Source organism: Dromaius novaehollandiae, chromosome Z, assembly GCF_036370855.1.
Source record: "Dromaius novaehollandiae isolate bDroNov1 chromosome Z, bDroNov1.hap1, whole genome shotgun sequence".
Classification (NCBI taxonomy): Eukaryota; Metazoa; Chordata; class Aves; order Casuariiformes; family Dromaiidae; genus Dromaius; species Dromaius novaehollandiae.
The window spans coordinates 54,361,819-54,925,117 of NC_088132.1; the positions used below are offsets into that span (position 1 = coordinate 54,361,819).

Consider the following 563,299-nt stretch of genomic DNA (forward strand, 5'->3'; position numbering starts at 1 on the left):
AATCAGTATTTTTATTTTGTGGAACGTTACAGATCAGATTTTAGATTGCTCTGAGTTCCTCTACTTTGTCAGTGATTTTACTTTTCATATGTTATCTCCAGCCATCACTAAATTTATTTATGATCTTTGCAAGTGAAGAAGAGAATTTATTTTGACTAAGATGGCACGCATGTGCACCTCCCCCCTCAACACACCCACTCATTCGAGGTACATATGAAAAAAACCAAAACTTGAACAAAACCCAGCAAACAAAGCAAACTAACAAAAGAGCCAACAAAATAGGTGGTTCTTTCCAGAGGTATGCCCTTAATACTCTTTTTCATGTGATCAGAGGCATTTGATATTTAGTCTCATACTCTGTATATATCTAAGCCTGCTTTATGAAACCAGAGTTAGTATGCCTCTTCAGTCCGTGTGCACAGCCATAAGTAGTCAGGACATCTGCTCTGGTCTAAATTGAGAGAGTAAAGATGGCCATACAGTGATACTGAAACGTATGGTAATTTAACCTAGAAAGGCCTGCCTTTTCCCTCTCCACACATCCTCTTCATATTTTCCTCTAAAATTAATTGGCTTTGTTCTGAAGGAAGCATTTCTGCAGAATCTAAATACTCTCTTCTATTTAGTTTGTGCTTATTTTATGGAAAGCTACATGTTTTCAGGTCAGTGGTCAATGGAATTCTTTTTACAGCTGCCTCCTCCTGTTTATCTTTTTCTGTCAGTAAAGTAAACTCTCCTCTAGTTGTTTAGAAATGAACGTATTCTGTACTATCGTCCCTAGGCACTATCCTGTTCTTGGCAGAGCATGAGTTATCATTCAGTTATATGCAGTGCTTAGAATAAAGTACTCAGCATATACAGGCAAAACTCCTGTTGTCTTCAACAGGAGCAATATGGTACCAAGCCCAGGGGTCCTGGGTAAGGGACAATGGGCAGAACTCACTTTGCTTCTTTGAATTCAAAGACAATCTAAAGAAGTTAAATGAGCTGTTTTTTAGCTTAGATTACAGCTAAAACTTATATCTGGGTTAATTTAACTTACCCCTTTTTTCAGTCTCTTTGTGGTTGGCTTTCTTGCTACTCTCCTGTATTCTGACCCATCAGTATTTAGGAGCCTCCCTCAGGAACCGTCTTCAGCACCTTCTACTCCCAGGGCAAGGCACACTCATCGGATTTCATCCGAACGCCGAGCTGTTCCTTATACTCTGTGTGCTCAGAGACTTTGTGTTACAAGACAGAGATTGCACTTCACACACATCTCCCCCTAAAACTTCACCCATACAGCTGAAATACAATTTTTCATTGAAATTGCCATTAAAACATACTTGAAGCATGTCTTGAAGCAATATCCTTATATTCTGGAAGCAGAATATGCAGCTTAATTGCAGCTAGCAACACATCTATGCTCCAGTCAGCATTTGCCTTTGCCTTTGCCTTTCCCTGAGAACAGCATCTCTGAAAGGCTGGATTCCTTCTTTTATTTGGCCATATGCTCTCACTGTAACTATGTTCTTTTTATAACAACCCTACACTAACCATACATTATTAACCCCTGGAGACAGAAACTTCAATTTAACATTTTCCTGTAAGCACTGAGCAAAACTAGGATATAACACTAATGTCTTTTTTTCCTCTTTTTTCTTTTACCCTGCCTGTGCTTTAAATTTAAGGAAAAGGGAAGTCAGCTTTAAAAAAGAAACAAAAACTGATCCAATGTGGAGCATCCAAATCTGAATTATTTTTTGGTAGAAAAGAGCGTGCAGGTGGTAAAACATCTGTTCTCTCTCTGGGCGTTAGGTATCCAGTTTTGGCTTGTACTTAGCAACTCTCTCCTCTTGCATATGTGTTTCTTACAGAAGGTTTAACACTTACTTGTTGGAATCTCTGCAGCATTTTAAAATTCAAAATAAAAAAATATTTAAGCAGTAAATTATAACATTATTTTCCAGAGTTTCTGTAATGAAGAATACTCTCTAAAGTACAGTAGTTTGTATTTTGTTTCGTGCAAGTTTCAGTTACTTGCCGACGATAGAAATCAATGCCCTCTTTAGGTGCAGCTAGCTATAAGATATGGCTGCTAGTAGCACTATCGTCATCAGTACTGTATTTACACTGAATGTGTCTACAACATATAAGCAGCAAGGCTCAAGAGAACTATGAGAGAAACATGGGATATTAAAATGAAAGTGAATTACGCATATTCTATAGGGAGGGAAGAAGTCCCCTACACTTCAATTAGAGATGGTTTTTGCCTTTTTGTCTTCCTTTACTGACTGAGCAGAAAAGTGTGTATGAAGATATGATCTTTGGTTGTAGAGTTTTACCAGAGCTACCATCAAAAAGATGAATAACGAATGGAAGTTCCCTGATGAGTGTTAGCCTCCAGCATCAGAAAGGCAGTAACGGGTGCTGGTTCTTCTGAAAATTCCTTAAATTAAGATCACTCTGGGGGAACAATTCTTTCACATGAATCAGAGAAGAGATTTCCTTGACAAAAGATATTTAATTTCAAGTCAACTCTCTAAGGAATTATTCTTTGGAGAATTTTGGCATCTGACCTGACAGGCATCAGCCTCAGGAGATACAGCTACGGTGTGCGGCTACGAATGCAAGTACGTGACTAACAGGGTTTCGGAAGACAAACCCTGTATGCCAAATAAATGGATAATAAGTGCAACTTGCATCTTGACTGACTAGCTGAATGCAGTGCTGTCTTTATGAACACAAAGTTTTCAAGTTCTGGCCCTTACTGCAGCACTTTAGGGAAACAAAGTTTGTATCAGGAAATCTCAGAAAATACTGTGATGTCTTAAAAGTTTCAAGCTGAGGCCTGTCAGGATACAATTAACAGATGTAGACAGCCACTATCTCAGCATGACTAAGCTAGTTTTACACCGGATAAGCCCAAATTATATTTATTTTCATTTCACAACATGTTCATAATTTTAATGAGCTAGCGTGAGACACAAACAGGAAAACTAGGCTCCGTGACCAATTCTCCTCCCTAAACTGCTGGGTTTGGTATGTTAATGGACAAAACTAACAAAGTAATTGTATTGAAACACTCTTCCTAATAGGTTGAGCAACATAGCTGGCAGAGAGACATGGGGAGGGAGCAAACAGCTACTGAGACTGATTCTCTGGGCCCAGGTCTATTATTATCCATTTATGATCAAATCAAATATTAAGAATAACAATATCTTAGGAACACTGCACTTCAATCCAAAAGCTTTTGACAATGGGAACAAGATATTGTAAGAAGTCTGAAAAAAATCTCTCTCTTGGGCTGAAATACAAAAACTGTTTTTAACACAGAGCCACACTAAACATATTTACCCCAGGAAATTGAGAGGGAGACATTTTCAAAGGAAGCTGTAGAAAACATGCAGGTAGACAATAGGCCATAGTACAAGTTAGAACCTGGTCTAGCTGCCAGTTACAATTCCCTGCTCTCAAAACAAGAACTGCATGTCATCTGCTACCAAGTTGTAAGAGGAAGCCATAAGGATGCTCTGCATTTGTACCTGTATCTAACACAATGCCCTGACACATTTACACCTGTCAATGCCAAGAGCTGGTCAGATATTTACCTGCACAGTCAAGGCTTTTCATTTGCAGCAGTTGCGCATCTAAACATACGCACCTTATTTAAAAAGCAATTGTATGCTGTCCTCTTACCATGACATTTAAACATCTGAATACGAAATAGCCTGACACTGGCTGAAACACAACTCACTTCCTCGCACCAAATACCATGGCAGCATGTACCTTTAACAGAGACTGATGAGGAGGTGTTTTAGTGCAGGGCCAGACCCAGCTCAGCCCTCAGATGGAGGGACAGAGGTGCTGCCATATAGCAAGCAGCAGGACTGCACATGTACCAGGAGACATGGGAGTGAGGAGCACTGAGGAGATACTAACTTGGCTCCCTCATAAACCTCTTGCACGGATGTAAGCAAACATTTCACAGGTTCACTTACAACACCAATTTGTGCAGAGATCTCCCATCTGCTCTTGCAACTGCTTCACTTATTAGATAAGGCATAACCACAACTGTAGTTTAGAAAATAAACAACTTACTATGCTCATAAGAACAGTCATTACTATCTTAGACCATAGGCCTACTTAGTTCAGCATCTGTGCACGACGGTGGCTAGAAGCAGATGCCTAGGGAAGAGTAAGAACGGGGTGGTACATATGATACTTCCCCCTTCCTCCCCCAAGTACTCTTTCAGCCTCCAGACGCTTTCAGTTCAGGGGACTTCCTAGGTCAGCATTTAGTAACTCTCTTTCAGACACTCTTCCAGTTTCCTCTTGAAACTGTGTTAACTTTTAGCACCCTCAATATCTTTTGGCAACAAATTCTAAAGATCTAAACTCCTTTGCATGAAGAACAACTTTCTTTTGTTTGTTTTAGTTCAGTTTGTTAGTACTCATTCAGCTACTTTGGTGCTCCGTTATTCATTCCTTCTAACACTCCACATTGCACTGTGCTACTTCCTACCCTTTTCAGTTCCTATTTATAGTCTTCTCGTATATCCTCTATGCATGTGACTATAATGACATCAGTGGATATTGAAATGTGACCCAATATTCCCACTCCGGATTTTGAAAGATCATAAAAGGTTCCATCACAGATCTCACAGCAAAGGTAGTTGTTGGTTGAGCAGGCTTTTGGGTCTTTAATTAATCCTATATTCAGAGCAGCTATACTTAGTTAACTACAGTTATGTGAATTTATTCACATAATTTATTTCAAAAGTTATCTGAAGCCCCTCATCTGGTACTTGCACCCTAGTACACTGTTTAGCAAGAGCAAGGCAACTCAGAGCACTACTCGGCATGGGGAGCAGGAAGACAGGAAGAATCTCTGAGGCTACCAATAGTACCACAATCCATAGCCTAGACTCTTCTCTCTTGTACATAAACAAATCTTCTATTTGTCAGAAACCAAGCCAAGGACTACCCCATTCCTTCAAAGCACAGCTAAGAAAGATCCCTTTTTATATATTATTTTAATCATCAAAGCTCTTCCTCCTCTAAGCTGCCTCTACGCACCATGTGTCTCGCTTGTAGTCTGTCATCTCAGCTGTGGAGTACCACTGAAATGTGGCCATTTTTAAGAACTTTTAAAAACACATAGGTCACATCCTTACTTTATTGCAGTCCACATAGGGTTTGGAATTGACTCCAGCAAGGTGAAGACTTCACTCATGGATCCTCTCAGCAAAACTCTGTCAAATAATTACATGCTACAATGGAAAATAATTAATTATAAAAGGGCTAAAATAAAAAAAAAAAGCCAGACAAATAAAGAAAAATCACTGCTAGCATTAGTATTTATTGAGACATTTCCGAGGCCCTCACAGGGATTCTACTTCATGACAGTTTTCTATTCAAACTGTAATCACAGGGCTGGGTGTGGAGTAACTTCTATTTGGCAACACACTCACGGTGAGAGGCAGGGTAAGTGCGTTACAGTCACGAGCAATAAGAGAACAAAAAGCTCAAACCAGCCTGACTGAGATGTTAACATCAATTTGAACTTTTTTCCCTGAGCTAGGGAAAGTTCAGTAGATCTTAGTATTAAAGAGCAAAGGTTTTCCAAAATGTGCCTGTCTCCACTTTAGCCCAATTTCTTCTTTCCCTCAAAATTACTGATGTGCTAGGGAGAAGGATCCAAAGCCATTATTGCATAACCTACATACATCTTTTGTGAAATCAGAGACCGTATCTTTCATTTTTTGACTTGTTTATCTTTTTGTGCTTCTTAGTTTCATTTCTCATTTTACAGCCTTGAACCGGGGTGATGAAACCAAACAAGGTCACCCTCTCACATCCCATTGTTTTGAGAACTGCCAGTGGCTTTTGGGCATAAAACTTTGGTCTTGGCTGTCTAAGTTTGGGCCTTTAACTTCAGAGATGTCCCCTCTGCATGAGTCTTGCTTTGAGCAAGTCAGCACATTTCATGACATGGACTCCTGCCCTTTAGGAAGAACCTCACATAACATGACTCCCCCTGCGATTCTTACTGACAGATCATATATGCAACTGTGTCACAAAAGCAAGTTTTTCAATGAAAAGTAAGGCAGGCCTATTAACTTTGGGACAGGAAACAGCTCTAAGCACTGGAGAATGATACCTGAATCCCCATGTCAAATCTGAACGAACCACTCCCTTAAAAGAGAAAAAAAAATTCCTCTAGTCCTACTTAAGTCTTTTTATTTTGGACTCATCTTACATCCTCTGGCAGCCTGAATCCCAGTCATATGCCCATACTGCATGTCTGTGATTAAGTTTAATCAAGCAAAAACATCTTTTAAAAAAGATGAAGGGAAAAGCTGTCTCAGGGAAAGATAATGCATCCATTTAAATCTCTGATAGCAACAGGGAAGGTCTCACATCAATTTCAATTGGAGAAAGCAGGCTGCAAAACTAGAAAATATCCTAGTTTGTTCCTTTGCACACGAAACTGAAAGCAAAATCACAATTAAAAGAATACAAAACAACAGCTTATTCTGGGCTTACTGCAGCTTATTACTGAACAGCTACAATAAATCATTATCCAATTTGGCTGCTCAGCTCAACTCTCCTCTAGCTGCACTAAGCTGAAGGGGAAGACACAACATTCCTGGGATTTGTCATAAGGACAAATCTTCCCAAAGCTTGCATAAAGAGGAATGAGACAGGCTCCAGAAGGCCAAAGTGTTAGGCAGAAATTATTTCACTTCCTCCACGCTTTTGCAGCATAAAAGGCTTCTTGCCATAAATCACTTCTGATTAGTTTATTATGGGTGTTTAGGTTAAACGTCTCAATTGTTCTTTTGTTCTTGAGAATCCAATCTTATTTTTATACATATTTATTTGTACAACTTCTAGACAGCTGATTTCATTTCCCATCTTTTTATTTTTTGCTATGTTGTGGGAAACACTGTGTCACAAAACTAAAATACCCACAGACACAAGCAGCAGGACGCAGGCATTTTTCCCTGTCAGACACATTGACACCAAGCTGCAGGGTTAACAATGCTTCATGGAGAGAACGTGAAGCAACTCAAAAACTGATTCTCAGCTATGCTTTTTCCACACAGCAGCCACAGCCTTTAGAAGAAATGTGGTTAGAAAGGCAAACCTTGAACATGCCCACTGAATGAAAGGTGCCCTAAGACAGGCTGTGTTGTTGAAAAAATAGTGTGCAAGAACATCTTTAATTTACAAGTAGGAAAGATTCACAGCATTGTGGGTTTTTCCTTTTACTTATCTCTGATTTAAAATCACTATACTATAATATCATAAGTAAATGAGATGGGTATGGTCTTCTAATCTGAGCAAAAGACTGATGCTCCAGATTGCTGGGCTTTCTTCCCTTTTGTGTGAATAACTTCATGGACAATTGTAGGTAAATAACTTACTCATCTTCAACCGCTCCTATTACAAGACAGTTGCTTATCTGCCTCTTGCATCAGTTGTGGAGAATAATTAACTAGCATTTGTAGAGAGATTATCGCAGCAAAAGTATAAATGTGGCAGACAGTATTTGCTTCAATTTTGAAACTTGGTTGTTTAATATCAGGGTCCTACTACCTGTGTTAGGCATCTGAGTGCTCAGCTTTACGTATCCATTCTTGAGGATCGGTCATACTATTACACTTGCTATATCCACACCTAATTTAACATTTGTACTTGGCTTCCACAGCAGCTGTTGAAAAGAGGGTGGAGTGAATTTTACTTCAACATGTCTGGTAAAAGTTCCCTGCAGACAATGTCTAATGAGGTTTTGATTTTCCAAAGTAAACTTAGAGCAACTAATACAAATACAGAATGCTTTCTGTTCAGATCGCTCCCCTCGCAGAAGGAATTCTTGCTACCTGCGTGCCAAGCCCACTCGCCTTGCGCGTGCCAGGACTTCCACTGGTTATTGTCACACGATACGTGTGAATGCAGTCAAGGAAACTGGACTGCATTACAGTTGATAGGATTCTGTCTTGCTGAACCCCAAATATTAGAGTGGTTGTGTTTGGCACTAATAAGACTCACTCCTGGAAACACTTCTATTTGAAAATACTCACAAATGCCCTTGGGGCACAGAGGAGACTGTAGGGTTTTCTAGATGTGGCAGTGAGGCTGACACTCGGAAGGACGGAGCAAATGGGATTTAGATCAGAGTGTGTTCCAGCACTGCCAGAGGACTCTCCAGCAGGTTACAGGAAGGAATAGGGATTAACTTCTCTCCATATGAAGGAAAATTAACTACGTGCTCCCTATGTGGAAATGGTACAAGAGCATATTGCTAGAACTTCCTGTCTGAATACAGCAAGAAGTTAAAAGTAGAAAAAAAATCACTAGGATGATGCAGGAAACTCAGAAGATAGGCTTCTTAAATTACTCTGAATTCCCCAGAATATCAAGAACCCCAAAACAAATTCATCTGTACCCTCGTAGATAGGCTTGTGCTTGACCGTACTATTTCATATTTTGATGAGTCTCTAAAACTTTTAAAAACATATTTATTTGTTTTTCTGTTTATGTATTTGTTCATGGTGACAAAATAATATCTTCTGTGTAGGAACATTTCAGTAGATTCAGACTGAGATGAATGTAATTAAGCAAGTATATCTGTTGCTAAGGACAATCCAGAAAATGACCTGCAGAAAGATGTTTATTTTCATTCACTGAGCACCAATTCTTGCACACAAATTAATAATTAATTTTGTGTTAGCTTTCCTTCTGACATGCTCAAGGTCAAGCCAAGGAATTCAAAGGTAATCTGTGATTTTGAGTGTCTTGAGCATCTTACTTGAGGCCTATTGAAAAGGTCCCAATCTTCTAAGTCTATCACTCACCCAAAGCTTCCAAATCATGCCCTTTCAGGATATTTTGCATAAGGAATGCTACAAATGAAACTGTAAGTTACTTTTGAACTTGTTTGTTTTACAGGAGTGCTCTAATCATTGTGAATACCTGTAGAAATGATGTTCACCATACTGGTGCTGACACTGTGGTGTCTTATTCACATTGTCCCATATTGTCTGTTTTGCAAAAAGTCTTTCAGTTTTACACTGGATCAAACAGCAGCGGGCTTTCACAGTACTTGAAGATCGAGACTTACACAGATGATCAAAGATAGCTCATTACAAGTGCCTGCTATCTGGGAATGTGAGTTCAGCTGCACATAAACATAATTTTATAATATTACATACTACATATTGTTATTATATTATATGTTTATAATATTTTATAAACATAACATTCTACTGCACATAAACACATTTAAATGCTTTTTGCCAGAGACCAAGAGGGCAAAATGATCCCCCCACATAGGGCTTTCTTTCTAATAAGCTTTCATTTAAAAAAACAAGTCAAAATACATTTTAATCCAAAAAGCTGAAACCCATTCTTCTGCCATTGTTCTCTTAAAGTGTCCATCCCAATTAACTGTATTCTATTTACCTGTCTGTGCAACAAAATCAATGTATTTTTATCCGCTGTACAGAATTATACACATATGGTCTGCTTAATTTTGACAGTCTCAATTGTTTGTGGAGTAAAAGCTTCAAGTATCTTTGTAAATAAAGATCTGAAAGTCAGCTTCCTCTTTGAGATGACTTTGCTTGATATTTGCACTGTCTGTGAAGAACAAACAGCAGGGAACTCAGCAGGAGGCTGTTCTGTTCCCAGAGTGCTGTGTGGGCAGGCCTTCATGATCTAGATATCAGCTGTGCTCAGGTGAAACACGAGAGGCCATATCCGTGCCTATAGATGTGTCACGTGTGGACTGTCACTGCTTTTTTCCATTGACTTGAAATGGTCTGGTAACCTCGGACATCGGGTACTCTGAATCACTTCATTTAGAAGCCTCAGTAATTGTGGAATTCATCTACTTAACTTCAACCAGCTACAAGTTGCAATGTCTAGCCATCTATATTCTCTCAGCAGCCATGGAGAAAGAGACAGGTATTGCCTAGGAGCAAGTCATCTTATCCTCAGAGCAATAAGCTGAAGACACTCATGTCTTTTCATTACTACTGACTATCTTAGGTTGAACATCTCAATCCATACATTTTCATTCAGCTCAGAGAGTCTCCCTCTCACTTAACATCCTTTATGTGCAGCAACTGGCCATCATTACAGAATCACAGAATAGCTGAGGTTGGAAGGGACCTCAGGAGATCACCTGGTTCAAGTCCGCCCGCTCAAGCAGGGTCAGCTATAAAAAGTTGCCCAGGACCATGTCCAGCTGGGTTTTGGAGTATCTCCAACGATGGAGACTCCACAACCTCTCTGGGGAACCTATATTCATTCTGGCACACTATGCTGCTCAGTTGCACTCAAAATTACTAGCTTCACTGCAGGGGGAAAAGCCAACTGGGCCAGGAGCATTCTCATATGGGGATGAGAAAGCAGCTCCAGGACTCTGGGAGGCACCGTTCTCTCTGATAACTTGCTGCCTTCCTGAGCTCCACCCACGCCTCACTTCTCAGCCCAGTGCCTCTATGGCACAATCTGGCTATTTTTCCCATAACAGTTTGGCAAATGTGGGTGGAGGTGACTTAATAGTGTAGGGCTTTTCCATCATTAATTTGCATCATTTATGACACAGGTTTTCCTTTCTTCCTTAAAAGTATTAACAATAGCCAAACACTGAGAAAGTGTTAGCAAAGCTAAAGTGTCTTTGTTGGTTTTCTTTCTCTTCTGACAATGAGAATAGCATTAAATTTAAGTGGTTCTAGACAGAGATTTCAATCACCCTCTAGAATCAGTTGTCCACATTGGGCTTGTGAGCAGTTCTGCAAATGTTTTTTACTACCATTTTTTGTCTCATATGGCCTGGGTAGTCTGGAAGTTAGTTCTCAGTGACTGTGACTGACAGAATGAACATGTTTCTCTGGAAAACTGGCCACTCTATTTAATGAATAATCTTCCCACAGTCCAGAAACACTCTAGCAACCCACACAAACAAGATGGTGTGCACCTATCTTCAACCTTTTCTGCTTAGAACTCTGGTTGTTGGTTAAAATTAAAATTGATTTTTAAAATTATCTTTCAGCTACCTTGTAAATGAAAGACAATCTTGCAACAACTCAGAAGGAAAAGTAGAAGCTAACAGGTTACACAAGAAAATGAGGGTAGATGCTTTGACCAAATCCAAGGCTCATGCTGAACTAGTGTAAATTAGAACCATGTACTAGAAATGAGAGGCAGGATTTTCAAGTGATATTTAATTAAACAGAATAAAAAGGACAATGAAATACTATTTACCTTACTCAGGGGAACAGAGGTATTGAACACTGTAGTAATGACTACTACATGATGAAAACTATAACAATGATATTTGCATAAAATAAATAATTAAATATGTACTTTCATGCTCTTCAAAAACTATTACGGTGGATCTCTACCTCTGGACCTAAATCTTCCTGTCAGTTATTCCTCTATCAGTGTCTCTCAAATAAATAACTGCTGCGTATGGGAAAGGAGCACCGGACCTTTGTAAACAGAGGAGGATAACAATAGCAATTTTCAGCTTAAATATTAAAATAATTCTATATATTTGTTTCCTAATTGTCCCATGAAGACTATTCTAACTAGGATCAACTAGTGATGAAGTTATTCTCTGTTTATTAAGTAATAACGGACTGGACATGGCCTGGGCAACCAGCTCTATCTGAGCTTGCTTTGAGCAGAAGGGTTGGACTAGACGAGGTCCAGAGCTCCCTTCCCATCTCAGCCATTCTGTGAGTCTGTGATGCTGTAAGTATGATGGTAAATTTTGTTTCAATTTTGTATTTCTGCGCAAGACAAATAGAGCCATAAAAAAACAAGAGACCTATACTTTCCTCCCAAGAAATAACTTGAAAATGAATATGCATATCCTTTTTCTCCAGGGCATTAATAAACAACTCACCTCAGATGATACTCAGGTTGCTACAGCCGTTTGACAAGATCTGAGAATTCTGGTAAGCAGCAGTTTCTGGTTATTGTACTCCTTCTGACCAACCTCTGGGATTAGCAGACAATTCAAGATCAGATAGCATCAGGTATCTGATGCAATCCCGTTTCCCCAAAAGAATGAATTAAACAGGGTCAAGTATCTTTACCCAGTCCTCATCCCCTTTTTCAGTCAGTACTTAGCCCAAAAGTGCTCCGACTTTTTTTCTCTCTTTCTCTCTAGCTCTCTTTCTTACTGTCTCTCCCATGCTCTCCCTCTCTCTTTCTTAGGCTGCACTCCCAGACTTATTCCAACCATGCCCTTGTTTTTTTGCTTCTTTACTGTTTTTTTTTCCTGTGCTTTTTGGCCTCTCTGTACAGACATGCAAATCTCCACAACACAACACCAGTCAGAAACTACTAGTCTCACATGCCTTACTCATGCAGTGTTTAAAGGTGGTGGCCACTATTACTTCAGAAAAGAAGCAACTGTTTTCTCATAAGGCTTCCCAGCTACGTCATCAACAAATTTCACTGGAGCTCCTGCTTTTTTTGCCAAAGCCATTAATGCAAATATTGAATGAGAGTGGTCCCAAGACTCGTCCTAAGGATTTCCACAAGTTCTCTCTCTTCAGCTCAATGTTTTCCCTGTTAGTACTACTGGTTTTAAAAATATCTAGATATTCATTTTTCTAACACTAGCAGATTAATATTGATAGGCTTTATGAATGAAGTTGATTTTGGAATGTAATTACAATAGAAGGGCAATCACTTAATGGCCACAGAGAGGGATGAAAGTTCACATGCTGTCAAAGATTGTATGGAAAAGAAACAAAGCAGAGGATGACAGAAGATTGCCACAGGTAAATTTAGAAAAAAGACTTGATGAGAACTCAGATATTGCAAAGGGAACTAGAATAAAACAAGAGCAGAAATGTAGTTAGAGGATAAGTTGTCCTAACCTCTGATGAGAGGATTGATGCAATACTGTAGACAAGTGGGAACAGAAGAAGGTTTCCAGAAGATAAGAAGCATCTCCTAGCTGCTCCTCTTTTAGTGGGATAATAAGCTCCTGGCATTTTTTTTTAACTTAGTTTTGCTCAGATGTTCAAACACATTACCTTAGGCCTCAGAGCAGTCTGGACATGCTTTTATTGACTTGCTTTCCTACCATTCTTTCTTCACTGTTTCCACATTTTATTCTTCTCACAAAGCAGATGGCAAGCCATAAAAAAGCTGGTGTACCTTAAACATGTAGCAGCATCTGAATTCCCATGTGTAAAGGCTTTTTTTTTTCTTCAAGTACCTCCGGGCTGCTAGAGCAAAATGCAGAAGCTGTCAAAGCAAGCTAGATTATACTAAACATTTCCAGGGAATCACATTAATACACACAATAATTTATATGTTACAGGTACAAAGCAAGAAAGAATAACATATGTCTCATACACACATAGATACATATGAGTCCACTTTTGAAAATAATAACTAAAGAAAGCAGTAAAAATAGTGATATAGATGGCTAAAACATTGTCTCAAAATCAAAGTAATATTTCCATCCCAAGGGCAATATTTTACACAGCACTTCCTCAAGAAAACCCAGTTTATTACTCTTTTCCTCCCTTTTTGAAAAAAATTCTGTAAATCTTTTTGAACTTAAAGATTTGCTGGATAAACCCAGACATCAAATGACAAACTCTGCTTAAGTAGTTACTTTAAAAGTATAAAACTCTAGAGAAGTCTAAACCTTTAATGAAAGATGGCGTGTTTTTCCTACTGTAAAACAACTACAGATTTTATCTTCCCCTGAAGTACAGTTTAAAGTGAAAAAAATTTTTTTACCTGGGAAGTCATTTGCAGAGTAATATCAAAGAGAAGTGTTAATTAAGAATGGCCTTTGAAATCTGATCTGCATTTCTTAACTTTGGTTAATTTCCAGCCCTGAAAAACTAGTTGTGGGTATGTTTCTCTATTTTGTCTTCCATTATTACTAAAATATTTTGGACAGGGAAAAAGCAGCTGACTGATATCGCATGTCAGGCTATTTCATGTGAGTTTTATAGGCATGCCTGGAAAACACGGTCTTCTGAAAGGTGAGTTAGAAAACCATGCTCACAAAGTAACTCTGCTATCAAAATGCAAGGATGAATAGAGTCAGGCTTAAGTCCAGAACTATTCGATATTTGCAATAATCGTCTGGATGTTAGCATGGAACTTGCTTACTATGTTTGCCCACAATGCCAAACTGAGGCAGAATTAACATTCGAAATTATCTTGACAAACTGGAGAAATCAGCTACAAAAGTGGAGGGCTAGTCTGTAAGGTCAAATACCAGTCACTAAAACTCATAAGGGAACAGTCAGCTACACAAATGTGGAAGGAAAAAACAAGTGAGTATCTACTAATTCTGCACATAAGAATCTGAGGATTAGAGGATTATGGTGGATCACAAAATGAATGCAAACTAGCAGACGTTATACTATTGTGAAAAAGACTTTATACTATTGTGATAAAGCTCATTATATGAGCTTTATGAATAGGAGCACTATCTATAGACTCGCCAAGAAACCCTTCTACTCTGCAAGCTTTGGACAGCCCCAGCAGCAGGAATTCCAGGAGCAACGACAGGTAGCAAAGTTCCCAGTGTTTCTCTGAGACTTTACCTAGCAGTATATATGATGAGGCATTATTACCAAGTTCCCTTCCCAATTATCACACGTCAGCCTGAAACAGATATTGCTAAGCATGGCCAAAGATGGCCTTTAGGTACATTTCGATGCAATGGGACAGATGAATTTGAGGACAAAGTGGATGTCCCTACAGTTGTGGACAAATATGCACCATAATGAAGTACTGCTGATTTTCTGTGGCCTTGGCAATCTCACTCCTGCTCTCACATATAATTTGTGCTCATTTTGTCATTATAATTGGTGGGCCTTTCCTGTTCGAAGTCGACTGGAAAATGGAACCTTATTGGCAGAACAGCAGTAAATTCTCACATAAACTCATCAGAAAGGAGCATTTCACCAACATTCACACAGTTGTGGAGACTGACATGTTACAAGTGGACTTCAAGGAGAGAGGAGGTGTTTCTGTATACATAAACAGTCTCAGCTGACTGAAAACTGGCTAAGTACCATGGCTACCCTTACTAGATGACACACCTGTGCTCACACAGTCCAAGGTATGTCCACCATCACATCATTTTCTGCTCAGTTCTTGGCTTGATTCTATAAACCTCAAAAAAGAGAGAAAAGAATAAACATTCTTTCAGGATTTACTACATATGCCAATTGAGTATAACAAATGCTATTTATATAATAACATTTTATTATTAGAAACCAATGGCTTCCTGAAAGCAGAGTTTTCCAGGATGTTCAGCTCCATTTACCTTCATTTTCTGCTGTGGGCACAATTAAACCAAGCTCTTTTATTTTGGGTTAAGTCATGGAATATTTTCACATTAAAATTGAAACTATATACAAGCTTTTGCTGAAAGCATTGTCAGATCAGCACTGGAAGATTTTAAATCAGGCAGTGTCTATGAATGGTTGTATGAATAGGTCTTTTGTGGTCCTGTCATTTCTCAGGCACAAAGCCTTTGTAGCAAGCAAAATATTTTGGCCATTTACGCTTTTACTGTGTGATTTATAACATTGTCCCAAAGCCCTTTGTGAATTTAAAATGCTGTGACCATGTTTTCAGAAAGGAATGTTTAAATTTAATATTCCCAGATCCTTATTTAGGTTCTTAAAGGAGGCCCCAATCCTGCAAGTACTGACACAGGTGCTTTTAGTTAAGTATAGGTTTAAATGCTGGCAGAATCAGGGCCTAAATAAGCTGACATTTCAAAAATACCAAGTAATTTCCAGAGACTGTTGCAAGCCATAGAGCACAGAAGCAATACTATGTTGCATAGTCCCGCTAACTTCAATGGGATTACTCGCATGTTTAAAACCCTTGTTGGATCACAACCTTTCTGGCATGGAAGAATTGGTTCCTATTGCCTTAAATGAGAATTGACTCAGGCTCTTAAAATTGCATAGCAGAAACTTGACATACGTGCTCAGTTCTACACACTTGATTTTGACCACTGAAGGTAAATATACTTTGGTAACTTTTTCTCTGACAAGGCCTTAAATCCGCAATATAAAGAAACGCGCCAGTTTTAGGCAGGAAGGGGTCAGGCATTAACACACTTTGCTAACTAGTCCCTTTACACATAAAGCACCTAAGCAAATAAAATAAAAACAAAATTGATGACTTAGAATGCATTTTATTATTTTATAAATCACCTTAAGAAAAATCAAAGTAGTAATGAAAAACAACCATTTTAAGGGCTATGGGTTTCTACAGAATGTTAAAATAGATTCAGTATTGACTTTATAAGCATTTTACTCCCAGAAGCAAGAATACACCTTATAATGCATAATGCCTCATAGAATCTTCAAGTAACAAGCAAAATGACATTTCTTTGGATGCTTCATTTCGGATGATACCATTTTAAACTCAGTTTTTGAAGACATCTCAATCGAAGCTGAAGATGATTTAGCTAGACTGCATCTAAGCTGAGCTTCTCAAGAAAGGGGTACTATACAAGGAAAGTACAGTGGTAGCTTTAGGTCTTCTTCAAGTCTTAAGTCTGACTTATTCTTTGGTGACATCTGGAAACCAGTTGATCCTGAATATGATCAGCAGCCAAAGATTGTTAGGACGTAAAAATGCTGTGATGATGCTCTCTTTCTCAATATACATGTGATAAAAGATCTACACAGAGGCCAACCAGCTGAACTGATTTCAAGGCTGTCACAAATCAAGCCTCAGCAGGTCAAGGGTCTGCAACTGTGCAGCGAAGAACGCACACACATCAAATACAGCCTTACAGTAAAGATTTCAGCTCAGTGTCTACAACTAAGCCTTCTAAGTTTTATAGCTTGTGTCTACTAGGAGCTCTATTCTCTCAGCTTCTCATCCAGCACATAGTTAGATGTCATCAAAGAGGTCCTCTGGCTCACAAGTGTTTTCCAGGGTTTCGAGAGACATCACATCCGGGGAATGCTTGCCTGATGTCTTCTGTGAGGCAAGATCAGGTCTGGAAATATAAAGCAAAGACACCAATCTGAAACAAATTTAGATACAGATATAAACAAATCGAACATAAACACAGACAAGGTAACCATTTCATAGTGTATTTTGAGCTTTTTGTTAAGGTTACATACAAGAGAAAAGTGCTCTTTGAAAGACCTAATTACTTGATGAGCTGGCAACAGCAAAACAAACAGATGAAATTCAGTTTATAAATGTCAAGGCTCCAGCTATTTTGTTTCAGAACACCGAGAATGACCATTTCACCCACAGTTTCCACAGGGACAGCTAAGGAAAGGAGGACAAACACAGAAAACATACAAAGGACCCGGTCTTTTGCTGCTACACAGGATGATGCTCTGTTAACTGCTCTTTCTCTTTGTCCTGGTGCTAAATGTACATCTGGTGTCCATCAGTTTGGCGTGTAGGCATATGAAGAGTCATACTAAGTTGTTCCAGAGGCCCATGCCCCAAAGGTACAAGCTTCTCTCCAAACAACACAGCAAAAGAAACAAGGGCAAATACAGAAAATCCTTCCATAACACATGATTGCAACTTCTAGACTTACAAATCCCTGGCCTCTACTTGTACATGCTATGTTTACATTTGCTATAACTGTATGCAAATAGAAGCACTTGTCATGCACTGATATACATGCGTCAAGATGCAGGTTCGTCTCAGATAACTGGACACTACAGAGTCCTATCTGAAAACTTCAGGCCAGAATCAGACATCCACTATACTGAATAACATGCTACTCTGCATCATTTAGTCCTATATAGCACTTCTTCGACTGTCCTCATCACCACAGATTGTTTGAACATCTCTCTGCTATATGAGCTCCTGGCATCTGCGAAGTGCTCATGTTTGCTGTTTCTCTTCTCTCTGATGTAGGATTCTGATGAACATGACTGTTTCTCCTTTGGAAGGCAAGGCAAGGAAATGCATCTTGCAATTCAGAAGATCATGACTTTTGCAATAGCTTCCAGCCACTATGGGAATTAATTTTATATTTATAGACTGGATTCCAAAAAAGTCTTTAAATCCTGCACAGACATTTATTTTTGTGAGCTTTAGGAGGAAGCATTATTGATCACAGATATTGGAGTTCTTGAAGACATGATATTCTGGGCCTAGATGACTAGCTGCTTTGAAAATAAGAACCAATCTCTTGATCTTGACTTGGTATTCTGTGGGAAATCAGTATAGGAAGTAGAAAACAGACCTGATGTGCTTGTAGTTGCCTGTATTGTAGGATTTTGGACTGCATGGAATTTCCTAAGGGTTGACGGCTTCATGCCCAAGCTCCACTGCTGTAGTCCAGAAAGAAGGTGAAAAATTCATACATTGTCAAGGCCAAGACAACATCCACCAGGAACAGAAGAACTAGACAGAAGTGATTGAAAGTGTTACTCTCAAATGCTGCCGTATGAGGGTTTAGCGTAATGAGACATTCCAAAAGAATCAATCCTAATTTCCAGACTAACTCAAGCATTTGGTTTCATCTGCTCCATAACTGCGACCACAGTTAGTCAAATCCAAGATTTCTGATCACTGTTTTGAAATTCAGTTTGATACAGATTGACAACCAACTTTTCCAAAATTCCTTTCTAACTTTAAAGCTCTGGGGAAGAGAAGTTGCTTTAAAGACACTGCAATCTCCAAAATGTAGTAAGTTTTCTAAGACCCCAGCCACTATCTGATTCATAGCTTCTTAGACTTCAAGTTTTCTGGCAGAAGCGATGAAATCTTTGGAGGTTCAGCACTTTCACTATAATGCTTTCTGCTGTGGACCTGGGGAATGATTTTCATTTAGAGGTGGCATCCCCCATGCTCCTGGGGAATCAGCAAAAGCCCAGTAAGCTCTGGATCTCAGATGCTGTGACTTCCTAACAGCTCTCCATTATTCAGAAGGGCTTCCTCACCACTCTATCTATCATTCCAGTTCTGTAAACTGCTTTGAATACAATATGCTTGTATTTTCAGATTACGATCACCTCTTCCTCTGGAAATCTAACTAGCTACCACTGGAAATTCTTCAAAATGCTTTCCTTCGTGCCTGAATAAATCATGTCCAAGGACTTTGTCTTTTTGTTTGACATGCAGTGACATTTAGATAGACATCTGCCTCATCAAAAGTCACTTGGGCTAACTGTAAAGCAAACCTGTCAAAATCTGACCTTTAGCCAATAACCTCTGGTCAGCAGAATCAGATCACTCAAAGCTATTCTGATTGATAACAATCAACTTATTCATACACTAGTTTTTTAAAGTACAGTTACCCCAATGCAGTGTGATGTTCAACTTCACTTATTGAAGATACATTATCCTTATACCCTTCTGGGTCAGTCTAAAGCATTACATCTCCACGGAGAACATATCTGAATGATATAGTCTAGAGTAGCACACAGACCATTTTACTTAATTCTAAATGGTCTTGCCAGCCTGTAAATTAGGTTGTGAAGACATCTGTATCACCACAGGCTATTTCAGGTACTGAAAGTCTTTTTTAGAGTAGCTTAGAAATCTTTCACTATCCTGTACCATGCACATTGGCATAATACTAAGACACTTATGTGACCTCAGATTTGTTGACTGAGGCTTCACCTATTTCAGCATTTTCTAATTTTGAAAAGCAAGCCTGACAGTGCTGGCAAAGAGTAATGTCAACAAAAATTTTATCCTCACTGGGTAAACTGTTTTCAACACTATACAGTAGATCAGATCTATAAAATACTTCAGTATGAAGAGCCAAATCACTGGTGAGTTTTAACTTTACACAGCTAGAACTGTTAAGCTTCTGTGTTCTTGTAATGACAGAGTCCTCATTTAATCTCCAAAAGTTGTAATACTGTGTCTCTGAACCACACTTGCAAAGTGGAAGCATTAGACTCTTTACGTGGAGTTTATAAGCAACTTAATTTTGGCTTTAAGTCTGGGTGATTCATATTTGCATAGCAATTATTCACTGCATGCTAACAGCTTGCTTTGTGCTGTGAAATTATTTTAAATCTTGGATTCTCACTGAAGCTGTATTACCATATCCTGCTGTATAACCAAGTTAATTTCTTTAAATTGCAGTGAGTTGTATTGTCCTCTGTTGCCAAAAAGCCTGTAAGTAAGGCATTCTTCTTGAAAGTTTATTCTTCTGTTGGATCACTTTTTGAAGTCTTGCCTTTTGGTAAACTTAAACTCCATTAACACATCTGGAGAACTGCTGACTATAAGAGATCATTTCATATTTCCTGACATTTAGTTCAATCCCTTCATAAATTGAGATGGAAGACTAGATTCACAGCTGGTGCAAATCACTGGAGTACTAATAATGTCAGTGGAGCTCTACTGACTTACACCAGCTGAGATTCTGGCCCAAGATTTGGAAGTGGTTACATTACTTGATATTTCTTTCCACAGCTGAGTACGAGCCATAAGAAACAGAAGATATGCTACACAGGACTTAACTAAACAGTAAAGTAATTCCAAGCCTTGCAGGATAATGGCTTTGCATAGATTGGGAGAAAAAGCAACACCTTTTTGCAGCAGGACAGATGGACCAGTCCCATGTCTTTCAAGTGACGTAACTATTCTGTTCACACAGACCACAGAGAAGATCTGTACAACACAATTCCTGCTGGAGTACATGGCCAATTCCATTCTGCAATGTCTTTGAAGGAGTATGAAGTAGAAAAGAATTCTTATGTACATGACTGCTACAAATGATACAATTAAAAAGAGCTTTTCAGTGGCAAAAGAATCGAACAGTTGTAGTTGTTCTGAAACAAAATCAGGTCAGAGGCTGCACCATTAGCAGAATTGCTCATCTTGAGATATTCCTTGCTGGAAAGATGAAAGGTTCTTGTACTTAGTTATGCTTGTATATGCAGCCCAGCAAGTTGTGGTTACACTTTTACTGAAGTTTTTGTGCTCAAGCAACTGTCACGGGATTTGAAAAGAGAAATAGTCTCATAAATAAATACAGATATAAGAGTTTCCTAACAAGCTTGATTAATTTAGGAGGCAAACTTGTGTCCTTGGACCATTACATTATTTTCCTCATTTTTCTTGGGTAATTAAAAGAATCACTTCAGATCAAAAGCTGACATTTTCCTAAAAGAGGAGATTTCAGCTTTCCCAGAAGATATTTAGCAGTCTTTAGAGAAAAGCTGAAATTTTCAGTGTGAATTTCTTTCCTTAGTCTGGTCTAACATTTCATTTTTGTCATTAATCTGAAAAATAAAGGCTTAATAACATGAGTTGATAGTAACAGAGGATATAATCTGGCATATACTTTCTTCAATATCATAAAAATAGGTGGCAGCAGCAGCTCATAAACAGAAAATGGATAGTCTTTATAGTATTAACATTGAAACAAAGGTATGAGGAAACTCAAAGAGTAACAAACAGTCACTTTATGACTGACAGAACAAAAGCTCAGAGCAACTTCTGTGTTCCAGAGATGATCTATTCAGTCTATCCCAAGGAAAATACTTGGATTCTTTGATTTATCAACAATCTGATGTCATGGCTGTATAAACACTGTCTTCACAGAAAGACCTCAAAAGAAAGGTGCTTATCAGCAGTCATTATTAAGGGAGGATTACAAGAGGAGCTTTGAGTAAAGGCCTAGGTGAAAACTTAATAGACTTTGCGACTATACCTAAAAACCTTGGCCTAGAATAACTGATTCCCCATGGCGTAAGTTCTTGGGAGGCATCATATTGACTGCCTAAGGCTACTGGCCAAAAAGAGAAAAGTTCAAACATGAAAAGAAAAAGAACTGGTTTAAGGGAGGAGGGGAGAAAACCTTTCACATGAATAGATGCATCAAGAATACCATCTGCAGACATTTCTTTTTAAAGATAAATTTTAAAAATATAAATAAAGTTGAAACCATACATGATTTAAAATATGATCAGAGATTCTCCTTTACAGCAAGGCTGATGGCTGTAATACAAGGTGATTCATAAAAGTATTTTCCTTTTATATTTAATTTAAAATAAAAAAACAAAGCTCAAGAGCTGGGTTTAGTTTGGGCAGTATTATGAGCATTCACTTACCAGATATGGTCTATTCTGGCATTTATTCCTGGAAATAACTTGAAAGCTAAGCCATATATTTCAAGTTGATCTTACAAAATGTAAACCCCAGACCAAGAATCATGAAGAACCTGCTTGCTACAATCACCATCATGATCCAAAATTACAGTTGGTAAACTCTTCCCTAAGTTATGTTAGTGAGGAGACTGAATATTTTTCTGTGGATTTCAATGGTCTGAATGGAAACGGTGGCCTCAGGGATCACCAGAGTCTGGGTTGTACTTGTACCTATGCAGATGCACAGGGGCCAGAGAAAAGCACTCAAGAAATGGCTGCAGAAATCATTTCCAGCTTAAGCAAGACTGTCTCTATCCCTCTTAGAGAACCTTCCCTGTGTGGCCTTTTCATACACTCAGTGTATTAAGCAAATAGTCCCAGTAAAGGTCAGCAGACTGATAGTAGTAAGCTTGTTCAACTACGCTGTTAATGAAAAATTTTTTCAATGAAGTAACCACAAATCTAATGTTCAGCCAGGGAATCAGTGATCCTTAATAAGCTTCTACCTCTGGCCAAAAGCCAAACTGCACCTGCATGCTTCACAACCACTGTGGAGCAAGATAAGTCTGGAATTTTCTCAATAAATAAAACCTAAAGCTTAACTTCAAAAAACAGGACAATTGCTAAACACTATCTTAAGCCCTTGCAAGTGCCACTTTTTGTTCTCTAGAGTAATAAACTTTCAAGATAGAGGTTATTTTTGATTTATGCTTATAGAAGGTTCTTTAAGTATCATCCTGGAATCCTTCAGAGGGAGAAAAGTGATCTAAGAATCACTTACACATGACAGAAATAGACACATTCATTGCAGCAAGAACAAACTCGCAAACAAATCTACTAAACTAGGAAGATACCTATATATCTCTTAATGATATATCTTCTAATGACTGGTGCAGATCAGCTCATAACATTATTAATCACCCACTCTAGTTAGTTATATAAAGCATATGATCAAAAAAAACCTCAGAAAACCATGCATAACATCTAAAACAGCTGCGTAGACATGTAAATGAACAATGCTCACAGCAATTTTTTAAGGATTTGAATCCGTGCAGTTGCAAATTTCCCATTAAATTCGGTTGGCATAGGTGCGGGTTCTCACTCATTTAAAAAGAACATCCCAGTTTAGTGATGTAAATATAATTCTGGATCTTTTTCTATCTGATCAAACACACTTGCAGATGTTTACTAACAAGGATCTACTTAAAAATGTAGTAATAGATATCACTTAAACGGAAAAGTCTACACCATGTTTGTTTTAGACAAGTGGCACACATTTCTGTGGCTCATTTCCACTTAAACGCCTTCTTACTTAAATAAACGAGACCACATTCACTTTGAGAAGCACACTAACACCACTGCCTTCAGAGGGAAAAAATACAAATCAATCTCTTAATCTTAACTACAAGAATATACAGTAAAGGAAAATGTCGTTTTTTTAGGAATTTTGTCAAGACCTTTCAAGAATTCAGTGAATTGCAAATTCATCAACGAATGTTAAATGTCATTTCTCATAACTAGTCATTGAGCACTTATGAATCACATATTCATTTATATAACTCCAGCACTGGCTAAACTGTGTTGCAGCCTTTCTCCAGGTTGTAAAACCCGTGGAGCTGTTTCTTTCCCTAACCCTTCCTTCTCCTCACATGACGGTCATAATCAATATCCAAAGACCTAAGGGGCCAAATACAGATCCTTGAACCAACTTCTTGTGTAGGAAATGCAGGTCCATGTGCTCCTCAGGTTGTTGTCCCCAGATCACAGGATGGATAGAGACTGTGACTGCCAGCAGTCGATGCAAAGTTGCGGAAGGTGCATGGAAGGGGAAGGGTTATTTAGCACCCAGCCTTGCCACAGAGCCTGCCTTTTGTGCACACTACTCCATCTCATTTCAGTAAAGACCTGGAAGTCTGTCCTACCAGTCAAAGCACAGGTTGTCTTTTTGTTCTATTTTTAATAATACGATATTCCTGTTTTCCACTGGCATGACAACCCAAACCTGCAGATGGCAGCTACAATTGCAAAACCACATTGAATCCAATCACAAAAATAAAGCATTTACGTGCAGGAAATCCAGTGATTCTGAAACCTAAATTGCACTGCAGATCTTCCACGTCTTTTCCACTCTCTTTTTTCCACTCTTTAGGCTCTAAAGTGTCTGTTTAAATCCTATTGACTTCAATAGGAGCTAAACACACACTTAAATTTAAGCACGTGCTTGCAAACTCTCCCGAACTAAGGCCTCAGCTTGCGACTCTCTGGGGTGATTCTCTACACTGACTGCCACAGAATGAAAACCACAACTTCATAAATTAATAAAATTAAATAAGGTCATTTTCAAAGAAAAATGGATTAGCCCAGTGTTCATACGATGAAAAGTCCCCCCTCAATACTGCAGTAAGGTACTCTGATAATCTTTACAAAATAACCAGGTATATCTAAAAAGATCCTGCTGTCAGAAGGATGTAGGAAATCCATGGGCAGTAATCCTAAAAATGATCTTTAAAAAAACCCCATAACCAAATTAAACAAAGCTTTTCTCCCTGCTGAACAGTTTGTACACATTTACCTGGGCATGGACAGAAACCTGTCATAGCCAGGTTCCACAGATTTGCTCAGGAGGTTTGAATTATTCACTTTAATCAGCTTATTGCAGAAAGCCACTTTGGATCAGTACAATATATGAATATGATTTAAGTACATATTTTCTAACAACAAAATGCATGTAGAAAGACACATCAGCAGGGAGCTCTTAGTTAATCTGGAAGCAGTGAATTGAATAAATTGGGAGCAGGTACAACTTCAGGCAGAGCAGACAACACATAACAGGCTTCCCCCATCCCCCAAATGTTTGTATTGAATCTAAAATTATTTTAATAGTCTTAATTGTGTTTCACCTTTTGCTGTCTCTTAGCTCCCACTCAATCTCTCCTGTGTTCCTCCTGTCCTCTCTCCAGTTCCAGATCTGAACTCATTCATACTTATCTGAAATAAGATCAAACCTTTGATATTTAAGATCAAATCACTACCTACGACACCTGTGAGAGCTGAAACATGTATGAATGGCAGAACCAAAAAAAAGGGGGGGGGGGGCCCAACAGCACATCCAGCCTTTTGGAAATATGAGGAAACAAGTAAAAATAGATACAGTTGGCTGAGACAAAACAGAGCTGGACATTGCAACAGCCACTGTTATTTTCTGACTAAAACAGCAGATTGTTTCCTCACCTGTTTCATCACATCCTAGTCATCCTCAAGATGTCTCCTAACCCAGGGCAAAGTCGTCAGCTTTGTTCACTTAGCACCAAGCTTATTCCTTACTTTGGAGGTGCATAAAGCAAACAAAAGTGGGCCAAAGAATCTGGCCTTTACTATTGAACTTGTTAACTCTCCAGTAATGCTTCTTTTTAACTTGGACACGTGGTTAAGATGCTTTAACAACCTTCCCTGTAGAAAACACATGTATCACAGAATGTCTGCCTGGTGGAATTAAGAAGCCACTTTTAAAATACATCCTCTATTTATTACAGAAAGCAGAAATGATCTGCAGCTCAGGATGCAATTGCAGTAAGACAGAGAGAATAAACATGCTCTCTTGTCACTTCAAAATGATTCATTTTTTCTCCTCCGAAGCCCCAGCTCTAGACCCATTCTTGCTCCTTGCATCTGCCTAGGCAGCAGTATCTGCACTAAGTACTTTACCAGGAACATTTAACAATAGACTAAATAGCCAAGTCATTACTCGTTGCTGCAAGAGAGTTTAGACTATAAGATTTTTAAAAAAGGTTGTACCACCTCCAAAAACAACAAAACCCCAACTAACCAAGACAACTGGACTGGCCCTGTGTGCTTCTTTCAAAAAAATCTTATGTAAACCAGGGTTTCTTTTTCCTAACAAGCCTCTCTACTTCTTTTTCATAAATGGTCAAATTCACAGAAAAATTCTTTAGCCCTTATATTTCAGAGATTTCCTTTTCTGGTGTAACAGTTTTCATGCACATTGTGCCAGAATCTAGGAACAGTCTCAGCTCACGTAGTCCCGGCATTCATGCAGGGACTTTCCCCAGGGTTACAGTAATGAAGGTTAAAGGTTTAACTAGTATTAAATCAAGACAACCACACTGACTGTGACCGAGCTGGGCTAGCTGAAAATCTGCCCCAAAGGCCAAATGGAGAGGAGTGCAGAATGGGCACCATTCAAAATCTGTCTCCACAGTAGCAGGCCACCCATCAAAGTTTTGCAAAAGGAACTAAGATGACCAATGGACATGAGTTACAAGATGTGAATTTACAAGCATGGCAAGCTAAAAGACAGCAACCAACCCTGCATGGAATTGGAAATTTCCAATTACTGCTATTGCATGAATATAGGCCCAATTTTAGAGAGCCTATATTCCACAAGTCCCTCTGCCAAATGTTTCTGCTCAGACTCTGGGCCTTCAGAGACAGGAAGCTAAGAACAGGGACTCAGAGTGATTTTAGGCCACAGACCTAATGGACTAACACAACCCTGAGACCGCATATTGTGGGTGTCAGACAGTCAAGCTCCCGCCCTGCCGCTGTTCCCGCCACCCTTACTTGGAGAGATCACCTTACGCTTCATAGTCCAGGCCTGCTCAGCACTGTCTTACTTGACACTATACATGGACACTGGCAAAGCTTTTTTTTTTATTTTTATTTTTGCTCGAAGCATAACAAAACATTCTGCAGTTTTGGTCACTGTGACCTGCATTGGACTGAAATCAGTGGTGTTCTGAAAAGAAGAAACAGGCACATATTGCACTGTATAAGAATTGCAACAGCCAATCTAAAACAGGTAACGAGAAAGATAATTTATCAGAGAAGTAGAACATAATAACAGCTGTCCTGGGTCAATCCAAATTAGCCCCAAATCCTGTCTCCAACAGTGGCCAAAAGCAGATGCTCTTTGAAGAGTACAAGAAAGAGCAAGCTCATATAATACTTTTTTTAAGTGCCTTTTCTGTCTCCAACCATTTGCAGCTCAAAAGCTTCCTAAACCAGAGTTAATTTCTATGTGTTCAGTGACATTCAGTAGATTTATCTTTCACAAACTGGTCCCGTCTCCCCTTGAGCCCCTATAAGTTTCTAATATTCCCAACATCTTGAAGGAGTTCCACAGGTAATATATAGGAAAAGGAATAACATAGACTAGAATACAGAATAGAATAAATAGGAGGAAAAGCAACATGACAAAATTGATCTGATACCAACACACAATAATTTTCTTTGCAAAACCCTTTCAGTTATACAGCTTGAGCCAGAGTTTATTTTCAGTTATGATACATTACTGTAAATCTGAAGTAGCTCCACCAAAGTTTCCTTGTACTAGTCTGGTGTTCAAACAAACATTCAAACTACTAACTTAAAAAACCCTAATCTTTAGAGAGCCTTGAAAACTGTGCTGGTGCTGTTACTGACAAACTTAGACTGACTTTCCATCTTGTGAATTTCAGCATGGTGCTCTAAAGGATATTTTATCTTACAAATGCATTAAGAAAAAAGGCAGCACCATACAGGTGGGCAACTGGGACTTTATTAGGAGAATGCAGATGTCAATCAGATAAAATAATCACGGGGCACATGTGAAACAGATGCTGTCTATGTAAAATAACCCAGGGTGCTATATAGATGAATCACTGAAAATGTAATTACACTTGAGTCTTAGGTTATTAGTAACAGGAGCACTTATTTGAAACCCATGTGGTTTTATCCACCCTGCAGTAGTGGAAAACAGAAAAAGGGAAGCTGACATTTTTCAAGTACACCCCCTCATCTGATGCCTCCATTTTCCTTTCCAGAGAATAAATAAGAATCAACAGTACTTTTACAGTACAAAATCCCAGGGAAGTTACTGTCTTCTATTAGTTAAGACTGTGACAGTTCCTACACTTTGAATCTTGTTTCTGTCTGAAATATGTATCTTTACAAAAAAAAGAGGAAGAGTGAGGAGTTCCCACTAAAACATAGCACATACTGCCTCAGCCCTTGCATAAATTCTCATAATTGAGATCAGTTCAGACAGTACAAACAGATGCAAATAATTTAAAAGCCCGACTGCTTTAAAAACCATTTTTTTTAAAAAAAGCATTATTATAAACAAAAATGGCTGTTTGAAAAGGTTCCCAATAAATTTGGAAGATAGAAAGCATTTTTAGCAGCACTAGAAAAAAAAAGAAATTTTTGGAATTGTCCAAGCTTAACTTAGCTCTTCTTCTAATAAAATCAGCTTCTTTCAGAGCAGAGTTAGACTAAAGAATTGACATGTTTTAAAAGATCGCACATAGTATTACGGAAACCCTGTAGGTCTGTGGGCTCATTTTACGAGGGGCGATGAGTTCCCTCTTTTACTCCCTGCAGCAACAGCAGAGGGTATGCTGCAGTTCCTGGCACAGGGCAGCTCCAATCCCCCAGTGACTCTTCAGAAGAGGTTTGTTACTAAGAGTATGTAATATAACAATTGACTATTTTGTACACACACACACGTGTGTGCATATACGTATACACACACACACACATATATACATGTATATATATACACACACACACACTCTTGACTGTTAACAGAATATAGATATGTTCATAAAAAATCTACACATTAGGGACTATTCAAAGGTCTCTAAAACTCACGGGACTTTCGACACTAGCTTCATTTAGCTCCATACAGGTTTTTTGTAAAAAACAAACCTACATGAGCCTCCCAAAACTTAGCAGGAGGACTATATGTTTAATCTGTATCTAGAATATACAGTTTGTTTTTTTCCCAGACATCTCTGGACCCACTAGTGAGAGTATTCCAAAATCTATGGCCATTTATTAAGACTGATTTTTATCCTTTAAAACTAGTGGTAAAATAAAAATAAACAAACAAGACTCCTCGTTTTGCATGCTGTTAGGTTTTGACACAAACCGGAAGCAAGAAAACGCAAAGCATGGCTCAGGACACAATATTTAACATCCTACTCCATATTTAGGTTTCAGCAGTGCTATGTGTCTTCACTTTGCATGTAATCGTTCCTGCTTTGCTCTGTCAGGTACGTAGCACTCTTTCTAAGTACCTCTCTGAATGTAAATCATGTAAGACGAACAATACAGAAATTAGACATTGACTTACTGATTCTATTCATGTTTTTAAACTACGGGAACATTTATAACACGAACGAAATAAACAATCGATATCCATCCTTGCAAAAATTCTGATACAAGAGAGATATTTGGTACAAAGCACCAAACTGGGAAACCTTGAGGCTGTTTAATAACCAACATGAGCTCTTAAACTAATTTCCAGTCCAGCTTTCCACCATAAGCTATAAGAAAAGGAATCCATTCTACCTTTTCATACTCGGTATTGCTAATTGTAATAAGATATTCAGGCAACAGTAATAAAACCTCATTCTAAATCTGGAGGGAACTGATGAAAGCAATTACAGTGAGGGCTTGGTACTGTCAAACTGTCAAGTTTCAAGCTTAATGTAATTCTTTAGAGTTTAAATTTTTTCTACTCTAGAAGGAAAGGATTGCAAGCCGTTTTCTGTTGAGAATGCAAAAAGACCAAAGAAACAGACCAATTAACTGCATGATGCTGAAACACGACATAATGCACCAGTAAAATTATACGTCACGTCACAGCAATTCTTCAGGAAGGGAACCCATCTTGCACTCTCGGATATTACTTTGAGAAAAAATCTGACAAGGGCCTTGTGGCTTTTAGCAGGGAGAGCTAGAAATTTCAGAAGTCTGGGAAGCAGTTCATTTAAATTTTATCAATTGTTTCTGTTTCTCTTAGCCAGAGAAATGTTCCGTTGCGGAGGAAACAATGAAATAATAAAATATAATAGTGAGTCATTAGGTTTAGTCTGAATGCTGCCGTTTATCAGCAGAATATACTCTGCCTAAAGATTTTTCCTACAGCTGCTTTGCAGCATTTGCACTGAGTATTATTATAAAACATACAACAATGTTCAATAACTTCTCAAGATCTTTTAGAGTGTGGAACGGATGACTGAATAGCACTCCAGCAATTACCAAAGCCAGGAATGACAAATTACCTATCAATACAACAAGAGCAAAGAAGTAAAGATATTTATAATTTTCCATATAGCTGCAACAACAAAGTGTAAAAAGAAAGCAATTTTTTCTCATGTTCTCTACACACAAACACACTAAAGTTGAACAAGGTTTGTGATTATGAAAAATGTCAAGCTGCCAAAATGAGGTGCAATCTAAACCCTATTTATATCAAGTATGACGTAGACGGTAGCACTGACAAGACGGCACCTAATACATGCTTCAGCTCATGCCCACTAGAGTTAGCCCCACAGTGACAACAGATCGTCCATTAACGAGAAAGTGCCACTGAGTCTATACACCAACTCAGTCTTTAGCTTCTCAACTGAAGCTCCATATGATGGTGAAAATCAGTACTAATGATGACTGGATGCACCATGAAGCAGATCTCTCACAGAGGGTAGATTATTTCATTACCTGTTATTTGAAATGCTCTGTGAAACAACGATCAGTCACTAGTGAACCTGAACTGGAGCTGAACAGGTGGCAGAGGAGTCAGTGAGTAGAAAGCAACAAATAACGACCCACAAAGTCAACTTTAGCGGAAAAAAATATTCCACTTTGACTTTTCTTGTGTTTTAATTCTACATTGAGGGAAATAAGATTGTTTTCTCTTTTAGAAGTACAGTGGTGTAAGGCACATTAAGCTTAGTGAGGCAGACAGTACAGCGTGGGCCCAAACAAGGTACCTAGATAAAGCTATGCTGGGCTGGTGGAGATACAGAGCCTTGGTAGGAACGATGCCCGGAGAAAACTCGAGTTCAACATCTCGGAGTGTGAAAGTGCCTTCTATACTATTTATGTTGCATCTGCTTGCCTCAGGCAAAGAGAAGATCTGGCCAAATTATAAATAAATCAGCATGGTACATGAAGAACAATTAAGACTCTGATAAAACTTGCGTTAATGACTTTGGCTAGTGAAGCCTGCTGTATTAAACTTTCCTCTGTTAGCCAAAATGGTGACAAAAAGTAACGTACTAATTTGCAGCTATGCGACTTTTTAGGGAATGAGTTAAAGCAAAATTGCCAGCAGACTACAAAGGTAGAATGCAGTCAATATAAAGGCAGCTGATAGGCATAGTATCATTTGCTGCTCAAAGATAAGATGCCTAAACCTACAGAAGAGGAGGCTGTTTTGGATGACTTAAAGTACTTTTTTTTTCTTACAGGTGCACACAGTTTGATTAACCAGTACACATAGTTTAACTAATAGATGTATTTAACTATTTCCCTGTTCATAACAGCAAGTGGACTAAAAGCAGATGAAAGAGTTGATACACAAGAAACAAAGAATAAAACTCTGATCGCTAAAGCTGTTGCAAAACCATGGCAGAAAGAAACACTCATTTTCCCAGACAGAATGTGTGTGTTATGATGTTATTTTGCATCTTGTAACCATCCCAGAGCAGTCTCTGGTATTATAAAAATGAACAGATTCAGAAGGCTTGGAATTTGGACTTAAGGCTTATCAAAACTACACAGATCTTGTTAGGGCCCCAAATGGAGCTAAAAATCCTGAAAGAATAGACCTCTTGCACGATTTCGGTATATCTGCTTTCAAAAAAAGGGAGAAAGAAAGGCACCCCCACCCCCCTTAAAGGGGACTTTTACAGAATGGGCTGAAAAATGGTGTTACGTGAACCTTCAAGACAACTCTTTTGAAGCTTGGCTCAAAACACAAAAGAAGGCTTGGGTGCAGGGGGAGGAGAAGGAAAGTTACTATTTTATCATAGTGAGTCATTCATCCCCAGCACTTCTGTGTGTTTATTAAGTGTCAGCAATCACAGATTAGACAACAGAAGTGTGATAAAACCGGGCCTGATGCAAGTGACTGTTCCTAGAAATCACTCCTTACAGAACATGCTTAATTCAAAGATGTGATTTTTTTTTCTTTTAATCACTGGCTGAAAATACAAAAACTCTAGTGAAACTGTCTGTGGTGAGCAGCCCAGATCAATACAAGGCTAAGAGCTAGAATTAAATCGATAAAGAGAATACTGAGGCCAAAGATAATTCTCTTTAAAGCAAAAAACACAGGTGATTCAAATTCCCTCAGAGATACTGCCCTGCTCCACTGGAGTTTATTGATCTCCTGAAGGCTTGAACTTGATGAACCAATCTGCCACTAAAATGTCTAAAAAGAAAAATGGAAAATAATCTTGTCCAGTAGTATTACATTGTTGAGGGAGCTGCCTTCCGGGCTCCCCATTCTCTCCCTAACTCCCCCCATCCCATAATTTGAAGGAGGTAAAAGCAGCCCCAGAGGAGGACGAGCCACAGGGCCGCTGCCACCCGTTACAAGGTCCAGGGGATTCGCTCCATCCTGGCACACCAGCAGGCGCTACCTGGGACACTGCTCTGCATCACCACAAAACTGCATTTTGCTGCTCCATGGATTCTTGTAATTTCTGCCTACACCAGCAATATTATGGCAGTCCCTACTCCAAGACTATATGTACTATGAGTAGAAACTGAAGTATTACAAACCCAGGTGAGGGAAAGAAATGTATGGGTCTCCTGAGGACCACTCAAAGCAAGGCAAGTTTGGACAAAAATCACATTTACAGAGAGGCTGTCACTGGCAGTCTGAAGATGGCTGCCGGAGAGAGGTGAACAGACGTCATGCTATGTAGTAAAAGGGAGTTGTTATTGGCACAAGTTTAGAATAGTCACATTGCATATGTATGTGTAAGCCACAGTGGCTTATGCAGTTTGTCCCAAATGAATGCCAAAATTGCCTACTTTCCCACCATGCCTCTCCATGCATTTCATTTATTGCTTCCTCCCCTGTCTTCCAGCAGTCCAAATGGCCAAATCCACGCACTGGCTCTGACGTGAACAGGAACACAGTAGCTGGCTGGCATAAACCCAGTCTGAGTCCAAATTGGGAGAAGCTGGATTTAGGCCAGCTACAAAATAGGCAGCTTTTGGTGGCAGAAACAGGCTTTAAAGGTTATGTACACCACACTCTAGCAGAACCTCCAACGCATGATGCATTGCTACCCTTTCCAGATGTGAACTCCCTTAATGGAGAAGCTAGTTCCAGAATCACTAAAGGCTTTGTTGAGTTAATATGTTAATAGTGCTTCTTTGTGTCATAGAAAATTAAGAAAATCTTCCGAAACCCCCTGGAAATCAACGTGCCCAGCAAACATGACAACCCTAACAAAGATTCTTCAAGATCTTGAAAAGAGCACTGGGTAAAATAATACAGACAAGAGTATTGGTAAGAAAGTTATTATTACAAAAGAACACAATGATAAGTAATGCATGCTGCAGTGACAAATGTTTTACAAGACCAGATTCCAACTCTACCATTCAAAGGAAAAAGAAACCTCAAATAGGAGATTTGGAAACAGAATCTTCCAACACATCTTGAAGCCAAGTCACTAAGAGGTGCTCAGCCACCTTGTAGCCTCTAGGCTCTAGCAGTCATTGAATCCTGCAATATCTTACCTCCACAAGAAGTCTAAGGAAATTGTTATGATCCATAGACCCCCTGAAATTGTCCCCTGTGTCACAGCTATTCAAAGAGCCCTCTACACAAAGCAGGGATTTTAAAGCCTAGAAAGCTCATGGTATCTGAAGTTGGCAGTTACTGAGCAAATGTCTTTGTTCTTGCCAAACCTCCTCGGAATAATGTAGATGTATGAAGCTATTTAGACGTGTAGCCAGTTGGGAGTTTTCTGGCTATGTTTTTAATATATTTTTCAGCCAAATCAGAGACACACATAAAATATCCATCCGTAGTAATTACAAGAAAAGTTGGGAAAATAGGGCTTTGGGTTCATAGACCAATGACCTAATTACACTCGCCCACATACAGCGTTTTTCTTATTTGTGGCAGATATAAAATGGCTAGCATTCTTCATTGCCTGTCTTGAAATCTGTTGTGCAATGTTCCTGTCATCAGTGGTGCTCTGCTCTTTCTTAGACATGACTGTGTTTTAGTGACTAAACCGTATATACTGTCAGAAAGCTGTTATATTTCCCTCAAACTTAGATCTGTAATGTTTGGGAAGGGAGGTTAAAAAGGCTTACAAAATAGAACGGTATGTGACACTGTTAGGCATTAGTCTTGCATTTAATATTTATGAATATTACAACATACTGCACCTGGGCCAGACTTGGTCATGATCTGCAGGAACAGACAGCAAAATCATGCAAGACTTCTTTTGATCACGTGGGTGCATCTTGCTCAGTGTAGCACTGAAGTGGCTACCATTACCCAACATCAGCCTCTGAACCTTGTGTCTTGTGCCATCCAGGTGCTGTATTTCAGTGTATCCGAAGTCTATCCGGAAAAATGTATGAGGAACTAACCATTTCTAGTAAAATGTATGTTTCCAGCAGTTAATTTGGCAATTCCAAAAACTCTGAATGCAGATGATACTCTCCTTTGCATCTGAGCTTTTAAAAGTGTCCTCCTCTTTGTAAAACAAAGTCCTTGATTTTCCCATTAAAACATACCAGATACACCACTGTATAATGGGAAGTGTCTAACATATGAAGGACACACATATATTTTATATGTTTACCAGACACAGAAAACACAGATAGTAAGCACTGACTTTAATTTGTTTTTGAAGAGTCTTGTCAGAGAAAGGCGCAGAAGAGTTGTTCTATTTGTTGCTGTGTGGACAGCCTTTACTCTCTACTTTCTCAATTTCTGTTATACAGTTGAACTTGTATTTCTGGGCAAATACACTAGATAGAGTCTAAAGGTAAATATTAAACCAATAACTGACAGATGAATAACGAGCCTTTTCTGAGACAATCTTTTATTTAATGCTAATAGCTTTGGTACATTAATCACTTAATGTTTGGGCTTGAACTTCTGCCCTAATGGAAACTTATTAAGAGAAACTAGTCAAATCAAATGATCAAACATACCTTTCTCTATATATTTATATGTTAAAGTAGTATTTATGAAATATTTAACTGGAGCAAGTCTTCCAATTGTCCAATTCAGCCATGGCTTAAAAGTTAATGAAAATTTCCAACAGAACTGCAAAAGACATGTAAAAATAACTTTGCCTATGTTTATCATACCAATTCATCCTTACATGCTATTTTCCAGCTCAAAGAGTTAATTTTTTAACAGAGAGGAGTGTATCTTGGTTTCTGTCAAGATAAACACTAGTGACATACAGTGCACAGAAAATAATCCAAAATGACAAAACTGATTTTAGAAAATGACATTCACTAACATAGCTAATAGTGAGTAATTCCGGGTTGGGATTTACCAGATTTGATCTGAACCATAAACTATTCGTTGATTTACAGGTCTATGCAATAATACTTTAATGTGACTGTGGCAGATTTCCCACACAAAAAGCTCATTCTAAAGACAACTATTTCCTTAGACTACTAAACAGTGTCTCATTGTGCTGATGATATTGTCGGAAATGCAGGCTTTTGATTAAGGGGATTAACATTGAAATGAAGACAGATCACATTTTTAACTCAGTTGGACGAGATGGTGTTAATTTTGCATAAAGATATTAGGTTGGATATAACTCCCATGGTTTGATTATTTATAGATGCATTTCACAGAATAATTAAAAATTCTGATTCACAGAAAATTCTCTGTTTCTGTTGTCCCTTCCTTATATACATTCTCCATATAGTGCTTGGATGATTACTAATATCTCAGACAGCAATAGGCAGGAAAGGCCTTCAAAAATGCATGCTGTATTATTACAGTTCCAAGGACTAAGCAGCTTCACCTTCTTTCCATCCAGGCTCTCCATATGCAGTTGCAATTCAATGCTGTCAGCCTGCACTGGCATTAATTTTTCAGCACCGAGTATGCAACAATTGATTGACTGATTCTATAAAGATTCCTATGAGTGAACAAACCTCCTTCCTCCTTCTGGTTTTGGTCCACATACCTCGTTTTCTACCGTCTTGCCCTCTGATACTGTTTTCGATGCTATAGTCACTTACTGTTGATGCACAAACAGCTGAGCCAGCACAGCAAACTCCCCTGACTTCGGGCCCTGCCAAGACTGTAAGAGCTCAGCATGAAGAAGCAGTTCAGTGATCCAAAGTTCCTGTTGCCTAATCAGTCCTTTCACCCTAGGCAGGAGGCAGTCATGCTTCTGCTGTGGTTTTGCAAAAAAACATGAATTATATGGAAGTACAACGAACTATCAATTACTGACCCAATTTGCAATGCTGGGAATCAAATCCCAAAGAATCCACATGATCAAAGAAGAATTGAAGGTTGCAAGTTTTACTGCTGTATTTTTACTGGAACACAGTTTACTCCTCCTAAAATCATTCACATTAACACAATACTTGCATGGTCTGGAGCTGTTTAAACAATACCTCATTCTGCAATTGAACATTTCAAGAAAATTAGCCAAGTAATAAGACAAAGCATTTTCTTAAAATATTAGAAAAAGTTTTGTAAATTTAACTTTTGACCTTGGAGCCTTAAACTAGAACAATTTGGAAATCAGTCATACAGCATATCTCTTTTAAATATCAAAAAGCATTTGTAATGGATTTTAGAATTAAGTGAATGAAAACCGCTATAGAATCTGTTAGGAATTATCAAACTAATGTAAAGAATTTACTCTTATGCAAAACCCACCATTTAATTTCTTGTGCATTTAGCCACAGGCATTAGAGAAGAAATAACATCTTAAGCTGAAAGAAGTCAGAGGATAAGGACTTAATTTAACTTGGAGAGTAAAATGTGAAGGTAATAAATCAGCGCAGGGCTTGCATATAGCACAATGCATATGCGGTAGTGCATTTGTTTTTTCCACTCTAGATCCTGCTGATGGGAAATCTGAATGCGCATTGTTAAAATCACTGAGAGCAAAGTACAAGCTTACAATCGTGTTGGCACGACTGAGATTTAAATGGATGAATTTACTGAATCTTTTGCTGTCATTGTCCACAGCTTTCATAGAAAAGGTTTCAGAAAGGAAAGAATCTTTGGTTGCAATCCAGAAAAGTTAAGTCTCCAGGAGAAATTCAGACAACATCAAACTGTAATTTCAAAGCAATACCCCCTGCAAATTGTCACAGGGCTCTACCTTCAGGCATGTCACCGAGGCACATCTTTAACCCATAACGAGGGGGAGGATGTGAAAAAAGATCCATTCTGAAGGAGACAAGAACAGAGTATGTCTCAGCAGCAAGGGTTTTTTTTTACTTAAGTGGACAGACAAAAACTTCTGCACTCTTTTCTTCTTCTCTAACAGCATATTCTTGAGTGTTATTAGTGGGGTCCCTCAAAGAAATAAGTCTCAAAACTGATGGCATTCTCCTTCTTGGAGCACTTGTTCCAAGCTATCTGAGGCCTCAGTGGTTTGAAGTTTTTCTCTGTAATTCTGCGCACTGGAATCTTACACATGAAGAATAAAGAAGGGACTTTGGATGTAAGCCCATTCCACCAGGCTGCGTCTTAATTTGGCTCTCTCAGTCGTGCTGAAAACAATATTCTTCATAGCAAGAAACTGCAGTAAGATTAAAAGAGGTGAAACTCCCCCAAACATGCAGTGAATGTCTCAGTCTGTACAGAATGAATGTCTCAGACAGTACTCAGTCACAGAGTACACAGGATTTAACTGATGATTTGAGAATATAAAAAACAATCAGAAAAAGAAAATCTGATATTGAATGAGCAGATGCACATATCAAAGTACAGTAGTTCTGTAGGATCCCATGGGGGCAATGAGGAGGCTATTCCACTGCATCTAACCAGTGACCTAACATCCTTACCCAGGGACCTGGGCAGAAGGGCGAAAATATGGCTCCCCTCTTCGGCCAGCCTTGCACAAAACTGTGGTCTGGAGCCTGCAATTCTCTGCCCCTTGAGCCTTGGTGCATTTGCAGCTCCTGCATCCCTAAAAGTAACACCCTGGCTGACTCGCCTTAGTGTGCTGTGCAACAAAGTGATGGATAGAAACTCTGGAAAGGCACTGAACATTACACAGGGCTGCAAATACAGTCCACAAGAGCCTGAAGATGACTCCTGTGAGGATGTGTGGCTAAAAACCCAAAGAATAAATTGTGCAAAATGCTCACATTGAAAAGATATAAACAGGCTCTTTGTAGTATATGGTCAGCTGTACTGAACTTACAAAAGATGCATACATGATATGAAATGATATGTCTGAAACTCTGAAAAGATCCCCTAGCACTACTCTTTTGGCTGCTGCTGCCAAGAGACAGCCGGGATTGCTCTCTTTATTACATTGTAACTAGCTGAAGAGCTCTCCTCACCCCTGCCCTGGATGGAAGGAGAAGCAGCACAGGAAGTCGAATATGCTCTTCTTTCCTACTGTATGCCTTAACTATATTCACAAACCAGTTTGTGTGTTATGCTTACAGGAGCACTCAAACATCTATCTATACCTTCAGACTCACTGAAAGCTAATGGGACTTTGGTTCCTAAGTGTCTAAACCATGAGATTTAGGTTCTTTAGTGTTTTCAGTGCTTCAGAAAACTGTACCCTTTGCTTACACCCAATCTGATAGGTCAACATTACTGGAGAACTGCAGAATCAGACAATACGGGAAGCACCTATTCATGCTCTCAGAATACAAAAAATATGTCCTGACATCACCAATAAAAAAACCTAGTAACGCTACTGAAGAAGAAAAAAGTAATTAATTTCAATGCCATTGAAAATAATGCTTATTATCTGCTAAAAGACAAAACTGACATGGAATTATTGCCAAGACTTTGAAGATGTTGCAACATGAGATACAAAAACCCAAGGTGAATAAAGGACCAGATTGTAGGCTTTTAGATCTGTGCATGCTTCCTGATCAGAAGCCACTACATACTGAAAATACTGCAAGGTTCTTTCTACACAGACCAAACAGGAGCTTTTCAGTCATATTAATTCACTTCAGCAGAAACTACTCCTTAAGACAGACAGGGACACCACTCAGCAAAATTAGGATCACTTGAACTGGTCATCTTGCTACCCTTGATGAAACTTCAACATATCAACATGTTCAGCTCAGTTCAGCTCAGCATAATAAACTACGATTCCATGAAGCACAAGCAGGGAAACTGAAGTAACACCAATGGAGAACATACCTTATCTACATAAACCACTTCTAAGGAAACAAAGTGTATGACAGGGAGGCAGGAAGTCCTGCAAGTAAAATTGCCAGAATTTTGCCAGAGACTTCCGCATCTGCACCTATCACTGTATACAAATCTAGCTTTTGTACCGGCTCTCTTGCTGGCAAATGTTAATTCATTTCTCTGTCTACATTGGTTTCCCAGAATACAGCATTAGACAAGTGGTATTAATTTACCTGTAATTCCTCACAAAGGATTGTGAAGATGAACAAGCTCTGTGGATTTAGCATTTTAGGTAAGATAATCTATTTCCTGCTGCACAAGCACTATTCCTCATTACTGGTATTTTTGCAGAACTGTTTTAAATGAACCAAGAGATGCAGCTCCACTCTTCTCTGGAAATGTTATCCTGCAAATCAACAGATAAAACTGACAATTTTCTGAACACATTGTTCAAAAGCTCTTTTTCTTTTCAACTCATCTTTTTTAATCCTATTTCTCACATTAAATTCTCTGTTTTGTGTTGATACCCTTCAAATATTGTCAAATGTTTCCTTTGTTGTCCCTTAACCAATCTATACATATTTAACTTAAAACCACTCCTTATAAATCTGTGGCTCCAAATACCTCTACTGTGTGTGCTGTTCTCTCCATCCCTCCAGCAGTCAGTATCTTTCTGCTAACGAGGCCTCTGGATCTCAAGTGACAGGAGACCTCTGCTTATGCTTCCTGCTTATGCAGGAAAAAATTGAATTGGTCTTTATTGCTGTCAAATTAGTATTCTAAATTCATGCTTAATTTGCTGTCAGCTACTACTTCTAAGTCTGTTTTGGCATTACTGCTTTCCAAGGTTTCTCTCACTCATAGGAATCTGTGTCTCAGATTATTTTTCCCTTGATAGGTTTGCACTAATTAATGTTTCTAAAACGCTTTTTAAATGGAAAGCACTATATAAATATTAAGTATTCTTATCTGTAATGGAAAACATGCTCCATTACCATTGTCACATAAACTTCACATCAACACACTTTATGTAGATTCCTTGGTCACGGACACTTGATTTCCTAAAAAGCATTATGAACTGAATACATTAATAGGAAATATATCTGTGTAGACTATTCCACACAAAAGCTGGAGTATGCACTGTATGTGTTACATAAGCAAAATATAATCCAAACAACTGTATCTATTATTTATGTTTAATATAAACAGAAATTTAGCCCAGTCTGCAATTTTGCACATGCATTTTACACTGATTTTCACTGTCTAAACACTGTCTTATTGAATTACTGACTGCCTAACAATGCTTGGCACAGGGAATTATTAAATGTTGAATGAAATGACATTTGATAAGTTTAGGCAGAGATATTAATTATCAAAAAAAAAAAAAAAAGGCAAAGCCAAAACAAAAAAAAGAATCTCTACTTCTGCTACCAAGTATTTCATGAATTTGGATTTAACGCGTAACATTTTAAATGGTCTATTCCACAAAGAAATGCAAAATATACCAGTACACTTCAGTATCTTTAATCCAAAAGTGATAAAGACGACTGCAGACTGTCTTTATTGCAGATGACAGGGTGCTGCATCCATTCTCACCAGGGGAGCTGATGACATACGGTGCCCTCAGAGACTGGCTGTTCATAGCTGTTGGTGTCACAGTACAAAACTTATGCCCAAGGGGTCTAGAAGCGCTGGGGAGACAAAGGAAGGACACTCACCCAGATAATTCATTAAAGCAGGCAGCAAATGGACTGACAAGGCTTGTTCTTACAAAATGCTGCATGCTTGGTGCTGATCCAGTAACTCGCTCACCATGGAAGTCAATGGAATTGTTCACAGATTTGAAGGTTAAATTTGCGTTTACATATTTTATTCGGTTGGGATCTGCATAGTCAGCGCGCTTCTGGATGGGCCCACCATTCGGCTAAGTTTTCTCAAGTCTACCAGCTTTTGATCTTATTTTTAACTTAGAAAGCACTGCGGCAAATTTTCTGCAAGCTCACTTCAAAAGGAGGTGGATTGCATATCTTCACTTTATCTAGTTTTTCCAACAAAAACCTATTTTATATGTATCTTGCTATGAGACATTTTATCATATTGCGTTTTCTTCTAGACTAGAGTCCCTCTCCAAAATTCAGAGCAGAGAATAAAAAACAACACTTAATCTTCTTAAACACTGTAAGAAAGCCAGTCTATCCAACCAATGCTTGTGTATGAAAGCTTCTACTTGTTGAATTATACTTGTGATGCTGAGTTACTGAACGATACATGTGTCACCATGTGGAACAGCCACTACTCCATTCCACAGACAGTGCGTGATATGTTTGTGTCATATTTTATAAACTATAGTTTCAGATAAACTGCTGGCAGATTGCTTATTTTGGAGATTGTGAAGGCAGAACAGCATACTGCCAATGCACCTCTTACGCTACCACAAGAACAAAAAAGGTGTTTTCGCCTACCTTATAAAACACAGAAGGGGGCCCTAATCTCATATAAAATGTCTAGACTCTGGATAAACAGTCACCAAAGCCAGTGCTGTTGCCAGTCACTGAATTACCACGAAGATGAAGTTGTATATTAATAACATATCACTGACGTTCATGGGCAAGAAGCAAATTCAAGAGAATCTTTGCCCCCTAAATATCAGCCTCACGTACAGTCGCAAACATGTAAGCACAACAACGGCCCCAGGGCTCCAGCCAAAGCCCAGCCAGCTCAGGCAGTTTAAACAGCAGGTGTTTGTCAACCTGGTTCACTTCTTGACCAAAGCACCTTTCCTGTCCTAAAACCAAGTCGGAGTACAAGATGACATGCATTTGCAATATCTCTATCAGTATTTCTATTATTATTTATAATGTTGAATACCAGTCTCCCAGCAGCACAATAAAATGCAGCTCAAAATTGCAAAGGCCTTCCCTTGCTCACATAATTACAGTGTGCACATGCAATTCACTTAACATCATTATAAATCCAGGTTAACCTGTACAGACATACAGGAAACTTAAGGGGAATCAACAAAATGTGAAAGCAATGTGCATGCTTTACTACATGGGAACGCTTTCTTTCAGGAGTACAGTATGCTTCATTTGTTGTAGCTTCGCTTAATCAGACTTTTATTTTTACTATTATCCATAGTTAAATATAATTACAAAGACAATAAGGGTCACCACAGTTAGTTTTCACAGGATTTCATAAAACAGGCATTTGAGATGATTACTGCATCCACAGCAAACATGCTGAGAAACTCAGCCATTGTAGCAAAGTGGTCACGTACACAAAACAGATGTAGGTATCAGTAGGGATCTTGTTTTATGAAACCAGGAAATAATCTAAACGAGAAATTAATTCTTTCTTTCCCTTCAAATCACAAGCAAAGAATACAAAAATGACAAACCCCACCAAGCATTTATAATTACCGTACCTTTTCAATACAGAATTAGCTTAGCTTGCTGCACATGTAAAAGAGCATTATAACAATAGTAACAACTAACTGCTTCAACAGACGTCAGCCATGGTGCGATCTCTGGAAGGATTACAAGAATAGACTTTTTTCACTGCAAACGAAGAGAGAATAAACAGATTGTGAAGACAACCATCTCGCTTGACGTGCCCTATCCAGATCACGCTAGAAAGGGAACGTTTTGCTGAGCTTCAGCTTCCGTGAGAAAAGGAGCTTGAAATGGAGACAGAAACCTGGTAATCTGCAGAGTAAATTTGAGAGCAAATGTTTTGTTCCTGAAAAGGATCTACCTGCAAATAGCTCTCAGTTAGCTTAAGCGGAGACTGCAGGAGTGGCCATGAGCAGGTTAGCTGCATGACCAGGTTACCTTCCCACATAACATTTAGCTCCTGCTTTCTGCACTGCAGGAAAAAGTTACAACCAAACCAAACCAACCCTCACAGGAAGAAAAGCACCTGTTGCTATTTCCATAAGCAGCAGCTTGAAAAGACCTCAAAATGTGGACAGATTTAAAAGAATTTACAAGATTCCCCTTAGAAATGTCTGTTCTCTGGCTGCAAACCCAGCTAAGCTCCTTCCTTGAAAATGGCTGTACAATATTTAATCAAATTGTCTGGTGGGGTTTTGCAACAGACAGAAATGTTCTGAAGAATTAGGAAAAGAAAATCAGATCCATTTACATCAGTGACCTAAGCAGCAGCTTGAATCTAAAGATATAAGAAGTGAACAAACCCACTTTTTCATTCTGCTCATATTCCAAGTTACAGAAGCATAAACAGAAATATATGGCAGTAAAATCAGTTTGTTTTTATTGCACGGTAAGCTCTTATAAATGATCAACTTCTCCCCACCACATTTTTTAAAGAATAATTTGCTCCTAGTCAAAAAGCCTGTATGCCAAGTTTCAGCACAGAATAAAATTTTTACAGTGAAGTTATAAATTTTTGAAAAGTGGGTTCTATGTACTAACATACACTTAACTATTACAAGGGCAGCAGGTGTCACTATAACAAATGATGTAAAGTTCAATTTAAACATCAGAGAACATATTGAAATACTTTGGAAATTGCCACAGGCCACTAACATTTTATATGAAAGAAAAAAGAAAAGAAAAACCAAATCCCCCTCCCTAACGTTTAATTTTCCCCCCACAAGGCAAAGTAAAGAAAACACAGACACAAATTCTTTGTAATTAACAGGACTGTGGTTTTACAGTTAAACAAGGACCAAGAAGTGAAAAGTTAACAAATCATTAGACAACATATATTGCCCTGTATGAGAACTATAACAATCTGCAAAATAGCTTAGGATACATGACCATGAGGTCAACTGTTTTCAGTAGATAATCACACTTATAAGCATCTTTACCTCATGGATAAGGCATGCAACATAACACAGGAATATTCTGACAGTTTCAAAACAATTATATTTGCCTTCCCTGTTATTTTAACAAATAAAGAAAGTAAAGTTGCTAATCACTGTTATGAGCTAAAAGAAAGCATAAGGAAAAAAAACTGTGTCTATTTTTTCTTCTCCACCCCCTTCCCTCCCATTTTTCTGCTCCCCAGCATGGTTTCCATAGCAGCTTCCCTGTTTACAACACAGTGGCCTTCCCCCCTCCCTGATGTTACAAAGCACTTTAACACCTACTTAACTTTAAAACCAGAGGACTCCTCTGGGAGTCCCAGTACCCTGCGCGGATGCGTTGCTGAAGCCAGGGCCAGACAGGGAGGACATCGTGTAACGTGAAGGGCAAGGAGGCATGCAACTCTGTTCGCTTAAGGACAGTGCTCCTTGCCAAGAGGAGCTTGCTAGTGAAGTGCCCAATTTTCAACACTGCATTTAGGTTTTGCACTAGATTTCCCCCTTCCTCCTGAGTCCGTGTTAGGATCGTGTTTGTCCAAGACCATACCTGGTTCAAGCTGCCAGTATTGCGCACCGATCAACGTTGCACTCTGCATACCACTGCAGGCAGGAGCCCCACTGGGTATTTTGCAGTGGAAACATGCCTGGCCGCCGGCCCCAGGCACCCTCGGGCGCTTGTGGGGCGCCGAGAGCCCCGGCCAGGGAGTTGCCCTGGGCGGGGAAGCACCCAGTGGCTGCCCGGGGGGCCCACACAATGCTGCAGGCCAACCCACGCTGCTTTCCCAGACTCCTTGAGCTCTGCTGCAAGAGCAATACAGCCTACGCTAAAAATCTATCAGGAGGAGGATTGTTTTTTAAAAAAACTTTTTAACGATAGCAGCATTATCATGTAAGTGGGACTTCTTAAACCCCCAGCACAGTGAGCACAGCATCTTCGGCCCCTGAACATCCCAAAGACTTGCATTTTGTGAGCAGGCATATCCTTAACTGCTGGCTTCCTCTGTCATATATCATAGGGTGACTTTAACATACACACAGAAGGCCAATACCTGGCAATTTGCCCCAAAGCCAACACAGCTGCATGTAACAGAATAGCCTGTGAGATGAGGGCAGCGAGAGAGAAATCAGGTTGTCACTGTGCCGACAGCCAGGCACCGTGACCCCGATGCGGCTGGCAATGCTCGCCCTTCTACCGGTGTCGCTGTGTATGGGCTACGGATAGCCACAAGCAATTCACCGGACTTTTATTCAACTGGATATATTAGGGTGCATCACACAGTGGAAGTGTATTTGCTAGCACACTTGAATTTCAGATAACCTCGACCATCACATAACGTGCATTCTGGTTGTCCAATAACCCATCTTTCCTGCATCTAAAAGCACCTCATGCGGCCTGTGTTGCTTCCTGAGTGCAAACAGCTTCTCTCATCGAAAGATCTGGCCATTTTCACCAACCGATTTTCTCAAACCATCTAAGGAAGTTTGGCACGAGAGCAGCAATTTTAACCCATGCAACTCACAGCAGCAAATGCAGTAATGAAACAGCACTGAGTCCTCATGTCAAAGCTTACAAGCAGGTCAGGCAAAACTTAGTATCTGAGCACAGAAGTCTGGGAGAGGGGATTAATGGAAGTTTTAGAGCTTTTAATTTTCTCTTAAAAAAAGAGAGAAGTATAGACTCTGGGGAGATTACGGAGATCCCTCTGTGAGATGGGAAGTGGGCACTGGTGGTGGGTACAGCCTCTTGCTTTTTCAGCCCCTTCCTCAGGTTACCCAGGGCTGCCACGTACCCTCCATGCAGGGCCCTCACAACCCAAACACCCCTCTGCCTCGAGCAGCTCCATCCTCCGCCGCAGCGGCTGCTGCTCCTTCCAGCCCAACCTCCCGCCTCGGCAGGATCTGCAGGGAACCGACTGGTCAAGCTGCAAACGCTGCTGCAATAATCCATCTCATCTCCTCTGCCTCAAGAAAAAAAGCAAGCGATCTTCAGCCTTCACTAGCCTATGCCCTACACAGCTGCCCATTTCACCTGTGCCTGAAGCTAACTGATATTCGAGCTCTTCCATTTCTTGAAATGAACATTTTAACCCAAGAAATATGAATATTATCTGTTAAACATTTTTTGTGGGTTTTTGCTTCATCATAACAACTTTGGCCCTGACTCAACAATGCACTTAAGCATGCGCTTAGTTTTACGTAGATGAATAGGTCTGTTGAAAAAATGCTCTAGTTAGGCATAGAATTGATAACGTGTTTCAGTGTTTTGGATTAGGCTTTAATTGCAGGAAAAGTTTTAAACCATATAATATAACATTTAAACATCTATTCATGAGCAAGTTTATGCATTCACTTTAAAAAAAATAGTTATAGGAGTGTTCCCTAAGAGAAACAAAGTATGGTGTTAAAGATCTGTAGGATGAAACCAATATTAGCTAGCAATCTGATAATGAAACCATACCGTAAAAAAAACCATTCGTGACTCTTCTGCTAATCTCTGCTCTCACAGACAAAACAGGATTCTTTCATCAATTTCTGTAAATTAGATTATATTGTTTTGAAATATCAGTACAGTTAGTATCTTTTTTGGGTTTTTTTTTGCTAATTCGTTCATTTTTCAAATCCAAAATGCAATAATTCATGTAATCACAACTCCAGACCACATTAATGTCAGCACCTCTTACCTGCTTTACAGCATACTTAATCTTTTTAAAGTGGGAAATTATAATTCCTTGTGTCACTATCTTCCCTAGCCTATTTATAATAAGAAAACAGCGATTCAATTTTATTGTAAAATATCCCAAATAAATATTTTAAATAGCACATAATGGCACAAACATGAACACAGAATATGTATTTTACATAAAACTGGTCTGAGATTAAAGAAGCTTCATCAGTAGAAATTTAGCAAGAAAGATTAGTCCCGGTATAAGAAGAATCATCCCATTTAATTTCAGCAGCAAAATAGCCCTCAGCTTTTTATACTGTGAGTATACAAATGTTGCATTCTTTTGTTTTCACAGAGACCATTACATTTAATTTTCAGCAAAAAGTTATCTAGCATCAATTGTTTCTGAAATTAAAAAAAAGCATTTTTCAAGTTATCTATGTCTTATATTTCAAAGGCCCACTATCATTTACATAGTGCAATACTTACAGTATGGAATTTTGCAGCATTTTTAAAAGCTGGAAAAACAGTAAGTCTATTATAAAACTGAAATAAAAAAAATACAGATGACCATTGAAATCAACTTCCTCTGTAAATGTGCTGCATTTACAGATTATCTGGAAATCATTTGGTGTGCTACCACTTAGAATCTTATTTACTGAGCAACGGCAGTGTTCCTGATACCACCTTGGCAGACAAAAGTTCCAAAGAAGAGCATAATTCAGCCAGATCTCGAAATTGGAAGCACTTTAGCATATCAGCAATATATCAAATAATGAGGCAAGCTCAGAGGCATGCAGTTTTTTGCTGAAGACTTTTTTGAGAGGAAGACTCTTTAGGTATGAAGGCCATGTAATGTAGGTCACAGATAAAAACAAACTATTAAAGCTAGAGGATGAACTTTGGCACTAGCGTGAAAGAGTATGATCTGGACATGAAACATGAAGCGTATGATGGAAATGAGAGAAGTAGGAGGACTGTGAGGTTCTGAAATGAAGGAAAATGTTTGGTGGTATTCAGAACTAGACTTCAGCTCTTTTAAAGTCACTGCTCCTTTCTCAGCTCACTGACTACAATTACATGTCTCATTTCTGATGAAGTCCTGAGCAAGGCATGGGACGACTTGTCATCTGTGCCAGTTATGAATTTCCTTGTGGAAGGAAGTAGTAGTCGATAGGAAGAGCACACAGCAAGAGGAAAGGATAAAGAAGAACAGAAGAGATTTCTCTCCACAGCTGTCAGTAGGAGGCTGCACACTAGAAATACGCTCCAAGAAGTTTGTGCAGTGCTGTATTCTCAAGAGACATGGATACAATGATACCAATTCAGTAGCCTGAGTCTCAGAAAAACAGACAGAATCATACTTCTCTATTTCTGTGTACAGTTCTCTGTTCATATGCATTGTCAAATACCAAATGAGATTGAGACAGAATAGATATTTATATAAATATATACATAGGGACTCTTGACATGTTAAAACTGAAAAATTTTTATTCATAACATCTTCATTTATTCTTATCATCTTCATCCATAGCATAGCAGTAAGACCACTCTAAAGATAAAGAAAAATATTTTATCAGCCTGAATCAATACTGGACTTTCTCATCAAAACAAACACTGCAGCATTTTATTCCTACAGGGTTGCCTGAGAGCTATGGTTTGAAACCAGTGTCATCGCATAAATCATTTTTTTTTAATTATTAATAAGAAAAATTTTCCTTGCAGTTGTAGTGGGAACACTGCTCACATATTGATCTCTTCCCAAGTAGTTCCCATTTAACAATTCAAATATTTTATGTTGTCATCTTTGCAAGTGAAGTCCCTACATGTTATAAGAAAGCATTTCTACTGATGGGCTGTGCTTCTAACCTATCTCATTTCTCTCTCCATTATATCACTTCAGTGATACTGAAGTACCACTTCAATGTGGGAGATGTGCAAGTATGCTAGTTTTCTTTCATACGCACTAGCTCATTAGATGCTTTCAAATCAAGTACAGCAGTACAAACAGCGTCCAGGGTAAATGAAAAGCTACCAATCAAGATTCGATATCCACTGCTAAGGAATTGTTTGTTTTCAAGTTCATGTCAAATAACAAATACTGATGACAAGACTGCAAGACAACCTTATCCACTGATTATCTGAAAAGTCCAGCTGGTATAAAGTTCTTTCCTCAAGAATTCTTGGCCATACAATCAGATTACACGGAGCAAAGATATTACTATGAAGGTATCTCTAGGAACAAAAAAGAAAAAAACAAAAAACACCAATGAAATTTTTCAAAACATTTTTACTTAACAAAATGGGGTGTGTTTTTTCTTTTTTTAACTGCAAGTGTTTTTTACTAGATGTGATTTCATCAATATGTTCTTTAAATTATGTCAAAATGAGAGGCTATTGCAGTCAGAAGGCAGAAGAGATCCCATTATTTTGCCTGTTAATGAAGCAACAGGAAATAGCAGAGGTTTTGATGTAGGCACATGATTGACTCAGGCTTGAACTACAATCAAATACAAAAGTAATGTCTCTGACACTGTGTTAGGTGCCACAGAAAAACAGACATTGCAGAATAAGACCATTACAACCGGCTCTTTTGCTTGACAGAGTATAAAATCAGAGAGTGGGGACAAGTAAGTTAGAGTGATGCTATTAGTCACAGTTTTTTATTTCATTAATGTTATGACTTGCATGCTGGAGTCAAATTTTCATGTGAATAGGAAGAACTAACATCCTGATTTCATCCTGAATCAAGTCGTTATCAATTTAACTTATATTTGCATTCTTCCACCATTTTCTTCAATAAACTGTACATATGGGGGAGTGTGCAAGGGGAGAAAACAAGTTTAATAATGATTGGCTACATGGTACAGCACATTATTTTCTCTGTTCTACACTGATCATAAAGGTACATACAATAGTAGCAGGGAATATAACTCTTTAAAGCTCTGATTAGATATAATAACATTTATGCATACTAACCCTGCAAACAACAACAAAGTAACATGAACATAACTTTTGCAGATATAACTGCAAAAAGCACTGAGGTATTCATATGTAGTAACCTGCATGCAACCAGACCTATTCTACTGTGCAACTTTTACATCATTATCCAAAAGAGACTTCAAATTTCTACTCATCACTCTACAGCCAGTTGGCAATAACAGATATTACAGATTAATCATGTCTGGCAACTGATGAGAATTTTGAAACTGTTATTTTAATGTTCTCATTTGATGAAAAATATGTTTCTATCTTTGCTAAAACTAGATTGTATTAGTGAAGTAAATTCTTGTGCATAAATAATTTACTTGCCTTTGGACTTGACAGTAATTTCAAATTTTGAAAACAATATGGCTTTAAGTGCATGAAACAACCTATAAACTTCTCTTCAACAATTTTTTCTAGTTAAGCTACAATAACTACAAAAAATATCAACAATATGCTACGCAACCATCCTAAGCAAACAGACTGAAAATAGTCTGGTTCACCTTTTCCCTTGGCAATACGTGAAACAAAATGAAGTGCTATGAATCTGAAAGATGAGTGGTTTGAATTTATAGCCTTTTTATGAAGCTACAGTTTATTAGAATACAATAATGAGTTGAGTTTTTCATACTTATGTACAGTTACATTAAGATGTCTGATTGTAAAAGGAAATTTCACTGAATACAGAAAGGCTGATGAGCACCTACTTTGAGGTGGATTCTTCATTTGTTACACACACGCCGTTTGCCTCAGGCCTGTAATTGCACTAGTTCAGCTGTGCATCCCACACTGATGAAACTCTCTGCAGCACTGCCATCAGTTTTTTGTTGATTTACAAACTGAGAATGGATTTACATGAAGTCCGATTTAAAAAAAACAGAAAGTTAAGACTTTTTCCAAAGAGGCAGTAAAATCTTTTTATATTAGTACAGTGGTACAATATTCTTCTTTTACTTGGCAGCAACATTGTGCTCTCACCATTTTTGTCCTTGGACATTAAGTTCTTCACTACCGGCATCAAGATTTACCTAGCACTTCTCCATCTCACAATGAAGTCTGGAGTCCAAGTTCTTTGAACTGTACACACAAGCGCTTGTGAGATTAATTCATCTGTCTGTCTCCTGCAGACTTCACTGAAACTTTATTTTTTCTTTCCCCTTTCGATCTGCCTAAATTTGTTCTCATTTGTTTAGTTCTGGTGTGAATACGGATTTAGTTGCAAAATTTTTCTGGTCAGCACAGAAAGATTTCACCAAAGAGGAAGATGTATACTTGGTGGCTACACAAGTTCCTATTCTGCCCGCCACACTGTCTTCCCTCACAAATTTATTGCAAAAATATTGCACAACTTCATCTGCTGTTGCATTACAAGTATACAAAAGTATAAGTTTCTTTCTAGCATTGAGGAAATATACATTTTCTTACATTTTGTTATCTGAAGAGTAGGAAGATCAGTAAGAAGATATTTCCCAATTTGTTTACAGTTATTGTGAACGTAATATCAAAGTAACAGGTGCCAGACTTCCTATTCCAAGAACGTGAACAGTTGTGAAATGCACGTTCAGCGAAGATGGTATCTTTCTGAGGTGTGACTCAGAGTAGGATGGGCTGTAAAACACCGGATTAAAATTTCAAAAAAAGCATGGTTTTCTTCATTACATTAATTAAAGAACCTCCAAACTCCAAAACATCCTTTTCTATACATAAAGGAAAATCATACCTTATATTACTATTTTATGTTTATAAATGCAAACTGAGCTAAATTGATAAAATGCACTTTGAGAAGGACATTATACTCCTCCTCATCCTTCTTTTTCCTGTATTGTAATCTAGTCCTGTCTGTTCTCATCTTAGTTCAAGACCCAGTCTGGCAAATGTTTACTCCCAGGTGTAACGCTTACCACACTGAGTAGTCCCATTGAAGTCTCAAAGTTAAAAAGAAAAGCGTATCCCAGGAGACCAGTTTAGACTAAAGAATGTAGACAGGGTATTTACAGGGTACTGTACAGTGAATACTAAACCATTCTGACATGAGAGCTAATTCACAATTTTAAGTTAATTTTGTAGAGTCTTTCTTTGCAATATGGATACATTTTATAAATTAAATTGAGAACTAGTTCAAAACTGCTTCAGAAATCTCAGATGTAAATGTTCGAGTGCAAAATACAAATGCCTGTTATCGTTTTCCCACTAAGTCTACTCTTCAAACACTTTTTAGTGCAGATCTGTAATTTATTAAACTCTTATTACACTCTTCTTTCAAATCAACACTACACGTTTGAAGGCACCATGTTTACTGAAAGAGAACAACGGAGGATTCTCACAGAATTACACGACTGAGACCTCAGGAAGAACCAGCTTTGAGATCCCTTGCAGAATAGATTTCAGATGACTAGATGACAAAATGTTTTGTTTTGTTTTTTAAAATGCTTAGCACACACTACAAAACAAGTTAAAAAACAATAACATGAGAACAATAAAAATCCTCGCAACTCTCACTGAGAGCCTTAGGTGCAGGAACCAGATTTTCAGAAGATCTCAGCTGTCAATTCTGTCATAAAAATCACTTCTCACGATGTTTCAGTGGAAGACAAACTTTATAAGCCATGGCCTTTGGTTACACATGCTAAGGTTTTAAAAAAGCTGGCCATGATTTTTCACTGGAGAGATTTTTATTAGCAATGCATCTTCTATTACATTCACTGTTCCCTGCATCATTTGAGAAATTAATGGCAGAATAGAAATAAAGATTTTAAAAGAAGACAAAGAACTAGCCCAGTGGTTTGCCAGAACTGATGAAGGAGGAAAACGACTGGATTGGTAGTCGTCATATAACAGTGGGTATTGTGGGTGATAAAACACAGCTGAGAGCTTCCCATACAAACTCTTTCTTCCATTTGATAAACCAACATTGTACTGCTGAGATTGCAAGAACTACCTACGCAACTTCCAAACATGTGTTACACCCACACCAAACAAGTGAGTAAAATAAGTACTCACATTGTATCAAATACATGTTTAACCAAATGACTCACTGTATCCTACAGAGGATAAGTAGGTGAACAAAGTTTCTCTTTACTTAATGGCTTGTAGGAAAAACAAGCAAATAAAACACAAAAGGAAAAAGAAACTGCATCAGTTAGATAAGGAGACAATCACCCACTTCAAACAGTGAGAAAAGCATCTTCCATGAACGCAGTTATATTTCTGGAAGTACACTATAGTTTATATGCCTTTTATCCTATCAGTTATTTTAAGAACTAAAGATGATTCTGAAACAAAATATATGAGTATTTTATACAGCATATCAGAAAAGTTTAAAAACTTACAATCTCAGCATTCTACAAATAGTCTTCAAACTAAACAATTCAAGTCCTTTCATATAAATCATATATAAAGATCTCCAATGCCTCCGAACTTCATGAGCTGTCACTCATTTTAGTCCCAAAGGCACCCTTATTAAATACAAACTTAATGATTGTAGAAAATACGGTTGGAAATTTCTACCACAAAAAATGTAAACTCAAAACACTCAAAAATAAACTCAAAAAAGAGGAAAAAGATCTAACTATTCAGTAGGAAATAATATTTTTGTGCCCTTGGGTGTGAGTCTTTGTATGTAGAGAAAAATATTTTTTGGTCTTGGCAGGATGAAAATCATGCTTCAAAGGCACCTGGCAGACAGTAAGTGACATCACCTCAAGCCAGTGAAGCTTTTGGAGAACCCAAATTATTTTATTTCCACTTAAATTCCTTATAATTTCTCCTACCTCACTGTATTCAAGCTCTTATGAAAAAACAGAAAATTTTGTTAGCAATCAAGCTTTACATACTGCCTTATATTCAGTGTGCACACGGGAGTGGCTTCACTGAGAGTAAGATAGACCACTAAGAAGCAAGCTAAATCACAAATATTGACTCAAATCCTTTTTTCTAGGGATTCACAGAGAGAAGACATGTAGGCTTTGTAGGGCAGTGATCAAAGAAATAAAATAGTCCAGCAGAAAAAGGGAGAGAACGATACGCTATATCTACTGTGTCAATGAGCCTAACAGCAGAAAATTATCTGGGTTCCAAATACATAATATTATGAAGAACTTATGTTTCCGCTTGTTTATACATGGCTGTGAGTGGCAGTGGAACTGTAAAAGGTGCCATCAATTCTGCTTGCTTCTTTGTTCACTTAGTAGCTCTTTTTCAAGGACATTTGGAAGCTTTCAGGGTCAGAGCATTCAGCTGATACAAATTAACGTACTTCTCAACTTCACTGTACATCAGTGATTTATACAAGCTAAAGTATCAGATCAAATTAGAAAGCAGATAAAAAACAAAGAGATTTTTCTATTTCTATTTCTTCATTGAAATGTCCTGCATTATCAATGTGGCAATGCTAAAAGTCAAATGATCCATGCAGCCTGACCCGAGTATTGCAACACTTTCATTTCTCCTTATAAAACACACCATTCTACTTTTCATCTGAAGTATAAATAAATAAATAAATATATAAAAACTAGCATAAATAGTCACTGTTCTACTACTAGTCAATACACTACATAAAAAGACATTCTTAGAATGATACCAGGCTATTTAAAACTATTGTGCATGGAAAAGATGTCATTTATTATTATAAAAGTGAAAAGTAAACTACATTTGCAGAAGTTTCAACTAATAAAACCTATGACAAAAAGTCTGTATCAGCTATGACAAAAGCCAGCCAAGACTGCAGCCAATATGGTTCCTAATATTGGTGAAAATACAGTCCCTAGTGTTGATGCACATAATATCATACCTGGCAAGCGGAAGAGCCAGAACTATAAAAAGTCACTTCTTAGCCTGAACAGAATGGGAAGCCTTTAATATAAAGTCTTTAATACAAAGACTTCTTACCTTCTGAAACACGTAAGAAAAAGTATTAATCAAGGACTACGCTTTCACAAAGATGATCAGGTTTGCACTTGCAATCTCAAATTCTTCCCAGCTGGATGAGAGCAGAAGACGTTATTTGGAGACTGCTTGTTGTCTTTGTGAAACAGCTGGTTGCTCCAGCACCAGACCAAGGGGGTAGAGACACCTATAAGCACGCACATTCCCATCGCCGCCGCTGCCTGACACACGCCTCCGCAACCTCAGCAGAGGGCAAGCTGGGGGCAGACCACGTTGGCCCACGATAGCTGCGTTTCCGCTTGTGTCATTTCTGCTCGACAGAAACTGCGACCTCCACCTTCAGGTGTGCTGTCTCCAGTGCCCATCCATTTTCTGGGATGACGGCTGCCTTAAAATTGCAGGATAAGTTACTTCTGACTTTCAACAGAGATCAGCAAGAGCCTCTGGGATGAGATACACATTGTCATTCTATATTTTGGGTAATCATTCATACAGCAGCCAAATGAACACAAGGAGATTTGATGAAATCTTACCCTTGCTTTATGGTATAAAAAAGTGCTATTAGGCTGTCAAAGTTTTAGAAATGGCCATAAGCAACACAAAAATTGTTGGAAGGATTTTAATCCTAGTAGTTTGAACCCATACTTTCCATCCTTTCTTCTTGAAGTTCATTTTATTTTTGTCAAAGCAGTTGAAAAAAGCTAAATATTTAGAGTTCAACTATGTTAATTATATATGCAAGTACATGCTGCAGTTTGGATGCATACTGTAATCAAATTTTATAGACAGCCTTATTAAATATTAATTATACAATGAATGTACAGCAAGCCTATCTGCTAACAAGTCTACTAGATTATTAGAAGTGTTATTGCTTTTTTGTATTCTTAGATTTGTATCACTAAGTCCTACTGATTTTCCAATATGTGAATTTTATCCATTTTCATTAGACTGTTCTTATCCCATTCCCTCTACATAAGCTTGGTAATAGAGCTCTGCATATCTGGGGATATATATGAAACAGGGGATAAAAAATAATAAGGGTCAGAAAAAATTGATTTCTTTTCTCTCTCATCTGATATACAGATCTTGTGTGTTGCTCTCTCAGCCTCACTCTGTAATTTCAGACAATACGAATCCAATGTGTACAGGCTTTAGCCACAAAGATTTCACTTGCTCTGACTTTGCAGTCATCTTATCCCGACACAAAAAGAAAGCAAAAAACAATCCAGGAAATATTTTACCCTTTTTATGGAATAGGAAGGCATGTTCTTCTTAAGTTTTGAATATGGGACGTGGCTCTGAGCAATGACCCACCTAGGATTTAAGGGAAAAATACTTATAACCTCAAGGGGAATTTTATGGAGCCTTTACTGATAACACCGTAAAGAATAAGAATACCTGAGGGTAAACATATGGCCTGTCAGTGCATGTCTGCTAAGATATGTTGTTTCTCAGGGTACTATGCTTGTATCATAAAATTCTCAGCCAGATGAACTAACACAAAAATAGTCCTTATCTTTACAACGCTTGTCTTTCTGAACAGTATCAAACACAATACCACAGTCAAAGCTTGTCTAAATTCGGAAAAAAGATTTAAGTGGTACCTCTAGGTCTTTATTAACACACACAATCAATTCCTTATCAAAACTCTCCAGTTTACTTGTTAATGCTTTGATTTTAAAAACATCTAATTAATTAATTTTTTGACACTAACCTTTGCAAACTAAAGCTGAAAACCAGGCAGCCGCGGGGGAGCTGGCTGGACAGGGTACAGTGCTTCACCTAGGGAGATTCTGAAAATCTATTTAACATTTCTGCTGAAAACAGAAATGAAAGTGTGCTCACTCTCAGCTCTACCAAGAGTTCAAGGGTTTAGATGCACTCGCGTTAGACAATTCTACCTCCCCTTCCATGTAACTCCATTGCAGGTAATCTATTTCATAAACACCAACTTTTTTTTTTTTTTTTTTTTTTTTTTTTTTTAAGTAACACAATTATTTTCTTCACCAAAATGAAAATCTAATCACTGTTTGCATAATACCCTGGGATAGTGAAACAAATGTTATTTGTAACATCTAAGTAACCTAATATCATCAAGTATTCAAATATGTGCCTTCAGCAACAACATTTCCCTTTCAATCCTTACGGATTCAAGCATTCAGTCCTTCTAAAGACCCAGTTTTTGTGGCAGTGGTTAAAAAAAATGTTCCTTCCAATTGAGTAAGAGAACCATTTCATTCCCTAAGGTACCAGATGTTACCTGTCAGGAATGGAGACAAGAATTGCGCCTTGTTCCACAGAAGAAATATTAAAAACACCAACCAAACAAAATCAATGTCACTGCAATATGCTGACAAAATACAGCATTTGGGAGACAGAACTTTGGTTAAAAGCTGCTGGCTAAGACTTAATCCAGGAAACAGCAAAACCAACACACACACACACACACAAAATCAGCAAGCTCCTCAGAAAGGCTTTGAAAAGCTGATAATGGCTATCAGCAAAGGCTTGTGTTCTCTCATAGTTAAAGCAGTAGGCAGACTGGGAGTCACCGCATCTAACTTCTCCCAACAGAAAGATTCAGTGCTGCTTTTAAGTGCTGACATAAGGTAAAGGTGACAGCAGAAGGGCCTTCTGCAGAGACTGAGGGGAGAAACAAGTCTGTTTAGAATTATCACTTTTACAGTACTACTAATTTTATGTCTGATAATTAATTAAGAGCAACGAATGAAATGAACGAGGAATTCCGTATCTCCTGCGCTGTAGGTCCGGGGCTTCTGAGAGGCGGAGAGATGAGTCAGCCTGTGACTCAAAGCGCGGTCATGCCAGCACAGGGGGAGCCGAGAGCCACCCTCCTCCTCACCCTCAAGGTGGGTGATCTGGTCCCAGCAGTGCTGTAATATTAGTCATCTAATGGTAATAAATTTGTGGAACATTAAAAACCATTTGCGATAAACACACAAAACCAGAGATACAGAACAAGGACAAGAAAAGCAAAGAAGGAGCAACCATGTGGTTTCTCACTCATAACAGAGAGCTTTTCGAAAGATTAGTTGGCTACACATACCCAAGAAAAGTGGACAGGAAGCACATCCAAACCTATTCATAGCCTTTGATCCCAAAGGTGGATCAGATTTCAGTCTGTCTGGATAAGCCAGACCCATAACCCCCATAACTTAATGGGCATTTTATTTTTAACCAGGAATCATCAGCTGGAGCCTTAGAGTGATTTCAGTGGAACATGTCAGGTAAAGGGCACAAAGCCTTGTTATTCCAGCTTAGATCTTTATTAATTTTAAAAATAAAATTGCTTCTGTGACTTAATATTTCCAAGTATGGTAAACGTCCCAGAAAGGGGGGGGGTAGACTGTTTTCCACCCGTGGAGCATAACCCAAATGAAAGAAGCTCAAAGGCATTTAAGAAAATGGTCGGAAATTCACACATTTAATAACACTTTTTATTTTTTTTAAGTTAATCTTATGCTTTTAAATCCCCTAAGTGGTCCCTGCTGTTAGCAGCTGACGCTATCAAGAATAAGACAAAGAAATGGAGCACCATTACAGAATGCCCTGTTCCAGCCTGAGGGATTCTCTGCTCTCAATAATTCCCGCAAGAATATTTGCTAGAAAAACTTTGTTTCCTTACAGTTCCTTCATGCCGATCAACAAGCTGTATTGAGCTATCATTTCCAACGTTATTAAAACACATACCCAAACTGAAAAGTATTTAGTCTGCTCCACGGTTTTGGAGCCTGCTCCACCCCGTGCTCCAGGGCACATACAAAACAAAGAATTTATAGATTATAGATAATAACATATCCAATATCAAATTACAGATATAGAAATATCTTTCTAAAAAAAATGTCAGGAAAACAACGAAGTAAATTGTAAGGTTTGAATACTACACAATCACCATGAAAGGAAATTAGTCCTTACCCTAGGATTAAATCAGGAAAGTAAACCTAAATTGCAAGGATGTATGAAATTAAAATTTTTTGCTCAGCACAAAGACGTCAACTTGCCAGTGTTACAGCTATTTGAAACACTGAAGAAAGCTTCCCACAAACAGTTTCAGGGACAAAAAAGCCTGGAAAGTGTATCTGAATGTGACAGTAAGAGAAGACTGTAAACAAATATATAGCCGTAGGTGAAACTTATAAATTTAATTATGTATCACTGCTAATTATCACTTTTATTGCTAAAGTAATATCAACATCTGTAATGAAATAAGTGAAATAACACTATATCTAATTTTATGGCACCTGTTACAATTACATTCTTTTTGGTGTATGGCATAGAGAACATGTTTTTAAGAAAAAAATGGATCCATTAGGAAATAAACAAAATAATATATTTTCCAGAATGTTTTGTGCTTTCAGAAATACATGCAGCTATAACTCCCCACTCCAGCACACATTTTTTTTTTTTTTTAATCCAGTAAGGTACTCAGAAACCTTCTAACACTCAAATTTTAAGTGAACCAAAAAAAAAAAAAAAAAAGTAATAGAACAAAACAAAATGGCTTAATTTTCCATCCAGAAGGCACAAAATGTTTTAATCCAACCACATTAGTTATAGTGGAAAGAAAAAAGGATTGTGAGAGAAGCTTATCTATTTATCCATTTATTTAAAGGTAGCCTCTGTCTCCATAACAAACAAAAATCTAATTACCTGGAAAGAAAAAAAAAAATTCTGCCCACAATATTAGACAAAGCTCTACTGAGAGTGCTTAACCAGCAAAAGGAAAGGAAGGACAAGCCGGAAAAAAAGGAATTAGGGTGTTATCAAAGGAACTATTAATTGGTCCCAAAGTAAGAGCAAGTCATGATCTTCTTCCTTTATTTACTTTGACTTTCAGCTGTCTAATCAAAGAAATGTTGTGTTGGTTGTGCTAAAAGAAAACTGTACCTTTTGTTTCGGTTATGGCCCACTAGACCTTAAGGGCTTTCATTTGATTGGTTTTATAGCTCGCTACTGCACTTTAGAGAAAAAAAGAATAGCAGACAGTTCCCAAAGTCAGCTTATATGGTTAGTAAACAGGAAGAGAATTACAGAGCACCACACAGCTCACGGAAGTTTTCTGGCTGTTATTACTTAGTAGGTCCTTCCTCCAAAGCTGGAGTTTGTTGCTTTAGTACATCTACTGTATTTGGAAATCTGACATACAGTTAACTCTAATATTCAAGCCAATTGATCAAAAGTTCAGCTAGAAAAAACAACCCAAGCTTTCTCATCCCACATAGAAAGCATAGATTACTGACATGAAGGGGGTTTGGGTACTTGCATTTCCTACTAGGAGGGCAGAACAGTTTGGCATGAACTAAATTTCTAGTGGCCCTCTTACAGCTAGTACCTGACTAAGAAAGTTAAAAATGGTTTTCCTCCTGCCTTAAATATATTTAGACCTTAAGATATTAGATCTCTGTCTTCAACTCTAAGAGCTGGCAGAAGAAAAGATGGAAATGCATGTTCTTCTTTTATCCTTTGCTCCTTCCCTTCTTAGAAAATCCCCTGCCTAAAGTGTGCCCTCCAAAAGCCTGAAGGTATCAAAGTATCAAGTCCTCTTTCTATTCAGAGCAATAGAGTTCCTAATTTTCCTGAAGGCAGAACAGGACCAAACAGCTTTTCAAGGTTTTTATGGCATAAAAGAATTCTTAAAAGTGCAAAATGCTTTTAGAAGAAAAAATTTAGCTCTCCAGCTGGGGAGAACAAACATGTTCCAGAAGAACAGAACTGCAAGCAGTATATAATGTATGCTGATTTTTTCCTCTAAATTTGCTCTATTTTGCCTTTTTAAGGCTTTGTCTACCTTGAAAACATCCAATTTCTAACAACAGATACCATTAAAGAATGCAGGTGTACTGGCTGAAAACAACAGCCAGCATATTTCTCAGAGCACATATGACTTTATAGTTTTTTCTGTCCAAGATATGGTCTACAGGAATGAAGAAAGCCTACAGTCATATTCTGTACCATTTTTTTTTTTTTTCCAAAATGTGTACTGTTCTGCAGATTTTGTGTGTTTATTTCCCTTTTAGGTGCTGACTGAGCACCTAAATCATTCCATTGGGAGTTTGAGTGCCAAGACATATACAAGAATTCCAGGAAATTTCTATTTGCAACCATAGGAATCCAAATACCATTAAAAAGAGCATCTTAAGTGGCTAAGTTCATGCTTTACTGGACCTGACCAGAATTCAGGCACCTCAGTGAATCAAGTCCTATACAGAGAAAGACAGGCAACTTATGAGAAAGGTTGCAGCAGAACAGCAACATCTTCGATTCAAGCTCTTATTTTATGGCTCTCCCCCCGACCCTCCACTTTTATCCCAACTGAAGAGATGAAAGAAGAGTAATCAAGTGCACTAAAAGGATTCAACTAGCAGAGACAGAGTGAGGAACATTTGTGGTAGCTACAACAGGAAGCAACAACACTGCAAGGTCCCTGAGCCTCAAACCTGCCCTGACAAAGGCAGCTCTGTCAGTCTATTTACTTTTCTTTTAGTTTGTCTTGCTTTGTGCCTTTGATAAACTGCAGGAATTAGTTTCTCCAAGGGCTGTTTTCCCCAGAAAACAGTCTCTGCAAACCTCACATATGGTACAGTTTCTTGTGCTTAATAAGCCTGCAGTTCTCATAAGACCTCTTCATGTTTTCCATAATAATTTTTAATACTTTTTGCATTATTTCTCCAGCTGTGCTGTATACAGACTGAGCAGTAATACAAAGCCTGTCCTATAACATCACTTAATCTTGGCTAGTGCTGCAATCTTGTAGGTTAAGCCACAGAAATATTAAAAAATACGTATCACTTGATTGAATGCCAAATATGCTATCAACATACGTACAGAACAGATCACTGTACCAACGTTATCTAGACACTGAAATGAAGCAAATTTTAAATCAGCTTACTTGAGCTCCTTTACACAAGCATAAGTCAAGCAGAATTCTCAGATTTCTCAGCTTCAGAGATATTTTTAAAAGCTGACCAAGCTGAACTATCTCACACAAAGTAAAATTATCAACGCACTAGTACAGCGGGACATCTATTTGATAAAATAATAATTTCAAAGGTCTTGAAACAATCAAAGCTTTTCTACTTTGGAAACACCCTGGAAGAGCAATTGCAGAACAATTCCTCATTTGGATATTCTTGTGCTATAAGACTGCTGCCTTGGAGTCTGACTTTGTCTCCTCTGGAACTGGATAAAGCTAAAGTACAAAAAAGAATAGTTGTGGAGTAAGAGCATCATGTAGAGACTTGTGCAATAGTACTGCTCTCTAAATTCATTTATTAAATTAACTGCTTATTTTGCAGTAATTTATCTACATAATCAAGGTAATAGTAAGGCCTAACTACTAAGACCAGGGTGACTAAGTAGTCCACTTGCAAAAGTGAAAGAGATAGTGGAATATAACGTGTGTCTGAAAGCAGGAAATGTTCCACGCTGAGAGTACGGAGTGGCCATTTGTTGAAGAAGAACGATGAGTGTTCAGCAGATCCCACTGACCTCACTGAGTTCGCTCTTTTGAAATTCAAACTTCTTACTCAGGTATTTTCCTCGGAAAGTGAAGGAGGTGGTTTTTAATTTCACAAGTCATGGATGCTTACACATCTTCCCTCCTGATAATTGACAGGATGCTTAAACGCAACTTGTGCTCTCCAAAACCTTATTCCTAGGAATCTAGCTCCTGGCAACCAGTTTTTAAATCATGACCACTTTGAATAATTTCACCTCCCCTCTGAGTTTCACTCACCACCCCTATGAATTTCAACAGCAACAGTTCAAAATAAGACATCAGCTCTGGCAAGCCTGAAACACATTAGCGATAAATTCCTTCTCCTTCTATTAGGCAAATTTTCAGCACATTACTCTGGTCAATTCAGTAGGTGACCATTCTGACTGTGAATGCACAGGGATCTGAGGGAATGAAGATGAAAGCTTTTTTCCCCCAGAGATAAACATGATACCTTTATAATTCATTAAGGTCCTCATCTGACTCCTTTGAAAAAACAACAGGAATGCTTACAATGCTATTTCAATGGGAACTATAATGGATTATCAACAAGTACAAATTCAAAAATTACAAAATGACCCATGTTTCAGAATTCAATACTTCTCCACAGCTGCATAAAGGTATTGTCTGCTTGTCATCAGCATTTCTGAGCATTTCTTTTTATATTATTATACTGTCATAAACTAAAGTAGCAATGCAAATATTCGTGTTGAGTGTGGTTCAAACTGATGATTTCAGCAGTACAAGCATGCCAACTTCTTCAAACCACATACCGTCTTGAAACGCCACGTTCCAATATCCTGCTCAAGATGTCACTGAAACTGGTTCAAGTTACAGCAACCAAGAGCGTGGCCTACTTTTTAATATTCTGCCATAAGGACTTTTCATTTAGCAAGGAGCTGCATTCTCTTCCAAAACAGCAACGGCTTCCTAGAGAACGAGGGGAACAGCAATCTCCTGAGACTCCCCCAATTTCTGCTAAGCAAATATATACAAGCTCTAATGTTCTCATTTCATACTGGGACTAGATTCTTGCAGCCTTTCAGTGAGCCACAGTATGCTATAGCTTTCAGCTGTCCCTTATTACCATTTATATAAATGGCTTTCACAGGCTAATTTCCAAATCAGGGTGAAATTAGATTGTTGCCACTGATTTGGGGGTTGACTTAAAAATTTGGTAGACTGCTTCTTTATGAAGTATCTTTTCATGAAAGTTTTAATGGTTCATGTGACCCCTTGGAGAGACATTAGTAACTACATTTTCCATTATTATTCTTTCACTTTGGAGAACAAAACACGTTTTCATTTCCTAACCAAAAAACTTCATACCGTATAAAAGTAATTCAGATGAAATTTTGCCTAAATCCATAGAATAATAATCCACTTCTTTATCAAAGCCCTGAAGGCTCTCTAAGAACCGTTAGTTCACAATTCCGGTCCCTATCTTTCCCAGATAGCAAAATTACCTATGAAACAATTCCTAGGAAATGCATGATAAGAAATTGAAATTTCAATCCACACAGATCAAAATCTAATAGTTGACACCAGCTCCATGTAGTTATGGAATTGTCCAACATTAGATTTGCATTCTGAAATAACAGAGAATTTGGTGCTCCTGAATTAATATTTTTATATTCCTCTTTTTTCTGATTAAAAATTCAAAATGACACAAATATAATGACACAGTGGGATTTAAAAAAAAAAAAAGAGATAAGAAACCAGAGGCCCTATGAGGGCATTCTAGGACCTGAGCTCATGGCGGTAGCTCAGTGGGTACTTGACTGATGCACGTACAAGCATGCCACTGAAAGGCCAAAACCAGACTCATCTCTGAGTGATTTTCACAATCAATATGACTAAGCTGGCAGACTGGGTCCACATATAAAAGGAAAATATATATATGACTTGATAAGCATTTATGTTTGTCCATTTAATCACACTGTATTGATCACACCTTAATCATACCTGTTTGCAACAAAATTGATTTTTTCCATAATCCAAGTGATCCCCTTTCTAGAGGCTCATTCTCTTCAGCTCAGTACTGTATTTTTTCCAAGTTATTAGTTGTATGTAATTTTTTCATTACTAGAAAATGAAATGGATGCATAATAAATCTTCAGATAGTTTGTAGTTAGGGCTATAAAGGCACCATATCTATACAATAGTTTTGCAGTCTAACTAAATCATCATTTTAAATCCTGAATGGTTGTATCGCATACTACAACACATGGTACAATAAAATTAGCCTAAAATATCTCTCACGCATTCAAAGAGAAAATACAGTTCGTTTTCAGTATTTTCTGAATGTAATGAAAGAATTGTAAGTTGCAAACAGTTAACCTTCTGCGTTGATTAATAACCCTAGAGACCACATGTCATACATGCAATATTTATACTTTGCTCTTTATAGTTCAGTGGCAAGTATATAAAATACCTAAAACACTAGAGCAATTGTCAGACTGGGCTTTGGAGATCACGTAAAAGACATCTCTACTGATAGAAAAGGGAACATAAATAAAAAACATGTGATAGATTTCATTGAGTTATACATTCATAGTGGTTTAGATCAAAGTGTTTGAGAACATCTAGATGCCTTGTTTCAACAGCAATCCATGTCTGTCAGTAATTTGAATTTTAAATTCTTGCATTAGCTTCAGAGAATAGCAGTGGCTGCACTTAGCAGGCTAGAGGTATGAGGAAGAAGAGATAAGGAACATTAATACAAAAAAGCACGAAAAAGCATCTGTTTCAAAGTACATACTGTGAATTAATAGGTTATGAGCCAAAAAGAAAATGCCCAAGTATTCCAATGATGTGGTTTACAGTTTTAAAATACATTTAAGTCAGAATTCAAAACAAAGCAGTTCTAACAAACATTTTTCAATTACCTGCTTTTTCAGTTGACTAAATATTTTTCTGTGAATTTTGAATTCAGCCAAAATATGCTTCATATAAGACTGAGACTTTTGTTAGTAAAAACCATACTAATTTGATTAATAATCAGCTTCCGACCAATGTCAACCACTAACAGATTATGCCTGAAACACAATTAACATACTTGGTTTGTTCCAAATTTCACATGAAGCTACTCAAATAGGTGCAGATGACTGCACCATGGTGAGGTAAACGCACAGCTGCGCAGATTAGATGAGTGAGCCCAGCAGGCACGGTCTTGTGATGCGGTTAATACAGTGCTGCACTGTCCTGGGGGAGCACCTGGACACATTGTGCTCCATGGACTCACAAAGGCCCCTGGATCACCTGTTCACAGTTTAAGTAGTATTCCTCTGTTTTATTAGATCTGTACGGTGAGGAGTAACGGTAACTTCTGTCCCACTATAACCAATTTTGCAGAATGACTAATGCATGGGAAGAATACAAGGAATTAAATATCTCTAGCTTTGGAGTCCGGGTATGAGAGTAAAGGAATGCAATGAGAATTGTACACCCCAGGCCAGCTTCTCTAGCCCAGGACAATCAGGCATTCTCCATCCTCGTTATCTGTAACGCACAAGAAATGCTTCCCCAGTTGGACAGATGGAGGATTTGACTGAAATAAGTAAAAGACACAGATAAGCAGGACTACATCCTTTGGGTTGCCACTGTCTGCTCACATCATCCAGCCATGAGCTGATCTGGTAAGCAGGAAGGTAGATAGGCCATAACTCCTTGGCACCTCAACTATTTGGCTCCTTCTACCAGAGAAAGCACAGCAACCTACTCTCAGTATGGGGATCCTAGAATATTCTACAGGACAGGCTGTTTCTAGGATAGCCAACCACCTGCAGTATAAGGGTATGCTGTAGGACAGGCAGTCTCTAGGATAGCCAACCACCTGCAATTAGAGGGGGCAAGAAAGAATTTTTCAGGGAGTACTTGGCTGGACAGGTCTAATCAGGTTTTCTACTCTCTTAATAGCATCAGAAAAACAGAAGTTGCACAAGATTGGTGCTACTTGATTTTTGTCATAACCTGCGACTTTGGAAAAGTCCTAGTAGGCAAAGTCTAGTGTTGTTCAAAATATTGACAGCTCTCTCTCTAACACATTAGATACGAAAGAAGCTGGTGGATTTGGTGAAATGGTTATGTCCAGCCAGCACAAGACACAAGCTGTTAAATTTGAGCTTTGGGAAAGGAGGAGGAAACCTTCAGGTCCTACACCTCTAGTCTCCTAGTATTTTGCTTAATGCAGTCTCTAGCCAGACCAAGAGTGTGTGTGTCCCCTAACCATGCAAGGTGGAAGTCTACATGCATGAGTTAGGCTCATGCCTAATTATGTTTTTTTTCCGTAAGTGCCTACTAATATAATTGAAGCCTGCTGTTTAAGCCCTTGTCACACATCTGTGCCATCTTTGTGATGTCAGTTGAGTCATAATTAATCACTAGAGAGCTTTATGATGTCAGTCATATGGAGGTTGTTCTAGTCTCCCAATTAAAAACATGTATGCTTTCAAATAATTTATGTATTATCTTCTTTCTTGTATACTTGTCCGGTAGTGAAATTCTCTACCATTTCAATTAATATGTGTATACTAAAATTTGGAAAAAAATTCTTCTAGAATCAGATACTATTATAACAAGTACAGTAGTTTCAGAACTAGTCCAATCTGTGCATTCTCATGTAAGCTTTATATGAAGACTGAATATGGAATGCTACAGTATACTTTAATTTTAATGTGGATTGCTCCTTGAATTCCCTTTTGAGTTAATTTTTATTATAATTTATCTGACAGCCTGGTTACTTGCAGGAGAACTCATTTTGAAGAAAGATAATAAGAATGACAAAATAAAAGTAGTAGTACCATATTGAAAATAATATAAGGGATGAAATGCCTTATGGCATTTGTGATGCATTGGTATATGTTTAAAGTTTCCTGTTTCTGAGAATATGATGAAAGTCTAGGGAGATGTCTTGCTCAAGAGCTTTTATAAAACAACTTGAATTTGTTGATTATATCCCAGTCATTTCCTGTCTTGCAGCACAGATTTCTTCCCTAACTAAAAATTAATTTCTGTAGTGTACAAGGGGCCGATTTTGCAAAACACTCCTCCTTCTCTTCTCTAAAACTCAAATTCTCCTCTGCCAGTAGATCCGTAGTACTACTATTAAAGAATCAATATGTTAGTATCATCTGTAGGAACTTCTTATACCCTGCCACTCTGCTGATTTTGTCTAAATTCTTCTATACCACAGCAGTGTAAGTATGAAGAGAATCAGGCTTCCAAGACTACAGATCTTGTCATCAAAGCTTATTAATTATCTTTAACATTTGTGACTTCTAAAAGTTTTTAGTTCAAATGTGATTTCACATGATCAGCATGATCCAACACATTTGAATCAGTTACCTAGAAATTAAATTTATAAAAATCTTTTTAAATCGGGAGATGAGATCAGTCCATCAAGAGCCCACTTAACTGAAATTGTTATTTGGTCTACATACTTAGGAATATCCAACTCCACAAGCATCTGGAATCATTAAGCGTCTTCCTAGACAGCCTACATGTTCCTTGGGCATGCCTGTCCTGAACCGCCCTTGCACAGAACTTTGTCATAATCCAGAATTAGCAGGGTAGCTCCACGATCCCATCAACAAAATTCTCTAGAGAAGCTCAGAAAGTTAGATGAAATCAAATGAAATTAATTACAAACTTGACATCACATCACAGCACCTTCCCTCCCCTTTTCATAAAAGTTTATATGAGAACACTTGCCTAATGGATGTTCTGGATGCTAGACTGCATAGCCTGAGACACTAACTACAATTCCTATTTTCCAGGAGACTGTCCAAAGCCAGAAATCTTCAATATTCAGACAGGGGAGTCTAACTTTTCCTATTGGTTCCCTAGAGTCAATGGGAACTACATGGCATCTAATGGAGAGAGTGCAAAATCTAAGCTAGATGAATCAGATTTGTCTTCACCAGTCTTATAAGGTACCTACCACCCTCTGTCCATTAACACCATATGAAATTTAGACAGCTATGTTTGGCAGACAGGACCTAACTTATCTAGGGCCAGACCTGAAGCTGAGGTGAGGTAATTGCCCAAATTAGACACCATAAATGGGGTGGAATGGATTCCAAAAGCTATTGCCAGATGTTACTGACAAGGTTATGAGCTGCCTCAAGAAAAAAAACACAACTATGGATCTTATATTTGTGTTTTCTTCTTCTACAACTAAATGCCTAGTTAAAACTGCACAGAGAAGTAATATCAAAGAGCGAGCTAATATCTGACAACTTCTTTTCTTCATGTACATTAAGGCAGTCACATTTTGCTCTAGCAGACAATAGAAACTGTGTTATGGGAGACAACATACTTTTGTAAGAATATACAATGGAAGAATAACATTTGGAGATGTCAGGCGATGGCAAATTAACCTACACACAGGTGCACCTTTATGCAGTGTTAGACTTCATTTACGTTCATTTTCTAAATTCCATATCATATTGACTAAGTCTAACAAGTGGAAAATTTCTAGATGAAAAGCACTTGTCAGCATGACTCAGCTAAGGAATATAGTTAAAAATAGAGAAGTCAATTACATTTGGAATGTCTCTTCCCTGCTAAGGACAGCAATTTTAGGTGTGACAAATTTTCATGCTGCTGATTTGGAAGTCCTAACCGAGACTCAACTCTTTAATTCTAAGGTAACAGTATTTAAATAAACACCAGCAGAATGTTTGAAAAGTAAGCACTATCCTTAAATTTTGTACAAGAAAAACTGTCATCTAAGAAAAGCAGTTAAGATGTGAAACAAAGATGCAAGGAGCTAGGTTAGATTCAGGAAGAACCAAGTCATGTGAAAGGTCTGCACAGAATCTTCAGCCAGCAAAATTTAGAGCTGTTTGCCATCTATAGAAAAAATGATACTGAACTTCATTGATACAAAGGTTCCTCAAATCAGCATCTTCTTTCACTTGTACATTTTTCTATTGAAGAGCAAGATGTCTTTAGTTGATATGTCGTGAAACCTAAATGTTTTTTGGAAAATTCTTCTCGAGTACTCAGTTGTGGCTCAGCTTTGTTTTTAAAGATTAGCCACTGATTTTAATGGAAGTTAAGCTAGGCCAACTTTCGAGGCATTTGAAAAGTCCACTTTCAATGCTATAAAAGAGCAATGTCATGCTGAAGTCTACTTTATCCTGTAAACTGTGTAAGTTCTGTCCCAGTCAAATACTAACACAAGAAGATTTAACCATCTATACAACATATATCTTCACATTCAGTATGGCTTATCTATATCTGACCTGGTTTTGCAAAGGGATCTTAGCAATAGAAAGGTCAGAGCTAATGAGGAAGTAACTTCTATCTTCTTAGTTTAACAAAAGGAGAACAGGTAAGGACAGAGGAATCCTGGGAACGGTTCTGCAAGAAATCATGAAAAAGAGGAGCAGTTGGCTAATTCTTTCTTACAGTACCATTAAAGACCTTGCCTTTTTTGTAAACCTAGTCTAAGAAAGCATTCTAATGGCACCAGGAACATCTCAACCTGCCAAAAGATTTCATTAGAGACTTTGTGAACTCAGGATTGTCGTCTTTGGCAACATTCTGCACTGAGTCACACTGAATAAATAGTCTAATAAGCACCCATACTTCTGCCCTAAGAGATAGCAATTGATTCGGTATTATCTAGAGCAGAAATAGGGTAGATGTAAATCAGGCAAACAGAAGATACAACATGGATACGCATATCTCAAAATGTTATGCTGGATAGAAGAAAGCAAGACAACAAATGGAAGACTGAGAGGTCTTAAGTACTACAACATTCAGTTTGGCAATACTGAGTGTTCCTCCCCATCACAATTCCTCCAGCTCTTACAATTCAGTCCCCACTTTTGACAATATTTTGAGATCTACCTCCTTTTTCTAACTCTCCTGCAATACACTTAAACGCTCCTAACTTCCTCACCCTTCTACCGAAAAACAACCATTACTTCCCCACTACAAGTATTCCATGTTTGCTGTCAGCTACCACCCGCCCAAGTGTGTTAAGCCCAAGACTTGGACAAAATGATGTGGGGTGAATGTAGGTGTATAATTGGAGCTGTGCACATGCCGCTTGCTTGGCTAGTGGCAGTACCTAGGAACCTGCTAGACAGCCAGCTGAACAGGTATTACGTGTGTTCAGACTTGTCAGTCACCTCATGTTTGCAAAAGAACAAGCAGAACATTGCTCCTCTGTGGCTTGCTGGCCCAACAAACTGTTGTAGGTCTCAGTTTTGGGAAGTACAAAGATATTTTGCTCCCCCACTGCTCCTCTTCTTTCTCTTGCTTCTCTCCTAGGCCATTATCACTGGTTACAGTTATGTTGCTTTGGAAGCTTTGCTTCTGGGTCTGCTCTGAATAGCATTGGTAATAAATTTGTGCTTTTGGCTGTCTTTTTAAAATGTTGAATCTGCAGCTTGCAATATATTTTGAATCCTTAAAGGAGTCAACGGAGAAGTCATTGTATCCTGATGATATGCTATCTGTACTACGGGATCTTCTGTTCATTTTTTCAAATCTGTTTTTACTTTAACTGAAATGGCTGTTTGGATGCTATCATTTGGGATCTTATTACCACCACCGGGCATAATGTAACTGACTTCTTTCCTTTAAAGATACACTGGCAGTGCTGAAGGTAGGCAGATTTACGACAAAAGGGGAATATTTACATATGGAGGAAGTCTATCTTGAACTAATGTTTCAGTATAGTTTTAGAATGATACAGAAGCTGAGAAAAAATAATCCTATATTTGTGAACAACAGCAAATCAAGTGTATATCACAAAACACAGGATGGCTGATGTTGGAAGGGACCTTCAGAGATCATTTCATCTTATTTGCAGAAAAGGTTTATCATTTATCAGCGTACTTCAGCTTAAAGACTTTAGGGATTTCTTGATAAAAAGTACATAATTTTTTCAAGTCACTTTAATAATCATAAAATTTTATCCAGCTAATCTAATAATTTCCCAGGAAAAAAGTCCAGAGAGATAAAGCCAGTAATAGTCCGGATGGTCCATTTTGCCACTAGAAACTAACTGATATGGCTTATCATCACTTTACTTCAGTTTTACACTTGTGTAACTGAAAGGTTTTAGGGAGTTACACTGGAACACTGAAGTGATGAATCAGGCATGATATTCCTCTCTGAGTGAAAAATAACTGCTGTGAAAATATTTTGAAGTATTTTTTATGAATATAGGGAGTGGAACAGGGCAAATCCTTAATATGAATTAAGATTTGATAACAGTTTTCTTTCTGTAGTCAAACAGGATTTCAGAATCTGATAATTTTACTTAGCATGTGCTAAATTTCTCAAAATGGAAACAATGGACAAATCCATGTTTTTGCTAAGTTGACTGAAGTCTTTTCTATGAAACAGGTATTCTGAAACAAACCAAATTGCTTTCAACCTTTCTCTAGCCTTTTTCAATAACCCTCTCACAAGTTATTTTCTCAGGATAACTATCTTTTGTTCTCTGTCTTTTCTAGAAAAAACACAAGGCTAGATGTACCAGGTTTTTTATTTAGTAAAAGGGTCCTTTACTTTGATGCAAAATTTTCTTTCTTATATCTATATAAGTGGTAAATAAACAACAAAACATTCATTTTCTATACTCTTAAAGAGTATGTTATTCAGCTTTTTAAGAAGCAGCATATTACAAGTCTCATTTATTTCTAGAATAGAATTACACTCAGGAAACAGTAGTGTTTACATGCACGTTTGGTCCTTTCCCTCAATTTTAATCATTATTACTGTGATGACTCTAAAGATACAAAATGAAATCCTGACCCCATTTAAGTCAATTGCTAGGCTATTGTCAGATTTGAATTCATCCTAATAATTGATGTCTTTTGAATTGTTGAGATCACTTTGAAAAGCGCCTTTCATTATAGCCCACCTCTGATATTTAATGTGCATTACAACTTAAACTCCCTTTTGTTCCTCATTTTGGAATTTATACTGAACATTTTTCTTCAGTTTTGTCTTAAGTATAGTAACAGTAGATTATTTTGTTAGCAATTTGAAGAAAATACAAGCATGTAATTATTTGTGTCAGTACTTTTTCCTTTCCAAATTAATGTTTTTATGTGCAGGCTTGAATGGTACAATAGCTACATGAAGATTCTTGTGAATGGTTTGACTGCTGAATAAAATAAGGGATTTCCTTAAGTGTTATTAAATAATCAAGAGAGTCTTCCAGCAGTATTCTATGTAAACAAGGATTGTATTAATCTAATTCTGTTCCTTCTGCAGCTTCCAATAAACTCTTATCTTCAAGGCAATGGAAAGGGTTGTTAAATTATTGTAATAGACACATTGTGTGTAATTTGTCCAACTCTTTCTCTTATCTTACAAGATTTTAGACAGATGCATAAAGATGTGCTATATACACTCCCACTAATGGCAGAATTCGTCAGAAAGGATACTGATTACTGTCATCCTGAATGCTGATACAAGTTGACAGAAACAAATGTATCTTCCCAACAGACCGTGAAAATGTATTTGCTCGTATCATATGGATTGATCGTACTGTATAAATATATGAATTTTTATCCATACCAAATGGATTTGGGGACTTTCTAAATAATATTGAAAATACTGGAATGACAGGGGTGTTCAGGTGCTTAATGTACTGCTTTGGAGAAACATGTATGTGAGTATATAAACCATAAATACCAAGACAAAGCACAAACCAGTGCTTCTCATCCTGTTCCCTATCATCTGTCTGCTCAGTAACGTGCTGGGTGTCATCTCTCACCCTTTTCCATACTCCCCTCTAGACCTTTCTTTGCTCCTTCTCCAAGTCATTTTGAAAGATAACTCATTTTGCAAGGCAGAAGGTATAACAATTAAAACAAAATTCAACACACATCCTAATACTTAGTGTCCATTTCCCATTCATCCTTCTATGCTTTGGCACTAAATTGTAAGTGCTCTGGAACAGAAAATATCAAGATATCTGTACCCTGCTCAGTTTCAATAGCATCCTTGGTAACTATGAAACAGTAAATCTAATGAACCTGACATAAAAAGACATAAAAGAGATGGATAGAAACCCACAGTAAATGTTTTAGTGAGTGTACTTTATACTCAACATTATATATAGGCACTTAGGGTCATATATACATGATCTAGGAGGTCACATAAGTCTCTGATATAATTTTTCTTACTGGCTGGCTCTAGTCTTCACAGTCAACAGCAACCAGTGAAATTAAGCAGGTGAAAACAAGCAGGTCATATAAACATGGCCTTCACACCTTAAGGAATGAAGTCATTATTGGGCAGATAAATTGCATGGGAACAGTTCTGTGGTTTTTTATACCAAGGATTAATCACATTCTAGCATAAAGAAATTGAAAAGTACTTTTCTAAATGGTAGCTTTTGGCCCTGCTTTGTTGGGGTGGGTTTTTTTTCTTTTTTTGGATAATCAAATATTAAAAAGTTAAGTAAAGAAATAGGACAAATACAAATGCAGCTAAAAAGATTAACAGCTTCATCTAATGAATGCCACTTTTAAGAAGTGACTTTACACTGAACAGGAGCTGAGCAATCATCTGAATGGAACAGGGGCGTTTGCAAGTGTTCGTGAACTCATTTCCTGAATCCTATGTTTTAGTATTTTTGTGTATGGGATTTTGTTCAGAAAGTTTCCTGGAGTCCTGAATGAGTTAGAAGATTACTAGTTTTCACAGACAGTTGCGCTGTTTGGAATCCTCCAATTTAATCCCGTCAAGAAGACATACTTTACGATCAGTCTAATGAACGAACAAAACAGATATTTGAAGCAGCTTTATCTCCTCGATATAGCCAAGCTTTAGTCTTGAATTATTCCATGCTGTCTATCTTTGATAACAGGACTGAGCCAGCAGAACATGGTTGCACAAGTTTTCCATCAGCCTAGTCCTAATCTCCTGTCAATGTGTATAATCAAAATCTTCTATGTTTCTTTCTTTTAGAAGGAATGTGAAAATAATTCTGCCTGAGTAGCTGTTTTAGGAAATGCAGGTTTAACTGACACCATCATCAAGAACCCTTTACAAAAGTGTTCATAAAAATATGGCACATTTTCTGCTGTATACACATCACAAGCATGTACAAGGGATTTTAAATATTGCCGCCTTTGATGTTTTTAATGCGAATTCTTTCTTTTCTTCCTTTCCACCCTTCCCCCCAAAAGACTGTAAATATTGCAGCTTGGTCTACATCAAAAGCCAACAAATATTCCAGTACTGGCAGTTAGCTCAACCACACAAAGTCTCCCCTCTTTCTTACTTTAATTTACCCCTGAGGAGCAATTCTTTTGCCTCCCACATTAAAATACCCCAGCAGGGCGCACAGTTTTTAGCCAAGCTAATCCATAGTGCCATAAATTACATTATACCAATCCACAACCTACCTAACACAGGCTTAACATTTAAAATTTAGTACAAATGCAAACTTCATTCCTGTATAAAAGCTTTGTTACAAAGGCACAGGAAAAAGAAACACTCAAAATTTACTGGAAAGGTGGTAGAAGGTACTGTTTCTGTTTTTTAAGCTGTCCTGCTAAAGTCTCATAGCTACCAGTTTCATTGAAATATGCTATAAACTAATCATGCGGGATATATATCTTACCAGATTTGTCACAGCAATAAAATCCTGCTCTAAAGAACAAGCCCTGAGAAAACAATGACTTCAGTCCTGATAGTCTTACTCAGTAATAACTTATCTATCAGCAATCAATTATTAGACTGTTATTAGTGACAAAATTGGGTGAGAAGCACTACAAACCAAACAGCAGAGTGGCTTTGCTCAGGAGAAATCGCAGTCTCAGAGGTCAGCAAGATAATGTTCATTCTTCTGTGCCCTAGGCATCCAGCCTTCATATTTTCCCATCATCCCCTTGGGAATAGGGAGAAATGGTGCTGTGGATACTGATACCTTGTACTCACCATGCAAATAAATCATCCCTTCTCACATGGCTCATGGAAGCCTTTCTAATTATCTAATACTCGTTTTAAACAAAGGAACTAGCTGAATAGAAAGCCAAGGCGCCACCAAGAAGCATCTTCAAACCAAAGGCAACTGCACTGCAGTGCATTTATTTCTGCCTTAATCATTCCATTTGAATGTGCAATTATTTTTGCTTTTTTGCAACTGTTTTTTATGCATTTTAATCAAAGGATCTATATTTCCTTTCAGCTATCCCCTCTTTCTGTACAGCCACAAGTCACATAACACAGCTAGATGAACACATCTCTTCCTTTTACTCCAATCTTATGCAAGATAAAATAGCTGCAAAAAAGTGTTCAGGAGATTAGTATCACTTATCCAAACTCCCATCAAGACAACACAAGCTTACACTACCACTTTTAATGCTTGCACAGGTGAGTCAAAACAGGGTCTACTTTGTGTGACTGGAGATCCACTGCTACTTGAAGATGTCATGACATAAAGGGAAAAAAAGAAGCTATCCAAGGCTTAATAAAATGATTCCTGTTTGTTTTAAATATGTGATTACTAAACGTGAATGAAACCTAAAAAGGACTTAATTCAGCAATCGAAAACAATTTTGGTTTGATTCTCATATTACATGAGCCTCATATTACATGAACCACTTCTAAGAGATTTCCTAACCTGTTTATATTCCAGCCTGAATAAGTGAATTTTCAAAAGCTTTCTAAACACTCCATTTTATAAATTTAGTTCTCTAGGACTGACTAAGCACTCCAGTATACAGCTACTACAGTGATGTGAGGTACCAGTGACCATAGTGCTTTGTCATGCTATCCAAGGCTCTGCAAGTTCTTTTTAATTGTATTAAATTATAACAACATATAAAAAAGTGACATGGCAATATGTACTTTCAAAAAAAATAAGGTCTTTTTTTAAAAGGGTAACTATGGTGTAAAATTTATACTCCCATGGGACCATGAAAGGTTATGGTTTCATTTTCAATGGAATCTAATTTCATTTGGTTAAATCTTTACTGGAAAGAATTACTTCACATGTGAGACTAATACTGATCTCTATGTGTAACCCTCTGAGAATGCCAAATTCCAAGATAAACTTATGTTTTTGCTACCTGAATCATAGGTGGTGGCAAACCACATTTTAAATAAACCTTGTGTTAGAACTTTAAAAATGTGAACCACAAGCAATAAATTAAATAAATACAGAGAGATGATCCCAAGAGGATTCCTGACACACCACAGGCTCTGAGTGTTTTTAAAGGGGTAGAAAGGTTATCAAAAGAAAGGCTGTGTAGCTTCTTGCAATATTGCAATATACAGCTAATAGCTTTTTTCAAATCAATGGTATGTACCTAGTTAGAATGTAGAAATCTTCGGAAGATACAGAAAAAAGGGAATATGAGAAAAGCACATTTATCAAAAACATGTAAAAACTATACAGCTGATACTATACACAATTACATGCGTGACTACCTCTAATCAGACCAGCAGTACCCTAAAGCCAAGAACAGTGTTCGTGAGGACCATGACAATCATATTTCAAAATTCAAAATAAAACTGCTATTCTCTCTTTCGGCCTCTCCTGGTGGAGCAGCTGATTGCAGTACAGATGACACAAAATATCACACTGCAACTTGTGATGCTTCCAAATGCCTAGTTAGCATTTTGTCAAGAGTCTCAGATAACTGTTGGACTCCTAGACTCACTTTGCAACCAAGGGCACATAGTGCCTTCAGTTACCCACCTGCGAAATCGGAATATGATTTTTTACTTCACACAGATGTTTCTGATGACTCCTAAATACATGTTCAACACCTGGAGCTCTCTGAAAAAGCAGTATTCATATGTAAAATAAGAACGATTTAAACTACTGGTGGCAAAGAAACTCTCAAATTCAGTGGGGCTATGGTTACATCAAAATATTCCAGTAAAACCAAATATAACGTTGTTAGGGGGAAGTATCTCTTTCCTTCAACTTACACATAGGCCTGATTCTGACAGTAAGCCCGTTTTATCAGTCAATGGAAGAAGGATCAGGCTGGCAGTAGTCAGATTTCAATAGCAAAAAAAAAAAAAAAACCCAAAAACCTGACACTAATATCTAAATCCACTGTAAATATGCAAAACTAGACACATACACATAAAGGTTCTGACATGAAGGTTCTGACATGCAGAATACCTAAAAAGACAGAGTCACAGTGTTTGGGGCAAACACTGGGGTTCTTCGTGGAAAAGGCAAGCAAATAATACCTGCTATATCCCAGTCAATTGAATTGAAAGTATTTCTTAGCATGTGCTTCTCAGAATTATGAAGCATTTTCTCCATAATAATGTTTTGTGGTTGTGTCTACTCTTATCCCCAGGAAAAGCCAGCATACTTGCATCCACAATAAGGTTTTTGCTGTATTTAAGACACTTTTTCCCAAATCATTTCTATAATTGTACATACCTTAAATCATTTGATCAGATTATAGTACTAGTCTCTTTCTGCAACTCTTCAACAGAAAAAAAAAATATGACCATTATATGGCAGATGGAGTGAATCACATTTTGAAACATAGAGAAGAACATGAAGAAATTTTGAGTCTTATGCAGTAAAGTCTTCTTCCTAGGATAAACCAATATGTGAAGGAGGGCCACAAAATTAGATCCTTTATTAGTAAGAAATAACAGACAGATTAAAAAAAGCGTTTAGTTTTCTTCTCCAAATAAAAACAATTTTGATAGAAAAAAGCAAAAAATAAGTTTATGCTTCCAGGAATCAAATAATAGTTATAAATATGTTGCACTAGAAATGGAAGTTTTTTCCAGACTTCCTTTTGTTTTAGTTATAGTGACTCCAACATTGCTTGGGTTCCGCTGTACCCTGTGACTATAGTTTACACAAACTACTTAAAGCATTCTGTATTCAGTAAAGACTATGTTTAGTTTATACAATCTGTTGTTTCTGTGTCTTCAGTATGTACTATCTGCTCTGAAATAGGTTCTAATAGTTTTGAATAAAATTATTATAGAAATATCTAATTATTTCTAGGTTCAGGCTGACAGGCCTTACACTTAAGCCTCCCTATTGTATGCATATTCTACATAGATAGTAGTGTTATTCATATGTGGCTCCCTGAGAGATTTGAGTAATGCATTAATAAGCATAATTTCTAAATATGGATTGGAATTACTCTTGTTATTTTTTTCCCAGTATAAAATACAAATTATGAAAAGTAGAATTTGCATCTTAACTTGCTCTCCATATTCTTGGCTGACAAATTATCTCCGATTTGCACCTTAGGAAACTGCCAGATATCAAGTTACAGTTAAAGCTTCACAAATACATCACAGTTACTGGAACCAAAATAATTTTATTTTACTTACCAACTCAATCATGTAATGAATTTTAAGAACCATCCTTTGTCACATTTAAAAAATGTGGAAATTATGAGCCACCATTTGACTGTTATCAACTTTAAGTAACATCTGTCTAAAGCATGGGGCTTTTATTGTATATCTCAGTTTGGAAAATAACCTGCTGGAGAGCCAGAAAAAAATGAATCTTGGCCCTTCACTGACCGATTAATTATGCTGAATTTTTACTTTCTCCTAAAGAACATCATTTTCTCAGCAAATGATTATACAGATTTTTTTAAACAAATCTTGTTACACAAATCCTAGCTCAGTTCTTTACCGATCTGACATCTATACTACTTCGCTTAGCTTAACATATCCAAGTCACATTTGTAAGTTTCCATAAAAAGTCGATTTAATCCTTGAATAAACTGAGAAAGTAATATTCGATATCTATATAGATAAACACAATTCAACTCCTTTTCCTGCCATCCCACCCACCCACAACGCATGAGAAAGGCGGTACTCCTTTTGCTCTAATTACTATGTTAAACAGTTTTTTATTTGCATTCTTTTCAGTATTCTTGCTCATATCTAAGAATATATTTTCATTCCAAAGGACTTGAGTATTGCTACATAGCTAGTCTCAAAATCCATAAATCTAAACTATATGGGGAAATAGAATCCTTCCATTTTTCATGACTCCTTGTTTAATTAAGATGCTCTTAACTTAAAGCATACATGATACCTTCTTATCATATTTTAAAATCTTAGGAGAAATAAAGAAAAAATGTTGAATATATATGATTGCAGAGTAAGATTTACACTGAAGTAAAACTTCATGGTAAAAGTTAAGATATAATTCCTATCATGTGAGAACAGTGGCTGTGTTGAAAAATAGTGTATTTCCAAGAAAACCTGAAATACATTCCTAACCTTCAGGTCCTTATTTCTGCCTCAGAAAGAAAAAAAGGAAAGAGAGGTTTGGATAACTCAGTAGTAAAGAGGTATTATTTTTCTTTTGATTTGGAGTCTTTTATCAATTGATTTATGATACAGTAATACAAAAACAACATTATGCACTTGATGTGTGGTTTGTAACCACTCTTTCATTGCCTGGCAAACATGAAGCAAGCACTGATGACGTCTGCAAAACTTGCAAATGGAAAACACCACTAAATGCTCTTTAGTGTGTTAAAGCAAGAACCATGGGATATGATTTTATGAGATAGACACCTTAAAATATTTACATTAGTAGTAAAGAGTCAAATCTTCCTGCAGGTCTGTGCAGAAGAGCTCTGAAGTAAGGATTCAGTCAGGCATTTGCAAAGGTGATCACAATCTGTCCTTTGATCTTACTGCCAAACAGAAAAGCAAAACGTGCTTCCAAGGGCCGTACGTCCATATTTGTGATGGAGCATTTCCAACAAGTGAACGGATTTAGAGGTTAACTTTTTCCCCAATAGCAGGCTGAGGTGATTTGCTTGGCTTACCTATTTCCTTTTGTTAAGTGACACAATATTGGAAAACATTTTGGGCAGGACACCCAATGTACCATCTGCTTGAGATGAAGCTTTTTGCACCGTGTAGCATCTAGCCTTCAGTCAGCATAAATTACTAAAGAAGTTTCATAAAAACAGACTTGTAATACTTGTAATATTGATTTTATGTTTTCCTATCTATGACTGACAGATTGAAAAGAAACAAAAGTTATTAGCCAAGAAAACTGAATGAAAGCTTGATTAGCTGCTGGCAAAAATCTCCAGATGAAGTTCAGAAACACAAGAAAGGAGGACGATTGAGAAAAATCATCAATGAAATGGAAATAGTTTGTTTTGCTTTTGTAATTTTTCAGGTAACTAGGGAGATCTAATATCTTTCTCTCTGATCAAGCAATTAGCAGTCACTGTATTTTTAATTAAATAAAAGACTCAAAAACATATACCACTATCATATCACTTTGATTTCTAAACTCCTTTGGGGATCGCAGAGAAGCATATGGATCTTTCATCCTCAGGTACACCATCACGCTACTGCAAGGCAGGTGACATGTAAAATGCTGTGACCTATACTGCAAAGCAGTTATTTAAAATACAATTCGTATACACTTGATGCAAGAGAAGAACAGGGATAAAGACAGACGGAATAGAAGTTTGGTATGGTAGGTATTAGAATATTAGTAACTATGATAAAGCAAAGAAAAAGAATTAGTCTTCAGATTCAGGGATACTAGAGCTATGACTTGGTTCCTTAGCTATATTAGAAACACTTTGCACAGTATGAAAAAGATCTAATGTTTCTGTGTTTTTCTAGAATTTGCCTCACTCAAAGGAATTGAAACAAAAACATCAAGATCATCCCAGGCCTCATCCTAGGCACAGCACTTGGAGCTTCATGCGCTGAGGATGACTCAGCCCAAGCCCTGTTACATTCCCGTTTCCAGAGAAACACCTTCTTACTCCAATTCAGTCGCTTGCCCACGTAAGTTTTTCCTGCATGATCAATACTAAAGGCAGTGAATTATATTTCAGGCAAATATTGCCAGACTGTCTCAAAATAAAACTGTCTGACTACATACAATTGGCAAGGGGGATTGTTCATTGTAGTGTACTGGACTCTAAAGGGGCAGAGGAGCAGAATGTGACTTTGTTGTAGACAGTTCTCAAAAATAGTTATTTCTTTTACTAACAAAACAGGATTGTAAATTTAAAAATTCATGCTGCCATCAAGCCACAATCCTCTATGTCAAAATCAGATTTTTTTTGGGCCAAGTTAAACAGAAATCCTTGCTAATCACAGGAAACGTCCTTGCAGTCTACTTGTGTCTATAGCTGTCTAGACAGCTTATTATCTATTGAATATCACAGATAAAAGGTGGAAATTAGTATTTTCAAAACTAATTTACCACACACTTTGAAAATAGATCAGTTTTTGAAGAAAATGCCACCAATCATATTGCAGCCCTGAGGTAATTCTGTGTATTATTCAGCCCCTCAAAGATCACGTGAAAATATCCAAGAGAGTGACACTTATGAGAAAAAAAATTTTTTTATTAAGTGTTATAAATTCTGAGTGCTTATTTTTAAGAGTGAATTCTATTTTCTCCCCAGTGATCATATTTCGAAGGAAATCTGTATGAGCTATGATCCATCCTTGGTCTGTTAAAAATGGTATTGTGAATTTGAACTTTTATTCCAGAATTACCACAAGATACCCCCATTTCTGCCCAGATCTAGAGAAAAGTTCTAAGTCTCACATCATAGGGCAAGAGAATACAACAACCAGAGTGAAAAATAAATAAGCACTGACTCCTCCTATGAATAACATTCATCAAAAAAGGCATTAAGCGATGCCATCATGCCTTCCAAAGCATATTTTTCAATTGAGCTAAGAAGAGTGCAGAGAGAGAGACACAAAGATCAGCACATAAATACATGAACTTTCCCATGAATTTTTCATGGGAAATGGGACATTTTTAGCTATTAGTTTTTTTTTTCCTGAACCCTAATTCATCCAAATCTTCAGAAATTATAAAGACAGTCGTAATATTATCACGTTTTGTGACAACAACTTAATTCATGCTCTGCACCTTAGTTTGATATTTGCTACAAATGCATGCTTTTTTGCCTGTGGGGTTATATGGTAATCTACACAATATGTTTATAGGCTTCAATCTATTTGCTTAAACTAGTTCAAGTCACTTAAAGGAAAGACTTTTACTACTATCACTTTAAAGAAGTATTAGCATCAGTAACTCCTCAGGTCTGACTTTATGCAATCATTCACACATGTTCAAAGTTGGGTAAAATTCCTGTAAATCATTATATGTGAAACGCACCACAACAGAACTCAGACACTCTGAAACAAGAAAACAAAAGAAACAAACACATAATAACACTCAAATATATTTGAAAATTACTTACTTTTCCTTTGCTGGTAGTTCTGTCTCATATGCTGCCACTTTAGCTCCTGTCCCAGCAGGCTTTACTACCCTTTGCCTTCGCTTTCGCGTCGGAGCAGCATTGATGACGTCTGGGCTACTCAGCATGGAGTCCCTTCGTTCAGCTGCTGCCAAAAGGAAGAAGACCAAATTTGAAGAGAACATGGAAGTATTACAAGATAATTCAAATTTTTTTGTTTATTCTTATAAAATCTCCCTCTATGCTGGTAGCATGGATTCAGACTTGATAGCAATTGCTGTCTTGCAGTAAAACAAACAGAAGGATGCTACAAAGTGAAATTCAAACAGACCAAATTTAAATTAGAAAAACAGCTTCCCTTGACCGCTCTCTGTAGTCAAATTAGAGTAAGGAGGATTTTCCAATGTTCTGTGAAAGACCAGAAACCTCCTGAAGGTCTCCTGATTCCTCATTCTAGACTGTTCAGTAACTAGAGAGGCAGCCTACAGAGTCTAGTTTCACCTAGCTGAAGTTAGTCTTTGTAAGCTACAAAATAATTGACAAAGATGGGCACACAGCACAGGAAAAAGGAGCTCGGGACTTGCAATTCTGCTTATGGCATGACTTTATTCAGACCCTCAATCTGTAGTATGAGCAACAACATACATCCAGAACAAAAGGGAGTTGTATGATTTTCAATATTTGTAAGGAAAAACCCTTGTGAGAAGCTTATTTGCTGCAGTCAGGTACAGGATTTTGTTATGCAGAAGTTACCGTGCTACCACGGGGCCATAAAACCTCAAGAGTTCTACTGGAGACTCCCGGAAGACATTGGCCAGAGAGGAATGGGCAACCCCATGCCTGCTCATGAAGGCAAAGCATCCTCCGACCGGAGCCAACCACAGCATTGAAAGGGAGGACGCCAGCTCCTTGTTCTGCTCATGGAACAGACGGCCCTGATTCCACGGCAGCTTTCTTACTCAACAGCAAATCTCTCAAATGCTGAAGAGTAGCTGCAGTCCCGAAAGGAAGATGTAGAGAATCCCTAACTCCTTGCAACCTCAAACTGGATAGCAAGTATAGGCTTCTACTCACTCCTCTGCTTATGATACGTAAACTGTATCCAGATTCATTCACCTACAATTTTCACTTCCATTATTACTGCATAAACTCATTTCAGTAATTCATGAAGATTCATAAAAGATGCACCATCTACATTTCAAAAACAATCTTCTGTCTGCTTTGACAGTTATCTGATTATTTGAAGCTTGCATGTCAAGTTGGTCAGACCCTTCCTTAAGCTAAAATCTTTTCTTCCTTGCTATTGCTATACATTCAGAAGATAGGTAGATATTTTTACACCAGCTATCAACATTCTGTAGCATGCTTTTATTTCATGTGCCTGCTTTAAAGATAAAATCTTTAATCACTTTGAATATTTAAGATAATGATATCCAGAATAGCACACAATTCAACTGAAATATATTAAATAATGATGTGGTGACTGATGCTGGTGCTATTACAGTAACTTCCCTGACTACTTCTTTCTGTGCATTTTAGGAAGGTTTAATCTGTGCATGGATGAAAGACAGTATACTTTGAGGTTCAATACTGAAGATTTTCATGTGAAAGTAAATAATGGGTCCTATTTCTTCATTCCTTCCAAATTTGTTATCCATCTTTACCAAATGGAAACAGGAAGAAAATATGCAACCCACAAGTACTATTTTAATTTTTTCTCAGAAAAGGTTTTTCTGATTCAGAAAGCCATTAAATTAGACATACAAACACAGGCTCCTGACAGCCAACTACTGCTTGCAGTTAAGCATACGCTTAAATATCAGAACCCTCCTAGCTTATAACAGCATGTACTATACTACATCAGAGATTTACAGATCTTTGCAGGGTGACAACGGGTATTAGCTGACATGTTTCCAAGTCATAAGCTAATTAACAAGTTTCAAAGTCCAACACAGACAAGGTACATTGCCTGTAATAAATGTGGAAAAGGGTTAAGTTAAAGCCTAACCTTCCATCCTAAACTTTAACTAGCTCTATATACTTTTCCAGTGCTAAATGTCAAAAACATGTCAATTATTGTTAATTACTGTTTACTGATGACATATTCAAAGTAGTATACCTAACGCTTATATGAATAGTGTTCTGTATATATATTTCAACATCACTTCTTAAAGGTTGCTCCTTCTTAATTAATACACAAAACAATTTATTGTCAGGAACCACACACACAGCAACAAACAAGTAATTTCATTATCACAGTTCTTATCTTTCCTTGCTGCCATTCTTCTCTCACACTGCCTGCTCTTGCCAGAAAGTAGATCCAAAGGTTAACTACATATACAATGATAACACAATGCTGCTGTTAAATAACATCTCTGTGTTTCTACTCATGTAGCATATAATGGTTCTCCTTAGACAGGAGCTCTTGCTCAGCATTGCTTAATGTTTAGATGCAAATCCTGTTAGTCGTCCACAACGGTCCCATTGATGCTCATGTGAGAAAATGGAAAAGAAATGTTAACCTTTGTAGCACACTGCATTTATGCCTAACCTTGGGCTGGGAAAGGGTCTCAGTTTTGTACTAAAGATCTCAGTCTAATCTTTCCCATGAAAACAAATTTTGGTCTTACAATCCATTAAAGCAAAGCAGAATAAAAGATATTCACCTAAATGATTCAAGTTAACCTCTGCAGTACAACTGAGAACTTCTATAGTGAGAAAATTTCTTTCAATGATACCAAGAAGGCAGCTTCTCGTTCAGATAGTACAAAATGCAATCTTATGATGGATAGTAGTAGGCTGTTTCATATATAATAGTAGATCACCATAGATTGTTTTTTTTAGCCATACTACATCTAAGGTTAGACCTGCAAACGAAAAGATGACATACATTTGAAGCTCAAAGTACAAGCATCACCCACTACTGCTGCCCAAAAATGAATCCCATTAATGGATTTACTTACAGTTTTTGACTATAAGCCAAACAAAGCTTAAGCAAAATAATATTCATTGCTTGACACAAAAGTACATGAAATAGTGGGAGATAGTCTTGAATATAAAACTAGTTTTTCATTCTGAAAATTCCTTCCTTTCCCTCTAAATTTAATTAATGCTTCAAGAAGTTTCTTTACTTCTCACTAAAATGTTTCTTGCTTTTGTATTATTTACTAGAATACGAATGACCATTATGCCTTTTAGAAAAATAGTAGCAATTTAAATATAGAAAAGAGTGCTGTATGAAGAAAGGCAGTTAATAAATCCCATAAAACAACAAATGTTGATCAAATAAAGGAAGCATTCCCAATATACAACATACCTTCTGCAGGTGAATAGCTGCAAGTAATAAGACTGATAAGACAGCAAGAAACAGAAACATAGTTCAAGTGCTAAAAGATATTTGTGCTAAGATGATTAAAGATTCTAAATATAAACTTTTGAGCTCATATTTATTCTTTGGAAGAATGATATTGTTTGGTGGATAGACTAAATTAAAATTGAATTAAAAACACAGGACACTAGAGAAGAATTTAAAGTGAAAACTTAAATATCTTTATTTTCTTCGGAAGAGGCAGAATGAAATTAAATCAACACAGTCCCATAAAGTTGGGAAACGGAAACAGAAGATACCTCTCCACCAATACAAAAAAAGGCCAGTCCCCGTTCTCTGAGTCTGAGGACAGTCGGTATACACCACCTTGCAGCCACACAGTTATATTGTCCTCCTTCCCAAAACAGCGCTGCCTCTTCCAAATGGTTTGTTGGGAAGAGTGTCCGGGCAGCCAAGGCTCTGTCTGAGGAGCTGCCTGGCTGTAGCTGGTGCAGAGCAAGGTCACGCCAGGGACGTGCTAACGGTGAAACAGTGGGGACAACTGTGCTCGAGTGCCAGCACCAAGGCCCATGCTCAGGCACTACCTGGTTTACTAACGCAGGCAGAGCCAGGCGCGCCATCGTTTCGAAATCTCGTCACTCCGTGATATGAGCAATGTGAGGAAACGGACGGGGGATGAGTGAGGTGAGGGGGCAAGGCACACATGGGCATTCACTCACCAGCCTTTGCCCAGTTGCCCAGTTTGCCAAGATAGATGTTTAACAGAAGCTCTATCAGTAGTTTTACACCCAGTAACAAAATGTCAGTGATCTTCAACATTCAGAGAAACAGCAAAGAACCTAAAGAACAAAGAACCTGAAGTAAGGGACGCCATCTGACTTTTCTCAGTTTACTAAAAGAATTAGAACTAGGTTTATTATTTTTGCATTATTGAGAGACTAAGAGAAAAAAGCACATATGTGACATCAGAATGAGAACTTCGTAAACACTCTTATATATAACACTGCTATAATGTGCTTTTAGACAGACTAAGCTTGTACTTTTTTTCTGTAAAAAAAAGATGCTTGAGTTAAGAATAGTCCAGCTCTGCCAAATCTAGACACACCTTGAAGGAAGAGCATGTGAAATGTCAAAGCACAAGCTGTGGAGACACTGTGATCCCTGAAAACTACAGACATTTAAAAATTAATGTAACTTGGTTGTAGATGGACAGTCCAGTTGCATTTTAAAATATTTATTATTTCTCAGACTTCTGCATTACTTTAGTTTATGAAAGTCAATTGTTTAAAAAAAAAAAAAACCTTTGAATCCCTCATACTCACCTTGAAATTTGAAAAAAATAAAACTACATTCTTTGTACATCATCACCTGTAATGAGAATTCTACAGCTATAACTTAGATAACTGTTAGCAACAGTGCTGCTGTTGCATGAGAGAATACACTCTAGATCCTTCTCTGACTAAGGCTCTATCATCATAAAAGGACTAAGAAACAGTACTAAAAGCTTAGCTTTGCCATAAAACATACACAGGGTGTAAAGCAAACACAATTTGAGTAGAAACATTCCAAATTCAAACAATTTGTTTTCCTACAATGACCTAACTTCACACATGTAGAAAACACACTCTGAACATCAATGATCCTAAAAGCTGTCGTGCCAATAAAAAAATTAGTATTTGATGAGATTTTACATATAGGAAACAGTTACAGACAACTCCTCCCTTCCCTTCCCCTGTTAGAATGTAGAACATTAAGATGTAACTTAGGTCATTCCAATCTGCTAATTAAATTTAATGAATTCACATCGTGCAAAACATCTAGTAGAGCTGTCACACTTGCTTAGCTAAACTGACCCTTGTAGATCCAGTTTGAAACCATGTATTCTAATAATATTTTGCACTTTATGGCCAACTTTTAACACAACATAGGTGAAGGCAGAATCTGGGCCTTGCTACTTACAATAGAAACAACATCTCAGTGTGCTGATTTGCTTATACTTCTATCCTATCATATCATATCCCATATGATTTTGATTATTTCCAATACATTTGTCTTACTTGATTCAAATGTTTTTCTCTCTCTCAGTATTTATATTGCTCATCGTGTTAAGTTACATTAGATTGGGAAGTGTGAGCGTGTGTATGTGCATATATTTGCACACATTTATTGGTGGTCAGAAATTTTTTCCTTTGCAAATACAGCCATATAGTTATAGCTCTCATGGGATTAGTCCCACTGTTTATAATACATAAGATTAATTCTAGCTTATTCAGTCACCACCAAAAAAGAGATGCTGCAAAGGAAAAGATGTTTGAACAATGTATCACTATCAGATTTATGCTATTAAATTATCAGGACAAAAAGATTATGATAATTTTAAAAACAATCATCACTATCAAACAGGTTCAAGAACATTTAAATTCCTTTTGTGAATCACAAATAAAATGCATTTATCATTCTAAAATTGCTTTGCTCACAATAAGAAATTTGCATGTAGAAAAAGAAATGCTTTCTTTGTCCTTGGATTGGAACAGAACAGGTAAGATTTGCACAGGACATGGACACTTCATCCTCAAGATGACACTGCCCTGTATTTAAATCTCCTACCCTGCAGATTTTTTTTTTTCTTTTTAGAGAATACTACAAAAATCTGTCAGTTTTAATTTCTAAATGAAAATTTACTTGATTCCATTCTCTTCAGAGTAGTAAAGGACTTGTAGAAAGTGTTATGAAAATTTGTTCGTATTATCAGATATTAATGCTATCATAGCTCTACTAAACTCCTCTGAATCCCTGTTTACTGTATTTTCCAGCTGAACTTGATTCTGTTTAAATCCAGGCAGTGGCTGTTGCTCAGTAAAGTTATTCTACTGAACTTCTGAGCTCTACTATCCCACTTTAATGAAGCAGACGATTTGACTTAAAGTCCCTTGCTCAAGGTTCATTTTACTTAGTTTGAGAAATCACCAAGTTGCATATAAAACAATTACTGCTGCCTCTGCTTCTGCCTTAACACAGCATCAGTACTGATAAAGTAAAGTGAAAGGGGACAAAATGCTCACAAAACCATCACCTAAAGAGCACTAGGACATCTGCTCCCCAAGCCATGAAAAAAAGAGCAAGGGAACAGAACTCATCGTTTCAATCCTTGACTATAGTGTAACTTCAGTAATTATGCAGTTTCTCCATCTCAACCTACTTCCTGAGGGATCACCATAGTTGATAATAATTAGCATCTCTGACATTCTCAGCAGAGAGTCTCCTAAATGAATGCATATGGAAATGACCATGTATCTCACTAATACAGGCAGTTCCTATAAATTAGAATTAAGTCACATTTGACAGGCAATTCAGGAAGCACCACTTCTAACCACACTAAAATTATCCTGGATATACACATTCTGTGCATAATCAGGGCATTTTCTTTTTCCAAGAAATAGATCCATTTAGATCATTCAGAGATCCAAAATTAAACATAGATATTTATGGCTCATACGTATTCTTCAGTGAAAGTAACAGGAATGTGTCACTACTACAATTTTAGGAAAACAGTAGGAACCATACTCCACTCCTTTTGTTCCGCTCTACTTTATATTTCACTGTTTGTATAAAAATTTGATATCTTGTACCATAATCCCTTGGGGCTTGAAGGCGGTTGAGACTGCAGTTCTATAAATTCTCTGTCAGTTAGTTATTAATGTTTATTTTTATAAAGAATATCTCCATGGGAAGTGTTTATGATGACACATTTTAAAACAATTCCAGTGAAAAGTTTAGATCTAGGTATACAAAATTTATAAATTGTATCCAGTTCAGTAAGGAAGTTTACATTTCACCCTGCTAGACTGCATTACCACAGTATCACTGACATGTCCTAAGCCTTAACATGTAGACTCTCCTGTTTGCAAAGCCTATTCATTTTGTGATATCACCTTTTTTCAAAGACATTTTAAATATAATTCTTTTCTTTAATAAAAAAAGTTTATTTCAAACCTACAGGGAAAATTCAAGTTAAAATAAAAATTTTGTTAAAATAAAGTTTCCTCCTCAATGCTTATTTATATGCTCATCTGTTACCAGTCTATATTGTCTTGAAATTAGATGATAAAAAAATTCAGGCTAAGTTTGACAAGCAAATAAGAAGTTTGGTACGGAAGTATGAAAATATATCTTTTCATATATCAGAATATCAGAGGGGGAAAAGGAAATATGTTTTCACGAATATTTGCAGAGACTCTGATGGAGCTCATTAATTTTAATCATAACAACTATGATCTCTTATAGAAACTTGCCTTTTAAAAATACTTTGATATAGGATATTTCACTGAACAATGCATACTTCATTAGATATTAATTTTCAATAATGCAGAATAATATATGTTGCTAAAACATTTTAGTAACACCATAATTTAACAGAGTCTTTGGTTTTAAATACTTTCAAAGGTAATGATTTGTAAGTATCCCAGTGATCTTGAAAATCCTCATTGCATGTAGTGTACAAAATTTCTCCAGTCCCTACAAATTAGTACCTGCCTTGCAATAAAACAATGAAAGCTTTATAAGGTGGTCAAATCTTTTCTGACACGGGTCGCAGGTAGAGGCTCCGTTATGAAGTGGTGAAAACTAAGAGACTCTAATTTTGATATCTGAAACCTAAAGTTTAAAGATTAAAGTTGCTTTCCCTGCTTCATTTTTTGTGTGCGCTTGACAAAACCAGCGGAAACGTTGGTGACTCAGATGCTGTTGTCTCTTTTGACTAGCCAAAGGCCATTCAATGAGGAGTTCGGCTGTGCAGTAACAGCATGCTGTTTCAGTATGCTACTGAAAGGCCAGATGTAGTACATGAAGTGTTAGAAATCCTTTTCCATTTCCAACTCTTGAATTTTTTTGAAATTCTGTATTACTAACAGCCTGATGAAGCTAATTTGTGTGCCATGCTTGCATGGATGCATGGTCATATAGCACATCAGCACACACAAGTTCAGGCAAAAGCATTTAAGCAGTCTTCATGTGAAAAGGTTTAGATGAGCTCACTGTCCCGGGTGTGCCTATTTGCTACAGTCATTCTCTGGACTCCCTTGATGTCCTATTTGGATCATCTGTACCACCCAGGGTGGAGGTAGGAGGTTTCTGAATGGTGTCCCCAGGAGACATTAAACATGCAGGTCAAGTAACCAAAACAACGAAACAGACAGACAGAAGAATTTTAAAAAAAAGTGAAGCTAAAAAAAAAAAAGCTTTGAAAAAAAGCTTCTGGGCTGTGGTCTTTCAATTCATGTTGAGGTAATGGAGCCTAAAGTCATTTTTCACTAACCCTACAACATAGATACCTTGTGACTGGAATTCCAACTAATATTGGCATCATTTTTATTCCAGTGAATTGTTCTGATGTCTATAGTTTATGTTGCTGAGCCCACCCTGTTGACCCAGACCCTGGCACTGACAGTGTTGGGTTTCCAAAGATTAACTCTAAGGTTACCTCATATGTCAGGTAGTATTTCTCATATGTCTAACCTCTAGCTGTGTGGAGCCTGACATTTGAAAGCCAGTCCTAAAGAAGAGTTTGAACACTGGTAATTATATTAATCATTTACTGATTGCAAACCAGTGAGAGACTGCTTTGTTAACCTTTGTGTAAAATGATCATTTGTAATGCTATTTAGGAAGGGAAGATAAAGTAGCATAGCTATTTATGAGCACTTTGAAACTGGGTTTCTGGATTAATAATAATTAATGGAAAACCTTACGCTCCTAGAATAACAATATTTAAACCCCAGAAGAAGTAAGAAGAAATATCTACTCCTGTGCTAACTTCACTTAAAATCAGTATCTCTTGGACAATGAAATATATAACAAACTGAAAGGATTTGTCAACAGTAAAGCCTTCTGACTTTTTTCCTCCTCTTGGATGAAGTATTAGATTGCCTTTGTGCTTGAATAGTCTTTAGATTGAACAGTTTGCCTCCTGGAAGTGTGCATAAATGCTAGCTAGTTTACAAGACAATCATCTTGACACATGACATTTTTTATTCAGTGAGAAGTATAGAGGCATCACAAGGCCAGAAAGATCTACTGTGTGGCTGAAGATACTCTCAAAAAAGTGCAAGCTCTACTCAGACCATACCCTACCTAATACCCCAAAGTTACTCCATGGTGCTTTCAAATAGCTGCAGCTTAGATTCTTACGCCACAAGAATGATTTCTTATCCCATTAAATAAATTTTGAGGAAATCAGTACAATTCAAGGAAAGGTACAAACTGCAATAACTCTGGAAACTGGACATTATCATCATGCTGGCATTTTATAGTGAATGAATTATTAACCTTTCCTAATAACTTCATTATATGATATCTACCAAGGTACCTTAAAGATGTTTTCAAGTACATTATAAATTACAATTTTTTGGTATGAATATTTTCACTTCAGGTTGAGCAAGTGTTTCAGGTAGAAAATTCTAAAATAAGAACCTGTATTTAAACAGGAACTATGCCTGTCCATATTTTACTAGATACTAGTAATGCAGTACAATAAAATTTAAACAGATATTACATTCAGATCAGAAGCTTTTTTGCCATTTATATCATTTATATGACAAAATAGACTCAAATAATGTGTGATCCTATCTGTTTTCTATGAGACACAAAAAGACACAGATTTTAAGCTTAAAAACCACTTACTCTAAAAGTTAATGACACTAACAACGTCCTTATCTCTTCCACAAGGGTATGCAATTTTACCCTTGGAACACAAATCAGTTACATTAAAACTGACCTTACATGTGAATATACATAATTAATGATTGAATAAAGCTGAATCATTCAAAATTTCATCTTCAGAGGAAAAATGTTGAGAAAGCCTTAAAGGAGTGAAAAGAAAAGGGAACATCTCCTGCAGTTTATACAGTGGTTCTGCATCACTAACAATGGTAGGGGAAGTAGTCAAGAGTGGGCAGCTACTCAGAAAATTACTAACGTTTTTTATCTGTAGTTTCCCCAATTCTAACTCTGTGTATGGCTGCAGTGACTGGAAGTCGTCATCACTAACAGCTGTTCTGCAGTTCACATGAAAGTATTCAGTTTAGTCAAGTTCCCAGGAAATATTTACTTGGTTACTTGATGTTGCTCAAATGATACTTAAGCACCTAAACACGGATAAAGTCTTCTAGAATCTGTAACAAGAAGTTAGGCTTAATCATTTATTCGCAGCACTCATTCTTTTGGCATCCCGCACTGAATAACTTCATAAGGATCAAAGTTAATTAATGGACAGGGTACCCATCAGGACAAGGTTTCTACCCCTGATTCTACTAATGACCTTGAAGAAAAATCCATGCTTGAATTCCTTATGTGCCTCCTCCAAAGGACACAGCACCCCTGTTAACCCTAGAAGAGCTAAGCATTATTCCTGTAGAGACTTTCTGGTAATTGTGGTAATGCACAAACACATGGCAGGTGAGGCAGGTAGGCAGGCAGGCCTGCTGTACAGGGCTGCTTTGGTTCATCTCTGCCTGGCACTCCTGGAGCTGAGACTGCTGGGACACATGGTTCAGAGGCATCAGCCCATGCCGCACATCAGCACCGACCCCACAGGTGGCAGCAGGGTGACAGGCAGGAGAAGGCAACAATGGCAGCCCAACATCTGCATGTATGCAGGGCCTCTGGAGGACCAAGAGGGCAAGGAGGCCAGTAGGCTAACCCTACACAGCAGAAACAGCGAGTCTTGGGGCAGGTAGGCATGAGGAAATAGGTGTTTTTGTCAGGTGAGGCTCAGTCACAAATAAGGTTGGGATCTAATGGCCTAGTGAGCCATTCCAACAGCCAACATTATTCTTGAGCAGCTGAAAGATCATAACAATCTACCAGTCATCGTGATAGAAAGAGGTTGAAAAGGTAAAGTCCAATACAAATCAAACAATACTACTGACAGGATCAAAGGTCACATCAGTATTATAAACAGTAAAAATCAAGAAAATAAGTTTAGATACTAATGGATCAACTCTGCATTGTTTTTTTTTTTTTTTTTTTGAAAAGTAAACCTAAGTCCCAAGTGTTTTTCTTGAATACTAAAGTGAAAAAAAGGAAATGAGACTTGACTCCATGAGACATCCTTGGAAAAGCCTGTGCTTTGCTCCAGAGTCCTCCAGCTTCAGTGATGACTACCAAAAATTTTGAGTGAAGCACAAAAGATTTGGTACTGCCTTCTTTTCTCATGGTCATCTTTTCCGTCTTTTCCCCTCTCCTTTCCTTCTGCCTTTAACTAGCCTCGAGATAAAAACTTAGTGCACTGAGATGACTGAAAAAAAGGAGGTCACTGCCCAGAAAGTAACTACATGAGGTCCTTGACAGAATTTTAAAACAAGACCTAACCCATTCCTTCTGAAAGACTGGCTCAGAAAAGCTGATGCCCTACCTGATAACCTTACTACAGAAGGGATTTCTAAAATACACCTCTTGTGCTTTTTGTATGTACCTATCTTTTCAAATTTAATATGCTATAAATTCTATATTTTTATTGTATATTCTTTTCACCTTATATAATCAGCTGATACATTTCCAAACTCTGGCATGCATTTTCTAATGTTTGCTGTATACCAACCAGGCAAGGTTGCCTGAGGTCTCAAAGGTCATTTGCCAGGAACAAAGTTCTATTTATATGATTAACTTTCTGGAACCAGCTATTTCTATTGAAAATAATACCTCTACAAAAAATCAAAGACATACCATGAATACTATCCAGAAATAACTATTAGCTACCTGCTTTTTTCATATGCAGTGACTTCTAAAAGGCTTTTCATGCTGTGAATTTAAAGACAGCATTTAAGATGTCATTATGGCATGTCTTTATATACTGCTGCCATTAGGGTCTTCATAATGGATTCAGAAATGATGAACACAGAGAGTGCATGTGTCTCAGTCAGATGACATTAACAGTAATGTTTTTATGGCAGATGCACTGGCACAATTTCAATCAACATTACAGGATAATTTTGCTGTGGAAAATGCTACAGGTAATTTGGTTATTCTAAGAGGGTGTTTTTTGAGAATACAGACATTTAAAGAAATTTAAAGATCTCAGAATACTTCAAGAACAGCAATGCATTAATATTTATTATAACACTTACTGAGCAATGCACATGGAAATTGATAAAGATATTTCTAAGACATTAACCTACAGCTAACAAAAAATCATCAATTGGCATTTCTCAACCATAATCAAGAGGTTGGCTTAATCTATAACTTCTACTGAGATGCTTTTAAGCTCTTACAACATAGGCCATATGATACATACATTGCACAAGTTAAACATTTATTCAACATTTATTAATCCATCATAAATGGATCATAAAACTTATGGGAGCAAGGACCTGAGCTTACATTCTGACCTGCACTGTGATTCTTTTCCAGGTCCCTGGCCACCTGCAGAGTTCTACCAGTCTGCCTGGACTTCACATGCATGCAAAGGTCACAACTACACACGTCACAGCTAAAGACACAGTTAGAAAGGAGCTCAACTTCAGAAGCTTTACCCTATATCATGAAATCATCTATGAAACACTTTGTTACTGTTTTATTTCACAATGGTAAAAATGAATGGCAAAAGAATATGGCAAATTGCCTGGTCCCAAGTTAATCAGACCATAGAGATATAGAGCCAGAGTGGAAGATGAAGTTATTGTGTGATGTAGGGGTAGAAGTCACAGCTGGACTTGTTATACAGAACAGACTTTGTTCCCCTGGGATCTACTAACTCCAAGATAGTCTTTCCATATGGCGAAAACTCCACTTTTCGATGACAAAAAAACAGGACCATGCCCTGAGCTGTGCTAATGTTCCATATATCCTTCCTTGGCCAATGTCCCTACAAGTCACTAATGCCAAAAGACACTATGCAAATTCCTTATTAAAATGGAAAAGACTGTTTTGGTTACCAAAAAACACAAAACAATGTTTATTCAAGCCTAGGAAGCATACTATCCTCTTCTGATAAATAATCTTAGTACCAAGTCTTTCTGATGTTCAGATCAGTCTTTTGCAGAGTGCAGCAACCTGAGAAATTATTTACAGTAGAACACAGCTTGGGAAAGCCTCATTCAATTTCTGTTCCTCCCTCAGTAAGCATTGATTCTAATAAACAAGGAAATTATGTACGGGGATAATATGTTGGCACTTAATACTTTATGCAAGCTCAAATAAATCTATATGGAACAGGAAAATATTTTAATATATTTAATAATTTCATTACACTGGGAAATTCTTATGCATCTTTACCACCAAAAAAATCACTAAAATTATTAAGGCCCTGTGGAGATTTAAACACTTTCTGACATTCCACCCTAACAATCACTGTCATGCTAAGGGGGGATCACTGAAAAAGGTAATGCAGTCTCTCCCTACGTAAAGGGAGCCTGGAGAAAACAGAACATAAATACACACACCTTTCCCCACCACTACACAGCTCAAGCCTAAATTACAGACATCAAAGTTACCAGAATAGTACTCCAAAAGTCAGGGGCCGAATAAACCTCCAGAACAGAAATATATGTGCAGATCATTCCATGTGAGTGAGAGGAAATGCATTCAGACTGATTATTTTGTTTACAAGACAAAAAAAGATTACTGAGTTATTTTTGAGTATCTGAAATAAAAGAGGTAGGGGAGAGGCAGCACGGCAGCGTTCACTTTAGGAGAGAATTGTGAAGGCATCCAAAATTAATTCAGCAATTAGCTATGGCAAATTGAACACTTGTTTAACTAAAGGCTCCAAGAACAACTTCCAGTTTAAAAAAAACAGGAATAAATAGGATATACACTCCTTCAGATTAAGAAAAAACCCAGAATGTTAGAACCAGCAGACAATTTAATTTAACAGAGAGAACTTCAGAGTGAGAAATTTTTTCCTTTGGCACCTTGCTGCAGAGAGAATGAAGGGATGAATCACTGAGGTAAAGCAGGTACTAAACTCTAGTGAAAGAATATCACAAAACTTAATGTTTTCAATGAAAGAATATTAGTGGGTTATTTTCTAGGAAAATTCGCAGAAGAACAGTTAGAAAGCATACATGATTTTATAATAACATTTTCTGAAGAACTAAGAAAAAACGTGTTACGGACTACAAAGATGTATAAAATTAAGTTCAGTAACAGTGAGAAGAATAAAGTCATTAGCTTTGATGGCTGATGTGTGGGCTGACACAAAGCCATAACAAGGTTCTGTATTAGAGGAACACTGCATCATTTCGTCCTTCTAAGCCTCTAAGAAAAAAAATAAATCTAAAACAGAGAACCTTGGTATCGTGTCTTCTTACATTACAGACTATATCCTACAAGTACTCCATCTATCCTAAACTGTACTCTTATTTCTAAGGATCAAGATGTCATATAATGTTGATATCCTTTAATGTTAGAATTCTTGCCTTTAAATAATATTGTTCCTAACCATCATCATACTTGCCTAAAAGGATGCTTCAGAACCCACAGTTTTCTTCATATGAAATGGATTAATCATTATTATATCAGTATAGTTGACTTAAAAATAATAATAATAATAATCACAACCAGTTCCCAGGTCCTTTCCTTGTCTGCTCAGTTTTAACCAATATAATCCTCACAGTACTGCCCTCAGTCCCATGCTCACTGGTAGCAATATTTTGGCCTCCCAGGAAAATCAGCTTTAACTGGAATATTCATGTTGTAGAATACTACACATAAGATTAAGACTATCAGAATAAGGTTCAAAAGCAGAGAAAGATGGATCTAATCTTCACCAGCATATACCTCTTCTGTACAACATCCTCTTTGTTGATTAACAAAAATGCATTAAAACATCCAGGACTCCGTACAAAACACTAATGTGAATAACAGCTATCAAGATGACTAACACTTATTACATATTCAGTGTTAAACGCTCTGGCCAAAAACTGAGCCAAAATAAACCAGAATAGCCCCTATGGAAGTTAACAGAACTATCACGAACTGAATGGTTTGCAAAGCCAGGGTGTTGTTGCAGGACGGCCTGCTGGTGAGAGGCACACCATGGAGCAAACTACTAACTGCACGCTGTCCGTGAACAGAGTCATTTTAAATTATATTTCCTGAAAATGTAGCTGAATAATCCGATTACCTGGGTAGTATTTGGAATCTTTCTTGACCATTTTTCCCTCTTAGAAGCTATACATAATAATAATAATTTTCAAAAACATATCCCAAAAGATTTATAGCCTATTCCTCATTTTTTTTCCAAGCTCTGAATTAGCAAGGAAACAAGCAGCACCTTGACTAATCTGTCAAACATTCAATTTTAATTTCTTAACACACCCTACCCATCCCTGGATATTTGTCAAAGTCCAGTAAAGAAATTCCATTTCATACAACGAATCTTTTCCAACCTTGAAAAAGTCACGGTTGCTTGGTCAGATCGGCTTGAGGCGGACGTTCCCCGCTGCTGCGGAGTGCTTCGTGCAGCTCATCTCCGGAGTCTTGCCAGCCCGCATGGCCGTACATCAAGGCCACCATTTCAGAAGGGTTTCAGTGGAATAAAAGAGGAAATACTATGTACCTTGATGATTTACTCTCAGTAGCCTTTACTGCTAAAACACCTGCCATTTTCTCTAAAACTGTTTTCACTAATAACACTAACTGTGTTGATCTTGTTACCCAAGGATATTTAAAGAAAACAAAACCACCCCCGTTTACCAGGAACTGCGATCAGAATCTTTCCAAGCCATAAATCATCAGGTGAGCTCAGCAGGTTCAAATGCTGCTTTCTCTCAGAAAAGTATTTTAAAGTTTCTCAGATTCCTATGCAATGAGACCACGATTTATTTCAAGATGCTGCCACAAACTAAAGCAGTAATATACCTCTGAAGGGCAGCAATAGCAGAACAAATTCAGCTTGAGTAATCAGGATACGCAGGCAATTCAACTGTGACACACTAGACGGCGGGAAGGAAGGGTCTGTTTTTTGTTTTGCCTTCTAGTTTCCTACTCCAGATACAGGATTTACACATATGACATAGGTCAGGGTTATGGAAGTTAATACACTGGCACCAAGATAAGGGTCAAGACTGACTACTGTTACCAATGTGATTTCACTTTTCTTCTATCCTACAGTATTGTAGCAAGCCACATTAAAGAGAAGGGAATGAACAGCAAAACAGTTTACATTCACTAAAAAGTGTTGCCAATTTTTCCTGTCATCTCATTAGTAAAAAAGAAAAAAAAGCAACAAGAAAACCCACAAAACATTGCTCTTACAACTGACTGGAAACAGCTACGGTTCCTTCGCACAAGCTCATGAAAGAGCTGCAAAAGAGTACCACAAATATACTATCTCCCCTGACACCAGGAGAAACCTGGGAATTGCGGGCTCTGCCTCGGTTCTGCTAAGGCCTATTTTCCCACACACACACACACACATACTGCGATCTCCCCTGGGCCCACTCCTTTCATGCTGGCTGAGCAGATTCCTGCTGGCAGATAGCTTCCTGCCCAGAGGGAATTTGCCAGCTAGTTATTTTTAAGGCAACTTTGCATTGTTAATGCAGAAAGGATTCTCCTCAGTAGGCCACAGCATACAGCCCTACTAGGGCTACAGCCTTACAAAGCTATTTAAAATAATGCATTTAAACAATAAAATATCAACTCCTGAAAGTGACGGTTTATCTGGATGCTCAGTATAGCTCTTTTTAACTTTTTTGCTGCTCCAGCAAACCCAGTGACATTTCCAGAGTTGGCCTTTCTTTGCGTATTATATGTAAGCCATTTTTATCCCCTAAACATCAGCCCAACCCCACAAAGCGTACAGAGAGATGATACACTACCTACAATGGAATTAGTGTCTTCCTTCCATTTAGCTCCAGCCTTACCCATCCTGTCTTGGGGTATGAGCAGGGGAAGCTATACAATCAGCTCCTCTCCTCAGCCCTCCAAGGTTTTGTAACTCCTTCTCAAGTCCAGCATGAGGCAGACAACCCCTCCTCCTATCCAGATGTGATGGAAATGATGCTTGTCTCTGAAGTAACGTCCAATTTTCTACCTATCACTTTGCTAGGTTATCAAAATTTAACAGTGACACAAAGCTGATCAGAAAGTCCTTGGACATTTAAACAGCTTTCTCATATTCACACGAATAGAATCAGGGTTTTCTTTGACTAGGCAGTTCCTAAACCAAGTAAAGAAGAAACCATCAGTAAGCAGTTTAATAGCATAGAAAGTAACATAATTCACCCATACGTGAGTACACACAAAGGGCCGATTATGGTTTTGATCTTGCTGATGCTTTGTGAAGATTACTGACATCAATCTCATGGTCTAGATATTTTCAGGAAAGCTTGCAAGCACTGATAGCCCTTGAAAGTTCTCCAGTGAGAATCTTCTAATCCTCTCCATGTTTCACAGGCAAGAGACACCTGAGACAACACGACTCATGAGAGAGGTCTGATTTCACCTTTGGTCTGACGTAATTATGTCATCAAGCTACAACACTTAGGGTTAGCTACACAGTTTAACCATCAGCTGTGCAGCGCCATCCTTCATTTCTTCCTCAAAAAAAAATCAGGATAGATGCATACAGGAAGGAAATCAAAGAGCATGCTTCCATCATTTAGGACTCACTTCCACCTCTTACCACAGGGAAAAGGCAAATGTACTCATGTAACCATTGCCAAAAATCTGTATCTGGTTCTTGGTGGCCATAAGCACTATTTACATGCATACATTAACTAGAAATTCCAGAATGAAAACAGCTCTCTATTCTCTACTTTGACAAAAAGATAAAACATTCACACACAGATAACCTCGTCTTGCACAAGCTAAGTGCACAATAGCAGCTTATGCCTCCAGGGCATCTGGAGAGGATATGTGTTTAATTTCCCTCAGTATCTTGGAGGCAACTTGAACTCATTTAGTGATTTGTTAATATTTTCACTGCTGACAAACACCAGGCAGAATAAGCGCCCTGACAATTTCCACAATTTAATTACATATTTTTGAAACACAAGGGACATAACAAAAATGAGTAAAATGAAAATAAGGCACATGATACAGAAATGAATGACAACATCATATTAAATAAAAATTCACTTAATCTGAAAGTCCACCCACACTTCACATCTATCCAAAAGCTCCCAAGTTCCTAATCTAATATACAAGTCAACACTAGAAGCCACGCTATTCTATCACTAAGTATAGGTCCAGATTTGTACACAGGCTCAAAGTCTTGGCTATCAAACAGTCCGATACAAGAGCAACTATAGCTATATTCACCCAAAATGATTATTTCGACAGTTACACTTACCAAAGAGCTAAGCAAGCAAATGCCTAACTTACCATCATCCTCCAGCTGTCATTAAGTCAACTGCCAATGGCACTCAAATCAGCAGTGAAGTTATTTCTGTTTCTGTGCCTTTTTCTCAAGAATCTCTCTGGTTCTGACAAGAAGCATTCAGCATTTTCCCTTCCCTCCTTTCTCCTCTTTTTCCTTCAAATCTTTGAACTTTCTTGCACAGAGAATACTTTTCAGCAGTGTTTCTCCGGTGTTTGTAAGATGTATCTGTTACATCTCCTTTGACGCCAGTGGTTGCTACAATTGTTTTTCAGTAAGTCAGCTCACCACTTCAGTAACAGTCCTGAAAATCCACCACATAGTTCTTACATGCTGCTCTCTCAACACACAAGACAGACAACAACAGTCTCAACTGGTATAAGTCAGTGATAAATCACCACTCAATTACCTGAGCATCTGGCTGTAATAATTCAGCCAGAATCCTAAAGTTGACAGCTAAGTTGGGTGCTCTAAAGCCATGACAACTCACCTGTTAAGTCTAAATTTCTTTTAAGAAAGAGAGACAAGTTAGGCCAGTAAGAATTTTCTGTTCAAAACCAAGGTAGGTGACAGTGTTTGAGTTGACCTTTTTGCGGAATAGAACAAAATTCAAATCAGAAATAAGTTATAAATAGCTTCAACTGGAGGACAAGTATCAATACATTTTTAATCATCTACATAAAGGATCATGTCTCACTGAGCTGCTGTACAAATAACTAACACTGTTTTGTAGGGAGGCCTGTTAAGCCCACCTTGCTACACAGCTTAAAAACAAGTGAGCACTGCAAACTATGACTCAGATTTGCTGTTGTGAAATGAGGAAGTGAAGGAACTGAGTTTTCAGGCAGACTACAATCAGTTTCAGCCAAAGAAATCCATGAATAAGTGACAGACTTTAGTCAAGGAACAAGCAATGAAGAGAATGCCTTCAATGCTAATTTGAACTAAGGAGCAAAGTTTGAATAAGCTGCAGATAAGGGTTCATCTTTGAATACAGATGAAAGCTGATGCCAAGCACCTAGCATAAACGATATTTCATAGCAAACAGATAGGCAGATGATTTGTCAAATGAAAGCTCTTTGTTGCTAAGCTTTGTTCAGCACCACGATTAAACATAAAATGAACTGTTATGCTGTGTTGCAATGATGTACCAAGAAAAGCAGCCAGGTAATAAGTATAAACAATGGAGATCTATACACGGTTCTGCTTTGTGGGTTTTGGGGTGTTTTTTTTTTTTTTTTAGAATAAACTAGCAAACAAAACGATTTACTACTAAGAATTCCGTTCATACTGTACATCCATTTTTTCTTTCCTGTATCAATGTGGTGTTTCGAGAAATCCCAGGAACAAGTGCTGCAAAACTTACATATTTAGAACAACAGAAGCCATTGGAAGCTGAGGACAAATTACCTTAACCAGCAAAGGATGTCCAATGGTTCACAAAAAGTAACTGCCTCAGCAAAACAATATTTCAGTGAGATTTTCTAAGGTTGCCTGTGGGGTCCTCTCCTTTGAATTCCTCTACTTACTGCACACAGTCTTGTAATTAGATTCTCTGTCATATAATTTATTCTATACATGCTCTTCCAAATACAAAGGCATACATGATGCTATCTGCTTCATTTACATTTCCTTCAGCACTCACTGATGAATGATGCAAGAAGCCAGAGTCTCAGTTCTCAAGGAGGTGTCCCAAATCTTCTCCCATCTGTTTTGAGGCATATTCCCTCCATGCCTCTTGGGCCATGAGGCACCTTCAGGGAAATGACTAAGTGTTTTTAGCATGCGTTTTCCCTCTTCAGCTCTTAAAAAAAAAAAAAAAAAAAAAGCAATGAAGCTTTCACTTTCATCAAAATTCTGAAAGTGTTGTTTAAATTAAAAGATTGCATATAAAATGTTTTGATGCTTTAAGTGGATGTGATGAGCCACTAGTGAACCATTTAGTTAATGATACCATTGCTAAAATGGTGGAAGCTTTACACATAAACTGAAGAAGTTAATATTTGTTGAGGTGTAATGGAGTAAACTGCTCTCTAGTAGAGAAAACACAACAGCTTTACATTATGTTTAAATTTCAGCACATTTTGTTTTAAATTACTTTAAAATCTTCAACAACTAAGGTGCATTTAAACAACATGGAAATGCTGGAATTAAGTTAAAAGAACTTTAGGAAACTGACGGAGCCAGAATCCTGTATCACACATATGCAAAAACTACTGAAGGTTACAAATAGGTTAACTACCTTGCTTCGCTTAGCACTGCCCAACTCATACACCAAAGATTTCTGATGACTTGCACAGTATGTTTCCCAGGGAAGGACTTATGGAAATTGCTAGCAATCAGATACTCATGACCTGACCCTTCTCTCCCAGGAACCTCGGTAATGAGTATCCTTGTGAGAATTCAGCTCATGCCTATAGATTAACGAACTATTTTTTCTGACTAAGACAACAGATCTCAGTATGGCTACATCCCAGACAAACATTGTTCTTGCCCTATTGAGATGGTTGCAGTCTGTAGGATCAGCAGATGGAAAACTAGGGACTGCATCGTGAAAGCAGAAACAATAGTTTAGCCAGGTAAACAGCCCAAGCAGATCAAAAGTCTCAGCAACAGATCTGGGCTCAGCAGCCAGAGCACTACTGCAAACTACTCTCCTATAAGTCATAACTCTATTTTCTCTTTTTTAAACAAACAGGTTCCTTACAGAGATAAAAATTTACAGCAGTGAATGGGTTAATAAATGACATGGCTGTAGGCAGAAAGTGCACAGTGGGAGAAGGATGAAAAAATGCAAAGAAAGGAAGGAGATTGGGTGGTGTCAAAATTACACATAATCTTCTTTGATTTGCAAAAAGGTGGTGGGAATATGAACCAATATTTTTATCATGAAAGCCTATGGGCTTTGTGCAGTATCAGCAGTTAACTAGTAGTCTATGGACATCAGATGTGAGAAAGAAAAAATTACATCAACACAAAAGGCTGGTGCTAAAGTGAGCTTTACTTTAGTTTAGTCTCTCCTTATATTCCCACCTCCCACATTTTTCCCATCCAGTCCCTCCCTCCTCAACTTGCATCTACTGTTTTCCCCATTCAAGCCCTGCTGCTTTCTGAACACAGCCAAAGCTGAATACAATAACCTACTCTGTAGAAGTCTGAGCATAAGAGATTTGAGATTTTTGGTCTAACTGCAATTGGTTACATGCGAGAACTTTCCAAGCTCACTGACTGATGAATTTTACATGAAGTAAAATGGGAGGTACATGAAATAGGCATAGTAAAATGATTTCTGTTATGGACACCAAGGTTGTGGACTAATTTGTTTTTCAAAAGATTAAGGCAGTTATTTAGTTAAGAGGCTGAGAAATACTGTTATGGAATAACTATGGCAATTTTTAATTTATAATATATTCTCAATATACTCCAAAATATTGGTTCGTATAAACTTACATTAACATATCCTGTTTCATTTTAATTATGCTGTCTAATTCTAAATGCAGTTGATATCTACTATAAAGAGATAAATCCTATATTTTAATCCACATTCCTTAGAAAGGACATTTAAAAACCAGCACTTAATTTATATTTACATATTCAAATGCATGCATGAGTTTCCAGAAGCAATGGGTATCCAGCAGCTCATTTGGGCATCCAACTTTTGTTTGTATGGAGAGAGTGATAGTATGGCTTTTTATAAGCTGACAGAATTTGGAGTGATCATGAGTTATTAATGAATAGTTAATGATATTTTTTTAAGCTGTAAAGAAAAAATAAGGTTAGCATCTTGACTCCAGAGATACCTGCCTGGGCAAAGGTGAATTACTGCATTTGAATTTGTGTGGAATACAAAATAAGGCCCAGTGATTTCAGTATGATGATTAGTCCCAGGTGATCAATATCATACCTACTAACAGCTGTCTCAGGGGAGTAACAGAAAAGATGGCACTAGTTAAGACTTGTGAATTGGGGATGAAAAGTGCAGAAAGACTACTCCATCTCTCTGATCATAATTTTCTTTAAATCCATCATTTTCCAAGTAAAGTTAGGTCTTTAGTTTCTAAGACAGGAGTTATATTCAGGATACACAAATCTATATTATCATTTCATCCGAAGATACAGCTGTCAGAGATTTAATCTATCCACAATAGAAACTATCCTGTTTTAGAACATACATAGCAAATACTAGAGAGTGTTTTGCACCTGTCTTCCTATACATAAAGCTCTGAATCTTATGAATTGACATTTAGCTAGTTATAGAGGGTTGGGAGTTGTCACAATAAATGTGTCATACCAGAGTAAAATAAACAGGACAGATAAGCAACAATATAAAACAAATGCCTGCATTTGCAAGCATGTGGAAATACATTATCTCTGTTTCATACATATTGGGTTCTAGTCTCCCCCCTCCTCTTTAAAAAAAGCAGAATAGAGTTTATGATTCTCTTGATTTGGCTTTACATCTTTTGTTCCCTTTAATTTATACAGTAAGCTGAAGCACTAATAAGATGCTGCTGACAGTTTCAATTTTGAAAATGCCTCTCTTACCCATCAGGTCACACATGTGTAAGTCATCTTTCAGAGGGTCTGTAACATAAGGTTTGATCATCCTGAGCACAGACTTTTTAACTAATATCTTCCTTATGAGACGCTTTTGCCTATTGTATGAATAAATGAGCATAAGTCAATAGGTTCAGGTTAATCTTTAAAAACAAGCCAAATATAGCTAAACACTTGTATTATAAAAATTAATAATTAATAATTATACAGGCTTTTTTAAAAAAAACTATTGCCACTGATTTATTTTAAAGCCATTTTTTCCCTTCTCACTAAATTTTGCAGAAGCCTGATATTCCTCATGAAACTTGTGTACGCAATGTATGTAGTGTTATACAGACTGAGGAAAAGGGTCCTGAGACAAGTTTTTCATCATGACGATGAAAAAGAGCTTCCCAGCTCTAGTGTGATGCTCATCAAAACAGCTTTCTAATAAATTTGGCATCATGCCAAATTACTTCTGTGAAATTGTTCATCCTTTCCATTCATTAAAACAACCTTTTAAAATATATTTTTATCTCCTTATGTCATCTCACTCTCAGTATCTTTTAAATTGATATATGTGCTACTTCATCAATAATAAAAACTAAAGAAGAGATAGAGAAGTGATTTTATAAGAGAACATATCACTCAAGATGGACATAAATAAAACCAATAAAAACACCAAGTAAAATAAGCAGGACGGAAAAGGAGCGAGGGAGGGAAGAACGGGGAAAAAAACCACAAAAAGAGTATGACATTCATGAATTTTAGCCCATGGAGTGAAGGAATTTCCTTCCCCTTAACCAAAGGTTTAAAAGTTCTTTTAAAATCTTTCTCTATTCTTATTTTATATAGAATGAAGATTTTTTTTTTTTAAGTTTCTGTAGATGGGAATTATGTTTCCAATCAAGTGTTCATGGGACTCTAAAAGACAATAAAAGGGCTACAGGAAGGAAACCCCAATAGGAGAACCAACTTTTCAATCTAGCAAAGACCTAACTGATCCACAGAATGAAGTTTAATTCAGAAAAACTCAGGTTAATAATAAGGATGTATATTTTAACTGGGAAGAGTAATAAATCAAGGAGACAATCATAGGTTATGGTGTAATCTTCATCAGTCTAGCTTTTTTTATGAAGATAGGCTGTTTGCTCCAAAGAGACATTGTAACACCAATGGGAAATAATACAGAGAATTATTACAGTCACTGTTACGCAGGTGGCCAGATCAAACAATCACACTGCTTCCCTTCCAGCATTTTTGTTAGAAAGAAAACAACATTCAAAATTCAGAAGGGGAAGCTTGTCACTGCAGGTAAAAAGCAGAGGAAGGTTTTGATTGTCTGGCTCACTGTCAGCCATGACAAAATACACACAAAACGTGACATTTAAGACGACAGAATATTCACCTTAAAATAAGAACTGCTGTTTTAAAATGCACAGTCACAGGTTTCAAGTCATTCCAGGAAACCTGGCTTCAGCGTGTTGCTCACCGAACACAAGATTCTCTAGTCTGCGAGAATCAATGGCATCTGGCCTTTGTTGGTTGCCACTGATATGCAGTCTGTTCAATAGCTCAAGATAAGGCCTTTTATCCAAATGTTCAGGATTATAGAAACTCGCTATCAGTACCACTGCAGGAGCTATTTTTCTCAAGGACCAATACTTCCCTTTGATGAAAGGATACTCCTCTAAGAGCTGATACTGTTAAATCCAAGATCAGCTCTTTTCACATATGTCCATATTTCCATGAGGAAAGGGAATACAAATGCATTGCGTTATTTTCATTTGAATTGTTCCATTTTACTTCAGTTTACCATGAAGTATACTTAAACATGTTGATGTCTTGCCTTCCTCTCTGAATTACATGTCTATGTAAAACTATTCAAACACCAAAAGCAAATAATCTTTGCAAATGCGCCTAAGAAAACAATCATAAATAAAAGGTGTGAACTGAACATAAAATAAAAAGTGTCCATTAAATTAGACCTGGTAAGTACTTAGGCTAAATGCATTTAAACCATAACACTCACAAAGTAAAATGTCCATCGCCAAAAAATCTGGCTTGGTTTTAGCTTTCCAAAATAATCTCCAAGGAAAGTAAACTTCTGACTGTACCCTCTGGTGAACCAATTTATGACCTGCAACTCAATGAATTATTTAGAGCAGGCATGTGGCACAGAGTGCATAATGAAACTGTGTGATAGAGTGGTTTCACCAGCAAGTTCAAAACCACTGTTGTCACTAGAGATTGCATTCTATAATGTCCATGTTGCATAAGAGACATATCGAAGCATATTTTGGTATAACTATTACTCATTCTTTTTATTACAGCAAATCCCAAAGGTCCCTACCAGTAATAAAGAACCATCATGCTGGCCATACTAGACAAGCACAGAGTCCTTGCCCTAAAAGCTCAAGAACAAACAAAAGTTTGAGAATGTGGATTACTTCAGGCAGCTTGTTGATGACTGGCAAAAGTTTCCTATTTACCTAGGAAGCACTTGCTCTATTTATTGAAGAAAGATGAAACAGAGCAGGGGGTGTTAGTGGGACTGTTCCAGCACCATTAATGCTATAGTTTCACAACTGATGAACTACAGTGTCAGCCAATGACTTCAGTGGGTGTTGAAATAAACCTTCTGTATTTAATGAAGAGAAGAAAAAGAAAGGATTCCACTCAATTTGTGCTGCCTGGTGTATGGTCGGGGTACAAGATTTTGCAAAGGAAGCAAAGTATTGGACCGCTGTGTGTCTCATGCAAGAGTGCCTTGATTCACAGAATTTACATCCAGCTCTACTCTAATTACAGCCTGCTGGGGACACATTAAACTAGCATGAAATACAAGCAAGAAGAAAAGGACACTCCACAGTTCCTTTACATGCCCCATAGCAACATATTGGTACTATATATAGATACAAAGAGGATGTTATCTTCTTGGGTTTTGGGTGTTTTTTCTGTTTTGTTTTTTGTTTGTTTTTTCTAATGCTGCTTAAAACTTTTAGGATCTCAAGCCACAGCAAAGTACAACAGATTTTGAAGAGAAGTAGAGGGAGCATAACTCCAACAAGCCAGGTACAAACATGTAACTCATTTGCTTCCTTGGCAGGGTAATGTTTTCCCATGTAAGAAGATAATGAATAAGCACGTTTGTTAATTTTAATGGATCTGATTTTGATTTTTTGGAATGAGTGGAACTTTGTCATCTGTTCCTCTTTTCTCTCCTCTCATTAATGCCTCATTAGATACTCTAACTGCCCATTATAAAAATTACTTATTTTTTAAATTGCCCAAATCTTCACAAAATTATACTTTTTTTGCCAGTCTCAAACTACTTTTCACCAAAATCCAAACCTTGTAAATACCTCCATTTCCTTGTCTCTTGGAAAGAAAAATACTTTCTTTATGCCTTCTTATTGTCTTTATTAAACCTTGCACTCAAGAAGCAAGAGAAGAAGTCTCCTGTAAGTTTTGGAATTTTCTGCTGATTTAGACAGAAGCAGAGAGAGAACACTGCATGCCTGTCACCCTAAAAATCACTTTCCAAATCTGGTAGTACCAAACCAGGACCGAAAGTATCATATTAGCTATTTCAAACACAAATCTCTGTCTTTCCTTAAGGATTAGTGTCATCTCTCAAGCAACTCTGAAGGCATACATTAAAATAAACGTTCTTTGCAAAATGGGGGATTTGACAAACAGATCTTTCTGGTAACATTTTTCTAGATAAAACTTAAAAAAAAAGTCTGTCTCTAGGAGATGCACTGATATTGTTATATGCATAGATATATTAAACCCAAAGAAAAAAATACCATATAACTCTACCTGTTCCACATATATATTGCTGCATTATGTACACTGGTTTTCTTCTTAAGTGGAAAAAAATAAAACAGTATTCATGGAAGTGCATTAAAACTTGGAATTTAAGTCTGATAAAGAGTCTAAAATCAGTCTTATGATTTAACTTAAATCTGGTAAAGACTTTGAAAATCATTTATTAAGCAAAGCTTTAAATATCTATGCTTTTAAAAATATTACAGCTTGCTTTTGAAATTAAGTTCTTTCCTATCTAACATTTGGTAATATGTGGATAATACACCAAGGAACATTTATTGATGTGATATTAATTGATGTAGTTGCACCTAAACTACAGTATAGTGATGAAGTATTTTACTTTTTTGATAAATCACAAAATTCAGTAATCTGCAACAATCTTTTTGGATCATAAATCTATTAAAATTTTATCACTGTGATTATATAATTTCATTCAGTAGAATAATGACCTGTTCAGAGGATACCACATTTAACTACCTCACTTCATATACTGGAGCATGCGAAGAACATGAAACACGACGCACACTAAGAAGCACAGATGTATGCAGTTTTGATAAATTTTACATTAATATTTTAAAGTAATACCTTATTAATCCCTCTCCTAGTGCAATATACATAACGGGATTTTAAAAGGAAAATACTAATCTATGGAAATTGTGCTGTGACTGTATGTGGACCATGACATCTGGTATAACAGAGATGGGAAGTACTTCTGCAAAGTCAAGTGTTTTACAGGCATTAAACCATCAGGTTACGGGGCGGGGGGGGGGGAAGAAGAGGATCTGTATGAGAACTTCAGATAAAATGTATCTATGACCTTAAGGGAAAGTGAGTGGGGAGATTATTCCTTGGGATGAACCAATTCTAATTATATCTTGATAAAAAAATAAAATAATAATTTAAGCCTGAAGTCAATTAGAATAGCCAAGTTCTAAAACTCCTTAAAATAGGCTTTAAAAGAGAAGCCTTGACAGATGGAACTTTAGCTGCAACAGCGCAATTGGGTGCTGTTATAATAGGCATTTTTTTTTAATAAGCTTTGATCAAAGCTTATTAACCAGCAGCACCAAGCCATTGGTGGTTTTGACTACACAAGAGAACTAATTAAATTTAAAGGGCCATAGACTCCTGAAGGCACAACACGTAATCCCCAAAGCAGGAACTTGAATGAAGAGGATGAGAACATTTGCACATTAAAACAGTGGGAAATGGCAAGGTGCTCGCTCTTATTTATTTTGGGCTTTACAGCAAGTTTATTAGAACCTATTCTGAATCTGTGCTCCTAAGCAAACACGTAGAAATGTATGACTGTAGAAAGTCTGAGAATTCACTTAATATAGAATATTTCCTTACATCTGGTAGCTAACACAGAACATGAAATTTTATTTAACCCAAATGTCATTTAACCCAACAGACCAGATCATGAGGTCCTACCTTACCCCAAGGAGCAGTAACTTCCATTGATTTCAATATGAAATATAACTAAGGAATTCATGAGCAAGAGAAAAAAGAGAGAGAAAGCTGACTGTAAACTGGTGCCCAGCAGCCTCGTTTTGTCCACAGGCAGCCACATATAATAGCACTGAACATAGGAGCAAACATTCCCTTTCCATTTAATGGCATAGCAGTCTAAAACGCATTCTGATGCTGATATGGAAAGCTAGAGAATACAGAGCATAGCAGAGACCATTCAAATAATCCGTCTTCAACTAGAAAGCAAATTACCTAGAAAGCAATACAAAAGAAAAACGACCCACCATATGTGTTTTTCCTCAAATCCAGGGCGTTGCTTTGCCCCAGTGTCGGTGATGACTGGAACATGCTCTCAAGTCTTTCACACCCAGTTTTGAACTCTCATGTTGGTCCTGATGATGACAATAATAAATCAGGAACTTATTCTTCCCTAATTTCTTCCATTGCTTGCCTTCTGCCTGCTAGATTATTCTTCACAACTATATGGAGTACAGTGTATAACATCTATCCCCACAGTCTCTTTACATTCCTGGCAGAAGGAGCAACTTTCCCTTCTCTCGTCTTCTTTCAAACACTCTGAAGTTTGTTTGCTTTTTTAATATAGTTCCTGTTAACAACAGAACATGAAAAGAACTAGACCTTTCAAAGCCTTTCCTTATTCCAGTCAACATCTCCATGTAATCTTCTCCAGGCCTCCTCCAGCTGCTTCTCATCTGTGTGCATATAATTACTTCTACTATCACAGAACCTAACAGCACTAATCAAGAACGATGACCCTAAAGCACTAGGAACCAGACAAGCGCAACAAATACCCGACCTTTGATCAAGGAGTTGAAGTACAAGACTAGATGTGGTGCAGCATGTGGTGGAGGAGGGAAACAAGTATGACAGCACTAAACAGTGTATCAGCAGCCTCTACCATGAGGCATCTACAAAGTTGCTGGAATTTAGTCAAAGTAGCAGTAGCAAAAGTGACAGCTATATCTCTGGTTCTTTGTGGCATAGCTGGTATTTCATAAACCCTTGATGGAAACAAAAACAAAACAAAAAACCCACCCCCTTTTCCCTCCCAGAAATGTTCATACCTCCCCACTTCTGAAGTGCTCCTTAACAGGACAACTTCCTTCTTGTCCTCCCCTCCACAGCAGAAACACTCTCTCTCAAACAACTTCCTTCTTGTCCTCCCCTCCACAGCAGAAACACTCTCTCTCAAACAACAACTCACAGCCATTTACAAGACCCTGGCACACAACATACAGCTGCTGCTTAGGGATTTATTAAACTGCAGTGAGAGTTTTGTCTCATTTTCAGTCTCGCTCTGACAGTACTAACTAATATACCAAACGGATTTCCCCCCTGCACATGGCATGATGGCGAAGGCTGCTGTACAGAAAGTCATACAGCATTATTTATGAAAGTTGTACTTCTCATGTATCAGTAGTTTTCTTGTCTGTTTTACACTAAAATAGCCACTAATTCAGTTTTAATCAGTTCTTTTATAGCACAAAAAGCATCAACTACAATAGTGTGTAGGTTTGAGACAAAAACTACCACATTTTAGTTGCTTTTGGCTTTAAGCCATGAAGCAGACATTTCAGTTAAACAGCAAACCATAAATCATACCTACTAATGGTACTGTAAGCACCAAAACTCCATTTTTTTAGGTAAACTTTTAGGTTACAGGTTAACTATTACTGTAAGGAAAAGATCCTGACATAAAATTTATCTGAATGAAGCTGAACAGATAAAGGCAGCCTGTTGCAATGGAGAGGTTGAAAACCTACTTGACAGTCTTGCTGAGAATTCACACACAAGTAAAATACCTCATTTTTGTAGAAGACACATGAAATGGTTCTATTTTGCAATTCATCTGAGGTTATACATATGTAGTAATAGCCAATTCCAATGCCCAACATAAGAGGCTGTGGATTTCTTTAAATTAATTCTCATATCTACCAGGTCTTGTCTTTTTATAAAAAAAATCTTACCTACCGTAAACTGCCCCAAATTGTTCCAATAGTTAATTATCCTGTCAGAAATAATGTGTATTTTTTTTGTCTTCATCTAATTTCAAGTTCACTAAACACCTTTATCTGCTAGACTGAAAGACCATCTACTATCGCATCTTCTTGCTATATAGCTTAAGACCATGCATATCATGATCTAAGATCCTTCTTGGTATTTCACAGTATTTCATTTAAATCGTATTTACCAATCCCTTCATTGTTATCATGTTATCCTCTCCTACTTATTAACATCTTTCTTCAAATGTGGATGTCCAATCTTGATGCAGCACTGCAACAGAAGGCCAAATCGTACCTTCTACTCAAAGCCACATGGTCCCTTTCACCATAACTTTGACAGTCAAAATAAAGCTGATTTGCAATGTCTTTTATTTTATTTTATTTATTTATTTTTATTAGAATTGCTGCTTCTTTAGGGTAGAGTCTATATTCTTTCTTTGTCCAAGGTAGCCTCACATCAGACCAGCGGTTGCCTGCCAGGTGAGGCAGGTATCGCTGGGAAGATACAGACTCATAGTAGGTCAGGCAGAGAGACCAGCTGAACTAACTTGGCTAAGCCTAGGTTGGCTCCCTACAAGGCCAGACAGGACAGTGCGACACTCCCAGAGCAGGGCGCAGCATGGAGTGGAGCGCAAAAGTTACCCAAGTGGCTCTTGGCTTGGCCAGATGGGCGTGCACAGGGAAGGTGATGGCAATCCCCTGAGGTACCCACCCCTACATGGGAGAAGGGGCTAGACTGAGCACAGATTGAGATATTGCCAGCTTTTTCAAGTGAAGCTTAGCTATTAAAGGACTGGGGATCACTATATATTACACAGTATTAGAACGAATACCATTTGTTTATAGCCAGTGTATCATGAAACCCAAATAGGTTTATATAAATTACCTTCATTCTCACACTCATCAGATACGATGAATGATAATTTTCCATTTACAGTTGCATTTTGAGATAAGCTACCTCACTTCAGAATCCATTTATCGTGTGCTATGTTAATTTTCCTATTCCAATTTCTTAAATAAAATGTGGTGTAGCTCAATGCCTTACAGAAGTCTAAGCCTATTACTTCACTAATATTATTTTCATCAAGCAGCTGGTAATTTCATTTTGAGCACCTAGTTTGCAACCTCTAGTTTCTACGTCTTTACAACAATAATTGCAATTAATCATTCTTACTCTCTTTCTTAACATCTTTCTTCATGAAGTCCTGGTCCACCATTTGACTCAGATTAACATCATGCTGACACACCCATATTTGAATGAACCATTCACTTTTCTGTGTTGTTAATATCAGAAGCTTTTTCCAAATCCCCTGCAATGCCCTCAGTGCCCTGGAAATTCTAGAAGAATCTGCATTGGAAGCCAAGTAAAATCCTTAGCCAACTTTCTAAATTTTGTAGCTCTAAGTATCCTGACTTGCTAATTTTAAAGTATCTAGATTTTGCAGCTGCTGTTTCATGTGCCCCTTATTTGCTATGAGAATGGAAGTCATGACAAATGACATCTGTTTTTTCCCCTCAAATACAGAACAAATATATTTGCTGAACAAGCCTGCTTTTTCAGAATTAATAGTGAATTTTTATCATTGCGCTAAGAGGCCAGTAACAGCTGCGTGTATGTTCTCAGCTTACCTGAAGATTAGTCATTGGCCTTCTATCTCCTGGCCTGAGATTTGTGCCTTTATATTCTTTGGCTTTCTTTAGCCATTTCCTGCAGTTGCTACTTTTCTTTTATGCTAACACCAGCTTCCTACTTTTTATTCTTTGCACATGCACACATACAAAGACATACTAATGTTTTTTATTTATATCCATTTATCTGTACACACACATATATACCTGCTTTCACTTTCCTCCTAAGTAGTTTTAAAACTATGACCTTTTTTCTTGATTGTGGCTTTCACCAATACCTATTAAAACGTTCTTAAACATCATCTCCCTTTTGCTCATATGGAAAGAGAAAGATTTACAGCAGTATCATGGAGTAACATCTGACCTAGAGTGATATTCCCTATGCAGGTTCATGACAGTATTGTTTCTGCGAAAAACTATGTTACCCAAAGGATTAAGTTTATAGCCTTAATATTATACTCAAATTTTGCAGTTGAAAGAAGTCTTTAGTCGCAGTCAAAATGCTGAACATTTTCTCTCTCAAAGGCAACAGAAGGCACGTTTCTCACAACTCAAAAACACAGTTGCTATTTCTCCCTATGATCTTGATGATCATTCAGTCCAGCCCATGATAATTGCATCAGTGTTTTGTTTTTTGTTTTTTTTTAATTTAAATAAAGTCACACGTCTGTCTCAAAACTCCTATCAAGGTAATTAAGGCTTAATGAATCCAGCAAAAGAATCAATATCTTCAATTTTCCTGTGCCTTTTAACTAAATATAAAGTATTTTTCACCGCATTATCTGAACTGACCAAATGTTGCTTTAAAGCAAAGATTTCAGAACTGAAGAGCACTTTATAACAGGAAATAATTTCTTTAGATATTTGTAGATTTTTTTGTGCATCTTTCTAAATCTATCTGAAGCTCTGTCTGCTGCATGTTATATCAGAAAGCTTTCAAGAAACCTGCTCCTATGAACTACAAAGTTGAATATCACTCATATCAAGGTTCTGAACATCTCTGGTTCCAGAGATGCATGGTTAAATAGTTGTATTAAGTAGTTGCATTTACCTATAGTAGAAATGGAAAGCTCCAGTGAGAGAACATGTAGCAAAACCAGCAAACTTGAAAGGAAGTTCACAATAACTACACAGCAACTGTCATCACATTTAAAACTTTGGTGGCATTCATCCTGCATATTCCAAGTACTTGGCACAATATGCCAAAATGTTATGTGATGCACAGGTTTTTTTATATATAGATTATACTGTAGAATGGGCAGTTGCTGTACCCCATCTACTTCACTTTTCTTCAGTTCTGGAAAAAATTAAGTCAAATTAAGTTTTATGAGCACCTTCATAAAGCCAAAAATTAATCGGCAAATTAAAATTAATTCTGCTATAAATACATTTTTGTTCCATTTATGTAATGCAGAATGAGTGCACAGCTCTTGTTATTGCAGTTAAACCTCCCCTCTTTCATCTTTTTTAAATGCTACCTAAACTGTCAGGAACTACATTTTACATTTTAGCAGTTCCCTGCGTACACGACTCCTAGAATTTAAAATGAAATTGTTGATAGTTCCGATACTGTTAGACTGTCATTAGTTCTGCAAAGTATGCAATTTGTCATTTTGAAAGAAATGACAGTACCTTCACTTGTGCAACATGCTTTTAAACTTCCTTTCTTTAATTTGAAAATGTCAGTATTATACTCTGCTTCAAAAAGATATTTTTAAGGCTTGCAGGCTGGCTTGTCACAGAGCAATCTGTCAGGTAGTATTTTGTCTTCATTAAGGCTTATTCATGTAAAGTAATTCGCCTGTCCGTGATATTCCCCCAACGACAATACATTCTCTCTTACCTGCTGGTAATGAGGACTGTGTTAAATTTTCACTTTCTTCATCAGTGCTGCCATCATACTCCTTTTTTCTCTCTGTAGCCATCTGAACTGTAGCAGTGCTATCTCTAGACAAAAAAAAAAAAAAAAAAAAAAAAGGAAAAAAGGCTTTTCCACCTAGTATTCCTGCAACAAATTTATGATTATTTCTGCACTGTCTTAGAGACTATGAATACAAGTCAATATACTATATGCGGAACATCTTACAATATTCAGATACAAAGACAGACAATAACAGATAAATTAAGCAGAAGGTATAAAAAGTGCAATAAAAATAGCAGACAAACTCAGGTGTATCATATCATTCAAGTGATACATGTTCTTTGGATATTTCTGAATTTAAAAGTACACAAATACAGATGCATAAATTATGAGTACAAACTCAGATTTGGATATTTGCATTCCCCAAAGGACAAGAGGAATCAAAGAATTGAGGGAGAGTGCATTTAAGTGCCACCTACGGAAACAGCAGAGGCACACTGGGTTGGGAAAGTTAACTGCATCCTAAGAGAAAAAAATAAGAGAAAAGAGATTCAGTGAATATTTAATTCCTGGCTACAGCACCCAAAACAATAGCCTGCTATTTGCAGCGACACTCCAAAGAATCCTTTGCTTTCAAGACTAAACTTATTGGTTTGGATAACCAAGCACTTACCATGAAAGAACTGTTGTATCACTCAGGCTTACAGCCTAGAAAATGGAAACTAACCCCACACTTGCATCAGATATGATACCAAGCAACTCTGGGAATTAACAAATACCTTGTACTTGGTGCATCTGCTGCAGATTCTTTAGCTTCATTCAGCAACTTCTGTAAGTTCCTTATCTTTGCCTTCTTTTCATTCAGCACTAGAATAAACCGGTTATAAAGATCTGCTTCCAGTTCTTCCTTAGCTTCCACACATTTTTCCAGTCTACAATGCAAAATTAACTGTCATTTACTTCATACATCCCATCATTTTTTTTTTTAAACTATATGCATTTTCTGGAAGAAAGTTCTGTAGCGAGGCCAGTCTTCCTATTAAAGGAATTCCCATACCACATCACACACAACTGTGCAACTAGTCTAGAATCTCGTATCTGAAACAGGCCAGAAACAGCTTTATTCAGAGAAACGTGCAATGAACTTAGCTATGAAAAAATATGTCCGAGGGGAAAATGCTTCATGCTTTTTATTAAGGGTTCTCACACGCATGCTTTTCAGGCAACTAGAAGTTAAACAGCAAGTGTCCTTTAGTTTCAATGCTGAATACACTGTAGTGCACACAGCTTAGCAGGACACACACAATGAGATTACAATAGATATGACTAAGCTTGACAGGCCCCAAATCTGGCCTACACACTCTGATTTGCACTTTAAATATATTTGAACAGGAAAAAAAGAAAAAAAAAAAAGGAAAACAGGAAAGAAAGAGTCAAAAGCATGCCAACACAGGCTGACATGCCCAGGAAATACTTTGGGCAACTTGGACAATTCCAGAGCTCTCGCCCGTGTCAGAACCCCAGAGGCAGATACGAGTGATATATGGACTTTTGCCCAAACATTTTCCACCAGCCACCTTGGACTTTTGCCCAAACATTTTCCACCAACCACCTTGCATGTCCCGTTCTGGTGAGCAAGCAAGATACGGAAACCAGTTCTTGGCAAAGCTCGACAGACCACTGAAGCAGAACTCAAAGGCAACCGTAATCCCTTACTGGCATTCAAACAAATGTAGTATCAACAAATCCAATGCTGTGGATTTCATTTTGAATTAAATACATACACAGCTGAGATCCTAGCACACTTGCAAGCCCACCACTAGATAAAAACATTTTGTTTTTTGCCCCTGGGCTAATCACAAAACACTTGGTAGAGGACTAAATTTTTACAATGTAAATAAAAAAAATATATTTTAAGGCTCTTTATTAATACCTTCAGAACAAAAATTTCTTCAGGTTTTTAATGTCTTAGTGTGCGTCTGTACATAAGTCAATTTCAAGAAAATTAAACACAATGAGAATACATAAATAAGACTATATCTATATACTGTTTCATAAACAAAGCAAGCATGGAATATAAACAAACATGCTAACACTAAAAGCTAAAACACTAAATGAAACAAGTGACTTATGGTCATAGAGTTACTTCTTGTATTTTACAACTTCCTAGTGCCTGGGTTGCAATCCAAACATTTTAATAGCTGTGTTCAAAACCAGGAAATAACAAGGAATCAAATACATATCTTGGTAACCCTATTGATCATGGTAATTATAATAGTATAGCAAACAGTAGTAACTTACAGACAAGATTCTTTTCACCAGCCTATGCAAGAGTGATGAAAAAAGCTTAGAAGGCATGCCTTTGGTGTAAAAGGGATATGTATAACAAATTTAAAATATTAATTTATAAAATAAGAAATTTCAACAGATTTTCTATGTAAATAGTGATTATTTTGTTTGGAGATCAAAAACATATAAAAGAAAAAAGACAATAGAAAATAATTTTATGAAGTACTAAGTCTACTGTGCTATGCTTTAGGGATATGTTGGATAGTTGATAAATAATTCATCTAATTTAAATGCAAATAGCAGAACATCATTACCATATAGATCGGTTCAATAATTCCTAAATGAAAGATCATATGTACTAATCAACTACCAGGAGACTTGCCACTTATAAATGAAAAAATTTAACTGTTTAGTGAGGAACAAACAGACAAAGCACCAAAGTGACAGACAAAGAACCATCAGCCCTAACACAGAGCCCAGAAGCCCCTTGACCAGCTCATGGAGGGAGAAGGGAAAGGACAGAAATTGCCACTTATCAAGCAGAATTCTGGCAGGAAAACATGATTTTTTTTTAAAAAAAGAAAATACTACTGTTGGCTCAATTGTCATTTGCATGGTTGAAATTAATTCTTGCTGTATACAGAAAAACAAAACATTTTTGTGCAAAATGTCCAAGTCTGGCTTTTCCAAATCACTCAGAAAATACCCTTGTTTGACACACAGAACAATACTAATTGAAGAAAATGCTTACTACTGTTCTTTTTGTTTTGCCTAATGAGCTGGTTAGTGTCAGAGCAGCTGAGGCTAGTTTAAATAGTTACATTACTAGAGACATTTCCCTAACTTGACCAAGATGTCACATAAGACAATATCAATGAGGCCCTTTAATCCTGCAAAGATAACCACTGATGAAAATCCATATAACTCTGTAGATGCCCACAGAAGTAAAACTGACACTACCCAGACATTAAGAACTACAGTATAGAAACCTATTGCATGACCAGGCCAACTTTGTGATCCTCTGGGAACAAAATGTTAGCATCTGGAAATATATGCACAGAATATGTGCCAAGAATAAAAGGAGGGTTTTTTTTTTTTTTTTTTAATAAACTATTACCTAGGACAGTAAAGGTAAAATGAGTTAGTACTATGACATGACTTAATTGTATATGGTTGTTTTTGTTTACTTGAACACCTTTTTGGGATTTCCCATCATTTAAAGAAATTCATATATAAATACACTCTTCAAATAGAGATGTGACATAATTTAGCATTACAGTCAATAGAAGAATTAATGTGAAATAATACTAAATTAATGTTATACTTGCAAGTCATAACTTATTATACAGCACATGATGCTACATAAAAAGAAAATGGTAAAAAGCAACAGTCCTCTGCTGCTTGGGAGCAGGGATGCATTAATTATACAGTTGCAGCAGTGCGGGGCGGCTCTGGCTGTAAGGCTGCATAGTCTTTAGAAGTCACTCAGGCGTGTGTTACCTGAATTACGTGACCACAAAGCAAAGCTGGCTGGGTTTCATTCCAATACCTCATCTGTTACAAAAACAACCTTTCATTGCAATCTGTCACGTGCTTGTGCCTATATTCATTTGTCTCACTGAAATATCAGCTCCCCAGGCCAAATAAAGAGGCTGCTCATCTCAAAGACATCTTTCAAATATAAGGCAAATAAATGAACTTTCAAATAAAGAAAGTTAATGGCTACTGTGTTGCAAGTCTAATTTGCACATGCTTTCCAGTTTCTATATTCTTAGATTATTTATGCTTTTAACATGCCAGATAAGCTCAAGTTGACACCAGTGAAAATGCTTGTACAGCCTACTGAAAACAGCTAGTATTAAGAATGGTTAGGATTTGTAATTAAGAAAATAAGGCAACTGTCCAGTTCCTAAGCTCTGCCCAAATGTGTAGAGATTGCACATGCTTCAGAGCGAACATGACCTACATAACTTATTGGCATTTACACATTTTCCCCCCTTACATACTAGGGGAAAAAAAGACAACATGATCTCTGCTTCCTATGCTTGCCCAAAGTGCTATGTAGTAATTATTACTCTTATGTCACCTCTTTATTCCATTTTAGGTCCTCCCTTCCCCCACCACTATTGGTAACAGCATCGAGTCTCGAGGAGCTAATGTTGAAGAGTTGATTTAAGTACCAAAATACCTGGCCTGCCTTTTTATAAGTTCTCTGTGGTTCAGGTATACCGTCACTATAGCTGTCAACTTGTGTTGTGGTCAACTGTTTTGATTACAGTTTGCCTATACTAATTTTAGGCATTTGATACAAACCACACACAAATCAGAAATTTAACTTCTATTTTAATGACCAAGGAATTATTTTGCTAAAGAGGATTATTAGCTATATAAAATAAAAGCATTGGCTATCCTGCTTTGAAATTTCAACTCACCCACCCCTGAGGCATGCATGCACACATACTGGCACGCACACACAGCGTTTTCAGAATAATCCTTTTGAAAATTTCTCTATATACATACCACACAAGGAGCCCGAATACATTAGCATTAAAAAAGCTTTTCTATGTAGCAGAAAGTAGCTGGACATCAAGAACCCAATTCACTTCAGCTCCTAATTAATGACAACAGTGACAACTTCAGTGAAATCCCTCTCTATTTGGACCTTGCCAGTCAGTGTTTTAGGGATTTTTATTTTAGAACTGATGCTATGCAGTCTAATTAGCCAGTAAGTCTCATACTGATACCATCTATGCATGGGTCATCTCCTAAAAACAGAGATGTTTGTCCAGGTAAAATCCTACATTTAGGAGTGAAACAATAAAAATTAAGGGAGCTACTGCTTCTGCCAGAAACACTCTCCACACACCAGAAAGTACACAGCTTAGACTAGACACTTAAGTAATTTAGCAGTTTGAGGATGCAAGGAATTTGCCTTCAAAGGGATTTTTGGCCTTCTCCCATTTTTTGCCTTTACATGGACATAAAAACTTGAAACTCTGGGGCTGATTATGCTCGAGCTCCAGGAGAAAGAAGGAGCACTATTCTCCACACCTACATGCTTCCTCTCTGGTGTTTCACCTCTCAACGCTGGGTGCGATATAGAAGCTGCAGCCTGAAACCATAGCTAATGACCACGGAAGATGGAATCGAACAAAACCTCTCCCTGAGAAACTCTCATCCACCTAGGCCCAGCATTTGATCTAAAAGAGCAAAGAGATACAGCAGGGTAGATTGGGCTGTGACAAAAAGAAAGAAAAAGTCCACTGTTCAGATGAAAATTATTTTTATTCTCCATTTAGGGGACACGGAAAAGGCCTGGTGACCATAAAACGTTCAGTATTTATTTCGAAAAATCATATTTTAACAACTCAAAATATAAACGTGCTGCAGAACACCATGACCTTCAGAAGCCTTAGAACAGAATGCCTCAGCCAGCATAGGTTGTCAGGCAACTGTGAATTTTTCTTTGGGGGTACCCTTTAGAAGTGCCACAACACCATGGAAATTGATACAAGCACTAATGCCTATGTTACACATTAGCGTGTAATGCAGTGCAGTGTACTGGTTACACAATACACCATTGTTCATTACACTACTAGGCAGTAAAACACTACTTAGGACAGCCATATGCTTGTCAGGGAGAGTGTCAGGGAAAAAAACGTTACTTATTTTAATGAGGGAGAAACAAAACTAACTCCTCCCAAAAGTGAGTTCTTCTTTTTCATGGTAAATTAACACCAATTAGCTACTTACTTTCATCCATCTTTGTAAATGCGATAATAAAGCTTTACAATGAGAAGATAAATCTCCAACTTGCATATGCTGTGCATTTTATGCTAACCAATTAAAATAAGCATAGATAACTTTAAAACAGAGTGCAGCAGCAGACAATTTAAATCATAAATGTAACGGGAATTAAAAATTAGTCTCGAAATAATGGAACTTTTTTCTATAACATACCCATTCTTCAACTCTGGCTGTTTTGACAAGACGGATTTAAGTACTGGCAACTTATTTCCCACACAAAAATGAAAATAGTGTAAAGTGTTAGCCATAAGAATTACAGATATTAAGAGGCAGAAAAGGGCCCTCTTGCTGAAGATAGAAGATTCTACAGAAAAGGTCAATTGTTTTTCACTGCATAAAGCTAAAAACATCTTTTTTTGAAAAGTCTAGCGACCAGTTACCTCCGTGAAGTAGGGAGGACAACCACAACCTCACAGGCTGTAAATAACTGGGCTCAAAACACTTTTACAAGAAAAGATAGATTTGTGTGCTTCATTGGGCATATAACTTGAACAGTGCCCAGCAGTAAAGCCTGCACCAGCCACATATGTACTAGCGAGTTTCTAAAGAATAACCTATGAATACACTTAACTTACCGTGTCTCCACGTCATTCCAATCATTGTAGAGCCTTTCATTTTCTTTTTGCAGGTGTTCATTTTCGGCCCGTAGTCTTCCTAAGTGGTCCAGGCAATGATCAATCAGCTCTTTAATCACTTCAGCTGGCCTTGAAACTTTTTGTAGCTTCAGAGATCCAAGTCTAAACTAGAACAAAAAGAAAAAAGTGAATTACCCCACCACTGCTAGAAAGGTCACAAAATCCTACTTCTAAAAAACACAGACACAAACTTAATAAGGACAGACATAAGGAATATTTTACAGTCTTTCAGTTCAAAATGTTATTGCGATAAATTTGTCATAAAAGGAAGCATGTGGAATAAACTACATGACAATTTTCTATGCACTAATGTGTGTTAACGGATACCTGCCATACAATAAGCACAGGATGTGAGCACTGATGTACCCTCTAATGGGTAGAAAAAACATATAACAAAGTATAACATGCTGTAACAACAACCTGTTCTGCTACAGGATACAGTCAGCAGTACAAAGGTGCAACCAGATGTTTTACACAGGAGGCATTTCTAACAGAACGCAGAACCACAGGAACTGAAAACCTTCTAGTATGACATTGTTCTTGCCACCTGCTCAAAGGAATACCTTGGTTACTGCCTATCCCAGTAACCACAACAGCAACTCAACCACATAAACACTACTGATAAATCAAATAAATATTAACTGTCTTTGATTTAAAGTAACATTATAAATGCCTGTGATCTTTACACATGCCTAACAAATCTAGCCCACAGGTTTCCCCCTTAAGGGCTCAGCCACAAGTTCTTAATACCTAAATCCAATGAAACAAGTAACACCAGTATTTTGAATGAGATTTAAGGATAGGATCTTGAATCAATAGTTGTATTTCTTGAACAATGAAGACGACATACAGAACATACGAGTAGCCTGAACAGATTTGTTCTGCCTGTTCTGGCACGCAGAAGACTGTTGTTCCTACAATGCTGGGGGAGTAATAGCTCAACCATATACACAAATTAGTATCAGCTAAGCTATAAACACTCAAAGCACAGTGAAGATAAGATGTTCATGATGACTGACAATGATGTTCATAGTCACTGTTTGAGGCAACTGAAAGAGGAAGATATTAGGCTTGCTTGAACAGCGTCCCAAATGTTATCTGAAGAAAAACAAACCAGAGATGAAGGACCTGACTTTGGTGTTCTCAAGAAGGTACATGAAGGGGAATATAAGCTATCTTAAGGTGCACTTCCACAGCTGTTTAAGCCTATAGAAGCCATACAACATATTTCTGACACCTGTCTCCAAGACCAGCAGCACATGCTCACTCTTCCATTAAGGCAGCACCACCATTTATTTGCCTGACTTGGCAAAAAGCTAGTTCAGGGTGCTGATCTACAGAAATAGCTTGAGCTAGACCACATGATCTGGATTTTGGTTCAGCTCAAACTACTATGGAACCAGATTTTTCAGGAACGGAGGCATCAAATGACTTGGCTTTGATTGGAAATGCCTGCTGGAATGCAGAGTTAGTGACAGACACTTGGAGGGAGTCCAGGTCCTCTCACACCTGGGAGATTTTGAAAGCATTCACAGAACTGTTGTGGTATTTCTCTATGAAATTAATCATATTTTTCTTTTTGACCTGAGGAAGACATGGCAGTAACATCTTAGAAAAACACAAGTCGTACACGCTAGGGAAGAGTTCGATCTGCATTGTTGCATCTCACCTACTAAAATAAAAAAATCCAACTTCATTCACCTCTCTCCTCATGTTAGTCCCTTTTACTCAGGAACATACGGCAAGTAATTAAACAAAAGTCATCCATGGAAAAAAAAAAAAAAAACCTGTAGTATTTGTTAGCACTTCTTAAAAAGTGCAGTTAACTACTGCTACACATAAGGTTTTGCTGAAAAAGGCCACGTAAAAACTGCTCATGAGGATTTTAAAGGTACTATTTGAAACAATTCTTAAACCTAGATTAGATAATTTATCTGTGGGAGGCTCTGCAACCACCCATGAAATCATCCTGAGCTTCTTCAATAAGGTGAGTTTATCAGAACATACTGCAAAACCAAAAGTTTAATTTCAAATTAGCCACTGATTTTTTCTGAATTCGTGTGTACAGTCTGTTACATACTGTTTTCCTTTAGCTTACATACATTTGATGATTATAGTTAACTGTAACAGATAAAAGATGCATTTGATTTATTTTTGGAAATAAGATTACATTATCAGTAACGCACAGAGTGACGTGTATTGCCTGGATATCACACTTGCTGTTTGACAGCATTAACAAAGATGGACATTTGTGTAAAGGAAACTGTTTTTCATCACTTGCAAGCCACCACCAAGCTACATGGATAAAGAATTCATGCCACACTTAAATACTAGCCACAGAGATAGAGGAGCACGCTAGCATAGATAAATAGAAATGCAATCTTCTACATTCTTATATTGCAGAGGCAACAGGAAGAAGAGCTAAATGTTTTTGTCTTACACTTTTAATATAATCAGTTGAGATAAGGCAAAGGCAAATAGTCAGGACAAAGTCACATTGTCCAACTTAGCGTACACAGCACAAGACAATAAAATATCAATACTCCTAAAATAAGTTAAAGAGAACGACAATACATTTCAACTGAAAGCTTGGTTCTACTCACAATCAAAACTGTACCAAATACACAGCTAGACATTTCAAAAGTACGTGATTATAAACAAACACCAATTCAGTCTGTTATTTAAATAAATTGTATAAATCAATTCTGCTAGCATAAAGTGGAGCTTTGAAACTGCAAAATACATCCTCCAAGAACTCTCTCATGAAGAGACTTTTGAAGACCTGTGTGGAAAAAGAGCATCCTTTATTACAAAAGGAAGAAATCAAATCAGGCTTTTGGGCACACTATCTTTTTTGATGAATTCTCAAAATGCGTGCGTGCATGTGTGTGTGTGTGTGTGTGCGCGTGTGTGTGTCACACTGTAGATAGCAGAGGCAAGAAACGCATTCCAGCCTGATTAGCTGCTGCTGATGTGCCAGCTAGAGAGGAGGTGCTGGCCAGATTTCCTACACCCCTAGAGAGACACATTGAGTTAGCTGGCTGTCTTTCTAGGTGTTCTTTTCAAAGTCCAATCTTACCATGAAAATGCTGGAACTGAAAGCAACTCCTTATACCACTTGCATACCAACCAACAAGTAACAGGCAGAATTTAGTTTTCATAAAGCAATGACTATTATATACTTTCTTACATGAAACTTAATTGTAATGATTTTCATGTCTCATATATTATGATCTGTGGACTGCTTCTAGCAGGTCCACAAAAGGTAAGTAAAGCAAGCCTTTCATTACGCAGGTGCTCACATGTCAGCTGAAAAAAAGACACTTCTGCAAAATAGTTATTCTTTCATACCTTTTATTCCATCATCTAATGTTAACACAATACAGTTGTAGAAGTGTATTGCTCTGGTTACCTTTCAGCTATCTCCAGCAGCTCAGTGCAAAAAAACATCCAAGGTTTATTGGGTTATAAGGCCCTAATTAACCCCAAAGTAACACGATACTGGGCATGTGTTTTTTGCCTTGGCCTCTTCACACAGATTCTTATACAGAATATTCTGAAAAAGGTTTTCATCCTATTTGTTCAATGTGAAACTATTTGTTACAATGAGCTATTATACTGCCAATTTAACAAACAGAAATGGTAACTGCTAACAATAGTAACATTGTTATCTGAGCAAATTACAACTGGTTGGCATTCACTCCCATAAAGAGCCTGGTGCTGAGAGACTGATAAGCCATAACAGCAGCCAAATTAATTTCATTTCTAAAATATCAAGACAAAGTACTAACCATTCATAAAACAACTTAAAGAAAATGAAGTCCTGGGACTCTCCCACTCTGAAGTCCTACTGGGATCCCAAATGGGAAAGCAAACTGGTAAAGAAACAGAGATGCAAAAACCCTAAAGTTTCAGATCTAAGGATTTTGAGTGCAGGGTAGACTTGTAGTTTGCAGCACTGATTACCATAGAATTCTGTCAGAACAGAATGTTTGAAATGAAGTCACAAAAAGAAAAGGAGGCATTAGGGGTTTTTTGCATATTGCTCTTCTCGCATGCAGCTAAAATGAGGAATAGATATTGTCCTTCATCACCAAAACAGCTGTAGTTAATTTGGAAAGAATTCTAGCAAGACCCAATAGAAGTGATTAAAGGTCACGATAGCATTAAAAAACAAAGCAACAGTTAACTAAGTAAGAACTCAAGATAAATAGATCCTCCTTACTGCATGAGTGAAAGCTCAACTTTAACACTTCACTAAACTAATTTTAAATATAGCATGTCTGTGATTTGGATCATTTTTCCCCTTAAGTGTACTATCAATTTTTGCAAGCTGAATCTCATTTTGTTGATTCCTGCACATTACCAAAGTCTCTCTAGATCAATTTATACTTCTTGCTATTCACCAGCTGTTGCAGCTCTCTCTAGCTGTGTATCTCTAGCAGATGTAATTAATGTACTTTCTACTTCCTCTTTCAGATCATTCACGAAAACACTGTGTAAAACAGTGCAGCACTAAACACTTCATTCATACAGAGAATGACCAGATCTGCTAGAGGTCCCAGTGGACAACAGACTGACTGTAACTGATTAACTGTTCCCCTTTAATAAATGTTTTTTTGTTTTTTTGCTTTTTTTTTTTTTTTAAGATATATGAAGATGAATAGAGAACCATTAAAAAATGTTATGTCACCTTCATCAGAAATCACACTCAGCACTTATCTGTTACACCAATATTTTAAGTTAGAAATAAAAATGAAAATTAAAAGCTTATGATGCAACTTGTTTTTCCACCACCTCTCCTCCCACTCAAATACTGACTGCCTTACAATTTATAAAGGAAGAAGCAAGTTTAGTTATAAGACAGAAAGGTTTTTTTGAAACCAAATAAAAATATTTCAGAGAAAAATTAATAATGTTTATAGGAAGATGTTTCACTCAGGAAGAAAATATAAGTCATTAAAATGTGAGCCAACACATTTTTTAATGGGAAGTTTTAAAGCAACATGAAAGTTACTTGATTCTATAAAGTGGTGGAATTAATTTTCATTTTTCACACAAAATACTTAAATATGTATATATATGCTATACAGTCTTGGCACTGTTATATTCCCTAGCATTGAGTATCATAGCTATGGCAGTAAGCATTACAGGTCAGGCACAGGAAGATGACATTTAAGCAGCTACTTTTGTGAGCTCTCTCTTCCAAGGCAGAATCTGAAGCTAGACATTAGCACTGTGGGCTAATTTCCAACAACAACAAATTTTCATCCTGACATATTAGTCTAGAAGGAAAAAAAATCATGTTGAAGCTTTTCATTGCATCTGTACTGCTGGCCATGATTTCTCTCTATACTACTTGAGTATCCTGACAATCCTTTTTAACACTATTTGTTATCCAAAATTTATTTAGGGAATTATATACTTTCTACAAGCTTGAAGTTATGTCATAAAAAGCACTCTGACACTTGGTTTAGACAACCATATTTTATTCTCTCATCCTAGCAGGCTGTAGCAGCTGTACAGTGCTCTCTCTATTTATTTTATATACTTAAATCCTTACCCACAATATTTTTGCTTTTGCTTCTCTATTTGGAAAATGATTTTACAAATCATTTTCCCAGAGAGCATATTCACAGTTACTCTAGATCTGATTTTGAAACAAAAATTCTGTTGTGTGAACTAATTCATAGAGTTTTAATTGTGTGACTTCACCTATAGCCTATAACAGAATTCACTCAGACTCACTTCACTTATTTTTCCACTTCCTTACAACTTTGGACTGGGACTCACAGATCCCTGCACTCTACTTCTAATCACAGTATTTCAAACTTTGTTAACAATCAGCTGGGTCAGCAGAGCTAATAACTTTTACATACTTGCAGACAGATGCTGCCTCCCGCAATGTAATGTCTTAAGCAAACGTCCTTTCACCAGGGAAACATCAATGAAGGATGCAAGAGGAAAAAAACTGTCCACATCAGCCCACCAGCACAGAGCAGCTGCGTAATCTCTCCACTATCTTCATCACAACCTGCAGTCTGTAAGAGCAGATGTGACCCCTGCATTGAGGCAGTAAAGCCCTACAGACTGAAGTAACACAGATCATTTTGTCATTGCCCTGTCCCAAGCACCTCTCAGCACCTTTCCTACACTAGCAGGGAGCTACAGCGGAGGGATATTTCTAAGACAGAGCCTCTTACTAAAACGTGGTCTTTCCATGTTATCTAGCAGTGCCTGCTAAATGGGTTCTTTGGGAACTATGGAGGAGAAATCAGGTTATTTTCATCATTACAAAGCCCATAGTCTGAAACAGTATGTTTTCAATCAAAAGAAACTATATAAATTTCTAAAGCCAAACCAACACACACACACAAATCCCTAGAATAGCATTAACTTCCACCCAAGTTTATGTTGCACTTGTAGGAATTCAAATGATCTAGATTTACCAGAAAATACACAAAAAAATCCAGCAAAATTTGAAAGTAATTTTATGGTTGTCTAAAGCAATGTTTTACTCATTTATTTTTCAACTCTTGCACAAGTTTATACCTAGAAAGTTTTGCTAGGGCAAGGTATTTAAAACTATCAGCCAAACTATCCTGAAGTGACCTAATGATGACCTTGCATATGATTAGTACTGAAAGTAAATTCTTTACCAGACACTTAGAGATTAGCTATATCATACGGAACAACACCGAATCATTGCCAACACTATGATAACTTAAAAGTAAGACGTCCCTTATGCTGTTGCATTAAATTAGGCTGTGTAACAGACAGCAACTTTCTGTCCCCAATGCAGAGTTGGATTTCTTGCAAATAAGATTTAGACTGTGATTTCTAGACTTATCCTTGTTATTACTGGTTAAATATCAACAACCTGGTCTACTCTCTACAAGGACAGACTCAGATCTAAGACGGAATCAGGACTTCAATAAAAATAAGTTTTTCACTATGAAAACTGACAGGCATTTAAAAAAAGAAAATGTTATTGAAAATGTTATTGAAAATTCATGTAGAGGGTTAAAGATTATGACCTACAAATGAATGATGATGACACTTCACTGCTTATACAAAGAAAGCATTGTTACAAACTTAAATCTGGAAAGCATTATACCATTTTTATTTCTTAAGTCAATCAGTGAGTGGTCTTGATTTTTTAAAGCTGTGCCACCATTATCTCCAGGGAAATCATTCAACAGTAACCATGACATCCCTGGGTGTGGTAAAAATCCAGCTACACTAGACTTGTACAATACAGTGATGACAATATGTGAAAGCAGAAGTTGCTTTTGTAACAGCAAATTCTAGGAAGCTAGAAAAGTTACAAAGTACCCATAATAACCAAGAAATCTTGCCAGTTACATTAGTCAGTATAAGAATACAATCACCACTTAAAAAAATCAAGTTTAAGATAAAAATTCTGCCTTTCTCCACTCTTACTTTTCCCTCCTGTAATGTTATTCATGAGAAATGCATTACTTCATCCTCAAGAAAAATATATCTCCCTTCTTGATGAAGGCATGACATCCACCTATTCTGGAGAAAATCTGCTGATACAAGCAATTGCTATTTTTCCTCAGGATTTTACTACAAACTGCAGAAATCTTCCATGCAAATTGCCTTCATACTTGCTCCACATCAACTGATGAAATTCCATCTGGTTTCATTATTTTGTATGGCAGGGGTTCCCAAATATTTTGGAGAGTGCCTCACTGTTTCTCACACCCTCAAACCCACACACTCATGGCACCATGGCCCCCTTACAATTGCAGTACACGCAGGCTACGTCTGTACGGTAAACTCAGAGTTTGGGAACACTGCCAGGTACCAGAATATGACCATCTATAACATGAGAATAGCCCCAGCACACCTTTGGCCCATGTCAGCTAGCACCTTCCCAAGCCATTCCCAGGTACATTTCAGAGGTCAGAACACCCCCGGGACCATTCCCAACAGGCAATTTGCATGCTGCCACCCTGCTTTGGAGACTAAGAGAGCTTAATCATATGGCCATAAACTGTTCTGTGCCAGCTGGCCTGTGTGCTTGGGAACATACCCAGGAAAATGTAATTTACTAGGGCAGACACAGCCCCAGCAGTCACTGGAATACCTATCAGGTTTACAGCAGAAGCCACTGTATTTGACTAGATTAAGAAGGACCAAGGCACACTGCAGAAGGAGCTTTCAAATTTCCCTCTTGAGGGAATGTCTGGATTCCGGGGAAAGAGGCAGAAGTACAGTGGAAAATTCTCTTGCCAATTCCAAGCCTTCCCCTCTGCCCCTCATCGCCCTGTGCGTACTGCACTGCAAGCCAGACTGGAAGCAGATTCTAGGCTGCCAAGGCCTAGACCAGTTTTTTAATTCACCTATTGACCACCCACCCAGACCACAATGGCTCTACTTGAGTACAGGAACACAGTGGGAGACAGTGTTGAAAGCCTTGCTACAGTCCAGGTAAGCGAATTCCACCATTCTTCCCTTCTCCACAAATATAGTCATTTTATCACAGAAGGCAATCAGGTTGGTCCATTGTGATTCACCTTTGGTAAATCCATGCTGACAGCTCCCAAACACCTTCTCCTTCATATGACCAGAAATGTGCTCTGAGAGGAGTCCCTCCATGATTTTCCCAGAAACCAATATGAGGTTGACTAGCCTGCAGTTTCCCTGAGAGCATCTTGGCCTTTTCTGAAGACAGGTGCAGGATTTGCCATTCTCTAGTTGCTGGGGACCTTCCCCAATCTCCATGACTTTTCAAATATGAAAAATGGTCTTAAAAAGACCAATCTCAGCACACTTGAATGCAGCCTGTCTGGTTCAGTGGACTTGAATGGGTTGTTATGCTGAAGAAACCACCTGCCTCCTGATGAGCAAAAAAAATCAGCTCTGCTCAGCAGTTTAAATTTCTTATTCTTACCTGGATTTCCCTGAAATTCTGTAAGCTCCACAGAAGCACTGCATTTTGACACCCTGTATTTGAGATCATTTGAGCAAGAAGCTCTTAACATAAATTCCCACTGTGCTGTTCAAGGGGAAGAAGAGAACCTCTCTGAAGATTTAGATATTGTACCAAAATCTGATCATTTTCCTGAGACCTCAACTCACACCAATTCTTTGCAATCACAGGAAACAGCATGGCATAAGCCCTTTTGTAAACAGCAACTCTGTTCTTTAGCTTACAGAATTCTCCCTCCCCAGTACTCACAGCCATGGTTATTTATAGATAATTACTTTTCTCTGCTGGTCTTCATTCTGTTGAACTACAGCTAAAGGCAGTAGCTTTGACTGATTTTATGGTAGGCTCTTCATTTCTCATATCATATAGGTAAAGCTTCCTCCCAAACTGAATTTGCATTTCTTGACTGTGGATAAGCAGAATTATATACCTAACTCCCAGCATTTACCATGAACAAGTAAACCATACAAATGTATACAAAGTAAACATGGCACTTGTATGACTTTGCAGATCAATATTCATTCTACTTTCATACTTCATTTCTCTCTCACCCCATCGCATTTACTCAATGTATAATAATCACCAGGGTATGGATTTCAATCAGTATTTCATGGGGCCCATTCCTTCAGATAGTTCTGGAATAAAAAAGGCAAATAAAAATAAGCACATTGGATACAGCTTAAGTAGATATATTTTTTTATACTGTGCTATGTTGATTGGTAAGAGTAATTGCATGCACCAATAAGACACTTACATAGCAACAAGCTTGTTCTCTTTCATCAATTAAATTATATTTACGCATCTTCCTTTAAGGCCTTTTGAAAGTGTCTGTTTCATCTTTAAACTCATCAGAAACATCACATTTCACATCTCTACAGAATTGACTACTTCTGTGAAGCTTAATCCCACCAGTGCTGAGAGGGTCTTTAGCTACTGATTTCTGACAGATGTGACATGGTCTGGTCAAGATCTGGCCAGGCTATGATTCACTAGCTTTAAGTGCTCTGTAATCATTTTTCCAAACTTACTCTAAAAACTATGCTCATGAGACTTTTTTTTCCATTAAGACGAACAGATCTCCTGTGAAAGGCTACATATTATAATAGTCTTCAAATGCTTCCATTAACTTGGCACCTATGTACCTCAAAGGCCCTAATCATGTCTTTATATAAATGAGATGCACTTCAAACATAGAATGAACTGAGTAAAGTTACAGAAAACTTGCAGTAAAGCAATGTTCACCTTTCAAGCTGCTAAGCTATAGAAAAATCACCACTACTTTTTCCTCGATTTTAATCACCGCTATACAGCTGAATTCTTTGGAACTAAAAATATACTGAATACTAAAATGCAGAGCAACAACAATACTCAGCGTCTAAATATTAAGTGTTTTTTTCCACTTCTTACCCTATGGTAATTAGATACAATATTCAGTTTCACTAATAAAGATCTGAGCAATTGGAGTAAATAAGTGAAAGACAAAGTTGTAGAAAGATCAGGTGCATTAGCTGCAGATTAGAATAGTAAATATGGAGCAGACAACTATAGATTATAGTTCCATAAGTAGTAATACAAATAATGATTATCTAAAGAACAAACAACTCAAGTAGTCACTGGAATGGTGGATGCAATTACAGCCTCATCATGAAAAGTTTGGCTGGTTTGTATTTTATTCATACATCCAACGATTATAACTTATTTTATACTTCTCCTCCTTTATTGTTCTCTTCTATACTTGAGGCAAATACTCTCCCTGTAACTCTCTACATTACCAGATTGCCTCTGGAACAAGTTTACAGAGACAACTGAAGCAGGCCATCCTCAAACGAAATGTTTTCATCTTTTCCCTCAGTAATTCAATGGCTCCAGGAATAATCAGATACTTTCCTACTTCCTTTAGCAACAAGCAGGTCTGTGAGCAATGGAACTACTGAAGCCTGGTTTCCTACAGTTATGACTCTTGTGCTGGATCCCCTGATGTCTGAGAAGGTGCGAAATGCAGTCAAGGCTTTTCCCTTATTTGGGGCATTCATAACTTTTCTTTCCCATGAGGATTTGCTAGTGTCTAATAATACAGTTGATCTCATTCTGCAGCTTTTTACTCAGCAGACACATGAATAGGGTCTCTCTTCTCCATCCATCCACCTATTTCCATGAAACTAGCAGGAACCTGATATCTTTGAGACCTCTACTCCTGTCAAATCTGTTTGAAATTGGCCAGCAGCTTCAAAAGTTATGGGGGGGAAGGGGGAGGAGGTAAGACGACTGGCAGTCAGCGGAGACGCACACGGCTTGATCACATAAGCTTTGTTTCCCTAGGAAGCAGGGCAAAGCACTTGCACATTTTAGTATTTTTAAAACTGCTCTAAATGAACTAGGAAACAGGCCTCACTTGGACATCTCCTAAACTACTACTTTGTTACAGTGTGGCAATCATACAATAGACTAGATATAATATCTGGATTCAGGTCCCAGGGCTTAAATTCACAAGCAGCCCACAACTGTGTTAAGATTTCAGAAGGAAAGTCTAACAAGATAACTTAAACCAGAATGCATTTGCAATGGGCTGAGAACAGAACACAGGCAGTTACCATGAATCAGCTGACACACAAACTTATCACGTAGCAACTTATTCTGCTTCTGAGGCTTCGGTCTCCCAAACAAGGAAAAGATTCCTACCAAGGATTTTTCATTTAATCTGCTGGGGTTTTTTGTCAAGTATTCTGCATTTACGTTCAGACTTCCAGCTCTCAAAAATTATTCTAGAACGAAGCTCATTGAAGGAAATTCTTTAAACTAGAAGCATGAAGCTCTTTTACCAAACAGTTAATCCCAAAGAACATATAGCTTGAACATGTAACACTGAAAAAAACATATGACCCTTTTGCTGACCCCCAGAAAAGTTTCTACAAACATTATGAAATCTAGATCCAGATAAATGTGTTTTTAGCAAAGATCTCCAAAATAAAAGCAAGGCCTGCAGGAGTGCTGGTGATATTACTGTCGGTAAAAGTTATAAGGTAACAAAATATGAATGATTAATACTTTCAAGATTAAAAAAACACCACCATATTACGTGTCAGCTGCTGCATAATGGGAGTATTTTAAAAACTACCTGTCAACTGATCATATTCCTACATTCAAAACCCAGACTGAAATGCTCTTTAAAAACTTTAATAAAACATAACTGAAATGTCTAGAGTAATAAGTGTCAGATATGAAGACAACTTGTCTTGGGAGCTACTTCCCTTCAAGTGTTGACCTTTAGGTTTGGGAAGTAATGGAAACTATAAAGTGCTTCTTGAATACACCCTTGGAACTAACATGCCAAGCGTCTGCAGTAATTTAAGCCCGACTCCCTCTGGATCTGCTGTGCTCTGAGGGTTAACATCTTGATGATTGCACTCAATTTTCTCGCTTGGAAAGTAAATGTATAACCACGTGAATAAGCATGAGATAATGCCTAGACCAAGGCAAAATATAAAAGTGTTCCCAACTAAGTACTACAAACAATTTTCCAGTATGAGTAATAACACAGGATTCATTTAGAACAACCACAGCTTGTTTTCAGGGTGGCTTTTCCCCCTTTGTTTACAGCGTCCTTTTAGAACACTGACGGCCACTTGCTAAAACATTTAAGATCCAAATGCCTGACTACTAATAAAAACTCCACTCAATAGAGTTATTTTATCGCACTTGAGAAACAAGGGATTAAGGATTTTTCTCTGTAGTACTAAACTCACCTATGTAAGCTACATGGAGCACATCTGCATATATTGTGTCCCACTCAGATATGGAACTACTCAATGCATCAAAAGATGCAGCAAATAGGACAAATTCCCAATAAATCTGAAGTTCCAAACAGGGTTAACTACATAAAGATACAAACATTTTATATAAAATATCAAGATGTGAATAGAATATTTCTTTCCACCCGAGTGTTGAAAACAAGAAAGTCAAGCTCCTATTTTCACGTGGAGAGAAAGAAGCACCAGTGCAGATTCGGGAATGCAGTGAAATAAGGTGAAATAAACTTTTCTGAGTTGTGTCCATCTACTCTTACGCCGTCCCTGTTCTTATTGTTCAATGTGTTTGATCATTTGTGAAATACTCTCCCTAACCACTTTAAGACTCAAAGTACTCCACAGATACACACAGAGGGGTCTTGGACACCCAAACAGGCCCTTTTAACCTCAGTAACCATTTTTTCTGTCTTTCTTCATGCAAGAATTTAGAGTATCGTAATTGTTGTGACATCTTTACAGTAGACAATGAAACTAAGGAGTATTCTCCTCCGCTTCCTTGTAAGGGGCTATCAGAGAGAGACATAGAAATGTGACAGAATCAAGCTTTGTTCTAGACTATATAAAATCTAAAATCCTCCAGGGCGACACTAGTATAAAAATTTCTAGAGTTGAGAGAGATTCCCACTTTTGTTTAAGAGGCTTGCCCTTCTGACACAAGAAAATCCCCTCCCACGATAGAAGTATTTGTGACCACAGTGCTTGATGAAACTAAACCACGCGGAAGCCACTAAGCAAACCCAATGCACCCACATAAAATCAGTTATAGCACGAGGAAGACAGGCAAGCTTGAAAGATTTACAGGTTCAGCAGTGGCAACAGTGTATTTTTTTATCCCCATTAACCCAAAGTAAGTGGACAGCAAATCATCCCTGCATTTTTCAAAATGGCTGCAGGAACCACATTACAATTCCACTCAGAATTAATCTGGCAGGAGATTTCCCAGCCTCCTACCCATTTTTCTTTGGATATACTCATCTAAACAGAAGAATATGATGAAATGGAAGCTGCAAACAAACTGGGAAGTCAAGGAATTAAAACCCCATTATTAAAAGCCATTTAAAAAAAAAAAGTAATCTGGGCCAGTAGCAGCTCAGCATGTAATATTTCAGTACAGGAATGACTTGGGAAAATACCATACTCCACATTGTCAGGACTAACCAGCAGCTCACAATGTTTCTGGCCTTCAGTGGAAGCACGTACAGCATCACTCCAGTACATTTCAGGATCCTAGTATTCAACTCTTCACACTACATATATGCTGGTTTGCTCCAGGGCTCTTTAAACGAATGAACTACATAGTTTACTTGAGCAGAAAAACAAGGGCACAGAAGAGAAGAATAGTTTGTTTCTCAGAGGTTACCCTACAGTCAGAATAAAAGGGAATGAATACAGCCTGTTCACCACTGGCCTCTCCAAGTGAGAAGGGAGGTACACTTCCAAAGGCGTTTTGTTTTGTTTATGCTCTAGGCATACTCTGGGCATGAATTTAAGTTTCACTCTTTAGTCCAGCAGTACTCAGACTCATTACAATAGAAGGATTGAAGTCTAAATGCTACTGCTAAAAATAACGTTATACTCAGCCATATAAGAATAATTAAAATACACACATTTTTATTTGATAGGCATACGCCATTTCAGAGTACTTACAATCTTCAACAGTACAGTAAATGCTGTACAATTATAACTTTAAGGTCGCTTTGAAATGGAGTCCAAAGATGGATGGAAATACAACATCTCATAAAGCAACAGGACCTCCTCAACCACTCACAATGTAGAGGGTATAGGTTCTAGAAACTAAGACTTAGGTTTCAGTGATAAGACATTATTTCTGCAGGACATGATTTTTTCAAACATTCATCAGCATATATCAAACAAGTAGCTAAACATAGAATCATTAGCCTGCTTTGAATTAAACTTAGGCTAGGAAAAGAATTCAGTTCAATTACTTGTGAGAACAATTAATGTAAGCAATTCATGTAAAATAAACATTTTAGAAAGTACCCAACTGTGAAGCCTTTTGCATTAGAAAGTTTTGAACTCTTAAACTTTCTATTTTTTATACCTTGAGATCATTCATTATTGTGTTGCTTGGAATTCTGCCTTTTAAATAATTGCACGCACTATGCAACAAATGAAATACCACACAATTTAAAGCAACGTTTAGGAAACTTTCCATTTTCAAATGTCACCTAATTAAATATGATTTTGTTAAGGCCCAAAAGCATGTTCATTCTTTCTTCATCCAAAGTACATATTTACATATAAATGTATATTCTAAAGTTTAAAAATAAACCTGCTTTGAAATAGCATAAATTATTCCAGTCAATTTATTAGTAAATTAATCAATTAATTTCTCCACTAAAAAGAAGCGTATTCGACTAGAGTTCTGAGGAAAGGAGCAGGTTTCAAGAAGTCTTCCAAGGCAGCATAATTTTGTAGCGTCGGCAGTAGGGAGGCAAACCACAAACACAGCAAGAGGTGGAGGACAGAGGAGGGAGTGACGTCTCTTCCCAGAGAATGCCCTGCACAGACTGATTCAAAGTGACTGCTAAACTGCAACGTCAGATTCATTCACTGCTCCTACAAGCTCAACTTATCCCCTGTTCTAACACAGAATCCTTCCATGTAGATTATTAGGATAACACATGGAAAAAGTTCGCCTATAAGAGGCTTCTATTGTATATGTATATTTCCACTAAAAATTAAGAATTAATACTTTTTTCTGAAAATTCAAACCCACAGAGCCTAGTTGCAAAATTTTTTAAAAAGAAAGAAAAGACATACCTGCAAACCTAATGCTTTAAAGAGATGCAATTACAGTGTGTGCTTTTTCAGAAAGAAAGCCTTCACTAAGCAATCAGAAGTTGGATTGGATTCAACTGAAAATATTTTCCTTGAAATTTTATAAATTCTCATCTGCAAAAGAAATATGGTTAACAGATACAAATATTTTAGACTAAAAATGGTTGCTAGCAACACAAACAAAACATTTACTTTTTTCCACATATTTTCAAAAGCTGCTGTTATAAAGTATTTAGTGAATTATTGCTTGCTAAAGCCAATAGACTCCATGAAGAAGGAATGTGCTTGTTTCTCACAGTTACAATTCTACAGAGCATGACTGATAATTTCAAGGCATTGTTACAGCATGTTAACACACAGCCTGCTGAAGTTACAGAATTTTAATTCACTTGAACAGTTCTATGTACCATTTGCCCTGGAAAGTTGTTTTTATTTTTCAAATGAGTCAGTGAAATAAGTTTCTTATACCTGTAGCAAAAGGTAGGGTGAATATGTTTCGTGCCTAAACTGATATATATAGTCACTAGTGTAGCTACAAACCATTAAAAATATATGCCAGTTGTAAGAGCAAGCAAACCACTTACCAGGGTTTCAGCCTGCAGTGCTATGCAGTAACATGGCAGACCATCTAGTCTCCCCTCCTTACACTTCTCTGCATTGTTACATTCATGCACTGCTTACCCTTGTGGTGGTGCTTTCTCTCTCAACTTTCTCAGCTATATTTTAGGAAATGTTACAGCTGCTCGTTAGGCTAAGAGCTTAAGCATCATAAAGCCATATCTCCCAGACCCATGGGTCACAGTCGCATAGAATTAGTTGTAAAACAGAACGGAGGCACAACATTTCTGAGACCCAGGGAAGAGAGCTAAGACTCCACTGTAGTGCGGCGTAATCAGACAGCACCGGCTCTAAGCTTTTGGACTTGGGGACATGGACAGGCTCTCTCTCAAGACAGCTCCCGTAGCATGTCAGACATTTGCGAAGGCAACATCAGCACACGCCAGCCAGCAAGAAAGGCTCAACTTGGGAAAGAACGCAGAATTCCACTTTGTCTTTAACATTACTTCAGTAGAGGAAAACAGCATTTCTCAAGCCTTTTAGACCCATTTCCAATCCATGAGGAAATTCTTCTACCATTGCTATCATAGACCATGGAATTTCAGAAAGTTGATAGAAATAGATTCTCCCTTTTGCACTGTTTTGCTAACTTGCAAAAATGAATAAAATATAGGTATCTAAGAGGTTTGTTTTTAATATAAACACGTTACCATATTCCAGAATAACAAAATGCTAGCAGTGGAACACCTTAAAGGAACTCTAACTGGACCAGTGCTGTTTAATATGATCAAGCAAAAAAGACATACAATGAGGTGGTAAACACAGCAAAAGTTAACACACATGTATTTCAGTTAGTAGTTACTGGAAAAGGAAGAAATAGCAGAAAAAGCAAGCAATAGGCAGGCATTTGTTTCAAAAAGCTCAAAATGCCTCTTAATATCAGGTGTTAACAATCAATTATCAGCATTAAAAATTAGTATGGCAATGGACGGAGTACAAGTTCTACCAAGACAACACATCTCAAAAACCACAGTACTACTGAGAACTTGACTGTTTTCTCCAGTCAAGTGACAGTCACTGTCACTGTCAATGCAGAGGTCCATTTTTGGTATCTGTACCTTGTCCAGGAAGTTGCAATAGAGTAAACTTGACTATCCCACACAGGAAAGTGCCTAACCTAGAGACCTGTACACAGAGAAGAGTAAAAAGCTTGAGTTTAATCTTATATCAGTGTTCCACTGACACATGGACATCATTCAGTGAGGCAATAGAACAGTCTTGAGGTAAACAGGATCTCATGTGTTCATGCAGATCCTTTCTGACTAGGATCAGCAATTACTTACATGGTCTGAACTCTCACTGGATAAGTAGTTACCTCCAATTGCCAAACGTAACTTCCCTAAGGTTCTCAGTCTGGTACACAGCACTGGTTACCTAAAGATCTGAACAAACTGGTTTACCCCAAATTAAAATTAGATCTATTCCTAACTGAGGAAAGGGCAAAGAAGAGATCCGCCACTATTTCTGAAGCTCTCAAACTGATCACCAAACTTGTTTCCCATTAGAGCAACGCAATGGTTGTCTTCGGCATATAAATGCAAGACCCATGAAACTGCTATTTTAAGCAAGTCCAGTTTTGTGTACACAATATATAGACATATGTGAACAAACGCCCAAAGAGAAGCCATATCTAGTTCTTGGACAGTTAGTTTAAACATATAAGATGTGATTATTTATTTTGAGCTGTAAGCTTAAGGAAGTACTGCTTTCAAGCTCTACACAGCTGAACTGGAATGACTAGTAGTGTGAAACAGCCCAGATTGCAAAGCAAAAAGCATAAAGTGACTATACCAGCCCACACAAATACAAGTGAGAGATGAACCAGAGCAGCAATGCAGCAGACTGGAATGGCTGTTGACTGCCAAACCCAAAAGTACAAGAACTCATTAAAGAAAGAAAAAGAAAAACAAGAAAGGACCCAGAAGATTAAATATATTTAATTAACTCACAAAAAAATCCTGAGTGAGACTGTCAATATCCTGCTCTTGATTTGCAAAGTGAGGAATATTATTTCACATTTTGCAAGATTACCACCCTGTACTCAGTAGCCAATTTCACTCAGACCAACCTCAGAGCTCTCCAGATTTCTTGGCAGAAAAAGACTTAAACAATCATTAAAATAAATAAAACTTCAGTAAAGACGCTCAACTTTTCTATACAAATATCTTTTCCCCTATTTTAAGCCAGCTGAAAGTGGTGGTACTAGTTACAGCCAAACTTACCAGGTAAAAATTTCAAAGAAACCAGGAAAATAGGTAGCCACCTTCCATATTTCTAGTGTAATATTATCTACATGTCAGAGCACATCAAGACTCATATGTGGCATGCTTATTCTTTTTATGAGAATCTTTATCTACTTAAGTGCAGTCATTTGCAAATGCTGGAAATCAAAGTGAGAACCGTGGAGATGAAATTTCCAAGAGGAAAACAATCAATAATTATGAAGAACTTCCTAGAGATGAAATCCCCCTGTGAAGCAGTCTTCCACAGTAAGTGAAGAAAGCTCCATTATTTAAGCTTTAAAAATATGTTGGAAATCTTTTAGTCTTCACAATCTACAAGTATAACTTGAGAAGTGAATGCATTTCTCTAGATGACATCTGCCAATTCTAATTTCCAGCATACTCACGTTCTACAGAGACAATAAGTAAAGTAGCCCAAAATATGAGATACCTGCACTACATAATTTCGCAAAATAACAGGTCACCAAAATCAAGAACTACAGTTCTAATTACTTGCAAAACAAGCACATGCACAAAAAAAAGGTATCAAAAGATTACCAAAAATTGTAACAGAAGTGCAAAATGTTCATTTTATCTCCAGGTTTTCATACTCTTATCAGCATGGTCATATCCAATGAATCTGAACACTTACATTTGGAAGACTTCATAAAGTCTTCATAAATTGCCAAGAAAAATGAAACACCTCCAGAGAGCAAATAAAGCCATTGGTAGTATTTCTATAGTGGACAGTGGAACAACTGTAAGTGTGCAAAAGACTCTAAATTGCATTATATGACTTAGAAGAACATAACTAAGTGTCATTAGGCTTTTTTTTAATATATACATATATATACACATAAATGTACATATGTAAATCTACCTATATACCCCACCTCTCCAAATAACGGGGGGTTTTTTGTTTTTTTTGGGGGGGGGGGTTGTTTTTGCAGACAGTCTGGGCCTTTCTGAACCTTTAGGAACATTTTTAAGTATTTTGTTCTTCCGGTGTTGTAGTTATACCTCCATAACAGAAAATGGTCTTCCATTCATGGTAGCAGCATTAACCGACTCTCTGGCATTTTTCAAGATTCCAACACCTCAGTATGCATCACCGGTTCTGTCCATGTGTAATATCTTGAACTATGTTCAGTTTTAAATAAATACCATCTGCAACAGAAGAATAACTGCTATTAAGATAAATCTGAATAGGATCTTACAGTATCTGCCTTCTCCCGAACCTATATACCTAGAGTGCGTACAAGATTTTTTTTTTTTTCTCCTTAAAACTGAGGTTAGAGCTAGCTACCCCAAAAAAATAGTAGTCACAAGCACCTGTGCTGTGTCTCAACAAAAGTTAAACAGACACTTCCAAGGCAGAAATCACAATCCAAATTGAATAAGGAGCAGTCTCTGTGTTTGCAGACTGCAGATGCAATGAGTATCTTCAGGACAGCAAATCAAAGTTGCTGTTTTCAACTAAATAAAGCTTTCAGTTTGAAGAAGTTATAATAAATTACATAGGAAAGTCACACAGGCTAACACTCTAGAGTAGTGTTCTCTGAAAGCCATAGAATAGCCACCTAAAATTGCGTAATTACAGAACTGTTTTTAGGGACATAAATCTTTCCCCCACATTAGGAGGCAGCTCTCATCAATAGAGAACAAAACAGTTTTGTCATAATCCTCCCAGGAGAAAAGATAGCTCTTTGCAGAAGAACTGGAAGATACTTCAACGTCAAAACTAGAGAAAAAAATCATAGCTACTATGAAAACAAATACTGTATTTCAAAAGCCACTGGGAGGATCCTGTTGAGCAAGAGGTCAAAAAAGTTAGTGTTTGCCTACTTAAGTTCATAAATTATAACTAAGGATCAATTTATTTATAAAAATGAGATAAGTTCTTTATTCTACTGTGATTATTCCCTTTTTTCTTTTATAAAACTCATATGACTTTTATAGACATGCTTTATTTCACCTTCCCCTGGCTCTTAAATTAAAATCCAAACAGGACAACTCTTGCTTTTCTCTTTGATACTTGAGGAGCAATATTTAAATAAAATGATATATTTAAATAAGCCACATTTTAAAAATACAGTGTCCTGAATGAAATGCTTAACTGTAATAGTCATTTTGTTTAGAAAGCAGTTGCTTTGTGACATATAAGAAAGACTGAGGACTAGTTAGGAAGTCACAAAAGTACATAAAACAATTCTTCCCCATTCTGGAAAGCCTGTATCATGAGGACTGCGAGAACAAGAACAAGCTCTACAGAGCTGCTAGAACTTGCCATGGACAAGTAGGAAGAATAAATCCCCAGACTCATCAGAAAACTTGGGCCAGGTTCAAACAGCGTAAGTCCTTGTGACTAGGGATTCTTTCAGTCCAACATCTCAGATCTAGGACCAGGCAGCAGGCACAGTATTTAGGCTGAATCTAGGCTGCTGCATCAAGAACTTCACAGCACATTGCACATCACCCTGCACTTCCAGCAAAAATATTTTTGAGCTCTACAACTATAACTCTATGGAGAAAGGAAGTATGTCCTGGTACAAAGACAGATTTGCTATTGCTACTTTTTTTCTTTTTTTCCCCCCAAATTGGATTCACACTATTTAAGACTGATTTTGCAAAGTACTCCTGGATCCAGCTATGCTTGGATGGTTGGAATGTAGAATACCAACAATCTTTAATGCTTTTCTGAACAGAAGAGTGTCTGCTGATGTACAATATGTTGGAAAATCAGATTTTAAATAGATTCTTACTGAGTAAAAATGTAAATAAACTGGGACACGATTAGAGTTTTAGGTCTCCTTGCAAGTCATACCAACTCAGTAGTAGCAGTTCCCATTTGAATGCTGGGCCAATTGGATAAAGGAAAGCAGAAATCCAGCCACAAATGAGAAAACATAAGCCTGAAGCATGGCTTTGGTAAGCACAGAAAATAGTATTCAACTCTGTTGGCAATATTGCTAAATGAACAGCAATTATTTTCCTCCAAAGAAATAACTACAGGCCAGAAAATGCTGTTTTGTGGCCTGGATGCAGTCAGCAGGCCATTAGTTAAACTATTCAGAAACAAGGTATGAAGTGTTGCCTTAGCATTCCTCAGAATAAGACGTGAGCCATCCACTGCAGCAGTGGATAAATCCACTCCCTTAAGCAGGATGCCCTCCACAGTAAATAAAGGTTCAACATCTGCAGCAAGGATAATCACATGCAGCCACAGAGGTGTAAGCCTTTCAGGCTGCATGCTATTTGCTTTTCACTACCATCTCAGTTCCTGACATTTACAGGTAAGCATTCCTTGAATGTAAGAAACTAACACTTCACAGAATAAATAAGCCTCTCATCCTTTCAAAATTTGTATTTCAACAGTAAGCTCCTTGCCCCTTGCATTTTTTCATGCTGCAGAAGAGCCAGCAGCCTCCCCAGTTCACTGCTGCTTCTGCAGCAGCAGAGGGGAAGGAGCTGGTGCCGAAACACTATGCTTCCCTTGCACTGGGTCCAGGATTCTCATCACCTAATAAAAGGTGGCAGCTGTTGTGGCAAATCGGTGTGGTAGGCCTCGTGATTACAATTTCTTATAACTTTGTTCCTAGGCAAATCCATTTCCCTACTTACAGGCAAAGATGGAGGGCAATTATTCATTTACTTATTTAAAAAGCAAGCTTATGCACTGGCTCTGTTTTGTTTGTTTCCCTAGGGATTAAGAACAGAAACTATTTAGACCAGGAGGTTTTAAGTATTGAAGAGTTCTGGCTGACACCACCTGGGATCCATAAGAACCATTGCCTTGGCTCACAACAAGATAAACAAAACGGAATCTTTCATGTCTGTGAACCAGAGACTGGACTCGGAAACACGATCACATACCCACACCATGTCACTAACTACAGAATAAAATTGTTTGACCCAGTAACCATATCCTCCTTGCAAGACCCACGCTATGAGTTGTCAGGGATGCCCTACAGAAGGCACTCTGAACAGTTTGTGGGAAAGGTAGGCAATGGAAACTCAGGTCCCCCAAAACATAATTTAAGTCTGCCAGCACTCAACAAGCTCAGACAACACCATTGCTTTGATAACCACAAATATACTGAGACTGTTGTCTCCCTCTGGTTCAGTAATTATTATAGTTAGCACTGAGTATTATTGTACTATATCAGGGACTGGAAAAAGGGATGTCTCTTTGGTCAGACCAACTGAGAAAGACTGCAAAGGGAAAAAGTTTTGCCTCAAGCCTGACTGTTATCACAGAATAATTCCTGGCCTTCCATCATACTTTCTGAATAAAATGCATACGGCTTAGTAAATCTACTCTTACATTACACTATTTCATGCATTTAATGTACTTGAGCAAGATCTGTTGCATCTGATGTGATGCACTCCAAAAATGAAATTAAAATTTTCCTTCAATGAAATGCTTAAATCAGAAGTCTATTTAAAAATAAAGCAAATCAACTGTCATATTGAATTAGGAATACATTTACCCAGAAACATTTCCTTAACATTAGAAAAAAATATGAAATGTAACTTTAAAGTAAGTCAGTCAAACATTGAAAAGTGATGATACACAAAACTAAGGGTCAACCTCAATCCTTATATACAGTCATGCAGTACATTTTGTACTGTATTTGGTACTTCATATACTGTATTTTGGTATTCCATAATTAAAACTTGTTCTGAACTTAGTCATCCTCCTTGAAATTTCTTCACACTTCACAATGGCCTACTTATAACATTATTAGTCTTTACTTAAGAAGGCTTTTAAATTAAAGTCAGGAATCCTATGAATAAACATCTAACTTTCTGGAAGCCTTGATCCATAGCTTGCGCTGTGGATCTTCTTTGAGCTAGATTTGTGACTGCCTAGTGTCTGACAACTGAATTACTGTTGTCTTAACTCAGACACCAAAAACAGCAGCCATTTAAAAATCTGTCAGAACCTACCAACTTCATGGTTTCAGCAGCTAAAAATGGAGAAGTCATTTTACCTGTCACAGAGCAATATAGGTTGCAGGAACAACTTACCACTAACATTACTTTGTTGAGAACACAGGAGTTCTAGATATTTTCTGTCCAAATACTAGCTTACTAACATTACTTGACCCTATTTAGCTCGTGAGAAAATAAGACGATTACAATCTTGTAGCATTCATGTTTCAAGTCACAGCATCACCATGATTTCAGGGAGGGCACCATATAACTTCTCTGAAATGCTTACATTATTACTCAGTCACTCCATCACCTTGTAGACTGCGCTATCCACAGTCAAAAAAACCCAAAAGACTAATGCAAGTTTGTTTAATATTAATCATACTCCAGAGCATATGGGTTTAGAGTTCCATTTTCCATAACATCAACCAGTTTATAGTTCTGAAATAGGACTGATTCTTTTAGAACAAATGCATGTTTACAGTGACTTACAATAACATGCCAGTCATGGAAGAGTTTTGATCTCAAGGACTCCATTATGTGTTTGGGTGTGAGTTCAACGACAACAGCTGCTCCAGATTTAATAAAGGTGGTACTCAAGGGACAGACTTTTCCTGGATTTATTTATAGGGGGCTTACAGAAAATGTTCAATATGTACCAAAATATACATTGTTCAGAGACATTCATGCTTGACAGTGAAGCTCTCAATGTTTGATTCATAATGACTATTTCATGAGGACTTACAGGAAATAAAACTGTTTGTTTTAATTGCATACAGCAAAAGATTAGAAGAGAAAGATTTATGTTCTCCAATGACTGAATGTTTTCAGCTAACATGTCATGGTTACTATGGACATAGCATAAAGGAATATTATGTCAACTATTACTCTAATTCAAAGACATCTTAAAGCATAGTACCATCAACTATGCACAGCTTTTTTTTAATCTTCTAAATATAGGATATATTATATATATATATAGGATATAATATTATTGTTCTCCATTAAAAGAAAATGAGATAGCAATAATGTTTGCATATGCAGTGGACTTGCAAGTAAACTACTAATATCCAAGGTGATTCTAGATTTTGATCATAGTATTTTTAATGTTTTATATATTCTTACTATATTTTAATACAATTTAAAAAATGCTAGAAAAAAACCAGTTGTTTCAGTGTAGCATCCATTCTACTTACAGAAGTGAGTTCCATTTTTTTTTTCCACTTGTCCCCCTGTGTGTATTAGATGCACAAATTACTTGGAGACCTGCATTTTGCTTTGAGACACTTGAGTTGAACAAAGTTTTAAACAGAAGTTCTACAGGACTTAAAAGGTCACACAGTATTAATTTTCTAATTTTGGTAATGTAGTTCTCTGCACCAACTTAAATCATTTTATTCTTGCTGGACCTTGATATGAAGTGTTCTTTGAAAACAAAGAAAAAAAAAAAGAAGTGCCTTCCCTTTTCACTTATGTATTACACAACAAAGGAATCAGACAGTGGCTGAAGAAACAGATAAAGAACACTGCAGCTAGCTATATTTTGTTAAAAGTTCGCAGGAGTTAGTGAGACATGGAAATTTCCCTGTAAGAGGTGAAAATTTGAAATTTGATTACAGTGCAACCTAGAAGCATGGAGCTCAAAAACACAAAGTGTTTCAAAAAGTTTTTTTTAACTTTTCTTTTAAGCCTCAAATGACGTTTTAATATCTGTATCAATCAATGCCTAGAGAGAAAAGCAGTACCACTATCTCAGTCCAGAGGGACCTTTTCATATCCAGTCTGTGGAAATTTTAGCTTTTCACTTTTTGGCTCATCTGTTTTTGAACTTAGCATCCTAAGACTATCTGATCAGACAGTACTGGTCATTATCATGCTCTGTTACATGGTGTTTCAGCTATTAGGGTGTCAACTGGAAGCGTGACTGAGCAGAAACAAAACTGAGTATTACAAATGCATTTTGTCTGCCTGCTGAAATACTCCACTTTCATCGTCACAGGACCTGTTCCAAACCTATTGCTTTCATATTCTAAGCTGCCAACTTCTGTCTTCAGCAAAAGCAGAAAATACCCCCCCCACACACACACACGCATACTTTCTTATTACAGCAGAGGAGGATTCCAATACAATTCCAAGGAGCATAATTATCATGTGAAAGCTAAAACTCCAGGAAAGTTAAAATCTTTGAACTGTTTCCTCAGACCTCATAAAGCATTAGAAAATATAGTTATCATCCTGCAAGGATAACCTTCATTGTGTCTTATTTTCCACAAAACACTTAACTACAAAATATAAAAGCTAGAAGTTTTTCATTTTTTTTCCAGCCCCTTCTTTCCACTATTCTATTATTTTTCTCCTAACACACCTTGATTGAAGCACTGCTTTTGGCATAGACCATCTTCCTCCCACAATTTTTTCAAATTTATCAGTCCAGATAAGTGTGTTTTTCAGTCCAAAATTAAATGAAAATGGATATTCAGCAACAAGGTATTTACAAATCTATCTCACTAGTAGTCTGTGTTGAAAGGAAGTTTAAATCTCAAGTTTCAGTAATTTCTAAGTGGACTTTTTTTTTGTTTTACACTCAAAATTACTTAAGAATTTCTACAGTTTCATCAAGTTTTAGAAACTTAATAGAATTGCATTCAAAGCCAAATAGTGTGCTCAACTTCTTGCATGTTCTTAACCTTTTCATAAAAAAAGGTGGCAAAAGATGGGGTAAGTGACAGTCTTGTTTCACTTCAACCTGAAACTGAAGAGAATTTTTACAGTTTCCAACAAATTTAAAGTGAATTACTCACACTATTTTATATTTCCAGTGTTAGAAATCATGATTATTTACCCTAAAGCTATCTGAACAAGCATCTTCCATGAGATGAGGGCCCAAGTGCCACACTTCCCTCCAACAATATAAATTTGGATTAGAGATTCTTAAAAGTCACCAGAAGTCGCATCAATGAACCACAACTTCCATTTCCTGTTGCTCTTTGGCTGTGTTTTCAATCTCTTCTTGGACCTTTCCTCACATTCATTTCAGTTTGGACTCAGACATGTCTTCCATGGTTCATTTGTTTTTCTTGAGATTTTTATCCTCTCTTTCTTCTTTCTCCATTATTAATTTAAAATGATCGAAATTCAGAAAGAGACATGAACGAAGGAACGAGCAATGCCACTGGCAGGCCAAAACACTGTTCACTTTGCTTGCACATTACAGTTCAGCATTGATAATCCATCAAAACATTCATGAGACAGACTGATCCCCCTCATGGTCTCCACATGATAAATGTCAGTCTAAAAAGATAACCTTTACATTTTTGTGTTTTGAACAATTTGTTTTTTCATATGCATACAGTTCATACTTTCAAGCTTTCTCCTGTAACTGTCAGGATGAGGACTCAATAATTAAATGCAAGTTATAATTCTTACTCCAGTACACAACTCTATGAGCTAGGCTCTAGAGAGAGAAACAAAAATCAGCAAAAATGTACATGCTTCCCCTTCAGTCCTCTGCAATTGTTGTTCAGACTGGATGTTTCTCATGCCAAGAGTTCTTTTTCTTTAAGACAGACTAGAAGAGGGGGTCTAGAAGCCACAGTAACACAAACTCCACAGAAATCAGAACTGTAGCATAATTAAACACCAACTTTATTCCAGGACCATGAAGCAGAGGAAGCTAAGTCTAACTCTTCCCTCCCCACCCCAATCTGCTTTTTCTCTCTGTAGATTACATAACAATTTACAATGCCCAAGATGCTATGAATCCTAAAGTTCATCATCTCTGTACTCCCTAATATAGTTTGAATTTATTTTTCATGCATAATAATCCAATTATCAACATTAGAAAGCTAGCCCTAAGTATATTAGACTTTGCACTTCAGTTTTCTGGGAAGCATCACAAAATGGTAGCAGACAGAGGGTTTAAACTAATCTGTAATTGATATCAGTAAAAAACTAACATACTTCTCTTCAATGTTACTTCTCAGCTTGCAATATTCTTCAGGATTAGCAGTGTGGAAAAAAAATTAGAGCTATTAATGACATTCACTTTAGTGATCATCAACTAACTTATGCTCTTTTATAGGGCTGGAATATATCACTACACTACATCACCCAGCGCAGTGACTCAAGGCATTGGGTAGTACCAGTGAATCACTGCATTTTCAGTGGAACTTTCATAATGCAACTGAGACTTTTTTCACAGGTTTTCCTGCCACTCCCAGGAGGTCACTCCTCCTTGACAAGGCAAAAACACTGTTCTCAGAAACTATCTTCTACCAATAGGACAGTGGCAGAAGCCTTGGCCTATGTAGATCCAGCTTCTCAATCAGTCAGCAGGCATCTGTTATTTTACTCTGCAATGCCCATCTTTTCATTTGCTTATAGCTACTAAGATTGTTCTCACTGCAAGGTTAATGAGTTATAAAATAAATGCTGACCTAAAGTTCTGCAGACATGTAAAAAAAATTCTCAACTCAAATGTATTGGATGTTTTTTTAATCTGGATTGCCCCTCCTGTCAAGGGGTATATGACAAAGCATGAATGATAACAGCTCATATGCTAATAAGAGCATTTGCCACAAAGAAGGTATCAAAATCACTCCACTCGGGGGCCGCTAAAGCAAAGCCTTCCCACTCTCCAATCACAGACTTGAAGGAGAGAGATTTCTCCACGATCCACTGAAAAATATGTAATATTGTTTTCAGCAATGCAACACAAGAACCACAAGATTGCCCCTCAGAGTTACAGTGCTTCACAGAAAGAAGCAGGAGAGCAGCTGAAGTGCTTTGCACCATACAGCCACTTTCACTGAGATAGGTTGACCTCAGAGATGGAGTTCGAATGCAGACAAACCGTGAATTAGCATTACTATGAAACCATTCTGAATGAGAGACACAGTCTGACCCTACACAACCAAAGTGTGCTCAGAGAAGGTCTATTTCTTATATCAAGCTATACACAACAGTCACATTTCTGTTTCTCCTTACAGAAGTCTTGCACTTAATACAGGGGTTTTTCTTTTATTGATGTAAATACATGACACTTCCATTCTCCATTCAGAAATGGAAACTGGTTTGAATTGGAGCTTTTATTTACAGAAGCCCAATTTGAGAAGTAGTTACATTATATTTCAGTCTCATTAAAGTTTGGAGGACAGGAGCCTCTCTATGGTTCTCCAGTCAATTCAACAAAGAAATAAAATGAAAGTTTACAGGAGCTTTAGTAACAAAGTTTAAAGAAATCTCTTTCAAAAATGTAGTAACTGAAACTCTTCTTCAGTAAGATTGCTGGTCTGCAGATGTAACTAAAGACAAAGCCCTTAAAGCAACTAAAAATTGGTTCAACGTTTAAGACTTATGAATGCAATACCCTAGATATAGCATTAAGATTTAAAATAGCATCTTTTCTTCAGATCAATAGATTGTGTACTTTCTACTGTCACAGAAGTCGGGAGGCAGAAAATGGCCTAGGAATGGGAGACAAGATTACCTTCAAATTATTCAGCATCCAGCTTCTCTTAAAATGTTTACAGTGAGGTGTACAAGAAACAACAAGGCAAGCTCCATCTGTAGCTACTACTTTTTTGAGAAAAAACAGCATCTGACCCTCTATAATGGATGGTTACAATAGGTATTGTTGTTATAAACAACATAAATAATAAATACAGCTGATGTAGGGACAACCCAGACAGTGCACAAGGTTCTCCTCTTTACTACCCAGACTGGCAAGACCTAGATTCATTCAGGTCAGCTATGGTCTGGATCTAGCTACTAAAACACTCCATGAAAAGAGAAATGAAGGTATTATCTGGACTGCTTAAGTATTTGCTAGAAAAATTACAAAAACTGAAGACTTCCTATTTAAAAGTTAGCATACAGTATTTCAAAAGAAGTCTACATTAGAAAGATGCAAATACTTGAATCTAGTAATAAAAGTTTCAAAAAGCTTTTCAACAACAAATCTGATAATATACAATACAAATATGGAAACAGCAATCCTTTAGTGTTAGATAGCCTATAACCAGAGCTAAATAGAAGTCCTTCATAATTCAAAACCGTGGTGGAGAGAGCAGTGCTGCAAGCTTTTCCACTGCTATGGTCCAGTCGGTGAGTAACCAATGGGAACCACCCTGTCTTGGACCACGCGCTTGCCTCCCTGCCAACCACCACCAGCTGCTTTTCAGCCATAAGAAGCAACTGCACAAAAAAAAAAAAAAAACAAACCAAAAAAAAACACTTTTAAGGTGTATATGCACAGACTAAAACCCTAGTTAATTTTTTTAACCTGAAGTCTGAATTCAAGAAAAAAGTCAGTTTTCATTAGGGTTCTAAAATCATAAAAGCTCGCTTTTTCAAGCTATGCAATCTTAAATCTTCACATTATATTCCAGTAAGTTTGATAAAGATTCACTTGTATGAATAAAAGGCAAAAGCAGTTCAGAACTATCAGAGACCTTACATAAATATTTAGTGCTGCTACAAAACAGTGATCATACTCTGCAGAAGACAATCTTGTTAAATGAACTGCTCACATACAAGTTTAAGAGATTGTATTTTTTCAATTGTTTACTGTCTGGTTTCCACAGCAATATAGAGCCTGTTTGTTTTAACAAATGTACTCTGCATGTAATGTTTAAAGGCACTGTTTTCTGAGCTTTATACTGTACATGCACTGATGATCTCAGGCCAAAGAGGACACCAGAGTCCGAATGCAGAAAACCCAGCAGAATCCAAAATGAACTTTAGCCAATCCCAGTTTTAGAGCACTAAAATGTCAAAGCACAGCTGTTTTGACTTAATGAAGAAATGTACTGCCCAGCTTATCCCAGTTTCTCTCTATCTTCCCCAGAGGGAAAAGAAATTGATGACCTAATGTCAGTTTACCTCACTAATTTATATATCTCAACAAAAAGTATCCTGCTTTACAACCTCCTTTTTTCACTTGCATCTCAGGCCTACATACAAATATACATGATGATCCATTTTGGGGGAAAAAAGCATTTTACACAATTCTTAAAAGACTTTGAAAAAGATATTTACTATTTCAGAATTTAAAGTACATGGAAACCGACAGCTTAGAAAAGTAATGTATTTTAAAAAACTGTCAAAGCACTCACTATAGGAAGTAAAAGATAGTTTCTTGAATATAAATAGTACTAAGTGTCATTTAAAAAAAAACTAATGTCACTAAGCAATAAGAGTACTTCATAAATTTAAAAGATGTTAAAATGAAATAGATCAAAATAGCATCTGCTCTTGTTCTTCTTTTGAAGGAAATGCAGCATGCGATTTCCCATGCAAAAAGATTTTAAAGCCAAACAAACAAGCACAACTGACTTTAGCTATTGTCGTTTCTGCAAATCTTAGATTCATTGAAACAGTGCTACCTGTGTGCTAGAGAATTTTACGTGGGGTCTTTTGACATAATGCAAAACAAAAATTTAAGCTTCTCAAACATTTGCTTCTCAAACATTTACTTTCCCATATTTAATGGGAATACATCACCATGTTCTCACCCAATTTTTGAGCATGGAAAACAGTCTGAGCTATATTTTAAGTTCCATAAAGAACAAAGATTTCACAACTGCATTCCCACTGCAATCTCTCTTCATCACAAAATTGTCCAGTATGCTTAGATAAATTGACTTTTTTCTTAAAAAAATATATTATTTTAAGCTCAGAATTTCCAAGACAAAAAATATACTAAAATACTGCCTATACTACAGTGCTTTTTAATTCTGTAAAAGATTAAACTGTAAACTTATTTAAAAGCATTTCTTTCAGCTCTAAGAGTAGGACTTCCACACAGAAGAAATTATTCGTAGACGGACTTCCACACAGAAGTTATTCGTAGACATCCACTAAAAAAAATCTTCAAAGTAACAGTTCCATAAAATTCATTGTCATTCTAGCAAGGCCATGAATAGCATGACTTCCATTAAGGACAATAACAAATGGATGCAGACCGTAACCGTACATAAGTTTTAGACAGCAATCGCCACTAATAGCCCTGGAAGTTAAACAGTTAAAACACCATACAACTTTGACAAAGCAGTCATCTATGCCATGTTATTCCACACACAGAGCACAGCCCTTGACTTTTTTTGTTTTTGTTAAAGGCGATTGTAAAAGCCAATGCAAAGTTTACAGGGAGAAATACTATTGCTTAGTGGTGGGGGGAAGCCATGAACAGACTTTGGAGATGAAGAGCTGTGTACCTGAAAGGCTATGCTGCAGAGTTCCCAACTACACAGAACTTATTTAGCCAAAGATTATTTTTCCCTATAAACCTTAAATCATTTGTATTCTAATGAATCACAGTTACGACCACACAACTACTTTAAATGCACATATTCATTATTATTAGTAATACTGCCACCACCAAAAAGTTTACTGGGAGAAAGCAATGAAGTATCAAAGAGCATCCACAAAACATGACTATCAAACCAGAATGCATCTGAATTCCGCTTCTAAGGTCTACATTTTTGTCTCTAGCCCAAATCACTACGAGAAGTTTTCAACCATAGGAAAATTCCTTGGCAAAAAGCACCTCCCTCCCCCCCAACCAAACACACCTTCGACAAGACTACTCTAAAGAAACGTTAAAATATTTTATGTTGCACATCTTTGTGTGAAGTTCTAAAAGTGTTCAGGTGTTTTCATTTCTTCTGCTCTCAAAGAGGTCAGACCATTCAATTTACTTTCATTATAACATAAAAGACCGACTAGTTTCCTCATGATAACCTCCTGCCATTTCTACCTTTCACGAACTGCACTTACACACTCCTGTCCTCCATGTCAGTCTAAGTGATACCACATTTCTTCACTATGAAGATGATAAGCCTTAAAGCAGACATATGAGGAGTCAGATCACTTCCAAGCGCATTTTAAAATGTATGGTTTCTGATCTAATTTTAATTTCTTGATGTTAGTGTGCCTTATCCAAGTCACCTAAAGATTGTAGGTTTTAGGCTGTTTAAAAAAAGAAAAAGAAAACCCACAAGGCTATCACTTTAAGGTATGTTGTTTGTGGAAAAAAGTATTATACTGCAGTTCTAGAGATCTCCAGCCTAAACTACTGTTAAGTGGCTTAAACTGAAATGCAATAGGCAATAAATAAGGGGATTGAAATACAGAACCATCATCTTACTTAGATCCTCCTAAATTCCAAAGCAAGACAAAATGAAGACAAAGAATAATATAAGTTGTGAGAAAATACTATGGGAATTCAAAATGTTATTCTCTAAATTTTAGAACATTGAAGTGATGCATCAAAAATAGGAAATAATAGGTATGCCTTTAGAGGCTTTCAAGGGGTAGAACCAAAATTTCAAGGGAGGGAAAAAAATGATTAAATCATCATATCCAGCCTCCTTCAGCTGACAGGCAAATAAATATTACTCATTTACTCTTGCACATAGTCGAAGAGTTTGTTCTAAACTAAGGTATTTTTCAGAAGCATATCTTTGGGAAAGGTCTATGTCAAGAGGATCAACAACTCATTCCCATATCACTTGCTCTGCTTAAGGTTACCTACATACAGCTTCCAGCCATTATTCCTCACTACGGTTTTCCACAGTTTATAGAAAAGGCCTTTAAGGGTAAAAGGCAGTCACTGAACTCTCAATCTGCTATAGAACAAATAGATTAAGGCATTTGTTCAACTGTTCAGTGACTTCTGGGGCTCCTTGCCATAGATGCATTCTAGAATTATGCCAAAAAATGCAGGCAGCAAAATAAGGTGTAATATGCCAACATAAGTCTTCAGCACTATATATAATAAAATAACATCCTACTCACTACTCTTACACAACTAAGGAAAAGATAGATCTTTTTACCATGGGATTGGACTAGGAGGTCATTTAAAGATGTTTCACCCCCAAGATCCTCAAATCCTTTTCAGAGCTGCTACTTTTAGCAAAATCTTCCATTCCTTGTTCCTACGTTCTTTGTTGTACTTAACCATATAAAGTTGCATTGTGTGTGAAAGGTCCTACTTCACCAAGCAATCAGAATTAATCTGCATGACTGCTTGTCCTCCTAATTACCACTTCATCAATTCTTGTATCATCTGCAAAAATTATATGAGCTGGAAGAAAGAAGGGTCAAATTTATTTCAGAACACAGTGTTAAGCATCCCCTAAGATATTCCTGAGTTTGCCCATTCAGTGATGATTCTGTACCAGTAATTAGCAGCTGCTTAGCAAAAGAATTTCAGTTGGCTGAGCATGTGACTTATTGCCACCATACAAGACTAAATGAAAAGCCTTCTACAATGCTCATAGTTGTAGACTTCCTATGTACAAATACACAAAGACATTTTACATATGCTGCATGGTACAAAAGAAAGAATCACAACTACACTTATTTTGCCAAGTCTTAAATCCTTCAGTATTTCTTGGGGGGTAACTAAAAATCAACTTTCATATAAAATATGGAAATGTCTGATCATCTTCTCAAAAACAAATCTACTGCAATTCCTCAGTCACACATTTCATTAACTCTCCCTTCCTCACTTTTACATCAGTCTAAGTGATCTTGACTTTTTCTTTTTAAATGACAAACTATGGGAAAGTAAAATTCGATCTTTTCCCAAGACATTCTAAGATGCTTTTTTTTTTTTTTTTTTAAAGGAAGTAAAATAGGATCTATGTTTACTGGCAACAATTGCATTTTCATTCTGTAATCCCTACATATTTTAGCAAACTTGTCTATTACTTTTATTTGAAACTGACTGCTGGCTCAATGGCCTCAGATTTCAAAATGGACAAGCGGGATATCCATTGGATGCTGACAGAACAGTAAGCACATTTTCATGTCTTCTGTAACTTCATAGGGATAAGATTAAAAGCTTACTTCAGCAAGCCAGAAATCAGTTCAGCCAATTCTTCTAGCTCTTTTGGACACAAGTTATTTGAAGATCATTTAAATGTGCTCATCCATGTAATATCTTCCGTAGTAACTAACAGATTGTCTTTCTGATATACAAATGTTTTGTTTTTCCAATTCAGAAGAGAAGTTTTAATGGAACATTTTAGCCTTTTCTGAAGCAATGGTAATAGCTTTTCATCATTATTCAGTACTAGAAAAACAATAAGCCTAAAAAGAGTATAAACCAAATACAGTTCACAAAAACAAAGAAAAAAGTCCTTTTTGTGCTTATTTCTAGCATTTGTAGATTCTTCCCATGTATTAGTTTTCTCATGATTTCTTGTAACTTCAGTTTCATCCATCTATTCTTTTGTATTTTCAAACTCACACTTAACCAAGAAGAGCCTCATATTTAAATGTATTTTCTTAAAGAAACAATGAGACCTTTGACCACCTGAGTTTTCTAAAATTTGTTGATACAGATTTATGCATTTCATTCAACCTGTACAGTTATTACTGCCTTTTCTGGAAGTAACACAGTATTATGAATCAAGTCAATCAGCCAGTGTATCAGTGTTTAAACAACCCACTGTAATCTGTGCATACAAAACATACAGCTAATAGTATTATGGATATTACTGTTCCAGTCACAGCCTGAGACAGGCAGAGAGAAGGAAGCAGAAGAGGAAAGTGCAGGAGAACTCCACCGTACCAGCAAAAACACCCCCGCATTTCAGTCGCACAGCATCATTAGCTGAATCTCCCTGCTTCTGTAACTTACTTCACGGCTGCCATGAGAAGCAGCACAACAGTTTCGTAACTTCTAGAGTGATGAGAAGACAGATAGGAGGTTAGCGCTAAACTCTAACTCCCACGCAGCAGCCAAGCATGCTGCCAAAAGGCCACAGATGCATACCACATGAGCAGCTTGAACCGTGATCCTGATGGGAAGCAATGAAAATCCTTTGTTTATAATACACCCATGTGATTCTAAGGTGTTAACATACATCTGCTCTATATTTTAGTTATTTTGTTTTGCAGCTTGGTAACTTTGTAGATATTTTAACAAAGAAACTGCTATTCAAGAAAGTTCATGCTATGGGAGGAACTCAAATGCAGGATGACAGAAAACTAGCAAGTGACAAAGCAGAAGAGACAAAAATAAATGGATTATGGGAAAGAAAGAATCTGTTTTGAGCTAAATAAAAGCACAAAAAAATAATTAGGTATTTCTTTACTAAATCCACAGACTAATTCTATCACAGTGAAATTTTAGAAAGGAAAGGAAGACAGACTGGCTTTCTATTCTGTCACTCAAGTACAAATTCAGAATAAAGTCACCAAGTTACAAATTATATGTGAAGGAAGCCCTTTTGCCTTTTGATCATAGAATCGTACAAAACTATCTCTAGACAGAGCCAAGAAATAGCTTCTCTAGTACTCCTGAGTTTCATGTGACTAATCTGAGGGAGCACAGTGGAAGAGGCAATGGAAATCTGCTTGGCAAGTCATTGTGAAGACGTAGTAAAGAATGATTACTGCGTAAGTCCAGAACTATTGGGATGTAAATTGACTGACCTGGTGACCAGTTTTTTTTTTTTAACGCTTGCTTAGCACAACGCAAACAAGAACCAAGTTCTCCCTTGATATCTTGCATTTGTACCTTTCAACAAACCAAACTCTAATGGCCTTAAGAAATATTTCCACCCAAACCTAACTCAAACCTAAGCTCAAATGTAATTGTATCTTGCAAATAAGCTAAAATTGCCATGCTATTTGTTCTACTGTTCGCTTACCTGCTGTACAGCAACCTTAAGTGAAATTTCTCAGGTAAACTCTGGAATAAGCAATCAAAAAACCACACTTTTTTTTTTTTTTTTTTTTTTTTTTTTTAAGAGAGAGTATGTTCATAAAGCCTCCATGAAGATTGAAAGGACAATGTGCAGCTGGTAAAATTTTTTTAATCTTCATATAAGGGATTAACAGAAATCGATCTCAGCAAAAACTGATCTGAGTGAAAAGAAATTCTATTCTTAGATGAAAAATTCCAGACTGATATGCTTATAAGTAATATCACTACTTTAAAACACTTTAGTGTTTTAGTATTTCATTGCCTGTAAATGCTGCCATCTCTAGCACTTGCAGTACTGCAGGAAATAGAATGAAATAAGAGAATTCTGACAAGTAACTTAAAATGGTCTGAAATAAGAAATCAGTTCAACCTCAGGGGAGAGTGGGTAAGTGTTCTAAAATTAGTTTCCATGCCCATGGGAAAGAAGTGATGGAAAGTCAAGATCTGGCCTATCTTCCAGAGGTGTCAAGTTGATAACGAATGGAAAATTTAAAACCTGTGAAGTGGCTGTGCATCTACTACAACCAAAAGATAATCCTTGAAAACAAACACTGAAAAAAAGATCCTCTCTCAAACAACTCTCCTTTGGCCATAGCTATCAATACTTACTTTTCTTCACTGAAGACAGCAAGTGGGATGCGTAACAGAATGATCTCCTAACGTAAATAATCAACTCAAGCGGACACAGAGCTCATTCATTATAGACAATATTTGGGAAATTAGTCAGAGTTGCAAAAAAGCACTATGAGCCTGACCACATCTTAGTTATAACTTTAGATTTCGTAATTCTCTTGATAAAGCAAAAATCTCTATGCATTTTAAAATACGAGGCTAACAACGGAGAGGGAGGGAAGACAGACCACTACACACACAAAAAAAACATTTTAGTGGATTGGAGAGGATTATATGGTTAATAATCCCATCTCCACTTTAAGGAAAAGACTGCACTCAGTAGAAGATTACATGAAGAATCTCTTCTCTCTTACATGTGAACTCATGAGAGGGTCTTGATTTAATCAACAAAAATTTAGCCTTGCCATTGTCTTTGATTAAAGGAAGTATCCAAGGCAAGCATCCCTGTTGCCTAGACTTCACTTTAACCTGCAGTACAAAATGGACACTGAAACCTTAATACATGCAGATATTTAAGTAGTAAATATACCTATCAGGGTAAACAGGGGGCTGATGGTGGAGTGAAGAGACTTTCACAGGAAGGGAGAGAGGGGAACTGAGAACAGAAGGTGTGTATTGGGATGATATTATCAAGTGCTTACTCTTTCTTCATTTATATACTCTTCTACTGGTATTTTAAACTGATTACACAGAGGGATTATAAATTAGATGAAAGATTTGATTATCCAAGGTAATTGTTTAAAACACATTCCCCTACCTATATCAGCATTTGGAATAGCTCCACAAGGTTTTGTACATGGCCAGGTCAAAGAAAAAACAAAATAATACAGTTTGCTTCATAAATTTGACCAAAGCAGGAAGATTGCACAATGATGGTTAAAGATAACATCACTCAAGTGGATAAAAACCACATAAATACATCTACACCAATTTTTTATTTACTAACCTAGCCTCAAAAGACATACTAACTTAGTCTATGCCCTCACAGATTTCTCTACAAAGGTCATCAAATGCTTGTGTTTTTCAAATATGGACAATTGCCCCAGGTGTCACAGGATCACAGAACAGTTGAGGTTGGAAAGGACCTCTGGAGATCATCTAGTCCAACCCCCCCTGCTCAAACTTTTGAATATCTCAAGGATGGAGACTCCGCAACTTCTATGGGCAATCTCTTCCATTGCTCTGCTGAGCGCTCGTAGTGGTGTAACATCTGCACCCTGGCCAATGAGCAATGACAAAGCTGTATTCACTGCAATAGCTAAAAGCACTATATCCTCATTACAAAGAAAGTGGTGTCATGCCTATTAGGATTCCACCTACCTTCAGTCCAATAATGGCGTAAGAAAGAACAGCTGAGAAAGAACTAGATGACAATATATTTTAAAAACAAGCTATTGTAATAAACATTTATAAAATTGCTTTTCATATGGCTTAACCACTTACTATACAAGGTAATCTTACCAATATTATTTTTCACCATTTTAATTTTTTCTCCCCCTTGTGAGGTTATTGCTAGACTGTCTCTCAAGAAATATTACTAGAATAAAGACAATATACGATCCCGAAGTGCCTCAGCAAATGCGTGAGAAAGAATGGAAGCTACCCAGCATTTTTAAAGATGGCATTCATACCATGGCCAGATTGAATACCCCTTTCTCAAATTTTTTTTTTGGTGGTCTTGAAGTAACACCTCTCACTTGCTTGTTCTGTTGAACTAAAAATATATGTTCAGTTCTTAAAAGGTATGCTTCTTCAAGAGAATACCACAAATTGTTTAAGTTGAGATTATTTATCAGGAAACATTAAAAAAAGATAGCTTTCTAAAACTAAACACAACTCATGCAAGCTTCCAGTGGAGCTTCTGCAGAAATGCCAAAACATTTCACTAAAAACACCACTGTATAATCCAAGCGGCATTAGATTCTACACAATTAGTTTCTGAACTAGCAACTGCCTAGTTGGGTGGTCACTGTGGTAGTTGTCAGCTACAAGCTGCTTTTGGGCACTACCCAAAAGATCCAAGAATTAGTACAAGAATGAAACGGGTCTCCTTGTCTTGCATAGTATTTTGAAATAAATGCACAGCATCCATTAAAGATTCAAGCATCCAGAGTTAAATAAGAGTTTCTCAACAATCAATGAGAGGAAAAGAACAGTTATCCTGAAGGAGGATAGTAGTTTGGTGTGTTTTACTCATCCCAAACCGGAGCCTTTTTTCCTTTTTCTCTGAAACAGCATGGCTAAGCTAGGAAATTCTAGTTGTTCAATAAGAACAAGTATAGAAGAATCTTGCTCAAGAATGTGCAAGCACATCACTATACTTTGACCATCTGTCCTAGGAAGGAAGAGCAACTATAAAAAACAAATGTAAAGCATTTACCAGCTATGTGATCCAGTCTGTATGTTTGTGGGACTGCTTCACTGACCACTAGTCTTCCACTCTAAATAACTGCCTACTTTGCATGTCCTTAATTTTGGACCTGTTCCCATATAAACATTAGCTTTCTGCCACAGGTTTATTTTTCTGAATGTTAAGAAGTAAAAAAAGCACTTATTCTTCCATAGACTATCTTATTTCCACAATGGGTCAAAAGTTTTTAAAACTTACACAAGTAATCCCACTAAATTCAAAAGGGCTACTAACCTGAAACTAAGACAGAACTATTTGACTCATTAGGAGTCAGTTTCTCTTAAACAAGCAGCAAAAAGTTTTATTCCCCATCCAGAATAATGTTACTGAAATTTTATAAGTTACAGTAATAATAATGAATAAGGGCTCATATATATGAGTGAAATGGAAAACCTATACTCAGAGCCTTAGTTACATCAGTACCACTTGTCTATTCAATAAAACTATTTTCACTAACTATCCCAACAGTTCTAAAAAAAGGAAAAAAAAAAAACAAAAACACACACCACACACACCCCCACACACACCTTCAGCATCTTGCACATTTTGTCAACTGTTAATTGAAACTTAGGGCAAAATATATTTACTTCTCAAAAAATTAATAATCAATGCACATCGTTACCCTCCTGAAATAAGTCTCAAGAAAGCTCAGCACAGCCTGGTATATCTGGGCTTTCCATCATGTACCAGCATGCTGTACCATTCTAGCTATCAGAAGGAAAAAGTGTGCATGATGAAGGCAACTTTCCCTTTACTAACAATTTTGCCTTCAAAGACACTGAAAATAAGACACAGAGGCTGTCTGTTCTCATGAGACTACTGAAGTTATTGAATAACCCATATAAATTTAAACATTTTACAAATATGAATAAATTCTTTATCACAAGGAAAAACATTTATTTCCAAATTTGTGATCCAAATTAAGTTAAAAGTGTAACTGAAAGGAAATGCTTTCACATTGTGGAATCTATGTGATATTTTCCTAAGGCAAACAACCTGAAATCTAGTGGGGATTTTGTTTGTTTGTTTTGTTTTTAATTAAAGTAACTGCCCTTTATCGAATTAAAACATTTCTCCTGCTCAAGTGCACAACTTGCCCACTTCATTATTTTGTTACACTTTCTTTTGTATTCTTTTTTGTTAGATTACAGATCTACATTTCAGGAATAATATTCCACTGTGAAAGGTCTATGGCAGTTACTCTTCAGGTCCTAAATTTTAACTTGCAGAGTAAGTTAGCTCTTGTAAAAGTTCAGAAACCACTTCAGGGAGAAAAAAAAAAAAAACACAACTGGAGAGACATTTAACATATCTAGAAGAAAATTTAAGGACTTAATTGTGGATTCAAATCTCAGCCTATGCTGAAGAAATGCAAACAGCTTTGAAGCATATGCTCCAAGGACTGACATATACAGTACCAGGAAAGCTCTGCCAGAGGATGAAACTTGTCCTTGCTTCTCTGCACAGGCTGCTACACCAGAAGAAGGGGAAGTCCATTAACTTACTTTGAAACAGACAGAACTGAGGTCAAGACCAAGACTGGCTGCTGCATACAATGCCAAGTTGATATCGAGCCTTACATACAGAACTTACCAGTCACATCACTCATACCCCACAAAATACAAGTGTTTCTTTATGTATAACTAACAGAACTAATTAACATTTGAAAGTCTCAGACTGATAGATGACTGATAAATATTTGATCATACCTACATTTTTAACAAGTTCTAAGATGCATCAGAAATTACAACAGCTTTGGTAAATACAAGAGGAAGCACATATCACAGAAGTACGTTCTGTCAACCTCTGAATTGGCAATGCACTCAAACAGCAAACTTCCACTCACTAAAGTGTGGTGGAATTGTGAAATGTGAAGCCTACCCATCAGTTAAACTAGCTCTGAGCACTGAGAGGAACTCAAATGCACATGGTTATGTCCAGAAGTTCCCCTAAATAATCAGGTAGGCCTGTCGCTGAGTCAGTTCCAAGCGTCTCTTTCAACAAGAAAACTATAAGACTCCTGAACGGCAAATAAGAGAAGTGTTAATATTTATCTGGAGTGATCCATGATGAGACTGCTAGATTTTGAGCCGAGACTAAGGCCTTAAAATTGCAATCAGGAACAAAACAAAAAAAATCAGTTTCCAACAAGGAAAAAAGACCCAGTATAGTTCTCTCAGCCATCTCCAGGAATATTCAGATTAATTAGCACAGCTGTATCCAGCACCACCAGAAATCTTGAAAATAGCCTCCCCCCCGCCACTCACTATTGATAGACAGATGAGTTTCAAAGAAAAAAAGTTAACCTGTCAATATAAGTGGTACTGTTAAAACAGAACATCTTTATTTTGCATAAAAATTTATTGCAACTCTATTTTCTCTCACATGTACCTGTTTATCAACAGAAACACACTAAGCATCCTAACTGCAGAAGATCGAAACATAAGAAATGTTATTCAACACATACAAGATTAGTTTCATGCCTGTGACTGAATATGTATTCCTGCTTCTTGAATTTCATCTGGGAACACACAGGCTTTCAAAATGCTACCAGGAACACTTCAGTTTCTGGCTCTTACTAACTGAACTAATGCCATCTCAAATGTATTTGCATTCTCTACATATACAGTTGATTTCAAAAAGAATATAAAAAAGCCAGTGATGCTTCAACAGAATCAAGAAAATGTTAGAAATATGGAAGAAAAAGCTTATGCTTTTGTAATACAAAGGGGTACAACAGCAGTGAAAGTTTCACAGATACTGCTTTTTAGACAGGCCTGGAAAAAATGGAATTTCCTAACAAAGAGGACACAATCCTTATAGGCTTTTAATTCTCCATGATGACTCTTGATTCCTTTTTATTACCCTGAAGCTCTTTTAATGATTTAGACTTGGACTAACACACACAGAAGTAAGAGAGAGTATGGATAAAGGTACTTGTTCCAGAAACATGGCACCCTCTGGAAACTTGTTGCTTTGAACGGAATATGATAGGGTTAGGAAAAATGTATGTGTAAGTCTAATTTTGGCATTCTACTGATTACGTATACTGCTCTTTCTAGGCTTCCAATAATAGTGGTCTTGATTAAAGAGCATTGTTCAGGAAGGGAAGCACATGCATTCCCAGATGGCATGAATATGCTGCAATCACCAAACATTTGATGAACACATGCAGCGCTGGCAGTGCACCAGAAAAACCACTGCATTTACATTATATAAGTAGCATCTGAAAAACTTGAGTTAAACTGCACAACCAGATTAGGATGGGTTAAACCTAGGGATACTAACTGCTGGCTCCAAATCATAAAACCACACAGCAATAAAGGTAAAAACAAGGTATAGAGATAGGGTCAATTTAAGATACCAGCTTGTCCAACGGAAGTTAAAACCAAAACAAGATGAGCTCTTTTCTTTCTGATCAAGCATTTTAAATTGCTAGCTTACTATTTATCATTTGCTTCCTGTTTAGCTCGATCTTTATTTTCCTGTACCTTAAATTTGTATTATGTTGTTTACAAACAAACTGAACTCCTTAAGTTGATGACTCAGTCCCATTTCTGTTGCAAATACTCATCTCTCAGCCCATCTCCTGAGTACCTGTCATCTGCTCAAGCTCAACATAGCTAAAAACACAGTTCCTTATCCTCTCCCCTCCAGATGCTGCCAACTATTTAATCACTGGATTAACACAGATACCAGTATCTTATCTCCCACTAAGGCCTGTAACCAGGCAACAGCTTCAACTCAAATCTCACCAGACCTTCACATTCTAGTTTCACTGTTAATGGAGGCAACATCCTGCTATTTTTTCCCTCCTCCAAATAACTGGGTTTTCCCTCCACCCCATGAGAAAGCCAGAAGCCAAATGTCAGTATGTACCACTTTTCCCATTGTGTTCATGTCTTAGGGTGGAGTAGCACCCACTTTCTATGTTCATGCCACAGTAGCTATAGAGAGCCACCACTAGGACCAAAGATTATAGTGGTAAGAAAAATAAACTAGTAACTACTCAGACTCTTTCATAAAAGAAGATACTTTGTCACAGTGAATGGTCTCAGTCTTACCCTCTGGTAAATACTATCTAATATAACATGTGGCTAGAATGTCAGGATCTAAGAGAACAGACATTCTAGAAAGATGGATTCAAGAATTCTTGAGGACCACAGTCAAAAAGGAAAAGTAGCATGGTAAACCAGACACATTTGCAACACAGTCAGGCCATCATTAGGATTTCAGTTGTGACATGTTTAAGGGTCCTGCGAAAGCTGTTGAGCCCAAGTGTTCATCTTGCTTAATATTCTTACCCTCAAAACCAGCGTACTTACCCAATTCTTATGCCCCTTGGATCTGTTTCTGAGATTCCAAACCAAGGTGTAGTCTGACCAACACAGCGTTAACCAACAAATCCCCCACAATCTGGCAGAGCTATTTTTAGCACAAATTAAGACTGACACTAGCTTGAATAATTTGAACTTTTGAGTGCCCACAACTGTTAAGTCATTAAAAAACTGTCTGATTAAACATACCTTTTTCAAATCTGTCAGCTAAATCAGAATCCCGTATGTGGAAGAAGTATCACTCAGGAAAATTACAGAAGTGAGTGACACTCCCTAGAGAAGATTCAGGATAGATTACTGAGAGATAACTATAAGAAGAAAAGAAAGAAAAAGTTGTCTGATGTGGACTTCAGCTTGAAGTGATGAATGGAAACTTAACAAGGGGGGAAGGGGAGGAAGAGAAGAACAACTAAACTTTTAAACTACAAAGAATATTCCAATCACTTTTGATAGTAGAGGTTTATCCTGAATTGCCAGGAAGGTGCCACAAAGTAAGAATTGAAGTATACCTGTTACTGAACAAAAATAAAATACATTGTTAGAGATGGACATTAGAAAATCAATTTTCTAACAACAAAATATAAAAGATGATAGAAATTAAACTGTTTAAATGGGTCTCAGTCACATGAAAATTGTTTAAGCTACTACAAGAACTACTGTATGCTTGTATAGGAAAAAATGCTGAGGCACAAACTTAATTTTTCATTACTAAAAGTGATTTTGGACATAGTGGGGGTGTGTTTAAAAACTGATCTTTTGTTGTTGTTGATGACATACCATGAAAGTATGGTTTGGAAAAAACAGTTGTATGGAAATCTCCACGCCAGGTCAAATAGGAATGGAAGCAAATGGATGCTTCCTGTTTGTTTACTTTTAGCCACAGATTTCTTTCCGGTGCACTCAATGAAAGAGTAAAGTCCCAGTGCACATGAATGACAGAACAGAGTCAAGCTAACTTACCAGGAACAAGACCCAGAAGACGGTCAGTTTGGAAAACTGCTTCACAATACGTATTAGTGAATGACATGTTGCTGTGGTCTTTTCCTCAATATTACTTCCCAGTAAACTGTTCTAGACAATTTGTAGACAACTGTCCTTATTAATACACAATTCTGCAAACTCAATTCCTTCAACTGTTTTGGGGGGGGCTGTTCGGTTTTTCTGTTTGTTTAGGGCTTTCTTTTTTGATGACTGATTGAGAGCTGATTGACTTCAGAAAGTCTTCACTGTTTAACAGACAACACCAAGGAAGCCAGCCTTTCAGTGAGTTTGACTATTTCCATTGACTTTATAGCCACAAGTTGCACAGGACAAAATTTTCATATTTAATTATAATTATACATCTGTGTATTCTTGAAATTTCTCTTCAAAAATCTTTCAACTTGTGATTTGCTATAAATCACACTCCTGTTTAACATTCTCAGTTTTGAACTATGTTTTAAACAACATTGTTATTCGCGAGTGTGACTCAAAACTTCATTGCTTTATGTATTTCAGCGCAAAATCTGAGTAACACTGACAAAAGCAAAAAATTGAAATGGTGAATGGCTGCTCACATTTTCACAATCAGTTTCTCAAAGCAGGCAGCAAGACTACACTGCTTTAATTCCTTTGTGAACCCAGGAAAGCACAAGAGGACAATAACACCTATTTTTAATTGTTAGCCAAGAAAACCTTTTAAAAATAATCAGCTGTCTCAGCTATTTAAAAGAAAACATGCTCTCCTGATATGCCTGATCAATAGGATTTTATTTGGCTTAAATAATAATTTAAGTCCTAAATAATTAAATAGTACTTGTAAAGGCTAGATTAGCTCACAGTTTTTCCTCCAACTATAGAAGTCCCTTGATCTAAGTCCTCCACATTACTTCAGGGTTAGTCTCTGAAGACCTCATTTAGGCAAGAATTTTTACTCTGGCTTTAACTTGAGCTATTGATTACCAGCTAACTAAGTCTGTAAATGCTACCGATAGTTCATAAACACTTTTTCTTCCTCTAGACTGAATAATTCCCAGGAAAGTATAGAACTAGGCAAGAATGAAAGAGTATGGTTAGGTTTATTTCCAAATAGTGAAATCCATCCATATACTCTTTGCATGATAGGCTATCTACACATTAGATAGCCAAAAAAATTCCCATTCCAGTTACAACCAAAAAGCTACAAAATGAAACTGCAAGGCAACATTAGTGCAATGAAGTCAGGAACCCCCATTTCCTGTTGCCTTACTGAGTTGTATAGCAATCAACTAAGAGCACAGAGAACTGGTATAAAATGTTACGACAACAGAAATTTCAGGAGAACAGTAGAGTTCTGCATTATGTCATTTCAACTAAACTAGAATTTCATCTAAAACAGCAGTTTTGTAGTTAAGAGTTCTACTTGAGTTCTACTGTTTGAATTCAGAGTCTGTACATTTCTTATTTCAGTGTACATCTAACAAAAAAGAAGGGCCAACAGAAGCTGACATTAGGAAACCTGTTCATTTTGTGTGTATTGCATAGCTTTATTCAGGGTTTCAGCAGGGTTAGCTGCTATAAAGCCTAAGTTCATTTATTCTTTATTCAAATGTATTCCTTCTTGCACGACCTTAATTTATCAGGATACAATTTCTACATTTTTCCATACTTTAGTTAGCTACTGCTTGCATTACAGAAAAACCAAGTAATATCTTGATTGGTATCTGGCAATTTCTTTTTTGAATGAATAGAACTAATGTCTCCCTTTAAGCCTAGTTTCAGATCAAATCTCTCCCCTCAATATTAGATATTTAGGTTGTTTCCAGCTACAGCTTCTGTTCACCAACCCTCATTTATTCCTCCTCAGATTTACATTGATATTACTCTCGTCATTCCCTTCAGATTAAGGCACCAAGTACCTTATGATTGACTATACTTAAATATTTGTGTTATACCAATAACCTGTAAGTACTAATTACGTGCTGAGAAGACATTGTGTGAAGACCTTGCATAAATGGAACAAAAAGCCTGCGCCGCAAGAACTTTTCATGGTCTCAGATCTTACATTTGCCAAAGAATACATGCAGAAAGACAAGGGGTTTTGTTCCTGAAACCTCAAAAAGCAAACTGGTACCAGTTACATTCTACATTCACCAAAGCAAACCAAACCAAAGTTCAGCAGAAATGTGAAACACTATTTGCAGGAACATCTCACACTGACAAAAGGGGTCACAGGATAAGTGATCTATGGAAGAGCTTTTCCACAGAATGATACTACCCATGAATACAGAGAACCAGAAATTTACTCTTGAATTTGTATACTGTATTTACCTCTCTGGGAAATGTATTTCTGTAAGAGAATGATGTTCGTGATTTGAAATACACAGACAACTTACATTCTGAAACATTTTCCCATGATACTATCTTTTAGAACGATTCTAAACGAACATTTGATTCACCAAAATTTTTTTTAAAAGATACCTATATAATTTGGCTTAAAATTTTACATCTCAGTCAAAAAGCCATGGCTTTGTCTTCACTGATGAAAAACATATTCACCCCACCCATGAGTATGAAAAACATACCACAGCCCTCAGGTCAGACAGGACAGCTGAGTGTTTAAAATGAGGTGGCAAAATAAGAACAGTATTATGTCCCCTGAATACAGTTGACCTCACTCCACTTACTGGACACTGAAGTTAGGACCCTGCTATCAGTGCTCTAAACAAGCCTTATTTTTATGTCAGTTACTAATATACAGAGATTTCGTGAAGCAAGAGAACAAGCACAGACAAGGTATTTGACTTAACTGCAAGTTAAAGAAAGAAGCATAACACCTTCCTTGCTGCAAGTATTACAGCTACCTTATTTCTGCATCAAACTGTATGAACATATTTCTGTATTTTCCAAGTATTTTTTAAAATACTCTACATCCCAGTGAAAGCCAATTTGTTCTTTTGTTATGATTCAAGAAAGTTTCAGGTATGTACCTGTACCAGAGCTAATATATTATGTGCTGAAATTAAATGGAAACATCTTCTTAAAGCTTTGAGAGTTAAAACATATCCATTCAATATTTATACTGATAAAGGCTCTATTTTAGTGAATGCAAAATTTAACAGAACATTATTATCCTGAGCTTGAGGGCTTTCCTGTGCCTGTTCAGGTAGAAAGATAAATGCCTCCCCTGGAGCTGCAAAAGCATGTCTGAAGAGAAGTGTAGATAAGATGCTGACTGTTGTTCTTCCTTAGAGCCAACACAGGGCTAGAGACTTATAGTGAAGTTTTAAAACCCAACACACTGAGTAATTTCTTTTCCAGAGTATCTACTGTCCTCTATATTTTTCTTAGGAAACCAAGACTTGTCAATATGCAATGATTTAAAGATTTTCCTCCTAAAATGAAAGCATTTTTACTCAGCTGTGCAAGTAAAAGCTAGCCTTGCTGTCTACACAGATATTTGAAATGCACAGCAGGTATTCCAAAATGGGAAAATCTGAAGGGGTTGAGAGTGAGGAGAGGAGACAATACAATAACATCACTAGTGAGAAAAAGGACAACTGTCAGACAGTTATACTTCCAGTGAAACAAAACAGGTAGGAAGAAACTCAAGGAGTATGCAGCACCTGATTCTTCCTTTTTCAACAATCCCCATTTTAAAAGGTATATACTCCTAGTACTTTTAAATGTACTTTCCCCCAACACCACCCAAAAACAGGAAGAAAATTTACAATCAAATACCAAACACACAAAATAGCAGTTTAATTCTACCTGACTTGAAAAAATATCATATGTATATTAATAGTGCAAGAAAGGAATCCATACTTTTTTAAAGCTTTTCTTACATTAAGGCTACAAAGTGACCCACTACATTTAAAATGCACCTTTAAGATCTGAGGAGCTAGTAAAGATAAGCATAAAGCAAGATAGGAAGAAGTCTAAAGATTATGCAAAAAATATACTTATGTTTCTATTATGTTCAGCCCATTAGCAAGATATTCTTAAACTGAGCATCTGAGAAACTCATTCAACTGTACTTACATTCTGAAGTATGCAAATATAAATGACACATAAGACTCATTGCCTTTACACTGACCTACAAATTAATCATTCCATCTTTCTGCAAGGTTTTCTTCTTTCCTTTTTAATTGAGCAGTTAGTTAAATTGCCTGGGAAATAATCTGAACTCCCAGTGACCTTTGTTATCCAAACAACATATCCTGAGTAGTTTGGAGCAAAGTAACTATTCAAACCGTGAACTAAAACAGTTTGGACAGCAAAAAGAGCTCTACCAGTTCTACTTTACTCATGCAGCATGCTATGATAAAGTTTGGTTAACATGAATTTGTCAATGTATTTTTAAATTGCAGTAAACTTACAATGATCTCACTCAACTCACTATGGAAAAGCAGCCACAGAAAACTGAAGAAAAATAGCAGCATCTCTTCCATCAACTTAATTAGTAAGAACAGTGCATCCACAGTGGAATTTCTTAAGCTAGTATCTCTTCATTTTACACATTTTCTTATAAAAGGAAAGGAAAAAAAAACACAATGCCTGTCACATTATTGTAAAAAAAGACAACTGTTAGCACTCCAATAATTGAGTATCAAAGGCTATTTAATCAATTTAATTGCCAGTACAAAAAAAATCTTGCCGGATTTCCATTATTTATTATATGTGGAGTTACTTGCTAGAGTACTTGGAAAGATTTACTTCCAAGTGGTCACCTACTTAGATCAAGCACTAAATCACTGACTCTGTGATGGTGTTTGTTTAGGTGGCAGCAGTTTAGCTGGCCGAACCTCAATGGCCCCTTACTGAGATCTCTGTGTGTGTGGCCCATTTTGTGTTGCAGCTGGCTTGACACACAAGTCCCACTGTATACCAAACCCATTGTTATTTTAATGTGACTCTCAGTCTACTTTGCCCTCACCACCCTAAAAACAGCTCTTAAGGGCAGAGTGTTGAATGCCCTGCGGCAAAGCCACCTGTCCTAAGATAAATCACAAAACCAATTAAAAAATTGTAAGGTACAATTTTTAGGCTCACCTTCATCAGGCTGAGACGTAGCTACAAATACTTCCAGAAGTTTGAGACAGCAATATATCTTCTTTGATCATTGCTTCAAAAGACTAAATATGGACTTATTAAAATTACTATGGCTTTCCCTTATGTTAAATTATGATTCTTACTCTGACACTTTTTTTAAAAAGCTATTATGACTGCAAAACAAACATATATAGTAAATATTTCCTCTAAAGCAGGTGTGAACTATTTGCGACCTGGGGAAGTTTGCCAACCATTCAAAGAAACATCAGGACATAAGTAGCCACATTCACTACATAAATTTAACATCTGTACAATAATTTGGAGATACAGCTTTAGCATCATCCAGTCTGAACAGTGCTGAGGTAGTCACAGAATTTATTTTAAGCATTTAACTTTGGTAGTAGACATCAGTTATTGTGAGGAACCTTCTTCTCCATCAATTAAACAGGTGAATTAGACTGTCAGCTCTAGTCTTCTGAATGACATGCACACAGATGCTGTAAATGACTCTCCTGATCCCTGTCTATGCCAACAGACAAAGCTATACAAAACTGTCACAGGGATTTCACATTTGAATGCAGCTTGCCTTCTTAGATCTCCTAAATTGTTTCAGGTGTCCAGCGCCTTAAAGGTAGGGCTCTAGCTAACACTGCTAATTCTAGCTTTAGTGATCCAGTACAAAAGAAGCAGTGATTTTTGAGAACCACAGACAAGTTTTTAATCTCTAAATTTATTTACTTCCATAAGCAAATAAAGGACAATTATTCTTCCCTGTGAGCTAGGAAAGAAAAACCAAACTGAACTTAAAGAACCTGTTTTTAAGTTTATCTCACCAAGGTGTTTACAGTGCCAGCTTTTATTGTTATAGCATGGAATCACCTGTCAGATTTACCACTGCCAAACATCCTACCCAGACAATGACAGACAGAACAAGCCTTGAACACACAGCCTGTGGCAGGTAAAGAGGAAGGATGAGCCTGCTTTCTGAGGCAACTTGCAGAAACTACATCCTCCATCCTATTGCTCTTCAACTTCCAATTTGGGGGGAGGGGGAGAACAGGTGGTGATGTGCATATTACTTCCTTGGTGAAGACATTCATTGCACCACAGTCTGAGGGAGCTCATGTCAATGGTAATCTGGAAAGGCAATCAGATTTTTGTGACAGAAATCACCTATTAGGTCATTTAATGTACCATACTGCCAAACAGAATAGCTACTTATAGTGTATTTTCCACTCTTTTGTCCAATCTGGTTCTAAGTAACTGAAGCAATGGGGCTGCTACCATATCCTCTGGCAAACACTTCAACAGTAAAACAAATTTCAACATTAGAAAATATTTCCTAATATGCTTATATTTTCCTTTGCTTAACTTCACTCCATTATTATTTGCACTCCTGCAGAGCTCTTAGTACAGTTTGGGGTACAGCTTTATATTTTAGGAAAGTAGATTAAGTAAACTTTTTTTTTAGCAAGTTGCTATCAAAGAAGGTAAAAATCATTTCAGAATATCACCTTCTTTAGTACTGTTATGAAAAACAAATTTCAATATCTTACATATTTTATCATTATTAAATGACTATTACCAGTCACTAGTCCAAAGTCACCAACAGAAATTCCCTACAAGAAAACTGGAAAACAAATATGCAAGCACACAATTAAAAAACAAACAAACACTCAGAAGACCTTGAAAGCAATTAGAGTATTTCAAATTTATGTGTTCACTGATTTCCTGAAAATATTATATATATTGAATATTGGTAATTACCAAACTGAAAAATATCCTCAACAGGAAGTCAAATGACAGTGGTGAGATAGCTAACTTTACTTCACATCGGTTGATAATTATTAAATTACTAATCCATAACATGGTCAGTGTAGCATGTTTATGCTTAAAATTTTAACATTAACTTCCTATGCAGCAGGAAATCATGATAGATTTACCACGTAACATAAGAAAGCTTTTGTTATTTATGCTAGAACAGGAACTTAAAGTAACCTAATTTATATATGAAGCACACTAAGCACCCACAGAGCATATTTAATATGTAGATATTTGGAGAAGAGAGATCAACTGATCCACCAAGACAGTGCAGCACTGTAGCAGTATGCTTCTCCCACAAGGATACAGTATATACAAGTTGGAATTTTATTGCTATTATTATGCTAAGTTTCTCACAGACTTTCACTTTGTGATTTGAAGTAACAAAAATTAATAAACACTTTACTGTCACTAACTGCTGGTAATTAAAAATACATAAAGAAACTACTTAAATAAACTATAGTATCAAAAATAAAAATCATATGGATTTTCTTAACAGCAAGACAGAAAAAGAAGCAACTGGTCCTATGCTAACTGTAAATTCTTTGAAGTGCTTTTAATATGTTCATTCTTGTTAGGTTATACATATCAGATCTTTTGTGATAAGCTATACCTCACAGGTATACCTTTTTGGCCAGCAGTTATTTACATAGTGTGTACATATCATTTGTAAATAGGAGACCAGGACATACCACTTGTCAGTAAGAGAACCAGGACAAAACTCACAAGAAACAGCGATATATTCAGAAGAACAAAGGCAAATGATTTTGTTGGAACTCTATAATTCACTTTTGATAGGAATTAGAGGTTTATCCAGACTGGATGGAGAACTATGTCAGAGCACTGCACTGGAAATTACTGGCCAAGTGGATGGGCATAGATGACTGTGCTACCCACAGTTAAATCAACACCCATGCTCTAAAGTAGGTTTCATTAATGCTAATTAAAACAAACAGGTTTGTACGTATACACTTCTAAAAAAAGGTGTATGCACCCCCACCCCCAAGAGCGCATGAAATTCTATGTATTCATTGGTGAACAAAATGTGCATTTGCAGTAATGAGTAGCTGCAGGACTAGACACCCATCTTATAGCTCAAAGTATATCAGTCCATTTCAGAAGATTTTATAACTTAACATTCAGTATTTGAACTCCCAAGTCAACCACATCTTCATGCATTCTTTTCCATAATCTTTCCCTTTGTTATATATCGAATGATAAAACTACCTTGGTTTAAGGATAGCAATCTTCCAATTATTCCTGATAATTTAATGGTCTTTTCTCACAATGATGATTGTTGACATAATGGGGCTGGAAGAGGAGAAGCAGGGAATTTACAAGAAGTATTATGTGCGCTATTGCCAAAATTGGAACTAATTGCTTCCTTTTCCTTTTTGCCTACATTTTAAAATAAGAACATGAAGACTCACACATCTCCCTCTATCTGACTGTAAGTAGTACATATAACAAAAGAAATGCAGTACATTTTAAACAACAGTCAAAAAAGTGTTCTTCCCAAGACTGGAAATAATATTAGGTTTTAATTTGTGCACATACATATTTACTGAAACATGAAAAGAGAGAAAGAACATTCACATTGGCTAAACAAAAGATGTAAAAATAAATACCCATTCAGAATAGTAAGTACTGGTAAGGGATACACAACCTAAACTGAGCACTTAAGTTGCAGAACAGCCTCTCTAGGTTTCCTCTGCAGTAAATGAAGGAAGACGTACATTTTAGCTGAATTTCAGTCCTCTGGATGTTCAAAGCTCAAGATTAGCTTCCTAATCTGATGCCAGAAGATCTACAGTATGAATACCTTCACAGAGACTTTGCAAAAGTTTGAAACACATTCCATCATATCAGAATTATAAATAGCTTTCAGGTATATAGGCCTTGGCCATTTATTTGTAGGCATTAATTCAGTACCAGCAGAGAGGAGGAAGGTGTGCTTTCACCCAAGAAAAGTCATCTTTCCTAAAAGCACTCTTTTGATACCCAATGCAGAAAGCATGCCCAGCAATTAGGACATTTTGTTCTTTAAACTACTTTGGCCAGATTAGAATTTTCCCAAATTGACATAAAGATGTTTTCATAAGAATTAAGTTTCTGGTAAGTCTTAATTGATGGAAACATATATTAGGTGGGGCTACATAATATGAAGATATTTTCCCTTAATAAAATATAGTATGTATTTCATCTGTCTGGTATTTAGACTATATTATGTATTACACAGACAAGAAAATCAGGATTGTCAGAATTACTGTTCATATTTTCTAAGTAAAATTTGGTCCTAGCCTTGTAATACTGCTGTAATACAGCACTTTGACTGTGACCCATTGTGAACAGGACTCGACCCTGTGTACTCCCAAGAAGTGTGGCGCAGCAGGCACAGAGCCCAAAAGACCTTGGGTAAATGCACAGAAAAAACAATAATGCAGATTGGAAGACTTGTATAACCTAACGCTTGGAAACTTAATTAACAGCCAAGTTGTCCTGCAGTTTCCTATACAGCACAAGGAAAGATACGCCTGTACTGAAGCACCCTTTTAAGTAGCCTAACTCAGGTCCAGTCAATCTCTTTCTCCACTGGCTAAAGGGAAGCAAACTCTTAACATAAGCATCTAAGTAAGCTGCTTCAAAATTATATAGTATGAATGCTGTTTTAAACCAATTTAAAGTAATTTTTCATCATTCCTTCTGAAAGATACATATGCATAAAAAACCACACATACTTCCATTTCAATTTCTATCCATATATATATATTGCATTCTTTGTCTATTTCTAGTTTAGAGAAAATAATTTCACCTTTCACTTCAACAGAAGTATCTCTAAGAAGGTGGGGGATTTTTTTGATTTGGTTTTTGTTTCAAGTCAGACACCTCTGTTAGGTACTTGAAAGGTGATACTCTCCTTGTTTTCCCCAAAATAACCTGCCACAGGAGGAGCAAAGCTTGCTTCAGCAATGGTCTGAAGTAGCAAACTAACAGGGAGTGCAATCCTTAGACACCTTTGACTATCTCTGGGCACAGCTCCATGCTAGATTTTCTTCCTCCAGGAAAAAGACATTCCTACTCTCCTTTGTCTTCAGTCTCATTTCCATTATCTCACCACCACAGTTTACTTCCCCTCCATAGTGCCAATGCAACTGATCACAAAACTGTGCCATGAACTAGATCTGTGCAAGGATCCAGCCAAAAGAACTGTTCCTTTTTAAACCCAAATTTCATTGATGTGGCTGAGAGGTAAATCACCCCAACAGCAGCCTAGCACAACTGAAACAGGGACAAACCTTGGCACAGGCATATCTTCAATTTTGGGGGAAAAAAAAGAGTAGGCATAAACAGAGTTTCCTGAAACTAATTTCTCCCTCCCAAAAAGCTGTAACACTAAACCACAACCAGTGGCAGCCAAAGGTGTCTACAGATGCAAATTACCTTCCTTCTTGCTTTAAAAGATGCTCCTTTCCTTTGCAGCCAAGAAACCAGCATAAAATTGCATTCCTAGTCACAAATTAATGCTGTTTCAAGCACAAAACTTTTTTAGTGTTAGCTTTCAAACTAAAGTAATAGAAAAAAATTTAAAAAATTTGTTCTGGCATTTGAAAATAATCTTATTTCTAAGTTTCTTCTTTTCTAGATGAATAGGGAGAAAGCAAAAAGAAGAAACAAGCAAATCAGAAATGTACACATTGATGGTGAGGATTAAAAGAGGGAAAAAATACATCTAATACAAGTCAGGAGTTAAAAACATGAAAGTTACAGCTTATGGAACATCTCAGTTTAATACTAAACTAACTCCAACATGTAGGCATGCCTTGCTTACAGAAAACAGAAGCCAAAACTTAAATAAGTTATGGAAGTAATGCTCCTATTCAACATCATTTAAAAAGGTAAGAAAGTAGTTCTGTTGATTTCAGGTTTTATTAGAAAATCCACAAACTTGGTTTTACTTTGGCCCATACTGGAGTTTACAAAATTCAACCTGAAAGGCATATCCCATGTCCATTTGATTTGAGATCATCGTAAAAACACAGAAGTACACTCAGAAGGTCTTAAAGTTTAGCACTCAGATTTAAACATTTAACTATACTTACAGAAACATCTTTCAGATTTTTTTCATAGGAGAAATGACACTCTGTATTTTCTTCACTTCTAGAAATAGCAAAGTTATATTTGCCAGATGATTCTTCTCCAAGTATCAGTGCTTTCTTCAGTTCCTCAACATACTTTTCTCTATCCATTTCCATGTCAGCAGCTTCCCTAGAAATTTCAGCTTCAGACACTGCAAGAAAAAAAGATTGAGAAATACTCAGGTATGTGTGTACCTATACATTCCAGGGATAGCCTAAAGGAGACTCTTCTTTCCTTGACATAGATATGTGCTGGACACTAATGGAGATGCTCCATTCAAGCTGCTGACTAGAGATTTTTCATAAGAATTGTGCCCTTTTTCCTGTCTGAAAGTGGTTTATTACCATCGCCCCACGATTTTGCTTGCCTGAAGTTATTCTATAACACTAACCTTACGACAGAAAAAGAGCACTGTTTTAACTAATGGTCTGTTGTCTCCTGTTTTCTTTGAAAGTGAGTAATCTAACCCCAGAAGACAGCAGACATGCAATTCTCTCCTCACATATTCCTGACCACTTCTCTAATCTCTTAATTTGCAATCTTAAAAGAAAATAAGATCAAATCAAAAACAAAGGGTATACCCAGAGACATATGAATCTATGTTTTACTGTTTAAAATTCAAGGCCCACTAAATGAAGGATGTGTCCAATTTGCATTAGATCAGGTGTATTAAGAAATTCTTATTCCACTCCTTTGGAAACAAACACAAATGACACTACTGCAAGTGCCAAGTTTCTTGCACAGGCAGATTTAAACAAAGACTCTAAATAAGGTCATGTAGTATGTGTGTAACAATCCAGGCTTTAACGTATAGCCTATTAGTATAGCATTTTAGATTCTCTACTTGGTTCACAAAAGTATTTCCTTTTCTAGTTATGTAACCAATATTCTGAGGAAGATTGCTCTACATTGTCACTTATTGTTTGATAATAGACATTTCTAGCATTTTTCTGAAGACTTGCCCAGCATCTGAGAGAGCAAGATGTGGAAAAGGAAATTAGTTTGTGACAGCCTGGAAGGGAGAGGCAGGGGAAAATCCTTCACACAATTGCAAGTGACACCCCCCCACTCCCAAAAAAGGTGTAGCCACCTCAAAAAAAAGCCTATAATTAACTGTAATTCTTCCTTATACAGATGTCTTACTTTGAAGATTGTTTCATACCGAGACATAAACCTGCAAACATATTGTGTTTGTACCAATGGAAACAGAATAGCATTTCAAATAAACACAAGCCTGCTTAAATTACCTCTCTTTTCCTATCCTTTCCCTTGACACAGTACCTAACCTGATATTGCAAAGAAGGTGCTATTTATCAAATCAATCCATCACACAAAAATACAGCAGTGGGGTAAATCAATAATTATTTGCTATAGATAGTTATCTCCTCACACATTTCAAGACTTCTGAAATGATTCTGCATCTTCAGTAAGTTCAACTTATTTTCAAAGATTCACAGAATAGTTGAGGTTGGAAGGGACCTCTGCAGATCTAGTCCAACCCCCTGCTCAAAGTAGGGTCAGTTAGAGCAGGTTGCTCAGGGTTGTGTCTAGTAGAGTTTGTATAGTCTCCATCCTTGGAGACACTCAAATCTCCCTAAGCAACCTGTTCCAGGGTTCAACCACCTTTACTGTAGAAAGGTTTCTTCTTACACTCAAATGGTTTTCCATATTTCACTTCGTGCCTGTTGCCTCTTGACCTTTCACTGGATACCACTGAGCAGAGTGTGGCTCCAAACTCCCTCCTACCAGGTGTTTATATACACTGATAAGATCCTTCCTTAAGCCTTCTCTTCTCCAGGCTGAAGAGTCCCAGCTCTCTCAGCCTCTTCTCATACAAGATGCTCCAGTCCTGTAATCATCTTAGCAGCCCTTCGCTGGCTTCACCCCAGTATGTCCATGTCTCTCTTGTTCCAGGGAGCCCAGAACTGCACACAGTACTCTAGATGAGGCCCCACCAGGGCCTAGCAGAAAGGGAGAGATCACTTCTCAGCCACATTACGCAGACTGTCACCAGCAGGTTGAGAGGATGCTGTTGGCCACCTTTGCTGCAAGGACACACTAATGTCTCATGGTCAAATTGGTGCCCACCAAAACCCACACGTGCTTCTCCACCAAGCTGCTTCCCAGTGCATCAGCCACCAGCCTCTACTCGTGAATGGGGTTTAGCTTCCCCAGGTACAGGGCTTCATACTTCCCTTTGCTGAACTCCATGGGATGCCTGTCAGCCCCTCTCACCAGCCTATCAAAGTCCCTCTCAACAACAGCACAACAATCTGGTGCAGCAGCCACTTCTCCCAACTCTACCATCTGCAAACTTGCTGAGGGTGCACTCTGTCCCATCATTCAAGTCATTAATGAAGAGATTAAACAGTATAGGCCCCAGTATCAACTTCAGGGGACCCATCAGTGACTAGACTCAGGCTGCTGATCATAGCTCTTTCAGCCCAGAAGTTCAGCCAGTTTTCAACCCACTGCACTCTCCACTTATCTAGTCTGTACTTCATCAGGTTGCTTGTAAGGATGTTACAAGAGACAGTATTGAAAGCCTTGCTAAAGTCACAGAAACAACATCTGCTATCTCCTCATCCACCTAGCTTGTCATTTCATTGTAGTCGGCTATCAGGTTGATCAGGCCCAATTTTTACTTTATAAACCTATGCTGACTACCTCTAATCACCTTCTTGTCCTTAATATGTCTAGAAATGGTTTCCAGGATTAGTGCTCAATCACATACCCAGGGATCAAGGCAAGACCTTTAGTTACCCAGATCCTCCTCCTTGCCCTTCTTGAAGGCAGGGGAGATTTACTTTCTTCCAGTCCTCAGAAGCCTCCCCTGATCACCACGATCTTTCAAATGTAATAAAGAGTGGCCTCACAATGAAGTCTGCCAGCTTCCTCCATACTTGTGGGGCTTATCCCATCAGGTCCCAGTGACTTGCTTATGTCTGGTTTCCATTAAGTGTTCTCTAACTCGACTCTCCTCCAAGGAGTCAGTCTTCATTGCTCCAGACTTTCCCACTGGTCTCAGGGGCTGGGACTTCTGAAGGCGAATCTTAACCAGTAACGACTGAGGTGAAGAAGGCACTGAGTACCCCAACCTTTTCTATGTCCTTTGTCACCAGGTCCCCTACCCCATTCAGCAGTGGGCCCACATTTTCCCTCATCTTCCTTTTGCTGCTGATATACCTGTAAAAGCCCTTCCTGTTGCCCTTCACATCCCTTGCCAGGTCCATCTCCAGATGGACGTTGGCTTTCCTAACCTCACTCCTGCATATTTAAACAGCATCTCTATATTTCTCCTGGGTCAGCTGTCCAAGCTTCCACCTCTTGTATGCATCCTTTTTATGTTTGAGTTTAGGCAGGAGCTCCTTGTTCATCCATGCAAGTCCTTCTGCCACTTTTGCTTGCTTTGCTGCTCATTGAAATGCACCATTTTTGAGGGCATGGAGGAAGTAATCTCTGAAGAAGAAAAAAAAAAGTCAACCAGTTCTCCTGGGGCCCTCTTCCATCCAGGGCCATATCCCATGCGATTCTTTCAAGCAAACCCCTAATGGGACCAAGTGTGCTCTCCTGAAGTCTAGGGTTGTGATCCTGTTTATTACCTTGTTCCCTCCACTCAGGATCCTGAGTTCCACTATCTCACGGTCACTGCAGTCAAGGCTGCCCCCAGCTTTCACATCCTCAACCAATTCTTCCTTGTTTATCAGTATCAGCTTCTGTAGCTGTTTTCCACACATTTTAGTAAAATTTGGAAAATATGTAAAACTTCATTGATCTTCAGCTTTACAGATCTTAGACTTTTTTTTTTAATCCTGATGCATTATGACCTGATTTATCAGTTAGAGGTCATCCATTCACAAATACATTGACTGTTTCTGCACACAAAAACACAGTTACTACCTTACTAATTACCTTAAGTGACTACCATATATTTGTAAAATCTGATAAGGCAAGTCAGTCACTAATGCCCCACTCTGATTTTGTTTGTAAGGCACAGGCTAATAGCTGGGAGAAAAAAAAGGAGATGCAGGTGACAAGACAGAGTGCACAGATGTTACCACTGCAAGCAAAGAAACTGCTGACACAAGGACAAACCACCACCTTCTGCGGAAAATCTGAACATGCAGTTACACTCAGTTAAAAGGACAGATTTTAGTGTCAGAATCATTAACTACCATTTAGCACAAGGCATTTTTCCTAGACAGTTTCAAATATTTAAGGCTAGAAACCAGAGCTAGAAATCAAGTGGATGCAAGGGAAGTGGACTACTTTGGAGTTGTTCATGATAAAAGAATATAAACATGGATGAAGTTAGGCTCAATTAATATAAATCAGTCACTTTTTGTCACATAAATATGTAAAGTATCAGACTGCCATGGGTCTGAAGTCTTTCACAAAGCTCCCCTCCTTCTTTAATTGGACCCGGTCAAAATTGAGAATTCTTCCACACCCCCACCCCCCAAAAAACAACACATCACAAGAGGAAACCTACCACACAGACTAACTCATTTAACATTACAGTCAAGGTCTGAACACTGCAAATATTCAGCAGATATTAAAAGCATTACAGAAATGCCTATACATTTAAAGAAAGTATGTTTCACAGCACTCCTGTACATTATAAGCAGCCAGAAATAAAATAATTTTATATTCAATATTTCTGAATTGCAAAGGAGGATCCATCCTTAGATTTTAAGTTGCATTATTTACAGGAGGTAAATAAAAAAGGAGGCGGCTGGGGAAAAGAGGTCAGGGCAAAAGTAAAGCATATAATAACTGCATATACCTATAGATTTGTAAACCCTGTATATGTTCTTCCTTAAAGAAATACTAAAATTGAAACTGTATCATGCCATCTGTTAGAGAAGATGTTATAGACAGATAAATATATTTGTGTGCCCCAGTACTGGTGAGCACATCTAAATAGTCTATGAGATGGCTCATAAACTAAAGATTTAAAAGATTTAGATTTTAGTATTATCCTTTCGAGAACATGATTTTACTTGTTTTACCATTACACTTTAGGTTATTTCTTCAACTCAACAAGATAAATGGAAACAGAGCAAAAAGTAAGCAGCAGCCCTCTTCATTAAGTTAGGGTTTAAGAGATCTTTATGCAAGGGACTACATTTTAGAGAAGAAAGCAACTGATAAAAGAATAACAGCACCCTTCTTTCACTACATGGACATCTCAAATTTCTTTTTATCCAATATGTAAAACCCTTTTCTGATATGTGAGGAGAGAGAGGCTAAGACAGAAGGCTACAGTTACTGCCATCTGGTACATGTCCTACAAACAGGACCTTAAGTGCAAAGCCCCAGTATAAATGTTCAACTGCAATGCTGCACCATAGCTTCCTTCCTTACGTGCCAACTGTATCTGCAGCTGGCAAATAGGAACATGAGCCAGAGACACCAGGATGCAGCCCTGCAAACACAAAGATCTACCAGACAGCTGTGAAATCAGGATCAGTTGTGTATCAATCAATACTCATGCATTAAGGCTGACAGGCATCAATCTCATAATGCAGTTGGTACCACTACAGACTTAGACAAGTGAGTCTCATGCTGCAGTCAAAGCAGGGGGCTGTAAATTTACGCTATCAGGTCTTCCCTATCTCATTCTAAACCAAGTCAACTATGTTCAACCTCAGACCCAACTCTTAAAGGCACTTTACAAGATTTTTTTAAAACTATTTTAAGCACAAAACAGACATCAGAAACAAGACCTTAACTGCCAGCTTCATCTTGCCCCCCCCCCCCAAAAAAGAAAGCATTTTTAATATTCATGCAAATAATGCTGCATTTAATCAACACATGGAATTCTATTTTCATTTTCTACTTTACACATGTAATTCTATTTTGGTAGATCCTTAGGGTTTTTTCCAACTTCTTTGTTATTTATACTAAAGTCAAACCCATAATTCCTAACACAATGTGCAAACTGAAGTGCATTCTTGAAACTTAAATTGGCACAGGTGAAAAATGCTAGTGAAATAAGTGGACCTACTGACAGGAATAAAGTTAAGCATACAAGTCAGTGAAGGACTGTGGTTAGTGTTGATCAGTGCTCATCTTGAGAAGCTAACAATCCACTACAAGTGGCAAGAATACATCAGGGAAAGAAAGGCATGAAATTTACCCTCAGAACATTTCTCTTACTTTAAGCTATAGCCACCATTATTTCCTACTCTTCATTAGCTAGCTTATTTCTTGTACAGGACACTAGATAGAGTTGCAGGCAGAAAGGCTGCCAGTATGTTTAGCATTGGTTTTAAAACAAAGCAAGCCACGCAGACAGAATTGTGGTATCCCTTGCACTGTGAGGCAAAGGCAGGGGGCTGAAAAAATAAGACAGAAATGTTAGAGCATGTAAGCATTTAACTAAAAAGCAATGAGCACTGCGGAAACAAAAAAGAACACTGAGGAAATTAGACAAACTCAATCTCAAAAACAAAGCTGATATGCTGTAATACAGCACTGGGATCCCTTCTCTTCTGTTGTATTTGTATATGCTGCGTATTTCTGTATCTTACAGAACTAACAGAAGAACCAATCAATCTTTGAAGAAATGACATTCCTAAATGCATGTATTTGTAAGTTCTTTAATCCTATATCAAATGAATATATTATACTCAATATTCCTGCAGGTTTTCCCTCCCTGGCCCAAGATTTTGCCTTTTTGTTTAATTTTATTTAAATAGTAAGACACCCAACACTTTTAATCATCACATTAAATAAGCAAAACCCATAAAAGACAACTCCACCAGCAACTCTCATTTACTTCCTGGTAGGTCTCACCAAGCAAAGTTTTCCACAGCATGAGAAACCTAAAAGGGACTTCCCACAGCAAAAATATTCTGACCACTGCTTTCTATCCTCCCAGGTTTCAAAGGTGAAAGGGATTTAAGTAGTCTTAAATATGATGTGCTAATTTAGGAAAAAAGATTAAAAGCAATTACAGATGTATGAAAACACAGACCTGTGCAGTAGAAGAGTCTCAGGCACAAGGACTTTGACTCCTAATGAAGTTATTGAAAGGATTACAAATTTGATAGGAATTCCTTGGAAATGGATCAGCTTCTTACAAAAGGAATAAAAGCTCTATCCTTTGGATGAGTACCCAGTGTTCATGCTAAACTGCAGGGAGGCTTTTCTCCTTTTAATAGAGTGAGGTCACTCTGCTCTCACTGGTCCTCTGTTTTAGAAAATGACCATCTAGCAATTCTGTCAGATGCAGGAAGTTAACAAAACGAAAACTCTGTGTACGTATTTTTCCCCTATACTCCTTCAGTTATAGTAATGTTAGGTTTTAGAAAACAGATGAAAAAATAACAGGTTTTTGCCCATTTTAAAAGTAATACCTTCCATTGTTATAAGAACAATATCGAAAGCTTTATATAAAAAGAAAATGGAATACTCATTAGTTAAGCATTTAACAACATTGACACCTTTTTTGTTATGTTGAAAACATACACTTAAAGCTTTTTCTTGATTTGACAGTAGGATGTTCATATCTGACTGCAGGGAGTGTGGGAGCGTACACACTCTTTGTGCAGGAACTCCTATTCAATATGAAATGTTAAAAGGAATATGAACAAGCAGACTTAATACATACATAGATACCTTTTAAATTAGTCCCATTTCCTATGTTTGAAAGAACAAAGATAAAAATTATATTCAAAAGAAAGCTAGTGAATTAAGCTTCTTATAACAGAAAAGAAAATGTACAAAGCATTAGAAAAACAGTAGTCCTATTTGAAAAGATAGCTTATAGAGGGACTGGGAAGAAACATCTTAACTTCCACTGGGCAAGGGGAAAAGAAAGGAAGAAACCACAGGAATATTTGTTCTTGTAATTCAGAAAAAGGGTCAGGAAAATATTTTTGCCTGTGATAGGCTGTTTAATATATAGGTTCTTCCTCCCTTTGAAATACTATTGCCCTTGGGAGAAGTGCTTTTGATCAAGTATCTGACAGACATTTCTAAAGGACACACAAATCTCTTCTTTCACTAGGCAGGAAAGAGAGAAACATGCACACATTAAGAGATCCAACCTCTTACTCAAGTTTGGGGGGTGGGGGGGGGAAAAAAAAAATCACAATCTATTCTATTTTTCTTCCAGTAATTTATGCCCAGGAAGGAGGAGAGAAGAAAAAGAAGAAAAAAACCCCACACTACACACACACACCCTCTCAAAAAAAACAACCCACAGTTGAACATTACATTGGATACAGCTACATTTAAATAGTGTCATCTTATCAAGCCACTTAAAAGCCATCTGCAATTAAATGCTTCATGAACCATGCAACTCAAATGATACTTGCATGGCATATTTGTTCAAGCATCTGAAGGTGACACACATGCAGTACATTGCAGGAAATTACATTAGTGAGGAAGAACAAGACATTGTATATCCTTATGTTAAATGAATTAGTATTAGTTTTGACATGCAAGCTTTCCATAGATTCCGAAGAGATCTGAGCACATCCCAGGTGATCTCAAACCATACCTCCTCCATCACTGACTGGAGGTGATTTCCAAAAAACACTTTTTGATACAATTCGAGGGTCAGTTTAAAAAGTGCTAAGAGACACCGCTCAAAATTAATAATAATAAAATAGTAATTTAGAAAAAATTTCTTTCCATTATTACCTGTCCCAGTCCACGCACACTGGGCATCACTAAGCATTATAACAAAGCCAGTGCCTAAATCTTTTTCCCATGATACTTGTAGAAAATATGTTGCTTCTGGATCAGAAACTGGATGAATTCTATTCAAAGTCTTCTCCATTTTCCAGGCACCTGTTTTGGAAATAAAATAATTTTTTATTTATTTAATTTCTAAATTAATGAAAAGGAATACATTCTGAATATAGTTTATTAGATATGCGCAGCTTACTATCCCACAGGAGTTACACGATATCAGCATTTCATTCGGTATTTATCATCTACACTATCGGTAACGCTTAAGTTGTTTAAAGCGGTCATGAAAATTTGCATAATGCACCTTCTTTCCAGAAGAAAGTTTTTTTTTTTTGGGGGGGGGGGGGGGGCGGGACACAACATGCAACAAGAGAAACTTCTTACTGAGGCAACATTTGACAAAATTTACTCCTTACGTTGGAGACAGAGGCAAATCTCCATCTTAAAAGTCAAATGTACACAAGAAAGCATGCAATAGCAATATGAAAGAGTAAGCCCCAGTACTGATCTAAAGCAAAATATGACTGCTGTTAAAACAGTCAAGTGAATCAGAATGATCACCCAATAGCCTAACAAGTATAACATTGAGATGTAATCTGTAAAAGGCTGGGGAAAGAGCAATCTTCAGAAAGAAAACATTTATTGTAAAGCTGATGGGTCACCTGAATAACTTCACAAGGCATAAAGGAATAATGTCCTGCTCTGTCTTGTCCACTCAGATTTTCTAAGGGTCTTCTAACCCCAGTCCTTCTCCCTTTTGCTCAGACAGTGGAGGCTTGCCTCCTGCTTGGCCTTCCTCCAAAGTCTAATGCTCATTGAGCTCCAGCAGCATCCTCCTCCTACAGCAGGATCATGGGAGTGATGATACAGAAGCAGATATTCCTGTTTTACACCCAAAGAGACTTTCCCAAACCAACTGAATTCCAAAATTCGATCTACTACTACAGTAATTCAGAAGTATAGTTAGTTCTGGCTCTTTACTTGCTTTGGATTAGATTCTATATCGTTGAGGAAAAACCTAGATTTGGAGCACAACAAGAAAGAAGCAGAAGACTGGAACAGAAAACAGGGCAAAAAAATTAAATACAGCTCCCTACCAACTAATGAAAACATGGAATACACAGTTAGGAAAGATCAGTCTTCCTGAACTCCCATGATGTTCTTTACAATTCTGAGCCACAGCTCAGTAACCTGTTTCTAGCAGTAGCCTAAATGGATATTTGACTTCATCCTCTGACTATACTCTTTCCAGAGCAGTACTAGGAAAGCCTACATAGCCTTCACAGAACATGACTACAAAAGCCTGCAAGAAACCAAGGCTCAGCTTGTCATCTCACCAGCTAAATACTTTTTGCTTCAAGCTTGTTTATATCCCATCAGCAAAATCATCAGCTTCCAGTTCAATTAACCTAAACCCCCTCACCTTCTAGATATCCAAGAGCCTGCAGGAGGTACCTCAAATTGCAGGAGGTACCTCAAATTGCTCAATTCACACATGCACTGAAATAAAGGTTTGCCACACCCTGGTCCTTAACATTAGCCACTTAAGACTGTTAGGCACCTTTGAAAATAAACCACTGGTTTATATAACCAGCTTTAAATAAATAATATTGGTACAAGTATAAGCACACTTGCTTATACAGCTTAGACCTGGGGGAAGGGGAAGGGAGGGGGGAAACAACACACACAAATTCAATTTTTTTTTCCAGAGAACTGACAACATTTCCAAACAGAAAACTGGAATAAAACAATTAAGGTTTAAAGAACAGTGCCAACAATGAAATATATTCCCAGAATAAGAAATGAAGTGTCAGGAAACTGGAGAATGCAAAGTTAGTATGCAGAAGCAGTGGCCATTTTGTAGCTCACCATCCTCTATCACCCAACGTGCAGCGTACAGAATATAAATTGAAATAGGCAGGGTTCAGCTGGACGACTGCCACTTGAAAGCAGGCTACTAAGTTCCATTGCAAAACACAGAGCAGTGGATGCCAGCAACAGCAAAAGAACTTATTAGAAAACTGGATGCTGCAGTTGCAGAGAACTAAATTTATACCACAGTGGATTTTACAGCTCAGTATCAAAGCAAAATGGCAGTCTGCACTTGACATAAGACCTTTTAAAGAATCACACATTTATACATGGTCTAGCCTCACAATAATGAATCCCTATGGTTCCCAAGATTATTATAACCGCATTTGACAATCTGTTCCACAGAATATGGAAGAAACAGCCAATTCTGAAGTTAACATTGACAGAATATTTTCATAGAGCATACTTCATGCTGTCCTGTACTTAAAGAGTTTGGCTTGGGGTACTCAGTTGTTTTGCCCCCCCCCCCTTTTTTTAATAGAAAAGTGAATGAAGAAGAGGTACATGTTCACTCATACACTAAACATAGTACATATTAATAACAGCAAGAAAATACAAGTTAAGGATTTAAGCATATTCCAGACACCTATCTACTGCCAATAAAAAGCTGCCTTCCCCTCATAATTGTTATAAAGTAGGACCTGTTATAAGAAAGTTAGATTTTGTTAAAATTCTATAAGTTTTTGCATTATTCCTCAGTTGTCTGATATTTTAATTTCTTCAGTAATTTCCCCTGGATAGTCTTTCACAAAGGTCATAAGAAGCCCCAGACAGAAGGGAGCAGGGTCAGACCTTACTGGTCATGCCATGCCCCATGTATGTGGATTAGCACAGCAAAACCAGAGACTTGCAGAGACCAACATCACAGATGCTAGCAGTCCAAGAAGGCTCAAGTGATCACTCTGCCTGAGGAGCACCACGCACTGAGCACACAGATGCTTGGGCAGGTGTAGGTACTAAAAGCTCTATGAAGATTTCCATTTAAAGCATAGCAGTAAGTCATCCTGGTTAGCTTTAGTTTAGGCCCTGAGGGGACTCCATTCTTCGCTAAAAACAGTGGTAGTGAGAAGCTCTTTGCTCACTGGATATCAAGAGCCAAATCTATGCACAGATTTAACCAGCTCGGGCCTCCCAAGAAGTTGACCTCTCCAGGTCAGGAAGAGCAGTTTTAACCCCAGTTGCCTGCACTGTCTCTCACCTTTGCTCAGCTATGTATCTAATAACATCTGAAAATGCCTTCCCCTTGCCTGAACAAGCATACAGTATTCAAAAGCAGCAAAATACATTAGCTTAAGACTAGTTATTCAAGCATAAAACTGTATTAACAGCAATAAAACAACTGCATTGTTGATAATACAAACTTTTAATCAATTTTAAACTCTAATGAGGTTAATGCAATGAAAAGTTAATTATATCTAAATAAGCCACAATACATATATATCTGGACTAACAAATAGCATCTGTAAACAGCAAGAGAAACATCATGTAACATGCTTGCTGGCTTCCACAGTTTCGTTAAGACACATAACTAGCTACTTCCAGCATTCCTGAATGTGCATTTTGTTTTTATCAATTATATAAAGAGCTAACTTTCTTTCTCAGCTTAAAGCTCAAATATATACACATAAGCACTATATATTTTTTTGGGGGGGGGGGGGGGGGGGGCCTTTTCCTAACAAGTTTAGGGCATGGAAACTATGGTAAGAATAGAGGAGATAAGTCACATACACAACTAGGCACCCTAACTTCTAATCAACAAAAGTAACAAGCACAACATTACTATTTTTATCCAAAAACTACTACCAATCATAATATTGGCAATGTCATAATCTGCAGATCAATTCACTGAAACAATACCAAAAACCAAGAAGTTAAGAATAACAACTAAAATGAATAATTCAAGTTCAAAAAGTTTTCTTCTATTTCCATAGCCAACCAGCTAGCTGTTTCTGAACATCTACAGTATAACTGCATAGCAAGAACTGAACTGCAAGGAAGAACAGAAAACAAAACATTTGTGGCATGGAGGCCTGGAGCAAGGTCGCTGAAATTACTGTTTATGGAATGAAAGCCATTTGAAAGATTTGTAGTGCAAAAACTGCCTGGATAGGGGTCAATAAAGAACACGACAGGAAACAAGTCAATGCGTGTAATGTGTTTAAGCTTACAGCCATGTATTTTCTTTTGCCTGCCAGACTCCCTTTTGGTTTTTTTGCTTGTTCTGGAACAATACAGAACCTCTTATGAAGTATTTTGATAGAAGCTCCTCTCTGAAATACACTATTTTCAAGATGCCTTTAATTATTCTTTTTTACTTAAAGGTAGTAAATAGTTGCATGCAACCCAGAGAGACAATATACAAGGTACTGATGTAAATTTGTTAATCTATATCTACATATAGCTCTATATTTTAACAGAGAGCTTTTCTTCATTGCACTCAATTCCTGTCACAAAGCAAACCAGCAGTCAGTAAACGCCACCTGCCCCAGAGGCTTTCTTTTTAATGCAGAGCACTCATAACAGAAAGCAAGGTTAGAGATCTGGGGGTTCTACATATATAAAGATAACCAGGATAAAACATCAGCCCTCAGTCGGAAAAAGTGATATAAAGAGTATAATTCTGGGCCTCTCTATACAGGAAAAAAAATATATCTTTTTAAAGATGCACTAATAAGATCTGAATTCAAAAACCTGAAACTGAATTCATATGATGTCATACTCACATGCTTCTCATGCCACTAGTGTGAAATTACTACTATGTGAAGGCGGACGCATGTAACAGCTAAAAATGGAGATTTGCTTTAGATATTAATGGCTGAAACAATGGAGAAAGAAGCTACCTACTGCTGAGAGTAAGGAAGCAGCACAGCAGCAGAACTGAGAAAGCTTCCATAGGATTTTCTGACCTATGACTAAGCACTACTTAAATAAAAACAAACACTAAGCAGCACACAGTGCAGAAGAATGTTATTTCACTGACAGAACACAAAATGCAGTCCCTAAGTTTTGCCACATTTTATTGTGCATCTTTGAACAAGCAATTTAATTTTATAAGCTAGTATAAAAGGAAAGTAGTATCTTTCTCACCCAGCCTTTATCTTCTCCATTTTGCTCACTGACCTTCCAAGGCTAGTATTATCTATGACTACATGTTTAGAAACTGCCTCACAAAGCAGACCTCAGTCTTAGTTGACATCTCTAAGCACTCAATGATTTCAATTCATCAGCAAAAGCTCAAGGATTTCTTGACTGTACGTAATGGCTATTGCTCCTCTCCAACACAAGTATAATGGATTCATAAACATTAATCTGTCCTACACCACATATACAAACATTGCTGCAAGGAAAAATATTGTCCCTTACTGCTTTTTTTATACAAACATTTATAAAAGAAAACACTGCTCCACAAAACTCACAGTAGTACAGCTCTACTACAGAGAGGCTTTACCGCAGTGTTCCAATGGGCGGCATCGTCCAGACCTCAGAAACTGAAGAGCACTGCCTTTGTATCCGCTGAGGAGCTTACATCCCAATTCACAGGCCAAATACACCTTGAAATACATCAAGAGCCAGAACTGCTGTGGAAAACAAGAAGTTCCCAGCTCCAACCGAGCAGGCTGCCCCTCTCAAAACACCCACTGCTCTCAGGCCCTTGCCATCTTTAGTATACAGCAAAGAGGATGCCGATTCCTGGTTTAAGGCACAAATATTGTCATGAACTGCCTGAAACAAGAATTTTATTCCCAAAGCCCTCCCCCCAGAATAGGGCTTCACTGATTTAAAGATATCAAGGATAAATTACAAAGTACTACTTGCTTGCTTAATTTGAGAGTTCTCAGTTATATACAATGCAGTACTTCCTAGCACATTAGCTCATGTACTGGAATATACTATGTAAAAGAAAATTTTTCTAGTCTTAATAAGATCTAGCTATTTGCAAGCCTTTGTTATTATAATCTGTTGCATTAGTAGAGGTACACAGCTTTTCTTTTTTTAAAGTTGTTTGCACATTAGTGAAGTGAAAAATGAATCAAATTTACTGATGCACCACTAACCCGTAAAGCACAAATACAGCAAAACATAGCAAAGGAGTTATCACTGACTATTTGGCAACTAATAGTTACCATTAACAAAAGAAAAAAATGCATGAAAGGAATCAAAAGATCTTCCTTACTCCTTTACTATCAGATGAATGTATGCATCTCATCCATTCTAGAAGGCAAAACGTAACATATGTACAGCAGTACATTACTAAAAAAGAATTTCAGGGAGAGAAAGTTGCATATCCTGCTTGAATCCCAGAGGTTAGCTATATATTCACAGGATTCACAAGTCATTTTGCCCAACATCTTTAAAAGATATATATTGCACTATACTTCCAAAAAAGTAAATTAAGACACCCCCCTTCTAATTAACATATCTCAATTCGCCTGCCTTCTTACAGTATTCTCTCCTCACCCATCAGCTTTCAATATGCCAAGCATACTTGTTTATAAAAGGTGACCATGTTCCTGCTAGAGTTTCTGCCCCAGGGTTTTCACTGATTGGGGGGGAACAAAACACAACAATAACTGAGAGTCTGAGGGGCACACGAAGATGTTTGTTAAGCTATTCGCCAGCCCTGGCCCCAGATCAACACTCAAAAAAAAAAAAGCTATAAATATTTCAGTGGAGCTGCCAAAGAGTTTTCTTCTCCAAGAAGGCAGAAGTCAGACAACACACCTCCAAGAACTTCTGCCTGATTGAATCTACTTTTGTCTTTTGTCAGCTCCACAAGAGAAGGTACTACATATGCACAAAGAGGAGACTATTGCAGGCTCAGGCCTCCAAAAAGTTAAGTTTCCCACTGTTACTGTTGCCATATTGCCTCCCAAACACTAAGGACAAGATTATAGAGGTGAAAAGGCTTGTGTACCTTGCAATTCAACATCTGGTTATGCTTGAGAAGTCAAATTACTCAATAAAATTTTCCTTGTCGTGACCACCAAACACACAAAATGCCAGGATGTGCTCCTCTAAGAGTATAGCTTTACACATTCACAAAGTAGCCCCACTAGAACTACAGTTAGCAAATAAAGGAATGCCAAAGTGTTCCTCTGCTCTGGCTAGTCCCTGCTAGCACCTGTCATTACTATACCTAAAACAGAAGCATGAACACAGGACAGAACCATTTGTCTGAGTTTTAAGTGCTCTTAAGTGCTTTTAAGGGGCCTGAATAATACTGTCAGCTTGGTACCTGAACTTTCATAGAACTGGTCAGACGAGCTTGTAGAAGCTATTATGGCTTTTTAAGGTTTTTATTAACATTCTCCCTACCACCACTCACCAAGTTTCACTATGAAAGAGCCAAAAATATGAAGAAGGATGAGGGAGACCTGAAACTCTAAAAATCTAGTTTCAGATTTTTGAGTGGAAAAGGGAGGGACACATAAGAACTGTAATAGTGCTCCAAATGCTTAAAACAGTCCCCAGAACTTCAGCACTCTCACTGTTCAGCAGCCCAGTAGCTCCTGAAGTTATCAAAACTTATTGAATAAAAAACAGCCTATTTTTACAGCCATCTATCAAGTTAAATTACTGAAATAAGACCCTCATTATAGCAGTATAATCATCATCTATAAGCCAGTTAGGACAGAGGAGTACCTTGGAGTACCTTTCAAGATTCAGTAACACTGTCTCTGTAGTCTCTTTGCTTTCACCATCTCAAAGTGAGAGCAGTCAGTATTTTTTTCTTCTCTCAATTACTATAAAGAAAAGCTTCAGATGAACTGATTGATTAGAGCCATAAGAAAGCCAGTATTGTTCTCCTTAAGGGCACAGGAGGTCACACTACATATCAGCACCTTACCATGTTTGAGCCAAGGATCTGAGATAAGCTTGCAGGTGGGAACAGTTGAGTACCACCCCAAATTTGTAAGTCAGAGGCTTTATTGAGGACTTTGAACAGTTGAGGATTGAGCTCTTTATCTTTAGCACTTTGTCCCTTTGGTGTTTGGCGTCTATGATCTATATTAGGCAATGTTTCTTTCTAAGGAGAAATCAGCTGTTGGCTGGTTTGCAATTGACTGGAGCCTGCTCCCTGAACAAATACTGTACACAGTTGCTTCTGAATAAACAAGACACTTTTAAAATTAGTTTACAAAGAATTTTGTATGTTGTTTTGGATAGCACTAGGCATAGACCAAAAGCCAAATCTTTTAGGGCTGCTCCAACACAGCATCATTGATATTTTGAACTTGAGTATTTTACTTTTCTTCATGCAGAGTAATGGCTTTTTTTTTTTCCCTCCAAACTGCTCTGGCTGCAGGTGTTTCCAACTTCACCAACTGTGCATTGAAGGCTACTTACAGATCAGAAAGAGCTACTGTATCTCTCTAATGGAGCAATTAACTTAAGTGCTTTCTTGTTGAGCAAAATAAGGTGCTATCTCCAGTGATTGCAGTATAGAAGACTAGCACATACAGCACTCTGCTATTTAAGTCTATAATTTGACCCCTAGTGTCATGGGTTGGACCATGGCATACAATACAAATCTGGAGCTAAGAATCAGGAGAAAGTGAATGGATAACCAAGACAGAACTCCTATAATTCACCAGCTGTTATATGTATTTAAAAATGGATTATTTGAAGTTTAGACCAGTGAAGAAAAAAATTAGACTGTTTTAAAGATTAAAACTGGTTATTACTGCATTTTCTAACAGAAGGCAAGAATATAATGTCTACATTTAGGAATATTTCTAGAGACATTCAACATACAAATTGATTTTCTCTCATGCTAATCTAAAATCCCATTACCTCTACTGCTTCAAGAGGAAGAACATTAAAATATCCTCTAAACCATTTAGCTATGACTCAGTTTATCTAAGATCTATTATCTACCCAATAAGGACTTTCTTTTTTAATCTTAAAAAAAAGTCTGGGCCAAGAAGCATGAAGAAAACATTATAGCATCCTTTGTATCATATCTCACATTCGACCTCCCATGCCCTTAGCCACAATATTTACTTGAAACTGAAAATTCAATAACAAGCCTTCAGCTGTAACTTAAACATACCTTTGAACACCAAAGAAGATAAAAATTAAGGGTTCTGATTTTCTAATGAAATTTAGGAGCCTAACACATTTTATATTACATGTGACCAAAATTTTATCTATTTAAAAAACAAAAACACAAGATTTGTTCTATATTAAAAGCACAAGGACCACAATTTTGTCAATACTACAATTTTGTCTTGGAGATGAAGGAAACTAATCAAAACTTGGTGCTGGATATAAAGAAGTGACTGAATGACTTCACAACTTCATGCAGACCTTGGGATGGCCCATTACAAAAATTCAGCCACACATAACAACATTTGATGAAGAGACTGACATTAAGGAATCTCCAGTTAGTATTTGGTTCTCAAGGACCCAACCGCAGAAACAAGAGCCTTACAGAGCTAACATCTGCGCTCCTCATTTCCCATTGTTTTGTGGCAGCCATAAAAGGATTGGAAACATGCACGTACTTTCTGTGCAACTGTCCAAAAAAAGCCCTCTGGCTTGTCAGACTCCAGGGGCCAATAGGCTATGCAAGAGTTGCCACCAAAGATGTGGATGCTGTGATAAGGCACAAGCCATGTCAGACTTACTACAGTTACCAGCAGAGAAATGAGGAGAAACAGAAGGAACCAGACAGTCAACCACCTTTATAGCAGGAATCTTACCAACAGACTTTGATCTTAATTGCAGCCTGGAGGCAAAGCCCACCCTAGTGTCTTTCATCCTCCTGAAATCTCAGGCCTAACCCACTAACAACTCCAGGCATCCAGGCTTGCCAATCTTACTTACAAGCACCTATATTGGGAGACAGTTTAAGCTACAACAGGTTTAAAAAAAGGCCTTCATATTTTAAAACACTTAAGTGAGGAATTATACCAGTACATACAAGCAAATAGTAAAATAACGGGATATATTTCCAAAGGTAAAACCTTTATTTTTCACCCTTCTCAGAGAATTCATTCCAACACTAACAGTTCAGTGTGTGCACACTGTCAAATCCTTACTTTTCGAAATCAATACTGGGAAAACCTTACGGTTTTCTTAGATAAACCACAATATACTATGCGAATGTTACTGAGCTATAAGAAGTAAAATTAGATCAGATAACTGAAACTTCCCTGATGAAAAAGTTAATTTTAGCACGGACGTTACTAAAGAGTGTATACAGAATTGAGCAAAGATCAAAGGAGGCCAGGCCAGCCCCAAGTAGGCAAATGTGGGATGCAGAGTCAGCAGACGTGCCTAGGAGAGCCAGGCTCCCTGCCTTCATTGCCTCTGCAAGACGCAAGCCCTGACACATTCCTGTAACCCTGGCTTTCCAAGTCCCTAACAGCCAATGCCAGCAAGGAGACATAACTATTTTGTCTTCCCTTGACAACTGCTGCCCTAGGTTATTTATTAAAGAGCAAAATTCACTTTCTCAAAACAAAGCAACCCACCCCCCTCCCCCCAAACTTTAAAGAATTAAAATATGTCCCCATAGTTGCTCTGAAAAGACAATACTGAAAAAAATGTTTTTGCAGGTAAGAAAAAAAGGAAACAATTCTGTACTGTGTGGTCAGAGAAGACAGATCAAAGGACATCTCTGCCGCACAAAACTTCCAAGCCTGCAGATAATGCAGTGTAAGATACATAAGAACTGAGAGCCAGGAACTCCCGGTATCTTTGCCACATTTCCAAAAGTCCCTCCGCAGTTCTGCAGTGTTCACTAAGTTAGTATTATCCATGTGAGTGTGCATGGGGGGGGGGGGGGGGGGGTGTCAGTGTATTTTAACCAGCCTTTGCAGAACCAAAGATACTCACATACATATGTCCTTTTGATGTATGTTTGGATAACACAGTAGAGTGGTTCAGGTATCATCTGTTTTCCAAAACTCTGCCTTCTCTAGAATTAAATGTTATCAGGATATTCAAGACAGAAAACAAATCTGTCCTACAGATTGCCTTCATCTTTTATTGTTTAGTCCCTTTATACACCTTCTACCATAGTCCCACTGGGTTTGACATGGTTCTGTAAACATTTGACTTAACATCAGCAAGCAACAGATTTCACTGAACAGCCTGCCCTTTTTTTTTTTTTTAATAAAAAAAGTCAAATAAGTTCAGTGTTATCAAATCCACAATAGCTTCTATAGGCAAGAGTAACAAATCTGCAACAAGGATAAATGAAACAAAAGAAAAAATAAAGCAATGATAGATAGATATTGATGGACATAATTCTATATCTGTGTATCTGTTCTGAAGTGCTTTGAAAAACTGAGCCAGAACCCTGGAAAAACAAGTTTGGCCATATGTAACCAGTTCAGTGGGACGAGCAAAGGTATAAATATCAAGGCTTACATATACTCCTCTCCTCCCCTCTCTACACCTAGAGCTTTTCAGAGAGACAGATTATTCTAATTTCACATCTGTCTGTCAAATTAACAACAAAAAACAGGCCTAGACTCCAAATTGCCTGTCTTAGTAAACAGTTTCCTAAGGCATTTTCCTTGAAGAAAATTCCTTCGTTACCCTGTCTTCACTTAAAAGTTTTGATATGTTTTTCTTTCCATTTTCTAGTTATAAATTGCAATGGGCTACACTGATTTCTCTGTAAAACAAAGAGCATACACTATTTTAAATTAAACATTGTAATGTCTTCATCTTGCCCACACAGAAAAACAATTCAAAAGACATTTCCAATGGACCAGTATATTCATTTTCAACGCAAAGTGACAACCACGGCTGAATAAAGAGCTGCAAAACTGAAATTTAAATTATCTGTCTAGCTGAAACCTCTTTTGTGAGAGGTCAGACTGAGCAATCAGAGTTTGAAGATAAGGCAAAGAGACATCAACCCAAAATGAGTGCTGATTCCATCTGGTTCTGCAGATGGGCACAGGTCCACCTTTGGTTTGTTAACCTACCTTCAATGCCAACCCATGAGATTCAACATATTAGGTAACAGGACACATATATATGCATAGGGATACATGATGCCAGTGCCCCAAGGTATTGCTAGTCATGAAGTGAAGTATGCTATGCACCTTCAAAACAGGCAAAGAAACCCACAGAAAAAGTATGGCACCAGTTTAGCTTAGGCTTTGTGATAATACACGTGAAACAACCCAAAACAGAGATCTACAAGTGACTGACATGTTGATATTTTAGCTAGGAGGGAATCCAGTCCACATGTCCCGGACCTTCACAAAGCTCACTGCATTTTTTTTTTTTAATAAAAATACAGTTGCCAGTATATTGGAAGTAAGTTCACTGACCACCTCCTCTATCCCCTAAACAATCAGTTATACAGCCATTACCTTGTGTTCAGTGTTACATCTACAAACTCCATCTCAAAAGGGGAGAAAAAGGCTTCACAAGAATTACTTGTACTTTTCGCATCTTAAGTTCTTTATATATATAAACATACCGCTTTTCAGGATCTATCAACTCATTGTTTTTCTAAGTAGTTTTCCTAGCACTTCCATTTTTCTTACCATGGGCTAGGCAAAAAAAAGCCCAAATAAAACCCAAAACACAAGAAAATTAAACTGTCCCCCAGACACTTGATACCAAGCAGGAAATCCCCTTAAGGAAGCCAGATCTTCAATATCACTTTTTTTCTTCACAAGCACTAAAGAACATCAGCTTGCATTAGAGGGAAAGAGAAACCTGCAGTCTAATGTGGAGACACAGCAGGGGTATACCAGCTGAAAAGTGCCATAGGAACTTGAAGAGGGTAATTATGTACTCATTAGAAAAATATAGCATAAAAGTGCTTTAATAGTCCATCAGTCAGGAACAGTTTTGAGATTTTAAGGTGTAAATTGTAACAAGGCAAACAAGCAGAGCACTGGTATCCAGGTCTCAGAGGTGTTACTATTAAGTCATTGCTTTCCCATATAAATTAAATCAATTCTAATGTAATGATGGCACAGGAAAAGTTATCGGTGGGGGGTAAAACAGGACAAGAGTGGAAAGTACTACAAAAATAAGTCTCAGTTAAGTTCAGCCTTCACTGCATGTTGGGTTGCATTTCACCTTAGCGTTGCTAGGCTTCCTGCAAGGAAAGCTGGACAGAACCACTACTGCAGATCACTGTGTGAAATGAAAGCAAACAAACACAATGAATCTAAACTAATGGAGGGAGAGGAACATAAAAACGAGCCCATAGTTCAGAAGAGTTAGTTGTCCACAGCTCATACACGCTGTTTCAGTATAGTTTTACGTATCTCTTCTCCTGCTGCATTTTCTTCCCTTTCACAGTCACACGTACACTTATTTGTTTTGCCCCATCAAATACAAAAAAAAACCATAAACACACCCACAAAGCCTGAATTAACGAGTATATGCTTAAAAAAAATGAAAATGGAAAAACACCACCTCTGTCTCACAATTTAAAGATAAAAAGCACCTATTTTTTAAACACAGTCAAGGTAAAAAAAAAGTAAAAGAAAAGAAAAAAGCAAATCCCCGGTATAAACAAGATCCAAGAAGGATCATAAAATTTAAAGCACTGTTTTCATCTATGTAATTCTCTGAACAAGGCAGGGAGGAACACTCCCCCTCACAGAGCCTTCAGGAGGTTCTGAGAGGTAAGTCAAGTAAGGTCTACTACCAGTACACACAAGAATATTTCAGCTGGTTCTTTGCCCCATATCTCTAAAAATAATTATCCTCTATGATGAAGATGCATAGCTTTCATTGAAATTAACATTTCCACCCAATCCCATTATGCCTATTGCCACTGTATGCTGTACCTTAAATTAATTTTTATGCTAAGTTTTGCAGCTGGTGAAATTTAACCTAAGCCCACACAATACAGTTTGCTGCCTCTGACTCCTGTCTAAGCTTCCCTCATTTGCTCAGTCAACACAAATCTCTCCTCAGGTTTTTGAGAGTCTTCCACCATAAGCTTAACACAGCTGACTGTATTTGGAAAGCCCTATGCTCCTTCTTTCCTGTCCAACTACTGTGCTGAAAAGGGTGGCCTCTAAGATCCTTTTGTAGACTGGTAAACAAAATCTCTTTCATAATCATTAGCCTCATTCGTAAAAACAAATGCAGCCTGTGATTGGATATATAGCCTCACTCTTCCTCTAATTGCATTAGTTTTTCCATCCCAAGATAGCAAGCAATTTGGCTGACGTCTAGATCAAGAGCACAAAACTTCTCAGTCTCTGCACTCTTACAATCACATAAGATCAGACTCCCTTTTTATTTTACAATCTCCCATTTATCTGTCTGCTCTGTTGGAAGACATTCCCTCCCACAAGGCTAGCCTGAAAACTCATCTAAAAGTCTGTAAAGCAGATGAAGAATTGCTTTTATTATTCCAATAGTTTTCCAAACTTTAGGTCCCTCAGTACTTTTTAGTCAAATAATCTTATGTAAAATTACTAGTATGTCTTGGAAGAGTGTAACACCAGAGCCCTTTGGTTAGGCATACACATAAAAAATACTTCAACTTGGAACTTCTCCTCTAAGATACACAGTTTACTTTGATTAGATTTGACTGTCAGATTAGTAAGCAACAGGAACTTGTTCAGTAATTCTCTCCTAAATTTTGCTTTAGCTTATGTCAGCGTGGTACTGTACATAATCTGATAAGTCTTTCATATCTTGACAAGAGGACAGCAGCCTTTTTGATTCCATTATCCATTGTTGAATTCTACTGAAAATTTTTACATTTACAGGTACCTTTCAGTACCTTCCTTTTTATAATCTCATATGCATAGAGACACAGACCATGGGAAAGAAAGATCCACAAAGACACTCTGCCTGCAATCACAGGAGCTGAAGGACACTGTTGCTGAACCTAGGTAAGGTACACAACTCAAGTCAGCAGAAGAGCCATGAATGAAACTTGACCAAACCCTACTTTTCATTTGACAATACCTCACTTTTACAACAACTCTTAGGTGGAAATTAACAAAGCCTAATATTTAAAGTTTATTAATTTTTTTTATTTTAATTTTTTATTTTTTTCTTTTCAGGTATCCTGTTCTCAAAGCCCATCTAAACTAGGGTTCAATAAGGGCAGGCTGAAGGAATTCAAGCAAGGTACTACTTCAGTAACATTTAATGATTAGAAACAGTATTTTATAATAGCTTTCTAAAATGTATTTTAACTATGTTATTTAATGAAAATTAGTCCAGATCATAATTTGATTGTGTATACATATTATTTCACTTCTTTTCCCCACATAATTACAACAAGCACTGTACACATTTTGCTACATATAACATTGAAGAAGTCACAAGCTGCATCCCATTAACCTTGAAGACATAAACAGTGGTCTAAGACCTTTCAAATCTCAGTCTAAACTTCTGCAGATTCCACCTACTCTTCAAGGATGTGAGGCATGTTTTCATTTTTGGCTCCTGAGTGCCAACATAATACTTTAACAACATTCTCCAGCTACTGTTATCCTCTAGGAGGCAAAAGGTAAGGATTAAAATTTCTCCTCTTCAAGTAGCAACAAAAGATAAAAAGTACACCAGAAACAGACATTGAGACAAAGCAGTAAGCAAGCAAGCCAGTGAGGCTCACCTCACATACACATAACATAGTGTAGTGATCTCATCCTTACTAAAGTAGAAACTCATTAGTCAAATCAGTCCAGTGAATAAGTCTTGCCAGAAGGCTTGCAAGAGCCTCAGTAACAAGACACAAGGAGCAACAGCAGCCACCCAGGGACTGTGCGTGTCAGGCAAGGGGGCAAGACACCTACATCAGATACATAGGGGAAGCAGTTCTAAAGCAAGGCCATGACACCAGTCTTATCACAAGGTGCAGGGCCTTGCTAAATTGTGCTACCAGTAACCCTGGCATCAATCCAGTTGTGCATCAATCTTTACAATTTTTTTTTTTATAATACTTAAAGGAAAAGCTTTGTTTTACAAGTTAAGTAATGAAGTAGGCATACTTTTTTTTAGTCCAAATATTTTAAGGTACTTCGGTGCTTGAACAGAATCTAAGTGCTAAAGAAATTCTGGAAGTCCTTTCTGCAGCTTTGTCTAGCATAATAGTATTTAAGATCCCATTTCCTAGGTTTCATTCTTAAATACTACATTAATGGATACATTAGAAACATTGTGTAGATGATTCTAATCCAAGATGCTGCTGTTCTGCTCATTTCACAGCCAGCATCAAAGTAACTTGTGAAGTGCCTGTAATGCCATGGCCTCATATAACCAGTCTTTCTAACCACTCTTTATGACAATATATTTTAATAGTCTGCCCAACAATCAAAAAGTTTAGATATAGGAAGACAAATGCTTTCTACAGTCTGGACAATACAACATAACTACTGTCTTCTCATCCAGCAACTGAAGGTATCCCAAAGTAGTAACTCAGCATCAGTCTCCTTACAGGATGTTTAGCACAGTCACTGGCAGATCCCTTTGTGACAATCTTTCAAGAATTTAGTTAAACCCTATATAACAACTGTCTATGTTAATCACTGAATTTTATCAAACTGATAGATTTCCTATGAACTCCTATTCTCTATCATGAAAAGCAAGTTTTCAAGTATAAGAATTCAAATCATTGTATGAACATTGCCTAACATAAGTAATTTGATACAGTAAGTTCTTATAAAATGTATAGTCACAAGGTTAGAACAGTCCTTCCAAGCATTTCTGAAGTGACTTCTGAGTACTCATTCCACCTCAGGTCAGCTGCAACCTCCAAACACTTTACAGCTGTCATAGTTTACCCTATTATAACAAGAACCCATTTTCTGGTTATCCCATAGCGTCCAACAACCACCTTCTAGCATCACTGCAAATTCTGCCCTGCGCATTCTTGCTAGGTAACAAAGGGAGGCAAAGAAGCAAAAGAGAAAGAAAGAGGAGCTATACTTAAGTGTAGATAGTTTTTTGCTAAATGGTATTAATAAACTAAAGACCACATTCTAATACCATTGCCAGCAGTCATAACACCACCTACTTGCTCCATGTTTGCTGAATAATGTGTAACCCTCATGTTCCTCTGCCTCATTTCAGTGGGAAAACTAAATGAATTTGTAGCTGTAGCAACTATGCAAATAAGTTTTTAGGCATTCCTTCTTATAGTTCAAGACGTTAAGAATAACAGAAGTGGAGACATCATAAAAGCTAAAAAAAAGTGTTATCAGCTTTACCAATGCATTCAAACTAGCACATTGGGGGGGGGGGGGAGGAGGGGAAGAGAAGGGGAAGGCTGTTTATATCTTATGTGCATGTGTACATATGAGGTGAAAAAAGCCATCTGCATATTTGTTATGCACATAAATTTGTTCATATAGATGTACCTGTCACATCAGTCACTGGCCTGTAATATTTTTTAAACCATTTCATACAATCCTCCTACTTTTTATGAAAGCTAAAAGAAATGAGAAGCTAAAAATGTAGCCTCTTGCATGCAAGTTGATATTATTTTGTCAGGATTTTGCTTGTATTTGAAGACAACCTAGAAGCTTATGTTCTGAAGCCACCTTTTTTCCTTTCAATGTACACAAAAATCCCTTGGTATGCTTCCCTGCTTAAACATTCAGTTGAAAGTTCAGCAATCTTTTCATTAATAAATCACACCAATAAAACACTTCTATTGTCCACCTGCTTATTAAGAAGCACAGCAAATACCATTAAACCTCCTTAAAAAAGAACAAACCAAAAAAACCACACACAGAGAAAACCAACATTCCTAGTATGGCTTTATTTGGTTACTTGAATAATTTTATCTATCCCAATATAACTGTTTAAACTTATAATTTTGAAATCTGAACAGACAAGAACACATATCCAGCTCATTTCTCTACCTCAGCTGATACTGTCTCAGTCACTTGTAATTGGTTTTCTATGAAAATAAATTAATTGGGAGAAAAATTTCAAGGAGAACTGGAGTATCACCATCTAAACTCATGTCTTGTATTCCAGTCAATACCCTATATATACACCACAGCAGCATCCCAAAAGACATTGTTATGCTGGATACACCATCTTTCAAATCACATAATGTGCCAAGGCTCCCACTAGGGAGATCATTAATGAGCAAATGACTTTTTTCCACAATATACAGCTAAAGGCATTTTACTATAGCATGTAACTGATTAAAATTCTTCTCCTAGAGGTTCAGACTGTTGGAATCTTCACTTAAATAAGATTCTTAGGATAAATAAAAAGCATTTAAAAATATGCAATGGATTTTGCATACAATTTCATTATAGGCTATTAAAGCAGACAATATTACATAAAAATATTCATCATAATCAGCACATTTGCAATCAGACTACTGAACTAGAGAAAGTGACTAGCTGACCACCTGGGAGCAGATTTGGGTAGAGTATAACAAAAACTGACAGTTCCAGTCTTCTTTGCAGATGCAGAAACAATTATTCCGTTTTAGAAACTAATTAATGTTGCAGAGTCAAGAGTGAAATCAAAAAGGAAAACCAAACTTGTTTCTTTTTCCAACCCAGAAACACATAAACGAGTTCAAAAATACTGTTCTATCTAAAGATCTAGGGACATGGTAACCATTAAAGATTTGACTATTGATTATAGTTATAACTTATTTTCTTTATAAATCCATCAATGTAAAATGAATAAAACACATTTATTTAAGATTGTTATACACATTATACTAAATAAGGTTGGTATTCAAACTATTTTAATTGCACTTTTCATCTGAAATCACCATGACACAGGAATAAAAGAAATTGATCTGGTAAATGTAATTCACTAACAAAACAGGAATAAGACATTATGAGAAAATGACTCTACAAATTGCTGATTGAGAAGTATCCATTGATACATTTTCAAATTAATGAACCTTCATAATTACTGGACTAAATTGCTCAAAAAAAAAAAAAACCAAGTACAAAATGGAAATCAATTTTAGTAATGCCTGAAATCCACAGGCCAGAAAAACTGGTTGTATAAGACAACCTACCTTGAATTCTGTATCTGCTCATGTTGAAAAACATCCATTTTGATGCATTATGAAGTTGAAACTACAGTTTTACAGAAAGAACTCAAAACTGCAACTGCCCAAGTTGCCAATGTAAATGAAGCTGCTCTTCAGAAAATAAACATATATAATGCCTTTATGTTGCAGTTATTTCAGTTGTCTTTAAATATTTGGGTTTAATACACTAGTGCCTTGACTCCCCCATGCCAATGTGTTTTACGTATATACCCTCATTACCCTGCAACCTCCTACAGCAACTTGTGGAAATGCATCAGGTGCTATTCCCACTTCTTCTAGTAGGATGAAAAAGTTTTCTTTCCCCTTTCCAAGGGAAAAAAAAGCAAAATCTGCACTGAACTCAATGGACAAAAACAACTTGGCCCTAGTTCTGAAAGATATGTAGAGAGACCCCAAAGCCATCATTTTTGAAAGGGGTGGTGTTTTTTCAAGATCTGCAAGATAAAGTATACTTTAAAAAGGAGAAACAGGTTGCCCATAAAACTTCTGAGCAAAAACTGGACATGACAGCAAGTCCTAGGCACCTTGTTGTAAATATAAAATAATCATAACGTTCTCCCACAGAATTGATCACAGCACATCTGCTCCTGACTAAGCCTACTGCTAAAGGAGCCAGATGTCATCACAGACTTTAGTTTAACAGGCTTTTTTCACTTATGCATGAGCATAAGAGGCCAACAACATAGAACATTTTGCAATTTTAATAATTTTGCATCCTTATCGGTTACACATAGGAAATATATTTCCTTGTTATGGCTACAATATATTACCTCTATCCAAGCATTTTCAACTTGGCTTCATATGGTAAGTGCAGTATAGAATAGGAAAGAAGAAAACCTCTACAGAGAGGGAATAAGGAAACAACAAAAATACAGGAGACCAAACTTGAGCTGAAAAACCACCAAGAAACAAACTACTCCCTCTCTGCCTTTTCTAAACTACTTCCTGAAGGAGATTAAGCATAAGAGATTACTTATGCCCATCACATTTCACTGTAAAGTAGTTAAAGAAAAAACAACGCATAAAACCGAGAAGCAAAGGTCACTGCACACCGCACAGTCCCACAGCGGTGGTCACCACACGCTGACCGAGGCCTAGCACCTAAGCCGAGGCCAAGCGCCTTTAGGGATCAGAGGGCCGCTTCACGGCGCCCGCCGCGGCGCCTCAGCGCTTCAACGGCTCCGCCCGGCAGCTCCCCGGGGCCAACCGCTGCCACTGGCGCACAGGAAGCCCGGGCGCGACAGCCCCGGTATCAGCCTCGGCCATTTACAAACCGAAACCACTAATTAATCAAAGAACAAAATTCCTCTATTAAAACAGGTACAGCTTTAACCCCGTGCCTCCCGGCGCCGCACCGTGGGGGGGGGGGGGGGGCGCTCCCCCACGGGGCAGCCGCAGCCCTTCCCCTCCCGGCCCCTACCGCTGCCACGGCCGGCGGGGCGGAGCGCTCCCAGTCCCTCACCACCACACGCCGCTTCCGCCTTCCCGAAAAGGCCGCGCTCCCCAGCAGCCGCACGCTAGCCAATAAGAAGCAGGCGCGGCCTGTCGCCCTTAGTGCGCTCCCGCCTCGTTGTCCCGCCTCCCTCTGGCCGCCCCTCCCAATCAGAGCACGCGGCGCTGCCTCGAGCGGCTGTCAATCCCGCGCTGGCCCCGCCCCCACCAATCAGGGCTGCAGGCTGCAGGCGCGCTTCCGCTCGCACGCGGCGCTCCGGAAGTGTGATGTGGCTGGGAGCGGGTCGCCATGGTAAGCCTGCGAGCGGCCGCCCGGGCGGGGGGCCTGGCCGTTCTCTCTGGTCCCTACGGGGTGGCGGCGGGGCGCGCTCCAGCCCCTTCCTCGCGGGCCCTGCCGGTCCCAGGGCCCGGGAGCCGCCGCTTTTCTGTGCGGCAGCGCTTCCCGGGCCCCGCGGCCGCCCGCGAGGCGCGGGACCCGTCGGGCCGCGCGGGGAGCGGAGGCCCTTGCCCGCGGGGGGAGGGCGAGCGCCGGCCCCGCCGCCCGCCCGGGAGAAGGAAGCGATCTCGGCCTTGCCAAAAAACCTCCGCCGAGCTTGCTTAGCAGTTCAGCAGTAAAGCTGAACCGGACGTACCTACACTCCCTTCCACCGTTTTTCTATTCCTAACTTACCCCGCTTTTCATCTCGGCCAATGTCATCTGGGTTTTTCCTAGGACAGTAGCCTTAAGTCCGACCTGTGGTGTGTCCTCTTCTGTCAGAATAGCATTGCAGTCTTTTTTTTACTTCCTCATTTAATGGGCATGTTATTTTGCATAGCTAACGAGCATTTAGCTTCTTAACCAGTAAGCTAAATCCTGACTTTAACACCTGTCATTGTTTTTTGGAGAGTAGCATCAGAGGCCTAGGTACATTTGCTAATGAAAAAAAAATGAATGATGTTCACAGACTTGGCCTACTGGTGTCGTCATTTGTTTTCTGTGATTTCTCCTTTTTCTTTTTCTTCCTACATCCTGAGAAGACAAATGAAAGATTTGTATTTCGATCACAGTTAGAACTGCATTATGAAATAATCTTTCAACTAAGGCTAAGATCCTTGTAGGAACAGTGCCAGTTCATGATGTTAAGATTAAAAGGGAAAAGAAATAAATAGCTAAGATAAGTTAAGAAAGCCTTTCCCTGTACAAATAAAGGTTTTTACTTAAGTTGCCCTTCAACACAAAATTCATTTTAAAATTACCATTTACACTACTTTTGACAGGTTATTCATCACCAATGATGTACTTCCACTGAATCCTTTTGTACTTACCACATATGTATTAAAAGATTAGTATGTCTTGAACTGCCTGATGGTTCAGTTCCAAAAAGTTTCTAGACTTCCAGAAGAAGGGTAGACAAAGATGAGACCTGGCAGTCTTGTGGAGTTCAGTTTTCTTCAGGGAAACCATGACCCTCACGTTATATACTGGGCTTTGGACTGTCCATAGTGCTACCTCCGGTGCCATGGTTCTGCAGTAAATAAGTTGTTGTGAGGTTAGCAGTCATGAACTGTAGTTAATGAAAGCTATGAGAAGCACTAATTGAGCTGCTGAAATAGGGACCAAAATATGTGGTTTTGCTTGCTGCATTCTAGAGGAATTCTGTATGGAGAGTAAAAGTATCCTGAAGTCATTTCCCACTTTTTTTTAGCCTATACTTGACTGTGAGATAGGAAACTTTCTCTGCTGTCTGTATCATTGAATAGAAAAAGAGTAGAAGTGCACCTCTACTATGTTCTTTTTGTCCGAAGAAAATAAGTTGCAATCATGACAAACTAATTGCTCTATGAATAGTATAATTTTTGCAGGATAATTTCCAAAGGACTTGATGCTTTCCTTCCCATTGTCACCCAGTCTTTCTCACCACATCCTTACTAAAGCTAAAACTCATGCTAGCTGGATGGTCAGGTGCTGCCAAACAGAATACATAGAAGCTGTGCCTTCACAAAAGGAAAGATAGATGGAAGGCACAGCTTTTTATGATTTTGATGTCCACTGCTAGTGGATAGGAAAAAAAAAACTATTTGAACTTAAACTAACTTTGAAAGGGGTGGAAGCTGCTCAATGGATCAAAACCTTCCTGGAAATGGAATGGATGCAGTATAATAACATAGCTGCTTTTACTTAGGAAACACTGCAAAAAACCCAGCAGTTTATTTAGAAGCAGAAAATGTCTTGTTTACTAACTTCCATAAATTGCTATGTCAGTTTAATCTGTTAACTTTTGAAATTTTTATCTGAAAATGCTATAGAACTTTTCCTGCTGGCGTTGAAAAATGTACCACAGATGTGGTATGTTGGGTGGGAAGAAGACTAAACTAACTTTACATTAAAATTAAACATGACAAGCCTTTCACCCACTGAAGGGAAGTCTTCACTTTCCTTTGTAACAAAAACATGCAATTGCAGCTGAACAACATGAAATGATCTAGGAAAAACTTCACTGTAGATGTGTTTCATATCTGTAATTGCAATATAGTGATAAGGAAAATAAAGAATTGCAGAAAACTTTGCAAAGATGACTTTTTCCCCTTCCCCCTCTGGCTAGTCCTGACCTCAGACCCCACACTGCTGCAGAAAAATTGATTTGGGAACTTTCCATGAGGAGGAACATTTCTGTCACAACCTTTGTTGCTGTCTTAGGATGGTGTTTATAAAAGGAGGGAGAATTGCTCACATAAGCAGTTCTAAAAACATTCATTAGTAAATATTGATCCAAACTAAGCTCTCAGATATAAACACATCAGCATCTGAGGCTATTCCGCAAAAGAGCTTTCATTGTTTTTCAAGTACTAAGTTTTGTTTCTTGCTTACTTTACATTACAAGGAGGAATTGATCCTGATTCAGATTTACTAATACCATTGTTTTTGTAATGGACTAAAGAGATAATAGGATTAAAAATATGTCTTAGTATGTGTTACAGTCTTATGGCATGATTAATGTATAGGCATGTATGTGTCTTTGCATTATGATTTCATTTTGGAGTAGCGATGAACAACGTTTTTTGGTAAATATTGTAATACCAGCAGCCATTAAATTTTTTGAACAAGAAGCAACTACAATTTCAGGGAATTACAGCTGCGGTAACAACTTTTCATCTGATAAACCCCTTGCTAATCTGATCTTGCTGAGGATTTTACTGTAAGTAGAAGCTGTAATATAAGAAGATGCTAGATCCTCCTTTGCCACCTATCATACAATAACTGACTCACTTTCCAGGACTTGGAAACTTGTTGACCCCATGGCAGGTCTGGCATGCCCCTAGGAATAGGAGGAAGCACTGCTAATTGAGAAGAAAGTAAGGAGGATCTGCTTTTCATCTATCTTTCCTCCTGTCAGAAAAGCAAGCTTGTCAGGTTATTGAAAAGGAGGGATGAAAGGAGAAGTAGGAGATACAGTGTGGCTAGGTAGGCACAAAGAGAAGTACGATGTTTACTACTTTAGTATTAGTGCTTAATAAATCCAGGATCTTCTGGAACTACAAATTTAAATAGTAATCTTATTGGGGAGTGAGTAGGTTGTGAATTACTACTTGAAGTATTCAGTATAGATACTTCTGTGTCAGTATATAGTGTTAGTATGAGAAGACATGAAAATATTTTGTATTATCAATATTTTCTTTCTATAATTATGAAACAGGATTTTTTTTTTTTTTTTATGACTGTAAGATACATCTCTTACTGTGATGTAGGAAGAGTAGGATGCAAAGAGTCTGCTTACACAAATTTTACAACAGAACTGTACAGTCCAGGAATGAAATCGCTTGTGAGAAACCATGTTCTCACTGAGTGCCAGACAGGCCTTACTAAACATCTTTGGCAATTTACTATTAAACATCTAAATTTTATTCAATAGCAATGTGAAGAGGGGGGGAAAAATCACATGGCCACAGGCTATTTGATAATAATGGGCTATTTATGGACTGTAGATCTTCCACCAAGTTACACAAAAAATGATATTGTCATATTGACTATTTTTTGATGATTGGCAGCAAGTATCTAGCATTGCAAGTGAGGGATATGTTTTCCAGCTGGTGCACAGAGCATGGTGTTCAAACCCACCAAAAATTTTCAGTTTCAGTTCTGTAAGCATGGATAGAAGGTGGAACCATCTGGCATCTTGCAAAAAATGTTACCTGTTTTACAGATGCTAAAAATTCAAACTATGCACCTGAACTCTGCCAAACAAGAGACCTGCAGAAGCACTGTAGGTGCCTGCCCAGAGCCAGGGACATCAGAGGCTTAGCAGAGTTTTTCCTTGTTTCTTGACTAACTAAATACGTTTCTTCCTGACAAAAGAAAGATTTTTTTTTCTTATGTTTTAAAGAGATGGTTCTAATATCAAGAAGAAATAAATGTTATGGTATACATGTTTTCATTCTTCTAATTCTTAGGTAAGTTATAAGAGATACCTTTTACTCTGCCTTTAGAACAGAAAGTAGATATTATCCCACTACAGCATGCTGCAACTTCTTAGGCATTTTGTGAGGATGTTTGGGACTGCAAATCAGCTTTGTAGAAGGGTTTTTTTTGTGAAGATGTGAGACATTCAGACAAATAGGAGCCATGTGCTTTGCTTTCCTGTTAGGGAGCCAGTCTTCAGATAGGTTTTGGTTCTTGCTTGCAATTTTGATACGATAGTAAAACTTTCACTGTAACATTATTTTCTTAAAGGTATCAAACACCTGCTGACAGAATATTAGCTACATCCTCTGTCAAAATATCCAGTATGACAAAACAAAAATATTTCAGGATCTCCCTATTTTGACTTCCTATTTTGAATTTTGACTTTAACCTGTATCCATCTTCAAATTCCTTTAGCACTTCTGTTACAAATCATCTCTTCCTCTCAAACTTTTCAGACACTAATTTTATTAGAGTAAGGGTATGATCTGATTCTAAATTTGCTGGCATGTTAACTCTTTGATTCACAAAGTAAATTTTTACTACTCCTTTACCAGATTCTCTGGTAAGTTTGAGATAAAAAGAAACTAAGCAATATGGTGTGCAGCTTCAGAAAGAAGAGTTATCTAATTTGACAGGAACTGTGCAGCTCGTTTATAGAAAGCACAAAGATATTTGATGTTTATAATTAGCCATATTTTCTCATTGAACAGGAAGAAAAGCCAGAACTCATCACTGGAGATGTCTCTTTCTTCTACAGGGACAATTTTTTGCCTTCTGTTTCAGTATACTTAGAAATCTCTAACGTACAGATTTTTAACAGAGGAGTGGCAAGAGTGCTACAAGTCAAGATTTATGTCCATTTAGAGAGTTCTGTGGCAATGGATGAATAGCACCCACTCTATTTATAGTTCCAGAAAGTACTATTAGTTTCCTGTTACTCTGGATAACATACTTAGTTTCAATTTCTTAAAAAGAGAATTATACAGATAGCTCCTTTTATGTAATGGGAGAAAAGAGGGAAAATAATCTCTGTAAAATTGCAAACCATATATAATCGGAGAGGAAGACTTGGAGGAAAAGAAAGTTTTTACCACTGCATCTAACATAGATCTGTATTTATTGAATAAAGACATGGACATACAAAGCCAAGTGTTACGTTAACCCAGATAAGTGAAAGTTAGAGTATTAAACTTTCTTTGTTGTTTTTTCTTCTAAATTTTAGGGAAGATGCTGCATCTGCTAGCTGTTAACACTAAAAGTGCAATTTTGAAGCTATTGCCTAGGTATCAGGGCAAAAAATAAAGAATTCAAGTGAGCATAGAATTTCACCATTGTCACCTTGATGTCATTTCAATGCTATTCTGTGGATTTAAATTACAGTAAAAAAAATTGTGTTTTACAGTTGAGAGTTTTTGTGGAAGACAACAACTGTTTATATTTTGTTAATGAGTTGTCTTATTGTTTAAAAAGATTGGTTATAATTTAAACAGATGTGTTAGTCTTCAACTGACTGAAAAGCATACCCATTAGTTCCTACGCACTGTAGTTAGACAACATGTTTCTTCAGTAAATGTCTAGAGGAAAGATGCATTGTTTTCTAATAGAGCCTTAACCTAATTGTCTATGAATGCAAAAAATGTATGTTAGACAGAACCGTTACACACTAGAAGAGATGTGAATGAGTGTTAAATATTGTAGTTAAATTCCTTGGAAACTAAATACTGAGATGAATGTTCAGTAAACTTAAACTGTGTTCATACTGGAGCTACCAAATGTGCTAACTAGACCAGTATTTAGATACTTTTTATTAAGCATGAACCAGTATCGTTTTAACAACACTCACTTAGTTTTTCAGTGTAGTTTTGCCAAGTGATCACATCAAATTTGCAAGCTTTGTATTTTTCTTATAGTTCAAATTAGCATGCCCCATTTACAAATGCTTATTTTCCAATCATTTGCATGAGATTCTGTTCAGCAGGAGAGGAAAAATAAATTACTTCAGAATATGTTGAAAAAATGTATAATTATGTGCATGTTTTAATTAATTTTTAGCAATTACTTTGACCTTCAGCTTGGGAGTAGCCCTACGTATTTTATTTCCTATTAGATTTTCCAACTTTATAGTCCCAAAAATCTGACTTATACTGGGAAATTAAGAATTGCAATACTCAATGGAAAGCTTGATAAAATGTATTTTCTCTTTTAGCCTTTTAAGGGCCTCTTCATTGAAGTTTCATATAGATTGATTTTACTTTTTTATGATGGGGTCTGCACAGTACCTCTGAGCTAGTACTATTTTAATACAGGCTTTTACATTTTTATTAGCTCATGCTTAACTACAGTTTAACTACAACATGAGCTTTTGCTTATATTTTAACAGGAGAGGTACAACTAAATCAGATGTTAGCATTTGTTTCTTTGCTTCCAGAGAACATAATCACCCATCAATTTATAGTATTGAGGAGACAAAAGAAAAATAATGCTATTCTAGAAAGACTCCACATTTCATACATTTGGTTATTGGGTTTTTTTAGAATATCCCAATACTTTATCTATACTGCCTTCATAATAAATCAATGATTACAACAGTAACTGTGTGGCAAAGTTTAAAAACTTAGGCACTGCAATGGCCTCTCTTTTTATAAAGAAGAGACAAAATCATGCTCACACTGCCATCAGTGATAGAATAATCATTTTGTAAATATGGACAACCTAGGGAAGATTAAGGTTTGGTTTCAGAGTTAAGTCTGTTGAGATAAACTGGCAAAGCTTTTTTTTAGGCTTTTTTCAGAAGTACTTGAGGCAAGAGGAAATTCCACACATCTTTCCTGCATGTGGAGTTGCATCAAAACTTACAGGTTATTATGGTACTATCAAAGGGTTGCATCATTAAATTCACTAAGTGGTTCACAAATTTTTTGTGCTTTCTCTAAGCACACGGAGAAAAACAGTATCGGAGTCAGAGAATGTATGCAAGAGATTGAGCAAATGCAGTTCCAGATGTAAATAAGTACAGAGATAGATACAGTCATATCCAAAATCTAATACTGTATTTTCATTGCAGAAAAAAAGTTTAGGACCAGTGTATCTGTTATTGCTATGTCTGCTGAGGTTGAATACCCATCTCCCAGTGGTCACTAAAAATTTAGACACTCATCTGAGTGCACCCTCTTTTCAGCACACGATCATTGAGTTAACATGCTGTCCTGAAGTACAAGAGTGCTTGATAACCAGAACTCTGAGCTGCCTTTTAAGTGTACTAAATCCAGTGCTGACTAAATTGCAGGACTAATAACATTGCCTGTAGTCCAGTTCCAGGGGCTGGGCAAATGTTATGGCCCAGCAGGGTTCCCTTTTTCACTATGTGGGAAATTTCTCACTCCAAACCAAAACTGATTGAAGTATGTTAAAATCTTTAATAATAATAATGACTCTTTCATACTCCATCTCCAAGCTCTTCCTTCCCCGTCTCCCCATTCCAAAAAAAAGGGGCTGTCAAACCATTTCCTATTACTATGTTGTAGCAGACCCACTGATCTAGTCTTCCAGAAGGAACTGGTGATCTCGAGGCCATTTCTTTCCTTGGGATTCCCTGTTTTGTCTTGAGGTTTTGATATACTTCATTGTCCTCTTTGCCGACTGCCACACAGTTTAGGTAAAGCATCAAGTGGGAAACATTCAAATGTCTCAAGCTGTAATGTTGCTCTTCTAACAACCATCTAGTAGCATGAGTATTTCTAATACATGCCATCGCTGCTAATCTGAACTCAAGAACTTTCGAGGATGTTTATTCTTGTGTTTGTTTGTGTGCATTATATGGAATTATTTTTACTAAGACTGTTCTGGATGATATAATAAGGGAAGTAGTATTGAGGCACTTTTTAGGTTGTAATTTTGGGAAGGATTTAAAAGAGCCTTCAGCCATGTAGCTCTTAATGTTAGAACACGTGGCCTTAAATTTCTAAAGATATACAAAAAAAAAAAAAAAACCTGTTCTTGCAAGCTCTGCTAAATACAATACTCCTTAGTGCTTAGGGTGATGTGATAGTGCTCCACAAATAACTGGAGACAGTACATGAAAAAAAAAAAACTATAATTATTTAACCTAGAATATAGCTAATAAGGTGTTTCCACCACGTCAGAAATGTGCCAAATACAGATGTAGAAAATCCAAGCACATATAATCAAAGCCACCCTCTACACTCACTGTCTAAAATCAGAGTTCCATCCTAGTGCTTATTGTTTTCTGCATTTGCAATCAGAAACTTGGGAAGCTAGTTGTCTTTTCACCAGCAGGTAGACAAAATCTAAAAGACAGCATCACCTTCTTCATGCTCCAAAATTGTTTTATAGCAGGAATGAGGCTCACAGGATCTACATAAAGCCAGTTAATTCATTCTGAAAAATTCCAGTACATTACTCCTATAGGAGCCTAGTTTAACCAAAATAATTGCAACCCACCTACATTACTAACTACATTTTAGAAATACGGCATTTAACATATTAAGCTATTTGTGAAAAGGATCTCAAGAAATGTATGACACTTTTAGCAGCTTTTAATTACATCTATTCAAGCAGAAAAAGTGCCTTTTTCTATAAATTTAGCTGGGCTATAAGAATTATTTCAGATGCAAAATTTGAAGCAATCCACTCTAGAAATAAATTTTAATTTCCAGGTTAAAATTGTAAACAAATGTTAAATATGCATGTCTGTCCTTTTAGAGTGACTATATGAGTAATTCAAAGCACTTTTCAGCAGAATCCTTAGGCATATGTAATTATAATAGCGCCCTATGCTGTGTATCTGGGAAACACATAACAAGTCCAACAAAGAATTTTGTATTATATACTGCCCCTATTGATTAATAACACATTTCATGAGTATACATTTACAATCAGCGCTTAAGATGAGGTAAATGGGGCGGTGTGCCATTCTGCCATTTTTGTATATTTAAGTACTCTGTACCGCAAGCCTTTTTGGGAAGCAGCTGCAGTAGACGGCTTGCAGGAATTCATGGGAACGGAGCTCTAGCAGGCATTGTGCTGGGTGATGTTGGGAGCAGCTGTCTCTCCCGGAGGACAGATCAAATTAATCAGTTGATAGGGAGTAGCTTGCTTTGCTGAGAGGCAGCCACTCTTGGATCCAGCCCTGTTAAGTTCCTGGACTGGCAGGAACCAGGAGATGTTGGCTCTTATAGGTGGCAAGATTTGGCTTTGTTAGGGATTTGAGAGTGCCCTGGTTTCTGAAGGCACAAGAGCTTGCGCCTATTGCAAAGGCGAGAGGCCACTGGCAGTGGTGAACAGTGTTCTGTCCATTGCAATTAATCTGACCATTACTTATGGCACTAGAGCAGACACAACAACTTGGCTAGCTAAACTAAAATAGTAAACTAATGATTTAGCTAATGTCTTAGGGAGAAAAGCAGGTATCCTCACCTTGGTGACCTGAGGGCTGGCTTTGAATAGTGGATCACCACTCCACTTGTGTAGTGTCCCCCCTCCATGTTCTCCCTCAGCAGAAACCTTCTTGCATGTCAGCTGCTGTGTGTAGTTGCCATCTATTCGTTGCCTTTCTCCACTGCCTACCTCATCTCTCTTTACATCCTAGTAATCAGCCTTTCATCCCATCCCCTTCCCCCCCCCCCCACCTTTTTTTTGTCTGCTGCTCAGGCTACTGTCATAGGGCATAAGGAGTGAGGGAACTGGTTTGAGAACTGGGCTTCTGCAGAAAGGAGGCTGATGTGAGCCTGCTCGTGCTGGAGACAGAAGTAAGCGGGAGAACTCTGCCTCCGTCCTGAGGCAGCTAACCCTGCAGGAGAGAGGCTTTTCCCCACTGTGCTTCATTGGATGCACTATCGGGATGCTCACGTTTCTCGTTCAGGCTGCAGAGACAGTTGTTCAGTTGCTCCATGAGCCTCTGCAAGCTCTTCCTTCTTAACGGTTAGCTCCCCACCCAGGAGTGACCTGTTGGACCACACTGACTTAGACATTTAAATTTTTCTGCATACTTAGCCCTCTCTGATGCATGTATTCATGCTGGCAGTTGTATGCGTGTTCCAGTATTGCCTCATGGAGACTTTTATGTCAGCTAAGGTGGGTTTGGTTTTCTCTCTGATTTGCTCTTAGTGCAATGTTGTGAATTAAATTTAGTTTTGCTTAAATTTTTAGAAAAATTTGATTCTTAGATCTTGAAAAGATTAGAATCTTGTGACATAGGAAGGAAGTGCATGTAGCAGCTCAGCAGAGATGTGCCTCTGGCTATGAAAACAGTAGCTCTGATGTGCTCTTAACAGATCCCACCTAATTCTCAGCTTGAGGAAGGGAACTGCAATGTAACATCCCTTCATAAGTGTGAAGTATTTACACTTAATTAAATAGTACTACATAACAAAGCCATCTGGGTTGAGCAGTAGGAAAAATGAGGTATTTAGATAGGAATTCATCAGCAATACAGAATCCCAGAATGAAGAGTGAATTTATTCTATTTGCTTTGCCTTTTTTGGAATTAAAATAAATAGGAGCTGAAAATCAGGGTAACTGAGCAGAGAAAATAAGGCATTTCCAATAAGCAATTGTCTAATGTACTGTTAAGTTCAGCATAGTACTCAATGCTCTTAAGTTGGCCTGAATGTCAGTTGAGGAACACTGAGTAAAAAACAATAAAACTACAATTTGTGTAGCTGAATCATTCTCACATTATAAAAAGAACTTAAGTCTCAGATTGGAACGAGTTATTAGAAACTAGGAATCACAAAGACAAGTTTACAAATATTTCTTCTAAAAAATTCCAGGGAACCTATTGAAAAAGAAAACCACCACAGAGGTTGCTACTGCATTGTTAATTGGAGCAGTGATGTGACACTTGCAGAAAATGAGCATCAGCTGACTTTTCCAAATTTTGCACTCGGTTTTGAAGATAACAGCAGTCCTTACGTGAGCACCTGCTCTCTTAAAATGTTTATGCTTCCAGAAAAGATATGCTTCTTGTAAGCAGTGGTAGTTGTTTATGGTTTGATGACTAAAGAACACTTTGGCCACACAAATCTCACACTTTAGTAAAGTAAAATGATCCCATGAGATGAATTCACAGAATTTTACTGATATTTTAAAGTTTTGCAAATAGCCAGCTACAGTAGTAGATTCTCTATACCCAGTAGGCAGATTAGTTAGCTTTCAAACAATAGTTCTTTACTTCTCTGTCCTAAGCATTTTTCTCTATTTGTCCAGCATTTTCTAAATAACTGATAGCTTGAAGAAAATGTATTTATATCAAAGATTATTTTAAATTTCAAAACAAAAGATGGTTTGAAAATAAAATTAATTGATTGTCTTACTATAGTTAAGGGGGGATTCATTGTATATATTCCTACAGATCTGTTGAATTTTGGCTGTAGTCTTCATAAAACAATATACTAATAATCCTTCTACGTATTTCTTGTCATTTGGTCTTGGCTGCCGCTGCTTTAGTTGTCAAATATTCTTCCCCCCACCTTCACCACTACCATATTCTATTCATGCAGCTTGCAGTTACACTTACTCTTGGCAGAGCAGGAACATCTGTTTTCTGTAACTCAGCCTGCTGTTAATGGGTTTCCACAAACTGGCATTGGAACAGGTGCCTGGGAGCAAAGTAGTGAGGTGACCATTTTGCCTGCTGTTTCTTTACCCTTCTTGGGATGGCTTCAGAAGGAAAAGCTCAAATTCATTCTTGCACCATTGTGGGTAAAATAACGGCTGTTTAAAGAGTGTTGGCTCATTGGCAGTGTAGGCTTTCTTTTGCTTTTATTGGGTATTGTCTAAGGGATCATTTATTTTCTCCCGTTAATGCAGTGAGGGAGACTTTGTACTGCAAAGATGTAATTTTTTTTTCTGATTTTCTTCCTTAGTCTGCCATCTTCAACTTTCAGAGCCTACTGACTGTAATCTTGCTGCTAATATGTACCTGTGCCTATATCAGATCTTTGGCTCCCAGCTTACTGGACAAAAATAAAACTGGGTATGTTGTCTAATACCTTTAAAAATACATAAACTGTTGAGTTTTAACTACAATGTTTTACTCTTAGTATCTTTTAAGAACATGTGGTATTACAAGCTTTATAATTCTTTATGTAGCACTATCCTAAGATTTGAAAAATTAAGTCAATGATGTTGTATTTCTCTCATCTTCAGAGATAAAAATCTTCCTTTTGTGCCTTTTTGTAGAAGTCATTAAGGTATTTACAAGCAATCAGTGCAATTTTATAGTAAGGATTCATTAAATAACAAATGCCAGCTAATGTTGCCTTATTAGAGTTATTTCTCTAGACTTGCAACTTACTTTCTCCTTAGATGCTTATTTAAAGATACAGAATGAGTAACAGAAAGGAACCAGTTTTTCCCTACTTACAGCAGCTCTGACTACAGTTATTTTTGATTCGTAAGGCTGGAGTATAAAAAACTAACAGTAGAGGCCATTTTATTCTACTAACTACATGTTTTGGATGCACAAGTTTGAAACAGGATTTCAGCAATAATCTATAACAGAAAAAAGTGTAAATATTTTTAAAAACATGCAGCACTATCCTTTTCTCTGTAGTCTCTCTTAAAATCATTGTTTTGCATTCTCCAAGATTCGGGAATTTGTAAAAAGCTTTGCAAAGTTTATTTTCACTGCAACTACATCTTGCAGTTTTATTCCTAGCTGTTTCCCTAGGTGACCAACCTTTTTCTCCTCTGCATTCCCAGTTCCCTTGGAATATGGTTAATGTTGTTGGACCAGTACTGCTGTAAAACAGCACCTGATTCTTCTCTAGCTTGCTCATGAGCAGAATTTTGGGAGTGATGGGGAATGGGGAGACCAACAGGGCCAAATCCGTGAGTCACTTAGGCTTTTAAAACCTGTTCACCTTTTGGCTTACCAGTTTTCTTTGTGCTAAAAAGAATATGACTTGGCATTGAATCCAACGAGCAGGAGGCAGGACTGATTTAAATGCTTTGTTTCTAAAGTAATGATTGGGCAATTTTGACCTAGAAGCCACTGAGGCCATCTGTAGCAGTTCGGTCACCTGAGATTACTGTAAAGGAGATAATATTTTAAAAATAGGGGGTAATTTATTAGAGCTGGAAAAGATGGACAAGCTTTTGGCCTCTAAGTCTTTGACTTGTCCTCTTTTTCTAGCAGATCATTTGCCATTAAATAAAATGTTACCTCCCTGAGCATCTCCTGTCACTTCTACATTTGCGTTTCAGAAAAAGTACGAAGTTTTAAATCAATCCTTGCCATACCAAGGACTTCTGAGGGTTTGTCTTCTAAAAATCTCCATGTAATTCATTTTTGGAATTGCCTTTTATCACACAAGTTTTCTTTTAGCATTGGGCTTACAATATAGATATCCAGAGCATGCTATTTTTTCTCATTTGGAGTACTAACATGAAAATGTTTTTGGCCTTTTGAAAAAAGGATTACCAGGATTACCATAGGATTACCATTGACATGAGAGATTTCTTTTGATCACAGTAAAGATGGAAAGAAGGGATGATTTCACTAAGAACTGTGGGTTTGCAGGGTATTGTTTCTGGGTTTGGGGTTTTTTTTTGGTTTTGGGGGTTGGCTTTTTTTGCTAATGGAAGCTAACACAATAGTCAATGAGATATATGCAGTAAGGAGTAGGAATATTTATTTTACTGATTAAAATTTTAGTGCTGTTTTTGGCAAGGAATATTTCCTTTAATCTGGAGCTACTCTGTTTATTTTTGAGGCAAATCTGTCTCAAGTACAATAGAACTCTCTTCATAAAATGTTTTCAAAGGGTGCCGACACAGTGCAGGAGTTGGGCATTTGATCTATACATTTATATTTATATAGATGTTGGACATATTATTTTATTTTTGCGTTTTAGATAGATATAGATTACTTTGTCCTGGAGAATAAAATGTTGGCATGGAAGCAATGAACTTTGTTTGCTGAATGGTAGATATTTTTATGGAGGTCATACGCTGTTAAAACCCCATCCCTCTTCACTACCATATTCCATGCTTAAATGGAAATGTCTAGACATACTGGATAAAATAAATTCTAGTGATATTTCATCTTACCACAGAGAAGATCTTACTTTATTATTCCAGCTCCAAATTAATAGCATAAAAAGCAGCAATAAAATACTAAAGTAACAGAGAGGAGAAACGTTAGGAGTTGTTAGCTATATTTCTAACTAAGTAAATAGGACACTTGGTAAACTTCAGTCTGTTGAGATAGTAAATAAAGAAACATGTTTCTGTTGGTTGAGAAGCTGTGTTGCAAAGTGATGTCACACATCCTTATAGCGTTGTATTTCATCCCAATGACTTCTGCCAAAATATTATGTATTTTCCTACCAAGCCAAACAGAATTTTAAACCTTCATTTTCCCTGAAGTCCTGAAGTGTCTTGAGTGTTTCCATGTGCTTTGTCCTGAGCAACAGCATTTAAGCAAAGCAAGAGGAGATTTACTGTTTCATACTAACTCTAGAGGAGAATGCATACCACAACATAACTTTCTCCTCACTGCTAACCAGAAAGATGTGTTAGCTTATATGCAGCAGAGATTTCCTTTGACTTGCCTTAAGCATTGCAGCAGGGTATATCTCTCACTCCTTGTGGCAATTGCGGTGGGCTTGACCTGGTAAACACATGGCAGCTATATTTTGCAGCATTCTGAGTCTTGCATGCAAAGATTAAAATCCTATTAATCCTTTTGTGCTTTACTGGGTCCCCCCCACACCTTTTTTTGGCTATTTTTTTCTCCAGATAACCAATGCCACTTTCACGATCAGCTCTTTTAAATTAGTTCTGAAAATTGGGAATACGTGGCAAGTCGCACACGTTTGAGTTGTGTCTGCCAGAAAATTGCAGATTTGCAAGCCAGACTGATATGTTTCACCTGCATCAGAAGAGCAAGGATGGGGATAAATATAAAGGGGAGAATAAGGAACAGTCCAATTACTTTGAGTAGTTGCTTCAGGGGGAGTCATTTTGGAACAGATTCATGCAAGGCAGCAGCATTTCTATAATGATCAGACAAGGTTTGATCATTACAGACTTCAGAATAGGTACATGCTGTGGACCTGAGATGAACAGTAATGGAAAAAGTCAGGAGAGCAAAGGGCCTGCACAGGCTCTTCTACCCATGTGAGCTTTCCGATGCACCCAGAAGTTGTGTTTACAGCTGTTTAGAAGCTCCAGATCTCAGTTCGCTATTGCTCAGCAGCTAACAATTTGGACAAACAGATCTACTGGTCTGTATTGATGGCAGGTGAAGCCTCTCAAGAAGGTGCTGCTGCTGCTATGTGTTGGAAGGCTTGTCGGACCTCATGGTGTCGACAGTGACTTTAAAATCCTAAGCAGCATACTGCAGTAAGGGCAGCTGATGAAACCCATATTCTCACTATTTTGTACCTTCCACATCAAAAGGGGAAAAGCCAAAAAGCCTTCTGCAGGAGGAACTTGGTGTATTCAACATCAGAGACCCGAGCCCTTCCCAGTAAGCGGAAAATGATACCATCCTGACTAAAGGGAGACCACTAGATGGAAAGAGATAGACACTGAAGTGAGCTAAAACCATAAAAGAGCTCCAGCTAGAAACATATTTAAGTAACACAGAATTTCTAAAACAAAATGCAAGATATGCAGACTGCTTAAGTACACAGGAGCAAGCAGCCCAAACCTGCATGTCTGCCTTTAAATCAGAAAAAATATGTGATTGCCAAAGCCCTAGAACAACAGAGTGAAGACAGATAATCAGACCAGTGTGGAGATGGGTTCAAGGCATTTTGGGAAAGCACCTCGAGAACTGCCGTCACAGCAGGTCATAGATACAGTCCCACAAAAATACAGAGTGAAATTACTGCTGATCGTAACATATCAGGAGAAGGAGAAAACAACTTAGTTATGTTTTTGTTCATAAACCTGTATTTAGTCAATGAATTAAATGAATCTAGATGTTTTTCCAGCATTGCAACCAGGCACACACACACCCTTTTCAAAAGTGTTCTCTACCACTTTTGTTGTTCATATTGAGCTGTCAATATGAGATTATCTTAGAGAAATTGTGTGGCATACTTGCTCATCCTTCCTTTGGCTGTACCCTGAATACTTGAATCCTGCTTTTCTCCTTGGTTATTTTACTTGTGAGAATTAACCGCTTGGGTGGGGGGCAGGATTAGAGAGACTTTAGCAAGGTAAACCTTAGTAAAAAGTGAAACCAAATCTGAAGAATTGTTTTGTAACTTATTTCAACACAAGTATTTTATAAAATCAGATATACCTACAAATGTGCTTTGCTAGAAAATGCACTTTTTACCTACTACAGGAAATGCAAAAGAGATACTAAAAAGCATTAAATTTAAAATATTCAGATTTACCATCTCTTGTATATGCAGGAAAACTTGCTTTAAAATCTTACATAAAAATTGTCAATGGTTATTTCCCATTCTGTTATTTTATCAGTTCTGTTTCTTTTTCTTTGCATAATTTTTTGTCTGGGCCACTTTAATGTAGAACATAGAATTCTGGGTCATCTGTCCATTACCTATCCAAAGATTAATTCTTTTCCATTTCCTATTTTTAAAGTAATATTCCAGATGAAATTTCTAAATTTGAAACACTGCCTGCGTAAATGTACCTTTGTTCTTCTGGCATGCAAAAAAATTGGCAGACAAAGAGTACTTCACTATTTTTTTAGTTCACAGCCTGTACCCCATGCAGGCATCTAGTGTTTTCTGATGTTGAGAGTAATGTCAGCATTGAAAAAATTCTGTTTACTTGCACTGCTTAAAAGTGTAAGGAAGAAAATGAATTAGTCAGAATTGATTTAGGTTTTTCTTAAATCAACAGCCTAATGAATTTCTTTATCTTTACAGACTATTGGGCATATTCTGGAAATGCGCCAGGATTGGTAAATTTGTTTTTTTTTGAAAACTTTAAGACCAATACTTTTTCTATAGCATACTTATTTATTAGAAAAATGTTTCTATGTAGCAATGAAAACTATACTCATACATCATTTTAAAAAAAAATGCAGGTTTCACTTCCATGAAATCTGGAGAAGACAGAAAGGGGGTTTTATCAGTATTGCAGAAGCCTGCATTTTTTTAATGTTAATTCACATCTGTGTAGCTACATTTGCAAAATATCTTTTGCACTTTTTACTGCATGAATAAGTTCTATTTAATCACAGATCTTTTTTCTCTCCTTTCTTTAGTTATCTTCTATGTACTTTTAAATTACTTAGAGCTGCTGCTACCAAGCAGCATCTGTATGGAGTCTGACTAGCTATATCTGATTTTATGCATCTTCCTGTAATATTATAGCAGTCATTTATTTTTATCCTTATTCCAAGTTTATTTTTAAATGGAAGAGGGAATATACAATGAAGCTCAGCCTTATCATTAAGGAATATCCAAAAAATTAAAGTGTATCATCAAAACACTACTCTTCAAATTGTATTGTTAATGAACAGCAGAAGTATGGTACTTGTAATTTTTGATATTACTGTTTGTCATTAAACCTGCAGAAAAGGTATGGCTCCCTTTTCTGCATTCCCAGGCTTTGAAAGAGAAGAGCCTTTTTTTCAGCATGTCAGAAAGTACTGATGCAGAAAACACCTTTTTGTGAAGACCTGTTGTTAAAATGATTGCAGACATTTTGTCCAATCTGGATAGTACACATAGCAGAACCAAAAGTTCAGTCTTAATATTGTAATTGAAATATCCTGGCAAAGTGACAACTGTCAGAAATAATTCTGAGCTGCATCTGGGTTTGTTCAAAGTTGAAGAGTAAACTTCGCCTTACCATCTTCTTTTTACTTAGCAAAGCGCAAGCGTATCTTTTCTTTTTACTGTGTACAACAAACCATTTTGAAAGCTATTTAAAGGAGTATATAAGGTTTTATGAGGTTCCTGTCAACTTGATAGTTAAAAACTGCAGTTCATCTATAATATAGTCTGCCTCTAATAACTGATCTAATATCTTCTAATCTAATGTTTGTTTGAGAAGTTGTGCATTTGTTGGATCCAAGGTAATGCATGTACTATTGTGCCCCATACTAAGCTTCTTTCTTGTCCCTTCTTCATATAAAACATTTTATTAATTTTGTTTCAACTTGTTTGGTGTGATCTACTTTGATTTTCTTTTAGATTGTCTGACAAATGAGGTAGCATCTTAACATTCCTCCTAGGCATTTCCTTATAAAATAGCACAGTATCTTCAGTATAGCAGGTGGGCTTTGAAGATGATTCCTATGATTTTATTTGGGTTAGAGTCACAAAGACATGCAGAAAAGTGCTGGCTTTTTAAAATGAGAATGCTTACTGGCTTCCTTTGCATTTAACTTACCCAGTATGTTTAAACAACCTTTTCACATGCACATAAGACTTTAATAACCAGCGAGTGGTTACATATTTACCAAGTTGTGCAAAACGATGTTTAATCCTGCCACATGGTGATTTTTCTTTCAAGAAAATTAAGAGCAGGAAAGTAAAACCCATATGAAGATTGTAATACTCTAAACTGTAGGAGGTGAACTTCCTCAAAAATTTATTTTAAACAGATGTGAAACTACAGACATTAATTCACTCAGTTATTTGAAGTTTAATTAAATATATGCCAGATGATGACAACATCTTGTAATGTCACTGTGGCAGGCACCCCTACTTTTGGGAGGTGTCACTAAGTATTTTATTTTTCTTTTGCTGGGGAAAGTTTGTTACTCCTGTATTTGAAAGTCATGCTAGTGAAAGAGCCTCTTTTTTCTGAGGATTACACCTTAATGCTGGAGTTGGGAGCCTTGGCAGGTTTTTTTCTGTAATACTTCTCTGGAAAGTGCATCTCGGAAAAGGTAGTTCATAGTAAGATGGAAGGCCGTGCACAGCAAAAGGAAACTGAACTTTGTTTAAAGCAACAGCTCCGATGCTGTCTTTATACTTCTGAATGCTTCAGAACAGGGATTTGCTTACTTCAAGGAATCATTGCTGTGTTAACAGTTCCTGACAGTCTTGTAGGCTGGAAGTACCATCCAGTGTAGGAAGCTATCTTTCTGTTCTCTAAATAGAGACAGAAGTTACGGATTCACAAAGATAATGCTTAGCTAGAGGGGTAAAAACAACTGCTAGTTGAATGGAGGAACTGCCCGTGTGAACAGGTAGCAGTCAGGTGAGCAGAACTTAGGTTCCTGTGACTGCGTTCCAGTTCCCTAACTAAGGTTCTTTCTCTTCTTAGCTTGCTTGATAAGCAAGCAACCTATGTAATACTTTGTTTGGGATCAAATAGGCAGGAACAGATCTTCCTTGAACGCCTCTGCCACAGAGCATAAGTCTGTTAACTGAGTAAATTTAACTTTATCCATGGTCTGTCTATTGTGGATAACTACACCAGTAAGCAATTGGAAAGAGTCAGAAGTGATGTGTCTGTGTAACTCCTGTAATTCTGTAGCTCATTTTTTTCACTAACCTAAAAATCTGGGGACCAGATTCTCTCCACATGCTAACAATGTTATGTCTCTCTAGCAATGAAAAAAAGCAGGCGTCTGGGCAGCTGTGAGGTCCCCAGCCAGTTAGCTGGCTCCTACATGATAGCATGCGTAGAAGACGCGTGCTGCATATAGCAGCAATCATGGCCAGACAGCATTGAGTTACACCTCTTCTCAGCTGACATGGAACAGCTTTTGAACAGCCTCTGCCTGTAACCAAAACTGGGAACAGAGCCAGGAAAAGATTTGGTGTCTTGATCAGCTTTCTGATGCCTGCCTCCTGACTCTCTCAGTGCCAAAGAGAATTTTAATGAAGCAATATATCCTATCCTGTATCTTAATTTTCCCACTCCCATGCATCTTCCCCAGTTTACAACTGTAGTTGTAATCAGCTAGAACTGTTGAATATTATTTTGCAGTGTGATAATTACCATGTTATGCTAGGATCAGCTTAGAATTGTTTAGTAATGCCTGAATTGTTTTGTTTGATTTTTTTCCCGCCCAGGTGAACGGAAGAGCCCATATGTAGCTGTATGCTGTGTAGTGATGGCCTTCAGCATTCTGTTTGTACAGTAGCATTTGGGGAACGTCTCCTGTAACTTACTATCAAACAGCAAAGAATGCAAAGAACTTTTGGCAGAAAAGATACAGTGTCATCAACTATTCTCTCACAGGTTGGATGCCCTGTCTCTTAGTGGACACCCCCAGCTCCTGCAAACGGACCATAGTGTACAGTATTAGTGATCATAATGTAACTAACTCCAGTATGATGTGTACTTACTAATGTCAAGTCAGTACTGGCACTGCTGATGTAACTCTTTGAAAGTTGTCTGTTGCATATCTGAGTTCCAGGGGAGTATTTTTTACAACATGCAGTTGAAAAAGCATTTAATTTTTTGTTTGATAGACCTATTTTCTGAAACTTAAAAATGGCAACTCTGTATAGCAATAAGACCACTCTTATAAAGAACATTGTGATTGTAGGATATGTTTACAAAAGTATTTTCAGTTCATTACGGTCTAAACAATTCCTGTCATTTTGTGACAGGTAAATTGACATACTAAAAATATCACTTCTGGCTTAAGTTATACTGAGCTTCTTTTAAGCTTGTAACTGCTCAAATATTCTATAATATTTTTATTATTAAGATAAAATATGAATAAAGGTAGGGACCATAATTGTAGTGATGGCTGACTACCTGCTAAGAATGCACAAATGTGGGATTTGAGAATCTTGATCTGGATTTGTATAACTCATATATATTCATTTACGTTTCAGGTAGAGCATTCCCCAATTTTTTCAATATTGTGACACAAAGTTGCTAATGGCTCTGCTGCGCTGGGTGATACATGTAATACCATTTCCTGATCTGCAGACTTCTAAGAAGCTATTTTGTCCACATAACTGATTTAGCAACCTCCTAAGTCCTAGTGTTCTAAAGGTTAAAGAAAATGACTAAATTAGATTACATTTACTGTTAATAAAGATTAGATTACCTTTAAGACTTGCATTTCGTGTTTCCTCTATAATTTTGCAAACTTTTCATAATTTAGTAACTTATTTTAATAGTGCCTAATAGGATTGTTTACACCAGACAATTGTATAACTTCATATTGACTGCATTTGAGAGAGTTGTCTGTCAACAGTATTTTCTGTTATTCTGAAAAGGTATGTGATGAGAGTGAGCTAAGCTGGCAATAAAACACACTAAAAGGTATGTAAAAGTTGTCACGCTTGTTTGAAAAATTTGTTTCATAGACCTAAATTACCCTGCACTTGAAAAGGAAGTGATTATTAGTTATTACCCTTGTATTATACCATGTATACCTGCATATCTAAATCGCCACTAGGAGTTTCCTGTTCAAAATTGTTCACTAATCTGGAGCGAGGAAGAATAGTTTTCACCAATTTAGGCCTAATACCTCATATCTCTCTTACTAACTGTGAAGAAAATACTGTTTTCCTATGTTAAAAGCTTAAAGTCATTTTGCAGAGAAGCTCTAGAGCCCTTCCCTCTTCTCACGCAAACCTATCAACATTTGACCACAGTATAAATGTTGTGAGAAGGAAGGGAGAGCATAACGTCGCGCGTGCGTACACGTACACACACACACACACACTCTCTCTCACTCATAAAGCTTTTACAGCAAGTCATCCTTAAACTCTGAGACTAAACTGTTTCATTTTCAAACAGCAATATAGCATAGGCTCCAACAGAGTTATATCAGAAGAGATATAATGGAAAACTGTCTTTTCCTGCACTCACCTTCTCTGCTGTGAGTCCTAGACTCTGTGAAGAAGGAAGTGAATGCTTATTATCAAATGATGTAGGTGCTAAAGTAGACTAGATTGGCAGATACACACATGGTAGGATTTGACATAAGTTGACACAGCAAATAATGGCTGTTACAGGTGAGTGAGAAGACAGTAGGAGAAAATTTTGGCTGAAGTGCAGGAACATATGAACACAGCAAGTCTGTGGACACCATGTCCTATATAGAGGTGCTGGAAGGTGGGTATTCCTTGAACCTGTGCATGGAACAGTGTTTGTATATGACTATACTGTAGCAGCACCTGTTACTATAGAAAAATACTTCCACATTGGGAACTTTCCTCTTATCTAGACAGCTGACAAAACATCATGGATGGTGGCTCTATCAGGGTTAGCAAACTTCCTTATCTATACTTGTTGCACACATTGCACAAAGGGTGAGAGTGGCATAGCCTGTGGTTTTAAGGGCAGCTCAGGGTGTGGGGTTGAAAAAGAAGTTAGATCAAGAACATTGAGTCCCATCCTTTTTTCTTTACTAATGAGCAAATAAGAGACTCCACATATAGTTGGCCAAGATGGAGCATTCTGTTCAAGAAAGGGGTAAGAAAGAAGGCAAAGGCAGTGAAAAAGAGAGGAATATGGCTGTAACAAGATATCTACAGAGGCCTGAAAAACAGGTAGGTCCCAAACCATTTTGCGTGACTTGGGTCTGTTTCAGAAACTGTTTGTGCTAAACTGTATATTCAGTTGGATAAAAAGTGCAAGATGCTGCCATAAAATTATGTATTTTTCTGTGAGTGGCTAAGGATATGAAGCCAAAGCTAAGATTTTGCTGGCAACTCTGTAACCTTTTCAACCGCTGCAATTAATGCTAACAAGCAGAATGCAGGAACAGAAAAGGGCATTTCCCATTAAGAGAGCACAAATTGGATCAAGATTATGTAACGTGAAAAAACATCAAGTGCTCTACCTTCTATGTACTACATGTTACACGATCAGAAGGAAAAGGCATGGACCCTAGATCTTGTGGTGCTTGGCACAAGACTGAGAATCTCACTGCAGTATCTTACCTTTGTGATTGCCACTCATATAGACATACCTAAGCAGTCTTGAAGATTAATGGCGTTATGGGCACAAGTAGGAGTCCATCTGCAAACCACTCTCTTCCCAGGCACCTAGCACCAGGCACCTTTATAAAGCTAAATTTTGCCACAGTTACAAATTTGCACTCTTTGAACAAAATGTGACAGTGCATTTGCTGTGTGCAAATCCAAATTTACAGCTTAATGGTACAATTAATTACAAACTCATATGATAAAACCTGAAACATGATGTGTTGTTCTTTGGATAGAGAGAATTTTGTGCCCATTATGTATCTGTGGTATATAAACTTTCATCCACATCTGCACTCTGAATGACCTCAAATTCAAAGCAGGGATTTAGGAAGACTAAATTGAAAAACAGCAATAGCCATGCTGGGAAATAAGTAAAGTATGAGTAAGTGATGGGCTCACTGTAAGGCTCTGATGCGCTCTAGAGACTGATAAGCAAAAGGGCAGACATAGGCAGTGTAGGAGGAAACACAAAGTTGAGTCTAAGGATGACTCGAAGATTTTGTGCTCTTGGAACGATGTTATTGTTTTATGAATGCCCTTTCTACCTCGTTAACCACAAGCAGTGAGCAATGGAACTGCACTGTAGCCAGGAGGTGAAGTTACAGCGTGGTGGAGGAAATGATTACTCTGATAGTGCTCTCAGGCATTTATTCTTTCAATCTGTTCACAGTCTGGAACAATTCACGTTGCCTGTGAAGACAACGTATTATTCACAAATAAAACAACCTGCAGTCACCCTAAAGCCACAAGAAGCAAAGCTCATGAAAACTCTCACAGTTATGCTTCTGTGAGTGTTATTTTAGAAAACATAGCTATAAAATCATTAAACATATTATTTTGCAGTTGACAGTTTATCAGAAATATAGCCAGCATTATTGTCACTTTCAGGCATGTGACTGGTGTTTTACCACTACTGAACCCCAAACCATGCCTGGATTCCTGATTACTGCGTACAGTTAAAGCCACCCTTTCCATTCTTTCCAGTGTCTCAGCAGCAGGTCAGACACTACAACAGAGATACCACGGTTCCTGTTCTGTCCCACCGACATCAGTGAGAAATGTGCATTTGGATGCTAAGGGGAGAGCCTGCTTAGAAGGCTCGTTATAATCTAGTCATTCTTTTTCCCCTTCTCCTTTTCATGCTGTGACTATTTTGTGGAGAAAAGTAACATCTTCATAGTAGTTTAAAATGCTAGGGATGATAACAACCAACAGAAGCCAGGAAAGACTGATCTAAGCCTGCCTCTTCTCATACTCACGCAAATTCTTTACGTTATCTCGTTAGAACATTCCCAGTTAAGGAAGGTTTTTCAGCCTGTTTTTTTCCTGCTTTTTGTCCTTTCCATTGTCCATTCCAGTCACAGGCCACTAGTGCTTATAGCATATTTTATAAGGTTCATGTATGTTTCCACATGTATTTGTTGATATTTCAGTAGCAAGAAAAGTACTCTTCCTTCAGCTTGTGTAATGCAATGTGATCAGCGTGATGGGCATGGAAGATATACGTAGACATTGAAAAAAAGGCTTTGAAAACGTGGCCTAAGATGTTGCTTGCTTGACTACAGTTCTTAAGTTTTAGAAATAATATTTTTTTCATGATGCCCTAAGTTATAAGCAAGCAAAGTGTATGGAGAAATACAGTCATTTTGCAGGAGCAGCTGACAGCTGGAAAAAAAAAAAGGTCCTTTTGGACAGGGAGAGTCTTCCTCAAGTCTGAAATGACAAATCTCACACAAAGAACTAACCTACACTCAGCTTTAAGTTCACTACTTCTGTTTCAAACCTGAAGGGCTTGTGTTCCCAAAAGCCTACCTATTTTTTTCAAATGATCGATACGTGACAAGACACAATATCTCTCCTGACAACTTCTGCCTAAATTTCATAACCTGTTCTTTGGCTAATATACCACAGGTAATCTCTAGTAAGTAACCTCTCAGTTCACAGTGTACCATGTTGTTTCGTTATTTGACAAAGGAGGTCTCAGCTCCTGTGATGAAACATGAGTCATGTTGTGTTTTCACTCAAGCTTCTGATACTTCAGAAACAAAATAGCCCTGGACACTACAGCTCACCCATTACTTTCTACTGAAAAAAAAAGCCAGTGGCCTGTAAGAAGGTTATCAAATGCGTCATTAACCTAAATCTGAAAGACTTTCCAAAGAGTAACTCAGATAATTCCCATTGACATAAGAATGAAATGGCAACATTTTCTCAAGAACAGGGGTATAAACACTTCAAATGGCAAAATTATTCCTGCCATTTTATGGTATGTCTATAGAGAAGATAATTACTTAATGGGTTTCTCTGACAAATGCAAAACTAAGAGAACACCTCACACATGACAATTTCTGTTATTTGAAAGAGCTGTTTGGAAACTGTACTACATTGAGAAAAAAGGCTTTTCCCTCAAACTCAGAGCGGGAAGTGGTCAGAGGACATCTCCAGTGCAACTGTGAGCACGTCCAGGTACCAACTCATTTCAATAAATTGTCGTAATTTTGTAGACCAATTCAGATTATATGGGAGCCAAATGCAAATTCCCTGGAACTCCACTGATCTCTGTCTCAACATGATGTAAATACATACAATCCAAACGCCCCTTACAGACTCCTTGACATTCTCAGTGTCATACATTTATATCACATACGAGCTAATCAGAAGAGTCTATCATGTCACTCATATCAGATGACAGCATTTACTTTCGGCATTTTCAGCGATTAAAACATACTGTGCTTTCCCCTAGAGGAAGACAAGCACATTTTTAAAATTTTAAGCATGAAATTATAAATACTTTTACTTATTCTGTAAAAAGACTTGTTTTGAAACACAAAAGCATTGCTGTTTTAAAGCAAAGTCAAGTCAGGTCAAAATATAAAAATACTCTTTTCAATTCTAAAGTCTTCAGAGCTGGTCATTCCCGCACGCAGAAACTTAAATAACCTCTCAGGGCTGTAGTAGGGCTAAAGAAAAGTCCAACCAAATGATAGATGTATTTGGATGTAAATGTCACACCCAGTGGAATTACAAGGAAATAAATAGTAATGTAACAGCACTGGCAAGCTGCTTTTTTGAATGTGTAGCACCACCAGCATATTTTACATGTGTATCACAGTCATGAATAAGCCAGACCAGACACACACTCACAAATCAGTTTTGATTTCCTATTAAGCTACATGCTTATTTTCCTCCACCCTTTTTAACTAATAAAGGAAGCCAAGGGAATGCACTGTTCTTAGTCTCTAGAACGCTAACCCCAGATTCTCATGGTTGTTCTCACACACTGGTAAAACTTCAGAAGAGAGGGAAAAAAATCCCTTCCTAACAATAAACCATTTTTGACATGTGAATTGTTTGTTACTTACTACAGACATAAAACCCTGATACCAAAGATGGCATTTAAAATTATCATCATCACTAGCAACGTGCCTGGGGCTATAGGGTTTGAATTAAGAGATCCCAGTTTAAGTTTACAAATATGCAACAGTCAGCTTATTCTTCCCCAAATGACTTCTCTGCACAGAACGTGAATCTGCCTGCTGAAGAATGAGTTCTAACATCAGTATGCTAGTTTAATGATACCTCTCCTTAAGAGACTGGAGACATGGAAAAGACTGGCCTCTGGATTCACAGTGACTTGTGGAAGTAATAGAAACAGGTCTTTTTCCTCATATAGAACCAATGAAAGAAACACAAGATCCTCAGCACATTCATCTCTGAAGCACAGAGCTGTGAGATATTGCCTTCCAAATCCTTCCTCCTTATCTTGCAGAACATTTCCAAGTCAGAGAGACAAGAAAAGTGTTCTGTCCATTTTCAGGCTCTCTCCCTTCGCTTCTTGATCAAAATAATCACATGCTGTCTGACTTCCCATCAGCCCATCTACTCCCACTTGACCACAAATCCAGCTGCTTCAGGCCATATCCTGATCTGTTGGTTTGACTATGCCACCACCTTCTTCATATTCCTCCTGCTTAGATCTTCATTCTTGCTTTTACAGCCCTTTAAACTCTTTCCTTCCCCACTTACCCACAGAAGTTTCTTCCTTCTTCCTTGCTCCACCAGTAATACTGGGTTTGAATGCTTCACTTCTGAAAAACTCCCTTCTCATCTGCTGCACTTTATGCACCAAAAGCTGCTTACACTGATCTATAATCTATCATCCTGTTCTTCATTTCAAATCCGTCCATTAATACTTTTGAAATTGCACCTACAGAACACTAGGTAACCAACTCATAATGGCTTGACAGCACTTAGGCCCCATTGCAATTTGTTTACAGAAAACAGGAAATTTTGGAATGACTGGGAGCAACCAAGTTGCACAACAGTTCACATTCACTTGATACAAGGTACTATGTAGGCGCATCAAATTACACATATATAAGCAATAAAAAGCTTTGTTTATCATAGTATGTAGCATGGGGTAGGTTAAGGCACAAGAATCTATACAAAACTAAACGCATATGCTGAAGGCTTCTTCTGCGGATGCCCTTTGATATTGGAAGCCTGAGTTTTGTATTTAAGTCTCTTCAAGAAACAAAACAGAAAGGACATCGTGTGACAATTCAGCTGGTAAGCCCCCAAAACTTATATCCAGGGGAAGTGAATATAGAATGCAGAGCTATTTACCCATGCATGCATGCCTGAGCTGTTCAACCGAGCTCTGCCAAGGAAGAGTGTCTATTATCTGAGAAGAGAAAGACAGAACCCAATTAAGGAGTGTGAAAGGCCTAACTAGTTAAGATCCCTTGGTTGTTTCTTCCCAGCTACCCTGTATTTTCCATTCCTACTTTTATTTTTTTGATTTGAAGACTACCACGCTCGTGCAGCTTCTTCCTAGCAAAACACAGAGCAATCACGGAGAGCAAGGCATTTCTTCCTTTTCCCTGTTTTTCCCTTTCATGTGGTGAGGTGATGATCTTGCTGGCTTGCAGACTTTGCAGCCTAACAGAATGATTCAATAGGTGGTCACAAGAATCTTAACAATATAGGCTATTACCTAGACTCATTCAGACCACTCATCTCACATTTGGAAAATATATTTTAATGGAAAAACAGGTCACCAACCACAAAAGTGCCCTCTATGACAAGTTTATTATATTTATTTAGCATGCCTTGGTGAGGGGCTCTGAATTGCACACACACAAACAGACCTCATCGTGCCTTGTCATAATAATGTACCATATAATATACAGACAAGTGCTCCAGTGCTGTGACCTGTGTGTAAGGAATGGAAGCTTGGTACTCTTCAATTCCTTTACTGAATAATTCACTATTCTTGGGGAGTCATTTATCAACTCCTTGCTGAGCCAGCGGTTTGTGTCCTAACAAGCCCAGCACCACCACCTGCCCTTTATCAGTCTCAGGGTTCAGACTCCAGATGGAGAAGTAGGAAAACAAAGAACCTTTTAAGATTAGTTTTGGCACTATCATAAGCAATGTGTGACCACACGGTGCATATGTCTACTACAGTCCTTGTCCTGCAAACATTGACCTAGCTATTTGTTTGATTAGGCTCCAAACCTCCCTAACTTCAGCATTTTCCCCGGCATCTCTTCCCCAAGCAGAAAGTCTGTGCTCAATTAGGGACTGACAAACTCCTTTCAACACCACACCATTGATTCAAGATGAATAGTACAAAACACAAGTAGTGTCCGCTGAGGAGAGAGAAGTGGCAGAGATGTAGAAAAACAGAAAATGACCAACAAAAAATAACACAAGGAACAGATCTGAGATCAAGCAGGAAAAAAACAATCAGTGTGGGCCAGATTCCCCATTTCTGCTGCTTCAGGCACACGATGAATCCCTAAAACTAATTTCATCAGCTGCCTTGGGACTGCCCAGCTTCAGGGTGAGCAGTGGAAAGTGTCTCCCTGCAGACTCTGCATGGCCAAGGGTTAGAGAGGGTCTCCTGAGAGGAGATGAGAGGCCCAAGACTGAGTGAAGAACCCATGGCTTCTACTTGCTGGGTAAAAGTCTGAACCAGTAACTTAGCATGCCAACAGCATTTCTGAGTGAAAGTGATCAGCATAGATATACTTTGTATTGGCTTTAGCCTTACTAGTGTGGGAGGCCTGATATGAACATGTCTTCTGGTGACCTGGGCAAAACTGCAGTGCTGCTCTGCTCTAAATCTGGCTTGCCACAGAGGTCCAGCCGGAGCTCAGGATCTATTTCTCCAAACCACAGAACAGCCATGTTAGACTGACTTCAGTGCTTGGGAAATGCTATGCACCAAACCGCAGGTCCTAAATGGATTTTGCAAAGATTGGAACATGACCCTTCTTGATTGCTTTCTTAGATTTAAGCATATGCATTTCCTGCTATAGTCAGGCCAGTAAACTCCAGATTACTCAGAAGATTTAATATCAGTCATGTGCACTAGTTTTTAGTACCCAGTTTGACTCACCTGGGTGCTGATATTTCTGAATACTGTCAGCATTATATAAGACTTAGTATGTTTAAAGTATAACTCCCATTATTTATAACCATCCCCGAAGTCAATCGACACTTTTGAAAAAAAAACAGATACTTGAAAGTGACATTAGTGAACATGTAGAAAAAAGCAAGATGAGGTCATCTAACTTCACTAAGCACAGAAAGAAAATTTGATTCCATGTTTTTCCTTCAGCTGCCTTGAGCATCAGGCTATCTTCTCTTTGCTCCTTCATTACATACCTTCCAGCTTTCTTGGTAACTGCAGCCAGTCCCTTCCATATTTAACCCCAGTGCTTTTCCAGAACAGCTTTTACCCTGAACACTGAATGAAGCATAAAACCTCAAAGAAAACAAAAAAACTGAACACAATCATCTTAATAAAATTTGCATCATTAAGCCTAAATGGAAAGGGGCTGGTTTAAGCCTTCCCAAGTAACCCTTATATCTGGGCCTATTTAAAATTTGCATGCTTTGTAGCCTTATTTTTCTTTTAACTTTCTGAGCAAGCAAGCAAGGTACAGGTGTATGTATGAACAGAGGGCATACCTTCCACATTTTAGTTCTGTGACCCTTAGCTAGCGCAACATACCTTGCAAACAGTAAACTCAGCAAGTCTTAAAATTATTCGTGAGTCTTTTGGACATGGACAAAAAAAATCTCATCAAGTTATACATTATCTTACTTCAATTTAGGAGGTTGTCTGAGATGACCTCTTGAGTTCTCTTTCAGCACTGGATTCATACAATTAAACATAATACCTTGCCTACTCTTACACGCTGTAAACTCTGCACTAGATTCTCTACACTTGCTCCATTTCTTTTCATCATTCTGGTGGCACAAAGGTGGCAAAATGGTGCCAACAAGAAAATGAAGTGTCCAAAACCCCTGGTTGAAAATTCTAGGTCATCCACTTTCCCCTCCATCTCTCCACTAGGATTAGGCAGCACGCTGAGGCAGACAGTGCCAAGGATTTTGATCCAAAGAGAGTGCACACCAGAGGTTCCTGGTGCAAAACAATGTTAGGACGCTCTAGCCAGCAGATGGCAGCCCTTATGCTGCTTTTATTTATTGTCCACAGCTATTCAGTCTCATCTTAGAATGGGAATCAGGGAATGTGGAAGGCCACCATATTCCAACCCCAGCATCCTGCACGCGTGCATATATTGTGGAACAATTCAGCTATTCGCTAATCTAGCCTTTAGACCTTTCTTAAAGGAGGACACAGACCTCCTCTCATGAAACCATGTCTAAACTCTAGCTAGTTTTATAGAGAGTAGTATCCAGCATTAAGTTTGCACAAGAAAAGTTAGTAGCTCAGGACAGGACGTGAAAAGAAATACGTTATCCAGCTCCAGTTCTAGGACAGCCAACACTATTGGTAGAGCATTAGTTGGCAATAAGCAATGTGAAAAATATTCTCAAAATCTTATGTGTGTATACACATACATGCATACACATATATACACACACATGCATATATGTTGCTGAAGGAGTGCGATCTACTTAGAGGTCTTCTAGGCAAGTACTGACTGATTTAAACTGTGCTCCAGGTCTTACCCATTTAAGCAATAACAACTCAAAATGGGATGGATACTTTTAAGAAGACATTTTCTAACATTATCATACGTTATAAATACAATTGCAACATACTTTGCAATTCTATTATGCTGCTGCTGCAAAGGTTGGCCATGACCACGTTCCAAGCCATTATTCTATGCTGCCTGTCCACCTGGAACAATTTCTGTCACAAGCTTGAATGTCTAACTCAGCTTTCTTCCACAAAAGTTTGATTCCAACAATCTGCTGTTTTATTCTCTTGGAATAAAAATGTAAATTATCAGTTCTGAGACTAGAAATATGACCTTTATTAACTTCTTATCTCATCATTTTTGAATAATGGATTAACTCCTCAAAGTCATAACTATATATTGGTTGGAAATTTTAGAGCATATAATATATAGGGTCCACACTTCAAAAGTATCTCTGGCCTACTGAGCTTACATAAAATATATATTGGTAATCAGTAGACTGCTTCAGCAAAATTCTTGCAAGAATAAGAACTTATTCTTTGAAAAAGCATTATCATCCCCCCCTCTCAAAATACAGTATACAAAAAATGTTTGTTTTGGATGGAAAAGACACATTTCTCATTATATGTCTACAAAAATTACCAGTGAAAAATGCATCATATGTTACCAGATAATATGCATAGGACAATAAAATAACAGCCAAATGCTTACTATCCCCCTCCCAAAAGGGCTAACTAATCTCAGCTATTCTTGTGATTTACAACAATATTAATGGAAGTTGTATAGCAAACCACTCGGGCATGCAAGTGTTGTGGACTAGGGAGAGACAGAAACATGCTAGGCAGGAGCCAAAGTATGCATTTACGGAAGGGCTAGGGATGCATGTAAATATAAAACATGCACAATTATAATTAAAACACTTTGGTCCCCAGATTTTCCTGCGTTTGCCTCTTAAGAGTTTCTAGATATCCTTTAGCAAGTATGTAAAATAAATTCAATTGTGCTGAGAATTAATCTAGCAACTGTTGATACCTGAAATATACTATCAGGACTCAAACAGGACCAAAATGATTTTGAGTCATATCTTAGGTCATCTCTTCTGTTGATACAAAATTGTCCCAGCATCATTCATTTCAAAGCTACAGGATATAGCCTCCAGAATCCATTTAGCCCCATTTCTGCTATTTTGTAATAACAATACCCTAGCATGCTTATTTTTTGAATTCTCTCTTCTTTCTCAGTTTCATTTTTGTGTCTTTTTTCTCAGGTGTTAGATTATCACACAGTATATTCCTACAAGATAATTCACATAACATTGTTTCTCCTAACTCACTCTGTTTCTCCTAACTAAAAAATAGCATCTCACTTGAAATCACTACACCTACTAGGTTGTTTTCCCAGTATTTTCCTTCCTTTCTGACACAACACTGAATTCTCCTTTCTCACACATGACTGGATTTCTGCTTAACGTGAAAAGCGGTGTGGAAATTTAGTGGCTAAGGGATGCGATTTCAAAGCTTCTTCACTGTGGCTCTAATTTTAAAACAATAGGGGATATCTTTTCTGATTAGAATTATGACCTTGTTACTGAGGTAACTCACAAATACCCATAACTGTTCTTTGTCACTTTCTAGCTATCATTTGATCACAGAAGACTATATCAAGCTTATCAAGTCTGTAACTAAAAGCAGAACATCTTTATGGTTATTCTACACAGGCTCATGATTTTAAAACTCTTTTGACAATTCATCCACAGACCTATCAGTGCATATGGGAAGGGAGAGTAATTTCACAAAGGTGATCCCCTCGGTCCAGGAAATCACATAGCCTATCCTGAAGGCCATGCTCTTTTCCCCTTACTGGCCTGACCAGTAGTGGTACTGTTCAACTTCCCAGTGAAGCCGTCCAAAAGCTGACATGAGACTTAAACTTCCCTTGTCACCACACTGAAATTTTCAGAGATGGACACCTAATGCTAATCACCTAAATTTATATCAAGGTACAAACAAATACCTTAATCTTCTGAGGGAAGACTGACAGCTATTGAAGTCAACAAGATAGAGAGATTTTCAATATTGTTGCTTTGCTAGCTGTAACACTGAAGAAAGTACATTGGTTTTAGTGTCGGAGAACTTAGTTTTCCTTGACCCTTATCTCTTATTCTTTTGCTTCTTATATGGTGGGCTCCTTTCCACAAACAGCCTGCACAAAAAGAGTCAATGAAAACTGGGAGGCCAGTACAAAAATCAAACGGCATTATTATAAATGATACAAACAGTAATGAAAGTCTTTCCTTCCTCGGGCCCTTTACATTTCTAATGGGTTGAATGAGTGAGGTGCTAGGATTAGATACAACACCAGTGAATTCTTCAGAAGTTAAGTAGGTCTCTATTTTTTCACCTTCCTGAATATAAGAAAATTAAAGATGTTAGAAATAGGAGGAAAATGTCTCTTTCCTATTACAGGTGGCTGAAATCAAAGTGAGTACATTTTCTCAGCGAGCATGGAAACAGAGATGAAGGTAGAAATTTCCAGTAAAAAATGAGACTTTTGCTTATGATGAGGGAAGGAATAGGCAATATATGAAACAAGAAAGTTACTGCCAACCTGCATAAATACTATGGCTAATTGTCAAAATTCAATCCAGTAAAGTATCAAGTAAAATTAAAAATACATGGCTGCTTGTCTCTAATCAGGGCCTGTGGGAGTTAGCAGATGACAGAAGACAACATGATAACATTTGTCTAGCTAAAATGACCAGCTTCTGCTTCATTGTGGCTGAATTTGCGAGCCCTGCCTCCCCAGTGCACCAGACAGAAGAAACACCCATCTAGGTAAAGCAATAGTGAACAAGATAGATAGCAAAACTTGAGGCTCAACTCCTCTTTTCCAGCCAAAAATCTCTAATTCTCACTAAAGCTTAATTGATTTTAACTTTTAGCAGTAAGCAGGCATTTCTGCTGACCTCTACTTTTAACTACCATCTTGAGAAAGTGCATGACTCTCTCTGGTTCATCAGTCCTACGCTCTTTGTTGGCTACCACATCATGCATAACTGAGACAAAAAGGTGGATCTGCTCCTCATGCAAAAGTCAGCCCTGCCTTTGTTTACCACGTCCTTCTGTCACCAGAAACTTTCACTGCTTGTGCTGGAATAATGAAGGACATGCAAAGTACAGAGTAACCATACCAATCTATTCTCAGAAAGAGCTCAAAAGTCAAGCCCCCAGCAGTCTCACAGAGAAATACTTGCAAAGAAGGATATGAATTATTATGTTGGAGAAGCCATAAAGAAGCCCAAGTTCTAACATTTTAAAGTTAAAACATGTGTTACTAATGTGCCAAATGAACCAGATCTACACACTGGTTTATAATTAATTCCATGTGACCATGGTAAAGCTATTTCAATTCTCAGCCTAATGGTTAGATTTTAAGTTTGTCAGACAGTATCTGTGCCATATCATTGTTGCAATATAAAATGTAAATTTATGTGATGGAAAATTTTATGTCATATCATATTTATTTATAATAGATATTTATCTGGAAATCTGGGCATTAAAACAAACAATTTAAATAATGAGCGCACATAGGTTTCCAAAGTACACAGGTCCTAAAACCATTAAGGCTTCACTGGTTAAAACCATACCTAATTCCAAGAGCAGTTTGGGTATCATCGTAGACTATGAAACATGAATAAACTAGCCTGCTTTATCAAACTCCCATCGACTCCAGAAGAACCAGGATTCTACTCTTCATTAGGATTTCTCAGCAGTGTAGAGCTGGCACAACTCCTCTGGAAATGATATATGTAGGAAATATTTTAAAAGCTTAAACATTTCTCCCAGAAATGCTAGTGCTCAAATAACATTGAATAATGTTTCATATCTGAATTAGTAACGTACACGTTTCTCTAAGATACTAGAATAAGGCCAACTGCACTTGTCATTGAGAAAGACAGCAGTAAGACTTGGAAGCCTAATCTTCAGAGCTCGTTCTCTAAAAACAAGAGAGCACCCATTCAAATGCATAATTCTTGTTACAGAAGGAAGACAATTACTTCATATGCTCCAAGATTCTCTCCTGGTGCCAAAGAAAAAGCTCCAAACTGAGACCTCTGAAGCCTTGTTGCCCTCTTTCTCAACAATTAGTCCATGTCTTAGGGAAATATTCTCTCACATGCACTAATAAAGCATGTCTCCCCAGCTGCTACACTGTTCATAAGAGGACATTTCTCTATAGCATCCACTGCTGGGAAAGAAAACTGGCTTTTTAGCTTCAGTTGCATTGGCATTGTGTTTAGCACTGCAAATTCAGGGTCTAATTCTCAATATTATGATGGTTGTGCAAAGGCAGCTATTAGCATCACAGACATGCTTTCATGTGTCACAGCACTTCTGAAAATCCCAACCTTTGTGCTCACTCTGGACCATTTGACAAAAAAAATTAGCAAACTGCTATACAGGTAGATACTACTATTATGACAGACTGTTCTCTGACTCCAAACTTTTGGACCGACAGACCACTTTCAAACTTTCCCCCGACCACTAACATAGCTCTGTGAAACTGATAAATGTTCACTTTTTTCTGGTGAATATAGTTCCGTGGAACAGCTACACACATTACTATCATTTTTGCAATTTCAGAAATTGGATTTCAGAAAATCCTAGCTACCTAAAATCAGTTAGAAAATACAGATGACTATAACTTGCAGTGGACATTATAAAGGTTTTCAACAGCAGAGATCATCATTTCAGGGTTAAATACAAGGGGAGCAATTTAATTGCTCAGCAGAGAGATCTCCTGCCACTTTGGGATTCTGGGGCACCGGGATATCTGCCCTGGGCTTGCAGGTATCACACCGCATCTGTGGGAGCCCTAGGCCTTTACAGAGGAACAGCTGGCAGGAATACTCTTAAACACTGCAGCCAGCCCAAGACACTTGGGTTTAGGCAACTGAAACCACACAAGGTATCTGAATGCAAATTATGATTAGGGCTGAAAGGATCTAGAATTCTCCCCCTTCCCCCTTGTAAAAGTTGCCTTTTTGAAGTAGATTTTGTTCTAAAGTGAAACAACACACCAGATTAAAAAAAAAAAAAAAAAAAGGAGAAAGAAAAAAAGATAACCCCCCCATACTTTTAATCACAGAACAATTTGAAACGTGTAGAGCAGCTAAGGGCAAAACAAGGCCGGAGCACTGGCAAACATGGATAGAGAGTGAATAAGAATGGAGACGCTTCAGAGAGTTAATGTTAAAAGCAGGGAAGAGGATCTTAGCGGAAAGGTCACTTATGTCTTAGTGAGCAGATAGCACAAGTAAGCTCATTACAATTAAACCTCAGTTTCACTTTGATTAGCCAAGGCAAAGTTCCTTGATGATCAGCACACTGCAAGAAACAAGTTCCAAGTCCTAAGCACAAGGAGAGCAACAGAAAGCAAGCACGGCCGCTGGTGCTGTACCTCAGTGCGCAACACTGGGTGAAATGGTTTTCAGGTTTTCAAAATGTGAGTAATACAAGGAATCTCCAGAAACTTGTTACATATTTGAAACTCATTTTTCATAAATGCTAATGTCTGAAGTCTAGGGATTGCAGGAAAATTGAGATCAGGCATTTCACTTCAGTTAACATCCACAGGCCCACATTTTAGAAGGAAAAGAACAGGAATGAAAATGATAGCTAAAATGCCAGTTTTTCTTGAACAGCAAATCAGTATTCAACCGCAAACAAAGCTGCACTGATTTATACTGCTGACTCTCTTTCACAAATACTGCTGACATAAAAGACTTCATGTAAGAATGCCAAACTCCCCCTTCCTAACTGCAGCGCAAAACTGGCAGGAAATTCCAGCTACTCAAGAAGTCAAACTCCTGAAATGAAAGCTGCCATTCAGAAGCTCTGCGAAGAAACAGCAGTGAAGTTTAAGTACGATATCTAAGGATACTTTAGGATATCTGCATCCAAAAATCTTTCAGATTTATCTTGTTGGGATTTTGGCATAGAAGAATGAAAGTTCATAAGTGGACTTCCAACATATTATATTAAATCTAAATGCATCAATATTTTGGTGTTGAACCATAGGTTTGATTCTGATTTCATATAGGATTCTCTAGTACCATAAGTCTAGCAAAGGCTTTTCGGATGCAGGCATATACAAGTAAGATTGGAGTCACACTGTATTTGAAGAAAAATCCAAAATACTTTAATATTTTCTAAAGCCTGACTTGCACAAGATAAGCTGGATGTTGTACAGATTCGTAAACAGCAACACAGCAAAGACTGAAGAGAAAAATCTTAAATAAAACAAACCTGCAGATAATCCTGACAAACACTAGAACTCCACTTTTTTAAGACAGTTCTATTACCAGGCTATTCTGACCATTTTTTATAATAATAAGCTATTTATGACAATTCTTTTCCTATAGCAAATCCCATTTCAAATGACATGCAAGGAAAAAATATTCTTCTGCAGAGTATCTCACTTAGAACATGACAGGAAGCTTCAGGATGGGTCCGTAAATGGACTGTTAGCTGACGAGAAGTCTGAAGAGTTGCTTTTAGTCCCACGCACATTAAAGTGGAAATCGTATGATGCCACCATAACCTCATATGACCAGGGATACCTATATCCAAAAATCTTTCAGATTTATTTTGGGGAGGATTTTCCCCGAAAGAACAGAAGTTCATGACAACAATAATGTCAGATGACAAAGGTAACAACCTCATGCACCAACAGTGCAAATCCATTTGCAGTGTGGATGAACCCTTACTCTCTATGTTCAGATTCAACTGTTTTTCTTAACTAATAGGATAGTTACAGGTATCCACTCTTTTTTATTCATCATGTCAAGTTTTTTTCAGTCACTTCAACTTTAAAATCACAAAAGATGGCTTCTGTATTTACGTTTTTCCATACACTTTCCAAAGCTGCAACATATCACTACTTCCTTTAAGAACCTGTTGGGATTTTTGCATGCTTGCTGCCTCTGTATGTCTATCTTATTAGTGTATTCCCCAAACAGCACCAAGCATAAAATGGTAAAAAAAATGTAAGCAAAGGTACCTATAGCCTTAAGCTGCCTTATGATACTTTAAAGCTATTTATTATGGAGTATATTCTTTCCTTGATGAAGAAAATATCTCACCTCTCCTTCTAAAAGAAAACTTGGAAGCAGAACCAGGTACCAGACTTTAATCACCATTTCCATAGAGGGACTGCTATTAATATCAGCTTTTATTATTTGCACAATAATCTATGAGTCAGTGAATAAATTCCTTTTTAATATATTTGTAGAAGATGTGAGATGGGAAAAAATTCCTCAGTTAGCTGTGAATGGTAAAAAAAAAAAAAAAAAAAAAAAAAAAAAAAAAAAAAGGAAAAATAAAAAAGAAAAGCTTAACAATTTAGGTATAGGATATTTAAATTGGCTGGCTGAATGTATACAGTAAAATGGCAAATGTTAATCATATGAACTTAGAGGAAAGTTCTTGGTTTTCTCAGCAATAACACAGCTTTCTTAGTCATGCATTAAGCATTGTTAGTAATTTATGATAAGGTGTTAGTGGAAACAGCACCAAAGTCCTTACTGAATGTTTTCCAAGCAACATATTAACACTTATTAACATGGGAGGAGGGTCTCAGTAATGTCAATTATTATTGTGGCCATCTTATCAACTGCACTGCTAGTGTGAGATGAGGTTGAGGAAAACTTTCCCTAAGTCAGAAAGGCAAGATTTAATATATATCTTTAAGTCAAATTGTCAAGAGGAAAAGTTGGTGTCACAGGACATTTTACTCAAATAGTTCAAAGATCCACTAACTCATGCTAGCATAGTTCATGGCAAGACTTTTTTCACTTAAACAAACTTAGATCCCTTTGAATGACTAAAATTAAATCACCGTGTACAATGATTCATCTTATTACTACAGATAAATTTAAACAGGATGTAAATATAACAGTCAAGTATTCCAAACATGACATAATAGTAAACCCAAATGCCTCCTGGAAAGGAGAAAATGCTTTTCTAGTTTTCAGAAAAAGTCCTAAAGAAGATTCAACTGACACTTTATCTGGATTTCCAAAAACTCTTTCACAAGATCTATTGTGCAAGGCTATTCGTAAAAAAGAAGTAGGCACAAGGTGAAAGGTGTAGTACATGTGTAGGTCAGGGCTTGCCTGACAGATGGAGAACCAAGAGCATCTGTAGCCACAGGTGAGAAGATGAACAGCAGGGTTCTTAGAAGCTTTGTGCTAGAAGGGCTAGGCGGAAGAGAGAATAAAAAGATTTAAATTAGTTAAGTCTAGTTACAACCGCAAAAGATTTCAGAAGGCCCTAATGCATGTACAATAAAAGGTGTGCTGGAAGGCATTATCTAGACTACTCATAAACCTCACTGATTTTCATGATATGGGTCAGAGATCAATTCTCTCCAGATCTCCCTTGCTCCACGTGGGAAGAACATCCACAGTACCAGTCCTTCCCTTATTCAGGAGTTCTTAATAAGCACCAAACCCAAAACATAAGTGAACATTTGCATACAAGTGATGCCCAAGTGTAAAAGGAGTTTACATCTTGGCAGTCATTTTCATGGTATGTTTGAGCCACCCTAAGAAGCTCTAGCTTGAATCTCACCCAGCAATGGAAGCTATTTACATTTTCCTTTTGTCAGTCTAGATAGTTTGCTCATTTGGGCCAGCTATTTTTCTTATTCTTGGCTTTGGCTCTCCCCTTAGCAAGTATTATAACATTCAGCAAAAATAATGCAGCTGGTCGAGTAAAGATTTTACATAAATTAAATGGGAAACTTGCACTATGCCAGTTTTTCATCTAAACAACATGTGTATATAAGTCTGGATGACAAAAGCTTCTATAAGTTCAGGATTTCATTTATAGGCAGTTCTGACAAAAGACACTGCAGAATGTTAACAACAGATCTAAATCTATTTTATCTCTAAATAGCCTAAGGCAATATAGGTCTAAGATTAGGGGTATCCAAAAGTCAGCATCTGAATGATCTAGAAGTATGTTGGTCTTTAAACAACAATTTTCCTCAAAAAGAAACAAGGTTGAGAACTAGAAGCTTTTATCATCTTTTCCTCAGGCTGAACTATACTTTGCATCACACCTCGGAAGCCAAAGCTTCTTGTGCCTAGGAAATTTCCTTTGCCAAAATAAGTCCCTCAAGTCCCCCTTTGGATCTTCAAACATTTTATTGGCATAAAAGAACCAGAACAAAAATTACAGTTTTTACCACTGCAGCCAGTTGAAGATTTGCCCAAACAGGTCTGCCATGTGAGCTAAAACTCATGAAATCTTTCAGCTGGGTGGGAGGTTCTTAATACATCGTGCAGTACGTAATACGTAAATTGTAATTTGTCAAATTTATTCCCTGAACAGAAACTTTATTGCATGTTTTCTTGCTAATCCAGATAAAATTTAACAATATCTTTTTGGGGGGCATCCTTCCCTTAGGCTTTTTCTTCTTTCTTAACAAAATAATACTGGCCTACAGAGATAGGGTGATAATTACATTATTCCTTCCTTATCTTTATTGTGCATTGTATTGAAATACAGAGTTAAACTAGAAAACAGCTTAGAAGTAGATTTTTAAAAGTTAAAAATAAATTTTTTGTCTTCAGAAGGGATTTTCTAAGGATTATAAAAGAATTAGAGTCCTAAATCCCACAGGAATTTGATAGGAAGTAGTCATATTAAAACTTATTAGACCATTTATTGTTACTAGAATACAGTAGAAATACAAACAGGTGAGTTAGCAGGGCTGCTCTTACTGATTTCCAAGAGACCAGCTCTAATCCTGATTGTCCCAGAAGACAAGCTGCTTTTTGGTCTTCAGTAAAATGTCCATGATTTTAAACTTACTTTCACAGATTGTAAAGAATCATTCCCGCACCACCATCCAAAAAATCAAATTCCGATCTGTGACATGCCCACCGGGAGGTGCCCGCATACATAGACAGTCAAGACAGACAAAATAAGCTTCTCCTTTCTGATCCAGTTCATCCTCCACAATACCCCTGTGAGTCTGCCATTTTCTCTGAGCCTGAGCAGAAACTGTTCTGAACATTCAAACATTAATAGGCCCTTTTAGGTTTGTAGGAAGCATTGCACCATCACTTTAGAAATGAAGTGTAAAATCCTGGACTGACAGAAAGATACACAACTCCATGGAAACAATCAGAATTTTACCCAAAACGTGTCAGCTCTGTTAACGTCTCAGTTTTCCAAAGATGTTTACTATTTGGAATTTTCTATGACATTTCTTCCTCCTTTCAACAGCCCAGGTGGATTTCAAGCAGTTCATTGTTTTTAGTATTAGATATACCTACTGTGAGTTAATTATGATCAGTGAGATAATACAAAAGGTATTTTGTTCTGATTCCATCAGCATGCAAACACTTTCTGGCACAAATATTGCTGTGAGTAAGAAGGAGAAATTTGTTTTCCATGAATTCACTATTGGTGAGTTTTGAGCTAGTGAATCCAAAAATAAATGGGATAGTAGCATGATTGAAGCACAGTCATTAAAAATGAGCTAAAATGTGTTTTCAATATTGTATTGGCTCTGCTACTATAAGGGCTAAACTTTTCATATTGCTGCTTATAATTAGGCTCAACATGGCTACATAACTCTCCACTGCTGCAGTTAATCCTCGTGGCACAGCAGATATTACCTCTACTGATCATTACTCAGACACTAGCATCTTCTACAGACTTGTAGCCAATTATCATAGCATCAGCCAATTTACCTCAATGGAGAATGTGATCCTTAATTTCTTGCAGGTCCAAATTGCCACTAGAATCAGAAACAATTCTTTCCATATCTTCCCCGCCACTCTTGGACTCCTCAGTACCAGGGTACTTTCCGGTTTGGGGATCAGTGAACACATCTGCATGACAAGAGGCTACCTTGGCAACTTGCCTCTGTTTCCCAAAACCATACTTGTCTTAGCACTCCTTTTCTGGGAAGAGCTCTTAATGAGAAAGGCTTGCTGGGTAAGCAAGGCTGTCAAGAAATGAGGTAGCAGGGGAACTGGGAAAGTTTGAAGTAAATGAGCTAATCACAAGGCAGAGAGAATAGTTTCAGGGATAACTGTTAGCTTCTTTATTCTAAGGAAATTTGCTTGTTTGGAGTCAGAAGAAAGTGACTCTGTACTAATGTCACATGAGATACTGGCAGGAAGAAGCTCCAAGCACCAAAAGGACATGAATTCTTAACAGCTAAGACAATACTTAAGAAATACAGTATTCTGATAGAATAAGACTGACAATGTCTGCAAAAAACTCAAAAAACCCGCCAATGCTCAACAGTGTTTCGTTGGCTTTATTTAATGAAGCCTAATATCTACCTTTCTTTAGAGAAAGCACACCAGTATTACATGGATTACTATTTATCTACTTTTAAAAGTTACAACACAGCAAAGATGGAGCAGTGCTTTTCCTTCTTACAGGAAGTGTTAATAGGTGACATTTCTTCCCATTAGATTATTTGTTCTTGTTAGAGGCTGTTTTACTAACCAGAAAATAGAAAACCAGTATGTCATCTCTCTCATTCTCAGCTGTTCGTATGCAAAGAGACATAGCGCTTGGACAAGAGCTAACTGTAGATGTTAATTGTTACAGTGACATTCATAGCCATATAATTTCTGCAGGATATAGGAAATGCTTATTTTTACTCCATGCTTATCATAGAAAATTGATTCTTTCCTCTATTTATCCAGTATAAGATATACTCTTCAAACAAAGGCATACATTTATTAGAGAAAAAAAAGTGGGTTTTGTTTTGTTTTTGGAGAAATTAAAACAAGGAGTTCCCTGTTTTTGGCAACGGTGTCATGTGCAATAATCTGGTCATTGTAAGGCCGTATCTGGTCCTAATTCCCAACCCAACACCAGATGTTTTCAAGGCATGTTCCCTTGCAAGTCTACTTAGCTAGAGAACAATAACACAGGGATTTCAGCTTCCATGTTTCGGCACCTCATCATGGTTGTTAGAGAATGTTGAGAGGGATTTGAGAGCTGTAATGCTGCCAAAGACAGCTACAGTGGCCAAAAGGGGATTTACAGGAGGGTTAAGGTTGCGGTTGCAAGCCATAGCAAACTTAGCCCGCTGTGGGGCTAGGGCAGCTGTTAGAGCCGCTGTGTCTGACCCAGGGTCACTGGGTCTCTCTCCCAGGGTATCCCATAAAGGCATAGCAGGATCTGGCACCCATCCAGCCAGTGGTCTGCAACATGCAGCCGCTCTCACACAGATCAGGTTGTAGGAGACTCAGGCCTTCAGCCAAGCCCAAGTAATTTGGAGGAGCTGGACTTATAGATGGGCCAGAAGATTGAAAAGTTATAAGCAAGTCACTGTACTGTGGATCAGACCCTCATCCCAGGAAGCAGTTGACAGTCTGGGACCGCAGCACATCTGCTTTACGATTCCTTTCCCCAGGATGCAGAGCAGGTATCCTTAGGCAGCCAGAGGTTCCAGCCTTCAGAAGACGTCCAGTCCCCAGGCCTGGGGTCCTGCCTGGCTGATTAAATTGCATTTTCCTTTCTTCTGCCTCTCCATGTCTGGCGTAACTTACAAGTATAGCAAAGCAGGGCCGACTAATCTCAGCGTCATTCATGAGCCTTGTTTGAGCAGCAAGGAGTTACGTATACAGAGCATGAGCCAAATGTCCTGACTCTCCTTCTCCAGTAAGGACTCTTTTCCTTTCTTTCATACTCTTGCAGAGATCAGCGTTACTGACAGCACTAACTTCCAGCACCTTTCATGCATTTACAGCTGTATCCTATCAGGCTGTGAGTCTCCTCACCTTCCATAGAAATGAATGAGCATGTGGGATTCTCACTACCACAAAAATCAGTCTCTCTTGCACATTGTGGTGGTGGTGATTTCAAGTCCCTAAACAGGTGAACAGATAAGCAGAAGACTTCTGCTGCTTTTCTTCCACATCCAGTTGCAGTGTGTATTGTGAATTAGGACCGACCTTCCTGTCAGCTCAGCCTCTGCAAAGATGATGTAGTGAATCCCACTGAATAAATTACAGCTTACTGACAGACACCTTCCCCCACAACTTGAAAATACTGCTCTTTAGTCTGTACAATATATTTATGTTCCCATGTTGTGTAAGCAAAACAAATAGCTTTCAGAAAAAGATCTGTAGCATTCAGATAAAATCTTGATTTTAATTAAATCAAGAAGCAGGAATAGCAATGAATTACTTCTCACCAGACCTCACATAGGAAGTTGATTAGTTATTTGGACTATGAAGTCACCAGAAAAATAAGTGGATTTTCAGAATTCAGACCTCGAAATTAACAGTCCTGAAATGCATATGGCTCCTTTCTTAGTGATAGAAATAATTTTTTAATACTCCCCAAACTCTGAATCATAGAGGTTGTAAATTAGATGCAGAAAGTTGCATAAATGGACAAATATACTTGGTGTTGGTACATGAAATAGTAAAGACACACATCCTATTGGTCAAATATGCGCACAAATACCTGTCATTTTGAAAGATCTCAGTCCTGAGATAATGTGTGAAAAGTAGAGGCTTCCCTGAGATTCACCAGATCTACATGGTATTAGGCAGGCATAGGCTCATTCTGCCTCCATTTTCTCCAAAATGAAATAAGCTTAGTTGCTAAGCAGGATTCCTAGCTGAATTATAGATCTTCCTACTTTATACCATACGCAGTCACAGTTTTTTTCCCAGCAACAGCATGGACAGAGCCTACTCACACCCTGCCGCAATACAGACCTATAATGGTATTACTGTTCAAAAGTATATTGAGTAATAACCACTGAGAGCTTCGCTAAAGTCTGGCCATCCTCTGAGCAGAGGCTTTACACATGCTAGAAAGAGATCAAAACTGTACTAATTGTGATTTGTCATGAAAGCTGAGTGCTTAAGCTTCTTCTCTTTTTTGTTTTTTTACTGCAGTGCAGTAGAAAAACCTTGCAGTCCCAGCTGAGTCAGACTGTATTATACCAATTCCAGTAAAAGCAGTGGGACACCATCCGACTGAACAGCCTACAGAAAACATTTTAAAGGACCAGAAAAGTGACACGTTAAAGAGAAAGCCTAACAGCATGAGGATTTCCAAAACCCTTAAGCCTGGCTCTAGATCCATCTGCTGAAGTGCTACTAATATTTCACCATCATTTCTACTTTAATCAGAACTTCAATATAGTGAGAGGTGTTTATTTCTCTCAAGAAAAACAGTAGTGCCTATATTATATTTCCCAAAGGTAACACATTATCAGCTCTCATATGATAACAGGTGTCTCCTTCCACATTCAAATGATGCTTCATCCAGTGATCAGACTCTTGAATAAGAGGTTCTCAGCTGTGCTGAGATACAGCACACCATTGCGCTACTCTGCTCTTTGTCACATCTACATAGGTTTTCTGCTCAGCTGCAAGCAGTGCAGCATCTCTGCCTTGGCAGCTGGACACTGCAGGCACACACTGCAGCTGCTCCCCCAAGGAGTAATTTGGGGAATCAAGAGGAATGTCACATCCTAGGGTTATGGTGAAATCTAGGGAAAAAAATACTTGCATCTGGATCCAAATCAGACTGAAATTTGATGGGTCTTGATTCAGATCAAGAGAAACTTCACACCAGCTCCTGACTGCTCACGCAGATGCATTAACATTTTAGCAACTGTATGAATAGAGGTATGCAAATCTTCTGCAAAAGCAGAAATTCCCAACAAATACTTTGACATTTAAGATTTTTTTTATATAAATACCTTTTTATAAAACATGAACTGTTATGCTGTGTCACTGATTGCTGCCATTATGTTATTGGTGAAAGATTGTTTTCCCTTTAGGATCAGTTGTTGGGGAGAAAAGAAGGAAAAAATCCCAACTAGAACAATTTAATCATCAAAAGAAACAAGCAGAAGGACAACAGCATAGGTCCACAGAAGGTGCATGAACATCCCTTTAGGAATCCTGGCCTCTAATTCAGCTCAGTTTATGCTGGCATCTCATCAGCATCCACAGACCCACTATGCTATCTTCTATGCCTTCCTCGCTGGGTGGATGCAGGCACAAGCCCTGGGGGGACTACATTCTTCCTGCGACAACCCTCCTTTTACCACTTGGTGCTGGATTCCCTATCTCCCGTTACTGCATCTCTCTCCCTCCATTTTGCACTACGATGGGTGAACCGCTTTCAACTACTTCAGTCTCATGCAAGATGCCACATCAGCATTGCAAGACACCCAGGTTTTCTCACAGATGTGAGATCCATTTTATAACACGTGCTTGTGCAGCACACAGACACACACGACCAGTGAGAGTAAGAACAGAGACAAATGAGCCATATCCTAGTCTTGCTAGGCACTGCCTCTCACCCTCCTACCCTTGCTTCAGCTTTTATGGCTGCTGGTCTCTCCCCCGCTCCTCCCCTGCCATTTCCTGACCCACGCTAGGCAGTGAACACCGCTGCCTGCTCTGGGAGCGCCGCGCTCCTGCCTTCTGTCACAGCACCCGGGCAGCCCCTGTCATCGGGGTGCCAGGGAGCCTCGCAATCCTTAACATAGTGATCCTCACACCACCCCCGTGACACGGGGAGCTATTATTATCCCCATTTTACTGCGGGGGCTGGGGGGGAACAGAAACCCTTTGTGATTAAGCATCTCGACACAAGGTCGCGCGGAAGCATGGCGAGGCAGCTCCCGTTCCTGGGCCTCCTGAGGAAGCTGACGGTCCTTCCTCTCAGCTGCTTCTCACACGCAGCAGAGAAGCACTCGCTCTGTTTGACACACAGTGCTCACCTGCCCACTGCAGCAGATGGCTCTGTAGAGATTTTAACGTAAGTATTAAATATATTCGAAATATTTGAAATTAAAAAAAGACAAAAACAAGAACAGGGAGACAGTGTCCTCCACTGCACAGGCCACAGACACAGACACCTTCAGGTCAGAAAAAAGATCATCAGGCGCCAGCAGAGTAATCTTGGGCAGATCATTTATTTTGCCTCACCTCATTTTGGCAGTGATGTTCATCATCAGTAGTAAGCAGTGCTGCATTAGCAGTTTCATTCTTTGGGAAGGCCCAGATTATGCCCTCAAAATGTTCTTGATAGAGAAGGGAACTGAAGCCAAGGCGGCATCTCGTGACTTTTCTCTCCCCTTGCACACTGTGCGCCCTCAGGGCTTGCTCTGTGCATTCTCTGTGCAGCTGCCTTCTAACTTAAATCACTCAGACTGAGATGACACCAGGTAAAAGCTTTTATCACATCACAAAAGTGACCAGAGCTGAGAAGAAATGTGAGAATGTGTAATTTTCAGGGCAGGAGAGGGATAGTCAGAACCACTTATTTATGGAAATCAAATCACTCAGCTTCTTTCAACCTGCTTTTCTCCCCCTACCTGCATAATGGTCATGATGTTTGCACATGTTTGTGGGTGGGGCACAGACTTGCTTTTCTGCAACAGGATATTCAAGAGATTTAAAATTTGTTCTACTTCAAAATGAAAAGGAAATACTGAAACTTCAATTTTTGTTGCAAAATGAAATCTGTTTTATAGCCAGCCTGAAAACGAGTAACTTAAGCTTCCAAACTAATTGCAAATACAAGATTAAGGCACTTTAGTACAACCATATTTGAAAAAGCAGACAGACATTATAATCTTTGGTAAAAAACTTCAGTGAAAAATATTTGCCCTCTCCACCCGGACAGTTTGATGCAGTCCAGATGTTTACTGTATCATGGGTGTGTACTTTCTGTCTCTGACCAAAAGGCCAGTCCAAACATCCTTGGGTACCCTTCCTTTTTTTCTTTTTAGCTTAAAAGGATTTAAACCTGTTTTATCCTTGTCTGTCTACTCACATTATCATTAGAGATGGGCAAATTACCATAGGAGCGAAAGGCTGGCTTAGATCACTCCTGAAAGTTTTGTTGCCTAGGAAAACTCAGCCAAAACATTCATGTGACCAGAGCCTTTTAGCCTGTATTACCAGGCAATAATATAATAAAACCAGACTTTTAGTTTCTGGGTTTGCAAAAAGAGCAGCTTTTCTTATAGGGGCTTTGGTGCTTAGCCTGAGATTTCATCCTGAATCAGAAAGCTAGCGGTATGCAGCAGTGGAGAGAGAAAGAGAGAGAGAGAAGAGAAAAAAAGAAAAAAAGAAAGAAAAGAAAGAAAATGTGAATGAAGCATTTACCACTCTGGGAAAGCTTATTTTTCAGCCAGAGATTTGGGATGAGTCACACTGCATCTGATGTACTTAACTGTAACTAGTGTTTCATTTGTGTTCCATCTACAGCTACTCTATCTACCTTAGGAATTTACTGTCTTCAGAAATGGGAATCCATTTTATTTTCATTACAGTACAGACTGTCACAGCTGTCAGATACAGTGTGTGTTCTCTCAGTGCTCCCTCACGAGGTCTAAGCTGTTATTTCTTGTTCTTCTAATATAAGATATAGGTCATTGAGAAAGTATACAGGTATTTCTCCTATAATGACAAACTTAGCACATTGAAACAAGAGATGGTGTAGCAGACATGCCTCTATTATACCTGGACTAATACATTGCCTGAATGGAAATACATACAAAGATAGGCAGTCCTTTTTCAGCATGCTAGCTAAAGGCCTGGATACATCTTCCTATCGTACAGTATGGGAAGAATAGCTTACCCTTCTTTTACTGCAGAGTAAGGTATTTCATCTACAATATGTACTGCTTCAAGGCAACAGCATGCCTAAAGCAATTACCAGAGTGTAGTGAACAAGCTGTAAATCCCCATTTGACATTACCCCCCAAAAGTTGTTCCTACACTCACCTTTCTTCCTATATACAAATTATTCTGAGAATTTATTAAAATATCAGCTTTATATTTAATATGTTGCATGACTGCATAGATTAGGCATTTGTATTTGACTGAAAGGGAAAAATATTTATGTTACCATACTCACTGTACATTGAAAATGGTAGAATGATACGAAAAAACTTTCCACTTCTACTAGCAGTAAGCATGGTTAATTGCTGGTCCCCTTCAGATAGATGGTAACTTGTGCTTCTGAATAAAACCAAGGAAATACACCAACAGAAAAGTTCCATTATTAAAATACATCTGGGCTACACTCCACGTTATTTCTTCAGAGCAGAGGTGGTAATTGGGCTGTATTAACAAACTGAGGAAGATGCATATTGAGTAAGCTACCAAATCATTACTGAAAATCTTATTGTCACAGTGAACACCATCAGCCCTTATAGCAAGAACCTGGGTAAATCCTTACAAAGCAGACAACCTCCAAGTTACATTTTTGTAATTAAGAAAGCATTCACGTAGAAAAGGAGGACGATCAAAACAATGAATAAATTATTTGCTTGGCATTTCTAAGAGCCAGTAGAATGCCAGAGTGACTGAAATATCATACATATAAGCAAGATAAGGAAATAAGCCAAAGAGCTGCAGATGAATTTATTCCTAGTGTCACTCAACACTCTTTAAAGAGTTTCACAAAGGATAAATGCATGCTGTTCTGACCATGTTGTAAAACAGAAAGACTGAAAAAAGAAAAGAAAGAAAACCCACTATTCTTTAAATTTTGCATTACCACATTACTAATGAAGGAGGAAAACTAGAGGTAATAGAGGACACATTCATGCAAACTTATAGGAAAAAAAAAAAAACACATCAACCTTTGGATTGTGACTGAGGGGAGTGTGTTAGAAATCCAGGTACAGCATCCCAATTCAAGAATGAGACCTACCAGTAGTGAATGAAGATCAAGTCAGGATTTTTCAGAAAGAAAATGCCCCCCATACAAGCACATTGGACCAGACAGATTGTATCCAAGGGTGCTGAGAGAATGGGATCACACCCTTGCAAGGCCACTCTCATATTTGAAAGGTCACGGAGATTGGGAAAGTTCCCTAATGAGTGCAGAAAGGCAAATCTTGCATGAAGCTACAAAAAGGGTCAGAAGAACGATCCAGGAAACTATAACACAGTCAGCCTCACTTTGGTCCCTAGGAAAATCCTGAAGCAAGTCCTCTTAGAGCATGTTTCTGGGCACAGGAAAAGGAGTGATTGGGAACATCTAGCATGGTTTTACTAAGGAGAAAACCATGCCTGACCAATCCAATTGCCTTCTGTGACAAAAGAACTAGATTTGTGAACAAGGGGATAGAAGCAGATGCCATTTACTTGGGGTGAAGCAAGGCTTTTGACGCTGTCAGTATTCTTGTATCCAAGCTGGGCTGTGATTCTCTCTATGGGTGGACAATTACTTGTGGAATGAACCAGGTGGATGATGGGACTCAGAAGGTAGTCGCTAACAGGTTGTATCAGACTGGAGGCTGGTAACAAGTAGGATACCCAGGGAGTCCTGAGACCTGTCCTGTTTAACATCTTCATCAATGACCCAGCAGAGATGACTGAGTGCTCTCTCAAGTCTGCAGATGACAAACTAGGATAACCAGTGAGTACAGTCAAGGGCAGGGCTGGCATCCAGAGGACCTAGACAGTGTGGAGGAATGTGCTGACAGGAGCCATATGAAAGCCAGCAGGGACAAGCAACAGACAGGCTGGGACTAAGGGGTTGGGAAGCAGCTCTGTGGAGGTCCAGACAGGCAGTGAGCTGAGCATGAGCCCACAGGGTGCCCTGACGCCAACAAAAGCCAACACCACCCTCAGCTGTATCAGCAGGAGCACAGCCAGCAGATCAGGGGAAGGAACTATCATTCTCCACTTAGCATTAGTCTGTAAATAGAATATTGTGTGTAGTTCTGGAGCCCCACCACAAGAAAGATGCTGACCAGCTGAAGCAAATCCAGCAGAGGGCCAGCAAGATGGTCAGGGGCTGGAGCAGTTGCTGAGGCTGAGGGAGCTGGTCTTGTTCAGCCAGGAGAAGAGACTGCTTCAGGAGACCTAAAAGAACCCCCCCAATACCTACAAGGAGGTTACTGAGAAGATGGAGGTAGGCTCTTCAGAGCACATTGCGAGGATGAGAGACAGACAAACCGAAACAAGAGAGGTTCAGCCTGAAATAAGGCGAAATATCTTCCACGTGAGGACAGTCAAGCATTGGAACAGGCTGCCCAGAATAGCTGTGCCATCTCCAGCCCTGGAGGTTTTCAAGACCAGACTATAAAAAGCCCTGAGCAACCTGGTCTGACCTCAGAGATGGCCCTGCTTTGTGTAAAAGACCTCCTGAGGTCCTTTTCAACCTGAATAATTATACTATGAATTCTCCAACCCTCACAAGAAGAATTACTTCAATACAAAAAGACAGTGGAAGGTCCTGGAGCAGCCAGCTATCTGTGGAGATCCAGACATAGTAGAATCTCACCTTAACATATTTCAAGGTATTGGTCAGTGAGGAACAGGTCACAAGACATTACTGAGAGGAATCCGATTTAATACTTATAAAGTTACAGCCATTGCAAAAACCTGGAAGCATTAAGTGTGTAGATGCATTTTTCCCTCTCCTCCACCACTACCCTTAATTTCTACTTTTAAAGGTATTGCATACAGGTGAAGAATGGGTTGTGTTCATGTGCTGGCTGAGCACTACTAGGAAGGAATAAACTGAAGGAAGCAGAATAACCCCTTACAGTTGTCAGCATAATAGTTGCAGCCATTGAAAGGAAACTGGAAAATAAATATGAAAAAATGCTCATTTGAGTGCCCAGGTAGAACAGATGAAGAGCGGGTAACATAATTAGCAAGGAATAGATTAAGGTTTCCTGAATTCCAGTGCTGGAATATCATGGCACTGTGCTTTGAGAAAACAGGCATACAGAAAGTCAGAGTCATATCCTCTACTGGGCCAAAACATTACTTGGCTCTCACCTTCCTCAACTACCCTATTCTTTATGCAGCTATGGACAGCACTGAAGCAAGCTGATATGTAAGAGTTATTTCCAGAGAGCTCTAATATTTCCTGCCAAAAGGTCCCTACTGATTATTCTATTGGTTATGAGTGTCCCAGTCACAGTATCTTCTCTTGTCCCAAACACATGTTCAATGTATGTGCATGTGAGGAAGGGGGAAGCAAGAACCAGTACGAGCAGCTGGTTATGTTTCCCTTATATTCATATAAAGGGGAATCCCCTGCCAGCTGTTTCTATCAACTTGCCATTGACAATGGCCAGAAAAAATAGAGCAGGGGCCAGGATATATTAAAGTGTTAACTGCAGGTTCTTATCTGTGCTCAGTAATTACAAGTGTTATAGAAACTTGCATGCTTTTCTCCATCATGCCAGCATGTACATAGCAGATTTTTGTTTTTTAATCCCAAGCATATCATTACTTACTTGCTCTCTTGTAAGTCAGCTGTTAGGGTAGGAAACTAAGACAAGCAGATGTTGTACTTTTCATGCTGAGGAAGTGAAATTAGAGATCATCTTCCTAAGCTTTTTATGGAAGAAAGTTCAGAAAGATGAGGAAAGCTATACTTTTAATCCTACAGAGTTTAAGCACTGAATCCAGTAGTATATAATCACTGGGGGGAAAAAAGGGAATAAAGATTGGTAGAAAGTATAGGAGGAAGAAAACAGGGATAAAGTTCACCTTTCACTCTCAGTTAAGTATTGGCTTGAAAGTGAATCATCTTCTACACAAATTACCCTAGGTAAATCTGCACTACTCCCAGATTACTGACTTAAATCCAATGACAGTTATATTTAGAACAACAATTTCTACATCTGGCCTTCAGGAGCGGTTACCATAGGGCACCCATTGCCCAAATATATACATGTCTTTATAGTAAGATGGCCTCATGTTGTGGCTAGCATCTTAAATACATCAAGATAAACATCCTAGCAACTTTCATACAGACTTAAGTTTAGGGCTTATCTTCAAATCTTCAAAAGGGTTGTTCAAGTATTAAGTCAGAAGGACAAGAGGGGTAGGAGGTTGCAGGCAAGCAGCCTAGAATAGGAAGGTTTCATACGTTGCCAGCTCTCAGCAACAATGCTGCAATGAAGGAATATTCATACCGTGGCCCTGTTTAATTTCTCAATGTTATCACAAATGGGAAATCAAACATTTTTCTCACAACAGAATATATTTGTTGGCTTACACCCATATACTTTTATTTTCATTTGAGCTAACAATAAATCTGTTTCTCATTTAACTGCAGCTTCTTTCTCATCTGTATCTTACATTTTTGTGTAGTATTATGAATGAAGTTCATATTTATTGCTGAACACTGGCTGCAATTATAACTCCAAATTCAAATGCTCTTCAACTCTGGGGCCTGTCTAGATTTAAACTCTAGCCCAGATATACAGTTTTTCAGATGTATTCTGAGTCCAAATCAACACCCTGGCGTTGTTAAGCTGTTCAAAGTCCACCTCTGGACTTTTAAGGGGTTGAAATATGGATCCATATCAATTTCACAGCTTAAGCTCATCTATTTAGAGGGAATAATTTGTGAGATCCAGGCATAATCGAAGGAAGCCTCACGCATGTTTTCTGCCACATTTTTGCTAATGTCCTTAATGTTAATTCACCCTCCATCCTTTCTTTTCTGCCTCTGCCAAGTAGAGACTGCCAACTGTGCCAGTCTGCAGTGTAGCTTTTCAGGAAAACAAACAGGGACTAAAAAGAGACGGCCAAATGCATTTTCAGACATTCACCATTCCAAGAAAAGATGAACTCAGGTCACAGGAGATAATTTATATGCAATACTTCAGCACATTCTGGGTTTCAGCACTATCGAATTCAGTGAAAGTAGACATTTTCTCGTGAGAAGGAAACTGCAAGCTATTTGGAGGCTCTGTTGACAGGTAATTCAGTTTAGATATACATATTCAGATCTTTCTCAGCCTTCCAAATGAAGTCCCCTAAGATGCTGCAAAAGGAAAATTCAAAGTGACCCTACACTTGAGCACAGAGAAAGAAAGCATTAGTAGCCACATTGTTTCATGATGAAAGATGGGAACAGAGGAAGCCAGGAAGGGGAAAAAAAGGGGGGGGGGGCACTTTTTTACTACATCATTTGTCATGTGGTCTTCACACTGCAAAAGAAAGCAGTCACTATGAAGTTAAGAGGTCCAAAACTCCCACTAATATGTAAGACCCAAAGAGTCTACACAAAACTACTCTGGGTCAGCTGTCAAATCATCTGAAATAGCTCAGGGAACAGCATGGGAGAACTCCCAAGCTACCTAAATCAGTAGTTTTCATGAACAGGAGGAATGGCAGGATATTTGACCAAACTGAAACCAGAATCAGGCAAATGAAGACAGCTTTAGTAATTCCTCAGTTCACCTCCTGCCTTACCAATTACAGAAATCTTAAATTTTTCTTCTGCATAATAGCACGGGAATGAGTGTTAAAAATGCAGATATTAGGAAGATAAGAATCTATGGTTTCTCATATTCTTAATTCTACTTCTTTAACACTTAACACATTTTCTAAAAGAAAGAAAATCTATTTTCAACAGATGATCCATTAAAGGATCCTCCTGCTAAAAATGAAAAAAAACCCAACACACACACCACCACCCTTATGAAACACAGCCCAAGGAAAAATTGCCAAAGGGAATGTCAGGAAGAAACAGTCTTGTGATCCAGGGAAAACAAAACAAGTTTTAATGCCAAATGATGGCATTTCTTCTGTTTTCTTCATTAGAGAAAGCATGTGTCCCTTTACACTGTAAAATTTTTTTATTTTCTGTACTTAAATGCATGGATTGCCTGAATCAGTGGTCTGGACTGACTTAGGCAATGATGAAGCCCTTGCGACTTATGTTCTGCTGTTTGGTGCATTTACCTCAGATTCTCCTTGTACATAGAGTTGTGGAACTTTTCTCCTTGAACATTTGTCAAAAACAGTTTTAATTGGACACTTTAAAAAGACAGTAAACACTGATTTTAAAAGTTCACATATGATTGTTCCTTTGTTTAAGATTAAGGGGAAAATCCTGGAAAATTTCCCCCCTCCCCTTCCTTCAGTGCACAGAGTGAAGGGTTTTGTTTGTTTGGTTGGTTGGTTTGTTTGTTTTTTAAAAAAACTCCCCTCTCATTGGGGGTGTGAGGAGTGAGAAGGAAAAAATGTTGGATGTTTCCATATTCCATTTTTTAGTTAAATATGAATGACACTTACTTTTTAGAAAGCTCTCCTGTGGTACATGCCCCAATAAGTTTGAACACAAGGTGCCATTGCATAAAACTCCCAGTTTCTCTATCCTGCCACTGTGCTATGCTTTTAGTTTACTGTACACACAAACTGTCCTACAAGAAAGCGCAAAGTAGCTAAGAACAAGCATGAAAGAAAATACCTGGCTAGAACAGCTTACCTGCCTCTACATCTCCTTAGGTAGACTTGTCTGTATTGATTCCTCTCCATTTTTGAAAGAACATGCAATCACAAGCTCAATATTCTCACCACTCCATGACCTAGGATTACACTCATGAACCAAGTCTCATCTCATATCAGAAAAACAGTATCTTCAAAGTAGCATAAAGATTTCAGTGAAATGCACCAAAAAGATGCTTTCCTTTTATCTACAAGTTAATTAGAAGCAACAATGACTATGGAGGTACAGTGTTGTTAACGCTAACTTTGTGATGGGAAAGTTTGGTATGTCTTACTCTTGGTTAAAACGTGATTTTTCCATGAACTCAAATTATATGGCAAATTGGGTGTCAGTAGACACAAGCATTAATAATTGCACTAAGCTAACATGGTACAGCAATGAGGTTTCATGGAGGAATGTTCATAAATCAAAGTTTTTTAAATGAGCCCCCTAAAAACCAAGAACAAAACAACCACCAAGATAGAGTGAAAAATCGAGCAATCATGAATCTTAAGCTGGCGTTACCACCATAAGCAGTTAGGTTAGCATTTTCAGCCTGGAATGCTTTAAAGGCAGGTACTGAACTTCAAATGGAAAAAAATTCTTGGGAAAGTAGAAACCAATGAGGGATATATCCTAAGACTATGAAGTCATGAAATGTATCAGAAAACAAACAGAGAAGCACTGTCCATTGTTGCTCATAAGAGGTAGAAGGCACCTAGTGAATTAATCACATGACAACCTTATACCCTTCATAAAAAGTGACAAGGTTTTTGTTTGTTGTGGTTTTGTTATATAGTGCAATTTATTTGTGGAGATCATAGTCACAGAAGGTTGTGGAGACTAAAACTACAGGCCAGTCAGCCTCACCTTGATCCCTGGAAAGATGATGGAGCAGCTCATCCTGGATGCCATCTCCATGCATGTGAAGGGTAAGGTGGCGATCAGGAGTAGTCAACATGGATTCACCAAAGGGAAATCATGCTTAACCAACCTGAGCCTTCTATGATGAGATGACTAGCTGGACAGATGAGGGGAGAGCAGTGGATGTTGTCCACCTTAACTTCAGTAAGGCTTCTGACACTGTCTCCTATAACATCGTCATAGGCAAGCTCAGGAATTGCAGGCTAGACGAGTGGACAGTGAGGTAGATTGAGAACTGGCTGAATGGCAGAGCTCAGAGGGTTGTGCTCAGTGGTGCAAGTCTAGCTGGAGGCCTGTAGCTAGCGGTGTCCCCCAGGGGTCAATACTGGGTCCACTATTGTTTACATTATTCACCAATCACGTGGATGAAGGGACAGAGTGCACCGTCAGCAAGTTGGCTGATGATACAAAACTGGGAGGCATAGATGATACACCAGAGGGCTGTGCTGCCATTCAGAGGGACCTCAACAGGCTGGAGATGAGCAGAGGGGAACCTCATGAAGTTCAACAAAGGCAAGCACAGGGTCCTGCACCTAGGAGGAATAACCCCACGCACCTGTACAGGCTGGGGGCTGACCTGCTGGAAAGCAGCTCTGCGGAGAAGGACCTGGGAGTCCTGGTGAACAAGTTGACCATGAGCCAGCAATGTGCCCTTGTGGCCAAGGCAGCCATTGGTATCCTGAGTTGTATTAGGAAGAGCATTGCCAGCAGGTCAAGGGAGGTGATCCTTCCCTCCACTCAGCCCTGGTGAGGCCACATCTGGAGTACTGTGTCCAGTTCTGGGCTCCCCAATACAAGAGAGACATGGAGCTACTGCAGCGAGTCCCGTGAAGGGATACTCAGATGACTAAGGGACTAGAGCATCTCTCCTTTGAGAAAAGAGAAGAGAAGGCTGGGGAGAAATCTTATCAATGTGTATAAGTGTCTGAAGGGAGGGTGTAAAGAGGATGGGGCCAGACTCTTTTTCAGTGGTGCCCAGCAATAGGATGAGAGGCAACAGGCACAAACTGAATCACAGGAAGTTCTGACTGATCATAAGGAAAAACTGCTTGACTGCAAGAGCAGTAACTAAGCAGTGACTGAGCACTGGAACAAATTGCCCAGAGAGGTTGTAAAGTCTCCTTCCTTGGAGATATCCAAAAGCCATCTGGACACGATCCTGGGCAATGTGCTCTAGGTGACCCTGTCTGAGCAGGGTGTAAGGGGGGGGGGGTTGGACTAGATGATCTCCAGAGGTCCCTTCCAAACTCAGTCATTCTGTTAAGAGCATGAGTAGTTTCAAAAGGGTTTAGACAAATTCATAGAGGTCAGTCATCAGTAGCTATTAAGATCATGGTTCACATTTAACTTCCTGCTCAGGAAATCCACCACCACAAATAACTGGAAGGTGGGAAGGCATACCAGGGGAAGGATCACTTGATACATGTCTGCCTAAGTCCTTTTCCTTAACCATCCACTATTTGTCACACAGTGACCTGGGCAGGAACCTGAGCACAGTGGTTGTGCTCTAGCTGCTCTCAAACAGCAAGGCTGTCACTACATCACACCAAAGCACTGTACCACTCTTATTGATGCTGTGCATTTCTGCATTATCAAAAATGGTGACAAAGTAAACTAAGAACATTGTGTTCCTAATCCCTCTCTGGGGGAGATTATTAGGAGACTTACTTTATTGGAAGTGGTCAGTGAAAAGGCCATGTAAGTTAGTAATCTTTGTGCTCCCATGAGTCTGCACTCAGCTGAGATACCTGACATCAGAGGTCCAAGAAAGGGGAACAGACACAGCTGTCAATCTTTGCATACACACTGGAGCTGGTCAGGTTACCAAAGAGTTAAAGCTACATATCAGAAGGGAAGTCTGAGAAGCCAGAGACCCCAGCATAGGGAGGAAACTGCATGTATCCTGATACTTAGTAAACTTATTTCTCAACGTTGTTTGGCACAGACCAAATAACTTCCTCCAGTTTCCCAATTCCTTTGTATGTCTCTACTGACATGTATATGCCACATAAGGCAGTACATCTAGCTCTAACCCAACTGGAACTGGAAGCAGTCCAGCTATATGACATGGATCTCCAAGAGTGCTAATTTAGCCTCTTGAGAAAAGGTCCTGCCAGGCTGTTCTGACTATGTTGCTTTTGGTAAAGCAGCTCACATCCTCACTGCATATTGCCTCACACTGTAAACACCCCTGCGAGAAACCTTCCCAAACATGCCCCCCCCCCGCCCCCCCCGATCTGCCATTCAGCAGCAAGGCATAATTGACCCACTGACCCCTGGGCTAAGCACATTCAAAGCAAGGCCTAGAGACCACCAGCTGTCTCCTCAACTTCTACCAGTCTCCTGATGCACATCTTTTCCTTCCCCCACATCCCCACCCCCAACTCTGCCTCCTCACACTGAACAAAGGGACAGGAAAAGGCAAACACTGCACTAGCTTGCTTTGCCTAATCCATTTAATTTTCAGCAGCCCTCCTATTGATGAGAGCATGAGAGCTGAGACTTGCCAGAGGATGTTCTAAGCTTAGTAGAATTATTTTGTAGCTCTACACTAATCAGATCAGCAATAGCATTTGTTCCATTTTTCTTTTTGCGTGCCTTATGAAAAAACAGCATTATACCATGTCACTTCCACATATAAAACAAACTGTAAAGACATATATGGAGCAAGGCTCTTCAGCATACAGATTTCTTGCATGCTCTGTCTGCAGTAAGTGTGAGCAGAGGCATTTTTGAATTCCTATTAGTACCATTTCCTAAACTAATTGCACTGTCATGCACAATTTTTGCAAAAAAACCCAACTCCTCACCTCTTTAAGATGTGAAAGTTTTGTCCTTTCCACACACCTTCAAATGAAAATGTTTTGCAGAAAGTACATTTTAGGTCAATTAATTCTACAGCCTTAATAAGCTGAGATGCTGATTCACATGTACTTCTGTATAGTCCCCTTGGTAAATTGAAAACAAATTTGATCCCACAAACAGTCACGCAATTCAGACTGACCAACATAATGCACTTCAGTCCTACGAGACATTGGGTAATTCTATTGATATTTGTGGAATAAGAGGTTGCTTCACTCATCATTGGCTTGCATCCCTCTGCAAACAGTTACACTGAAGTCTCTCATACAAAGAAACCATTTTGGCAGCAGGCACTTAGATAAATATGCTACCTTTAGGACTATGACAAAAGTCATTCCACCATGAAATTTATCATTTACACCATTTCATCCAGTGATAGCATAATCTTTAATTGCAAGACTGTGCTGAACTAATCTGAGGGAGTATAAAAATCTTTAAGAAATTTCTGGTTTACTGTGGATGTTCATTACTGAAGTAGAGAATACCATTACTTTAAAAAGAAACAAAAAAAACCACAAAAAAGATAGATTCTTCCTCTTAAAATTGCATGTCTATAAAATAATAAGCACAAGTAAGGCTAACAGAATTGGAATTGTGAGAAGCAAGATAGCTCTGTGTATTGCTTATTGCGGTCTTCCTCATCTATAGGACTGGCAGGATCACCCCCCACACACACATACACACAGGCTAGATATATTAGTTCACTCTATTCTCAGATAAGACAAAAAAGTGCAAATCCCAAGAGGCAAAACAACACAGATACAATCACAATGTAAGAGCAGCCATGCCGAGCCTGGCAAAGATCCAAGGAGCCCCAAATTCAACACAGGGCTGTGGCCAGGGACAGATGCTTCAGGGGAGAAGAATAGGAGGAGGATGAGTATTACACAGCCCTTCTTCCCAGCTCCCACCCATCGGCATTTAAGAGTCTCACTGAGCTGGAAGTACATTTGGACTAACCTATTTAATAATAGTCACCAGAAGACTTATCTTTTACAAGTTAGTCTAAATTCTTTCTAAGCCATTTATACTTTGGGGCCTGTGGTATTCTTTGACAATGAGTTCCAAAGCTGAATTAAATCAAAAGGAGTGAGCCTTGCCTAAGAATGGCATCCATGCACATATCATGGAAAAGAACTGGATATGGATTTCAGAGAGTTTTAATTCTCTGCATATATTGGTTATATGAATAACCACAGAACAATCAGTTATAAAACTTGCTGATCTTCAGAGATTATGAAACAATAAAGACTAAATCCCACAAGCAACTGTAAAAATATCCAGCAGAATAAATTAGATTGAGTAAATTAATAAGTCTGCACTGTGGATCTCATTACTGGCACCTGAATCAAGATCATGTACCAACAGATGGCACACATTTTTTATCCATTTTACTTGTATGAACTTCTGTGGGTATACTGCACAACATTCAGCATGAATTCATATTCAGGGAAACAGAATAGGAAAGATTATGAATATTTTATACAGGCTGAACCATGACAGTAAGCACAGCTCCCAAAAAGGGGAAGTGGCTAGTGTTACCATACTAGCTACAGCCCCAGGAGACCACTGATTCACAGTCTCTGAGTCAGACTTCCCTTCCTTCTAACTTCCAGTCCAGACACAAGCACTTTGTTTCAGCTTTTCTAACCTAATTTGATCAGCTAAGAAAACAAATCCCAGTATCTTCCTGTTCCTCCTCTATCTGTTGTTTGTGCCACTCACTTTACCTCAAGGGGAAGTAATCCTGTGGGCTGCTTTGTGCTTTTTTGCCAAAGGCATGGCAAACCCAGCAGACTTTCATCACGTCCATGGCCAAACACCTACACCCTTGTGCAAATATTTAAGGCCAGACCTATAAAAAGGCTTGGTTAGGAGGATTTTGGTACCCAGACTGAACCCTCAAAATCCCCAACTAATCCCACGGACATTACATTTTTGTTAGCAAACCTTCCCAGCTGCCTGAAGTTCTGGACCTGTGCTGAAACAGGAGTGCCCCAGGCTTTCCAGAGCTGAGTAGCTCAGGGTGTATTTCATGTTTCACCCTAATGAGCACCCTCAGACTAGGTGTTTGCTAGTCTCACCCGAGCTCACCTACCATCAATAGGATCAATTCTCCACAAAGGTAGCTAACGTGCTGCCTCCAGTAGGGCATTTTTCCAGAGTATCAGTGATCTGGGTTCAGATTTCCCTCTCTGAAGAAAGTATTCCAACCAGCTCAATGTACTGAAGCTAGGACTATTATACATCAATCTTCTACTACAGCTAAATCCATTTTCAGAATCAGATAAAAAAAGAGAGCAAGCGGGACTTGGTGTTAAGTGAGCAACACGCATGTAAGAATGGGACCCAGACTGTAATACACAGGCCTTGAACTGCGTATGTTTAATCTAGTAACAGCAATACACAAATAAACAGACCTTAGAACAGGACCAAAATACAGGCCTCTTCCAGATAAAATATTGAAATAATGTGCTAACACAAATATTGAGAATCTACTGAGAAATATGAGAAGTATCACAATCTTCTGACTACATGGGTATTGCAAAATCCCTGTATTTCAAACTGAAATCAAGCCAAAAAAACCCAAAACAAAAAAACAAAAACCCCACAACACTGGGAAGTTACATGGTGCCACTCAAATGTGGTTCAACAGGCACTGTCACGAACAGGAAAAAAAGCAATGGATGAAAAAGTTGCATTAGTAACATGATTTCATGACCCAGTTCCTCATTACTGTCAGACTGACTAAACATTCTGCCAGCAGGCTGCTTTAGACAAAGGAAATCTCTTCAAATTAAATATAGAGAATAAAACCCAAGCCATAACATTTAATAACCACCCCCAAAAAACCTCTAAAACAGATTAATATTACCCAGGCCTAAGTCCAGCAATTCACTATATCAGAACAGGAAACCATAAAAGTTTACTAGGACTAACATGGAAGGGAGTGAAAGTAACTCATCCCTGCATGTGATTAAAGGGAAAATGAAGCCAAATACTTCTAAGGTTACAGTTCTACCGATAAGCTCTGTTACACATTTCACCACAGCTCACGAGAATTTCAAAGTTATAAAATTAATTGTAAATTCTGGACCTCAAATATTCTTCTGTATGAAAAATGAGTATTTGAAGTCCTCTCTTCAGGCGATACCAATAATACGGACTACAGTGTTAAACACAATTTCCTCCTTTTATTTCCATATGCTTTAAAATGAAGGGAAGATTCCAGTTTAAAATACTTTAAATACTTCCTTCTTTCCCTTTGCTTTTAATGTTTTTGTACAGCAGATCATCTGAAGGCTAAATTTGTTTTTGATGATTTTCAGGTAATATGCATGAGGACCAGTGCTGAGTGCCAAAGTTACTCTATGTAAGGTCTTTTTATATACATGGTTATGATTTATTATTGCAGTACTTCACTTATTCAGAGTTAAAGACATCAGTATTATTTTTGGTAGCACTTTGTGTGTACTTTGCACAAATGTAAATGAGCATCCAAAATGCAGTTTAAGTTAAAAATATATGGTTTTTTTTAAGAAACAACCTTGCATCAGACAATCAAACTTGCAAGATTTCTAAACAAGCCATTTGTCCAATGCAGAACCTAAGCCAACAGAATGGAGTGGTTTTATCGTAGAAGAAAAAAGGTTCTACACATTCATACTTTAGGGGGTTACAATAAAGATTTCATGTGTTATGGAGCAGATTGCTACCACTTCATGATTTGAATGATGAAACAATTAACTTGTCTAACAAAAAAACTGAAAGGAATTCAAAGGGAGCTAGCCAAAGGCAATTATTGTATTAGCAGTAATATCCTCCTTTGAAAACAGAAAATCTACTTTCAAATGTCCTGTGGGCTATGGATTTGCTTCTGATGTCAACGGACGGAAAGCAGGTTTCCTTTTCCCTCTTTGAAGAAATACAATTCATCACTGTCTTATCTGACACATAGTCATTATGCTTTTTACAGAAGTCAATCCTTAGCTTCATGGGAGGTGCTCAGCAGAGCTCTTGCTATAGAATAAAGGCATCTTTCCTAGAAAGGTAAGGCAAAGAAAAAGTGGAATTTACTATTCCCTAAAGACATCTCATTCTGAAAATTACTTTGGTAGAGTCAAACTTACACTTGCTTAATTGAAGTCAAATCTATTTGCACAACAAATGCTTGCAATTTCCCACTCAGGTTTTAACATCAAACTTTTACCACCCACCACGCTATTTTAAGTAGTAAATTTTCAGTAACAGTACTTACTGTAGTAAGTACTAGAGTAAGTACAGCCTCTACAGCCAAGAAGCATGATTTTCAAGCGGAATAACAAAACAGGACAATTGTCCAGTCACATAACACAACATTTCCCTGATTAATTCATAATGGGATTTTTTTCTTCTTCTTCTTAAATATAAGCATGTAGCCTCAGGAGGCAATTTGAATACAAATCGGCAAAATTGCATACGTACAAGCAGCAAATACCAGCATATTATCATGGAGATGAATCTAGTTCTGCCAATTTACCTACTCCTAACTCTGCATATTTCTTAAGCTGATGACAGAACTGCAGCACCACCTCTGGGAACCTGACAGCACCCATGTTGCTAAAGTTATACCTATTTTTCCAGGTTGATAAGTACTAGTTCCTAAATCCTTCATGAGGCACTTAGACTAGTGCACATCAGAGGAAGCACAACACCCATTGCTTCCATATCCAAGGCAACATGAGGAAGGAAGGCAGAAGGAGAAGGGAAAAGATGAGCATCCCTAAAGGCAAACACCAGTCAGAAAAGTTTGAATAATTCTCACTAACAGCTGAATAGCTGAATGAATAGGCTCGTTTGCCTGGGTAAGGGGATTAAACCTTGCTTTGAATCTTGCAACATGAAACTCCTCATGCTTCCTCCTACCTCACTCATTCCTTCATAGCTGTTGCTGTAAGGATCCAACACTGGCAGTCAAGAATTTGAGATACATTGTCACTTGACAGGCTTTCTAGACTAGGCAAAGAATTAAATCTAACTATTAAATGTTCTCAATAGTAAGAACAGGAGTGTAGTAATCTTTTACTCCAAAACAAAGAAACAAAAAAACCCCACAAGACTGTCTTAGCATAGTATTTGTGCATGTGTGCTATCTAATACACTACTAATCAAACATAAGACATTTCAGAACTATGTAAAAATACCATGAAATAACCTTATACTATGGTGGTACACAGATCAGTTAAGCATGTTTAATTTCACAAAAAAACTTCCAGAACAACACCAGCTTGTTTACTTATTTCTTGAATTACCCTGATCTCTCCTTACCTCACTGGTGGTGCCCCTGTAGGATGATTCACTATTCACAGGGGAATCTATCAGAACAAACCTTTCCTTTTCTCACCAAGTTTGGACTCTGAATCTAACTCTCTGAATGGTTCCTTAGAGTCACTAACAGTTGTCTACTACAATAAATCTTTGAAAATGAAAACAAAGATGTGTTGTTTAAATATGCACTGTCATTGTAGAAGTAAATAAGCACGATTAATGTTTTGCCTTAAAACCATCTGGTTTCTGTACGCAGAAAAACCTGGACTTTATCTATTGTTCAGATAAAATATAATAATACAAATTGGTTATAAAGGAAGCTGTTTATACAAGCCTCTTTCCACCATTATTCCTTTCCTCTCTTCTCTGCTATTTATTTTAAATTCTACTTTAAGTGGATTAGACTTCATCCATAACCAGTTTGTGATTGTGTATTGCCACCCTGCCAGCTCCTGCTAAGAGACCACTGAAATCGGCAGCTCTCCACCCTTCTACTTGTCATGTTAGAGACTTTCCAATGTTTTTCTTCTTAAAGTGATTAGAAAGGCATTCCAGTACTATTATGCAAAATTTGTCACCAGGTACTTTATAAGCAGAGCCTGGATAGGATCAGATCACCTGCATATTCCACAAGCACGCACAAACCTGCAGTAAAAGAACATCAGTAAGACTACAAGGTCATGTGCTTAAAAAAAATCAGAGAAAGCAGGATTTAAAGTAGTCTGTGCCTATGATTAAAAGCAGAAGTGTAATTAATAACAGCAAAACTCCTTAGCTTTGCATTATATCTCTAGTCTTAAAGAAGGTCTTCTGATCCAGTTCAGATCTGGAAAAAAGCAAGCTTAAAGTATGACATCATATTTCCACCTGACTTGAGTCTTCACAAAAACTGAGATCTTTCAGATCACTTAACACCCTTCCCAGCCACTTGACCTAAGAACAAAACTGATGGAAGAGCATATTCCATGTAGCACAGAACCTTCTACCTATTCTCATTCCCTTCTGTTCTTTTCTCTCTAATTTATTCTCTGACTTCCTACCCTCTTACCCCCCTCCAGTTTCCAGATCCCCTTTCCAAATGCAATTGTTCCTTATTTCAACTTGGCCTGGCTGCTCTCAGTTTATCCCACATCCTCATTACTTCTTTTTCTCTTTCTGACCTGCACTCATCACAGATAGGTCTCATTTACTGTCTCTTCTTCCATGTCTCTGTGCTCCACGATTTAACTCCTTCAGCCCACCCCAGCTCTCTCCATATACTTCAGATCCTTATCAATTCTGTTTCTCTTCTTCCATATTATATTAGCTCCCAGTCTTCTAACTTTTCAGTTCAAGCATCATTTTCCCTTTCTACTCCTTATCACCTAATCCTTTCTCAGCCACTTCCATTTTCTCCTATTTGCCATTCACCATTTCCCCTGCCCAGTTTCCATCTCACCCCTCCTCCCCAGGCTCTTTGCTGCATTATTTCTGTTGTTGCACTTTCACTTCAACATCCAAATCAAACAATCTCCTCCATACTGTTGCAGCCCATCAGGGAAGCACGGAAGAGAGTCTCCTTTACTAAAGCCAGGGTCCAACCAAAGCCCACTAGGCTGCAGCCTACAAATGAAATTGCAAGGGAAGTCCTGCCAAGTTCTACGCTTCATGTTCAGCAGGGACAAGAATCTTCACCATTTCCAGAGTTCTAGTAATAATCTCTTTAACATGTCCATAATTAATAAAGATTTTCGAGATCATATACTTCATAAAGGGGGGTTGTACTGCCAGCTCTCAAGTTCCTGCAACTTCTCAGAGAAAAGTTGCCAGAATTCCTTTTAACAAGAACAAAATAATGCACTTTTGTCCCTTCTTGTTTTCTGGAGAGAAAACAAAAAACCCCAACCAACACATCCTCATAATTACAGTTAGCCTGAGGCATACATCTCACCTGGAAAGCTTAGGTTCAAATGATTAATGCTCAAAGTTTAAAGCAACAAGGAACTGAAAACATGCTCTTACAGTGAAAACAGCAGACACCCATAGTAAGCTGGTGCAACTAGTCTCACCTCTAATGTTAACTATGTATTTTGCTTTTTAACTTTTGGAGCAAGATTTTGTATGTTGGAAATAAAACACCATTCACGGAATTATCAAGATCCAAGCACACCATCTGAATCCATTGTAAAAACCATGCAGAGATGCCATCTGCTCTCTTGGATGGGCTGTAGCTCAGTTTTCCAGAAGACATTTTGCTTGTCTGCAAATAGTGTTTCTCTTGCACAGTACATAAGGGTGATGTCCTTTGTGTCTTTTATGCTACATTCTCTGTCGTTCAAATGAATGGAAGCTGTCACTGAACTCTCAAGGCCAAACGATTTGTGCCTTATTTAGAATAATTGAGGCTCTGGCATTCTCTTGCAAAATATAACAAAGGGAATAGCATAGTGTTTTAAAAACCCTACAAGAGGAAAAAATAGCCCTACCTCCCTAGTCTCGGTCCTTCTTATCTCTAACAAGATGTGCAAGAGGATGCACCACAGTAGCAGAGAAATGGAATAGGATTATTGTATTAAGACTATTTATAACATGGAGAGCAGAAAAAGCTATCATAATAGCTGCTAATGGAAGAGATGTTATCATGTGTCTTTTGTATCACCAAGGACTGTAAGCTCAACTTAAAATCCCTGCCATCAGGCCTGCCTCTTGGCAAGTTTAATACATCATGGCTATTTGCTTTGAGAATGGCTTGTCAAGCGAAAGGCCTTCACTACCACATTCCTACGATCTATGATAAACACCATCTTGCAAAAGGATTCTTGAAAATAAAGAGTTCTCTCAAACAGAAACACAAAGTGAAAAATCTTTCTTGTATTTTGCAATATGCTCTGGGAGCACGCAATTCCCTACCTTTACAAGGATTTGATCCCGACAAGGTATTACACGCTTTGCTCCCAATCAAGGAAATCACTTTCCCATTAAGTCCAAATGTAAACACGTTTAAACTGTGTAAAATCAGAGCTTTCCATTTTTGAGAAAATCAACCTCCAAGTGACAATTTTTCCCTTAGATTATAAGTAATGCCTGTGAATAACAGCCTGATTTTTCAGAATGGATCGAACAGTAGTTCACGTTAACGCAAATAAGAACTATAGTTCCAAGCTCCTTTGATAATACAGAAATAAAGAACAAAAAGAAAATTAAGGTTGGAGAATTAGACAAGGCAAAAGCTATACATAATAAAAGATAAATCATTGCTTTTCAAAACGATGACTTCTAGATCAATGGAATTTTATTAATGGCTTCAGTATTCCACAGTCTTATGCCTATTTGTAATCATTTAAAGGAGTTTCCCAGAATCACATAAAAGAATTATTTTAGAATTACTGCTTCAGATATATTCTTTCTCCATATATTCTAAGGAATAATCTGAATAATTTTTGGAAGGGAAAGAATTTTTCACCTAGGCAAAATACAAGTTAACTCTTTGTTGTATCTGGATTTATTTTCATTGTAAACAATAGTTATCAAAGATCAGCTTAAATACAAAATTCCCAAGGACTTAAATGGTCTTGGATTTCTGATTTCAAGAAAATACTGTCTCCCTTCAGGTGATGTGGTAATTACAGAAAATTTAGAAGTCAAGTCTGCCACTTTTTTCCCCAAATCAAATTATGAATAGTATCACATCAACTAGAAATCTAAATGCCATGCTGCTGCTAGAAATATTTTGGGTTATGATCTTATGGAAATAGAACAGACCTCCGCACACTAATGGAAACAGTGGAACACTTAATTCCATATATTCCTTCAAATTAAGCAGGTCATTTTAACTATATAGTTATTGCAAGATTTCCCATCTCTAAGAAAATGTAGTAGAATGTAGTAGGGAGGAGAAAAGGGTCTATACTGTAACTCTCATCTTGCATAGATTTATGGAAAATGTAACATCCTGTGAATTTTTGAACCACTTATCCAAGAATCTTTAAATCTACTATAAAATTGGGAAAATACCAGAAAAATATAGAAAAAGTAGATTTTTTTCCCAAAGAGAGGTTCAAGCTGCTTCATGGGAAAAACATTACTGTATCAACTACAGTCTATCAACTTAAGCATCAGGCTTTTCATGTCTTGTGTGTCACTATGTCTACTTCAGCACAGGCACATATAGACAAAAGTAACAAGAGGTTAAACTCAGAACCTGTAGCATATACCTGTAGGGCTATGAAATAAAGGTGGCCAGAGTCCTTCTTACAGTACTGTGCTTGAGTAAGTTTATTTCTCAGTCCCAAGGATTTTCATCCTTTACAACTATGATAATCTATAATAGCCAATAAGGCTGCTCAAATTTAGACAGAATTCACTGTATTTTCAATCTATTCTGTTTGACAAAGCATTAAAATATGGAACCAACCAAAACTGGCGTTACCATTTTTTTGCATCCAAGGTGATATTTTTTTGAACTAGACAGAATTGTAGAAGAAAAATTCAGATACAGTTTAAGCTTTTTATAAAAAATGATTCTTGGGGGTAATAGAGGGGTGAATTCTGGGGGGTATAGACAGGTGAATGAAGGTCTTACAGAACAGCTCTGAGCCTTACGTATATTCAGGCTTATATGTCTATCATGAGATATTAATCAGCAATCTCAATACAGTTAGCAGACACTATTGTAAGTCATCTATATACTATCAAATTAGGCATCTCATTTAGAAAAGTGCTAAAACTTATACTTTCCTCTCACTTTCCAATCCTCAAGGACAGAAGATGACAAAGCAAGGTGAATTGTATTGTTTCTTTCCTATTATCCACAGACTGCTGAACTCAATGCTTTTACCCTGCTATGCTTCATGCCCTAGTCTCTATTGATTACTAGTACACAAACCCACTGAAATGAAAAGCATACCTTTAAATTTTCAGTTAACTAAGGGCCTGATTTGCTTATATAACTTCTCCTGCTGTTTAGGGATAACAAGTGAAACTGAACAAAACAGCTTGATTTTCAGGCATCAGGCTAAGTTTCCAAGGTGCACAAATAGGAAAAAAGATGAAAAAGCCCTGTTTGGTTACTTGCAAATTGAGCATACCATTCATGAACAGCACTGAAAGATGATAAAGACAGAAACCACAACTTCATTTTCACTTCCAACTTTAGAGAATAGAGCTACAAGGACCAATTAAGCTGGCAGTCTTCTATTCAGATTTCACTGCATTTGTTCTAGATTCTGAAATAAAGCTACTAGAATAGAGTTTCTCCTGTTGCTCTTTGAAGGTTCGTCTTATGTTGAGTCTCTTCATGGGGGAGACTATGGTATATAACACCAGATGCTCCAGAATTTATCTTTATAAACAAATTTTTCCAGTTGACTGTAGCTCCTGGAAAGGGATCAAAACATATTCAGGAACAAGGGAATAGCATTTCTTGGCCTTTTTTTAAGACTCAGTAACTCAATAAGAGCAATTGGTTCAGAACCGTATTTCAAGCAGGTACCTCCTTCTAGCTGAAAAGTCCTCCATTGGTCTTTATTCCATAAGAACGCCACATTTAAAAACTGATTGTAAACTGATTCTAAGAAGTGAACTACAACCACATTTTAACAGATAATCACATTGGTTCTATCTTTATTTCAACACCTACATTAATTTTCTTGGTTTAGCGTAAACAATTGTGAGAAACAAAACATTCTGCATGTCAGAAGAGATACTGACTGCAGCTGGTCAGACAGAGCAGGGGCTGGCTACAGCCTGCTGAATATATCCAGATTACTTTAGAAGGCAGGGAATGATAATTCTCATGTAAAACTAAACCTGATGCTAATGAATATGAATATGGAGGATATATAGGTTTGAGAAACATCTGGTGTTGCTATCTTACACATCAGAAAAATATTTTCTGCAAAATATCAGGAGAACAAAACTGAACATGCCAAAAGCCTTCCCTGAAAAAAGTATTTCGGAAAGACTTTAAAAGAAGAGTGTCTTGGAAAAAGTTTCAGTATTGTTTTAAAGAGGGCACTTTCTCCTTATTCAAACAAAAATAACAACCTTTCTTCCTCCCACCTTTCAGAAAAAACCCTCATTTAAAAACAATCGTCATGTGAAAATCGGAGGAATTCTGGTAGATTTTTAAGTCAACTTTTCATCCTGATTCAATCTGAAATATTTTCCCAGGATATGAAACTATGTCCCTCTCTTGTTCTGTTGAACTAAACACTTCAAATGAAGTGTATCTGGGATGGAGTGAACCACATTATGAACAAACTCATAACTGTTTTAAGGGCCTAACTGTAAAAAATATATTATTTTTTAAACTTTTTTAGTGACTCATAATGGACTAAATTCCACTCTTCAGTATGTAATCTGTGACTCCCATTGAGGTAATGAGCATGTGTACTCAAGAGAATGCTAACCAAAATGTTGGTGAAAGAAACTGTTTGTAGGATTTGCAATACTAGAGCATTTCATCCTTTACCAAAGCCCAAGATAGTCTTTAGGATCAGTGCCATTTCTGCTAAATCATTTACACTGACAATACCAAATGCACATATGGTGGGGAGAGGGCACAACAAAAAACAACCCACACTCATGGGCATAAAATACAGTTTGTCTTCCTGCACATTTTAACATGCCTATTAATTTAAATCCTAATTTTTCAAGTCTTAGCCAGAGGTAAAGCGCTCAAGTACAAATCAGCAATCTGTTCCTTCCTGACTGTTGCCTAACCATAGCTATGGCCAAGCCACCTGACCTCTTAGTGTTGGATAGTTTCCTTCCCTAGATAACAGATTTCTGCTTCTTTGCATGCAGCTGTCTGAACTATACTGTCTGGCTCATACCTGTAGAGACCATGCAGAAAAAGACCCAAGTATCTGAACGTTTTTGAAGGTACCTGAGACTTACCTGAAGCATTAGGACCTTCATAACATGTACACACATTCATTTGTTTTATAAAATGAAAGGGAAAATAGCACCCAAACGTTACATGAAAGGCATAAGCTAGCAAATAGAGTAGGGTTCAACACTTTGTTTTTAGCCCGAGGGTATTTAGTTCCTCATTTCTCAGCTTTTTGGAGAGCCCTGTAATCATTAGTTTATAGGCAGAGATGGGAGGCAGGAGTAAGGATCAGAACCAAGCGCATTTTCCAGGAGTGTACTGGCCATTGGGCTGCAAAGCTATGTGCCCAGGGAGCATAATGGGAAATACTGATCTTGCATTTTCTACTGCAGAGCAGCAAAGCACTAGAGATGGGGAAGTCCGTCTAGCCAGAATAGCCTATAGCTAGGGAAGGTGAACCCCTCTGGCTGAGGAAAGAACTCAACTTCCTGTAGAAGTTTCCAGATATAAACACCCCAACACATAAAATTGTGACCTTTTTGAAAAAGCAAAGTCAGGACACCGGCAGTACAGAAACCTTATGTCAGATCCAGCAGTGTATTACTTTGCTTGGGAAAGGCCTAAGTGATCTTGAACTAATTTTTGTTCTGGACAAAACAAAGAAACAAACCAACCCCCCCCACACACACCACACTCCTCCTCCTCCACAACCTATTATTTTGTCTCAAACTGTCCAGGGGAGAGAAAATATCTGAAGCATAAAATTAAGGGGCTTAGAAGCACTCGCACTAATTTCACGATATAATTGAGTAGTGTGATATATATTTTAATCTCACATCTTCATACTTGGACTGACAAGTCATCAGGAGGAAGGTGATTTGATACAACAAAGGAGGTGCAAAGGGAGCTGTCAGGCTTCATCCTTTCCTATGAAATACGGACTAGGTCACTAAAGTAACTTATCCATCCACTAGAACACTAGCATGGCATCAGGGCATTCCAGCATGTCAGTGGATCCTCACTCTCTCAGGAAGACCTACATATCTAGCTCACATGCTACAGAGTAATCTGGAAAAGCAATGACCTCAGTGTAGAGGAGGAGATGGCTTGACAACTATGCCCTCTATGCTAAGAGAAGGCCAAAGGTCAATTTCGGTATCTGATGATTCATGGTGGAAGAACACACATGGAAGTGCTGGACTTCCTTATAACAAGCCGTGGTTAGTATATTTTAATTTCTGTATCCTGCTCACAGTTAGCATTGCAAATCTGAGATGAAGCATCTACACATACGGAGATGCAGTGAGAGCTTCTACTTCACAGATAGGACTGTAAAGCATAGTGGCCATAAACAATGCAGTTCCCACACATTCTTCCTGCACTGGAAAGTTTCTGTTACATGATAAGCTAATCCTCGCAAATCTCATTTGCTTTCAGCTACATCATTAAAAAAAAATCTATTGCCAGGAAAGATAAAACAAATCTGAATGCCATCTTTAATTAAAAAGAAAAAAAAAAAAAAAAAAGACTAAAGACCTCATATAGTCCCTATTTACACCTGTACTCCCCCAATGAATTTAGTAATGTTGCGTTAGTGGACTCGGGGGGGCATATTGTACAGCTCAATTAAAGACAGAAGAATCCAGATAGTCTTGCTGTATGTTTCTAATTAAACAAGATCACCACCAAATAAATCATGGCTTAGAAGAACTATGTCTAAGGACATTGTTACCACACCAGGATATTAAAGGACCAAAGTAAACCCTGCTGCGTAACACAACTGAGTACAGAACCAGACTAATCTATTTAGCTAATTGTTCCTATAGTAACCATCTGCACCCTATGATTCCAAGGAGCTACAACAGAAAAATAAACTAGTAATAATGAATAATTAAAGGTCAATTCAGAAATGCATATCAGAAGCAGAAGTATTTCTAAGTAAGCTGTTGAAAGCTTATCAAGTGATCTGAGGTTAAAGCACAAACAGGTAACCCTGGTCACAATTTGATCAAACATGTCTTTGACTACTTGGTATTCCATCTTTATCTCGCCAGCTTGCCCCTCTCTGTTGTCCAAAGAGAATGTGATGATGGGTCAAAACAAATTCTTAGTTACACCCCTGAAATCCCCCTGATCTCATGTGCTTGGCATTGTATGGGTGTAACTGACATGAGAATATGACCCGTTATATGCTGCACCCAGTGATGAAATTCAGCTACCACACAAAAAAGGGCAGATTCCAGCTCAGGATTATGGAAATTAAGCCAAGTAAAGGTGAATAAGCAGCAAGGCTTTAAAGCTCTTTCTTTTTTTTTTTTTTAATAAAAGAAAAAGAAAAAGTCCAGCATGAATGAATGTTCATGGTTTTTTTGGAAGCCTAGGATAAAACTTACTTGTAAACATATACGTCCTTTCTGTCTTTTCCATGTTAATTATGAACAAATTTGTAGTGCTAAGATTGAGAATTTTTCTACCCAAATGTGAGAAAAAGTTAAAGGAAGAGGGAGGAATTTGAAAGATAATTCTGTATTTACCAATAATCTCACATTGATATTCTTTGCGTATTAACACATTACATACAATAATATAAGCTAGACCTTTCTAGTGAACAAAGGTATATCAGACATACAAGATGTAATCTGAAAGAGTCCCTGGGCCAGCAGCATGTCAAAGCCAAACTTAAAACACAAAACTGGTATCAGCATTCAGTTTTCAAAGGACAACCTACATACTTTAATATGGCTTGACTTTGAAGCGAAACTTAATGACAACACAAGCCACTATTAAAAGCATTTGGTGGTGCAGCTTTCAATTAATGAACATACAGGGCAGGTACACTGGAACTTTCTCTTCTTTTTATTTACTTATTTAAACTGCCGAAAAAGACTAGGGAACTGGGAGAGCAGCAAAATTTGAACTAGATCCCACATCTATGTTCACATAGCCACTGAATTAAAAAAAAAAACTGAGAAGTTCAGTTTTCCTTGGACTGAAGAACGCTCTTCAGGGAGGAGGAGTTGCATATGTTAGTTTCAAAACAGACACTGGCCATGTCTGTACAACACAATGAAGCACATTTGAAGCACAATGCAAAAGTCCTTAAACTAGTTTGAAGTACATTAGCCTGCCTTTGAAGAAGCATTAGCTCGGATCCAAAAAGTGGTTTGGCAAAGGTATCATTCCACCCAAGTAAATGAGGTCTTGACAGAATAAATCAGATATGCAGAGCTACGCTTTTAAAGACAGCGTGCAGATCCCAAGTACTGGCTTTCACTTAGTGGTAGAAGACGTGCTCCAACTCAGGAGCAGAAGGCAATAGTTAGGCAATAAGCAGCTGAATACTTCAAATTCTAAATAAATTTTATATTGACATTAGGAAAAAAGCAACATTAGGCAATGATAGAAAACCCAATTCCAGAAACAAGTCAAGCTTATTTGGCAGTTTTAATTGCCATGTTGGAAATTAGATGCGTCTTGGAGCACTGGGCCTTATTCTTTCCATAAGAGCAATTAAGGCAAAATTTGACTTGTTCAAAGACCAGAAAGGTGCCCAAGTTATTGCTTTCTTAAAATCTCCCCTAGAAGAATGAGGAGAATTTAAGAAGGCTAGACACCTTGTTGCACTATCCAAAGTGAGGTGGTATAAACATTGTCCTCAGAGTACGTTACATGATGACAAGGTGGCAGGGAAAAGTACTGAAAGGATCCTCCTTCATACATGTAAACATGATGGACTAGTGATAGAGCATTGAACTTGCTTCTACTGGTGGCTTGGCATCTTATCACAGGCACTGTCTTCTTCCTCTGATCTCCTGCTCTAAACTGTTAACATAGTAATAAAATTCATAGCTCACTTTTAATGCAACATATCCATGCCGTCCATTTCTCACTGTGCAGTACTAACAGCTGTGGAAAAAAAATTTTAAAGTGTTACAAAAAGTACTTACACATATAAAACTATTCTGAGTAGCTTTTTAACAGTGGAATCTAACACAGGAAATCAAACTAGAACAACTTACATAAGAGTCTGATTTTAATCTTTCTCAGTGCCCAGCTCCCTTGGAAACAAAACAAAAAAGCTTTACCTGTAGGACTTAGTTTATGGGGTTGCTAGTTTCACCTAGCTATTTAAATATTATCTTGAATTCATATACACAATTCTCATTAACAGAAATTTATGTGCACATAAAGGACTGAAATGTGTTAAAAATCTTTCTGAATTTCCTGTGCTCAAGACAAGTTTTTCGATCACAGTATTCAGCTTTCCCCCACACTTTCCTCAGAAAAACTACTTGACAGATAATTAATTTCGCTTTCTGTGTGTGTTCGTCAGCTATCATATTTGCATAAAGACTACCAAAGGCCATCCTTTTGAAAAGTGTTTATACAAATAATTTTAATAATAGAAACAATAAATTATACAGGTTTCATTTCTGCAACCAAGAGGAGATTCCAGGAAGATGTTTTTAATTCATTGAACATTTAAATATTCACACCACTATTTTGATCAACCTGAAATCCAAGATACAAAAGTTATCCTCAAGTGGGAAAGTGTGGGGGAAAGCTGAATACTCTGATCTAAAAACTTGTCTTGAGCAGCAGTTTTAGCTTCACCTATACAACGATAAGCTCCGAGTTAATTACTACTATGCTGGAACAGGATCTTTGGGTTTGAGAGTTCTCTGAAAACCATTTCAACGCTCAAGACAAATGAGTTCAGTTTGCTTTTTGATTGAAAATTACCAGGAAGGAATGGTGGACAAAAAGTAAAACCTCATTCTGCCTCTGTATGAATCCATGGTAATCTCAAATCTAAAACTGCAGGTTTCTGGCCCTCTGTCTTCAACAGGAATAGCAGAATTGGAAAAATTACAAAGACAATTATGACCTAAGTTGGAATGACTGTCATGTGCAATAACTAAAAAGACTACAATTCTTGAAATTGGAAGATGACAGTTTAAAGGGACAGCAAGGTAACGGACATCCATGGTATCATGACTGACTCATGGTACCATGAAGAGTCACTGACTCTGCCAGTACAAGAAGGGCATCAAATGAAACTAGCCAGATTTAAAATTCAGCCAACTAAAAGGAGGTAGATCCATGCACCATGCAGAAAGCCGTGGAACTCCTTACCACAGGACATAGCATGGGCTAAAGATTTTCAGACACAGAAAAGTAACTGGACAGATTACTGGAAGAAAAAAAACATCAAAAGCTATAGCAAACAGGCATCATATCTGCTTCAGGAACATCCTGAACCACAAATTGCTGGAAGAGTGTTCTGGAGTAGTATGCTGTGTTTTCTGCTATTTTTCCCTTAAGAGCCTGTGACATGAGACTACCAAATGCCTTTGGCCAATGCCAAATGCTAATCCAAGTAGATTTTATCAACTCAGTCTCCTTTGTCCAAATGTTAGCTGACTCCGTCAAAGGACTCCAATGGCTTTGTGTTCCAGTCTTTCTCATTACAAAAAACTGTGTCCAATCTTCCTCAATGGCAGATTTATCCTGTGTTCATTAATTCTGTTCTTTACTGGACAAATAAGGACATCAGATTTACTGGTATGAATCTCCCCTGAAATCCTTTTAAAAAACTAGGGTTACATTATCCACCTTTTAGTCCTCTGGCACCAACACAGTCTAAAGCAAGGGATTACACACCACAGTTAACAGGTGAAAAAAATTTCATCCTTGAGCTACATTAGAACACAGTCTACTTGAGTGAACACTATTTATCTGCTCATACTACAACCTTTCTACCAAGACTTCATATTTGAGACAGACCCTCTAAATAATCCTCCATAAAGAAGGGTTCTGGTGTGGAAATTTCCTCAATTGCTTTTGCATCTGAGCACACATCAAACTTTGACTGGCCTATAAACTCCCTAGCAGTTTTGGTATTAGCAATCCTGACGTATTCAAAGCAGCAATGTTTATTAGATTTGTTGCTTCTTTTGAGTTGTCTAGACTCTTGCTCAGGTCCAGAGCATCGCTGCTCTCAGAGTCTTGACAGTTATGCTCTCCCAGTTCTCCCCAGACCTGGACTCATCCTTTTCTGGAAAATTAAATTGACACAGAAATCTCTCTCTCTCTTTTTTTTTTTAAACTAGTAAAAGATTTTTCTTATACAAATGCAATGTGCGTTTACACAAGTCTATCAAAATGCACACAAGGAAAAATAATTTTGGAGACAGATTAATCCAGAAGGAGAAGCCTTCCTAAAGGAAAACACATCCATTTTAGACTGTTTACCACTCACATGAGAGACTGCCTTGTTCTTCATATAGGCAAATACATCACAAGAGACAGCAGAACAAATCTGAGTCACTAACAGAGATCAGCATACATGCACAACCATGAACCAGATGAAGAGACAGACCCACACAACCTTAACTTAATACACTATGTTTTTCTTCAAGTCCTTGATCCAAGGTTTCAAAATAAAACATTTTGCCCCACTCTAACAGCTCCTCTGCTAAGTTCACTTCCAAAAAGCTATGTTTTATCTTCACTTTGACCTAAACTTCACTAGAGAAAAATAAAACACAACTTTATGGAAAGAAAGGTCCTTTTGTTTTCGTAAATACTAGAATATACACTTGAAAGAATACTGTCTAATCCCTTTCATAGAGAATATGCTTGTTTTTGCAAGCTGCAATCAAGACATCTAGAGCCAACATCTCATATTTTCATCTCACATTAATCATGATTTAGCAAACAAAGAGAGACAGTTTGCTACTACGTATTACCACCAGAATGCATCAAATTACTCACAGCCAAGGAGCGAGAATCCTGCCTGGGCTTTGCAGTGAAAGGTGCAGCCATTAATGCACACCTCTGCCTTTCTCAACCTTGTGCAGCTGGCCAAGAGGTGACAGGGAGGGAAGCAGGAGCACATAAGGAGGCTTTCCCCTGGTACTTCTTTCTGTGAAGTAGAAGAAGGCCCTGACACATCATCAGTTTGCACTATATCCTGATGCGGAAAGGGACAGAAGCAGAGTGCTGCTCTGACATCTCAAGGCACCCTAATTATATTATACATATATACATATACAGACATGCATACCTATAAACATAAAGACGCACACACCCCAATACTAAAAACAAGTTGCAATGAGGAAGCACTGGCATTGCCAAGCTGGTGCCAAATAGCAACCTACAAGGAACCGCGGGCACCAGAAAAAAAATTCACTATCCCCATAGCAAAAAGAAGATGTAAGCAGTAACCTGGGAGAGATAGGGGGGAAAGGAGGAAAAGGCTGAGCTGCACTGAACCAGATTCTCCCTCCCCCTCCTCACCACTAATTAGCTCATTGCTAGGAGTTCTCAGAAAAGACACCTTGTGATACCCCCCAAAAGCTGATTTTCTCACAGACTTAGAAATCTCAAGCACATAATCCCCATAGCCCCTTTCTGCTTTATAATCACCAAAAAATAACTGCAGGCTATAAAGTGAGTATTATGATGCAGAGTTCAATAAGCAATCCACTGCTATCTTCAGTTACTGTCCCATGACTGCAGGCTAACATTATCCTCCTAAAGCTTTAACTTAAAATATGTTTTCAGTTATTTTATTTAGCCTCTGCTACAGACACACATTTAACTTTACTGTCAGTTTCAAATGGAAACACTTTAAGAGTGCCTACAGAAGCGCACACAAACTTGAACAGGCCCTAAAGGATAACAGTGAGTGCAAATGTATGTAATATTCAAGTAAGTTTAAATTTATAAATTTAAAATTCTCTTCATATTCAGTTTTAGACCCCAGATATTTTTCTTGGTGTGTTAAATATTATCAGTAACCTAAGAAGGAAAGGTAAAAAGAGTAAGATACGCACTAATGCTTGTACACATACATATCATTTGTTATCACCACTCATTCATTATTCTCTCCATCACAGTGACTTCTTAGCTAATTTCTTGGACTTGTCACAGAGAAATTGTCATTTGGCCCACAGGAGAAAGTGGATCATGGCCAAGATTTTAAAGAGAGCAATTCAAGACTTTTGGGATTAACACCCTCTATAAGAGGCAATGGGGGATAAAAAAATAAACAAACAAACCTGAAGCATTATAGTAGTAATGAATAAATACATGCTTCAGTTCATTTGTCTTAATTTTTTCACTTTAAGCATTTTCTTTTTCCTATCTGCTATTACAGCATGTCCAAATTACACACAAGAAAGGATCTACACCTACTGATAGGTAGGGTTGGAGGCAATATCCCTGAACAAAGAATTCTTTACCCATTTCTGGATATTACTTCATGTCTTGTAGACTCAGCAATCATCTGTCAACCAGCAGACACGGTGGACATAAATTTAATGTGTACATCATGCCATGTCAGAGCAAATTCATGCTCCAATTCTTTTACATTTTTTTCCTTCAACTCAGTAGGCATCATCTCCAGCAGTACGGGAACACTTGCTGAAAATTAGGCTAATTAAAAATTGTGCCTAGACATCCAGTGATTGCAATGTTCTCAAGCTATACTTGGTCTAATAAATTTAGGTAGATGCCAGAATAAAACTACACTTCAGCATGTTTTACCACATTATTACTATAGGACCTAGAATTTGAATCTAGTGTTCTTGCAATCATGACAGATTTACTATAGTTTTCACTTAATAAACTAGATTTGTATGATAACATCTGTATAACTGCTAGAGTTTTACTGCATTAACTGTACTTTAACCACAGCTTTATGATTTAAAAAATATGGGTTTGGGTCCGTGTTTTATTGGGTTGCCTTGCTCAAACGTGCTCTCCATGGCAAAGCAGTCATTTTTTTCTGTTCCAGCTCCTGAAACTGTAACATGAACAGGAAATACTACATTCATTTACTACCACACACGGCAACCTGCCAGAAGCTTGTCTGTTCTCTTTCTCTAGAGTCCAGTCCCCTGGAAGGTGAATCTTCTTATCTTACATATGGTCCAGACAGCCACAACTGCCAGCAAAATCCAGTGATGCTTAATGGGTGAGCTGTGCTTCCAAGAAACAGACAAAGGCCGAGAGCCTGGAACTGGCCAGTTTTCAGGTCTCTCATAGTGTTGCATCATCTTAAAGAAACCCTGCAGCAGAACAGGGATTAGAGACTGTGCATGACAGCTCCCATCTGCCAAAAAACAATGAAAATACACAGACTTGGAGAAAACATTTTATACTATTAAAACCAGATGTTCCCATTCACCCTTTAGGCCTATTCATGGTTCCACCTGCATCTCAAGGTGAGGGAAGTAATTCTGCTCCTTTGCTCTCATTTATATGGTATCTGCTTTCCAGTTTGAAGAGTTTATTTGGGCCACTCTCCAATACACTGTGTTAAGTTTTGTAGTTACATGACAGTATGTGATTGGTAGTCCAGTCATGTAAGACTCCACTACCAATTTCACAGACAAGCATTAAGTGAGCTACCATTTGATGAGCAAGAGAGGTAGAAATGCATGTGTGTAACTTAAGTGAACTTTTATTTTTTGCATCCCATGGCTTGAATGCAACTGCACTCTCAAGGTGTTTCTGGGGCCAAGTGGAATCCCACCAGGAATTCTTATGCAACTAAGTTACCTATGGTCATAAAGCAAGGTTGAAATCTCTTTACCTATTTCCTATCTCTTGCCTTTCAGCAAGAGATGTCTTGGTGGCCTGGTGGACAAGGCAAACATCTTAACCCTACCAGAGGAAAGCACATGTCTAACATTAGGACAGGACTGAGACTCTTTAAAAAAGGGTCTGGTACTTTCAACTTTCTCCTAGGACTTTGAAAATCAAGGCTCAATTTCTGCTCCATCACAAACTTCCTACATGATTCTCAGCACATCATTTGGCTCAGATCAACATATACCAAGCCTCAACACATCTGACTTCAGCTTCTCACAGTACAATTCACAACCCCCAAGTTCCTGCATGAGGAGAGAAAGAGTTAGCATCAGTGAATGATATTTATAACATCATACTCTCTTGGGGGGATTGGAAGAAACAAGGGAAAGAAAGAAGACACCAAGCTTAACTTTATTCAAATAGGAAGCATTGAACACAATCCATCTTGCTCTGATGCACATAACATTTCTAGATTTCAATACTTCAGTCCTCTTCCACTTTCAGTATGGGTAAACAGCTTGCTTTCTCAGGTGATGGTGCCCAAATTTTATGCAATAGCTCACAGGTTAAAATGCATGCCCAGGAAGTTGAACACTTGGATTTAATGTGCTCCTCAGTTCCAAGGGGGGCTCAAAGATACATTTCCCATCTAAAGAGGGCCTCAGCCACCAAATAAAATAGTGCATAACGATCCATCCATTCCCTATGAAACCCCAGTCACCCTGGTGAAACACTGTCACATAAATGGGGACAGAGAAAAGAGCATATGGATAAAAGCAAGCACAGCTACAATGAGGCAGAACTGAACTCGGTTCTCTGCTCCTTCCCATGCATGTTTAAAAAAAAATAGATGAATAGGAGCAAGAGCGACGACCAGCATCCAAGGTCTCTCCCTGCCTCCCTTGTTCATGTCAGCACCACCAGGCCAGAGTCAGATCCTGTGTTGTTCTCCTTTCAGCTACTCGTACCTGCACCTCTCTCCCCACCGTGACACACCGCAAGCAGCAGGGGTCCGGGGTGCCGAGCCCAGCGCTGAGCACTGGCAGCAGGAGCACTCCACAGGACTCTGGTGGAAACTTCAGCAGTGAAGAGGAGTTCGCAGATATACTGAGGCCTGAACCTCTATATGCTCTTGTGCGCACAGGCCCTACCCTCTCTGTATCCCATACATCAACTAAATATAAGTAATGAGGCTTCAGAAGTTGAACGATGGGGCCTAGCTACACTCCCTGGCCCCTCCATTTGGCAACGAGACTGAGCTGGCAGGAACAGGTAACCCTTTGAACAACACAGGTCCAGCCAGAAACCGCTTCTGCCTGGCCCCGGCCCCACAAGGAGACTGGCTCAGCCTGGCTGCTTCACCTGCGGGCTCCGGCACCGCCTTCTGGCCTCCACACTCCTTCTTCCCATCAGCTGTTTTTTCTTTTGTTGTTTTTTTTTCATCCTGGGCACGACAGGAACAACTGGGATTTAGAGGGGCTGGCCTAAGCGGTCCCTTTAAGGCAGGATACGAACGGGCTCTGCGCACACACATTAAAGACAAATCCCCCCGAGGCCCGCCGCTCTGTTCACAATTCGGCAGGTACAATTCGGAGCGCCGTATTTCAGGCAAAGGCACAACTAGTTTTCAGCAGTGGAAGGATGAGCACGGCCTGCGGAGCACAGCCCGTGTGGGGGCCGGACACCCCCCCGGCCGGCGGGAGCTTGTTGAGCCGCCGGGGCAGGGGCAGGGCCCAGGCGGGGGAGGAGAGGGGGCAGCGAGGCTCCCCCGCGCGGCAGCCGCTGCCGCCCCTGCGTTACCATGGTGATAACGGCAGCGGCCCGGCGCCCGCTCTTGCGCGGGTCACGCTTGGCTACAGGGAGGAGCAGCCTTCCTGGCCCTGTTTTAGAGGGCACTAGATCCCTGGCCTTCCCATGCGTTACAGTGGGGCTGGCACTGCTCAAAAATAAACCGAATTACTCGAGCACGCGGGTACCCCCAGCACATCGGTGTTTGAAAGCCCTAGCCTGCACAGTAGCAGCCTTTCTAACAAGAATATTATTCAGTACAAGTCAAAAGCAGGTGACAATTATTGTTTCAGTTTAACACAGCAGCAGTCTGTAGTACCCAGAACGATCATGATGACACCTATTAGCTCTGAAAAGCCTGTAGTAGAAATTCACCCTGGAAATACCTACATCTCCTGCTGGGAGCGTGCCAGAAGCTCTCCCTGCAAACACAGCTTTCACCACAGGCTGAAACAAACCTTTCTCCCTTTAGTTCAGGCCATTCCCTCATGGCCAAAATGGCAACAGCACATGTTGTTTTTCTGATACAATCACATGCTGTAGCCCCAAACCCAGTGGGGTCACTGCTGTGCGGGGAGGCTGAACAAGTCACACATCAGTGCGAGCTCCCACAGACTCTGTACAGACTGACTGTATCCCTTTCTGCTAAGCAAAATAAGCAGATAGCAATATGCCCACCCATCACAGGTTTAAATTCTGCGTCATACTCCTTTGGCCCATTGCAGGCCTGCATGCTAACTTCAGCCTCACCATCTAGGCAACAGCAGGGCTCCTCACCCAGTCACACTGGGAAGCTGAGCTTCCCAGCTCCCTGAAACATCATGTTTAAGCCAAAAAGATGGCAAATGAAAACCAACACTCAGAGGAGCTTCTCTCCACTCTCCTCCAACAGCCATGGACAGTAGAAAACCTGGCTAAGACTCCAGTGACCAGGTACCAATGGACCTTTTCAAGGCTCCACTTGCAGTAAGGCTCACCTTTCTGTCAGGGATCTCAGGCAGTGTCTGAGAGCAGAGCAGGCTTTGTCAAGATCCAAAAGAACTGAAAACCAAGAGATTGCTCTTCCTCCTACCTCGGTCTTCCCCTTTTAAAATCTTCCTTTCCATCAGTCCTGAGCTGCCTTGCAGCTGTGACAGGGGGATGTGCTCCTTATCCTTTCAGCTGCCTGCCTGTGCCAAGAAAACACCTGACAGGGCTACTTAGCTTTACCCCTCACATCACTAGCCTGTGAATTAAAATCTCTCTTTTCTATAAAGTGAGTTACTTTTCAGATTCTGAGTGTTTAGTGACATAAAACAATTACTGGAAACCACTCATTTGAGTATGGCCATCATTTCCAGAGACAGCTGGCCTGTCCAGACCTACTACTACAACAAAACTGAAGATAACTACAGCGGGCATGGATAAGTGGACAATGCATCTGTGCTGGGTCAGGTGTCTTTGGCTGAAGACACTGTCTGTATAACTTGGTGGGTGTATTTTATCTGATCCCTTGCTGGCCCCACAGGAGCAGGCATGGCAGTGGAGCCCTACGTTGGGGCAAACTTCCCAGTAGCGCTCGTGTGGTTGTACCGCATCTAGAGCCTGTGCTCGTGCCTGCGGTGTGGATCTGGCCTGCTCTTTACAGAATAGGAGAGGGAAACACGGTTCCAAACCCACAAAAAGGAAGGAAAACTGCGGTAGCACCTTAACCTGAGGTGGGGCAGAGGTAGTGCCCCTGACTGTGATTGCATATTACAAACTCCTGAGTGGTGATATGATATTGGTATCCATTTAATGAAGAATCTTGGCAGTGCCATGTTCATTAGGAAGGTAGTATCTCTTGCCATTTTGCAGACTTGCAAATTCTGTTTATTTGTTCCTGTTCAGCTCTAAACAAAGCCATTTCCACATTTTGATGGAGTTTAAAACCACAGATAAATTTTGCAATGCAAACTCTGCTCTAGAATTCACATGAACGAACACCAAATACTCATGCAGAATGACTCAGAGGGGGGAAAGCTTCTTCTACTGGTAATCCAAACCAACCACGGAAATATTAGGAGATCATGGACAACTAAGATATTGGTGATTTCAGAATATGTTTTATTTTGTAGTATATTCCTGTTCTGAAAAATAAATATATAAATAACAAGAGTCAACACAAATAACTTCTGGATACTTGCTTTGATATCAGAAGAATCTGGCTTAAAATATAACCACCTCAGGAGATAAAATTAGATGCAAGTTATTGTATTTTTAAATAAGTAATTTTATTCAAAATGTATTCCCAGTTGTCCATATCATGGCTTCTCAAGATATTTGTACTGGCTTTTGACTATCTGTAGAAAGTTCTCTTAGTTCTTTCTCTACTCCAACAGAGATTTTGGGTAAAAAATAATTAGATATAAAAAGATAAAATTGTCTGATTTGAAATATCTTTGAGAAAGTGGTTTTCTTTTTTTTTTCTGAATTCAGAACCCAGTGTTTTACTTAATATGTTTCTTACTGACATCAGTGGTGCCAGATAAGATTATAGAAGTCTGAATGATGAAAGGATGTTGACTTTTTCTTATTTCTTTATCTCTGTTACTCCAAGCTTTCTTTCCCAAATCCTCAGAGTTTTCAAACAACCAACCTCCCCACTGCTACCTTACTAATGTCTGAAAATCTTTCATCATTCAAGGAGCTCAGTTTACTTGTCTATATGTGAAGTATCTTCTTGATCTTGTTCAAGATCCTCTTGGAGACAGATTTCTGATGTGAGCTCCAGATAAATGTATCACTGATCCTGACAAACCCAGAACTCACAACTGAAAGTGGCCCAAATAGATCCTGGAGATGTACTTTCATGCATACACTTCATGTGTGTTTCTCCACTAGGATTGTATTTGTACACAACTGATTAATCTGCACAAACACTTGAAGGAATATTTGTGTGCACTCTTAAGAGGGTCACACTGAAAAACTGTACATCTCTAGGCATACTAGTCCTGAGGATCCTACAAGGGGAGGGCTGTGGGCCCATCAAGGTGGGTGATTCCTTTTGACTTGGTGGATACCAGGAACTGAACTCCGAAAACGTGTTCACAAAAGAGCAAGAGACACCTCCCAAATAGAATGACAAGTTCAGATGAAGCAGCTGTTAGGTCAGTAGGTGAATGGCAGTCAACCTAGGATTTACCCATGGGTTCGGCTGCTGTTTCAGTGTGGCCCTGAGTTACTTGACCTCCCTGTGCTCTAGCATGCATACTGATCTAGTTTGACAAACAGGCATTACCTAGCCTAAATGAGAACTTTAAGAGCTTTTCATGAAACAATCATCACTGTTAAGCACTGGCTATTATTTTGTACCACTTAGGAGCAGTAATAATGACATTCTGAAAGTGTGTTTCCCCGCCACACACACAAACACACATGCACACATACGCGCGCACACACCCTGTTTAAGGAACAGAGGGCTGATACACAACAGTTTACATTCCAGCAACAGCAATTTTATCATTTGCCTTGTTTTATATGTTAATACTAATGAAACAAATTCCCCTCTGAGACAAGAATCTAGCAAATGTTTTCTTGGCAGTTTAGACATCAGCTTGTGGATTCTGCCTAAACAGTCAAAAAATAAAGAACATAAAAATGTATCAAAGGAAAAAAAAATTAAAAGGAGAGGAATATCTAATTCAGAGCTCAAGAACAGAACTCACTTTTGGAAGATTTAGGGTGAAATACTGGCCTCACTGAAGTCACTGGCAAAATCCGCCTGTTACACCCTCTCTCTTTTCCCCCCAATTTCTGTTCTAATGTTTCAAAGGAAAATTGATTTTCCTAGCTTCTTTATTGACATTATGTTGATATGGTAATAAGGAACTATTCACATCTACCATACATACTCACACTGTGTTCACCAAACTCAGTGTCAAAACTGCCTTTCACAAAAAGAGGGAGAGAAAAAGTGGCAATTGTTAATAAATTTCCTGGCCAGATTTATTTTACCTGCTGACATTTTGAGAAGCTACTTTGACATTTTGAAAAGCAACTCAATCCTCATACTTTAAAATCCATCTGTGCCTGTGGGACATGACCAATTTGCATTAAATCATGAACCCCTAGTCTGACTAGAAGAGGATAATCGCAATTTGTGTTTATGAAAATTGGTAAAGTCATTTGGTTTATTAGTAACAAATGTTTAACAATTCAAGCTTCTCAAAGACCCTCTGTGTTCTCTCTAGGAGGGTTTCAGTTAGTATTGCCACTGTGCCTTAAGGAAAAACTCCATGGATCACATACAATACTATACTATTCCTGACTGGTGTCCCACTTGAAAACCTGAGCACTTTCTCACACTCAGTGTTCTGCATGTTCTGCACTGAAGTTTTTTTCTTTTCATACTTCTCACTTACAAAGTTTAAATCAGCTCAATACAAAGGTAAAGTGTTTCTATTAAAAAAAGCCGTCAGACTTTGTAATAAACCAAGGTCTCCCTAATAAATCCAGCATTACCACGCAGTAATGCCCTGCATACAACTGTTATTTGCTATATCACACACAAGGAAAAATATGCTGTCTCAAGTGGTGCTGTGAAATGGCAATTATTAACAGCTATTAATTCCTTAATATAAGTCATGGTATGTATCTAAGAATTGTGCCATATCGGTATCGTATGAAATATTTTAAAATCTTTATAGAAGCTAATTATAAAAAAAAAAAAAAAACTGAAGAGGGAAATGAAAAAACCTTCCCCCAAGCACTGAAGATTTCTTACATCAACATAACACCATGGTGGTTTGAACTGCAGAATTGCTACCGAAGACATCATTTAGTCCAATGGACAAAACAGGTCAATAAAATCAAATAATGTAGTGGAAGGATTGCAGCTACATGTGCAGGGGTAGATGGCTGGAGGTCAGGCACAGCAATTTAAACAAGAAAGCAGTAGACATGTAAATGAGGACATCCCCCCCCTCTGATAACTCCATTCCTCAAAGCACCTCAAAACTGAGGAAACCACAGTAGACCTTTTTAAGATGCCTCACATCCTGAATTACCTCTTTTTAATCAAACTGAAAGGAAGCTTGACTTTGATTTACTATTTTGTTTAACCCATCTAGCCAATTCCAAGTTAATAAATTTCTCATCAGTAAAGGTATAAGTAATATTTTAAATTTCACTGATTCATGGGTCTTTCTGCCATCAATAGTTTACTATCAAAAGTGTGCTGACAAAAGTGTGGCAGGAGATGCAGACAGCTGTCCTCTTTGAGTTGAAGTGCACAAGGAGATCTGAGAGATCAGTATGCATTGTCTTTCAGGTTATTTTCAATGTTATTCAACCAATGTTGGGAAAGGAGAAAAAGATCCTCATAACTGAGGGAAAAAGTGGATTGACGGTGTTTGTTACCATGAGCCTGATGCGGGGGAGGCTGAAACATTCTGGCACCTTGTTCTAATAAATCTTCTTCATATTTCTCATGGACACAGCACATTGTAATTTAGAAACTTGGCAGGGAGGAAGTCCAAGTGCAACATCTTCAAAAGACTGTGGCTTTAGTGAAAATATAAGTGAATGAATTTGGCTTGAGTACAAATAAGAAATTCATTCCTGGACCAAAGAGCTACAGCATTAGCTTAACCTTAACACCAGTTCTGCTTGTCCAGAAGTCTGTAGAGTTTTGTTTTGTTTTAATGTATAGGATCAAAAACAAATAAACTGCATTCCCTGCCAGTGGGTGGAAGTAATATCTCAAACAGCTTTTCTTCTAGTGTAAAAGAACTGCTGCCAGTGTTATACATTTCTACACTCTAGTGAGTTAAAATTCAGGTCCTGTGGTGGGTCTGCAGACTATACAAGGCCCACTTTATGAGGGTTTTATCTACACATCTGCAGCGCTATATTGTAGCTTTATTGCCTTGTTTTTCCTAAGCCCCGTCCTATGAATTTTTTTGTCTTGTTACTGCCACTGTTGTTTTTCATATGAGAAATTTGCCAGTGGATGGACATTTGCGGCCAAGACCGTAATAAAGATTTTTGGTTATAAATGGTGCTGTTTTTATGAAGAAGACATGAGAAAAACACACTCCATAAACCATTTTTACTCCACTGTTTGCCCTCCCTCCTCCATCCTCTTACATAAGAGAATTCCAGTGAATTGTGTGCCTGAGGAGTGCCCAGTTTTAAAATGGAGAGGCTGATGTCAGATTTTTTTCTTTTTTAATGGTATATTCTGTGGCTAAAATTCAAACTGTGCATGAAATGAACATTGCTGTAAAAGAGCAGTAACTTACAGTCAAGTGTGTCACGGGGTTCTGTGCCACCCAATTTATTATGCTACTAAATAGAGAATGCTTGCTTTCTGATTTCATAACAAATGTTCTTGGTAAAAACTAGGATCAATGCAGATAGGCACTGTGACTCATCCCTCCCCCCTCAACATTGGCACAACGCTGGCTCTTCCAGTCCTTTTGCACCATCTGATGATCTTAGTGGGCTTTGTTGTGGCTTCTAAGGATTAATTTGAGACAATTACACTTATATCAGTTTTAACTTAGATCTGAAAGGACTCCAGAATTCAATAGCCACAAGTTTCATTTCTCAATAATGTGCCAAAATCTTTATTAATTTAAAAAATGAGCATCTAGAAGAGTCTAAATGTCTTTTCCCTCCAGAATATGTCAAATATGGGAACAGAAAACCTTGCAATGAAGCTGTGAATATATTCAGTGTTTGAATTCACCACAAAATTGAGCTACATTTACAGATTGATGAATAAAGTTACAGATTTTAGTCTTTGTATCCTACCTCATGCTTGGTATGTAGCATTGAAGAACCCATAAAAGCATTTGCATGAAATAACTATAACAATTTTCTGAAAGGCATTTCATGATGCCAGGCAAGCAGTAGCTTACCAACTGCTGGACGTGTATGTCTCTTTCAATCCTTATTCTTGAAGGTGTAAGAATTGCCTGCAAATGCTGTAGGGCATCTCTGCCATAAAGGGTTAAATGGGGAATAACTCTCCATCTGGGTTATTCCATCACCTTAATAAAAACTCCCAGAGGCTTTGTGCTTGATGTGGTCCAGGGAATCACAGCAGTTGTATTTAGAAAGATAAAACATGGACTTCCCCATATTCTACCTGGGAAAGAAAAGTAGTATTCTAATGGGCTTTCATGTTGTTCCTTGTTCCCTCCCCATTCTGAGGAGATGATAACCCCCCCAGGCTCTGGGATACACCAAAGTTCTGGATACAAAGCTATATGGCAAAATTCCCAGTTATTTTAGACATTAGCTATTGTTCCTGGCACCATCCCTCTCTTTTTCCCTCTGCACTCTAAGACCAGGATATTTAATAGCACCAAACTTTAAAAGACTGTTTTCCACCTAATGGAACAAAATCAGTTATGGTAGTAGAGTGACTTCTGAGAGCCAAACTCTAGTCTCAGCAGCACACATTACAACCATACTAAATTCCCGCTGATCTGAGATTGTGCCAATGTGTCCTTGGGAATAGACTGTTGACCAGCTGACTCTTCTATGGGAAACCTTTTGTGCTTAAGCCTTAATGTAAGTGTTACAAGATAGTTGCAGTTTGAAAATGCTTTACAATATGCTCTGATGTTGGTTCTATACTTCACAGAAAATAGTCCTTATATTTTTTTTCTTTTAAATCTTCCTTTTGACTGATTTGTTTTACTGACCTATTTATTTTACCTGTTGTTGTCCACTGGCCCACGAATCTGTTCCAATTGCAACTACTGAGCTACTGTGCAAACTTACACTTTTGTAGGTATATTGCCTTATGTCCCACAGGTTGATGTCAGGCATTGTAGCACATCACAGTGTTCTTCGCCATCAAATAATCTTATGATATACATCAGGGGTTCATTTACATTAGAAACTTTTCACTCCAGGCTTGATTGTGCCAGAAGGTTGCAGACAGTTGATGTGTGTTTTGCTTTCCACAATTTTTTTTTCTTTTAGAACCTTATCTCAGGAAGAACTGAACAGAAATAAAACACAAGGCACTGCAAAATCAGACTGAATAACTATTAGTTTGATGGGTAAGGCTGCTGAGAGGAGGTTGTTATTACTGGGGCTCAAATTGACATCTGCCAGGTCTCTCCTCCTCCCCCCCTCCCTGGATCAGCTTCAAACAGCAGTTCTTCCTGTGTCTAAGAAATCAAGCATTTTAAGATTAAAAAGCTTTAAAATTGCCTCCAGCACAGGCTTACCCTGCTAAATCAGCACAGGTTTAAATGGACAGACTAACTCTTGAACGTTAAACATGACTTCCCATCCTACAGAGAACTGCTGAACATCTTTGGGAATTGCTGAGCACCTTGCAGGATTTGATCAAAGAGGATTACAGTGATTAAGGAATGGCATGTTTGATCAGCATATAGTAGAGTAACTCTTAGAGGGAGATAGCCTAAGTAAATAAAAGGAAATACCATTCCCACTGTATGCTGAAAATCAGACATTCTTTTTTTTTTTTTTTTTTTTTTTTTTTGCTTTTCCAGATACCGCCATATTTTATGGCCTATAAGTATTTATGTAGCTGCCCTCTGTTTGCCACAGTCATAGCAGTAGCAGCTGGATAGATATTGCCCAGGGTGGGAATTTCCAGTTGGGTGCATAGTTAAAGGTGCTGCTTTTGATCCTCTTCAGCCTTTCACAGTGTCTCATTTCCCTTTTGAGTAATACTGAGAGAGTCCACTTCCACTTTCTGTCTGTAGAATAATGAACACTCAGTCACCTCGGACTCCTTTTGCTGGCCAAGAGATGTAATGGGGTTTGAGTAAGTGTCTCCTCATCTGCTCTGTGACAACGAGGCTGTAGTAACCGGGACTCTATAATTGGGGGGGATGGGGGAGGCTTGTATAAGACGAGCTTCTTGATACTGCTTTTATGATCACAGTCATGTTCTTAAAGGCTGGTCACAGAAAATGTGGACTCTTCCAAATGCTGGGGTATTTGGGAGGTAATACTTGGGTGTTCAATTATTCTCACATCACATATCCTAAAAAAGGGAGATGCAGCGAATGCACTGCTTGCCATAGTATGGCATATAAGCTTAATTTACTGTTTACTTGCTAAGATACATTTGGTTTGAGTATACACATGAAAGAGGTGATGTTAACTTTTCACTGATATAGCTACTTGCAAAATATATCTGAATATATAAGACATTTAAATATATCATTCCCTGCACTCATAAAGATCATTATTCATAAATCCGACAATTGCTTGTCTACCTGCTTCTCTGCTGTGCTGCATGATACGGACAATAGTCTGGCCTTCATCTTCCAGATTCGAGGTGTACGTAATCACCTGATTGCTTTATTTAAAAAATGTTTTGTAACAAATCCAGAATTTTCTCTGATACTTGTAAAAACAAAGAATTGTGCTAATGTGAAAATAAGACTGTGTGGTAAAAATCACAGGACAATGTCACTTCTGAATTGAAAAGGAAATGAAAAATTTAATGTTCTCACATCATTATTCAGTTGGCCTTGTTTCAGCCCCATAACACACATTTTACAGCCTAAAGTCCATGCATTTTTTATCTGAGTTTAATACATTAGAAATAGATAATCACTCTATCTCTTACACTCTTCTTATTATCATTAGTTGTCATCTGAAATCTATGGAAATAGAAATGAAGGTCCATAAAGCAGGTGTAGTGAATAAGGATATTGCATTCTCATACTTGAAATACTTAATTTTAATTATGATTAATAAATAGACTATATTTATCAAAGTATATCATACAGTGGTTTTTAAATGTGGCCAAGTTGACATTGCTTTTGAAAACTTCATGTAGTGCTTAAATTTTTTTACATTCAATTCCCTACTAATTGTTAAATACAAAGTTCCCAAAATCTGTTTCTGATTTGACTTGCAAAGTTTATATATTCTCCTTACCAGATTCATGTTTCAAACTTCAACCATGTTGTGCTGTAACCCTTTTTTTTCAAAAAGTGTGCTTTGAATTTTGCTTTTTGTTTTTTCAGTGTCCTTTTATACATTCTAATGGATAGGTGAAAGAGAGAGAGAGTGAAAGAAAGTGGGACAGATGGAAAGGGAGAAAGAGGAGGAGAGTTGGGGGATGAGGAAAGAAAAAAAAGAAGAGAGAGAAAGAAGGAGAGAGAGAGGGAGAGAGAAAGCAAGCAAGCAAGCAAGCATTTTAACTGCCATGGTATAGAAAACATCATTAAAAATATCAGCCTCTAAATATATATACATACTGCACCACACAAATAGCACAACCAGGAAGATTATGACCATGTATTTATGCCCTGGATCCCTGCTTTCTGTGCAGACCACAATATCTTCTCATAGGGCAAAAAAAATCACAGAAATAACCTCTATTGAATAAGGAGGTACAAAAGCTGTGCTGTGTAAAGATGTTGCAGCTAAACTGGTTTTCAGGGTGAATGGCTGAAGTAAATTTTAGTAACAGGATGCTGCCTGAAGAGCTGTGATTAGAGAGAAATCTGTGTCAATAAGCACTAACAGAAGGGAGCAAAACACCCTGAGGAATTAAAAAAAATCTGAATACAAATTCTATCTTAGTTTTTCATTCAATCTAATTTCCTAACACTGTAACAGTTTTAGATGCCATGTACCCTTCATTCACCATACCTTTGCTGTAGGTGTAACATGAATTTATATTAAAAAGAATCAAAAGAACAAGCAGGAAAAATAAAATAATCTTTCAGAAATTCTGAGTTGCTCCAAAGAGAAGGGAGAACGAGCACAAACATGCTCCTTCACCCACATAACATTAACATGTGTTCATTTAACAAACCCATCTGCAGTTCCAAAATGGCAAGGAGGCTATTCTGGAAAAAGATCCATGTTTAGCAAAAGTGGAATTCAAGGTCAGCATTAGTAAAAGTTCAGTAATTCCACTAAAAACAGTCAGTCTCCCAGACTTTCTAAATTGTGAAATTTCCTTGAGTTAGTTTTTCTGTTTAAGCCAGATTAAACTTAGTTTTACTTCAAATATGTTTGTTAGGTTACTAGATCTTGGACCTCTGTTTCAGTATCACCAGGCTTAGGTATTGGCTTGCAAACACATAGAAAATGCTACATCCAGCCCCTGACAAGAAATGTAAAGGAAAAACATAAAAGATAAACCTCTTTCAAATCAGCCCTTCTTTAATGTATGGACTAGGAAGGAAATGATGGCTTGTCCTGACGAACGCAAGAACATTTGAGACCTCTCTCAATATCTTCTTAAGAAATCCAAAGAGAAACATCTTCCAAAAGGCAATACAAAAAGAAAGATGAACAATTAAATTTCTTTAACCCCAATTCTAAAGCTAACTGACCAAATAGCCTGTTATATTGTCAAAAATAACCATGGAGTCAAATCTCACTTTACAGCCTCAAGCCCTCAGCATCACACAATATATTTGACTTAGGCCTCATCTGTAAGTGCTTCACTCTACTTCCATGAATATTGAAATCACCAACAGCATATAACTGAAAAAAAAGTAAACAAATACTATGGGAAACCCACTGAAACAGATTTTCTGTCATGTTGCTTTTATTCTATTTATTCTCTTTGTAGTTCAAACCTCATTTTTCTAAAGCTTGCCTAAACAAGTTTTGTTTTTTAGCTCTGATTTCCTAAATACAAGAGAAAAACTTCGACTCATTATTCTTAGGAAAAAAATCATGTCCGCTTCTGTAGAGAACTGGAGCCATCTGGAAGGATCAAAAGTGTGACTGCAAATTAAACAGCTGAAGGATCAGGCCCTGAACCTTTACAGGAACATTTGATTGCTTTAGTGACATTATAACATTATGCTATTACTGAATGCAATACACAAATTGCATTCATATATTTGGCTTGTGTAGAACTGTGTGAATACAGTAGTTCAAGAAATCTTACTCCAAAAATAATGGAAACCTTTGGGGTAGAACCATTGTCATACCTGCTATAACTATGGAATAGAGTTGTTCCTTTTGTTCCCAATGAAGAGAGATTTCCCAAATGTCTTTGTCTGCTTCCCTGGCTCAGTGAATGCACAGTAATGAGGCAATATACAGAAAGGAAACAAACAAACAAACAAACAAAAAACCTGGAAACTGTCCCTTAGCATGGGCAAATAAGAGAAAGTGATGCATGTAACAGTCAATTATTTCCACAACTGAAGTGACAAAGTGCTTGACAAGCTCAAATTTCCAAAAACAATGTCAGACTCAGTGGTAGGAGCTAAGCTGAAGTTAGCAGGAGTTTTCTGGGGAGCCAGCATCAAAGAAATGCCCTGACTTGTCTAAATGCGGACACACAAAAAACACTGAAAAGGTCCAAATTCAAGTTTAATTTATTTAGTGTGTGCCTGCGTTTGCCTAGCTGCACGCCAGGAGGACTTTGCCCAAGCTGGAGTTAGAACCTTTTAGGCTTTTCGTGGAAGGTCTTTGGGTGCAGGATGGTTGGGGCGCTGTGATGCTTCATGCCACATACACAAGCCCCAAAATTGTGAAAATACCCTTGGATAAGGCCAGGAGTAATCATGTTTAGACAGCCACAAGAGCAGTTCCTGAAGCCTCATGCCCTATGATTTTCAAGCTTATTTGCTTGAAGCAGAGGGCATGTAATTTTCCTGATGGTTTAAAATGGAAAGTTATTTGATACCTCCCTCTTCTAAAAGGGAGGAAAAAAAAAAAAAAAAACCTGGGAGTGGTGAAGTTGTTGAGCGCAGCCTCTTCCAGTCCACAATTGGGAACAGATTCCCAGGCTCCTTTGATGATATGAAAGATGATGATACCAAAGATCACAAGTGAGATAGCAGCAGCAACAGCAGCAAGCCCTAACCACAACTTCCAGAAGAGATTAATGGCAAGGGAGAGAGGAGGAAATCATTCTCTCCTCCACCCATGGTGGCTGCCATCTGGTGGCAAGACGTGAGGTCCAGAAAGTGCCTTTAGACTCCTGGCACCCTCCGTAAGGACCAGGAAGGAAGGAAGACTCGCAAAGACTGTGGCTGCCTTGCCACCTCTCAGATTCATTTTGTTTTGGGACATGCCAAGCCTTTCTGGGAAAGGCATGGAGCTGTGATTACACACTCCCTCCCTATTTGGGGGTGAGCTGAGGACTGGGTACAAGGCATGATCCTGTGCTCTGTGGTTCTTGTCTGGTCCTGAATACTTAGGAAGATCTTTTATATCCTATCTGTATTGATATAAGACATGAGAAGGGGAGGAAAAATGGAAGGAAAAGAAGAAAGAGGTCAGAAAACAGATACTGGGAAACTGAGTTGTCTGAGTTGCTGGAAAATGATGACAATTAGAAAGGGAAAGAGGTGAAGGAAGAAAGGAGAAGAGGTGGTATAAGATGGGAAGAATAGATGAAACAAGGATAAGAAATATTTTAGGTCTTTCTTTCTAAATTCAACTCTTTCTCAGAAGGACCTTTCTGTAGAAGAAAGAACAGCAGCATGTAATCATGTTTCTGACTCACTGGAAGGGTGATGAGGGCAGACAGCTGTGAAGCAAGGCTATGAAAACTTGTGGCAGGGCCAGTTGTTTAACTACAGTGTGACATTATGACGCAGAAAAACACAGTCAGTCACAATTTAGCATGCATTTGTATAGTTTGTTGTTCAAAATCCTTGTTTACAATTAATTATTTCCTTCAAAGGAACTAGTAGATTTCAACGGAGTCAACATTCACAAGGGTCTGACCCTTTCCCCACTGTGACAGCCCCCAAACAACCATGTCTGAGGACGTCTTCAGCTGCCAGTTATTCCTCTTCTGAGAAGCTTTAGTGATTCACAAGAGGGAATTCAGCAGTAGCAACTTGTTCCTTCAGCCTCCTGTCATACTTACAGAGCACTGACGTTTGCATGAATTTGAGGGCCTCTGTTACCAGCCTTCAGATCACTACATAGCTCTTCTCAGACCTGGAGACTTGCAATGCAGCAAGCAAAAAGTTCAAGTGCCATTCTGTAATAGCCTTTCTTGTGGTGGGGTAAATCATTCATCCTACTCTGTGATTATAATGCCACTTTCAAAGTACCTGCTAATGAATCATTCCTCATCAGCTAACAAGTTGCCTTGCACAGCTTTTCGTTAACTTGAAAATCACTATTTTAAAGAGAGGGATACTGAGGGGCAGGAACCAACTCATGTGTTAAAGACTCCAGGGATTCAGAAACAGGCTGAGAATGCAGGAATTCCTGGCTCCCATCACTGCATTCAGTCCCTGTGTTTCTTTCTCAGCCATTCCCTCTTGTTTCTACAAAAAATAAAAATATTCCTTTTATATTTAGAAGCTCCAGTAAAAGAAATTGCTTAAAGTGGCTCCCTTATTTCTTTGCAAGACAGAACTAAATTTAAAGATGCTATTTTCTTCCTGTCACTGAAATAGCACCTCCAGAAATGCAAAGATCATAATGAGGTTTTGAAAGCCCAAGAAGAGGAGCTCAGCCTCAATGGTGGCAGAGGGACACATTCTGAGCTCACAGGGCTGCTTTTACCAAACTGCATTTCCAAAGTGTCCAACCTGTTCTCCTCTGAGCTCAGCCTACCTTAGAGGGCAGCGGGAGAGGAGGGACACAGTTAAAGTGGTGGTCAGCAGGGCCTTCTTTTTACATTGTCTGTGGGGATTCTCCTTCCAACCTAAGTAGCTGAATCCTTATTTGGCTTTCATTTGAGCAGTGGAAGATTCTGTTTTATGCAGGTCATTTAAATAAGAAGAGAGAGAAGAAGATTAAAAAATGATGATGATGACCTAAGGATTCAGGGATGGGGGCGGGGGGGAGCAAGCAGTCTTGTCTTTGTGTTTTCCAGGTGGACGTTTGCGCTCTGAGTTTCTGAAAGGTCAATGGTGTTCAGGAAAGGACGGCGAAATCATGCTGCCACTGTACTCTGTATATCCACCAGTAGGTCTTTGTGTTTTTAATGAGCAATGGTTTGTCAAATTCATCTGATGACTGATATGTTCCTTCTGTCAGAGTTTTCATCCTTTCTGTCAATTTAAAACTATAAAGGATTCCTCTGAGATTATAGCAGCTTTCATTTACTCAATATTGTGATAAGCCATGTGCCCTCCAGCACTTGTATAACCTTTACAGTGAAGACCACAAAACAGAGCATGGTCAACATGGCAGTTTTGTGAGATTTCTGCAGTGCATCAACATTACCAGAATTATGTTTTGACTGTGTACTGTAGACCTCTGGGTCCTTCAAAAGGCAACTTGTTTTAAGCAATCGAGACAGCAAGAAATTGTTTTGTCTGTCTATATACATCATACTGTGTAGGGAATGGGGACCAGTCAGGCAGCAAGGTCTCAAGTGACAGAGAGCTACCGTGTCAGGAAGTATTTGCTGGCAATTAAGAAAATGAATGTAAAATCCACATTTTCTTAAAATAAGTTCTGAGTTCTTTATGCTCTTCACACATGGTTTTCCATGCTTTCCCTTCCACATGCTGTTAACTTATTGCAAAAGGAAATGAGGCCTCTTATTGTAATATCTCTGTGTGTATGCAAGATCCTTCATTTTGTTCCCACAGCTCTGGTGAATGTATGCACAAAAGTAGCATAGTAATTTGTGCCAGCCTCAATGACAACCTAGCTCTATACAAAGAAACGGTTAAATAATGAAGTCTGGGAGTAAAGTCTGGCAGGAGACCAGACCTAATAATTCCACTTGGCAAGATTATCCATGCCAGCAAGGAAATGCTTCAGTTGACTTTCTAGTATAAACAATTAACTATGATGATCAAGGATCTACCACATGCTATATTAGTGCCCCCTCCCAAAAAAAGCCTAAGTGGTCGATGTCTTTCAGTTAATTTGTCCTCTGCAAATTAATTAGTTTTATTTTGGATTTGATGAATTTGTTTGCTTTATTAGAAATAGGAGAGCAAATAATATACTTCTTGAATAAGTCTAAAGGGAAAAATAATACATTCTGTCTCTCAGCAACCAATTTTTTGCTCCTTACCTCATCTAAGTTTCAAAGCGATATTTAATTCATAACAAATGAACTTTATCTTCAAAAAAAAATATTCAACATATTTAAGAACTGATCTGAAGTGAACAGTAGCAGGCAAATATCTTGACAAAGTAATACATAACATAGAAATATAGAGACTGCATACTGAATTATACATTGACATCTTAAAGAATGTCACTTCATAATGCTGCAGTATTATCCTTCATAATTATTTAGTGAAGTGAGGTGGGCTGATTCTTTTAGGAAACAGAACTTCAAACCTTTAAAAATATTTCCTCCAAAAGATTTTATGCATGAATTGTTATGGCTTTACTAATGACATTTGACAAAGATTTAGTATCTGAGCTTCAGGATAGCTTTCTGATTTACCAAATGTACTTAATTTTACTGATTTGTTAGTTGGCCCTTTCCTAGCCCTTCATAGTTCAGTAATACTTGTTCTATAGAATTATTTCAAATCTTTGATAGCTAATTTGAGCAAGGCTCTGTGTGGTTTTGTCTGTGGAAGATTGTGTATAATACATAGTGATTTGAGAACGCTCTCTTTCAGAGGAGTGAATTTCTAGGGCAAGTTTAGTGTTGGAATATTGAAGGCCAAAGCTCCAACTAATCCCAAGTTTGTGAAAGGCATGCTATGGCATGACTGCTGTGACAGCCGGGCATTCAGTAACCAGGAGAATCTCCACCATCTGTGTTCTTTAGTAACTGCGCCCCATAGCTACGTATTCTTTATGCTACAGCAGCACCAAATCAGAAACTCAAACTGAGCAACTCATAAGAGACTTCCGAAAGGTCATTTAACAAATTAGAGATAAACCTGAATTCATCTACGGTTTTTGTCACCAACTCAGTCAGCTTTTGCTGTAAATCTGAGTGAAAGAAATCTAGATGTTATACTGCTTTTAAGCAACCTACTGTTAGAGAACCTACTGTTCCAAGCCTGTTGTCGCTGGCACCTAGAGTGCTTTTCAAAAGTGCAGTGTATCTGGCCATCTTGGCTAACGCTGTGCATCTCTGTTGCCTGTACGGATTAGCTCAGCCGCACAGGGGCCCAAATCCCACCCCCTCCATTCCCAGCTTATTTCGTTTTCAGTGAAAGTGTAAGGCATGTGCATTAATAAACCAACACTTTACACATTAGAACGTCAATGGGGTTCTGCTGGGAGCCAGAGATACTGAAACAATATGTGCCTTGAAGCAGTCCAAATGTGTAATCAAATAGAAGTCTGCTGCAGATCACCAAGCAATTAGCAGGCTTAAAGTATTTCCCATAAATGATTCTTTCTTTACTTTTCCTATCCTAAACAGTCCATGCTCATCTCATCTCCATCTATTTTTCCCAGCAGTGGTCTTAGGCCTCCCAAACAATATGATTCCTATTATAAGACTGGCACCCAGCTTATGATCCATCAACGCCTCACCTTCACAAGGCAGTGACGGAGCAGTACAACATGCTAACACCTTTTAGACATTCCAGTAAGAAAACCAGAGGCATAAAAATAGACAGTACACCACCAACTGTGCTAACAAATTCTGATTATAATGGGGCCAGCTGTTAGGAGCTACAGGCTATAATGCCTTTATGTGAGTTCACTTAAGTTAGACGACAATAACATTTAACCCAGCTATGTCTGATGATTGTTCTCTTGTTCTCATACATTATCACTTCCCACGGCAGCCAACACATGTGGTATCAGTAAAAAGAAATATTGCATCTGTTTAGATAGAAGTGTTGCACATTTGTTCAAAACCTTTACATTTCTGAAGGGGGCAGCACCACTTTCCAGAATAGATTTTTATTTGCAATTTGTTTAATTAGAAAGATGAATTATACAGCCTGGCTCAGATGCATGGAGCCCACAGTAAAGAATACAGTGTCTTAATCAAAGGTGTGGCATCTTTGGACATATAAATGTTGACTGAGATAAAAAGATATGTCTATTTTGCTTTCAAGTAAATCCTGTAAGAAGTACCATGGAAAGTTTTGAAAAAGCCAAAGATCACTTCTGTCCAGATTACCCATGTGCCAGAGCAAACCAGTGAAAACCCTTCAATCATTCCTGTCATTAGACTATCTTAAAACACATTTGCCAGACTGTTGAAAGAAGGTAGCGTTTCCTCTAGACACCATATGTTGTGAAGTATTATAAATACATTGCAGTGCCTAGAATCAGGATCAGATTAGTTAGTTTGTGAAACAGTAGTGCTTTACGTTCTTGTCTCATTTATTTGAGAGGTACCAAAGCTGGTGTTGAAACTGCTTTTTTTTCATATATAAACATTCTAAAATAGCTCATGGAGTTCATCCTCAAAGGTATGCGTTTCTCCAGCACATGTGTGTAGACAAGGTGCCAGAATGTGGCTGTGTCTCTTTCTGCCAGTGCAGCTACAGTTTCCTGTCTCTAGTCTCTGCTTCTGAACCGAGAAGTGCTTGCAATTAAAGCGATCCCAGAAAAACAAGAAGATGAGTGTCTGCCCTCCATCTCGTTCTTTTCCCACAGAAATCAGCCAGCAGAGCTGAGTGAGAGCACCCTGAAACAGTGAGCAGCTGCCTCCCCAGAAGTTTTATATAAACCTGTGTCTAATAAGCAAAATCCAGCCTATGCCTAATTTGTTGCTTCTCCCCAATGCATCATGAAAATAGGATGTGACAGCTTGAGAGATTGCCCTGGTGAGGAATACATCACACACACTGATCTTAGGTGTTCTCTCTTTCTCATCCTGCATTTTTATGGCTATTTGAGATGATTTTGTTAAGATTTCATCTCTTCCAGCTGCTCAGCCCCCATGAGGGACTCATCGTTATGCAGTGTTTGTAACATTGCCGTCGGTTGCTGGGGCGATGATTAGGTGCTGAGAGAATCAAGAACGGGGAAGTGCAGGTGTGGAGCGTGGCACAGGCACGCAGGAGAGTGCTGTCCCCTGGCCAGCCAGCTGCCTGCCCCAGGGGATGAGGAAGGCTCAGGGTAGAGCTGCAGGCTCATTAGCCTGATGACAAACTAGCCTCAGCTCATGTTTCTCCAGCCTCACGTTGTAGTCTAAGCACCCTGGCTTTTTCTTTCACACTTTCAGAATGACCAAGTGCTTCATGTGATGAAGTGATAAAGATGATGCAGAGTGCCTTGTGCTTCTCTCTTCTCTATGCAGAACGTCACTTCTGTATTTTATCTTTTCATCATTTTCATATGTGACTGTAAGTTCACCTGAGGCCTGAGCTCAAGTTAGCTGAAGCCCATTGACACTGTATGTTTTGATACAAATGTATAGCCCTTACAGAGGGAGTCAGTAGACTCATGCTTCCCATGGTAAGCACTGCAAGGATTTGCAGGAGCCATCTCCCCGCTGAGCAATAAGTGGGCAGGGCAGATTAGTTCTCAATGGCAAAAGACTTGCTTTCAAACAGATGCCGTGCTATGCACCAATAGACCTATCACTAAACATACTTGTTTAAATGTTTTCCAAAAGGTGGCAGTAGATTGTTAATAGACCATATGTTCCTTAAGACTACCTGGTTCTTAGGTTAAGTACAAACCTAAAATTATATACAGGTGGTTTGCAAAGCTATTACACTATGCTGGAACAGAGAATTTACAGAGAATTTACATTCTCTTTGTTTTCCTTTTAACTAGTAATTTGAAAGTATATGTCTCCAAGGACAATGCTGAATAAATCAGTGTATCCACTCTGTGCCTTATTAGCCCCAGTAAATGTCAGAATTTTTGCAAGAAGAAAAGGAAGAATGCATTATAGGGGAAAGTGTATACTGAAAACAATTCATTTTTATTTTCCTGAAAATATAGATGATTTTGGATGTTAATCAGATGTTAATCCATGGCTGATACCAGAAATATTTTGATGAGTTTTGTTTTCCAGACATATTTTAAATAGTAGTCTTTTTTGTAGGAAAGGAAAATTTACCAGGTATTTCACTTAGAATATGTATCTGGAATGTAAACAATTTTCTACTGATGAAGGATTTCGCAAACAAGTAGGGGGAGTAGAGGAAATGCAGGTAATTTTGATGAAATAATAACTTTTATTTGTGTTAGAATCTTAGATTCTCAACTGTGACATTAAAAAAAAGGGAGGAAAATTTTAACAATGCCAATGATTTTGAAATTCCACGAAGTAGAATATTCAGTAGAAGGCTTCTAGTCATTCACTTCATCATCTAAACTCAACAAATTGGCACATCAGATTTCACTGATACTGTTTTCTTCCGAAAACATTTTCTTTGGGAGCTTAGTGTGTGTGCATGTGAGTGTGCTGCTATTTCTAGGTCCAGCGATAAATATATAGTCAGGATTCCAAGTGATAGCTATAGTTTGTTATGCCTTCCAAATGAAGAAATGATGTGAGTTAAATTTCTGACATCCACAAGTAATTTGTTCCTAAATCAGGGAGATGGATCTCTCTGCTGAAATCTGCTGAATGCATAGACAAGCAGAGATTTTACAGTTAATGGAAGTATATGGCAAGAGAGGAGGTTGTTGAGGAGGTTGTCTCCAGCTTGATTTTTTTTTAATCTCAGGAGGAGCTTAAACAAAACAAAATAAAAAAAAAAACATAATCTTTAGGATATGTTTAATGATTTTTAAGTCAGAAAGATTAAATCAGGAAGAATAGTTTTCTGTTCCTTCTCTAAGTTATACAAAGTTGACTAAAATAGAAGCAAGTGTTCAACACAACTCTGAGCAAAAAGGGATTTAGCATCTTAAAAGTTCTTTAACATGCATAAGAGAGGTTAAATGTAGCCAGAATAACAACTGTCTTAAGGTTAGTTACCAATACATTAACAAAATACAATGGGAAATATTTCTGCTTCCCTGTGTGCTACATATAGCACTTTGCCACTGAACTGAAAATAAGACTTTTTTTTAAAGCATTTTTTGCATGTGCAAAGTGTAACTTACTGTACAGTACTTTCTTGGTACTTTGAGGACAACATGTCAACTTTTCCCATGCTGTTCTGTTTTAGATGAGCAAACCTATGTTTTCGTCACTCTTGCGTAGTTATCCTTTCCATCGGCATGTGGTGGAGCCTTAATGCTGAGTAAAGGTCGCATAACTGCTTAAATAGTGAGATTCATGAATCTGAAACAGAAGTGCCTTATACCAGTGCCTAACAATTGAAAGCCAAATATCTGCCATACAGTGAAAACAAGTTGAAGCCAGTGAGGCAAACAGTAGAAAAACAAACAGAGTTTGAGAGCCCCTTGCTAGAAGTCTACAATAAAAGGGAGCGTTAAAGAGGTGGTCAGAGGAGCCTCCCTGAGTTTAGAAAGTCCAAATTTATCAGAGCTTGACCAAGTTGATCCAAACCTCTGGAGGTTTGGACCATTGTCTATCACTAACAGTAGTGTGAGTGACCCCATTTATTACGCTTCTTCTAAGGCAGTGATAAGAAGGACTGTCCAAGAAGCTGGGATGTAGCCCACAGAAACAAACAAAACTTCTTACTAGGGAACATCTGAGAAATTATTCCTGGAAAGCAAGCCGGAAGAACAGTGGTATCTTGTTATGTTACAGTGCAGTTTAAATACTATTCATTCATTTCACAAACCATAAAAACACAGCTAGATACTGTAAACTAATAAAACTCATCAGTACTACTGAGCAGCAGTGTGCTGGGACTTGGCAATGCTAATGCTGCTGTGTTATGCCTTTCCATGGTGTAGTGGGAAGCTCTTTCTACTTAACGATTTTAAGCTAATTAGTTTCATTTAACAGCATGGCTGTTCCCTATGCACGAGTCTGTGGACAAAAGACTGTAACAAACTCCATTTTTCTAGCCTGTTTAACTCAAAACATTGAAAAATCTAAAGTGTGCCTTATGATTTACTTCTTAAACAATGGTGATTTTATTTGACTTAATCTTATCTTAATGTTTATCTCGTGTTCTCTCTTACCGATTTCTATCTGTTTCCATATCCTACATTTGCCTGCTTTGGAATTGGACTAGTTTCTTAGAGTAGGTGCTACTGCTTTAAGCATACTCTAGAGATTTATTGAATGTTATAGCACTAAATAATACTTACTATTAATATCTGAGAAAAAGGTACAAGAATGTCTCAACTGCACCAGAAAAATGTTCAAGAATGTCTTGACTGTTAAGTCTATGATACTGTCCAAGAGTATCAGGCAAAGCAAAAGCCAGACTGTGAAATTCTTTCACACAGCGAGATGCACATAACCTTACTAGAAGTTCCACTGAAAATCAAGGTGGTGGCTAAGAATAAGGTTATTCCAAACCAAAGGAAAATGGCACCACTCAAGAGAAAAACTGTAGTTGTCAGGGTTGTGAGTACTTCCTTGGTTCTTTCCTTGTTTTATGGAGAAGATAAACTGTCACTGCACACTGTAAGTAATAGTAGTAGTAATAATTAATGGAAATGTTCACCTTCCTTCTTTCATAAATAGCTAGAATTCTGCAGGATAAGAGGGGAAATAAATCCCTTTTCCTTTTTCTCATGAGCAACGGAGTCTCCTCTCCTAGATATTAAAAGCTGATTTTAGAAGCAGCAGAGAGGAAGGCTCTTGCAGCACACAACAGGTTTTATTAATCCTTCACAGCTGAACCATACAAGGGCCATCATTTCAAGGGCCATCTACAGCCAACCTCTCAGGCAGCAATTTATAAATATAAAGAATTGGAGAGTCTTTCAGTAGCTCACATGCATGCAATTTGGTGATGCTGCCCTACAAATGAAGGGACATATTAGGTCCCCTTTATTTCCTTGCTTTGTCACAACATCAAATGCAATTTTCTCTAGGAGCTACACAGTCTTTGTATATTCTTGCAAGGAGGAGGAGAACTTTGATGAACGATGTGTCAGCTATCACATACGTTGAGGAATTCTGAATAACTAATTCACATAAAACCAGTCAGTGGTAAAACCCTAAATGATAAAAATATCCTCTAACCACCACCTCTGGTATATCTTAAAATGGTACATAACACTTTGATAAAACCAAGTAGAAAGATCCTATCCCTAGTGTTAACAATGCATAAGAAAAGAATACTGTGTGCTATACAAATACTTCAGGAAGAAATCCTCAGAGAATTCTGGTGTTTGATATATAGAATTCAACCTTTTCTATTAATATTTGTCCTTTGATAAATAATGATTATTTATGAATTATAGCATAAAATGATGTTAAAATAGATGGAAATATTTAGTGGTTTTACTATCAATATTTATAAATAATTTGGAAAAGAGGTGAGCATTGAAGAAAACGGTTGTCAGCTGATACAAAATTTATCAAGAGAGTTGAAACTAAGCCTCATCTTAAAGGAGTTACAGGAAATTCTGAAGATACTAAGAAACTGGGTGATAAAAAAAGCTGAGGAATTTGGTGCAAACAAAATAACGCACATTACTAACAGGAGTAAAAACTGATTGTGGAGTCACTGAGGATGCTTCTTTCAAGACATCAATTCAGTGTCTAACAGCAGTCAAAAGGCAAATAGAATGGCAGGAATTCATAGAAATAGAGAATCAAAGCGAGAGTCATCATGAGGTTATTGAGTACTTAGAAATGTCTCATATGCTTTTTTAAAACTTCTCTCCACTTACTAGCTACACGCAGAGACTAAAAAAAGACTCCTAAAGCAGATGGACTTTTCATATAACCTAGTAGAGCCATTTTTTCTCTTCTTATATAAAATTGAGGTCCTAATTTCTTCTTTTCTTGCAGTGAAAAAGACTCCCAAATCCCAAATTTTCCCTCTTTGATGAACAAAACAATAGCTGAAAATTATTGTAATTTCACCTTTTCTAACAAATTGCTCTCCACATCCAGTTCAATAACGTAGAGCATCAAGCTTGGGTGTAAGTGTAGTTGCATGTGGATTTCTGTTCAGTTCACACATGCTGAGAATAAATTGCAGAAAGTAAAGATGGATTTTAGGATGTGTAAATTAACCAGGTTTGATATATGGGTTATGGGCCCTTAAGCAAAATACCAGAACTCACTTGTATGCATCAGTCTGTAACTCGCATTTTTCATTTGTTTGACCTACTCCTAAATGTTTATAAACGGATCATCATTTATGATTTATTGAAATAAAAAAATACGAAAGAAAAAATATAATAACCATAGGTGGAAGATTTTGTCTGGATTTATTTCTTATGATGTACGCTGTTACTGAGGGTTTTCTTGCTTTCCCCCAAAGTCATTTGTTTTTCATGAATCCATTTAAAACAGTCTTTCATTCATTGCTTCTGCATGTGCGCTGCATTTAAAATAGATGTAATATGGAGCGCTAAGAGAAGTGTCATGACCATCTGAAATTCAATGCCAGATTAAAAGACCTTTCCCATCAACTTGTGACTTTGATTGTCATCTTTATTATTTATATGCTTCTTAAGGATTTCAGGAGAAAAAGTAAAAAAAGTATGATGATAATAGGTATAAATAGTCTAGAAACCAACCCAAAAAAAGAAAAACAAAATCTATAAATCCTAAAAAGAGACAAAGGAAGAAATCAGAAGAATTTGTTTCCAAAAAGAGATACAGAATATTCATATATAATATGAGGGTCTATACTAACTATCTATTTAGGCAAATTCAGAAACCTGCTACAGTAAAGCCTACTTTAGTGTAGGTTTCAATAAAATGATTGAATGATGAGAATTGTTATCACCTGCTTTTAATTGTGTTTAAATAAGAGGGTTGTTTTTCCTAATGCTGGGCAGTTTGAACAGATATATTTGTGGTTTCTATTCTAGCCAATTCTATTTTAAATAGATTACCTTACTATTCTCATTACTGAAGCACCTGGAGCAAGCCTGGTTATGCTTTAAACAGCAGTAGCATCTGTCCTGTTCTAATTTTTCCTCATTTTGTCCCCAGGGAAGAATGTGTGTGGTGGAGTGTTCCTATTAGAAAAGGGAAAGCCAAAGGTATGGCTCTGACACTTAGAGCAGAAAGTGCTGAGGTTTATAGAGGTCCCTGATTCATTCCACATTCTTGGGCTAGTCCCTGAGAAAAAGCTGTATCCTGCATTTTGCCCTTGCCAGCTGTCAGTCTGGACATACAGCCTGAATAAATGAGAATGCAAATAGAGGGATGCAGCCCTGCAAGCATTTTTATGCGAGAGCCATAGGCCTTCTTCTTCTTCTTTTTTTTTTTTAAAAAAAGAAACCTTTACAAACCATTTCAGGACATTCAAAGCTATGGCAACCCTAACATTCCCTCCAGATTATATCCAGGATGGAAAAGTACCTTGTTATGTAGCCAATTAACACATAGTAATCTATATATTATCAAGACCATTTCTTAAATAGTTTTAAAAATAGCTCTATGGATTTGGCTTTACAGGAATGTAGGGAGCAACTGTGGATATTTTCTGTTCCAAATGACAGAGGGTAGAAAGGATTATTTTTCTACCAGGCTAAAAATAAAGATATACAGCCCAGAAACAGTATATATGTCTGTATTCCCAGCAGCCAAACAGCAGGATTGCAAACTGCAACATCAGTATTTCGTCTCCGGCTACCTAGTGTGTGATGCCTCATGGCCTTTCTGCCACTGCCGTCCCAGGAGCAGTGTTCTGGTGTGGCACAGAGCAGGGTAGCAATCAATGCACAGTTTCGCATTTGCAGCTAATACCACAGTTAGATAATTGCAACACTGATACTAGCACTACGCTAAATACAGCTTTAGCTACAAAGACTTGGTGACATTTCTTGTCTCTCTTGAACATTACAGTATAAGCCTGAAGGTGGATTTATGACTTTTAATATTAAAAGGTAGACTATCAAAAGGTAAAGCTAGGGTTGAAAAGAAGGAAGCAGCTGGTCTTTTAGGCCATTTTAGTACAGCTTTTATCAGGGGGTAGCATAAAGCAACCGACAGCAGAGTCAAGCAGTATTGAACAGAAACCTGAGAGGGATTATAGATTTCCTCCATACCATGACATATTTCAATTTAAGACATATGGAATAAATTGGAGAAGAGAGTGTGGAGTTGGAACACAGAAAAACCAGTAATAAACCTAGAGAATAGTCAGAGAGGCTTGAAAATGTGGGGTTAGACCCTGCCTTTCGCTGGAGTAAGGCTCTTTCCTCTCTCCTTGGAGTAATGTATCCTGTAGGATAAGGGTACCAGCATGGGCAACAAGCATATGAAGGAATCAGTCTTTGTGTCTGATCCCTACTTATTTGCGGCCTCCTTGTAGCTTAACCATGACACCATCTGGCTATTGCAGCATCGTAACCAGCACAGAAAAACTGTGACTTTTTACAATGAGCTTGTAACTTAATGGTATCATCTTAGAAATGCAGACAGAATTTCACACTATTGTTGTAAACAGGCTATTATAATAATTTTGTGGATGGAAAAAACCTGAATTGGAGAAATTAATATCTAAAGAAAATATGCCTGCTATCTCCCTTTTCTGGCGGATTCAGGATGCTAGTAGGTCTGCATATGAACTCAGATTTTTAGCACAGAATTATTTGCTTTTGACACAGAGTTTTGCTGACCCCAGAACACAGTGGATGGAGTCTTCTGTGGAACCATAGCTGGTCTCCACACTGTTTCTATTCAAGCTGGAGATCTGGAATTTATTTTTGTCATAGCATTTGAAGACCAAGAATTGAGGAACTATTTTTCATTCCTTCACAGGGCTGATAGCTCCAGCTATTTACCCACTTTGCATGGAAAAAAAAATGCTGGAATTATGGTAGCTGTTTTGATGCCTGTTTTTTCCTCCAATTAGAACTAGAATATTATACAATTAATACTCTCCATCTCTGGGGAATTTTATCAGTGATGTTTATCAACAGTGTATCTAACTTTAATAAATTATTCAGAAAAACTAATTCAAACACACCCATCATATCTGAGAAGTCTGAGTATGGCCCAGGAAAGGCATGCTGTGTTGCCTATTGGGAAGTCAGGGCTGGTACTTAAGCAGAAAGTGTAGCACATCCTAGAGTACAGCTTAGTACTCCACCTCATGCTGTACTGTATTTCTATACTTCCAAAGAAGATTCAGGTGAGGTAGTTCATGTTGCTGTCAGCCAAGAAAGCAATATTCGAAGGGTGGTGGAAACTTTACAATAGCTGTAACTTATTTTCTGTGTCATTTAAGGTTTTGCACTTTTGCTTTTCCTAAATTCTTAATATATCAAACTTTGTATTGTATCTTAGTTACAAAAATTAGGATTTCAGACAGGGCACAGCATGGAACAATCAGAGACACTAGATTATCCTTTTACTCTGTTGAAGGTCACCCATCAATTCAAATATCCCTCCAGAACTGGGTTAGGAGACGTGACTAGCATCATTCTCGAAGGGACCTGCAGCCCATCCCCATACAGGTGAGCTTTCTATCTCCAGGAGACAGTTCCCCGACACCAAGGAAGCCGAATTCTCCCTAACAGCCCTCATCCTGGAGCTGCCCCACACATTCAAGGACAGTGTCCACCTCTGTTGTATCAGTGAAGCAGAGAGAATGAGGAATGCAAAATTCAAGTCTGAAAAGAGCTATGCACTAAATTGTAACAGGTTTTTCTCTCATCCCACCATAGGTATTAATGTAACTGATGCACATACGAGTTGATTTTTCTTGACAACAAAAATCCACTTGGATCATGAATCCATTATACGCTTTACATTGCCATAAACCAGTTCTTTCTTTCAACCATTGGCAGCAGGCTGCAAGCCAGGTGGCAAAGAGCATGTTACTTGCTAACCCGGGTTAAAATGTTTCAAATATTTCTGATAAACTTTGGAATCATATCCATTCTCCTGTTTTGAGTGCATGGATTGATCCAGCAGCAGAGAGACTGAAACCTTTCCCTCAGGCTCTGTTAGGGCACATCTTACTCATCCTGGGCTGAACTATTTCCAACTTCTGCCTGGCAGAGTCTCATATTTGGAGTAAACACTCTAATTTAGTGAATACTCTGTAAACACAAATTATATCAGCCCCAGAAGAAACCAGCTGAATTTCTCCTGATGGACAGGAGTGTATTTTCTAGCTAGCTATTGAACAGACAAATTAGTCCAAAGATTGCCAAAATAAAATCCACGCTAGCACTGGAGTCAGTCTCAGCATCACCGCTGAAGCCAGCATGGGATGGTAGCTGCATTGCCGCTGTCTTGGTTTTTATGAGCTTGGTTGGGAGTAGGATGAGATAGGGGGTCCTCTGACAGACATGGAGAAAAACACAGCTCCCATACATGACTGATACACTGCCTTCAACATATCAAAGATTCACAGTTATTATAGGCACTGGTTTTTTTTAACACAGCTTATTTCCAAGGGAGTAGCACATGTAACCATCAGTGTATACAGCAGCTGAACATCTTTCAACAAAACCATCCCACCATATTAAGCAGCAAACAAATGCACTGAACAAGAAGTTCTTAAATAGCTTATATTCCCCCAATGTATTCATGCTCTTCACTACCACTGTTAGACTGTTACACGGTTATAACTTTCAGGAATCATTCTCTCTTTCTAGCAATCTTCAAACACTTTTCTTATCTCCTGTTGTTTCAGCCTTTTCCTTTTTCTACTGCATTGTGTAGTATGAAGCCTCCCACAACCAAACTCAACCTGAATTGGCTCTACATAAAAATAAATGACATCGTATTCTGTTTGCAACTTAAGAAGGTAATTCCATTTTCCTTTGAAATACTGCTCTGTTATTATAATATGATTTGGAGGCAATATTTAAGCATTAATAAAATAAATCTCATAGGATGAGTCAGGAAGAGCTGGCAGGGGTTCTGTATGAAGGTACAATCTCTAGAACAAAAATGAGTGAAATATTTGCTGAGACAGGGTATAGCCTCTGCGAAGATGTGATAGCTAACATAGTACTTTGGCTGGGCTTAAAGTCAAATGGCAATTACTATGTTTCTCATTCTGAATAACAACACTTTTTAAGATATGAATTGTTAATCTTTGCCTTATATTTTCAATGTTCTTCTCGTTAAGAATCACCATGATTTTAATAACAATTTATTCCAGCCTGTGATGCTTTTAATGTTTATTAGACTATCTGGAAATTAGCTGATGGTTCAAAGAGAGAATCCCAGTTAGCTGGCTTAGTTCCAGTTAGAAACAGGGGTTGCCTAGGGAGAAAGCCTTGCTAAGAGACAAACTTCAGCCCTGATTATCCTTATTTTCAACCTTTTGGTCGAGAATCTAGTGTCATTCAGTCTGATCCGTGCTGTGCCCTAGCTGAAATCCTAATTTTTGTAACTCAGATACTATTAAAAAAAAATATTTTACTGTTTTAAAAGTCTTGGGAAAGCAATAGCCCAAAATCTCAAATGAAACAGAAAATAAGAGTTACATCAATTTTCACCATGCCTCAAATTCTGCTGCTCATTGCAGCATGAGTCTTCTGAAGTACACAGCTGCTCTGTGGCTACACATACAGGAAGAAGCTGTACAGATCTCAGTCTCACTTTCAGTTTTCAAAATCCAAAATCTCTGCCACAGTACACAGCTTGTAATGAGCTAAGCCATCCAGATTCCTAACAGTGGTGTGCCCAGGTGACAAATGGACTACACTGTGCCTTTTTTCCTGACCACTCCCACTAGTTAGTGTGTAGTCTTTTGAATAAAGTGTATATGAAATATTCTTTTCTTTATTCTTGGTAACACACTTTAGCTTATTTTCTGGAGACACCACTGAAAGCCTACAGACATCAAAGAGCACAGTACTAAGGTCTGTTGAAATAATGATCTAATAGCCACTAACCTATTTCTATGCTGAAATTCTTGGCAATTACTAAGGCTATAGAAACATAGCCTTCCTTTATACATGAATCCCTCTACCCTCTGCATATACATCAGCCAGTAGAAAAGTGCATTTCCACTATCAGCAAACCTGATCAGTTAAATCCAAGGCATATAGTTCATTGCTTCTCATCCCAGAGAGGTCCGCTTATAGTAAGGCATATGGGTTAGCAACAGCCACCCTTTTTTGTCAAACCAAAGCAAATCCCTGTGATAAAGAGACTCAGTTGTGGTCCTTCAAGTGAGTCCTTATGGTAAGTATAATAAAAGCTTAGATTTACCTTCCTTTAAAACACTGCTCTCATAAGATGTCATAAAGGGTTGTTCATTTTTTCCCCCTATTTTCCTGTCTTGCTTTTTGTCATATAAATATATATATATTTATACACATATTTTATATATATATATTTATCTCTATATACATACACACACACACATATATGTATCTCAAGTATTCCCCACAACCACCTTGGATGATTTTAATAATAGGCTTTGGAAAAGAAGGAACGTGGCATTGCTGTGAGAACTGACAAAGTGCAACATTCCCTCCTAATTCACTCTAGCTCCTGAAGAAACACCGCTGAAATGCCCAGCTCCAGCTCTGTGATATTTCAGGAGTCCCTGCTGTGACATTTAAATCAAGGGACCCACAAATATAAATGTTACTACTCTGAAAATGAGATGAAAAGAAAGCGCTGATACTACCACATTTCCTCTGAAAATGTTCTTGCTAAGAATACAAAAGAAAGACAGTATTTAAGATTCTTCTCACTTTTCTTGAGAGCTCATCACAAAGGAAAAGCTTGTGTATATTTTAAGCTGCAGCTATCTTTGTGAACATCTCTTCAGTGTACTAGCATGCACACTTATGGTATATTACTTCATAAATGTCCTTCCTTCATCACACATGTTAGTACTTACTAGTCAAGAAAAGAAGAATGCAAGTAAGAGCAGGAACAAAGGCCCTTGTTTCTAGGAGATTTTGGCTGCAAGCAACAGAGTTGTATTGAAAAGCCCAGCAAAGGAAGATGGGAGTTATATTCCATTTAGTTTGGGAATACAGACAACTACCACTCAGGTCATACTGAACATAAATAAAAATGTTATTAAAACTAGATCACTCCTACATATACAGTGTCTGTGATATTTCCAGTATGCACGATGCTACAGATAGTGTTGAAAGTCTAGCCTATTTACTTACCATCAGGATTATAAATGTGCCATAAGGGAAAGACTGGGGTCAGTTGAAAGTTTTTATTAAAATACTGCTATTCATAGCAATAACTTCAGGCCTACAGACACATTTCTTGGATAATTGTCACCTCATGAAAGAGGAATAAATTACAGATAAAACTAGGGTTCACTTAAATTGTTTTTGCTTAATACATTTCTCATTTTTATTCTGATAAATGTGGAGCTTTTCCTATAGAATATTTGGGAATTGGATTTTAATATTCTGAATGCCTCAGACCTGCTGCTCATTGAGGCATTACATGCTAACTGAAATTCAAGGTCTTGTGATCAAAATCTGCTGAACCAGATATCTTCACACTACAACACCTATTAATACATTATTCCACATGGATTAGAAAACAAGTGAGAAATAGGGGCTTGCATTTGCATCCTTGCCATTACACAACATTGATATATTTTTGATTTACTTAACTAGTTATTATTTTGAAGGGCTATTTAACCTTGTGAAATCTAATGCTTAACATATTAGATGTGCATTTGTCATGACAAAATAAATGGACTGCAGCTGCAGGACCTCTCCAGAGTGCATCATGCCGTCTCAAGTGAATCAGATAGACTCCAGTTCTGCAACAAGCTGAGACACAGTGATACAGATGCAGCAGGATCTTGCAGTTCATTAAAGGTGGACACCCCCTCCCCCTGCCAAGAAACTGAACCAACAGACAGAATAAATTCCTGATGATAGATAGCAAGATCCCTAAGTCTGCAATCAAGAGCTACTCAGCCAAAAAAAAGGATCTAAAAGGTTATCATTAGGAGCAAAGTTTCTAGAACAAATGATATGCCATCACATGCAAATGAAGGACTGATCTCATTCAGATGCATAGAAACATTCACTTCATCAGGCCTTTACTTTATAAACTCGCTTTTTCATACAACACCCTATGTCATTTGGGGATTTATCATCCTTTTTAGACTAAGACTTCTAACTTGTTTCCCCAGGAAAAAAAGGGCACACGCTATAAAAACGGGACATTCCCAGAGACTGCTGTCAGACATGTGAGTCTGCAAGGAACTGTGACTTTACTCGTGAACAAAAATGATAAATCTGTCAGTCTTACTTAAGGAAGCAGATGGGAGGGCAGCAACTGAAAAAAAAAGAAAAAAGAAAAAAGAATGGATTCACTTGAAGAGATCATGTAATGCTTTCAAACAGATTTCCAGACAGTGATGCATATGCTCAACTATTTATAAAGAATGAGTTTATTTTTTAACAAAAATGCTAATAGCATGAACACTGGATCTGCTATGAAAGGGTTAGATTCCTGGATTTTTTTTTTGGTGATTTCAAGGAACTGGCATTTATTCTTCCATATAAGTTTGTTGGGCTGTTCTACATCCCCAGCTACAAGGGGCCCAAACAGATGTATAGCCTGGTGGTGGTATTGCTTTCCCGCTACCTGAAATACCATAAGATATTCAGATCTCCTGTTAAAAAGCATTGGAACCTGGTTCTCCTAGAAAAAATCCACCTCTTGCTTTGATGACAGGATCTAGTACATTGTTTTACACAAGCACAGAGCTCTTTTCCTCTCTCCATTGCTACTGATGTTAAAAAACAGAGTGACAGTAAAGGGAGTAAACTGGCAGCTGAAAGTGGGGAAAAATAAGAGGAACTATTTAGAGGGAGAAACAAAGAAATTATTTTATACAAGAAAAATCATTTTGACTCTCTGTGCTAGAAAATAAGAGCAAAATAATCAATTCTTTTTGGCATGGCAGCCTATCGTAATGGCCTTGGCCCAAGCACAGGGGCCACGTGAGCGAGGGGGAGCAGGCAGGCAGAGGGAAGCCACAGCCACCTCACGCCACGTCACGTAGCAGCAACGTTCAGCTGCTGCACAGGCCTTTGGTGAGTTTTACCAGCCCACAGAGAGCCCGCACTGGCTGTACACGGCACGGAAACCTGCCGGGGTGATACAACCCGCTGCTGGACGGGGCCGCTGCCTCTCACACAGGTACACATGGCCGTGCCCGAACGATGCTTTCGTTCAGTCTGTGCACGGAGGAGAGTGAGTCACCCTGGGAGCGCGCCACACTCCCACTAGCAACGCCAGCAAACAGTGCTCGCTGTTGCCATGGCTCTCACTGCTACAACATTTGCTCATGAAAGATGTATGCAATCTGAATCTGGGTGCAAAAGCCCCTGCATTGTTTCCTTTTAGCTTTTCTTGAGACTTACCTTTCTCTTGGAGAAAATTCATGACTATTATTTTTGGATTACAGCAGGAAACTCCTGTCTAATGCAAAACACCATCATGTATTGGCGTATGTCTCCCTTCATCTCCCCTTCTGCCAAAATGTCAGCTTTGCTTAGAATACACGTCCTCTTGTGACTACAATGAGCGCTGTGTCCTCCTTGGTACAATATATCACACAGGCTTCAGTGATGCAGTATTCCAGGCAAGGAAGAACATGAAACCTTATCGCCATGGTGTTTATTGACCAGTCATCCTGCTTTGTACTCATTTCCTCCCCTTAATTCCCTGCAAGTATACGTTGGCTCAAAATCAAAAGAAATGCAATAGTTAAAAAAAAATCCTATGCTCTAGGATGAATGTATTATTCCATATATGCTGATGGTGCAATTATTTCTCTCCTGTGATAACTGAAAACGTTTGCTAATAAAATTTGTTCCAGAAAAACAGAGCATTATTCCATTATGCTGTTTGAATCCTAACAAATTCGTCTTTTTTTCCCCCTTGCAAAAATCAACTTTTGGATCTGAGACAGTCATCCCGAGAACCACTATTTACACACATGGGGGGGGGGGGGGAGACACAAACAAAATAATGAAAATATTTGTTTTTGCCAGTCTTACTCAGCCAAGAAAGAAGCAAGAAAGGATCACAGCCAGAACATGCTGTACCCAGCTCTTGCTGGATGATGATTCCCTTTTATAAAATTAACCCATCTGACCTAATGCTCTACCTCAGCCTACAACATCAGCTGGGAAACAGAGACGCTCCCAATATAAAGCCAATTAACTCCATCACTCAACAGCATAGCAAGACACGTCGAAGCAAACAATCACTACGCTGTGTGTACAATCACTGCAAGTCTGAGAGGGGAGAACAATATGTCTTTCTCAGTTCTGCTTTGTCTTTTCTTCTTTTTCTTTGTTTAACCCCTGCTTAGCCGAGCACTGCATACTGCCCCCCGCGCCCAGCGCGGCACAGGGTGGCTGCTCCCCGCAGTAAGCACGGTGCAGCGGGCCAGCGAACGGCCGCTGGCTGGGGAGGAGCACAGCACGCAGGAGCTGGCGGCGGCAGCGGCGACCCTCTCGCGCTCCTCGGTGCGCAGGAGCATCCCGGCGGAGCTGGCCACTAGTGCTGGTGCAGGGATCCGGAAGAGAGGACCTCAGTGCGCTGTTGCCCTCTCCGTGATAAAACCCCAAACCAGTCTTGCGTAAGGACAAACACCTTTCCAAAGGAAAAGAAACAAGAAGAAAGAAAGAAAGAAAGAAATCCAAACCAAGGCCTTTTCTTAAGCTTTCATGGAGCTAACATACCTAGGGTATAGCCTGGCCCTGCAGTCAGTGTCAGCCTTTTCACCAGAGGAATCCTAACAAGTTCTGTGTTATTCTAGATTTATGTCTGGTTTGGCTTCAGCCCAATAGGCCTAAAGGAAAATTGTAGACTGCTCCTTTTGTTACGTGCCTTTTCCCAAGACAGAACACAGAACCTCAGAGATAAGTGCAATAACAGCAGGAAAGACACATTTTGCTGATTTGCCTTTACTTGAAAATATTCTCACAGCTACACGATACAGAGGAAGAAGGAGGTGGTGATGATTCAGTAAGAGGCCAAAGAGTAAGAGAAGAAAATCTCTTGGGGAAGAAAGGAACTAATGAACAAGAGTCAGGAACAGAAAGAAGACTGTTATGCCACAAATATAAAATGTATAGTCACATAAGCTCATAGGAAAGAAAATGAGAGCTGACATCTTACAATGCTAGATTGATTAGGGAAGACTTGGAACATGACCAAGGTCTACGAATGGCATGGGAAATCATTTCAAAGGAGAAAGAACCTCACACTCGGCTATGGGGGATACAGCAGTACAACAACACACAAAGAGGATATTGGAGAGCTGCCATGAGTTCTGTGCTGAGAGGAAGCAAAACCATATGACAATGTGTGTGGTTATAATGGATACCTGCACGGCTTGCACAGTGATGTGAATGATTAGTATCTTCAGTGACCTGAAAAGGGCCGGATTCGAGAGCCCAAGGATAGCCTTCCGGTTTGCCAGCCTGCCCTCTGCTTATCCAGATCCCTGCTAGAGACTTCCTACAGCGCCCACGCAATAACAGTATAACAATAACATAGATAATGCTGCACTCCTGAACATTTCCCTCTATGTTTTCTCCTTTGTCCATTTTCTCTGTCTAGCCAAGAGCTGAGATTATCTTTACCATTTCTTTGACATTATGAACAAAACTATAAATATCCTCTAATTGTAATTATAATGGGACTTCAGTGTGTCTCTGTATACACACAGTATCCATGCAACCCAAATACATTCATATCACATTTTCACAGTATTTCCTCTACTGACAAAGTCAAGCTACCTGAGAAAGAAATTTTGTCTCATGAAAACCAAGAAGAATTTTGAGATCAGTAGAGTGAGATTTTTACCTGGATCTTTAATAAATTCCAGCCTCATAACTCTCAATTTAAACATGAGATTAATGCAGTCCATTTCAAGCAAGGGAAAAAGAACATTGAGTTGTGAGTAGAAATATCCCCGTTACTAGTAGTCATATTGAGAGTTCAGAGTATGTTATACCTCCACAGATTGGAAAACATTCAGGGAGGAACTTGCACCAGCCTGCCTGCGTAACACCAGCCATATGTTGGCATACTTCAGTAAAGAAGTGGTTCAAACTTTCTCCCACAAGTGCCTTAGCAATGGGGCAGACATGTGGGCCCCACTCAGAGGACAGCCTATACGAACACACCTTTCAACCAATACTGAGTTTTTTGCTCAGAAATCAAGAACAATTGGCAAGCAATGGGAATGAGGGTAAAACGTCTGTTGCTGCAACAGGAAAAGACATCTTTACATCTTGACTTTTTTTTTTCTTTTTTTTTCCTAAGCAAGGAAGACATGCAGTGAGATGCTCAGAAGTTAACATGTGAGTAACCTGAAGGTTTAGTTCAGCAGGTATAACAATTAGAACAGAAATAAGATGCAAATACCAATTTTCTTCCTATTCCCTGGGTGGGAGAAGGCATTAATTGCAAAAAGACTCACTGTGATACTTTTATTCTTAAAAAAAAAAGCCCTCCTCCCAAAAAACCCCAAATCCTTACAAACGCTAACACTAGTTGTGTTTATGAAGACTAAATAGTGAGAAAATAGGCAAGTACTCAGGAGGAGGGATGGAAAGGTAGCCAAATAAACTTGAAAGTCAACACCAAACAAATCTCATTTAAAGTATCTGGAACCAGAAAAGTTTTGGCAAGTACTGGCCATGTGAAAAAAGAAAAAAAAAAACCCAAAAACTGTGCTAGTTAAACTCCTAGATCTGCCAGTGCTTTAGAACACAGCAATTTATTTGGGTTTATTTTCCTGAGTTTATATATCCTGGGGAATGCTGAAAAAATCTCTTCTCTAACTAATAATTATAAATTCAAAATGGATCTTGTTTGGCCTTGCAGAAGCTTTTTTGTATTTGCTTTCCATTCTACGTCTGGTTTTTATTTACCTTAATTTGATTAAAATTTACCCATTCAAAGCTCTGAGTTTCTGTAAGGACTGTCACCATTAATCAGTCTGGGGGTATATTCAGGGAAGAAATAATATTTGTTATATATATTTTCTCTTTCTGTCAAATCCTGTTTGGCACTGGCAGAAGAAATATCTTATATTTGAAAGACTGTACTAAAGTCTTCCCTCTTTGTACAGTGGTGCAGTTACAGAATCAGGGATGCTAAGCTGTTTTACGAGAGACGGAGGGAATGGTGTAGATTTTAGAAGGGAGGGAGAACGTGAAATTCATAAACATGCTGAAAGCTCTCATGATAAAATTTATTGATGAGTTGAGTATAAAAATCTGCGGTTAAACTAGTTCTCGTCTTTGATTAACAGTTTGTTTTGCTACAAGCTTCCTACCCTGGTCCAAGCCGATCTGCAAGGGTGCTGCCCCTGCTGACGCCGCAGCGCCGGAGCCGCGCGGGGCAGCGAGCGGCGATGCAGCCACGGCGGCAGCACGGGGCAGGCCGCATCGCAGCCTCTTTTCCTTGCGCTTCGTTCGGTGCAGAAACACCCTCCCAAGGGCAACACGCCATCCTGCATCTTTACGGTATTGTTGCGCTTAGAAAATGTAGTTCATGAAGTGTTTAAGAAACAAACTTGGTTCCTATGTATTTCACTAGGGGAAGGGAAACAACCCAAAATGTGGTGTGTGTTATGAGCACAGCTAACCGCATAGGACAATAAGCAAATCATATCATTCCTATGGCTTCCAGGAATCAGCTGAGCTATCTCCTGCCAGCATCCCAGGGGTTCCCTTAACCTGGAGAAACCCGTGATGAACAGAGGCAGACAGTCGGGAACAAATGAGACACCTAGGCAGTCTTTGGCCTCCTTTTTCATTCAGACGAATTTTAAATGTTAAATAAATACTGAAGGAATTGCTTGTCACCACAAATTATTCCTCTGAATGTTTACTGTTCATGCCAACTTCCCTGGGGTCCTTCCCATTTAGAAACAACTTTAACAAGCAATCCCATAAAACACTGACCATTATTCCCCAAGAAGTTATGCCTAGTGACTTGTTACACAGAAATATGTTTCCAATTTTGCTTTAAAAGGTATTAGAAAGGAGTCCTCAGTATTTTTTACATTAGCATTTAGTGCCATGTGGAAATGGCAATTATAAATTGCCACAAGCTGTACTTACAGCCTTTATTTTTGTTTAACTATTTAGATGGTGCTTTTCAGCTCCATTCCACACGGAGGCCTGGGAGAGCGACCCGTTTGCCACTTGCCTCAAAGGTCCTCGCTCGGGACAAAGACAGCACTTATCTGACTGCACAGTCATACTGTTAGTCTGTCCCTCCTTCTCCGTAACAGAGGCAGACTGAGCACACAGCTACAGGGGCACGCAGGAGAGTCACACATGCTGCACAAAGACGTTGGGTTTCAAGGGTGAGTTGAAGGACACGTTGCTCAGCAGCGTTTCTGCCTCCAGACGTGCAGAGGACTTCAGCAACCCCTTGTAGCCTCACACGGGAGCCACCAGATGGTGCCACTACAGACAGAAGGCACAATTTGGTCTTTTCCCCTCAAAGCCTAGAGTTTGTAAAATAGCACTTCTGGTTCAGGAGGTCCAGTTCCAAATTCACTTTTTCAGCTAAAATATGCTAGCTTAAATTTTTTCTGACCATCTTTTGTACATAAGGCCATAACATTCATCTTAGGCAACATCATAGTCTTTTTCTGGTGCTGTCTGCTTGTACCCTGAAGAATATTCAGCTACAGATATAAATATATGGCTCTTTCCTTTCTAGAAAAAGGAAACTACCAGAATTTAAAGGCCAAGCTGTCTCTAAGTTAGTCTGATTTTGGCCTGAGTCCAAATGAGTTTGAGTCCACTTTAGGGTGAATTTTGGTGAAAGACAGTGTGAAAGATGAAGGCCTACTACAATGGAGGCATGGCTGGCGAGAGTAGATTCAACTGAACATTGATAGAGCAGGTATGAGTGCCAAAGTCCAAAAGGATCTACCTTAAGCATTGTGTTTCTGTCGCTTGGAATTAGAGGGCAAAAATCAATACAATATGTTTTTGCATGGAGTAGCAGGGTTAGTCACTCTTGCATTCCACAGTAATAGGTACTCTTTGCAAGAACCTATACTAACAAAGGGAAATGCTTACGCCATATAATAACAACAAATTCAGGTAAAAGGATTAACTTCAGGAAATAGCAAAGGCCCTGAAGTAATACTTCATGAAAATATTTTAATTTAAAATTAATGGTGAGGTAAGGTGAGACTAAGAACACTAGAAGATTATGACTAAGAGGAGCTGAAAGAACTGAAATAAGTTTGATAAAAATATGCCAAACTCCTATAGGATCTCTGAGAATGAGGCAAGCTGTGAGATCTCAAGCAGTGTAATGCCCTTCCTAAGAGCTGCGACACATAGACTCCTACGAAAGGGCTTACGTGCCCTAATTGCCTTCAGTAGCAGGGGGCTGGACTCCTTGGCTGTGCTTACATTAACAAGCAGTGAGGAGTGATGTAAGTATATCCATGGGGCAAAACAGGTGATGCTGAAGACCTGATTTCTCCACTCTATACATTTCAGGCATTTTAATTATCTTGTTTTGAACTAGCCCATTTGTGGCTGGGCTGCATTAGATATGCTCCTTGAACACACCCTTCAGTTTAATTTCATCCCAAAGTAATCCAGTTCACACACACCAAGATCACTCCTTGCACCAAGGCACAGGAATTGGAGACAACTGGGAAATTCTCTTCAAAAGTGCACTCCTGATCTCAGCTCACACGCTGGTATAGATGTACCCACTGATTCAAGAAGACCTTCTCAGCCCTAAGCTGTTAACTGTTTACCTTTCACTAAAGAGAAGATGCAGGAGGTCTTTAGTCAGTCTAATAAATCTCTACTCACTCAAACAGACTCTTCAGCTTCAGTGAAGGTACTTATGTGAATAAGTTACTCATCTGTGATCATAATGGCTGCTTAGTTTCACCCTATCAAATTGTGCTGTCCACTCATTTATTCAGGAATTTATTTAAAACGCACAAAAAGTGGCCATAGAAGACTTGTTTAGACTGCTTTCAGGGTTTAGTTTTACAAATTATAGGTCTGTCCCTTCAAATTCTTACTACTGAGCTTGGGAGCTTAATTCTCCAAGACACTGGTTGCTCTGGCCCTTCTCCAGCAAAGCACTCAGGCTGCTGGTTAACTTTTAAGCCTGGGAATAATACTTCTGCATTCAGTAGTCTCCTTAGGCTTGAACTAACCAAATACTCCAGAGTCCCGCTGGGCCACTGGTTAGTGTTTGCAGGATCAGTCCCCATTTCTCTGAGGGAAAAATTATTTGAGATTTAGTAAGCACTGCAAAAGGTTCTGCTGTGACAGTTTTCAAGTAATGTAAAAATCCTGTTAACCACTCACTAGTGTGCTATATTTGTGTTATCTCAGAACGGACACATTTCTCACTTACTGGGACTTTAACAGCTAATAAAAATAGAACTTCTGAACTTTCAAGGACCTTTTGACTAGTGTAACTATATGAAATGTCTATACCACGGCAGAGGCAGACAGGTTCATAAAGGTCTGTATGATGTGTAGTGTTGGTTAGAGAAAGTAATAACCTAATGCAGCTATTGCATCCTCCAAACAAAACTAAATAGGCAATTACTGGAAATGCAGGCAGCAAAAATCCATTTGGACTCACCGGATACATGCCGACGTCAGATAAAGCCAGTGCTAAACAACAGATAGATGGCCTTTCCCCTAGGAAGTTAACGGCAGAGTTCTCTTGACTTTGTCAGACCGAAGATTTCATCCAAGGACTGAACCTCACAATTTTTTTTTTCAGGGAGCTCCTACTTACTTCTATGGGACCATTTACAGCAATAGTACTTAGAAGACCCTTACAAGTAGGTCTAAACCAATATTATGAACCATTGTTTAGGACATTTTACTGACATAAGAGATATAGTTTTACCAAGGCAGAAACTTGCCCAGATTCCCTCTCCCTGATTCAAAAGACTTGCATCAAACTTCAAAGAGCCCAGCACTCCACAGGGATATAACACTGGGTAGAAGTCTAACTATGAACAAATCAGAGTTAAGATAAGAAATAGTATTTTACAGTGAATGAAGCAACCCAGCATATCTCTGTGCTAAGGACTGGTTTGCTAAAGTTTTGGAAGGAGTTGTTTCCTTTAAGCTGCAAACAGCATGTATAATATTGATACGTTTATACTATTCTGGCTAGCAAACTAGACAACGTTTCTCAGAGGACACAAGCAGAGCAGAGCAGAGCTCTTTCTCACAGTGTTTATAAATGGCTGGCAAAGCTGCATTGCCAGAATGAGTTATAGCTATCTCCCAATACAGTCTGAGCTGGATTAACTACGTTTGTAATTATCACTCTGGGAAGAGGAAAAAAACTGCAACTTTGTGTAAAAGAAACCCTTTTTGATTTAAGTTGCTGGCATGCACAGTCCAAACAATTTCAAAAGGTTTCAGCTGTTCCTGCCTGAGTGAAACAATGCTTGAGGGCCTAATTGTACAACGGCTACGCCAGTGAGCAATCCATCCTCGCACAAGCGAGCTCTTCTCTATCAGTAGAGTATCCGTGTTAGCGAGGTCTCCTCATGAGAGCCGACGCTGGAAGGATGGAGCTCTTATTTTGCTATGGTTGTGTTAGCCCTGCTTTCAGCAACAACAACTAAGAAGAGGCTTTTTTATGCTTTGGAAATCTGAATCTGTGTGCAGAAAGTGAATTCTTGCCTCTAAGAGCATTTTAATTTTTCTGAGCTTGTTATTGAAGTTCAAAGTAGATAAGGGCTCTATCGAGGCCTACAAGCCACTGTAATACAATGCTTATCCAATTTGCAAGGATGTTAGCTTCAAAGTTCCCTCTAAAGGCAAAAACTAAGCTTCACAGGCCTGCCCAGCCAGGAGTAAATTATACTGTAAGGAAGGCGAGACACAGTGAAATGCTAGTAAGAGACCAGCCTTCCTTTCTTGGCTGCTATTACATCTTTTCTGCAAATTGCAAATAAAATAAACTATCCTGCAGAGATAGAGATAGGCAGCAAAAAAGAAAAGGGAAGAGATAGGTTGATGTTTAATAAGTGATCAATGAGGACAGCTTTACCAATAGGTAAAATCCATATTAGAGAAATTTTCTTTTTTTCTTTTTGAATTCTGTCGTTTTTTGTTCATCCTATGTATCGACTCTCCCCTTCTATGTAAGCAGGCTTTTTTTGTATTATATCTGACTGCAAAGACAGGGAAGAAGAGTCTAACATTGATTGAAACCCTGCCGTACAAGAGTGCTTTGTGTATTATTTATGTGGATGAAACTAGCAGGCGACTCTGTGAGCATTCCTTATTTAAAAACACACACACACACACACACACACACAAAATGCAAACTTTTAAAACAACATGATGGCTGCAAAATCAAAGGTTTCTGACCTAGCTTTCAAATGATGCAAAATAGCAGGTAGGCATAAGTACAGTACAAGAAACAGCATGTTGAAGTACACCACAACACTGCGTGGAGGTGTCCAAGTCAATTCATTTAAAGTAATCATTGACAGGATGCTCTGCTTGGACCCCCGTACCTTGCTCCTTAATTCTGCTAACCGGAATAGATGGCCACACGAATTGAGCAAAACCACGTGCAGGACCCGAGTGACTTTCCTTATTGCTTGCGGGCTATCTCCAGACGACACAGAGGGGTAGTACGCCGGCAGGTGCCGTCTGCCCTCTCCCTGTCTCGCAGTCCCACCGTACGAGCGGGACGTGGGATCGCACTCCCCTGCCGCAGTGGCCGGCAGGGCACCGGCCGCATCCATGCTGCTCACCCGCTCTGGGCATCGCACAACGAGCAGGTCCTTCAGCGCGATCCCTTCCCCGCTCCTGGGTGCTTGCTCTGGGTGTGTGGGACAGGCCCAGCGGAGGTGCCGGTCCCCTCTGCTGACTAGGGGAAAAGCTGTGCAATTCCCTTGATTAGATGCCTAATGTTTAGATTATGAAAGTGAAATGGATCCTACCTACAAGGCCTGAGAGCGTGAAATCAATTAAAGGGCTCTTGCTGGTCAGAGACAGTGCTTAAGTTCTTTATTTTTAAGGTGGACATACTAAGGTTTCCTCTAAGCCACTAACTAGTGCTGTAAGAGAAAATAAATTTCTGTTTGTGGGGTGCTCTCCTGTAACAGTTCATCTTAAAAAGCCCACAACTTCATAATAACATTTATCTTCCTATATTCCAGTTTCAGTTGCTTAAGTGAATCTTAATCTGTAAGTCCTGGAAGAATAAGATACGGATGCACCATTGGGCAAATAAAATAACATAAAGAAAAGAGATCAGTCAGCGACTAACAAGACATGCAGTGCCATTTACACTTCTTTCTCCTTAGAATGTAAGTTATCCATATACCTTCTATCCACCTGAAAAAACAGCATGCTTGCCATGGAACATTTTTTCTTTTTTTTTAAATCACATCAGAATAAAATTGAAAATTCTCAGAAATCTGTGCATCCAGTAAGGTCTACAATTTTTATTCTCGTTTCCACTGAGCAACGTAAACCAGCATCCCTGGTAGTTATTAACTAAGGAAGTGATCTCATTCCTACACAACTAAAGTAGTATTTAAATTTAAATTTAAGTTTGAAAGATCCGCTTTAGTCTCCCTGCTTAGAAATAGGCAGGCAGCCAAGCTGGCTTCAAACCAAGAAAGCAGTGTTTCTCTACACAGACAGCTCCAGATAGGACCCCTTTAACAAGTTTTGAGAAATCAAACAGTGAAACAAAAGACTTAAATAAGATAAAATACCTATAATATCCTGTATATATCAGGCTTCCTCAGCGAGATAGCACTTTTACATGTGGAAGAACACAGGCTGAAACAAAATCTGCTTGAACAGACTGAAAAAATAAAGTACCTTTCAGGTGTTTGGGACACCCAGCACGCTGCCTGGGTGAAGAACGCCAGGGAAGGTGGCAGGGCCGGCAGCCAGCACGCGATGCTCCTGCAGGGACACACCTTGCCTGGGTTTCAAGGATAAGCAGTAAAGGGTTCTGCCTAGGGAACGTCTTGGGAAATGTTTCGGTTTCTCAGGGGATCTTAGCCCCTTAGGCAGATCCCTTTCGTATTTTCTCAGGGTGGCATTGAAGAATTACATGCTGGGCTCCCTGCAGCTGGGACCCTCCTTAGCAGACCTTTAAGGTCTGCTAAGACCTGAAAAACTGCTCCAAGTCCTTCAGGATTTCTTTGCCCTCCTTTTACGCTCCCAGGGAAGACAGAGCCAGGACCTGTTTTTCAATATCTATACAGGCTCTCTGTCTATCTTAACAAGTTATTTGGCTCCATAAAAGCAGATCAGGAGCTCAAAGCAGCTGGTCCTTAGGCCAAAAGCATATCCACATGCTATGCATTTGGGCTTTTGATTGAGTCAAAGTTTAGCCTGGTTTCCCAGGCTGAATGTCAACATCGAGCCCATGGCTGAAAGATGCCTGAAGGACCAGTCACTGGTCTGACGGGGGCTGGCACCCATTGGGAACACACCTGCAACAGAGCTGCTGATTTGGGTGCCTTCAAAAGTGACTTGGTTCCCTTGCACCAGCACTGCCTGGTGAACAAAGCTGTGTGTGGTTAGTGGAGACAGCTGGGCAATTTCCTTCAAAACTACACCACTGCTTTGACCCAAAATCCTGACGTGAACATATGGTCTTTGTGATAAACCTGTTTGCTCGTTATTTTGGGGACAGGTGTCAGGATGAAGGTAGTTTGGAACTGTAAAAGCCCAGTGTTTGATGATGCACAACTTAATTAGTTCTAAATGGATCAGTGCAAAACAAAGCCAGAGACATTTAGATTTGGTGAACGTGACTATGACTAACTCAGCTTTCACCTTCTTAAGCCAAGTTTGCACTTGTCTTATAACTTTTGCATTGTTCTCCTTAATGAGACATTAAGTGCTTTTATTTACTAATTGCATTATTTTATATTTAAATGGTATGTAAAACTATTATGACAACATTGTGTTGGCCTCAACCTCCAACTACCAGACACTCCGCTTTGTGAAACAGCAACAAAAAACACCCAAGAAAAGAATCCTTGTTTTAATACATTTGTTCCTTGTATATGAGTTACTTGGGCATAACACTCTCATTTTCTTCCTAAGCATATTCACCCCCAAGTCGGACCAGTGCTTGGTCAAACAAGCTTTACTTCCTTCTGTGCACAATGCCATCGGCATGCACAGGTGTGAAACCTTCCCAGCGGTAGCATCAGGTTCAGATGAAGGTTTCAGATTTTGAATTGCGGAAGCTGATCTGGCTCAAACAAAGTGAGTAGCTACTTCTAGAGGAAGAGCCTGATAACAAGAAAATAAAGCCATTATTTTTCTCTTTTTTTTAAGCCTAGCAGCAAGAAGCCAAGAGAGTCATTGGCTCATGTCACACACACAGCTGCAGGAAAGACTGTCGCTTTGTCACTTTCACAACAGGACTAGATGAACAATAAAATACTCTGAAATCATCAGGGACTATTCATGACTTTTTTTTTCAAGTCACACTGGAGTCAAAGTTAGTAGTTAATTCATCCCTTAAGTCATGTACAGAACATAAAAAAAAGACTGTAGAGAACAAATTACACTACCAAGAGACCAGACTATATTGCTTAACATCTCTGTTCTACTTTCAGCCTCTGTGCTCCTCTGGGATCATCAAAAATCAGGTACTCCAATGGTCAGGTGCAAGCTCTGCTACTGACACTTTCTCTTACTGCCTCACAGAGTCAGTATGAATAGTCTTCACCAGTAAGCATTATTATGGCCATATTGCAGTCAGCTACTGATATTTCCATGAAGTCCTTGAAGATGTTCCCACTTCCCCTAGTAAAAGTCTTGGATTCTGTTTGGTCCTGACCCAATACACCAGGACAGGCATTAATGCACTTGATCTGAAGCTAATTCTTATGCTTATACTTTTGCTGCTTGAATTAACTAAGGATGCTGCTTCACATTCCTTTGCAGGAGTGAGAGATTTATGTGTGTATAGGTTTGGAGAGGGAGAAATGATAAATCTTTTATTAAAAATTTGCACAAAAGATGAGAGCACCATGCTGTAGCTGTGATAAGGAAGGCTGCTTTGGAAAAGCAGAGACCATATGAAGTCCATTAAGAACTGGTGAACTGCATAAAAACGACGACAACATCCTTTCCTGTGACTCCTTGGAGTATAAGAGCTAGCATAGTGCTTCAAAGGCACTTCAACAATAACTTAATTGGAGGCTTACGGTCAGACACTTAAACCCATGTAGGGCAGTGAGAAGAGGGAAATGTGTTCTCTCTTTGTAAAAACTCCCATGCGCCTTATCTTATTTTCTCTCTTTTAGTGTTTACTCACAGTTCATCTTTAGTGAGGGTGAGTCGGTACTACATGAATGAATGAAGAAGTCTTTGAAGTTGCTGTATGAACAATGTAGTTGAAGCTTTTCTTTGATAAGATCAAATGAATAAAACCATTTGCTATTAACATATCTTTAACTGATGCAGCTATTATGTCTTTAAAGAATTAAGAGTCTTTTCTGGATCCATGTTTGCAGCTTCCATTAAGGCTAATTGTTCTACAAATGCATATTTAGAAGGAGATGTGCAAAATGGTAATTGTGATACATTTGCACGCATGTCTTGCTTTTAATCCAGAAAGAGCTTAACATGGTTTACAAACTTACCAACACACTTACACACGTTATAAATGTAGAATCACTTTGTCAGCAGCTGCTGTACAGCCACCTCGAGGTGAAATGCAACAGCTGTGTAACACCACAGAGCAGCATCGTAGAACATGGCAGTGGCCAGGAACATAAATTGCCTTATCCAGTTGAAGCCATAGGGAGAATTCTAGGTAAGTAGCATGTAAATTACTCAAATTAAAATTTGGCTTGATCATGGGAGCTAACGGTCCTACTGTTGCAGAGAAAGTACTGTGACATTTTTAATATGGCAATTTGCCTGAACCTCTGTTTCATGTCTCTGCAGAAAGACAGCACCTCCAACTGCACTGTGGTCGCTGACAGGGGCTGGCCCTTGGTCTCTGGCCGAGTCAGATGAAAGAGTGCCACCTACAGCATTAGCAACACCTTTTTGTCCAGAGCTTGGGTTTTTCTCGGCTGGTTCTCAAGTCTGAACCTGCCTAGATAGACAGCGAGACCAGGTGAGACCACAGCAGCAAGTGTAAATTTCATAAACAGAGAAAAACGAAAAATTTTTTAAAAAGGGAGAACAAGCAAGTGGCTGAAGCGACTGGAAGCCTGACTAGATTTCGCCTGCCCTGCTGGGTGGGCTAGCTGGTAGTGCTGGGAAATAGGAAGCAGACAAGCGAAACCACCCCGGCATCAGCACTTCCACTGTCTCGGTTGTAGGAGCAGGGAAATGGCACTCTGGCCTGTAGATGCTACGTCTCTCTGTGCTTCAAAGTTACCTTACAAAGCAAGTGTGGGGGGTCCTCTGCAGCTGGGTGATCCACTGTGATTGAAACAGATTGATCCTTATTCCATGAAAATACTTGCTTTCTGAATCATGGAAATGTAATATCTCTTTACTCCACTTGGGCTTTGAGATTCTGGAAAATTTTGGCATGTTTCCCATCAGTGTGATCTCCTTTGGAAAGAAAGAAAGAAGAGTGCTTTTTTTCATGCCATCTGTTGTCTTTCCTACATCCCATGTGCCTAATCCCATGTGATTGACTGTGCCTCATCCCCAGAACTTGCCTATTAGCTAGACTTCACAATATCTTCATACACTGTACTGCATTCATCCCCCTTCCTGCTGCAGGACAATAGTCCTTCCTTTCGTAGTGAGGCCCTCGCTCAATGGCAGCTGGTGTTTCGGCCGTTAATCCCCATGTGGAGTTTCTGCCATTGCAGGGCAGCTGTAATTTCCGTTCCTGGGGTCTCTGCCCAGGGAGGTAGCCGTGGGAATAGAGCGGTGGCACCCAGCCCTCCCCCCTGCACCCGAGCAGCGCGGGGCTTCTGCACAGCACGTGGGCGCCTGGGGAAGGGATGCTGTGACTGCTTCTTGCTGTGGTCCCCTCTGGCAGTCTTGTTGCCATTGCAGACCTCCCCCCAGAAATTACCTGCCGTGCAGAATCCAGAATGAAAGAACATTTTGCAAAGGAAAGGATCCGTCCTGCTGGCAAATACTTCTCCTTTCGACTTCAACTTGAAGAAGAAAGCTCGTGAAGGAAAAACAGGAAGTCTGAGGAGGGAAAGAATGCCTGCAGTGAGAAGGGCGCCTGTGTGTGGAGGGGCTCCCAGGCGGGCTGCAGGCACCAACCCACTGCGGGGCTGGGCTGGCCAGAGCCTGGGCCTGGGGCAGCCCTGGCACGGGTAGTGTCGCCGCTTCGGGCCCGAGCGGCACGTCGATGAAAACAAAGCACAGCACTAGTGGAAACTAGCTGGAGACCATGTGTTGTCAACCTCTCCTCTGCCTCCTGCTCCAGATGGGGACCACATGGAGGCCAAAGTAAAAGTGCAGCAAATGAACCTAATCCTCTAATTCTCTGCCTGCAGTGAAATGGGCTCTCACTACTGCTCTCCTAATGAAAAAGCAAGTAGTCAGTCATCTGTCTAGGTCGCACTTATTGCTTCTTATTGGCATAACTGAATTTTACCACGACTGGCCAAATTACAATCTTTTTTTTTAGCCTATTTTGCAAAAGAAATAAGAAACATATTTTTCATTTGGGAAGACAGCAACATGCAGCTTTATTTTTTCTTTTTGTACTGGTTTTGTTTTACAAAAAGCAATTTCCCCAACTTTCTAATTACCCACCATAACCCTTTGATCTCCCTCTAACCTTGCTATTAATTACTTCTCTAAATAAAGCAGCAGCAGCAGCTTTTCACAAGACTTTTATTCTTCTTAGGACCAATACAACTGCCATCAAAGAGGGTAAAAGGCTTTCAATTCACTTTAGACAAAGGGACTTGCATTAGGCTCTTTGTGAAAATGCATAATCTACCATTAAAAGTAAGGCAGGTCACTCCTCCATCCTTCTCCTTCTGTTAGTTTTAGTGAAGTGAATCAGCACAGAGGTAGAAATCCTGATACTAACAGAAAATAGTAGTGTTCCCAGCAAATGCTGTGCAACGTACAAATAAAGGGCTGCCTGTCTCTCCTGCCATATATCATGTACACAGTGTTGCTTTACTTACCAGAGTGGCTTACAAAATCTTTTTTTCTTTTTCTTTTAATGACATGTCCAGGAAAATAATAAAAGGCAGGATTTCCACATGCTGTTGTTTACTGCTGCCTAGCTTGTACTGAGAAACGTACGTGGCAGCTCTTTGGACGTGCAATCTTTTTGTCTGCTAGCCATACAGCTGGAAATCCTGTTCCAAATGTCCTGGAAATTCATGGACAAGCACAGAACTAATTGCTATAATGTATTTTTAAGTATCTGATGAAATTACAGGCACAGCACACTCTAGTCAAATTATAACCACCAGCAATTATATTTGATGTAAGGAAGGTACAGACTAATCTTCTGTCAATGTGCTTGTGTAACTTTCATGAGAGTTTCAAGCTGTGTAAGTTAGTGTTTAATACAAATGACGCTGGCATGGGAAAATTTTTATTCCTCAAGGTGTGGAGATAATGATCTCTCACTCAGTTATTGAACTCTTAAAATCCCAGTTACTCAGATAAAAATTTCCCACAATGCATTTTAAGTTGTGACTTGATTCAGTGTCCTGATCCAAATTATTTCACATAGACTTTGTTGTTGCCCAGGCAGTTCTGGGCTATTTTCACTAAAACATATGTAAATGAAATAAAAACTTAGACTAACACCTACATAGCATGCCTTGGAAGGAAAACTGGGCACGCAGGTAGGGTGGGAGCTGCAATATGGTGCAATCAGGTCAGGGTATGGAGTATTCATAAGATCATAGGATATTTTTTCAAGTTGCAAAGGACCTCAGGATGTCTCTAGCCCAACCTCCCGCTCAAAGCAGGCCCATCTCTGAGATCAGACCAGCTTGCTCGGCTTTTTCCAGTCAGGTCTTGGACACCTTCAAGCACAGAGATGGCACAGCTTCTCTGAGCAGCCTGCCTCCCTTCTTGGCTGTCTTCATGGGGAAGAAGTTCCTCCTTATTTCCAGGCTGAACATCTCTTGTTTCAACTTGAGCCTGATGTCTCTCATCCTCCTGCCATACACACTGTGAAGTGCCCCGCTGAACTCGCTGCAGTTTATTGATGTCTTTCCTGTACTGAGGGACCCAAAACTGGATGCAGCATCTAGGGGAGGTCTAATCAGGGCCAGCTTGAGGGAGACTGTCCCTTCCCCAATCTGTTGGCTATGCTCCTGCCGATACAGCCGAGGATGCTATTAGCCTTTGCTGGAGCACCCTGCAGGCTCATCTTCAGCTCACTGCCCAGCAGGACCTCCAGGGCCTTTTCTGCACAGCTGCTCTCCATCCCTCAGACCCAGCCTGTCCCATCACAGGGGTCTTTGTATTTGTCCCTGCTGGCTTTCATACGGTTCCTGTCAGCCCATTCCCCCAGCCTGTCTAGGTCCCTCTGGATGCCGTCCGGCCCTTGAGTGTACCAGCTGGTCACCCCAGCTCAGCATCATCTTCCAACCTGAGGAGACAGAAGTCATCTCCACCAGGTCACTGATAAAGATTCCTCCTCTGCAGCTTGAACATAGCCATTCAGATCAATTTTTACACTGCTGGGAAGCCAGTATCAGTTGAAAGGTTGACATTCAGAGCACATTTCATCTTCGACCACCTGACGAATTAACACTCAGTTCTTCTAGGTGAACAATCATTTCTCCTTGGTTGCCTCTCAGCTGCATCCTCTGTTGCTACCTAACCTCATATCCTGTCTTTATTCACTTAACTGCCATCCCACCCAGTCTCATCAAATAACTCTCAATATCTTCAAGGGGGGAAAGCTTCTCTTGTCTTCTTCCATTACCTTGCTCTCATGTAGTATTTGCATCATCTCTACTTCTCTCCTTTTTCTTCTCCCTGAGACCTTTTATATTTTTCCCTTTTCCACTCTTGCTGTGATCCTTCTTTTCTACACTTGTCTATGTCCTTTTTCTGTCATTTTCTACCTTCTCATTTTTCTCCTCTTTTCCATGGTTCCTCTCCTTCATATTAGTCCTGTTCCTCCTCTTTAAGAACACTTTTCCTTTGCTACTACTCTGAAATTGTAGTCCTGGAAGATACTTTGATTACATTAAATCAGAGCATTCCCAAGTGTTACTACTCAGTGTTATCAGTGCAGCTATCAAAGGCAGGCAAGCAGCCAAGCCAAGACTGTATTTCATCAGAATACACACTCCCAAGTGCACCATCAGGAGAAGGTATTCCCTCAGATTGCTCATTTGTCTTCTTTATTTCAAAGTACGTCAAACTCGAATTCAAAACCTAGTAACAGCCAAGAAGAAGCTTAACCTTTATGAATTCTTTCTTACGGGTTTTCAGAGTCTTTACTTGAGAACCACTTCCTTTCAATGGGACTTGCTCTCCTGAATTATTCAGCTGTTTCTGAAAGCCATACCCTTAAATAATCCTACCTTATCTATGAAAAAGAGAGAGCATAAAAAATTCACAGATGTCATAACTATAGACTGTGGTTCTATAACATTTAGTCTATAATATGACTTACTTTGGCCTGTCAATTAAATTTGCAGACATTTTTATGATTTGAGATTTGGGCTGAAAAATAAAATATTTTCAGTACATTTTGCCTGAAAGAAAGGGAACAAAACCAAAAACTTTTTTCTGTATTTAATTTAAATGCAAGCCAAAAATCATAATTTTATCAAAATGCTGAAAAACATTCAATAAAAATGGTCCTATTTATATTGCAGGAGACTAGTTTTGCTAAACAGAACTTAGACGACAAATTGGAACTGGTTTAATAAGGATAATATCTTTGAAAATGACACGAGACTTATTTTTCAGAGGACATGCACACAATAAATTTCTGAAAGACAGTCTCATACTGAGTGCCAAAAATATTCTACTGGTAGAAGAAAATGGTAAAACTGTAAGCTATAACAGACATAAAAAGTGTTAAAAAAAGGATTTTTAAAAGATTCTTTTCAGAGGATACAAGAGTTGTCATTTTTGTTTCTCACCTTGCAGTCATGTTGGATGTGAGAATTCTTTTCAGTCAATATCAAAGTCAATATCAAAGTCAATATCTTTCAGTCAATCAGTTATCTTTTTGCTCGGACAGTGCAGAAGAGCTGAATCCTAGTTGGTGCTGGTGTTGCAGGACCCAAATTCAATTTCTTTCATTCCTCTTCTAAAATAAAGTAAAATAATGACCTCTTTGCCCTAAATGTTCTCTGTAGCATTAATACTTTTTCTTTAATAACATAAATTATATCCGCTATGCATATCTAAATTCTGCATTCAGTGACACAGAGTTAGTAAAGATATTCATTGATTTTACTGAGTCACGCTGATGTAAAGGAGAACAAAATACTAAACCAACACCAAAATATCATAATCTGTTCTGAGGCATAAAGCAAGTTTGTAGAATTGGTGCATTTGTCATTTTATGGACAAAAGAGATAAGGAAGGCAGATTTATGAGCAACTTCTGCAAACCTTCTTTCTAGCAGGGGAATCCTGGAGGTGATTTTGCTCAGATGGAAGTTAGAGGAGCTTTACGGCTGCTTTATCTTACACCAAATGGCATGCCACAATAAGAGCCCCCCCGATTCAGGATTGCTCTGAGGGTTGCAAAGGGTGCATGGGTTTTATTTGACCAAAGGATATAGCTGGAAAGGACAGAGAAGCTTTTGCACACCCAAGCCCATCTTTAGATTTGAAAGAGCTGCTTGCCATAGTCTGTTCTGGCTGGCTGGCCTACGACTAATTCCCAGCATGGCTTCTATACCAGCAAGGGGCAGGAGTGCATGTGTACATTTCAGTATCTGTGTTTCGTTACTCATAATCTGCATAATTGATTGTTAGTTGCAAATTATACCGGATAATTGCAAGTTATTTTTAACAAATTGACTAATATTGGCAGATATGGTTAGTACAAGGCAAAATCCTGAGCTTAACAACTTTCCTAGAGCACAGTGAAAGGAGAGTCTTCCCATGCCCTATGGATCTGGAAGATGTTGGCAGCGGCCATAGGGAGCGTTAGCAAGAGTTTCTCTGCTGTTTTGCCAGGGCTGCCCTGGGCCCCGGGGAGATGCTCTCCTAGGCATCGGTCTGACACCCAGAGGATGCCTATAACACGGCACACGGGCAATTCAGGGATCCCATGACTCTAATTACTTCTCTGAGGGGCAAATCATGTTTATGTTGAAATATTCTGAGGTTTGTGCTGAAGGTAGAGAGGTATTTCTACTAACAGAAATGATTAGCTCTTAAGTGGATACAACACTGCTAAGAACCCAAATGAGTGTTTCATAAGAACAGCCCACAATTCTGTGTTTATTGTGATAATAGCTTTTTACTTTCCTGCTGTTTCCTGCAAACAATTCCTCACTGTTTGTGCAAGCTGCAGGGGGGAAAGGGAGTGACCCATGAAGCAGCAGTTTGTGCTGGGCTGTATTTAACTGGCCACTGGTAATTTCTGAAAAAGCTCTCACAAGAGCACAATTTACAAACATGTGGTTTGGTAAGAGCGCTGTGTCAAGTATGCTGCACAAAGCTGTGCAGCAGTGGTGTCCTGGGAGGGCGGCGTGAGCGCTCTCCGGCGCAGAGCGAGAGGCAAGGCAAAGGCACAGCTGGGAGCAAGGCGGGAGAGGAGGATAGGGGAATTCAGCAGAGACTAAGTGTCCCTTTCTCAGAAGGCTTGAGGAAAATTCTGCAGTGATACATCATAGTGATCAAAGACCAGAAAAGGTTCAAAAGCAGCCCAGCAAGGACCTGCCGTCTCTCCCCCTCTTGCCTAATGCCCTGACAGGCAGGAGGGAGTGCGGAGGAGGTGGGCCGGCAGCATGGCTGTTGCCATAACAAGCTTACCTTGGCCCCTCCGAGCTTCCTCCTGCTAGCATCCGCGTCAGGGGTGACATGCAATATTTCTCTCTCGTCATTCGCCTCTGCCAGGCATTTGCCTGTCAGTGTTGGTGTCCCAAGAGGGAGAATCGTCTCCATGTTGTCTTCAGCAAATGGGCCAAGTCAGGGCTGTTGCGAGCTAGGAGGGGACACAGAAAAGAGATCTGAGAGCTACACAGTACATGAACTCCTCCTCCTCACTTTGTCTCATGCTTTTGGGTGATGGATCTTCTTGCTGTAACCTCATTTCACACATGAACCATGCTCACTCTGCAAACTCGATGCCATCTGAGGACGGACTGAATTACTGTAGCTCTTGGACCCATCTCAACCACACAACTTTTAGTTCAGTAAGGCTTTTGCCCATTCAGTGTGCATGAAGACACCTACAAAACACCCAGCTACCCACACCCACACCCACACCCCACCAATCCTTTTACTATTTATTAATGCAGAAAGGCAGCAGGTTTGTTACAATGCAGAGTGGCACAGGAGTTTCCCAGTCATCTTTTCTATCTATCCTTGCTCCTGCTTGGAGACAAGGCCACCTTTTCAGGTTTGACAAAAGTTTCTGTTAGCCTAAAACTGAATCACCTTTTTATCACCTTCTTATCAAAGGGATTTATTCTGGGGACACGCTCTGGGCTTACTACTTCCCTGGACCCTTACTAAAAGACGTGACATTTTTACACCAGAGATTGCCAGATGGTACTCATACACAGTTTTACAATTTATTTTTTATTGTGTCCAAGGAAGACTTTTGCCTCTGGGGAAAGGGCCATGCTGGTTTTCAGTAGTGTTTCTTCTGGGGGAGCAGTAGTTGGCAGCAAGGGAAGTCACTGTCTCTGCAGTTAGAATCAGCTCTTAGGGCAAGTAACTCTTAGCAAGGGGAAATTGGTGCCTGAAAGAAAGGAAGGAGTATACATGCATTTTGATCATTTCAGTTCCAGGATTGCTGTGTATATCTTTAAATAAAGCTAGAAACATGAAGCCATTTGACTGCATATCATCACTCCCCCTTGGCAGAGGATATAATTAATTTAAAAAGTATGAAGGCATTGAGTTCATGTGCAAAATAAAAATAGGGATTATTTATTATTAAGCATTATGTATAATCCTCAGGTTTGCAGAAAAAATAGCTAATTAAAATATCTTGTATCTAGGTTTTACTGTTGAGATGACAATAAAAAAGAAAGCTAGAAAAATCTTAGTAAAAACTTTTCATTAACAGTTCTGATGATCATGTTTGTAAACACTGCAAATAAAAATAAAAGGGGCATCTGGGAACAAAAAATAAAGGCTATTCCTACGAAACAGAAGATTTTCTTAGAAAGCAGCGATTCAGAGAAAAAATTAGGAACCATCATAAATAACTGCCTCAAAATGAGCTCTAAGCATCAATCTATACAAATAGAGCTAAGGCAATCCTTGGATAACAAAAGTAAAAGCATTAAGAACAATAGTAATGCCACCTAGCTGCTATCTGGGGCTTTTCATGACAGCTTCCAAAGCACAAAGGGAGTAAGATTTAGTACTGAGCTACCACTAAATATTTTTTGATTTAATCAAAACCAAGCCCCCAAAACATAAATTAAAAATAATCTCAGAATAAATGGAACATTTTTAATGGCAAAATGAAGAATCTAATGAAATGAAATATTTGGGGCTTTCTGAGAATTATTTAATATGCTTTATTTTGCAGTCAATTTTGAATGAAAATACCATTTTCAAACTCAGAGTTTCATTTAATAATGTCTCAGAGAAAATTAAAGAAAAATTAAATTTTCCTCTAGCCTTTTTCCAAAAAATTGACTGAGAGTCCATTTCTCAAGTACTGTATATTTTTTTTTGCCATCTCTAGCAGAAGACAATTGTAAAGATCCCATCCCTAATACAGTGTTCATGAAAACTCTGCTAAAATGTGGCACCCAGTTTTCTTGTCCATATTTCAAAAAAGGAAACATGAAACAAATTTCAAAAAAGGGCTACGGGCAGGGAAACACACCTTTCCATGTGAAGCTTAAGGATATCAGACCATTTAGCTTATCAGAATTAATCCTATGCAGTATCTACTCAGCGTGGATCGATACCTGGTGAAAAGCTACCTGATACCCGGGGCGAAGCTCATTTACCCTGAAAACGGCCAGATGAGGTCTTAGAGCTAGGCATTAACATTAGTAAGCCTCAGGGAGGGTGTACAGTCTTGGAAAAGGTGAGGGTCCCTAGGTGTGCTGAAAATCTGAAAAAGGCCACTTCGCCTCACTCCCAGGCTGTACCCACCTTTGCTGCCGGGGGACCCATGCACGGAGTTGCACGGGTTGCTAGATTTGGGGGCCAAAAGGAATTTCCCCCAAAGTCGGAGTGGCAGCGACGTTTGATGCTTTTTATAGCCCCCGGCGGTATGAGGGACCATTTGACCCATCAGTTCCTTCCTTTGGAAAGGCTTTGGGGATCTGGGGATATCTTAGTTGACTCCTGTTCCCCATAATACACAATAGTTTAGGACTTTGCGTTAGTAACCAGGCTAAAACATTCTAGCCCAGCCCAAGTTAGTGCGCTCTATTTAGGAGATTCTGATTGCAATTTAAAACCTGTGAGGTCAGACCACATGATCTGACCTGCCGGTCCCTTCTGGCCTTGAGACCTCACTGCGTAGCTAGGATTGAGCCAGCAGTACTCCCCGCTCCCCAACGTGTGAAACACTGTTACACGATACCATTGTTTTAAGCAGAATATGCCTTCCCAGGGACCCCTTCCAGCCCTAATTGAAAACAAGAAGACCTGTGCTTTCAGATTAAAGGCCCTCATACATTAGTAATAAATCTAATAAAAGAAATTGATTAGTAACTCGGCAATGGCCAGACCTTAGGGCAGATAATAATGCTCTGGGTGCTGGCAAGCGCACAGGAGACAGACTGCACAATTTACTTACGACTGTGCAGCAGCCGTAGTTCATACAAAATCATCCATATGTTGCACAGAGCTTCTATTTAATGCTTTTTTTTACCCTCATCTAGAATGAACAGTCAATGTGCCTATGCATTTTAAACACAGTTCCAGGATTATGAGAAAGTTTCTCATATTTAGGAGGTGCCAAAGGTCACCCGTGACAACACTGTGAAGAAAACACGCTATTACAATACCTTTTTATCTGGAAAGAAGCCATTTTGTGCTAACAAGGAAAGAATTGTCCCATATTTTCCCACTGCCTGAAATAACGTGTCATACATAGCAGAGACATTTTTGTTTTCAAACGCGATAATGCATGGTTTGGCTGCCGGTACATTTTACAAGTGTGTGTTCATATTGTATACAAGTATTGCAAGCATACTAACAGGTATTTTGAATGCTAATAAACTTCACACATCTAGGCAAGATTATTTCAGAATGTGCTTAATTCTTAGCAGGGAATATGTAAATCTTCATCTATAGCAAAACCTATGAAATTAAAGCAGTATAGATCTGGGGCTGTATTCATCTCCTTTGCACTATGTATTCTCATTTAGAAATAAATTGATTAAGCAAGCAGGAGCCTGGCGCTGCATGTTATTAAACTGATGTTCTGTACAGGTATGATTGGGATGCCAAAGCATTATGTTAGCAGTCTCCCTGCACGCCACAAAGGTCTCTAAACTGTATCACTTCAGCCCCGGTCCCCTGGTTGTCCACAGCAGATACATATCAGTTCACTTCTGAGGTCCAGTCTGCAGTTAACCAATTCAATCCCACTGCAGGAAAACTTCAAGGTACACCATAGGATGGTTCCACAGGCCCTACAGCGGTCGGCCCAGGGATCAGGGTTTGCTATGGATCAGATAACAACGGCAATTTAGGCTTACAGCCTAGCAGGCAGCTGTCATTCAGTCTAGAACATTACACCATTTTTTTGTTGTCAGAACGTTATGAAGATTATGGTAAAGAAAATTATGAGAAAATTTCAAATTGCTTTGGGATTCAGAATAGAGTAGTAACATAAAAGAAAAGGAAGGCTTTGGAAAAAATTAGCACAGTGTAACTTCTTTTCACATGTAGGAACCAAGAACAAGGCCTCCCTCTGGGCCAGGAGATTGGCTTCAGTAATGGCCATTACCGGACACTGTAGACAAAAGCAAAGCCCCAGAACGTGAGGGTTAGAATCCCCCACAAAGGACTCTCGTTGTTTAGTTCTTAATCAATTCATTATGCACATTTCCAAATCCTTAAAATATTCATTTTCAAATAACTATGCCTGCAGTTTCATTGGAGTACTATAAAGTAATGAAATTTTTCCTGAAATATATCAATTATATGCAGATCAGCATCTTGTCCAAAATATGCTGTTCATACCCATCATCACTCCAGTGCAGGTATTTTCACCTAAGAGCTCTGTTTAAAAGAGAAGTGTCTATAGATTTCAGCAGTAGATAACACTAGGATTTTTATAGTAGAGCTGATCAGCAATGAAATATATGTAACAAAGAGGAATAACTCATTCTACTCTTTATGAATAGGAGATAACCATATTTCACTGATTCCTCTAATTCTTTTTAAGATAATTGCATAGAGGTACATTTAACACTTGATTAATTATTCAGCGGAAGGAGTTTTAAGTCTCATGAAATGGATTTTACAAGAAACGTCCTAGATATAACACGCAGGGATATTGTGAAGAATATGTCTTTTAACTAGTGTTCTAATTACTTTGCTGTTACTAATTCAAATCTTTTTGTCCTCAAAATTCAATTATGACATTCCTAATCAAAAGGAAGTAAGTGCACTTTCAAAAGCCAGAAAACTCTCCAGAACTGGTAGCATGGATGAACGGCCTGTAGTAGTAGTAATTTTAAACTAGATTTGCCTGCCATTGTAGTGATGTGATCCTGGAATAATGATATTATTAGAATTACATACTGTAAAGACAAATTAAAAAGGAGGCAAATTCTAAAATGAGTATTTCTTTAGCATTTGAATTTCTCTTGCTTCTCATCCCTCTGTCACCTAATCTCTGCCATCTCATATTTGGATCCCCTAACTCTCTAAGTTCTGAATTCATACTAATAAACTATATTAAGATGTTCTCTCACTTCCACATTTATGAAACTAGAAAAATTCCAGAGAATTTGCTTTACACCTTTGGTACATCATATTCAGGTGGGTTTGAGATCAGAAGCAGAGGGTGTGATTTAGATCTGATTCACCAGGTTAAATCAATAATAAATTCCCTGGTATCCATGAAGCCAACAAATGTAAGAACAATTTGGGACCAGATCATAGCTGCAGGCCTTTCCGACCACTGTATGCAGTCATTTTGTTTGAAATGGAAAAAGAACCAGAGCTGATAAACAAACGTATTCATCTCTGACTTCGTTATTTCAGTTAAAAATACTAGCATCAGTACACATTCCTCTCTGTTCATGCTTTGCAGTTTATAGACCAGCACATTGCATAGTGGACTTTGAATTCTGATATGCTCCGACTGGATTAAGATTCATGAGTTCTGTGGACCCATAAACGCACACTGAGGACTTATGACTATGGTGCTCGCATCTGGGTTAACCTCTTGGGTGAAATTACTTCTCACAATGCAGATTTTCATCTGGAGCACCTATAACTACCAAAGAAGCAAAGACCAGGACTGGAATACCTGAAGTACTGTAAATCAGGCCTGATCCAAAGCTCATGAAAGTCAAAGTATATTATTCTGATTTCAATGGGATCTAATTGCTTGAAAAAGCTTGCACAGCATAACATTATGAATCATTACATTTTTTATTCTCATGGCATTATCAGTATATATGGTGATGTATAACAAGTAAATTGCCCTAAGTGATTCATAAATCTGTTAATTTATGAGTGATTAAATTAAATAAATTCACAGTGGAGAAATTAAAAGATTATTAGTGTTTCAGGGAAAGCATCATTCTTTCAGTCCTTGCCCTACACAGTATTTTATCTGTGGTGTGTCTTGCTATGTAAGGCATACAGTTAAAGAGCACAATTGCCTCATAGTGTGATGGACCTGTCATGTTGAGAAGGTTTTATCTAAAAGCCAAGAAATCACTTGTCAATGTCAAGTCACCCATCCCTAGTGTGACATTCACATTGTGAGTCCAAGCACAGCACAGAGGACGACAAAGCAGTATTGCACACTCAGATCCCATAACTAAATGTGAACAAATGTAATACTCAAGTATAGCTTTCATGATGAAATAAAAGATATCTCATCCATGAAAGGGGATTATTATCTCTGGTATAAAAGCGTGACCCCTCATTAAAATATCCATGGTCAAGTCCATCTCTTCCAGTGAGAGATTCTATTTATTCTCTGGGATTGTTTTAGTTGTCAAAGACCACATTCTAGCTTGAATCAGAGTGTGGGAATTACAAGTGAATCCAGTCAAATTCTCACGAAACTTTTACCAGCTCTGTTCTTCCTGCAGTGCAGCGCTTTACCGATCACTAATACTACTTTGCACAAGTTAGTATTTCTTAGGCTTTCTTAGATGGTGAGTTCAGCCAAATTTTACTGTATTGTGAGCTTTTTTTTTTTCAAGTCTCCTTCTTTATTTCTTTATTTCATTAATTCTAGAGCAGATCGAAACACAGGATAAAAGCTTTCATTTTTTCGTTTCACTATTTTATCAAAATTCAAAATGTTGAGGACATATGTATTTGAAATTGTAAATATTTTATTTTCTTCATCATGCCAAATAATCATTCAGATCTTGTGTCCCTTAGACACCCTCTGTCTCTTCTAGCTGAATATTTACACTTAACTGAGAGAAGTTATCCATACATTGGGAATTTAGTAACTAGTATGAAAAGGTAAGCTATTGCCACATGGATATATCAGGTCCTTTGCTTTCCATAGCTTTTGGAACAAAAAGATGCATCATTATCTTGGTTATCCCCCATTAGTTAATGTCAACTACTATTAGTTAATGTCAACACTTCAATAGCACAGATAAATCAATTAAACAAAGGTGGCGTGCTTTCTACAGACAGACATGCTGGCCACTTGCTCAATCATTTGCCCTATTTTCAGTGGCTTCTTCTTTTTCACACCGGCATAGATCAGGGAGTAATTCAAATGTGGATGGGGAAATCATTTGAACTGACTCCAAATATCTATGTATGACAGACCCTATTTAATAAAGAAAATTAACTGGGGGCAGAAAGCAATTAGCACTGTGCTAACACTTAACAGCCAGCTAGCTCCAGTAAAAAAGGAAGTCCTATTGGAAGGATTATGGTGACTAATTATTAAAAGAAGGATGTGAAAGGGTACTGGCTTAGGAGCCCTTTTTCATGAACAGAAATCTGAGAAGATGTCAGGTGACACATGGGAGAAGTTTGGGATGGAGTTAATTCCTGTATTTGCTTTACAAATGAGCAGAAGCCCTATTTCCATGAGTAAACACCCATCAGATGTTTTTCACTGCAAGAGCTAGGAAGAATGCAAAGGCAGAAATTATTTCAAGAAGGCAATAAAATAGCTGGAGGAGGAAACAATAGATATTTGTCTTGGTGTCCCTGGGCAGGGTGCCAGAGCAGAAGGCGGTACTGGGCAAGCTCAGGTGCTGCAAAAGGGAATGGATTATTGCCAATGGCATTTCTGCAGTCCTGGGAGAGACTGGCAGGAGGCCAAAATGCTGCAGTACAAGGTGAGCTAGGCAGAACAGAGCCAGGACAGCAGCTGGGGTGCAGTAGAGAGAGGCGAAATCTGTGCTACATCTGGGCTGTGAAGAGAGGCCATGCTGACTCAAAAAGGCTGGGATAGCATTTGGGAGGGATATCAGTATGCGTTTTTTTTTTCCCCTGGACATCTGCTATTGGCCCCGGTTCCCTCTGTGGACACCACTCCCTCTCAAAACTTAGGACCTCTCTGTGAGAACAGAGGTTAATCATGGCTACAGAGAACAAGAAATGAAAATATACTAGGGATGAGGAGCAAACAGTTAAAAACCAGGGAACCAGCAGAGGAATCAATGCAAAACATCCCTGGCAGAGCTCACTATTCCCTGAAAGGCATCCAAGGAGCCAGTGGACTTTGCCCATGGTGCTCTGTCTAGATTTTTGGCCACTGTTGGAGACAGGATCCTGGGCAAGATACATCTTCAGTCTGATCCAGCACAACCTAAAAATCACCTTCTACTCACCAAAGTAGCACTATAAATAATAGTATCCAAACCTGCTACCCAGTTTTCATTTTTCTTCAGACAGATACATTGCCTGCTTTCTTGTCACAAATCTTCTAAGATAGGTATTCTTCCACATGATGAAGGATTTTATGCTAACGAGTATATTCAATATGTGTAGGCAGATGCTTTATGTATGTGTGATAAGTAATGGTCCCTTTGAGAGGTATAGTAACCAAAAAAAATGTGTTTCTTGTAACAATCCACAAAGCACCCTTTGGCAAAAAAAACACATTAATTCAACAACCTCCAAGGTATTATTTGTAAAAAGACATCATTTCCCATATTGGACATCACCTCCAGTTAGCTTCCACTTGGCCGGTAATGTAATAACACTTAAAATTTCTCCATTCATGATTTTATTTTGTATACATTCTTACTCTACTTCAGCTGAGGGGAATTTAAGATATATATATAACATATATATTCCAAGCTCTTCCATGAAATCTTACACTTTGATTCATGTAGTTTTTGACAATAGACTTCAAGTGCTTTATTTTAATAAGGACTGTTTTCATTACACTGTTTGGGATTTGGTGGAAGAAACACACTTGGAGAGTTTGTCTGTCTCTTAAAAATTTAGCTAAAGGCCTTTAAGGTCCTGTTTCTTGGACCATAAAACTTGTCTGTTATGATTGAAATGAGAATTCTGTTTGACCTTTTGCAACTTAATTTCACACTTGATTTCCACTGCTGCCACTACTTTACCTCAAAGACTGAAGCTGTGTCCTTCAGACGGGGAGGGTCTCTTTGGCAGTTCTAGATGGAAAGGCGAATGTCTGGTCTGCCTGAACCAATTACTCAGTTTTGATGCAGAACTGACCTTTTAATCCCAAAATAAAATGCACATTAGATTTCACATTCCTTCAATAGGAACTACAGGAATCCTTATCTAACATGGCCATTTATGGTGCAATAACTGTGTACTCGTCATTTAGTCTTAAAATACCTTTTACTCAAGTTTTTAACAATGGAACAATTGTGTAGCCTGTAAATGTCTATTTAGTATCCTCTAGAGTCACTGATTTACCTATTTGATATTTCTGTAAATGTTGCTCTTGATACTCCAGTTTCACTCATGTAAACACAGCAGTGACTCATGTCCTGGCCTATCCAGCACACACCTGTAATCAGTTCCATCTGCCACCACATGTTCTATTAAACCATTGCTTCTTATCCTTGGCCTTTATCTAACTCAATCATAGATGAAACAATAACAAACAGTTAAAACAGAGACTGTGATGTGCTTGTAGGTGCCAATGCCTTACCCAATCTTAGGTATGAATTTGAGTTTTTTCAGAGCTACAGGAAGTTTTCTAGTTTTCTAATTTTGAACTGATAGCTGTGATGCAGAAGGCAGTACTTTTTCCCATCAGCAGTGTGCAAATCATTAGCAAGGGTCGTCACAGGGCTGATGGCATTTCAACCTCCTGGACCTTCAGTTTCTTCAGTTTTTGACGTATGTGCTGATGCAGGCAGTGAGATGGCTGCTGGTGATTCTTTGTCATGACGTATGCCATGTACTGCAATCACTTCACACAAACTATCAGGGAGCCTTCCATAGATAACCAGTATAAGATACTGCTACTCAGGGCTCAACTGCAATTTTTGACCAAAGTGTCTCCACAGGAAAACAGGATTTTTCTGCTCCACTTTCACCATTTGGGATAACATACTGTTTTATCCACAAAGAAGCATATAAATAAATAAAATATTCATATAAATAGACACATAGTATAACTTCCCAAACAGGTTCTGGAGATGAAGCCCTTCAGATTCTCCATGGTGTGACCTAAGTAATACTATGCAGACATGTAATAGCAGGAAGTCTAATGGAAGTAGCATGGCTACTTTCTTGCAACTGGCCTCTTAGCAGATGCAATATCACTTTAACGGATTGGTCTGCTAGAGCACACATCTAAGATGTGTATTAATGGATAAACTTTCACCCAGAAGCTATAAAAAGTCATATGCTCCTCTAAGCTGAAGCCTGACCAGAGTAACTTTGAACTCAATACTAGGTGAATTTCTCTCAGTATGAGGAAAGTGGGAAGTAAGTGAAGGAGGGCATGGCAATAAATATATCTTTGCTCCTTTACAGACTAGAAATTAGCACAAGTGTTTCTACAGCTCAGCACAGCTTCCTGTTAGCTCAGCTGATCAGAGCAGGCAAATCTGTGACCTTCTGTGGGCTCCACACCGTAGAAACATGTCTGATTTCTGCTTAGTCAGAATTGAAGAGATTATCTTTTAGATCAGCTAAGCACAATCAAAATAGTAAGACAATTATTTAAGTCAGCAGGATAATTTCTGCTGAGGGACCACTTGCAAAACATACCTGAAAGCCCATCAGTATGGTGAACCATAGTCACTCTCAGCTGCAGGTGGTAAAAAACTGAAATAGTTTGATTCAGGATCAATGGAGGAATACCAGATCCACACAGATGCTGGAGTAGCAGTTGTGCAGAGATCAGTAGGATGAGCACCAGAAAAAAGAAGGAAGCAATCATCCAGTTCAGCCGGTCACTGGTTCAGTTAGAACTGTCAGCTCGACACAGAGCTCTTCAAGGCGCTCACCACCACATCGCCCTGCTCGTCAGCACAGATGACAGTGATAGTTCCTACAGCTGAAAATCCAATTATAGAAACAAAAATCACAAACCTAATAAACCATGTTTAATCCTATGGGCTCTTATTACTTCAATTTTCTCATCTCTTATTTACATATAGTCTAATTAGAATATATGGTCTTTCTGGGTGGTATCTTCATTAAAATCCTGTCCCCAGTGAGGCAACATGAGCATGGAATTTATACTGTACAAAATATAATTTGAATGACTATCAATTAAATCTCCAGTGCATTTCACCCCAGCACGATGAATTATCTTGGACAGTATCATTCAATTTAAGAATTGGCACATACACACAAATGCTACCCATAGAGTCCTTTAAATCTCCTGTAGTGTGCTTGGGCAAAGGTACTGAGTAACAATCCATTTCATTTGTCTATACAGAAATCTTAACAACTTCACTTACATTTATAGGGCTAATAAAACTGAGCATATCTTTTCTCACTGTCCTTTCAATTGTATATTACCATCCTGCTTAGACTACTGTTTTATTACTGAAAAATTAAAAATCATATACCACTTGTATTATAGTATAACTTCAAAGTAAATCATATCACTATATTTCTCTTCCTGGAACTGTATATTCATGAAACTTTTTTAAGGAAGTAAGACTTTTCATTTTATAAATAGCCAGCATATCCTATCAGTACCTTTCCAGGTTGGGGTTTGAGATGAGCAAAAAGTTACACATGCAAAACCAAGAACGTTTCCTTTCTGCTCTGCTGAGATTCACAGTTGCCAATAAGAATACATTTCACTCGCAAAATATGCCTTTTATTATAAAAGAAGGTAGAAGAGGATGCTAGAGATCACAGGATGTATTTTCAACTGCTGCCTCTTCCTCTCATACAGCTTTGGTGTTCAGATTTATTCCTAAGACTTCAAATGAGTTCCAGGGTCACAGACATATCAAAGAAGGAGGTAAGTGCTAAGGAGGTTTGGAGGCAGCAGTAAAAGCAAACACACAAAAGATGACTGAAAATGAAGAATGTCACTTGTAATATTTTTGTAGTGCCAGGAGTTGACTTTTCACACCATCCAGGATAGGAAGAGTGGTTAGATCCTCAGAGTCTTTATTAAAGGAAATGAACAGGTAACAAGCTTGATCCAAAGAGCCAAAATTACCCCAGTCCTATAAGAGTGTCTAGAACTTGCTGAACAAGAGTCCACTATTTTTCACTCCTCCCCACTGGAAGAAAGAACAGGCATTACAGCCACAGACATGGAGCTCATCCGAACTCAGGACACAAAATTGCAACACCAAGTAAAAACCTTCACACCAGGGGAGATTTTTTTTCCTGACATGACAGACCTCTTGAGCCCCTCAGCATTCAGGTGTTCTCCATGCAACCTTGCCTCATGGAGAGGTACTTCTGATCCCTGACTATAGTCTGCTGGTCTTTGAATACTCTGGAGAATTCTCTGGGGACCCAGGATAATTGTTAAGATACCCCAATATCCCCATTCCATGATTTACAGCATCTTTGGGTGAGGTTAACTTCTTGTTAACCAGTTGCCTTGAAGTAATCATTAATTTAAGCCAGGATAATACAAAAAACACAGTAATCTATGCATTGTATGTCACACAATATAAATATAATTATTTACAGCATATAAAATAAACAGTGTCCTTATGAAAGTCCATAGAAAAACAGGTAAGAAACAGAGGAAAAAGCATGCTTAAGCTACTTACACCAAATCGCATTTGAAAAATTCTTGTTAATGAATGCAACCCGAGATGAAAGTACACAAAAACCAGCTTCCCTGTCAAGGAGTCTGTTCAAAAAGCATGTCCAGCAAGTCACCTGGACACAGGGAACGTATTCTCCAGAGATTCAGAAGTACAAAAGAAAATATCCCTATCAAAGCTGTGTTAGCTTGCCTGAGAACTCCTCTCACAGGAATCAGGCAAGGAAGTGCTTTCTGATCTGTAGGTAGGTAGTGAAAAGTCTACCTAAACTCTGAGGGTCAATGTGAGTTGATTAAACTGAAAAGGTAAAAATAAAATAATAAAACATTATGGCAAGGGCCTACCAGACAGCCAACCATTACTTAAGAATCATTTTTAATAGGAAGGATACCACTGGAAAAATACAACCTTAAGAATATTCAGGTTTGTCTCCTGCCTATTTATGGGAAACAGAGAAACACACCAAAAGAAAAGGGTCTTGGTGCACATTCAGGAAAAAGTCTCAAGTTTTAATTTTTGGCTCTTGGGCTCAAAAGCATTCCCCGTTCAGTTCCCGGAACAACATACTTGGAAGAACAGAGAGAGGTCATTGACTAATGTGGTTATATGGTCACTTTCTGCAGTCTCTGCTCAATCTGAAGAAATGAGCAATGTCACAAACCAGATCATACAGAATAACTTCATTCTCTACTTGTATTCAGTAACTTCTGGGTCTATATTTCTCCCACTATGGCCTATTTGCCAAATGATCTTTCCTTGGTATATTACATTGTCTTTGCAATCCCCCTTACAGAACAGGTCAGTAATAGTTTACTAGATCCTGTTTCCAGTGGGAATTAGATATCAAGACAGAGTTGGACTTTAATGTGTTCTAACACTTTCAAATAAAAAGAAGACGACCACAAAAACCACAAGTGCTACAGAAAAGAAAAGAGCCTGTTTACAAGGTCAACACAAAGAGCAGCTTAGTGAATGGAATGACTTCTCAGCTTGGATTACTCTGGGAATAAGCTAAAAGCCTGCTGTGAGTGTTCAGAACAGATATCAGGTGTCTTTACAGCCCTCCTTCTCAAGGTTACCTCACCAATCCTATTTGCTGGAATCCTCATTAAATTAGTAACAGAGAACAACCCTGGAGGAGCTGCCTGGATTCCTTCTGTCCATGTTTCCTGTGGTTCTGGAATGCCCCCTCAAAAGCCCCAAACACCAAGTGCAGGAATAGAAGAAACAGGCAGGCATTTGTTGAAAAAAGAATGTTTACTCTTGATGTGGATCAAAAAAAGAAAACGTACCTGGAAGTAGTATTTTTGAACTTCTACTTTATCCACCTTATACTGTCAGACGGTATTGAGTCAGACCCCATCCTAACACAGTCTGGCAAACACATATGATCTTGAACATCACAGATGTTTCGGGCAGCTCTAACAATGACATCTTCATGTAATTCCTAGTTTGGCAAGAATGTGAAGAAGAGAGTGAATTGCAGAAAGTCGGCAGTACCATAAATCAGCACTTTCGAGCTGAAAAGATGTAACATGAAGATCAGACAGCCACATTAATGCAGACAATGCACATAAGTCTAGGGGAATGTTTTTACTGCAGCCATGTATGATAATACAGGTAAAACAGTACAATTGCTGGAAAATCCTCCTCTTAATTAAATAGCCTCACAGAATTTCAGTCTTCAACAGGCAACTGATTCTAATAATTCTAAACCTTTGGTAACAGACTGTTCTTGGTCCTTGGATACCTTTTGATGCTTGTGCAAGAACCACAGATGTCTGTAGCTTCAATACAATGAAATGAACAAAAGAACATTAAGTGACAAGATAAGTACTCTTGATAATAGCCCCTGGCAATCCTATGTGTCTGTATGTCAGTTGTAGCCCTCAAAACAAAAGATTTCTGCATATCTTCTATGTAGCTCATGCATTACTGCAGATAGGGGTGGATGCTCAATTATTTGTCCCAGCTTTCAAAGTCATAATGCCATCCTACATATTTTTAAGTTTTGAGTGCAAAAACTGTTCAGCAGTTGAATACTTCACTAGCATTCTTTCTCTCTCATGCAATCCACAATACACATGGGGACATGCACAAAGCTTTTGTGACTGAAGCCTAACCCCAAGATTAAGTCACAAACACGTGACATGTGGTTAGACTAAACAAACATCTTTTGGAAAATATCCACTCTAAGCTTAACATCCCAAGTGACAGAGAATCTTCCCAAAACCATGATAAGCGATTCTAATGGTGAAAATCAGTCATCACAAAAAATCCTGTCTCTGCTTAAAGTCTAGATATTCTTTTCATTTTAAAATTTTCTATTTTCTTCTCTTAACTATGGGACATTGTTATGCACTTGAATGCTTACAAAAGGGCTTAAAAACCTTAATTATAGGCCACAGGCAAATTGCCTTTTAAATTTCTCTTTGATGAGATAAATGGATGAAGCTCCTTAAATTTCTCATTGTAAGATTTGTTTTATAGACCTAAAATTATTCCTATGATTATGCCTTTTTATTGCTGCTCTCACTTTTGTAAACAGTCCCAGTTTAAAAAAAATCTTTTTATTCTATTTATATTGTACATGGTCTGCATATACCACCAAACTTAGTGTATCAGTTCCTTGCTGTTACTGAGTGAAACTTCTTTGCGGCATTGACAATGGCTAGTTTCATGGACAAATTTGGATCAAAAAGCATTGTTGTCTGTCCGGATTCAACACAATGGACAAATCTGCACTGCCTTATTTTCAGCTTTGTATTAGCTAACAGCATAACTATGTAGCCTTTGTTCTTAGCATATTAACACAGTTCTTAGTTAGCACAGGTAGCAAAATGGACTTGAGACACAGGATAAATGCTCCAGCTATTAGCTAGTGCTTATATAGCTACACTGTGGCACTGCAAAGGGTAAGCAAATTAATTCAAGCTCACTTGGATATGCCTCCAAGTGAAACGCAGGCAAATCCTTAACAAGAAATACTATCATACAAAATTTAAATTTTTTTTCAAGTGCCTCTCTTTCAGTGTACTTCTTGTTATCACAACCTTGTTTATGAGCTGGGGATGTTCAAAAAAATTGAGCGGGACAAATAACAGAGAGATGCATGAATAGCAAGTTCCCCCCAAAAAAACCCTTAATGTTGAAAAGTCTTGAGCATCTGTGGATCATCCACAAGAAAAAAATGATCTTCCCTAGCATCTATGGTAGCCATTTTTTTGTCTATTGTTGTTACCTTCTTCAGGTTAAACAGCATTCATTCGGGTGACAAAATATGAACAAAAATTAAAGGATGACATTAATTTAGCAGCATATCTGAGGGGAATTTAGGTACAATAAAACAGTGAAAAATAACTTTATGGATTACATCATGTTCTATGATGTCATCAATACCATTGAAGATATTGGAAGCGTACCACAATAATACCTCAAAGCATATCTTGAAAAACTTCTGTAGCTGAACACACTCCAGATGTTTGGCTTTCATACCATCTTAGACCAATGTGTGTTGAAACACTTGGCAGATAGAACGCAGAAGCTTGTTGCAGCTGGTGATACCCTTTGATGAGATCAAGCTTCAGAAATACAATGGTACCATTCAGTGTACGAATTATGTCATTTACTGTTGGTGAGATATGGTATTCTTTTTACAGTGTTCTTTCTCCATTCCCCTTGCAGGAGTTTCAGAACCATGCAAATTCATCCCCTTCTGCAACATACCGAGGTTGGAAAAATCTCTGTTTTGAAAGACCCATGTATAAGAGATTTCAGCAGAGTGCTGTCCCACATCTCTAGCTTCTGCTATCCTCCCATTTCATCTTGGGTTTGAATGTGGCAAGCAAACATGTGTGTGATGTTCTGTCATGGAGGCCACCAATTTATTCATCTGCAGGTAAAAACTTAGGCTTTATCACCAAAACCTGAAACCCTATGTGCTTCAGTTTATCTTCCTGTGTCATGGTTTTTATATGCGTACTGTCAAGATTGTCTTCCCAATAGCTGAGCTGGCAATGAGCACCTAAAACTTTAGCTTGAACTTTTCTCTTTTGATTTTCCTCTTTCCTCTGTGGTGTGTTGATCAAAGAACCAATTTAATATTAACCTAAGATGTAAATGTCTTTTAAGTTCTTCTTACAACCTTCTTTAAAGAAGAAAGTCCTACCAAGGGACTAAGTTTTTCTCATACAAACAGGCTTATTTGTGCTACACTATTTGTGCTCCAGTACAAAGTGGATTCATTGTTAACATTAAACTAGTCTCACTTATATGTAGCTTAAATAGCTAAATAGAGGACCAATCAGTGTCCTGACAGGCTAATAGGAAAGCATTAATTACATCTACATCTAATCAGGACCCAGGAAATCAATAAAGATAACAAAATTTGTTTTTAATAGGATTGTTCCAATAGGTGATTTTCAAAAGGCAGGTTCCTTTCTACTGTGTTCTGGCACTGCACACTGAAATGATCTGCTTTCTCATGACTCAGCTATGGATATGAATACAGTTATGGACACATTAAACAGTGTGAATTTAATGCTTTTTCTGTAACAGTCTTCAATAGATATGTACTCTGTGATCAGATGGCTATCATAATGGCTATCATAATTAACACATATGACAGCAAGGCAAGACATTACCTCCCAGTAAGAAGAAAAGAGGTAAGAAGGTATATAGGTAATTTGATCATTTCAAGTAGGCTGGGTCTGATGATCTTTATGTGCAATTTAGGGAATCGGCTGAGGAACTTGCAGAGTCTTCAGCTCTCAGAAAACTCACAGTTTGTGGGTGAAGCACAAGAAGAGCTGAAAAGAGCAAATGTAACTGTACAAAGTAAAGAGGATGAGCTAGGGAAAGAGATGCTGATCAGCTTAACTACAGTTTCTGGAAATAAACTGGAACAAACAGTCACTATTTGTAACACATGGAGGCAAGAAAAAAATTAATGAACAGGCAACATAGATTTGTCTAGAAAAAATCAAGTCAAATTAAATAAATTATCCTTCATGATGATTCTACCAAGCTTGTCATTCTTAGGAAAAGCAAAACGATATCGTGACTTAATTATGACTTTTGACACTGCTTCATACAACATTCTTATAAGCAAACTCTAAAAGAAAATACTATGGACTGCTTGAAAACTGGCTGAGACACTGATCTCAGAAGGTAGTTGTCAATTCCTCCTATTAAACTGGAAGAATGTCTCAGGCAAGATTTTATAAGCATGCGTCAATACTTCACTAATCTGATTGCCAGTATTTTATTTAACAAACTCCATGAAGGACTGTTGAATGCATATTAAATTTGCAGACAATAATCTGCAAGTACTTGCTGCTGAAAAGGATTATGTTTAAAATGAACTTGATATATTGAAAAAAAATATAGGGCCAAGAGCTATACTTTCGTCAGGTAGGAATAATCAGCTGAATAAATATATATAGGGAGTAACTGGTTAGAAAGAAAAGAGTTTGAAAATGGATGGTGGCTAACAAGTTTAGCATGTTTGTAACAAACAGGGTTAATGCTATCCTAGGACACCAGAAAAAGACTTACAGCCTGAAAAACAAATGAAATAATTCTGTTCCTCTATGGTACAGCTTCAGCTGGACGTTTGTGTCCATTTTTTGGCACAGACCTTCAAGAAGTGACTCAACTGGAAAGAGAAGTGAGGAGAGTAAAAAGAACAATTAAAGGTCTAGAAAACATAACTTAGAAGGAACAACTGAAATACTTTCTGCAGAATTTCTTTGAAATAATTTATTGGGAAGGTCCAAGACTCAGGAAGGCCTGGAGATGAAACAATAAAACCCATCTCTGCCCATCACTGAAAAAGTTAATGATCAAGATCACAATTTCCATGCAATGATACATCTGAATGAAAAATTAGATTCCCTTGCAAAAAAAGGCAGAAGCCTAAAACATGGTCTGCAGAAGAAGTTGTAAACTGAACAGTCTTTTACGATGGGAGGGCCTTACAGAATAATTGGTCATAGCCAAGTATGGTACTGGGACACATGAAGAGCTAGCTGAAAGCTATTTCTTGCCATGCAAGACACTGCTGAAAGCCCTATAGACTGCCAAGCTATGAATGTCCCAAAACAGACATAGACAGCCAGCTTCCCACTCCTACACCAAGCACTTCATAGAACTCATTACCACACACACACACACACACACACACACACATACACACACACACACACACGGACTGTAGTCACCTCTGACCTCAATTTTTTTTTTGTTGCAGATATGTAGGGGATGCTTGCCTTTTAGGTAGTAAGTAGTAGCTTTTCTGGGTTCTGCACTTCATCACATGCCTACCATGCTGACTTGTGTGCCAGGCAAGATCTGTTCAGAATCACTCTTATGTACACACAACTAGTGAATGATTCCCCCACCTTTCTTTTTCCTACCATTCACTTCTTGGTCTTCCTCTATGGAACTTCTCATATTTATATATATTTATATAAATATATATGTATGTGTGCATGTGACTGTATTTATAACTACATCTCAAAAAACCCCTTTCACTATAAGATAAAACCACAGTATTTGTTCTCAAAGGATCTTTCTAATTCTCATTGTCTTCTACGAACACATTTTTTTTCTGAGTTGAATATACACATATATACGAAATATGCATAATATTACATCCTAGTAACTGTATAATTTATAGTTCATTATTTCATATTACAAAATATGCATATGCAATGTTGTAGTCTTGTAATTATTATAGCAATCATTTCATATTACAAAATGTATAATATGAATGTTTGTATTTATTAATGAATGAACACTAGTAGATTCTCATAATTCTATATTATGAAATTAATTGGAAAAAACATATATGATGTGTGTATACACATATGTATATAAATACACACACACACACACACACACACACACACACACACACACACACACACCTTTTTTTTTCCCTCATATCTTCTTAGCATTTTGCTATGGAACTTACACTCTTTCTTCCTTTGCATATTCTCCCCTCTGGTACATCACATTCGGAGCTTCATTTTGGTAGGTCAAACCCAAGCACAGGCAGTTGGTCTGCAAGATTCCAGGTCATTAATGAGCAAGAAGACCTGTACCAACAGACACTATGAGCTTTAAACACTCATCTCAACACATTCTGGCAATTTCTCATTACATGGGCTGCAATAAATTGGTTTCATTTTTGTATTTCCAACCTTTGCATTTCTGTGACACAATGGGTAGATTCAGGTGTTTAAATGTAGGCATCTGACACCATTTTAAAGATATTTGAAAGTATACATATAGCCACAAATACCCTACCTGGCTTCCAGCTACGTTCCAAGAGGGTAGGTCTCCCACAGGTCCTTTGATATGTTTGACAGCCTCAAGGAAATGTCTCAGACTCTCAGAGGTATCTAAAACAGTATCGGAGAGCTAGGATTAGGCACCTGAATCACTCCCAGTATCTCATATTTCATGTGCTTGGCGTACATTTTTAGTAAAAAAAGAATTTCACTTAAGTCTCATAATTTTTATTCACACCTCCTATTGAAAGCAAATCCATGATAATTTCACAAAGTCTCAGTTATATACAGTGTAATTTGTAATAAAGTCACCATAATAGCACAGACCAAAAACACACTTCACACTTCTCATGAAAGTAACCATCATTCAAGAGGGGCATTTCACCAACTGCTCATATCCTTCCAGACTGCCACATCTGCATGGCACAAGACAAGGCTGTGTAAAGATATGCAAGCCAGCTCTAAATAACTATTTCAGGTGCAGAAAGCTGTATAGCTGCCTTATCATACTGCTCTGCCCAGGCTTATGCCCTGCTTCTTGCTTTCAGCTCTATTTGCTGCCCCTGCTCTTGAGCTAGCACATTCACAGCTAGTGCAAATACCTCTGTACGGCACAGACCACTAAGCCACATAAACACATACAAAGTTTCTGAACCACAGCCTCCCACAAAGCTCTCTGCTTTGCTCACATACATACTGGCAACTGTCAGCAAGCGGCTTTAACTTGAAGCAAGTATTCCTCAACGGACAAAAGGCTCTTCCCTTCTCAGCATTACATCTACGTCGTGCCCCCACCGAATTTAGTCACGCTCCTGTTGGTCTACTCTTTTTACCGGGGCTTCAACAGATGTTTTACTGTTTAGTAGGTGGTTGTATCATCTACCACAGGTTATAGAGGAATTGAAAATAGCAAATATTTGCAATTGCAAATAGCAAATCACAAGGAGGAGAACAGTCTCCACAGGGCACCCTTTCCCCAACATAGGCAAGCTGGAGTAGGGAGTCCACAGACCAGCATTTCACTCATCATCCCTTTGCTCTTCTGCCTAAGTGCAGCACTGTCAGAAGAACTACACCTGGTACAGGACACAACCCTCTCAGAAGAGCTATGAAGCCCAAAGAAGCCTCAGAGTTTGCTGTGGGAATAGTACAAGGATGTCCTGTCTCCTTGGACTTCAGGAAAGAGAAAAAGAAATGCTGCCACTGACTACAGAAAAAGAAGGCAGTATTCTAGGTTATCTTCCTCTTGGTCTCGTTCAAGGCAAAGACAATACTCCATAGCACAGAGAACAGCACAATAAATAGCTCTTTGGCTGAAGTCATCAAAAAAGATTTATGATTTAAGGATTTTAAAAAGCTCATGCAATACCTAAGTCATGTCTAGATGAGGATGCTCAAGAAAGATAAGGTGATTTTACCAACAGACTGAAGTGAGAACACCTTTGAAGCAGTTCACATCTTCTTCCTGCCACACATCCATATAAGTGCTCTCCCTCCTCTGCTCCTTGTGGATTCTGCAATCCTGGAGTAAAAAGGCCTCAGTTCACCCACTCTTCTTTTTTCTTGTAGAATTTTAGTTTGCAGAAAAGCACACCCATTTAACATCTGTAATTTATCCTAACTTTCCTTAATGTTATATGGCTGATAAGCCCTTACAAGTGTATATGCAAAGCTAAGACCCTGAGGCTCAGTGTTACACTCTCAAGAATATAAGCATTCTCTAATTTGCTATAGGAAGGGCTCTAAATATCTACTGTTCTGTACTTAGACTTTCCAGTTGACAACTACTGAATTAATTCCAATGGTTCATTATCTTGATTGAATAATAGCTGTTGATTTTAAGAGTGCAGAATTTCCTCCACAATATCCTTTAAAATCTCAGCTCAGGTTACTCTGCTACTCAAGAAGTGCACATCTGATTCCTGAGAGAAAACAGCAAAGAAACCTTTCACCCTCATACCACAAATCATTCTTCCAGGTCCTTCAGCAAATAACATGATCTGATTTACAGCAATGAAGCATATCAGGAGAGGAATCAGAGGTAAGAATTGTCAACAGTAGATATTGCCACAGCCAGAAGCCACTAATTGCATAGTGGTAAATGCTGTTTTCAGAAGTTCAGCACAGCTCTCAGTAACTCCACAGGTTGCTGAGTAGCAATGGTAGTTGTACATAGCAACTACTTTTCCTGTTTAAATAAACCACAAGTGCCCAGAGACTATATCAATAAATCACAGACTAGAACAAATTGGAACTTCATTCAAGGTGCTATTTCACATTCACAGCCAGCTTTTACTTGGCCTTTCATTTTGCTAATATTTATTTCTCCTTACTTTTAATTTGGTCAATTTCTTTATTTGGTTTCCCACACAGAAGTCTCCCATACCTCTGCCAGAAAGCCTAACAGAAATGTTTTATCCATTTACATTAAAAGAACACTAAGCAAGGCCCGCAGTTGTGCATGTATTTGCTAGCTACCTTGAGGAAAGAGGGAATTTATGGTTTTGATTTTGAGTTTATTTTTCAGTGTCACATTTTCCATGAATGCATTCACTACATTGTGAATACATCAATATCTTGCAGGTGTTATTTTATTTTTACCTTTTTAATGAATATAGCAATGAACACGACTTGGTTTTAGAAGAAAATACTCCAGCCTTGCCATTTAATTGTGTCATTTTTTACCATAGCACTCACACAATTTCTCTAGTATATAATACTAGAGAAATATATGTTTCTACCTATAGAGACTGCCTGTGATAATAGTTACAGGGTATGTGTATCTCTGTTTACCATTGAAAATTTTCCTGTGTCTGAACCCATAGTTTCCAGTTTTCATCAGAATACTCAGAATTCATCAGCTCATATTTCTATATTTACTTGCTTGCTTATATAATCAAAATGTACTGATGTTTGTATTGGTGGTTTAAAAAAAGAGAGAGAGAAGGAGAGAAGCAGAGGAACCCTTTATCCTAACTCCACAGAAACCTGGCAGTTTTATCAGTTCTATAATAATAAAACACATGAGGGGGAGAATCAGAGACAATACTTTCTAATACTTGTAAATACTGCACAATCATATACAATCATCTGGACATATGTATCCTTTTTCATATCTAATGTGTGAAAATCATCTGTGTGACTGGCATTCTTATATACTGTCCTTGGGCAAACTGGCTTAATACTTAATCCCTCTATCTGATTTGATAAAGCAGAGAAAACAGCTCCCAGCTATTCTGAGGGTCCTCCGAGGCAGAGCTAAGTGCATTGCTAGTATGGAGCTGCTAACGTTATTTGCTGCAACTGCTGTCAGCTGAAAAGGGTGGAGAGCATAGAGAGCTCACCGCTAGAAGAACATACCTGAATTGTGAACTCAAGCAGTTTGCTCATTCATCTGCTTTAAGAGATGGCAGGGAGAAAGGGAGGCAGAGAATGAGCCTCTGCCTAAAGAGACCAGGTTTGAGCTGGGCTATCATCATGCAATTGAGGCACCCTGACCTCTGCCTGCAGAGTTGACCAGAGACAACTTGCTCCGCAATAGCATCCCTACTAATAACGGAGGGCATCTTTTCTCTCTGGATACAAATAGCTCCGGGACTGTCAAGAGAAAAGCCTCCTGGGAACATAGGGTATATAAAAAAAGATACGTATGTGTGTATGTGTATATGATTGTGTAGTATTTACAAGTATTGGAAAATATTGTCTCTGATTCTCCTCTTTATGTATTTTATTATTATAAATCTGATAAAACGGGTGCAATTATTTGTGGTATTAGGAAAAAGGGTTCCTAGTACCAAAAAGAAAGCAGCATCTTATGAGATAAGCAATGCTACAATCTTTTCAGCCCAGCAGTGCAGGCAAAGCACAGAAACGCTGTCGCCAGCCCGAGGGGGAAGGGAATTCAGACCCTTACTGACGACAGAGGAATCGATGAGATGAAAGGAAAATGGAGCAACAGCTGAAACAACAGGAGCAATGGAGAGACGGGAGGGGAAATGAAAATGAGGAACAGAGGCAGCTAAAGCAGACAGAAACAATTCAGGTTTTTATTTCCTGAACTTTGGGATTTGAATTTTCCCCTCAGTAAACAGCATCTTTAGGAACAGAAATAAGCAATGTTCTGAGAAACTATTTTAACATGACATATGTCAAAAACTAGAAGTACCCCCCTGCATCCAACTACTTCTTAGTCATATGTACTGTATACCTCCAGATTTGTTTTTGCCACGTTCATTATTCAACAAATCAGAGCACACAATAAAAGGACAGTGCAAGCAGTATCTTACATTTTTTGGAATCAGGGTTTTGACATTTTGTAGCTGAAGCTATCAGTGCTGTAACTGAACTTGTGAAAGTATAATGTCAACTTTCTAGTAGTAAGTTGGTTTAACTGCTCATTGGTGTTCAAGCAAAGCACTTGCAAGAGCTCCCCAACTGCAGACTGTTAGTGATATTTTACTGATTTGCTTTCTCAGAAAACCGAAGAGAAAGTTCTCTGTGTACTGCAGGCAGTTCCAAAGTACAACACTGTTTCCCATTGCAGAGCATTTTCTGAGAGCATTTTTGTGTGAAATGATTGGAAAACCTCATAGAAGAAGAACATAAACTAACCCTGTTGGTTTCTTTCTCCATATCTCTAACATCTTCCTTTGTAGCACAAAATCTCTCTCTCTCATTTTCACGATTGTCATTTCTTCTACTTGGACACTTTTGTTACGAATGTTAATTTCCCACCTGAACTACTGCTAACAGATCATTCTTGCCAATTGCCTGAAATACATAACTTTGAGCAACTTCAGTGACTTTCCACTGTGTTACATTTCAGACTCAACTGAAACTTCTAGAGCCTGCTTTGGATGGTCTTCTGACATTTCTCCATCTTCTTCCAAACTGGTCTGGTGAAAGTTATTCAAACAATATTGTTTTTTCAGCAGAAAACTGGGGCTTTGACTAAAGAATATTATCCATACAAACAACATACTTATCCGAAAACATGGATCGATTGATTGCCATAAGATGGACTCTCCCCAGGAAAGACTTTAGCTGGAAACTGAAATAGTTCTCTTGGGAGTGCTGCTGTGAGAAAGATGGCAGCTGAGAGTGGGCTGCCAGCACCGCAACACTTCATCTCAGCTACAGCGTAATCCCAAGAGGCTATTGAGAGGCAGGGCTACTACAATGAGGCCATGGGCCAGGGGAATTGTTCAGGTCACAGATGGCCTAGGGAGCACTGTTTGAAAACTCCTGTTATAGAAGCAAAGTGAACATTGTCTTCCCTGTCCATTCAAAATCGATAAATCAGGAGTAAGACTACTGACATGACATTGGACTATAAAAAAATAAGTGCCTTCCTTTAGTTTGCCTTCTGAGCTTTTTGGATGTCCTATTTTGGATGTATTTTGGTCACATTTTCTAACTTTGCTCTGCAACCATGGAGACTAAGAAAGAAAGACAGATTCATGCACCAGAGGGGAAAAAAACAGTCCGATCCTCACTGGTTTTGTGTGTGTGGATTTGCTTTTATCCCATCTCATGATTATTAGGGTTTTGATGAATGGTCCTGAAATGTTGTGTCTGGTGAACTTCTATTATCCATTTTTTCACATTTACAATCAAGAAAAAGATTACAGGATTTGCAAGTGAGTTTCATTTCTGGAAATCTATACTTCCTGGATATAGATACTCTTTTGAATAGGGGCAGATTTAAGCACCAGCCTAAGGGCTTTCCTGAAATAGGACATGGTGTAAGTAAATGGTTTAACTTAATTGAAATCACAAGAGTACACTAACTTATACCTCATAAATATTTGTCCCTGTACTGCTTCCCTGAGATTACAAGCCACATGCTTCTCCCTACTTTTAATGAGCAGACAGCAGTGTGAGCAGTGATAATGAGCAGTGACTAGACTAGCAATCACAGCACGGAGAGTTAGTAGCCAGATGAACATGCACTCCTGTGGCATATCAGCCAGTGCATAGCCAAGACCTTGATCTTAATTCTCCACAAAAGCTTTGCTGACAGATGTTTCCGAGATGGTGCAGTGTACTAGTCTGTTCCCCGGCTACAGTTATCAACCAGCATTTGTGACTTTTTAAGGCCCTGAGTACATCTTCCCAGATCAGTTGTGGCTGCTTCGTCCTGCACAGAATCTCCATTTCAGAACGTCTCTGTCCAGATCTAGAATAGCTCTGCCATGGGTGCTGTAGGATTGCATCCTTCCTCCCCTGTGAGCTTTATTAGGTGAACTGACTGACATAGATACAAATATAGTGGTGCTGCTCTAAGAATAAATTATAGAAACTCTTTCATCAGTTCCAACTCCTTAAATATGAACTGGCTGCTTTCAATTTCTACTTCAAAGACAGTTTTTCATTTTAAAGGTTTCTTCCACAAAAATTGGTGGGATTACAATATAAACAAATTGTATGTTAAAAATCCATTTGCAGAGGAAATAATACGTTATAAATCTTGAAAGAATTGATAAGGATCCAAAGCAGTCCCCAGTGCAGTTATACATTCACGATCTTACAAAGGCAAAACAGCTAATTCCACAACTTGCTCTCAAACTAGTCATTCTTGGAAAAATCTAAAGTAATGGCAGCTGGTAAAATAATTAGGATCATACAGACATAATTACACTGCGCATCTGCAACTGTTCTACCACCATCAGACTACATAGTTAAATACCCAGAAAACAGCTGGATTAAGCCTGCTCTCAGCTCATTTTAGGATGTGGAACTGACAGCAAAATGCCTCCAGCTTGATAAATTTTCCTGGGCATTTGGATGCAGTCACAGGGGTAGCAGGAAGAACAGAAAAGATTTAATACCTTCAGCCTGATATGGTAGTAGTTATCCATTAAACAACACAAAACAATGAAAATGATACCTTTTATTAGATTAACGTTTTAAAGAAAAATATGGTTAAATATCAGCTTTCTTTTTTTTCAGGACTGCACTCATTATGCTGGGCCCAGACCAGGGAATACTCAGCTATCATGTCTGACATGATTTAGAGCTAGACTACGAAATGCAATTTCCTAACTTCTGGCCCAGTTTCTGCCCTTTTCATCAGAGGAATTTAAATTACAGTAGCCTCCCAAACTGACAAGGTGCTGTCCAGGCACTAGGGCCTTGACAAGCCCATATTCTGAAAAGGCAAAAGACAAAGGGTGTAAGAAAGCAGCCTGCTGGACAAGGTCTGCAAAATCATGAAGGTCATATATCTCACTAGTATACTGGTGTATATTACTCATGAGTCTTTCTTCATGATTCTCCTGATCAAAGTCTTTTTTCTCCACTACTCTCTGTTCAGCCCACTCTCCACATCCATACAGTTGCACCTCATCATTATTCAGGGGTTTTTTGCACACAGTCACTCTTACTTCAAAATACCACTTCATGCGATATGGTCTGTCCTGACATCAGGAAGCAAGAGAGACAATTCATCCAGCTTCAAAATATGTGCTGCTTCTTTTATGGTTGCTCAAAAAAACCCACTCTTGGAAATGCCCTACATAGTTCTTCCCTGTCTCTGAGGAGACAGGGCTTCCCACACTGCATCTGGGTCCAGAGCAGGTACGAGGAACAATGAGATATGCTGTGATAACATGAGGATCCTGCTCCTCATGCCTTGACCTTTGCTCCTGGGACCTTGACTTTCTCATTTGCATTTGAGATGGCTGTCTGTCTATATCTCTGTATACAGTACCTGCTTAGGGGTATGGTGTTCAGATTAAACTGGAACTGTAGTACAGAAATGTGTATTTCTGCCACACTCTATTCAGAAATCTTCTGCCTTACTATTTTGCACTCTTAGGTGGAATTAAAGTGGTTTTTATCGCTCTCTGCTGTTTCAAACCTGCAGCTATTAAAGCTTCTCCTTCATCTTTCACAGCCCTGGGCCTTGGTGAGGTTCAACAGCATGCAAGAACAATTATTACAATGAAATGTAGGAATTGCACTGTTTTTTTTTTTAAAGTGGAAATTACTAAGAAAGCAGAATCATCCTCAAATTAAAGCAAATGGCTGCTCTTAATTTCCATTTGAAAAGCCAATAAAGTTATTGCACAGAAAATTATATCCACTGAACTCTGAAAGCGCTACAGGAGCCAAACCTTTGGGATGATCCATGTTACGGCTGAGTAATACAAACCATACAACAGAACTATTTGTAACAGCATTTTTTTTCTTGGAGAATACAGTTATTGTTTGTGCAGTGTCTTTGACTTGATCCTCCATATTTTGGAGGATTAGGCACAAGCCAAACCCACCAGTTCCACCCTTGTTCAGAGCAGCCTGTTCTAAGGCATCATGTAAGATTCAATTAAGTCCTCAAAGCAGAACTTGTAAGGACACCAGCCTTTATGCTGGGCCTCTGCACAGATGTTAAGAATAAATGTCAGTTGATATTTATAATTTTATATTCTACTCAACTAATTCTTTTACAAGGTTTACTGGCATGGCCAGGTAGAGGAAGGGTCTGTCTTTGCTATACAGACAGGAGTGCACACAGGAAGCTTAAGCTACTCCAGGATGTGCTGCAAAGGATCTTTACAGAAGCATGTCCACAAAACCTGTAGAGTTCCCCCCAGGGAATGGTTTCCTGAAAAGGGAGAACTCTAAGATGCAACTGCTTAGCTTTAACAAGTAGAAGATGGAACCTGTGAATACCACACCAGGATTCCACTTCAGGAAAAGTTATCTGTGAAGTCATATCACCTGGAACAAGCAAGGACCCAGGCATAAATGAGCTAGAACTCATCAGAAACAAAACATTGACTTTAAATCTTGAAAAACATACATAAAAATGTTGGTGGTCGATGAGGAATTTCTCGTTATTTTGTCCATCAAGAGCAGCACTTGAACTCAGTGACCCACAGACAGTTTCAGAAGCGTACTTTCCTCCATGTTCACAAAAGAGGAAAGATAGCAAATGGCAGAAAAAGATAACTGTTTTCTCAGAGCATACAGTAAAAAATCATTGTGATAGCATCACATCATGACAAATTCCATATAGACCAAAATATACCAACAACCCTAAGGTCAGATGTTCAGCAGTCTGAAGTCCTGGAAATGTATTGCTCATGACCTTACTGTTTACTTGAAAAAAAAAACCAAAACAAAACAAAATAAAACAAAAACAAAAACCCCACCAAAAACAACCACTGTTTCTTGCTCAGGCATCAATTATATACAGCTTCTCTTCTCTCCTCCAAAAAAGCCCCAGACACCAAGAGAAATACGAAGGAATATCTCATGTAGTTGGAGCCTAGAAAGGACATCTACATTGCATATCTTACAAAGAAAAAATCAATCTACTACCTTTATATTGATTTAAATATGTTAAAACTCAATAATATTCATATTCAAATTCAGTTACACTAAGGACTTGGACTAACAAAATTTTGTGATTAGAAAATACACTGTGTCTTAGCTGGAGACAGGTACCATCTGTGGAGTGTCTTCATAAAAGCTTTCCTAGTGCAAAATACATGAGAGATGAATAACTCCTTTCCCATGTATCTTTCCTTTTCTCAAACTCAATTTCTCTCCCCAAGACTTTTCCCCAAGCAATTAATTATCTGCTTAGTCTCCTTAACTACTTCTCTAGTAAATAAAATATGCTTAGGACATCAGGTACCATAGGAATATAAAAAATTGTCACACACTGTAACAAAGGAATATGGAACAGCTAACGGAAAACTCAGTAAGTATGACCTTGGATGAGGCCAAGATCCTAAAGACATTAATAAAAAATTAGATCAATAAACATAATTAGGCATCTGAGCTGATAAAAAATTGCCTAATATTATTTCTTACGGAAAAGAGTATTATCTACATCAGGAAGAATGTTGTGAGAATATAAGGAATGAACTGACATGGGTAATGGACATTTGCATCCTGGAATTCAAAACAGAATTTGAGTTGAGGTTGTTCTGTGGATGGATCAAAGCACCTGAACAAACCTTAGAAATTAATGGCTTAGAGAGTGGGGCTCAAAAGGGTGAATAGTTTTAAAAATGGAAGGTGTGCCTGTGACAGTTAAGGACAGAATATGCATGGCCTGATTCTGAGGACACTTACAGTAGTGCTAGTCACAGATATTCTTACTGAAGCCAGCAGAGACTGATATTGCTGAGAACCTCGTACAAAAGAATCAGATTAAACCAAATCCAATGGGACTGGAACCAAGTCTGACCTGTCTTCCTAAAGAATTTAAGATCCGAATTACATGAACTCCAGGCAAGTGAGGGGATGTAACGGTGAAGTAAAGCTGGTTTGTTTAGTTCTGTGGCTTCAAACCCATAACCATGCAGGTCTTGTATTCCAGTGAGAGAGAAACCCAAACATTAAGCAAAGCCTTTCCATTTCACTGCATTGTTGCAAGCTAGATTGTGTCCTGAAAAATAAATTTGTTATCTTTTTTATCCTTTGAGGCCATCCTATAAATAAATAGAGCAAAAATATAAGAAGGCTATGCTCTTCAAAGGGACTATTTGAAGGGCAATGGATACTATCAACACAGATGATAACTCATAAAAATACCGTGTCTAGACAGCCAGGTGCAGACTGCTGTGCATCTGCTCCACCTGTGTAGAAACACTTCTAGCTGTCCTGTTGGAGAGCAAGTCTGGTCTGGAAGCACTGTAGCTCTTAGCCAGCTGGCATGGAGTGCATGCAGATCAAACGCCTTGCCCATCCATGCAGAGATTCTCCAACATACTCTGAAAACTGTACATGTTTTGTGCCTGCATATGGAAAACAGGGGTGGGATAAAGGAATTCACATCTCTACCTAGGCATGATACACAAAGGAAGAGTGAGTTATCAGAAGTGAAGCTAACATTCTTGCATGCATTGGGGCAACATTTCCATAAATCTCAGACCATGAATTACAGTTCTCAGATACCAGACCACTTGCCAGAAAAAGGCAGAGCAATGGTGCTGGACATAAAAGAATAAGTTATTTTTGCCAGCTTATAAAAAGTGTTGCTTGACTTGCTATCTTTCTGGTTTCTTTATCAATATCAATTCTTACGACAGAAAAAGCAACTTTAATTTTACATATATTTTTTGCAAGTTATAAATGTTGTTTGACAGGTCCTGACTCCAGCTTTTTTCTGCACCTAATCAAAGAAAAATAATCACAAGACAATCTGTCCTGCATTTTCCCGCCATGTTTGCCAGAAGTTCCCATTTTAGATTTAATTTCTGTGTCCCTGGACTCAGAATCATGAGGGCCCTTTCAAAACTCTTCTTGGCTGGAAAATCCTTATGAATTTGTTAAGGATTCTAGCAGATAGAATCCAACTACCAGGGATTTGGGGTGGAATTTATTTAGCCTAATATTTGCTATTTAAAAGTTCTACTTCTAGTCTACAGTACTGGTCTAGATTCAAGAGTCAGTAGTCAGAGGAAGAACTGGGAAATACATCCCTTTTTACATGTGATATGGGAGATATGGGAGATGAAACACTTTCTCCACCAACAGAGAGAGCCCAGGAATTTTAGCTTACATTAGATACCTCTCTTTTGGACAGCTGAGGTTCAGGGAGATCAGTCCCACTAAACCCATCAAATGATGATCCTGGCCCCAGGTATCTTCCTCAGGATTAGTATATCTGGAGTGAAAATGCAGCTGGTTATGCTTCTGTGAGCATGTGCACATAATCAAACTTTCCTTCCATAAAGAAAACTCCACAGGAGAAAAAATTTCACCTCTCTTCCCTGCCTATGTGTTTTCCTACAAGTGTTGGCAATACAGACCTGGGATCCTGATCTGACATGAGACTTGCATGAGAGAATTCTTATCATGACAATTACCATTACTATAGCATCTAGGAACACAAGCTCAGCACACTGCATGTTTTATGCCCATAAAGCAAACAACTTCTGCCCAAAAGAGCTTCCAGTGCATGCATGAGACACAATAGAGAAAGCAAAAGCAGAAAGGAAACAATGAGACAATGACTGGCACAACAAATAAAAGGCACAGCCCAGAAGAGTGTAATTATTGTTTAGGTTTTGGCATGTCCCAGGAAAAGAAGGTACTGATTCTCTGGCTATGGATGGGGAACACCTTATAAGCGAGAGATGTGCACGGCAGAAAGCATATAGACATTCCTGAGGACTTTAGAAAAGCGTAATCCAGATTGTTGTGATTTGAACCATGTTGCAACCATACACGAGCTGGAAACAGCAGCATAAATAACCTACTAGAGCTGGCTCTTCTGGCTTCCATAAAGTTCCTTCTGAATTAGAGTCAGGCCTTTATTCTTTCTTTCTTCTTTTGTCTGAGAGCACATCTGATGTATAGATGTATCTTGTTACGGCCACACATTCAGCCATTGACTGCTGCTTATTTTTACAACAAGGGGAACATCCGTCCATTTACTAAGGTGAACGTGAATATCTTGTTTTGTTTACTGTTCAAAAAAAGAGGAAAAGAAAGAAATCTCTTCTCCCCTGCCATCCAAGAAAAGAAAGAAGAATAAATAAACCTCCATATCCACTTTCAGGTTCATGCTGATTCCAGTACATAACTAGCTTCTTAGGGAACTGTGAACGCTATTCAGCATGTGCTCTACTGGGATTGTGTGTGGCAGTAAGTTCATCTGAGCAGCATGACAAATGCAACAGTCTGAACTTCCTCCAAAGACAGCAAAAGTAGTGCTCAGTGTCTCCTGCCTGAACTAGCAAATAATCAGATAACAATGCAAGCACAAAACTTGCTCATTTGACTTCTTCCATGGAATTCATTGTGGAAGTGAAGGGAAAACAGGAATATAATTGAGCTGGCAAGCACCATTGCATAGACTTAGCTCTCCTGATTTAAAAAAAAGATTAGCAAACTGTTACAACTTTCAGTTACAAAGTAGCCCATAGATTCAATGGGTTCTATCCCTCTACTGCTAGTATAAATGAAACATTCATAAGAACAATTAAATGAAATCAGGTACATAATATTCATATAGCTTTGCTCTCCATGTCAGAACATGAGTGTTAGCATTCTCAAATGTTAAAACTGTAAATGAAACTAATTTCCTTTCTTTGGGCTGGGAGGTCAATGAAGCAGGCTAGGAAAATACCATGGTGAATAGAGAAGACCCAGAGATTGTGGCTGGGTTTAACCAAGAGTCGAGATCACCAGGCAAGTTTGTGGTGATGGGGCTGGGTTGAGGCTGGGCCGGGCAGTCAGCCCATGCATCAGAGGCAGGGCTGGAGGGGCCCATGGACAGGCAGGGCCATGGTGGGTCTGGAGCCTGGCACCACTACAGCATCATGGGGCAGGGACTGATGGCCCCAGGCTGGACTGAAATGGGGGCCTGGGCCTGGGCCGGGTTGGGAAGGTCCCAGGGGAAGCTGGGCAGGGACAGGGAGGGCTGGTAGTGCCCCAGAGCCCTGGCACTGGTTGTGCTGCTCTGAAAACAAACTTTATAGAAGCAGAATGCATGTCACAAGAAACCTCTGCTATTATTAGATTTAGCAGTACAGTGCAACTGAGAGGCACCTGAAAGTTTACCTCTTTGTTTAACACTGATTACATAGTCCCTAAACATAATTAGGGTTTTTAGAGATTACAGCACACTCTTACAATTTACGAGTTCAAATGCCTTCATCCTAGTTCTAAGTATATTAACTCTCCTGCAACAAAAGACTTTACAGAGTCATTTCCAAAGTCTCATTGGGCAGTCTCTCTGGAAAAAGAAAAAAAACCACAAAAGAGGAAGTAAATCCTAATTTATCATTCTTCCAGTAAAAAACACAACACCAAACAAGAGCCAGCCTACTTAAGAAACTTGGTCTCGGTCTGTTCACAAAGTCGCCTTGGCTGGGTAGAATCTCTTTTGTCCAAGAGCTCAGTACAGATAAAGTGGAACTGGGGGAAGCACCATGAAGATGGTTATAGCAGGCAGCCCAAATGGTGCTTAGAGCTGATTCCAGGTACCTGTGAACTGTGACAGCCCTATAGCATCTTTAAGAAATCAGTGAAGAGCTGGCACAGCAAAGCTCATCTCTGTCTTGTCCTCTTTCCGCATAAGCCCTACTCTTCTGCAAGCATGGAGAGCGGACCTTAGCACTGCCCTAAACAATCTGGCCTATCTGCTACCAATAGTATCAATCCAGAGCACAAGTCAGGACAAGGGATCAACATGGAAGACCCTGATGTAAATCTGTCTGACTGACATAGATGGAGCAATGCTGATAATGGTCTGTGCAAATAGGTGTTCAGAGAAGTTAATCCCCATGATGTTGTGCTCTACATCCATCATGTGCTTGGTATCTTGGCTCTCAGAGACAGTCTACCCATCTCCAAACTTGCTTTAGAGGATGATTTTGAACATAAGTTTCCAGAGATGGCAGGAACCTTATGTTTTTGTGGGTGACTCGGAGGCTCTCAAATACTGCAGAAACATATGTACAGGGCTGCCTCTCAGGCCACAGCCCTTAGAACAACAACAACAACAACAAATTAATTAAAAGTCACCATTATTTGGCTGTCATGCATTTGGAATAAATTTGAGACTGAATCATGAACTAACACAGCCTCAGCTGGGAGCATCCTGAGGCAGATCAACACTGTCAAAACTGCAAACTGTCATTATGAGAGAAGGAGGAGCTGATTTCTGCGCAGTCAATGCCTCACAAAAGCTGGAGAGCGCTTTGCTGGAGCGGTTTGGTCAGGACTTGATGTCCAAAAATGTATCCTTAGGCATAATACACTTGCTGTGGTAAACATTTATGAGTTCTCAGAGGCAAACCAGAAGGAAAATTCAGACCAAAATAGTTGAAACAATCTTTGAAGTCATCAATGTCAGATTCTCTGGATGACAGTTCTAACCACCATTTCATGGGATTTAAAAACCCCAGCTCAACATACTGCCTTAGTAACAGGAGAAAAAAATCCAGTACTCTAGTTAGCAGGTTGCTAGATCTTTCACATGGGCAGATGGTACAAAAGAAAACAAGTCTTGGTACTCTCTTTAGTGACTGTCCTAATTTTATACTTTATTTTCACCCAGTCCACAATATGCACCTGTATGTTTACTAAAAGTCTTTAAAAATTATATTATTCATGGTGGAAATACTGTTGCCATTTGCCTGTGGCTGCATAGCTGTTGAATTTGGATTTTCCACAACATGTTTAATCAAAACAAGCTGAAACTCATTTACATGCAGTAAATTCCTCTCTTCACCCCCAGGACTTGATGCAGGTAAGAGTGAAAGGCCTCAGTGTAGACAATTCTAGCACCTTCTGGCTTGTTGGTACAGGCTTGAAGGGGAATAAAATATTTATCAAGACTGTTGCAAATGAACACCACAGCTAGAGCACACAGCACCGATGTACTGCTACCCCATCAGTCTAGATGCAGATTACACTCCAGGCAGATAATAATCATAAAATTGTTCAAGTGTTAGAATTGCAGTCTACTACCGAGCCACACACACTGACTCACGTTCTGAGGCAGGTGGTGCAGTTTACATTAAAGGGGAACAAAAGTAAACATGTAAGACCAAATGAGAGGCAGACACACTAAAAACAACACAGAAAAGCCAGGGATAACCATGTTTCCTTTTTTGGACGACTATCTGAAACCTTCAGATGCCCCTGGACAAACGGCTAGATCTTTTTTTCAGCTTTGGACTAAACAACAGCTTAGCTCTAACTGGGCCTTCAAATTAATTCTTACAACTGTGGTCAGCATTAGTTGCTGGTGTATCATCAATCATCCCATGTAATAAAAGGCTCATCCATGCATCTTTAAATCACTTGATGCAGTTTAAATCTCCCATCTGCTTTCATTCTTCTGCCCTCTAATAAGTCACAGTGTCTTGTGGAGATCCAGTACTTAAAATCAGTTATGTTCTCCTTTCCATGCAACTATTTAGTGTGGTGGATGCAGCTGATACTTTCTGCAGTCTCAGGACTGGAAGTGCGTAGCAGGCTTAGTTTTTGAGTTTAGCAGTAAATTTTCGTTGGTCATGGAAACTGTGAGTCATGAAGAAATTACCTAAACTTAGGGTGTTTCTACCGTGTAATAAAGGTGTTGCAACATGAAATAACCAAGCACAAGAGATGCAGAAATCCAATGTCCTTAACTGCGGGGGGACTGCTGATAAAAACAAAATGCTTCCAGATGCATGCTTTTTACTCCTTTCTTTCTCTTTTGTTAGAAATACAATTAAGCTCTGCTGAACATTTGTAAATGCACTTTTGCCATCAGGAAACTAAGGTAATGTAGCAATATTTCAGTAAGATTTGTTGACAAAGTCTTCTACAAAGGCTGGACTTCAACACAAAGAAAGCTTCTTTTAAAATATTATCCCCTAGTGTTAGTGTCTTGATGCTTAGTGCTTCCAAAAGTAAACAGAGATATCTTTGTTTAGTCTCAGTGTGGATCAAAAGATTTATTTTGCAGTGAAAGAAGACAGGTTTTGTTAATTGTAGTCACTGGAAGAGTGCAGTGATACTCTCCTGTCTTCTTGCACTGAGTAAAAGGTACATGCTTTCTAATTTCTTTCTACATTGGAACAAAGAGTGAGTTTTAAAATAAAACATTGGTTTTTTCTCCTTTATTTCATGAATATGCTATCAAAACATTTTATTGTTAACTATTTATACTGGAAAAACTGACTGATCTCTGTAATCACCACCATATTTACTCTGCATATAAGATGCTTTCAGCCACATGGTATCAGGGAAAGTAGTGCTACATCTCCAGCTCTCTTGCAACTGGCCTAAAATCATGAAATTTTAAAAGAGATACCCTTTGGCTTCTGCTAGTTACCTTCTGGTGTCAAGAATACAATGGCACATCTTCAGGCCAAAAGCCCATTTAGCCAGCTGCCCAAACAGTGGCCAATAGCAGATATTTAAGGAAAAGCATAAGATAAGAGCAAGCACTAAACAGTGCTTCTGCCTGTATACTTTCCCACCATACTGTAATTTATCACTTGGGAGTTCCTGGTTTAGAAATTTTACCTTCCCTGGATGGGCCTTTTCCTCCATGAAGTTCACAAGCTGCTTTTGGAATCTCTATACTTCAGATTCCCATAGCATCGCATGGCACAGTTCAACTAGGCATTACATAAAAAATTACTTGATTGCTTTTGTCTTAAACCTGATGCCTGATAATTAATGGGATTAGCTTCTTGATCTGGCTGCCCATATGGCTGCAAGGACGCTAATACTGGCACAAGGGAGAGAGGGGAACTGCATGGCCAGGGTTAGTGAGAGGACGACTGCCCCTTTTCGAACAACATGGATTAAGTTCCACTTAAGCCTATCACGAAACCACAACTGGAGGGAGCTGCTGTGACTCATCTGCTGTGAGAACCTCCCTAAGCTCTTCCTCTGTGAGCATTGATAAAAAAAAATTAATTTAGCTTTGTGCTGGTCCTTATCTTACCCAAGCACTTCCATTATCCTTTTATCTTCCGTTGGCCTTACAGACTATTTGGAAGACAGATGTGTTTGGAAAAGGATTTATTAACTTTTTTGCCTTGAAAAGTTGTTCCTTAAAACCTTTTTGGCCTGTTTTGCTGGAGGTTTCCAGTTAACCTCCTTTGTCTATGAACCTTTCTATTTCACCATTTGGGCACAGCCTCCACTCTTTGAGGATTTTTTTTTTTTTAACTTCTGATAGCCTCACTTACTAACAGCCTCCTTTACACCATAGTTTAACTGTATTTTCCTTGGAGTTTCCTTTCAAAGTTGGCTGTTTTATTTGTCCAAAGGCAGTATACATTACACTGAGCCTCTTTTAAAAATCTCCAGGCCACCTGCAAGTATTTTACTATTTTGCCTGTTCCTTTTCATCTCCTTTTAAGAAGCTTCCTCATTTTTATGCAGCCTCTTTTCTTGCAGCTAAACATGACTGTGTTTTTCCTTGATTAAAAAAACACTGAATTTGAGTATGCTGTGATCACCATTAAACACGGCTGTACAACAGCAATATGAAATAAAACAATATTGGTTCTCTTCAGTTCTCTGACTGATTTCAGGAAATTGTAACTTATTGCATCTAAGGTCCTCTATCACACCTTGCTGTGATGTTTATCATGTAGGAGATTTCACATTCCTAATGTCAGAATCTACAGACTACGTGTTCTGCTTTTGCCCACAACCATGAGGTCTGATTATTTCCATTTTTTGCAAGTACCGAATCTGTATTTATATTCACATTCTTCAAGGAGCAATGTATCTATTGGAAGAAAATGAAATATGAAGAAAACAAGAAATTCATGAATGCTTGAAATACTGCAAGCTTTAACCCTCTGTGCATCAAGTGACAACATAAATTCTGTTGCCTCTAGAACCAGTACACAGGTTACAGTACACAGGCTATATGCTAGGTCTGTAGTTTTGCCTTGTGTTGAACCCCAGCAGAGCTTCCTTAGTCAACATTCATCTCCGCCTCCTGAAGGGAGGCATACCCGAATGAAATCAGGCAGCAACAGAGAGAGTGAGCAGCTTGGGATGGGATGGCAACAGAAGATTTACGGGGCTTCTACAAGGCTCATTTGATCTCCCCATACTGAGAGGCAGAAGTGTCTTCCCATGATTAAACCATGATGACCACACCAAACAAATACCTGTCTTTGCTGCTCTCCCCTAAAACCTCAGACTTTTGTGAACATCCAGTACATGTACTCCCAGTAGTCTTCATCATCCCCCAACATTTTTTGTTCTGACTCCCTCCGTTTCTTACACTTTCTTGTTTTAAACTATGTTATTGTCTTGCCTTCCAGTCTCCCACTCTTCCTCCTCCTATCCCAGGATATCTCTTGTTGTCCCCAGGTTTGGACAGTCACAGGGAAGGAGCATGGAGACTTTATACCCATAACTACCATTGCTGCGGGCAGACAGAGTACAGAACAGCAAAGGAGGGATACCCTTTCAGCATTCAACAGAGCTCAATTGGCCTCAATGAAAAAAACTGGTCAGGCATCAAACCTTCTCTGAAAATTCAGGGCTCTTACACAATTTGAACATGACCAGTGCCAGCTTTCCTAATGGACAAAGATTCAACTTGCCTCTCTCTTTTTCTTCCTGCCTCTCTCCCCCTCCCTCGTTGTGAACACCCAAATAGCTATTTGCTCTTGCCAAATTTGAAAACTTTGGCCTGGGTTTTAAGGCCTGTTACCCTGGAAAAGAGAAAAAGGCTAAGTGCTGAGACATCAGCAGTATGATGGAAAGGAAAGGATCACTGCAGCTAGTAGGTCCACTGCGAAACCATTCTAAGCACTGGAATCAGATCTTTTCCACAACATGACACATTTCTAGCTAGATCACCTACTGTTCCTTTAATAGCAAATTCAAAAGAAAATGACATTTCCTTTGAAGAAGGTGCTCTGTATTCAGAGGTAGCTTATGTATCATGTGATGCATAAGCTGCTGTTGTAAAGGACTCCTTTTTTTATTGAACAGTGATGCATTGTGAACTCCAGCATAAAACTCCAGCTGTCCCTTTACACACTTGGCTTTTTGGCAATCATTCGAATTTTTTTCCCTTGAATAGTCATAATTCATATACAGAGCCAGACACACACACACTTCTTTTTTCATTGGCTTTGTCCTCTTTTTGGCTGCATACTCCTTTGGGTAAAATGGGTGAAGTTGGCTTTATGAACTATAAAACGGCAGGATGTAAGGATTCACTTGTTTTTGATGTGTTAGTAGCATTTTATGGATAAAGTGTGAAGAAAGCCGTATAATTGGGTTACTGGGAATAGTGCATGTGCCTGAAAAGGAGGAAATAGACCTTTAGCTTAGCATTCCTTCATATATCAGATATGGGATTGCAATGCTGGAACCATTTCAGCTGATGTGCTCTTGTCTAATTAAATGAGTGGTGAGAATTCTGTTTATTTCCTCCCAAGTATTGATGGTTAATCAGCATCAGCAATAAACAAGTCATAAACAATATATTTAATTTAACGATCATTTCAGACAAACAGAGCCAGACATTCTGACCCCTTCCACCCTCTCCTGCTGACAGTGGAGTTACTGCTATTTTGCAATAGCAAAAGTGAAAGATCAAGCATGCAACAGTGTAAATGAAAAAACAGGACCCTTCTTTACTATCCTCTTGAAAGTCTCAATTCATTGTAAAGTATTCTATACTTCATAGTTTGCCATAGGCAAAGCAGTTAAGACAGATTTTTGGCAGAAGCAGTATATGTTTCTGACTTGTGGTCTTCAAGTAAGAGTTTTTTGTCAATTAAAATAAAAAAAGTTAATCCAATGAACTGCGAATTAATAAATGAGCCTCCTTACTCCCATCCTTTGAAAATAATTCTACTAAAGACTAAAAATCGGATAAATCAGTTAAAACCACATAATACCTCCCAGAAAATGTTCTTGCTATTACAGAACAGAAGCTAGACTTAAGAAGGTTTTCGGCTACTCTGTTTGGCATTTGCCTTTCTGAGAGGCTTCAGGATTGCCTAATTCTGTTCAAGGCTCCTGAATTTCCCTGAAACATAGCATTATAGGGACCAAAGCAGGGTTCCAGGTAGGGGGTGTGGCTAACTGATCAATGGACCTGAGTATGTAAATACAGAGGTCAAATTTGCTAATTTTTCCCTGCTACTAGTCTTCACAGTAGGAGATGAACTACTTTTTGAGCTATGTTCCCAACTCCCTGAAAGCCACATCAAATTACTAAACTACCCTTGACATTTAAGGCTAAAGCAACTGCCTTGACTTTTCCTCACTCCTGTTCCAAGTTCCTGTATTCACACCCACGAGTATCTATCATCTAACATGCACAAGATACTGCCTTACCGAGGACCACCACAGCTCCAACTATAGTGTACACACTCTGGTTCAGGAAGGGGAGAGGCCAAACAATACTGCAATCTGCTTATGCAGCATCAACGTGTGGTTCGTTACAGACTATAATCAGCGTGAATAGTCCCCAGCCATGGGCAGAAAGGCACCCTTCTCCACTGTGCCCAGTAGGAGAAGTTGGGCAAAGCTGACAATTTGGCCCCTGAGGATTTTATGCCAAGAAGATCACAAAGACCCAGTTGTGCTCAATGTTCCTACATGGATCAAGGAAAGAAAGTTTCTCATTCCCTTGCATACTGACGTGACTGTGGGATCCACAGGTGTCTGAGAGGAAGTAACAACATATAGTGGAAGGGCACCAGCCTGATCCAGGAAGCAGGACAACTGCATTCACAAGGTCCTTCCCCTGAGCCAACAAGCCCTGCTAGTTGGTTGTCCAGGAGTAGCACACTCTGCACGTGTGGCTGTGCTACTCCAGACCAGTTAGCAAGACCACACAACTCTGTGTTGCCATGCATGGACTCCACCAGCTCAGATTCCCTCCAAGTGGTACAGGCATGCCCAGAGAAAGCTGGCCTAACTCATGAATGCCAAACAAACTGCTGTGCTAGTTTCCTAGTACTTTAACAGCTGCTGTTACTTATTCTTATAACCACAGCATCTCTGCATATAATTTACATTCCTGCATATATCCTCTTATTTTTTGGCATCACTGAATCATTTCCAAATTTCTCTTCTATTTAGTCTAATAGATGTAAAACATTATTTAGATTTTTACTCATAAAGATGACCGAAAGCAGCTGTATCTTACAAACTATTGGATGAAAACCAAAAGGTCATTCTTACATACACTAGTGGGAATTAATTTCAGAACACAGTCCCCAAAATAAAAAAACCTGCATTTCATCTTACCTGAAAGGTCTACAGCTATATACTGAAGCTAAAAAAAAAAAAAGAAAAAGAAAAAAAGAAAAAAAAAGCTTTTATAAGAGTTTATTAAGAAATTACTTTTAAAAGAGTCCATTATTTTAAACTGCTATAAAGACAAAACTTTAACCCAGTGCAGAAGTCCATCTGGAAAATTTCCTGGCTGCCATTTCACAGGAGAGGTTAAAATACATGGGGTTTCATATTGGGTCACCACAAAGGTATTGGAGGGGAGGAACTAACACTTTCCAGCCTCTCCCCTGCACCTCTTGCCAGAGAGCAGTCCTGTAAGGCCTCTCCAGCAGCCACTTCTGTCCCAGAGTAGGAGAACTGTCCCCTTTGTGCCAGGGGTGCCCAGGGTCACTGGATCCACACACAGGCACCCATGCTGTGACCCGCTCTTCAGCCTTCCACGCAAGCCTTCAGCGCTTCCTCTGGGACTGGTCTGCCCCCTCTTGCTCCTTACCTTAGTCCTCCTGCACTGCCACTGCTTCCTTCCCGTCAGTGACCCAGCCTTTGCTTTATTTCACACAGCCTTGCATCATGCAAGCACCTCTTGAAATGAAAAGGATTGCAAAAGGACAAATTTAGTCTGACCAACTGATACTGCCCTTACTGCCTGAAGAGCCTTTGCCAAGCAGCTCCTGCGAATCAGGAAAAATGAATGAGCCTCATGTTAAACCACTCTCACTCAAAAAGCTATAAACGTGTGTGTGTGTGTGTGTGCTCTTTCCTTCCTACCCATTCATCCCCCTCTATACACACAGGTGTATATGTGCATACAAATACACATCTCTACAAATATATTTCTGCAAAGGCATATGTATTCTTCAAATACAACACAGTGTGTACTTAATTATTCAGGTAGGCAAGAATTTCATACCTCTAATGTTCTCCTTCATGTTTTGCTCATAGAACATTTTCTTGACTAAGTCTTGATAAAACTCAAGGGACCATTTTATGCCCCCTTCATCAAAGTGAGGAAAATTTCTTTTCACTGAGATTTTTTTCTCAGTGGAAGACCTACCACATGATTTAACTATGCCACCAGGTTGTCTTCCAAAATCGGAAGATCTCCCAGAAGAAACTAGGACCCAGGATCATCTACAGTGACCACACACCAAGTTAGTCTTCCAGTAATTGGAGCTTGGTAGGGCAAAGTGAAATGAAGTATGCCTTCATAGCCTCTCTCTCAGTCTGCTTACTGTGTCCTTTTTCAGTTTGAGGTTCACAAGTTTTCTAAAACTACAGTCTAAGAAGTCCCAAGTAAGAATAAACAGGGAAATGCTACCATGACTCTGCTTATTCTATTTCTTTGCAGGAAGGGAAAGTCTGTGTAAACAGTCGCCTCATTTGCAGTTCTCCTAGGCACAGTTGGAACTAAGTGAGAATGTTAAGACCGAACCATCTGCAGTTTGTTCAACTATTTCCTTTTTAGAGGTGAACAATAGTTTCCCAACAAAACAGCCATTAATAAGAACCAATAACTGTGCCAGTATTTTGTAGCTCCCCCCCCCTTTTTTTTTTAAGGAACTGGAAAATGTTGCCAATGTTTAGGTTTTCTAAGCTTCTGCATTATTATTTTCCCTTTCCGTCACTTTTCGCAAGTGCCACTAACAGGGGAAAAAGGAAAAGAAAAAAAGTGGAGAATAATGTGAGAAAAAAAATCCAGACTTTCTAAACAGGTTTTTTTTTTGGAAACATTATGTACCATTTTCCTAGTAATAGTCATGTTATAATACATCTTATTATATTTGGCAGGTAAAAATGTTTGATTAACCATAGCTGAAGAAATGTTGCTTCCATTTTAAGTAACTTAGCATTTTTGTGGTTAAATATATCATTAATTTTTAGGTTGGAAGGAATACCTTTTTGTTCACATTTATATGCTGCAGCTAATCCAACTCAAAGTTTCCAACATACTGCAAACAGAAGCTGTTCAGAGGAAAGGGTATAGTGTGTATAAAGCAAATAAATCCAGAATTTTCTTGACCACCAATAATAGAAAAAAGAAACAGCCCAAAATTACTAGGCCTTGAGTTTACACCAGCTTCTCTTCCCCCAGAGTGCAACTACATAACTCAGCTGGAAAGGAAGACAAAGCAGGATATTTATACTTTATCTCAGAGAGCATTCAAAGTCATTTTAGCATTTGTCTGTTTAGTGATGATCTTCATTCAAGTGGGTTTGAAACTTCACAAACTTCCATTTTGGGCCCCATTTCCTGAGGCAGAAACAAGCTGAAACTTCTGTAAGATTGCACAACGTTCTGCCCACTAGACCTCTTCCAGCTGTGCCTGCGACTGTGTAGCAAGGACACTGCACTTTGGCAACACGTGGCAAAAGAATATGCCAGAAGATGCCCATAAAAGCAGCAAATGGCCGTTCTCCATCTAGATGACTCATCTTGTTAGCCTAGTCAGTTGTGTACATTTTGGGAACATACGCATACCACAAATGTGAAGAACAACATATAAAAAAAACAAAGCAAGGGCTCAGTATTATTTTTCCTGGTGTATCCTCTCTTGTCTCCAAGAATCAGCATTTTAGGGACTGACATATCAGTGGCCCCGGGATAGTAGTTTAAATAGCCTTCAAAGGTATACCCCGTAAATTTACCTCAGTCCTTAGAAAATTCAGTTTTACATCTGTCTTCTGTAACATCCTGAAGCAATGAGTTTAACTTTTAGAGAAATACCCAGAATGATTTCAAAAGCTTTTTTTTTTTTTTTTGAGTGATAATGACTAAATTAGGGTCCTTAATTATTGTATGGATAGTGAGGGATGGTTGTTCCATGACTTGAATTTCATCTGTCAGTTTACCAACCAGTCACTCAATGTCACAAAATCTATCTAAAACTCCTTGCAATGAGCTTTAGACTCAGCTGTCCTAAAGCATTTGCAACATCAGCACACTTAATTATGTCACTTCTTGCTTCATTTTCAGATCATTTATGAATACAGTGAAGAGCTTGAATCCCAGCACAGACTCTAAGAGACTCCCCTCCACTGTGAGAACTGACTATTTATTCCTCCTCTTTTTTCCTGTCTTATTATTCCAAAAGAGATTTTACAGTCTTATACCATTGTGGTCCTATTTCATCAAGAGACTTCAGTGAATGAGCTAAAGTTAAAATGAAGAAAGTATTTTTCTCTCAATTAGGTTAAATCTATTAAAAAAAGAAATCTTGGATTTTTTTCACTGACAGGCAAAAATACCTTGGCCAAAATGATCAATCTTTGGAAATTTCAAATTGATCTTCCACTTGTCCATTTAGTGTCTATATTAGTCACTTTTGCTAGATGAAAAAGGTGCAGAGCTGTGGTCTGAAGCGACATCTCTCTAGCGCTCAAGCAACTGGACATTTTAAGATACTGGGGATAAAAAGACATCCATCAAGAATACAGAGGACAAAAAAAACCAAAGCAATGAAACAAGTATGCAATCCAGTAAACAAATTAAGACAGTCATTTCCAAACTGTTGTCTGCTGATCACTGCTAGTCCTTGAGAACTTGCTAAATGATTGCAGATCTATATTAAAGTGAATTTCACTTATCTCATTAGAGTGTTTTCAATTACAAGTTTGATGATAAGGCCACACAATCTTCACAAGGAATGAAGTTGTCCATTGGCTTACAGACTGGTTCAAAATTATTCTCTCTCACACATGTCAAATCTGGAGTAATTCCAGTAACTGAGTAGCCCTCATCATTATGGCAAGTTCTGCCTGAGAAGGAAATCACTGAAAGCTATTAAATAAGGTCTCCAAAAAGCATACACCTTACTATGTGTCTGCCCAGTAGCTATATTAAGATGATGCATGATTTCTTGTAAGGTAGCAGCTTTTTCATAACGCCTCAAAGTATCCTTCCTTTCTTAGGCCGGTTCTTTATGTAATAGAAGGTAATGGCTTCATATCCTCCTCATCATTCCAAACCCAGATTTAATCTAAGAAAGCATATTATTACTATAATTTTTTAGGTAATATGGGCATGATTATAGCCTGGCCATTTTCTCATAGTAAGAATCAAATAGGGCATATCCAGAAATTACTGGTACACTTACTGAAAGTCAGGCATCTATTAAAACTTTGCAGAACATATAGAAAGGTAATACCTATACTGATCATCTGAGCCCTTTCTATTTGAAAGGGACCCGGTATTTTGAATGAAGAATTAACAGTTTTCTTCACTAAGTCTTTGCATTCCCACAACCCTCTGAGGATAGCAAATGTCTTCAGTTGTGTCTTGAATATTCCATGTGTTTGTTTTCACAACAGTTACCCACAGGGCTAATCACATTAAAAATATCTATGTGCAAGAGAGCTTGGCCAAGTCCAGACAAGCTCATTTCAGCCAAGCCAACAAAACCTAGGGAAACTCAAACAAAGTGAACACTCTTTTCACAGCTCACATCACTATGACAGGAGATATAATAAAGGAAACAACACAAATGTGGAAGTATGAACCTCAGATAATAATAGAAGTACTCTTAATAACACAGACCAGCCTCTAAACTGTAACCAGTCAAAATATTACGAACTTTCATGCAATTTCATCTTAACTTTGGATTAAAGAACACTTCATTTCACACCATGTCCTCAGTGTGTGCTCAAGGCTAACTCTGAAGTTTAAGTGAAGCAAGCCTAGGGCAGCCTGTTGCAAAATGCTCATGTTCCTGCTGCTTCCAGGACCTGAGCCACATGCTGGCTCCTGCCACCAAGGGAAGGGCTGACCATGTGGACAAAGTGCTCTGGTGGACAACAGGGGAGCTCAGTTAGCAGCAGCCAGCCCACTCGCTGCAGCTGCAAAAGTAGCAAGCTTGCCTCTGCGGAGCGTAGTACTCCGTTCCCGCTCCAGCGTGGTCCGTTCCCCTGCTCTCCCTGTGGCCTTTGCTAGCCCCCAGCTTCACAGCCTTAGGTCAGAAAAGTTCAGTTTTGCATGTGGTGCTGAGACTCCTTGAACTGGCTCAGCGTGTATTTATACACAGATTAGATTATTAGTGCAGCTGTCCTCTAGAAACCTCTGGTGTTTCCCTTTTCCTGAGCACACATTCTGTGAGATGGATCCTGTAAAGTTCTAGTTCATCAGGCTCCCACCAGGAAAAAGCAGGCTGGAAGGCAAATGGAGCTACTGAGTTTTCAGTCTTAACTGGGAGCTCAGAAAGAACTGAAACTCAGTAAATAATCATTTACTATAACATACAATATCTCCTCTGTTGAAGAATGACCTATCTGCAGTCTGTGCAGTTCCCTCTTATTTTAGGAAGTTTGAAACTTTCTTCACCCTCTCTATAGTAACAATTTACAGTCCATTCAGCCCAAAAAGCTAAGGAAAAAAGTGCCCTGTTCTCTTTACAGTACTACCAAACATGCAGAGGAAAAAAATGCTACTCCACATTGAGGCAGCAAAACAGGAACAGATGAAAGGGAAGTAAAACATATGTAGATGTTTTGGAGAAGGAGCAGTCTGATAAACAAATTTTACTGATAAGCTGAACATATATACATATATGGCGTACATATCTGCTGTATGTATTTTTCATTTCAAATATTACAAATGCTTTACAGCTCATGAACAAACCTGCGCACAATCATCTATAAAGGGGCCAACAGTCTGTGTGGGATTTGGCAGTATTTGATGTCATCATCTGTGTGCTAAACAGTGGGAAAGGTTATCTCAGTCACATTTGCAGATTACATCAGACTGTAAATGGACCAGTTTGTAGGACAGCGCTTAAATTTTAGAAGATCTCTGCAACCTGGACAACTGTCTGAAATAAGTAGAAGATAATGTAAAGAAACAATCAAGTATCACAGTTTGATAAAAAATAATCAACTGTATAAACAGAAGATAGGGCATGACTGGCTGGAGATCAGTTATGCAGACAGGAACTGGGATTATCCCCGACCCCAGCTGAACATGAGTCAACAGTGCCACGCTGCTGGGTAAAGAACACCACCAAGGGATGTATAAACAGATTGCTAAAGACGAGACACATGAAGTAATTCCCCAAACCCGCTCTGCCTTGATAAGGATTCAGATGAAGCATTGTGTCCATTTTTATGCACAACACTTTGAGAAGGGTGTCAACTAACCAGCAAGAATGCAGAGCACAGCAACAAGAATGCTGTGGTATATATAGAGCACAGCCTATTGAAAAGGCTGGGAGAACTAACGCTGCTTAGAGAAGACCACAGAAAACAGGATAAAAGTCTTCAATAATGTACAAGCTTACCATAAAAAGGCAATTAATTGTTACCTCTGACCCTTATCCCTGTCCCTTACACACAGGAAAAGAAGCTATACCCCAGCAAGAAAAACGCAGGCTAGACACTAGGAAGTGCTTTCTAATATATAGTTTGTTAATCACTAACATAGTTTGCCTAAGGATGCTGTATCAACTCCATCTCATGAGGGTGTTAAAATCAGTTTAGACTAAAATCAGTGGGAAGAGTTTAAATATTGTTTAGACAGGAGGTGGGCTTGCTGATATTTTCCCAATCAGACTTCATGACTGAGTTCACTTTTCTGCTTCCTCTGACTGAGAGGTGAGAGTGGCAAGTTAGAATAGTTTTAAGGCATTTACCAAAAGCAAGTTTCACAGAAAAACTGCCTTGTATATGTATGAATATTAGCATTTATATGAAGAATGAACCCTTCCCATATATTCATATATATAAAAAGTCTTTCCAGATGAATTCTGGCTAATGGTGAAAAATAAGCAGGCCAGAGCATGGCTGAATGATACAGCAAGTGAGTATTTAGATTAATATTCTTTAGTATTATTTTGCAGTGTTCAAACAGCTCTCTTTCTTTTTACTGCTTCTTGAGCTTTTACTAGGTGCCACAGTGGGATGATACAGTCTATAAAACCCACACCACGCTCCAGAACATAAAACAATGGATAGTTAGACCACATGAGAGCTGTAGCAGCAGCTACATCAATCGAGACACATATTCCTGGGCTATTTGTACTCTTGAGTGTCTAAAATGCATCTGGCCTCCATGACTCCCTACACCCCAATCACAAAACTGTAATAACTCACAACTTAACTAAACAAACTCCTTACAATACACACATACCCTAAAACTTGCAGAACCTTTCAAGAGAAAATTTTAGCCCGGCCAAAACGTTCAGACAAAGGGAGAAGTTTAAATCCCTTCCAGACACAGAGGCATCAGACGCAAGGATATGTTCTATTTATTTAACAAGCCAGAACTGGAGTAAGAGCCTTTGCAATACAATTACAGTGGTAACAATAAAAATATAGCAAACCAAGTATTACAGTCAGCCTATGAAAGATGAAGCCAACTGTAGGATTATGGAACCTGCACACCCAGACATTTTAATGCCTACACCAGACGTAGCGCTGTATGTTGATACTAACACAATGAAACATTAGAAATCTAAATCCAAGGAACAGACGGAAAGGCAAAGCTTCTCTGGTGAAACTACTTTTCACTGAAGGCTCAAGTCCCAGGTTCATCCATTAGAAGTCACCCTTAGTTTATATTCTGAACCATTTCAGAAATCTTGCTGTTTTCTATCCTGTTTGCAGGGAAACACAATTTTAGATCATTCTCCAGCAGAAGGAAGGCTGTATTCCATGGATGATGTTGAGATTTGCTCTGTGGAGACAACATCCACGTTAAGTATGTCAGGAAGAATTAACCGAAGCACATGTGCAATAAGAATGCATAAGACCATTGTCCAAAAATGTGAGGAAGAAAACAGTGAAGGTCCTCAAATGATAGAAACTCTGCTGTTGTGACATAGGATTTTAACTCCAACTTTTTTTGCAGAGCCTTCTGCCAAATCCAGAATTAGAAATGAAGAACAACAATCAAGGTGGGCCCAAACATAACATACATGTTTAAAGGGTAAGTAAGAGAAACGTGAGTAATGGTGCTGCCTGGTCTTGCATGCTATAGCTTTTGTTCTCAGAAATGAGAGTCATAGAACCATTGATCAAAAAACATGTAGAGAACTATCACAGCAGTATTAAACTGTCTTTGGTAACTGGGCAGTACTTGAAGAACAGGAATATCATGGAAAAATAAAGCTTTAGACATTGGATTTTGTTTCATAGTAGAATGCAAGCAAGTCATTTCCACCGAGACAGAGAGGTAAAACTCACCTAGGACTGCTTCAAGGTCCTATCTAGAGACAGATAGAAGAGACTGAACTATATTATGGGAAGCCAAGGAATATAGTCTTCCAGTTAAAAAGGAATTGTATAAAAAAGCTATTTTTAAATTAAATACCGAAAGAATTGAAACACAAATGCATTTGTGATTGAGACCTTGGTTCCAGGTGTACTTTTCTTGGCAGTAGTGCCAATTTAAGAGCATCTTCAACACTGTATATGTAAAGAGATGCTTTAAATGGACTGTCTACGAATCAGCCCAGAACTAGGAAGAGCAAGAAAGAAAAGTCATTTGTCAGAAGAAGCCAATAATGCAGGCAGCTGGTGTTCTCAATGGCATTCAGAGTTGACTGAAGACTCAAGCCAAGTCACAGTAGTCCCACGTTTCAGCTGACGACTGAGTTAAGTAAACATTACAGAGATATGGGAACTGTGGGAACAGCTGTAAGGATTTGAACTGGATAGTTATTCAGAGGTCAGTCAACACTCTGTCTCCTCTGATAGATCATGGGGAACATATTTTTAAGGAAGAGATAAATATCAGTTCATAAATAACAGCACTTGACCAGTCTTATTAAGGAGCCTTTTAGATTACTTAACAGTTTAATGGCTCTTGGTTTGACTGGTAGCTGAGCTCACACCTGATTCAGTAGAGAGGTAATGCAAAATTATGGAGGGGTTCATGCTAAAGTGGGCCAATATTTAAAACATCCTGAAGGTAGGGAATCTCAGGAAAGAGAGCATCAGCTCAGAAATCAGTGGCACATTGCACACTGTAGTAATTGAAGGGAGTCAATATTCATCATAAAAAAGCCCTCTGCTATGTCTACACATCTACTTCATAAAGACTGTAAAATTCTACAGAAGATTTGCCTTGACATCCCTCCATGATTTTATTTGACTCTTCTTTTTCTTTAATTGCTTTATATATTTCATGTTTGCTTATTACTGGGGACACGTCCTGTAGAAGTAATGGGACATTTTATTAAATGAAGCACACAAAGTGTGTTTGGAGCACCAAGCCCTCCTCTGGCACTGTTTTCATCAAAGGGGAGAATTTCCTCTCTTCAGCCGGTCAGCACCAGACCTGAGGAAGATCTAAACTCCATGCATCCTAGAGATCAAAAGAGCTCTTTCAAAAGGAAGAACAGTGGATAACTGTAGAGGAAGTTACAGCTGTTTGCCATTTAATAAAGTTAAATGCATGTGTAAATGTTTATAGACTCCAGGCTGAACTTAATTTTTCTGGAAGCAAGACATTTGCAAAATAATCATACACTCCACTATTTTTTTCCTAGTGGATTGTTAGTTATGCATAATTCCTTGTGATAATCTGCAAATGCTTCGTGCATTTGAATGAGATGAAACACCATATCACCTACCTACCCTTGCATGAGTACCATAGTGTTTTATTCCTGAAAATAGCCTTTATGCTAACCATCTGCACTAACATTATTGGTTTCATTTTTAATCTCATTTTTCCTCCATTCACCTCAATATAAAATTAGATACCATTTTGAAAAGAACAACAGCAACAACAAGAAATCCACTCGCATTTCTGGGTAGTGGCTGGGCACTTCTTACGGATGAAATGAATGTTTTCCTCTAAGCAAGGCAAACTTTCATTCTCTCATCTGGAAAATATTATGTGAGCAGCAGCTCAGGATCAGCCATTAGCTGCCTTCAGCTGAGTCTGAAGCTGTTATCAGTTCTTTTTTATTATTTTGGGTGGAGGAGAGAAGCAATATAAACATTTCAAAGAAGAGATTAAAACAGTCTTTGCCATCAGGTGACTGTAAAAAGTCAGAAGGAATTTACAAAACACTACAGAAATCTAATTTAACTTAATTTAATTTAGGAAGAAGAGAGGGATAGATTAGTTCCTTTTACCAATATAGGATTTTTCCCTTCTTTCAGTCCCTGAACCTTCTTGTTGAGTCTAGTGAACCGATTTAACATACACTAAACCTAAGCTGCCTTACAACAACACTTCCGACAAAATTCTATAGGCTTCCCTGCATAACTGCTAGCTGATTTTCCCGCAGACACGCAGCTAGGAGAATTTACATAATAGCTTTGAGATTAGAGGCATCTTATGCTTGGGGAATCAGGGTGGATAGCACCAGCCGTGCCTGGGTAAATCTCCATAATTAAGTAATAATGATTGCATGGAATCTGAGCAAAGATCACAGTGAATTTATTTCTAGAAATGACTGGTTAATCCCAGTTAGAGCTACCCCGGAAAAATCAAATGGGGCTCTGTTCTTTCCATTACATCTCAGTCTCAGCTTCTCTCCTTAAAGCTTTTCTCTATTCTGCTTTCTTGTGATTCCCTTGCTACTGCGCGTCAGAACCCAGGAACTCTGTTTCTGAGGAAGGAAAACAATCTATCATTCACCTCCACTGGCAGTGAAGAATTGCTAGCTCCTGCAGTGGTGCTGGATTTTAATGGCATCCTTGTAATAGAGAAGAAGCAATCGACTCCCAACACAAAATGCATTCAAAGGACTGCTGCAACAGTTACTTCTTACAGGATAAAACATCTCTGAGTACCAACAGATCACGGGCAGCCTCCACCTCTGCCTCATGGACCTCATGTACCACCTTCCAGACAAGACAGCTGGCAGCGCCAGCAGGGAAAGCGTCGCACCAGCTCACGGCCCTGGCAGATCTCCACATCCAGGCTCAGCGTGATAAGCTGTCAGACCAATAAAATGTTCTGACCTGGAACTCCTCACCGGAAGGTAGCAGAATGGCACCACCATCACCAGCAGCCTTCTCCTCTAAATTCAAGGCACAAATCTCTAAATCATTTACCAGGACTCACACAGCAATGTGTCAATCCCAAAACAATTAACTGAGCCCTGCAATGAAATGTTTCCCCTGGTGCCTCCCCCTCTCCTCCCTGCTTGCCCTATGAAACAAAACGCTCCTGTTTCCCTTTCTGTCAGACCGAGTGACTACAAGAGCCGTATTTAAACTCAGATAAAATAAAGGCATGTCCCTTATGGCCAAAGTGTAAGATGTCATTTAAATAAACTTTCACAAAAATCATGAAGTACTCTGCTATAAATGAGTGATTCTTAACGCAGCCAGTGATCAACAAACTCACTTCCTAATTAAGTGTAGGAGCATAATGAGGAACAGGGCATCCTTTGTTTAGCCAGCCCATGTGAACTCCAGCCACAAGTCCCCAGACTCTCCTAACTCCTGCCTTCAGAGCTTGTAATTAGTATATAAGGAACCAGGTACTACAACAGCAACTACTTTGACAGTGGCTCCATTCACTGCCAGCCAGATGTGAAGAACGTTCAAAGGGGCCGACTGACTCACATATTGCTTGGTGTTGTATGACACTATAATCTCTGGTTCTCGGCCCTACAATCAACAGGCACTGTCATTTTTAATGCATTCTAATTAGCTGTTAAGGTTTACAGGAAAGCTCACCAATGCAAGCAGAGCTACCGAGGCGGTTGGTCTGAGGGCAGGTTGGTCAGTGTGCCTAATATTTTTAAACCACCACCAGCTTCGCTAACAGCAGAGATATTTGTGTTAATATGATAAAAATTTTATCAGTGGGTGCGCAATTGATTTAGGGAGCTTTCAAATGTGCTTATTTTAAATATTATTCTACAAAATAAAACAGAAAAAATACATACAAAAAAGCATCATCAACAGAACTGCGAGACAAACAAAAACCAGGACCTTGCTTAAACCTCCTCATCAGCTGACCCCCCCCCCCGTACTGCCAAAGGCAGACCTGAGGAAACAGTGACTTTGCTATAAGTCCTCCATCGCAGAAAATCCAGCCTCTGGAGAACTGAGGCGGCAGACCACTTTCAGAGAGCAGAGGCCATTATTTCTCTTGCAGGGGCTCTTAACTCAAGGTCTTGCATGGGCTCAGTAGCCTCAGCTGGGGCACTGACCCCTGCTAGCAGAAAGGCAAACTCTCAAGCAAAGGAGCCGCCAGCCAGCACAATCAGCGTGGTAGAAGGTAAACCTGATAATAAGGTATTATGAGCACTATTGGGTGTAAACTACGCCTCTGAAAGAAAGCAAATGGATTCCTCCTGTATCTGACAGCTTTACTTTCCTACAAGCAAGCCAAGACAGAGAGTTCAGCAAATGACCTTTAGTTGAAAGCTCTTTCCTGGCCTGTCAACCAGCAAACTCTTGACAACAATTAACATTTTCACAGAAAACTTTGTGATGCAGAACTTTCTGAGCAGAGCAGCTCCCTTCAACTGACTTGCATGAATGTCTGTATGAGTACATGTTTAGTCATAGGGTTAGAGAGCCATCAAAGAAAGGTTTGCGTGGCCAGCTTGTACTTACCAGCTACGGTCTGGGGAGTGTCTGGGGAGTATATAGACATGGAATATAAAAGAACAACAGGTGAGCTAGCGGTAATTACAGAGCACCATCAGCAAATTATGAACAGCAAATGAATCACCCTAACAAACAAGCTGAGGGGCCACGGGCTAGTACATGCTCGCATTAATCATTCACTGAAATACTTTAAATATAATAATAAATATATTCAAACAGAAAAATCAAAGTTTGCTTGTGAAATAAGATAAAGAACCAAATTCAATGTGCTGACTGTAAATTATGTCTTTGGATTTAGTTCTAATTAATAACAGTGAAACAAAGCTGCAGAGGAGAATATTTTTCTAAACTCTAAGCACATACTGGATAACACCAAGTGAAGAGTCCCTTTGCAGAAATACGTTCTGTACTTTTACCATAGGCAAGAGAAGCAGCCTCATACTTATACTTGCAAACAAGTAAGTCATTCATCTAGAATCAATCTTTAAACTACGAGGTATTATCAAGTTGTTTGTTCACTTTGTTTCCTTTGCAGATGAATGCGTTCAGGCTATCTCTAGAGTAATGCGGTGATGAAATCTTCTTCCATCTGGTTCCTGCCGCTTAGCTGCTCAAACACAAGTTACACTGCCCCACATCCGGTTTTCTTAGGTCAGCCTAAATTGCTCCATTCAGCCATAGCACAGAGGCTATTTTCACAGCAGCCATTTCTGAAACCCACAGCCATCGCGGGCTCAGAGCAGAAAAGAATTCTGAAACAACTCACTGCTTCTACCTCGTGACAAGACTGATTTATCCTCTTAGCTAAGGATACCTGCATCTGTAACAGCTTTCCTCCAGCAATGATCTAATAATTAATGATAGAAGTATAAAGGAGGGAATGGCAGTGATGAGGATGACAGATTTTCAAGTAACACCTCTCCTTTGGTGTAGTCCACGATTATACATTCTCCAAGACATGAATAAATGCTGCTTGCTATGTGTTAGGTAAAATCAGACACCACTCAGATGGACTACTCAACTATTTATCCAAGTCAAAACCAATGGAAAAAATAACAAAGTGACATAGGCATCATATCTTTTCTAACAATACTTTTGCCATGGAATTACTAAGGACCCAGCTTCTGCTGGGTTCCACCTCAGAGCACAGTCACATTTGCTCTCAAGAGGCATGACACTTTCTGGGGCTGAATGTGCAAAAGAAGGTGGACTGTGGGAGCTCATACATATCATTTCCAAATCTGACCCATTTTTTTCTGCAAGTCTTTTTTCCTATTGTAACAGTTGGATATTAGAAGCATGCAGCCAGGTCATCTAGAGTCGACTGATGGCAGCTGAGAGTATTGCAGAGAAGTCCAGATACCTATCCCAGCTACCACCCAAGAATCTCGCTCAGAGTAGCCTAACACATACACAGGAATTTGGGTATTTTATGACAAGAAAGGTATGCCAAAGTCTGATATCACAGCTCTGTGTTCAATACGTGGTAGAAGGGGAGAGATGGGACAAAATTCCTATAAACTAAGACTGGCATGGGTTTGTTTAAATTAATGGATCTCCACCACAGAATTTCATTGATTTCTTGTTGTCTCTTTGTATTTCTTTCCATATCACTCTTATCTGTATTTTACACTGAATTATTCTGATTTTTACTGTCTCAAATTCTCTTTCACTCTCTCCTAAAGTGGATTTGGAACCCAAAGACATTGGCATACAAGGCATGCATTTGAATCCACATGATTCAAGTGGATTAAAAAAGGTAAGAAAGAGAATTAAATAATAAATAAAGCTTCCTTCATGCTAACTATAGCACAGTAATCAGAGACCTCTGCCATCCAACAATTGATTTTTATTATCCTTACTATTATTGTTGATGACTACTCTTTATTTGTTGTGATTTTTGCAGGGCTGTAAATTCCCTTATTAGGAATTCTTGCTGAAAGAAGAAAGCTTCACTCAAACTGCATTCTCCTGCCGATAGCCTTCTCAAATATCTGTCTCTCTGCTTCTGTCTGGTCACATATAACTAACTTCCAGCTGCAAACAGCAGACATCAGCTCCCAGCTCAGCTTATGCACAGCAGACTGCAGAATCTTAACTGTGCCTGTGCAAAAGCCTTGCTGTGTGATGTAACAAGGAGAAAGAGAAGTAGCAGGACCTGAATCATCTTGTACCACTTCAGTGTGTGCGCTGACAGGCAGTAGCTGAGAGGGAAGCTGCGGTTATTGCTATGTTAACAGGTCTCTCTGTAAATCCATCATATTAGGGGAGTCCTTATGTGACATGTGGGAATTAAGATAGGTGGAAAACAGGAAATACACACCGAGAATAAAATTGGGTTTTAATCAAAAACATACCTGGCGAAAGAAAGGAATGATTTCAACATGAAGAACTACATACAAACCCAAGCTCGGCTTATCCAAATGAACTATAGTAAACATTAAAGATTAGGTCAAGAAATAATCTCACCATCCAAAGACATAATCCATGTTACAGGCTGAAGCACAGCATGTCTGAAGCAAATCTTTATTCTTCAAAATAACAATTGCAACCAAAATCTCTTCTGCGCAAGATGTAAACATAGCTATGGTACTAATCATTTTATTTAAATAATTCAATACTGTAACATTGTACTACACAAACTTCTTTTCTATAAGGCACTTAAAGACTCTGTAATCCAGAATAGGTTTTGAGCATTAAATATTAGCTCATTAGCTACTAGCAGGCATAATTTCACTAAAAGCAGAGCATTTGATTTATGCAAGTTATCATAATGGCGCGACATTCACAAATGCCCCAGTTTGGGCATTTTTGTGAATCCCTGTAAGCGCCTAACCGAACCTCCAGGAACATAAATATCTCTGCTAACCTAACACCACGTGTCCCACACGCTTAAGGCTATTCCTGTACCTCCCAAGCTATTGCTGAATGAACTCATTCTACATGGCCTCGAACACTGCTGAGCAGAGACACTAGCCGCGCTTTCAGAAATCTGCCACCAATTCGTAGCAGTAGCTTTATCTTTCACATACCCTCAACATCCTTCTCCTCCCTCTTCTGATGGCCGACCTGATCATTCTTGGGAAGGACGTCTAGATCTACCCAATGAAGTGATTTTTAAAAAATTCAGTCATACAGGGAAAATAACTCCAGAGGTAGACTGCTTGGTTTATTTCAACTGTATTAGATGCAGGTACTAGTGACCTTGGAGAAGGCTAACAACTGACAGCTGTGCTTTGTTGCAAGAAGTATCTTCTGGTATCAGACATCATAACAAGCGAGAAAAAGTAAAAGCAGAGAAAGGAACAGACATAGCCAAGGAACAAAAGGGATGTTTTAAGGTAAAAGCAGCTGTGATTCAGGCAGGAGAGAAGATACTGGAAGGTTAATCCTTACAAGGCTTCTCTGATCATAAATCTCCTAAAGTAGCTGCTGTGGAAAGAGAAGGGAATTGGGCCCAATATTTGAGATAATCTCTAATTAAAGCAAAACATTGTTATTCTTCAACATCCCTAAGTAAGCTTGTTTTAATAATAATGTTCACAGCAATGAATCACACAGAAGGCACCAGACTTCACCACTTAGCCAGAGAAAAAGACTGATTTTTCTTTTCCATTTCCAAACTTATTTTCCAAACACCCAGAGAGATTAAGTTAGTCTTCAGGAAACACAAAAATTAAATATTGTCCTGTCAAAAATGAAAAAATACATACATACATTGCCATATTGCTAGCCCTGAATCAGTTGTGCACAAACCTGTGTAAGTATATAGTTTGTGCCTCAAAAATTTGCACTTTAAATTCTACAATGTTTTATAATTATGGACTCAATCCTAGATACTAGATAATCCTAGATAAAACTTTCTATTGTACTGGATCTTCCCACTGCCTGTTAGAATTCCTGAAGGAAAACATTTTTTCAGACTTTTCCAATTGCTGGATTAGAGAAAAGAGGAAATGCAGGAACACAGCTGGCATGGCATGTCTAGGTTTTAAATGACAAGTCAGACCTCTAATTGATTTCAAACAGTTCATTTGATTTTGCACCCACTAAGCATCTGGTTCAAGAGCTTTTTTCCCGCGCTGCCTAGTCTCTGAAACCTTAGCTACTGCTCTAGTATCCACAATAACATACAGTTATGGACCAAAAAAGAAGTACAAGAATGACTTGCTCAAGAGTTCTGAGAAGGTGTCTTTTCCCTCTTGCCAAGACAATCAGATTCCAGTTTTTAGAGGACAATTTTCATGCTTTTGTCTCCCAAAAGACTGTGGGTTGAAAGATTTCTTTCTAATTAAAAAATAGCCAATTTTGTCAAAATGGTATTTTTGCAATATTTTTACTGAGAACACTCAAAAATGTGCCTGGCTTCTGAATTACTCACTCACATCCATAAGGGCTGACATTTTCTGGCATTCATCAGACAAAGTCAGCTAGACCACCTGTGCGCTTAAAGTTAACATGTTCTTACATCTTGTACTGATCTAAACATTCAGCACTTTGCACGCTTAAGATCTAGCGCCTCTCATGAGGGAATGGAAGGAAAGTGTCAACACTTTGAGGTCACTCAATAATTAGTCCCTGCTTCATTGAGATCATATTCTGACAAATGCACTGCAAACACCTCCACTTCAGAAATGGTATTTTTAGGAATGAGACACAGGAATGGGTAAGGAAGGATACAGTAGTCAGAATCCCCAGTATTCATCATGAAGTTAATGAGCTGTTATGCTCTGTTACGTCCTCTGTTATGTCCTGTTCTACCACGTCTATGAGAGACCACAGATTGGGGGGAAAAGCTTCAAACACAACAGCTGGAGCTGTTTTCAGTCAGCTCATGAGAAATACGGAGTTTTCCAAGTAATGGCTGCCTGGTTTCCCTCTCCTATTCTGGGAAGGTTTGAAGCTGAATCAATTCTTTCTTTGTTTTTGGAGAGGTTTTGTTGGTAACTCTGGAAGGTCTATAGACCTAAGAACAGAACTGAACTCCCCAGAAGCGGAGACACACAGAACTTCGTACTCACCTAGTCTCTGGTGTGTGATGCCCTGGTGAACTCTCCAGCAGAAGGATGCTATGATAGTTTGCTGCTGCTTTGCTGGATCTGCTCAACAGGTAACAGAAGGAATCCAGGATTCTTTTCAGACGATAAAATTGTTTCATACTGCTTAAAAGGGGAAAGAAGAAAAACATAAAAAATTAACTTAGATCCTGTAGAAAATATGCATCTAGTTTTATGATTAGTGTGCACATACTACAGAATTTTCTTAAGACAGTTAAAAAAAGGTGACTACAACTATAGGTATTGTAATACTTGGTACCAGAGAGGGGTGAGAAAAAGAAGCCTGCTTTATCATGACAGATTTATTTACTACTTTCTTTCAGCCTTACAGTTTTATTGACATTTGCCTTTTTTCCCTGGGTTTTCGGAAAGCCTCCTTCCTAAGATAGCATCATGGCAAAAAAAAATACATATATATATCTATACATATATGTTCATTATATGATTTTTTTAAGCTATGCTGCTGGAAAAACATGGAAGATTTAGAACTACAGAAAAATTGAGACCTTGAAGAGCATCTTAGAGCATCACTTCCAATATCCTTGCCTGCAAATAAATCACTGAACATACTAAAACTAGTGTAGAATCTAAAGATTTGTTGTTGTTTTTTATTCCCCATGGGGGCATAATATCCATGAAGATGAAGCTGATAGTGAACGTTGTTGTGAAAACTGCAGATAAATTATTCACACAGTTACAGATGCACGGTAGGTTTCACTAGCACTCAACCCTGGCACTTTATAAGACCAAAGGCAATATAGCTAGTAAAAATAGCTCTGTGGAGTTTTATAAAACATAGTACTACCTCTAATTGCTTTCTTACTGTCCACCTCACTCTTCAAGACTTTTTGGCTGTTGGACTGTTTGATTATCTACTATGAATCTGAAGACAGAAGAGAGGGAAGCTTTCTGAGGAAAAAGAATGACCCTATTTGGTAAAAGTAGTTTGTATGGGACTTAATATTCGTACATTTGGCATTTGCTTATGTCGCCTTGTGGCTTTAAAGTACTCAAAATAAACGGGATTGGAGATGAGCATTATTCAGGAGAAGGATAGCCAAGAAAAATGTTGGTGCTGTGAGGAGTGGTGGCAGCAGTACATTTTTTGCTCTGATTGTTGTTTTTAATGCTCAGACCTAGTGGTAGGGGGGAAAGTATATTACTGGAAGTTTCATCTTTCACATGGTACACAAATCTGAGGTCTTAACCACATATGGTTATCAAATAACTTGTGTAACTTCGCACAGGAGTTGGGATATTAAACTGTCCTGGACCTCTTCCGCCTGGGAAAAAAAATCCTTTATGTTCAACTTTTCAGCTTCCTCTATTAAAGAGCATTTGGGCAATTATTACCAAGGGTCCCAGCACACATCTGGAGTTATGGCAGCACAGCAAGATGTGCTGTCGGCTGAGTCACAGTAACCCACCACTTACCTGCGCTTAGTCCATCACGGATGTGACATACCTGGGCTTGCACCTTTTTCACTGGGATTTAAGATGTTTCTTCATGCTTGAAACATTCAAAGAGTGCACATGCAGTTCACGGTTGGTTAACTGCAGCTTAGCTGAGGCATGGAACCTCATTAAACTGTGGTAAGTCAGGCAGGTTTTGTTTGAGCCCTGATATAAAACCTCTCCTTTATTATACATCAGGAAAGGTTGCATTTCTAATGGGGCTGAATAACTTCTAACTTGGGAAGGGCTGAAGAGCTGTGCTGGAAAAACACCAAGCTCTCATTTTTGTCAGACAGTAATAATTTTCAACTCTCTTCACGTATGGCGTAGTTTCCAGTATCCTTTTGTAAGTATTGCTGGAGAACAACAAAGGGAAAAAAAACATCAACTTTGAAAACCCGTGGCAAAACTGAACAGGATAGCCTGAAACCTTACACAAATGAAAAAGTGTTCACATTATGCTCACGAGTCTCTTTTCAGCAACAATGTCTGCAGTGAATGCCATCTACATTACTCATTTGTTCGGAGTTTGTGGTTCATTCTTAAATGTGTGTGTGAGAGGAGAGACAGCTCGTCTCCTGAGGGTCTTCTGAGCAAGCCCAGTGGAAAAAAGGTTCCCGAGGCTGCATCAAGCAAGAGCAGCACAGCACGGAGCTGAAGGCCTGCAGCTCAGGAAGACAAGGCTGCAGAGAGGAGAGGGAGCAGACAAACAGGCCTCAGGGGGAGAGAAGGGACTTCCCATGGACCAGAGGGAAAGCTGCAGGATTTACTGCCACTCAGAAAGTCACTGAGCTGGCTAGAAGCCAGGACTCACTAAAAATGGAGAAGGCAATGGCAGAGTTGTTCACAAACCTCTTTGCTTCTCCTCTGTCTTCCCTAGCTGTTGAGCTTACCCTGTTTTAAAAGATGCATTTTGGGTTTTTTCACAATTCAAATAAATCCTGGCTTTCTGTATTTAAAAGCCTTTTAGGGCACTTACTACAAGGGAAAGGTGTAAGCAGATCCATCTCAAGCCACAGATGCGATCATTGTATGACACAGTGCAAGAAGCACAGAGTCTCATAACCAATTCAAAGTGGATTAAAATCAGCTAAAGCAATTTTCCCCTTTTTCTTTTTATTTAACCTGGTTAAATCTGTGATTCAAGTAAATCCAAAGCATAAAACCGTCCCTAAGTCATTATAAATAGGAGCTGCATGTATCTTAATTTCACAATATGAACACAGTAGCTAGAATACCAAGAAAAAAAAACAATAAAAATTGAGCCATCTCCTTTCACAGTCTCCTATTGATCGAGCCATTCTTCTATCATTTCCCTCTTCTGACATTGCTTTGCTGTGCTAATAGCAATAGCTTTCAACTGTCTCTGGTTTCTGAAAATCCAGTTTAAACTGAAAACTCTTTAGGTCTTTTCTGATTTGGAGAGTTTACCTCTGCTAGGGAACAAATCTAAAACATACTACATTTGAGTGCTTTCAAATGAAAATTGCCTCCCAGTCCTCTTCTCCCTCTCGCTCCATACATAAAGCTCCATGTCAATAGTCCTAGGCTGGAGCTGTGCTGCAGCAATGAGTACTCCCTTATCAAACTCAACAGTCAATGAAACAATTCTTTCCACTGCAAGAAGAATACTTAACCGTTACTGTCCCTAGGAGGCCTGCAATGCGCAATCCACCAGGGCTGCGTGGGCTCCTCCAGCTCCAGGCCATATATACATGGATGTATTCTGGGACATACATAAACCGATTCTTGGGACAAGCTTTACACCACTTGTCAGATCAGCCCAATCTTCCCTAGGCAGCACATTCGCATCTCTGAACACTCCCTTCAAACACTACGGATTTACATCCAAGAATTCTGAGAAAGAATGGACATTTCGGGGATGGGGTGGGGAAGGCAGCCCTGTCAAAAAGAAAGAAAAATGAGTTGTCAGCTCTTCATACACTTACAAAAGATACACCTATCTGGAAAATGTTTATTCCAGAGCCTGCCATTACCCTAAAGAGGCAGCTTTGCAATGGTCACTGCTACTCTCCCTGCAGGCCTGAGTTTTGGAAAAAGAAGAAACTCTTGAGCTCTTTAACAGGAAAGCTATATCAATTCCAGGCTTCTGCTTCCCATGTGCCACACACATCAGTCATGCTGGCAGGGTACAGACAGGTCCAAGTCTTTTCCACTTGGATTTTCACAGGTGTTGTTAGAATTAGCTGAACATAATGTAGAAATGGTTGACAGGGCAATCAATACACACATTACCACTCTTTTCATCAGAAGCTGTCCCACAGCGAATGTTATTCCCTATGAAGTTGAAAATCTACCTTTCATTTTGTAAAATATGACAATACCTAAACTAAAGACATTGTTTATATTGCTTTTAAAGGAAATAGCGCAAAGTACAGGGAAGTCAGTGAACCCAAAACTGAAATTTAGAGAAGACCCTACTCAGCCATCACCCGCACATCAGAATTCTACCTCAGTATTTGCCCAGACAAGACCCTGTCTGAGCAGCTGGGGATCCAGCAACAAGTCATTTTCCTGCCTTGTACAACATCTCAGAACATGCCCATGTTGCACGAATGAGACTGGGCTCCCCAATGTGTATTTGCAGCTGCTATTTATTGGCGAAAATAACAGAGCAGTAAAAACAGGCTTGGGAGAACCACTGTTGGGGAATTACAGCACTTATTTGAGAAAAAGGAAAATGGGGTTCAATTCTTGCTTCATCTCCAAGGTGTTTAAACACAGAATTCCCATTTCCCAGTGCTTTAAGCACAAGACCAGAGGCCAGTCTGGCTAGGTGGAAGCTCTGCCCTTCCTCATGATACCAAGATAACAGTTCTGAATTCACAGGGCAGGGGAGACAGCACAACTCTGAGCGAAATCATGAGGGAGTCTTAGATTCAGGGACTGTTTTTAGTTCTCTGGTGAACCTAAAATGAGACAGGGATTTAACTATCACAGGTGAGGGCCCTAACCTCTAATCTGCATATCCTCCCTCCCTCTTATTCTTCCAACAAATCTCGACTGGTACACTATACTGTCACCCAATATGACCAGACTGCTCTGGCCCCATGCTGCACGTTCACATTTCTAAAATCCTTGTCTTTGTGTTCTCCAGTCTGTGTCCCAGGATTGAAAAATACACTAAGTTCTTCCAGGAAGGATTCATGTTTGTTGTCATTCATGAGCTACATGCTGGAAACTATTGATACAGATACAGAGTCAATATTCAGACATTCGCATTATTTTACTTTCAAGAGGTACCTACTGAAAGAGGTTTCCTCATCCAGTCTATCTGGATGAGGAAAAAAAGTTTAAATGTTGCACTGTCTTGGCTGCCTTTGCACAACACATGGTAATTGCACAGCACATGATATTGCAAGTAAGTTGGCTCCTACAAATATGGGATTTCAGCTCAAGTCATTCTTCCCCAAGGTATGGATTAAGAAAACAATAATAATGAGAGTATAACACAAACCAAATTCTAGTCCCTAGGCTGATAATTATGAAAGTGGACATGGGAGCTGATTAGATACCAAGAGAGAGAACAGTTTTGCTCAGGGCTGAATACAAGTATGAAAAAATAAAAGAGTAGATAGTGTGAGTTGTAACAGAGCAAAAGTAGCTCCATGCTCTACCTGATAATGTCAGCAAATGACTTGGAAGCTCAAAGCAAACAGCCAGAAACAATCAAAAAGTATTTCTGAGCCCTGAAAAGTCGTATTTGAAAGTTTCTTGTCAGCAGAAGTTGAATCTCAGGAAACAACAGATCAGCATGTGCATGTTGCATGCAATGATCAATTCTGAAAAGAGTTACTTGGTTGTGACTATGCACAGCACCCACACTGCTAGCTAAGAAAACATAAACCAAATACAAAGGAAGAGTTGCGGACAGTGTGGAAAAAACATGACACAGTCATATAAAAACATATGTGTAGCATGAGACTCACCCCCTCAACCTCTACTATAGCACCTACTACTCATGTATTTGTTGCATGTCTTCAGGAGCACAGGCAGCAATTAACGTTTTTCCCAACCAGCTGTGCCTTGCACATGTGCCACACATACACTGGCACACAAATCTAGCTTCACCAAGCACTTGTTTTCTTAGAAGGATGCATAATAAAGAGCAAGAAAGCAAGTGAAAAACAAGTCATCACTGTCAGTCACAGCATCTGTTAGACTGCTAAACAGCCTGGTAGACATCGATAACTCACTTAAGTTGAATATTTACATAGAGCTATACCCTCTAACTATATCACTAACAGGGCTCACAATGCCAATGCCTAGAGCTGAGGAAATATTATCTGTCTAGGAAAATGTAAAAACATTCTCAGTATCTTATACCAAAGGTAAAACTGCATAAGGCAAGCATATCAAGATACTTTGGCTATCAATAGGCAGACCAAGGTGAATGAGGATGCCTTTTGGAATCAAAAGCACAACAGAGTTATATCAGTACTGCTAGGAAAGAACTCACAGACTTGTGGTCATAATTAGCAGCATCCCATGGCTGAGAGGTGACAACAGCATCACAGAATTTGAGCAGATCAAAACTGCACCCTAGTCTATCTGCAGGAAACAGAGAAGTAAATAAGAAATTCAACAAAAATGAAGCAAAATTATAACTATTAGTGTCACAAAATGTTGACTACATAGGGAAATTTCAGCACTAGTCTTTTGAAGGTGCTTGCCTTTAGGCATCACTTACAGATTTAAAGAACACAAGGTAATAATGAACACAAGAAAAAAAGTCCAATGATAAATGCTAGCAGCTTTCTGAGAAGTCTTCTCTTCTGTCTCTCAGCAAAAGGGAAAGATGCCATACCTCTCCTCTAACTCTACAGTCTGATTACCTTCTCTTCTACTTCTGCCTGATAGGAGGAATTCTCTTAACACTCTTTGGACAGTTGCTTCAACTTACTGCCCCAGAGAGCCTTCAGTGCATACCTAAGGAGATACCTGTTTTCATGCATACAGCAGATAATGAGCATCTAAAGGAAAAAGAGGTGGTGAATGTAAAAACTAGCATGCAGAGCAATGTATTTCTAAGCAACATTTTTCAGTTTTCCCAGAGAGAGTAGCAATTCTTTGAATCAATTAAAGTGGGACTTTCATTCTTATTAGGTGGAGTAGACAACTTACAAAGACGAAGTCCAAGACAAATCAAAACATTAATCTTGAATCCTAAGGCAGAACACTAAACAAAGTGAACAACGAGATAAACATAAATGAATAGGGTTTTTTTTCCAGTGGAAAAAAACAATAGTATCTACTAATGAAATACTGATGTTTTCCTCCTGTTTACTGTGGCTTTTTTGAGATCCTAGAGTATTTTGACTGCAGAAATATCTCCTTTTTAGAGGATAAAATATATATCAAGGCTGTAATCAAAACACACCTATAGACATTGCATAATCTGGTTTTCTTATGAAGCCCAGGTGTACACGAAGCAGCACACACACATTCCCAAATGATCATTCCAAAGAGCCACCAGTTGGGCTGCAGAGCAAACTGGAAACTTGGAGCTTAGTAGTGCAATGACATGAACTGGTGAGACTCAGCTGATTCCCTCTGCTTTGCACTAACACACTTCTTTCTATTGCGTAGTAGATTTTTCCAGGAATTCTTCAGATTGGAGTGGATCAGTTCTGAAGATCAGCTCAATAGTGAGCTATCGTTGCTGTTCTTCTTTCTCTGAGTGATTAGCTTGGCCTTTCTGCTTGGCATTGTTCGACTGCATTGCATGTGGGAGGCAGACTTGGAGCTCTGCCATCAGACCCAGACCACACGTTATGCACTGATGAGAATGGCACATGCAGTGCAGTCAGAGTCACACATGAGTGCTCCCACTTCAGCAACAGCAGTAAATCATTTTGCTGAATCCCCAGTTCAAAGTGAGTGTCACTATTGTGATTTTAATCGCTTTGGCAAAACGAGGGGCTTTCCCTCTGAGACATGCAATTGAAATGAAGCAACAAAAAGCTGGGAAATGCAGTATTAATTGTGTCACAGCCACTGAAAAAACAGAGAAGTGATGAGTGCAGGATGGTTTCCGAGCCCTTTGCCTCTGCCACTGGCTTCTATCCTGCTGCCACGTGGCTAGCCTACCATCCTGGATGTAGGCTCTACAGAATCCAGAGGAGACCACTCTCGAATAATTCATTCTAGGTTGTTTCACTAGTACAGGACATGCTGGGACAAGATATTGTATTACTCAGACATAGCAGGCATGACCAGCAGAGCTCAAAGTATATCAGGAAGTAAAATCAGTAAGTACTATGTAACACTCAGAGCTGGTGATGTAGCAGCTGGTAATGAATTTGCCTCTTCTTACCTGTTACCTATGCCTCAGGGAATGAGAACTGGCATGAACCGCTCCCAGAACTGAATACCAAAGGAAGCCTTGGCTGCCTTTGCCCTCAAGGTTGTGTTGTAGGTCAAGACTGTGGCATGCCAGCCTGGCTGCATAGAGAATTGCGTACTCTGACTGCTGTACAGAGTGTGGTAGCTACTCTGTGAATAAGGCAAAAAGCTAGATTCCCTCAGTGAACCTTTCACAAAAGCTACATCCACATGAACATGTAAAGAAGAAAGAATAAATATCTCAACCATTAATTCAAGCCTCCAACCTGCAAGAGTTCCCATTATTAATTACTAAGCAACCTCCATATTCAAATTCTGTAAAGGACAGAGAAGGCGCTTTGCAGCTCAAAGTTAAGCTACTGCTTGTGAACCGTCCCAGGGCACAACTCTGAAGACTGACACCCTGTGCATCGATTCTGAACAGATGCAATTTTGAGGAGCAAGGCACCCCCCGGCGCTGACTCAGTGCTGTCTTCCAGAAGCAAAGGCACTGTGAAACAGTTCAGTCCTTCGACGCTCCACTGGGACTGCTGATTCCAGCAATGTGTTTTATTATATGGATCACTATTCATTAGGAGCTGGACTAGGACCAAACAGATACAGATGGAAATGCCTTTTTTCATCATGGACTTTTTCCAAACCAGAGCTCTAGGTCCCAATATATATCCCTCTTACCAGCAGGTTCCCAAAGAAGAAGAACAGCTTACAACTCTTTTATAAAACCCAGCTGTTTAGAAAATTCAGATAATTCACCCTACCCCCAAATCTACGAATAACTTCCCAGACAACATTTTTCCCCCTACAGTGTCAAGACACAATGGACAGAGACACCCAGGAATACACAGTGTAGCTTACAAATGACCTTCTAAGCCTGATGCCCTACTTTCTTTTTTAAGATAAACACAGCTATTACATTACAGCATTACCTGATACAGAGTTACCACAATAAAAATTGTCATAGGAGGGCAAAGAAACAGATATTCTTTTGTATGAAAGGTCCTATATGAAGCAAGAATAAATGTTAACACCTTATTTGAATGTTGAAGCTCTTTTCTGAGCTGTAGCAAACAGGGAAAATGCTAGCAGGAACTGGAAGTGAGGAGAAAGGTCTTTACTTTTCAGTACCGGTTTTGGAGACCTCACCTACTTCTTTGTCAGTCACATATACTAGTTTAGGATTCCTGTTCCCTACAGGATAACAAATATATTCAAGTCAATAAATATCAGAGAAGAGGAGCAGACTCATGTTTCACAAGGCAGCTTCATGCTTAACTGAGGCTTTTCTATGACAGTAGAAATTGGAATTGAGACTTTTACACAGCCCGCCAAATAATGATCAAATTGAAGAAGATGGTAAGAAAACGATGGATTTGCTGATCCCTTGAACAGTCAGACATGAAGTTTAAAGGCTCGTTAAACACATTTCTTTAGAGAAAGGTGCAAATATTTTACAAGCACCAGGGTTTCAAGATAATTAATGTGTCTTTATTTTTGAGGAAAATCTCAGTTCAATATTTAAATGCACAATGAATGCAGTGCCACTACTTCCTTGGCTCCTCATACAGGAATTGGAGAGCACCAACCATTACCCAGCCGTGTGTGTTCACTTGTGTACTGTGAAAAGGTTTAATGAGCCACAAAGTGTATTTTGCTCTCTTCATGGATCATGGAAGTAAAAGTCCTGAGGGTGAATTGGCTTGTGTTGTTTCTGCTGCTGTGAACTGGGCCCGCAGGGGTACATTTTCAGTACAGTGCCTGTGTATTTGGCTGCTTGACTCCCATTGATGTTGATGGGACTCATGCAGCTAAAACCCCATGAAGTGCTTAAAAATGTGTCCCTGGGTGTCTGTAAAGCATCATTGTCTTTTCAAATAAAATTGACTGAACCAATTTTATGAGGGTGCCCCTCTTCAGCTAACTCTGCAGCACTTCTTCAGCATTGCAAGTGAGAGTGCATGGGAATGCATGGAGATTCACACTACATCCCCAAGCATGTTCTTCAAGAACCAAATTGTCCTGGCTTTTGTGTCAATATAGCAAAGTGTATAAGAAATGCCACGAGATGCTCTTCTGCCAAGTTCCTTCATATAGGCCAAATTCCTGTGGTTGGTCAGTATAGGTATCACTCACACTGAGTGCAGCATGAGTTTGTATCACTCCAGGGGACCACAGCAAATACGAGCAAAGACAGAATAATATTCTCACTTCCTTCTCTGTATCAGCAGCAGTCCTGGATGTTTTCCAGAGAGTGACAAAATCTGTCCCTTTGCAACAGAATCAGCACAACTGAGATGACTGTCAGTAACCTCAATTTGAGTAATCCAATCCCATTTACATTTGCAAATTTTTTATTTATTTATTTACCTTGAAATTTAGCCAGAAATTGAAGTCCAACTATTTGACAGCTTTCTAGTTTTTCTTGATACCCTGTAATATCCAGAATATGAGACAGGTCAAGAATATTTTCAGTGCTGATTGAGTTGTACTCTGAAGGGCTGACTGCTTAAGAGTAGGAAGATATGTGTGAGCAACTTAAAATGATCCCAGCTATGAAAGCTCATCCTATGCTTTAGATCAACTAAAGATGCTCATGCAGTTCTAAGAACTTAAAGTAGCTGGAAATGCATATGGTTTTAAAAAATCATATTTGAGGGTATAGCGAAGGGGATGGTGAAGGAGGAAGAGGCAGTGATGTTACTATTGGGTTTTCTTTTAATTTGTACATCTATCAAACTAATATGCATGGAAATATCTGTGCTGGACACACACAGTATGGAAATGTTTGCTCAACCTGTAGTGGCATGAGCCATTAGTAAACCACTGGCATTGTTTTGGTGATAAAGGGCAGTGTCTGTACCTACTGGAACAATATAGTTAAAGTGAGCATGGACTTATATTGGAACAGCACAGGCAAGATCTTTTTAAAAGGGAAGGGCATCTGAAAGGGAAAAATCCCAGGCTGATCACAAGGCAGGGAGCAGAGGAGGGGATCCCAGTTACATAACGCTGAAGGAGAAGGGATAGAAAACAACACAGTGCAAGGGAGAGGTGGAGGAACTGGAAAACACATCACAGTCTCAGCTCAGCTGCAGAAACTACACATAGGAAGTCAAGGGGGTCTCTAACACCCTACTCCCTCCCCTTTTGCTATCTTCTTGTTTTAACTTAGTTGGACTGCCTGTGTAACACCAGCTACAGAAGAGTACCCAAGAATTCCTCTGCTAAAGCCATAATTTCTAGTTGAGCTAAGCTCAGAGCATGTATATTAGTCATCCAGTTTGAGTTTAAATATTAGTGTGAGGGAAATGCATCCCTTTCCTGGACAGAAATGTTTGCTTTCATTCTCGGAAGCATGTGTTTAGTTTCAGCTCTCAGCAAGTGAATCTTGGTGTACTTGCTTGGCTGCATTAAACAGTCCAGCTCTACCAAAATCTTGTGTGTGTGCTGATTTGACCAGATCTTAACTAAGACACAACTCCCCACCTCTCTCTAATACAAGGGAAGGATTGAACTTTCTATGCTTTTCGCTGTACATAAGGGCCACATTTTCCTCAAAGGAATCCTAAGCAAGTGTTTTGGTATGTGCAGAGCGCAGTGCAGTGTCATATGTACAAATACAAAAATCACCTCTGAGCACAATAACTCCAGTAACAGAGGCAAAATAGACACCTATGCATCTAAAAGACAGCATGATGCTCTTCTCAAGGCTAATCAGCCCTGCTTCTTAGCAGCACATTTAAGGACAACATTTTACCTTCTCCTGTTACTAGTGTTCACACTAGCTCAGGCAACTCTACAAAGTGCCACATGCTAACAGATCTATTTCTAGTAAAAACACTGATGGGAATCTGATCAGAAACTAGCAATCAAATGAAAAAATACTAATGTTCCACAATGATTCATATAAAAATAAATCTTTCCAATATTTTAAGAATATGCCTTCTTCCAAAGTCTAAAGTTTGGGAAATGTGCAAATAAGCATTGAGTACAGAAATTTACTCAAATAAGTTAATATATGCTTCCCTGCACAAATGCATTAGGATAAAGCCAGTAACAGCATAATTATATGTTATCTCAGACACATTCAGGACTGATTCTCTACAATACTACACCATTTTGGCAAGACAGAAAAGTCTATAAAAGCATGCAGGACTAATTTATGCCTATTTTAATGGCCTTTTAAAAAGTCATTGCAATGGAAAGCTAGTGCAATGCAAATAAGAGCCAACCCTAAACATAGGTAGCAATGCAGAAAACTCTTACTATTTAAAGATAGTTTATTGCAGACTGTTCCATAACTAGAGGCATTTTTTTTTAATCTGTAAATAACCTTTACATTCAGACTTCTCAAACACTAAGCATTTAATTGTGCAAGTTTATCACTGTGTTAAATATAGTTTCCATTTCAGACTTACACATAAGCTGGCCAGTTTCTGTTTTATGAAACTGCTGCCATTATATTCTTCTCCATTTTGTGGCAGAACTATGGCCATTTACATTGTCTGAGGATCTGCCCCATAAAAATTACTTCAGTAAAAGCAAAGATTACTTCTCTTTAACACAAATGATTCTTTACACTGCAGAGCTGGAAATGTGCTAACTTTGTAAAAAGAAAGAAAAAAGAAAAAAAAAGAAAAAAGTGCCTGTTCTCAGTGGTAATTCATACGATGGTTCCTTAGGTGAAAACATCCTAACCATGGAAATTTGATTCCCACAAACATTTATACATTTTTAAAATCAGATTTTAAAGAAATCACTGTTTGTTCACTTAGATTGGTTAATTGTATTTTAATTTGGTAATTGAAAACAGATACCCAGTATCTTAGCTTCTCCATAAGCATAGCAAATACAGTAGATGAAGAGGTGCTCTTCTAAGCTCAAGATGTAGCTCACAGGGAATTCTTCAGTTATTTCTCCAATAGATGCTTAATTCATACGATCTAGATTAATAGTTGTCCTTCAAAGACAAGATTCATTTGTTTGGCTGTGGCTATAGCAATTCTCTAACGTTACCGAATGGAATCTGCCACAGTTTGACTTCTGTCACAAACCTGAAGCTCAGAGCAAGCACACTAAAAGGTTTGTTATAGGTCAGAAAGCTTTGGAGTGCACTTGAGACAAATGGTTAGAGTACCTGAGGTCAGCTGCAGCCTTGCAAAAAGCTCACACATTATTTACATTTTGAAATGGCGTCAGCAAAAAAAACATACAAAACTGAGTGATTTCAAATGAGCTTCGCTTTGCATTTGCTTACATCCAAATTCAAAGCCATCCTTAGAACTAAACCCAAGCATAATGTCTTATACAAAGCCTTGCTGAGTGAAACTGTCTAGTGTAGCTTTTCTGACATATGAATTTGGAATAGATTCCCACATGCAATTTTCCCCCCAGAAAAATATACCAAGGCCATATCTGTGATGTTTTTGTTTGCTTGTTTAAATCAGTAAGGGAAAAGACAGAACTTGACTAAGCTTTACTTTTGAAAAATACATAACAAAACAATTATTTTTCAAAGCGCTAGACTGTGGGGACATGACTGGGCAGGGAGTCTTGGTTTTGCTGCAGGCAAGCTTCCTCGCCATGACTCATGGCACCTGGGCACACAAAGACCCCTTCTGCGTCAGTGAAGCTGCTCCCCAGAGAGAAAGCTGCAGGACCAGCAGCACACTTCCTAAATTCCAGTATATTTCACCTTTGAAAAGAATAGCATAAATTTTCCTCTCCTCCATCAGGGAACCTGGACAGGAATCATGCCTCAGAAGAGTACCAGAGGGCCAGTATGTCCTGATGTCCTTCCTAGAACAATATGCCATCATCTTCTCAACATTCTCCCTTTATATTCCAGCCTGGCTCTAAATAACGACTGTAGCTAAAAGCAACGTGTTGTGCCATGGGCTTTGTAAATAGATCATTTATTTTTGGTTGTACCCACCTACCAGTATGCACAAAACAGAGTTTCATCAAGCTGGCACTTCCTGTGTTTTTCTCTATTTCTTCCAAAATTTTATAAGCTCTTACAGAGTGACTAAAGTATTTGGAAACTTACTGAGATTCTTCTGGAAGGGGTATAAGAACACTATTATTCTTGGGCTGGCACAATAGTCCTGCAGTTTGTTCTTCCCCCTACTAAGTGAGAGAATTAGTTTTGTATCCCAAAGGCTTATCTTATTTCCTGTTCCAGCCCAATTCCGAAAACACTGTGGATGGGACTCCTCCAGTCATCACAGGAGCTGCACAGCTCTCATACTGGATATTTCTAGCCAAAAACCACAGAGCTGTGATGGGTTCACACTGATTCTTTCTTCTAACTTAGATAACAGATTGACTGTTGTGTGATCTTTACTAAAGTTAGAGATGCAAAAAAGACAAGTTTTAGAAACTCGGTATCCATATTTAAGACAGATATTTTTTGCCTTATTTCTGAATGAGTTGTGACATTGATGCAGTCAGTTGTTACTCTGTCTTCTGGTTTGTGATACATTCAAACTTTTTCATCCTTCTTCAGGATGGTCTGAGACAGTAAATACAATATACTGCAGATTGCCATGGCACAGATCAGAAAATGTGTTTGAAACAGCTTGTGGAAACAAAAGGTATCAGCCATTCGAACATATCCTCTTCTCATACATAAAAAGAGATGGTAAACCATGCACGTTCAATAAAAACATGATTCTCTCATAGGAGAGTCAAACATGGTGTTGGTAGTTTTTCTTTTATTATGACTTTCATATTTCTTCTCTCTTTGTTTCTAGATTATCATTTTAACTTATTTAATGCCATTGAATTTTTTTCATTGTAAACTCTTCACCCAGCTCAGGAAGGTCATAAAAGTTCTTTCTGACCTTTAAATTCTATCAGTCTCTGCTCTCTGTTTAGTCCAGATTTGTCAGAAGACTGTAAATTTCAAAAGCCTGGCTCATGCTCTGTGTCTCTAATGAAATCCATAAACTGGCATGTTCTACCCAAGGAGGGTTTTGATTAAACCTTTGACATCTCCTATCAAAAACAATAACCCAGGGATGGATGCCCAGGTTCTTCCAAGGACCTGACATCTGACGAGCGGTTTCACTGCTGACCTCTGATGGAGAGGTGATGATGAGCCAAGACCAAGGGGCAAGTAACCTCTTTGACCAGCAGAGCTTTTTTAGAACAGGGGTTGACTTCCACTCATATCTTTTCTTCTTTGTGCAAACACAAAGGAGAATATGCATTGCCACCTTCTCCTCTCCCAGCACCTCCCCCACAGCTGCCTCTGAAGATTGTTTAGGATGGAGAAAGGAACTTTCTTTTCTTTTCTTTCGTGCAGGCTAGAGAGAAACATATCTTACACATTCTTATGCAACAAAGACCTCAGGTGGATGGCCCATACAAAATGAATGATTATAATAAAAAGACAGAATATAATTTGGTTTTGAGTAATCTAAATGGAAGGGACAAGAATTTTGAAAACTGTTTTCATTAGATTTTTTTCCAGTTCAGATAAAGAGACAAAACAGCCAAAACTTGAAATACATATATGCACTGAAAAAAACAACAGGTTGAAATAAAGGTTTCCCTTTTTAATTAGTGACACTGTAATTTGTTCCTAACAGTCACTGTAATAAAATGTTAAGCTTCTCCTAAAACTTTGTAGAAGAACATTTTCTCCCAGATTCCTTGATTTTTTTTATGACTACTAATTAATGAGAAGAACTGAGTTCTTTCTAGAGGAATCTATAGGAGAAGTAGAAAAAGCATCTGAGCTATAGTCTTAGAGATCTTCTTCAACTCTCTTGCTGGGTTTGGGTTTGTTTGTTTTTCTATTTAAAGACAGTTCCACATTGCTATTCTCACCTTTTCAGCGACTGAAAACACCCCACAGAGCAGAAAGGTGAGACCTAGACTACTGCACACTGTTCATCCGTTGTATTGGTATGTGTGCTTCATCCTTAGCCCTGAGAATGCTATATACAGATTAAGAGAAAAATTGGATATGGTGCAGCTACAGAAGTCTCCAGTGTTCAGGCATTAGTTGTGTCTTTAATTCTTTGTTCTAATAAACCCATTGTAATTCAGCTCAAAAGATTTAGGCATGCAGCTTTCCAACACATTGTGTGCGGTTGCAGCTACATGACTCCCATTTGTTTCAAACATGAGAAAAAAAATCTTAGCAGTCTTTGTAAGGAACAGCAATGCCAATCAATAAAAAGCTTAATCTAAGATATTAGGGAAGAGATGATTCAGGCATTTGTTTATAATAGGATTTTTTCAGTTTGCTTTTATAAATTCTTTTAAGCCCATGAAGGAAGGAAGTACTAGCATGGCTGCTCCCAAGGCTGAATCCTGTTGGATTCACTATCTAAGGTCCGTGGGGACTTCTCTGCTGAGGCAGATCAAATGGCCACGTTCTTACAGATGTGTCAGTCAGGAAAGACAGATACTTGCACAGTAATACATGTAAGACCACAGATGCTTTACTTCCCTACTGGTCTGAGAAATAACACTGAGCAGACATTACATGGGTCATTTCACACAGTCAATCAAACTTTAGGATAAACTTCATCTGAAACTCAAAACTTTGGGTTTTTTTTTTTTTCAATGTGGGCAACTCTGAAGACTTATTCAGTGAGACATGTCTTCCTCATTTCCTGTGCCCCCTTTAGGGAGACATGATAACACTCCCGGGTTCCCCAGCAAAATTTAGGTGGTTAATCTAAAACTACCAAAAAAAAAAAGACTCTCCCACTCAGCTGCCATTTAGCCCTGGCAGCAGCTGAACTGTTTTTCCAGCCTTAGCCTGAGGTGTCACCTGCACTGGCAGTCCTATTTCCGTGCATACACTGAGCTGAAACTTCACACTACCTCCACTCATCCACTTTACGGTCTGACCTGGCCATAGCTCTTACGGTTTTCTCTTACATAAAGCAAGGGTGTCTAATGCAGCCAGGAACAGATTCTCTTTATTTTTAAAACACGTATGATGCCTGAGTCACTTATTGGATGGCACAAATTTAAAACATAGAGTGTTCATCGACCTGGAGGCGAAGGGCCTCGATTCAGTGTTCATGAAGAAACTCCCATATCAGTCCTGCCAGGAGCCTGTCCCAGTCAGTGTTCTGTCCTGGGGTGAGAGCATCCCCATCCACCCATCCCCACCCCCAAAAACGGGCTGCAGCACAGCGAGGAATTCAGCATTCCTGGGGCCAGATGGAATGCAAAAACGAAGCCACTTTTTGGTCAGGACATTCACCAAGGAGACTGTGTGCTAGCCCCCACAACTAGCGAAGGTCTACATGATAATGATGGGATCTAAAATGCACAGTTCCTGGGTCAGAATCTCAAACTTCCCATTTCGCACCTACATTGGAGGCCAGTCCTTAGGCCTGCATATAAATCCTTTTTTGAAGCTAGATCTTTATCTTCCAGGGAGCATGAGTAGCATACTGCCTGGGAATTTCCAGTATCTTTATCCAAAAATGTTTGCCACTCATTTTCCTTTTTGCACTCTTCTATGATGCATGTAAGGAGACAGAAAAGCTCAGTTGGATTCACTCATTCATTCATTGGCTTCTTTGTTGCATTAAGTTAAATGCTTTCAGCAATGCCTCTTGTGAATGATTATTTACAGTCTATCCTACCCATTAGGAAGCTTTTCTTCTTGATACACATCCTAAAACCTCTCTTTCTTAATTCCATTCAATTATGTCTACCTATCCCCTTATCTAAGCAACTTTTTATTCACTAATCGTGCATCTCAAATCCATGTGCACAGTTACCAGCTTCGTGCATAATAGCACATATTCAACTCACTTTTTTTCCTTCTGGAGAAACCTTTCAAATTGCTTCTAGTACGATTACTGGGATTGGGGAACACAAAAACGTCTTAAAGCAGAAACTCTGACCGAGCTAAGGATCTGGAGCAGTAAGGATCTGGAGCATGTGGTATCGAGCTGAAAAAAAAGAACTTCAGGAGTCTGCAATCACATAAAAGCCCCCTCTAATTCACTCGGAAATTATTTGCAACCCTGCAACCCAGCTACTGAATTATTTAAGGCAGCAGCATTTTCTGAGGCTTGCAACATTTCTATCCTACCAAATTCTTGGTATAAATGTAGCTATCTGAGTGGAAGAATAGGTTTACTCACCTCTGCTACATTTCTTGCTGCAACTAGGAGTCTATCTAAACTAGTTCTATCTAAACTAGGAGTTTTCATTAGCTGGTCAGTCCACACAACATTCAAAAGCAAGCTCAGCCATACCCATGACCACTTTTTGTACGTGTCTCAGCTACTCATTCACCTGTGACCTGTGACTATTATTATCACTAAAAGTTCTCAGAGCAACAATTATAATTTAGGAGTCTAACATGTGTTAACATAAAACACCCTCTGAGTAATTTTAAAAATGAAATACTAAGCCTAAATGTTTATGATCTCTATACACATTGTCAACAGGATGATTCGCAGTATTTTCCAATTCTAATTTCTAAAACTGAACCCTTTAATCCATCACCGTCCTTTTAAAACTAGTTGTTTTAGAAAACATCTGGCACATGCATAGCATAAATTCCTGAAAAAACATCATACATTTATTCCCACCTTAAATAAATAATATTAAACAAATTCACTAAGGGCTGTCATGTAATCACATAGAATCACAGCAATAGATTCTACATTTCTTTAATGCATTTGCTTATCATAAATGTTTCCCTTAACATTAATCAAGATTTTTCTTGATTTTCTTGAAAATAGTTAACCTGAATCTTAAGAACCAATGAACTTCTTTCCAGAGAGTCGCTTTTGGAAAGAATGAAAACACTTCAAACTTTTGGCTGCCTCACCTGCTTTCATGAAAGGTTGCACACAACGCGACGCAAAGGTGGGGTTTCCCCCCCGGCCAGGCGGTATTTACGCTGATGTCACCTGGAACGCGTCACCGGGGGATGTAAGAGCCAGTGTTCCAACACTTGTAAATATTTTCAACTATGTCAGACAGGCAACCATTAGAACAAGTGGAAAACATGCAGTGCAATATGCATCAGTAAGGTCCTTTCAGTCTAAAATTTAGGAAGGGAAGAAATAAAAACCTAATACCATGCCCTTATAGTTTAATAGCATGAGAGAGCTCAAAATACTTCACCTTCAAAACATCACCTGCCTCCCTACAGCTTTCCCTGCTTTTGAAAACCCTCTCTAATCTGTCAGCTCCCTGCTCAATCATGTTAACAGCATCACTTAAGAAAAACTGATGTCATCCTTTTTGTGGTGGCCCTTTCTCTTGTGGTTGTATATGGTTTAAACAAGAAGAATAACGCTGGATGCACTCAGCTCCGATGTATTAATCACAGAGCGAACAGCTCTCCTCGAGGCTGGACACTCACGAAGAAACACATCCATACGCTCCTCCCTCTCTCCTAACTCACACTACTCTCTTCTTTATATCAAGCAAGAAATAAACCAGATCTCCTCTGCCTTTCCCCATCAGTACTGTACATAATCCCATTTTGGTAACAATCCATATGGGCAATAATCAATCAAAGAGGGCGGATTAACAGCGGTAAGAAAATGCGCGGTGACAAAAGACTTTCCCTCGCACCCTGGCTCACGATCAGAAAATTGTCAAGACAAGCACCTTCTCAGGCTAATTGCTGACAAATGAAAGACAAACACGCTGTTATCATAACTACATCCCCTCACTTTTCAGAGAGGGAATGCAATTAAAGCCTTAACTATTACAGCAAACGTGACATCCGTTTATTGTTCTTGTTTCACACAACCGGTGATTTATCTCTTTTCATTCAACCAGATGCTATTACGAAAGACTTACATTTGGCGAACAGGCAGAGGTGGCCAATTTCTGGGTGAAGAAGTTATAAGAAGCCTATAAGGAAAAAGAAACGCGGCGTTTTACCTCGGCTCGCAAGCGGGCCCATCGCGGGGCGGCACACGGGGCACGGCAGAGCGGGCTGGCCGAGGAGCAGCGGGGAGCAGGGGCTCCTCCGCAGAGCTGGCAGCGGCCGGGGCCGGCGTGGGGCTGCTGCTGTGGCTCAGACCAGCTAGCGCGCCCGGGGTGCCGCGCATGGGTGCCGCCGTGCCGGGGCCTGCGGGCAACCCCAGGCCTTGCTGGCTGGAGCACAGTCCCTGAAATGCCTGGGCCCGCGGTTCAGCTGCTGGCAGCCATCACAGCCCCCTCGCCTTGCCCCACGCGTTCGCGTCCAAGCGCGCCGATTCGCAGGTGCGATCATCAAACAAAAATGCTCCGACTAAACCCTCTAACGAAACGTGGCTGGCTCCTCCCTGAGCTGCCGCTGCTACGACCACGTTGGGTATTGCAGACAGATGTATTAGCAGCCAGCCCGCGCGATGGGGCCGCAGCGCTCTGCTGCCCGCGCACACCTCCTGTGTTTCACACCAACCCCTCCAAACATCAGAGTAAGCACTCCCACGCTGTGTATAGGTGTCCAGTGAGCAGATCATTAGGCTAACGTGAATAATTCAGCACAGGGAAAAGGAGGACTTGCCGCTTCCTAACTACGCTAGCAACTTTTGAAACAAGCAGTCTGTCAGAAATTGTGTGCTTACTTCTCACAGCAGGAGTCGTTATTGCCCTTAAATTCACCTTTTAGCAAATAGGAAATTCAGAAGCATGGTATCTATGATTTTCCTCTGCTTTCATAATTTTCATTTTCATGGCAACTTTGGTACGCAGAAAAGTAGTTAACTACTATTGAACAGATTTCTGAGAGAGGAAACAGCATGACGATTTTAATGCCATTGGCAAATGTCAGGTTCTCCCTACTGCCTTTATTCCTCTGCTCCACACACAGAAACACTAGCGCAAAGCAGAACGGAGAGGGCTCGCCTGCTCTACGTTTGATCCCCTGTTACCTTCACCTTCCATGCCTCATTTTTACAATGGTGCAGTCTATTTAATATATTCGTGAAATATACTTGCTAATTATGCCATTGATATGCTCACACTGTACCACAAATTTTACCTTATACTAGAACCAAGTGCATCGATAGCTGACTTAATTTGGCAGACAGAACAGCATAATTATATGATCTCTGACCTGCATGTGATTTAATAATTAGGGAGAAACACTGTTTTATAGTAAATTATGGAAGATTTTAAGTGAAATGTTACAATTAAAATCCTTCTAAAATCTACTAAAGAATATTATCCTTGTGCCAAAGGATAATATCCTTTAGTAGATTTTACTGAGGAGGAACTGAGGAATTAAGTCTGCATTTGTTAGGCTTTTGCAAGAATGCATTTGAATCTAGATACATGCGATGCACACATTTGTTAAATATCAAGTCAAGATGTTGAGAGTGCATCTCTTGAAACTATATCCATATGGAGAAATCTGTAACATCCAACTAGATGAGGAATTATATGTTATAATAGCTTTCCCATGGGACAAGGGGTAGGCTCTGTCAGTGCAGACTCATGGCCACAGTCTAACCAGATAAGATGGTGGAAACCTGCTGATGTAGGCATACAGCCAAAGAACAGCAATAAAAAAAATCTGATGGACCCCAAATCAGAGAATCCCGAACTCAACTAAAAGCAACCTCTGAGAAGATCATGAGCAAATAGGAGATGTTCCAAAGAGATACTGTTGGGTAAAGCACTAAAACTGCCTCACGTGCTGTGAATGCAACTGTGATATGGAGCTAGGACTTCTGTGGGTAGCCACCTCATACAGCTGTTAGGCACAACTCTTGGCTCATGTATTTTCATTGTGCAACCTTCAAAATACAGTAGAAAAATAGGGGGTGGGGGGCCTGTGGAAAAAAGTTTAACAGTATGACATTCTGCCTATTGCAGTCCTAAGACTTACAATGAACAATTTAGTTCTAATTAATGTCTTTTCTCAGAAGGATGCTTATAGAGAGGAACACACAACAGATAGGAAAAGCTAAGGAGATTAGTAGGTACATTTTCACTGAGACAGAATGGAGCATTATAATACCTTTAATGTGTTTCTTTTAACTTGCAGTGATTCCTGCACCAACCTCAATAAGTAGTAGCTGGACAGGAGTGTCCCTGCTAGGGAAACAGTCAATTTTGCTTGAAATACTTGATGTGATAGCAAACCCCCCATATCCTTTGGGAAACTAAACCAGTGGTCAGTTATGCATTCAGTGTCCTTTTTTCCCTTTTGACAACCCAAAAATTATCCAGGCCATGTTTTAGGAGGATTCTAACTATGCCTTAGAATTTTACCTAGCAAAAAATCTATAGTTGCATAAAAAACTGACTTTTTGAGAAATTAAATAAAACTTCCCTTCAGAGCATCAGCCAATTGCTGGAGCTGGCTAGGAATTTTCTACAGATGCATGATTGTTCTCTCAACAACATTTTTGCTTTTTTCAAAGTCAGTGTGAACAACCATGGAGTCCTCACAGGATCTGAAGGTCTTTCTCATGTGCTGGGCTCCCTTGCAGGTCTATATTTCCTACAAAACAACAGATTACCTTCCCATTGTATAGTAGGGCAGATTCAGAGATTTGAATTATATGATGTGCAGTAGGCTTTGGTGTCCAATCCATGAAAGCAAGACACATCTGGACCAAAACACCTCTGAGCCACCATGACTACATGGGCAGAGGTAGATTAAACTTGCAGTGAAATGCTTTAACATTTCCAAATGTAAACATTTTTTAAGCTTTTATTTTCTTCAGAACCTTTGTTTACTATGACCTCTTTTGGGTCAAGGAAGCTACTTGCTTCAGCAGTTTTTTCTACCACAAGGTAATATGCACTATACAAAAATCAGAATCTCTCAATTCTATGGTTATTCTTAACTGTCTGCATTGGGGATTTTCGCACCTACTCATGAACCAACTGGTACTATCAAAATTAGAAAGGAGTTACTAGACTGAAAGAACAACTGTCTTATCTCATACAGAAATATCTACCTTCCTAGAAACACAGCTAATCATTACTCCTAGAACGGGTTCACCCTTGCAGATCCCTGTATGTTCTGCAGGGAGTCTCCCTCCTCCATAGGCTGAGCCCAGGGCAAAGCAATGTTTTGCAGTGATAACTATTTCCCCTTTCACTGGCAAAGTAAGCTCCCTCCCCCTCCCCCCTGTTCAAGACTTTCACAAAATGCTAATCCTTTGTTCAAACGCACCGGCATCTTCCTGTGCTCGGAGTAAGGATCAGATTATACATTTGCTGCTATCTCTAGCCTGAGCCCTTAATGAAATGCCACCATGGCGAAAGCTATATTTTAGTGCTATGTGATTTAATTAATACTGCAAACTCCGTGGATAATGCTGTTTCCAATTTAATGAAATAATTTCTTCCAGCTTTCATTTATTTATTTTTAACAAAGACAATAGCCCTCTTTGCATCTCCTGCTGTCAGCATGTAGTTCCAGCCTGTCCCAAACTAACCTGCTTTCTCCTGCACCATGGTCTTTAAAAAATTATGCACAGATGTCCCCATATATGTTTTTTATAAAAAGTTCTTTGCCTCTTTAGAGGCAAAGGCTCTGGAAACAAAATAATCTGGACCAAGTTTTAGAACATTATAAAAAAAAATAAAACAAACAAACAACCAAGCAATGCTGCAAGGCTTGCTACATATGGCTGGGAGCAGCACATCATTTTTCATTATGGGGGGTGGTTGGTGACTTTATTTTTCCTGGCCCTGAGAAAGACCAAGCATTCCTTAAGCCATGTAAATATCCAGCTTCGTCTCACTTAGTGCAAGATGAGCATATACATTAGTGGTTTTTCATCAGACATATGCTAGCTGCTTTAAGACTTAGATTTCATGGGGAGGAGAAGGGGTAACAAAGTTCATGGGAATATCTCCAATCCCTTCCCTTCCCAAAGCACTTCCTGTAAAATGTTGTTAAACAAGGTATTTGTGATGCCTTCAGAGCAAAACATTAGGGACGGCTTATGAACACAGAAACTGCTGTGTCATCTAATGCCTTGTCACCAACTGTGGCCAGTATGGTGCACTTCAAAGAAAGATGTGGCTGACCCAGGCCACCCACAGAGAAAGTTTATCCCTAATTCATATGAGTTCAGGATGGATCCAAGGTCTGAAGCACTAGGAATTTTCCCTTGGAGGCCAAAAGTCTACTCACCTTACTCTTGGTAGTTGTCTTGTCAAAGGCACAGAAACTAAAAGCAGATCAAGCAAGCAGGATGTGACCCTAAATCATTATCTCAAAAAACAGTTGCAAATAAGGCACTGAAAACACATGCTGCACTTACAGACCGGAGAGCTGTCATTGTTAAATGATACCACAGCTGGTGAAGAGGAATTCTTCTCTGGTGGCAAAACTGCCCCTCCTGACTCATTTTGTGGAGACAGTCCTCTCCACTGTTGTTCATTGTCTGAAAGGACTTGAGCTGTCTTTCCAGTTTGTGTTGCAAGCTTCAGAATTCTGTTCCCTGTAGAAAACATATAAAACAAATGAAAAAAAAAAAATTACCAACACCAGTCTCTTGCCTAATACTTTGTGTATGTAAAAAAATGGACTTGAAAACACTTTGGCTAAGGGTTTCAAGTTAATGCTCATTGTTCTGGAAAATAAGTGTCTAGATCTCTTGAACATCTCAGCAAATCTCAACCCTTATTTAAATGTAATCTTAAAAATCATATCTGAGCACTTGGCAATTCTTCCTTCTTTGGATGGCAAGAAAAATCTTATCTGAATATGGGAACAGGAGTCAGAAGGCACTGACAGAGCACCTAGTTGAACATTTACAACCAAACTGAGTAGAGCAGGGAAACGTCAATGTTATCTTTGACAATTTTCAGAATATTGTATTAAGTATCATATCTCTTACTTTTTTCCAGTTATTAGATAGGTTAGTACAAGAAAGACATTATTTGTCTTGCACAGATTCTTTTTAATCTTTTGCATTCTGGAAGACATGGGAGAGAGAGAGTTTTCAGTCTGAATGACAAAATAGGTGGCCATAATTAGATCTGTGCCAAAAAAAGGGGTTTTTTTCTCTCAAAGAACAAATTTAAAAAAAATAGGAAGAAAATATGCTCAGATGGAAGAGACAATCCTTTAAGTTTTGTTGATTTTTTAGAGTTCCAAAACACTCCATTTTGAGGCAAGCCACATCTTTCATTTAATTTACATTGAGATACTGCTGTTAGTTACCAGTCATTGCCTCTTTTTTCTGAAACTAATCAATTTTTAAGACAAAAATACCAAACCCGTACCTTTTAAAAGGTAAAAAAATGTTTCAGCAGTTCAAAAAACGTCTTTTGACATTTTTTGAAATTTCAGAATTAATCACTTCATTTGGCTACAACTCTTCACTAGATTTGCCTACAAATTCATTCCCTGAAAATCTATTTTGGCACACATGTGATTACACGATTTTTTCCCCTAAATAGAAGGACGATAGATTCCCTGTCTAATATATCCTTAAACTAACGCAACATCTGGTGATATTAATTAATATATTAGATCTAGAGCCTTCCTGGTGCTTTTGTGAGAGAGGATATAAGAGGAGTGCAAAGAAAAGAAACACATTAAGTCTTTCCCATTCTTTTAAAATGGCCACCTGTAACCAGGCTGAATGCCTCCTCTTCAGACAGTGCGATGCCTTCTCCCTCCCTTTTCTGAAGGTGCATAATGACCCAAGGGAGGGAGGCCCACCTGCAACCAGCCCTGCCAGAGTGGAGTGACATGGGACAGAGGAGTTGCTCTGCGCAGGACAAACGGAAGGGGGGATATTTCTTTTCTTTGCAGAAAGATCGGCTGCTGGACTGCAACATTCCTGTGCAGTAGACAGCTTAGTTGTGCCTTGGTCTCTGTTAAACGTCAGATACAAAATCTATGGAAGTTTTTCTATCTGACATCAGTGGTTTTGAACAAATCACAGGTGTAGTTTTCCTGGGGGCTATGACAGCTTCAGTTTGCCATTCGCACCAATTGACACATGAAACACAGCATAAGACATCTTCTCATAGGACACAGCCACACTCCACAACCACAGAGCCTACCTATACCTATTCAATGGGGCCTGAAGCTACTGCTGAATCCAGCCTTTGCACTCTGAACCCACGTCTGCAGTACTCTATAAAACAAGGTGGGGCACAGGCCTGAGCATGGACCCAGCATTATCCATGTGGTTCAGCTCTCAGCACACGTGGCAGCTCTGCCAGCCTGTGGCCATCAGTACTCTCCCAGGCAATGCCCGTGCAGGGCTTGCAGGTAATGCAAGTTTGGGACAACTCCCAGGAGCCAGGATGGATGAGGCAGTCTTCTGCCAGGGCATGGAGGAGATTGCAGCTGTATGGACCCAGATGTGTCTTGCCTCTTGGCCTCAGGGATAGAGAACAGCCTCTGGTTCATTTTATTTACTAATATGGATGTAGCCACAGTGTCTGCTACTCTCCAGGGCAGAAAGCCATATTTCTTGCTTCAGAAAGAAATTACAGCCTTTGAGCTCTACAAATATGGTAGGAACCTGTGACTAACTTTATTCCCACAACAAGCTACAGTGAGTTCCCAGGACTATTCCCTGGCTCTCACCTGCATAGCTATTTTAAATAAGGGCATACATATAAGATCCAGAAGTCCCAACTATCAGGTAACGCAAACTGGCATTTTCCTTAAGAAATAAATAGAAAGATAAAAATTCCCTAGTACAACAGATAGGAAAGAAAAATATTATAAATATACTGCTGTGACTGTGTAGGATCTTAGAGATTACAATTATATTGAACCAGTTACTGTGGGTTTTGTCATCTTGCATTAGAAGTTTCTTTACTATTATATTCCAGAATGCCTTGATCTGGATTAAGCCTCCTTGCCTCCTGCTCTTAAGAAAGGATGTGCTGTGCTCTCAGGAAAGGATGTCTCCAGTGATTAAGACATTTTACAGACCAAGAATTCTTGCTATTACTGTCTTCTCTGTCCTTTCCCTACAGCAATTCCACTCACCTGTGCAAGGAGCCATAAACATTAAGAGTTATAAAGAAGATGCATGAGAAGATGATAGGAGGATAATTTTGCATAAGGGACAGAGGAAAGAAAAGCAATCATAACTAGGAGCAGGAGGCAAAGTGGGAGGATCCAGGACTGAAACGGCAGGAGACATTTAAGAGCACTGACAATGCCACATCTATAGTAATAAAATAAATACTAGTGCTGCATCCCTGTTTCCCTTTTCCAACTAAATAACTCTTCTTCTGGCTTAGTATTTGAAAGCTGAACTGTTTTGCTAATAATCAGAACAACTGTGAGAACTTAAACAAATCTGTTTGGTGAGAAAGCTAACTTAAAAAAAATTAAAAACAACTTCCCAAGCAGGGAGAGAGATAGAGAATAATTAAAGGCAATCGAGAAATCTCAAAAAAAAAAAAAAAAAAAAAAGACAACTTAATTATGCACAAGTTTCTTTTCCTAGCCTGTTTCTTGACTGGGCACAGCTGGAAAATTGGAAGTTTACTGCCAAAATATCCAATGTGCCTCTTGTGGGCTCAGTGCTAACAAAGTTGTGTGTGTGCATGTTTCGCTCACTTTGTCTGATTGCACACTAAGATAAAATAATAGACTCAGAGAGATAAATACTGGCAACTGTCTGGATTTTCAGTCTAGTGGGCAGAGTCTCTACAGACTTTTCCAAGGAAACCACAAGGGGCTTTTTACACATAAGTTGTTACTCTAGCAAACAGTAAGCAGCCACTCTTGCAGATAAGGGTTCTTGAAGACACTATGGTCAGTGCCCAGGTCCAGTTATCATTTTGCAATGATAAATTACTATTTTGAGAGCACATTTCTGCTGAAGGGTGTGCAACAGAATTAATAATGATTTAGTTTTAGGAACTAGCAGGCTTCCTTCTCTTCGTAGTTTGCAAACAATGAACTTTTTGTATATTGAATCCTCTAATAGGACTGGAAAAGGATATGAAGTTTAACAGAGAAATAGGTCCTGGGCTATTTGGGAAAATTCCCCCCAAATGTACTCATCTTATCCATACTAATATTAAATAGGATTTACATATTTAAATCAAGAAGGGGTATCAGCTTTGAAAGAAGCTGGAGAACTGTACATGACAAAGCTGCCAGATTTCTAGTCACTAGACTAGGGGCAATGTTTTGCTGCTCAATTACTATATATTTCTTCAATTAGATCTTCTTTCTATCTCAGATTCGATTTTATTTTGCTTATAACTCTCCTGTAACTTCATTTCATTTTTTGCTAACTTGTCTAGTTATGACAGGAAAAATTTTAGACTGTCACACTCAAAAAAAAAAGAAATCTTCCTATATATGTATTTTTAGACTTCCAAAGTTTTTCATATATCATTGTGACAACTATGACACAAATAAAAACACAGATTCCGCTAGTAAAAACTAACACAGCCCTTGTCATATCAACACAGGTCTTAACATGATGGAACACTTCAGGGATCTGCAAACCACCCCTTGGTCCTACATAATTAGTCCTGTAGCTTTTACAGGCAAAATCCCTACTGTAGAGTTTTGGCTCTGGCCTTTTAGCAGTCTGAAGGCAGTGTAGTCTGAAGACTAGTCTGAACACAGTTATTCTTCTGTATCTTTAAGAGACTCCCTCAACAGTAACAGAAAGATAATTTTCATATATGTCAGTTATGACAGTTTAGTCTTCAGTCAATAGAAAACTCTTTCACTTTTTCCTCTCTTCATAGATTTTGATGACATGCCAAAGCACAGTCACCATGCAAATGTGTGGAGTTTAGTTTGGCCACTTCGGCTGCTCTCTGTTCTCCAAGTAAGGGTCTCTGCACAGGGCGATAGCTCCAACCTCGCCTTGGCTCCTTATGCCAAGAGAGCTGAGGAACACATGGCTCCAGCACACAGCCAAGATATCTCTCTTTGTATGAGAGATCTTGTGCAGAAATCGTGAAAGCAAGCATGCACGTTTATCTTGTGAGGACCTCCCACAGGATGCGATGCTGGGAGCGGGAAGGACACTCTGGCTAGGCCATGGCACTGTAGACATCCCGGGTAGCACTGAGACACAGGCAAAGTCTGCTACGGCCACTGCAGGCAGCGCGGCCTGGCAAAGTTACATCAAATGATACTCCAGGCACAAGGGCAAATCATGCTTGGGTGAATTATAAAAATTGCTCAGCACTACCAGAATGCCCTTTGAGCCCAACACACAGTTTCCTCCCTCCCTCTCCTCACATTTTATAGCCTTTGCTTTTTACTGGCTTGGTGAATTGTGTATGTACTATTGGTAAACATTCTGAATCATATCAAAGGCTGGTCAAAATGTTTTCTCCAATTAATAATGCTTTTGGTAATTCTATTTGTTCTTGAAGCTCTTTATAGAAGACTTTCCCACCATTATTTGAGACGCTTCTTTATCCTCTATCATGTGATTCTTTTATTGCAGGAGCATGGGATTACCCTATTATGCATAGCACCTCCCACCAACACTTGGCTTAAGATGGTTATTTTGTTCATATTTTCCTTTTATGTTTCTCAGTCTTCTCTGGCTTTTTTCCCTTGAACTCTGGAAACAATGACAGAACTGAAATGGGGAGAAGCCTAATGAAATATGAAATCTGGTGACAGAACAAGATGTGATAAAAAACAATTTTAAAACTTTCAATAATCCATTCTTTTAAAACTTTACAAACCCCTAATTTGAAATATGATACAGCATAGACCAGGCAAAATGTATCAGCCTAAAAAAGCCTGTGGATTGCTTTTGGTCCCCTGCAAAGGGAAGTAGATTAGATACATTAGATACATTACAGCCTTACTTGTTTACATTCTGCTCTAAAACATGCATCAAACCATTTTGCATATCATACATTAAGCTTACCAGTTCTCCAGTGCCCATCACAGAAATTCATGAGGAAGAGTATACATGGACAGACAGAATACAGTACAGGTATTTTAAGTAGTAGGTGTGATGCTCTAAGGTTATAAATGAGACAATCTTTGCTGGGAAGAGCAATATCATTTCTTAAGATTACTAACATAGCCAGTTAACTTGTAAGCCCAAAACCTTGGCTGATTTTCCTGACGGCAACTTTTAATATTACCCCTCTCTGCAAACCTGTTGCAGATTTAAGTTCACCTCCATAAATAAACGTTTGCCCCAAGAACAGAGACCCAAGCTGCATTAGTAATGTGATTTGCTTGTATCTCCTATCCAGACAATTTTATTCTGACAAAAACTGTCATTCCATATCCATATAAGTACGAGAGTCGGTCTGCTTCCCCCGAAATGAATTGGTTCAGGAGAAGCAAAACGCAGTTTCAAAAGAAAATAAGCAGACATTGTGTTACTTTGACCAAGCCTTGAACTTTTTCCTCCTCTTCTAGAAGCCCTATATCCTCCATGCAAGAAAGATGTGAAGGTGAAGCAAAAAATGCCCACCCCTGATTTTTCTCACTCAGCAGAATTATCCAAGCTTAAAAAATAAGACATGCTGAAAACCTTACAATCCAAGAATACTACAGAGGTTATGATCTTGGAAGGCTGCTACAGTGAAGGTATTTCCAAAATAGGAGCTAAAAGATGCAGGAAGCACTAGTTTGATTCTACAAAAAATTAAAAATAAAATAAAATAAAATAAACTCCAGGAAGAATTGTTCTCCAACACTAAATGGAGTCTGCGACTATCTGCCTAACTGTGAGCTGCTGATACTGAGTACTGACATATAACAGTCTTCGCCTCTGCCTAGAAACACAATGGAGAGACGATAATGAATTTGGCATTTTACAGAATTCAATTAGAGATTGCAGGGCCTGTGAAGAGTTCCAGAAAAGGAGACAAAGGAACTTGGTTCCATGAGCTGCATCCTGGTTTTGTTTGTTTGTCTGTTTTTAAGTCCTATTGATAGGAACTTCTTGGAGCAGTTATTCTGCACAAGAGCGGCTGGAGAGGTTTCCTGACTCAGTTGCCAAAGCACAAGAGTAGCGAGGTCTAGAGTTTCTAGACAAGGACTGTCTCTTACTGTGGGCGAAATCTGACTCTTGGCTCCATTGAAGTGAATGGGATTTCTGCCACTGGCTTTAATGGGCCAGGATTTAGCTCAAAGTGTTTTTGCAGTTCCCAGCACAGTGGTGTTCCTGTCTCAGGTAAGTCCTTCAGACAGTAATTTAATCTGAACTAGCACATTTTACCAGAAGTGTCTAGAGTCCCATGTTCAAAACTTAAGTGCTTGAAATAAAAATTTGAAACACTTTGAAAACAGTAAAGCATGAAAAAAATTAACACAGGATTTCTTCTAAGAAACTCTCTGGTAAATACTTTCTTTATATATTCTTTTGAGAAACAGAGGTACTTTCAAGCCCATTCTTAGAACACTGTAAAATAGCTAAATGAATTAAAATATGGTACAATTTACTTATGATAATGATGATAATTGTGCACTTTTCCATCCAAGGATATCAAATCATTAGGGAGCAGAACCTTAGGAACATGTTACTCCCCAGCAGGAGCTGGGGAGAGAAAGAGTATGGAAAGAAGGCTTGTATTTGCTGTTTTCTCAGGAAATTTTGATATTTCCATTCTTTCTTTTACAAAATAATTAAAATTGAAAAAATTGACTTAAAACATAACTGAAACATAAAAATGAAACATAATTCTGATTCTTTTAAAGTTTTACAAATATTTTTGCTTAAAAACTATTATAACATAATGTCAACTCTTCCTTTCAGGAGACAACGGTAAATGCAGTTTTACTGAAAAATTTTTTTTAAACCTTTGTTTACTATGAAAGCAGTATTTTTCATTAAAGATCATTTTTGACCAAATGTTGCAAGCAGATCTATTTACAGCACTCCAGCAACATCTTATCATTAACCTCTTACTAACAATGAAGCTGAGGCACATGGAGATTAAAATTAAATTGTCCTCAAGATAAATGTATTTTTGACACTCTCCAAGGTGATCTCAGAGAGGTTTGGGGCACTGCCGTAGCATTAAACAAAAAGCGTGCAAACTGCTTTGCTCAGTATATGCTTGAAACTTTAGAGTGCCCAAATTATAAATGGCGAAGTGCCATTTAGTTGCAGCTCTTGTTAATCAAATTGCTGATCTGAGGCCTTTAGCTGTTTGAGGTGGTCCCTTACAGTGTGTTCCTCCCCAAGTGCAGCACTGTCCCCAGGCAGCCCCTGTGGCTGCCTCCTCAGGAATGGCTTTAACTCATTTCCCACAGGCTTGGTCCTTTATAGCAGACCACGATGGATTTACTCACTGGCTAACCAGCTTCCATGTCTTCAGAGCATGAACAAACAGAGAAAAGTCTGTCGTAAAACAATAAACACGCTTTTCTTATCACCAATCACTCGTCTTCTGTATGGAGTCTCTGTTGGGACTAGACCTTACTGCAGGGTTTCTCCTTCTGTGTATTTTACTGAGTGTGAGTAATTTTTTTTTTCTAATGTCAAGGCCATCACTTTCCAGACTTGCTCCTGAATCAATCAACATTCCAGCAATGTGGAGGAACATGAAGTCACCTGCTCTGTTTTAGCTTTGAATTAACTCCTATCCTGAGAGACTGTGTTTCCTGAAGGAAATTGTCCTTATAGATATAGATGACATTTTTAATATTTATTCAAGATTATATTCCATGTACCCAACATGCTTCAAATCATTCACTTATATAGTTCATATTGTTTCTATGAACAACGATTGGACTTACAATTCAATACCAAAAACATTATCTGGTTTCCCTATGTGGAAAGGTTCATGAAACAGAACACATATAATGGAAATAAACTATTTATATAAATATTATGTAAATAAGTATCTTAATTAAAAGTAATAGAATTTAAAGGCCTCTAGTTTTGACTTCAAGAATATAGTTTTGACTTCAAAAATAAAATTTTGACTTCAAAAATAGTGAAATCAAAGTCTAGATATCAAAATGTATATAAAACATATAATTTGTGAACATTATTTTAAATTGCTTGGATGAGAGATGTTTCTGCACCCAGAATGACTGTATTCAGATCAAGAAAAAAAATCAAGACATTGATTAACTGTACAGGGCACAATTCAGAAAATGAATTTGAAGACACACTGATCGCTGTGTCAAATGCAGCAGATAAAAACATGCAACTTTTATGCTACATTCTTATAACTACATTGCTGCTGGTGCTTTCAAAGGACAGAAACATTGTTTGAATTCAACTTTTGCTTCAAAATGCCAGGGGCAGAAGGGAACTCCTGTTACTCCCCAGGTTCTGCAAAGTGCAGTGCTGCCCTGGGAGCACGCAGGTTCCTTGCCCCGGGGCAGAGGATCGAGCAACAGAAGCTAATGGCCCGCCATCCTTCTCTGTAAATCCACAAGTTATCAAATGTATAAACCAAGTTCTATTTTGTGCTTGTAATCTTTTAAAAACATAACATTACACTTTACAAGAAAAAGAAAAATTGTGTCCGAAAACAAAGCCCTACATTTTTGTAGCTTTGGGTTATGCCAGCAGCTTCGACCACTGATAGGTATAACACTGGATGCAATAAAACATCACAAAATTCTGTACTCGTTCAATATAACATAGGGGTCACAAACTCTCTAATGCTTCATGAAATCAGTGCTGTAATGAATGCAATTTAGGTCTCAATTCAGCAACACAAATATGTGGTTAAACCTCATTAAAGATGTCAAGTTAAGCACATGCCTAAATGTTCTGTTGAAATTAGGCCTTTAACAGGCACGCTCCCTTTAAATTTGCATGTGGGCTTCTGTAGATAAGTTTCAGAACGACTTAAAAATAACTTAATAAAGCATCACCATATATTAACCAAGTACACCAGTTGTAGCCAGCCTCCAGCAGTCCTGCCAGCCCTAGCTTTTCTACTTGGAGAAGAAACTGAAAACCATGCTGGAATATCTGTTGGTTTTGAGATGAGCTAAAATGCAGGGTGTGAGGATAAAACTCAGCTGAGGATAAAATTCACACAGCTGTAGGTCTACACATTATTATGGCCCTCAAATGGCTAAACTAAGTACTTCTCAGTCCCATTCAGTGCAACAGAAACCCTCTAAGTGTAAACCACAGTGCTCTGCCTGTAGATCCAACCTGTTCCCCTGCAATCACGTACAATGACAGTAAGAGTCGCATCCCTGTTGACTGAAGAAAAAACAAAGTGCATACCACTCCGTACACAAAGGACATCATACAGATGAGCTGTGTTCGTACAAAATTTCAGGACTCTACCACGAGTATACCATAAAAGCCACAAGGCAGCTGGCTGACAAAAGACTCCTCTTTCTAATATTCCCTGGAGGTATGCAATACAGAAAATAAATGTATTCTGATCATGTTCAACTCTTTAATCCAAACTGTAGCTGTGCAGCACAGTAAGTCTGGGCAGACGTAACTCATGAGTGAGCCAGTGATACTGCTTTCATGTGTTTCAAGCTGGATTCAAAAGCAGTGGGAATATTTCCAACTCCTCTAGTGGACTTGAGTATGTGCTGCCTATTCTTTACGTTCTTTTACCTCCTCATTTCTATAATCAATGTCTTGTGGAGTACAAAGAAATGAGAGTCAGCTCTGATATGTCTTAGGTGGAAAAAGGGAACTAGCTGACACTTTCACCTCTCTAGATCTCTCATTAACCAAGGAAAGCAGCTTCCCCATGCCCTAGCTATCTCTCAGCAGGCATTCATTGACAAATAAAACAACATGGTATCAGAGTAACAAGCAGCCGTGGGCAGCCCTGAAGCAGCTCTGAGACTCCTGAGAGCACAGAAATTTCCCATCATACCTTGACCACTTGGGTTTGGAGTAAATGAAGGTGAGACTCAGCTCAGCTCAGGTTCTCATTAGCGCAGCCACCAGCTCATGGCGTTATATTATAAACCCATGTTACAATATTCAGGGGAGTCAGCACTGGTGTAATCCAGCTTCCCTGAAATCAATAGCAAACCACCATCAGTTGCAGTGACACAAGGTCAGCCAAAGGCAGACTGCTTCACAAAACTCCCTCCAGCTTGTTTGCTCATACAGGACACAATCCTGAGGTGTTTAGGGAGGTTTTATTTGGCTGATGGTCAGCCAAATTTCTGTTTACCGTAGGAACTCAGGATTTGTTCTACTCAGAAAGAAAAATCTTAGAGACTGCCATACAAGCAGAGACTAATAATTCCTTTCATCTCATTCAATCCATGACTACTGTGTCAGAAAAAACAATATAGGCCAGTATACTTCCTAGAACATTTGCCCTTAATAGCTTTATACTTGTTTGTTAATTTTGTTTGCCCTCCAGGTAAACTGTCCCAGTTTGGTACTGGAAGAGTGAAAGAGCACTTGACAGCCTAGTTATGCTGAGTAGCACTAGCAAATTTTGTGAAGAAAATCCTAAAGAATCAGGGAAAATACCTTGAAACCAATAATAATCAAATTACAGAGTGTTTCTATAGGGATTTACACTGACCAGAGATCAGACTGATTGAAATCACTGGAGTTATACCAGGGATAAACTTGGCGTCAAATATCCTGAAAGAGATTCTTAAATGAAAGGCATTTTCAAACTGGACAAAGTGGTGAGAAACACACTACAGAAAATAATCTGCCTTGACCAAGGAATAGACAAAACGACCTATCTCCTAGACAGCTGATGCATGTTGCTTTTTACAGTTTACTTGAAACATTTCATTAACAGGCTTAAAGTTCCATATAATTTGGGGTGGTAGGTTAATCTAGATGGTAAATGATATGGGATGAAGAAGAAATGTAAGAGAGCTAAAAAAAAAAAAAAATACATGTATGCATTAAAACTCTGTGCCTTGTATGTGACCTGCTACAGAGCTAATTTATTCACAGCAATATTTTATCTCAGTCAGTGGCTCTGTGCCACTGAGCCAGCCTGTTTCACCCTGATCAGCTCAGAGCCTGTGAAAAACTTAATCATTAAATGGCTATGAAAAGTAATCAAATCAAGACATGAAGGAGGACATCAAGATCTGTTAGTGCCTCTGGGTTCTGCAGAAATAAAATACTAGCAGCACTTTCTTTTAGAGTAACTGAGGGCTTAGCTCTGCAGCCCATCTTGCTGAACCGTCCCTGATCTCGCTCTGGTGTAATGGATGGACAACCTAAGAGTAAATACTACTCTGTATTAGAAAAACTTGCAGAATCAGGCCATGAATAGCACTAAAGCCAACACCTTGTTCTACCAGCCACTTTGAAACACAAAGCATCTGCAGTTGTTGCTAACTAATGTGGGAATCATGAGCAGCTTGTCATTTATCCAAGTGTACAGAGGGGGAGTGGCGCAAAAAGCATTTTTTAACCGCCAGGATGAATTTTAGTTATATACATGACCCTCCAGAAAGGACGTCTGGACAACAGAGGCAAGGCCACCATTCAGCTGGCTGTAGAGCGGTGCCAGATATGGGCAGGTAGACACGCAGGCATTTTCTGCATCCTCGGAAGGAGCCAGGAACATAACCCTGAGATGTAGGCCTGGGAAGAGTGCCGCTGGGCTGGGAAAAGCATGCCTCTGTGGGATCCCCAAGGGCCGGCAGGTACAGACTGTCCCCTCAGCAATGCGGGGCTGTACCTAGCTATGTATGATTTATGTCTGCTTTGCTACACAACCACTTATCACTTGTGCTTGGAAATAAAGCTCTCCAACAAAAACAAGAAGTATTTCCTGTGAAGTGGCCTAATTCTGTTAAAGACATGGGGTGCAGTGTGAGGTTTTCTTTTAAGCTATACTTCTGAATAGGATTGGGAACTTGATTTATTTTATTCCCCATTTTGCAGGGGAGGAAAATCTAGGTTAGCCTGCCCTCTAGTGCCTTGTGAAGTCAAAGATTTGGCTCCTAACACGAATGCTAGACGAAATCTTGGCAGGCCAATGGCATGTGGTGCTGCAGCCAGAACATTTTGAAGGTTGTATGAGCAGCAGTCTGTCAGAGATGCCCCACTCTATGTTTTGCTATGTCAATTTATTATTTAAAAAGCAAGCAAAAATGTGTTTTTCTGCCTGGAACGGTAGAAGCATTGCATACAAGTTCAACGGAACCATGATCTAGAGGTACCAGGTTCTCCTTTCTTTTAAGACATAGTTTTGCAAGTGTAGGTGCTCAGCACAAATCCCAGATGTGTCCCCAGTTGGCTTAATACATACACAAATATATAATTTCCCCTTGCCCATATGTCAAGGATGCCTAAACATTTGGGCACATGCAACCCAAAAATGATAGCGCTAAAAATCTTATATATGGCTCAGCTAGAATATATATCTGCGAAAGGAGGATCTTGATTTACAATAACTTGACATTTCAGCGCCAAGATTTGTGGATGTTTGTAGCAGCATGCAGGTCAGCAGCTACTGTGGTGAGAACAACAAAAATGAAACTAGCTAATCAGGGAAGGAACCTTGTAAAAGTCAGAGACCCAAAAGCACACCTTATCCTCTCCTTTAATTTTCAGGTGGGCAGCTCAGGTGAAAAATACTTCATTATTATTTTGTGAAAGCAATCATACACAATGTTATAGACATTTTTCATTCTCTGTTTCCTTATCAATATTTTTAGAAACTATTTAAATAAAAAGATTGTTGCCAATTTCTAATTGTTCATCTTTTTAGTATAACAAAAAAAGGACTGTCGGTACACCACTGAACTGTGTAATCTGTTCAGCAGGGTTTTCATTGGGTTTTTATTATTTTATATAATATTTAATACAAAGCCATATATATGTATATAGGCATCAAATCCTTTTGAAAATATAGACTGGATCTACTTCAAATACTTTGAACTAAAATGAGCTTCAGTGTTTGATTTTTTAAGTAGGTTTTTGGATCGTCTAAAGAGGGACAGATTGTTTCCAGTTTTTGCCAGGGAAGCAAACGAGCGCACGTAGTCACTCATTCAGGGGATTCTGCCTCCTCCAATTCCTCTACTCCTGTTTCAAGATCCATAACAATTATTTATCCTTTTGACTAGCCAGACCAGTGAAACCCACACCAAAAACCTCTATCTGACCTCGTTTTCATTTGAATAAAGAAATCATTTAAAACACTTAGCATGGATCATCCTGGGTTCTTCCCCCATGTCTTTGGTAGACAGTGGTACAAGGAGAGGCCACAAGCAGCAGCTGCAGCCCTGGGGGTAACCCTGGCCCCGGGCACAGGCTCTCTCCCTGCAGCAGCCATGCTGGCCAAGGACATTGCGAGCCCAGACCACCCTTAGCTTGCTGTCACCAAACACCTCTCTAGGGCACAGCTTGCTCCCACATGGCATGTGCACACCTGCTCATGCACGTCCTTAAAACGCACTTCAGACAACAAAAGTTGGACTAGCAACTTTTTGCACTTTTGGGTTAATTCAGTTTGACTGAAATGGTTTGGGGGCAGTCACACAAGCAGTTCAGGCAGTGAATCTCAGGAAGAGGGTAGGAGGGCAGCCCTAACAGCAGAGCAGCCAAGCTTTTGGTCGACAGTATGACCATAGTGAGGAGCACCCTTTTGTCTCAAGGGGTCAGCAGGCTGCATCCAGCCCACTTCAGTCATCTCCAAAAAACGTCATCTATGTCTGAGCTCATTCCCCAAACTCTCCTCATCCATGGGGAGAAATAAGCACTTGTGTTGTGCAATTCATCTGACTTATTTTAGGAGAAATGAATCTCACCCCCATGATACCTATTACTTGCAGTGCACTCATCTATTGTTGACCAGAGGAACCTCCTTTTTCTGCCATGGCAAGGGTGGAAGAATACCAGGAGGTGGGAACTGTGTACAACCCCATGCTTAGGAGTTTTCCTGTGAGAATGGATTTGTCATATTTTTCATTAAGGACAGTAAGCCAAATAAATGAGCCTTCGCTAGAAGGGATTTAGATTTTCCAAGTACTTAAGTTGTTGTAGCTCTTCTATAGGAAACATTAATTTTCTCAGCCACTTTTCCGTTTACAGCAGCTGAGATACAGTACTTGAGATATAATATGTATTAGACATAATATATAATTCGGTGTTCCCATTGTGTCTGAGTAGCAAAAGAATAATGTTTTCATCTTTCTTGTAAACATCTGCTCGAGTGTGTGCAATAGCCAGAACTCGGTCTCTCTTGAAGAGGGATTATTTGTACATGGCAATATATGTAACAGTGCCTTGCCCTCTCTGCACGCACAGGTGTTGCTTGTCTCATTGGTGCTTCTGGAGAGGTACAAAGTCCCTACTAGTCAATAACACGGCTGTGCAAAGTACTACAGAGCTGACAAATCTAAGGAGGGTCTACTCCCTTTCCTGCAAATTTCTCTTACCCAGAACTGAGGGTGGGAGCCCTCAGATCCTTATTATTTTCTCCCTTAGCTGTTTCTCCACTGAGGCAATACCATGAATCTTTTGCCCTGCAGGAATTCCTACCCATTTCCATTAAAGAAGTACATGCATGCATCATAGTCTGCTTCTGAACACTGGGGATTTGAAGCCACTTGCAGGAGCAAATCCTGGTCAGTTGAAAACCCAATCATCAGGTGATATAAATTGATTCAAAGCTTCCCTTAGGGCCTAATTTGAATTCTCTGTCTTCTACTGAGCTAGTGATACAATGGAGAGAGTTGACCACGGGCCTCAAACCTCCATGTCAAAATAGGTATCACCACCTCCAAGGAAAGTATAATTTCTGTTTTTGAAGGGCCAACTCCTGTTTAATTATGATCCTTTGGATTCATCAGTACCTTCAGGTTTTTTATTTGTTCCTTGACTTTCGGAGTGGACTAGAGTGTTCTAAGTGGCAAAGCAAATAAATACCTGGGAGAAGATACTCCAGCTCAACCCCTTCCAGGTAGACCTATTTCATCAATTTCAAACTCCCTTTTGTATGAAAGACACAAACTAACCCTGCATCATATTCCCCTCTGGGGAATAACTTGTGTCTGTCCCTTGTTTTGGATACAGAGTGGAGGGGATGGCACAAAAAACTTGTCTGTCCATGCTTCTGGCTGAAATATCACCTGTCCTGCAGAAGAGAGAGCTGCTGAAGTACTGGGGTCACCATGTCACAAAAAGGGGCTTAGCAGCCCCTGCCTTGTAGCAAGAGGCAGGCCCCCTCTTGGGAGTATCCCAGGAGAAGCGCAGCAGCTGCATGCTCCGGCTGCAGGCTGCTTGCTACCCTTTCCAAGCATGAGGGGCTTCTCACTATACTACAGGGAAAGCTGGCCCTCGGAGGCACAGCTGAGCCCTACACTTTTCCCAGGTCTTATAACTGTCCTGACACTACACACACTGTACACCCTCAGATCAATCTAAAACTTTGACCCGTAGCAACATAAATTACCTCACACTCAAATAGAAGCACTATGGGTCACTTTTTACATCAGTCATCTTGCAGGATGTTGAACCAGGCTAACTATACACAAATGGCCAGGAGAGAAGGACTGAAATGCATTTGGCAAGTGATGCTGCATCCTTCCATAGTTACAGTTAAGCAAAACTTCATTAAAAAAAGAAAAAGTAAAATCCCAAGTACCAGTCCTACGTATTTAAAAATCATGACTCCAGGATCCCAAAACATAACATGGTGGCTGAAGCTCCATGAGACTTTTAGAAATATCATTTTCTTCTTCTCCTAGCCTTGACATAAATACTTTCTTTTTTCTTCTAGAACGAAGAAGGCTAGGAACTTGGTCTAGTCTTAATGTAAGCTGAGTTTCTGACCTGATCATATCATTCAGCTCCAGGCTGAGTCCTTAATCCTCAAACTGATAAGAATTTTGAAAACAGTGACAATGCTACAGTCACTTTCTACCTTTTTATATTAACCCGTGTATCCCACAGGCACAGAGAGTATCACAGGCCACTGTTCTGAGGTGTCCTTTGGAAAATTTGTTGAGCATGTTGCTGACTGGTTCTATCTGCCAAAATATTTCTTCTCTACAACCCCAAAAATTGTGATTCCTTGAAACTATCCTTCTACTTCTCCTTTCCGGAAGACATTCTCACAGCAGAATTCTACTTCTTTATTTCTTTTCTTGAATTTTGGTTCACTATTTGCATTCTTCTGCAATATGCAGCTCTGAAGTCAGATTTTTAAAACAAGAAGATGATTTCAAGCTAAAATTTCCATATACAAGTTAGATACTGCGTTGGAATAATTTATGGGCTAACAGGAACCTTATAAAGGAATTAATGAAAATCAGCCAAAAGGCAGAAAAGATGGGAAAAGAGATAGAGTTAGTCTTTGCAGCTTAATAGCATTATCTTGAAATTTAATCATGAATTTTGGCTGCCCTTTTGTTAGGTTAATGTAATCAGAGGAGGCTGTAAAAATACAGAGAGTAATTAGCATTTTTAATTTGTGATAAATGGAGAAGTAATTCAATACTAGAAATATATTTTGACTGTCTCTGTTTCCGTAGAATATGACAAAAAATTAACTACCTCCTAGGTTTCACAGTTGTAACTGAGAACTATTTGTAATAATACAAAGATTGTGGTATCTCATCTGACAGAAAATAGTTATGCTCTTTTTCCTGTGCCTAGCTACAGCGAAACTACATGTATAAAGAGCCCCCATTCAATAAACCATGAACTATAAAAGACACATGATATTGTTTGCTCATTTATTTAAATGCAGACATGCTAAAAAAAGAAAATTTAGCATATCTGACTACAAAACTCCATTTCTGCTTGAACAGATCTCCACCATGGCAACTACAGTGTCACAGCACTCATTTTTATGCAGTTTGAGAAAAGAGAGGAGTCTTGCAGTGAGAATTTTATACAATTTTTATTTTTTTATATATATATATTTCCCACATTAAAAATCCTCACTTGATATGCAGGAACCTGTATTTCCCCTTTGAATATCCATCACACAAATCCCACTGCCATTTCTATGCAGATTCCTCATAGATCTTCTCTGCTCGGATCTGCCCCCTTTTGTCTAATTGGATGATTTTTTTTTTTTTAATCTAAGGCAACTTCTTTGATACCTTCTTGTAAACTTCAACACAGCTACAACAAAACTGAATCTTCTCCCCAGCCCATCACAACTATCTGATCTCCCAGTCATGCTGGCCTGTCTTTCAGGCCCATGATCGCGATCTTTGAATCAGACATCTATGTCCTCTGTTGCAGATGCTTATGTTATGTCCAGCATAACATTTCTAAGATAGGGCTTTTGCTCTCCATTTACCAACATTTTCTTCATTACAGTCTTCATTATTGCAATGTAATTTTACTCTGCCTTGACTAATGCATTCTTGCCTCCCTGTCAGATACCTGAATGCTGACACAGACAAATCATTTCTGCACTCCTTTGCTTTCACATCCTGTATGACTCCTCCTAACCCTCTTTCATTTGTGGTCTCTTGCAATAAGAGTCAAGATTTTACACTGGTTTTGGACAGACACTGTTTTCCCTTTTTGTGGCTGTACGACACCTAGTGCAATGGTCCTGCATTAAGCCTTCCGATGATCATGACGATGCCAACTAGAAATAATAGCAACAATGAACCACTAGCAGGATGGCTTTCCAATTTCTTACATCCCAGAACATGGTTCCCCTCAATTGTCTAACACAGAAACGTTGCTAACGGCATGAAGGGTTTCAGCTGGCACACGCTAGCACGTCTGCAGACGGGGGAAGTCCTGCGCTCCCCTCAGCCCCCAGCTAGTCATCGTGTCCCCACACCACTGGCCCTAGTACACATGAAGCCAGACTGGTGAGAGGAGCCAGAGGAGAACTGGACTGAAAACAAAATTATGGTTCCTTTAAAATGCAGGTCCTCTCTTACTTCATGACCAGCTGAACATTTTTGCTGATAAAGAGTGAGAAAAACCTGCCAGGAGCAGGAAGGGAACGGGACTGCCTCTTCCAGCAGCGTTGCCAAGTTACATCGGCTACTGTGTGTAGGATTACAGTGCAAGCTAATGCTAGAAGCTCATGCAAAGCTGCAGTCCCTACCTGTTCCTATTTCTCTCATATCTAGAACTGTCGTACAACAGTAAAAGCTGTTAATGCCTTAGCTGAGGTTCCAGTTAACACCCACATTTAATTAACTTGACTGCAATCAGATTGGTTATAGAAAAGGAAGTCACTTCTACATTTGCAAAATACTTATTCTGATCTCTCTACCCTCATATCTTCTTCTGGAAGTTAAAAGCTGAAGGTGAACACTTATTAAAGCAATTCAAATGGAGTTTTCCTGGGTTTTCAACAAACACAACTTCAAAGTCACAATTAGTTATTGATGAACACTATGTCAGGCTCCACTGTGTTTTCCCTGCAAGACAGTCAAGGAGTTGGGAGTTTGAATCAGCAAAAAACGCAAAAGCAAAAAAGCTCACATCAAAACATCTCCAGAATTGTACATCTTTTTCCGCTTAATTCTTCTCTGCCCTTAAAGTTAGCAGTAACATTTGTATCTCACAGAAAAGCAACAGACATGTAGAAGTGTGATCTACAGAGATAAATTAAGGAAATATTAGTGTCAATATGATATGCTACAATGAAATCACAAACCTAGAAATTCCAGATCTTGATAATGATGGCCTGGACTGTCAGGATCTTAAAACCACAGTATGACCTCATTGACAAGCTTCTTTGCTCCGAAGTGCTCAGCAGCAATCACACCTCATTTATCTAACCAGTTCCTGGCAAATCAAGCAGATGTTAGAAAAGGAGAGGCTACAGAATTGCAGATGGTGGACATGAGGTTGAAAAATCTCTAAGGAGGCAAGCTGGTAGACAAAAAGCACAATACGCAAGCAAGCAATCCAAACAGAAACTGCTCTGGCACCTGAAAACACCTTGCACACCAGGTATTACAGCAGTTTAAGCACCCTCACAGAAGATATAGTTTGAAAGTCCAGATGTAGAGGTGCCATACACACAATTGCACTCTATCAGTCCCTTGCCACCATCTGTGTTTGCCTATCAGCAATCCCACTCAGCCATAGCCTACTTTGAAAGGTCTATAAAACTGCAATGAACGGATATGTGCTCAATGGTGTCATTTATCTGAGCTGTTCAGCCCACGGACATCTCTTTATGCCACTAAAGTGTATGCTTGATGCAGTCTGATGTATGCTAACTCCTATAGTCAGTAATTCCTGTGCACTGACACCTCTCTGAAACAGCTCTGATTGAGGAGGCTTGGTACAGAACCGCAAAGCTGGTCAAGAAGGTTGCTTTAAAAGAAATCGTTTCGCTGAAAGAAAGGACAAATAGTCCTTGTGCTGCATTGGAAATTGTGATGATAGCTCTACCAGCTACAAAGTGCAGTAATATGTGTTTTGTTAGTTTTATTTTGCTGAATGAAGTTGATTTGCTTCAAGAACTTTACACTCCCCGTATTTTCAGCAGTTAATAACACCATCTCTCCCTTAAATGACTAAAACATTTTTAAGCAACATAAAAAAGTGAAAAAAAAACATACAACATACACCCTAAGGTTGCAAGGTACCTGCCTGCTGAAACTAAAATTTGAAGTAAAAACCACAAGGGCAGCTCTTTAGTTGATTTAAGTAGATGGTGGTGAAAGTAGCTGCTTTAAGTAGACCTTCATGGACTGTGTCATCTGGGGAACTGAGTAACCAAGAATTGCAAGTGGGATGCAACTGAGTCTCAAAAATGAGATTTTGTGCAAGTACAAGACGAAATTTTGCTATATTCTTAGCTCCAGTATCTGGAAGTCTCTTCCAGAAGAAATCAGTTTACTTCAAGGCAAAACTTATGCTTTTGATCCCACTCTCCCACAACCAACCTGCCCAAAATAAAACACATGAAATAATTCATTAGAAACTTCAGGAGCTTACAAGAGAAAGCTCTTTAGATGTATTCACATAACATACCTGCAACAAAGGAAAAGAAAGTTGGTGACCTCAAACCACAGAGAATATTTTCTCACAGCCTGCTTTAACACAATAACACAACTGGAATATGTAAGTAGATTAACACCTGTGCATCTTCCTCCTAAAGGGAGTAGCTATGTGAAGATCACATTAAAACCATTGGACGGTTCAGCATTACATTCAAATTGCCAGGAGTGACCCCTAGAAGACAGGAAATAATAATGTTCAAGAGGTCTATGAAAGGATCAGTGTGCTAGTTTTTCTCCACATTGAATCACACATTTGTCAGTGCATTTGTAGACTACAAACCATCCCAAATTTCTAAGAGTTGCAGACCAGAATCCGTATGGTAAAATTTCTATTCCCCGAGAGTCCACTTCACAGGGTATTTTTTCCTAAAACAAATAAAATATTATATACTTTCCCTTCACAAAACAAATGTGATTGTTGTCTCCACAGGACCCACAACTTTCATCTCAGGCACCAAAAGGTACATGACAGCAGACGGGTTGTAAGAGCCCTTCACTACATATAAACACATATCCATACAACTACAGAGTTTGGGGGGGGGGGGGGGTGTCAGCCTGTGACATTCAACAGTTCGCAGTCAATTTTGCCTGAAAATTCATGTGCAAACCTTACTATACTAAAGTGTTTTTTTCCAGAGGAAGCTAAGCACTGAAAATCCAGCCTGCTTAAAATAATGAATTGGAAATGCAAATAATCATTGAAAGGCCATGCTATTCAATGAATTAATTTTCTGTGTAGTGGACCACTGTACAGTTTCATTGTTTATTTACCTGAACGTTCAGGGTAAAAAAAAAAAAAAAAAAAAGAAAGAAAAAAGAAAAAGGATCATCTCTCCTTAGCTCCAGGGACCCAGGACTCAAATTACAAAAATAAAATAAAGTGCAAGTAGCTGCATTCTTCCCAAAAGGCGTCAGAGTCTCCCCTGTGCTTTAAATACAGATGGCAATGAGCCCATGCAGATGTAACCCCTTAATGTCTACTCCCCTTAAAACGCCTTCTGGTTTACTGACCATATTTAGACCCTTTGGCAGTCTATAAAAAGTGCTACATGATCTTAGTTGCACGAAAAACAGTAAGAGTTACATCCTATTTCGCACTTATGGTGAAAAAAACCCCTCATTTCCTATGGTGGGATTTTCAAAGGTGCCTAAGGGCTAGATCTACAAAGCGATTTTAAGATCCTAAGTCAAATGTTCAAGCACAGCTGGCATTCACAAAGGGACTGGATTCACAATGGGGATTTAGTCTCAGCACTTCTAGGCATCTACCAGCTTTGGATTTGGTGTCCAGGCTCCTCCTATAATGCAGGAGGAGAGTTGTCTAAGCGAGAATGGGATCCATGAATGGCAACATGCTGAGAGAGCAGCCTCCAGACCTAGGAAAATACTGGGGAGAGGACAACAGTTTAAGCCCTGACATTCTCAGAACATGATGCCAGAACATGAATGGGACAGATAACTGCTGCAAGAGGTACACAAGTCCAGAAACCAAGGTCCTGAAAGCTGCTACCTGAACCTGAATGTGCTTATGTTTCTGGCTTCAAGGTTCCCTACGGGTGTATCAGTGCTCAGCAATCTAATGCAAATTATGCATCTCTGTGACACCACTTCACTTTTTAAAGGGGTCTTCCTTCCTGCTCACCCTTGAGGCCCAATGCAGCAAGCATGCTCCAAGAAGGTCGGGAGCTTTCAATCTGTCCTGCTGACACTTCCACTTTGCATGAATATGAAACTTTCATTGGCCCAGACAAGATTGACAGTTTAAATAACCTTTTTACTTTTCATTATCCTCTAGTATAGCTAGTGAGCATCACACATCATTAGGGGAAACTTGAGTATCAGCTTGAGATAAGAAGTGTTCAGAGTATTATCCCATTGCAGGGCTAGGGTAAGAACTTGGGAGAACAGTAAAAATGGCCATATTATTCTCTCAGCTGCATCGACCATTATATACCACTAAGGCAGTGGTTTTGATCTGTTGACGAGTGAGTGACTGAGACCATTATCACACAGCTAGTACTAAGTCATTTTCTCTCCTTGTTCATAAAAGCTACATGTAAAATTCCTTCCTATAAAAACGATTGCTGTTAATTCTATATTTTAATGGGTACTTTTCACAGCAGATACTAGAAGCAGATTCTACTCTCTTTCCAATGTGTAAAACTCTTCAGAGCTAGTGTCACTGCCGGTAGGTTTTTGAACTGGCTGTGCATCAGGAATTCTCAATATATAGTTCCAAGATGATGCAGCCCTTACCATGCATTTCACATTTTTTAATGCTTCCTAATTCACCAGAGTTTCATAGCCAGCTGATGATCTTTTCAAATCTTATAAATTACATTTCAAAAACTAAGATAAAACTAGCTCTGCTGCACAGAAAGAGTTTCTTTCTACACACTGATGAAAAAACAGATGAAAATTACATAGCACAATAAGATTCAACAATTCCATGCAAATAGCTTGCAACACTTGCTTTCTTAATATCCCCCAAGGATTATCTGATTTGAATAAACTCAGTACTGTTTAATGGAATTGATTCTGCTACAGAGGAACAATTTTAAAAGTCCAGGATTATTTTGCCTCGGTTCATCTTAAGCAACACAATTTTAACAGAGGTTCTTAAGTCTAAAACACAGTCACTCCAGGATGAGATTCATCTAACCACCTCAGACCTCTATCCCCTTGCAGGTGTGCATCGCACTGTCTTTTGGGAATACAAAAGAGAGGGATTTATCTCACCAGCTTTGGTCACGAGATGAATGACAAACTGAAGGTACCTTTTTTCTTCTCCGTTCATTCTAGAGGATGTCTAAGATGACCAGTTTACACACAGAAATCCATACTGTAGACATGCAAAGTTAGATAAAGTGTCCCGTGTCCTGGAGTCTTCTAGGATAGTTAAATCTACATCTGTACAGTAATACAAATCTTGGATGTGCTAAATAATCCTTTACATACAGCTTCCTCTATACATTGACTAATGGGGAAGCTAAGGACAAGCAGACAAAGTTCTAATGCAAGACCTTGGTGAAGTTTCTAAAGCTAGGTGAGCCTAACTAAATTCTGACCTAACTGCTGTGTAAGGACCTTTAGAAAGGAGCTAAAATAAATGTGAGCCTTAAATAAGCCATTAAATAAGTGGGTTTCCATGAGAAAAAGAAGGACTCCAAAGGCATGACTAGAATACTCAGGGTTTTACATATCCCAGCTAGCCTGGGTGTATTAGGCAGTTTGGGCAAGAGAATATACAACAAATGCTTTTTTGAAATATGAACAATATTCCAGTATCCCATCCTGGCAGAATGGAGCCAGCTGACAATCCACAACAGACAACCAAAGAGCTTCAGATTTGATATTAAATAGAATTGTGGAGAGGCATAGGTTTCAGCCAGAATAATTGCATTCATGTTTCAATCCACGAACACTGTAAAAACAAGAGATTGAGCTGTATAGAAAGCTGCTGACTAAGTCCTATTTCAAGTAGTTTTCAACAGCCACTGAGCAATAGCTGATGGAATGATTTTTACTTTAATGTGGGTTAAAGCCACAAAGATGTGGGGCAGTTTGCAAGTGTGAGAGATTCTCAAATAGGTTCCCTTTCCCTCAGGGGACGAGTAATAAGGATTCGCATGACACTGAATTTAAAGGGTCATGAATATAAGGTGCCAAATTACAATTGCACTGAAGGCCCGCAGCTGATCTCACCCAAAAGCCAGCTTATGTTCTTGCCTATTTTCCTGGACCTGCCACTGAATGGAAGTGAGTCTTAAACAACAGTGGTGCTCTGAGGCATACTAGCCTCAGTTCTAGTTCAGAACTCATCTATCTAGCTTCAGATACAGTTCTTCTGTCTAACCATCCAAAGGTTTTTATCATTCAGCCAGGGAGATGTCAGCCCTGCAAGGAAAAAAGTGGCTCCTTGAGCACGTGCAGGAATTTTGCACTTTGTCCATTGCTATATAAGGAAATAAAAGCAGCAACCAGGTCTATGTTGATGGGCGGGCAATTCAAAAAGCCTCATGCAGCATTTTGCAGTTACCAGAAGCTTAACAGACTGAACCCTGACCTCTGTTCTGACCATGCAACGCTGTCCTGTACTGGTGTATGGCATAAAAACACTTTCTAACATTGTCACTTCATATAGCAATTACATTGATAAGATTATCACCTATGTAAAATGAATTCAAAGGAGGAAAATCCACATATCAGAATCACCCTCATTGCTTCATACTGAATGCATCAATGAACAACAGATCTAAGGCAAAGTTGTAAAAAGCATGAACAATCCCTTGCACCCCAAGCTCTAAAAATGCCCCTTTATTCACCTTTAATGCTACTGAATTCCTGACTGGTCCCAATTTGATTCTCAGCTGCAGATTTCTTTAGCTTCTCAGTTTGTCTTAGGCACTTTGTCTTCCTCTGGTGATGATGGAATTACTTTGGCCTGTAGTCCAGGACTCTTACTTATCAGCTGGGACTCCAATGGCTTGAGAAAAATCCAACCACTGCATAGAGTCCTGGACTTAAGGTCTATTTTCACAAGATACACAATGGAAGAGGTAACAAAAAGAGATGTAAAAGGGAGCAAATCAAAGCGCAGTAGCAACTGCTAATTTATCCAGTAGAAGAAAGATTTTGATGGCTTTTAAACTGAACTATTGCATTTCATGTGGCTCATAAGAAAGCTCTAGAGAACTATGACTTCCTTATTATTTTGATACAGAACCATACCTCAAACCAGCTTCTTTAAAAACTAGTCTCAAGTTTGCTCAGAATTTAGCATATGTTTTGATTAAGCCAGTCTGAGCTTGAAACCAAAGTATAAACTCAAGAAGTGAATGTAGTTTCAGATCTCGTATAAACATTTCAAATGGGTTTTTAATTGAGCTCTGTTTATTTCCTCTCACTTACTTGAAAAACAGATTATTTCATATTCTAAAAAGACAACTTAAAAATGAGTCACTTTGGGTGTTCAGAGCCACATTTTCAAAGCTTAGTATGACAAATGCATGATTGTGTTCATGTGTATGCACCTGATTTACATATCTATAGCAAGGATTTGCATGCACAAATGTGCATGTTATATGCATGCAGTATGACTTGCCTCAGCATGAAAATGGCAGCATATTTCACTTTTGATGTTTTCTTCTTTGTCTCTGTGACAAAAAAAAAAAAAAAAATTATTGCTTCCCCACCACCACCTTCTGTAAAAAAGGATTCAATTTCAGTGCCTGGTACACGAGGGCCCTGGAGAGTTCTGCTGTGATAGTGTGTGACTTCAGTTTATTTGGTCATATTTTATTTCTGTTTGATGTTTACATGCTGCTGTACTGTGGGAGAAATTAATCATACTGCATTTATCACAGATAAGCTAATCCAACCAATGTCAGTGGTTTAGTAGGCACAGAGTTTCAGAGGACAGCAGTAAATTATAACTGGATTTGATTAAGAGGTAATTAGCTAACCTGTTTACCTTAACCTTTGCTGCAACTATTGTTTTTACTAGAAGAAAAGTGTCATTAGATTGTGTCTGGGATACAAGTTATGGAGCGTACACCACTTTTCACTGTCCAATTTTCATCTGTTATTCAAGGAAGAGGTAGAAAGGTCAGGATCAGATTGCTCTAGTACAATTCTCCTGAGATGAGAGCAGAAAGTTTCCTTGACAGAGACAAAATAAGCCATGAAGAACAGTAGTTTATTTTTCAGTAGGATTGAGGGGGAGTGAAAAGAACACATGTCTACAGCCCCAGACAGATTTTTGCAATAATTCAACTGTCTCAGTAGGTTTGAGAGTCATTTGAACTCATTGAGCATTTTAGAGAAAGAGAAGAGTAATACCCATTTGCTGCAGAGTGCAAAATGGTGTAGCTGAGAAAGAACAAGGTGAATATTTGTTCAACCGTATTACATTTTCATAAATTATTTTTAAACGTATTCATTCAGGAGAATTAAAAAACCCATAGGAGGCCAACTCTCAAATTCTTTTAGCTTACAGTTGTTTAATTGACCATTTTAGATAACTTGGTTAAAACAAGGGCTTAGATCAGTCTGAACTGTTGGCTTATTGATAACATTCAGCCAAATTGTAAGCACATTTGAGAACTGTGTAGGTTTCTGTTTCTTGTTTGAGGGAACTTCAGCTTTGTAATAGAAGACAGATGAGTAGATGCCCAAGTAAAAACAATTGTTGAAGGACAAGAGATTAGCTGTTTCTACAGGTTAATGGCTAAACGCATATAGATGTAGTTCCCTACATTTGATTTCTAGAACTGTTCAAAACCAGTACCCATCTATACATACTCATACTACCTTCTACTTAGCTTGAAATACAAGGGCAGCCATTTCTAATAGCTCTGTGCTTCTTCAGTTACAATTTTCTCCCATAAGGTCCCATTTACAATTTATATCCCAGAAAAATAGGGGAGTTTTCACACAAGTCCACAAGGTCTCACTTGAGTCAAGCTATTTCTGCATAAGGAGAGACAGATTTCCAAAACTGAAAACTCTTTTCTGCTTACCCCAAAACAGAGATCAAACTCAAAGATTCAGACCTATATTGCAAAAAAAGGCATTTTCTCATGCAGCTGAATCTTCAAACATGTTAGAGCTCTAGGGTAATAAGCATAGGGAAAAGAGATGCATGTTATATATCTACTCATGTAGGCTCAAGAGGAAGTTTGGTAATTTAATGGCATTTTTGTACCTGAGAACAAAAGCTACTGCCTATCTTTAATTGTTTTAGTCTATCCAGCTTGGGCAAAGAACAATCCTTATTCAAGGGAACATTGCATATTCAGTCAGCTGAAGACTGATGTGGGAATACTCCCCACATCTGGTCTCCCAAAGTGTTATTGGTACCAAAGGGGAAAACATTGAAATACAATAGCCAAAGGTTTGATTTACTGTACAAAGAGCAACCTACATTATTCCAATTTTGCGTAGGACAGGGAAAGCATTCCAGATTTCACTTTTTACCAGTTTGTACAGTTACCAATTGTCCCTTTGAGGTGAACAAACAAAGGCTTATGTCATTTGTCAATGCGGACAGCACAATTTATAAGCAATCATTTAACTGGTTAAAGCTGACCTTCCACATACACATGTGAATATCCATATTGCAGGCCATCGGCAGAGGTTTACAGCCTAAAAATAGTCCATTAATGGCATACTGATTCTCTTGACTGCACCACACAGAGGGAGCTGCTTACAGTGGCATTTTCCCCATATTCTCTCAGACATTACTTTGGGTGAGATAAACAATAGGGTTTTCTGTATTTTACAATAATGTGCATGTATGTTTATACAGCAGATTTGGAATTATTGAAGCTTCTTTGAAATAGTGAAATATGTGCTCTATCTTTTGAGATCTTTGGGTTATTTGCTGTATCATTAATCAGATTTGCTCTTTAACAGACCCTTCTGATGTACACAGTTACCTTTAATCACTACAGCTGCTTTCCACTGGCAGTGATATGTTTAGTGCTTTTTTAATGGGTAATCTGCTGTTGTAAATCAGAAAAGAATAAGAGAGAGAGCGCGCGCGCACATACACACATATGTATCTCTTCTATGCAGACAGAAGCTTGACTTCCTCTCTAGATAATACTGGCTATAATTGAAAATGAGAACAGGTTGGAGATCAGTGTTAAGTATTATAAGGAGGACCCAATTCAGCTCTCAAAGTAATATTTTTCTTGAGACAGGAATTTCATATCACCTAGGATTTTATTTTTAATTTCGGAATTACAAGTGTCTTATTCTAAGCTTTCAAAATGAACCAGAACAGTGCATGCCTCACTGTTGTCATAGTTGATGCAAGCGAGGTACCATGAAGTCGACTGAGTGTAATGGGTTTGGCCAAGACAGAAAAAGTGCAAACGGAGACAAATAGATTGCGAATACCTCACAGACACTCTGTCCTCCTAAGGAAATGACATAAAAGTCACTTGATATGAATGCAGTTGCTGAAGTGTTGTGATTACAGTGATTGCTGCCAAGTAACACAGCCTCATTGTTTCTTTGCTGCAAGCTTTTGGAGGGAAGGATCATCTTTTTATTCTGTGTTTGGAAAGCATCCCACACCAAAGTGTCCTAGTTTATGAGGAAGACTTCTGGCCACTGCTGTTACAAAAAAACCCAATAAAATAGTTATAATTATACTGAAACAGACTAATAAAGATACACATTTACTATATCTTTGGTATTTTCACTTATTTCTGATTATAACAAAGTAAATAATGGGGATAGAAGCAAAGATAATACTATCTTCTTTTGACTCAAGAGATTAAACAAAATGCTAGCTTCAATTATTTTTTCCTGAAGAAGAGAAAATAATTATGACATCAGTTGCACTTTGATAAAATTCTATGTATTTATAAAGGTTTGACTAAGTCCTGGCTTCTTTAGGAGAACAGAAGAGAAGACAGTCTCATTGTTCACACTGTCAATATAGTTTACTAAAGATGGTTAATACTTCACATTTCTAATCCATGGTAAACATCAACATTTGGAGGCAGGAGGGTAGGTCTTATTCTCAATGAGAAAAAGTAGGGATTTTAAGTGTTTTTGAAGTAAAATCTAATCACTTTCATTACAGCTTTTCCATCAGTGTACTCACATTATGGTTTTGGTTGGTGACTCCTAATTGTTTAGGCTATGTGGCTCAATAAAGGAGCTTCACAGTGTTTTTTACTCAAAGAAAAATTCCTACCAGATTATAATAACAATCCAGTAATAATACAGAAGACAGAAATGGATGTTGTGGGTTCAAGCCTGTGTGTGTTTCTCTCTGTGCCTCCTGTGCAGGCACCAGAGCATTCAGTGTAGTCAAAATTTCCTATTATGTCAGCAAAGTATTATATGATGACGTATTTTGGCTATTAATGAATGAGGTTTGGATTTGAAGCAATAAGCTGTTTCATGCTGCTGCCCATTTTTAAGTCTTTTCAGCTTTAATTTTTGTCTAAGATTGTTAGTTATTCTTCACACTGGATGTGTAAGTGCATCTGCTATTGTTCAGTTCCTTTGTATGTATGTCTTTACAGACCTATGTCAAAATAATTTCACATCTTCCCTTGCATCAGCAGTCTTTTTCTGGGTTTTAAAATCTTTGGACACTTTCATTAGATCTTTTTTTCTTTGTAACTCAGTCTTAGATCCTTTAAACAAGATCAGTCGAGGCTGAGGCTATGCCACTGGCATTTATTACGAGTTCCTGGGTCTGTCTGGTGGCAGATTGGTTTTCACATGGTTTTCACATGTCTGCACTGTTCAATGTCTTATTGTTTTCCACACTGGATTAAGAAGTCCTGAGTTTTACACCTCCTCTTTTGTCTCCAGTTGATATGTACCTTATTCATGGTAATCATCAAGTTATAATTGCCACTGAATTATAACCATTAGCAGCATGACACTGCAGTGGGCTCTGTTTATGGAGCATTATTAGAAAACTCCTTATATCAAGGTATATTGTCAAATGAACTACTTGTCTCATTATTTCTAGACTGGCAGTTTCCACATTTAAAAGAACCTTAGGCTTTAAAAAAAAAAACACAGGACAATACTCTGAGAAAAAAGCAATTCAGAATTAAAGCATTAGATCTGGTCAAAAGGGTTGTGACATTTTACACACAAATTCAGACACATTAAAACATGAGAAAGTGCTGCATTACTCTGGCTAACCAAAACCCATCTTCTTCAGATGCAACTAGTTAAGGATCCTTAAAGAAAACTAGCACTCTCGTTTGAGAAAAATAAAATAGGTTGGTGTTGGGCAAAGAAAAGTGGCACTAGGTTATGGATTTTCATGCAAACTCACCTAAAGTTTTTACATATTATGGATATAGGAGACAATGTAGCTTTTCAGTTATACTGTTCATTTAGCCTAAGTCTCCACTTATGTCAAGTGTTTTGCTTATCTGAGGTGCTGGTGTACTGCTACTGCAACTAACTGCAGTGCTGGCAACTGCAGGGGGTGGGATGAAGTTAGCTCTGTCTGAGAGACCATCAGCAGATGCCCGCTGAAATCGGACAGCCTCTAGAAACACTTTTTGAGCCAGTGCTAGTTGTGCCCAGGTTGCAGAGAACTGGTCACAGTGGCTCACATGAATGCTATGGGAGAACAAGATGAATTACAAGTGAGTAGTTCTCAAAACAGTAATTGCTTTAGGAATTAGTAAGCTTTAAAAGAAATTCTGATTAAACTTGTGATTGCCTGGATTCCTGATACTGCTGTAACTTTCCCATTTGCTATGTCAGCTGTCATACTAAGCTGCATCTCCACGGGTTTAGGCTCTGAGAGCAAGTTTCAACCCCATCCAGTCTAGGCCACTGAGAAGTTACAAGCTTATCTAAGTTAGCAGCAGGGAAAAGACATCCACTTCTCAAGACTGATTCGTTCTATCCTAAGATAGAGCTCTAGGAGGGGGTGATGAATCACCTCCTGGAGGTGCCTGTTCCTCTTCACCAGCTGTAAAAGGAGCATAGAGGAGCAGCAAAGGCAGGACATCCAGCCCTCATGTGCCACAGCTAGACAAGACGACTTCTTCCCACGCTATAGCCCTGATGTACACAAAGCATAGGTAAAGATGATGAACCAGTGCACGTATCTAAGAGCAAAGAGAGGAGTACTTGTCCTCATGACCCTCCTCACCCCCAGAAATGGCCTCCCTAAGATAGCAGTGGGTGGAGATACCTGCTCTGAATTCTAATTGTACACAAGGAAACAGCAAATTTATTTGCCAGTGTGGGATCCTAAATAGATAACCTGCCTTAGTATGTCCTTGCCTGTCTCCTCCATATCCTCTTCCTGCCACCATTGCCCACTGCACGGAATATATTAGCTGCTAATTGATCTTGCTCTATAGCAGAAAGTTCGTAACTAGAGAACTCACACCATTAAACCTGGTACAGCCAATGCTGGCTAAAGCCATTTTTTTCCTTTCTGCTGTTTGTTAGTGGAAATCTGGACAAACACTACATTTTGCAGTGGTTTGTTCTGAAATCACAATATTCTGCAGTAACCCACTACACAAACTTCAGAAAACTACTCAGCAAGCAGCAAAGGATGTCTTAAAAACTCATTTGCTAGCAAAGGGAGAGTGCAATTAATTTGAAGACTTGTCACACTGTAGACCAGTTTTAGGCTTAGTTTGAAGACAGCTTGTTCACTGACTGGATTTTCTGGACTCCTTTAAACAAATATGTTTTGCAATATATCCCACTCTCTTTCCTAGACAGAGAATTCAAAAATAAAAAGAAATACATTTTTAATTAGTTTCACACAATGAAAGGCTAAAATTTTGCTCAGAATCTGTGTATTCAGCCACATTGCATAAATGAAGATCAGATCTAGGCAGCAATGTCTCTGAGTTTCAGAGGTGTTATACTCCTTCTCTGATTCTAATTAAATTGCCATGAGACTTTTTCAGGAAGGGGGTTGGGAGTCACTATTTAAAGAGCTGTTTTATTCTGTGTTTCCAAGGCATTCCCTATTCCTGCCTGGTCTCATGCAGAGATAAAACCACTGAATTGCTAAATACAAATACTTGTGGGCTTTCAAGATTCTTTGCCTTTTACCCCAAACCTAACAGGAGAGAAAGCTGAGCAATGAGGTTGCAAGATTTTTTTTTTTCCTTTTTCCTCCCAATTAAATTTAAGGAATCATCTGTAAGCAGCTACCCAAAGCTAATGTTTCTGAAAACCAGATCTGGATGAGTAATTCAAAAAAATTACTTCTTACTGCAGAAGTAGGTAGCAGAGTTCCACAGCACCCAAGTCCCCTAACCCCAGTTCATTTCCCTTCAGCCCATTGCTTTTTCCACCATGTCCCTTTACATTTCTCAGCCACCAAAGTGGTTATTCCAGCAGCATGAGAATATTTCTTCTTATGGGAAATACTTGTGTCTCTAGGAATCACCATAAAAGATCTTCTGTCTCCCTCACCCTGTCCCAACATAATGAGAAGAAAAGCAAGTGTCCACAGTCCATCTGTGCCCACAGTCATCTTTACCCATCATGACAGCCCCAATGGTCAGCAAAGAGCTGGATGCAAGAAAGGACAGTTCTGGGCAGCTTTGACTTCCATCCAAGACTGGCTTTGTCCCTGCCTTGACGAAGGGAAAACATAAACGCGGTTTAAAGCGCAACTCAGCTGGGTTCAAGAGTTAGCCAAAGGCTATGTTGGCATTGCACTGGGGGAGCAAAGAGTCTAAGTCAGAAAGCCTGCACTCCAAATCTGCTGGCTCCTTTGCTGCCAGAGCTCCCCTTACTGTAACCAGACCAAACACAAGTAACAGATCACACTTCTGACCCACCAATTAGAAACAACCTCTGTCTGTAATGTACACAGTCTCTTCACCACAAGGGAAAGCAGTTTCCTACAGGGCCTGTTAAATGCATCTGCTCTCCTGATGCTTTGCTGGTTTTTACAGAAAACAGCTCCCAGACATTAAATAAAGTGCATTTAGATTCTTCCCTTTACCACTTGTTGGCTCTGCTAGCAATGTTAGCTAATCATACATTTGCACTCAAATTTGAGCCGCAGTCAGTTTTCCTGCAGTATTTGTCTGCTAACAAAGTTTTAGTTTAGCTGCATGGCACTGAATGGATCTCAAACCAGGAAAAAGGGAGGATGCTGGCCCAGCAAATTTCTCAGATGTATCCCCCATTTCTGTACACACCCAATGCACAGGGAAAGTTACTTGGATAAAAATAATTGAACAATCACAAACAAAATACATGGAAATTAAGCAGATGTCTTCATCATTATCATCCTGGTCTGGCTCCCCTCTCTTTTCACTCAAAAATCAGCTCCTCCTTGTTTGTTCAGAAGAGGTTGTTAGATGACAAAGCCATCTTTGACAACAGTGCTACCCCCACTTCCTAAAGTCCTATCTTCCACTGCCTGTTGAGGCTCTGCTCTTTCACAGCTCTCTTACCTCTCTGACAGCATCTCCTGGTGCCAATCCAGCTGGCAACTTAAACCCAACACAAGTGGACTTTGATCTTTTCCTCTCCAACCTTCCCATCAGCTAAATTTCCTCTGTCATCATGGATAATTCCCCCACCTTCCCAGACAATTGCTCAGGCCCATAATCTAAGCATTATCTTCAGTCCATCTCTCCAGACCAAGCCTTTCTGCCACCTCCAGCTTCAGAACTTTTTGAAAATTTACCCTTCCTGTCCAGGTCTTATTTAAGCCTACATCATCTCAAGGACTATCTACACAGAGGAATATTGACAGGCAAGTGTTAAGTCTCCAAGGCAGGTGAACACAAGCCAGCTGAAGCCTGAAAGACATGTAATTGCATTAAAGAGATGCTGTGCCCAAGCAAACAGGGCCTCCTGAGAAGCTTGAGGAACATATCTTCACTCCTGCCTAGACCCTTGTAATAGCCCTTTCTCTGGCCTTGACACCAGTTACACTGTTGTAATTCACACTCCCTACCTCCACACAACACACTGTTGTTGATCACCCTCTGACATGATGCTCCAACTGCACATCAGCCTTTACATTCTCCTCTGCTCAAACATGAACGCCTTCATGTGGCTATCACGCCTGCCATCTTATCACACTGTTCTTGGTCAGAAGCCTTTGAAATGATAAGTCAGTCCCATTCCTCTGCCTAGCAAAGAAAAAAAAAAAGAAAAAAAGACTGGCTTGGAAAGCATGAAATTAATCATCAGTTTTACAGCTGCTTTCTCATTGCTTCAGACCTCACATCCATGGAGAATTAAGGCTCTTTGACTACAGTGTGTCAGACAGAGGAATTCTCAGTAAACAGTTCTAGATTTTATTATTTAAAACAAAAATTCTGATTTATTTAGGAAGCAAATAGATTATTTTATATTATTAACCGTAACACCAGTGTGTGCATATAACATAAAGCAGCCATTCTGACCCACTAGAAACTTGTTAAACTGCAGGATTTTGAGACTTTTTAGGTCAAATAGTTAACTAGACCCTTTCAGTAACTAGCACCGAAATTAAAAATAATGGGAAGTTTCAGTAGCCCCCTCATTTTCTTTTCAGGGGATTAACGAATACTGCTTTATTTGCTTACGAGTAGCTCCCATGTCTCTCAAAATTGCTAATAAGACTACAGTTTCTTTTTCTTACTCCCTTCTCCCTCTCTTTTCTAACAAGCACACGCACACAGAGCTGAGTGAGGGGCTATCACTGAATCTGTGTTGTAATATCAAGTTGCAGTGAATTTGCAGTTTGGCTGCAAATTCAAGCTGGAACCAGATCACTTACTCCACTAGAGTTTCTCATGACATCTTGGTAATTAATGTCCCAGATCTCACTCCATCTCCTCTCTGAGGAGAGCTACTCTTATTTAATTGCCTCATAATGTGTACTCAAAATGAATACTTGCCTAATTGTCCCTAGACAGATGCTTGGATGAAAGCCTGTGAGAAAGCATATAGGCTGTAATTTTGAATAAAGGCCCACAAAGCACAATAAAGCAAAACTTATAACTCTTCATTACTCCCTAATCCAACCAAACAACAAACCTGAATTTTTAAGATACACTAGAGTAACAAAGTCAAAATAAAGTTTTTCTATATGCTATGTTTTCTCACTGCTTTGACTATACAGCACAAGATTTTTTAATGCAATAACTTAAACAGGAAGGACTAAACTTAAAGGTTTTAATAAGCCAGTTAAGGAACTAAATGCCCTGAGTGAGGTAAACTACTAAAGATATTTGATATATGCAGCAACTGTGATATTTCCCCTATAACCTGTGTCCATTGCACCACCAGTGTGGCCAAAATGCATAAATAAAGAATACATCTGTGGAAAACAGATACATCAAATGAAAACCTGTGAACACAGAGGGTTACATTCAGTTATTCAATAGGGTTCAAAATTATTTTAAAAAGGGTGACTTGACGTCGGCCTTTCTAAGCATTACTCAGGTCCAAAGGTTCAAAACCTCTGTCCAGTCAAAAGGTACATCAGGCCATAAGATTAATTATTGATAGCTATCTTATTTTGTTCAAATTGCTGAAGTTGTTTCCATTATTTCAGTGCTACAAAGGGTCTGGATCAAATTCTCTGTCTTTAAAAGAGGACTTCCTGTCAATCATACTCAAAACATGGTCCAAGCCCCTCCCTTCCTCCTGTTCTACCATTTGTGCATCTGTGGGCCCAAGCTTGTGTCATAACACCCAATGGAAAATACAGGATTAGGCTAAACAACATGGTTAACTGTTGATTATTTTATGCTTTTCACCAAGAAAAACAAAGAAAAAAAATCACATTTTCATTTGAATTCTTTCATTTTTTTTTCCTGGCAGAACAATTGCATTTTTCACCTTCAAATAAAAATTTTCTCTTCATTGCTTACTTTGTTTTTTTGTTTTGTTCTTTTACATTAAATACAAATACAGCTTTCTGTTTGAGCTGAAACAAAATCAGATTTTTCATTTCACTTGAAATATTCAAATATTTTCAGGTGAACTCAGCCTGAAAATAGATTTGGGCAGCAACTGCTCAGTTTAGCTACAGAAATGCAAATGGACCATTCTCAGAGTTCTCCACAGCAGAACCGAGCCCCAGTTAACTTTTCCATCTCATAGCCATGTATCACATTGAGACTGCAAGGCACACACAGAATTAGAAGACGGCTCTAGCTGATCCCCTCCAAATTGTTAGAAGGATGACAGCTGAGCACAGCAAATGCTGAATCATGAAAGTGGAGGCTTTGGTGGAGGTTGTACTGTTCCAAGCCTACAGTAACAGAGAAATACGAACAACAGGAAAGGCCAGATTCAGCCGGAGGCTCAGTATGCGGTTCTCATTTTGGCTGTTTACACACTTGTAGACTGCTGAAGTCAGAACATGATGTGCCCAAATTGTAGGAGGACTGCAGCACAGGGTGTTGCCATAGCGCAGAAGTCAGACTCTCTTAAACTGAATTTAGTATTAAATATCATATGATATTCTAACAGGTTTGTTGTTCTTTCTGCTTAAATTGCAGAAAATTCATACAAATTTCTATATCATGCAGTTGAAATAAGTCTATTAAAAGGTAAAGCTTTTTAATGCACCCTTGGTAACTTTTGAAGGAATAAAATCTTTGCATAATATTTAACGAGGAAAAAAAACCCTGCTTGGTAAAGTAGCATTTTTAAAATGGAATGAAATGGAAAGGTAATTTAAATGGCAGAAATATTATCCTCTCTGCAGTCTGTTATGAGATATTACATACACTGTACTGGTAGTCAAATGACTTCAAAGAACAGAACATGCAATTTTATTTACTTCAAAATGCAATTTATATAAACAAATGTATTATGCAATTATTATGATGTTAAATGTTAGAAATGAGCTGCTACTGGACTTGGAAAGGTTTGGAGGTCCTTCCCCCACTACCACCAAAAACCACAATGGTTCCCTCAATAAGGAATTCTAAATAATATACAGACACCTGGACTTTGCTTCCTAAATCTTACTATCTTGATGTGAACAAAAAGATACTGTGCAACAGACAGGAGAACACAAGCTTTTTTGTTTCTAAATAAAGAAGATACATTTAAAGCTGACTTCATAATGCTGGTCTGTCTCTATACTACCTTTATCCAGGCATCAGATCACCATGTCATCAAAAAATTATTTTTGAATGGTTTTTAAAGAAGAAAATGATATTACCAGGGAGAAGGCACTTGCAAATCCAGCCTGTTTAGATCAGCTCCTGCCTTTGAGTAGGGAGCAGGGAGGAGACAGGATGCCGGTGCTCCCCTTGGGGATATTGTTGCCTGAGAGGGAAAAGGCTCAGAGGCTGGTTTCTCCCAACTAGATATTGTTAGAGGCTGATATTGTTAGAGGCCATTTTAGAAAAAGAGAGGAAGGAAGACTAAAAAGTAGCAATGAAATCTTGGCCCTACTAAAATCCATGGAAAGCTGTACATTGAATGCCAACATCTTACTCTTAGATCACCCTAATGCACTTTAAGTTTTAATATCTCTTTCCTGAACAATAATTATGATTCTGGTCTTGATTTCATTAAAGTTACCATTTAGTGTGAAAATTTCACATCTTCAGGAAAAAAGTTAAACTCAGATTTAGAGTTTAACTCAGATTTCTCCATTCTGAAGTTCTCTAAAAGAATGGAGAAGTTTAAATTAAAAACTTCTAATTAAAGAGAGAACTTAGATATGTCCCCCTCTCTCTCTGTCTCTCTTTTCTCTCTCTCTGTCTCCAAATTCCAATTGATTATTCCAAACAATGACAAATTCCATTCTCCAGTCTAACGACACAGCAAGACAGTCCAGGAGTTCGGGAATGTCTATAACATATCAAAAGATATAACAAATGCAACTCAATCCTGAGGCAGTTTTGACTCGGTGAAGAGGACAGAACCAAAAACTTTGACAAAAGATGTCATTGTTTTGGCACTGGTTCTTTTCTACCTAAACTGACTATTTACACAGCACAGGAGTAAGTTGCAAACATTGCAAATCCCTCAAGATCTTTCTTAAAATGAAATTCCATAGCAAACACAAGTCATTTATTTCACATGTCCGTGCTCCCACATAATTTAATCTGGATCATTCTACAGTTTTTCCTTCATTTTCCACTCAAACATATTTAATTTGGGAATTCTTGCGATCTTTCTCATGCTTCCTCATTCAGCACAGATTTCCACGCTTATTTGAGGAAAAACTGTATTTTATGCTAGTAGTCCATACATTCTGCCCGCAAGCAAAAGTCTTCTGGCCCTGATGCGCAGGGGGTTTTTGACCAACCTTCCTATGAGCCATCACATCAACATAAACACAAACTCCATACACTGATTCCATTTCAGATATGATGATTTCTCATCCTTGCGCTGAGCTTCAAGTTAAGTCTATTTAAAATAACTGTACCTTCATACTACATAGAATGTTAATATTTTATTTGGAAAGTAACCTCTCCTTTTCTCATCTTTTAAAAACAATTATTATGTTGCATATACCACACACTGTTCTGACAAATCCTAATATGGATGGTATAAAACAAAGAAACAACTACCTTAAGCAGAACTATTATCTAATTTTTCCATGTAATATATATAACATTTCAAAAGATACAGATACTTCTTCATACGAACACCAAGAAAGATCCAGGAATAACTGCAAGAGAAATAGATGCTGTGCTGCAAATATATTATATTTGACAGTAAAGACCTTTTCATGAGCATCTCTAAAGCAGGAATTCAATAATGCCATAAAGGGTCAGGAGAAGAGAAAAAAACAATGATGAAGGCAGAATTATTTCAATTAGTTGAGATAAGAGAATAGCATGAAGAATTTCAGAAGACCTGAAGAAGTTAGACAGTTATACATTAACCTGGCAGATGAAAGACGTGAAAAAACATGCATATTACAGAAATAAGTTCTTCTACAATAACCAAACCATTCATAAAAATTTCTGGTGACATTATGGAGAGGTCTGTGCAAATATCCTTTTTTTTTTTTTTTTTTTTTTTTAACTGTGCAGGGAGAGATGTGGGTTTTAAGTATATACAAAGCATATGTGCTCAGAATAATAGCAAAAGGATTATAGAGTCACACAATAAATCAGTGGTGTACTCTCTTCTGCAATTCTGGCTATTGTAAGAGATGCATTAACAATAGAAGGGTCTCAAAAGAATGGTGTAACAACATGAAAAGATTTCCATAGGCAAAGAAACTGGAAATATTTGGCATAATTAGTTTACAGAGGATACTCAGAAGAAATGATAGACATTCTCCAAGAACACAGTGACCAAGAGAGTCACTTTTTGCTTTCTCAATATAAAAAGAAGAGGCTATTCAATGACTGAATAGCAGCTAATAAAGGCTGAAAAATAATATTTTATGCAAAACAGTAATAAAGCTGTGAAAGTTACTGTTACAAACTATTACTGCAGCCCAAAACATACTGTAGGACCAAAAATGCCTAGGATTGATACCGGATTATAGGATTAGATTTTAGGATCGTTATCATCATCATCACAGGATGATAATATAAGCACCTCTGGTGATGTAAAAAAAATAGTTTAAGTATTCTAAATCCTTGTGTCCAAGATGTTATAAAGCATGATTAGCTGTTTAGGTTACCTGAAGAAGAAATAACATTATTGGACTTTCTCAGCATTCTTTTGAATCAACCTATAGTGGTCACTGTCAGTGATAAGAAGAGAACGAGCAACCGTGTATAAGCTGCCACTGATCACACAGACATTGTGATTTATGATACAGATGAACTGATGATGTTACTCCTACAAGGCTACTAACCTGACTTCTTAGAGCTTTCATAGTATTCTTACTTTTAAATAAAAATTATCAGCTGGTATGGTGTGAGGCCATTCTGGGAAGGGTTGTCCACATTTAAATAGGTTTGTGCAACCTTCAAGCACTGCCTTATCAGTGAGAGTGCTAGTGATAACCTGCAGCCCACTGTCTGCATAACATAAACGATAATTGTCACAGTTTTGACTCCTGTGAGCAAGTCAGAACAACTCAAACCACAATCTGGCCCTGTGTCCCCTTTCTTCTGGGAAGGCTAGAAGCCCTTCCAAGCAACTTGCCCCAATGAACAGCCCATTGAGCAGGTGGAAGGCAAGCAACTCTCCATGCTGGCATCCCATTTTTTCGTCAGAAATCCTTCCTCACAAAGAGTTATACCTTTTACACATTTTTCACTACTATTTTTATTTCTCCTGATTTGAAAGAAATACTTCTAAAACCACAAAATTTTAAAGGTTCTCCATGTTCTTAGGCAGCTTTACAGAAAATTGTGTGAGCATCATTCTCCAGCTCAGCCCACATTACACTAAAGAAAAGGATAGTAAACATAAGAGATTCGGCTTCCATGGTTAACACAGCTCAATATACAAAGTGCAGAAGCACAATTGCCATTCAGTCCTACCTCTCCTTTCAAATAAGTATTGCATGTTTATAATTAAAACTTAAGTATTTTTATTTTACTGTCTAACTCTTTATTTGTGAAGCTAAAAATCATGGCTCTGAAACAGAACCACTTTTACCGCATTCTTAATTTAGCATACAACTAGTTTCACATCTTCACATGAAGAACATATGTAGTCATTGTTAGATGGATTGTTAAGAACACAGCTGAAACCAACTCTGTTTCATTATAATTTTCCAGAAAAAATATTTTATATTTATTACACTTTAAAATGAATATGGTAATGTAAACATTATCTGCTGGATTACAATTAAAAATAATACATATTGATGCTTTATATTTACCACAACCAAGTGAATAATTTATAAGAAGTGTTATACATGGAAAGGAATTTGAGTAACAAAATTGTTATATTAATCAATTTATCCTCATTTTGTGTTTATGAATTAGAAAACATTCAGATTTTAAAATATACAAGTATGCAATGGATTACTCTTCTTTTTATGCTGAACTGAAACTCGTTTGCAATATGTTTGACAATTAGGAAAACGAGTACCAAAATCCAAGTCAAAATCATTTTAATGCACATGCATATCACCTGATATTGCATGAGTTTACTAGTGAAAAATTATGTAAAAGGTATATCCTAGAAATTTGGCTCTAGAATACTCTTATTTATACATTCAAGTGTTAATTCACATGAATGCTCTCATCAACTGATTTCAAATTCACTGTTTTGGCAAGGTTACATGCCAACATATTTATTTGAAAGAAAAGTTGCACAAAGCAGTGCAATATATGCTCAAAGAAAATTTATTTTCCTCTAGGGCAAATGTGCCAGAGAAAATGTTGCAGTATTCATCTACCTGATATTAAGCTGTCACTGAAATCATACAATTATACTAAGTATTGGCCAACTGACCTCCCATTGGGAAATGCATCTTTCCATACTAATGAAGTTCAACACAAAGTGTAACTTAGGCATTTGCATGTTAATGGAGCTTTGTGCATGAGACTGTTTATTCAGCACGCAAGAAATACTGAAAAGAAGGTGTTAACAGAAACCTTTAGCCAGAATAAGACAGGGTTAATTAGGACATATGGAATGGGATCTGAGTAACAAGAGACATTAAAATTAACTGTTTATCCAGCTGTAGCAGGACAAGAGAGAGGGTGGGGGAAACAGCTTCTTCAACCTACACAAAGGCCTTTTCTGCTACAAGTTTCTGTGGCAATATTTTCCCACTGGCACAGCTCCACCAGTGGCTGGAGCATTTGCATCGATAATACCATGTGAATCTATCAGTCTTTGCATCTGTTGTCTAGCTCCACCCCAAAACTAACAAAGTATTAAAACATCTCTGCTGGGCAGAGTCACAACTCCACCAGGGCTCCATTGCTGGCAAGGTAGAACACCTCTATATGCAAAAGTAGCGACTAGATGTTTTTGGCAAAGCAATTTGAGATTTCAGCCAAAGCTGTCATTATGTTCCCTGATCTGCACAGGGGCTCTAGTTAAATGTATACATCCCAGTATGGGCCTTCTAGGAGATTAAAGACAAGATATTTGGAGAGTTATTATGATTAATCAAATGCCAGAGTGAGAGGAAAAGACAAAATAAAATGAAGAAGGGGAAGTCTGAGTCTTGTAGCAGAGTGGATCACATTTTGATATCTCTGTATCTGGGTTTTTTTAGCCTGCTTGGTATATCTTTGTTCCAGGATAGGACATGAGAAGAGCTTTTTCTTCTTGTTAAGTAGACTGAGGAAGGTAATTTTTTTTCCTATTTGACTCTTTAACTAAATATTTTAAACAAGAGACTTCCCAGCTAATTTCTGTGGGTAACAATTTCACCCCAGGATCATAGAGGGAACATTCGACTAGATTTTCTGCTAGCTCAATTCTCTGATGTTGCAACTCTCCTCTCACAAATTGGTAAATGATTGCTATAATCAAGTCAGGCTCAGAGCAGTTCGTCTTTCCTTAGTTTGGTATTTGGTACTTGAGTTTTGGACCAGAACTAAAGATGACGTTTTGTGCCCTAAAACTTGCTTGGTTTTTTTTTAATACTACGCCAGTTGGTTTAACAAAGGCTCCTCCTTACAAATTTTGTCTCGTTTTTAATCCACAACAACACTACTCCTAAGGTATTTCAAAGCACATTTTAAAAATGCAGATAAGTTCCCGATTCCAACAGCAGATGGATGTTTAACCTGTCCTCTGTGGATCTGAGAAGTCTCACTTCTTAAAACTAATTTTGATTTTCGCTTGCCTTTTTATTCTACTATGTGCCAATAAATATATACTTTACTCAGTCTAAGCAGAATTGCATTTGACTGATTGAGATGAAGCCTTTGTTTGCTTGGAGGAAATATATCTGTCATTTTGAAGAAAGCATAAAGACAGAAGTGACAGCCAGCACATAGGGCAGGGATATCAAAAGAGCTGCTGTCTTCTTTGAGCATAACGCTACTGAAATATAAAAGTGGAAGAAAAAAAATGATTGAACTGAAGTATCAGTCACAGACGACTCCATTCTCAGCATAGAAGTAATGGCTATATTGTTCCACCGCAGAAAATTAGAAAATCTGTAATGCAACAACAAACTCCTGCTAAGGATGAACTAAGCAGTAAGCACATTGTTCCTAGCGTTATATTGCTCAAAGTGAGGATACATAGCACTGTACCATCACACAAAGACTTACTGCAGTGTCAGCCACCAGGAACTCTGGCTATAGTACTGCACAGAACACTTTCTAGGCTCAAGTGTATTGAAACATAACTGTGCTGGACCAGACTGGAATCATATTTACACAGGAGAAATCTGAGCGAGCATGAAACTACTATATTGGTACATGCAACCTTTCTACACAGAACATACAGAATCAGTAGCTAAAGCGCAGAAAGAAAGTCTCTCCATTACTGCAAATTGCCTTTGTTTCATGGCAGATAACATGAAACAGACAGAGATCGGATAGAATAACCAAAAGGAATAATAATAAGCCAAACGCCCACACACATTACCACTTGTGCAAAACAGATCGTAAGCTGTCTTTAGCACAGTAGTACCTAACAGTCACTATTTACATGACAACTACTTCAGAGGAACCAGAAGTCCCACTTTTTTCAGAAAACCTTCTGTTCTTCCACGAACGAAAGGCATCTGTCATATGCTCCTCATGATGGTGGGTGCCTCAGCTTATTACAGACATGAGAACAAAGGAGGCATTTTGCCCTGAGAGTGAAGCAACAATAAACTTGCTCCTGTTTCTTCCTCTGGAGGGGAGCACATTTCTTTTTGATCTAAGGAGCATAACACCAACAGGAGTGAACCTTGTTCAAAACTTTTGCAACCCTAAGGCATGTGACTACTTGAACATCAAGAATTATAGCAACATTTGTGGGGAGTTCATAACTTTAGGACTATAATGATTTATTGACAACACTGACAGTTGCCTGGGTTGCTTGCCATGATACAGGCCAGTTGCATTCATGATAGATTGAGGTCACTGAGGGGGAGTGGAATAGGTCTTGTCATATATCCTTCATCAGGTTTTCATTTGTCTGTGAGTTAGGGTTGTGGTAGCAGTGGGAAAAGGGTCTCATCTGAATGTTTATTTTTCTAGCCTGAAGGACTGTGTTCATTAAACATGTGTGTGTTTGATACCTGAAAAGGAGACATCAGTGTGAGGGATTTGTGACTCAGCTCACTGACCTGTTCTGCCAGTCAGATTTCCTATATAAAGTTAAGAGCTTGGAAATAAATAAAAAAATTAAGAAAAAAACAACCAACCACAGAAACCCCATACCACTAACAAAAAGCACACAAATACTAGGTAGAGCTGTACAGCACTATGGCTTTTTGAATAGTTACTTGGACAGTCTTTGAAACCAGAACATACATGGCACATCACCCCATGCAGCATACCTCTTCCAGCCCACTGTAGCGTCTCTGTGCTTTGTTCAGCAGTGCAACAACAACTAAAAGAGAATCTACAAAAAATGGATCCACACTACACCTCCATGGAAAACGTTAACAATATTAGTCAGACTACCGAGGATTTGCAAGATCTGGCGCTTCGACTGCCTTCTACCGGTAGACAGATTAATCGATTTGCTCCTCTGCCTCACAGTAACAGATTTGCACACAAATAGCAGGTACCAGGGTCCTCACAGTCAAAAATCTTGAATGCAACATCATGTCAAGAACTCAGGACTATTTCCAAAACTCTGTTCCCTCAGTATTAACTAAACAAATTTGGTTGTCTAAAGAGTATTTTCTAAAGGCAGATACACCTCAAAAACCATAATCTATTGACCTATTAGGTCAGTCTGACACCCTAGAAATGCACGAAACAAGTGTGAAGTTGGCAGCCTTAGCATTATATTCTCTAAAGCAGTATGGGAAAAATGATAAAAATAAATAAATATAGGAATAAGGCAAAATTCACATAACTTTATATAACTACGAGACCTGCAGCCCTGAACTTTGAAACAAGTGGTAGATGCAAACAGCTTCTCCATAGGAGCTAACACTAGTTTTACATTTCACACACTTCTCAGTGTGCATGCGTGTGTGTGCACCCACGTGCGTAATGAACTTCCAGCACTAGAGGCACAAGCCCCTCTCACCGGAGCCAGAGGTACCTGTGAGTTCCCAGAGAGGGGCAAGCTGTTGTCTCTGCTTAAACAAGCCCTCAGTCAGCACGCTGCAGTTGCAGTAACTGAATCCTTTCTGACGGCACATACAGCTGGAGAATGACAGTTAAAAATATCAGCCCATGCCTAATATTTATGTACGTGGCTTAGTTCCTTCTTGTATTTCTGTCAAGATAATTGATGAGTCCTCATAAAAATGGCCCCTTTTCCACACATCTCTGATAACAATACAGTCCTCCTCACAGCCCAGGTGTGCTTTTCTCTGTATCAATGACTTGGACTGAGATCAAATAGAGGGACAGTGTTTTCCCATTAGCACCATCTGAAGCAGCCGTGACATGGTGAAGGCAACAGCCCTACCCCACTCTTGCACCAGTGGGAACACTTCTTACTCTCCTGTGCTTTCTGCAATGTCATGGGCGTTTCCCTTAAACAATTTCACAAATTGTTGTTACTTCTACTGCACCAGTAACTAATACTCCTTTCAGAGCTTAGCTAGACCGTGGAGCCCTTGAGGAGCTATACCACCTGTCCATACTCCAGAAAGCCTATAATTGAAAACCCCAAAAGTTCAGAATAAAACCTTATTTCATTGATAATTAATGAAACGCCAACAGAACAAGACCTAATAAAGAAGGTAACTATAATAAAGCTATAATAATTGAAAGAAAAGCTTATGCCCATTATGGTTTTGACAGTAACAGCATGGTACTGCCCAGCAGGGTCGCAGTATGCATCAGCTCTGCATGGAAAGTGACTGGAGACTCACCTGCAAGAGGTGCAGGGAGCTGCAGCTAGTGCAGCTCCGCAAAAGAGGCGTGAAGCTCCAGGGACACCCTGGTGTTTTCTGAAGCATTTGGGCCCATTTCTCCTCCCATGTACACTGAGGTAAACCTAGGGCAGCTCTGCTGAAACCAGTAGAACTTCAGTGGTGAGTGGAGATAGCACCTACTTACATGCTAACTGAGGAATTTCTTTTTACTACATAACTAGGCGACTATGGAAATATGAAAACAAAAGCATAGGGGTATAAAGAGGAATCCTTTAACTGTTGCAAGACCTAATAAGGCCTGAACCTGTTCTCATTTGAATTTCATCAGATAAACAAAAAAAAAAAAAAAAATGGCACAGCTTAAACATATGCTTCCAATTTTCTCAGAACTATTAAATGGAAAATACTGCTCTGTCTTTAAACATTTTCATATTTATTCTACAGTATTTAAGGTTAGAGCTGGGTCACGTTTCTGTGGTAACTATTGTGGAAACAAAAAATCATTGTGCCATAATCTTATGTTAATTATAATCCACAGTAAGACACAAAAAAGCCCCTATTTAAATACATTATTTAAATATTTCTCTCAGATTCAGGATGGCCAACTAAGTCAACAGTAATCTAGAAAGCAAAAGACAGACAAATAAGGAGTCCCACAGAGCAGGTTACCTTTTTAAATTTCCTTGTTACGACATACAAGATTCTTCTGTATTTAAGACTTTGTCCCTACTACTCACAATGTATAGCCGAGCCTTGCTATGCAAGGTAGATGTTCTCAAGTTTGCTGTGTGTTAGGTACAGAAATATACTTATATCAATGGATTCACAAATCTATTCTTCTTTATTTTAGGAAAAACAGGATTGCTTTGAAGAATCTATTTCCTCTGCATTTGTTCTTTTCTTTGTTGGAACAAATAAAAATCATAGATTACAGTGTATAATCATTATGATGTTATCCAACATCTCTAATATTTTAAGCCTTATAACTGATGGCTTCATTTTCAGGAGAGGATAAAAAACACACATCTCTTACTTGGTTTCCCAGCTAGCTCTTTTGTCTGCTCATCTGCTCAAAAAGTCACACTGTCCATATCTTTACTTTTAAAGCAGTCAGTACTGGATAATAGATTTACAGCTGATATAGCTCAGTAGACTGTATTCTAACAGATACCAGAAATATCAATGACAATAGAGCAGAGATAATCGGTTACGTTAAGGGTCTTTCCTGTCTCATTTTTTCAAATGTAGTCATTAAATCAGAAAAAATTTGTGAAATGATGTTGAAAACTATATTTGTATATTTTTGAGGATTTAATACTCAGCAACAGCAACTGATCAATATAAGCCTCATTGCTCTCTTATGTACATAGATCCCTGACTTTTTAATTTGCAGTGCTAAGGAATCTTGGACCCTACTGTAGTTCATCCTTACGCTGAACTGTACCATTTAATATCTGTAATTCAGGTCAGGCTAATCTTCATGCAATTATATCAGCAGTTATTTTATTAGCTTTCATCATTTTTATGCCTGGGTTTAGGAAGCCTGCTCTTGCTCTGGTCTGTCAGAACAAGGCAAACTATTGCTTCAGATTATTCTGAGAAAAGAGCTACTACCTGTTAAGGGGCAAGTTTAACATGTCCATCAGATTTTCACACAGACTATGAATGGCAGAATATAGTTTAGGGTTTAGTGGGCAAAACACCAGCCTGATTTTTAATATCTGCCTAAATTTTAACTCTCAGTTACATTATCAAGAAAAGAGGAACACAGTATATACTGAGAGTGAGTTTTGTCTTTGATCTATTCTCCTGGGGATTTTTTTCCCATTTCTTTTGAAAATTTCCTTTGAGAGTAGGAGATGTATCATTTACCAAATGGTAAATTCAAAAGTGATGTCATTTAGGAAAAAACGGAACAGCAATTGGCAATTAGGTACAAGTACCTACCCACTTTGCAGTGCAGGACAGCTAGATGTTTATGTGTGGCTGCTTTGCATCAGATATTTTATACTTTTCTTGTTTCCTAAAGTAGGTGATCATCAGTTTTCAATGGCTTGTTTTGACCTTATTCAATAGAAAATGAGGTGCTATTTCTGGCATGCTTATGAACCTACTGTTTAGTCCTAAAAGTTTTGCAAGAAAAGGGATAATAAATAGTTATTCACTTCCACTGAATAGCTTTGTAGACTATGTGCTGAAGGCAGTAACAGCTGCTTCTCGTTACCAAGAAGGCCTCCTACCATGTGTACTGCTAACACACCGAGCTAAGGTCAAGCTGAGTAGCAGGGTTCCCCCCCCACCCACCCAAACATTGTTTAAAACTTTTTAAATAAAACCATATTAGAAATGCAGTTGCCTCTGGTAACTCTGTGATTTTCAAAACTGAAGTTAGAAGAGGTGCAATGCTGTTAAAGATCTTATTTGTTTCTGATTTGAAAGGCTTTTCCTTTTCTATATCATTACACTGAACTGTCTTTATGCTGCTAGATTTTGGAGATCTTTTTGAGCAATTCTTGAAGCCTTTGTTTATATTCTGCTATAATTTTTTCACTCTACACTGCATTTTCTTCACAAGAGTGGTATCATAATCTGGGTTAATAATTGTTCTGAAATCTTAAGTGGTGCTATTTTTTTTTTCCCCTCCAATGAGCACAATAGCATTTGCTCATTCCAATCAGCGCAAACAGCACGCTGAGCTTCCAGGGCTGCTTCTAGCAGAGTACAACTTCAGTACTGTACAGAAGATTGACTAGTTTGGCTAGCAGCCGCAGTATTCAAATCGCTGCCTTTTCTTTCTCTTCCCTTTTCTGTTTAAATAATGCTCCATTTCTGCGTGTAGGAATGCCTTGACAAAGAGCACCTCACAAACTATTCAGATTAAACACATGCAAATTAAGCAAGAAAGCTGGGCAAGAGTGGGCAGAGCTGTGATCTCTGTGAGCTGTACTTGCCTCCACTCCTCTGTCTAGGTTAGGGGCTCACTCAGAGGAAGCCAAGTTCAGAAAGAGCAAGATGGATATCGCCAGAAAGGATAGCTAACCCAAAAACAACAAAGAGAGAAATAAAGACAGAAACTTACTTCCACAACAGTCTTTGCTCCATCATGTGTCTCTTGCTGAATAATTTGAGAATAATTAACACTTATGTGCACTTATCCAGCACAGCCATCCTACTGTGGCTACTCATTAAGGGACTTCTGTAATTCTTTGGTAAAATCATGCAACCAGTTTTCGCTAAGAACCACACTCCTAACAAAGGGCTCATCATATAACATATGGCATAAAATTATCTCTATCCTGTGGGTGCTTTTTTCCCCCTCTTAATTTAGAAGGAACATATTAAAAGAAAGCAATCTGTTACACTACCTACCACAGAGGGAAATGCAAAACACTTTAGAGACAGAGAAAAGGAAAAAAAAAAAAAAAAGAAGATATAACTCAGGTGTGATTTTGAATTACTGAGGATTTTTAAGAAGCTGATAATGTATATATGAGCAAGGAGAGATACTTACCAAAACCAGTTAGTACTACTGCATCATAACCTATGATACACTTCTTCCTAGGTCAAAATGCACTGATTACCAATGTGGCAAACACAGGTGCATTTTTTTTTTCTGGTTGTTTGAGCCCTGCTGGCTCTTAAATGAGCTGACAATTTGTACTGATAAAACAGCTAATGTTTAGATCTAATCAACATGACTACTAACTGATCCCACAATGATGTTGCACTTCGGTAGAAGAAATCATCAGGTATTGACAGATTGACAGATGTTTTTTGCTCCTCATTTTTCTGCATCTCAGTTTTCAAACTACTAGGCCTTCCACCCTACCCCGAATCTATATCAATAGTGCCAGAGACCTGGAAAAAGTAGATAAACTTCATGAAGTATATGCCACAGTATTTCATTTTAAAACCTCACATCTTCTATATATAGTCACAGCTAATACGGTGTTAATTAGCAGAATCAACTTTTACAGGAAGAGATGACTACAGTGAAGAAACATGGACAAATTTGCCTTTGCCCTGAGAGGGGATTGAAATAGAGCAACTTTCACCTCTGGGGAGCTCTGTTCCCAGCAGTGCTATACATTTTGTGTTCATGTGAAAATCTTAAGCAGCTCAGTGGTTTTGATAAAACTTTTCTGGGTTTAAAAAATAAATAAATAAAAAGAGCAACTTTCACAGAGCATAAAAAAAGCTAATCAGGTTACTGATCACATCACAGCAGTTGATACAAAGTTTTGCTGCCAGCTGCCTGGCATCTGGCATGTGCTGAGTTATTATAGCATCATGACATAATAAAGATAGAAAAGCAGCAAAGATTCCTACCACATTACTGGGTTTTCAAATCATTTGCAGCTCCAGTAACATACAAGACTTTAAGCTGTTATCAGCATGTTTTTCAGCTGAGTCCAAATTGTTCTAAATACAGCCCCAAACGTCTTAGTTCACTCAGCCACAACTAAGCTGGAAAATTATTGTAAAGGGTTGAACATTGAACAAAGGAAAGAAGTACAGTAGTATATTCTATTAAAATAAATGAATTTTTATGGAACTTAAAAGAAAAACCCGCCATGTTGGGGAATACCTTTTAGATAGTCAGTCTGAAGCATCTGCAAACCCGAGAAAGTCAAGGTGACTTACAGCATCTATGTTTTTAACTCGATGAAATACTTTTTAAATAACAGCCAAAGAGGAGGATATTCCATTCTGATTGACAAATCTTGTTTATGGTAAGCCTCATACTAAGGAAAAAAAAAGTGTGCAATGTGCTGTTTTTAACTGCAGAAGTCATGACTGATTTTAAAGTTCTCTGATATTGGTTTAGTAGTCATCACTGTAAAAAACCTTATCATCCATCTATGTCATCAAGTTTCAAATGAAGAACGACACATGGAAAGATGCACCAAAAATTCCAGCCTTCAAAGTACTTGAAGCATCTTGTAGGACTGTTAAGTGACCTCAGTATATTCCTTGGCCTCTCTTCAGCTTTTGACACAGTTGATGTCTCTCTGTGTCACTGGCCTCCTTGCCTGGAGGGAACCTTGCCAGGGAACCCCAGCCCAGGGGTGCACACAGCTTCAGAGCAGGCACCCAGATGGTGGTCAGCAGCATGGGCGAAAGACCAGTAAAATGCAAATGGTAACTGGGAATTCTTCAAGAGCTCTGCACTCACAAACGAAGAATTCTCCCAATAAAATCTACCTCAGTTAGTAACTAAGCAGAAATTAAAACAAGTAATTTTAACAAATAGGGGTGCTAGTAGCAATGGCTACAAAGAGGTAGCCAGGTAGTAAAGATGTATGAAAGGAAAAACTAAGAAACAAATGAATAAAAAGCAGATAGCCAATAGGGTTAAGTGTTCTTTAAATAAAGTATTCATGATTACATCCAATCCCAAATAAGGATGATTCCTTGTCAGTCACAGTTCAGGGGGATAGATTTCATATTATCCAATGATAGCAGAATACTATTTTCTATTCTATCATCAACCATGGAGGCTGTTAAGAAGCAATTGTTACACATTTTTAGAACATTAATAATATTATCATTAACAGAATAACTGAGTTATTTATGCGATAGACGATGACTTTTAACAAAGTTCTGAACACTGATGAAATGTTAAAGGCTTAGGAAAAAAGGAATAGTTTCAGAATTTAATAAGCTTATCAACACACCACAGAAAATTATAGCCCAGCTAGCACAATTTTGATTTAAACAAAATATTGGAAAGGTTGATATGAGAGGCAGTCATGTAGAAATCAGCAGTAATAATTAATGCCAATCAGCTTGATTTTGAGAAACAAGTCTTACCAGATAAATTTTTTTTTTTAAATGAGATTACAAGTATGACTGATCAAGGTGACTATATTTGCATGTTATAAACAGACCCGCTACAGCAGTTGACTTATTGCTACAAACTCATTGCATGAAAAACTGTTACATACTAGAATTTAACTATTTTATAGTAACCGTAACTTCACAGCAGTCATAGCAACAGTCTTCAAGTCCAAACCAAAGAACATGTGTCTCTCTTGTTTACTAGAGAAACATCACAATCCCATAGACAAAATATTCCCTTTCAATTCTCGTTAAAACACATATGCATATCTGTTGTATCTGGTGGAACTCCATGATGAGAAACAATTTCCCTCATTTACCTCCTGATGTAGTGGACTTCTTTACCCATCCTTAATCCTGTGCCCTACACCAGAATTAAAGAGCCATATATGATTTTCTGGAATCATGAAGAGCCACTAAGAAAGAAAATAATGCAGCACAAAGATGTATGGAAATCCAAGTCACAAACCACAGTACATCTCTTGGTAAGTAGTAAGCCTACCAACATCATTTAAAATGCAGGGGAAAGGTTTGCAACCTCATTTAGAGCCTTCATGGTCTAAATGGCATTTTCTTTTGCCTCTGTGACCATCTGCCATTGGAAGGATTCTTCTGAAATTACTAACTACAAGCTGGAAAAATCAGTTGTACTATGATCAACCAAGATACCTCAAATATATCACTAATCTGTGTGGTTTGGAAATGCAGTTTAGAAAGGCTTTATTAATAATTCTCACATTCCATGAAACAAAATTAATTTCTTTAAATATCCCTACAACATCCTTAAGCTTTAGACAGACCACAGCATTTAGTTCATGCTGCAGGAATTATATGGCTTTACTACTACTGTATGAACTGCACTGTGTTCACTCACTCACATTTCAAGGAGTCTCACTCATCACTAAGTGCCTTTAAACTTCCATGAATTTATTACAGGAAAATGAGATACTGAAACTATAGATATTTATCAAAGTGTACAAAATATTTTGAATTTACAAAACTATTAGGCTTTTTGACCGAGTATAACATTTGAATGGAACAATTACAGAATGAAGAATCTTGTAGAAAAACACAGGAGTAACCATAGAAAATTTTGTATTAGTTTTTAGGGGGTTGTTACAGACTTTATTCACTGACAATATAAATCTAAGAGTTGCACATTTTCTTGAAGACCTGCTGATTTTTTTATTTGAACCTGGCAAGCATTTTCCTCAGGTATGCGGTGGCTCGATTCTGAGCCTGTCTTCTCCTATGTTTGTAATAAAAAATACTCATAAGAAAATGTTCTTTGCTGTTCACCTGATAATTTCATTTTATTTATTCAATACTTTAATTATCTCTTGTAGCTGGCAATAGGATTAGTAACTCTAGAGATATGTATGATGTTGATTTATCTTGCCAAATTTGATTTCAGTGAGAGTTCTGCAGCAGGAAAATGTAGTTAAATCAGCAACAGTATCAAGAATTCAGCTGAAATACAGGCAGAGAAAATGATGTAAATCCTCAGGAAATGTCTCCCTCCCTTTCTCCATTTCTGATCTGTCTTCATCACCTGTTCTCCTCCAAAACAAAAAAGGCAGAGGGATGGGCTGGATCTACCTTTAGGATTTAATTCTGTATTAGGAAAAACAAAAGTATTTTCCATTAGCATTAATGGAAGTAGAGGGGGACTCATCTATAATTCAGCTCCATTAGGTGTCACAGCTGACATAGTTGCAGACATGCCTTCTCTGCCCTCCAAGGAGCTGCCAAGGCTCCTGCAGTTTGGTCACCTTGCCTTTTTGCCTACTACTGGTTGTGTGCCAAGTTTGTCTCCTACAAACAAAGTTGACAAGTAGTCTCGAGGATATTGAGTTTTTCAGTTGTACGATAACACAAAGAGCATGATAAACAACCATTTACCCATGAACTAACAATTTAAAAACCCGTTGTTGTTTTCCATGGCTCAGAATCACTTGCAGCTAGACATTCAGTTTTGGCAAAAGCTGTGTCATAATGGTAGTTCTTCTGGTCTGGCATTCAGTACACCAAATGGACCATTTCAAAACCAATTAAGCAATTCACTTCGAAAGGGAAACCACATGGTTGCTGAGCAGAGACAGATAGGACTGTGGGAGGAAAATTAGTAAGTACTGCTCCTCTGAAATGCATTCCATGGCCAAGAATAAATGTATTGTAAATTCCAAAAAATATTATGGAGCAGTAATGAATGGGCAACTGAACTCAATGCTTGGCTGAACATTCCCAGCTCTGTATGTGAGGTATGCAACAGAGCTTCTGGAAAGAAAACGTGACTGTTCCACACTGCAGTGACTTTCCAGGAGTCATTTTAAACCTAGCTAACATAGATGATAGTGGCCACACTCCACTTCTCCTCTTAACAAACATCTCAGAAAGAACTTCTAGCTATATTTAACAGTCAAGAAAAAGTGGTCATCATCCAAGAAGTGATGAGAACTACTAAATGAACCATAACGTATGCATGCAGGTGCACAGCCCCCTCTCCCATCCCTGCAGAAGTAGATTTCCAATACAATAAGCACAACCTCCTGCACCATTTCTTTCCATGTAGGGAAGGTAATAAAAGTCCTATTAAATCCTGTTTATAGGATGGGGGCAGGGGGGTTGAAGTTAGGCACAGTTTCTATCCTATTTATCTGCATTTGAAGAATACACTACTGCAACCTAAGAGTACTGTCACATCTGTCTCTTCAGGGGAACAAGAGGAATGGGAAGAAAAGACACTGTAGTCTCTTTCTGTGCAACACTGTGTCCACCACCTTAAGGTATGTACATTTAGCCTTAAAATTCACTGCTGAGCATGCCATAACAGACAAAGAACATTCAGCAGAATATTGAAATATCACTCAAACACCAACAATGAGTCAACTGATGAGGAAAAATATAACCAAATATTTTCAGAATGAATAGACCACATTCAGCTCATGTTATTATTGTCCATTTTCCTAGCAGTTGTACTGCTAAAACTCTAGTTTCTCGAGTATTTCTGATCATCCCTGAATTCCACAGGGCTTAGGATAATCACTAACAGTCAGAATGGGTGAACACTACAAAGCCCAGAGCTTGCAATCCTATTAAACAATTGTTTGGGTTTGCAAAGTAGTATGAGTCCATAAAATTTCATTCCTTTAATTTAAACCCTTTTTCTTTCCCAAGAGCAATTGAATTTTAAAACAGACATTTTCAAACTAAGAAAAAGCCTAAATATGTAAATAATGTAGGTAATGCAGTACATACTCCTTCAAAATGGCTAAGCTACAGTAAAAGTGAATGCTCCATGCATCTAATTTGACATGAATTTATCTTTTTTCTTTCTATTTGCTTTTATGGGGAAGAAGAGAATCAACCATTTTCATTTTCCCCCCTCAATCACCTTTCTAATCCATTTTTTTTATTTGCCTATTCGATGGTCCATATAACTTTTTCTTTTACTTACTTGCTCCTATGAAAAACATAAGTCCAAGAACATTCATATTCTAACTGAACTTATGAAAAACATAAGTCCAAGAACATTCATATTCTAACTGAACTTTCAAACTCCTTATGCTCAGGTGGGTTAGAAACTAGACAAACTGAATACATCCATTTCTAATTAAAATTTCCTGAGCAAATTTTACTTCTTTTCTTTTTTTAAACTCAAGACAGATGTTAAAATTCCCATTACAACAAAAGCAAGAAATCTAGATGCGTAACATGTATGTAACCACATACATACTGTATCTGGCAATTCTCAGTATCTGACAACCCTATGTTAACAATATGATCATCTATGTGGAGAACAAATAATCCATACTTGGACAAGAGTTTTACAAAGTATTCAGTGGCTGACTGAAATGTAAGAAAATTTAAATGTAACAGACAAAATTGTAATCAAGTATAAAGGAGATGTACATTTGTCTTCTTTAAAGGCTTCGGTAACAAATTTCTGGATTCACAACACAAGACTACTGATAGTTTGTGTGTTACGAAGAGAATTTTCCCATTGTTAGAATAGACCATATTTACATTGGTGAATATATGGAAATTGGCTCCTTCTTTGATGTCATCTACAACTAGGACACAGGATGCCATTGGCAGAACACAAAAATTCCATCTGCATCACAAAGAGCCACAACCAGATTCTGAGCCAAGAAAAAAGTTTCCGTAAATCCCACAGAAACCTGACAACAAAGATTCTGAAAGAGCCAATATATAGGCAGCACTTTTCAGAAACACCACAAAGTTTAAATAATTTTACTTCATTGAAAGAGACCCTTTTCCCTTGGCTACATTTGCAAGTACATCATTTATTTACCTCCCTTCATGTTAGAGATCTATGTATGCAAAATTTCTGCACATTATGATTTCATTTATAAAATCTAACATGACATACAGCAAGAAGAATTGGCTCTCGTCATGAAGCATAGGAAAACAATAAGACCTTCTTCATTCATGTAGAAGTCCTAGGTATCTTCCCTCATTCTTCCCCTAGTCAGCAAAAAAAATATGGATTTGTTCAAAGTCCCACCATTCCCATTTTTTTCAGACTAACCAAAAGATTGTTAAGCAGAGCCACAAAGCAGTCTGCTCTCTGAGGGGATATTGCTTGAGTGAATAGCTATAATTTTAAATTAATAAATAAAAGACCAGATCTCAGAAGCAAATTTAGCCCTGATACATGGAAATGAAGACACCAGTCTGGATTCATAAGAACATACATTTAGAAGACTCCATTCTGAACTGAAACCAATGGGACACGTCTTCATGCTTCTGTGAATCTACTCTTTAGTAACTTGTTCAAAACATGCAAAAATCACTTGGCATTATACTTGTAGGAAGAGGCACATCATATTTTTAGAAGTAGCACAGACAAAGTATATACTTGCAAGAGGAAACTTGTATCTGTTTCTGCATTATGCAATTGCATTTTTTCCCCAGACTGTGAAATAAAAGTATTACAAAGGAGCCAGGACAAATTCATAAATATCAGCTGTGATCCTTCTTTGAAAGAGCAGTATCAACAGAACAGCAATCTCCACATTAAAAAAAGACAACTCAGCATCAGCTCCAAAAAAAAGTAGAAACATAACCCCTTATGGCCATGTCAGAAGTGACAGGAGCCAGGCTTATGCAAATCTAATATCCAGTGCAGCTGCAAGATAATGTGTGACACATCTCTCCCCATCAGGAAAATATATGAATTCTCTCTCCCCATACCTAGCTATCCTCTGAAGGAAATCTGCCTAACCAGGTATTGTGCAAAGCATCTGTTTTGTGAAGTGTCTTTCATTAATTAGTACCTATTTTGCATGACCACCTGGAAACATTACAGCTTTGGCTAAACAGTTTCACAGTCTCTTATTCAGCTGCTACTTCTGCAACTGACTGAAGGATATTTAAAGCAGAAAATAAATCTTAGCATAAAGATTTGCATCATATACATATTTGTCCCTTGAGCACAATGACCTTAACTCTGCCTTATAACAATGTACTCACTAAGGCTATAAAATGATTTACACTGTTGCATGGACACTCATGAACAGCGGCTTTTTTTTTTTTTTTTTTAAACAAATAAAAAAAGTTATTGGGATCTTGGCACATGGTAATGCTCACACAGCAAATCGAATCTTTGAAACAGAATGATTTGTTGGGAAGACAATGGGAATCCCCATTTTCAAGGGTCCTTGTAACAGCATCTTCAGCTTGATCAAGTGAGACTGAATTATTAAAATCCAGCTGGCCAGTGGTCCTACATGACTGCTACAGTGTATGCATGATCCATCACTATTGATTTTTCTTAAACTACATACAAAACATCCCTCACTACCCTAACCACATACAAAAGATTATCCTGTGCGACTGCTTCTGCACCTGCTGGAACAGTTTCTGTTGACCTTTTAGAAGTATCTTATCTATGCATGATTTGATCAATTCTACGGCAGAAACTACCTGAGGAGTCTCTAGGATGGATTCTCCACCTAGAACATTAATTGACACATTTAAGTATACTAATTGGTCTAGGCATAGCAGGAGCTACCTGGGGGAACCTTCAGGACAGTCCAACATTCTCACCTGGAAACCTCCTGCACCAGCTAGTCAGACACTGTATTTGAAAGATGGCTATGAGCTCAGTGAGGCACCTCTTGTCAAGTCAGTCCACCATTTCAAACCATCAGTTATTTCCTCTATGCAGACGGTTAGCTGTGGAGTTCCTGGACCACCCAGGGACTTAATGACTCAAGTGCATTGGATATCCATGCAAGCACAGCCCTGACATGCAGCTATGCTGCCATTAAAGCCATAGAACAAACTTATGACTTGAGCACAAAACTCAAGTTACACAGCTCTTGACACAATACAAGTTTGTGCTACCAGATGAGTTCCCCTCAACACCCGACCAAAAAAAGGATACTCTCCCTTTTAGTTTCTCTCGTGGTATTATTAAACAGAAGGTCAAGGTTGTCTTGTACATAAGTTAGCAAGCTTGTACCGAAAGACCATTTCAGTTCTCTTCAGGTCCATTTTGCCTGAATTGTAAAGCTTGGGTTAGGGGGCAACTACAACATGCCATAACTGCTCTTTGCCTTTATGTCAATTACATATGCTTTTACTGATATTCCCCTGGTTTACTCTTCTTGTAGCTGTTCTTCTGGTAGTTGTTCTTCTAGTTTGGTTAACATTTTTATTTACTCTGTCTGGGAATAATTTAAAAAATATCTGGAAATAGGCTTTGAGAATCTGGAGACCCAAAATCTTTTCCCCAACTCTACTGACTCACTGTATGATCTTCATCAAGTCATTCAGTGCAATAGGAATAATAGCAGTAGTAACAGATAAGTGGCAACTTTCTTCTGGTTCAGTGCAGTCCCTGTGATTAACCATAAAAATAGTTATTTAACAAAGGACTACTTGCAGAATCTCTAAAACCTCAGTGTTATATAAAACCACTATTTACCCATTAAACAAAAACACTGCACTATCAAATAAAAGTTACTATGGTGCATGCAAGCAGAGTTTGCTAACAGCTTGTTTGCTGACTTAGAGTTGGTATTCTACATAAGCAATAATTTTTTACTACAGATAAAAACTTACTTTAGCCATTCTCAGTATTTAGAAGAGCAAAGCCTACATAAATTAAACCTATAGTTTTGTTTGAGCTAAATAATAATACATAATTGTTTAAATTATGAGCTTACATGGTTCACACATGGAAAAACTTTATTGTAGATAAATCCTACAACTGAAAAGGAATGAAGCATGATCAGCACTTTGTGTGATAAAGTCACAGGTCTTGCAAAGATATTGACATCCTGAGGGTGAGGATTAAGTTTTCTCTTCCAAGAGAAATTGTTTTGCTTCGTTTTACTTTGCTTTCAGGAAAAATGAGGAAAAGTCATACTGGTGCGTATGGAAAGGCCTGGCCATTTCAAAAAAAGCTGTCCTTCAGCATGTAGTCTCAGTCCTCATTTTATTTCTGAACAGCTCTATTGGGTGCATAACGAGAAGTATGGCTAATATCAAACTATGGCAGTACACTTGGAGAGTTTGCAAATTCAAGAACCGAAGGAGCTCCTGGAATGAAGGGTCATGCTCATGCATTACAACCTTATTTTTAGCTGGATAATGGGAAGAAGAATAAGGTCAAGTCCCTAAAAGCAGAAGACAGAACCAGAAAAACTGCAGAAAACTGGACTCAATATCAAGGAGCACTGTTAAGTTCTTTATAGTTTAAGAAAATAATGAAGTGAGTCTAATAAGCTGAGTCTTTCCCTTTAATTTATTTTGGGCCTATATCACATAACAGGAAAGGAAATCAAAAACATTTGTCTGTCTAACACAAGCACAAAACACATTTAACGGCTTCCGTTTCTCTGAAATGTATTTGATACAGTAATACTGGAGACCAAGCAGTGAGAGACCAGCATCAAAATACATCTAATTTTTTTTTGTGGGTGAATCAAAGCTTAGTGATTCAAGACTCAGAAATCATATGGGGAAAGGGGGGAAGGGAGTCACAACAGAAAAGTCTATCCTAATGTTACAGACCTGCTAGCAGCAAGACGTGTCAGAAAGGTATATAATTCTCACTTATGGTTACAACTCTGATTAGTCTTACTTATAGAATGGCCAGTGAAATAATATATTTCCAAAATTGGAAGCGATGCATCTGAAAAAGCATTCACATCAGCTGGAAAAGTCCCAGAAATTCAATATATGATGTTTGAAGTATTTTTTAATTAAGTGTTGGCAGATATTACATAAAAATGAGTTCCAAATCTGTAAAGCAAAACAGTACATTTTTCTCTCAGGGACTACTGTGGCTCGAGAATATAATCTCTAGAAGATCAAGAAGCTTTCAGTCTTGGGATGGAAGGGGATAAATCATATTTATCCAATAGCAACTGCAGCTTCAAAAACAATAGTGAAAGAATGTCTGTATAAAACAGGTAGAACATGCAAGACAGCCAAAAAAAATAAAGCTGAAACACAGTTACAGACAATATATTTGCCGCAGTGCAATTGGTACCTTTTATGGTATCTACGCTATATAAATTTACAGTGTGTAGGTATGGGTGCATAAACATAAATGTTTGTGAATGTTTATATAAACATACACAGACACAAATACGGGGGGGCACACAGGGAAAATCAGGTTCAGCTCCCTAAGAGCTAGAAATAGCATCAGAAAAACAGGAAAAAGGACATAAATGCATGTGGCACCTTTATGGCTAGATCTTGAAAATCTTTCTTTAGAAAGGCTACTGACCCACATTCCATTACTCATTATACAGCACCTTGCAGACTTTGCATGAAGCAAAGCCAAAAGGAATCTGAGATTTTCAGAGAAGAAAAAGTGAACTTGAATTTTGTTCTCTGTGAAAAAGCACCAACCAAAAAATCCCCAAGCTGTGAATAAGGACAATTGATTCAAAAAAACTGAGGGCGGAAAGACAAACTTAAATGAGTTGAGAAAATCAGTTTGGAAAAAAAAAAAAAAAAAAAAAAAAAAAAAAGATGAAACTACAGAAACTGTGGATTTAAAACTAAGTCTTTGAACTCTACTACCTTCTTCCTCATTTAAACATACTTATTTTAACAAAATTCCTTACAAAATACTAAATATTTTACAAAATCTGTATCATCTGCTTTTATTAAGGGAACCACATTGGCCTCTAGTGGTCTTTTATCACTATTCATATTTACTACACTATTCCTATTATTTTCAGAAACCTCATTTTTATGCCAATACTCAGGTCATGTCAACTGTCCATCCCAAAAATAACAAAACATCTGAACCACTTCACTCAGTCAATAACTACAGATCACTTCATGGTCTACAAAGAAATTAACATACACATTTCAGTGTAAAGTACTGGAGAGTACTGGATTACATATGATCGTTGAGCAAAGAACAGCCTGAAAGAAGTATATAAAATACACTTGAGACTACTTAAATAGAAGAAGGGAGTGTAAAATCACTTTTCTCTTTAAAGGAGGTTATTCCTTTGTGAGTCATTACTTTAAAGAGTTTAATTATACTTGCAAGTAGCTTTCAGAAGTGACTGGCTCTAGCTAACATATCATTCATGCTGAACATTACATATACGTCTTTTCTAGGAAGTTTCATCTTTTGCTTTGTTATGCATAACAAAAGGTCTCATTAAAGTCAATGCGTTTGTAGGTGATAAATGTGTATTTCTGAACTATTACATTAAGTATTCATCATTCATGTCCTTAGCACACATACAAAAATCAATTGTTAGAACATGTTGTTACTGCATGTTGTTACTGCTGACCTTAACAAAATATCTGACAGTCATTTTGACCAATTAACTGTACAAACCTCCCTGCCTGCAATAGTGCTTGACAGAAGAAAGCCTAAGGCACATCCGGAAAAAGCAAAGATCACATCTCAACTCAAGCAGATTTCTCCTTGCTTTAGTCTTTCCCCACCAGTAAGTATAGTATCTTGTAAATGACGATCAGCCTGGAGAGCTTTACAAAACCCTTACGCTTTTAGGCCATCTCCCCAGCCTGCATAGCATATTGCTATTAGCCTTGCTGAGTGGAACTGCAGAGATCTACCTCAGCTGAGGAGCTCTTCCATCTGCACTGCCCTGACAGCATAAACTATTAGCCTCTGGGCCTCCCATCCTTCACTGCCAGACAGCAATACTGAGATAAACTTTCTTTGCAAAAAGCACTCCATGTTTTCAAGTTTCCTGTGTTATCCTCCAAAGCTGGATCCAAGCCCTGGCACTTAAATTTAGATTAACTGTCTCACATTTTATTTATTTACTGTTTCCTGAGTTATTAATTTAATAAGCCTTCCCCATTTAAAGTCACTCCACACACACTGAAAAAGCACAACAAAGACCTCTTAAAATGGCCCATTTCCTGTTTCTGTAACTGCACCTTCTCTGTGTGATTTCCTCAGTTTGTGTAAAATGATTAATTATGTGTACACATATTACAGAAGGTACACACAGATTGCTTTTCCTCTCTTTGTTAATTTTTCATTGGTACTAAAGATATAAACTACTGTAAAGTAAACACATTAATGTTAAGCACCAGGAACAGGATCTCCCAGGTCCAGGAGACACCTATAATGACCAACTCTAAAGACTCTTTTCATCTCAACTTCTTTCTGACCAGGAGAACTTGAACTTGTTAGGGTGACATTGATTTCATTTTCACTTCCACAGCAACTCTCATCCAAAAATTTTGGAACGTTTTGGAAACATCATGATTTAACTCTCACTACATCCCTGTGAAGTAGTTAGCCTTTGCGCAGCTGGGCAAAGGGAAGGCTCACCTTCCTGTCTTCCAAAGCATTCCAGTTTTAATGGATTCATGCAGCCGGAGACTGTGATCCCCAGCTGGCCTGGATCACTACAGTTGAATTAATTGTGGCATACTCAACACGTTCCTAATCAGCTGCACACAAACAGCCTTTATAAATATACTACAAATTAAGTTATACACTAATTAATCTTAAATAGAAGATGTAGCCTAGAGAGGGTTTACTCCTAACATCCAGAGAAACCTGCAATACATTTCAGAAGATGACTTACAAAATTCTAGGATTAGATTTTTTTTCAAAATCCTTCCTAAATTTGATGCAAGAGACCCAAACTCTACTTGACTGCTTTTTTCTAGGGCACTTCATCCCTGAAGTCTTAAAAAAAGATCCAGCAGAATCCAGTGCTGTTCCAGTATGAAATGGATTAGTAGCCAGCAGCAAGTGACAACCAGTGGTACTGGCCATTGTTTAGCTCTGAATGCAGATGAGAACAATTCTTCCCAACTCTTCCTCCCTTCCTCTTTAACTAGTCTATTTTTCCTGCAGTCCCAGAGCTAGCAGCAACTTGGCTCCTTAAGCAGCTCCCTCTTCCTACTGGCAAGAGCTGGATAACTCCCAACAATTAGAGACGGTTAGCAGCTCCCTGTTTAGTGAAACAATCTGCAGTCAGTAGTTGCAGATTCTGGAAGGGCTCGTCCACTTGCCATTGGCAAGCTTGTCAACTGCCATTTTATTTTTGGATGAGCACCAGGGCAAGGCTGAGGTGGGAGAGGTACCTACTCTAGGTACCACTCTACAAGGAAGCACCAAATGTTTGGAGATGAATGAGGCTGTAAGACTCCAGAATCCAGATAGTGCAACTGGATTAAGACCTGGAATGGCTGAAAACTTCACTACTGTCAACATCAGCCAAGCAACAGGACTGCAAACCAACAAGGTACTGAAGAGCAGCCATCCTTGCTATGGCATATAAGGCAGAGTACCCAGGAGACCCCTATTCCATCCAAGCTTGCATAAGGAGGAAAGGGGAAGGAAGCTAGACTGATATCCCCCCAGTCACAAAACGGTCTCGCTACAGCTCTGCCCTTTGCAGTCTTTCTTCAAAATTTGCCACTTTCCCTTTATATACTAGGAGCAATTTTTGCAGGACTTAAAAGCATTCAGCCTTCATCGTAGAGAGAAATAGAAATCTTGAACAGTGAGAAAAATGCAGTAAAATCATTTTTTCTTCCAAGGCAGTGGGCAAGTTAGTAAAGTTAAACCCAATGACTGCAGGAGAACAGAAATTCATACCCACAGTAATTTGTTTGCACTGCTGAGATAGGCTGTAAAGCTTATACATTTAACAAAGCAAACAGCATATCAATTAATGAAAAACGGATTATGTTTTGGTTTAAATCAGTTAGTTTTTTAGCCCAGGTGCTTTCATTACTGTTTCAGTGTCTTTACTGTAAATAGAATAAGCAGATAGACAGCAATGGTTGTTTAAAGAAAAATATTTGTGTTCCTCCACATCCCCCATTCTATCAAAAATAATTCTTTCCTAAAATATCAAAAGAAGGCATGACTGCTATCTGTCTTCAGGTACATTTACATTAAGTAAAATCCTTACAGACCTCTGGCTTTGCTCAAAACAAAATATAAATTATATATATATATAAAATGGACTTCCTATCCCTCTGTAGTGACATGTTTTACATATGTTTACTCACATATAAGTATGTACACATTTATAACTATATAAACAGAGCTCCCCCACTCCCCAACACAACAGGTATTTTTTCCAGTTACCTCCTATAAAGACTGTCCAGAAGGCATTGCTGCAGGGCCAACAGCTCAAATGTCTTAGATTCAGATCAAACTTTGCCCTTTCCAACCATATTAATTACAACATAAACTGCTAAATGATAACATACAAGTCCTAATTTTTTCCTTTCTCATTTAGCCAATTTTATACCAATACATCCCCAAAACTATCAATGTTATTTCAGATCATCACAATTGATGAGGAGAAAAAAAAAAAAAAAAAAAAGATCATGATGATTTCATAGGATCAAAGCGAAGGACAGCCCATTAGTTGTACCAGTTATTTTTAGAATGATCTCTAAATATGATATTTACATTTTTAGAGTGATTACCCGCAAGCTACTGTGACAACATAGCCCACTAGCAACCCTTATTAGAGTGATGTAGATGTCCTCAAATGTCTTTGTTGCACCTATGTACTACTGGAGAGAAAAACATGTCTTTCCAGTTAGGATAAGAGTCAGTTACAATACTACTGCTAATAAGCAAACCAACTTCTGAACTCCTCTGCAAAACCCAAGATGATAGCCCCAAGATGATGCAGCCCCGAATAAATTCTTTGCCCCATAACTCATGAAGTATCATAGATTCAAACTCTATGATAAATACAAATGTCTGTCTTTCCATAAATCATAAAACTGTCATTATCACGAAGGCAATTGATACACACTTTCAAATTATGACCTGTAAAAATTTGTTGTTTCGCTATCTAAATAGGCAGTAATTTTAATAGAATTGCTTATACTATACTTGTACAACATATGTTGCAGTTACACAAGAGTGTGCTGTTACTGAAATTTATGAATTTTCAGAAGCCATTAGATCTTGCTTTCGAGTCATGCCTCATTTTTATGAATGTTAAAGTGCTTTTTAAACTAGTAATCACAGATGCTCTACAGAGGCCTTGCCATTTAATAAATTGATCTCTCCTGAGTTTTAATTTATGCTTCGGTAAGTGGTACTTCTGACTTACGAAGTTCTCCGTCTAAATGCTTCTGCAGATTTGACTGGTTCCAGGTCAGCAGATCTTTCTCACTCCTTATAGCACACTTCTGCTTTTCATCCTTGTAACAGACACCTTGTTACAGAATCAAAATTGCAAGATGTCAAAAGAGTTACATTGTGAAGTACAGATATGTCATTCCTGTCACTGATGCACAAGTTATATGAATAGATTAATTATGAATTTTAAAACAGGTAAGTCTGCCTGAAGAGAATTAAATACTTGTTCCTTCTACTTCTGGACCTTCAGAAGGAGACAAAACATGCAAGTTGCATATGAATAAATTGATGGTAAAAGTTTTAATTGACACTTTATGTATTATAAGACAGGTTGCCATTTTTCACACACTTTAATGATCAACACCAACTAGATAATTATGGTTTAGAGTGATAACTTCTCAAGAAAATAATTTTAAGCTTTTAAATTAATTCTTTCACTTTTATAACTCCGGAAGCATAGAAGAAATTCCAGCTGGTTGTAAGCCAAGGAACTTTCTTTAGATTCTAAAGATTTTACACTTTCATTTGGTGACTCAGATTCATGTTTAGGGTATTCACTGCAGTGAACACCATTTGAACATATGTGGAACTTCAACACCATTAAAGTCTACTACATATCTTGTTCTTAAAGATTTTCTCTTGACCAAACTTCCTGCTTTTCTCCATTAGTAAGATAGAATAGAACTGAACTTTCTTTTTCTCTTAGTATAAAATGAAGGTTGTAGATCATAATCAGATTTCTTTTTTCATGATAAACTGAAACAATATATATAGCGAAAAACACTAATGGGTAAATACAGGGCTATTTAGGCTGCAGGCATCTGATAGAAAGAACTCTTGATTTAGCACCTGCTTTGTCCAACTTGACTTTGATACCTTTTATATTGTATGTATTAACTCTCACTTTAAAACTTGTCAATCTGCAGAAAATAGTTTCTCAAAGATGAACCAGACCACAAGGTCCTGTCCATCTCAAAGGAGGGAACAAATCATTATGAAAGGAGAAATAAGGAAAATAGTCTTAATTTAAAATAATTTTTTTTTAAAGCCACTGATTGGAAGTGGGGCCAAGTGCTTTTACTTCTAGCTCCTGAAGGTATTCTATTCACAGGTTCTCTCCCTACCCCCCACAGCTTAGTCACATTCAAGCAGCCAAGACAGGACTATTGGGGTATTAGCAAGAGGAGGAAGAAAATTTTGCACAAGCATTAGAACAGAACGCAAGTATTCCCATCCCCCTACTTGAGAAGAAGCAGTTGTCCCTGCTCTTTTTAAATGCCTGTTCTCACCCATCCCTTTCCAAAACTGTTGCCAGTGGGTCTGTCAGAGAGAGCAAGATCAACAAGTTCCAGGTAAGGCCCAGGTCAAACCTGATTTCTGCAACCTTGTCTTCTCAGTCAAGTCATTTCTTCAATAACCTCCAGATCTCTCAGGCTTACCTTAATAGAAACTGGCAGCAATTTACATTTCATATCTTTTATTTTACTAAAATCTTGACTTCATTATTCTGCTGCTTACACTAGAATAAGTCAGGAGTAAAGCCCTGAAATATAATCCTATAATAGTATTAAATAAGTACAGAAGAGGAATCAAGAAAATGTTTTAAATAAAAGACTACTCAGATTTTCTGTTGAAACTATAATAGTTATGGGGAAGGAGGAAGAAGTCTTAACCAACATTAATATAACTTATTTTACTACACCTAAAACATTACCAGTTTCCATTTTTTAGAGTATGTTTTTCAGAACTATTATTGTAGTATACCATTTATGCTACTTGTATTATTTTCTAGCCCCAGCCACTGTATTGTTTTTCCCCACTTCAAACTAAAAACAAACATTCTTTTCTGAATTTTGCAGTAAAATGAGAGATTCTGCACTCTTGCTGAGCCTTAGCCCAGCTTCCACCTGCATTGCCTCATAGCATGGATTTCCTCCATGCTATCATATCTACTAGCCTTTCAAACCCTGAAAAAGAGAGGGTAAGTATTTGCTACCAAACTCCAAGTCTCCAACAATGTAACAAACAAACAAACAGTCCATCAATGCCATGCATAAGAGTCAGGTATTGAGCCCAACCTCGCTCAGAGGGAAGGACGGAGAACACACCATAATGCCAACAGTAGGGGCCTCCTCCAAAATGAGGACACTAGGTCCCAGGAGGTACTTATTTAAGGCCTGTTCAGCTGAGTAAAATAAGATCTATTCAATTTAAGTTTTCTTGACCCAGCATACAGTCCCAAGTAGTGCAGTAAATCTCATACACATGCACAAAGGGAAGAACTACCACTACTGTAATATATAAAGCCAGAAGAGAGCACACAGGATTAAGTGATGCTGAAACCCTTCATTTGGAATGTGATTCAAGATGTGAGCTGAACTGGATGGGCCAAAGGTCCAAAAAGCCATCAACCTGCCCTCAACTTTTGGAATGAGCCTAAATACCTTTGAATGATGAGACTTTGACAGACGACATCTTGCCTAGATCTGAACCTATGGCTTGTATCTCTATAAACTGGGCAGATGACCACCTAGAATTATTTTTCTGTCCCAGTTTACCAGCCCCCAGGATGCCCAGTAAGATCAGGGTTATCCTCAGAAGGGTTTATTAGAAGCACTCCAGTATTTCATTTCCAGACTGATAGGACTTAAGGGAAGACAGGAGCACATGAAAACACAAACAAGCCAAACTTTCACAAACCTCAAATTTTCAGGAAGTCATTTCAGTCATCAACAGATTTTTGGTCCATGGCATACTGACAGCTAGTCAGATCCTATAGTCTCTTCCTCCACTTGAGTATCATCTGTCTCTTTTCATTTCAATCCATATTTGTTTCCCAGGTTGGAAAGCCAATACAAATTTAGGAGTACCCTGGGCAAGTTTATCTACTTCAGAGATAAATATCTCAGTCCCAGGAGTTTCCTAAACTGTATTTTATGCTTTGATAGTGAAAACTGAACCTAGGGATAGTCTATCCCACCACCCTATTCCAAAGACTGACATGTAAAGTAATTAGAATAATTGATTCAATGTCAGTAAATATCAACCCATTAAACAAAAAGGCTCTTAAGTCATCTCTGCAGTACTGTTTCACCTTGGCATAAAAACCACACAGGCTTTGATTTTCTGCATTTCCATCATTGCTTTTTCCAAGAGTCTTAAAGCACTTTGTAAACATGAATGAATTAAATCTTCACAACCCAAAATGAAACACTAATAGTATCTTCTTCAAAATATGAACTATTCTATTAAAGTCGCACATTCCACTTAAATTCATAAGTCTTCTGTTCCCATACATAGAAGAGGTAAAGTGTCACTTTTATATTGGAGAGAGAACATGTGCAGGGAAAAGGATTATCTTTGTTTACGATGTGTTGTTGAATTCCCCACTTTTAGCTGAGAGTTTCTAAGCACACTGCCAAAACCCTACGCTGTTCTTTCTAACACAATGCAGATGGACACTGTGACACAGAAAGGTAAGTGTAGCAAGCAGCATTCATCACTGAAAAAGGTCATAGTAGAAGTAAATTGGTCTCACTAAAATGAAACTAAATGAAAGTATAAGTTATCATTTTCCCCCCCCTTGTCCTTTCTTTCATTTCCGAATCCATTTACTCAATTAGGATGGAATTACTCCTCGGTTACCTACCACAGTCACTCTTCTTCATAATCTTGCAAGATGTGTTATATGATGAAAACTTTTTTTTCTTTTTTTCTTTTTTTTTTAAGCACAGCAACCATCATCATTGTGGTGGTTTAACTCAATCGTATCCACTAGAAGTCCAGTTGTAACTTCCTGAGTTCACTGGGCTTTGTCAACATCAGACCCTCTTCCAAAGACAAGTGCAAGCAACTAAAAGCCTCAGCTTACACGTGGAGGTGGGCAAGTAACTGATTTTTTTCATTTGGGAGATCAAAATTTCATTTTAAAGTCAAGTTGATATATTTAATTTGACCAAATATGAAAGGTTTTGTTTCCAAGGATATTCAACCATTTCTGTGTTTTCTTTATTTCTGTTTTTGGATATAACACTAGTCAATTATATTAAAGATGCCCCTTTAAAAAATAAAAAGTGAAAGGTTTTCTCTCAAAAAAATGTCAAAAGAAAACCTCACAGCACCTCTGAAAAAAAACAGCAAGTTATTTTGAAAACATCACACTAAGTGTTTCAACATTTGAAAATGTTTTCCCACGTTCTTTTTAGTCAAGGTATTTACCAATTTTTTCTACTGCAAATTCTATCTTTGAAGAATTTTCTTTTCAAAGGGGAAAAAACCCAGCCATCTGACACTTCAGCAATTTGTTAGGTTGGTTTAGAAGAGAACGCACCTGGCCAACTGACATTGTGTTCAACGGAGACATTGGGTGGCTCAGGAGGAAGACCAATGAAAGTAAATTATTTAACTTTTCTTTTTACAGTATCTCAACTCAAAACCTCTGGTTCCTATGCATGCCTTACAAGAAGATTTTTCATTATTGGAAGAAAAATAGTATTCAGTGTTGCATTTATTTCTCAGTTGACATTGTCATGAATTCAAGTCTAAATATTGACTGAAAGAAAATATTAATGTTCATATGAATTAACTTTTAATGACTGTTTAACAAATTCCAAGTACTGTTTATACTTGTGACTCACTAGAGCTCACCAGATTTTAACAAACTTATAACATTGGCTTTCAAATTATGCATGAAGGGCCAAGCAGCCTGTTGATTTTGGACTATAAGGTGCCCGTGTTCTGACAAGTGAAAGGATTTACATTCTGAAATGTAGGTGACATATTAATCAAGATTTTATGTTTGGGATACTACAAATCCTATTCCAAAAAAACAGGATTTTTTTAGGCATCTAAACAGTAACCACCTATGTAAAACTTATTATACAGAACACAGCAAGGCATTATGTACTGTAAAAAAGGTGTTGTTTCAAATTGATCATAAGAAATACTTTACTTTAAACAATGCATCGTGAAATTCATCATTACGAGATATTCCTGCAATTAAAGATATTCAAAAAGGATGGGTAGTAAAAAAAATTGTCTACACTTACCTGAGACAGGACTTTTATTATTTATTAATAAAGTGGTATAAAGCCTCAAGCACTATGCATAAATTACCCACTAACTGCCTACAGTGGAGCAGGAATTTTTCTTCTGCACAAATTATGAAATTATTTGTTTGAGGGTTTGGGGGGAGCTTGGTTTTTTTTGGGGGGGGGGGAAGGGGAGGCTGGGAGGTCTTTTGTTTCCTTGGGTTCTGTCTTTTTTTTTTCTCCAGGGATAGAGGTTAACCTTCGAAGTGTCTGCTAGTCATCATTTTCAGAGATTCCTCTTTAAGAAAGTATTTTGCACAATGCTTGCTCAACTTACCTGTGGCATTAAGTGCATGAGTTTTTTTGTATTAGAATTGCTTGTCTAAACTGGGGCCAGAAACAAGAAATTCAGTCACAAGAACCTCTGAATGTAAGCTTAGTAAACAAATCCAGTGCTCTTCACCAAGCTTTTTTTCCAAATTCCGTAGTTTGGTCTTGAGTAAACACACATCCTAGCAATACAACACTAACAACAAGTAAAAAGCTTTAGCTTTCCTGCAGAGAAACAATATTTGACACACTAAGTAAACCGTAAGCATAATGCAGACTTAGGAAGTGCAGAGGGTTGTGGATGATTTGGCTTACCGGGTAATGAGACATGCCAGTACAAAGGCAGAAAATTTATTGCAAATATGGAAAGACTGTTCATCAACATAAATGTAAATGCATTTTTCCCTGTGGCCCATGTATTTTCCAAAAATATTCTTGCAAGCTTGAAAATAGTGATAGATGATTGCAAAGGGAAAAAAGGTGAAGTATAAGAATACATACAGCTACACCATTTGAAATAATCAAAATTGATGTTAAAGTATAGGGAAAAAATAAAGTGCAAGTAACTTATAAAGGCTTTTACAATGCTGAAAGGAAGAGACTGTTGCCAGTCAGCTATTTGGGATCTTAGCTTATTACAAACAGGGTGCTGTGGACAGAAGAATAAAACCTGTGAACGATTCAGTCTGAAACTATTAGACATGAGGAGGGTTATGAGGGTAAGTATCAGTCATGTTCTGGTAGTTTCAGAGATACTGAGAACAGTTCATGAAGAAAGAGTGCAGTGCCTATAGTCATATTTGTCAGATTAATGCAGCAGCTCACAGTGTGTTTTTTGTTGGTTTTCTGCTTGTTTTTAGAAGTATCCAGGCCTATCTCAAGTAGTCTTGAGAATATTATTTTGGTTTTAATAAATCTCTCTATCTATAGGTATACTTAAGAAAGTTCTCTCCACAATTCACTTTCCATAAGGAAAGTGATTTCCATACAGAGTAAAAATACTGATTGGCGCGCACACACACACCCCTCCCTGCCAAAAGCCATTGTAACCTCAAATTGATAGTATACATAAAACATAATTAAGCATTGAAAAGAATAAACAAAATTATCCATTTTTACAGAAGTGAAATTAGCTCAGTAGTTGGCAACCTACTACATTCCAGCAGAGAGGACCAGCCTAAGTATTTCTCTTCACTCATTTTGCCCAAGACTTGTATGCGGATCCTCTAATTCTATCACTATTCCTGATGCTGTCTAGCTCCTAATGATTCCATGACTCTTAAATCATGTGCTTTTAGAAATCAATACTCCTGCTTTGTTAGTAAACACTTCATGTCTTTTTAATAGATCGTTATTCTTTCCTTAAGCAAGATGATGAACATTGATTCCAGGTCAAGAAATTTTTATTCTTCTTTGTCTCTGACATGTTCTTTACCTCTATTTTTTCCCAATATCCTCTGCATCTATAAATGTACTTTTAACTGTCTCCAAGATGTTGTTGGAAGGTTCTGCACCTTCACTAAAGCTGTTTCCACAGCTGTCAAGGTGCCCAGCTCTAGTGACTCCAATGAGGGCTGCTTAAGTTTTCAACTACAGTGTTTTTAAAACTTTGAGAACGTTAATATTATGGCCTGGGCTGCTTCTTTTGACTCCAGGAAAATTATTCCCTTTTTCAGCCTGCTTCAGAACTGACAAGACATTGACTTCGACATCTTGTGCATAATGAAGATTACACAGCAGCGAACAGTTAATCAAAGCCAAGTCCCCTATTCAACTTGTAAATGCCTCTGGCAGCCTTCCAAACTCAGTGCAGTTACTCCAAATTTACAATACTTTCAAGTGAGAAGTACAGTTGATCTAGCAAATTCAGTAATACATAAATGCTGAAAAATACAAAATTGTCACCATTAAAGTTAGTTAAGCTAAATTGAGGGCTCCTAGCTGTGCTGATAGAAATTCGGATCTCTATGTAATATCTACCAATTTAGATTTTAGTATGTTAGCTCCTTTTAATATTAGGAACTTACCAATGGAAACACAGGAAAGTCTTACTCCATACCCCAGATGACGTACATGTTTGTGCTCTCTAGCTATGGTCTATTTCACATCAAACTTCTGCCACAGGATGGTATTAAATTGGATATGTGACCTCTTCCTGCCTGGGGAACAAATTCTTTCCTCAGACTTTTATCTTTGACATCAATGGGAACAACATGTTCCCATCCAAAGCAAAATTTGGCCCTCAGAATTTGTGGTGTTCCTTTCTACTTTCTGAAGATAGTGCTGCTGCTGTTAACATCAAGAAAAAAGAAGGGGGGGGGGGGGGGGAAGAGTAAGGATAATGCTAGGCTTTGCCAGAAAATTTAGCAGACTACAGTATGCAGCAGCTTGGATTTGCTACATTAGAACCATGAATAGGAGCCACTGCTGAAAGAAAAGCTGAGAGAGAGTTATTTGGAGTGGAAGGAAGATCCTGAACTAAAGGACTTAGTGAAAATATTTTGCAAAAAGTGTATTCAGTATCATGCCCTCAGGAGTACTGCTTGCCTATATCAGCACTTCACAGTGTACTTATATAGCCTCTGCATATGGCACTACCTTCTTCATGCTAGGAACTCTGGCATGAATTCTGATGGAAATTAATGTCCTCAGAAAGGTCTTAAATAGCCCTTTGACTCTCCAAACTAAATGCCATTCAAGACATGAAGTGCAGAGACTTAGATTCTTTATCTTTACAATAACTGCCTTCAAAAAGAAAGTCTTTACTATCATATTCAAATGAAACAAGTCAGCTATAGCAGGTGAGATGTAAAGCACTTACGGCTTTCAATTAAATGACATACCCAATTCTTGCTCCTTTTCATCACAGAAACACTAGTAAGTTCACTTCCTCTTATCAACTACTCATTCTGAGAAGAAGTGAAAAGGTTCTTTGCAGCAGGCTAAAGTGGTTGTCAGTGCTGTTCTTGTTGGAAAGAACAGTAAAAATAAAAGACAGTATCTGGTGCTAGCACTCTTTTTCAAAGCACACGTCTTGAAAACAAGAAGCATAATACGTTCATCAGCCATCTTAAGACATGGCAAACTTGCAGGGACATTTCACTCTTCAAAGTACTGTTCTTGCAGGTTTCTACTCATGTAATCTCATTGGTGGTGCAGTTCTGGGCTGATTAATGAAACCTTTTCAGCAGAAGGCAAAAAGCAGAGAGAAGAAAGGAGATAAGTATAGGCTTGGAAGAACAAACAAACATGGCAGGCCATCAGGACTACATGCTCCCTATCCATTTGTTTTTTTTTTTTTAAATGATTTAACCAGGGATGATGCGAATAGTGTCACTTGGGTATCTCTTCTGGGCTGAGGATGATGAAATCCCAGCAGTATCTTATTGGACCCCAGAAACCCAAGATTTTATAGACATGGCAGCAATAGTGGTAAAATTTACTTCTTGTCCAGCAAACTATTTTTCTTTGGCTACTGCTGCAAAGGGCAGCACAGATGAGCATCTCATTATGAATGTCCATGGACTGAGAGGATCAGGGCAGTGGCTTGAACACTGGCATCCCAGTGTCCATGCCATTCACTCGTTAGTACACTGACACGACTGTGGACTGTGAAAGTAAGCGCTCTCCCAGATAACATACAAGTGCAGTTAGGATTATACCAGAGGCCAGAGATGTACACCCAGCAGGTATAAGGACAAGGCCACACTGCTTTGGAGAGGACTGGAGTTGGACACATGCCAAGCCATGCAACTGGGCCTCAGAGCCAGAGGACAGGCCTTGGCCAATCTTATTTACTAGTAAAGGCACAGCCATTTTCTTTTTCTTAAGTTAGGAATGCACTAACAGTGGTTTGCTAGCGTCTAATCTAAGTCTTTGTTTCAAATATGATCTTAACACAATCTTTTAAAAAGTATGAAAATAATCTGATATTATTATCTGTAAATTTTACAAGCAATTTGTTTGCAGTAGGCCAGTCTTTTGTCACCCTTAACAGCTCAAAAACTGTTTCCAGATTCCTTCGCATTACTCTTCCATTTACCTCAAAAAAGTCTAGGTGATATTCTGTAGAAGCAAAGCAACCATTTAGCAAGACTAGTAAAAACAAGGTTTGGCAACCACCTGCCAGAAAAAGAAGGAACCTTTTCAGTAAACGCTATCAATATATTCATAAACTGCCGAGCCAAAAAGGGGAATAAAGTTGTAATGTCCTGGAGAATCACAGTTTGATTGTTATTTACAGGACTAGAAGGATGCGGTTTGAGTTTTGTTATAGAGTTTTTTGGGTTTTTTTTTTTTTTTAATGTTGTCACGATAGCCATTCACATTATAACAATTTGATAGCAAACCTGCAGTGTTTTCAGGTGGCCACTGCTACAACAATTGGTGATACTCTAAGAGTGAAGAAGTTGCTCATTTAAGAGTTTCAACCAGGTTCCATAGTCTGCTACACTAAAGCTATCAGCCTGTATGCTCAGTACATTATATAGTGTCAGATACAACATAATATTACTATATGCAGATGTAAAACCTCAGGCTGTATTTTAATCATAACCAAGTACTGTAACACCATTTACATGGGAGGAGAAAAAATTGCAATTTTCAAGCTAAAATAGCTCATTTTTCTCATTGATGTCTTGTGCTTTAGGCCTATAAACCGGCAGTGATGTCAGTGCAGGCACTAAGCTACCAAGTGAGACAAAACTTCAAATCTCAGTAAGAAGCCCTTAGGAAGGGATATAATTGCCAAATTAAAACCACTCCCACTCTCAGCCACAAAGAAAGCAGGATGCATTAGCTCACTAGCCAAAATGCTTCCAAATGAGAAGTACTCAAAAAAGAAAAAAAATACAGTAACATTAACTAAGTGTGAGAACTTCTGATATCTATTCCCAACTCCACTCAAAGACAGCATTTATGATCTTTTTTCCCCTCTATGAAGGATTTGGAACAAGGATTTTAATTAATCTGTCCTTCAACAGCAGAATAACATTTTTCTAGCATTTAAAAAATTCATAATCCATCTAAAATTACAGCTTGTCCAGCAAGAAATACTCTTCTGAGACTATTGAACAGGGGAAAAAAAACAAAAAAACAAAAAAACAAAAAAGGCTTGTGCTGGTGTTGAAATTAATATGGGAGAAGCAATGCTGTTCCTAGAACATGAGAACAGTCTAGAGAATATGACAGAATCTATCCTTTTGGGGGAGAAATCATCCATAGAATTCAGTTATGAAGTTAGTTTACACAGTCTTTTTCATTTTTCCCACCTCCTGAGTAATTTAAGCTGTAACAATGACTGGCTTTAAAGAATTGCTATGTATGCCAAAAGGTTAACTCTTCAAAAGAGAAAAACTAAGCGCTCTGATAAAAGGAGAGGCCAAATAAATGACAACTTTGGCAGATATCTGAAGAACAGGTTAAATTCATCCCTGGTTAACAATAGTTTACTTCACTAGCTTAACCACAGGAAAGAATCTGAATTACTATCTTAAACATAAGGAGTGAAAAGTTTAGTATGACATGGTCTCATTGAGATGTATAACTGATTCCACAGCACTTCAGATATTAGACAAAAAAATCTAGCATTCCTGAATTTCATTATTATATAATTTTCACTAAAGGTGAATGCAATCATGTTTTCTGTTTTGAAGATATATTTAGTAAGGAACACAGAAACTAGAATGTAAGCTCAAGTCAATATCCCTGAATTGTCACACCACATATTGGAAAAGCACTAATTTGGACCCAGACTGGAACTTCACAACAGCTCACTTCCCTAAAAGGAGCCAATATTCCATTCCTACATACCCCTCTCACTAGTTCAGGCACAAAGATATTCTGGAGGCAATCAAAAGCTATAGCTGTAAACATGGAGTAAACGCAAACATAGCAAGACATTTCTTACAGAGAAGATGGATCTAAAAAATTGGGGTTCTGCACTTGAATCAGGAACATTGATGCTTACAGGAATGAACTTCAATGCATTATAATACAACTATAAAACTCATTTAAAACAGATTCAAGTCAAAAGTATAGAGCAGCATTGCAACTGATCATCTTCTAATGCTTTTGCTGCTCAGATAGGGTTAATCAGACAAACAGAACTATTTCCTGGCACTTTTGGAAGGCTTCTCCAGTGATGATTCCAACAATATGAAAGGTTTCAATGTTGCAGAATTTATATTGGCATAGATGTACTGAATTTTATTTATAACACCCTGTGGGACACATTCACACAAAGTCTTTTTTGAGATAGCTTAGAGCAAATTAGTAACCTAGTCTTCCTCTCATCTATGAGAACTGAAACAGAGATTAATAAAGAATAAAACAATGAAGACAACTTACTATTGCAAATATGCTATGTAAAAACAGTAAAAATATTTATTTTGCACATGCTTTGTATGGAATTTTCTGATCACAATTATACAGCTAGAAGTGTTGTTAATTCCAAGCAATAAAGACTATACTAAAATAATCAAGCTGTTTTGGGAGAATCCAGCTAGAACACAGGTTCTAAGGTCCAGTATCAAAATCACGAAATTGCTGAAGTGCAAAAGACAAGAGCATAACAGGAGAAAACTTCTGCCATTAGAAAGATTAAATGAGCACAAGCGCAAAGGCTCTTCACACCCAGCCCAAGCCGACTCGGGAGCCCCACACCATCTATATCCCAGCCAGCATCCCTGCAGAGAAGCATGCAGCAATATCAGTGCAAGCAAAACCTGCTCTGCAGCTTAGACAGACATACCCAAGTGGCCTTCATTTTGGTTGCTGGGCATTACTGACAGCGCAGTCCCAAGCTGAGCACTGTGCTTATTTGGCTGGGATAACCAGTTTCTTAGACAAGTTATACAGGTCACACTGAACTCCGTGTTACTGTGGTTAAGCTGTTCACACTACTCAACATGGCTGGCTTAAAACTAGCTTTGGTACATCTATATAACCAGGAAATGGCATGCAGGTATAGTGTAACTGAGCATGTGGCGGGGGGAGGAGGGGAGAGAAGATAGGGAGGTAGGACAGGAAAAGTTGAGTAGAGAAAAGAAGAAAGGATAGACACGGGCACCAGAGGTTCATCTGATCAACCTAAGGCTGCACTCTTTTTTTCTTACAGATCATCCCTTGCTACTTACATCAACTGGAAAGAAAAATAGCTCTCCCATACTTAGAAATAAATGAAATCACAAAAGCTAAGATACTGGGCCAGATTCTCATTTCAAGTGAAAGTATTGGTATGGCTTTTATAATGTAAAGCAGCCTTAAAACGTCTGTGATCACATTTACACACACCTTATTGTGGATTTACATCTTGAGGGATACAAAATGAACGAAGTATAAAGAAGAACTGGTACTCAAGATCTCATTTCCACACCAGAGGCCCAGGTTGTGCTCATCTGCTGCAACAGACTTAGACACTCCTAGAACCAACTTTAAAAAAAAATTATTTTAACGTATGCTTCTATTTTTAAGATTACTCTACATGCAATCAACAAATTTCTGTTGGGAGGAAGGTGAACAAGTATTACAGTTCCTTGTTTTATATGCACAGAAGTAAAGTCAACTAAGAGCCCTACAGCAAGTCTGATAGTCCTGAATATAACTTTGCAAAAATCCATTAAAAACATTTTCTTCTGCAAACAGTTGAGTCACTTGAGGCTTATTTGATTTACACAGAACTGGTAACTGGGCAGTCATCCTAGCACTTTAACTAGATTAAGTCATTTACAGAGTAATTTTATTCCTCATTACTTAATAAGCGATAAAAGAGACAGAGTACTGCCTTGGTGTTGCTATATGAAAGGATGGTAGATGCATTGCCTACACAGCCAAAATCATTGAAGCGAGTGAATTGTGGAATATATTACAGATAACAGATCAGTCATTTCATCTGTGTCACTCCTTCCACACAGCCAGCAGAAGAGACAAAGCGAGGAAGGAATGCTTTTGTACACGTCTGGCTGCTGTAGCTTCCGTTGCCCTGAACTGCAGGTATTTCCAACAGATTGCAGGGAGGGTGGTCTAAATACTGCCAGGAGGCTTTCCTCACAAAGCAGCACCTCTAGGGTGACAGGAGAGCAAAGATCATTTCCCCATCTACAGTCCTGAGCCCTGCCCGAGTCACAGCCCCAATACCTGGCACTTCATACTAGCAAACCGAAGAAAGTTTTTGCAGAACTGTTTTACGGAATATATTCACTGATGGACATTTCAGACCCTTCAATATTCTGGCTCAGCAACTTACCACGAAAAGCACATGATTATTACAGCTTTCATTGGCTGCACAATAGACTATACACAAAATTGTAATCCACACAACATCCTTTAAGAATCAGACTTGGTCCAAAAGGACACAGCCTTTGTATAACTTTCTTACCTCTTGCTGCTCTTTCTGACAAGAAGCAAACCCCACTGTAGCTCAAGCACTTCCCTTCCATTAAGCACTACAGGCCATCGCACAGTCTTGTAATGTTTCTTCAGGGCTACTCTGAGCACTTCATCTTTAAACAGTTTGCATCTTTCAATTTTAATATAAAGCACACTAGATCAACTGCGTGCTTTGCAGATCACTGCTCAAATCTGCAGGGATCATGCGGCACAGATGGAACAGGCAATATTTGCTCACGAAGAGAGATTACACAGTCAAGTTCAAGAATTTAAATTCAAATCTCCAAATAGGTTTCAGCTACTGTTGACAACCAAGTGGGGACTGGGAAGAGAAGTGACAGGAAACCTGCAGCTGTAGAGAGAGCAATCTATATGAGCCACTATATGAAAACCACTCTTTATTCTCTGTTTTAGCAAGCTGGTGTTGCTGATCTCCATCTTGTCACAGATATCTATACTCAGCACCCTGAAGAATCATAAATACACTTTCCCAATGAGAAATAACAGGTATGAAGTAGTTCGCCATTCTGTAGCCACAAGAAATAGATACAAAAGAGACAAAGTGGCTTTTTAAACATTTAAAATAACATCAGAAGTCCCAGTTAGTGCCAGATCTTCTGAAGCAGGAAGGATTAAATGAATCATTCTGCAAAGATGGTCTTTAAAGAATCCACCCCATCTCCAGCATTGTCCCCTTTTAGTTGCTGCTAAAAGGCTATGAGGGTTAAAAAAAAAAAAAAAAAAAAAAAAAAAAAGACAACCACACACACTCCTATAGGTTTAGGCCAATAGCCTTCCTCTGTCCCTAGAATATACGACAGTTATGGAACAGATGCACCTTCCCAGATTCCCAAGACCGAAATGTCTAATAATGCTTTTTAATGGTTTCATTTCTCAAGCTCACATTGGAACCCCACAGTCACCCTTCAGGCTCAAATATCACTTTCTGTACTTCAAATCAGGGATTCTGGCTGCTAGAAGTGGACTGCATCACCAAACCTATTTAATATGGATAAGCCAATAGATACAGACCAGCTTCCCCTTGCCCTCAATAACATGAGGGTCAAAGAAAGTTAAACCTCTTAAGGAATAAGAATTGCTGTTATGCAGAAAAATGACAAAAAGACAAGTGTAGGTGCCTTAAAGAGAACTCACAGGTTAAATAGGCAATCTGATATTGAACATTATGGAGCTGCCTTTGTTTTCTTTCAATATATAAAAATATGAACAAAAGCTCTGAGTGGACACTTATCAGCATCTATGTATTTTTGCAAAGGTCTTTATATCTGGTGTTTTTTCAAGACAACACCTTTCAATCTTCTATGAAAACTGCAAGTTACCACATGAAAAAATATTTATTCTTTGTAAAGCTAGTTGCCTCCAAGAGAAAAAAAAGTAAGAAGCATTATTCAGACAGAGGTTCTTTACTGAAGTTTTATTACTGTTTTGAAAAAAATTTTAAACAAAACTTGTTCTGCTGATGTCCCTTTGCAAACTAGGAGTTTTCTAGATCCCCTGGGTATACCTAGGTAGTTCACAACTGCTGCCCGCCCCCCACCCCCAAAAAAGTTTCAAGTAGTAGACTGGCTTCCAGGAAAGAAATCTCAACCTCTGAAGTTGTAAGCATTAGTAGAGTGTTCCCAGAAACTGTCATAGGGAATATTATAGTTGTTCCTGTTCTTCATAATAAAAGAATGGAATTATTTAAGATGACTCCTTTCTCCAGTTACTCAATAGGATGGTAGCCAGGGGAAAAGAAAAAAGTTCAGATAAAATTGAGACAGGGACACTAGAGGTTATGTAAGCACAGACAGAAAACGTAATCCTGTTACTGCTGCAATATTTTCCAAAAGGACCCAGAGAGCTTGTCTTCACCTTAATTTCCAGTTCTTGCTCTGGGAAGTCAGCACAGTACTCTGGTTCCTTCACCTGGCACATAGAATCAGAAAATTCACAAAGCTCCCAGTGCTGCATGTTGTTTCCACAATCCTACAGGTCTATCTAACATGCACCAGATCACAGGGCAGGGCTCACTTCCCACTTTGACTCAGCAATGCATGCACCCTGGCTTTGAGAAAAAACACTTCTGTGTATTCTCAGTGCAAGTCGTCTTGCACCAGTGAGAAAAAACTTGAAACTACATATAAAACAATAAAAATTAAGAATGTAAAATACTCCTATATGAAGTTAATTTTCTGTATAAAATCAAGGTTTAAAACAAGAGCAGAAAGCCTCAAAACTTTAGTGACTTTATTTATAAGGTAAACAGTATAAGTTCCAGATCCTTACTGCAATTTCATTAAAAGGGAGGACATCAGACATCAGGAGAACATCCTGTCTAGCCAAGTCAAGCTTTAGATACTATTACCAGTAACAGCTTGATCATTTCTTTCTTGCATAGAAAGGAAAAGATAATCATGTAACATTAATCATATTTATCAAAATTGTCCTCAACACTTAGTTAGGCTCTACAGGGTAGAAAATGCATTTTTGTTATATACTCGTTCAGGAAAAGCAGGTAGCAATGAAAATTAGTAAAAGTTTAGAATTACAATCTTTAGTGTCATAATGATCCTACCTCCACTTGGTAGGGGTGGAAGGTTTGATAGACTAGAAAACTTTAGAGCTGACTAGTAAATAAAACAGTGTTCAAGAATATTCTCCGATACTGGAACTCCATTATCTGTACTGTTAAACCATTAGAAAAGTATCTGGCACAGATACAGCCAAAAACATGTCGCTCTCAAACACGTCTCCCAGGCAGAGTTCAGGAGGGGGGATCATCCCAGGGGCCATACCCCACAGGCCATTCCCATGCAGCCACCCTGCCCCAGAGCCAAGAGGAACAGTTTGCTCAGGGACTTTTCCATGACAATTATGCTCAGAGCCTGGCAAAATTCCTGGGTGTACCAATGCACTCTTACAGGCATAGGGCTACAAAGGACTTCCAGCCTATGTTGTTTATTTTGACATATGCTTTGAATAGAGGGATGGGATCTCTTTAAGCTCTTACAATAGTACAGCACTTCCATTTTACAAGATGGTTTTACACAGCCTTCTTGTACTAACAGAAGAACAAGGATCACATGTTTATGTTTACTTCTTATATTCAGGGACTGATCACATAGGCAATACTACTACTAAGGGAAAAACAAAAAATGAACTTACCAAAGTATATATTCCATTCAATATTGTTACATTCTGGCACCCATCCATGCATGAATTTTGCACTTCTTTGGTTTTATGTGGTACTGTTTACTTTTTAGGGTAAAGTGGATCTAGATGGCCCATGGATCTAACTTTTTTTGCACATCTAAATCACTTTTTTACATTATTTATCTAAACCTCTGAACATGATACTATACAGTACTCATTCTCATCTGAATTCTTTTTTGGATTGCAGTTTTGCAAGCTCTTCCCCCCCACCTCCCAATGATTTCTTTCCCAACCACCTCAGAGTCAATCACTTTCTTTGCAACGCAAAAGCCCCAAACAATAGAGGACAGCGACCAGAGACTGAAATTTGCCAGTCTCTCCAGATTCTGGCCTTCCCCACACCTGTGTTGGGAGCACAAGTAAAGAGAGGAACAGCATCTGCAGCTTACCTTCAAGCCAGATGAAGGACAGTCAGCCAAAAAGAAATAGAAGTCTCTCCTTCCCTTCAAATTTGAGCACCTTCTGATTTCTGAAGCACACTAGCATTCTCCCAAATGTAGACTATACATCTCCTAAACAAAACCAGAGGAAAGCAGTCAACAGTTACCATTACAGTTACAGCAGAAAACAGTTACCATTTGGTAGTACATTAAAAAAAAGTCATTGATTGCTTTTTACTTATTATTTCTGCTTATTTAGTTTATCATAATTTTTTTGCATTTTCATATCATAAGAAAGCACACAAGAAGGGAACATCTATTTGGAGAAGTTGCTCTAGAATGCATCTTTAAGTAGTGCTTGTTCAGGATTTATGCTTACGTTACCCTACTCCCAAAAATGTTTTATTAGGGAGATGTATTTCTGAGTCACACAGCTTTTCCTGATACTCTTCATTAGAGGAAGACATAATAATGTATAGCCAGACCAGACAAAGAGAAGAAACAGTTTCTCATCTAATAGAATTAGAATTTTTAATGTTTTTATCCTCTTTATTCAGGGAGGAAAGACAGAATTTCACTGTAAAAAAAAAAGCTGAAAGCGCACTTTTCAGGTAAGTAGAAACATATGTATTGTTCACCACCCTTTTATCCATATTTTCTCTTCGATGTCATTCTGCAGTTAGATTACATTTTTAAACAAAAAACATTGACCTAGGAAGCTATGTTTATATGTTTAAGTCTCAAAACAGAATGTCTCAATCTATATTTTCTTTCCCCCAAAAGATTTCATGCAGTGGGATTCACCTAAGCTTCTCCCAACAGAAAATATTGGTTTCCATATGTCACTGAAGTTTCTTAAGTCTACTGTCCTAAGTCTGCTTTATTGTAGGAGTAGATGACACTCCACCCTAGTCATCAACAGAGACTAATGAACAGGTCAGGCTGTACCCCTTCCTAATCCTATTGCAGCATTTGTGAACCATCTGTATGAAGAGAAAGCAGGACAAGTGAATGCAGCTGTCAAAAGAATTTGTATTTCTCTTGCTTTACTTACATCACACACAACCCAAATCTGAAAATAGCCTGGCAGATCTACAAAACACTTTGTTCTCTGTTTATATTGTCCTTTCTGGTGCTGAGATGCTAAGCAATTGTACTGAGGGAGATGAGTGGGAAGCGGTTGTTAGGATTAGAATGGCTGTTGAACAAAAAATACCACTATAGCAAACAGAGAGAGGAATGCATTTTTTGCTCATAGAATCTTCAATACTGTTAATGTCAAGAAATTCTAAGCAACTTAAATGGATAAGAATTATTCATCATACCCTAGGAATGTGGGGGGTGGATAGGTAGCAAACTATATATGCAAAGATTTTATCCCTTTCTATTTTAATAATACCCTCTTTGTCAACGATGGAGCTTCCATCATTTCCCATAGGAAAAGTCAAAAGCTGTGGTCTAGACAGAAACATTACAATTAGAGATGGACAGAAATTTTCCAACCTAAACTTTCCCGTTAAAAAAAATGCTGATTCCATGAAATCAGCACGTTCCCACGGTACATTTCAACTTTGTCAAATCTTTAGAAGGAAGCCAGCTGCCTGGTTCCCCACCACTTTGCCTGCTTGCCCAGCAGCCCACCTTGCAAGCAACCACGGAGCCAGGAGTCGAGGAGCATGAGCCAAAGCTTTCAGGATTGCTTCACTCAGCTCACCAAGACGCTGGGGCTCAGTAGTCTTGCAGTCTAGTCTCCTGTTTGTATAGTAAAAAAAACAGCTAGATGCCTGGGATCAAGGCTTAGGATCGAGTTGGCTGGAGGTCCAGCATCAATTTTGTTTTGAAAAAACATGGAACAAAATGTTCAGTCCAAAAAAGTTTTGAAGGTTTGTTCCAACATATTTACAACTGTATTTCAGAATTTCCCACAGAACAGATGCTCACAATTCTTTCTGACACTGTAGGTACAGAGTCATTCCCAATATATTCTCATTGCCAATTTTAGGTTGGGTGAGATGCACATGTTTGCTTTATAAGAAGGAAATGACAGCACAATTACCAATTATTCCAATTACTTCATAAAATACAGAAGAGAATTAGACAAAAATACACAAGGATCTGGAAAGCCAACAGTCCAGCTGAGGGGGGTTCCTTGTGAACACACAGCAAGTGAACAAAGATGATGGAATAACATGTTCTATACCCTGCTAAGGAAAGCAGTAAAAAGAAGAGGAATTATTCAAAATTTTTCACAAATGAAAACCTTAGAGACATCATCATCTCAGTCAAAGAGTAGGAGTGAGTTAACAGCAACATAAGAGTCAGCCAGGAAAATATCTTGGCCAAGATTAAAATTTTTTGAGCTGTTCTTCAGGATCTTCTAAGAGGGATCTAATGATTCCTGTGTAAAGGCTTTAATGAAATCCAAGCAAGTGGAAACCTTTTATTAGTCTAGAATCACTCAGAGGTACAAAGAGGCAAAAAACTGTGTATGGTTCCCCTGTCTTTCTGCTGTACTACTAAACAAGCAGTAAATGCTCAAGTAATTAACAAAGAGTAAGCGGAGTTCACTACTGATAAGCAGTTGTCATATCATCTAAAGGTAGACTTTGAATTATATACACGCTGCTAACTGGAACAGGAAGGAGGGCTATTACACTACATAAAGAGTGTTAGGCATTTTGCCCCTATGACTGAGGCACAAGGACATCTATCCTTAATATTTTTGGGGGAAAAAATACATACCACATTGGAGCTTTCCTTCTAGTTGATTTTAAAAGTACTTGCAACATAAGAGAATGCTTCACAGTACAATGGACTCCTCACTCATTGTCATGCAAAACCATGACTGAGCAACACTGCTGGGAAATTCAATGTTACTAATTGATCTTTCCAGCCTACAAAATCTTCAGCAAGCCAGGTCAGCTGCAGAAGATTGACATTATAGAATAACGTGGCTAGACTCCTCTTTCAAGAGGTTATTTAAGCTAAAGCCAAGATAGCTGAATGCAACCCTTACTGAGTAACTATGAAAGATATAATCAAACATGGGTATACAGAATAAAGCATCAACAGACTTACAGAACAAATTGCCTCAAATCTCAGGCAACAAGAAAGGCAGAGTCTAGAAATTACTGTGTTGAAAAGAAAGCGTGTGAATTAATCATGTAAGCATATTAAAACATTAATAGTTTTGAACACTGAAGGTAAAAGAACATTTGTTCACCAAAGGTCACTCTTCCAACTCAGGGGGGAATTTTAAAGACGACATGTTGGAAAATTTGCCTCAGTATTTGTGCTATTTCACCCCTGGGCATCGTTTACAGTGTAAAGCAGTTAGTCTGGTAGCCAATGAGCACCCTGGTACTGAAAGGCTTCAGGAAAAGTCAGCACCACTTAAAGTAACAATACCTCACTGCAGGACTGTAGTTCTCAGGAACAGTGTGCGTTTGGGGGGGGGGGGGGGGTGCGCATTTTAATCGGTGGAGATAAGTGCATGCATGTCTGAAAAAAGACAATGACCAACTTTTGTGAAACAAATACTCTGTGTGAAGGTGCTGTTATGAGCCCAGCTATGATTTTACAAGAATTGCTGTAATCTAATCTGAGCAGCTATAACAAAGGAGCTGGTGAAAGAATTAGAGAGAAAGCCTGATTGTCATCCAACCACATTTTAGTGTGTGTTTCCTTAATTGTCAATTTAAGAGAAAGGTTAGTGTACAATAGTTTTTTCCTCACTTAATTTTACGTAATTGCAGGAATAGTAACCTCCTTGCAATTTGGTGCCTCTCCAATGTTTATCACACCATTTATCATCCAGGTTTCCAGCTTGAATAGATGTAGAATATGAAGCACAACTGTTAAATCACATTACTCTTGGCAAGAAATACCATCTATTATATGCGAAAAGAGTTCAGTGACTGATTCATCGGAATGGTTATGTTAGTTACTTAACATGACAGAAAAGGCAAGAAAAGGTTTTAACTATTATAAGGTGTACTGTACGAATGTTTTTAGTGTGAATACACACACCTCACCTGCATACTGAAACCGTTTTCATCAACAATGCGCTATACTACTATAGGGCATATTTTTGACCTCATATACCTGCTTTTTGCCACCATAGTGATATAACATTCTTAAATCATCCTAAATTGCCAGTTTGTGATCCCCCCTTTGCAGAAGTAGCTTTCAGAGTATCTTCATGCTACCATAGTCAGCCTTATAGTAACTTTCCTAAGAGCCCACTGAAGTAATATTCACTGAGTGCATGGCTGGCCCATGCTGAGTTTGACACTCCCAATTTCTGGAGGACCCCCTGAAGATTCCCTGAAGGAGATGGAAATATGTATATCAATGTATGCAAATTAGTTACACACGTTAACATAGGAAAACAACATAATTACTAGTTTCACATACATAAGGCCAACCCAGTCCCTACACAACCTAAGGACAAAATGCAGTGCAGCATATCAAAAGGACAAAGAAATCAAGTATTAAGTGAATACATGGTGCTATACAGCAATTCACCTGTTTAAATAGGAACATCCTCACCTATTCCCCACAGGAAACAATCAATAGCTGCAAGTGTGTCTCAAATGCTTTTTGATTCTGGCATATCACTGGAGAATAACAATGCACATTTTTTTCTTATTACAGGGGTCTGCCAGGTGCCCCCTAGTTTTGTTTAAGAACTGGTTATGAACTCTAATACTTATAGTCCACATACCTACTTAGACTGCTTTAGTTCTCCAAACACAGGTCATTTCAACCACAAGTTTGCAAGATACATAATCCTGGGGAGAAAAACAAAACAAAACAAAGAACAATGACCTAAATGTGCATTTGTGGCATGGAGATAGATGAGGGAGAAAAGCTGGAGAAGTTTACTAACTCCATTTTCCACCATCTAATAAACACTACATCAGTTCCACAAAGTGCTCCAGCCATTATGTGTTCTTACAGTCAGACTTCCCTTCTGCCTGTCTGCCACATGTGGTATATGAAAGCAATACAAAGTCAACATTGGAGACATCAAAAACTAGGAAATATAAAACTGAGATATAAAGTGCATGGTGTGGAAGAAGGATTGTCTTGGAGCAGGGCCAAGGGGGAAGGGGCAGGACAGCTGGGGAGGCCTGGCAGAGACAGTCAAGGAATTCAGCTAGCTCTATGGATTACTGTGAACCCAGGGCTTATTTCACTGTACAGCCCACATCATACAAAGCCTGCAATCCTTCAGTAAAGCACATCCTATAACCCAGAAAAGAAAAAAAAAATCAAGGAGTAGCTTGTTTTCACAAGACTGTCCATGATAATAACCCAAAGGTCAAGAAAAAATGCAACAGCGCAGCCTGAGAGGACCACAGCCCCCACCCCGAACAGAGCCTGGGTAAACATCAAGCTAGAATAAGTTATTAACAGGCTTCTCTGAAGGCTGGAGTTTGTCTGTTTTTAAAGCACGTTCCATCAGATGAAGAGCTGTGTAGCTAATAAGCTACCTCATGTAGTTGGGCTTTGGTTCTTTCAGGTTGTTCACAATGTGAAGTGATACACTGATATCGGATCCTTGGTCAGAGCCCAACCTCCTTAAGTTGAGGCCTACCCGAGTTTCCACTCCTAACTATGCAACTGGGTAGAGGAGCTGAAAATGGTGTCCAGATTTCTACACAGTAGACAATGTTGGGTGGTACACAGGCACAAAGCAGGAGAGAAACAGTTTTAAGAATGCTGAAAAAGAAAGTAGTCGTCTATGGTAACCACTAAGTAATAAAACTGTCAAGATGTTGGCACATAGACCATGTCTGCAATTTCTCTCACCATACCCATTAGTTACTAAACCTTCCAAACATTTCACAGCACAACCACAATTCCCATCCTATTATAAAAAAAGGGCATAGTAGGAATGAGACACACTTAGGAACCACATGGTTATGATGGCATCCTTTACCTAGCAGAAGGATGCATCTGAACTCCAGATCTACCGTTTACACAATTGTAGTTATCAGATAGTCACCTCTAAATTTAAACATTTTGCACTAACTGCTGCAAGCAGAGAAGAAGAAACAGACAAGCAGAAAATTGAAAGTAACCATTGACATAGCAGAGGAACCAAAAGTTAATGTGGGATTGTAAACCTGTTTAAAAAAAATACCAATTTGGGATATTTTTATAGTAACAAGGTATACAGGATACTAGAATCAATTATTTGATGCTAGTATTCTCTACATCACAAGGAGGAGAACAGAATCACTGTCTTAATTTTTAAACAAAGGATATGTGGTTTAAGCATTAGGTAAATCTTCCTCACAAGATAGGGAAGCATTCGATGTATAGGGAGATTATGTGATCCTCATTACTGAACTTAAGGAGATCAGTGCAGATTACATACTTTTACTCCTCTGGGCAAAGGAATAGACTAAGAGACTTTTTCAGGTCCACTCTAACCATGCATTTCTCTGACCAAAGAACAGTAAGGATAAGCAGCTTAGTTTTATGTTGACGAAGCTTATGCCATTGAAGTTCAGCTGGTGGTCTTTTGTCCCTTCATGCCCAGATTGAGCAATGCTCCAGCTTCAGAGAAATCACAAAATGAAGTAGATCCTCAGCCAGCTAATCCTGCTCTACTGAATGATATCCCAGTGTTCCTATAACATGTATCCATGTCTCTCCTAACACTATACCAAGCCACAGGAAGACTACCATATAACTCTTTCCCTTCCCTTCAGTCCTTCACACTTATACACATATTTTAAGCACTGTGCTCAAGCACAACAGACTGTAGTCACCTCTTATTCCACTGCTGACATGGCAATAAGATCTCTGTGCCAGAGTAGGGGTAACTTACACATAACAGATCTCTCAGGTAACATATACATCTCTCTCCTTTGTACACAAATACACAGGTCAGGAATGAGGCATGAGCTATGCATTTATCACAGTAACAATGCTATCAGTTTCCTCCCACCACTCAACCAATCTTCATCTTACAAGGCAACAAGCTAGCAGCTTGAACATGATCCATTAGCTACTGCCACATATCCAGGAGACCTCACGCCTGCCTTGTGGGATATACCTTCACCATTTACTGACAATTAGAGATTTGAAGTGCACTTTCTGAAAGTTATCAAAACAATAGACAACTCTAAGTCTGTAAGTACCAAGGCTTTTGATTTGGGTTGGGTGTGGGGTTTTTTTTTTGGGGGGGGGGGAGGGGGTCACTTTGGGGTGACATTACAGGGTTTGTCTAAAACGCCCTTGGAATGGTCACTTCGATATTTAAGCAATAAAGGAATAAACAGAACAATAACCACACAACACCTTTTTTATATTCATTCACATACACTTGTACGCATTTTCTAAACCTAACTAAACAAAGCCTTTCAACGTATAATCAAGGTTCCAAAAGATGATGGGGAAGAGGAAAAGCAGGGTAGCTGGAAATTATGTAGATGTTTTAGAACTAGAAAATAAAAAAATAAAAACAAACAGCAAGAACAATCCACTTAAAAAAAAAGTGTAAAAAACACCCAATAAGTAGAGTCTGAGACCCTCCATCCTACAAATTGTTAACCTTGGCAGTGAGCAACTAACTCACTGCAAACTGGATTCCAACCAAGCAAAACAGCAAGCAGGGTTTCTGTCAAACCCTACAAGCTAATAATGCTGAAAGAAATATTGAAAGATGTACAAACATAATCTATCATTATGTAAGCCCTCCCCCCCCCTTTTTTTTTGCACTTCTTTTTAAGGTGAATTTAATGCTTATGAATGTTTCCAGATATATGATCCAAGACTGAAGTTTTCTGTCTTAAATCCATTGAACCACTGTAGAGACAATCCTTTCAATAAAAGGGGGAAATTTTCCTCTAACAGGTTATCACAGAGAGGTTAATGATAAACTTAACATAACTGCAGAAGACAAAAAGATTGTTGTACTAATTTGGAAAGTTAGAGACACAAACAAAGAACAGAGGATACTTGAGATATTCAAAATTATAAATGACACAGCACAACTCTGTGCACTATTAGAGAAGGGAGATGATACTTTATGAAATTACAGTGCATCTAATGAAGATTTGAGGAAAAGAAAAAAAAATCAGTTTACTTGCACAGTGTGGAGGAGCTATATGATATATTGAGATGTATCTTTAAGTTACTAGATAATTTCCAATATCAATTCAATTGGTAGGAAATACAAGTGTTGGCATCTATAATCTGCAAAAGAATTGGGATAGAAGTGTTGGTACACAACATTGTGTGACTGTTCAGCTACATCTTGGTTTAGAATAATGGGCAATGTTGCCAAATGCAATATATGGCCATGCAGCCATGATCTTGTACCTTATGGAAAATCCTACGTTCCTGTTAGATCTCTGCCTTTGTTTCACACTCTGCTGTAAACAAGCAGTGCATGTAACCTCATCATTCACTTAACTGTAGAGCTTGGAAACTGCATCAACAGACCATTATTACAGTAATTACAAAGAGCATTTCAAAAATTGTCTTCCTTTTGATACAGACCCTCTCCTGCTGTGTTTCAAAGAACGCACAGTTGCTGAACCTAAAAGAGTAAATCATTGTAAGGAAGAAGTGACAGCTAGTTCTTTGAAAGAAGAGACAACTAGTTTCAGCACACTGCTAATCTTTGTGATTTCATGCTAGAGCTTGTATTTAGAGCACACCATAAAATAGATACCTAAGGGGGGGGGGGTTGTTGGTTTTTTTAAGCTTTAGAATTTTTAAGAATTTGCTGTGGTTCAATAATGCATTCATTTTACAGTATTTCAGTGAAGAGAAGCCAAACCAACCCCATTATGGCCAAATTTATTCAAGTGAGGCACTTAAATTCATATTTAGGACTCCAAATAAAAGTGTATGATGATGACCTCCAAATAACCTCTGACTTAAATGCAAACCTTAGCTTCAGCTGCTTTAATAGCTCCATAACTCCACCACGGCCAAATTTCCTCCTGGAGTTTCATGATGTTCATTTATTCTGGGGAAACAGGCAAGATATTTATGATGACATCATCATTTTCCCAATGCAGTATTCTTCAGAGAGCTTCCTAGTAGCTCTGGCTAGGCGTAAAGGAGAAGCTCTGTCATTGCTCTTTCAAGAAAAGTAAATCTTGTCATGTTAGTTTAAATATTTCTTTGGGAAGCATAGCAAACAACAATCGCCAAGTGTGAAACCAGTACTAGCAAAGAATAATGGGAAGAGGAAAAGCACGCAGGCTACCTGCTCCTCTGGGCAATCACAAAGCTCAGGCTGACAGTGGCAATGCACCATTGTCCATACAGCAGATCAATCTAATCAGCATTTGCCGGTAAACTTAAAACCATATAGTTGCCCTTTCCCTTAACTGAGTTAGCGGCCTGAATGCTCTTTTAAGGGTTCATTACATTCCATTTGATATTTAATGCTGAGCTTGATTATGTCTCAACTTCTTTTTCAGTTTCTTGGCAATTTATTTTAAAACTTGTCCAACCGTAACAAACCCAATTAGCCCCTTTCAGCAACCAAGCAAGCTGCAGATGAAGAGATGCTGGAGGCAGCCAGACGAGGAGGTGAGAAGGGGGAGAACAAATTCTCATGGCAGCAGCAGAGACACAGCTTTGTACATCAGAGAACACTGCACAGGGCAGGGGAACTGCCATGCTGGACAAGGGACCCTTTAGCCCAGTATCCTGTACTCAGCAGCATCTAGAGCAGATGCTTAGGGAAGTACAAACAGAGTCACCCTTCCATTAGCACATCCTTTCCCCTTTCCAGAAACTCATTCTCTGAGGACTTCCCAAGCTGAAAACTGCATCCCCTGCAACAAGGGGCTTTCTTCTGCTGGATTTCTGCGTTCCCTTTTTGAGGTCACTCACACTTCTCTCCAGCTCCGTATCCCATAGCAGTGGGTTTCACACAGTGCAGCACACACACTGCATGGGCACAGTGTCCTTATCCATCTGAGAATCCACCAAGTGGAGTTCTTTCAAGTCCACAGTACTTCTGTGGTGAAAAATAAAGAGAGGGGTTTCCCCCCCCCCTTTTCCTCCATGAAATTCATTTTATAGTAATAGCCCATTTCTTGCTTCAAACACCCAGGCAAGAAGTCCTCTTCAGATTGCAGCAAGAATCTGTTACCACTATCTGCCTGTATTGGGCTGCCCTTAAGAATTGGGTCAAGCTCATGGTTCCCTATATACCTATTTTCACTGTTACAGTAATTGGATATAATAAGGGAAAATATGTTTGACTGCTTATGATAACTACAAAAAGAGTTGCCCACTGCATACTAGTTCTAAGTATAGGCAGAAAGGCACAGCCTGAGCTTGTTGAGCTGTTGGAAAGAGGTTCTGTAGAGGCTTGCACAGTGCCTGCATGAAGCTCTCCCATTAGGGCAAAGAGAGCAAGAAAATGGGGAGCCAGAGACCAAGGAAAGGGCCACCAGAGAATAAAATAAATGGTTATGTGTAGCCTAAAGAGGAAGCCAAAAGTCAGAGCTAAAAAACCACAGATCTGGATCTCTGAACAAAGGAGTTGCCTACTTCTACTTTGCTGGGGAGTCAGGATTTTGTATCCCTTTTTGGGGGATAAACAAGATTATCTGATGCTGGCTCTCTTAACAGAGGCAATCTGCAAGTCCCCAAATATCAGTTAACTCTTTGGGCCAAAAGGGATAACTATATTTGCACCTTATGCCTGTAAAAGTAGGGTCCAAGCATGATTTTTTGTGTTTTTCTTCATTTGTTTTTAAGTATTATTTACATCTTTATGAAGAACAGCTAGGGACTTGATGCCCCTGCCCAGGTATCCAGCAAACAAAATTAACACCATTTAATAAATACCATTACTAAGCCCTCTTCCCCATTCCCCAAAATTGAATTTAAGAGCTTAAAAAGAGAACTTTGCAAAGTGAGAAAGACAGGCACAAGGACATGCTGCAAAAGCCAAGAACTAGTAAATAAGTAACATCTAATAAGCAAGACTCCCATGCCCCAGAGCATGCTAGTAATGGTCCTAGCCCTAATACTCCTCCTACCCTATAGGAGACTAATGTGACAGCATGTTCTAGTATCAGCTACTTCTTTTCTCCCTCCCCCAATTACTCACCCAGAACTGACAAAGTCCAAAGGTCAGATATATTCGTGTCTTGCATCCTAGAGATACACATTAATCTTAAACTTTAGTACTGAAGATGGGAGGGTCATCAAAATCCCTCACCTATGCTATACCTTTTTCACAGTTTTAGCCCAAACATTACTTTGGTCCTCAGTTTCAAAGTTCCTCCACACAGTTTTAGTCTGTTTGTTACCCCTGAGCTGCCATTGCATTACTGCTTCCTGAGGGAGTGGAAGGTAGCAGGCAGAGCCCAGAGGGATGCCTCATCTAAGGAGGGACACTTTCAGCAGGCTCCATTCCTCTCTCATTTCACCTCACATAGCTGGTCACCATAGAGCTGGTTGGTCAGGGTGACCACTCTGCCTAAGAAATCTGTGCTATATTCCTACCCATACACCATACCCAACTCCAAACAGGCTTGTGTTTTAACACATTTTATTTAAGTTGTTGCACAGTTAAAACTGAAGATACCAGGCAAGAGCTCCCCTCTCCACTCCACTAGGATGTTCTTTTCCCTCATACCACCAAAAGAAACATTAAGTTCCTTATTCTCTAGGACTTCAAGTTGCTGGAACCACATAAAAACCTAATGGCAGCAACAAACATAATACCAAACAGATTTTGGAAGTGTTCTTTATTCTGCATTGAACTGAAACTTTTCAAAACATACATAAAAAGCAAGCAATATTTACCCTGGAAAAGCTCACATAAAGCCTGAGAATAGACACTTTCACCATACTTGTCTGTCCCAGCTTAAGGGCTTGGTTTTTTAGAGATATCCATAGCACTCTCCATTCATGCAACTTACAGCAGAGATAGACAGCCCCCCTGATGTTAAAAGCACCATGACAAACCAAAAGAACGGCATGGCACAAAAAGCTAAGCACCCCACCCCTCCACCTACAACTTCCTAAATTAGCACCCAATAAACATACTCCTAATTTTCCACCACATATCTTCACATCTCCAAACCAGGAAGACAGCTCCATTCTACTCCTCTTATCACTCCTCCAGCCTCCTTAAACCCAAGGTAAATAACTACCTTACACAGTTGTCCTCACAGCACCCTTGAGAGTTCACAAAACTGCTGCCAGAAGCACACAGGAAAGAGCATTTCAGGCACTGCTAGCCAGAAGTCCCTCCCCACTACAGCAGCACCTCACACCAGCTCTGCCTCTTACCTAACCACTGCCCAGCTCCTCAGCCTCCTTTCTGCTCATCAGCACCAGCATCAGATGCACCTGATCAGCCTCAGCAGTCTCCACCTCCACCTAGGGCATAACAGCCACTCCACCCACACCTGGGTGTACTAGCTAATCCTCTGCACCAGGGGCTTATTGGCTGTCCTACATACTCCTACGGTGTATCAGCCATCCCCACTATGTGCAGGGTGTACTGGCCACCCCACCCGCAGCCAGAGTATACCAGGTACCGCCTACAGCCAGGGCCTGTCAGCCACCTCACCTGCACCAGGGCTATACTGGCCACCCCCCTGCACCTGAGTTGTACGGGCCCACAGGCGGGCAGGGCACAGCACCAGCCTGCAGGCAGCAGTAGAGCTGCTGGCAGCTTGGCCTGTAGCCCCTCTCCCATCATTTGGCTGGATATGTGCTCACTATTAGCACCACGTGCGTGCTGTGGTCTTTGCTGTCATGCAACCAAAAGCTCCTGGTCTCGGGTGTCAGGCCAAAACAATGTGAGATATTTGCTTTATTGACCAACCTATTGCTCTCATGAAGGAACGGCAGGGCTTTGATCAGTGATGCTGCAATCTAGGCAAGTGCTGGTATAGCCGCATTCAAACAATTTGCAGGCTCTACAGCTTGACTGACCACTCTGAGCTGCATCGACTGTTTCAGTCAAGCCCCAAGAGATAGTACTGCAGCCTGACCAGCAGTGCAGGCAGTGACATTTTCTTTTATTTCACTGCCTCCCTTTCTGTCTCATTCCTGATTCCTGCCTATTCATAGTGTCACTGATGGTGACAAATGCTTTCCCAGTGCTGACTGTTACTTAAAAAACTTAATGACAGCTAAGCTATCCCAAGGGGCAGTCACTTCAGTCTGGCTGCATCAGGAAAGCCCATGGCCTGCTCTCAACAGACATTTCTCAGTCTGTGGGGATGCATTTATTTGTATGATCTTACTCTTTACTGGTATGATCTCACCCCATGGGTGCTAAATTATGCCTGCACTCAGCCCCATTGTATGAGCTGCAAAAAGCTACCTGCGGTTAGCGTCAGAGAGCCCTGAGCCCTGAAGGAATCTCTGTTTTCCCCTTAGTCTGCAGGCCATGCATTGTTCGGCAGTGGCACAGCCCAGCTCACAGTCAAGCCTTTCTGAGTCTTTCAGTCTGGTCTGCAGATTCAGCCTAACTGCAGTCTTAACTGTAGGAGGAACAACTGACTGATAGTGACAGATAGTTTATATGCATATCGATGTCTACACAGGTACTCCACAGGGGAGGTGATAGCCATGTGATAGACAGCAGAACCAAGTCCTCTGCTGCACTTATCGTGTATCTCTGACCACCTTAGCTGCCTTTTAAAATCCATCTCCAGCACCGGCTTCTTCTCACATTCCTGTTTCTGAGCAGGTTCTACAATTTTTTTAAGAAATGCAGAGATGTCATCTGATTCTCTTAATCTGTTTAATCCCATAAAATACAATTTCAGTCTTTGGTCAAGCCAAGCTAAAATCTCTTGGTGGCACCACAAAGCACTGTTTTCGTACCCAGTTTTCTCTACCCTACTTGAGTATACTTATTACTAGAATAGGTGTTTTGTCTCCTCCTTGCAACATATGCTTTGTTACTAATATTTTGACCCTCGAATTTGATCCTTCAGATCTCTTATGGTTTCTGTCATTACTTTTAGCAAATATTTAATCTTAACTCCACAACAGACTGTTCTCTTCAGGCAAAATATGCTAACATTTCTTTAACTTCATCAGATTTTTTACGCGTTACATTTTATATTTTACATTTAAATTTTAGGGTCTCTTTCTACTTTTTCTCTACCATTTTTCCCACTGCTATATGAAAGGAATCTCTCCTTATTTTATAACTTCCTTTTCCTTTTTTTAAAAAAGATTAAGCATTCATTCACAGGGAATGAAGCTAACTCAGTCTCAAGCTACCTCCTGAACTGAATTTTATTTAATGCCATTTGCAGAACCAGAAGATTAGGCAGTAGCTTAAGGTTCAAGCCAGGAGGCTTATAAATTGCTTCTCTTGACATCCAGATGAACCTGTTACTCAACTTTTCTTGTGACAAATCAGGATTTTATCTTATTTAAGCCAGGGAAAAGAGCAAAAGGGCAGAGTAATTTTGTAGATTATTGTTCTTTCCAAGCAGTATTACAATGAAGTTATCTTTTGTTGTTCTTTCAACTCATTCTTGGGCCATTTGGACCAAAAAGGTGATGATCTGCATCAAGAAGATCAGCAATTACAGACAATAACAAACGTATTGTAATTCAGGCAATTACTAATGAAGGCATATTTTTACTTAGAAGGAAAAATTCTGCCCACTGATAATCTCTCTTAACAAAAACCAAACAAACACAGGAAGTAACAGTCCAAATGATAGATAACACATTAAAATGCTAAACTGAAATTTTCTAAGAAGCCAAGATGAGTTAGTTACACAAATATTACTGAATTCATTTTTGAAAATACCAATCCCCTAAGAAAACAACAATCTCTATATATCATTTGCAAACAACTGTTATTAAAATACGTCTGCCACACTATTTCCTAGACCAGGGAAGTATCTACTGTTGTATTTAACATAGTTATGGTATTACTAGAAATTATAGGTAATAAAAAAGACTACTTTTGGCTCTCAGTTTAGGGGTCTGGTTCAAACCACCTGTGTTAGTCAACAAGATTCCCTAGACAGACATCTCCCTTTCTGCTCTTTAGGGTTGTCAGGAAGTTATCCATGGCTTATTTCCCTCTCTTTTTAGCTATTTGGTGTAGCAAATCGTGAGGAAAGGAAGACAAGGGAAAGGGCAACTGAATCAAGCTTCTGCCATTGCCATTCCACTGGCAGGCAACTGCAGCTGGTCAGGGCAAGGAGGTGGCTCAGAAGGGTTCACTGACCTTGAATGACTAAAACATGGCACAGTCTAGTCTATGTCAGACTATGTGAATGGCCACCGTAAAATATTAATGAACATAACATTGTCTGGTATCAAAACATAAAGGGAGAGCAATAAAAGTAGGAAAAAGGGAAACAACGCTTCTGGCATTCTACAGATCCAGAAGAGAAAGACTTGCAAGCCAAATCTTTGAAAGTTTTCTGCAGCCAGCATAACTCAATATCAAATCCTACTTCATCCAATGATTCGGAAAGTTTTGGGAGAGCCTCATACAATGACAGTCCATTATTGATATATCCAATCTAAGCAATGTGCGCAGAGTCAATGAAGTATCTGTTTTCAATTCATTCACTAGTGTTCTGCCTGGTGGGTTATCATCTCTATTCATCAATGATAAGGGATTGAGAGTGTAGCTCAGCTTAGGATTTTATTTTTCATATGTCACTGTCATATCAGGGAAACCAGTGTTGCTCATATTGCTCTTAAGGGGAGGTAGTATTTGCATAAGAAGAAAAACTGAAGAAGTATCAAAGTAATAACAATGGAATATCCATATTTCAGGCAATAATCCAGTCACAAATTCAAGTTATAACATTCTGATATCCTTTTATAAACCTCCTCCTAATTCAGATCACTCATACGCACTGCAAGCTTATCATTCCATCAGAGAACACTTTGCATTATAAATAACTTCCTACTTCAAAGACTAACAAACTACTTTGATGCATTTTTTAAGTCAGTGTTTTCAATTCTCCAACATTTTTGCCTGATAGGAAATCATTAAATAGCTGAGAACACCTTGTTTGCATTTACAGCTGTTACTTCTGTGAGGAGGCATTAGCACCTTTGCCCTCCAAGATACCAGGATCAGTAGCATCCACATCAAACAAGCCCAAAGCAAACCACCAGTCCAAGCCGCAACTATGACTATATTTTTTCAGGAACAGTTCTGATTCAGAGTGGTCCTTCCTTTCTTCTCATCTATCCTATAGTTCACCAAATCAATGAAAAATCATGGCTATGAGTTCTTTGTAATCAACAGAACAAAAGTGTCAAAAAGCAAAGTAACTATATTAATCACATCCCTTTGATAACCCTGACCCTACTAAAGCATAACATCTGTCTTGTGTATTTTATGGCTGAAAGCCAAAGTTGGGATCAGGAAACAACTATTTCACTGGTCAGATGTTAACATAGCACAGTGTGTTGACTTTATAACCACCCTATGAGCTCAGAGAATTTAATGGAACTGTCTTTTATTTGGCTTAGTCCCATTTATTAATATTACTAGAGCGAGTAACTCATTTGACGAGACATGCACTTAAGAAAGCCATGTCTAGACAGACCCAAAAGTGCCCACTCTCTTTTCCACAATTAGGCAAAATCTGAAGCTTAGGACTAGCAAAGCTAGAACAGTTGCCTGATTCCACACTAAAGTCATTTCCATTAGTTCTTGACACATGAAACAGTAATTACAAAATGGTAGCAGAGAAGGACTTTTTACTGTGGACCAGATGGTAAAAACTGGCAGCATTTATGCCAGTTTAATGATTAGGCAAAAAAGTATCAGAAAAGTGATATCATCAGAAGAAAAAGAAATTAATTATTACTATACTTGAAAGTGGAATTAGCTAGTACCTAGTAAATCTACCTAGTTTAGCTAAGTTAGCTACCACTCCTTGGTACAACTGTGGTTGATATATGGTCAACCATAATCCACATCCACTATCACACAACCAAAGATTTGGTTGTCAGGGAGATTCGAAGGATATATAATCCCAAAGAGTTTGTATAAATGTTTGCTGTGTTATTATAAAGATACATCCTTAAAATCCTATTGCTGGCATATGCTTTGAACTAACGATAGTCCACTGTCATTATGGAGATAGCAGCATATTGTCAGAGGCATACTCTACCCTCCTAGTCCTACCAGTACCAATCCTGCCCTTACACTGCAACACACATGAACCCTGTCTGGTCCTTCTAGTCCTTGTGCTCCTGAAATCCTCTATTAGAAGTACACTTTGGAATGGAACTACCATTTTCTCTGTGAATCTCTTTATATTTGAATGAAGAAACCACTTAACAAACTCACTGCTAAAAATTAGCTAATAATAGTCAGTGCTAAGTTTGAAAATAAAGTAGCAATATATCTGGATTCTGCTCCTTTTACTAACTCTGTTTATGCATATTTTTGCGTAATAGTTCCCTGAAGCCATTTCTGGAAGCAAGAACCAGAATTCAATACTCTCTACTTCTAAGATTTCCCAGGGCATCAGAGTAAGGCTTCACTTTTCTTTTATTCTGTAGACATAGCTGCCTCCTATGCAATTGAGTTTGCAATTGAGTGGTCATAACTGAACTGATATTTCTTATAATGCTTTCATTAGTGATTTTTATTTTTACAAAAATTCAGAGCAAATGTAATGACAGAGTGACATGGAATGATGCATTAGTACCTGCAGCACTTGACTCAGCCATTCTGCTGTCCAGAATCTTCACATGCTTATTTTCTAGCTCATTCTTCTCCCATATGGAGTTAGTCCTTGCACAACTGTTGTTGCTATTAGTAGGATTTTGTGTTATATGAATACATAACTAAGTTTTGAGCAAACAACAACATGGGCAAGATGGTACCAGCTCTAATGGACTTACTATAAATGGACAATGCAGACAAATACAAGTGAAGAAAGGAGGGAAAGAAGCTAAATCAAAACCAAAACTGATGTCCCAGGTAAAATTCACCTCATACCATTTAAGCTGTGTATAAGTCAATGTGTCTGCTAAACTAAATTACCTCTTCAGGCAATGGAAAAAGGTAGGCAACGGATCCAAAGACAATTCCTCCTACCTATCTTCCAAGGGCTGAATTGCCCCCTGTCTCCATTGGTTATCAAGGAGCCTAGATGGATAAGAACCTTGCTTTCAAGGTGGGTAAACTTCAGCCATTAGACAACTGTGTTTAAACAGGAAAAACCTACTCCATGTAAACCTTGGCTTTACTGCAAGCTTAAATAGACAGAAATCAAGTTCTTCATATGCTGAAATTTACACAAACTCACTATACCATATATTTTGAGCATTTTCATTCTTCAACCCCCACATGGGATTTAGTTGCTCATGTCTGAACATAATATGCCTATTAGAGTAAATTGAAGATTAGAGAAAACAAACACATCTTGCAAACACTTGAAACACTGCCAGCTCCTTCATCCATGCTGCCTAATACATGCTGCTTAAATTACCCTGAGTGTACCTTTGTTTGTCAGATGTTTGGTCTCTTGTCTGATTTTTCTTGTCTTTGTTTTCCATTTAATAATCTTTACTGAATCATTTGAATAATCTATGTGTAATTGTGAAATATGCATTATTTTGAACAGAACAGGAGTACACACCTGGCAAGCTTGTATTGTTATCACTCCTCCATATAAATGCAGTCACTCATGTACAGTTGTCAACGTACTTCCCCATGGTGTTAGTTCCCAGATCAGAATTATTCTCCTGAATCACATTTATCCTGTTTTAAATATGCAAAACATTTAAACATGTGATTAATTTGAAGCATTTGTGGGTAGTTAGTGTTAAGCATTCTCCTGGGTCTTTGCTGGATCACAACCTTACTCATTCAAGTGAGAAAAAATTCCTAACAGTTCAATAGTCTAATGCTTTGAGGTCTGATTCTTCCCTCTAACTGCAGAATAAAGCCACATGGAAATACAAAAATCTTTTTATTAAAAAAAAACTGAAGAGGCTGAATGCAGTATTTGGATCTACTTTTCAACCTAAAAGGCTCTCAAACTCCAGTAAAGTGAATTGCAAACCAGGCACACATTAACCTCAACAGGTATTCAAGTATCTTGTAAGACAATATTGATTTCTGTAAGAGCTTGCCAACTGGTATCTTTTCACAGCATTTTCCAAGCATTTAAAACCATAAAAGACCAAACAGAAGTTAGAAGAAGTCACAGAGTAACACTATTATTTTTATGCAAAACAACAGATTTAAGGGCTCCTTTTTCCTTCTTGCTTTACCTACACTCAATTCACTGTACAGTATCCACAGTGGGACATCTTAGTGCAGAATGTCATGGAAAAACAAATACTTGCCAGAAGAGTATTTAGATTAAATCTGAAGTATGTAAGACTGAGGTTCATGCAGTCTGTCAGCATGCGGTCTGACAACACTCACACACAATACTCAGGTGTGCACCTCACCAGTCACCACTCCCATTGCTTACTTGTCAGCTCAAAACTCTGACATCAGAGTGGAAATCAGAAGGCAGCTGGGCTTTAGGCTTTTTTTTAATCGCAAAAGAGTATAATTATCCTGAAGTATGTTGCTGGAATTCATCATGGGCTTTTGTTCTCGCTGAGAATGCAGCTGCTATTGTTGATTAGACAGCTTCAGCAGAACCAAGCTCAGAATTCCTCATAAACTCACACTGATAGAGTGGGATTTTAGGTGGAAGAACACAAAAAATCTCTCTGTAGTCACACTGAAGCACCCGCTTTGAAATTATCAGAGTAGGACATTTCAAAAACTGTTTAGTGTGGACTGTTTAATGTTGCTATGTGCTATTAGCAAGAAAAGGTCAAAATTGAAAGAAAATCATCTGAGCAAAATGAATTGCTTTTAACAGTTCAAAACAATTTTTCTACTATTGTTCTTTACCAAAAATTTTCAGTGTTTTTGTCTGACTCACAATAAAACAAAATACTGAAACATCAAAGCCTTCTGTGACGTGGAACAACCTTCCTCTGGGTAACTAGTAGTGTCAGTTATTTTAGGAAGGTACAGAAAGTATCAGCGCTTGGCAGAAAGTGAATCCCTTCTTCACAAAGAACAGAACAGTAAGGCACTTGTAAAATCAAAATGGATAAAATAGTGTTTGTAACTAGTCACTGCAGAGAACACGTTTTAATGAGAATAGATCTTTAACTGAAACTGTCTTCACAACAAAATTGTGAATTTTTCTTTTGTTGTTACTTCCCATGCCCTCCCTTGGAGTAAGCACAGGTTAAGTGCATATGAACTAGAGCCAGGAACACCAAGTTTTCATCCTCTATTTCAAGCTAAATCCTCCTAAATAACTGAGGATAGAGGAAATGTTTTTCTACACACAACACTGCAGGATCAGATCCATCCCTAGACTTTCTGGGGACATCCCATGCACCCCCACTAGTGTGTCGCACATTGCTGGAGCACAGGCACGTGCAGGCACTGCTGATGGGATTAAAGTCCACCTCTGTTGCCATCAGAACAGCTGCAGGAACACAAGGAGCTTGGTTCTCCTTCCACGCCATTTTTATCTAACACGACTCCATTAATTTCTGAGGACATGCTCCTGATTTTTACCAGTGTAAGCAAAGGGACAATCCCTGGGCTGGTTCTTGTAAAGACAAGTGTATTTCTGTAATATTCTGAGTCATCAAAGCTTTGTAAATGAAGAGTTTCCCTACAAGAAAACCTGCTCAGAATTATTCTGCCCTAAAGTAGATTGTTTATCATTTTTAAAAGACTGCTTAAAAAATCATCTTGTGGCACTTGAAGTGGCTTTCCACAATATGTAGCTTTATATGCCTGATGGACCCCTTCAATATGTATTTTTATATGCTAATGGACAAGCAAAATGAATAGAAAGGCTTCAAACTGCAATTCCTAACTCACATCCATTTCCCCAAAGTCAGCCCTCTTGACAGCCACCTCAGCTGGCAATAAAATATATATAAATACAGACGCAGTGGAGTTTGGGGTATCTTTGCTAATATTTACATAGCCCGCCACCGGGTGTTTCAGCAGCACAGCTGTTTCCAGCTGATAACTCTCTGCCTCCAGCCACAATTGTACAGTTCTATTTCACGGGGGAATATGTATAATCATAAATGTGATATGACTGTCCTGCCTGGTTTATTAGTCTGCATATCTCCAAGGACCATTTTGACATTCCAGATATACTCTGTGTTCAAGAAATGCTTCAGGGACTACTAGATTTCACAGCTCTTCTACAATATCTTTTAATAAAATTCCCAGTACCAATTTTACTAGGATGCAATGGTCATAATACATGGTGAGTGAATGTCAGCCTGTAAGTACATGTGTGCTTATATACAAATAGATAGATGGATAGATATAAATACAGATGCAAAAAGCATTTCAAGAAAGTGTAATTTAGAAGTAATCAGCACTATCTAACAGCAGTATAGGCTTAGAAAAGAGATCTCTCTCTCCTCTTCCCCCAGTAGGAGTCAACACCTTTTATATCCACTAGTGAAACAGAGGCCAAGTTCTCCTCCTGTTACACTAGTATGTATGTTCACAGTAGTCAGTGAATTTGATTTGAGTAAGTGAGATTAGAATCTGGCCTCAGGTCTGTATCTGGTTCAGAGGTTTCCATCCCCTTGTCTCAGACAGGTAGTTTTACACCTGCCTCATCACCTTCAGATGAGATGACATGAAAAAACTCTCCTCTTGAATGCTGCTGAAGAGCCAGCAGAGACAAACCTAATGGATCTGTGTGCCACTACAAGAACGGGCCAGAGCACTTCATGACTAACCTTTCCTTAGGTGCATAGTCCCACCAATTACATTTTGAATGCCAAAGCATTATTCACATGAACAAAAATTTACAGAAATATTTCTGTCTTCCTCCTTTTTCTGAAAATGGGGGCAACAGCTGATCTGTGGAGCTCACTGAAATATTCCGTTCATGTGGAGCTCTGCTGAAGCCATACACTGGCGATAATTCATTTGTGCAGGAACCGCCAGTGAGCCTGGCGTATTACTTACATATATTGTCTTCTCAGACACTGACATTTCAGCTTTTTTACACAATAAATCTTCATCTTCTAAGTCAAACTGAGTACTTTCTTCTAAATAACAGAACTGACAATGTTATGTTTCAACACAAATGGATTATGAAACTGTCAGCCCCAGTTCTATTCCCCAATATCTATCCCTGTCAACAGTGTTTGACTGTGGAAACTTCAACTTGCAAACTAGTCTACTTCTGAGCAGGTTTTTGCAAGCCTGCAAAGGGAAAGGGAAAGAGGGAGAAGAGAATGAACTTCTATGTGGCTACAGCCCTGATTCATTTGTTCTCTTATATAGCCAGATGTCACTGCTAAAAACATTATCACTCCAGTGGCCAAATGGGAGGCATGGGCCACGGTAATCAGTGCTTGAAATTATTAATTAGCTTACATCAAGTAAACCACATTTTTGTGTGCCTTAAAGTGTTGCATGTTGGGTGAATGGTGATATAACATTAATCATCACTAGATAGGCTCTGACTGAATCACATATCACCACCCAGTACAATACGCAATAGGATTTGACTGTCATTGCAACTGTAGTACATTTCTATTTTTTTTTAAATAGTAGCAGAAGCAAGGAAACCTGTTATGTAAGATAAAAGCATCTCTATAAACTCAGCCACAGCCCACCAGCCCCTGTGCTATAATCAAACCTAAGTTACCAACAGCTAAGGGAACTCAGCCCACACTTTAATAAGTAATAACACCACTTACAATTTAAAAGGCAAAAAATAAAAAATAAAAAAATAAAAAAACAGGAAAGTAGAGGCAGAAAGCTACCCTATCATCTGTAGCCATATGTGAGCTCATGCCAGCATGAAGCAGTAAATGGACAACAGATAGAACTACAGTATAAACACATCTGTTCAGTGAATGTAATCCATAAAAGACTTCAAAACAAAAGCTGGGAGATGACATCCAAGCTGTTGTATTTAAAAATCATTATTAAATGAACTAGAATCCAATTAATCCATTTTTTTCCTTGAGGTAAAAATCCCACTGATTTTACAAGGAATACAATGAAGACAGAAGCAAACAATAATATTTAAAGGCCTAGAAATTTTCATGCTATGAGGCATTTGACAAGCACCAAATGTTTAAAAAGAACATTCACAATCTGTTATGCAGGGCCAGGATGGGTGATTTGCTGAATAAAAGTCTCTTATTAATTATGAGGCATTAAAAATTAATTAAAAACCTCTAGAGTCTTTATTGTCTTCTCTAAAGGATCTGACTCCAAATATTCTTTTACAGAACTGACCAACCCCTCTTTGAATCTTTCTGATTTCTAGACTTAGCAGTGGCAGTGAGTTCCACAGCCAGGACAGGCTACAGAACAAACTATTTATTTTTATGTGTGAAATTAAAATATGGCAGCTTCAAAACTGAATGCCTCCTCCTGGCTATGTTATGAAAATGAGAATGGAGGCTCTCATCCATTCTCAACATCCTTCTCCGAACTGTAGGTTCTATTACACTCTTTTATCATTTCCCTCATTTTTCATCTCCTTCCTAATATAAACAATCTCAGGCTATTCAGTCTTCCATCAGAGGGACATTTTTCCATGTCCCTAAACATTCTTGTCACTTTCTCCTCAACCACTTCTAACCCACAAAGTATAATCACTTTTGTGCTAGAGCTGTGATCAGACCCTGAGAAACAGGAAAAAATGTTGATAGAATTTGTGAATCGTTTTTCAGTCTTCTCTAACTAATGCCCAGGCTTGCATGCAACTCTTCCACTAAATTCATTTGTACTCTATAGAAAATTAGAGTTGCTGTCTTTGTCAGCCTAAGTTTTTCCACTGCAACAAAATGTAGGAATGCAGGGCTCCAGTATTTCTGTCAAACATGGGCATCTGATTCCATGGAAAGAGTCCTATTATCTTTTCCCATCAACACAATTAGATAACTATTTAATTTTACCCTTTTGTTTTTGAGGAAAAAAAGTGGAAGAATTAATCTCAAATACTCATGTGAGGTTAAAAAGGTGCCAGGCTATTAAAAAAAAAAAAAAAAAATTGTTCAGTTTAGCAGATTGTTTGATAGGTGAGGTTCACTTGAAAAAAGCTTAACACATGTTCTGTATCTATGCAAGCACAGTGTCTCCGACGTCCTCCCTTCTTTCATTGAAATAAGCTCCTGCTCTGAATTTCACTCTTCAGATTGCCTGATGCCAGTTCTCTTGAGCCTCCCTTCTCCCAGGGGACTTTGGACACCTCATGCCAGCTGTTAGCCCATTCCATGATTCAAACTGTCCTCAGTAGCCCTTTAGCTTCTCTGGTACCATGATATGATAGAAAAGTGATCAGCTTGCTCAGCCAGCCAGCAACAGGCTGGGGAGTCACAGCTGCTGCCTTGATAACCCCAATGTTTGCTGTGGCCAGCAGTGATGAGAGAAATGGGGTTCTTAACTGCAGTCTCTCCAGATGTTACATCATTGTAATTTCCAATACCATTTCTTTCTCCATCAACAAACAACATAACAGTTTCTAAGCTAAAAGATTCAGTGCAGCTACAAAAACAAAATACTGACAAGTAAAAACACTAAAATAGATGTATAACCACATAGAGGGATTTTCCCATGAAAACTAAAGCAGAAAAATAAATCTGGAAAAGAATTTGGAAGAAAACTCATGTGATTCTTTTTTCTTCTCCCTCCTCCACCCCTTTTTCTGATGACAATAAATTTCCACAGGATTCAACCATGTGAAATGTTTCAAGGCAATCTCCTCAAACAGAATAGTCCCTGAAGCCTTAGGGGAAAAAAAAAAAAGAACAAGAAAACAAAAACTCTTAAAAACTCAATGGGTAGCCATGATTAGGTTTTGCTTAGTAGCCAAATCAGCTTCTAATAGAGAAAGTTGTTTTTCATTCCTGGAGCCTAGAATTAACAGTCTTCATACATTTCTTGCTCCCCATAGTTAGATCAGCATCAGCATCGGCAGATGTCTGTTTTGCCAGCCATCTTGGCTTCATAACAGAGGCACAAATGACTAATTTCTGCTTTGCCTTTTGCTGCTTTATGATCCTACATCTCCTGAACCCACACCTTTTAATAACCGCCATTCTTCCAGAAGGAAACAAAACTCCAGCTTCATCTATTTGGCTAAGTAAAATGTATCTAGTCCAACAATGGTGTATTTTGCTGAGTCTATTTTGCTGCTGTGGTACTGATCTCCAAAGCCATCAGTGATCACCCATCTGTGGTAGCCACCATCTGTGACTTAGTGAGGCCTCGAATCTCCTCAGGCACATGATTCTGTTTTGAGAAGTGCAGCAATGCCATGGCCTTTTCTTGGAGCTGTGCACAGGGACAAATATTTCCCTTACTTCCTGACAGTTGTGGCATATTGTTCTTTTATTAGGATGGTGTCACACCTAGTTTTAAAAGTCCCAAGTGCTACGGATTTCAGTTCCTTCCTTATATGTCCATTTCACCATTAAAATGACCTCAGTATCCAGGGGCCAACCTTCACTTTCTTTATTTCATCCTATTTCTCTTAGTTACACCCCCATGTGCAGTATAGAAAGCAAAGAACAAGACTTAAAACTCTGTCCACCATTGCAGTGGCTAAAGGAACAGCCAGCCAATATCAGCATGTAACTGGCAGATTTAAGCTATTCTTGATGTCAGTCAGCTTTACCTCATCAGCAAAATAATACTCCACTTAGGAAAAGACTGTTGTCCTCTTCTTTATTTAAACTATTTTTCTTATTTTAGTATGAAAGTCAATTAAAAAAGAAAGCATTTAAATGCTATTAAAGAAACTGCCTTCAGCATTCACTGCCACTCCTGGTCACCAAAGAAAAACAAAATGCCTGCTTCTCATTTCATATATATTTTTCATCTGTGTGATGCCATTGACTTGAGTAGTACTGTTTAAAAATAATAAACAAGGTAAGAATTTACCTTCACCATAGCCATGTTTAGTCATTTGTCTGATAATCCTGACACCGATGTCTTCCGTAGCCATTTAGCTTCTTACCTCAGTTTTCCCACCTGTAAAATGGAAAGTTTTGTACTTACTAACTATAAGGATGGGAATTCATTAACATTTCTAACAAATTTGAATACAAACAGAAATATGAAAACAGATTTTGCTGTCAGTTATGATTTTTGAGTTCAGAGTCAGTAGAACTCCCGCTATCTATTTAAGCTTCAGCACAATCAGGAGAAGAAACTGCCTCAAAACAATCTGCTAAGTATTATTATTATGATATAATGATATAATTTTATTTCACTTCCAACCTCCAACTATAATGCAATTAATTCAGAATGGCACAAAATAAAGGAACAGGCCAGCTACAGAAGTTGCATCACAAAATGGACAAAACCCATGATCCTCAAACCTCATTATTTCAGTATCCATTTCTTTGGAACGCATTCTTGTTATTTGCTCTTATTGTTACTCATAAATGTGCTTTTGTCCACAAAAGTGGCTGATATCCACATGGATATCCACAGTTACATGGAAGTAAAGGAATTAATTCATTCATATGCATGCTATTTACTGTATGTTACCATTCATTTGTTAGCATTATTCTGTTGTCTGAAGCAGGAATCAATGCTCTGTAATCTAAGATCTATACAGGGAAGCTGTAGGGATCTACTTATATTGGTTTAGAAACAACTGGCTAAATACGATTAAATAACAAAATTAAGTTATAATTATTTCTTAAACAGAGATAGGAGCTCTGTATTCTTAGGCACTGAGCAAACACATAATAAAGTCTTCCTCCTATGAGCCATATTACTCTAGTTGAGGAAGACCTATTTATTGACTTAACATTTCTTTCTGATTTGATTTATACTGAAAGACAGCAACTGCAATCCAATTTAAGAGAGTCTACAAAAGGCAATTGAATCAAAATCAGTATATTCCAATTGAATTAGTTGAATTAGTTCAGTCTGTAAATTCAGAAGGCTTTCAGGGCTAAAACTTCAAAGGTGTTGTAGCATCCAGTTGTTTAACACTGTAAAATTTACTGCAATCCTCAGTCTCAAGTTAGGTACCCAGGTTGTCCATTTTTTTTCATAAGAAAAGCTAAGAAATCCCCAAAGAGTGGGTTGTCCATCTCTCTGCATGCATTCTATGGACAGCCTACTGTAAGAAGGCTCAATGAGAAAGTTCTGCAATGTCTTTGGCCAGAAAGACATTCCCTTTTTTCAGGATCAGGAAGCCAGAGACTTTTGAAGGTGGTTTTTGTCTTCAAAAAGCCCAGAAGATGAAGGCCCAAAACATCTGATAGCTGCAGGATTAGAGCAATCAACAGGGATGTGGAAGATTCACATTCCATTGTGTCAGTACTGGAAAGACTTATCTTGAATTTATATCCCAGGTGAGTACTCTGATCAACTGTCTCTTGGTTTTCTTTCTCTCTCTCTCAGAGCTGTTCAGTTTTGCATAAAAAACAATGTTTTGGATTATAGTCATATGCTTACATGCCTAGTCATGGGACTTAACTTATTTATGCAGAGCAGACTGTCTCTGCCAGAAGACAATGAGAGAAACCGACTTTGAATAACCAGTAGTCTAACTAACCATTACAGCATTCGCCTGGGATGTAGGAATGCATTCAAATGCTTACTGAATATGAGGAAAAGAAGGGACTAGAACCTGGTCATTCATATTGATACCTAAGCATTGGGATTTTCCAGGACCAGACACATAGTCCCACCTGGATGACTTAAGCATGCTTTGAATACAGCTAGAAAATCACAATTGAATTGTGAAATAATGAGGAAAACTTACTTAAAGCATCTTCTGTCAAAGTGACTGCTGCTTCCTCTTGAGGTTAGTGCAACAGAAACTGGGGTGCTTAAAGGATTAGCAACAACTCACTGACACTTTTAAGGATGTCTGCAGTTCAGACAGGGTCAGTTTGGATACTTGAAAATGCAGAAAAGTATCATACAGGACAAGAATTTTCTAGCACTTTTTGAGGAAGACAGCATGCAAATTCAGCCAGGGATGGAGAAGGAGCAGGGACCCAGCAAAGGTTGCTGCCCTGTGTACAGACCCAGCAAAGGTCTGGAGAAGCAGCATGAAGCCAACTTGACATTTATGGAGGCAGGATTTGGGCTGTCCCCCCAAGATTTGTGCATCAGAGCACATTCCCCACAGCATGTTAGAAGCAAGTTTGGGTAGCACTTCATGGTGCCATGACCAGCTTTATCTACGGCCCGCTCTATAGCCTCTCCCAGCCGCACACATGCGGCAGTGTTTGGGGGATCAGACTGAGCCTACACAAAAGCACTCCAAGAAACTTTGAGTGTAGCTGGCCTGCTACAGACCATAGGAAATCAGGACCTAGTGATCCGTAACTCAGTGAACTTAAACAAACACACTGAAATGTCTTCACTGAACCTTTTCAGCAAATATTTCTGATAATTATTGCACTGACGGAAACAGGATCAGCTCTGAATTGCTCACAAATTGAAAGAAGAGATGCATTAATCTGAGTATTTCATTACACAGGATAAATCTACCAACCAATTCTCTAAGTCCTCCCCACCTTTTTAGTGATTTAATATCACATGACTAGATTCCCAGAGAGATAGAGATGCCTTCGGGAGTTTTCGGGCAGCTATAGCCATTATTAAAAGTCACTGGAATTCACAAAGCTGCCATTTAATCCAAAGTCCTTAACTATCTAACTTCCCTAAATGTTTCCTTCTTACGCATGTCAGACTGCCCGAAGTTTCACAACACTGAACTATTTATATCTTGTGCCTAAACCTTGACCGTATTCACAAAGAAGGCCTTTCAATGCCTTCAGGGCCTGTTGCTTTGCTCTCAGACCTATAGAAAACACAGTGGTTAGCTTGCTCAACTGAGATGTGTTTAAGCCACATTGAGGGCCCCTCTGCCTGAGTTCGGATCCACCTCTTCCACCACTAGGCGAATAACCTACTTCTTGGGGTGGGATGAATGCCCACCTATGAAGCTGCTCTTCACTGAGACAGTGGCTAGATCACAGGGTTTTAAAGCGGTGGCATCACATTAAAGAGTCATTCTTACACAGATTCAGTGGCTACAGTAATGCTGAAATCTGCTTCCTGAAACCCATCCAGAACTGCTGTCTAAGGAGGGCTGGAAAGAGGTTTTTTATGTCAGCTTCCTTCCTTACAACAAGTATTTAGACTGATTCTCTCACTACCCTGGCTGCATTGCTAGCCCTTTTGAGCATAACCATCCCATTTATTCAAATACCGACAGGTTTTTTTGGTGGTTTTCCCATTCTCGTATCGGAAGTCCATGCCATGCAAGAAGCTACAGTTGTTTACTGACCAATGGGTTTACTTGAGATTTAGAAAATTCTTGCAACACATTCAATTAACTTTGAAACAGTCATGTTACATTTTTGTAAAAATGACAAATTACTTCCTGAGCAAAACAATGAGATGTCAGCACATTCACAATATTCCAACATTATGTGCTAATCCATTTGTATCCACAATGTTGTTTCTAGAAAAATTAGTAGGCCAGCATAATGCAAAGGGCACTTTGTTTGATTTTTCTTTCTATTTTTCCTTTTTTATTTTTGATCTTTTTGTTAAAAATATTCCAGGGCACACCCTGTGTCAGGCTTGATAATTCATAAATGAGTCCAATTTGTTTCTCAAGATGGGAGGTTAGAATAAACAAAGAGAATATGCATAGTTCAAAAACAAGGCACTATCCTTCTTCTGTGAGGACAGCAGCTTCAGCAGGGCTAAAGATGTGAGACTTGTTTAGCTTAGCCTTTTCTACTGTATTCCAGAATGCTATCACTTTCCAGTAACTGCTTTGGAGCTTAAGTCCAGGAGACAAATTTGTTATCATAGAAGTTTAGGAAGTATCCACATCCTCCACATTGATTTTGTATGGCTAGTTAAATTAAAACATGAAAAAGCATCATGTAAATATGGCCCTGAGTGGAATTTCTGTGGACCTTCTTAGCAGAGAGACTAACAAGTAAATGAGCTGTCGATGAAGCTTTCTTTTTCAACTACAGGCTGAGGCACACTCAAGTTCAGTGTTGTTCTCTGTGCACTGCTGAAGGAAGAGGAAATGTCAGTCTCAGAGGCTTTGAATCTCAGCCCCTTGCAGAAGCATCGCATTAAAATACCCCAATACCTGAATTCTAGACAATGCAGTCAAGAAACAGCAAAATGCACCTGGATAATATAGGACATGATTTTACTTAACTTCCGTTTTTATTACCATGGCCAAAAATCGTCTTCTCCCAGTCAGTACTGTTACTTATACAGAAGGAACAAGTCAAACTAACCAAACTACTGTAAAAATATACCCATGAGTTAGCTAAAATTATCTATGGGAAGTCTCTTTTGAAGAATTCTATTGTGAAAACCTTTTAAACAAGTCTTCAAAGAGACAGTTCTGTTGGAGAAAATAATGGCAAAAGAAAGGAAGCTCAGCTACAATAAAAGGAGCTGAAGAATTCCTCCAAAGGTTATTACTGATCATCGCTTCCAGGAAAAAAATCCCCTCTGGATAAATCTAGCTTTCTGGAAAAGTGTTTAAATTTAGTACATCCATTTTACTGGCACTTTGCTTTCCAGCATAGATAAAAGGTAATGACTGACATGAACTGCATGAAATCTTCTCGCTTACCCACACCTTTGGAAAATATGCTGGGCTTTACTTCCTTCCCGGATTCAGTGAGGCCCACATCTTCATCCTGACATAATCTTTCCCATGTGTTCAAAAAACTGAAAGTCTTTTTTTTATCTGGAGAGTACTCAAGTACACACATGCCCTGAATATGTAGAGTTAATTTGTGACTAAGGAAGATCTACTGGAATTTAGAAACTAATCTTGGCATTCTTTTTCATCTTTTGATTATACATCTGCCTTTATTTCTTCCTGATGAAACACCCAAGAAATTGTGTGCATTATCCAAGTGCCAGCCCTTACACACGTCAAGCATCTTAGAACCTCTTTTCAGGGCTGTGGCCTGTGGCTGAGACAGGCAGCCAAAGACCGGTCATGGCAGCCTGAAACTTCTGGGAGAATTTCATTCAAGCAGAGACAAGATTGTTGGTCACCTAATGAGTTGGAAGGGAGCTATTTATATTAGTTAGGTGGAAGCCACAGTGCAAGATACTTGTAAGGAGCATGAAAATAAGCTTCACTTGGGATAAGAGCTCTTTTGGGAATGAAACTATACAGCCTGGACTGAAAGGCTTGCTTGGCATGATCCTGAGCTGTTACAGTGTGTTGCTATACTAGCCCCAAGAAGGGGGCTTAATATACTGGAACTATGACTTTCTGTTTGCCAACAAAAGTGAGAAAGTAAGGCAGCATACGCACACACAAGCAAAGTTAACTGAGCTTCCCATACAGTATTACCACCTTTACACTCCTCCTTTGACACTTCTGCTTCTTAAGAAAACCAGCACTCGGCCTTGATGAAAATAAAACCTGTGACCAAACGAGATCCTAAAATAGGAAATGTAAGGAGAATTCATGTGTCCATGGAAGTTTCTTTGAACTGTGAAGATACTTAGTTAGCATTTCGGGCACCATTTATTTCATTTGTACTTGTAATTACGTCTTAATTTGTTTTTCCTCACTGAGCATCATCTTTGCAGTTAAACTATCAGTTTCTAGGGATTTAAAATCAAAGGAATTATGAACATCTTTGAAAAGAAGCTAAAACCTGTATCTTCTTACACTGGGGTCAGTATTCCAGCAAACCCCTCTTTCCCTTTTCTCTGAAATGTAAGAGAAAGAAAGGCAAAGAAGTAACTATATTCCATCCATAAGAGTATGATAAATCTATTGCAACAAAGGGCCAAGGTTACCACTTTCAAGAAGAATTTCATTACCTTTCAAATACAAGTCAAGGTTCTTCATCTTCATAGTGATGACAAAACTTGCCCTCAGGCTTCACAAACATTGCAATTTGCACTGGGGAAATATTGGATTCTGAAACAGTCAAGTCCTATTCTAATTTCAAGGATATGAAACATGAGAAAAGGTGTTCATGCCACAGAAAAGACCCAGTCCTCTTTGATTTTGTTTTTCCCAGATTCCTTACTCAGAGCTAGATATGTGGGGTAGACTTCTAAATGTCTCAGACTACAGCCATTTTAGAGCTTTCCATTTCTGACAAAATCCTTTAAAGTAAACAGTAAAGGCCACAGAATGAGGGAAGATTGGTACAATCCAGTGTTGCTCCATCCATTAGTCCAGGAAGCTTCCCAAAAATCTGAATTCAATTTCCAGGATGCTGAATGGTTGCTTGCCTGGTGACAATGTACCAGCAGCTTCATAAGCTTTTTATTTTCCATTAAGAAGCCAATTGCCTTGAGTTTTGGATGAAAATTAAAACAAGCCAGTTCCCTCTCACTGTTTGTTCATTGTTCATAAGCTGTTCTACATTTGTCCTGTTCAGTGAGCTATTGTTCCATAGGGGCACTACAAATCTCTGAGAGCACAAACTCAAACCACACTGTAAATAGCACATGGCTTTGTTTAATTCAGAGTGTACCCTTGGCTGGAGCTGGAGAGGCAGCCTGGTGGAGCAGCAAAGTGACCTGCCTAGTTTATCACAGTCATTAGATATTGTCTGCTGTATTCTGGTGCCAGGTCATTGTTTGCTTTATTTATATTTTATTTTTGAAACTACAACAATATAGAAGGCTTCTCCACACTAAATTGCCACTGTTATAAGGATGCTTTAAGGGTTTACATCCACTAGTTAAAAAAACATTGTCCTGTTAAGCTCTGCTAGCAAATGCTCCCCCATTATTACAGTCTCTAAACACAGGCTGCTGATGCCCTCTGCTGCTTCATTGCTGTGGGGCTGAGGGCTTTTTGTTCTTTCTGCAGAAAGAGAGATTAAACTACTAGGTATCATTTTTGCTCCTAATAAATATGTGTGTCTTGTCAACAAGCTATTGCAAATAGTTTCCAACTCAGAAATCTATTACTAGGCAACAAAGCAAACTGTTCATCACAATACTTTTCTCTTCAGTTTAAATTGCAAGTTTTCTTTTTTTTTTTTTAAGAACAATATCATGCTGTGTCAATATTTCAGTAATTCATACAGTATCATGGAACAGGATAGGAGGAAATTATAATAAAATACTGGTGGTCAAATACTTTAATTCCACTATAATTTACAGAAATCAGTCTAGGTTGTTATGTTGCCCTGAATGTATATTGTATATTTGAATAAGGGCCTTATTTGAAACTTCACTGTCATATATATTATCATGAAAAATCTTACTTGTACCATACAGTGTTACTTACCGTCCCCATTGTCTTCAAGGAGAGCAGAAACAGGTCTATTTTGTGTCCATCATGGCATGCTATCTTTTTCTTCAGACGCATATATACAATATAAAGCAGGATACACATTTTCATTAGAATTTCACTTGCAGGAGGCTGTGACAGCCCAAGGCAGCTGTAACCTCTTGTTCTCCAAGGGGCCAGAAATACAAATGACTCTTGGCAAGGCTATAGGAAGTGCTTTACAAAAGAAAACATGCTGCAGATATCATTGCGTGGGAGACTCCAAATGAGTGGAGGAGGACAGGCTGCCAACCACCTGGGACTTAGCATAGCTGGATACCTTGCTGCTGCCAGCAGCAGTGACAAATAGAGGGCAAGAGCAGTTGGGCATCATGAAGCAGCAACCCTTTGCTCACATACACTTACACCGAGAAGGAACACCCTCCATACACGTGTTCATACATGTAACATACGTGTATGTGCACTTGCCAGCATACAGTGCAGGGCTCTCTGCACTCCTAAAAGGAAGTCAAATCTGACACTGTCTTGAGCATCAGACCATCTGGTTATAGCTCTGACAACAGGAAGGAAAGCACAGCAACCAGTGCGATAGAGATTGGCAGGTTCCTATCATTCTGTCACTCACAGTTCCTAGGGAGCTAACTTGTCTGGTCACCAAAGAACAGTAACAGGGATAAAGAGATGTCTTTCTTCTCTGTGGATAAGTGAACCTGGCCAGCATAGAACATGAAGTCTGTATCTCTCTACAGCAATGAGGAGAAGTTAGCCCTGTGGGATGATACTGTCGCATTGTCACCCATTTTTGATCTCAGCAGTTAGCCAAAATTTGGGGACAAACATGTTGTTTCCATTAGGAGAAGTAATTGATGAAGGAATCAGACATTTCTCTGATGCACTGCTATTTTTCTAAAGAGAATGTACAAAGCCCTATTTCCCTTCCCCCATTGTGTTCAACCAGCAGGAGAGAAGATTTTCTGCTCAAAACTCCAAAACGTTTTTCAGCAAGGACTCATCCTGAAATCTGTTTCTACCCTTTTCCTCATAGACACATTGCAAATGTGGCTTTGGCTGTCTACAGCCTTTCTCATTGACTTTTCTGTCTGCATATCTGTGTTGTTTTTAGTGTTTCTTGATGGGCCTAGAAGACACATTCCCTCCAGTAGTAGTCTGTTCCCAGCTGCTCAGCACGGTTCTTTTGTTAGAAGTTACCACCCCCTCAAATGTGCCAGGAGAGCTGCTTGCATGAGTGGTCCTTGGTTCATGTCAGCATGTCAGCTGAAATGCGTAAAAGTAGGTCTCTGCTACCTACTTATTTTCAACTCAAATAAGTTAAGTAGACACACAAGCAACACCACCATCAGACCTTCAGGGGTGAAAACTTCAGCAAATAGGCAATGAGGAGGAGCTGGGAGCTGGCTGAAGATGGTACTTTCTTCCATTGGCAGGGCTGAATTGAGGTAACGATATTTCTGCGAGGCCTCATTCCTCTGTCGCACACATTCACATGCACACACAGTTCAGCAAGACAATGTCTAGGCCCATGCATTTGCATTCTGCCTTTAGTGCAGGCAGTCTAGTTACAGAGCTCAGGCTGTTGACTAGCCCTGTGCATGGCTTGCATTTTTCAGATGTAGTAGTATCATCGCTGCCATCAACTATTATGAAAAGAAGCTTTCTTGCTTTTTCACCTTTCCCCTGAACAGAAGACAGCTCTACACCTCCTAGATATGAGATTTCACTCTAATCCTAGCATAGTGTTTTAGTAGCACCTCAAATAGGACCCCTGAAGAAGCATTTTCTGCCAGTGCTCAATCCCTGAAATATAGATTTCTTCTTGTTAGCAGTTACTAAGCTAAGAGCTGATAAGCAGGTGAAGAAAGGAACTCAGAGAGATGATTCTTCCCCCAGAGCACAAAGAATTCTGTCCCATAGAAGAAAACAAAATCTTAAAACAAAGCAAAATAAATAAACCTTCTCTCACTTCTGCATACTACACACAGCTGAAAATTCAGTGCTTTCTGAAGAAGGTCAAGGAGTCCATCTACTAATGGGTTTCCTGCCTGAGGGTATTTACAGGGAGAGTATGTTTGATGGACAAGGGCCATCATGGGTGAAAACAATTTGACAGCACAAAAGATGAAAGTAGAGAGTGAGCACAGCAGCTCAGAGCTACATCCTTTGAGGACATGTCATGATAATAGCTCAGACTAAAGAAATAGACCCACATACTTCTGGCAACTACATTTGAACAAAGAAAGATCCTTGAAGAAATGCAGCTGACAAGGACTGACATAAAAACTGCATGACACAGCTCCAAGTGGAAAACAGGAGAGGGAGGGAGGAGTGGGCACACTTGTGGTGAAGTGCTAATATAATAAGGAAGCTTGTAGTTAAGGAGATACCATTTTGAAAGCCTTTGAGGTAAATGAAAAACAGATTTATGGGGGACTCGGCAAAACCTTTTAAGATTATAAAGGACACTAAGAAATTGATCAAACCTGTCCCTTTTTTCTCCTTTTTGACCATTCGTATCAGAAAATGGACATATTAAGAGCTGGTGAAAAGAACCACATGGAGAAAATGCACAAATCTTTTGTGGAACTACGGTAATCACATACTCTGAAAGCCACCTACTGATTCTTTATCTAAACATTATCTATCTATTTATCTGTCTGTAGTTTGAAATTGCTTTGATCACACTCTCTTCTTCTGTGTCCCTGCACTCCCTCTCTTGTCTGTGTCATGTGGTGCTCTGTCAGCAAGACTATGAATGGTAGTGAACTTTGTGATTCCACCTATAAATGACAAAATCCTAACCGTTTGCTTAATTCTAACTGTTTGTTGAAGGTAGATGCACTTTTTTCGTTTAAGAACTGATTCTGAAATCTAGTTAGCAAAGCCTACTTTGGCTATACCACCATGCACTGTCCTTTATATGGATGCCATGCATCCAAATAAAAATATATCCTTATGAATACAGAAGCTTTCCTGCAGTATGGGGAATTTATCTGATACAATTCTGCAATGATTTTTAAATCCCATTATGCTGGCAATCATATTACTACCAGGTGTGATGTTTGCATGCTTAAATGCATGCTTTGACGCGACTCAAAGGTTTAGCCGCACAAACAAGATTTTTGCTTTACTCCTCATGGCTCCAGCACAGTGGGAAGCAATGAAAACAATATCATCCAAGGAGATCTCACTGTCGTTCTCCACTTGGCAAATACTTTCAGACTGTTTCTGTCACTGTTTGCAAAATGGGTTTTTTTGCTTGCAATAAACTCACACAGCTGGCAACTTATTTGCCTTTCTCATGTTTCCCCCCATAGTACAAGCATTGTTTTGCCCTTCCTCACAGGCCACTCTGTTTCTCATTAGTCTATGTTTGTCTCTTGTTTTAAATATGGTAACCAAGTCCCATTATTACTATGCTTTCAACTTGCAACATTGCCTCTTCTCTGGTTTACTATCACAGAAGACGCCATTCAGACAGTACGATATAATTCCATCACTGGCTCCATAACATCTGTGTTCTAGATGTATTGTCATTCGGTCTGCAATAAGGAGGAATCAGATACCAGAACTGAGGTACTTAAATTTCTTTGAAAATTTGGGCCCTAGGTGAATGCACTAGTTTCTTTCCCACAGAAATGAAGGCAAAGGGGAGGCACCTACTCCACTGACATGGAGCGGGAGTACAGTCAGGGTGCAGGGTCAGTCATAGGAACTTGTGAGCTCTTTTTGGTCTTACAGTTTAGACAGAGCAATTGTATCAGTTTCCAAAAGGCAAAATGAAGATTCCCAGACTCAGAGGTATGTTGAGAATAAGCGACAATTAAGCACGCCAAAACAATGACTGGGGAGGTAAAGTAACTGAGACAGACTGAGTGAAAGTACAGCACAAGGTAAAGTGCACAACAGAAGATTTATAATGCTGTTGTGGAAGTCTGTTTCCTCTGTTCTTTTTTGTGCTACCCTGGAATGGGAGCAATCAACAGTCACTTTTCATGTGCTAGAAACAGCCATGTTCATCATGTACTGCATGACTGACAAGCTATCTCCTTTACTGCATTCATAGAGCTGTTTTCCAGATGAGGTTTGACAGGCATTTCAGTCAAGCACCCTCTTCTAATCACTGAGAATAACTCTGAAGAATGAGGCCTCAAGAAGGTGTTGACACTTACTCTGTCATATAAATTTCTCAGGTTGATCAATATTGACTGAAAGCCTTTCAAGTGTTGTCCATTCGCATAAGCTGTTACTGGGCAACATAATTTTTCATATGAAAGCACTAAAACCCTGTGTGCAATTTATTCACATTATGCATTTATGTATATAATTTATTTTAAAAAATAACAGGGAAGAACTGTTCATTTATATCACGTTAGAAACAGTCGGTTAAGGCAGCACCTTTCATTTTACTCCAAGATTTAGACTGCAATTTTTCAAAAGACCTATAAAAGATAGGAACCAAGGCTACTCTTCAAAGGTATTTGGACACCTGAAATATCTAGTTATGGAAGCCCATCGATTTTGAAAGGCTACCTGATGTCTTAAGTGGTGTCTACAGAATTAGGGTGTCTCCTATAGAATTCTTTGCTCATTATTCTTAATGACCTGACTTAATGATCTGACATGCAAACTGATAAGCAAGTCAAAGAACGACTACCATCGAAAAGCCTTAGGAAACTAGAATCTCTATCTGGCCATCTCCCTGCCTAGACACTGCTTCAACAGGCAGCCTGGATGCCTATCCTGGCCCGTTTAATTACTCTGTCAGAGGTTAGAGCCTAATATTTGGTGGGGGAACATCAAACACATTCACCTATGTTGGGAGGCTTGAACACAGGCCTTTGCACAAGTTTCAGCTCACTTTTGGAGGGAGCAGTCACAGCAAACAGCTGACTACATTCTCCTACCAGCTGAACCTGAAGCCTCCCAATCTAATCCTTTGAAATTGGATAGAAAGTAAATTATTGGCCACTGACAGAAAAGACTGGTTTTGTAGGCATTTTCCATGGAGAATTTTGTTAGGATAATAAACAATTAAATGCTCATTTTAAATTTCTTTCCTTTCTTTTCTTCTTTCCAAAAGAAAACAACTGCTGTCATGCTTGCTGGATTAGAAAATTTAACTCCCTCAAACTTGTTGGTGTTTTTGAGATGGTGTTTTTGAGATGTGGAAAAAGTTGGTCGATGAATTAAGTAAAATATTTCCTATGCTGTTTTCTCTGGGGTTTGGTTTGGTTTGGTTTTCTTTATAACTGCATACTCCCACACTCATTTGGTTACAGGGGAATGTCCCCTCTACTGTAGCACTGTAGCCCTACTCCAGTGGGATGTTAGCTTCTGAGTAGGCAGTACTGAAGACTTGCAATCTACAGATCCCAATGGATGCAGTGAACTGAAGAAGTTTCTTTACAAACAATATCTAAGCAATGGTTTAACCCTCTTCTTAGAGCTTTTCCAAATTCATTCCAAGAAGCGATATCCCAGTCCTCCAGAACAAATAGAAATGTGAACCCACAGAAAACCCTGGCTCCTCCAAGAACTAGATGAATTTTGGAGTAGGTACATAAGCTCTTTGGTAGATCGGTATCTCAGGGACAATCAGAAACCTATTTTGGGTGGCCGTAACAGTCATAGGCCCTCAGTGTGGTGGCCAATGCACAGTCCCTAGAATGACTGTGGACACTACAGGCAGTCAGCATTCATTCAAAGTAGTGAGTGGACAGCAGGTTTGAGTGGTTGAAAAGAAAAGCTTTGTATGATAAGCATTAGGTCTCTGTACTTATTTCTTTTTGAAGGTACACACTTAATTAAATGCTCAATAAAGAAAGAGCTATATTTACCATGCTCCTCTTTGTGTAGCACAGGCTAAGAAAGCATTTAAATTTTGAAATCTAAAAATATAGTTTCACATCAATGATTCCTTTGTAACCTGTGAAATTAATAATGGCAAGTTAATAAAGGCTAACTCAATTCTCCCTCAGACAAGAAGGTCAGATCTGGTTTTAATCATTAGTCTAGGCCAAGAATATTGTCCAATTGCAACCCAGATGCAGACAGCAGTGGGGTCACAGTTAGAGAACTAAGGAGCACAGGTGAATATAAAATTACAGCTTCCACCCCTCTCCCTCCCCCAGTTTTTAAGCAGTCTGAGAAAGAAGTTTTATTGTAAAATTAAATATTCTTGAGCAATCCTATGTCAAAATTAAGCCAGCAATTTTATTTTAAAACTTTCTACTGATAATCTTTTTCATTTGCCTTTACAACCAGAAAGGGACTACATAAGCGACTTTCTTTTTTAAAATTCTCAGTGTACTTGATTGTGAGCCAATGACCTAGACTTATTTTCTCTGAATTTCAAATCAAATGCTGAAAGTGATTTTTAAGGTCAGAACTATTCAAAATGAAAAGAATGCTGATCAGAATGTAAGTGGAATTAATGTTGCATATGATCCTGCACTGTAGCTAGCGGCACTGCCTCTGTTCAGCAGTGTAATTACAATTTCCTAATAAGGCTCCAAGCATACCTCCATTCAAAGATTTCAGCCTCCTAACTGCAGAGACAATCACCTCTGGCAAGGTACTGAGTTGTTTTAACACCTATGAATCTGCTGTGTATGAAAAAACTCAGCAGGAGAGCAAAGCATAACTACTTAAATCTCTGCAGGTTTTAAGTGTAATTGCAGTTGTGGGATGTTACAGCGTAATGATAATTCTTACCAGAGACTACTTTGGCTTCTCCTTTCGACTCAGTGAAAAAAAGTACATACAGAGTATTTCAGTGAGTTGTTGCTGAACTGTTGTTGAATTCTGCCCAGTGTTTGTACAACCCTGTTGTAATATAACTGATCATTATCCAGTCTCTTGTACAGAGTAAGTCACATGTTCATTATACTGCAGATACATGTAGAATATGCCAAAGAGAAAAAGCCTAAACAAAATTCTACAACTTGGCATTTCCAATAGTCCAGTTTGATGAAGAGCCAAAAATTAGAATTCTTACAGATTTTGAACAGCCTTTTGTTTTTCATTAACTGCCATTTCAAACGAAGCCTTAAATACAGACATCTTGTCTTCATGACAAAATCTGCCCAGTACCAGAACTCAAAGTCACACAGCTCATCCATGATTTGTCATTTTCAGGTGTAGCCTGCTAGCTCACAAACGTTTGCAATATTTTGAGAGAAACTGTGCATAAGCACAGAGTTGATCTAAATATTTCAATTTTCATTAGGCAGCCGTTTTGTTTTCACAGAAATCATCCTATTTTTTGCTTGCTCAAAAATATTACAACCCTCTTCCTCCCTAACATAGTTTACAATAAAACCAATACTTACTTGTGTCAACACTGTAGAGTTAGAACTTCTGGCTGAGAAACATTTATGTGTTTTTATCAATACAGTGCCAGCACTGAAAAATAAAAAAAAGGCAAATCTGCCTAGAGTTTTTCCCTTATCAATTGTACACAAAGAAAAACAAACAAGCCACTCCTATAATTTAAAGCAGCTAAAGTATTCGGGGTATTCAGAACCGAACTAAAATCAGATGCTGAACTAGATTCTGCCACATATTCTGCTAATATAGAGTCCTCAGATTATGAATTTGGTGATGCAAAATTAAGAGAGTCTAGAAAGATTCACTCTGTGAGTAACAACCTCAGCCCCTTTGACATATCTAACTTTGGAGACACATAAATAAGTTACTCGTTGGTAAATTAGGGTGTGAATTTACACCCTCAGCTATTCTGTGTGATGGCCATCCATGTCCACCCTTTCACACTGCAGTACTCTCCAGGAAGTGTGAAGTAATCTACTTCTCTCTCACTGCAAGACAGATAATTTAAATAGATGGTGTTTAATCTCTGTCACTAACTGCAGCTCCATAAGAGTAGGATCGCTAAAGTCTTTCTGAAGTCAGTAGGTGTCATGTGATTAAAAGACTCAACAGTTCTTTGGAAATTCACTTTAAAGCTTTTAATAATTACTTTTTGATGGCTAACATAGTGGAGTTGCTGTTTTCTAAGCCATCAATACAAAAGAAGAAGGAAAGCTGCCCCCAGGGCTATGTATTGGAAGTGACACAGAGCAGCCCCCACTCATTGCCTAGTCCACTCAAACACTTCAAGTCTGAAAGCTCACTTGAAACCCAGTCGTTCCAGCCATCTCCTTAACAAAGACAGCCGTGGGAGAAAGAAGTGGAAAGTGCAAAGAGATAAAAAAGAGAGAAAGACTTAAAGGAAAAAACAGAGGGTTTTCAGCAAATCAAACACACTGCATTGGCTGCTTTGGGCAGACATTTAAGAAGGCAACCACTGCAGCTGCACTTTGTGTTGAAAGGAATGACTGTGCATAGAATAGAGAAATAACTGGTCACTCACATGGGGGCTGAGGAACGAAGCAGGAAGGTGTGGATGTCTCAGCCTCTAATAAACTACTTTGGTTGACAAACAGGGGCATCCATTCCAACATCTCAGCAGATCCATTTGCCTCCTTTTCCCTCTACCAAAGAGGTCCATTGGCCTGACCTACTGACATAAAGATACATAGAATCTGGCCCCATTTGTCTCGCTGAAAGTCCGTAAGTGCAGCAGACCAGTTCTGATGACCTAAGGTGAGCCTCCACATGAGAATACAGTGCCATGCAGAGATCCCACACCTTCTCTGACCTAGGATTTAACTGCCCAGATTGAAGAGGCATGTTAGTGCAGCTAACTATTTTGCTAGTACAGAGGCCATTATTTAGCTCTGTACTGCACTACATGCCCTGTAGGCATATTCTTAGACTACTTAATTCCCAACTTTGCCCATCTTATGACAGTAATTGCAGTGCAAATAATCTGAGAGTTGATATTGCACCAGTAGTTTATGGAAGCAAAAAGTCACACAGGAGGAAATCTGGTCCAAGCAATGAAGTATCTTCATATTCTCAAATATTACTGGGACATTGTAGAATCATTACTTCCTGCAAGCTTAATGCATCATTATGATTTTTGATGATCAAAGTTATGATCAAAGAAAGGAAAAAAAGCAGGTTCTAAAACAATGCAGTGATGGTATTTATTTAGTCTAGTTTCAAATAGAATGAGTAAATCAAAGAACATAATATTTTGAAGATGTCTACATAAATGCATGTACCATGATCATGAAATTCTATATTACCAGCACAAAACAAAGATCTTTTTCTGAATGACCACACTAATTCTCTCACAAACTCAGAGGCCAATACTACATGTACGGTTGTGATAGCAGAGTAACTGATGTCAAAGATTATGATGCAAATAAATGTGGTAGCCATCTGTTCTAATCTGGGATCTCCCTGCATATGCAGCAAATGATCTTTATCTGTTTTAAAACTGAATGATAGCCTCTTCTGTATTCGCTTATTTGGTGGGACTTACCAAATCACTCAGCACTAGGCTAATTTTGCTTCCTTTGGGGTAGAATTAGAATAGTAATGAGAGATTCTGAAAATTCCACCAGGAGTTGTACTGAATGATGAAGGCATGATTTTTCTCTCTCACTACAGAAAGGAAAATTTGAAATTTTTATTTTATTAAGGGCAAAAAAGAAGAAAAACCCTTTTTAGAGAAAGATAAAAAGGGGTTAGAGCAACGGTCTTTCAAGTATTAGTACTGGTCTCTCCTGGTTTCGGGATTTCAGCACAAATTCTGGTGTCATTCAGATGCAGTAATTTCCATTCTTACACCCTCATTCTCATCTGTCTCTTCCTGCCTTCACTACTGCATTCCACGTTACCATTGTCCTTGTGCATTGAGGAAAATCATTTCATCTAGTGCTGCATCTGGATAATCCTTAAACTCTATCTCATAAAAATCTACCCTTCATATGATCCCAGTAGTTTTCTTTTCTCTTTTGGTTTCTCAAGTTAAAGAAGTGCAGTTGCCCTATTACTGCCAAGTCTAACACAGTTCTACTTTAATCAATACTGGTATGATCCTTTCATTTTGTCTTCAGATTATTGCTGGCTATTGATCAACCCTTTTCAATTCCTTACTAACCTCTGCTTCCTCTTATTTCTTTTTGAAGTGATTATTCATCCAAGTAGCTCTAAAGGCTTTCCTTGCAAGTTATTATCCTTCATTAGTGACCCAAGTTCTAAACAGGCTGGCACCTTTGACTTAAAGCTCCAAGGATTTTCTCTGTTCGAGCTCTCAACCTTATCAGACCTCTACTGACTAGGTTCTTACAGTTCTCAGTGCTTGAAACTGTGAGCCCTTCTTATAGACCTGCTTTTTGCCAGCACAGCCACGTCTACTCACAGCCATCTGTAAAATTTCTCCATCTCCCATATGACCTGAACTATACGCCAAGACAATTATTCGAGCAATCTCATTTTTATTCAGTGGCCTCTATAGCTGTCAACTCTTCCTGTGGTCTGCCTTATCCTGGTTAAACATCAGTATCCCTCCTCTAATATGGCACTGTGGCAGTACACCTCTGCAGCATATCTAGTCCCATTCAGGTTATAACTCTTTTCAGTATTATATATTGTCCCAGATGCCACCAGTTAGACAGAAGGTATGACTTCTGCCATGTTCCTACCATCAGCCACCAGCTGAGGCAAAAGTCCATATACCTAATGTTTTAAGTTTAGGAGAGACAAAATATTTCCATGCTACAATATCAGAAGAACTGCCACACTAAATTGCAATTTCAGTGCCAGGGACTTTAATAAAAATGTAAAATCTGAGTGCTATTGTATGGCTGCAATAAAGCAAACATTGGATCGGAGTCACTTACTCAAATGTGTATGTCTGTTGCATTGATTAGTATATCTGACCTACTATACTATCAAATTAATATAAAAAAGGCGAATGCAGTCCTCTGACATCAGATGAGGTATTTCCAGAAGACAGGCAAGCCATTAATGCTGTTTCATTAAGCAAGGATAGAACCTCATCTGGAACATTCTATACAGTTCTGCCATCTGTGTTCAAAGACAAACTGAAACTGGAACAGATACAGAGTTGGATTGCTAGGATGATCAGGGGAATAGAGAGCTGATTTCACAGAGGATATGTGAAAAGCTTGTTTAGCATATCAAAGTGAACATCAAGAGGGAATATGACTGATGTCTAAAAATACACAAGTGGGTAAACCTCAGGAAGGAAGAATGGCTATTAAACTAAATGACAGTATTGGCACAATAACAAAAGTGTATAAACTATCTATGAATATTATTGGATCTCAAATTTGATGGCTTCTACACATCAGAGCAGCAAGGTACCTTCCAGCAGAAGCAATGAAGGGCAAAAATTAGGAAGTTTTAAATTGGTATATGATAAATGAATCATCAGGATAATATGGTAGGGCTGCTTGCCATGATAATGGTCTGGACTTGATGAGGTAGCCCTTTCTGATCCTCTATCTTTTACCTTACTGTTGACTTCTCTTAACCATGTTATATTATTTTGTTCTATTTTGTTATTCAGATATCTTGCAACTAAAGTCCTGATATTTTCACCTGCTAGTTAATTTTGGACAACACATTTTTGTAGCTTTTTAAGTTTCTACACTATCAGCCATGAGCCCTCTGCTCCCTACAGAACTGTGAAGGCTGATAAACAAATTCCTCCTGTCAAAAGTACATGAGCCAGGATTTTTTTTCCACCAAAGTAAGAAAAAGAATCATTTTGGATCATATTTCATTCAATACAATGCAACACCTTCCACTATGATTGGAGAGCTTTTAATCTTTTTTTAAATCACATTTTGGTACCAAAGAATTGTTTTGACACAAATTTTAAATGTTCCAGTACAAAAAATCTTTATTAAATATTTTGGATTTTTAAAATTTGCCTGAAACTAAGCTCTTGGTTGAATTAGTCATAAATTCACAAAGCCTTTAGATCAACAAAAAATTTAGAGTTTTAAATAATAATACAAAATAATCCATCCATTCTAATAATATAACTGATGTAAAAACATTCTTCTACATGACATTTCACTTGATACCACACAACATTTAGTTAAAAAATAGAATGAAAATAACCCACACCTGGCATACATTAAATAACAGATTTCTACAGGTAATTGTAAACAGACAACCATCAACAAGTAGATGTGCTTTTACTGCAATTACAGTGATTAGTTGTTGACCCTACGCTATATAACATTTTATGAATGGTCCAGGGAAAAACATAAAATTGTTACAGATCAACTTGGCAGATGATGGCAGGACTGGGAGAACAGTAAATAACAAAGAGAGAACCAGACATTGAGTGAGAACAGTCTGGATTAGCAAATACCAACAATATACATCTTAGTCTAAGCAGATAGATATAAAATCATACATGTAGGTTAAAGAATATGATATATACATCATGCATGCAGGATACAGTATTTCTTTCTGAGAAGCAATGATTTTAAAGAATTCAAGCATGGGTAACCTGTGCATTATGATCTGCTAATGTTAAATATAGCCAAAGAACTAATGTGAATTTGGGGTGTAATGGTAGGGACTATTGAATAGGGATAGTGATTTTATATTACTCCTGCACTTAGCACTGGGGCAATCAGTAGTGGAAAATTTTATCTGTTTCCAGTATCAGCTGGTAAATACGGATGCTGATAGATTAGAGAAGACTGGCATAACTATAGAGTCTTAACACTGAATGAAGAAGAAGAAAAGTATGATTAAGAGAGAGAGAAGGGCTTGAGAAGCTTCATCTTTTTAGCCTACTTATCTCCATGGAAAACAGAAATTTACCATAATCAGGTATAGATGCAACAAGTAACTAGTAGCTAGAAGCTGCATCAAAACAATTCAAAGTAGAAAAATACTGAAACCATTTACCATGAATTATAACACATTCTCCATCACTGACAATTTGCAAATCAAGAAATGGAGGCTTTTTATTAAAGACATGTTCTTTTTCAGATGAGAGTTAACTGATGAAAATCCTAGAGATCACACAAAGAATCCAATCAACTAATCCCAGTGACCTCTCTTTCCACACGATAAACCAATGAGACACAAAGGGTGAATGGAAGAGGAGAATAGAGCTCCATAAAATTTTTCTATTTTCCAGTCCCTTTTGACACCTCCTTGGCACAAGTCTTTCTGGGATTCAGTTTCCCATAGCTAGAGTACTCTTCCTGGTTTTAAAACAATCATATAATGCTTCTGCTACAGGAGGTTGACACATCGTGCTACCAAGACTGACATATGGCTGGAGGACAGCTCATCTCTTACCATTTTCGAAAGTCGTGCAGTTATTCCCTGCTATGTTCACAGGTTTCAAAGGGAACCTATGACTTTCCTAATAGCAAGCCTGTGTGTAATGGCACCTTCAGCACTTCCTAGTGAGAAGAACTGATGTCTGTTATCGCCAAGCTTTTCACTGACACTGGTCTGTTACTAATGTGACACATCTACTGTAAGACAGAATACATTAGACCTGCGGGTTTAAGTTTGTCATAGGCATATTTAAGAAGACACTTATTTTTGAGAATTGTATATTCTACTCAGCCCGCACACTGTCCTGATAAAGCACTGACTCTCCAGTTCACATTCTCTTTTCCTTGATCTGGCAAGCACACTGTTTCTTTCCTCACCCACTAGCACATTGCCTAAATATAGGTTTTTTCTTAAATACAGACTTTCCATCTACTATCTTTTCCTATCCAGGTCATGCATATCATCACCACTACCTGAGGCCCATGTTCCACTGCTGCAGATTTTCCACTTTCCCAGAGATATGGTTGGCAGTTTCTACTGCAGGGAGACCAGATCTTCTCCCCTAGTTAGCAGCCACTGCTCCACCCACTCTGACCCCTCTTTCAGCAGCCCCTGAGGTCTTCTGGGGCTCTAGCACGGGGAAAGAAGACATTAGAGTTATAACCATTTTGCTACCCTCTCCTAAGCTAGCAGTCTGTTGCTGAGGGCAATTGTTTATTTGTCTATTTCTAGAGCTGGCCCTAATGGCAAAGATATCTTCATACGGCTGTCCTTGAACAGCTTCAACAATAATTTATAGTTATGCTTAGGAATTCATAGCAATAAACTTCTATTAAGTTTCTTCTTTTTTCTTTTCTAAACAAAGCTGACAATGCTGACTATAGACTACTCCCTTTTTGTATCCCCACTGTCTTCCTTTGCATGAACATCTCTGCCTCTCCTTCCCCTTTAGTTTCAGAAAACTAAAATGATTTTTCCCCAGTAATTGTATGTTTTTGTAGATCATAACATACAAGATAATATTGTTTTCTTCTTTTCACTAACAGCTTCTTCCACTCCTCTAAATTCTCTACAATGAAGAGCAAGCCTCTGTATAAGAGTTGGAAGTGAGTAGCATATGACTAACCAGCTATCTATGGATTTCCAATAGATGATTTAAAGTCCAACAATAAATAACCAGCCAACCAGCTATAGTATAGGAACCACTGACTTAGCTTTTCAGCATGCATCATTTGAAAAATCTGTATTCATCAAAAGGAAGCCTGTTTCTAAAAGAAGAGAGTAACATGAAAATTCTGAGAGAGGATCTCACTGTTTTTTTGCGAAAACAGGGAGTAAGAGTGGGGAATGGTATTCCTGGTGTTTGTTTTAAGCACCTCACACATCCTGCTGGCACTCTAATAATAATTACATTTGCAAAAATAGAAGCAAAGGACAATCTTATAATCATAGGGGTTTAATCATGCAATAGCTGGAACATATTTTAAACAAGTTCCTGAATTTACTAAAGTTGCATGTCCTACAGTTTCTAATTAAAAATCGCCTAAATCCAGGTGCTACACGTCCTTGCAGTGAAGCTTGATCAGACAGCACTGCGTGGGATAAAAGGGAAGTCCTGTCATGTAGAAAAGAGCATCTGCTTCCCATCTATCAATATCCTACGGAAATAAGCTTGCAGCCCTCATTATTTCTGATAAATGCCTTTTGTATGTACTCTTGCAAATAGTAATGTGCATTATGTGAGCATTTGTAGTTTAAAATGACCAGATTGTGTATTATTTTCAGCAGCTGTTGGGAGTTTTCTCTAATCTAAGAACTTTCTGCTTCTTACACCTTGGAGTTGGTAAAAAAAAAAAAAAAAAAAAAAAAAAAAAAAGGTCTATGCCACCTGTTTATGTGACCAGGTCCACACACACAGGCTGTCTCAAAGGTCAAAAATCTACCTGCATCTAGTTGGCCTATCATGTTCCCATAGCAAAACAATATATAAGTTTCTGCAGCTAGTGGCATAGAGGAAGTTAGATTAACTGGAAATGGCCTTGAGCAGGTTTGAACTGACATCACTACATCTGCAGCTAAGTCCATTCACCTCCCTGCTGTCACATTTAAACCAAACCTGTTGCTCCCCAACCACTGGATATTCTTATTTATAGCAGATTTATTTGGAGCAAGGTTAAATTAGTTAGGTACAAATTCAAGTAACTAAAAATTAAATGTGTTTTCAATGCAAAACAGCATTCATTCAAAGGACTGCAGAAATGTAATTTCTTTGGTTTTACTAAGCCCATGCAAACACGTTATATACAGGAGACCTAACAATAGTTAATCTAGATGAAGGAAAACTACATGATGTAACCAGAAAATCTGTGGGTTAGTCTTCTGCTCTCTAAGTTTACCCTGAGATCAGTAAGCACCAAAGTCAGTTGAAGTAAAGGGTGAGTTAGAGGTGAGAAGGGGAATCAGACTGTCCCCTTTAAGGAGCAATAAACTATTAATTTGCCTCTGGCTGCCTCAGGAAACCACACCTTAAGAAAGTGTTAATTGATTTGTAATTAAGAGGGAGGCAGAAAGCGAACTAATGGCAAATGAAGATGTTGTGAGTCTTGCTTGAAAAGAAGATGAATTTCTGGGAGCAGAGAATCAACAGGAAAAAAAGAACTCACTAAGTATAAGCCAGGAAACTGCCTGCAGTTGTTTCAGTACGTTTTGAGAAACAATTTTGAGATATCCCTTTGTAGATGACTGGGGCAGCCTTAGAGAACCCCAGCTTGCTTAACTCCTCCTCACAGAAGCTGTTTTGTAAAGCCAGGAATACCAACTGGCTCCTCAAGGCAAAAAGACCATACATAGTATAAACATGCTTTATACCACTATCTCTGCCATCAACAGGGTGGGGGAAAGCTATCCCAAAGCAAGGCTCTGATAACAGCAATACTCATGGCAGAGGTTTCGTGGTTTGAATAGTTTCATTAAAAAGAAATCAGACCCCTCATGAAAAGATTTAAACCCATATACACAAAACCTGTGTATAACTAAGACTTACTTCAAGAAGCTCAGCCCCCTGCCCCCATATGCCTGTTCTGCACGATGGAGCACGCTGCATGGATCTCTGTTCTGGTGTGGAGCGCTGGCCCTGCTGAAAGACAAATGAATTAGCCAAAGTACAGCACTGCACTGATGGAGCTACCCTCCCTCTAGGGCCCATGCTAAAATCCACGCTTGCACCGCACTGCGCCACATGGACACACTAGAACCCTTGATAAAAGGGTAGGCACTACACTTTGACTTTATCCCTCTGATAAAAACTCATCTTCTGGAATCCTATCTATCCATAGATTATGGCTGCTCAAAACCACAAAAACCCATAGAGCCAAATGTAGTATGTCTTTCAAACCACCTGAATTTTTTGTTCTATACACTCCTGGCAAAAATGATTTAAGTTCTTTATAGTAATACCCAGGCTGGACTTACAGAGCCTCTATTTCAATTGTTCTCTTGTTTAAGAACACTATGACAAGCAATAACTTACACTCCATGGAGTTCTTTGAGGTGTGGGGAGGAAGAGTTATTGTAATTGGAAATGAAATCAGTGGCACCATGAATGAAACATTTCTTCTTTCCTAAATAGCTGTCTCCCTATTTATGCAACACATCTGAGAAATACATGTCAGGAGTTCAGCGTCTTTCAGATCAATCTATTTAATTTTTTTTTCATTATTTTCACGTTTCTGGCTTCCTGCTCATGATCCTTAATATGTTTGGTTGTGATGGATATCTACTATAAATGTTAGGATGACAAGCCTCTTTGTAACTAAGCTGAGGTATGGTTCTGGCAAACTCTCCCTGCGATAAATCCAAAGTGATGCTTTAGGCTTGTTACATTTTTCCCCCCCTGTGCCTTAAGAACTAAACCAACATAGCTGTGATTCAGCAACATGCCTTTGGTCCTCTGAGGCAGGCTGCTGACATGCTGGTACAATAATCTCAAAAGGAGACAGTCACAACCTTAGTCTGCCGAATTCTGCTACTGAGCACCAGATCTGATTCCAGCAGAGGTGAATTAAATAGCATCAGAGTTTTCCCTGAACTGGGAAGTGCCCTTAAAATAAGGCTGATGGATAACACAGTTGATGGAAAACACTTTATAGTAATTACATGCTGAGATTCTACATTGTATAAACAACACTTTGACTGGAAGAAATGATCTGTAAAGCTGAAGAAGTTCCAAGCTACAAAAAAAAAAAAAAAAAAAAAAAAAAAAAATCACTCTGTAGAATCACAGAACAGTTTAGGTTGGAAGGGTCCTCTGGAGGTCATCTAGTCCAACTTCTTGCTCCAAGCAGGGCCTACTTCAAAGTGAGGTCAAGTTCCTCAGGGCCTTGCTCAGTTGAGTTTCAAATATCTCAAGGATGGGGAGTCCACAGACTTTCTGGGCAACCTGTTCCAATGCTTAACAACCCTCATTATGAAAAAACTTTTATATAGCCTGCTGCAATTCCTCTTCCTGCAACTTGTGTCCATCACCTCTCTTCCTTTCACTGTGCATTTCCAAAAAAACTCTATAACCACCGACTAGGCAGATGAAGAGAGCAATTAGGTTCCCCGCCTTAGCCTTCACCTCTCCAGGATGAACGACGCCAGTTCCTCAGCCTCCTGCTGTACATCCTGTGCTCCAGCATCCTAATCATCTCAGTGGTTCTGTGCTGGACCTGTTTCATATTGTCACTGTCTTTCATGTACTGGGGTGTCCAAAACTGGACACAAATGCAGCCTCATGAGTGCTGAGTAGAGGGGAATAATCAATTCCCTTCATCTGCTGACCACAGACTTGCTAATGCAGCCCATTATATGATTGGCTTTCAGCACTACAAGGGTGCATTGCTGATTCGTGTTCTTGTTGTCGAAAAACTTGTTGTCGACCACAACCCCCAGATTCCTTTTTTGCAAAGCTGCCTCCTAGTCAGTCAGCGTTCAGCTTGTACTGTTGCATGGAGTTGTTCTGTGTCAAGTGCAGGACTTTGCATTTGTCCTTGCTGAACTTTGTGAGGTTTGCATTGGCCCTTTTCTTTAGCTTGTTGAGTTCCCTCAGAACTGCAGCTCTGCCCTCCAGCTCCTCAACCACTTCTCTCCCTATTTGTTGTCATTTGCAAATTTGCTGAGAGGACACTCCTCCCATTAACTAGCTCATTAGGGAAGACATTAAACAACAACGGGCTCAGTATCAACCCCTGAGAGTTAACCAGACACCAGCTGGTTAACATAACCATATATAACCAGCTGCCAGCTAGACTTGAGATCACTATTACATTCTGATCCCAGTGATTCAAGTTTTCACTCACCTTGTACTCCATCCCTCCAAACCATATCTCTACAATTTGCTACAAGGGTACTATAGAAGATGGTGTCAAAAGCCTTGCTAAGCCAAGGCAAATGACATCCACTGCTCTCCCCTCATACACAGAGCCAGTTATCATAAGAGGCAATTAGGTTGATCAGGTACGATTTTTCCTTGAAAAACATGTGCTGGCTTTTCCCAAACATCTTCTTGTCCTTCTTGTGCCTGGATATAGCTTCCAAGAGGATTTGCTTCATAATCTTACCAGGGATTGAAAGGAGACAAACCACCATGCTGTTCTCTGAATCATTCTTCTTGCCCTTTTTGAAGATGAGTGGCAACAACTTCCTTTCTCCAGGCATCAGAAACCTCCCCTAAACACCAAGACCTTATAGAAATGATAGAGCCTATCAGTGATGCCCCCTAGCCACCTCTACACCCTTGTTGCATCCTGTCTGGTCCCATGGGCTTGTGTATTTCATCTGCTTAAGTGTTCCACAACTCAGTCTTCCTTTACTCTTTGGTAGTGCTTATTTCCCAGTAATGACCAAGGCTGTATCTTTGTAGCCCTAATTTTGTTCAGTTTTTAAAACAGTGATTATGAACACATCTGGCCATCACCAAATACCAGTAAATCCATTCTGGAATACTTTAGAAAAGAGGTCCATTTTGGTGCAAGATTTAGATCTGTCTATGTAAATGAGACTACATAAAAAATCAAGGGCAGTAGTTTTCAATAAAATACTCAGAGGAATGCATCGTACAGATTTCATGATGGGCAATCCATCTCAAACCTCACTAGTAGACCACTCTGCACCTTATCTTATATTGCCCAATACATTATTCAGCAACAAAGAAAAATAGAGGAAATACTCCTAACAGCAATTCATTTCTAAGTTTCCCTCTTTGACTAAGTTACATGAAGCATTTTGATTAAGAAGACTACAGAGTGAATTCCCTGATCTTTTACCCTCTTCATACCACTCAGTCAAAGGGAGATTTTCTTGGCAACCTTGTGTTAAACTCCTGCATACACACACTGTCTTTCTCTGCAGAATCTTGATGCTAAGCCCATCAAAGTCAGTGGAAAAATTTTATTGCTTTTCAGCGTTTCCGTTTTTCTAGTACTGCAGCTGCAATGTTTTAATTAAGAGTAGGCTGTTTCCGATAGGAACTCTAGTTTGTCAAAAGTATATACACTTCTTTAAGTTTAGTTGCTTTGATCTCGACATGGCATGTGAATTCTCAGCTGCTCAAAGAGTTCAAAATAAGAATACTTTAACCATTTAACTTTTATTATCTCGCATTCCAGTTTCTTTTTGGACCAAATGAAAGGTAAGTAGTTATTTGGCAAATGCCAGCACTTTCCCAAAAGTTCAGAGTTTCCTGGTAGTGCGGACAATTTTAACACAGTAAAGGACTGTATACTCATCTTTTCAAGACAGGTTCTCTACATATTTATTTTTCCATAATTGTGTGTAGAATTGTCATAGACTATGATGTTTCATCTGATGTCTTTGCTGAAATGCTAAAGTCACAACATCTAGTGAACACT

The 563,299-nt window shown here is 38.6% G+C and overlaps 1 protein-coding gene, 1 long non-coding RNA gene and 1 other non-coding gene across 11 annotated transcripts; 1 reads left to right on the forward strand and 2 right to left on the reverse strand.

Annotated features, from left to right (window-relative positions):
* Nucleotides 1-16,185: 16,185 nt before the first annotated feature.
* Nucleotides 16,186-207,596, reverse strand: LOC112983650 (DNA repair protein XRCC4). Of its 8 annotated transcripts, none has more exons than XM_064502480.1 (8): nucleotides 206,018-207,410; nucleotides 187,138-187,287; nucleotides 178,446-178,633; nucleotides 123,013-123,179; nucleotides 117,121-117,273; nucleotides 116,324-116,427; nucleotides 82,338-82,482; nucleotides 16,186-17,044 (listed from the first exon to the last, which is right to left on the reverse strand). In XM_064502480.1, the coding sequence occupies exons 1-8, from the start codon at nucleotides 206,049-206,051 to the stop codon at nucleotides 16,909-16,911; spliced, it is 1,077 nt and encodes a 358-aa protein (XP_064358550.1). In that variant the 5' UTR covers nucleotides 206,052-207,410; the 3' UTR covers nucleotides 16,186-16,908. The 8 variants fall into 8 exon arrangements, with proteins under 8 accessions (XP_064358550.1, XP_025956685.1, XP_064358549.1 ...); XM_026100900.2 differs by having other exon boundaries at nucleotides 16,186-17,017; nucleotides 206,018-207,406; XM_064502479.1 differs by lacking the exons at nucleotides 16,186-17,044; nucleotides 206,018-207,410 and adding exons at nucleotides 40,720-40,943; nucleotides 207,516-207,595.
* An 87-nt stretch (nucleotides 207,597-207,683) lies between these two features.
* On the forward strand, nucleotides 207,684-229,145 carry LOC112983651 (uncharacterized). 2 transcript variants are annotated; one of them, XR_010386261.1, is made up of 3 exons: nucleotides 207,684-207,797; nucleotides 224,822-224,856; nucleotides 227,933-229,145. It is a non-coding gene; the product is annotated as an uncharacterized LOC112983651 (transcript). The 2 variants fall into 2 exon arrangements; XR_010386262.1 differs by lacking the exon at nucleotides 224,822-224,856 and adding an exon at nucleotides 219,833-219,942 and having other exon boundaries at nucleotides 207,694-207,797.
* On the reverse strand, nucleotides 208,816-406,445 carry LOC112983652 (uncharacterized). The gene is made up of 12 exons (XR_010386263.1): nucleotides 403,969-406,445; nucleotides 403,128-403,268; nucleotides 363,917-364,011; nucleotides 363,582-363,670; nucleotides 357,898-358,052; nucleotides 354,624-354,912; nucleotides 352,994-353,108; nucleotides 344,076-344,247; nucleotides 342,225-342,394; nucleotides 338,201-338,322; nucleotides 337,547-337,725; nucleotides 208,816-209,010 (listed from the first exon to the last, which is right to left on the reverse strand). It is a non-coding gene; the product is annotated as an uncharacterized LOC112983652 (long non-coding RNA).
* Between the last annotated feature and the right edge of the window lie 156,854 nt (nucleotides 406,446-563,299).

Coding starts and splice junctions, on each gene's coding strand:
- LOC112983650 (XM_064502476.1), bottom strand. CDS start 206,051: ATGTTTTTCAACATGAGCAGATACAGAATTCAAG. Junction 117,274..123,012: donor TGGAATGACGTGGAGACACG/GTAAGTTAAGTG, acceptor TTTGCATTGTAG/ACTGGAAAAATGTGTGGAAG. Junction 82,483..116,323: donor ACAGTCCTCATTACCAGCAG/GTAAGAGAGAAT, acceptor TCCTTTTGGCAG/CAGCTGAACGAAGGGACTCC.